This window comes from Neofelis nebulosa, chromosome 4, assembly GCF_028018385.1.
Source record: "Neofelis nebulosa isolate mNeoNeb1 chromosome 4, mNeoNeb1.pri, whole genome shotgun sequence".
Taxonomy (NCBI): domain Eukaryota; kingdom Metazoa; phylum Chordata; class Mammalia; order Carnivora; family Felidae; genus Neofelis; species Neofelis nebulosa.
Window position 1 is genome coordinate 33,908,848 of NC_080785.1, and position 522,219 is coordinate 34,431,066.

A 522,219-nucleotide genomic window follows, 5' to 3' on the forward strand; every position below is an offset into this window, starting at 1 on the left:
TGCGTTTGGCAGGGAGCGGATGGATGGGGTGAGGGAGAAAGCCTAGTCTTACCTGGCTTTATAGCTCCCATTATGCTCCACCGAAAGTACGGCATCCCTTTAAGGGCAAAACTTCATCGACCAAATACCCTAAAAAGAATGAAGAGTTAGTACCTGAAAGGAATTAGAAGCACCAGCTAGGAAGATGGTGTTCAAATCTTCCCAGCCGGTTCAGGCACCCAGTTCCAGCTCTACCACGTTGGGCAGCGGGTTCACCCCCAGTGAACACAGGGCTGGTGGGCAGGTCCGAGGAGGCGAGGGGCGCTACGCATGCCCGCGCATCTGCGCCTCAGGGCCCAAAGCCTGTGCGCTCACATGCACGCCTTCCCACGCAACCCTGCGTGTTCCCCCAGTGCGCAGGCGCCCGCTGAGGGGGCGGACACAGCTGTGCGTGTTCGGAGAGGCTGGCGGGCATGGCGGCTGGCACTGTGCGCGGTCTGGCAGTGGCCGGTGGAGGCGAGAGTAGTGAGAGCGAGGATGACGGCTGGGAGATTGGGTATCTCGACCGGTCGGCTCAGGTAGCCCAGGAGGCTTTGGGTTTTTTTTGTTTTTTTTTTTAAATTTTTTTTTCAACGTTTTTGATTTTTTTTTTATTATTTTTGGGACAGAGAGAGACAGAGCATGAACGGGGGAGGGGCAGAGAGAGAGGGAGACACAGAATCGGAAACAGGCTCCAGGCTCCGAGCCATCAGCCCAGAGCCCGACGCGGGGCTCGAACTCACGACCGCGAGATCGTGACCTGGCTGAAGTCGGACGCTTAACCGACTGCGCCACCCAGGCGCAGGAGGCTTTGTTTTGACTGCACCTGGATCAGCCTCCCCTGGCCCTTGAAGGCCTACCTCGTGAAACCTCTTATTACCTTGCCTGTGTTTCCCCAGTGGAAATAACAGGCTTTTGGACTTCCAACAAACCCTCAGTTTTCCCGTTTCCCTACTGTTCTTTCCATCCGATGTGCTTCTTTAGGCTGTCAGTGTAGCTCTTCACTTGGATTTGCACCCATAGCCTTACCCATTTCCCATTTCCTTGAAAGATAATTTTAGTCATGAATTCTTTATGAACGTTGTGTGTTGCATTCCCCACCCCCAAGAAGATGTATGTGAAACCAAACATTTCTTCTTGATGTAGTGGAAATGAAAATACGTATAACAATTTTTTTTTAACTTTCTCCTTTTTTAGAAATTAAAAGGGCCATTACTCCCTGAGGAAAAGAATGAAACATTTAAGAAAGCATTGACCACAGGAGATATTTCATTGGTCCAGGAGCTCCTAGATTCTGGTGAGAGATAAGGGATAATTTCAATCTAACACAGTTGCCTACCTTCACAAGAGTTCCTTATTTTAAAAGGTTTGAGTTGCTTTTCCAGTGGAAGCACAATGAATGTTAATGTATCAAGTGTTCTGCATATCTTACTTGACTCTGAGTTCTCTTTGCCTTATTTTCTTCCTCTACCCTCAAATTTGGAATGTACCCCCCCACCCCCGTTTGCTTCCTTCAGTTATTCTACATCCTTCAAGAAGCCCTGTTCTGACTAATCCTACCCCACCCCGGTAGTTCCTACACATTTTTCACAGCATTTACTATGATATGTTTCTCCAGATTTTTTCTAGGTATGTACATTTAGTTATATTTTTCCTTTGTGCTGGGCATGTATGTGTATAATGGGGCCTGAGGTAGGAATCACAATATGTGGGTATCTGTTCCAGCTTTATTGCCTACTCATTGTGGTTCCTTGGGAAAGTCATTTAAGCTTCCAGAGCATCCGTTTCTCTATGTAAAACATCATAATTCTGTCCAGGGTCCCATAATGTTTCTCTGTGATCAAATTAAGTTTTATTATTTTCTTGAAATATCTGACATAGGAATGTGAGTTGTTGATAATAATGATTGAAATTACTGAAGGAGTAACAGGCATTTCCTATCTACTTGTAGGTACAAAACATTCACACAAAATAGATAAGTGAACTTTTATATAGCAAAATGTTTTTCTTATATGCTAGTGACATTGCATGGTTTAGTGAAAAGGGAATCATTTTGGAAACAGTGCATTTCTGGGTTTGATTACTAGCCCTGCCATTTGATGACTCTGTAATCTTGATCAAGTTATCAAACCTTCCTAAGCTTTAATGTCCCCCTTTTTAAAATGGAGCTGCATAATATGAAAGGGTTTGGGGGGGTATTAAAATGAAAGAATGCATAAATAAAGATCTTAGAATATACATACATTACATAAATATTAGCTGTTGTAACAAAAAAGCTGTGTGACTTTGTGGACAATAGAACTTGAATTTGTAATTGAAGAATGAAACTGTATAAAATTTGAGTAATAGAAACAGGCCTAATGCTTAATATGAACATAGACAGGAGTGTGCATAATGCTGAGGGGAATGGAAAAGGCAGAAATTTGCTTTAGAAAAGAGAGTTGCCTTGGGGCTTCATTTTGTAATGGGACTAAGTGCAGTGAGTCCTTTTAGGTGGAGGCTCCTAAAGGATTAAGACTTAAGACCTACTGGTAAAGTTTTTAGTGAGCTTTTTAAAATTTGTTTTTAGGGGTGCCTGAGTGGCTCAGTCAGTTGAGCATCCAGTGTCGGCTCAGGTCATGATCTCATGGTTCATGGGTTTGAACTCCGCATCAGGCTCTGTGCTGATGGCTCAGAGCCTGGAGACTGCTTCAGATTCTGTATCTCCTCCTCTCTTTGCCCCTCCCCAATCCATGCTCTGTCTCTCTCAAAAATAAATGTTAAAATTTTTTTTAAATTTTTTTAATTAAAAAAATTTTAAAGATTATTTTTCAAAAGCCAGTAACATGTAGGTATAGGTAGAAAGATACCTTTCTTCCTACTTTCACCCCCAGCATTCCTGAAGTCTTACTTCCTCTGGTAACTCTTCTTTTAGTGTTTTCTAGTTTCCTTCCAGATGTCATTATTTCAGACTTCTAAAAATATTTTTAGAAAAAAAATAAAAAAATAAATAAAAATATTTTTAGGTTTTTGCCTTTCAAAGTTATTCTTACTTTTGATACATATTTCTGCAGCAGTTGAAAATTTTAATAAAAAATGAGCATTCCCTTTGAGTCAGCTACTTCTAACAGTTCAAAGATGGCTCCAGTTTTTGTTATTCTGTTAATATGTTCAGTTATCTTTAAATTATAAAATATTTCAGACATTCTAAAAGGTATGGCAATTTCTCTCCTTACTCCTGGAGATACCACTTTCCTGCAGTTGGTATTTATCATTCCTATGCATATCTTTATATTTTTATTGAATGTGTGTGTAGCCCCAAACCAGATGGTGTTACTTTGAATGTTTTTGAGCTACAGTCATGTACTATGTCGATCCTTTTAAGCTTACCATTTTACACTATGCCTAGAACATAATAAGTGCTTAATAATTTACTTTTTTGAGCATTAAAAGGTAATGATGATGGAGAATTTTTATATTAAAGTGCTACATTTAGGGGCGCCTGGGTGGCTCAGTTGGTTGAGCGTCCAACTTTGGCTCAGGTCATGATCTCACAATTTGTGAGTTCAAGCCCCGTGTTGGGCTCTGTGCTGACAGCTCGGAGCCTGGAGCCTGCTTCAGATTCTGTGTCTCCCTCTCTCTGCCCCTTCCCTGCTCATGCTCTGTCTTTCTCTGTCTCTTACATGTTAAAAAAATTATTTAAAAATGCTACATTTATTATCTTCTTCACATCTTTTCCTTTTTACCTTTGGTGTCACAGGTGGAGCAGTAATGTCAACAAGGAAAGAATGAGAATATAAAATGATCTTTTTTCTCATCTCATTCATATGCTTTCAGTTACAGTAGTTGGAAGAGGAAAATTGATTAGAGAAGACTAGTTAGGCTAGCAGTGTATGTATGTACTAAGATGGTTTTATTTTGTTTTCTCCCAGGAATTATCATGCACCTTTTATCAATTAAAGTTAGGCAGTTAGGAATTTGACATATATAATCTTTCAGCAACTTAGTGTTCCTACAGAAAAAAAAGTCAGATTCTCCTCCCCACCCCCAACAAGTTTTCATTCTTTTGTTGAAGACGAAAGTGATGTGACCTTCATCTTTGCAAAGGGAACACTTTATAGCCAGAGACTAGAAAACCTGTAAATTATAAGGCATTACAGAGAGGCCTACAGTGTTTTTCACATACAGGTTTTCTTTCTTTGAAGCAGAAAAAAGTGTTTTTTTTCCCTTAATATTAGCAAATATTTCTTAGTTTGAAGAGAGAGATTTCCACTTAAGACCTTATTATAGAAATGGCTTTACTGGGTTGTCTTCACTGCCTCATTGTATCTTTGTCTTCGTGTCACATTTCCTGTGCTCCTCTTCAGTCCTAGATCCAAACCTAGATCAGTTGAACCATTTTTTTTTCTTCTTTATATGACCAAACCAGTCAGTGCTGTTGGAGAAAATCAAAGGACTCCAGGGATTTGTATCATTAATGATTTGAGAATTCTAAGGTCTGCTGGCTCTTGTCCTTTCTTAACAGTTATTATCTATCTCTTCCTGTCCTGTTTTGGATAGTGGCTATTTAAAACTTCTTCTTGGGGTGTCTGAATGGCTCAGTCAGTTGAGCATACGTCTCTTGATTTCAGCTCAGGTCATAATCTTAGTGTTCATGGGATTAGGCCTTGAGTTGATAGCATGTAGCCTGCTTGGGATTCTCTCTCTCCCTTTATCTCTGCCCTGCTCACATGCCCTCTCTCTCTCAAAATAAATAAATAAACTTAAAAAAAAAAACTCAACTTTTTCTTACTCCTCAGGCCTGATACCTCATCTTTTCTTCTCTTTATTCTAGCTCAGTGCTTGTTTGATTTCTCAAAGGCAGAATCAGAGAGTCATTTTTTAATGCTTTTCCATCACTTCTTAAAGCAGCTTTAAATTCTAATGAATTTTGGAATTTTTGGAATGTCCTTTTGTATCCCTCTCTCTGTCTCCACTGCTCTTGCTCTGACTTTTGCATAAACATCTATCCTCATAACTGGTCTCCCTGCCTCCTGTACCACTCTAAACAGTGATACCTGTGTTGTTTTTGTAATACAAATATAATGATGTCAATCCCTGGCTCACACAATGCAGTCTGTATTTTGTAATTTCTTCTGATAAAGTCCAGGTGTAACTATTTTCTATTTTTTTCTGAAACCATTATTACTAAGAAATTCCCTTTAGTTATAAAGTATATATGTCACTATGAGCAATACTTTAAGCATATGAAGGTGGCAATGATTTTTCTTTTGGTGGGGAGGCTGTTAAAAGCTTGTTTTTATATTTACAGGCCTTAGCGTAGATTCCAGCTTTCGGTATGGATGGACTCCCCTTATGTATGCTGCTAGTGTTTCTAACGTAGAGCTGGTTCGAGTCCTGTTGGATAGAGGTGCTAATGCAAGCTTTGATAAGGGTAAGATGTTTTAAACATTTAAAATATGTGAATATTTACTGTGTATGTATCTGTGTAGAAGCCTAATTATAGTCTTTTTAGGGGTGGTGATGTACATTTTCCATGTTCTGTTTTTATATATTCACTTTAAAATAAACCTTTGTCCTTGAAAAAAAAAATAAGGTGAGATGTTGCGGTAACTTAACTGATTATGTTTACTGTGATTTTCTTGATTCCCAAGCAGCTATTACACGAAGTGAAAAAAATTAAAGCAGTTTGAAAAACAAACCTTCGTATTAGTTTTTTTATGTAATCAAAATACAAAATCAAATTAAAAATCATAAATATTTTGGAAAAACTCTTTCCAAAGAGGTAGTAGATTTCATTTGTATTACCTTAATAACTGGTTATGTCATTACATACCTCTAACTGTGTTGGAGAGTTTCAGTTATTTTTAAAGGAAAAATGCATTGAAAGAAAACATCAGAAAGCTGATAGTTTTGTCAAAAATTACTTGAAAATCAGTCTTTAGGGGTGCCTGGGTGGCACAGGCAGTTAAGCGTTAGACTCTTGATCTCTGCTCAGGTCATGATCTCACAGTTGGTGTGTTCAAGCCCCTCATCGGGCTTTGTGCTGATGGCATGGAGCCTGCTTGGGATTGTCTCTCTTTCTCTCTGCTCTCCCCTGCTTGTGCTGTCTCTCTCTCCCTGTCTCAAAATAAATAAATAAACTTAAAAAAATGTTTCTATAAAGAAAATCAGTCTTTAGATTTTAAAACTTAACTCTAAATTATATCACTTAAGGTTGTTTGAGAGGTACTTATTAAATCCATATGTGTTTTATTGTTAAATAATTTCTACTCGGTACTACTTTGAATGCTTTTGAAAAAATGAGCATATGTGCAAATCCAGTTAAATTATTTTATTGAATTATTCCGGTAGGCAATTAAATTCATTTCATAATTCAGATACAAATTTCATTTTAGAACTAATTTTCATATTAATTTTGTACCTGTGTTAGATATTTGTAAAACCATTTCTATGCTGTTTTCTTATCTATGTATTTTGTACAAATTCCCATCTTATCATTAGTTTTAATCTGCTGCTATGATAGGTTTTTCTTTTTATTATGTCATTTAAAAATATCACCCCTTGGGGCGCCTGGGTGGCTCAGTTGGTTGAGCATCCGACTTCAGCTCAGGTCACCATCTCGCGGTCCGTGAGTTCGAGCCCCGCGTCGGGCTCTGGGCTGATGGCTCGGAGCCTGGAGTCTGCTTCCGATTCTGTGTCTCCCTCTCTCTCTGCCCCTCCCCCGTTCATGCTCTGTCTCTCTCTGTCTCAAAAATAAATAAACGTAAAAAAAAAAAGATTTTTTTTAAATATCACCCAATGAGGGGCACCTGGGTGGTTCAGTTGGTTAAGCATCCGACTCTTGGTTTCAGCTCAGGTCATGATCTCCTGGTTCATGAGTTCGAGCCCCACATTGGGCTCTGCTTGGGATTCTCTCTCTCTCTCTCTCTCTCTCTCTCTCTCTCCCCCTCCCTCTCTCTCTCTCCCTCTCTCCCTCCTTCACTCCCTCCCTCCCTCTCCACCCCTCTCTTGCTCGTGCTTATGCTTGCTCTCTCTCAAAATAAATAAACTTAAAAAAAATTTTTTAATAAAAATTAAAAAAAATACCACTCAATGAAAGCAGTACTTAGGAATGAGATTTATGAAAGTGTGTAAAATACTCTGCTCAAAAAAATTAATAGTTTTCTTACCTACAGAGAACAAACTGATGGTTCCCAGAGGAGAGGTGGATGGGTGGGGGGGAGGGATGAGTTAAATAGGTGATGGGAATTAATGAGGACATTTGTTGTGATGAACATCAGGTGTTTTATGTAAGTGTTGAATCACTAACTTGTACGCCCGATACTAATGTTACACTGTATATTAACTGGAATTTAAAAACTTAAACTAAAAAGAAAATAAAAGCTTTCTTTCTCTGCTTCTTGTAATCAGAGGGATACCTTACAGTTATAAAATGTAGTATTTTATATTTTTCACAGCATGTTTACATAAATTCTTTTATATATTCAGCAGTAGTCCCACCAGGTAAGGAGGGAAGGTTCCTATCTATAAATTAGGTCTTCTGAGATGTTAAGACATCACTGGAGTGACAGTTTATCAGTGGCAGAATTGAGACTAGAATCTTTATGCCTGATCAATATTAAACCACTGATGTAAACCATAGCTGTCATGGCCTATTTTGAATTCCCCTATTCTTACCTGAAAAGTGTTTTTGTTTTTTAATATACTGTGATCTCTGCTTGTGGCATACAGGCCAAGAGAAGAAGATTTTTAGGAAACAGGTGATTTCAGAGAGATCAAGTAGAAAATGACCAAAAAGAAACCAAAGGATATGGCAGTTAGTTCATTTTCAGTAGGATTGTCTGGATAAAAACCAGATTTCACTGAGATGTCAAATGAATGAGAAATAAAGAAGTGAAATCAGATAATATCAATTCCTGTTTTTTAACTGCAAGTTCAGCAAGGCAAATTTTAGTCAGCCAAAAACTATTCACCTCCAGACAGCATCTCTACATAGAGTCCATGTTATTACCCCTTCCCTATTTTCTTGAAGAAAAGGGAATAGGGAATGGAAATTAAGAAATGAATTGTAGATGTATTTTGGAGATTAAGGCAGTTCATCTCTGATGTCATTTTTTGGTGAAGGAAGACAGTTATCTGCTAAGAGTAAGAGATTTGGAAACAAGTTATAAAATGTTAAGAGTATGGTAAGTATTTAGAATCTTTTGAATGGTCAAAGAAGTCTGTTAGATATACTTCTTGATGTTGGGGGGGTCCTCACTTTTCTTTACAGATAAGCAAACTATTTTGATAACTGCATGTTCTGCACGTGGCTCAGAAGAACAGATCTTGAAGTGCGTAGAACTACTGCTCTCAAGAAATGCTGATCCAAATGTTGCTTGTAGGTAAGAGCCTTAATACGTATTCAAAAATTATGGATATTTTTATTTGATTATTAGCCAGTTAAACATTTGATAGCATGATTTTTTAAAAATCATGAACAATTTGTGTTTACTTGGCCATTTAGTTGAATGAAAATAGGTCATACAGTCATGGATCCAACTGTATAAGATTATCACAGGAAGGACGTATCATGAAGGTAGTCTTTCAGATTTTAATTTTTAGAGGAATGTTCTAAGAATTTGAAGTAAGAAGGAAATGAAGACAATGAACTATATCATTTCCTATGAATCATATACTCCAAGGAACAGTTAAGCTATAATATTTAAACCTTTAGTATTCTCTCTGTATAACAGTTACCTGCTAACCAATTCTACACAAATATTAAAAATTTCAAATAATACATTGAAATGTTTTAATTTTCCTAAGAATTTTCCAATTATGTTATTTCATATAGGTAACAGTGCCCAGATGTGTAGAAAACAAGCTGTAACTGTATCTTGGATCTGTTGAAATGTCAGTAATTTAAAAAATAAATCAGAAAGCTTAAAATTTCTGTTACTAACTTCTTTCTTAACCTGGCTTTATCTTCGTGTTAAATCTCTTTCTGTTTTATTTATTCTTCAAAATTAATAGAGTAGTAAGTAGGCTTTCTAACAGAAATATGTCTAGCATGAATAGAATTATTATTCATAATTCATTAATTCAAATAATAGTGATCTAGTGCCTAATATATAGAGGTAACTTTACTTGATTATAGAAGTTTTTGTTTACCTGATTTAGTTTCTTTGACACCTAGACAGAAAGTGTCTGTTTTGTCTCCCAGTGGACACTTGGTAATATCTGGAAACATTTTTGATTGTCACATCTGGGAGATTCTGCTGGTGTAGAGTGTACCACTGACATACTGGGTAGAGGCCAAGGATGCTGCCAAACATCCTACAGTACATTGGACAGCCTCTCAAAACAAAGAAGTATCCATCTCAAAGTGTCCTGGTGCCAAGGTTGAGAAACTAGTGTGAGAAAAGTCAGGCTTATAGAGTGGATAATCAGTATTTAATGAGTAAAGATTTTTTAAAGATCTGGAAAGAAGCTACCTGCAAATTTTTAGCAAATTGATTCACAAGAACTTTTATTCTGTCATATATGGTATAATCCCTAGTTAGATATAAATTTTGAATTTGACTGTACTTTGGAATATGTCCAAGATACCTAGCTAAAGTAAGCCTCAATGGGTTCTATAGTTTTAATTTTTACATTTAGAGGTGGGTTTTGATAAGAATTGCCTTTCTGGGTTCAATGGGAAATTGGGGTTTTTTTTGGCTGGTGCTCTTCAATTTTTATTTTATTTTATTTTTTACTGCTTCTGCACTGTATTATAGAGAGTAAAGCCTTTACCCTCCCAGTCACTCACTGTCTTGAAACACACTGAAGGAAGGTCAAGCAAGCCATTGTTATAGGTTCTAGACTTTGCTGCTTCCAGAAGAACTAGAAGGTATTTTTTTTTGATACACAGGATATATTTGGGAAAAAAAAATATTTCATTTGAATTAAAATAATATAACATTCGCATCTCAAGCTAAAACTACAGGGCGGCCACATAATTTCAAAACTGAAAACTGAAATTTCAAAACTGAATCTGAAAGAATATAAAATTTGGATGGATCTGTACTCAACTAAAATGGAGAGTTCTACAGCATGGTTGAAGAAAAGAACAATCTGCATTTAATTAACAAATATGAGAAATACCTGAAAAACTTTTCAATTGCTTTTATTTTCATGCTCAAATCATAAAGCAGTGAAATAATTGTATTGTGTTTTCTTGCATAAAATGAGGATCTTAATAGAGCTGAAAAGAATTAATCATGAGAAATAGTGCTTTTAGGCTGCAGATTTTATAAGGATAGCATTAGTGAACAGATGGGGATAGTGTGGTGACAGCATACAAGAAAAAAATCTCAGGACACAGGGGAAGTGCAATAGGATTTGGTGGAATTAAAAAAAATTTTTTTAAATGTTTATTTTTGACAGAGAGAGAGAGAGACAGAGCATGAGCGGGGGAGGGGCAGAGAGAGAGGGAGACACAGAATCCAAAGCAGGCTCCAGGCTCCAAGCTGTCAGCACAGAGCCCAGCGCCGGGCTTGAACTCACAGACCGCAAGATCATGATTTGAGCCGAAGTCAGTCGTTCAACTGACTGAGCCACCCAGGCGCCCCAAGATTTGGTGGAATTTTATAGATAATTCATTAGCAGTGATAAAAATCAAAACCTATTAGAAGATCAGGAATTTTAGTTTCAATCCTTCTCCTTCCTACCCCTAACCATCTTTTCTTTGTTTTGCTTCTTTGAAAAATTTTTATAATGGTAAAATGTGTGGTAAGAACATAAAATTTGCCATTTTAACCATTTTAAGCATATAATTTAGTGTATTTTTCTACTATAAACTTTTGCCCCAGGCATCTGAAGTTTGCAGCCTTTTGAGCACTGCTCACTTTTCTAGCCTTGATCCGAGCTGAGCTAAGTAGAGACAAGTAACTTCCATTTACTTCCGATACCTGTGACTATCTACTTTTTTTTTTTTTACCTACTGAATTGTTTTTTGGGAAATCACATTTGGTGTTTGTTGCTGTTTGTTTTGCTGAAACACTTTAATGCAGCTTAGTCATATTTAGCCCTAAACACAGGTGGCCTGCAATCATACTACTTGGAATTCGGCAATTGTGCCATAGCATGGACTAATATTCCTTTTTTTTCTTTTTATACTGATAATGTAGTTACCAGTGACATTATAAATTATTAAAGTTTAAAAGGTCTATATTAGATTATTGGATATATGATAAAATTTGAAACCTTCAATCTAGCCTTAAATTTGGAGTTGAAATTTTTGTTAGAGTAATAATAGTAATTATAAAGTAAATATAATTAACATTTCAGTTTTTAGGAATTGTGTGGGTTTTTTTCCTTCAGGTGTTCTGAAACATTTTCTTATATTAAAAAAGGATATGTATTTTTTTACATTAAGGGAGAAATTTTTCTGGCAGAGAAGTTCATTATATTCAGATTGCTCAGACATGAGATAAAGGTTTTGTAAAATCATGTGGCATTTTAATTTTCATAGATGTTTTTATTACCGTTGATAAGACAGTACACATTAACTGATATCCAAGGTTTTGACGTAATCATTGTGGGATTGTTAACTTATTGAATGTTACTGCCTGTGTTAATAGACAGAAAATACTCTGGGAAAAATTTTACTTTCTTTCTCAGAATATAAATTTAGTTGTAAATGTCACTGGAGCAGTTTGGTAGATTGAGGTCTAATTCTGGATTACAAAATTAACTTGTTTTTTAGTCATAAGTAAATATGTAACATATCTTTGCTCTGAAAATATAGACTGAGGGCACAATAATAGTCTCAGAAAGAATTTTTTAAAAGAGCTTATTTAGAAAGCAGTACTTGAAATTGTTATTTTGTGATTTTTTCCTTCATGTAGATTTTTATAAATCACCTATGCATATCCTTTGTGAATCTTTTTATTTACCTGTGTTTTCTTTATCACACATAGCAGCTTTGTTAGCAGTTTTATACGTATGCAAACAGTGACAAATACCTTAGTGTTGCCTTGCATTTAGGGCATGGCATTAATGTTGCTGTTCATATACCTGCAAGTCTAGTTAGTCCTTTTGGAAGCACAGAATGGAGAGGATAGAGGTGAGAAAAGCTAGTTGATAAAAGCCCTTGACACTAACCTCTGAAAACACATGCATAGAAACCAAGACCTTAAAACAAACAAATACCTTCCAAATTCTTACTTGACTTTGTTTTATTGGTGTCTAGCGCCAGTGGTAAGTGGTGTGGTGGCTGCTAAAGCTTCCACTTGGAAGAGACCCATAGCATTTCTTCGATTTTATTGTGATCACATGGTCATATCTAGCTTCAAGGGAGTGAGGAAGTATAATCTTACTGTGCCACAGGGGAATCAGCAATATTGGGTGGACCGTTCTGATGATTTACCATGTCACCTTAAGTGTATTTTCTTCAGGGCATAACAATTGTATTTCCTTTTTACTGTATGTTCAAAGTAATAATTAATTTTGAGTTTTGAACATAAATTTGTGATGAGGAAAATTGGTATTTATCTCAAACTTTTTCATTCACTTTTATATATAATCTGTCCCTAATTTGTTCTTTATAATGTCTCTTAAAATTGGGGCCCCTGAGTAGCCCAGTCAGTTAAGTGTTGGGCTCATGTCCTGATCTCATGGTTAGTGAGATATTGCCCTGCATGGGGCTCTGTGCTGACAGTGTGGAGCTTGCTTGGGATTCTCGCTCTCCCTTGCTCTCTGTCTTTACGCATGAGCACGTGCACACAGTCTCAAAATAAATTAAATAAATAAACAAACATACATTACAAAAATGTTATAATGTCTCTTAAATTCTTTGCAACTTTGATATTTATAATTCTACCTTAAGGGGTACTTTAATAGCCTCCTAAATGATATTTTTGATGGCGCTATGTCTGTACTTCAGTCAGTCTCGTCTCCTGTTACCTATAGAACACACTTCCTTTTGTCTATTAAGTAAAAGCCAAAATTCTCTGCAATTTGATCCCATCTTAATTATTTCTCACTACTCTCTAGTATCTAACTTCTTTTTCATTTTATTTCAACATTATTCCTCAGATACACAGCCATTCCTACCTTTATGTTTTTCCTTTTGTTATTCTTCAGTTTGGAGTATCTTCTTCTTCCCTCACTGTGCATTCAAATTGTGTCTTCAGGTGCCAGATTAATAGTCTATGATGCTTTCCTGTGTTATTAAGCCCACAAGAGTACTTTTGTTCATAAGCTATGATTTTGGATGGGTGGTTATCTTATTGAGGACACTCTTCTACATCTCATTGTTTTTTCATTGTTTTCCTGTAGGAAAGTCTGGATTTCCCTATGAGCCACTTGACTACCCTAGTACCATACATAGTTTTTTATTCCTTCACAGTTCTTTCATGTGATATTATCAAGTTCTTATTGATTTTAATAGATTTGTCACGGAATGATCATTTGTCTCTTTTATTTCCAAAACGTAACAGTGTTTGTGAAGTAATTCACAGTATATGTGAAGTAATACATTAATCCATTTATACCACAGAAAACATGAAACATGACTTAGATGCTGAATGTCTGGGTCCAAATACTATCTCAACAACTTGTCTAAGCTAATATAACCATTAAGTCTTTTTGAAACATTTAAGTCTCAGTTTCTTCTGTGATTGGTGGATGTGATACCTAACTAGCTAGCAAGGCAGCTGTGAGAATTGAAATAGGATAATGAATATGCAAATACTTAACATGCTGCCATTTCATAGTAGGTGCTTACCAAATGTCACATTTACTTAAATTGGTAGTATTTCCTGTGCTTTTATAAGAGCCACAATTTCTGAAATGCGTATTTCTCTTATTGATTTATAAAATTAAACTGATGAGTTTATTTTACTGTTTTCCTTAAACATTTTTACCATTTTAACAAAACGTGCATAAGTGAGCAAGTATATTCTTATCTTTTGTTTTGACTGAAATTTAAAGATGATAATTTAAGTATTTCAATATGATGAATATCTGGATTATTAGTATGGTGGGGTTAGGGGTAAATGAGAGTAGCTTAGCAAGAAAGAAAAGATACAGGATGTTGGCTAAATGGGAAAGTCAGGTACGCTATGACTTCAACAGTTAGTCTTTTAACTCTCTTCTAACTGCTGAAAGAATGATTTTTTTTTTTAAAGTGAAGCTGTAGTTTGCCTAACACTCCTCAAAAAGATGACCCAGGTAGTGAATATAATATTTTCAAATGCTTTGTAATTAGAAATTATAATCTGTGGGGGTGTCTTGGTGGCTCAGTCGGTGAAGCATCCAACTCTTGATTTCGGCTCAGGTAACGATCTTATGGTTCCTGAGTTCAAACCCTGCATTGGGCTCTGCAGTGGCAGTGTGAAGCCTGCTTAGGATTCTTTGTCTCTCTCTCCCTTTCTCACTGCGTCTCCCTGTTTGAGTGCTCTTTCTCTCTCAAAATAAATAAACATTTTTTTAAAAGAGAAATTATAATCTATCCTCTTCATATGTCTCTCTTTGAACTTTGGTATTGATTAGGTTTAGGTCACCATATACATTTTCACACACAAAATCATTAATTTGAAATAAAAACCAACCATATTTCACCTATTCTGACACATTTTTTCACATATCAGTTAACATCTCTGAAATTAGTTGTGTCTCCTGAAATTGATGGCATCATACATCATATGCAATATGGTCAGTTTGTTACTTACCTATTTAGTAGTTTTGTCTCCGGTTATATTTTTTGAACTCAGGGTTGTCCAATGGTACTGGAAGTCCTGGAAAAAGAGAGCAGTGTAAAAATAACATTTTAAAGTTTCTATTATGATTGAAGTTTTTTTTCTTAATATACTCTATTTCAGCGTTTTCTACCTATGTAGAAAGAATAGGTTACTTTCTACATATTAATAGTTTAATAGTTTCTACATATTAATAGTTTAATAGAAGGATGGGTTGCTGACGTATTGAAGCATTAGATAAAAAGAAATGATTTATCTCTCCATCATGTATCTTGTACACACATATACATGGTATTTTCATTATTTAGAAGCATACTGCTACAATTATATTTCTTTTTGAAAATTTTCCCCACATTCAAGTGTTACAACAGCCTCATGAATACCTACACATAGAAATGAATCCATTCTTGTTGGGAAAGTTTAATATCTCCTGTTATATGTCTCTGTACAACTGTGCACATTATAATTAGGGTCTTCACTTAGTCAAGAATTTACTGGGTCTTAATCTTACCAAGATACTGATTTTTTTTTAATTTTTTTTAACGTTTATTTATTTTTGAGACAGAGACAGAGCATGAACAGGGGAGGGGCAGAGAGAGAGGGAGACACAGAATCTGAAACAGGCTCCAGGCTCTGAGCTGTCAGCACAGAGCCCGACGCGGGGCTCGAACTCACAGACCGTGAGATCATGACCTGAACCGAAGTCGGACGCTTAACTGACCAAGCCACCCAGGCGCCCCCCAAGATACTAATTTTTAATATCCATTGGTACTTATTAAAGCCTATATAAGACTTATTAAGAATAAAGAAAAAACATACCAAACTTCTGCATATCAAAGATATACCTCTTTTAGTCTTTGAAAAGCCATGTTTTGCCTAATGATTCTAATACTGCTTTAAATATGTTCAGAATAATACAGTGTAATTAAAGACCTTGTGCATCTTCCCCAGGGTCATATTCACTTCACTTCTTTCTTCCTTGGAGACAGCAAGTCTTATAATTTGCATGTATTTTTCCTGTTCCAGTTGGGTTTTATATTAATATATAAGTATTTATATAAATATATATAGAAATAATATATTTATTTATAATTCTTTCTACAGTAAAACCTTGGTTTACAAACATAATTCATTCCAGAAACATGATTGTAACCCAAAGCGCTTGTATACATCAAAGGAAATTTCCCCATAAGGAATAATGGAAACTCAGATGATTCGTTCCACAACCCAAAAATACTCATATAAAAATGATGATGGGGCACTTCGGTGGCTCAGTTGGTTAAGCATCCAACTTCAGCTCAGGTCATGATCTCGTGGGTTTGTGAGTTTGAGCTCCACATCGGGCTCTGTGACAGCTCAGACAGAGCCTGGAGCCTGCTTTGGATTCTGTGTCTCCCTCTCTGTCTGCCCTTCCCCTGCGCACGCTGTCATTCTCTCTCTCTCTCTCTCTCTCTCTCTCAAAAATAAACATTAAAAAAGTTTTTTTTTAAATGATTACAGTACTGTAATACAAAATTGAAGAAAAATAAATTAATCTGCACTTACCTTTGAAAACTTTTGTGGTTGATGTGAGGAAGCCAAGAGAGAGGAGGGTTATTGTATAGGACAACTTTCACTGTCATTAACAAAATCACTGCTGTCTATTGGCTCGTTGGAATCTTTTTTGCATGGTGGCCATTGTATATGTTTGCACAGATGTTGGCTACAGTGCAATATTAATAAACTCTTATTGTATACTGTATTTAATGTAACTGGCAAAAAAGGAAGCAGAGGAAAGGGCCTCTATCTGCAGGCAGCCTGACCTAGAAGAAGCAAAGCATTCCTAAGCTTACTCTTAAATGGAAAAGCAAAGAACTGTCCAAAGAACCATAGGTTCTTTGAAGTGACAAAAAATACACTAGTGCCTGTTGTGGACACCTTCCAATGTTCTGAAAAATCACTGATTTCTGCCAGATACCACAGCCTGAAACAGAGCATCTGAGCATGGGAGACAATCATCCACAATCTCACAGCGAGAGAGAGAGAGAGAGAGAGGGAGAGAGACAGAGAGAGAGAACCCTTGGCTCATTTGTGATCATGGGATGTTTGGCCTTACGTACTGCTCATACTACAAGATATCACACTCATTTATCAAGTTAAAATTTATTAGAAATGTTTGCTCATCTTGCATAACACTCGTGAAACAAGTTATTCGCAATCCAAGGTTTTACTGCATTTATATAATTATCCACATGTACTTACATATAATCATCCATATATCTGTAAAAAATGTATAATTTTATCGTACATTTTCATTGAGATAGAATTTATAATGTGAAACGCAGAGAACTTATGTGTACAGTTTAGAGAATGACAAATAAATATACCCATGTAGCTCACACCCCTTTCAAAATATAGACCATTTTGCCATTACCCTAGGAAGTTCCCTTAGGTTCCTTCCAAGAGGATTCTCTGAACCATAGAGGCCACCACTGTTAGTTTTTCTACTCTGGTTAATGTTTCCTTTAGTGCATCATGCATTATATTCTTAATATCTGAATTCTTCACTCAACATAATAATTTTGAGATACATCCGTGTATTACGTATCAGTAGTTTGCTTCTTTGTATTGCTGATAAATAGTACAGTGTTTGAATATATCACAGTTTTTTTCATCTCTTAGTTTTCTTTTTGTTATTTATTCCACTGTGGTCAGAGAACATAGCTCTCTATGATTTCAAATCTTTACACCTTGTTGAGATTTTCTTTATGGCCCAGAATGTGGCCAGTTTTTGCAGATGTTCCATGTTCCCTGCCACTAATAATTTGGCAATAGTTGGGAATAATAGTCCATGTGTATTAATTAGACATTTATTTGTTGTCATCAGATCTTCTCAATGACTGCTGGTTTTTTGTTTTTTTTTTTTTTGCTTGTTTGTTCTGTCATTTACTGTGATTTCCATATTGGCCAATTTTTCCTTATGTTTTAAGGCCACTATATTCCTGATGCATTGACCTTTTATTCTTATGAAGTGTGTTCCTCTCTCGGTTTATTAGTGGTTCTTTATTATAGTACACTTTGTCTACTTTTAGTATGGCTATATCACCTTTCTTTTATGTTTGTATAGTATATATTTTTCCGTCCTTTTGCTTTCAGCTTTTCTATATGGTTGTGTTTAAAGTAAGCAGCTGGAGCGCCTGGGTGGCCTAGTTGGTTGAACATCCAACTCTTGATTTCAGCGCAGGTCATGATCTCACAGTTTGTGAAATTGAGCCCCTTATCAAGCCCTTGGTAGCCTGCTTGGGATTCTCTCTCTCCCTGTCTGACCCTCCCCAGCTTGTATACTCTCTCGCTCTCTCTCAAAATAAACAAACATTTAAAAAATAATAAAGTAAGCAACATATACAGGTTTTTCAAATCCAGACTGATTAACAATAGTTTCCTTGTAATTGGAATATTTAGTTCATTGGTATTTAGGGTACATATTGCTATGTCTGTTTAATTTAGTGTTGTTTTTCCCCAAGACTGTTTTTGGATTAATCGCTTTATTATTCAGTTTCCTATCTTGCTAGTTATTCATTCTTCTATTATTCTTTCAGTGGCTACTCTAGAGATTGTAGCATGTACTTTTTACTTCTAAGAGTCCATTATTTACCAGTACTTTGACAATTCCTGGACAATGTCAGGAATATTTTAACTTTAACTTTAGAATATTTGAACTTGGTTTGTCCATACACTCCTACCTTTCTGGTGATGTTGTCATATATTCTAAATCTCTATGTATTTTAAACCTCACAGCACATAATTACCATTTTATTATGGTTATCAATTATGTTGTTGTTATATAGACTCTTAGTTAGATTGACTCATACATTCATTCTTGTATTCTTAATTCCATCTCACATTTTCATGTTTCAATCAGGGATCATTTTTCTTCTAAAAACCTTTCTTTTATGTAGTTGCTGGAGATAAAGTCTGTTTTTGTTTGAAAACTTTTTTACTTCACTTCAATTTTGAAAGTTAATTGAGCATAGACTTCTAGATTAGAAGTTAATTTCCTTTTAGTAACTTAAAGCTATCATTTTGCTATTTCCTGGCCTCCTTTGTTTCTATTGAAAAGCTAGCTGTTAGTCTTATTGTGGAAGGTATTATGTTTGAGGGTATTTTATTCTCTGATGGTTTTTATGATTTTCCATTTGCTTCTTGTTTTAGGCAACTTTGCTATAATTTCTAAGTATAGTTTTCTTTGAATTTGTTCAGCTTAGGGTTTATAGAACGTCTTGAATCTGTTTAATTTGTTTTGTGAGTCTGGGAAAATTTTCAGCCAATATGTCGTCAGATATTGCTTTTGCCTCATTCTCCTTCTCTCTTCAAATGGAATTTAGACCATTACACCCGTATCACATATGCCTCTTAACAATCTTTCTTTATTTCCATCCTTTTTCCTCTCCATATTTCACCCTGGGTATTTTCTCCTGGTCTCCTTCTAACCTCCAGGTTACTAATCTGCTGCTGCTGCAGTTAATCTGCTGTTAAACTCATTTATTAACTTCTTAATTTCAGTACATCTTATTTTTAAGTTCTATAATTTCTGCTTACCTTTTATCTTCCCTAAAATTCAGGTCTCTAGTTAAATTCTTTCTTTGTCTTCTATTTTCTGGGGCACATTAATCACACTTATTTTGAAGTATGTTTCTTATAACATCTAGAGGTCTTTTTAATTGTCTCTTCCTCTTGTAGTCACGTGGTTTGTCTCCTTAGAATACCTAGTAATTTTTGATTGAATGCTGGATATTATGTATAAACTTTTGTATAGGCCTATTTACTTCCAGAAAATAATTTTCTTCTGACTGGGAGTTAGAACCTTGATCCAATCAGGGATTATGATAGTTCAAGGTTGGGTTTCAGGATTAATCTATTTCCCCTACAACCCTTCAGTGATCTCAACTCCAAGTGGGGATTTTACCTGAGTCACTCACCCTTTAAGAAGACAAACTTTATTATTCTTCTCAGTTTTATGGGAATGCTAAAAGCCCTTCTTACCTCTTCAGCCTCTTAGCAGCTGTTTGAGGGTCTTCCTCCCTCCTCCCCACACATAATTCATGTTTCTTAGGAATTTTCATATGCCTTGAAGGTAAAAGCCCAGCAGAATATCACTTCTCTTCAAGGTCCCTTTTATTTTCTGCTATTCCTTTTTTTCCAGACAATTCTTGAAGCTCTTGGTTGGTAGCCCTGAACTCCATTTTTTGTGTCTCTAGCCCCATAAGAAGGCTTGTAAGCCCTGATTTTTGCTTATGCTACTCAGGAATTGGCAAATGTCTCAAGAGAAAAAGTGACAAAGATTTTTAAGACTCAATTCAACAAATGCCTCTTTTCTCCCCAAGATATTGGCTTCTCATATTCTGGCTGCCTTGGTTTTCTACAAGGCCTTCAAACATAGTTTGTATTTTGTCAGCTTTTATAGCTTTTGTTAGTAGGAGGTTAATATAATAAAATTACTCTGATAGCTGAAAATGGATGTCCAATTCATAGCATTTTATTGTCCACATCTCCTTTTTCACAGTTTCATTAAACTCCCAGCTAAAAGCTGATTATTTTAAGCAGAGTTAAAAAAGTAGATAATACTGAACTGTACAGTAAAAATGTGACATGAAGACAAACCATCCATTTTACCCTTGGTACAGAGAAGTAATAAATACATCGTTATGAAGGTACATTTTTTTTCCCCGTCACATTGAGAGTTTTGTTTCTGCTTTTCCTTGTATGCCCTCTAGTGGAAGTTTTATTGAAATGAAATAATTTAAAAGTGATGAATAAAAAGCTCTGCATCATCCAGGAAAAAAAACTGTAATTATGGTAACAATGTGTAAACTTACTTTTTTAAATTAAAAAAAATTTTTTTTATTCATTTTTGAGAGACAGAGAGACAGAGCATGAGCAGGGGAGGGGCAGAGAGAGAGGGAGACACAGACTCCAAAGCAGGCTCTAGGCTGTGAGCTGCCAGCACAGAGCCCAACACGGGGCTCAAACTCACGGACTGTGAGATCATGACCTGAGCCGAAGTCGGACGCCCAACCGACTGAGCCACGCAGGCACCTCATAAACTTATTTTTTTTTTTTAACCGTCTCTTGGCCATTAACAATTTGAGGAACTTTGATAGATGAAGGAGAAAAAAACAATATCACTAGTATATTCAGCTGGGTTTAGTTAAACAATATATGCTAAGCCTTGGAGATACAAGGTAACATCCATTCTCTGCCTCAAGAATTTGACAAAATAATATAAGAGATTATAGGACTTTGAACATTTATAATAGAGTGAGACTAGAGGTAGTAGAGGATGTCCCTAGGAGTAGAAATTGGGAGAAAATTTAACTGAGATGAAGATGTCAAGTGGAAAATTCCTATAGCTTTTTCTTGAGATTTGAAGAATGAATAGGATTTAGTCAAAGGAAGATGATAGAAAAGAATATTCAATGTAGAGGGTGGCACCTCTAGAAATGGATGAGAGCACCTTTTATTCAGGCAATTGTAAGTTATATAACCAGATCATACGGTATTAGAGTAGAAATGGAGTCAGAATTTGGCAGTGGCTAGATAATAATCTGTGAACCATGCTAGAAACTATGAATTTCATCCTGAGAGCTATTAAACAATTTTAAGAAAAAGGAATGTATTAGTATTTTATAAAGATTATTCTGTTAGTAGGTTGAGGATCAGTTGGAACCAAAAGGTCTTGTTAAACAACTGTTGCTCTTGCCAGAGACTGTATATTCAGAATTGAAAACAGAAGTAATTTTGCCTGAATTTGAAGAACATTTGGGTTTCAGGGTTAATCGTTTCCCCTATAGTCCTTCAGTGATCTCAACTCAAAGTTGGGATTATACCTGAGCCACTCACCCTTTAAGGGCCATGAATGATAAATTTCCACTGTACCTCAAGATAGTTATCAAAATGCATTTTTAGTTAAAATTCTGATCACAAAAGGTTCTGGTTAAAAATTTTTTAAAATATGTAACTTAGAAAGTGAAAAGTCTTCTTTTTTCCTACTCCATAGCAGGTTACTTTATATTCTTACAGAATTTCTTCCATTTGTTAGCATTTTTTTTTTTTTGGTTTTCTTTTATCTTTAAATAGGATTATATACTATATAGTGTATTTCAATTGCTTTTTTTCACCAGTGTTTCAGAAACGCTGTACTGCCAGTATGTATACCTACAGTTCTCTCTTTATAATGGCTGTATAATCTTCTACTATATGGATGTGTTATCATTGCTTAGCCTCATATTTTACTGAAAAACGTTTGGATTGTTTTCAGTTTTTTAGTATTACAAAAAATGCTATGGTCAACATCTCTAGAAATATGAGTAAGTTTTCTATGGAACATATTCCTAAAGTGCAGTTGCCAACTCAAAGATAATGTATATTTAGAATTATGATAGGTGTTGCCAAATTATCTTCTGAAAAATTTGGATTACTTTATACTACCTTCAACAGTTTTTGAGAGGACCTACACAGAAGTATCACTGGATATTTTTGATATTCTAAATTGTCCAATCTGATTCGTATGTAATGGTACTTCACTTTAGTTTGCATGCTTTTCAATAATACTTAATTGATTAGTCTTCCACATTTTTGTTAGTTGTTTATGTTTCTTTGTTAGTTAATTTCCTGTGACCTTTGCCATTTTTCTGTTTGATGGTCCACATGTTCTTTACTGATTTATAGGACCTTTTGGAAAATTGGATCTTTTAGCTTTTTATTGTTACATGTGTTGAAAATGCTACATCTGGTATGTTTTTATTTGTGCTTTTTTTGTTTTTAGTTTTTATGTTGTGATTTCTGTCTTTTGAGGAAAATTGTCAGAAAGCTAACTTCCAAAAATGGTCCTAAGCTCAGAGAGTGGAACAAGTTACTACTTTTTAATTACGAAGGAATAGATTACACCAATACAATTTAAATATTTTCAGAGTATAAAAAAAAGGGAAGCTTTTCAGTTGTTTTTTATAAAGCAAACACTAATTCTGAAATCCAGTAAAAAAAAAATCCACTCCAACAAACTTTATAAATCAATCTCAGTTACAAATATAAATACAAAAATCCTAGATTCTTAATGAAGTGTCAGCAAAATGAATGTTATCAGCAAGTATAGTGATCATATGAGATTCATGTCAACAAAAAATGGCTCAATATTAGAGAAATCTATTTTATAATGGGTCAAGAGATTTTTAAAGGGGGATATACCATCATGATTGATGCCAAGAAGGGTATTTTTATTTTTATTTATTTTTACTTTATTTATTTATTTATCTTTAATGTTTGTTTATTTTTGAGAGAGAGAGACAGAGCATGAGCAGGGGAGGGGCAGAGAGAGAGAGGGAGACACAGAATCTGAAGCAGGCTCCAGCCTCCAGTTGTCAGCACAGAACCCGACGTGGGGCTCGAACCCACAAACCACGAGATCATGACCTGAGCTAAAGTTGGATGCTATACCGATTGAGCCACCCAGACGCCCCTAAGAAGGGTATTTTTAGATAAGTTAAAATCGAATCCAATTTTTATGACCTTAATAAAATTTGATTAGATGAATAGTTCCTTAATTTCATAAACATATAACTAAATCCAAACCAAGTTATGTGCTTAACAGAGAAACTCTAGCAGCATTTGCATTAATGCCAAGAAGATCCTGGTCAGGATGCTTATTATAAGTTGTCTTTAACACGGTCTTAGGAATTGTATGGCAATTCAGTTATGCAAAAGAAGAAAATAAGTGGTACAAATAATAAACATAGGTAATAATGACTGAGCATTTATTTCATGCTTAGTATTCTTCTGGTTGTGAAACATTATTATTTCATTACCCACAAGTTATGATAATATCACAAATAGGTGCCACAGATGTAGAAACTATCACGCCCATATAAAGTTATAGAAACTGAGGCAGTAAGAGTCTAAGAAACTATCTTCAGCCAATAAATGCTGAACACTAGATTTGAACTTAGGAAGACTGACTGACTTTATACTTACAAGTATAATACTTCTGCTCTAAACCAAGGGTTTGCAAACCTCTAAAGTTTGACTGCAGCAAGGCTGTACTCATTCATTTATGTATTGTCTGTGTCTGTTTTTGTGCTATAACAGTAGACTTGAGTGGTTGTGACACAGCCTTGCATGCCCCATAAAACCTAAAATATTTACTCTCTTGCCTTTTACAGAAAAATTTTGCCAAATCCTGTTTTAAACCATTTAACTATGACTGATTATCAAACTATTAGGCTTTTTTATTAGGAAACAGGGGATAAAATGATAGTATTTTAGATTACATGAGTATATGCTTGGTAAACCCCAAGATAATCAACCCAGAAACTGTTCAAAATAATAACCATAAAATGAAGTCGTTTTTAAAAATACTAATAGGCAAAATTGATTTGGCTTCCAACTTATAAATAATAACCAGCTTGAAAATACAGTGAGATAATAGATCCCAATTTCAAGAGCAAAAAACATTAAATATCTAAAAGTGAGTGTACAAGACATGTGAAAGACCCAAATGAAGAAAAGTTTAAAACTACACTGAAATAAAAGGAGATTGAATAAATAGATGTGTCCTTTTCTTGGCTGGGATGACTCAGCATTAAAAAAGAAATTTGGTGGTTTTGTTTTTTGTTTTTTTTTTTATCTAAATCAGTTTGTAAAATTAAACATCTCATTCAGAGATCCAAGGGGATTATTTTAACTTAATGAAGTGATTTTATTAATTCTGAGAGAAAGACATGACAGGAAAGAAAAGACCAGGAATTTTCTGAAAAATAGGTTTGTGACTTCAAGATGTTAAACTGAACATATGCTAAAAGTCCTGCTCCTCCACAACAAATTTTAGATATCCATAAAGTTTTAGTAAAGTCTTTTGAAACAGGAAAGGTAGTTATCTGTGGAATGGAAAAGGAGTAACTTACTAAAGAAAGAAACAGATAGGAACCCTCTCTGGCAATCCCTAAGAACGACAGTACTGATAGGCAAGGCCAGGGTTGCTGGCTTGAATTTTCCATGCTTAAGAGGCTTTTACATGCCAGAAGATGGGTACACAATCATAGATCATCAAAAACTGGAGAATGTAAGCATCATAAAACAGGGACAACAAATTCCACAAAAGAGCAACTTAGACTGGAGAAAGTAGGAAAAAAAAAAAAAACCAGAAGAATTTTAAGAGGTCTTTATTTTTCTGAGCAATAAAAGAAGGATTTGCCTCCACTAAATGACAGACCTATTGTTGAATATTAAAACTAAGTATCTGAATAACAGCACATGGGATTCTGCTGAACTGCTGATTAACGAACTGGAAGATAGATGTGAGGAAATCTCCTAGAATATGACATGAAGAGTTACAAAGGAAAAGATATGACACATGGAGATCCTCACCAGAAATTCTGATATCTATCTAAGAAGAGTTCCAGAAGAAGAAAATGAAAGAGACTATATTTGAAGTACTAAAAGCCCAGGGGTGCCTGAGTGGCTCATTCAGTTAAGCGTCCAACTCTAGATTTTGGCTCAGGTTGTGATCTCACAGTTTGTGGGTTTGAGCCCTGTGTTGGGCTCTGCACTGACAGTGGGGAGCCTACTTGGGATTCTCTGTTTCCCCCATTCTGCCTGTCCTTCACTCACGCTCTCTTTCTCAAAAATAAATACAAAAGAAAAAAAAATAATAGCCAAGAATGTTCTCAAAGTGAAAACCCATATCCTTAGGTTTGAAAGATCTTTGAAAACAAGATTTATACACATACACACATAGATAAAGATATATTTTTTTAATTAAAAATTAAAATATATGGGCACATCATAACTTCAGAATATCAAGAATAAAGGCAAAAATCCTGAAAGTTACCTGTAGAAAAGACAATTTATCAAAACAATTTCTATCAACAAATGACTATCTGATAATAGAGTTCTTAATAACAGCTATATATGGAAGAAGATAAATGGTCTGAGGAATAAACTTTGAACCTGCGAGTCTGTATTTAGCTATTCTATCATTCAAAAGTGAAGGTAAAATAAAGACATTTTCATGTATATGAAAACAAAGTTGTTTCAGCACAGGCACAATTGACATTTTGAGTGAGATTGTACTGTGTATTGCATAATATTTAGCATCCCTGGCCCTCACCCATTAAATGCCAATAGCTTCCTCCAGTCATTTTGATAAACTAAAAGGCTTCCACATATTTCATAGGAAAGTGTTCCTGGCCAAGAATGACCATTCTTCTGACTCTTAAAAATAACATCTAAAAAGTGCTGCAAAAAGAAAAATAAACCCAGAAGAAATAATGGGATGTAAAAAATAATGTTGAATGAGAAATGAATAAACATATTGGTAAATCTAAATAACTATTGGCTGTTTAAAAGAAAAGAGCTTTTAATGATAAAATGACAAGTTACACTAAACTTCCATGCTGACAGTTTTGGAATTTGGGTGGCTGAGGAGAGAATGAAGTAAAATAAAAGTAAACTTGCCTTTAGATGAGACCACAGTTATTGATTAACTCTTCGTTAAATGGTAAGATTGTTGGGAAGAAGCTGAGAAGGAACTAAAAGTAAATACTAAAAGAAAAGGGTGTTGTAAGCTTTCAGATGAAGGGGATAGGGATGAGGGTAGATAGAACAAATAGAATTTGATCTAACAAGACTGAAAAGGAGTCATGGAACCATGTATTTATCATGGAAACATAGTAAATAAAAAGCACAATGTCAGAAATAAGTCTAACCATATTAATAGAAAAGTCATCTAATTGGTAAAACTCAGTGACTAAAATATAGTAACTCTCATATTGGCTGAAACCAAAATCCAGTGAGAGTCACAAATAAAAGAATATATAACAGTTAAAAATAAAGTTATCAAAAAATATGTTATTCATTTAGCAAATATTTATACCTGGTAGATACCGAAACAAAAAAGACCTCTGGGGTAAAAAGCAAAAATTTACAAGATAGTTTCAATATGTGTGGCTTTAAAATATATAAAATGAAGCTAGTAGAATTTTTAGAGAGGATAGATCTATAATCATATTTGAAGATTTTAACGATTAGATAAAAATAAAGATACAGGAAAAAAGTAAAGATGGGAAATGTGACACACTTAGCAAGTGTATCTAATTGATATTTATCAAGAATTCTGACTCTTCTTTTTCTTTTCATTTTTTTATTTATTTTTTTAATATATGAAATTTATTGTCAAATTGGTTTCCATACAACACCCAGTGCTCATCCCAAAAGGTGCCCTCCTCAATACCCATCACCTACCCTCCCCTCCCTCCCACCCCCCATCAACCCTCAGTTTGTTCTCAGTTTTTAACAGTCTCTTATGCTTTGGCTCTCTCCCACTCTAACCTCTTTTTTTTTTGTTTTTTTTCCTTCCCTTCCCCCATGGGTTTCTGTTAAGTTTCTCAGGATCCACATAAGACTGAAACCATATGGTATCTGTCTTTCTCTGTATGGCTTACTTCACTTAGCATCACACTCTCCAGTTCCATCCACGTTGCTACAAAAGGCCATATTTCATTCTTTCTCATTGCCACGTAGTATTCCATTGTGTATATAAACCACAATTTCTTTATCCGTTCATCAGTTGATGGACATTTAGGCTCTTTCCATAATTTGGCTATTGTTGAGAGTGCTGCTATAAACATTGGGGTACAAGTGCCCCTGTGCATCAGTACTCCTGTATCCCTTGGGTAAATTCCTATTAGTGCTACTGCTGGGTCATAGGGTAGGTCTATTTTTAATTTTCTGAGGAACCTCCACACTGCTTTCCAGAGCGGCTGCACCAATTTGCATTCCCACCAACAGTGCAAGAGGGTTCCCGTTTCTCCACATCCTCTCCAGCATCTATAGTCTCCTGATTTGTTCATTTTGGCCACTCTGACTGGCGTGAGGTGATATCTGAGTGTGGTTTTGATTTGTATTTCCCTGATGAGGAGCGACGTTGAACATCTTTTCATGTGCCTGTTGGCCATCTGGATGTCTTCTTTAGAGAAGTGTCTATTCATGTTTTCTGCCCATTTCTTCACTGGGTTATTTGTTTTTCGGGTATGAAGTTTGGTGAGTTCTTTATAGATTTTGGATACTAGCCCTTTGTCCAATATGTCATTTGCAAATATCTTTTCCCATTCCGTTGGTTGCCTTTTAATTTTGTTGGTTGTTTCCTTTGCTATGCAGAAGCTTTTTATCTTCATAAGGTCCCAGTAATTCACTTTTGCTTTTAATTCCCTTGCCTTTGGGGATGTGTCGAGTAAGAGATTGCTACGACTGAGGTCAGAGACGTCTTTTCCTGCTTTCTCTTCTAAGGTTTTGATAGTTTCCTGTCTCACATTCAGGTTCATTATCCATTTTGAGTTTATTTTTGTGAATGGTGTGAGAAAGTGGTCTAGTTTCAACCTTCTGCATGATGCTGTCCAGTTCTCCCAGCACCATTTGTTAAAGAGACTGTCTTTTTTCCATTGGATGTTCTTTCCTGCTTTGTCAAAGATTAGTTGGCCATACGTTTGTGGGTCTAGTTCTGGGGTTTCTATTCAATTCCATTGGTCTATGTGTCTGTTTTTGTGCCAATACCATGCTGTCTTGATGATGACAGCTTTGTAGTAGAGGCTAAAGTCTGGGATTGTGATGCCTCCTGCTTTGGTCTTCTTCTTCAAAATTACTTTGGCTATTCGGGGCCTTTTGTGGTTCCATATGAATTTTAGGATTGCTTGTTCTAGTTTCGAGAAGAATGCTGGTGCAATTTTGATTGGGATTGCATTGAATGTGTAGATAGCTTGGGGTAGTATTGACATTTTGACAATATTTAGTCTTCCAATCCATGAGCAGGGAATGTCTTTCCATTTCTTTATATCTTCTTCAATTACCTTCATAAGCTTTCTATAGTTTTCAGCATACAGATCTTTTACATCTTTGGTTAGATTTATTCCTAGGTATTTTATGCTTCTTGGTGCAATTGTGAATGGGATCAGTTTCTTTATTTGTCTTTCTGTTGCTTCATTGTTAGTGTATAAGAATGCAACTGATTTCTGTACATTGATTTTGTATCCTGCAACTTTGCTGAATTCATGTATCAGTTCTAGCAGACTTTTGGTGGAGTCGATCGGATTTTCCATGTATAATATCATGTCATCTGCAAAAAGCGAAAACTTGACTTCATCTTTGCCGATTTTGATGCCTTTGATTTCCTTTTGTTGTCTGATTGCTGATGGTATAACTTCCAACACTATGTTAAACAACACCAGTGAGAGTGGGCATCCCTGTCGTGTTCCTGATCTCAGGGAAAAAGCTCTCAGTTTTTCCCCATTGAGGATGATGTTAGCTGTGGGCTTTTCATGAATGGCTTTTATGATGTGTAAGTATGTTCCTTCTATCCCGACTTTCTCAAGGGTTTTTATTAAGAAAGGGTGCTGGATTTTGTCAAAGGCCTTTTCTGCATCGATTGACAGGATCATATGGTTCTTCTCTTTTTTTTTGTTAATGTGGTGTATCACGTTGATTGATTTGCGAATGTTGAACCAGCCCTGCATCCCAGGAATGAATCCCACTTGATCATGGTGAATAATTCTTTTTATATGCTGTTGAATTCGATTTGCTAGTATCTTATTGAGAATTTTTGCATCCATATTCATCAGGGATATTGGCCTGTAGTTCTCTTTTTTTACTGGGTCTCTGTCTGGTTTAGGAATCAAAGTAATACTGGCTTCATAGAATGAGTCTGGAAGTTTTCCTTCCCTTTCTATTTCTTGGAATAGCCTGAGAAGGATAGGTATTATCTCTGCTTTAAACGTCTGGTAGAACTCCCCTGGGAAGCCATCTGGTCCTGGACTCTTATTTGTTGGGAGATTTTTGATAACCGATTCAATTTCTTCGCTGGTTATGGGTCTGTTCAAGCTTTCTATTTCCTCCTGATTGAGTTTTGGAAGAGTGTGGGTGTTCAGGAATTTGTCCATTGCTTCCAGGTTGTCCAGTTTGTTGGCATATAATTTTTCATACTATTCCCTAATAATTGCTTGTATCTCTGAGGGATTGGTTGTAAGCATTCCATTTTCATTCATGATTTTATCTATTTGGGTCATCTCCCTTTTCTTTTTGAGAAGCCTGGCTAGAGGTTTGTCAATTTTGTTTATTTTTTCAAAAAACCAAATCTTGGTTTCATTGATCTGCTCTACAGTTTTTTTAGATTCTATATTGTTTATTTCTGCTCTGATCTTTATTATTTCTCTTCTTCTGCTGGTTTTAGGCTGCCTTTGCTGTTCTGCTTCTATTTCCTTTAGGTGTGCTGTTAGATTTTGTATTTGGATTTTTCTTGTTTCTTGAGATAGGCCTGGATTGCAATGTATTTTCCTCTCAGGACTGCCTGCACTGCGTCCCAAAGCATTTGGATTGTTGTATTTTCATTTTCGTTTGTTTCCATATATTTTTCAATTTCTTCTCTAATTGCCTGGTTGACCCACTCATTCGTTAGTAGGGTGTTCTTTAACCTCCATGCTTTTGGAGGTTTTCCAGACTTTTTCCTGTGGTTGATTTCAAGCTTCATAGCATTGTGGTCTGAAAGTATGCATGGTATAATTTCAATTCTTGTAAACTTATGAAGGGCTGTTTTGTGACCCAGTATATGATCTATCTTGGAGAATGTTCCATGTGCACTCGAGAAGAAAGTATATTCTGTTGCTTTGGGATGCAGAGTTCTAAATATATCTGTCAAGTCCATCTGATCCAATGTATCATTCAGGACCCTTGTTTCTTTATTGACCGTGTGTCTAGATGATCTATCCATTTCTGTAAGTGGGGTGTTAAAGTCCCCTGCAATGACCACATTCTTATCAATAAGGTTGCTTATGTTTATGAGTAATTGTTTTATATATTTGGGGGCTCCGGTATTTGGCGCATAGACATTTATAATTGTTAGCTCTTCCTGATGGATAGACCCTGTAATTATTATATAATGCCCTTCTTCATCTCTTGTTACAGCCTTTAATTTAAAGTCTAGTTTGTCTGATATAAGTATGGCTACTCCAGCTTTCTTTTGGCTTCCAGTAGCATGATAAATAGTTCTCCATCCCCTCACTCTCAATCTAAAGGTGTCTTCAGGTCTAAAATGAGTCTCTTGTAGACAGCAAATAGATGGGTCTTGTTTTTTTATCCATTCTGATAGCCTATGTCTTTTGGTTGGCGCATTTAATCCATTTACATTCAGTGTTATTATAGAAAGATACGGGTTTAGAGTCATTGTGATGTCTGTATGTTTTATGCTTATAGTGATGTCTCTGGTACTTTGTCTCACAGGATCCCCCTTAGGATCTCTTGTGGGGCTGGTTTAGTGCTGACGAATTCCTTCAGTTTTTGTTTGTTTGGGAAGACCTTTATCTCTCCTTCTATTCTAAATGACAGACTTGCTGGATAAAGGATTCTCGGCTGCATATTTTTTCTGTTTAGCACACTGAAGATATCGTGCCAAGCCTTTCTGGCCTGCCAAGTTTCAAAGGAGAGATCAGTCACGAGTCTTATAGGTCTCCCTTTATACGTGAGGGCACGTTTATCCCTTGCTGCTTTCAGAATTTTCTCTTTATCCTTGTATTTTGCCAGTTTCACTATGATATGTCGTGCAGAAGATCGATTCAAGTGACATCTGAAGGGAGTTCTCTGTGCCTCTTGGATTTCAATGCCTTTTTCCTTCCCCAGTTCAGGGAAGTTCTCAGCTATAATTTCTTCAAGTACCCCTTCAGCACCTTTCCCTCTCTCTTCCTCTTCCTGGTATTCCTCTGGGATACCAATTATGCGTATATTATTTCTTTTTAGTGTATCACTTCTCGAATTTTCCCCTCATACTCCTGGATTTTTTTATCTCTCTTTCTCTCAGCTTCCTCTTTTTCCATAACTTTATCTTCTAGTTCACCTATTCTCTCCTCTGCCTCTTCAATCCGAGCTGTCATCGTTTCCATTTTGTTTTGCATTTCGTTTAAAGCGCTTTTCAGCTCCTCGTGACTGTTCCTTAGTCCCTTGATCTCTGTAGCCAAGAGATTCTCTGCTGTCCTCTATACTGTTTTCAAGCCCAGCAATTAATTTTATGACTATTATTCTAAATTCACTTTCTGTTATATTATTTAAATCCTTTTTGATCAGTTCATTAGCTGTTGTTATTTCCTGGAGATTCTTCTGAGGGGAATTCTTCCGTTTGGTCATTTTGGATAGTCCCTGGAGTGGTGAGGACCTGCAGGGCACTTCCCCTGTGCTGTGGTGAATAACTGGAGTCGGTGGGCAGGGCCGCAGTCCGACCTGATGTCTGCTCCAGCCCACCGCTGGGGCCACAGTCAGACTGGTGTGTGCCTTCTCTTCCCCTCTCCTAGGGGCGGGATTCACTGTGGGGTGGCGTGGCCCGTCTGGGCTACTTGCACAGTGCCAGGCTTGTGGTGCTGGGGATCTGGCGTATTAGCTGGGGTGGGTAGGCAAGGTGCACGGGGGCAGGAGGGGCAGGCTTTGCTCGCTTCTCCTTAGGTGATCCACTTCAGGAGGGGCCCTGTGGCAGCGGGAGGCAGTCAGATCGGCTGCCGGAGGTTTGGCTCCGCAGAAGCACAGAGTTGGGTGTTTGCGTGGAGGAGTGAGCAAGTTCCCTGGCAGGAACTGGTTCCCTTTGGGATTTTGGCTGGGGGATGGGCGAGGGAGATGGCGCTGGCGAGTGCCTTTGTTCCCCACCAAACTGAGCTCTGTCATCCGGGGGCTCAGCAGCTCTCCCTACCTTTGTCCTCCAGCCTTCCCGCTTTCTGAGCAGAGCTGTTAACTTATGACCTCCCAGAGGCTAAGTGGCGCTTGCTGTCACAACACAGTCCGTCCGGCCCTCCGCTTTTGCAAGCCAGACTTGGGAGCTCTGCTTGGCTGGCGAGCCGCCCCTCCGCCCCGGCTCCCTCCCGCCAGTCCGTGGAGCGCGCACCGCCTCGCCGCCCTTCCTACCCTCTTCCGTGGGCCTCTCGTCTGCGCTTGGCTCCGGAGACTCCGTTCTGCTAATCCTCTGGTGGTTTTCTGGGTTCTTTAGGCAGGTGTAGGTGGAATCTAAGTGATCAGCAGGACGCGCGGTGAGCCCAGCGCCCTCCTACGCCGCCATCTTCCCTCCTTCTCAAGAATTCTGACTCTTAACATAATTTACACACAGGGATTCTTTTCAAATACATGTGGATTATTTTTAAGATATGGTGATGTTCTAGGCCACAAAGGAAGCCTTAATAAATTCCTTTTAAGAAAGTGATCTCTTTCACTTCACTAACAACAGTGTAATGAATTTAGAATTTAACAACCAAAAGCCTCTCCAATGCATAAAACTGGGTACTTAAAATTAAACATAATAATTTGTAGATTAAAGAAGAAATCAAAATAGAAGTGATAAAACTTAGGCCTGAACAATTGAAGCCTTGCAATAGCAATTTTTGAATGAAACTTGTGTGATTGAGAAAAAGCAATACTTAGAGATAAGTTAGAGTCTTAAATTTATTGGCAAGTCAAAATATTGCATGAATAGCATGATTTATTTATGTTTAAAATTGCCATTTTTCTGCATATATTTATACATGTAAAATTTATTATTTTCCTTTGCTAAGATCTAGAAAGATAGCCAATTCATAACAGTGATTATCTGTAGTGTTCTTAGGGAAAAATGCATATATGTATGAATTAAGTAATTTGTAAAAATTAATACATCTTGTTAAAGAGTAATGATATAGAGGGGCGCCTGGGTGGGTCAGTTGGTTAAGCATCTGACTTTGGCTCAGGTCATGATCTCACAGTTCATGGGTTTGAGCCCCACATTGGGCTCTGTGCTGACAGCTCAGAGCCTGGAGCCTACTTCAGATTCTGTGTCTCCCTCTCTCTCTGCCCCTCCCCCGCTCATGCTCTGTCTCTCTCTCCTTCAAAAATAAGTAAAAACATTTTTTTTAAAAAGTCATCATATAGAATTAGCCTTATATTAAAAATAAATCACAATAATTAAAGCAGTGTGGTATTAGTGGAAAGCTGGCTATCACTAATCCCTAGAAGGAAAACAAAAGAAATCTAAAGCAATTCAAGAGTATACAAAATTATTATATATGATTAATATGGCATTTCAAACTAAAGAAAGAAAATGGATCCTCATTTTGGTGCTGGGGATTTGCATAGCTATTTGAAGGAATAAAAAATGCTGGATTTGAACCTCGCACCAAAATTATTTCATATGCCTCGAAATATTTAAGTATTAAAAAACATAAAAAATTACTAGTCAAAATATTGCATCTAGGTGGTTCAGTAGGTTAAACGTCTGACTTCGGCTCAGTTCATGACCCCACAGTTTGTGAGTTGGAGCCCCACATTAAGCTGACTACTGTCAGCACAGAGCCACTTTTGATCATCTGTCCCTGTCTCTGCTCCTCCCCACCTTCCCAAAAATAAATTAACATTAAAAAAATACTAGATGAAAATGAGTATAAATATATATTGGATTGGCAAAGGCCTTTATAAACATGGCACAAGGATATCTGGGAATTTGCAACCAGAACATCATTCTCTTCCTTTTTGTTCTCAACTCTAAGCTACTTGCCTTTCCTGAGCCTTAGACTGCTGAGAGTTTAAGACATCTGGGTGCTTAGGAGGTCTCAGGCTCTTATTCTTATCCTTGCAAAATGGTGGGAAGTCATCAGGGGTAAGTCCAGATGGAGAGCAGCTAATCCTATAAAAGCTTGACATTAGGAGATTTATGGACCTGGGATGAAGCCAATCCTGCATGAATATCTTAGGTTTCCAGACTCCTAAAGATTTGAAGCTAAACAAGTTGTCTCTGTCAGTCAGGTTGGGAGAATTGGGAAGATAGGAAAGCAGAGAGAATACTCTAGTACTCCTAGGGGGAGCCAATAGCCTGCTCTTAAACTATGAACCCACTGCACAAGAAATTTCTTTGATTTTCAAAATCTGTAAGGATTTCTGCCATTAAGAATATTCCAGATTGGGGGTGCCTGGGTGGCTCAGTCGGTTAAGCGTCTGACTTCAGCTCAGATCATGATCTCACAGTCTGTGAGTTCGAGCCCCGTGTCGGGCTCTGTGCTGACAGCTCAGAGCCTGGAGCTTGTTTCGGATTCTGTCTTCTTCTCTCTCTGTCCCACTCTTTGCACTCTGTCTCTCTCTCTCTCTCAAAAATAAATAATAAACATTAAAAAAAAGAATATTCCAGATTGGTAAGAGGATGTAAAACACTCAGTATTTGCAGATGACAAGATACTAAATACAGAAAACCTCAAAGACTTTGGGAAAAACAAATACTACAATAGATAAGTGAATTCAGTGAAGTTGCAGAATACAAAATCAATGTAAAGAAATCTGTTGCATTCTCATACACTAATAATGAAGCAGAAGAAATGGAAATTAAGAAAACAGTCCCATTTACAATTGCACCAAAAACAATCAAATATGTAGGAATAAACCAAAAAGGTGACTCTGAAAAGTGTAAAGCACTGATGAAAGAAATTCAAGACAATGCAAAGCTATGGAAAGACATTCAATGCTCATGGATTGGAAGAACAAATATCATTAAAATGTCTATACTACCCAAAGTAACCTACACATTTATTGCAATCCCTATCAAAATACCAAGAGCATTTTTCACAGAACTAGAACAAAAAATCCTAAAATTCGTATGGAACCACAAAAGGCCTTGAATAGCCAATGCAAACTTGTGGCAGGTGTCACAATTCTAGACTCCACGTTATATTACAAAGTGGTAGTAATTAAAACATGGAACTGGTATAAAAATAGACACATAGATCAATGGAATAGAATAGAAAACCCAGAAATAAACCCACAATGATATGGTAAATTAATCTTTCAGAAAAGAGAAATGGATATCCAATAGAAAAAGGACAGGCTCTTCAAATGGTAATGGGAAAACTGGACTGCTTTCTTCCACCATACATAAAAATAAACTCAAAGTGGATTAAAGACCTGAATGTGAGACGTGAAACCATAAAAATCCTATAAGAGTGAGCAGGCAGTAATTTCTCTGACATCAGCCATAGCAACATTTTTCTAGATATGTCTCCTGAGGCAAGGTAAAAAAAAGCAAAAATAAACTATTGGGACTACATCAAAATAAAAAGTTTCTGCACAGTGACAGAAACAGTCAACAAAACTAGAAGGCACCTGCTGAATGAGAGAAGATATTTGTAAATGACATATCTCATAAAGGGTTAATATCCAAACTATATAAAGAACTTACATAATTCAATACCCAAAAAACAAATAATTCAATTTTTAAAATGGGCAGAAGACACAGACATTTCTCCAAAGAATACATACAGGTGGCCAACAGACATGAAAAGATGCTCAACATCATTCATAATCAGGGAAATGCAAATCAAAACTATAGTAACATATCACCTGTCAGAATGGCTAAAAGCAAAAACCCAAGAAACAACAAATGTTGGCGAGTATATCGAGAAAAAGGAACCTTTCACTGTTGGTGGGAATGCAAACTGATGCAGCCACTGTGGAAAACATTATGGAGGTTTCTCAAAAAATTAAAAATAGAACATACCCAATGATCCAGTAACCACACTACTGGGTATTTACCCCAAAGATACAAAAACAGTAATTCAAAGGGATACATGCACCCTTGTGTTTATTGCAGCACTATTTACAATAGCCAAACTGTGGAAGCAGCCCAACTGTCCATTGATGAATGAACAAAGAAGGGGTGGTATATATACAATGGAATATTATGCAACCATAAAAGGATTAAATCTTGCTATTTGTAACAACATGGATAGAGCTAGAGAGTATAATGCTAAGTGAAATAAGTCAGAGAAAGACAAATACCATATGATTGTATTCTTGGAATGAGCGAAAAGACTTGAGAAAAGACTAAACAAAAAAAGGAATCAGAACAGAGACCTCAAGAAGACAAAGGATGAAAACAAGAGGAAGCAATGAAGAGAGATGAACTTTGATGTATGTGTATTTAATGGATAATATTAGACTGTCTGAAAATGTGAAGTATGAGTGCTAAATAAGGTTTTTGGAAACAGACAAGACAAAGTACAAGTAAAACTCAAATAAGTACTAAATCATACCAGCAAAAATCTAAGAGCTATAGTTTACAGAGAGTGGGTGCAACTTAAGAGTAACTAAGTATTCAAAAGATCTCATCCTATTAGACTAGAAGCACGAGAAAATTATGGCATGGTACTGGAGGAGACCATAGTCTCATTAGGAGAAATAGATCTTATCTTGCTTACACATCATATGTGTTTTACTAAGAGCAGAGAAAGATGATAATGTTTAATGACATTTTTTTAGAAAAGGAAAAGCAGAGTCATATTTTCAAGGCAGAAAAATGTAGTGAATAGCAATTTTATTGAACCAACGAAAATGAAAAAAATATTGTCAATTAAATTATCAGTCATTACACTAAATGAGAATGGGCTGGATTTATCAACTGAGATATTGGCTTAAAAAACAAAAGATGGGGGTGCCTGGGTGGCTCAGTCGGTTAAACGTCCGACTTCACCTCAGGTCATGATCTCGCATTCCGTGAGTTCGAGCCCCGCATCGGGCTCTGTGCTGACAGCTCAGAGCCTGGAGCCTGTTTCAGATTCTGTGTCTCCCTCTCTCTCTGACCCTCCCCCATTCATGCTCTGTCTCTCTCTGTCTCAAAAATAAACATTAAAAAAAATTTTAAAAAAAAAAAACAAACCCTCAAAAGATGGCTAAATGCTCTTTACAAAAAAAAAAAAAAAAAAAAGAGAAAGGAGTATGAAAAACCCTTTACAATGAAAGCAAACTCATGGAAATCAAGATTGTCAGCATCAGGTATTACTAATGTTAAATGCAGTATATAGAATAAAGAACTTTCTATTACAATAAAAGGCAAAAATCAATGAAAATATAAAAAGCATAAACTTGGACACACCAGACTACATGGCCACTAAATCCATAAATCAAAGCCTATTAAATTCAAGAAGCAGATCCAATATAGATATATATAAAATGAGTAAGGACATAGATACATTAAAAATACAATAAATAAACATGTAATTATGGAATAGAGAAGAAGGTCCTGCCTGTATTAAATGTAAGCATGACACAAAACATAGAAACAGACCATTCATTATACTAGTTGCTGTATGGATTGGGTGTGGATACAGATACAGGTCAGAGTCCTTATCCTCAAAGCACTTATAATCTAGTTGAAAAAAAGAGATGAATTGAACAAATACATTTTGGCCTGATAGATGAACTGATTTAAAAAAAAAAAAAAAAAGCACAAAATACTAAGAGAACATAGAAGAGAGAGGAATTGGTATTTAAGAGGAGGTGGGGCATCAAAAAAATAGGGGTATGTTGGCTTCTAAAATGAAACCTTAGAGGTAGATTATGAATAAGTCGGTTGACAAAAAGAGTAAAAAGACATTGCATTCAGAGAGTGCTCTGAGTATAGGCCATCCAGAGGAGAGAGAAATTGGAATCCATGAAATGCAGACATAACCTAAGTCTATTATTAGGATGGAGTAGGATTGGAGGTGCTAAAATGGTAGACAGAGGACTTAGCATGATAGATACACTTATCACAGGTATAACCTTGAAAATTTTAAATAGTGAATTGACATGATAAGATTTGCAAGTATGGAGGAAAGACTAGAGCCAAGAAGGCAGTTATCCATGTAAGAAATGATGAGACCTGAACACTTGGAAGAAGAAGAGAGAGAGAGCAAAGTGGACAGATACAAATGATAGGAAGGGGGTAAAATTCATAGGAATGCTGACTTAAATATGAAAGTATGACAAGGAGCCCTGGATAAATTCCGATTTCTGGGTTGAGCAGTGCATGGATTGTGATGCTGTTCCCAGAGGTAAGTAATAATAGAGAGAGTTGTATGTTAGAGGTAAGTAAGGTGGTGACTTCAGATTTGGATATGCGTTGCATATATGTTTTGTTAGGATAACCATGTGGCAATGACAGATATAATATTGTGCTCAGGAGCAAAGCCAGGGCTAGAGATACAGATGGAGCAGCCATTAGTGTGTTGACAGTAAAGTCAGGAGAGTAGGTGAGATCATCCAGACATGGTGTTTATGTAGTGGAAAGGGAGGAGCATTGAGGACCTTTGAAATCCATACATTTAAGTGCTAGAAAAATAAAAGGAGTCCAAATAATTGTTGACCTTTGCCAAAGCAATTTTGTTAGAAGGAGCAGGCAGAACAAAATTGGCAGTGATTTAAAGAGAGAATTGGAAGTAAAAAATTCTTTACATTAAATCTCAGGAAATAGATGGAAATTAATACTGAAAGTAAAGTTATTAGTAGCACAAATTGTTATCATGTAGACCAGTTATTATAAAGTTTTATAACTTCCCTGAAGAGTTCTTAAGATTGTTCATAAGAGTTTATAAAATTGAGTAATTCATTTAGATTTTGTTAATCAGTAACAGGCAGGAAACTACAGATGTTACAAATTTCTGTAGATGTAAAACAACTGGAAGAATTGTTCTCTCCCCTCTCAAAATTGTCATGCAACATTACTGATGGTATCAATAACTTTAATAACTGTTTAGAAGCTAAGTAATAAACCTTCTAGATAATCTAGACCTTATTACAGGAGTTTGCTGTTACTTTCGATAAATTAAGCTTTTCTTAGAAGAAACCAGTGCCACATTTTAAACACATTTTTCAGTAGTAATCTGAAACTTCTTAGTAAGCAAACTATGCTGGCCCAGTACTTTTCTTATCTAGGAGGAAGTAGGCATCTCTAAGAAGCAATTTATGTCCATGTGAATTGGCCAAAAATTATAATCTCTGCTGGTTCAAGATTCTAAGAGATATTGATATTTCAAAGAACCTTAATTTTCAGTGCAATTTCAGAACAAATTTCAGTACAAAATCAGAAAATTCACTTACAGTTTTCAATAATGAGGCTCAAGCAAATGAGACTCAACACTTTCATGTCACCTTCTCTGGATATTCTGCCAGAGTGTCACTTCCTTCAGATTATATTTTAGCCAACCTTATTTAGTTTTCCAATTTTGCCATATTGTAGAATGAGAAAAAGAGAACTTTAGATTTCTCTTTATCAGGATAGATTGCAAAAAGTAGTTTTCAGGAGATGGGGGGCAATAAACACAAAAATCTTAGTTCAGTCACACACTAACAGTGATCTTCAGCAAAAGCTACTTATTTCTAAACCTGTTTTCTCATCTCTAAAGTGAGAATAATTTCTGTTTAATAAGGTTGTTGTGAACAGTGAATGAGATAACTGCTTAGCCATGCATAATGATTTTGTTTCTCTAATAGACAGTTAATGCTGAGGTTACAAAATTTTGATGATTCTGTGTTCTAAATTGGTGTTTAAACGTAAGTTTTTTATTTGGGTTGAACTATATGAACTAAATTTTTATAAATTAGAAATTATTCTGCCTGTGGATTTTAAAAATTCTCTTTAGTAATGGCTTATCATGAATTCACAAATTGAAATAATAATTTTAACGTTTATTTATTTTTGAGACAGAGGGAGACAGAGCATGAATGGGGGAGGGTCAGAGAGAGAGGGAGACACAGAATCTGAAACAGGCTCCAGGCTCTGAGCTGTCAGCACAGAGCCCGATGCGGGGCTCGAACTCACGGAATGCGAGATCATGACCTGAGGTGAAGTCGGACGTTTAACCGACTGAGCCACCCAGGCACCCCCATCTTTTGTTTTTTAAGCCAATATCTCAGTTGATAAATCCAGCCCATTCTCATTTAGTGTAATGACTGATAATTTAATTGACAATATTTTTTTCATTTTCGTTGGTTCAATAAAATTGCTATTCACTACATTTTTCTGCCTTGAAAATATGACTCTGCTTTTCCTTTTCTAAAAAAATGTCATTAAACATTATCATCTTTCTCTGCTCTTAGTAAAACACATATGATGTGTAAGCAAGATAAGATCTATTTCTCCTAATGAGACTATGGTCTCCTCCAGTACCATGCCATAATTTTCTCGTACTTCTAGTCTAATAGGATGAGATTTTAAAAATTCTCTGTAGTAATGGCTTATCATGAATTCACAAATTGAAATAATAATTTTAACGTTTATTTATTTTTGAGACAGAGGGAGACAGAGCATGAACGGGGAGGGTCAGAGAGAGAGGGAGACACAGAATCTGAAACAGGCTCCAGGCTCTGAGTTGTCAGTACAGAGCCTGACGCGGGGCTTGAACTCACCAGCCGTGAGATCATGACCTGAGCCGAAGTCAGACACCCAACCGACTGAGCCACCCAGGCGCCCCTTGAAATAATAATTTTAAATAATGCTGTGTATATTCCATTAGATCTTGTATCCCGCAACCTTGCTAATTCATTTATTAGTTTTAGTGCTTTTTTGGTAGATCCCATAGGGTTCTCAGACTGCTGTCTGTGAATAAAGACAATTTTACTTGTTTTTCTACCTGGATGCCTGTGTTTTTCTTGTTGTGTTGCATTGGCTAGAGCTTGGAATACAGTGTTGAATAGAAGTGATGGGAACAAACATCTGTCTTGTTTCTGATCTTAGGAGGAAAGCATTCATTCTTTCACCATTAAGTATGGTGTTAGCTGTAAAGTTTTCCAGTTGAGGAAGTTCTCTTCTACTCTTAACATTGCTAAGAATTTTATTAGATGTTAGATTTTGTGAAGTACTTGTTCCGCATTTGTTGAGATAATGGTGGTTTTTCTTTTTTTGGTCAGATGTTAAACTAATCTTGCATTCCCAGGATAACTGTACTTGGTTATGATGTATTATCCTTTTTATGTATTTTTGGATTCTGTTTGCCAAAATTCATTGAGGACTTTTGCATCTATGTTCAGTGAAGATTATTGGTCTATATAGTTTTCTTTCCTTACAGTGTCTCTCTCTGGTTCCTGCTAGTAGAGTAAGTCTTGCTAATGGAATGAATTGGGAAGTATTCTTTCCTTTTCAGTTTGCTGGAAGAGTCCGAGTAGAATTGGTGTTACTTTTTTCATTAACTGTTTGGTGAAATTTACCAGTGAAGCCATCTAGACCTGCTCTTTTCTTTGTGTGTGTGTGTGTGGGGGGGGGGGCAATGGGTTATTTACTAATTTAATTTTTTATAAATATAAGACTATTTAGGTTCTTTTTAGTGTGTTTTGGTAGCTTGAATCTGTTGAGAAATTTGTCCATTTCATCTAAGTTGTCTTACTAGCAGAAATTTGTTCATAATATTCCATTATACTTTTAAAATGGGGAGAATCTGTATTGATGTCACCTCTCTTATTCATGATACTGGTAATTTGTGTCTTCTTTTTATCTTGATAAATTTGGTTTTGTTTGTCAATTTTATTGATTTTTGCCTCTTAATGGGGATCTGAATAAAGTGAAAAAGTATGCAATATGAAGTTCTAGGAAAAGGCAGAGGGAACAGCCTTGCATGGTCCCTGGAAGGGGAAGAACTGGGCATTTCCAAAGAGAATAAACTCTAAGGGGCCAAGACAGAAGCATGGAGAGTAATTATGAGGCTATTGCAATAACACAGGTCAGAGAAAGATGATGATGGCTTAGACTGCTTACAGTAGCTAACAAGATGGTGAGAAGTGGCTAGATTCAGAATATTAATTATTAAGGTGGAGCCAGAAGGACCAGCTGATGACTTGTATATGGAGTGATGGAGAAGAGTCATGAATGATGCTTAGTCTTAGGCCTGAGTTATATAGTTAATGGTAGCTTTGTGAAATAGGGAAGACTGGAAGCAGATTTGGACTGTTAATAGAGAAGGTGGGGTGGAGGAGAGGCATCAAGAGATTTAATTTAGACTTAGTGGAGAATTTGAATTAGTCGACTCAAATAATTTTGTTCTATTGTGTATGTTTTCATTATTTGTTTAAGTTATCCAGGCAATTCCCTCTTTACTTTGTAAACATTACCTGTCTAATGAAGCCAGTGTATAGGAGATATTCAAGATAGAAGAGGCAATGCTTGACAGCTACCTTAGCATACAGTTTCCAATAAAACATTGAAATTGTAATATCCTAGGAAATAGAATAAAGAGAGAAATGTGTGAATCTTTTTGTGCCGAATACATTAGTAGGAAGTGACCAGATTCAGGATATACCTTATGTTAATAAGCCTTATAGAGAAATATTATTTATAGGTCGTGTATGTAATGTGAATAACCAAGATGAACTTCCTGGAGATCAAAACAGATTTCTGAAATTATTTACTTTGTTGTTCTTTTGTGAAGTTCTTTATATATAAATCAGATATTTGAGCCAATTCAGGAAGATTGAGCCCAGAATCCCAGACCACCCTCAAAACTGACCATGATACAGTTCAGCCCAAGTAGAACTGATAGAATCTTTCTGGTATCCTTTGTAATAGAACAAGAAGCTGACTAACTTCCAGGAGGAGAGGGATTGAATCTCTATTTTGAGAAATGATACACGAGAGGGAAACCACTGTGCTCTCCCAGAAAATAGTCTGAGAGTCTGGCTAAACTATTAAACTAATCTCTTTCTTAACTAGAGTAAGCCTCCAAGTCAGGGTAAAATTCTTTCAGGCTTATACTAAAATAGAATCATAACAGACTACATTATGAAATAAGATAAAGTTTTAAACTTATATTTTTATTAAATGTAATAAATAAAATATAATAAGTATTTAATAAGTATGAGCTATCCTGAGAGGACAGGGACCTTTTTTGGGTCTTTCATCACTGTATTCCCAGCATAAGCATAGTACTCTGATACTCTCCTACATGAATATGTAAATTATTGAAACCTCATATTAGAAAGTATGGCTTTTTTTGTGGTTTTTTTTTTAAACACGTGTCTTCACTAGAGGGTGCTGTGTAAGCATTCAGTACTTTTAAGTGTCTTCTTCCTTCACATTTATTTGCTGGGAGATTGGATTTTTAAATCACCTGATTTTTTAAAAGCTTTCATTTCCTTTTCTTTGATTTCAAAACAATACATTGGTATTGTGTATGGTAAAATTAATGAAATTGAGTAGCTGTTAATGTTGGCATTAACACAGATGTTTCTTTTCTTCCTCCTTGCTAGGAGACTTATGACTCCAATCATGTATGCTGCGCGAGATGGTCACCCTCAAGTTGTTGCTCTCCTTGTTGCCCATGGAGCAGAAGTTAATGCCCAGGATGAGAATGGTTATACCGTGAGAGTTGATTGTACAATGTTCCCTTTTCTAATAAGACATTGGTATCTTATCAGTAGTGCACAAAAAAGTTTTTAAGAAGTAAAAATTACAGAGGGGCTGGGGTACAATTACTGTTTGGTGAAGAAAAGCAACAGCTGAAACAAAAAAGGAACTATCTGATTCTCCTTGTCCTCACCCTTGGCACAAGAAGCTGTAACACACAGCAAAGCCTGGGTTCTAGAATACACATAGAATTCTATTTTATAGAAAACAGTTCAGTGATTGGCAAATAAATTATTTTATTCTATAAAGCATTTGACTGGGTAAAAAATCCTATGATTTGTAAAATCTGTGAGCACTGGCAGTCTGCTTTGCAGTTACAACTTTGGAAATATGTTTACTTTAGATTGTAAAATGAAGAGATTGCACCATTCTGTTAATTAACTATGCTCACTGTTTTATTGTGCCATAAATACTGTTGAAAAGTTTTCCTTTCTGTCTCATATACACTCCCTGTCTTTAAACAATCTTCTTTTTCCCCCACTTACAGGCTTTAACATGGGCAGCACGTCAGGGTCATAAAAATGTAGTTTTGAAGTTGCTTGAACTTGGAGCTAATAAAATGTTACAAACCAAAGATGGAAAGACACCGAGTGAGATTGCTAAAAGAAATAAACATCTAGAGGTATCCTATATATTAATTTTCCTGTGGCATGTTATGTTATTATTTCTAGAACTTTTGTATTATTTTCTTAGAACTCACAACTGTCATAATACTGTGTCTGGCTATTATTAAATGTTTACATATGTAATTCTCCTCTGGCCAGGTAACATAAACTTTATTTTCCTAGAGTATTCACGTTTACTAAATAAGAGGCATATATAATGTGGTAATTTAAAAGCTATAGAAATAAATAATAAAATCTTATTCTGGCCCTAGAAATAAAATTGTAGTAGACTATTTAACATTTCAGACTGGTCCAGATTTTTAGAAATTAATTAGTGTATTGAGAAAGCTAATAAAATGCCAAAATTTGAACATGTAATTATTGAACATGTAATTTTAATTAGTACATATTAGACATTTTAAAAAATAAGTAATTTACTCCTATACATGTGACAAGGTATTTAATAAAGAGATAACATAGTTGAGTAGATGATCTACTGTCATTCACATATTAAAGTCAGTAATAAATATTTGCCATACATTAAATCACTATATTGATAGGAAGTTTTAGTCTGAATATTAAAACTTTGGATCAAAGGGCTATAATTTCTAAGCAAGGGTGAATACAGTACAAGTGTAAAACTAAGTTATATATTATATAGTTCAAGAGCTTCCAGACCTGAGTTTCTGAATTTGAAAGCATGTAACATTCCAGGGGTTCTATCATATAATCAGACCATGCCACTTTGACTGCATGGAAAATAACTTTCTTTATTTTTTTAAGCAATCTGATAAACATGCCTATCATTTTCTAACTCAAGTCTACGTTTACGGAAGTATTCTAGAATAATTGCTAACCACTAAAGCCCTGTGAAACTTCAAAAGAAATTTGTGGTGCTTCTTCTAAGCTTTGAAAATTTGAAAATTTTTAATTGGTTTACTGCATTATTAAATTTAAGGTAGATGACACTGAATTTGACATATTAAGAAATTTATGAATGTCAAAGATTATTTTGAGCCATAAATTGTTTCTTAAAGTGAGATTTGATTTTGTGTTCTGGTTGGTTATGTAGCATAACCCTGACTTACTAAAAAGTTAGATTTTAAGTATAAGTGATAGTATATATAATGTTAAGTATATTTGAATGGCTTGTTAACTTTTTGCAGATCTTCAATTTTCTTTCTTTAACTTTAAATCCATTGGAGGGAAAGCTCCAACAGCTAACTAAAGAAGAGACTATTTGTAAACTATTAACAACAGATTCTGATAAAGAAAAAGATCACATATTTAGGTAACAAAGCATGTTTTTGTTCAACAAAATACCTATAAATTAGTAAAAAATATGTATGTTTTATTACTTTTAGTAAATGTGATGACATTTAAAATAGGATGTTTTACACGATTACAATCAATTTTTAAATATCACTGAGAAATGTCTAGATTTTAAATGCTTTTTTCTACAGAATTTTAGAAAAATTTTATATATGTGTACTACTAACAGTAATGAGAATAATTTCTAACTTTAAAATATCAACAAAATTTATTTCTAAAAGTGTCTTAAGATTATATTTTTGTTAGTGTTCAACTAGACTGCATCTTGCTTTCTAATTCTTTTTAGCAGATTTCTGATTTTATAAGCTAAAATTAAAAATACACTTTTTTATGACCACAGTTCAGTACATGGCCACAAAATTTTTCTTTGCTTACCTACATTAAAATTATTAAATCTTTACTTCCTACAATTAAAGAGATTTTCATGTATAGAAACCCCACAAGGAATATACATATTGGCAACTAATTTCATTCTTAGGAAAGATGAGCTACATTTTACTGTCGTCATTTTCTCTGTTAATTTATATCTTCACTCAAGAAACCTTCCTTATTCCACTGATATAACATAGGTCTAGTGTGTAAATTTGCAACTATATTACATATAGATACATTCTTACTCGTTCTCATTCTGTGTCTATATTATAAATATATATTGATTGTGCATTTATAGTCCATTCTGAAATTGACGTTGCTATAAATGTGTCTAGTTCGTATACAGCATTTGGAGACCTGGAAATATTTTTACATGGTCTTGGGCTTGAACATATGACAGATTTATTAAAGGTAAGATTTTGTATAAGCTACAGAGAATTATAGATGTATGTTTATTTGTTGGTTAACTAAATATTAATGCTTAAGCATGCTTAAATAAAAATGCCAAATACACTTTTCTCCATAGTTTATACTAGATCCCATTTTAAGGCTACAAGCATTTGAAAAATTTATTATTCTAGAAATTAAAAAAAAATTTGAATTTGGCTGGAATAAACAGCTTTTATTCACTGCCTGAAACTTCATAGAACTCCTCCTTGTACATCTAAGCCTTTAGATTGTTGTTTTTTTTTAATGTTTATTTATTTTTAAGAGAGAGAGAGCATGAGAAGAGGAGGGGCAGAAAGAGAGGGAGACACAGAATCCCAAGCAGGTTCCAGGCTCTGAGCTGTCAGCACAGAGCCCAACGTGGGGCTCAAACTCACAGTGAGATCATGACCTAAGCTGATCAGACGCTTAACCAACTGAGCCACCCAGGCACCACTGCCTGGTGCAGATTGTTTTTAGAGTTGCTTCCTGTATAGAATATTAGAAGCATGATTTTAAGTCAAACAGATCTGGTATCAGATTCTTGCTCTAATGATTGTTTAACTGAAATATGTGACTTAAGTCTCTTTTTTCGATAATACCTAGTGTAGGATTGTCATAGATATTAAATTAGATCATATGCCAAGCACTGTTTTAGGTACTTTAGGATGCATTATGGGGTTTGAGTTATGGTATGTTAGGTATGCATTATAGGGTTTGACAGTTAACCATTTAGCTGAATGAAGCAGTAAGGCACTTTTTAAAATAGGCTCTCCTTAGGAATGGGCACATTCTGTTTAGGTAGTTCAGAATTGTGCTTCATTGTACAATCTTGAAACTTTTCCTATTTGAGAAATACTGAATAAAACTGAATGTTATTGATTGTTTAATATGATGCAGTTAGAAATTTAAAATATTCATAAAACATAACTTCCATGAAATTTTATAGAGCTACCTTCCTTTTTATGTGAGCATATATAAACTGTAATAATTTTCTTTGAATCTGGGAAACCGGTTATGTTTGTACTTTTTTAGGTAATCATTTACACATGTTAATGACACTCATCATCTAGCCAGTAGTACAATTCTATACCTGCATATTCTATCCCCTCCTAGAACTGAAAGTTGACTGACTATAACTGACTAATTTATAAATGACTAATTTATGACACTTGCCTACTTTCCTTTCTAATGTTTTACTTATATTGAAAGGTGGTGTTTTTTTTCTTCTCTACAGGAAAGGGATATAACTTTAAGACATCTTTTGACCATGAGGAAAGATGAGTTTACAAAGGTTAGTATCGGTTTCAAAAACTCCAGACCTTTCATATTTTAAGAATTGTGGATGTTTTTATTTTCTGTTTTAAAAATTCTGGGGCTACAGACCGTAAATGATCTTTTACTAGTTTCTTTGATTACATATGATTATGGATAACCATATCTAAAATCTTCTGTTACAGTATTAAGTTGCTTTAAGAACATTGAAGGACTTAGAGTTGTTTTTCTTTCTTCAGATTAATCATGAGAGCTCAACTAAAACTGGTTCTTCATTTGTAAATCTGAAATAGTTTTGTAAAAGAGGTTACTTAGAAATAAGAGGTGGCTTTTTGTATATGTAAGTATGAATATGTGTCATCAAAATTCTGCCTTTTGCTGGGTTCTCAAAAGATCAAGACCTATTATTTTGCCATCTAACATTATTAAGTAACAATTTGAAAATAGCTTTGAAAATAACAATTGAAAATATTAGAGATATTTAATACTAATAAATAGCATACTAAAAGGTAATGATTTTCCTCCACACACACATTGGAAACTTGAAATCTTCAGTATTGTTGAAAGTCAAAATAAACATACTACTTAGCTAAACCCAAAAGAGAAAATTTAGTTAACACCAATGGTAGAATGAAGACAAAAGACATAATCCTTCTTTAATCACTGGTAATATTTTAAATAATACTTTGAAGGAAAATTGTTTTACTGTGGTGGTTTTGGAAAGGTTATTTTAATATCTGATCATTTGTTTTTAAGAGTTTTGCAAAAAACATTGACTATAGTCACTATATATCTAAATAAAAATCTTAATGACATAACCTTGTCAGTCACAGTTATAAGCAAACCATCTATTTTTCAGTATGTTTCTTATTTTTCTAATATGTATGTTTTTTCAAGATATAAATTAATCAAGGAGAAAACTTTTCAGTAATTTTGGATATTAAATTACTCAAGTATGACTGTCTTGTTGCACCTTAAAATTATTTCTACTTAGAATGGAATTACCAATAGAGATCAGCAGAAAATTCTCGCTGCTCTTAAAGAACTCGAGGTAGAAGAGATAAAATTTGGAGAACTACCTGAAGTGGCAAAGTTGGAAATCAGGTAAACTTAACATTAATATTGTTTAGAATGAGCTGTTCTTAAAAAAAAAAAAAGAACTAAAAAGTTTAATTTTGATAGTTTCTGGGTCTTTTTACTTGATATTATCATTTTACCAAGGAAATGGATAGTTCATTTTATCATCTATTGTGTTCTGAAATGGGAAGTCCTTTATAAAGTCAATTTTTATAAAGTCATTTTACCAAGAAGCAAAACAATACATCTTCTTAACTCAGCTAGAAACATTCTTTTATTTTTTCATTGCATCTTGTTAAATGAACTATATGAGATGCCATGCTTCTCATAGTATAGCTCTTACTCTCTTTGAGTCATTTTATGTGTCAAGTTGAAAATTCAAAGTAGTAATTTTTTCACATAGGGCAGTAAGAAAGCATTTCTTAATGTAGCTCAGCCCCCATTTTCAGCCTATTCTTAAGGAATTAAGTTGTCAGTATACAAAGTTTGGTTTCAATATTATAAATTTGTCAAGCACTGATTATTAGTAATATTAGTAATCTAAAATCCATTTTTAAAATAATTGTATTTGATTTTATTAATATTTTCTGGGGCAGTAAATTGTTCAACTTTTTATTTGAAATCATTATAGAATCACAGGAAATTGCAAAGAGATGTACAGAGAAGTCCCATACAGTCATTACCCAGTCTCACCCAGTGCTAACATCTTGTATAACTATAGTACAATATTAAAGCCATAAAACTGACATATATGGTACAATGCACATAGTTTATTTGCATTTCACTGGTTATACATCTGCTCATTTGTGTGTACATGTATAGGTCTATTCAGTTTTATTGTATGTGTATCTTTATGTAACCATTGCCACAAACAGTACACTTAACATACCATTACCATAAGGCTCCCTCACACTACTCCTTTATAGCCATACCCATCCCCCCAATCCTTAACAACCAATAATTTGTTATCCATCTTGATAATGATATTCATGAATGTTACTTAAATGGAATCATACAATGTGTATCCTTTGTGATTGGCTTTTTTCACTCATCCTAATTCCCTTGAGGTTCATCCAAGCTGTATCTTATAAAATATACTTACAAGTACAGTACTATCATCACTAACGTAGCCTATCTAAAACTAACATTGCAACTATAATAAACATGAATTAAAAATGATAGATTTCCACACCATTTTAGAATTTAGAGCGGTTTTACATGGGATAATTTAGATGATCCAGATTTCTTTAAAAAGCTTATTGCAAAATTAACTTATTTCTGTTTCTCTTAATCTGCCTTCTTATAATAAGATGATCTGTATTCAAAATAATGCCTCATTGTTTCCAAATAACATTCTAACTCTTAAATATTTAAACACACTTAAATATTTAAAAGGATTTCAGTTGTGAGGACTTAAAAGCAGCAAACCTTCTTGAATCTCTGTTAATTTTCTTAATTTTTAAATTTATTGTGTCTATGAAGGAATATTCTAAGTTCTACATGACTAGCTTGGAAATTAAAATTTTTAATATAACTTATTTATATGATGGCAGAGTTGCCTTTAAGAATTTACTTTGAGGAATTTATAGACTTAAAGAATGTGCAGAATCCTGAATGGTTCACTTATTAAAACTGCTGAATTTTTTAAAAAATATAACTGGCAGACATATATTCCAGGAATTTGACCTTGTTATTAAATCACAGACTGTGTTTACAGGCTGTTATGAAAAAGGTTTTACTTCCCATTTGTTCAAAGTCATTCTTTAAAGAAGAAATTAGTCATTAAGTCATAAGAAAACTAACAGCAGGAAAAGTTGAACTGATTGATTATAATCTTCTGGTAATGTGACTTCACCAATCTAGCTACTGATTTATTTTATGATACTTTCCTTCTATGTGTTAAATTTTCTAAGATAGTCTGTTACAAGAACATATATGCACAGTCCTTTTACTTTTTTTCTACACTTAATCTTATGTTTGCAGAATTAGAGAATTCAATTTAAAAATAATAACTATTCCATTACTACCTTGAGATATTTTGAACAGAAATGGTAAGCATTCATCCATATCTTGACATTTTCAACAGTTTCTGTCCAGACCTTTCCTCTAAGCCCACCTGAGTGCTACTCAAGTCTGTCAAAAGCATCTCAAAATTATGTCCATTAAGAAAACTATTTCTCCTCCAAAAAGAAAAAGATAAAGAATTTTATGGAAAAATATATTGTTCACATCTATTATTTATTAAACATTCTAAAATTGGAAACTTGAAATATTTAACATTGGGGAATGATTGAATTATATTGCATTAACATATTTTATTTTGTCCTTAAAATTATTTTGAGATTTAATATCATAGAAAAATAATAAGTTTAAGAGACAAATATTAAATGGAGTGTGAAGCATAGTGCCAGTTATATATATGCATACGAAAAATACTAGTAGAAAATATTCTGGAAGAAAATAGTACCAGTCAGTATCTTTAGGTGATAAGAGTAGTGGTAATTTTAATTTTTCCATATATTTTATAATAAGCACATAGTTTTGGAGTACCTTTATTTAAGGTGTGAATTCTATCCTAACACTTGACTTCACATTCTTTTTTTCAAATTTTTATTTAATTTCTAGTTAGTTAACATATAGTGTAATATTTTCTAACTAATTTCTAACTAATTTCTAGTTAGTTAACATATAGTGTAATAATTGGTTTCAGGAGTAGAATTTAGTGATTCATCACTTACATAAAACACCCAGTGTTCAATATAGTAAGTGCCCTCCTTAATAGCCATCATCCATTTAGCCCATCCCCTACCCACCTCCCCTCCATCAACCCTGTTTGTTTTCTGTAGTTAAGAGTCTCTTATGATTTGCTTCCCTCTCTTTTCTTTTTCCCTTCTCCTATGTTAATCTATTTTGTTTCTTAAATTCCACATATGAGTGAATTCATATGGTACTTTTTTTCTCTGACTTATTTCACTTAGAAAAATACACTCTAGCTCCGTCCATGTTGCTACAAATAGCAAGATCTCATTCTTTTTAAGTTTGAGAGAAACAGCATTGAGTGGGGAGGGTCAGAAAGAGAGGGAGAGAGATAATCCCAAGCAGGCTCCACAAGGTCAACATAGAACCCTACAAGGGGCTCAATCCCACACACCATGAGATCATGATCCGAGCCAAAATCAAGAGTCAGACACTTAACCAACTGAGCCACCCAGGCCACCCCAAGATTTCATTCTTTTTGGTGGCTGAGTAATAATTCCATTACAGATATACACCGCATCTTCTTTATCCATTCATTAGTCAATGTACATTTGGGCTCTTTCCTTATTTTGACTTCACATTTTAAAAACAGCCTGTTGTTTTAGTCAGCTTACACTATGTTATGCTTCAGTAACAAATAACTTCTAAATCTAAACAACTTATAACAAAATTTATTTCTTGAGTACCCATATTATGGCTGTACCTGCAGTGGATCTCCTTCTTGTTATTACTCTGAAAACAGGCTGGATAAACAGCCCCAACTGGGACATGCTGTTCTTATAGCACAGGGAAAAGAGAAGTATATTGTAACAAGAAGTATATTATACAGCTCTGGGGTAGGCAGTGGGCAGCCAGCCATTCAGGGTATGTAATGAATGCATACTATAGAGTTGTGATTTTTACAACTTGCCTGTTGATATTCAGTGGCCCTGAAAATTATACATCACAAGAAAGGTATGTATTTTCCTTATATTTATTCAGACTGATAAATTTGTATTCAAGTATCTATCATCTCTGTGAAGCATTACTAATTATCTATTCCCATTATACTACATTCATTATCTCTGAGTTTTGATGTCTCAGCTACAAGCTAATGTTAACATCTACCTTACAGGAGTCATTGGGAGGAGCTAAAAGAATAATAAATGTAAAATAACCAGTGAAGTACCTTCACATAATAGATACTCAAATATTGACACTTTTATATTCCTTCTTTATATGTCCCTTTGAATAATGATGTTACAATTCCATGTCTGCCTCAAATGCTGAAGCTTGAGATCCTCAAGATTTGAGACTTGTTATACTCAATGTCTATTTCAGTTGTTAATATATATTAGCTATTCTATAAATATTTTTAAAGAATTTAGTAAATATTATGGCTAGACATTAACTGTCCCAGTAGAATGAAGTAAATTGCTCATATTAGTGATTCCTATTTGTTTGTTTCCTCTATTTAGTGGTGATGAGTTCCTCAACTTTCTTCTGAAATTAAACAAACAGTGTGGCCATTTAATAACAGCAGTACAGAATATCATTTCTGAGTTGCCTGTAAATTCCCACAAGGTATTCTATAAAAGTTGTTAAGTGAAGAAAAGTATGAATACTGAAGAACATTCCAGATAAGTTAATGACAATTCAATAAACAGTTATCTGGTAAAATTGTATCTTTCTTCTACAATGTCACATAAAATCTAAATAGGTCAATTTGTTTAATATTACTTTTACTATATCTTTTATTTTTAATTAATTGAAAAACTCTGTGTTCTAGCTCTCAGGAAAAGGAAAATGAGTCAGACCAAAAACTAAACTGATCTGTGTATTAAACTTAACATTTGTTCTTAAAGGGAATTTAGTTGTTTAAAATACAAAGTGACAGGAGACCCAAGTGAAGGTTGGAACAAAACAATGTGTTGAGTGTTATTAAAAACCATATCAATGTAAGGTTTTTTAATGAAGGAAAATTTAAATAGAGAAAGTGTAAGTGGCCTGTAAAAGCAAACTTTTTTGTAGAGTTTTTCATGTGGTTTGGTTTTAGCTATTTGTTTAAAAAATTTTTAATGCACTTGTTTTCCTCTGATTTTTTATAGAATACTAATTTAGGAGTCCTATCATTCTTAAAATCTTCATGAATTTATTTATTCACCATAAATATTATTCCTGCTAAATATTAGTCTCCATAAAGTCATATATACATAATCTTAGTAAATGTATTCAGGAAACTAAGATTTGACTGTTTATATATATAAAATCACGAAGTTCTTTTTGGTATCAGAATTTATTCTGAACAAAAAATGCTTTTCAGTTACATAATTTAAAGAATGAGAAAACTATCATTTTTGCAGATACAAAGTTGTAAAAAGTTGTTTCCCATTTTTTAAAATGTAACTTTTGAAAATATTCACAGATAGTACTAGAATGGTCTTCTCCCCAGAATTTTACTTCCGTTTGTGAAGAACTGGTTAGTAATGTTGAAGATTTGAGTGAAGAGGTCTGCAAACTAAAAGACTTAATTCAGAAGGTATACATTTAACATTTAAAAAGGGGGAAATGATGTACAGCATAATATGTTGGACGATGAAGCAATTCTGACAAAAGCAACTTGCTTCCCCTAGACAAGTGGGAAAAGAATAGTTTCCAAAGGAAGACATAAAGATAAAAAACAAACTTTGTGGGTCATTATAGAAATGCAGACTAAAAGAATAAGATCTATCCTTTTTCATCTTTTAAATTAGCAAGGGAGAACGTTGGTGATTCACCAAGCTGACACTTTCATGTGAGACTGGTGTCTCAACTCCTTTCAAAAATAGTTTGGCAAGATGTGCCAAGGACCATAAAAATATGTGCATCTTTCAGTAGCTTAATGATTCCAAAAGTGTTACATACCAGAAGTATCGTGTGCCAGGAGAATGATTTAATAAATTATGGTACAACCACTTGTTACAATGATACGTAGCCAGTCAGAAAAACAATGAAAATCAAATATTTATGAAGTTATAGATATCATAAAGATATGAAGTTGTATTTGTAGAATTTATTTACATATAAATATGCAGATGAAAAATTATGAAAACGACAGGTTTATCAGCTCTGTTAATGATACAGGTTTTTAGATGAAATATTCTATTTTCTAGACTTTCTTAAAGAGTGTGGGCCTTTTTGGTTGTTTTTTCTGTACTCATAGAAGTGTACATCTGGATTTAAGGACAGATGATTTTCCCTCCTTTAAGAAAATTGTCTGTAACAAAATCCATGTTGCTAAAATAGGAAACTGTTGAAGATAAGTAATAAAAAAAGGAAAACATTTTCATTTGACTAACTCACTTGTGAGTTCTCCAAGTCTATTTAATAAATATACTTGGCATCTGTAACCTTTTTGTGAAATAGCTGAAGTGAATGTCAGATTATGCATTAAATTTGTATAACTTCAACCCATAAGCTGCTTGATATTTTTGTTAATATTTTATCAAGAAAAGTTCTTCTCAAAATCAACTTTATACATGTTCCAAGTAATTTGTCATTCTAGCTATTAACATATGTTCAATTAAAAGGAGTCTTTTTAAAAAGTGAACAGAAATTGTAAAGCAAGTTTTACAAAATAGTAGGGGAATAAATAAAGATAAAATGGGGCAAATGAGTAATAGATCTCAAAATTCTTGTAGGAGATACCTCCCTTCTAGAGAAAGAGGCATCTTAGAAGTTGTATTATCTTTGACATTTATTCATCCACAGGCGTGAGGGTGCCTGCTGTATGTCAGACAACCATGCTACACATCAGTCTTCTAATTATTCTACTTCCACTTTTGTGTTCCTTTAATCCACAACCACTCCTCAAACAAACTTTCTCATACAAAAGTCTGATTTTCTACTTTCTGAACTTGTTGATAACATGAGGACTATAGCACTGCTCATCTTCACTACCTTCATCAACTCCAAGAAGTGAAGGAAAATGGTATTGATTTGACTTAGGATAATATCTTTCATGAGGATCCAGGGGAAATTTGGAAGGATTTGTGTAAAGATACTTCCTGCAAAGCATCATCCTTTAATGTTTAGAGTAGGAAACTCTCCCAGGACATCTTTGCCTCAGGATTGGTAATTATTTGGTTTCTCTAAGATGAACTAAAAACATTTGGGGACGGGGAGGAAGACTGAGATGAAGCTAAAGAGAGAGGACAGGTTTTTCCTAAAAGAATGAAATAAAGAAACACTGCTCTAGGGGTGACTTTGACTCTAAAACATAAACGATTCGATCAGGTACCATAATAGTTATTTTAATAACATATACCTATAAGGAGAAATTTTAGCTTTCTTTAGCTAATGGAAAGTCTTTTTTCTGTGGCCTTCTCTACCTTGAATTTATACATTTCTGTATAAGAACCAGCCTCGAAAACACATTTACTGATATATAATAATTGCAGATACAGTTCTTTGGTCAGGAAAGTCTTAATTTTAGAACAAGCTATTGCAGTGGTTTTTCTGGATTAGTCTTCAGTAGTAATCACCATAGTGAGACTTGATTGAGAGAACTGTGAAGGCTTCCAGATTTGGGAGTATGCTATTATCTGATATTTCAGTTTACCAATAATAACTGAAGCAAATTAAAAAACATATGAGTTACCATCAATAAGTGTATGGAGGTAACAAAGAGGGAGGGTAGGAGAGGTCAAGGCTAGACTTTAACACCACATCACTCTCTTTCAAAGCAACACACTGACAGGCTCCTGTCAGAAAGGGTCATTCTAAGTAATTGGTTAATAAAAGGAATGGCTGTCTCAGGATTCAGTAAATGGAGCATCAGTGTCAAAAAGGAATCTGTTACTGAATGAAGCCATTTGGAAGTTAGGCCAAGAATACAGTATTAATGAGATTGGCATTGAAGTCTGTTTTTTTGCTGTAAATTTAAAATTAATTTTTCAGGCTTTTTAAATTAAATATTTACACTGTAGATTTTAGAAGTAGTTATTTTTGCTAATGTTGAAAATATTTATGTCACCACTCCAGCCCAGGATGTTTCTAGTATATATCACTCTATAAATGTGCCTGATTCTTTTTATCTTTTGAGGATCTTTTGGCTTTTACTCATTCTCCCTCTTCTGCCCCTCCCCCATCAACTATCTTCTCTCTCTCTCTCATACACACAATGTACACACACAAGTTGGGGGGCCTTCTGTAGCAACAGAGTTCAGTGTATAAGTATTTATAAACTTACTGAGCCTGTACTTTAATTGCTGAGAAGCGCTAAAAGATCCACTTAGGTTTTTGTTAGTATTTGTTCCTGCAATTATATTTAAATAAATGATTAAACTTCTGGCAGTTGCATCAAACCTTTGAGTTTTTGTTAAATTTAATGTTTTGTAGGTATGTTATAAGAATGGCTCACTTTTTTCAAGAAATCATTTGATATTTAATGTTGAAGGGAAAAATAACAACTGTCATTGCTTGTAGGTAGAAATAAAGACTTTAACGTTCAAGGAACTTTAGCTCCTGATACAAAAACATGATTTTGAAATGTAATAATCTATGAAAGTATTTATTCTTAATGTGAAACTAATAATTTACTATAATGGGATCCTGGGGAAAAGCGACTGTTTTTGTTTTTGTTTTTTTCTTTTGTTTGTTTTTTTTTTTAATTTTTTTTCAACGTTTTTTATTTATTTTTGGGACAGAGAGAGACAGAGCATGAACGGGGGAGGGGCAGAGAGAGAGGGAGACACAGAATCGGAAACAGGCTCCAGGCTCCGAGCCATCAGCCCAGAGCCTGACGCGGGGCTCGAACTCACGGACAGCGAGATCGTGACCTGGCTGAAGTCGGACGCTTAACCGACTGCGCCACCCAGGCGCCCCAAAAGCGACTGTTTTTTGAGACATTTAAGTGTTCACTTTAAATCTTGCATGAGAATCTTGCTTTGGCTGCTTCTACATCAGCTGAATTAACGTGGATATTTTTAAAAATCAAAGATACTTTTATTTTCAGTGTACTTTACATTAACTCTTTTCATTTTCTCATACTAAATATTAGTTGCAAAATGAGCGAGAAAATGATCCAACTCATATACCATTAATGGAAGAAGTATCTACATGGAACAGTAGAATTTTGAAGAGGACGGCTGTTACAGTGTGCGGATTTGGGTTTCTTCTTTTCATTTGCAAGCTGACTTTCCAGAGAAAATAACCCTAATATTGTGTTTTGAGTAATATCTTATTCAAATTACCTACAAATGTTGCTTTTAACTATTTGTGGCACAGCATAACTACATTCTTTGCTGATACTCCATAGGAGAAATTATAATAGCATAGAACAGAAAGTTTCCTTAGAAAGTGGTTTGTCAGTTTGAGTTAAAAATGTAATTTGTTGTATTTTTATGTTAATTTTGGTCAAGCAGTAAATTATGTGATTCATAAGTTTAGCACTATGATTCTAAATCACATTCAAAATAAAAGTTTTATCTAATATTATTTGACACTTAAAAAACGGTGTGTTCCTGACTCTTTTAACTACAGAGAACAAAATTGATGGTTGTTACCAGAGGGGAGGTGGGTGGGGGATGGGCAAAATAGGGGATGCAGATTAAAGAGTACACTTACCATGATGAAAAAACTAAAACAAAAAAAGAAAAGTGTGTTCCACTGTCACAGTGAATCTTACAGAATGTGTAAAATGTTCATAAATAAGTCCCTTTCTTTTAGTCCTTATTTTTCCCTTCCATTATTATGTAATAAGGAATTTCTTAATTTTTTAGTTCTGTAACATTAGGAAATTAATGACTTTGAAACTATTTCAGAGCATGCAAAGAATAAAGATAAAATGAACAATTTTTGAATTATGGATTAAAAACCTAGGGAAAATACCTAAAATGTAAATTTAAAAAAATTTAGGGATGCCTGTGTGGCTCAGTAGGTTGAGAGTACGACTCTTGATTTCAGCTCAGATCATGATCCCAGGGTCCTCAGACTGAGCCCCGCATAAGATTCTTTCTCCCTCTCCCTCTGGCCCTCTCCCCTGCTCGTGCACTCTCTCTCTAAAAAAAATTAATTGAAAAAATAAAAAATTTTAGACAATAGTGTGGAAAGTACACAGTACATTAAAATTTTTTATGTACTGTACCTATGGGAACTGTAACAGGTACTATGTGTAACATTCTTGAAGATGTTATGACAGTGAGTGGCATGTGGCATGTGATGTCTATCAATCTAAAAAGTAATACATGATTATGTGGGGTTTTTTCCCAAACCAAATGATGATACTCAGATTTTAAAAGTGAAGGTAAAAAAGGGCAGGCCTGATTTCACAGGGAACGTGGCAGTTAAATATTGCTTGACTTAGTGGATCTACAACAGATGCAGTGGATCTACAAAAAAATTGTAGAAAAGAAGAATATAATTAGTGGTAATTTCTGCTCTTTGTTATACCAGAGCAGCAAGACTCGAATAATTCCTTTTCTGAGAATACACTCAACCATATATCACTGGAAGGAACTGGTATCTGACATTTTTACCAAAGTGCCATAGCAAGACTTTTTTTTTTATGATATCCCTCAATTTAAGTGGGTTCAAGACCAGAATTGGGGTAGGAGAAGAGGTCCTTCTTCTAACACAGATCATGTTTCACTCCTAGCACGTTTCTTTTTTTTTTAATATGAAATTTATTGTCAAATTGGTTTCCATACAACTCCCAGTGCTTATCCCAACAGGTGCCTTCCTCAGTGCCCATTATCTAGAGTGTAAGTCTCTTCCTACTCTGTTTGACTTGATTACAGTCCTTTACCACAAGGGTAAACCTTTTGAAATATTCATTCTTTTACAAGATAGCACAAATCATTTTTCTTCTCTTCTTGAAACAAGTTCCACAGAGACCCCTCTAAAACCACAGATATAAATGTAAACCAAGTTTTAATTCTATGCAATTGAAAGTAATAAAACTTTATTTTTTTATTAACTGATACTTAATTTTTAATTAGTTGGAATCAGAAAATGTTCCTACACCTTTGGAACTGACTTTGGAACACAAATAATGCCTCTTAAGCACCTCTTGGGATGCAGGTATCTTTCAAAAATGCGTACTTGCCACTCTCCTTAAGTGGAATGCTTAGTGCCATCTGGTAGCTCTATTCCATTTCCCTTGTACACTTACTTTTTCACTGAATAACTATTTTCTGGTTCTCTGTCCTCAAATTTCTAAGACCTCCTCCTCATCTCATTCTTAAATGGTGGACTTACTTCTTACTGCCCTGGGGAATAGAATCAGTTAAATAAGAACCTCCACACTGGATTTCCTAGACTTTCTTGTAAAGGGCTAGATAGTAAATATTTTAGTCTTTGTAGCCCATGTGGTCTATATCACAACTTCTTAATATAGCTATTGTAGTACAAAAGCACCTGTAGACTGTACATAAATGAATAGATGTGAGTGTGGTACAAAATTTTATTTACAAAAACAGGTAGTTGCCCAGATTTAGCCCCCCAACCTATATTTTGCCAACCTAGCCAAAGGTCACAGAGTTACAACTAGGAATTTTGGGGTGTGTGTGTGTGTGTGTGTGCGTGCTTTTAATTTTTATCCAGTCTGACAATCTCTGCCTTTTGACTGGATTGTTTAATCCATTCATATTCACTGTTACTATTGGTATATTATTGATGTATTGGGCAGAAATAACCATTTTACTTTTGTTTTCCATATGATTGATATAGAAAAACCTCTTTATTGATTTTTTTCACATTTTTGAGTTATTTTCTTAGTGGTTGATCTAGGGCTTACCATATATGTATTTAACCTATAAGAATCTCTCCAGACTTATAACTAACTAAATTCCAGTGAGATATGGAAATGTTAATTCCTATATAGCTTTATTCTATTGTCTTCCATTTTTTATACTATTAATATTATGCATATTACATCTATATGTTACAAATCCAGCAGTATAGTGTTATAATTATTTTGTATAATTGTATGTCTATTGAAGAAAGAAAAATGATGAAGTTTATACTTATAAAGTATGCTATATTTACATTTTTATTATTTCTAGTTTTCTTCATTTATTCCTGTGGGTTCAAGTTACTGTCTATTATTACTTCTTACTCCAGTACAGCTCTGCTCCCACTCACCTCCTTTGTGCTATTGTTTTCAAATATGATGCATTCTGTCAGTGATAAGCCCAACAATACAATTATATACATATTCCTTTACATAGGTTCTTTGTAAATCATAAGGAGAAGAAAGATACATTTATATTGTCTTTTTTAATTACATAATTACTTTTTTTTTTTTGTTTTTTGTGTATATGGATTTAGATTTCCATGTGTGTGTGCTTGCTTCTAATCTGAAGAATTTTATTCAATATTTCTTTATAAAGTTGGCCTGCTAGCAGTTAATCCTCTTAAACTTTTGTTTATCTGGACATGTCTTTGTTTTGCCTTCATTTTTGAAATAAAGTTTTGCTAGATATGAGATTCTAGGTTGATAGTTTTGTTTGTTTTGTTTTGTTTCAGTACTCTGAATATGCTGTCCCACTACTTCCTAGTCTCCATGTTTTCTATGAGAAGTTGGCTGTTTCCTTATTGGGGTTTCTTGTAAGTGACAAGTCCTACTGCTCCTTTCAAGACTTCCTCTCTTTAAAATAAAATAAAGGAGCACCTGGATGGCTCAGTTGGTCAAGCATCCGACTTCAACTTAGGTCATGATCTAATGACTTCATGGGTTTGAGCCCCACATCAGGCTCTGTGCTGACAGCTCAGAGCCTGGAGCCTGTTTTAGATTCTGTGTGTCCCTCTCTCTATGCCCCACCCCTGCTCACATTCTGTCTCACAAATAAGTAAACATTAATTTTTTTTATTTTTTATTAAAGAATTTTTTTAATTTAATTTTTTTATTAAAAAGGTTTTTAATGTTTATTTTTGAGAGAAAGAGGGAGAGAGAGACAGAGCACAAGCAGGGGAGGGTCAGAGAGAGAGGGAGACAGAATCCAAAGCAGGCTCCAGACTCAGCCATAAGCACAGAGCCCGACAGAGCTCCAACCCACAAACTGAGAACATGGCCTGAGCTGAAGTCGTAAGCTTGACCGACTGAGCCACCCAGATGCCCCTAAATAAAATTATATTTTAAAAAAAGAAGACTTCATCTCTTGTGTTTGGCTTTCAGCATTCTTATGGGTGTGGATCTCTTTATCTTTCCTACTTGGAACATAGTAGGCTTCGTGGATGTATAGATTAATGTTTTTCATCAAATGTGGGAAGTTTTCAGCCATTATTTCTTGGAAGCCCTTTTCTATTCCTTCTCTTTGTCCTCAGTTTCTAGTATACAATGTTTCAGTTTCTGAAATATAATGGTATTTCCATTGTATTGGTGGACCCAAAAGTGTCCCACATTTTTCTGTTCACTTTTGTTCATTCCATTTTTTCCTCTCAACGTCTGTCCATGTATCTTTAAGGATTCTTCTGCCAATTCAAATTCACTACTGAGCCACTATAATGAATTTCAGTTACTTTTCAAATTTTCAACTTCAGAATTTGATTTCTCTTTATTGATCTTCTCTATGATGAGACATTTTGTTCAGGCCTTCCTTTGCTTCTTTAAGCCTGGTCTTCTTTAGTTCTTTGAACATATTTGTAATGGCTTCTTTAAAGACTTTACCAAATATGACATCTAGTCCCTCTCACAGTTTCTATTGCCCGCTCTTTTTCTTGTGTATGGGTCACACTTTCCTGTTTCTTTGGAGGTCTTACAATTTTTTGTTAAAAACTGAATATTTTAGATAATATAGTAGTTCTGGAAAAGTGATTCCTCTCTCTTTCCCCCACCCCCCCACCTCCAGGAATTTTTGTTACTGTTTCCTTGTTGATTTGTTTAGTGACCTGGCTGAACTAGTGTAGTGAAGTTTGTTTCCACAAAGTGTGAAACTCCTGATGTTGCTCTTCAGAGAGTATATAGTCGTGGGAATGTGTACAGTCATCCAGAGATGACAGTGGTTTTATCAGGGACCTTTTTAATGGTCTCTTTTCCTGATTATTCTGATAAGCTATCTGCCACATTTGGTATTACAACGAGCCCACTGGTTACTAATCCACTAATTACTGTTTGATTGCTCTAGTGTTTATGGCATGCCCCAAGGCATGAATTGCCCAGCAATCTGATAGAATTAAATTTGGACAGGGGCAGTTGTTGGGTTTTTTTGTTTTTGTTTTTGTTTTTGTAATGTTTATTTATTATTTTTTTTAATTTTTTTTCAACGTTTTTTATTTATTTTTGGGACAGAGAGAGACAGAGCATGAACGGGGGAGGGGCAGAGAGAGAGGGAGACACAGAATCGGAAACAGGCTCCAGGCTCCGAGCCATCAGCCCAGAGCCTGATGCGGGGCTCGAACTCACGGACAGCGAGGTCGTGACCTGGCTGAAGTCGGACGCTTAACCGACTGCGCCACCCAGGCGCCCCAATGTTTATTTATTTTTGAGTGAGAGACAGCATGTGAGCAGGGGAGGAGCAGAGAGAGAAGGAGACAAAGAATCTGAAGCAGGCTCCAGGCTCTGAGGTGTCAGCACAGAGCCCAAGGCAGGGCTCCAACTCATGAACTGTGAGATCATGACCTGAGCCTAAGTGGACACTTAACCAACTGAGCCACTGGCACCCCTGGACAGGGGCAGTTTTTGAAGTCAGATTTTGAGGTTTATTCTGACTAGGGGAGGGCCCTTTTTAGCTGTCTCTCCCGGGTTCTATCTGGTGAACTAGCTTGCCTACAGTTTAGCTTGTTGCTCCTACTTAAAAAGAGCTGTTGTCCTTGAGAGTGACCTTAGGCTTGATTTTCTCCATATTCTCTTTCAAATAAAGGCAGTTCCTTTGGGGACAAGTTTCAAGCTCTCCTTTCTTATGGACTGATGCTACCTCTTGGCAACATCTCTGAGCCACTACTCTGCTAGGTAGGGCAGTAGCGTCTGGACTTTTGGGTTTGATTCTCACAACTCTGCCCTATAAGTGAGCTGGCATGAAGGAGATCAGGGCCCAAGTATTCTGGCCTGCAGTTTCCAGGATACGGTCATTATCCTGTGGGGCTCATAGGAAGGAGAACACCTTTGTCTCTATCACAGCAGAGTTGGAGGGCATAAGAAGTGCTGGTGGCTTGTCTTTTGGATGAGATATAGTAACTTTTATCTGGTAGCTGAGGGGAGAGGCAGCTCATCCTCTTGGCCACATTTTCCCTGAGGGTGACTTCTGCCCAGCTGAGCTGACTGGGGGCTGCAAGGGGCAGGTGGAAAAGGAGAGAATGGGTCATGATTTAATGTTCTTACTGAGTTTTTGTAGATTTCCTTGAGTAAATGTTTCTTCATTGGTTCTGAGCCCTTAGGACTCTTTCCAGGGACTTTAAATAAAGGTTGTGTTTTTATAGCTTTCTCTAGCTTTGCTGGTTTCTCTGGGGAGTAATACAGCACTGTTTGCTCCTCACGCTGCCATCCTGGCAGTGACACTCCCGAACCAATATTTCTAGGGTATCTGCTATGTGCTTAGTATAGTGCTTGGCCCAGAAGGGTGTACAGGACTTTTTTAGGCCAGAAACCTTAGCTAAGTACTTTTCATGTAAGCTTTACCTAGTTCTACGTTAATATCATAGCATGCTGAAAAATCTGAGAGCACCTCAAGTCTATTGGAGACAAAAGGGAAAGACTCACCAAGGTTTGACCATGATATATTAGGGCTAGATAAAGGATGGGTAAATCAAGCTTGCACTCTCAATTTTGAAAGCTTTTCCTGTGGTAGGTATTTCAGCTAATGCCTAATTTAAATTAATTGTATTGAGTGAATATGGAAAACAATATTTAAAAGTCTCAAAGGGTATAACTCAGAAATTAAGCCAGCTACAGTTTCAAGCACCAGAAGCAAAACTGAGTTTTTGTTTCTTTTATGTGATGATTTTATAATGCCAACTTTTTTTTTTTTAACGCTAACACGATGTGAACACTAATCTTTAAGAACATAGATAACCATGATGACTTCTGTTTTGCCCTCCAAGTCACTCTGTCACTGCTTAATAAATAATCATTTGTAGCTCTGTGGGGGTGGAAATAGGGTGGGGATTTTCTTTCTGGCACATCCACTAGTGAGTAATACATTTATTTCAAGTGCCAATAAAAATGTTATACTGGACTTATGTGACACATTTGTTAGTTATTAGAGAAACTAATTCTAAACCATTGGAGCAATGCTCTATTATATTTCTGTACCTAATAAGTGCAGACTATCAATATTCTGAACAAAATGCACAAATTTTTAATACTGCATAACAATTTTTGAGAGAGAGTAAATAAAATAAGGACATTTTCAGGAGTAGCACCATCTCTGGATTTCTCTCCAGAAGATAGTATTATCCTCTTTTTCTTTTCAACTGATCTTTCACAATTGTTTCCCTGAATTTTCTTTCCTCCTGGAATCTTTCAAATACTCTAATCTCCTTTATTTTTTTTCCTTTTGAAATCGTGTCTACTGTTACATGCTGCTGCTTCCCTTTCACCCCCTAACCTGGCCCCCACCTCCACGATGACCCTGAGATAGAGGATAAGGTAGGCGAGGTTCCAGCCATGTCATTAGTGTGTACATTCTCTGGGTCTTGGTTTCCTCATCTATAAAATAGATTTTTCTAAGACTCAGAATGATGCCATATTCAAAAATAGATCCAATTGGGAATTCTTAAAATAGAACAAAACCTTAGGGGCTTTACGAGAATCAGTGTTTACTAAACAAATTGAATCCCTCATGAGTGGTTTTGTTTTTGATCTCACATTCAGAGATCTAATGTGTGAGAATTTATCTTAATATTTGGTTGCTGCCAATTATTTTATAATTTTGACAAAACTACTAATGACACTTCAACTCATTAGATGGTTACTGAGTGCTTTGTATGTTGAAGACATTATACCCATACATTATATATTTTATATATATAAAATGATCAAAAATCTAAATACTTAAACTATTACTAAAAGAGACAATGGAGGAGGGGGCCTGGGTGGCTCAGTTGGTTAAGCATCTCTTGATTTCAGCTCAGGTCATGATCTTACGGTTCATGGGTTCAAGTCCCATGTTGGGCTCTGTGCTGACAGCTCGGAGTCTGGAGACTGCTTAGGATTCTGTGTCTCCCTCTCTGTCTGCCCCTCCCCTGCACATGCTCTGTCTCTTTGTCTCTCAAAAATAAACATTAAAAAAAATTTTTTTAAGAGACAATTGGATTACTGTTATTTTAAGGATGTAAACAGTTGGAAAAAAAAATAATTTTGTAAGACTGCTTCATAGGAAAGGGTGTGGTTTAGTGGCTTGTTTGTTTGTTTAAATCTCCACAATTGAGAGTGTGGTGATAGACTGACTTATCTTTCCTTGTGGGGGTAAGGCTCAATGTCAACTGATGCCCTCCCACAGAACACAGTTACAAAGGAAAATGGGCAAAATTCCCAATGTGCGAAATCTTTTAGGAAAGACTTAGACCAAATTTAAAGTAAATCTCTACTCATCATGGATCCAAGGCTCATTAGTGTTAAACAATTTTGGGAGTTGCAGATGCCCCCCCCCCCACCCCCAGTTTTCCTTGCCCCTCAATGTAAGGTATTAAAATGAGACACCTAGAATCTTCAGTAGTAATACTGTGAGTATCCAGTTAGGGGTAATAAAACAATTGTCATATCAGTGGCAGTATTATAATAACACTTATGGTTAGCCGTGGCCCGCTTAAATGGGGGACTTCAATAGGGGAAATGAAAGATTAAAGTTATTATGCAAAGTCCCTAAGTCAGTTTCTAGATAAAATAGGAATAGCATTCTAGAATGAAAGAAAAACTGCAGGTTTTATTCTTCATAAGGTTTCGTTTCCTGAACTGTATTCTGTGATGGGGCTCCTAGAACTCCCTTTAGAAATAAAGGACTTATTACCCCAGCTTCTGTGAGTGCAGGAAGGAGACTGACCTCTTTGAGAGAGTTTTCTCTACTAAAGCAAGCTGCCTTCCCCAGAGTGATAGTAGCTTTCCCACACTGTTCCCAGGAATGGCTCATCAACCTATGGGTTTAAAGGAATCTTGTCTCAACTCAAAATAACCCTGAAGACCATTCTGCTTCAGAGCTCCAAAGGGGCCTGGCTGAGGCCTTCACCAAGACTGTATCACAGCCCATCTCTTCCTCTGCCCACTCCTGCTTTCCCCCTTACCTTGCACAGGTATTGCTGTCCGGAGCGCTCCCTAAGAAACGGAGCGCTCCCTAAGAAATGTCCAGTATACTAATCTCCACCGCAGTATCTGCCTCCCAAGGAACCCAGCTGTCACCAGCAGAGCCTTGCAGAAGTCATGAAATACATGATTATGAATAATAATTCTTTTCTCTGAAACTTAGTTTCCTAATTTGGAGAGTAAAAATTATCCTGAGCTAGGGGTGTTGTTAAGAGTGTTAAGTGCAGTGACATAGAAGGGGTTGTTGAATATTCTAATTAATGCAGATTTGTGGCCAGGAAGACCTGAATTCCAGTTTCACCTCTTCCACTTACTAGTTATGTGGCTCTTACAAGGCTAGCTAAGCCCTGCAAGTCTCTGCCCCTTCATCTACAATATGAGAATGACAATAATAATAATACTAAAAAATTATCTTTAATTGGGCAATTACTATATGCCAGTCATTTAGCTAATTTAACAAAATGTATTCTTAATAAACCTACTTAATTAAACCAATAAGGTTTAGTGAACTAAGGCATATAAAGGGTTTTCTACAATATCTGGTATGTGACATGCATTAAAAAAATGGTAGCCGATATAAATTGTGGTTATTCATCTAAAGCATGTATTGCAGTGCCTTACATATACAAAAATGATACTCTACACGAGAAAAAAATGTCAGGACTATATTGCTGGGGCTACATTTTTTGTTTCTAATTGCCAGGACTATATTTTTGTTTGAGAGAAATATTTTCTATCATGTAGTGATACATAACTAAAAATGCTTAAATTGTCTAACCTGACAAAGATGTATTCACAATCCACAAGACAACAGTTACTAGGTCTTGCAGATAATAAGTTACCTGATAAGACTCCCTGTTTCCCCTTTCCCTCTTTAACAGATGGCACCAGGCTCAAATACAGAGGGGTGCAATCAGCCACAAGTCAGAAGTAGAAACCACTTGTCTCTAAAGCCAAGCTTATTAAACCCTTTTGTGATACTAGAGAGAATTGGAGTTTGCATTCTTATTGTTCCATAGATGAAGACTGGGTGGTATAAAGAGGTATGTGACTCAGTCGTGGTCAGACTACTGTCTTGATACCTACCTAATACACTTTGACCTTCTCAAGTCAGAGAGGACCTCATCTCCCTGAAACATTTTACACACCACGTGCCAGAGTTTATCCACCTGAAAGATACACACTTTCTTGGGTTTTTATTCATTAAATTCACCTGACTTGAAAAATATTTATTCATTTCATGTCTACTTGCAAACTAATACTAAAGACATTGGAAAATATGAGTTAACTGAATTGTTAAATAATCTGAAGTGATGTAATTTTTAACACAGATATGTGGCTGCTACAAATTACCTAAAAGCCATAAGATGGGTCCATACACTAAGAACAGTGAAAGAACCCTCCTTGTACATATCCTGGAGCAGCTGCACCAGCTCTGGATAGTCTAACTCTTCAATGTGGGATTATTTTTCTCACATTAATTTTCTCACAGTGACGAAACCACTGTGGTCGAGTTTTATGCTAATGATGCCAAAAATATTCCCAACTAATACAGGGTTACTTATGTTTCCTCATTCTATAATTTGGTTCTTCCCTCAAAACTATTTTCCAATATATCCATGTTAAAAAGTGAAGATGTAATTAATCCCTTTAAACTGCTGTATAATATATAATCATATGTCCATCCCACATTTTATCAACCTGTTCCTCCACTGATAAAATTTTGAGTTATTTTTTATTTTTCTCAACAGTATACTGTACATACTCGTGCATGTATCCTTATGTACATGTGACAAAGTTTCTTTAGCTATATTTAGCAGTGGAATATATAGCTATAGGGTACAAGTATTCAATATCATTAACTATTGATGTTGCCAGGTATTTCTGCCTTCCCCTCCAGATCCTCTCTCACCTTCGACCACCCTAGGAAGCTGAATCTATGAACCACATCAAAGGACCTTTAAATTATTTCTTGATTGGGTTTATCCAATGGGGAACTCCAGCAGAATACCTGAGGTAGAACAAGGTTCACGAATGTATTCATATGGCTCTCCTCCCTGCAACATTGCTCTCTGTGTCCTTCAACTGAAGGGCACTGCACCGCTACAAGATTCATTCCTTCTGGGTTCCAAGAACCTTCACTTTCATACCCGTGCCTTACAGTTGGAGGATGGTAACAGTTCCTCTGCCTACACCTTCAAAAATAGTCTCTATAAATCAAACCTCCTTGAATTATCCCACCATGTGTTTCCAGGTGAGAGCCTTACTGTATCACTCCTATACTGTTCTTCAAGGAGCCTATATTAATTTACAGAACTTTCAGCAGTGTATGAGCATCCATTACCTACCCCAAAGCCATACCAATACTTAATATTAACTGACTGACACTTTTTCCTACTGATGGATTCAATAAAGTTGTTTCTGTTCTATCTTGTACTTCTTTAGCTACTAGTGATGGACTTAAAAAATATTTACAGAATGTTCTACTCAAATGCAGCAGAATATACATCCTTCTTCAATGCACAGTGAAAATTCTCCAGATCATATGTTAGGCCACAAAACAAGTCTTTATAAGTTTAAGAAGAAATCATATCAAGAAGTTTTTCAAACCACTAATGTTATAAAAAGTAGAAATCAGGGGCACCTGGGTGGTTCAGTCGGTTGAGCGTCCGACTTCGGCTCAGGTCATGATCTCACGGTCTGTGAGTTCGAGCCCCGCATCAATCTCTGTGATGACAGCTCAGAGCCTGGAGCCTGCTTCAAGTTCTGTGTCTCCCTCTCTCTCTCTGCCCCTCCCCTGCTCACGCTGTCTCTGTGTGTGTGTCTCTCAAAAATAAATAGATGCAAAAAAATTTTTTTTAAGTAGAAATCAATTACTATAGGAAAACTAGAAAATCCACAAATATGTGGATGTAAAACACCATCCTACTGAACAAATGATAGGTCAAAGAAGAAATCAAAGAGAAATCTTAAAATATCTTGAGACAGATAACAATGGAAATACCAAAACTTATAGGATGTAGCAAAAGCAGTTCTAACAGAAGTTCACACATAAGAAACAGATCTTATACTTCAAGGAGCTAGAAAAAGAAGAACAAAGCCCAAAGTTAATAAAAGGAAGGCAATAACAAAGGTCAGGAAATAAATGAAATAGAGACTAAAATGACAGTAGAAAGGATCAATGAAATTAAGAGCTTGTTCTTCGAAAGGATAAATAAAATTGACCAACCTTTAGACTCACCAAGAAAAAAGAGAGTGGCCTCAAAATTAGAAATGAAAGAGATGTTATAACAGATACCACAGAAATACAAAGGCTCATGAAACTACTAAGAACAATTATACACCAACAAATTGGAAAATCTAGAAGAAATGGATGAAGTCCTAGAAACACAACATATTAAGACAATCAAGCAAAAAGAGGAAATCCAATCAGACCTATTACTAGGTAGGAGACTGAATCAGTAACTTTACAACAAACAAAAGTCAGGACCATATGTGGGTGCCTGGGTGGCTCAGTTGGCTAAGCCTCCAACTCTTGATTTCAGCTCATGTCATCATCTCACTGTGGTGGGATTGAACCCCCCTCACCACCACCACCAATGAGCTCTGCTCCATTAAGAGAATGGAGTCTGCTTAAGATTAAGATTCTCTCTCTCCCTCTCCCTTTGCCCCTCCCCTGCTCATGTGTGCTATCCCTCTCTGTCTCTCACAGAAAGAAAAGAAAAGAGAAGAAGAGAAGAGAAGGGAAGGGAAGAAAAGGGAAGGGAAGGGAAGGGAAGGGAAGGGAAGGGAAGGGAAGGGAAGGGAAGGGAAGGGAAGGGAAGGGAAGGAAAGGAAAGGAAAGGAAAGGAAAGGAAAGGAAAGGAAAGGAAAGGAAAGGAAAGGAAAGGAAAGGAAAGGAAAGGAAAGGAAAGGAAAAATAGGACCATATGGCTTCACTGGTGAATTCTACCAAACTTTTTTTTTTAATGTTTATTTGTTTTTGAGAGAGAGAGAGAAAACATGAGCAAAGGAGGGGCAGAAAGAGAGGGAGAGACAGAATCCTAAGCAGGCTCTGAGCTGACAGTACAGAGCCCCATGCAAGGCTTGATCTCAAGAACCCCAAGATCATGACCTGAGCTGAAATCAAGAGTCAGATGCTTAACTGACTGAGCCATCCAGGTGCCCCTCTACCAAACATTTAAAGATTAATTAATATCAATCCTTCTCAAACTCTTCCAAAAAATAGAAGAGAAGAGAACATTACTAAACTTACAAAGCCAGCATTATTACCCTGATACCAAAACTAGACAAGGTGACTACAAGAAAAGAAATTACAGACCAATATCTCTGATAAAGATGTAAAAATTCTCAACAAAATATTAGCTAACTGTATACAATAATATATTAAAAGGATCTTACAGGATGATCAACTGGGATTCATTCCAGGATGCAAGGATGTTTCAACATCCACAAATCAATGTGATACACCACATTAACAAAAGGTAGGGTAAAAAATCACATAATCATCTCAATAGATACAGAAAAAGCATTTGACAAAATTCAACATCCATACCTGATAAAAATTCTCAACAGACTGGCTAGAGAGGAAATGTATCTCAACACAACAAAGACCTAAGCTAGGATTGTACTCAACAGTGAAAAAATGAAAGGTTTCTTCCAAGACCAGAAATATGACAAAGATGCCCACTCTTGCCACTTTTATTCAACATAGTACTGGCAGTCCTAGCCAGAGCAATTAGGCCAGGGGGGGAAGTAAGCCATTCAAATCAGAAAGAAAGAAATATAACTGTCTCTTTTTGCAGATGAGATGATATTATACATAGAAAACCCTAAAGACTTGACCAAAAAATGTTAGAAAAAAATTCAGTAAAATTTCAGGATAGAAAATCAATACACAAAAGTCAGTTACATTTCTACACTATTGATAAACTATCAGGAAGAGGATTATGAGAATAATCATATGTACAATTGCATCAAAAAGAATAAAATACCTAGAAATAAATTTAACCAAAGAGGTGAAAGACATGTACATCAAAAACTAAGACATTGATGAAAGAAATTGAAGAAGACACAATAAATGGAAAGACATTTCATGCTCATGGATTAGAAGAATTACCATTGTTAAAATGTCCATATAAACCAAAGCAATCTACAAATTCAGTGCAATCCCTTTCAAAATTCTGAAGCCATTTTCACAGAAATGGAACAATCCTAAAATTTGTATGTAACCACAAAGACCCTAAATAGCCAAAGCAATCTTGAGAAACAAAGCTGGAGGCCTCACACTTCCATATGCCAAACTATTGCACAGCTATAATAACCAAAACAGTATGATTTTTGGTATATAAACCAACACATAGACCAATGAAGCCAAATACAGGGCCCAAAAATAAACCCACACATATTTGGCCAGTTAATTTACAACAAAGGAGCCAGAAATATACATTGGGGAAAGGATAGTCTTTTCAATTAATGATATTGGAAAAACTGGACAGCCACATACAAAACAATGAAACTGCACCATTATCTTGCACTATTCACAAAAATCAACTCAAAATGGATTAAAGACATGAATGTAAGACCAGAAACCATAAAACTCCTGGAAGAAAACATGGGTGGTAAACTCTTGGACATCTGTCTTGGTAATGATTTTTTGGATTTGACAACAAAGGCAGAGACAACAACAGCAAAAATAAACAAGTGGGACTACATCAAACTAGGAAGCTTCTGTACAACAAAAGAAACCATCAATAAAGTGAAAGGACAACTTACAGAATGAGAGAAAATATTTGAACATTACTTATCTGATAAGGGATTAATATCCAAAACATATATAAAGAACTTATACAACTCAATAGGAAAAAAACCCAATTAATAAATGAGAAAATATACCTGAATATACATTATTCCAAAGACAACCTACAGATGGCCAGCAGGACAGGACAAGGTGCTCAACATCACTAATGCGGGAAATGCAAATCAAAACCACAGTGAGATATTACCTTACACCTATTATAATAGCTATTATCAAACAAAGACAAGAAATAAGCATGGACAAGGATGTGAAGAAAAGAGAACCCTTGTGCACTATTTATGGGGAATGTAAACTGGTAGCACCACTATGGAAAACAGTACGGATGTTCCTCAAAGAAATAAAATTAGAACTACCATATGATCCAGCAATTTCACTTCTGGGCATTTATCTGAAGGAAATTAAATCAGTATCTCAAAAAGATATCTTTATCCCCATGTATATTGTAGCATTATTCACAATACCCAAGACGTGGAAACAACCTAAGTGTCCCTTAGGAGATAAGTAAAGAAAATGGTGTGTGTGTGTGTGTGTAATGGAATATTATTCAGTCTTTCAAAATAAGGAAATCTTATTTTTAAACATGGAAGGACCTCAAGAGCATTATGCTAAGTGAAGTAAGTCAAAGAAAATACCGTATCATTATGCATGTGTGGAATCTCAACATTTTTTTAAATGACTCACAGATACAGCAAACAGATTGGTGGTGGCCAGTGATGGGATGCGGGGTGGGTGAAGCAGGTGAAGGTGGTCAAAAGGTACAAACTCCCAGTTATAAGATAAATAAGTCTTAGTGATGTAGCATACAGCATGGAGACTATAAAAAACCATATTATACTGTAGATTTGAAAGTTGTTATATAGTAAATCTTGAAAGTTCTCATCACAAGAAAGAAAAATAATTTTAACTATGTGTAGTGATAGACATTAACTAAACTTATTATGGCATTTCACAATATATACATCAATCATTAAGTTGTACACCTAAAATTAGTTACATGTTAAGTCTCGATTTTTAAAAAGCAGTAATTTGGATGGAATATTAGTCATAAAAAAGAATGAAATACTGCCATTTGCAGCAACATGGATGGACTTAGAGAGTATCATGATAAGTGAAATAAGTCAGAGAAAGACAAATACCATATGATTTCACTCATATGTGGAATTTAAGAAACAAAACAAAGGGAAAAAAAGACAAACAAAAATATAGACAACTACAGAGAGCAAATCAGTGGTTGCCAGAGCAAGGGGTGGGGAAGGCAAGGAGATGGGTGAAATAGGTGAAGATCAGAGTACACTTACTGTGATGAGCACCATGTAGAATTACTGAATCACTATACTGAACACCTGAAACCATGAAACTCTGAATGTGAATTATACTTGAATTTTTAAAAATTGCATTTTTTTAAAAAGCAGTAATTTGGGAGGAAGGTACTTTGTTATGTAGCAATAGATAACTAGAAAAGTTATTCATTGTATTATTTCTTTACTGGTTAACCTAGAGATTATACTATTTATTCTTGACTTAGAATATTAAACATGGTTTCGTAATAATGTATTTTTATTCAGTTCAAAATATTTTGAAATATCCTTTGACACTTCCTTGACCCACACATTATTTAGACGTATGTTGCTTAATTTCCAAAAGCTTGGAGATTTTCTTGATTTCTTTCTCTTACTGATTTTCCATTGCATTCCATTTCAATCAAGTAGCATAATTTGGGGCGGATGGATGGCCCAGTTGGTTAAGCATCTGACTCTTGGTTTTGGCTCAGGTCATGATCCCACAGTTCATGGGATTGAGCCCCACATCAGGCTCTGTGCTAACAGTGTGAAACCTGCTTGGGATTCTCTCTCTCCCCCTCTGCCCCTCCCCTGCTCATGCTCTTTCTCTCTCTCAAAATAAATTTTTTTTAAAAAGGAAGATATTTTGTATAATTTCACTTCTTTTAATTTGTCAATGTATATTACCCACCATACCATCTCTCTTAGTGAATGTTTCATGTTCACTTGAAAAGAATGTATATTCTGCTATTGTAGAGTGACATTCTATAAAAAACTAAATTCAGTTGGTTGAAGGTATTGCTGCGTTCTATATCTTGGTAATTTTCTGTCTGCTCATTCTATCAACTACTGAGAGTGGAATGTTGCTATCAACTATAATTTTTAATTTGTCTGTTTTTTCTTACAGTTCAGTAAATTTTTCCTTCATATAGTTTGAAAGCCTATTATTTGGTGCGTAAACATTTAGTACTGTATTTCTCCTTGGTATTTTGGCCCTCATAATTATGTCATGTCCCTCATTATCCAGGTAAATATTTTTGCTCAGAAACCTACTTTGATATTGACATATCAACCCAGCTTTCTTTTAGTTAGTGTTTATGCGATGTATCTTCTTCTATCCTCCTTTTTTGTCTACCTGCATTATTATATTTGAAGTGAGTTTCTTATAGATAGCACATAGTTGGGTCTTCGGTTTTTATATATTCAATCTTTGTTTTTAAATTTTTGTGTTGGGACCATATATATTTTATATAATTATTGATATGTCTTGATTTGGGTCTACCATTTATTTTGTCTCCTACTTTTGTTTTTCATTGCTCTAGTCCTCTTTCTTACCTTCTTTTGTATTATTTGAAGTTTAATTTTTTTTGTTCTTTGCTGTATCTCTTTGTATAGTCATTGTTTGGGGGATTATGTTATATATGCATAACTTTTTACAGCTGATTCTAAAGTAAACATTTTCTAACTTCAAGTGGAATGTAGAAAGTTATCACCATATAAATGTCCCTTTACCCTCCCCACTTGATATTGTAGATTCTTATGCATTACATCTACATACAATGAAAACACTATCAGACTGTGACCTGTTTTTGCCTTCAACTATCAAACATGTTTTAAATAACTGGAGAGAAGTAGAAGTTTATATTTACCTAGCTATTTACCATTTCTCTTGCCTTTCCTGCATCCCAAATTTTTCAAGTTTCCTTCTTTTATCATTTCCTTTTTGTCTTAAGAAATTCTCTTAGCATTCATTTTAGAACAGGTCTGCTGATGATAAATTCTTTGTTTCCTTTCCTCTGAGAGTGTCTTTATTTCCCTTTTATTCATAAAGGATATTTTCATTGTATATAGAATTCTGGGCTGGGGCACCTGGGTGGCTCAGTTAAGCATTTGACTCTCAATCTCACCTCAGGTCTTGATCTCAGGGTCATGAACCCATGTTGGCCTCTGCACTGGGCATAAAGCCTATTTTAAAAAAAAAAGAAAGAAAAGAAAAAGAAAAAAGAATTCTGGGCTGAGGGTTATTTTTTTCAGAGCTTTAAAAATATATTGTTTAATTCCCTTCTGCTTTCATAATTTCTGATGAGAAATCTATTTTCATTCAAATCATCATTTTCCTTTGTTCCTCTTAAGTAATGCATCATTTGTTTCTGTCAGCTTTTAAGATTTTATCTTTGCCCTTAGCTTTCAGCAGTTTCATTCTGATGTGTCTTGGCATGGGTGTCTTTAAGTTTATCCTGTGTGGGGTTTGCTGAGCTTTTAGAATCTCTAGGTTTATACCTTTGACAAAATTTAGGAAGTTTTTAGCCATTATTTTTGCAAATATTTTTTGTTGCAATGGGATGTTTCTCATCTCCTTCTAGAATTCCATGACACGTTACACCTTGTGGAATTGTTCCACAGATCCTTGAGGCTTTATTTCTGTTCAGTCTTTGTTTCCTTCTGTTTTTTAGGTCTGCATAATTTCTCTTGATCCGTCTTCACATTCACTCACACTTTCATCTCCATTTTGCTCTTGGTCTTGTCTAGTGAGATAGATATTTCACTATATCACTGTGAAAGATAGTGTATACATTTTTCAGTTCTAAAACTTCTGTGTGGTTCCTCTGTTTTCTGTTTCTTTACTATTTTCTATTATCCATTTGTTTCAAAAGTATTCATCCTTACTTCTTGGAGAATTTTCATAATACTTGCTTTGAAAGTCTTTGATAACTTCAACATCTGTGTCACCTAGGAATTAGTGTCTATAGATTACCTTTTCCTATATGATTTGGAATTTGCCTGGTCCTTTGCATGCCAAGCAATTTTGATTGTATCCTGGATATTTTGAATAGATTGTTAAGAGACTCTGGGTCTAGATTAAGTCCTATGGGGGCACTGGGTGGCTTGGTCGGTTAAGCATCCAACTCTTGATTTCAGCTCAGGTCATGATCTCAGGGTTCGTGGGATCAAGTCCCATATCAGGCTTTGCACTGACAGTGCAGAGCCGGCTTGGGTTTCTCTCTCTCATTCTCTCTGCCTCTCCCCGACTCACACGTGCACATCTGTACTCACTCAAAAATAAATAAATAAACTTAAAAAAAAAAGTTCTATGGAGGATGTTGATAGTCTTGTTTTAGCATACAATCAACCCAGTTGTGTTCAGGCTAAAAATTCTGCCCAACTTTCTGTGGCTTCATGTTCTAATGTTATCTTAATTTTCAAAGCTTTTGCAATGCCATTCATGCCCTTCTCATGTGTGTAAGATGGTTTGTCTGGGACCTGGGAGGTGGTCTGTCTCAAAGTCTTTAGAGTCAGATTCACATGTACACAGCTTAGGAAGTAGGCACAGGAGTTCACATATAATGTTACAGGATCACTTTCCCAAGTTCTTCATTCTCCCTGACTTACCAGTTATTTTCTGTTTCTCAAAGAATCCCCTTCTTGGTCCTCTGGGCAGGAACTATGGCTTTAGTTATCTCACTCTGCCGCTTACATTCTGTGACTAACCATTTCTGGAGCCACACAGCAGAAGAGAAAGAAAAAGTTGGGGGGGGTGGTGAGAAGGCAATGGAATTTTGTCCTGCTTTCTTGAGACCACAGCTACTCTTTTTGGAGAGGATTTTTCCCATCTCTTAGAGTTTCAGACACGTATAGTCTCTCATTGTTGCCACTATCACTACTGCCAGGTGTAAGAGAAATGGGGTTGGGTGATGGCACAGAGGGGATTTCCTCCACTCTCTCTGGTATGTTATGAGTCCCTTTCATGCTCCTTGAATCAAAACCTGAGGGCTTCTCTGGAGACTTCACCTGTAGGTCTGTCTATCAATGCAAGGTACCCACTTCAAGTATTTGACTACCTTGGGTCCAGCCTTCAGGATACCAGAGGAAATACAAAATAAGAAATTCATCCTAACTTGTTAGTACCTAAAATTTCAGTTTTCTTTAATCCACCTAGTACCATTTACTTTTCATGGTCCTCAAATAGCTTCTCTATGCATTCTTTCCAAGTTTTATCTCTGTATTCAGTGGGAGAGGCCAGGTGTACTTACTCCATCTTACCTAGAATCAGAGTACCCCCGCCTGCTTTTTGTGCTAGTGATGTCATACATTTTCCTTCCACATGTTTTAAGCCTCACAAGATATTATAATCATTTCCTAACTGTTTTAGTAGTTAATACTATCTTATGTTTTCCCACAGATTTACTCTTCCCAGTGTCTATTCTTTCCTGAAATTCCGTAATATGTGGTATATAATTTTCCTTCAGTCTAAAGAACTGGCTTAGTACTTATTTTCTTAGCTTTTGTTTGAAAGCATCTTGGTTTTGTCTTCATTTTTTTAAATGTTTATTTATTTTTGAGAGAGAGAGACAGAGCATGAGCTGGGGAGGGGCAGAGAGAGGGAGACACAGAATCTGAAGCAGGCTCTGGGCTCTGAGCTGTCAGCACAGAACCTGATGCGGAACTCGAATTCGTGAACTGCAAGATCATGCATGACCTGACCCCAAGTCGGATGCTTAACCAACTGAGCCACTCAGGCACCCTTGTCTTCATTTTTGAAGGATCCTTACAATGATTATAGAATTCCTGATCAGCAGTCCCACCCACCACCCCTCTTTTTTTTTTTTTTTAATGTCATTCCACTGTCTTCTGATTTCAATAGTTTCTGTTGAAAAGCCAACCATAGCTTATGGTTTCTCCCACGAAGCTACTGTGTCTGTCTTTTCATGCAGCTTTAATATTTTCTCCTTGTCTTTGTCAGCAACTTAAGTGTGATGTGCCTAAGAATGGTTTTTTGCCTGTGCTTGTTCTACTTCACGTTTGTAGATTTCTTGAATATGTGGGTTTCTTTCTTCCATCATTTTGGAAAATTCTCAGAAATATTTCTTTAGTCCCATTCTCTCTCTCCTCTTTTTCCAGATCTCCTGGGTAGACATTTTCACTCTATATCTTATTTTCTTTTCTGTATTTTATATCCTTTTAAATGTATTTTAATGGGTTTTTTTTTTTTTGCTTGTTTTTTGAGAGAGAGAGAGAGAGAGAGCACATGAGCAAGAGAGGGTCAGAAAGAGAGGGAGACACAGAATCTGAAGCAGGCTCCAGGCTCTGAGCTGTCAGCACAGAGCTTGATGTGGGGCTGGGACCCACGGACTGCGAGATCATGATCTGAGCTGAAGTCGGATGCTTAACGGACTGAGCCACCCAAGTGTCCCTATATCTTAGATCCTTTTAATTCTGTGCATTATCTGGATATTTTTTATTGATTCCTCTTCCTGTTTACTAGTCCACTGTTCTGTTGATTCTAGGTAGTTCCTTAAACCATCTATCTAATTCTTAATTTCAGTCACACATTCTCTTCCCCTCCCTCAGTTCTAGGATTTTTATTTAAGTTTTCTATATGAGTTTTAGTCTCTTAAAATTATGTTATTTTTTGAACTCTTAAAAGTTATTTTTTAACTCATATCAAAATTCTAAATTACTTGTGGGTCTGTTTTCTGTTGATTTGCTTGTTGGGTTTCAATTTTTAGGTTTGATGCTGGATATGATGGATGAAAATGTATAGAGACCCTGAATGATACTGTGTTCTTTCAGGGAGAGTTGAGTTTTCTTATGACTCACTTTGATCCTGTCAAGAGTTGGTTTTAGGGGCACCTGGGTGGCTCAGTCGGTTGAGCGTCTGACTTTGGCTCAGGTCATGATCACACGGCTCATGAGTTCGAGCCCCGGGTGGGGCTCTGTGCTGACAGCTCGGAGACTAGAGCCTGCTTCAGATTCTGTGTCTCCCTCTCTCTCTGCCCCTCCCCTGCTCATTCTCTGTCTCTTCCTCTCTCTCAAAAATAAATAAACGTTCCAAAAAATAAAAAAAAAAAAGAGTTGGTTTTAGACTTTATTGGTGTCACTCTGTGTCAGTTTTGCCCTTATTCATGGAGTGTAATCCTTATTCCCAAGGCAAGGGGAAGAAGAAGAAACAAAGAACAGCTCCTCTTTCAATTTTGAAGGATATTTTTCACTTATTATAGAATTCTGTGTGGACTAGATTCTTTTCTTTAAGCATTTTTAAAATCTTGTGGGTTTTTTGACTCCTGACTCCAATTATCGCTAATGAAAAGTTAGCTGTAATTCAGATTCTTGTCCACTAGTATTTAATGTATCTATTGCCTTTGGTTGCTTTAGAGATTTTTTTCCCATATTTGGTTTTAAACAGTTTGATCATAATGTATATAGGTGTGATATGCTTCGTATTTATTCTGCTTGGGGTTTTCTGACCCTCTTGTGTTCTATCCTATTGGACAAATCTGATTCAGTGTCTTTTCATGTACATGTATGTAATTTCACATTTCCTCTCTTCTTTCTTTTTGGAACTCCCCTTGCACATATATTAGACTACATGATATTGTGCTACAGATACCTGAGTTTACATTTCTTTAACTTCCAGTATCTTTTCTCTCTGTTCCTCAGATAAGTTCTATCTTTACGTTTATCATCCCTTTCTCCTGCCAACTCCATCCTATTGTTATGCCCATTCAGTGAGTTTTTCGTTTCAGACATTATACTTTTTGGTTCTAGATTTTCATTTGTTTCTGATGGCTTTCATTTATCTACTGAGATTATCCATCTATTTGTTCATTGTAATCATGTTTTCCTTTAAATGCTTGAACATAACTATAAGCTATTAAAATATTTTTTCCCACCCGTTCCTACATCTGGATCATCTCAGAGTCAGTTTCTTTTGCCTTCTTTTTCTTGAGTATAAGTCACATTTTCTTGGTTTTTCACTTTCCTATTTTTTTTATTATATGCACAACATTGTAAATTCTACAATATGGTCTTCCTTTAATGGGTGTTGGATTATGTTGTCTTCCTTTAATGAGTGTTGGTTTTATTCTTGTAAATTTCATTTGGCCTATCTTGTTTTTGTTCTTTGTTTGAGTATGTGAGGTGGGGAAACAAAGTTTTGAATCTTTGACCTAAATCATACTTCTACACAAAGGTGTGCCGCTTACATTAAAGAGATGATCTTTCTCACATCTAAAGAGAATGGCTGAAAAGCTTAATGATGTTCTCCACCCCACTGAGATGGAACTTGAATGTCTCTCAACATTGTGTGATATGCAGTAGGCAATCTCTACTAGGCTATGCAGAATCTTAATATGTCTATATTCAGCTCAGCTTTTAGCCAAGGACCCATGGTGAGTCTTCATGTAGACTTTTAGGGTTCCCTTTTTCACAGCTACCTACTTACAGATATGCTACCCCACCAATTTCAGCTGCTTCAACAACTCAAAACTCTAATTTCTCCCTAAGACATGGGTTCCGCTTTCTTGCACCTCAGAAAAAAAGTGCCTTTCGGCAGAAAAACCAGGACAATTATGGGATAGTCATGGAACATCCCATGCTAGAAGCAAGTCTTTGGTGCACATTTAAATACATACTGAGATTTAAATCACTGATAGTTTTAACTTTTTCTAAGAGGAATTTCTGACAAAGAATAGGTAAGAATGCACTTAATAAAATTTTTTAGGACTGACTAAAGAGGAAAAGGGACAATGTTTTTTTTTTTTTTTTTAACATTTATTTATTTTTGAGACAGAGAGAGACAGAGCATGAACGGGGAGAGTCAGAGAGAGGGAGACACAGAATCTGAAACAGGCTCCAGGCTCTGAGCCATCAGCACAGAGCCTGACACGGGGCTTGAACTCATGAACCACGAGATCATGACCTGAGCCAAAGTCGGCTGCTTAACGGACTGAGCCACCCAGGCGCCCCAAGGGACAATGTTTTTAAGTGCATTGAAAACAAACTTAAAATTTCAAACAACTAATGTTACGTATGTGACACTGTTAGTTGTATAGATTTATAAAGTAAAAAAAAGACTATAATTATAAATATTCTATGTTGTTATTTTATATGTAATCTATGTTGTAATGTATATGATACTCATAGATTTAGAAAATAAAAAGATGTATTTTTTCTTTTCCATCTTGACCCATCCTGTTAATACAAAATGTTCTCTCTTAAGGTCACTGAATCTAAGTTGGAGATACTAGACCTTTGAATCATTGGTTAGTGAGTAGCTAAATTAGGAGTCACTGCCTTAGGAAGAAGCCAGTTCAGACTGAAACACAAATGACTATTTGGTTGAAGAAGTAACTCTCCATTTTTAGAGGGTGGAGATGGTCTGGTAGTAAATTAGTTCTCTCTCTGCCCTGGGAGATTAGACAAACAATGGATCTAACTGAGAAAATAGACTGACTCATTTGGCTACAATGCTATATTGAAGTTATAAGCAAACTAACATTAATCTCCAGAAAGAGAATCTGGTTCTGTATACTGTAAATAAATTTTACAGTCAATTCTGAAATTTCTCATTGAATAAAAAAAAATCAGACATCTATAGATGGAGTGGCACTCTGAACCCTGCCTTTCTTTACCTCATCATCTGCTATAGCATAGCTAAAGTCATATGCAATTTACTTCATTATTTATTAACTCTTCTTCAGGGTGGTAGTTTTTATTGCAAGAGAAATGAGAATTGCAATAACTTTCTTTCCTCTTAACTTTCTTGAGCATTTCCCAACTTCCTCTAGTAGTTGAACACACTGTCTTCAAAGTGAAGGGTCCATCTGAAGGACAGGTACAGATGAGGACTGAGGAAAGTCAGACCTGCTATGCAGGACGAAGAGTTGCACAGGCTAATAATGGGTCATAAGTGAATAGGGGTGGAGAATGAAGGGAAATATAATCACAGATCTGGAAGAGACAAGTCATCTGGTCCAGACTGCCTCCAGACAGGTCAGGAAGGGGTGTTTGGGTGGACCTTTTTTTCACATCTGGATTTAGCTTCTCTTGAACTTTTCAGCTTTTGCCTTTTACCCAAGGCTGATTCCTGTTCTGCAAGTCATGTGGTACTTCTCCTGCCCCAGGATGAAGTCCTTTCAAGTGGATTTAATTAGTTTTGGGGATGGTCCGTTCTTTTTCCAGGAGGTCTGTTTCAGGTTTAGGTCATTCCAATGGCCTCACCAACAACTGAAGGGCAGATGTCCTGGCCACTCAATAATTCCCTGGGTGGAGAGGAAGGGCCTCTAAACTGATGGCCACACTCCTTGTATTTCTAACTCCCCTTAGCTGAGAGCACAGGAGGTGCTGAGGTGGGTGGAACTTGGAGATTGAGGAGCTTTCTTGGGTAGTTTCAGGTCTTATAGTCCATGACAGAAGCATACAGCTGCCTACCTTTCCCAACATCCACATCCACACCCCTATGTTATTTGCCGGCAAAAGTGAAATTTGGGCAACTTATGGTTCCTCTGGGGCCACTCATTTCTCCCACATGTCCCAAGTGTCTGGATTTACCATAAGAGACATGACATAGTAGAGTGGAAGTAAATTGTAGCTTATTCTTCTACTTCATCCAGGAAAGAGGTTTGTGAGCATAAGCAAAGAGGTAAATGAGATTATTTCTTGCTGTTCGGTGCCTATCACATCACTCACCCTGCTTTACACGCCACCACCAGCGTGAGCACACGCTGTGAGTAGAAATGCAACCCCCACCCTCTCCTGCCCCGCGCCCTCCTCACCCCTCCCTCACGACCGGCACAGACCGACCAGAACTTCCCCTGGGTCGAGGCCCAGCGATATGGAGCGGCCCTGGCGCAGAGCCCTGCTCTTCCCGAGTCGTGGGTGGCGCGGTGCTTGTTTCCCTCCCCTCCCTTTCCGGACCCAAACAGGGATGTATCTGGGTCAGGCTGGGAGGGGCTGGACCTGCCAGGGACCGGCGGGGGGGATGGGGGTGGCGATGACAGCATCTTTCAGGTTTTTGGCGTTTCTGAGTTTGGCCCCATCCAGCCTCACACCGCGCTCGCGCCCAGCAAGGGCTGATGCTCCGGCTAGTCCAGGCCCTGGGAGGGGGGGGTGGTGGTTGGGGGGGGAAGAGCCCGTCCTTCCTATCTGAACGGCCACCCCTCCTCGCCCTGCGAACAATGCAGCGCCCACCCCCACCCTCAACACGCACACACATTCCCCATTCCCCGAGGCACGCTCCCCTGGCGGGCGGCGGGTCCCTCCACCCCAGGAAGAGAGCAATGGAACAGTTCACGGCCGCCACGAGTTCCTGGTCTTCCTTCCTTTCCGGTGATAAACGGCGGGGCTACAAGCCAGTTGCTGCTTAAGATGCTCCACCCGCGAGCTTGAGCCTCTCTTGGCTCTGTGCGGGGGCCCAGATCCAGGACCCAGGGTCCTCTTACCCCCGCAAGGCGAAAAGGCGTGACCCGCGTTGGAGCGCAGACCCCCGGCAGCTCTGCGCTGCCTTGGTTCTTCCCTATGTGATCTTGTGCGCTCCATTGCGCCGGGGAGGAACTGAGTGTGCGTAAAAACCGCATCTTCCCCAGACACTTTGGCTGAGGTTGCCTGGGTGAGGTCCGGAGGGTCATGGACTCCCGGCTCCCCACCCTGCGAGCTCTGTATATAAGCCCAGCTCTGAGGAATCAAGGCCACAGGTCTTCATTTCCCTGAGGCCTGGCCCCGCCCTCCCCAACCTTGCCCGGCAACTACTCGGCAGCCCCAAATCTCTACTCGCTCTTCCTTTTGGCTTTGGGAGAGAAGCGGAGCGATGAGTTGAAAATCATCCCTGGATTTTTGCATCCTGTACACAGTTATCTCCTCATCCTCTCCTTCATTTTCCCACATTGCACTCTCGGAGACTTCTGTGTGCCGGAGGGTAGCCTCGCCTATCCGCCTATCTGGAGCACCGGTCCTGTGGCAGGAGCCCCACTGATGCTCTGACCAGGAGCTTCCCGAAAGGTGCCTCCCTCCGCGGGTGCCCAAGGCCACGCAGAGGTGCTCCTCCTTCCCCGCCTCACCTCATCTCCAGACACCTCTTGCCATCATTGCATCCACCCTTGTGTAAAACCCGCGCCCCCCGCCCCACCCGGCGCCGCACCCCCTCCCTCGGCTGCTCCCGGCAGGCGGGGAGCCGAACGGACTGGGGCGCGCGGGAGGCGCGCAGAGCTCGAGAGCTCTCGGGCTGCCCGAGCTCGCAGCGCCTGGGGAATTGGGCTGTGGGCGAGGCGGCCAGGGCTGGCCTTTATCGCTCGCCCCGCTGGTGGTTTGAAACTTTATCAGCGAGTCTCGCCACTCGCCGCAGACGCGCGGGGGGCGGGGGCGCGGCGAGGCGCCTGCGGCCGTGACGAGGCGCTCCCGGCGCTGAGCGCTTCTGCTCGGGGCACGCATGGCGCCCGCACACGGAGTCTGACCTGATGCGGACGCAAGGGGGTTAATATGAACGCCCCTCTCGGTGGAATCTGGCCCTGGCTCCCCCTGCTCTTGACCTGGCTCACCCCTGAGGTCAGCTCTTCATGGTGGTAAGTCCACGCGTATGGGTGCAGGGGGATTTTGGAGATGGGAGTCGGGAACGCAACTAGCCACAGAGACCTTTGCCGGTGGCGCTTCCCCGCGGCCACAGCCATCGAGATTCCCGTCCAAACCCCAGCTGCTGTCCTCTCGCACCGCCCCAGCCTCAGCCCCTTCCTTTGCTTTTCCTCGGAAGACATTCCAGCTTTGACAACTCCAAAAAATAACCCACAATTTCCCTCAAATGAGAGCTCGGATGTTTGGTTGATTTGGATCCAGCTGAGCGACAGCAAAATCAGCCAATTTCTTATCCCGTAGAGACACACGCTAGCCGGGTCTCTAGCTCTGTTGCACAGGCGTGTGTGTGTGTGTGTGTGTGTGTGTGTGTGTGTGAAAATTCACCTTGAAAACTACAACCGTCTCCCCCACCCCCTCCAAATAGCCTCAAGATAAACCGATGGGCTAATTCTGGCAGTCAAGAGCGACACAACCCAACGCGTATGATTTTGCATTATTTCCCGTCCTTCCACATTCCTAATGCTTCACCCCGTGGGGCGGAAGAACGCCTTGCCTGCAGGTAGAGACTACCACCTTAACGCGAAGATCCAGCCCCAGGGGGCTCTAAGATGCTACCCTGTTCAAACTCATAATCACCCCCAAAGAGTAACTTTGCTGTCCTTTGCATGGTCTGTTATTTAGTTATTGTGCATAGCAAAGGAGGGGCAGAATGTCGATATGTAACAGGTCCTAGCGTCCTTCAAAGTTCCAAAAGAAGATTCACTCCATTTCCCTTCCTTCTGATCTTGAAAAGAGGTGGAGTTGTTAAGGTCTGTAACGTCCTTGAACCTACAAGTTTCAAAACAGATACTAAAATACTAATTTAGAAGGACCCATTATAGTGGGCTCTTTTTTAAAGAATCTGGCCAAAGTGAGAAGTCTTAGCCAAATTAAAGACTAGAGCAGGGAACTTTAGGAAGACCCTGAGCTCTTCAAAGGAGCAAGGCAAAGCGTTGATGGGAAGAGGGGTTCAATTCCTTCCTAAGCCGCTTTGAACAGAAAGGCGTTTAGCCTTGACATTGCTGACATAGGATCAAAGATTGATTTATCAGAGTGACCATTTTTCAATAAAATGACTATTTCTGTTTCCATGGGCATATAAACATTATTTATTGCCCAGGCTTTTTGTCACATTGTCTCTCAGCTGTCACTTAAATATATTTTTTGGAAGTCACAGCTGTAACGATTTTATGATCATATAAAATAATGAAAATACAAGAAAAAGACATTCTCCTTGTTTGATCGCTTCAAAAGACACCTATGGCAGCTTGGGTTATATAAAAAGGTACCTTTCTAAACATTTCACAACTAATAGAGAACATCTGGGTAGAGATGATGATGTAATTTTTTGTTAAAGTTTCTTTTCAAAAGTACTTTATGGAGCTATAACACTGTTTGATTCTTCCAAACATTTAGTGTCCTTAATAACAATAGAAAGAATTTTTTCCAAAGGTTCTCTATAAAAGCCAAAAAGAGCTGGAAAAATGGAAATATTTAAAGGATTCTTTGGTAAGGAAAGAAGTGCATGTCTATGAGGAGAGTGGAACATCAGATACCAGCAGGTGTTGATTAGACAGATACAGACAGTTTCTAAAGACACTTAAACGTTAGGTCAGATAAATGGGAGCAAGCTGCTTCTAAAAGTCGACTCCAGGGGCACCTGGGTGGCTCAGTCGGTTAAGCCTCTGGCTTTGGCTCAGGTCATGATCTCGCGGTTCCTGAGTTCAAGTCCCGCATCAGGCTCTGTGCTGACAGCTCGGAGCCTGGAGCCTGCTTCAGATTCTGTGTCTCCCTCTTTCTCTGCCCCTCCCATGTTCACGCTCTGTCTTGCTCTGGGTCTCTCTCTCTCAAAAATAAACATTAAAAAAATAATAAAAAATAAGTTGGGGCGCCTGGGTGGCTCAGTTGGTTAAGCGGCTGACTTTGGCTCAGGTCACGATCTCGTGGCCCGTGAGTTCAAGCCCCACGTCAGGCTCTGTGCTGACAGTTTAGAGCCTGGAGCCTGTTTCAGATTCTGTGTCTCCCTCTCTCTGACCCTCCCCTGTTCATGCTCTGTCTCTCTCTGTCTCAAAAATAAATAAACGTTAAAAAAAAAATTAAAAAAAAAAAAAGTTAAAAAAAAAGTCGACTTCCCCAAAGGGAACCTCAGACATATTGGGTCACTGAGATCAGAGCCTTCTTGGGAAAAGCCTTTGAAGGGTTCTCTCCAAAACGCACCGCCCCTCCCCTTCACTCCATTCTCTGACTGCAGACCTTGACTCTTCTACCCTGGCCAGATCACCATCAGGTGGCCCTGGCTTCATGTCTAAGACACACAGTCATTGCTCTGTTTTGGGGGCGGCTTCTACCACATCACTCTCCACGCCTGCTGTGTCCCTTCTTGCTTTCTGATATCCCCAAAAGGATAAGGAATTCGTATTTGAGCCCTCCTTTGAACTCTTTAGTCTCCTGGGAAACTTGGCACCAGCCCTCGCTGATTATGGCTTTTCCTCCTCTGTGTTGGTCCTTTTCAGGTACATGAGAGCTACAGGTGGCTCCTCCAGGGTGATGTGTGACAATGTGCCAGGCCTGGTGAGCCGCCAGCGGCAGCTGTGCCACCGACACCCAGATGTGATGCGTGCCATTGGCCTAGGCGTGGCCGAGTGGACTGCAGAGTGTCAGCACCAATTCCGCCAGCACCGCTGGAACTGCAACACCCTCGACAGAGATCACAGCCTCTTCGGCAGGGTCCTGCTCCGAAGTAAGTCTCCTGCCTTCGTGCAGCTCCATGGGCTGTCCTCTCACACACAAGTCCCTCACTTGGTCTTCAAAGTCCCTCCCCACCTTTTCTTGCATTTAATTAGTCAGAAGTTTGTTCTTTTTGGTCCCTGTTTTGTAGATGAGGACTAGAGAAGTCAAGGAACGTGCCTAAAGTTTTGGAGGAGGCCAGTCACGGGTTAGGATGTAGTGCCCCAGGCTGGTGTCTTTTTGCTCTTTGCGGTGTCCATCCATATCCTGTCACAACCCTGCCTGTCCCTCCAGAATCAGATTTTGTCTCCAGGAGAAAGGAGGAAGCAGCCATAGGGCCCTCTTGACTTTTTTTTTTTTTTTTGGTAACAATTTTCTTTATGTTTTTATTTATTTTTGAGACGGGGGGAAAGGGGCAGAGAGGAGGTGGGGGACAGAGGATCTGAAGTAGGCTCTGAGCGGACAGCAGAGAGTCCCATGTGGGGCTTGAACTCACGAACTGTGCGATCATGACCTGAGCTAAAGGCAGACACTTAACTGACTGAGCCACCCAGGCACCCCTCTCTTGACTTTTTTATTCTTTCTGGGACTTGAACCTTCTAGAGGATTTGAGCAGATAAGGGTGGAATACTCAAAATTTTTTTCAACCAAAAAATATTTCAAAAAACACATGTGCTTATTAAGAAGCAGAGACAAATCTCTGCTCACACCTTTCACCTCCCATTCAGCTACTCAGCTTTGAGTCACTCTGTGTCTAAATTCAACACTTTTCCCAAGCAGATTGTATATTCTGCATGGTAGGGACTAGCCTCTGTTCTCTGCACTTGCTTGATGCCTTGTGTGTTACAGACACCATTCATTCATTGAATGGTTGAATGAATGGATGAACTCATTGTGAGCACATGTTGTTTTTCAGGCACATTTTAGGCAGAATAGTATTTATGGAGGATAGGGGTGAGAAATATGAATACACAGTTTTCAAGCATACATGTTTGTTTTTCTGTTTTACTTAGAAGGAACATTAAACACTATCTAATCACATAACAAATTTCTTAAAAGTTCTGAATATGGGAAGTAGCTGGTATAAAAATCAAAGCAAACTAACTGAAAATCAGATTTCAGTTACCCAAAAATACCCATCCCTTAAGCTGGCATTAGCATTCTTCAAGAAGTAGCATGGCCCATTTGCTACTGGAAATCTGACTGAAAACACAACAGTTCATGTGCGAACCCCAGAAACAGGAAACTACACTTGTTTTTGCGCCCCCCCTCCTAAGAAAATCATCCAGGCTGTACACTTGGTAATGCTTAACAGAGGGTGTTTCTATCATGTAATCATCACAGCCCTAGGGTTTTATGAGGCCAAATGCATAACTGAATGTCTCTAAAATCCCCCAAGGGCGTAGTACTCTCACTCAGTGTATCCCTAAAGTTAATTTACTGCGATATTCTGCAATTTTATCCTCTAGTTTAAAAACTATATTCTTCTGCATTCCTTTTGGAGTTTCAATATGAGATCGCAAATTTTTGAAAGGTTAATAGTCAATTTCAGCTGCATGGAATTTTAAGACTTCACCTAGATTAGCTCACCAGTGAATCAATTAAAGTGCTGGACCTTGTCAAAGAGAGTTTACAAGTACCTAGCACACGTGATCTTCAGGCACGTTGTGTACAGGCTCTCGGTGTTTACGCTATATCAGGACTTTCCTTTCCAAAGTGCTCACAATCATTTTTCAATCACTACAAATTAAATGTACTTCTCATTGACAAAATGTTCGCCTCCAAAATCTGTCTGCGAAAATCCATTCAGATGTCTCCATACTCAATAAAAACCTTTAGATCACAAATCAAATGAAGCAGTTTTGCCTACTGATCCTAAAGATAGCATGTCTAGGAAAGCTGGGAATTCATTTGTAAAATCCTTTAATCCTGGCTGTAGGGTTGCTGAGAGGGAAGAGGTTAGAACTGGAGGAAGGGGGCTAGTTCAACTTAGCCTAAGGCCTCAGGTAAATAAGAGAATCTAAGCTGTACTTCCTTCAGGGTTCTTTCAGATGAAGCTGAGTGTTTTGCCAAAGTACTCAAAACTTAAAACACTCATGCTACACAATTTCTTTCCATTCTTCACAGAAGGCCAGATTTCTTCCTGGACATTTATATAAACTCCTATGACTGTCAGTGATGATTTTGTGTTGGTTATGGGAGGGCTGAATTTGGCCTAAAGTAGTTTATCCTGGAAATAATCAAGAAATTCCAATGAAGCTATCCAAAGATTTTTACAATTAATTGCTTGGAGGGAAATTCACATCTTAGGTTATGAAGAACTCTCTTTTGGAAACCTAAATTTCCTTATAGATGGATAGGAAAGGCAAAGGCCAACACCAGTGATAGGAAGAACATAAAAGTCACTAACATATACCATGGTCATGGAAAAAAGGAAAATATGTGTTTGCCTCTTTTGCTTCAGAGAGCTAGAAGATGACAGAAGAATTTTTAGGAACACTTGTAATTCACTCATTCCACAGACTGTCACCAGCCATAGGCAGAGAAACTTAAAGACCAAACTAGTAAACCTAAAAATATTCCTGTAAGAATACGCCTCTAGAATTCTAGACTAAGCCTTAAAAAAAAAAAAAAAAAAAAAAAAAAAAAAAAAGTGAGTAGGTCTCATCCTTGGAAATTTCCAAAAAAAAAAAAAAAAAGGCAAGCGTTTGACGAGCGAGCTAAACGACCCTTAACCTTCCAGAAGGTGTAGTTTAGCATTTTGCCCTCCCCAAATTCTGCCCCAAACAAAAATGATGCCTATGCACTTGATAGCCATTTCTTGACTTATCTCACCCTCAAAATTAGAGAAACTTCAACCACATCAGGAAATTAAGTACCACTATTTAAATTTGGATTTTATTTCATATTGTGATGGCTTTAAAAAGAATCCGTTTTTCTAAGAAGAGGCCCAAGATCAAAATGTGTTTTGTTACAAAGCCAACTCTTGAAATGTGCTACTATTTCACACATAGCATTTCAGCGATGCATCTAAGACATTTAACTGAAAACATCATAAGGCCGTATATATACATGATACCAAAACATCTGGAGGTAAAATGAAAAGTCAGTCAATGTGCTAAATTTTGTGTGTAAATATACACAGTAGCATCTAGTTATTGAGTAATGTGTTTGAGTAATAAATGACAAATATTTAGAAAGGTGATATTTTTACTTTGGAAATTACTTCTGAAACACAGCAGATTTTAAGTGATTTTTCATCTTTCGGCAACAAGTCAATGTAATTGTTTGCAAGTTGTGCCAGGATGAATTCTGCACATAGGCAATTTATTCCTTTACTGCTTTCAAAATACTCTCTGGTCACTAACACTCTACATCCATATCTTCCATACCTTTCCCCTAAAAGACCACCACACAAAATTGCTTTTCTTTCTCCTTAAAAAATAAGACTAGTGCTAAACACATTAAGCATTTGGAATTTTCCCTCTCTGTGATATCTCTGAATGTAGGCTCTGGACTCCAAATATAAAACCAGGCTTTAGCAGACCAAGGGGGTAACCCTCAACAAGGCATTTTCCTAAACTATAAAACGAGTATAACAAAGTGTTTATTTACCTGAAAGCCACTGCCTGAGATTAAGCCACCTTAGTATCTATTAATCACCTTCTTTTGCGAAACGTCTCAGTTCACTTAGAAAATCTGTGATCCTTATAATAGAACCTGGGACTCTTTAAAAGAGCTCTGCGACCATCACATCTCTCTCTGGAGAGTGCTACCTATGGCAAATATTCATATAATTGATTTTAGCTATATATGGGGCATGATTGATTCCTTTTTTGATGGTTAGAGGTTTCAGGGGAGATATTTTTTGAAGGCTGAGGTAAGTGCCACTTAATATGGTGTAGATATGTTTTCCTGATTTTTAATAATGAGACTAGCAGAGCAAATATTGCAAGGGACATATAATAAATTTTAGCACCGAATGACAAACGGAAACAAGCAGGACTTCAATGCGAAAAGGTGGTTTGTTCTCCCAGCTGTGTGGTTCAAAAAGTCACACTCGTCTTGACGCATGGAGTCACTGACTGGCTCTCCGTTTTCTGCCTTGTGTTATCATTAGGTTGTTGAGCTGCTATTTTGCTTGTTAATATATTTGCTGCAGCACCCATTAATAAAGAGGCATGCTAATAACAATGAAATACAGCCCCAGTTGAAAAATGAGGTGCACACGGACCCTAAAGAGCTTTATATCTGTCACTATACCACAACACCGTGTTATGAGTTACTACAGATTATTAAAATAATTTAATGTAGTTACTGCACTGAAATATGTACCTTTCAGCCTGTAAGGGAGAGTAGCCTGTGCTCTAATAAAGAACAATTCTAAGAAAGCACCCCAAAGGGTTCTTGCCCACGTCTAATTATAGGCGGTAAATTTGTTTCCTTCCAGAAAAACCAAAGAAAAGCTTTTCACTGTCTTTTACCCAATACCGGTGATTAGTGCAGGTGTTCCAGAAGAAAGTAAATTCACCTTAATAGTTAGACATAGTATGTAACTCAAGGATATTGCATATTGCCTTCAACAATCTCTCAATTACTTGTGAAAGTTGATGCCGAGCCAAAGCTTCCCAGTGTTAACACACAGAGCTGGTTACTGCCTGAATTCTCTTCCCACCTCAGCCCCTAGGTTTCTTTGAATTCAGTATTTCAGTCTGGACCCTTCATCTGACAGGAGTGTCCTCACTAAGGCCTGCAAATTTGGAAGGATTTTTTCAAGGAGAGCTACAGTAGCTTGAATACCAAACTGTTTTGTGGAATGACAGAAATCGGAGAACTCAGGCTCTATTACAAGTTAAATGAAAGCCTAGAGAGAGCTCCTCTCTTCTAGCACAGGAAGCTAAGGTAAAGCCAGGGGTGGGCAGGGCAGGCTTTTGCTGCATTTTCTTTCACACGCTTAATTTACTCCAAGGTGGTTGTCACACCCATACCTACACTGACAAAAGCTTTTATTATACGGAAGCAATTCATATTCAGAAGTGAGCCCTGGCTCTAGAAGAGAATCCTTCAAGAACACCAGGACCTTCTTGCCAGAGGTAGAGTGAGTGGTAAACAGCCATAGTGTGAAAGTTATTCAGAACTAGCAATTCCAGACCATGTTTAAGAAAAGCATTTCTGTTTCAGGTAGTCGGGAATCTGCCTTTGTTTACGCCGTCTCCTCAGCGGGAGTTGTGTTTGCCATCACCAGGGCCTGTAGCCAAGGAGAATTAAAATCCTGTTCCTGTGATCCAAAGAAGAAGGGAACGGCCAAGGACAGCAAGGGAAATTTCGACTGGGGTGGCTGCAGTGATAACATTGACTATGGGATCAAATTTGCCCGAGCATTTGTGGATGCCAAGGAAAGGAAAGGAAAGGATGCCAGAGCCCTGATGAACCTTCACAACAACAGAGCCGGCAGGAAGGTATGGACAGCAATGGTGCTCATTTTATAGACTGCATGGCCTTATAAATCACTTAAGCTGAGCTTATCTTAAGCTTTCCTAGAGTTGGTAAAATGCCGTACAGTCCCAACTTCCCACTGCCCCCCACCCCACGCCCCACCACCCAGCTGTATATTCTAAAGAATACCATGGACTGGGTTGAAATGTCTCCACCCGCGCTCCACCTTCCTTCCCACAGCTGAGCTGGAGTCCACCCATTGCATTTCACATTGTGTACAGTCCAGTGTGTTATGGCCCCTCTGGATACTCTATCATCTAGACATAATCTATGGGTAAGGATAGTGCTTCATCCCACATACCAATGGGGCACTGAATGCTTGTGTCTGAGGGAATCAAGACCCAGAGCATCTTCTCTCAAACTCATCATGAAAGTAACTCACCAGGCATGGCTTGTTGACTTCTAGATTCAGGGATGTTCTTTTTAGAAACAGACCCAACTCTCATTCATAAAAGCCCCACCTTGTCATTTCCGGGCCTGGATGAGTAAGCAGACCAGGGAAAGGCATACCCCAAAGGGATGCTCTGACTCCTTATCCTCTAGTTCTGACTAACTTCCTGGACTATGGGTATCCAGTCATTATTCACCTCCTAACCCCCATTTGTCAGATGAATGAAGAGGCCCTTGGGCACTCAAGGTCATATGGAGAGTCTGTAGAAAAGTCTATTAGAACTCAGGTTTCAGCTTCTAGCCCAGGGGTACTTTGGCCCAGGATTAAACCATTTCGGAGCCAGTGTTCAAATCTATTGATGTACCGTTTCTTTCTGCATGGTGACATGACCAGAATAACTAGAGAATCTGAATGATGCACATTATCTCTTTCTTTGTGTAAGAAACACAAACTGGCTACATTAATCAAATATTTGGTCAGAACCATTCTAGAATAATTGAATTGCCGATGAGAAGAGATAACCATAATTTGTCTTTTATCAACACAAAATAAAAATGTGCTTGACGTTAATATATAAAGAAAGATCAGCATAAAATTGAAAGGTCCCCAGGAGGGCTTTAATAGAAAAAAGAATTGAAAAGAATGCAGATCTGTTTGGATGAAAACCCTTTTATTAGGCTCATGGAAAGAACAAATCTCATTTAAAGGAAGTTGGAAGGAAAGTCTTGCTTAACACATGGAATGAAATGAGTGTGACCTGAGCTGTTTACAAATAGTACCTTTCTTGAACTTTAAATATCAACATTCCTTATTTTCATGAATGTATGAACTTATAGTGACTACTGCCAAGAATATAGACTATGGTTGTGCAATCCTACAACTATTGGTAATTACTGTTTGTGCAGTGGTTTAGATTAAAAAAATTTTACATTGACCTCTGTTTTGACATTGATACCACATGTATAAGTTATAAAGTGTGGTGTCTTTGATAGGACTGTGCTGCTAATTGTTCAAGCAGGGTGTATACTTAGATCTCTCGAACCGTTTGCGAAGGTAAAGGCGTATGGTCATACACTGTAACCAAAAGAATGTTGACTTATCAAAATAAATGTTAATTTTGCTTAATAGGCCATTAGGTTTTGAATGTTTCACCTCCCCAAGACAACAGATCTTAGCTATTAAATTGTAAGCCCTGATTTAACATGACTTTTAATATAAATCACATGATTCTTCACTGTGTAGAGGTGAACAGCTGTCAGGCCTCAGATATTCTCCTGCCTACTCTGCAAAACTTAGGAGGCTACTTTTGATTGGAATAAAAGTGCACACACTGACTTTTTAAAATGTGGCTTTAATTAATGGTGGGTGGGCAGACTTTTTCAAGGAGATGCATGATGTCAGTGAATATGAACTTTAATGAGAGTAAATGTATTGAGATAAACATGCGTCTCTAATTCTCTTCTTGCGGTCATTAGACCCCCAGTCTCTACTCCCCCTTCCTACCAGCAGAAGGTCTGTGGAATCAAAATGAGAACAGGCTGGGCTTGTGTTTGAAGGCAGGCTTCCTGAGCTAAGCCTCCAACTGGTCTGGTTCTAGAAAATCCCAGCCTCTCAGACCAGATAGCAACATCGGTTCCTTTTGTGAGCTTTTCAGTGTTTCCCAGATTGTCCAATATGAACATCTTCTACCTTTTAAAATGTGGGTCGAGGAACCCATACATTTTATTTAAAAGAGAAAACATCTATTCCAAGGTTATGTTTAGCCAACACTACAAAGTGAATTCAACATTGCCATACACAACAGGCCTTCATTTTCCCCTAGTATTTGAAGAGCTGAATTCATTTATGATAGCAGCTGGTTAGAGCACCCTCATGTGTCTCTGTACTGTAATATCATTTCAGATCCTCTATTCTGGGATATCATTTTATTTTAGTCACAGCTTCAGAATTTATAACAATGGTTTTTTCCTTCACGTTTACTTGAAAATTCATCCCTGGTCAAGTCCAGTTTTCCACCTCTAAGATTATTGTTAAATTCTAAAACGAAAAAACTACCTTGTTCAAAACCAACATTCTGTCAAGACAGAAGTTCCAGTTTCTCTCAACAGTCTAAGTCTAAAGATGCCATGCCATGAAAACTTCTAAATTATATTTTGATACACAAATTACAAGAAAAAGTTACTTAGTCAATATCCATCGTTTGTTCCCTTTCATAGGCTTGAAAAGGGCTTTTACATCAGTCTACTCTTTAGAAATAGTCATAAATAATCACAACTAGATCACAACTAGATGAAACAATCGCAGCCTCTTTGACTTTTCTAAGAGAACCTGTATCAGAATAATACATGTATCCAATCAAATCCTGCCCTTTAATCACTGGAAATTTGCATGATAAGAATTCCATAAAAATACTTTCCCCCAAAGTTTTCTTACTACAGCAAAATAAAAAGAATATGGGATTTGAAATCAGATCCACCTTCGCTTTAATCTTGCAATACCGCTGGCTTTGCTGACTGAAATTCAGTTTTTCTCATATGCAAAGAGTATTCCATGGTGCCACGGAAGACCAGAATAAGGCAAACAGCACAGAACCTTACATGCAGTGGTGCGCAGTAAAAGTTCATTCCTTTGTCTTTAGTGAAGTGAAGGTCATCTGTAACATTAATAATAGAGCCAGACACAAATCCAATATGAGCCATTATTTAGGATTCAGTCCGATTGCTCCATGAGTCCATAGACTCCTCCTTGGTACAAACATGCTAATAAACAGGCATGTACTATTTTCTAGTTTACAAAATACTATCAAACGTTTTGTAATTGGATCTTCCAAAAACGCCGTAGGAATATAAACAAGCATTATTCCTACTTTTCAGAGGACAAGGTGGGCCTTCGCTGATGCAGTGACTAATGAGAGTCACACAATCATAAGCACAGGCCTTAGGGTACAAACCCAGTTGTGTTCACCCTTATGTCCTTGTGTACCTTCCCATGTTGTCTCTGTTGAGCATTTCTGAGAAAAACAGTGTTTCTGTATTTTAAAAAGAGCAGCAGCTGCCCTTGAAGGTGGCATAATGATGATATTCTTCCCTTTGTATATGTCTTTATGTCACAAGTATTCCAAAATGAATTTCTATTACTTTTTTAACAACAGGGGAAAAGTGGTTTTAAATGCCAAAAACATAACTGCTAGCCATTGTCAGCATGCCTGAAGCAACTTAGCCTTATTTGGTGGATTCAGAAAACTTCAACTAATGGCACTACAGGTCTGAGAGCAGCTAAGTGCTATTGGACTAAGTGTAGTTCAACAGATAATTAAGGAATAACTCTGGGAAAGATGCAGTTTTGAGTACTAAGTCATATGTGGAAAAGAATAAGAGAAAGAAGCTCCTGGCCGCAAGAAATGAAGTTTTCGTCAGGGGGACAAGTGAGACAAAGTCACAGGGCAAGCTCGGCAAGTTCCAGGCTGGGGGCATAATAGAAAAATCAGCCAAAGGGCCAGTTAGCCAGAGGAGAGAAAAGTTGTGTCACAAAAGAACTGGGTGTTTGAGCTGGAGATAAAGATTTCCCATGGTTGAGAGAGGGAAAATGCTTTCCAGGATGAGGGAACTATATGGCCAAGAAAGATACTGGAGCAGAAAGAACATCAAAGTTGAGGAATGACAAGAGCTCTAGGGTGGAGTTCATAACTGAGAGTTAATAGGGGCTGAGGCTGCAAATTTGAGTCTGCCAGATCTCAGCCTCCAACGCCATGCAGAGAGATTTGGAGGTCTTGGGAAAGCAACAGGAAGGCATAGGACAATGGGGGAGAAATTAAATATTTAAGTTCCACTTTCATGCATTCTTAATTTGTCTGGAGTCCCCTTTGAAAGAGTGAAAGATTTCAAAGTTCAGATGTTCTGGAATGTGTTTGAATTAATGCCTTAAAAAGCACATTAGGAAAATTATAAGAAATTCTTACTTCCCGGAGTTTATCCTCAGCCTTAAATATACATTTATCCTCAGCCTTAAATATACATACTACGCTTCCTGATGTATACTAATAAAATTGGGATGTGACAACTGTGTTGATATTTATATTTTTAATGTAATCTTTACATTACTATTGACTATCCATTAGGAGTTCTTAGCTATTGACGGCATCTTGACTGAGGCAGTATGGAAGTTGGGGCTCTGGAATCAGAATATTGGCTGTAATACTTGAGCAGGACTTTAGACAGGTTACCCAAAGAGGATTTCCATATAAAATAAAATGTATACACTAGGTTTTAAGCAGGACTAGAAGGCCTTACTCTCCATATCTTGCATATGAAGAGACAAGGCCAAAAGGGTGGCTGCAATTAGCAAATAAAGTGAATTTACTTACTAGCTGAGATCATCTGAAATTCAAACTTAACTCAGCATCCTATATTTTACATGGGAGAAGTTTGGAGGGTAGAGGGATCCAGAGTTTCTAGTTCCATGCCCAGCCCAAACCCGTGCCTCTCAAGGTCAGTACTGTGGAGCCCTGGGTCCTTTCCCCTGAGCTTGGGCCACAAAAGCAGATACTTCTAAGTTCTGCCTACAGGAAACATGTCGAAAGTCAAAAGAAATGGATATTTTCCAAGACATAAGCACAGCCTTATAGGCAAGTAAATCTTGGGCCTAATAAAGACTTTCAAGATATCACTTCTGTGATGACCCTTAAGATAAATAATTAATAATTGGTCTGAACCAAGAGAACTAGACATGATTAAAAACAAACCACATTATCAAAAAGTAAGCAATATCAGTAGAAAATGATAAAACCAAACTGAATTACAAAGCCAGATTGTTTTAACCTCGTATTCATCTAAACTCTCCTTTAAATAATGTTGAACATCCTTATGAGGCACAAATCCCACTTAAAAGATATTTGTTTTCTAATTAGTCTTAGTTTGTAGAATTAAATGCATTTAAAAAAGGTAGATCAGTTCCATCAACCCCAGCCCTGCCTTCTTGGACCTAAAAATAGTATGTGCTTGATACTATAGATCTTTATAGAGCATGTGAATCAAAAACTAACCAGAATTAAAGCCCTAAGGCAGAGAATAACTCTTCACAAAATTGCTACAGTTCCATGTAAAGTTCTATTATTCATAGAAATTTTTTTAGACTGGCCTCATTAGTCAATAAGAATTATTATATATATGGTTAGTCAACGGTAATGTTCTTGAATTCCTCAAATATAAATTCCACACCTTATATTTCCTAGCTAAGCCCACCCACAGTTAGTGTTTTTGAAGAATGACAGTGCTCAAGACAGTTAATAAATGATTGCATATGCAAATTAACTGCACAGGTTGCTAATAAATATCCCTTGTTTTCCTGGTCCCAGAGCAGGTATATTTGAAAGATATAAGTTGGTCTGATTTTCACTAACTCTCATCTTAGAGATGTGGACCTGTCAAAAAGACTTAATTGCTAATAAATGTACTTGGCTTTAAGCCAGCATCTGAAAATTAAATGTTTTAATGTGTGTTTCCCTCAGGAAAACTGATATAAGACCAGAAATATACTAGTTGCTTTGTGGCATACACCCAACTAAAAAGTGAAGTCCTAACACTTTGAATGCCCCAGTTTAACTAAGTAATTTAGTTAAAACATAGCATAAAGGAGCTAAAATAAATTCTAAATTGAATTTCTAAGGTAAGGTCAATAGTTAAGTTGGCATATATTTCACACAGTATAGGGTTGATTGCCCTTGATAGGAAGAGATACCTTGTAAAGAAGTTGCACAGAGACACCCTGGGGTTACTTGGGCTCCATTTTCAGAAAAGCTGACTTAAGAGACCAAAACTTCATTCTCCTTGGGAGAAGTCTGTCTTTCTAACTGGAAAATAATTCTTTGTAGACTATAGTTAGATATACAAACACTACACGTAAAAACCTTTATAAAACTCACTGAACCGAGAGAACATGAACCCCTAGGGGATGGAGTGGCAAACTCCAGTATGAGAAACACCGGCAGAGTGATTTGGGGCATGGACTTGGTGGCAGACACAGTTTGGGTACATCCTAACTCAGCCACACTGCCTGTAGGACCTCAGGCAGTGGACCTGAGGATCAAAGCAAGATCCTCAGCTTTGAGGTATCTCAATATCTTCATCTGTAAAGTAAGTGGGGTAAAAATAGTATATACCTTACATGCTTGTGTGGATTAAATAAGACAGTGAATGTGAAGTGTTTGTGTAGATTAAGTAAGCAGTGAGTATAAAGTGCTTAGCATGGTTTGACATATGGTAAGACCCTAATGGATGTTCTGCTTCATTATTATGCTCTGACAGTAAGTTGGGCAAATAAATATAAAATAGAGTTGTTCTAGCTCACTCAATGCATGTATCACCTTCTTCTATAGCTTAAAAAAATAGGCTTTTGTCTGTTTGGTACAGAGTGCTAATATTTAGAAGTTTCTTAAGTTCTAAGAGTAGAAAATAGCCTCTGCGGGGGCGCCTGGGTGGCTCAGTCAGTTAAGTGTCTGACTTTGGCTTCAGCTCAGGTCATGATCTCATGGTTCACAAGTTTGAGCCCTGTGTTGGGCTCTGTGCTGACAGCTCAGAGCCTGGAGCCTGCTTTGGATTCTGTCTCTCTCTTTTGCTCTTCCTCCGCTCACACTCTGTCTCTGTCTCTGTCTCAAAAATAAACAAACAGTAAAAAAAATTAAAAAAAAGAAAATAGCCTCTGCAAACCAAAGGCTTAGACAAATGCTCAAAATTACACATTTAAGGGCCACATAAAGAATCTGCTAAGTAAGATTTTAGCACTGAAGCAATTATGAGCCTATTGAAGATTTTTTGAGAAAAGTTATCTGGTAAACTAAAAAAATGGTTTTTATGAGGCTAAACACCGGAAGAGTACTGCTGTCCTTAGGAGTCAATTTTATTTTATTTTTTAAGTAGTCATGTCAAATGAGCAAGTATTTCTTCACCGGATGCCACAGAATAAAAATGAGATGGGATTAAGTGAATGGTGAGGGGAGAGGGGTTGATGCAGACCCTGCTGGCCAGTTTGGTGACATGAAAAGCCACGAGGACCATGAGAAGGTGCAAGAGGAGGTAGAGAAGACTGAATCTTGACAGCAACCTTTAAGCAGCAGCCATTAAGAATCGAAGAAGGAAGCACAAGAGATCCTTCAGTCGTCCTTAGGAAAGATTCAAGACAAGAGAAAACAAGACCTGTGTCATGATCCTGTTTTTGGAAGAAGCTTTCACCATCACACACTGGAGAGAGATAGCAAGTCATTGTAACCAATTCTTTCTAGTGTTCCTTCTTCCTGCTATGAAACAATACTTGCTCAAACAAAAGTAATGGAGCAGTTAAATATCTATGGAAAATGGGGAAATCCCCCACCCCCTACCCCACAGTCCTCATCTCCTTCCAGATATTTCAGTGCAGACTCAAGGCTGTGGACAGGACATACAGTATCTCACATCTTTCTCCCGAAACCTCAGTAAAATTATAGCAATGGGATCAAAATGGCTTAAATCAACAAAAAAGAGAATGATCAAAGAAATGAGAGATCCAAAGAAATTTCTGGAAAGTGGGAAGCAAATGAAGAAGTTGTAACTGATGAAGAACGTTGGAGAAGCCACAGTATAGGAGAGTAAAAGCAGATGGGAAGGGGGGGAAGAAAAAGCAGATGGGGCAATAGCCAAAGTGGGAGCCAAGATGCCCTGAGAAAAATTTGAATACTAATGAGCACAGGAGAGAAGCATGGTACTGAAAATGGGGAGTAACTGAAAAACACATAGGTGGAATAACAAACCCCATCCCCTCCTTCCACCCATGAGCGCAACTCCTGGAAGTCTGGCTTAACCTCCCAGGCTTTGCAGAGTTAGTCTCCAGCATAACAGCCAGTGTCCTACAGACTCACCAGAAAGCCAACCTCTCTGGCCCACAAACTCCACCCATATAACCAGAATTCCTAAATACCTTTTTATGATGTCATTCTTAAATATGAAAAGACTGTCCAAGGACTACCATATATTTGATTAAATTCAGCAGCATGAAAGAAAAAGATAAAAAATTGCAGGAAAAATGACCTCATGAAGAAAACACAATCTAGAAGCCACGATCTAGAAGCATCCATTCAATGGATGAATGGATAAATAGTATGTGGTATATATACACAGTGGAATACTACTCAGCCATAAAGAATGTAATCCTCCATTTGTGACAACACAGATAGATCTTGAGGGTATTATACTAAGTGAAGTCAGACTGAGAAAGACAAATATCATACAGATTTCATTCTTATGTGGAATCTAAAAAAACAAAATGAACCAGCAAAACAATACAAAACAAACTCAAAAAAAAAAAAAAAAAAGAAAACAAGAAAGAGAAAAAAGAAGCCCAAAAGACAAATGGAGTTTAAGGGAATCCATAAAGAATACCCATCATTCCCACTTGAATTTGGAAACAATTGAAAAATGGATCAGGGAGGTGGATTGATAGAATAAAAATGTCTGTTGCTCTACTGAAAAAAAGCTGCACTAGGGGATGGAGCTTTAAAGCTTAGAAATACTTCCTAGCACTCCACCCCTGAAATGGACAGACTTACTCACCCTGTCACAGGCTGCCCGCTGGAGCCCCTGCAGGGATCCTCTTGCTGGAGGGCAGGAACTGATCATAACTCATCTTCTCCACAGGCTGGCAGATACCCAATTAGCAGCAACTCAGGCACACAATCCCTGTCCTTCCTCTAAACCCACCAAATGGACAAGTTACTACTCCCTTGGAGAGAAATCAGTAAGGGAATGGAGAGAGCCAGGAGTGTTGCTTTAATGGAATTTCTTTCTCAAGAAGCCAGAAAGTATTAAAAATATAAGAGAGAAAATATAAGGCATAACAGATTAACTCAGAAAGCTCAGCAGCTGACTAATTAGAATGTCATAAAGAAACTCAAAAGATTTGAGGGGAGGAAAATATTAAGAGAAAGTCTCAGTGCTGAAGGACATGAGTTTCCAGAGTGAAAAGGCCCACTAAGAGCTGAGCAGGATTAATTTTTTTTCAAATCCTAAACACCATGGTGATATTTCAGAACACCCAGGATAAAGGAAAGTATCTGGAGACTTCCATGTAGAAAAAAATACAAAGTGAAATGAAAACAAAAGTCACTTGCCAAAGAATCAGCCAGACATCAGACTTCCCATCTGCACCACTAGATGCCAGAGCCCATGGAGCAATACTTTCACAGTTTTGAGGGAAAATTATTTTCAATCCAGAATTCTATACCCAGCCAAACTCTTAGTCTAGTAAGAAAGCTGAATAAAGACGTTTTAGACACACAAGAGTTCAGACAACATATTCCCCCATGCACCCTGAAGGAGTTACTCAAGAAGTTGCTGCAAAGAGAAGGAATAAACCAAAAAAGAGTGAATGTGGCATCAGCAAGGTAGTGTGTCCAGACTGGGAAGGCATGATGTTGGGTCTCAGCTGTGTAACCAGTCCAGGTTGGAAGATGATGGAAGATTCCAAAGACCCCAGGAAATGAGAGAAGTGGTAGGAAAGATGGAAGGACTGTGAGAGTGCAAAACAAATGAAATTGGTAGCAAGTAAAATGGGAAAAACACAAACTTCACCCCAGTAACATTCTTTGGCACAGAGGCTGTGATACTGGACTAGACATTATGACCTGCTGTGCTGGCATGGTCCTTGGATGCGTGGTCAACAGTATCATCTAAATGTTGACTGTTTTCAATTTTTAGAATCAACGTCTAGACGCACTGTGGGAGACAAGCAGAGTCACAGAACAGGACTTTACTGCTCTCATCTTTGTCCCTATAAAAGGACGGGCAATGCTGATGGAGACTGGGAAGCAGAAGGGGAGGAGGGAAGAGGGACTGCACTATCCTCAGATGAGACAGCACCTTTTGGAACAAGAACAGGTGTAAGTTTGCTCCTTGAAGTTGCCTAGATCACCAGAACTACGATACAACCATGTTGAGGGGTGAGGTGAGGCAAGTGAGGACTAGGCTAAGTTCCCAACCACTGTAAGAAGTCTCTTAGGACTGACCATGCTAGTCAGTAGGTTCACAGTCACACACAGGGCTGCCACATTCAGTTGTGCCAACACTGCACTGCGCCCCTCCAGAGGGCTCTGTTCACCTCGTGGTTACTGTAGTAGATTTGTTTCGTTATTATGACAATTTTCTGGCAGATGTCTATCAAATGTCTTGAAGATGGGATGCCTGTTTTGATTTCTCCCTAAGTCAGGGGTCCGCTCACAGAGAACTGTTTGTATAAGCATTTAGGTAACCACCAGAAGGCTAAGCACAGAATTCATTTTGAATGACCATCTCTGGGGTTGGGCTGGGCTGTCAGAAAAAGTGGGAGTGAGGAGAAGGGTACAACAGAAGGTTTCTGCTGCTTTACCCCCTGATCTTTCCTGGACTATCTGATATTTTTAAATCATGTGCCCATATTTCTTTAAGTAAAAATTCTGAAAGTCATAATTTAAAAGCAAACAAACACAAAAAGCCCAGACGGTCTGGCAGCCCCTGGGATGTCTCCAGGTCCCCTGCTTTGCCTACTCCCTCCTTTACCACACAGGTAAGTCTGCAGCTGCTCTTCTCCTGAGGGCCCTGTGGGGAGCCCACCAGCCCCTCCCCCCTCACCTCACCAGCATGTCCCCTCAGGCAGGCTCCTCCACTGCCGCATGGTTCTCTAAAAGCACTTGGCTTTTACTCCACCCCCATCTTTGATTCCCTCCAAAATAGCATGAGCACAAATTGTTTCCTGTGGCCATTTCTTCCCAGAGACTAGAATGCTTTGGAGACAGGTTAGGACACAAATCCTAATTCAATAGTCAGCTCTGCCTGTTCCTAGAAATATAATGCGGCTCTCTGCCACGGGAGTGTCTCACCTGCTCCGGCCCTCGGTGGGCCCCGGGACGCTGGGGCAGTGCTGCTTCTTCCCTCCTCCAGGACATTCCTGGCTTGGACGTGATTTGGGATTCACAGTTCTCCACCGTGGCCTCACATTAGAAGCACCTGAGACCCTTGTAACCTTGGGGCCGGGGGCCCACCCCCCGCCTAGGTTCTGTTTTATTCTGCCCAGGGAGGGGCCGGTCTGGGCTCCGGAAGCCATCCCCAGGTGATTTTAATGCCTAGCCACAATGAGAAGCACTGCTCTGCTCTCTCCAGATGCCAGGGAGCAATCCCCAGATTCCTGTTGTTTTACTCTGCAGACTTCAGTACAGAGCTTGACCCCCCTTTTATTTAAGTTAAAGTATAATTAACACACAATGTTATATCAGTTTCAAGTGTACAACATATTGATGCAACAATTCTATACATTACTCAATGCTCACTGTTAGTGTGGTCAGCACCTGTCACCATACAACGTTATTACGATATTATTGATTATACTCCCCATGCTATACTTTTCACTTCCATGACTTATAACTGGAAGTTGTACCTCTTAACCCCCTTTACCTATCAAAGAGTTTGACTCTGTTTTTCCCTCTCTTTCCAGACCATGCAACCCCTCAGACTTCAGCCAGATTGTAAAAGAACATGTGTTCCCTTCTTTCTCTGTGTATGCATCCATATGCAGGACTTTAAAAAGTGGATCATACCACATATGCAATTATTTCTGCAATTTATTTTTGTCACTTGGCTTCCTTTCATTCTGTAATACTGATCTGCCTCATTATTCAAAGACCACATAATATTCCATTATTAAGCATATACCATAATTTGCTTAACCATTTTCCTGTTGATGTCATTTGGGCTTTTTTCCTAATATTTTGCTATTGCTGAGTATGCTGCAATGAACATCCATATGGGTATGTATCCTTTAAAGTTTGCGCAAATATTTTCAGAGTGGAATCACGGAGGTCAAAGGATACATAAATTTAAAATTTTGACAGGTGTTGCAAAAATGCTTTCCATTTATGAATTTACTCTTCCACCAACAGTTTGTTAAGGCATTTCCTCCTGGAACTCTTACGAATACCAAATATTACCAAGTTTTGTACTATTTGTTAATCTGATGGGCAAAAAAAGTATTGCCTTCTTTTAGTTTGCATTTCTCTGATGCTGGTGAAGTTGAACATCATATGTATTTTTCTTGGGACTTTCTATTTTTTCTTTGGGTTGCCTGTCAAATAGATTTTTGATGACTATTAGTTTGGAAGATGCAATATAATACCTCCTACTTAATCTCTCTACCTCCTTTTTCTCCATTATGCAGATAATCTTATCTAGCCAATTCTTATTCAAAAGAATGGAGGGAAACAGTATGCATAATGCAATATTTGAGAAAAGAACAATGCAAGTTATATAGGATTTTAAATGTTTTTAGAAAGAGTGCAGATCTGGGAATGAGACATTGACTCACCCCCTAGTTCTGCCTCTGTCTATCTGGGTAACTCTGGGGATTTTACTTTCCTCAATGAGCCTGGTTTTCATAATTATAGAATGGGAATAATAACCTATTTTGCCTAATTGTGGTAATTAGATAAGATAATGTGTGTGAACCACCTGTCACAGATCCTGGCCTATAAAACAGTAGGGGAATAAGTGGCTATTGTTACAGTGTTATTATAACAACATTTGATTATGGGAATTCTTTTAAACTAGGAAGTACCTGAACTCACTGAGTTTCTCAGTCCCATTCCTTATTCTTACATTAGCTACTCTATAAATCAGGCCACCTAGGCTTAGCTCCCCTTTCCTCTGCCTCTCTGATTGAGCAGAGTGTTGTCCTCTTCAAAGTTAAGAGTTTGAATTTCAAGTCTTCAAACCCAGAGGTGGAGGTGGCCCCGAACTGTGACTGAGCCCTGAACAGGCTGTGTGTTAAGAGTGGGGCCTGGAGGTGTGAGCAAACCCAGCATCAGAGAAGGTCTCACTTCCCCCAAGGTTAACTGTCAGATGGAGCCTATGATTCATACACAGTTGAGAACTGACCATGGTTCCAGTTGAAATACTTTCAGTTGTAAGTAACAGCCCCTGGGGGCACAAACTTAATATCTTGGATCACAAGAAGGACAGAGACAGGGCAGGGCCAAGGTGGGTTCATTAAAGCAGCTCAGCAACATCTTCCACACCCAGTTCTTGCCACCATCTTTCAATAGCACCACCACCAGCTTGTTGCTGGTCCTGTGTTGGCTGCATCGTGTCTCAAAGGGACTGCTGCAGAAAACTGCATCTGGAAACAGAGAAAAGCAGCTTCTCCTCCTGTGTCTCTTTTAAAGAGTAAAGAAATCTTTCTCACAAGTCTGCCTACAGATTCCTCCTAACATCATACTGGCCCAAACTGAATCAGTAACAACACAATGAAATTACTATTACTGATTTGGGCCACTCTGGGTCAGAGAGAGGCCTGGCCGGTTCTGAAGCATGTGGCTGCCCAACACTTGAACAAAACTTATGATGGAAGAGGGGAATGTCTATTGCACATGATGATGATGATCAACACTGTGTACCACTGCCGTGTTATTTTTAAGGATTCATAAGATGTGTAAAATCCAACTTTCAATTAATATGCAAATGCTTCAGTTAATCATCTAAAATAACAACTTCAAAGTTTGTAACCTGGAAGTTTATCAGTACAAAGGAAGGGCAGTAATAGTTCCTGTCATTTTTAGAGCTAAGAGTGTTATTTATGAGTAAATAACAGAGTTTTAAAAGGAATAAGCTTTGAAGAATGAACATTCAATTCCCAAGCACTTGGCACAGAGTGAGTTTTATGTGGCAATACTGAGATAGTGGGTCTCACGCTTGGACAGGTGAGACCCAAATGGGGCAGTCAGGGGCCAAGGTGACCCTCGTAGGGTTGTGTCAGTGGTGGAGGCCTGCTGTCCAGGTCACCCAGTGAACCACATACCAAACACCTGGAATATAGATACAGGGGTAGGGAGGCACATGGTGGGAGTGTAGTTCCAGAAAAGGAGTTCATTCTATGACATCCCTTAAATACCCCCGGATCCCTGTGACCCAGAGGGCCAAACTGATGACACTCCCCCTGCTCACTTCTCTGTCTTTGCCCTTCAAGGCCAGCTCATGCTGAAGAGGGCAGGTTTCAAATGTAACAGGGCACTTTCCACCATCAGGGGCAAAGCGGGAAACATAGGATGCTGAGGACCCAACTGGGAAGGGTGTGAGTGAAGTCACAACCATAGAGCCACCATGATGTCTTGGCTCCTTCAGCTCTAGAATGCTTTTTTGGGACTGACTTTCTTGAACGAAGAACCTTTCTGCACACGTGGTTAGAAAAGAAACAATCTGTGAAAGAGGCAAAACCAGGTTGGGCAAAGTTACCCAGGTGAGACCCTGGAGAGGCAGCCTGGAATGCTATTGTCTGCGTGTGTGTTTGGGGTGGGGAAGGGTCAGCAAGTGTACTGCAGGGAGCTCCCCCTGGGATGTGTGCTGGAGCCACCAACCCACATCCCACACCCAGACCGATTATACCGGAATCTCGAGAAGTAGGCAGGACAGGACTGAAACTACCACACCCAAGTTCTTGGAAATATTTCTCTCAGTATGTTACCCTTAGAATTTTGTTCATAGTACCACCTTGGATAATGTCATCAAGGGGGTTCACTGCCCCCTCTGCCTATGCCTTCCACCCCGAGATGCTGTCTTGGGATGCAAATAAGAGAGGATGGGAGCCCTCAGTTGGCTGGTTTCTCCCTCTCTGCTCCAAGACTGAGCCAAGGACCAACCACATGGTTTTAGTGAGACCTCTAAGGCTGGCCACCCACACTGCCCTTCTGTATATCACGTTGTTTTGGGTATCTGATGGGGGAAACCCCTACTCATCAGTCATGATCTCCCATGAGCAACAAAATGCTCTCTCAATATAATAATAATTTGGAAAAGTGATTGATTGAACAAGAGATTAGTTCTGTAAGGGGGGGAATGACAATGGTTAAAGTAGTGAATCATAAGAAAAAGGGAACACAGGAAGGTTTTTAGTCAGAAAACATACTCTGAGAAAATATTTTGGGGAAATCCATTCATTTGTACATCCAGAGTCTGGGTTTGCACCTGCCATTCCACACCCAGGCCTAGCAATGTGGGCCAGTCATCTTACTTCCCTGATCCCTAGTTTCCTCACTTGTGAAATGGGAACAGTGGTAGCTCAGGATGGCTCTGAGGACCATGCGTGCTCATGACCTTCTTCACTCAGCCGAGCCAAGGAGAGATGTGCCAGGGCCACCTAACACTCACAAAATTGCGTTGGGGCTGGCACAGGTCTGCTGGCTAATCCCAATACCAAAACAGAAATGTCCCTGGGTGGTTCCAGGGTCCACCAGAGCCCTTCCCTGTCCACAGGCTTACAGCCTATTCATGGAGGCCATCCAGGGCATCCAAGCCAGCTGAGACAGGCTTGTCCCATGTGCCTTTGTTTCCCTTCTACAAAAAAAAAAACAAAAAAACAAAAAAAAAACCAAACCAAAAAACAAACAAACAAACAAAACAGAGCAAGCTCAGCCCTGTCATCAAAGCTGAATACTTTGGCCAGACTTGAGTGATACTCTCCCAAATTTAATGGCATTCTCAGGGCCACTGGCTGGATTTCCAGTGTACCCTGGCTCTGTCCTATACCAGCTGTGGAACTTTGGGCAGGTGCTTTGATGTCCCTCATATTTACTCTTCCATCATCTGCAAAATAAATATGGTAGCATGGGATTGTGTGAAGGTTCAGGTCACTGAGATAGAGTGGAGAAAGCATTTAGTGCAATGCCTGGAACATGGATAGGACCCTGCAAATGGTAACAGTCACTACTATTGGCTTACTGAAAGAAGCAGGCTTAGCAATTACTGAGTAGTACTATATATTTTTAATATAATAAAGCCATATTTATTTAGAAAAGAACTCTAATTCATTCTCTCGCTTGTCAAACTGGCCCTGTACCCTATAAAATTCAAACTGGTGAGGTTCTTGTTATACCGATAGCCAAATAGGGTTCACAGTCAGGCAAGCCCCCTGCCCCGATTCTCCCCAGTACCCCACCTACCGTAGTCAGGGGGTGTGGCTGAAGCGACCACCATCTCCCAGTCCTGAGCCCCAGGATCCTGTGTCATCAGAGTCACTTCTGCACTGCTCCAAGGTAAGGAGTTTGTAGCTTGTGTCAGGAGCTTGAGTCTGCCTGCACTGAACTTGCCCATCTCTTCCGGCAGGCAGTAAAGCGGTTCTTGAAACAAGAATGCAAGTGTCACGGAGTGAGTGGCTCGTGTACTCTGAGGACGTGCTGGCTGGCCATGGCTGACTTCAGAAAAACGGGCGATTACCTCTGGAGGAAGTACAACGGGGCCATCCAGGTCGTCATGAACCAGGATGGCACTGGTTTCACTGTGGCTAACAAGAGGTTTAAGAAGCCAACAAAAAATGACCTCGTGTATTTTGAGAATTCTCCAGACTATTGTATCAGGGACCGAGATGCAGGTAAGTTCAACACACATTATTCACGGTACCTAATTCTTTCACAATCAATACTCCACAATTTAAATGCAGTTCTGTATTTCAGCCTGACAGTTCTGTAAGTGCAGCTTGATGCCTTCAGATTCAAAGTTCGTGTTCTTATAAGTCATATTTAAAGTGCACAGAGAGCTTTCCTAAGCAGCTGGAGAAATGGGTTGATAATGTGCAAGTTCTGGAGGAATGTGAACCCAAGAAAGTACATGGCAAAGAGTCAAAATATGTAGACTAGCAAGATTCTTCAGCCTTGACAAAACTCTAACTGGTCGACTAACGACCCTGTACAGCAACCCACCATCTTTCCTGTGATCCGGGAGCCAAGAAGAGTAGAGCTATGTAAGGTACCTTCCCCCTCACAAATACCACCTCTGTGACTCTGGAAGAGGGGTCCAGGGCTTTAAAGCTAGCCTGCTTTGGGGGCACCTGGGTGTCTCAGTCGGTTGATCATCTAACTCTTGATTTTGGCTCAGCCCATGATCTCACGATCATGAGATCGAGCCTCGCTTTGAGCTCCACACTGGGTACAAGCCTGCTTAAGATTCTCTCTCCTTTCCCTCTGCCCCTCCACTGCTTGCACTCACATGCTTGAGATCTCTCTCTCTCTCTCTCTCTCTGAAAAAAAATTAAATAAATTAAATAAAGTTAGCCTGTTTTGAAATCTGCCATACTTCTCACTCTCTCGCTCTTTCCAATATGCTGAGAAGTTGCCAAATACTAGAAAGCAAAAATTCATCCCACTGGCCTGGCTGTCAGTGGACAGTGGAAGAGAGCTGTGTAAGAGGCATTTTATTCATTTAAGCCACACTCTTCCCTTGCAGAGGGCACCTTCTCTGTCTTGAACTCATTCAAAGAGCAGCTCCGTCAACCTCAACATAGCTGTTCCCACCATTGTGGTTTTATGCGCCTGCTGGTCTCTGCCTTTCACTTCTCCTGGGCAACACTGAGCTCCAGGCTTAGAACAGTCTTTGCAAAGACTCTGATACAAAATAAGAATGAGTACAAGTCTCAGTGGATAGGAGGAGATAGAAGCCCACAGCCAACTCTGGCTCAAGCCAAATTTTCAGACTTAGTAGAAAGCAAGGGAATTCATTATCAGGAAAAACATCCTTGAATTTAAATTCTGAGTTTGTTTTTGAATCCAAAACAATTGCAAAGGAACCAGTAAAACGGTGTAGATGGCAGCCAGCTCCTAACAGTAGAGTGACCAAGAGGCACAATTACCAGGGAATGTCACAGGAAGTACAGAACTTCTCCTTTGTCCCTGAGTGGCTGAATTTCTTCCTGGTTTGATGAGCACGTTCTTGACAGCATTTGGGCGGGTTTGTACATGCAGCCTATGGATTAACAAGTACCTAGCGCAAGGACCAAATGCTGTGCCCTGCTGCATTCCTGACATGCTTTGGGATCTCTAACAAGTCAGCCTACCTGTCAGGCTAAAGTTTCAGCCAAATCATTACAAAACCTATACTTTGATACTGGATTGTCCCAGAGGTCTGCCTCCCCTCTGCCAGTAACTAGCTGTTTAACCTCAGGCTCCTCGGACAGGACATGGGATGATGACATCTTGATCACTTTAGGAATTACAATGGATTGACTCCCGTGTGCCAGGTACTGGGCTAAGATCATTGCACACATGGTCTTATTTAATCCTTAGAGCCGCCCTATGACATCAGTGCATTGGAACCAGTTACTGAGAAAAAAAAAAAAAAAAAAAGAGGGTGGCTCCTGGTTGATCAACACTAACCAAGAACCAAATTCACATCTTAGCTTTTGAAATCAGATAAGCAGCCTTGAATATCGTTGTCCCAATTGTACTGATGAGAAAAGTGAATGACTAGCTCAAGATCTCACTGGTCTTGGAGGGGATGGATGTCTGGCTGTCTGACCCCATGGCCTGTACACCTGACCCTGACATCACAACTCGTCACTAACTATCTCTATAAAGGTGCTACAAAGCAGAATCCTCATTTCAAATGTATGAAGACCTGCTTCCCCAAGAAATCTTTTCTGGGTTTTTGGATTGAAGTAGTTTGCACAGTGAAGCAAACGGTTATTATGCTTGATGACCACTTAACTGTCTCATGGATATTATGAAATAAAGACCTTACTTTGTCTTCCCCACAGAGGAGATTCTGAATCTATTCCCTGATGCCTCTGCAGGATACTGTTATTCTCCCACACTTTGCTTTTTCTGCTCCCAGTATTAGAACACTATTGTTTCTTGATCCTAAATAGCAAACTCATCTGTAGTACCGGCCATTCATTAGCACTTGATCTGCATTCTATCATTGATTCTCACAAAGAATCTATAAGTGGGTATGTTATTATCCCATTTTATAGGAGAAAAGACTGAAGCTCTGACAGACAGGTTATGGAATTTGCTCAAAAACTCTTGGTTGGTCAAGAAGCAGAGCAGGGGCTTGAATCAGAGTCTATCCACCCTTTTAACCATTTCACTCTGCCTCCAGATGCATCAGCCACAAGGCAGCCCATGGCAGGTGCTGACTTTCTAAGGGAAGTTTTATAATTTACTCACTCTCAATTTATTTCTATTCTATTTTAGGCTCATTTGAGCTTATCTCATTTTTATCTTAAAAAGTTGTGAATTTGGTTCTTGTTGGTGTTGATTAACCAGGAGTCACCCTAGTTGTTGTTGTTGTTGTTGTTGTTGTTGTTCTTCTTCTTCTTCTTCTTCTTCTTCTTCTTCTTCTTCTTCTTTTTAAGTAGCCAGTTTCAATGTATCAGATTGGATCAGATTTCCATTAAGATCCCTAGATTTGGGGCATCTGGGTGGCTCAGTCAGTTAAGTGTCCAACTCTTGGTTTTGGTTCAGGTCGTGATCTCCCAGTTGGTGAGATCAAGCCCTGCATTGGGCTCTGTGCTGACAGCATGAAGCCTGCTTGGGATTCTGTCTCTCCCTCTCTCTCTGCCCCTCCCCCACATGCATTCTCTCTCTCTCTCTCTCTCTCTCTCTCTCTCTCTCCCTCTCTCACAATATATAAAATAAACTTCAAAAAAGCTTTCAAATATTCTTTCCTTTGAAAAAAGAAAGATTCCTTGAGCTATACTTGATGCCCTTTTATAACTGAACCTAAGAAAATGCCAAAGTTATCCATATAAACTTTGCCATATTTCTTTTTAATTCTGTTGACCATCAGGTGGCTGTTTTAATAAAAAGACCATTCTGGGGGCGCCTGGGTGGCGCAGTCGGTTAAGCGTCCGACTTCAGCCAGGTCACGATCTCGCGGTCCGTGAGTTCGAGCCCCACATCAGGCTCTGGGCTGATGGCTCGGAGCCTGGAGCCTGCTTCCGATTCTGTGTCTCCCTCTCTCTCTGACCCTCCCCCGTTCATGCTCTGTCTCTCTCTGTCCCAAAAATAAATTTAAAAAGTTGGAAAAAAAAAAACTTAAAAAAAAAAAAAAAGACCATTCTGGTGTTGGCCATCACGTAGACAAAAGTTCTGACTGAAAGAGTATAGTTTTCATTGTTCATACTTGAATTCACATATGAATAGCCACCTGTATGAGATGCAGATTTTTCCTGAGAAAGTCTGCTTCAACTCACACAGCTGCTGGGAGTCTTGTCCTTGCCTGTATAACCTATGGCTTTCTAAAAATCAAGCTTTATCCTGGCCATTTTCTCCTAGAAACTCACATAGTATACACTCTAGAAAATCAGTCAAAACAGTTGTCAAAGTGTGTGGTACAGAATCGTTCTGGAACGGCCTCTAACCTCTGCCCACAGAGGCAGGGAGATGTGATAGAGCTGAGACCTACTAGAAGGGGGAGATTCCTGCCTGTACCTCACAGTGGCATTCCTTCTCTGAGCTGTGCTCCCTTGTCTTGAAAGGAAGGTGTTGGGGGTTACAGGGCTAACATCCTGTCAGTCTATATTAAAGAAGCCCCCAGAATGTCTCACATTGCTGAGTGAGCACATCACTAAGGGACTCTCTTCCCTTTGCTAGAATCATTCCACCTAAGAAAGAACCTGTTTTCTGGTAAATGGAACTCCCACATGTTTGAAATGGGTTTCCTTTACATGTATCCAGGCTCTCAAATACATCAGAATTTGCAGTAAAATTTAAAGCAAATAATTTTTTTCATTTCTCTACTAAGATTAGCATTAACCTTTCCCTAGATTACATCTCATACCACTCAGTCTGCTTTGTTGTAGCCATATTGTTTTATTTTGCTTTTTTAAAATATCATACACATTTAATATTTAACTTATTGGGCACCTTCCACTTCTCAGCACTGGAAAACCCATGGTGGTAAGCACATTGAATATTGCCAAGTAATAGATGCCTGTAACTGACTGACTTCACTCCTGCCAACCAGCGCCTGCTTCCTGTTCAGATCAACTCATGTGACTGACATGAGCCACTTCTTCTGTCAGTTTGGTTTTGTGGAATGGATGAAGTCTATAGGCACTATTTTCCAAAGTGAGGGTCTCTTCAGAAAACTATTAAATCGGAATCTCAGGGGACTGCTGCTAAGATTCTATATGCATTTCAAACTTAGGCACATTAAAATGGGAAGTCCATGTTTTAGGCAGTCCATGATTCCTTATTTTTTCATAAGTATGAGGTAAGAAGAAATCCCGGGAGACATTATATTCTTTGGAATACCTACTCTCTTACAAAGGAAAAAAATTCCTTATTTAAGGACTTCTAGATAAGTGTCACACAAAAATATCTCTGGCCTGGGCTTGCCCAGTACAAGAGGGTGTTTGTTCTTCCACATGGAGGCCCTGCATTTTCAGGAAACTTCTTTCACTGTGAGTAAGCACATTAAAATGATTTCAGCCATCTAAGCTTTCATAGAAATTAGCTGGACAGAAATGATCAAGTAGGCCCTTAGTGAAGTCCTAAAAGAATGATACCAAGCCTAGTGAATTTCGATGAGAAATGCAGAAGGTGAGTCAAGCCCCCGGGGTACTCCTGGGTGAGGACAGACCCAGACCCCAGGGGGAGAAGGGTGATGGGAACATGAGTTCCTATGAGAGTCAGGTCTGTGCTACACACCTTCTGGACATTTTCTCTGAATCTTCAGGGCAGTTACCCCAATTTATGGAGAAGGGAATTAAGGCTCAGAAAAGCTACTTCACTTGCCCAAGACTGTGTGAACTGTAAGCAGTAAAGAAAACAAAATAAATAAAAATCAAAAGTCCATACTTTTCTCATTATATCTACACTTTACTTCCTGAAATTTGGGGAGGAGACGTAGCAGAGAAGGGAGACCTGTGTACTAAAGAGGCAGTGTGAGGAAACCTAATGAGACAAGGGGCCATTGTAGAGAGGTAGACAGGAGTCAGACTGAAGCTTCCCTTGTGTTTGGCTCAGGTTGCCTCGAGGTTCCTTCCAATCACAAGCCCTTCAAGTTTCTAAGAGTGTTAAATGTCCTTAATTGTACCCCGCCCCCCGCCCCAAAATGATAAGCTCAAAAACCAATTAAGGAAGATATTCTTAGGACAACAACAACAAAAGACATTTTCCCCTAGCCTTCGGTTGAACAAAGGGAGCGCTCTGATGTTTGACTGGAAAGACTGCTCAGATTCCAGGAGTACGTACAACGGTGTGATACGGTGCATATGACATTATGCAGGCCACGTTGGAGGTGGGATCTAGGAAGCGGGGCTTTCGGGGATGGCTGTTCTAGCGGTTGTGTGGTTATCTGCTCTGGTTATTGCCCCAGGCGTCTGCAAATCAAAGGAGTCCTCAAGTTAGAGATAGTCCATCTCTGAGGAATGCCGTTGTCCTCTCCAGAGAAGCGGTTGCACCTAATCACAGGCCACTTTCACCCGTTATGACGTAAAAACCCTGACCTGGGCCAGAGGTCACCCTGAGGTCTCCTGTCCGACTGTAGGAAACAAGCAACCCTCCACCTCTCCTCAAGTTCAAAAAACAGAGTTCAACGGTTGTATAACCTGTTGTCCACGGAAAGCCCGATAGCTGGCTGACAGCTGCAGGCCTGGAGTGGTGCAAATGCTAAGGTATCACTGTTTTTTTCTGCACAAATCATATTTGGCAAACAGCTTGGAACCCATGGGAACACAATCCCAACCACGGTTTACAGAGATTCACCAATCCAGACATGCCCTGTGGTGGGGCCTGGTTTGCTGAACCTCTGAGATTGTGACCTGACTGAAAACAAGGGAACAGCGTGTCAGCCGGTAGGAATGCATGGACCTTATTTTGATATTAAATGCGCAATTCCTACAGGACCTCCTAGGTCCCTCATTGCTTCATGGATCAAATATGTATTGAGCCCCTTCTGTACGCCAGACACTATGATAAGCCTTTGGAATGCGAAGACGAGGAAGCCAGACTCGGTGCTTGGCCTCACAGGCCTTCACAGGTCCCCTGGTCTCTGTAGATGAGCCAGGTGGTGGGCACGCAATAGGACGCAGGCCAGGTGTGGGGGTCCTCAAGCCCGGACAGGAAGGTGGCGCTTTCTTGGTTTCTGTCCACACTCCGTTGCTCTATTACTAGGACTTACTGTACATTTGTAATTTGGAAAATTAAAGAATGGGTTATTTATCCCTTTAAGCAGTGAGATTTCATTTAGAAATTCATGAATTGATATCTGAAAAGTGCTAAGACAACTAAACCAGGAGAGAATGAAATGAACAATGTATTGGTGAGGCTTATGAGTCACCATGTTCATAGGCAATTATTGATTATGTTGTGTGATTAATATTAATTACCATCCAGAGGGCCATCCTTTCAAATTCTTAGTGGCATATAACACAATTAGCCTGCCCCCCCTTCCCAAAACACAGTCTCCTGATTTTCCTCCTGCCCCAAGAGCTGGTCTCCCCAATTTCAGTTGCTAGTGTCTCTTCTACTTGTAAATTTGGAAGGATTTTGGAAGGAGATCTTCAGGACCCAGGCAGGCCCTCTTCACTTCGCCATCTGCACTTTGTCCCTGAGCGGCCTCCTGTTTTACAATGGCTTTAACTGCATCTCAGGCCTCATCTGGGTCCTACCCCCTGCTCGACAGCACCTCTCAGGTTGCCCACATTGCTAGCAACCTGATTCTATTAAGTGAACGCTTGATTTTTCCCACTCCCAAAACCTATTTTCCTCAAGCTTCCTCTTCTCAGAAAATAGCAGAGCCATCCACTCCATTGGTCAAGCCATAACCTGCAAGTCATTTGCTACCCTACTTTCTCACTTGCATAGTGGCCCATCACCAGGTCCTCCTCAAATGTATCGAGGATCTATCTCAGAAAGCCTTGTTCCTTCTTTTAAAAAAATTTTAACCTTTATTTATTTATTTTGAGAGAGAAAGAGCGAGTGGGGGAGGGGGAGAGAGAGGGAGAGAATACCAAGCAGATTCCACACTGTCAGCATGGAGCCTGATGTGGGGCTCGAACCCACGAACTGCAAGATCATGACCTGAGCTGAAACCAAGAGTTGGACACTTAGCTGACTGAGTCACCCAGGTGCCCCAGAAAGCCTTGTTCCTTGACTCATAGCATATACCAGGAGTTTTAGTTAATTTATTTAAATATTTGTTTGCTATCTGTCTGTCCCACTGGACTCTGATTCCATGATGGCAAGAACTATGTCTGTTCACCACTGGATCCTCAGCACACAGCATATAAACATGTGTTGAACTGAATTGAATGGCAAGTTATAAACAACTTAAAATATGCTCATCATGAGCTGAAATGAAGTCTTAGTTATGTTGGTGCAGCGTCATAGCTTAAATGACAGGTAAGTCCCAAGCATTATAATCACCCATCACTGATTATAACACATGGCCTATGAAAATTCCCACTTAAACTGAACTGTTAAATGGAATTTTTCTCCTCAAGTTCAAGTGCATTAGGGCACCATTTACAGAGCTCAAAATGTTGGCTGCCCATTTCCCTGGTGACATAAAAGTCTCAAATGCAGCAGTAGCCTGTATCGATTGCTTTTAGTTGCCACCAAATACTCTGTGTGGGGCCTTTTGCATTTACTACTATCAGTGGGATTACTCGTTAGTTTATCTGATTTAGTTGTTAATGTAAGCAAAAATACTTTTTACATCCAATATTTACTTTATGTTACAGGCATGATCTGTAAATCTGCACTACCGTTCAGAATATAGATGTGCTAGAATTATTAAACTTTTAGGATGCACTGAAAACGGGCCCGTATGTGAATTAACTGACAGTGGCAATCAGATTGAATTTGTGAAAACTGAAAAACAAAGCAGCAGACTTTTTTCAGAAAAAAAGAAAATTTCAGAAAAAAAACCCACAAAAAATTTCATTTTCTATTTTGAAGTCTTCGACATAATTTGCACTAACAAAACATTTGTCAAATAGACGTCCTTTTTTGTAATAGAACAAAAATCATTGCCAATTACCATGTTAATATGCTACAAACAAAAGAGTGATGTTAAAATATTTTTAAATAATATATTTGCTTCCGTCATGTAAACTTTCCCCATGAGACCTATTTTGTACTGGTGTGATCAATCCGTTCTTTAAATCTATGTAAATCCCATATTTCTAAGGAAAAATCCTGGCGTTACACATCAGCAGACTTTCGTGCCACCTGTTGCCATTTTTACTGATTACTGACTGGGTAGCCGTGGGCAAATTAACTTCTTCAAGTTTCTTAAGATATGCAGTTCACCCAGAAACTCCCAAGGGTCCTATGATTCCATAAATGAATGAGTGAATTATTAATTAATTTCACTCTAAGGTTGCAGTAACAGAACTTGAACTTGATGCCACAGACTCCCTTAGGTTGTCATTTCGAATCTGTGAGATCTTTTAAAACGTTGTGATATTTTTTTGCGTGCTTTCTCTATATGCCAAGTGAGAACATGAGAGTGGAAAGCAGGCTGTTAGCTAGCTTACTCTTCCCATAGTGCCGGAGGGCTTGGTGACTGCTCCCTGGAGAAGTGTGCCCTCCTTCAGCAAGGAAAAGCTGATCTTAATTTCTAAGAAATTGTTTTTAATTTAATATTTAATGAATTGGGAATCTGTATGTGGATGGCTGAGTATTATGCCGTGTATAGAAGAAATATAAGATCTAACCTCTGTCCTGGGGGAGACAAGATGCATGAGAAATCATCAAATATTTCAAAACAGCATATGAGCCCTATTGTGTGACATGCAATATAAGGGCTTCAGAAGGGGGCCAAGAAGGAGGGAGCAGAAGTAGGGAGAACTCTGTGGAAGGTGCTGAAGTAGGCTTGAATCTCGAAGGATGGGAGGACCTCCCATCTAGTGGAGTGAGGACAGGCCTGGACAGCAGATGAGAGTACCTCCTGTGAGGAAACAGTGTACACAGCTGTGACATCAGAAAGTCACTTCAATGGGACAGTGAGGAGGTGGCCTGATTATCAGGGGTCCAGGTAGGGGGCGGTGGGAAATAAACTTGGGTAGACTAGGTAGTGCCAGATATAGAAAGCCTTGAAGAGTCTGACCTTAACTTTAATTCCATGATAGGATTTGCTAATTTCATGGAACATGCTTTTTTTACGCCAGTTAACCTTTTCCTGCTTATTATACAAACGTTAAATAAAATCATCTGAGATAAGTGGAGATATTGTCTTTCCTAGTTTTAGTTTTGCAATTTTTACTGTGCGAGGGGCAAGCCGTGCATGTAGATGAAATGTGCGGTCTCTAACATTTGCTCTAACATTCTTCTCTTCCCTCGATAAATCTGTGTCATTAATGACAACATGTAAGTCAACCAGAGGAGAAACAGCCGATTGGATGACGGGCTTAAGTGAATCTTGCTTTATGTCCTAATGGTCAACATATGGGCTTCTGTCAGCCTGGAGTAGCAGGAATTTCCAAAGACACAGGCCCATCCACAGAGAAAGAGCGCTCGAGAAAGCGCTCTTTCTCCAGGTCCCAGAGGTGCAGGTCTGGGAACTATTAGCAAAAGCTCTGCGTCCTCCTCTGCTGTCAGGAAGATGCATGTCGGTGGAGACAGAAATGTTTTTGCACTGGGAACCCTGACTCCATTATTAATTTTATAGCTCTAGGGATGGGATGCTCGATTCTGTAATGTTCCCCTCGCATTGCCCCACTAAAAGTGAGTTCTCTGGTCCCAAACTTATGTGATTTAGAAACTCTGATTCTTTATCATCCTTTTCCCCCAATACATATGTGAGCTCTGTGCAGGGTGAGGACAATACCAGGGAGGAGAAAGGCTGGAACTCCCACCTTCCCATGGCATAGACGTTACAGACTGCCCGGATCTTATGGACACTGAGTCTAGGCAGATGATCTAACAGTGTGGGTGAAGGTGGCGGAAGAAGGTTGGGCTCGCTGAGCCGGAGTCTGACATACTGTCTGGGAACTAGGATCTGTACCCAGGTGGGCCATACATCTGAGCACATTTCACACACTTAGACCTAAGGGAGCCAGGGAAAAAAGCTTCCCACCTGCAACTTATCTTAAGGAAACTGAGGAAATCAAAGTGCAATAAGAGATAACATTACAAAGCAATATGAATGATTTTTTTTTAATTTTTTTTTCAACGTTTTTTATTTTTTTTTATTTTTGGGACAGAGAGAGACAGAGCATGAACGGGGGAGGGGCAGAGAGAGAGGGAGACACAGAATCGGAAACAGGCTCCAGGCTCCGAGCCATCAGCCCAGAGCCTGACGCGGGGCTCGAACTCACGGACCGGACCGCGAGATCGTGACCTGGCTGAAGTCGGACGCTTAACCGACTGCGCCACCCAGGCGCCCCAAGATTTTTAAAATAAATGTGAAGCATCTAAAAATGTATTTATCCTCTTAACATATCAATTCGGGAAACTAATGATGCAGCCATTACTCAAAAGAGTTTTTAAAATTTCCTTTGAAGTATTTGTAGAGCCAGCCATACATACTTTTGTACATGCTGTATGATGCAAACATTTGACCTATAAAGATCAGTTTGGCTTTTGTAAATGTCTCAGTGAATCTTAGAGTAAAGTCAGGGGAGAGTTATGTGAGTGATCAGGCTAAGATATGCCATTTGAGGTGAGATGCAAATTGATGCTATTGGCCTACCTTAACCAGTAAAGGTTCTACTTAGCAAGAGTTGTTCTCAGTGTTTGCAGCCACGGCCCCATCAGTGACATATATTAAAGCCACCTTAAGGACACATACATGTTTTGGAGATGTGCATGTTGGCATTGCAAAGAAATCAGTCTCATCTCTCAAAAAGGTGACAGGAATTCCACAGGAATATCAGTGCAGGAAAAATGCAGTGTCAGCTGCTAACCCCGTGTTAATTAACTAGCCGTTTTCATTCTCGTGTAACTGTAGGAGTCTTAATTGTCTACGGCATATCACACGCTGGAGAAGAAGTCCCTTCCCAAAAGGTTACATGTAAGGACCTTTGCAAGTCCTTCGTTTGATAAAATAATGAAGGTAGAGAGCAGGAAGGGTGCTTCTAATAGCATAGACTTCTGCCCGGGAGCCTGCTTCCTGGGATCTGGCAGGGCTCGGGGATGGAGCTCTCTGCCAGATGTCACTGTCTCTGCCAGTTAAGAGCTTAAGCTCTGGAGTCACACAAGCCTGGCTTCAAATCCTGACCTGCCACCTGATAGCTGTGTGACCACGGGCCAGTTACTTACCCTTCTCCTTTTCCTCATTTCCAAAATGGTGATAACAGTACCTACTTTATAAGCTTATAAGAATTAAATGAGATAATACAGGCAAAATCTTATCACAGGGACTAGCCCATGTCAGCGCTCCATAAGTATTGGCTCCAATTATGAACAAAAAGAAGAGAAAGAAGATGAAAAAGAAGGCAGAAGGGAAGGGCGAAAGAAGAAGAATGAGGAGAAGAGAGGAAAAAGGAAAGGATGCATGGGCTTCAGGCTTACAGGTGTAGCTGACTTTCTTAACCCAGGGGTTCCTGTTGTGGCCCAGGCAGGGATAAGTGACTCATTAGTTAATGAACTGGTATATTGTTTGCAGAAAAAAATGGTCTAAAAGTGTGTATTTCAAATATTTAGAACTAAACAAGCAGGAAGATTATAAAACTCGGAGGGTCTCTTTCATAAAGAGCACACACATTTACAGCCTTGATTTTTGTCTTTTACGGTAAGAATAATGGTGATCTGTTTTGGAAAAGATAATGGGAGGTCCCTAAGACAGTATAGCACTATTGCTATCAATAATAATGGGGCTTTGTTATAATTCCAATAAAAGAAAGCAATGCCAGCAAATTTTGTATAGATTCTGCAGTCTAGAAATGTGCTTTTCAGGGCTCTGATGACATGGCTCTATATTCTGCTCAAATGACAGCAAGTGTCAACATTGCCCTTCTGCCCTACAGTCCGTCATTAAGTCTAATTAGATCCAAACCCCAAAGCGGGGCCAATTTGTGGTCCGTCATCCTGCAGCTTTGTCCTCTCCCCAGACGACAGAGCCTGCCCTGTACCTCTCAGCTGGCACATTCCTGGGGGCCACGGGTACCTTGCAGGGGCCATCACTCCTCCAGGCTGTGACCTCACCACTGTTCTCACATCAGTGGCTCTCAACCTTCAAAAACCCTTCTCATCTTCCTTCTTCTGGGCCCTCATTACACCCTGTTTGGGCGACCAGTGGTATTAATTCAGATTAATGGTGTTTTCCAGCATTCTGTAACTGAACACTGAACTACTGAGATCTCAATGCCAGGTCTTTGTTTCCTTTACTGAAACCACTTGTGAGTCAAGCTCTTGTCAGTGGCCATCACTTTGACTGCTTCTCCCAGAGTTTTCATGGTGTTGGAGTCCCTTCACTGAGCAATCCTTCTGTTCAGACAGGGTCAGGTTCAGTTTTGTGCATCTGGGGGACCATCACTGAAGCTGAGTCGGATCACAGCTCAAGACCTCCTTAGGCTTCAGCCCACTGGGAAAATGTCACCAAGTTCGATGTCAGTAAAAAGCCCTCAGTCTGATTCAGGACTGAGACACTTCACCTCCTTGTCCTAGCACCCCGCCCCCACCCCCGTACCTCAAAGCATCAAGCGGGGAGAGAAAATTCCAGTTGCATGAATTCCTATTTTGATGACAGCATGTTGGCGGAAGCAAAGAATGCTTATTGGTGTGCAGGGCTTACCGACAAAACACAAAAAGGTGAAAGAAACTTCAGAGTCGCCTCTGAGGGTGGGGCAAGTGAGAGGGCTCCGCACACCCACTGGGGGTCTCATTTACACCGTGGCTTCAGCTGCCACCTCTGAGGTAAAGACTTCCTAGTCTGAATGTCCATCCTGACCTCTCTGCCGAGTCCCGGAGGGTATTTCCATTGAACATTTCTACCTGGATGACCCACTGTCACCCCAAACTCGATGTGTTGAAAACAAAACTCCATATCTTAGCTCAAAGCCTGCCCCTCCCCAGGTGCTCCTACCCCAGGGAAGGTCAGCAGCATAAAACCAGTCACTCAAGCCAGAAGCCTGGGAATACTGCTGACCCTCACCCTCCGTATGTCCCGTCAGTCCTGCCTCCTTGATATCCCCCCCGAGCCCATAACCTCTTCCACCCCTCCCCACCCCTGCCACTGTCCTTGTCCGGCCACCTTGTGCCCTGACCAGGGCACTTCACTGCTCTCTAACTTGGCTCCTTGACTTCACCCCGGTCCCCCAGCACCCACAGTGAGCCTTCTGAAACATAAATCCACCATGTCCCCCTATTGTGTAAAAACTCTCAATCACATTCCGCTGCCCTTATGTTAAAAGTTTTAACACCTTGGGGCACCTAGGTGGCTCAGTCAGTTAAGCGTCCGATTTCAGCTCAGGTCATAATCTCACCATGAGTTCAAGCCCTGCCTTGGACTCTGTGCTGACAGCTCAGAGCCTGGAGCCTGCTTCAGATTCTGTGTCTTGCTCTCTCTCTGCCCCTCCCCCACTCATGCTCTGTCTCTCTCTCTCTCTCTCTCAACAGTAAATAAACATTAATTTTTTTTTTTTTTTAAGTTTTAACACCTTAGGGTGCCTGGGTGCCTCAGTCAGCTAAGCATCCAACTCTCGATTTCAGCTCAGGTCATGATCTCAGAGTCATGCGATCAAAGCCTGCATAGGGCTGTGCACTGAGTGTGGAGCCTGCTTGGGATTCTCTCTCTCCCTCTGCCCCTCCCCCGCTCGCATGCACATGCACTCACGCTCTCTTTCTCTCTCTCTCCCCATGACACAAGGCCTTCCATGTCTCGGCTTCTACCTGCCCCTGCAGCCTCACCTCTTGCCACTCTCCCCTTGGAATGCTGAGTTCCAGCCACGTTAAACACCTTTCAGAGCTTTGCTGGGTTTCCTGGTTTTGCATATGTGGCCTCCTCCCTCTTCTTCTTGTTACTGGAACATAAAAGACATACAGAAAACACACATGTCACGTGTACAGCTCAGGGAATTGTCTCAAATGAACATAGCCATATAATCTAAGCCCAGAGTAAGACCTGAAGAAGACTGATATTCTAGAAGCCTTCTTCACGCCCCTTTTCACTATTCCCCAGGGAAAAGTACCACCCTGGCTTCTAATAGCATAGACTGGTTCTTCCCACTTTGTGCTTGATGTAAACAAAAACCTACCAAATTGGGTCAGCTGTCTACTACTGCATAACAAACCCACAAACTTCACGGCCTAAAATAACCTTAAAGTCCCACCTTGGGCCTCATCGCTCTTTGCAGCCATGCTCTTCTGTCTGCTTTGTCACCAAGCTTCTTGAAAACTCCCCACCCCACACTCGGTGTCCGTCTGCCCATTCACTCCACGATCCACCGCTCCATCGTGTCATTCTGCTGAAGCACCTCTCAGCAGAGGACCCCAGTTATCTCCTTCATGCTGAGCCAAATGAACAACTGTCAGTCTTTTCCAACGTGACCTCCTCCCAACTCGGTGAGTCACCAAGTCCTAGTGATTCTCCCTCTTTAACCCATCTCGCATTTGTCCTACCTCTGTCCCCGGTCATTATCTCCTGCCCGGACTAATCCCACTGCATGAAGGATACCTCCCCGCTCCAAGAAGCTGTTTCAGACTTCTCATTCCCACATGTTTTCTGTGGATTAAAAATCTGGACAGACTCACCACTCACCATGGAATAAAACCCACACCGCTGCCAGACAGGAAGGCTCTAAACCTGTGCCCCAACTCCATTTCCACGCTCTTTGCCTAACTCACACCTGTGCCGCAGCCGTGCTGGCTCTGCACGGGCTCGTGAGTGTGCCGCAGAGGCTGCTGGGAGGCTCTCTCCTACCTGGAATGCCTTCTGTCCCATGTTCCCTCCAGAGCTTCTACTTATCCTCCTCTACATCCTATCTCTGATGCCACCTCTTAAAACTGTGCTGTTAACAGCTCCTTTTCTGATCCTGTGTGCTATTGATATTAATAGCAATAATTATCATTATGACATGTTTGGCTCACCCCCTCTAGAACGTAAGCTCCTCAGGGCAGGATCTTCATTTTGTTCCCTGATAGATCCAAGCTCCCACAGCTGTGCCTACCACAAGGTAGACACTCCGCAAACACTTGCTAAGTGAATAGAAGATTAGCATTAGTTGAGCACTTATTATGCCAGGTGCTTTCATGCATGATCTCATTCCCTCCTGACCACAGCCCTATGAGGAAGGAACTGTCTTTATTCCAGTTTTTCAAGGAAAGAAACGGAAGCTTGATAAGATTGCATAACTTGCCCAAGGTCACCCAGCTGATAGATGCCAAAGCTGGAACTTAAACTCTGATATGTCCCAGCTCTAAATAACCTCATTCTACCATCCTGAGCTTTGTTTACAGTGGTGCATTGCACAAAACCCTACTGTGGGTTTTTTTTTTTTTTTACTGGAATTCTTCAGCAAATTGAATATTTGAAGTAGTGGAGAGATCTCTTTACATATTTATCTCTTCATTATATTAGGAATTCCCAGAATATAGGAATAGGAAGTGAATTCTAATTATTTTATTTCCCCACCACCACCACCCAAAACTCTACACAGCCCGCACAGTGTCTTACACGTCTGTGTTCATTAAATGTTTGCTGAATTAAATGACGGGTGTGCTGCAAAGCAGGACTTGGCAGTGAGTCCCTTCTGCACAGGCAGTGGTTTTGAGCACTGTCCTGAATCCAGCCCCAGCTGCCGCCTCTTCTAACTCTGTGCTTCTTCAGCATGATAGAGGCTCACGGCCATCCTTGGCTGACCCCGTCTTCCACCCTGACCCCGGCCCTTTGCCATCCTTCCTGTCATCATGAAATCCCCTGCCTGTCTTCCTGCTGTCAGAGGCGTGATCACGCACAGCAAGTTGTGCCCACCCCTCTCCTCTGCTCGACCCCACGCCCTGCCTGGACCTGGCTGCTTCCCGGGTCGTTCGTGACAGGCAGGGCAACATGACATTTCTGTAGATATTTGGAGCACAGCTTGGACTGTGATAAACAGAGAGAGAGAGTCACGAGACACTGCAAGAATTATGAAATGGGAGGAATTCCATGTTAAATGATGGAGGAACTGAAAATGAATGAAGTCACTGTCTTTCATTCCAATGTACTTTTTTTTTTTTAATGAAGAGTTTAGCTTCTCTAGGTTTGTCAATTGTTTAGGATTGTTGATTGCAAGCAACAGAAATTGGAGTGGTTTAAGCTGAAAGGGGAAGTTTATTAAAAGAATGCAGAATCTCTAGGAACCCAAAGGTTAGAATGCAGCCAGGCTTCAGGGACAAATGGAAGCACCTCTGGAAAAATAGTCCAGGATCTGGGTAGCATCCGCTTTCCACGTCTTGTCTTGCTGTCTGTACATCTGCCTCTTTCTTATCTCCCTGTAGACCTCCACTGGTCCACACACTTCATCATAGTACATGGCTGCCAATGGCTACTGAGTCCATATTAGGCAAGACTGCCTGCCTATCTCCAACAAACCTGCAAATCCCTGGGGAAATCTAACAGATTTCCCCAGCACAAGTCAGGTCCCCAGCTCTGGTCTGATCACCTGCCACCAGCTGAGCCGGGTCGTGTTGTTCAACATGGCTGCCAAGTGCCCGTTTCTGTGCCCGAGAAAGAAGCAGGAAGGATCATCATAGGTGGAGCAAACTACACAAATGTCCACTGCACTTTGTTCTGCTCTATTGTCCAATAATGCTCTTGTAAAAGACTTCTGGGTGCTTCTCCAGGAATAGAACAGATTAAGAGGCTTTCTATCTTTAAGAGTCTTTTTCAGAAACAAATTCATAAAGACGAATTGCCATTTAGGAAACCTCACCCTAATTAACTAAGACAACAACATTCCGCTGGTAATTCCTAACAGGTCTTTATGCCAGTTTTATTCACTGAAGGCTTAGAATCCTGGCTTCAACAAGAAGCCTCACACACATCTAGATGGCCCCCTGGATGGCAGCGCGAACGGTAAACCAGACCAGGCGTTGCTCCCTCCTCAAGGTCTTACACAAATGATGCCCACACCTCCCCTTCAGCAATGAGCATTCTCTTCTCTTTCTAAAAAGGCAGTGTGGTCAGGCCTGGGTAGGCGGAATCCTCTCCCTTTGAGGGTTCCATGCCCTGACAAATGTGGAGAGCACTAACCTGGGTCACTGCTTCCTTGATGTGGTTTGAGGTCAGGAGAGAGGGAGATATGCTAGATCCTTCTTTCCATCTGATCTGGCCTTGCCCATGCAGTGACCCATCAATCCTAGGCTGGGTAAAGAGAAACTGAAAGGTTTATCCAGCTCAGAAGTGGGATCACTAGAGTTAAAGTTGCCCATGGTAGGTCCAAAGTTTTGTGTCCATCTTTCCTGCACTTGGTCCTCTGGGCTCCACTACACATGCCACAGCTGGCCCCTGGGGAGGACAGATGCTGCCTGGGCCACAGAACAGGTGGTACACAGCCCCAGGTTGGGGTGGGGGGGCGCAGGGCCCGCTCCCGGAGGGTGGATTCTCCTCCTCCCAAGGCATATTGTATTCTGGCCACAGCTTTGCGGTGACACCTCCCTCGCTTGTCTTCCAGGCTCTCTGGGTACAGCAGGCCGTGTATGCAACCTGACTTCCCGGGGCATGGACAGCTGTGAGGTCATGTGCTGCGGGAGAGGCTATGACACCTCCCACGTCACCCGGATGACCAAGTGCGAGTGTAAGTTCCACTGGTGCTGTGCCGTGCGCTGTCAGGACTGTCTGGAGGCCCTGGACGTGCACACATGCAAGGCCCCTAAAAGCGTTGACTGGGCGGCTCCCACATGACCCCAGAGGAGGTTGCCATCACCTTCTCTCCTGCAAGGACTCCATTGGATCTGCAAGGACACTGGGCCTTTGGGTTTTCTCGGGGAGATATTTCCTAAGGCATGTGACTTTGCCTCAACAGAAGTCCTTCCTCTCCCACCCAGGGGGCCCCAGAACTGGGGCCACATGTTGCACACAAAGCATGCCTTATTCCCTCCGCCTTTGAGCATTCTGGGCCACATCTCTTCCTGGTCAGGACAGACTGCTAGGAGGGGAGGGGCCGGCCACATCACTGTCTCCACCCACCTAGACGTTTCCTCTTTCTAGAGCGGCTGGCCAGAGGGGAAAAGAGTGTCCCAAAGGAGCTTTCTCTGTGTCTCCCAATAAATGATCATAGTTCAGAAATCCCATACTGCTCTCAGGAGGGTAAAGACAGCAGGACCAACTGCCACCGAATTAACTGTAAATCCTGAAAAGACCAAGCAAGGCTTTTGCCTGATCAAGTGATTTTCGCAGCCATCGCGTCCAGGGGTAATTGGTAACTGCCTGGAGAAAGATGGCTTTCAAAGAACTTCAGGTTTAAAACACATATTTTTCAAAGCACTTATTGCCATATTAAAATTTGACGTAACAAGATGGGACTGTTGTCCTTTGGTACAGTTTTGGAATCTTTACAATAGCAAGAGCCTCAGAAAGTCATTGCTTTGCATTGACTTAATATAAAGCAACTTTCTATATAAAGTCCCCTTAATATAAAGCGACTTTAGGGATCTCACTTAAGATCTGAAGGGAATTTAAAAGAAAGATTGATGATCTGGCAGTATTCTGACCTATTGGGGGAGGATGGAGGAGAATAACCGCGAGTAAAATATCAGAAAATGTGTCTGTACAGATAAGGAGAAAAAGGGGAATAAAATTTCTGTCTGGTATGATGCATGTGACCCATGGAATTTTGTAGTTGAAATGGCCTTCAGAATGATAACTTTTGGGACGGCAAGACTAGGGAACCAACATGCTGACAGAGAGGTTTCCAGAGGTAAGTCACGCCTACACGGCCTGCACCGTGAGCAGATGCCCAAAAGAGGTCCGCCATTTGTGCCAAGGAGCATCAGCATATACCCATCACCCTCCAAGCACATTTTAAAGACCTGCCATATTTAATTGTGTTCATCTGAGGCTGACAAGATGTCAAGATATCATAGCCTCAAGCAAATGACACATAGCCTTGCTTGTAAGGTTGGTAACCTTAGTATATTATATGGCAAACAAATTGTAATTTAGAGACTCTATTTAAGGGACCCAGCTGTAATTATGGGAACATCAGTGTGCAGATTGTGGCTGGCTTCTGTCATGATCCAAAAGATGACGTCCAGAGAAAATGGAGAGGCTGCCACCCCATTTTGTATATTAAGTGAAAGAAAGGCGAAATATCTGAAGTTACTTCTCATCCGCTTGGTACAATTAGGTTCTGGTTCTAAATATGGTCTCTTTGCTGAGCTACATTTATTAACAGGATGTTCCATTCTATGCATCTGGTGTCACACTGATGTTTGCTCATTCGTCCATAGCCTGGCCTTCAGTTTCTCCATCCTTGCTCTGCAGCAGGACGTTTAGACTGAGCCTCACAGACATCAACCTGCTGAGGTACTTTGTCATAATTGACACTTGCCTCCTCACCCTCATAAAAACAACAGAATTTATCTCCTTTCTCTCGCTCTCTAGAGTTAGTCATCTGATTTTTCCAAAGTGGTTCTTTCCTCTTTTTATTCTATGGATTCAGAGGCAGGAAGGGGGAGCATGACAGAATTGCTCAGAGCTCAATGTGGGCCTTCGGCAGGGTGTGGGAAAGCCAGGCAGGTGGGCTCGGTCTTAGTTACACTGAAGCTGTCTGTGAATGCCTTCCTGGGGGGATGAGGGGACTTTCATGGTGGTCCCACAGCCATCAGCCCTTCTGCCTGCTGGATGAATTATGAAATCATAAATCCATAGGTGTGTTGAGAAATGGAAAGGATCTAAGTAGACATCTCAGCTCCCTTCAGTTTGTATCTGGGGAAACTGAGACTGCGAGAGGTGAAGACCTCTGTGCAAATATCTGCCACTGCTCTCAAGCCCCATCACAGACAGGACCACATGTTCAGAGCAGTCAGGAAAGCCAAGCACTTTATCTAGTTTGTCTCAGAATTAATGCAAATGGAGTCTAAATAATTTTAGCATCCAAAAGGGATGGTCATTATCTCTTTTAATTCTTGGGATGCTTTCTTTTAAAAAATATTTTTAATGTTTATCTACTTTTTGAGGGAGGGGGAGGGGCAGAGAGAGAGAGAGAGAGAGAGAGAGAGAGAGAGAGATACACACACAGAATCTGAAGCAGCCTCCAGGCTTTGCACTGTCAACACAGAGTCCTGATGCAGGGCTCGAACTCACGAACAGCAAGATCATGACCTGAGCTGAAGTCAGACGCTTAACTGACTGAGCCACCCAGGCACCCCATAACCCCTAGGATATTTTTATCTGACTTTGTGTTTTTGCTGAGATGCATCCTACTTGATAAGGAGCAAGGGAACAAGGTGTACCCATGCAGGAACCTGCATAAATTTCCCTAATCTGTAAGGGAGACTCTGGCAGCCATCTGAAATGCCAGTAGGTATGGCCACTAGGGAGGGTATAACAAGAGAGTGAAAGATTTTTATCTGTTTTCAAATAGAGGAAATCTCCACTATGGAAAAAAAATTAAAAACAGGTGAAGATAATTTCAAACTCATTTTCTTTAGGGCTTGGTTGAGGCTCCATAGTCCACGATTCTAAACTATACTAAAGTCTTGATTACCTGAGGCTTTTAAGGCAATGTATGGCACAAATTACCCAAAACAAAATGAGAGACTCCATTCAGTTCAGATCCCCTTAAAAATTCCCTCCCAATAAAAATCTTTTTACAAAACAAAGTTTTCTAGGCCCACAATGATGCCAATTAATGTTCTGCAACATCTTTAAAAGTTCTAACAGAATAGGAGATCTTGACTAATTCAGTGGAGTTTTCTATAATAAAGATGTAATCTGCACATGACTCTGAGTCTTAGCAAATTTGTTGTCCTCAATAAATTTGCTTCCCTAAATTGGTCTGTATTGGACTGATCTTTGTATTCTGTGAGCACCTTTGTCAAGGTGCATCTTCAAAGTATAAGAGACTTAATTAAAAACTGAGAACAAACTGAGGGTTGATGGGGGGTGGGAGGGAGGGGAGGATAGGTGATGGGTATTGAAGAGGGCATCTTTTGGGATGAGCACTTAGTGTTGTATGGAAACCAATCTGACAATAAATTTCATATATTAAAAAAAAAAAGGTGCAATCTAGTTACAACATCTTGGATAGCCTCTCACGTTTAGCTCCAGCACAAAAGCCCCAAGTGCCAGGACCACACTCAGCGGTGGGTCTTTGCCCCTCCAGGACGGAGGCCCTGGCATATTACTGGACCACAGATGCTCAGAAGTGGGAGAATCATAGGGCACCCCAGAATACTGATCATCTGCTCTCCCTTATATGGATGTCACCAGACTGAAAGGAACATCCCAGAAGAATCTACTGAATGGCAATTTATTCTGTATGGGGCTGGATAATGGGAGAAGGATTAAGAGGGAAAGAGCCAGGTGGCTGCTATTAAGTGACAGTCTGAGTGAGCGTGGTGATGGTGAAGAGTGGCTTTTTCAGCTCTTGGGAGTAACCTCCACCCTTCCTGCTGTTGTTGCTTCCCTGTCCCCTCCCAGCACCTACTTCCCAAGGCGTCAGGAGGCCCAGAAATGCAGGGCCTCAAGCCACTGCTCACATTCTCCATACCTGTTGTGTAGCTCTGCTCAAGGCTGTCAAGGTTAATTTCAAGAGATGTTCTCAATTGTCACAGCTGTATTCTTTTTTATTGGAGTTATTACAAAGCTTGAAAAACATCAGGTCTCACATTTCTTTTTCAAAGAAAGTAGCTTTAAAGTGAGAAAATCTAGCTTCACGTTGACATTTCTCAGCTTTATTAATTTATTAAGGAATCTTACATCAACTCTGCAAAACCTAAAGCGGGGCTCCCTTAGAAGCAGCCAACATGACTGTACACGCACTTGTCCTTGATGGCAGTTTTAAGCCAACATATTGTGATTACTTCTCATTTATTAAAGGCTGGCCTGGAGCTGGTATTGTCTCACTCAGCTGAAGAACATTCATCTCCCCTCTTGCCTGCTCTCAAAATAAAGGCTCAGAGAGGTGTCCAATAGACCAGAACCATTCTTTTGTGTCTATTTACTGTACTTCAACCCATGTTTCCTTATCTTAAGAGCAAGAAGTGTACTCTTAACAAATAAACCTCACCAGTTCCAAAGCTGGTAAATTGCTTTTGTCAGGTCTCTGCTGACCTTCTGAAAAACAATCTGCTGGTGTAAGCTGACAAAGGCCTGCTTATTTTGACCTTCTCCTTACCTAGGCAGAGAAAATTTTCTGTCACTCATCCATGAGAATGTTCTTTACATTTTTCAGGGGATCAGCAAGGTGACAGGTGGTTTGCAAAGCCCAACATGATTATTATTTTTCTAAATCATAGTTGTTCCAACTTCAGTTTTTTTTTCCCCTGATATTCACATGATTCCTGTTTAACCAAACCTCCCACATCCATGAGCTAATAAAAGTGTCACGCAGATTGTTACAAAGAACTATTGTTATTTACAAGTCTACATTTTCTGTGAAATCAAAACATAATAAAGTGAATTTTCAGTGTTGACTTTGTTATTTTAAACTTGTGATAGTCTTGCCAAACCCTCTGGTGAAAAGAAATCCCTGCAGGTTATGGGAATTATTCCCTTGTCTTTTCTCAGGACTACACGCAACACAAGTTGATCAAGAGGTATCTTTTAAGTTTGTAAAGATTTTCAGGGAGGACAATTGGCTTACTTTACTGGTAAATACTCTTGTAAGTTCATGGTTAAGACTCCCATTCCTGATTAGAAAATTATTCCACATTTTCACCCTGTGTTCTCCCATGGCTGCCACAGGAGTGCTTACCCTCTCTAGGAGTCAGCATGCTTTGGCTGTGTTTGTAACCTCAGTGTCTCTCCACGGCAGCTAGACCTACCCTCCACTGACTTCTCTTAATTATTACTTTCCATGTAAATGCTTGCTTTTGGCCTACATGGTATTTTTTCAGCTTGATTAGAAACATACAGGATCCCTTGCCCCTTTCTTGAGATCTGTGTATCCTGATTTTGTGTGCTACTTATACACAAGTATCGAAAGCCCAGAAAATGAAAATAAACTCCCCTCCAGCAAAGAAAATCCACCTAACATTTGCTCTTCCCCAATGAACTGTTTTGGGGTGATCTAACTAAGCAAACTGTTGACTCTGCACCTCACCCCAAGGTGGCCCCATAGTCAGAGTCATTGTCCCTTTCAGAAACTCTCATGCTTAGATGATCTGCAGAGGAGGTGGTGATACAAGTGTCCATGTGTGTTTTCCAATGAACATTTTCCCCCCAATATTTTTGCCCAAACATCAATGAAGTTTCCCTATTAGCTAACCCTTTGGGTGAGAGGACTGTCCTACACATTGTAAGATCTTTAAAGCAACCCTCGTCTCTCCAGACTAGATGCCAGAGGTACTCTCCTGCTTCCCAGCTGTGACAACACAACTAACAATGTCCTCAGACACTGTTAGGTGTTCCCCGTGAGCGGATAAGGAAGCAAAGTGTAAGACAAAACCGTTCCCAGTTGAGAGCCACTGATATAACACTTTGGGTCAAGTCCTCTATTGAAATGCAAGCCATATACATTTCTGCCATTTTCATTTAGGAACACTTCACTGGGAGTGATGGCTTAATGGGATTAATTCTCGGTATTAATGCATGAGACTAACTGGGAAGGAATCTCTTGGAATGGATGTAGTCATAGAACCCCCTCAGCAGCATCGGGCAGAACAAGACAGGCTGAGACTTGAACTTCACTGTGTGTCCTGGGAGGGTGAGAAAGCATGAGGCTCCCGGGTTTCTGAGGATGGGAATCAAAGGAAGGATGGAAGCTTAGCAAGGAGAAACAATAATACGGTATTAGAAGCTGAAGGCAAAAATCTTCACAGGAATGCCTCAGTTTCATGACACTCACTGGGAAAGAAACCCCCAAAATAAGGCCTGGAAGGTGGAAGAGTGAGAATGTTATAACTCTGCATAAAATAGTTGTAATTTTGAGTTTCTCAGGACAGAGAGGAGGGTGATAGTAAAGAGGGGGCACTGAAAAATGGAGAAATACTGAGTTTCAAGCGAAAGACTAGAATCTCCAGTTGAAGACCATGGTGGGTATCATTTGCGGGTTGATCACTGAACACCTGCCCCTACACACACACACAGATACAGACACACCACAAGTTGTCACTATTGCAGGTAATCCTAGCCTTGTCTGGCTGGTATTTTAGGAGCACGAAAAACTCAAAGTGCTCTCTCACATGTGCCAGCAAAGAGTGAGAAAGGGAGTTCATGCTGGATGCAACACAGGGCAGAGTGGAGAAAGAAACAGGCCTGGATGACAGACCAAATAAAGGATAACCCCAGCTGCACAGAGGATGTGGGGCAAATGACAACTGGTTAAAAGAAGGAACTGGAAAGCCAGTCTTCTTCTACTTGACAATTTCCCATGGGCCAAACTGAATTTATGTCTTAGGCTGCCCATGGAAATAAAAACCAGACAGAAACACTTAGATGAACAAATAACTCTTCATCTGTTCCCTCATGCTATTACCTAGTTCTAGATAATACAGGATGATTAAAATCTGATCATGATCAATTTACCATTTACACTATTTTTGGACTCTTAACTTGATTTTGTAATTTCCGAGTAGTGACTGACCCTGTGAAAGCCCCTGTAATTGAATCATAGGCTCTGGATTTCCCCAGGCAGTCCACCCAATCCTATTTTAATAGCATTGCAGGCCTTCCTAAGTTCCACAGATGAGAGGAGTCATATTACTGCCCGTAAACCCAGTTCAAATAATTAAATGACGAAGATGCATCCAGTATCCAGTCAACCAGATTGCTCACATTGGTTGCTTCAGCAGAGGCTGGGGAGCTTGGCAAACCCATCTGTGAATGTTTAGGGGCTTCATGTTACAGGTGGAGGTCACACACTAGCCAAACAAATAGCAGGACATACAGAAAACGAAATCTGAATTGGAGTCTCCAAAAGTCTACCCACCCAAATAAACTTTGGCATCTGCCCCTTGATCATTATTCTCCAATAGTGATGATGACTTCGTGAAAGGCCTTGAACTCTGAGTTGTCATTGTGGATTCATGCTTAATCAAGACAAATATTCCCAGCCTAAGAGTACAACTAGAAGAAGGGAGTACTGGTTTGATTTTCTTATATATTGCTGTAACTATAAACAAGGCCTTATCTTCTCAGCAACTCTCAGGAAATAATAAGCACTAGTGTTTTGTGGGTATTTACACCAGCCCTTGGAGATTTTATTAGAATCATGATTCACAGATGAGAAATTTTCCTCTTCTACAGGGTTTAGTAACTGGAGTAAGAATTACTCAGTACACTGTACAGACAAACGGATTTGAATACTTCTGGCTATTAACCATTCATTCACTGGTGGTATTCTTTCTTTCTGAACTGACCGAATGATTGGGTCAGGACGATCTCATTATCCCATTATTGTAGACATATATTTAAATGGTGTCTGAACTATGTTGTTCTGTCATACGGATATGAGACTTCAACAGAGCAATGAGGTTACAAGACACTTCCAAGATTCTGAGACTGAGGAATCATGGAATCACAGAATGTCACATTTGGAAGGAACAATGCCTGTAATTTATTCTAACCTCCACATGCTATTCCTGGGAAAACAAGAGAAATTTCATGGTTCAGACTGTGATATAAGCAAGACACTCTGAATCATCTTTAGGGAAGAAGTGTTATTATTCATTCAATCAGTTTGTAGTGAGCATCTCCTGTGAGTCAACGGCTGTGCTACAGTACTGGAAATGCAGCAGTGACTAAGACAACGTGCCCCTGCTCAGAGCCTTCTGGGAGGGCTAACACAGAACACGTGTACTTCACTCCTTACCTTACAAGCACTTCCACGCGCATTGTTGGATTTAGTCCTTACAACCACCTTTAGATATAGATATGATTAGCCTGTTTTTAAAGACGATGCAAATTTCAGAGAGATTTGGTAATCAGCCCAAGATCACGAAGACTTATAAGAGGCAGGGCCTGGACTCAAATATTTGTCTTCTAACTTTCATTCCAGTGTCCTTTCCAGTATATCAGAGCACCCTCTGATTAAAACTCAGTCAGAAGTATTCTGTCCAATGGGCTATTGAAACTGACTTGAGGGGCGCCTGGGTGGCTCAGTCGGTTAAGTTTCTGACTTTGGCTCAGGTCATGATCTCAAGGTTCATGAGTTCGAGCCCTGTATCCAGCTCTGTGCTGACAGCTCGGAGCCTGGAGCCTGCTTTGTATTCTGTGTCTCCCTCTCTATCTACCCCCACCCCCCGCTCACGCTCTCTCTCTCTCAAAAATAAATAAACATTGAGAGAAAATGACTTGATTGGTTCAATGACCACATTTTCCAAACAAAAATTAGGATGTGTGGACTGCAAATTTTTTTTATGATTTCTGGTTAAATTTATATGCAATCTGGAGAACAAATCATATGGAGATACCCATTTAAAAAAGTTCTACTAGAATGTAAGTGACTTTTAGTTCTACATTTAACACAGCACTTTTATTTCAATTAAAATGGCTTTTGAATTCCCCTAGAAAATCAGAGATTTCTAGTCATAAGAAATCTACTTTCCTTATCATATGGAGATTCAATCCACAGTTGAAGATGGTTAAAAATATCATGGACCATTTCAAACATGGTATAAATCATGATTTACTGAAGTTTTCCTCAACCCCCCACCTAATGCTTGATTACTCAGGTTGAATTAATATATAAATAATTTTTAAAAATAGCTTTCACAATAGTCTTGCCCTCTTACACACTGAGGAAGAGAGACAGTTAAAATTTCCTTAAAAACAATGCCCAAGAAAAAATTTTCAAAATTGTATTAAATGTAACAATGTATTCTAAAATAATTTTAAAGGTACAAAGTACATATAAATATGATATTAGCATCTATTAGGAATAATAATATTTTCACCTCATTTAACATAAAGTATAAATGTTCTTTTTCTCCATAAAGCATATTGGGACAATTTGTATAATCCTAGATTATTAGATACTGTTTCTAGAAACAACAGGTGATCTTTCCTCTACCTTCTAATATAGAAACAATCCAGCAGGGCTGGGATATTACATGTTGCTGGCACTGACCTCCAATTGGTTTCTTTTTTAAAATTTTTTTTTTCAACGTTTTTTATTTATTTTTGGGACAGAGAGAGACAAAGCATGAACGGGGGAGGGGCAGAGAGAGAGGGAGACACAGAATCCGAAACAGGCTCCAGGCTCCGAGCTGTCAGCACAGAGCCCGACGCGGGGCTCGAACTCACGGACCGCGAGATCGTGACCTGGCTGAAGTCGGCCGCTTAACCGACTGCGCCACCCAGGCGCCCCACCTCCAATTGGTTTCAAATCAACTCATCACTTAATCCAACCTTATGTTTGGGATTTTTTTCTGGTAGGGGCCACATTAGCAAAAGAAACGTCTCTTCAGAATGTAAGAGAACCAGTGACAAGTCCTTATACGAATATCTGAGGAGTGTAGGAGAGGGAGAAAGAATCTTTGTCTAAATGGAATCTCAAATGGATGGGTCAGGGGAGAGGGTGGAGCATTTGTCACAATTATTCGAAAAGTGTATGGAATAGATTTACATGCATGTTTATTCATGGTGAAAAAAAAAACTGTCCCCAGATATGAATTTTAATTTATGAGAAGGCTGCTAAGAAATGTGAGATCATGGAGAAGATGGTCCTTAAACTAAATAAATAAATAAATAAAATCTAGGGAGTGTAATCCCGCCTAGAATGTGATTCATTCTTTTGGAGCAATAAATAGAGTGAGATGGTGTCCAAAAGCAATTTTCCTATTTCTTGGACACGGAAGCACTTTTCCTTATAACAACTATAGCAGAATCAGATCCCCATGTAGATTACATTGACAACCATGAGGGGAAACAACTCAGCCCCAAATGTTTTCCTTTCATCGACCTTGAGTTGGGCCTAAAATTCTCACCCTTACCAATGTTGCCTGGGGGTTAAGAACCTATCTTTAAAATTTTTCTTTCAAAATGTATAAATGTTATTCAGCTTTCTTCCTTAATTCAACAATTACTTATTCAACAAGTATCTGGCAAAAAATATTTTCCCCAGTGTTGGGGAAACAGTACTGAGTAAAGTAAATGAAATAAATGAGACTTCTATTTCTGATAATATGGCAGACTAAATAAGATGCAAATGCAAATCTGATGCAAAATGCTTAGAATTTGACATAAGGTACAAGAAGCATGCTTTAAAATATATAAGTAAATTCTCCCCATTCCAACCTTCAAATACATGATAGTTCCAGAGGCCAAAAATGAAGGGGACACTGAAAACTCAAGCATTGGTGCCCCCAGTGGAGGTTTATTAATCTCCCTCTCTAGAAGATTGGGTTTTAAATTAAAGTCCAGGGCAGGGAAGGAAACAAGATTTTGCACCTTCTTGAAGTAAGGAGTTAGAATTAGGATACGGCACCCCATCCCTTACCACATGAAGTCAGAACCTTTCAAAGGGCTATGCATTCAATAAAGCAAAAATCTGACCACCAGCACAGGGAATAGACTGGGAACTAGTTTCCTGGGTAATGGCATGAGTGTAGGAAAATAATTAATTAATTAAAATAAATTTATAGCCCTGACTATTTACAGCTACCAGCCTTTCTTCATTTAGTTTGATGTTAGAATGAATATAATTTGTATACTTCAGGAATTGCCTAGCCAATAAATTAGCCTAAAACAAACAAACAAAAGCATTCTAGATTGAGGTGCCTAGCAGATACAAAAACAAATCCTCTTTGAGGGTCACATTTTCAACCAGGCTGCAGAGAATTCTCACATATAAAACTTCACTGAATCTGAGCTGATAATTTAAAATTACAAAACATACCACAAAATAAGCCACCATGATTGAGAGTCACAGAAAAAACAAACCATACACTCAGATCTCCAAGAATATCAGATAATAAAATTATGATACACAGGCTATAAAACAAATCTGTTTAGGAATGATTTTTAAAAGAAAAATGAATAATAAATATGAATAATATACATAACACTTAAAGGAAAAAGATTAAGCTAAAAATATTTGAAAAAGAACTAAAAGGAACACCCAGTAATTAAAAATATACCCTGACATATAGCTATGGCTATTAAAACAGTGATTTTCTGCCACAGCTGAGGAAGCATTCTTCAACTCTTTCCTCCTGCCTCCATCATGTATAAATCAGAGTTTCTCGAGGAGCCCTAAGAACTGTAGAAGCTCTTCATTAAAGGTTTGAACTTTCAAATAACCAGTAGAAGACTGCAAAGCCATGAATAACACTCACAGATTGTGTGGTAATGAAAGACCCAAATACCAGACACTCTAGAAACTTTGGGCTTGTCACATATGCCACTGTGGTACAAGTATATGCAGTCATGAATGCAAGGCCACACAAGATGAATGTAAGAGTCATAGAACCAAAGAGAGTTGTCTTGAAAGAAGGTGTTTCAATACGAAGTGCACAGTTACCTATGAAAAAGACCTTTGTTAGTAGCATTAAAGATGGCCCTGAACAGCATGTAAGAGATTATTTTGAGCAATATAGGAAGACTGAGGTGATTGAAATCATTACTGAGTAGGATAGTAACAAGAAGAGAGGTTTTCCTTTCGTAACCTTTGGTGACCATAACTCCATGGATAAGACTATCATTCAGAAATACCATACTGTGAATAGCTATAACTGTGAAGTAATGGGAGCCCTGCTTAAGCAAGAGATGGCCAGTGTCTCATCTAAGTCAAAGCAGTTCTGAAAACGTTGGCAGTGGTTGTGGAGGTTATGTTAGAGGTAATGACAACTTTGGTCAGGGAAGAAACTTCAAAGTTGTTATGGCTTTGGTGATGGTGGATATGATGGCATTAATTGATTTGGTAATAATGGAAGTAGTTTTGGAGGTGGTAGAAGTTACAATAATTTTGGGAATTACAGCAATCAATCTTCAAGTTCTAGATCCATAAAGGAAGGAAACTTTTCTAGTTTTTTCAGTGGTGAAAGCCAGTACTTTGCCAAACCACAAAACCAAGGTGGTTATGAGTGTCTAAGAAACACCAGTAGTTATGGCAGTGGCAGAAGATTTTAATTACCAAGAAAAAAAAAACTTAGCAGAAGAAGAGAGCCTGGGAAGTGACAGAAAAGCTATGGGTTACTATAGGTTTATAAACCCAGCCCAACCATACCGGCAGAGCCTAACTGCTACAAGAAAAAAAAAAAAAAACTTATAAAACAAATATTTTGGTGTCTTTTTTTTGATATATGAAATTTATTGTCAAATTGGTTTCCATACAACACCCAGTGCTCATCCCAAAAGATGCCCTCCTCAATACCCATCACCCACCTCCCCTCCCTCCCACCCCCTATCAACCCTCAGTTTGTTCTCAGTTTTCAAGAGTCTCTTATGCTTTGGCTCTCTTCCACTCTAACCTCTTTTTTTTTTCCCCTTCCCCTCCCCCATGGGTTTCTGTTAAGTTTCTCAGTATCCACATAAGAGTGAAACCATATGGTATCTGTCTTTATCTGTATGGCTTATTTCACTTAGCATAACACTTTCCAGTTCTGTCCACGTTGCTACAAAGGGCCATATTTCATTCTTTCTCATTGCCACGTAGTACTCCATTGTGTATATAAACCACAACTTTTTTATCCATTCATCAGCTGATGGACATTTAGGCTCTTTCCATAATTTGGCTATTGTTGAAAGTGCTGCTATAGACATTGGGGTGCAAGTGCCCCTATGCATCAGTACTCCTGTATCCCTTGGGTAAATTCCTAGCAGTGCTACTGCTGGGTCATAGGGTAGGTTTATTTTTAATTTTTTGAGGAACCTCCACACTGTTTTCCAGAGCGGCCGCACCAGTCTGCATTCCCACCAACAGTGCAAGAGGGTTCCCGTTTCTCCACATCCTCTCCAGCATCTATAGTCTCCTGATTTGTCCATTTTGGCCACTCTGACTGGTGTGAGGTGATATCTGAGGGTGGTTTTGATTTGTATTTCCCTGATGAGGAGCGACGTTGACCATCTTTTCATGTGCCTGTTGGCCATCCGGATGTCTTCTTTAGAGAAGTGTCTATTCATGTCTTCTGCCCATTTCTTCACTGGATTATTTGTTTTTCAGGTATGGAGTTTGGTGAGCTCTTTATAGATTTTGGATACTAGTGCTTTGTCCGATATGTCATTTGCAAATATCTTTTCCCATTCCGTTGGTTGCCTTTTAATTTTGTTGATTGTTTCCTTTGCTGTGCAGAAGCTTTTTATCTTCATGAGGTCCCAGTAGCTCATTTTTGCTTTTAATTCCCTTGCCTTTGGGGATGTGTCAAGTAAGAAATTGCTACGGCTGAGGTCAGAGAGGTGTTTTCCTGCTTTCTCCTCTAGGGTTTTGATGCTTTCCTGTCTCACATTCAGGTCCTTTATCCATTTTGAGTTTATTTTTGTGAATGGTGTGAGAAAGTGGTCTAGTTTCAACCTTCTGCATGTTGCTGTCCAGTTCTCCCAGCACCATTTGTTAAAGAGACTGTCTTTTTTCCATTGGATGTTCTTTCCTGCTTTGTCAAAGATTAGTTGGCCATACGTTTGTGGGTCTAGTTCTGGGGTTTCTATTCTCTTCCATTGGTGCATGTGTCTGTTTTTGTGCCAATACCATGCTGTCTTGATGATGACAGCTTTGTAGTAGAGGCTAAAGTCTGGGATTGTGATGCCTCCTGCTTTTGTCTTCTTCTTCAAAATTACTTTGGCTATTCGGGGCCTTTTGTGGTTCCATATGAATTTGAGGATTGCTTCTTCTAGCTTCAAGAAGAATTTTGAAGTGCAATTTTGATTGGGATCGCATTGAATGTGTAGATAGCTTTGGGTAGTATTGACATTTTGACAATATTTATTCTTCCAATCCATGAGCATGGAATGGTTTTCCATTTCTTTAAATCTTCTTCAATTTCCTTCATCAGCTTTCTATAGTTTTCAGCATACAGATCTTTTACATCTTTGGTTAGATTTATTCCTAGGTATTTTATGCTTCTTGGTGCAATTGTGAATGGGATCAGTTTCTTTATTTGTCTTTCTGTTGCTTCATTGTTAGTGTATAAGAATGCAACTGATTTCTCTACATTGATTTTGTCCTGCAACTTTGCTAAATTCATGGATCAGTTCTAGCAGACTTTTGGTGGAGTCTATCAGATTTTTCATGTATAATATCATGTCATCTGCAAAAAGTGAAAGCTTAACTTCATATTTGCCAATGTTGATGTCTTTGATTTCCTTTTGTTGTCTGATTGCTGATGCTAGAACTTCCAACACTATGTTCAACAACAGTGGTGAGAGTGGACATCCCTGTCATGTTCCTGATCTCAGGGAAAAGCTCTCAGTTTTTCCCCATTGAGGATGATGTTAGCTGTGGGCTTTTCATAAATGGCTTTTATGATGTGTAAGTATGTTCCTTTTATCCCGACTTTCTCGAGGGTTTTAATTAAGAAAGGATGCTGAATTTTGTCAAATGCTTTTTCTGCATCGATTGACAGGATCATATGGTTCTTATCTTTTCTTTTATTTATTTTTTTTTAATTTTTTTTAACCTTTATTTATTTTTGAGACAGAGAGAGACAGAGCATGAACTGGGGAGGGGCAGAGAGAGAGGGAGACACAGAATCGAAAGCAGGCTCCAGGCTCTGAGCCATCAGCCCAGACACTGACGCAGGGCTCGAACTCACGGACTGCGAGATCGTGACCTGAGCCGAAGTCGGAAGCTCAACCGACTGAGCCACCCAGGCGCCCCTTATCTTTTCTTTTATTAATGTGATGCATCATGTTGATTGATTTGTGAATGTTGAACCTGTCCTGCATCCCAGGAATGAATCCCACTTGATCATGGTGAATAATTCTTTTTATATGCTGTTGAATTCGATTTGCTAGTATCTTATTGAGAATTTTTGCATCCGTATTCATCAGGGATATTGGCCTGTAGTTCTCTTTTTTTACTGGGTCTCTGTCTGGTTTAGGAATCAAAGTCATACTGGCTCCATAGAATGATTCTGGAAGTTTTCCTTCCCTTTCTCTTTTGGAACAGCTTGAGAAGCATAGGTATTATCTCTGCTTTAAATGTCTGGTAGAATTCCCCTGGGAAGGCATCTGGTCCTGGACTCATATTTGTTGGGAGATTTTTGATAACTGATTCAATTTCTTCGCTGGTTATGGGTCTATTCGAGCTTTCTATTTCCTCCTGATTGAGTTTTGGAAGTGTGTGGGTGTTTAGGAATTTGTCCATTGCTTCCAGGTTGTCCAGTTTGTTGGCATATAATTTTTCATAGTATTCCCTGATAATTGCTTGTATCTCTGAGGGATTGGTTGTAATCATTCCATTTTCATTCATGATTTTATCTATTTGGGTCATCTCCCTTTTCTTTTTGAGAAGTCTGGCTAGAGGTTTATCAATTTTGTTTATTTTTTCAAAAAACCAACTCTTGGTTTCATTGATCTGCTCTACCGTTTTTTTAGATTCTATATTGTTTATTTCTGCTCTGATCTTTATTATTTCTCTTCTTCTGCTGGGTTTAGGCTGTCTTTGCTGTTCTGCTTCTATTTCCTTTGGGTGTGCTGTTAGATTTTGTATTTGGATTTTTCTTGTTTCTTGAGATAGGCCTGGATTGCAATGTATTTTCCTCTCAGGACTGCCTTTGCTGCATCCCAAAGCGTTTGGATTGTTGTAATTTCATTTTTGTTTGTTTCCATATATTTTTAAATTTCTTGTCTAATTGCCTGGTTGATCCACTCATTCTTTAGTAGGGTGTTCTTTAACCTCCATGCTTTTGGAGGTTTTCCAGACTTTTTCCTGTGGTTGATTTCAAGCTTCATAGCATTGTGGTCTGAAAGTATGCATGGTATGATCTCAATTCTTCTATACTTATGAAGGGCTGTTTTGTGACCCAGTATGTGATCTATCTTGGAGAATGTTCCATGTGCACTCGAGAAGAAAGTATATTCTGTTGCTTTGGGATGCAGAGTTCTAAATATATCTGTCAAGTCCATCTGATCCAATGTATCATTCAGGGCCCTTGTTTCTTTATTGACCGTGTGTCTAGATGATCTATCCATTGTTGTAAGTGGAGTGTTAAAGTCCCCTGCAATTACCACATTCTTATCAATAAGGTTGCTTATGGTTGTAATTGTTTTATATATTTGGGGGCTCCCGTATTCGGCGCATAGACATTTATAATTGTTAGCTCTTCCTGATGAATAGACCCTGTAATTGTTATATAATGCCCTTGTTCATCTCTTGTTACAGCCTTTAATTTAAAGTCTAGTTTGTCTGATCTAAGTATGGCTATTCCAGCTTTCTTTTGAGTTCCAGTAGCATGATAGATAGTTCTCCATCCCCTCACTTTCAATCTGAAGGTGTCCTCAGGTCTAAAATGAGTCTCTTGTAGACAGCAAATAGATGGGTCTTGTTTTTTTTTATCCATTCTGATACCCTATGTCTTTTGGTTGGCGCACTTAGTCCATTTATGTTCAGTGTTATTATAAAAAGATATGGGTTTAGAGTCATTGTGATGTCTGTAGGTTTCATGCTTGAAGTGATGTCTCTGGTGTTTTGTCTCACAGGATCTCTTGTAGGGCTGGTTTAGTGGTGATGAATTCCTTCAGTTTTTGTTTGTTTGGGAAGACCTTTATTTTTCCATCTATTCTGAATGACACACTTGCTGGATAAAGGAATGTTGGCTGCATATTTTTTCTGTTCATTACATTGAAGATTTCCTGCCACTCCTTCCTGGCCTGCCAGGTTTCATTAGAGAGATCCGTCACGAGTCTTATCGGTCTCCCTTTATATGTTAGAGCATGTTTATCCCTAGCTGCTTTCAGAATTTTCTCTTTAATCCTTGTATTTTGCCAGCTTCACTATGATATGTCATGCAGAAGATCGTTTCTAGTTACGTCTGAAGGGAGTTCTCTGTGCCTCTTGGATTTCAATGCCTTTTTCCTTCCCCAGATCAGGGAAGTTCTCAGCTATGATTTCTTCAAGTACCCCTTCAGCACCTTTCCCTCTCTCTTCCTCCTCTGGAATACCAATCATGCATAGATTATTTCTCTTTAGTGCATCACTTAGTTCTCTAATTTTCCCCTCATACTCCTGGATTTTTTTATCTCTCTTTTTCTCAGCTTCTTCTTTTTCCATAATTTTATCTTCTAGTTCACCTATTCTCTCCTCTGCCTCTTCAATCCGAGCTGTGGTCATCTCCATTTTATTTTGCAGCTCATTAATAGCATTTTTTAGCTCCTCCTGGCTGTTCCTTAGTCCCTTGATCTCTGTAGCAGTAGATTCTCTACTGTCCTGTATACTGTTTTCAAGCCCAGCGATTAATTTTATGATTATTATTCTAAATTCACTTTCTGTTATATTGTTTAAATCGTTTTTGATCAGTTCGTTAGCTGTTGCTATTTCCTGGAGATTCTTTTGAGGGGAATTCTTCCATTTCGTCATTTTGGATAGTCCCTGGAGTGGTGCGAAACTGCAGGGCACTTCCCCTGTGCTGTCTTAAGTAACTTGCATTGGTGGGCGGGGCCACAGTCAGATCTGATGTCTGCCCCCAGCCCACTGCTGGGGCCATAGTCAGACTGGTGTGTACCTTCTCTTCCCCTCTCCTAGGGGCGGGATTCACTGTGGGGTGGCTGGCCTGTCTGGGCTACTTGCACACTGCCAGGCTTGTGGTGCTGGGGATCTGGCGTATTAGCTGGGGTGGATTGGCAGGGTGCACAGGGGCAGGTGGGGCTGGCTTGGCTTGCTTTTCCTTTGGTGGTCTGCTTTGGGAGGGGCCCTGCAGCACCCAGAGGGAGTCAGACCCGCTGCCGGAGGGATGGATCCACAAAGCACAGCATTGGGTGTTTGCGCGGTGCAAGCAAGTTCCCTGACAGGAACTGGTTCCCTTTGGGATTTTGGCTGGGGGGTGGGCAAGGGAGATGGTGCTGGCGAGCGCCTTTGTTCCCCGACAAGCTGTGCTCTGTCATCCGGGGCTCAACAACTCTCCCTCCCATTGTCCTCCAGCCCTCCCGCTCTCCGAGCAGAGCTGTCAAGTTATAACCTTCTAGATGTTAAGTCCCACTTGCTGTCAGAACACACTCTGTCCGGCCCCTCCGCTTTTGCAAGCCAGACTTGGGGGCTCTGCTTTGCTGGAAGGCTGCCCCTCCGCCCTGGCTCCCTCCCTCCAGTCCGTGTAGCGCGCACTGCCTCACCACCCTTCCTACCCTCTTCTGTGGGCCTCTCATCTACACTTGGCTCTGGAGAATCCATTCTGCTAGTCTTCTGGCAGTTTTCTGGGTTATTTAGGCAGGTGTGGGTGGAATCTAAGCAATCAGCAGGACAAGGTGAGCCCAGCATCCTCCTATGCCACCATCTTCCCAAATATTTTAGTTTCTGTTCTCTGAAAAGTGAAAAGCACTCCAACAAAAGGTTTTAATGTAGTTTTTTGTTGTCACTCACATGTTAATTGATAAATATAACAGTCTGATCATGATGCTGATTAAATGTGTCTTTAAAAAAAAACTCAGATGTGGTAAACAGAAAACTAGATACACCTAAAAAGAGAGTTAGTGAAGTAGAAGACAGATCTAAGGAAATTAGCTCCAAATCTCTGCTCCACTGCCCTGTCCTTTCCAAAGAAATGTGCTCATAATGGGGTGATCTAATAACATTGCAATGGAACCCACTCTTAGCCACTCAGTGCACCAGGTTTCTTAATAGACCCAACAGCCTTGAGTGCTGGGAAGAAATATCCCAGGGCTGAGGAGGTGGCTGGGCACTTGGGGAAATAGGAAAAAACACAGCTCTGAGATTTCTGCCTGGGTCTTTGCTTCAGCACCCCAGGCCGTGGATGAAATGTTAACAACTTTTTATTTGCGTTGATGGAGAGGCTCTGAACCTAATAGTAAATATATATATTACAGGCTTAAAAGGAGTAATAATATACTAGGGTGAGTGGCTTTTGGTTTTGAAGAAATGGAAAATATGAAAGGAGCTGAGAGACAGGGAAAGTAGAATTAATAGGCCCATCATATGTCTTAAAACAGGAATTCTAGAAAGAAAAAAGACAGGAAGTGAGAAAGATGAGCAATTTCCAGAATGGAAGAAAGATAGAAGTTTTCAATGTCAAGAAGCAGAGGTTCCAAGTAGTTCCAAAACTAAATAAAATAGATTGTTGCAAAAGTGCAGAGAGCAGAGGAAAAAGCGATTTCAAAAACTACCAGAGAGGGGTGCCTGGGTGGCTCAGTTCGTTAAGCATCTGACTGCAGCTCAGGTTATGATCTCACAGTTCCAGAGTTGGAGCCCCACATGAGTTTGAACCCCAGGTCCGGCTCTGTGCTGACAGCTCAGAGCTTGGAGCCTGCTTCAGATTTTGTGTCTCCCTCTCTCTCTCTGTACCCCCCCCTTTCATAAATAAACATTGAAAAAGAAAACTTTTAAAAAAACTACCAGAGAGAAAAGACAAGTTATCTGCAAAAAAGATTAGACCAAAGGGAGACTTTTGTAGAGCAATGATGGAAGCAAGAAAGCACTGGAATCATATTTTCAAAATCCTGAGGAAAAAAAATCAATCTACAACTTTATATCCAGCTAAACTATCATTAAAGAGCAAGAGTAAAGAGATTTTCAGACAAACAAAATATACCAAGAGCAGATCCTATCTATAGGAAATTGAAAAAACATTTTCCAATGAAATGCAAGAGGAAAAGTTGAGCAAATAAATTTGTATACATGCAGTGAAATTTACAACAATGAACATATAAAAATAACTAGGAATTACTCATTTCTGGTAACAGAGCAAGGTGAAATATAGTGTTGGCAACAATATCAGGATGGAAAGGGAGGGACCAAAATTAAGCATTTTAAGTTTTTTATATTGTTGAGAAGGAGAGAAGAAATAATCTTGAGGCATTGTTAGGTAGCCACATTAAAATTTTAAGGATAACCATTAAAACAAAAATGTGTAATTTCTTATTTAGTAGTGAGATAAAAATAATTTTCAAAACTCTCAATCTAAAAGGAGGATAGATTTGTAGGTGTGGATGTGGGAGGACTTAGACTGTAATGAAAATTGTGTAAGGACTTTGGATTGTAGAAAGTAGGGAAACTGGTTGGGAATCTTGTTCATAATAGCAATATAAAATCTGTGTATAAACAATAATGACTGTGCATAATTAAAGAAAAAAACACTAAAAACTTTAGTAATGGAAATAAGGGATACTTTGAATGGAGAGATTTTGATAGAAAGACCCAATATTGTAAAATGTCAACTTTTTATGAAAGTTAATCTAGAAAGCTACAAGATCTGCCAACACTGTCTCCCTTACACCCTCTCGTTCCCTTCACCAATCCCCCTTTCACTTCTCACTCTTGATTCAACTAGAGAGCACAATGCATGTAGCAAATATTCAATAAATCAATATTCTTTTAAATAGAAGAATAAATGACTCATTTATCTGTTCTGAAAGCAATTTCTGATTTACATTTTCAAAAAAAAATCCCATCAAGCATAGTACACAGTACTCATCCAGATAATATCTAACTTTGAATCTCTGCATAAGTATGCAAGCCCACCCTTGCCAAGGATGTTTTGTGAATTGATTACAGCTGTTAAATTACTGTAGAGGTTTTCCTGAGAGACACAATAGATGATAATATTGACTTCTTAGTGTTAACCTGATGAAAATAACCCACAATAATTAAAATATAAGACCATTACTCATTACTTCCTAAATACTTCTTAAAATCAACAAAGCTCTGATTTTATATAGTAATTTCTATAGCTCCCTAAATATCGTGTGGCTTAGGAAGTGTGTTCATTTTATATATATACTTTATATATATATATATATATATATATATTTGTAAAATATATATATTTGATATTTATTTATATGTGTGTGTATGTGTATATATATATATATATATATATATATATATAGAGAGAGAGAGAGAGAGAGAGAGAGAGAGAGAGAGAGAGAGAAAGAGAGAGAGAGTAACCCACTCATGAAAGCATCAGAAATTCAGATTCTGATTAATTTCCTATAAAGGATCAAAAAGATCCCAAATGCCTAATGGTTCCTGACAGCTGGTTGTCTTGAAACACATAAATATTAACATGTTACTAAGAACTGTATTTCCCCACATCTTTGTCCCTATTCCAAATGAATAACTGGAGCTTAAAAACTAGTATAACTGGTGTAATCCTCTTTATCAGCTTTACACATTTCCCCCATTTATTGCTCAGTTATTCCTAATTAGCAGAAATCCAGGAGCTCTCTTGGGATTCCTACTTCAAAGTGTCCAAGAATCCCAGGAATTCACTGAGACCAGGTGGGTCAGTACTTTGAAACAGCATAACTGGAAAGTCTCTGGTCTATAGGCACTCTTGCTTCTGTGACTTTTCCAAGTACCATGTCATCACAGAACACAAATCCTGTAGAGTTACAAGGACTCTGGCTCAAGGATCAGGTGATACCCTTGCTGGGCCAAATCCCTGCACAACCCAAAGCTTATGCTTGGGATCTGAGTTTATAGCTTTTTGCGTTTTCACTCACATATTCAGCCATTGCTCTGAAAGAGTGGCAAAACACCTTAGCGGGTAGGTCCAGACATTCTTCAGTCTCACTTGTGTGTTTTGCTGGAACTCTTTGTTTTTCTCCAGCCTGTATCACCAGCAGATCCTCTCATAAGGAATCCCCCGTTGGGGCTTCTGGAGTCCTCTCATGTCAGCAGACGTTTGTTAATGCCACACTCTTAAAAAGCAGATTTCTCTAATTTCAACTCTCAGGAAGAAGAGCATGAGGTTTTGCATTCATTCCCTACCAGAAGCCTCCGGGTCTCTTTTTGCAAACTGATAAGCCACAGAAAATTTTTAAAATTCTGTTACATCTTTTCTGTATGCAAGGAGAGTCTAGTGTCTTTACATTAACATAACTAAGACTCACCACACAAATGATTCCTCTCATAGTGAGATCTGCTCCAGACGTTCCTGTGGGTATTATTCTAGCAACTCTTCTTCCTGCAACAGCAGCTTGTCCGTTTGCAGGTTTTCCTTACACCCCAGAACAAGCTTCATTGAGGCGCTAAGAGACACCAGCACCACCTGGGCAGGACCCCTGCTTCAGCTCTTCTCCAAGCTTCCAATTTCTAACCCAGCCTTTCCTCTTTGTCCTTCTACCCTTGTGGGCAGTGGCCGTTTCCTGCATTTCCTGTCTCTAAATACGTCAGAGTGTCCTTTATGTCCTCCAGAACCCGGTTACTAATTCTTCATATTAAATTGCCTCTGTTAATATAACTGGTGCGGTATGTATTTCCTCATGGGCCCCTTCCCAACATTTCCCCCCTCCAAGTTGAATACACACCTCATTGCCAGAGGCCTCCTCTCCATCCCATGAACTCTCACAAATCCCCAGGAGAGATGGGATGACCTTGGAAATAAATTTCTGATATGACTCTCTCGTCTTGCTATCAAAGCAGCTGAGATTCAAAAGTTAAAAAGGCAGAACCTTCACCTGGTTTTCTTGCCTGCTTTCTACCACAAATGGCCCACATGGAAGATTCACTTAGCAATAAATCATTTGAGGCCCTGAAGACTCTTTTGAATTACTGACCTAGTATATCATTTAACTGAGACCAGTTAACTTAGCCTGAGGCATCTTTATAAAGGAACACTCCTGTGTGAGTCACTGGGCTCCAAATAGTACTTAGCTCTGTATTAGGCACTGTATATATGTGTGGGCACATAGGGCAGACTCTGAATAAAGTTCAGTGAATGAATTGTTTAATCGGTCCAATCCTTTGAGCATAAGTGACGTCTAGATCTCTCACGTGTTCTAGATTACTGCTAGCAATGATCAACATCTGAATCCAAAACATCTGAGAAGAGTATTTCATGGCCTTTATAGATGCTGAAAGGTCTTCTGTTGTTTGCTTCTTAGATGCAGCAGAACAGAAGCTTTAATAGGATTTTATAAGAATGTATATCCTACTAATTAGATAGGAAGTCCACATAAATTCACAGCACAGTTTTATTGGGTGATGTTTCCTCACTGGTGGAATTTAATACTAAAAGTTATAGATAAGTCTTAAATGGGACAAAACATTTTAAAGGATAGTTTTCAAAAATTTTTCCATCAATTTTTGTGTGATAAATTGTGCAAAGAGAATAGTAATTTCAGTGTGGGCAGTGGCTAACCCAATGAGATTTTTTTCCCAGCAATTTCTGGGGCAGTGCATGGTTGTTACAGCCTGCCACAGAACAGCACGAGGACTCAGAGAGTGTGACCTGATCGTTGCCATGGTCCACACCTTCTATACATGCTTCCCCTGCCATGTGCCAACTTCTCTTCCAAAGAAGGTAGGCTCTGCCTTGGGATCAGTCTGTGGAGACAAGTCATGGCAACATGCAGCTTCTGAGTGATGAAAAAGGGGAAGGGCGGGAGGGTGTCCAGGAGGCCACGTCTCTTTGTCAAAGAAAGGCAATTGAAGAGCAATGAGTTTAAACAACTTTGGCCTGACGCCTGGGTGGCTTAGTCAGTTAAATGTCTGACTTCAGCTCAGGTCATGATCTTGCAGTTCATGCGTTCGAGCCCCCACATCAGGCTCTGTGCTGACAGCTCAGAGCTTGGAGCCTGCTTCAGATTCTGTGTCTCCCTCTCTCTCTGTCCCTCCCCAACTTGCACTCTGTGTATCTCTCTCTCAAAAATAAATAAACATTAAAAAATAAAATTAAAACAACTTTGGCTTGTGCTTCCTAATTTCTTTATATTGATTTGGGAAATTTTATTGGAAATGAATTTGGGGCTCATGTTAGCCAGATAACTAATTTCTTTCTCTATTTGTTTTTGCTTTTGAATTTTTGCCAACCTTAGAATTTGGGGATAAAATGTCCAGCAGGACAGAAAAGCATTTGGAGCAAATATTTAGGGCAAATATATATTAAACACACTGTGTGCTGGCCTCCAGGGAAGCACTGAATAACCTAGGGAGGTGCTTCCCAGACTTTGCTGAATATTAGAATTACCCAGGCAACTAGAAAAATAAAACCGCACACCCTGATCCCTGGGTTGCGCTCCACACCAATTCAATCAGAATGTCTGGGTCAATGAATAGTGCCGAAAGATTCTTCAGGTGATTTCCATGCACCATGAAGATTGGGAATAATTGGTGTAGGGGAACGAGGCTGAGGTTTGGGGTAAACCAGCCCTGGGTTCATGTTCTGGTTCTTCCACTTGCCAGCTGTATGACCTCAAGAAGAAGTGTAACATCTTTGAGCCCCAGTTTCCTCTTTGGCACAGGGAGATACCAATACCACTTCAAAGAGCTGTAGTAAATATTAAATGGCATGATAAGAACAAAGAGCACAACTCTTACCCAATAGGCACTTGTTAAAGAACTCACAGACAGAATGGGTGCCGAGGTGGCTCAGTCAGTTAAGCATCCAACTTGGGCTTAGGCCAGGACCTCATGGCTCACCGGTTTGAGCCCTGCGTCAGGCTCTGTGCTGATGGCTCAGAGCCTGGAGCCTACTTCGGATTGTGTCTCACTCTCTCAGCCCCTCCCCTGCTCATGCTCTGTCTCTCTCAGTCTCAAAAAATAAATAAACACTACAAAATTAAAAAAAAGAACTCACAGACAGAAATAACATTTGAATGTTACAAATTCAAAGCATAGTCACCTAAGTGCTAGAAGTAACACACAAGGGAAGACAATAGAAGGGGCTACTGTCCAAGGAGAATCAAAGAAATCTTTATAGAAAAGACGACCATTGACCTGAGGTTTGACTGATGTGACCACTTGGGTTGGCAGAAAAAGAAGAGAAATATCTTCCTGACAGAAGGAATAGCAAGTGGAGGCATGGGATAAAGAACAGCGGGTTCAGGGAACAGCGGGGAGGCCCATGTGGCAGGAGCGAGGGGCACCGAGGGTGTGGTGGGAAATGTGCCAGGGATACCATAGAGGGCCTCAAATGCCTTCCCAGGAGTCTGAGCCTTTCCCCGTTCACAATGAGGAATCAGTGCTATCTCTGAGGTGGAAATAGGATAATTAAACCTCTGTTTTTAAGCTTGAGAAGAGAGGAGTTTGGAGGTGGGTGAACCGGGCAGATGGTGGTGGCAGTTGAGCAGGAGGAGGGAGTTAGGGCCTGAATTACAGACTGCACACAAACTGCATGGCCGCCGGGCAGCATGAGCTACTCATTCACTATGGGAAGTCACTCTCCAAGGTTTCTATGTACATGTCTGGTTGGTGGTGTCATCTACACATGATGGGTGACTTTTAGGGTAAAGACATTGAATTTGGTTGGAGACATGCCAGGTTTGAAGTGAGATATCCTGGTGGCAGTTGGAAACGTAGGTCAAGAGCTCAGAAGAGATGGGGTGGAGTCCAAGTGGGTGGGGAAAGTGACCAGCATGTGGGTGAAGCTATGGGAGAGAATGAGATGGCTCTGGGAGGGAAGCAAAGCAAGAGAAGGCCTTCTAGGACCAAGCAAGATGAGATCTTTGGGAGAGGCCCACATTTAAAGAGTGACAAAGGAAAACATGGATAAGAGAGTTTCAAGGAGAATCTGGAGAAAGAGTGTCATGAAGGCTAAAAGAAGAGATTTCCCAGGGCTTTGTGGTCAAATTGGAATTAGGAAGTTGGGCAGTCATTGTTTTCCATCGAAAGGGCAGGTTCTGTTGGAACAGAGTTTGGAGGGTTGAAGAAGCAATGTGTGAAGAGATACCCAAGACAGAAGTTGAGTATAAGCTCTAAAGAAGGGGGTGAGAACGTAGTGATGGTAGCTTCAGGGAGATCAAGATAGAAGTAGGGCTAACTTCTGTAGAAATATCTCACCATTCTTTTAAATCAATGGGCAGGGGATCTGACAATAGAGACAGTAGAGAAAGAGGAAAAATGGATGTGGTTGTACCCTGAAGGAGACTGGAGCAAGGTGAGTAAGAGTTCAGATAGAAGGAGAATTGGGACAAAGAAGAAAATAGAGATTGGCAGTTAATGGTGAATTAATAAAATCATTTTCAATGGCATTTAAATGAGAAAGAGAGAGGGAGAGGGAGAGAGGATGGAGAGAATGACATGCCTGAGTGATATGGGGCTGAGCAGCAAGAGCAGGTGTTGGGGACAAGCAAGATAGACAGGGTGAGGGAAATAGAGATCTGCTGGGTGTGAATGAATTTGGCACCAGCTTACTGCAGTGTTTCAGTGGCCAAGTATGGGATGCTGGTGGGGTGGGGAAGAAACCAAAGGGAGCTGGGAGTTTATGAGATTAGGGAAGAGTAAAGACCGAGGGTCTGATGAATCCTAAAAGATGGTTCACTGAGAGAAACTAAGGGGAAATCATAGGAGCCCAAGAGGTTTTCTTCACTAAAGGAGAACAAAGACATCCAGGTCTTGGAAATGAGGCATGTGTAAGGGGATGAGTCTATGGTATGGCTTTGGGAGCCTAGTTCAAAAATCAAAACAGAATGAAGTTGTGTCTGGGAAAGTATTTCCTAAGCTATAGGATATGTGCTATTTTTTATATATTGTTTTCATTATTTTTGGAATGGATAGGGTGAGGAAATATAAGGATAACCTAGTGTATGAATCATCCATGTTGACACTGAAGTTGTCCAGGATAATGGTAAGGGAAGGAAGGAGAAGAGAACTTTCTACATTTATTAGGGAACATTGAAAAGTGTCTAGATATCAGTGGATGACAGTGAAGAGGATGGTACATCCTCATGCTGGACATGGACCTAAAAAGAAAGACAGTTGTTTTAAAAAGTGTTGCAGAAACATCTGGGAGGCAGCACTGTGGGGTGAGAGGAACAGTGACCCTTTCCCCAGGGCATGGGACAACAGTCTCCAATTGACAGAAATTGAAGACAATGCAGCCATCAAGAATGTTCAAAAAAGGCTCTTTTTATGGCAACAAACAAATGAAATCACAGTAGCACAAACAAGGGTAGCTTAGTCTTAGAATATAGAGATCTAACAGAATCCCTGGACAGGAAGCAAAGTGCAGCTGGGCTTTGAATGAACTCACGGTTATTTCTAGAAAGCCATTGGAGACCAAGGTAGCTTACTCTCCACTTTTCATTCAAGTGATGGCCTCTCTTCTCTCTGTAGTTCAACTTCCTCTTCCTCTTTCTTAGTCTCTTTCCTCACTTGTTTAAAATTTCACATGGCCCAACATGACTGTTGGCCCCAGCTCCTCATCATGACTTTGCACTTCCCATTCTGTCTCTCCCTCTCTGTCCTACTTCAGTGAAAGAAAGAAACTAAGCCCTCTCACCAGGCATATCAAGGGCTTCTTGCTGGTCTCTGGGTTAGCTGTCCAGAGGTCAGGGGTCTCCCCTCCTAGGTAGCTACATAGGGTTCAAGTCCACTTAGGAGGTGCTGGAGTAAGGGAAAGAAATGTTGGTCATGTGGAGCTCAAGAGAGAAGTCAAGACTTCATTAAAGTCTTGGAGGGAGTGTGGGAAGTCACACTTTAAAAGTCCACAGCAAAAAGGACTTAGAAGGAGGTTGACAGAGGACAGAGAGCCCAAGGAAGGTCATAAAAGTATCCAAATGGCAGGGGTTACATCTTGGTTTCCTTGGCAGATCAAGCAGGCAGGAGCTGGGATACAGACTGGAAGGCCTGGGTGCTGTGTGCATGAGCACCCTGTGGGAGTCTAGCTTGTGTTAGCCCCTGGGCTCCATTCACAAGCCTAAGGTAACCAGAGGGCCCCACCCCATGGGCTAGTCTGGCTGAAAGTCCTCACCCTGAGCAGAAGCAAGGATGGCTGGATTACTCAGGCCTTTCAGATTTTCCTTCTCAGAGGAGAAAGGATTCCAGGTAGGGAAGACCTGGTAACAGCTCTCAAAATTCAAAGAGTTTAGGAAATCAGTCCTGGGAAAAGCTGAACTAGGAGGCAGAACAAGAAGTCAGTTGTCCTCACAGTGTAAAAGGGTAAGTCAGCCATTGGTGCTTGGGGATGACTCACACATATTCAGAAGTCTAAGCTCACTGAGGTCATGTATCCAAAAGTCCTGGAGCCAGATTTCCTCAATGATGGCCAGTCAGTTGTCCAGCATGCCTGCCAATAACAGGCCAACCTTTCTCAGGACACGGGGCTGTCACTGTGTGGCTTGCTCCCCACAGTTAGTGCTTCCAAATATTAACATAGAAGCAGTATGGGCTGTGTGGAGGCGGAGCAAGGAGAGGGAGGGAGAGGCGCGCTGGTGGTAAAGCCACGGCATGTGGAAGGAATGAGGAGAGAAGCAGCAGAGAGAAACTGTCACAACAACATTCTGGAAAATGCACAGGAGCAAATACATTCGTTCTCAAAACATGTTCCATTTTCCACTAAAAGAAACCCAGAGCTCCTTTTAGGGGCAAAGAAAGTACAAAACAAGCTTAGAATGTCTTGTTGTGCCAGAAAGCCAGGAAGTGACCAAAGAATGATGGGGACATGTCAAAAAGACACAGACTGCATGGACTCCTTCTAGCCAAATGTGGCACAATTTGAACATCAAAATAGTGATCATAATAGTTTATAACCTATTGATAAAAAAGGAATTCACCAGTCCCTTAGATACAAATAAACCCATGAATAACATAAAAGTTGGTGAATGATAGGATCTTTACATAGTACCAAAGTCCTCCCCACAAAATACTTATTAATTAATTTATAAGGGGTGGGGGGGGATGGGGAAGGGTCACCTGGCAGATACACCTTAATCAAGTGATCGACATCTTCATTGCCAGTAATTGTACAAATGGAAAACATGTTTCCTGATGCAATGAGAACACAGCATTACTCTGGAGCAGCCCTGAGAAAGCCAATCGTGGGGAAATGTCAGACAAGACTTCAGACAAACTGAAGGACATTCTACCAAATAACTGGCCCTCAATCTTCAAAAGTGTTAAGGATTTGAAACTCAAAGAAAGTCTGAGGATCTGTTGCAGACTGAAGAAAACTACAGGGACAACTAAATGCTGTGTATGAATCTGAAGTAGATCTGTTTGCTATAAAAAAAGGAAAAAAACAAGGGTGCCTGGGTGGCTCAGTCAGATGAGCGTCTGATTTCAGCTCAGGTCATAATCTCATGGCTTGTAAATTCGAGCCCTGTGTCAGGCTCTGTGCTGACAGCATGGAGCCTGGAGCCTGCTTCAGATTCTGTATCTCCCTCTCTCCTTGCCCCTCCCCTGCTTGCACAGTCTCTGTCTCTCTGTCTCTCTCTCTCTCTCTTAAAAATAAATAAACATTAAAAAACTTTAAAAAACCCGTATTAGGACAATTGGAGGAACTTGAATGGATCGTTGATGTGGAGAGTGATGAACTGGGTCAATGTCAGTTTTCTGTTTTGATAGTTGCATTGTGGTTAAGTACAGGAATGTCCTTGTTTGCAGGAAATGCACACTGAAGTATTTGAGGGTGATGGGGCATCATGAGAGCAACTAAATCTCCAAAAAAAAAAAAAAAAAAAAGCTTTTGGACCACATTCCCAACTTTGACGTAAATTTCTGTTTCAAATGCTTAAAAAACATAAACTATTAAAAAAAACCAACTGGTGTTTAAAAAAAGGAGCTTTGCTTTAGAGTATGTAATGGGTTGAACAGGGGCCCAACGGAGAGCATCCACATCCCAGAACCTGTACGTGTGACCTTATTTAGAAAAAGGGTCTTTGCAGATGCAATTAAGTTAATGATCTGGAGATGACAGCATCCTGGATTATCCGAGTGGGCCCTAAATCCAATAACAAGCGTCTCTTTAAGAGACACACAGGGAAGAGACGCACAGAGGAGAGGCTATGTGAAGATGGAGGTACAGACTCGAGTGATACAACCACAAGCCAAGGAATACCAGAGCCACTCTTCCCTGGAAGGGAAAAGGCGAGGAAGGATTCTCCCCCAGAACCTCAAGAGGCAGCGTGGCCCTGCTGACACCTTGGTTTCAGACTTCTGGCCTCCAGAACCAGAGAAAATAAATTTCTATCATTTTAAGCTGCCCGGTTGGTAGTAATTTGTTACATCAGCCCTAGGAAACTAACACAGAGTACTTTTCTCCTTTATTTGTTGGAAATAGAAAACTTGCACATCAAAGCAAGATGTGCTTTGGATGTCTCCACCAGTTTAGGCTAGAAGCCAGATGGAGGACATTCATCTTCTCAAAGGGGAACACCACATTCCTGAGAAAAAAGGACTTTCCAGGTCACAACACCACCAATACTGCATCTGGCATTCACCATTTGCACGTCGAGTGCCAAGTTCTAGCTTGGTGGGATTCTTCCTATGGCAATGGTTCTCAAGCAGGAGTGATTTTGGCCCCCAGGGGACATATGACAATTTCTGGACACATTTTTGGTTATCATAACTGTGGGATGGGGGTTGCTACAGGCATCCAGTGGGTAGAGGCTGGGGATGTTGCTAAATATTTTATAATGCACAGGACAGTCCCTCACCACAAAGGGATTCCTTTTTTTTTCTACGAAGAATACTCACACTTCTCTGTCAGGATAAGAACAGAAGGAAGGAGGAGGCATTCCACAAATACTTCTGGACTATGTTTTTTCATTGTGGTAAGAAAAGATAACATGAAATCTACTCTCGACAAATTTTTTGATGTACTGTACAGTATTGCTAACTATAAGCACTATGTTGTACAGCAGATCTCTAGAATGTATTCATCTTGCCTAACTGAAAACTTATACCCTTTTAAAAACAGCAACTCCCCATTTCCCCCTTTCCCTATCCCTTGACAACTACCATTTTACTTTCTGCTTCTATGAGTTTGACTGTTTTAGATATCTCATATAATGGAAACGTGCTATGACCAGTTTACTTCACTTAGAATAATGTCCTCAAGGTTCATCCACATTGTCACATAAGCCAAGATTTATCTCTTATGTAAGGCTGAACATAATTTCATTATATACATGTATAGACCACATTTTCTTTATCCATTCATCTGTTGATAGACATTTAGGCTGTCTCCACCTCTAGTTCATTGTGGAAAAGGCCACTATGAACCTGAGAGTATAGATATCTCTCCAAGATCCTGATTTTAATTCTTTTGAATAAATACTCAGAAGTGGGATTCCTAGGTCATATGGTAATACCATTTTTAATTTTTTGTGGAGCCTCCATACTGTTTTCCATAGTAGCTACAGCACTTTACATTACCACTAACAGTGTACAAGGTTCTGATTTCTCTACATCCTCACCAACACTTTTTATCATTTGGGTTTTTTTGATAATAGCCATCCTAACAGGTGTGAGATAATATTTCTGTGGGGTTTTTATTTTGTTTTGTTTTTGTCTCATTGATTTTGAATTGCACTTCCCTGATGATTAGTAATACTGAACATCTTTTCATATATCTGTTGGCCATTTGTATGTCTTCTTAGAGAAATGTCTATTCAAGTTCTTTGCTCATCTTTAAATCAAGTTATTTTTTCTTTTGCTGTTGACTTATGTGAATTCTTTATATTTTTTGGATAAAGGGATAAATAGATAAAAGTATTTTCTCTCAGTCGGTAGGCTATCTGTTCACTTTGTTGATTGTTTCCTTTATAGATGGGAAGCTTTTCAGTTTGATATCATCCTACTTGTCTATTTTTGCATCTGTTGCTTATGTTTTTGGTGTCATATCCAAGAAATCATTGCTAAGACCAATGTCATGAAGCTTTCCTTTCATGTTTTCTTCCAGGAGTTTTACAGTTTCAAGTCTTTTAAGTCTTCGATTCATCTTGAGTTGGTTATTGGGTATGGTCTAAGACAAGGGTCCAATTTTTTTCATTTGTACGTATGCACATCCAGTTTTCTCAACACCATTCATTGAAGAAACTGTCCTTTTTCCATTGTGTATTCTTGGCACCCAGTAGAAGATCAGTTGACTATATATGCATGCATTGATTTCTGGGCTCTTTATTCAGTTTAATTGATCTATATTTCTGTCTTTATTCTAATACCATGCTGTTTTAATTACTGTGGCTTTGTAATATATTTTGATACCAGGAAGTGTGATGCTTCCAACTTTGTTCTTCTTTCTCAAAGTCGTGTTTGGTATTTGGGTCCTTTGTTGTTCCATATGAATTTCAGGATTGTTTTTTTCTATTTCTGTAAAAAGAAAATGCCATTGGTGTTTTGATAGGGATTGCACTCTGGGTAGTATGGACATTTTAACAATATTAAGTCTTCCAATTTATAAACATGGGATGTCTCTCCATTTATTTGTATCTTCTTTAATCTTTTTCATCAATGATTTGTATTTTGAAGTCACAGTCTTTAATCTCCTTGGTTAAGTTTAGTCTTAAATATTTTATTTTTTTTGGTAAATGAGATTTTCTTAATTTCTTTTTTAATAGTTCATTGTTAGCCTTCCAGACTATTTCTGTCTTCTCATTCCAGAAGTCTGTGGTTTACAGTAGGATATGGGCTATGAATGAGGTGTGGGGAACAAGCAGAAGATCTGGGATTTCTCAGGAGTCCCAGCCTCACACCTTTCTGTAGACTGGTCTTGAACTTAAACTCTCACACATGAAAAGAAATTTCAAGTGACTACTGTAAATTGGCTCTGAACACAACCAAAGAAAAATTTCAGTTTCGACTACCAAACTGCATTGTACAAAGAGTGCCAGTGTCCAAGCCATGAACCCAAAGAGCTTAAGTTCTCATGTGATACACCTTGAGAGGAAAATACTTCTAGGACTCTATCCACTTCTCTCTCCCTCCCTTCTCCTTCTTTCTGCTCACCATTTACTGACCACAAACAATGGAAGCAATATGCTAAACATTGGGAACAAAAAGATAAAGAAATTAGTAATTTACTAGGTTAGAGAGAGAAATTAAAATATGAAGTTCTGAGTGCTGTCATAATGGTATCAACAGAAGGAGAATTTTTTTTAAAGCTTTCTAGACATGACAGGGAAAATCAAATTAGGATTCAGATATGTCATAGGAGAGATGAAGAAAACCTCCTGGAGACATAAAATTGAAACAAATATCTCAAAGCTTGGTGCAGTCCTTTCTGTGGAAGAAAATTTGCTGTGGGATATGTGGAGCTCCCAATTTTTGGAAGTCCAATGTGCTTTCTAAGTTCTGGTGAGACATTTCCAAACCAAAGAATCTAGAGATATTTTTAAAGGCAAATATATATTTGAATCTTGAAAGTCTACATGTATAAAAGGCTTCTTGCTGAAATTCAAATGTAACTTGTGAGTCTTGCTATAGATGCTATAGGGCCCCTTGAGTGTCAGGCTGTCAGTAGACATAATTGCAACGGAGCAAGACAGAGAAATTAGGACCTGGGGCAGCTTTCATGATTCACATTCTCTGCTCTTATTTGGATCATGTAGGAAAAGCAGGTAGATTACCTGAATGATCCCTTTAAGACATGTCTTTGGCTATGGTGACCAATGATCGTTGGGCAATCTCATTTGACACTTTGATTAAGCAGGTGATTAAAATACTTACTTGCCTATAGCTTGGCTACTTTTAGATTCTAACATTTTCTGGAATCCAAAACCCTGAGAAAATATGGGCAAATATGCTCAAAGGAGTTGGATACAGAAAAGGGGGCTCTTTGTAGCTCTTGCATATGAAATTGCAATTGCAGTGCCATTTGAATAGCTGATACCCTTCCTGGTGACAGCTATAGGTTCATAAGAGCTGATCCAGCGACTGCTCGGCTAATTGAAGTGCCCTGTAGGTTCTCTTTGCCCTCGAGAACGTTTCTGATAAATAGCTCTTGACCAGCTCCTTATATGGCTGTAGGCTGCCCCAAGAGATTGAGATGTATTTTGGACACAATCTGATCCTCATTTCTCAAGGGTCTCAGGCCCTCATCTTTGCAGCTGAGGGAGATGGCCGTGGGCTCCAGAGGCTCTCGTGCCCTGGCCCCATGGCAGTCACTTTTCCTCTGAAGACTCCCCCTTATCTTGAAGAAGAGAGGTGCCTGGCGCTTGTCACACTGTGTTGGGCAGTGACCAAGATAGTTGAAAGAAGGCATGTGGGGAAATCAGAGCTGGCAAAGTTGTATAGGAGAAAAGTGGCTCTTGACTTGTTCACCTTTTGAGAGCCTTTGGGGCCCACTAAGACTAATTTCATAAGCCTGGGCATGATATTCTAGCTGTCCAATTTTGTTTGTTTAACACTCAGAGGAGCCACACCAGAGGGAAGAGTTGCAGGTGTTACCTGGCATCAGGTGCCATGTGAGAACCCCATCCCAAGGACTGCATATGAGGACATTTTCCCCAGCAGACTGTGGCCCTTGCCACAGGCCACAAGCATGAGCACATTGAATTTTTGCTCATTGACGGAACTCAATGCATAATATATATTTGAATAAATGAATGAAGCAAAGAAAGGAGATGGTGGCTCATTAAAATTTGGTGCTTAGATCCTGAAGCAAACTGAAACAAAAATAGGTCATCATTGTGAATTTTACTGCAGTGACTAAAAGGATTGTACCCTGTGAAATCTCTAAAGCTATCTATTAATGATGCTACAACAGATGCTTAAGAGCATGCTAGCCATAGAAGAGAAAAACCCAATGGCTGAAGTGGACAAAAACTCATTTTGATATTCTTAATGCAGAAGGAAAAATGTTGTGGCTTTTTGTCAATGGTCTTGATGAATTCTGACACCCTCATCTCCTACCTCCTATAATCGCTGTGGTCCCTCACTGCCCAAACTGGTTCTGACCTCCCCAGCAGGAACCAAGCACTCTGTCACAAATAGCTGCTTTTCTAAATAGGATGTTTTCTAACCTCCTTTCCAGAAAACTCTAGAGAAGTATACTTTCCACCTCCTCCAGGTAGACCTTTCTTATTGGAGGGCACATCTTCCCTGAGGAGTATAATATAGAGAGGGAAGAAAACTTACAGGTAAAAGAAGGAGCCAAAAATGAACAGACAACTCTCTCAGGCTCTACTCGTGGCAGCCCATATTTAATGTGGAACTGTAACTGTGGAGTGAGAGCTATTCAGAAATGTATACCCAGGAGTGTAACGAGCTATAATATATGAACTGACTTTGGAGTAACATGTAATATGCTTAACATAACACTGCAACCAGGGGAACCATTTTTTAAGAATAAAACAACGAGGGAGAATAAATACCATTAATACAGAATGAGTGACGGGGGAGTTCCCAGTGAACAGGGGATTTTCTCACTCTGACATCAGATTCTAACTGCAGAGGGACCATCTTAGTTGTCACTAACCAGCTTTAAAATAAAAACAAAGTAAAATATAATTTGTTAGATATAAGGCCCATAGGCCTTAGGGTTGATGAAAAACCCCACTTGGTGGGGCCCCCAGGAGAGTGATAGTTACTGACTGGTCACCATGGCCAAAAAAACAGCTCTTAACAGCCTCTCTCAGGTACTATCACTGGGTTTTTCTTGGATGACTGAAGAGAGAATAGAATACTTGAATTATGACTGCTGCCCCAAACCTTAATCTCTCTGCTTTGTTCACCCGTGTTGGCATCGATGGACAGTTAAAAGACCCCAGGGCCCTCCTGGGGGGCCATGGCCAACATTCATGGCCAGTACCAAGGGGGATTGAGGAGAGGCCGCAGAGCACACGCTGCCCAATTAGGGAGCACAGCAGCACCTCATGGCTTCACGCAGCCTGGTTCCTCTTCATATTCTGTCTGGCAGGCTCTTACCTGGTAAGGATGGATGAAATACTCAGAAGAACCACATGCCTTGTTCATGGGATCCTCCTTTTGATTTGACTAGTCTTGTCCACCGTTTTCCAAAGTAAATGTAGGTATTCTTTATAAAAGGAGAGGAGAAGTACTGGGTTAAGCAGACTTCATCATTATGGGATGTCTCAGGACTTCTGAATTTGTGAATTTCTAAGAGAATGGTAAAGGTTGCAGGATATTCCAAAAAAGCGTTTTACTGGACTAAGATTTCTGAAAACCCGTTATGGGAAACACTAATCTGTATTTATTACAGACAATTACTTCCTATTCCAAGTCCATACACGGCATTCTTGTTTTTATGCTTATATCCTCTAATCCAGGAATATTAGCTCCCTATCTCCTATCATAACACATATGGCTGGAATGTGAAGAAAAATGTGAAGTCTGCCTTGTCCTCTGGGATCTGCTCAGGATCTTTGGGGAGTATTTGTGAGGCAGTGTTCTCTAGTGAACTTTCCAGAGGCCTGAAGGTCAGCTGATGAGTGGTCTGCATCCAGCTCACGGAGACAGGGTAGGCAGGGAGTTAGAGGCATGTCATGTGCATGCTGCATTGGGGTCACTGCCCAGGTGCTAAGGAGTTCAAACCCAACTCTGTGACTTGGTAGTTGCTATGGTGGGGTTGAAATTAGTACCTACTTCACAGAGTGATTTGGAGAATTCAAGGAGGTCACGCAGATCAAGTACCTGGCATGGTACCTGGTACACAATAAATATAAACAATGGTCACTTGAGGAACACGGGATAAGAAGAAATCACACGTCCCAAATAAAATGATAATTTGGCAAAGTTTTCACAAAAGTTCCTCATTAAGCTGCTGTTCCAACAATGGAATAAATATATTTTATTTCACTTTTAATAAATTTTTCCCCTGGACTTCAATAAAATGATGCTCACTTCTGGTCTAGCATCATCCTCTCCTTCACCCTGTCTTTCCTACCTTCCTGCCAATATTTATTGAGCTTTTATACTCTAGGATATAGAATACAGAACTTCTAGTTCTAGATAATGTTAAGTGTACAAATACTTCAGAGTGAAAATGCAGTAATGCAAGGTGCAATTGGGAGAACATGACAGTAACCCCAGCACACAGTAGGTTCTCAATAAATGTCAGTTGCCTCAAGGAATGAGTGAACAAAGGGATGTAATTTATACTGGATGTGAATGAGGTTATCTCTGTTTTGTTTTTATGTGTGAGAGAGTGTATTTGAGCATCAGAGAGGGGCAGAGAGAGAAAGAGAGAGAATCCCAAGCAGGCTCCACCCTCAGCATGGAGTTTGATGCAGGGCTTGGTCCCACGACCATGGGATCATAACCTGAGCTGAAACCAAAAGTTGGATGCTCAACTGACTTGAGCCACCCAGGTGCTCCTTTTTTCCTTTTGTTGTTGTTGTTGTTGTTGTTGTTGTTGCTGTTGAGAGAGCATAAGTGTGCATGCACCAGGAGAAGGGGCAGAGGGACTGGGAGAGAGAGAATGTTAAGTAGGCTCCATACAGGCATGGAGCCTAACTCAGATCTCCCGACTGTAAGGTCATGACCTGAGCTGAAACCAAGAGTCTGATGTTTAACTGATTGAGTCACCTATGTGCCACAAAGGAGGTTATCTTTGATTTGAGGGGCAATATAACTTTGAGATGTTAACTTCTATTTCCTCCCTGAATTCTCCCTTTTTGTTATTTCAAGTCCAGATCTTGTAGTTATTTGCCACAGAAAACTACCAGAGAAGCATTCTGAAAGAGGCTGTGTTTGGAGGGGCATGCTCCCTCCTGCAGAGACTGTCCTGGGTACCCAAGAGGGAGAGTGCAGGAGCTGAGAGTCATAAAGGGGTGGTCTGTGGGCTCAGGAACAGAAGGCGCAGCAGGGAGATGCATGTGGGGAGCCTGGTGTGGGGTGTGGTCTCAGGTCCTGCACTTCGCATGCGCCACCAGACTTAAGGGACACTGTGGGCTTGGATAATGATGCTGTCAGAGACACCAGGACACAGGTTTGGAAGGCAGATTTTGTGGTAAGGGGGCTCAGAGCCAGAAGTAGGTGGTTTAAAACAAAGTTTTTTGCTTTTTTTAAAATTATACTCATTCCATACCCTCTCACACTGTAACCCATTCCCACCCCTTCCCTGAAACAACACGCCAACTTGAGGTTTGCTTGCCTTTAGATGAAGGTCAGTTGAGGTTTTCTGTTCCAAAGGTTTTCTTCCTAAGGTTAGTCACACACAAGCTTCAAGGCTGAGGACCCAAGGGAGTAGGAAATCGACTTGAGCTGGATACAACAGGAGACAAGCTGGAGAAAGCAGGCAAGAGAACCTGCTTCCTTTCTGTCCCCTTCATGCCTGCTGGAGAATTACAGATGGCATTCTGCAGCAGATACAGATACCACCAGAAGGCCATCTGTCCTCTGAGCTCCTGCAGCTCTCCAGAGCATTCCTGATAGAGGGCCATACCTCTGCTGGACATTTTTTTTTTGTAGCCAATTCCTGCCTCTTCAGCCTAACCATCTTTGACCCTCAAAAGCCAGAACAGCCCCCTCCCCCTTTTAAATTTCAAGTTGTCTAGTGACTCAGCGCACAGATTTGTTTTAGCTTGGTGAAATGCATAGTCGCAGAGCCAGGAGAAGAACAATATGAACCAGTGGAAGGAACATAAGCATATCTTAAACATTTTAACATAGGCCCTGAACTTTCACATTGAAGAAAGATGTAATTAAAAAAATAATACTAATGGAAAGAAAGATCACAAGTTTACTTAATAATCCATGGGTGTAAGGTATTAGGGTTTACATGGGTAAAGGTATTGGGAACACATGGTTGAGTATCTTTGATGTTTTCATTAGATGTGGCAGGATAACATTAAAAATAAATTCATTTAAGGCCATAACGGAGAACCAATTATTAGGGACTGCCCAAATATGATCACTCCTGAACAAGAAGGAACCAAAACAGAAATTTCTAGAAAAGAATGAAGAACCCTTCATAGCAAAATCTAAGGGACAAGAAAGCTCCACTTAGAGAAAAATTTATAGCCTTATAAACCTCTTCCTTAAAATAAAATAAAAATTAACCAATTATTTGTCAAAGGAAATTTAAAAAATTACAATTCTTCTGAACAAGAGAAATCAAGAAGAGCAAATAAACCTAAAAGCTTAAAATATTAAAAGACAAGGCAAGGGGTGCCTGGGTGGCTCAGTTGGTTAAATGTCAGACTTAGGCTCAAGTCATGATCTCATAGTTTGTGAGTTCAAGCTCTGCATTGGGCACTCTGCTGTCAGCACAGAGCCTGCTTTGGATTCTCTGTCTCCCTCTCTCTCTGCCCCTCCCCTGCTCTCTCTCTCTCTCTCAAAAATAAATAAACATTAAAAAAATTTTTTAATTAAAAAAAAGACAAGGCAAAAAATATGGTCGAATGTACCCACAAATCCAAAACTTGTTTCTTTGAAAGATTAGATCAACTTTGTGAAGCTGATTAAAGGGGGAAAAAAGGAAGAGAGCAAAGATATATAAAATTAGGAATGAGAAAAGAGAAATAACCACAGATACAGAAGATATTAAATGAATAATATATAATTAAATAATATATAGATCATTCCCATTTGGTCATATTGTATTATTTCCTATATACACTGCTAGATTCCAATAGGAAGGATCTTCATAGAGGAAAGCCCATCAGAATGGATTCTTATATAGAAATAAAAGAAGGCAGGAATGCAACTTGGATTCCAGTGGCCATTTCAACAAGAAGACAGGAACCATGGACCTTGAGCAAAAACTGTCAAGAACCATGTAAAAGTGATCATCTTAAAAACTGCTGTCATATTCGTCGCTCTGGCTCTGCCTCTCCACAGGTTTGCATGGAACCCTTGATAAGGCCTGAATGCTTGTCCTCAGGGGCAGCTAAACAAAGACAACAACCGCCCTGGCATCCAGGCCTGGGGAGATCAGAATGGCAAGAGTGAGTCATGGTTGCTCTTAAGAGTTGAGCACAGTAGTTGAAGACCGAGGCGGAGGAAATGGAGCACAGCTTCGGAGTGAAGAGTGACTCTGCGTTATAAGGTGAAAGGTCTATTAATTTGGCTCAGATTTAGAGAAGCCTCCCTCCTCCTCACGTGATTAGCTCCTCTCATGGACCATGGACTCATTTCCTTCAGTGATCTCTGTTAACCTTGTGTCTTCATTCTGTCCCCATCTTTTCTCCACCTTTATCTCTCCCGTTCACTCCTTTTCCCCCTCAAAGTCTAACTTTTGTCTCCCCTCTCCATGAAACTGCTTTAAAGTCCTACTTTAAAATTCTTGTGTTACATTTCTTTGCTGTATCTCCTGCAACTGGGGTTTCTCACAATTCACACTGGGCCATTTCCACTTGCTATTGCCTACGGGCTCTGGGAAGTTTATCACTTAAAGCTTATCACTTAAAGCTAGAGTCCCAACTCAGATCAAAATCTCTTTGGACTTTGGTTTACCCATCTGTTAAGTCAAATAATTGTGTTAGATAATTACTACATTTTCTTCCAGCAAAATTTATATAAGCCTCCTTAGTCCTTCTCTGCTGGAACCAACTCCTTTCCTCTGTGAATAAAATTTTATTTGTATCATGAATTGCATCAATTTATTCAACACATCATTTGAGCATCCACTTCAGGTCAAGATTTAAGTCAGAGGAAGAAGAAGCAAAGAGGCAAACAAGGCAGGCACAGCCACTGCCCCTCAAGAGTAGCACTATTGGTGTGGATACAGGGGATCAGCCTCTTCTGAAACAATTCCCTCAGAGCAGGAGCCAGCGCCTCTCCCCATCAGGGCTTTGCACAAAGGCAGTAGAAATACAGACTTGCCCAAAGAGTCAGAAGCCCTTGTGCACTGAACCATTGCCTGCCCACTTACTTTGCTCGTGGAGGAAGGCCAGGAGCCGGCAGCAAGTCCAGCTGGGAAGGAGAGAAGGTGGTGGTGCTTTCCCTGCACGCTGCCTGTTTTAATGCGCCTGGGAAAAGTTTCAGGATTCTAAATAAAATGGAAAACAAACTATGTAAAGGACAGTCCTTTTTTTTTAAGCACTCAATTGAGATTTCAAATAGCAGTACTTTCACTTCAGATAGAGGATTCAACGTTATTTATTTTTCTTCTTTTGTTTAAGTAAAGCCAGATGTTCAGCAGGTGTGAATCGGAGGCTTTCAAAGGTGGTGAGGACAAATGACCATTTTGGTTCAGATCGCTAAAATGATCAAAGAACACTTACATTTAAGCATCAAGAATGCAAAAATGATAAAAAAAATAATAATAATAAAGTGCCCTTATGAGAAAACATTGTAAAAATGGCAACATTGAAAAGTAGTCAGGTTCTACAACAGACTGTTGGGTCTGTAGCTTCTCATCGAAAGTTTTTTTCTCACAACAAATTTTCATAAAGCAAAATGATTCCTAGAGCTAGAGTGCTGAATTCTATTCAATGAGTAGAGTCTCTGACTAGAACAACTTGTCATGGCACATGTGTCTCATTTCATTCATGCTGCCCGTCAGTCACTGTGGAAGCTGGTTTTGTGCATGTGACCTACGAGGAACGACAGTTTGGGGCTGAAAAAGATGGTACATTTTTGCCGAAGACATTCCATTTTCCAAACCACCGACTGTATGTAGGAGTACTAAGGGCCTCTCGGGATGAGTTCCATTAGCAAAGAAAACCATTGTGGGACATTCAGAAGATCTGGGTCCTTAGTAAATGAAATGTAAACACCTAAGTTTATTTGGGACACCAACACTTTTAAGGTTGGAAGACACCGGAAGACACAACTGGTTGCTGCAATACACAAAAGTTTATTTTTGATTTTTTTTTCTTTTCTGAAGGCAAAATATAATAGAACTGAACATCAATGAATTTTGTACAACAAAAACAGCTTTTAATATGGAACAGACAGTCCATGAATGATTTAAAATCTCGGAATGGCTTCCCTTTTTCAAAGTCATGCTTTCTTGCGGTCCACGAGGAGTTGGCACAAAGAGACAGTGGCAGCCTGCTGGGTGAGGTGAGGGGAAGGACGGGTGGGCTGCCCTAGATCCGCGTCAGCTGGTGCCACAGGCTGGATGGGAGGATGCTTTCCACTTTCTCCATGACAAAGTTTAGGGGGGCAAACAAAGTGCTGAGGAACTGCAAAGAAACCAGAAAGGCAGAGAGTCAGGAGAGATCTCTTTCAAGGCTATAAAATGAACCTCTCCAACCTACACTTGCATCTTCAGTCTCGGGATCATGTAAGTCTCCAAGGCTACAATTTTATATTTATGTTTATGGGAAACATAGTTGATGACCACACCTGAGTTCCAGCCCCCACCCCCAGCTCTGATAGGTAAGGAGGAGAAGGGTCTGCTGCTGCCCCCTTCACTGCTGACAGCAGACCTACAGTCCCCAGTCCTTGCAATTCATCTTCAGGATCTGCGCTGCCCCTACAGGTGCCATTAAAAGGGACTGACAGTTGGGTGACAAGTAGGCTGAGGAGTTAAAAGATGGTGACAACTTAGATCACCTGCCTGCCTAGCTGGGTACAGAACCCACTTTAAGTGGACAAGGCAATTTCAAAAAGGCAAGTTTGATACGTGGCTGTAAATTGCTTTGGGATCCTATTGTCTCCGAAACACCTCTGTAGCCCATGCTCATTTCTGAACTACCTGCTTAGTGGAGTGCATCATGGGAGCCTGGGGGAGGGCAGCAAACTGGCCAGTCCATGGATGACATGTCCTTGTTGAAGAAGTGCTGTCTGAGGAGATGTTTGGGAGCTCTCTCATTTGGTTTCTAAACTCCTTTCTGCTTTTCATGTAGAGAATAATGCTCATTAACAGTGCCTTTTTTTTTTTTAACATTTATTTATTTTTGAGACAGAGAGAGAGCATGAATGGGGGAGGGTCAGAGAGAGAGGGAGACACAGAATCTGAAACAGGCTCCAGGCTCTGAGCTGGCAGCACAGAGCCCGACGTGGGGCTTGAACTCACGGACTGTGAGATCATGACCTGAGCCGAAGTCGGACGCTCAACCGACTGAGCCACCCAGGCGCCCCAACAGTGCCTTTTAAGAAAGCCAAGTGCCTTGCCTGAGACTCATTTAACGTAACCTCAAATTTGTTCTGATTATGTTCTTGTGAAGAATCAGCTTCATTCTGCAAACCATTCAGCATCTGGCAGAAGAGGTCCCCTAACAGAGCCCCATATGAGACAGAGGTGTCTGGGTGGTTTCCATGCTCTCCATCTGTTTAGAACCAAGGTATTATCTCGTTAGGGTTCAATACCTGGTTCTTACACTGTGGTGTTCTTTGTCCTAATCCCTTATCCTCAGCAGAGCACAGTCTACACCACCAAGGGTAGTATGTAAATACACATGCAGAGGGGGAACATGGTTCTGAGGTCAAAGTAGTAGTATATTTAATGAAGTAAAACAGGCTCCTCCATTGGCCATATGTTCTATGATTTCAGATCTTCAATAAGGGGTATGGCAGGCAAGTTTCCAAAATTCACTTGACCTCAGAATCTTTCCTTTTTTCTAGTTGTTTTTAAGAAGCAGTAGAATACTACTTGGGAAGGTCTGTGACACATTATAGCTGGACCGTTAAGTGTGACATTAGAGTGAGGAAACTCAAGATAGTGTAAGATTTGGAATCTTTCCCCATGCTGTGTCTTTTACATCAATTAGATGTATTTACTCAGTAAGGCACCTAAGTGCTGGATGAAATATAAAGGAGTCTGGGCACAAACTCCCATTATCAGGGAGCTCAAAGCCTAGGGTCGTGGGGGAGGGATAGGTGGCCACAGAGATCTTTACACAACAAAGTAATAGTACCAGATAGACCATCATAGGATGGAAGATGGAAGATAAAAGCATCAAGAGGGTTCAGAAAAGGGAGAGAATCCATTCGGATTGAAAGAATCAGGAAAAACTTAAGATGGAGCAACTGAAATAGACCACAACGGATGGCTGGGATGCCAGAGATGCAGAGGGGGCAAGGATGGCAAGGAGAGAAATACAAGCAGGTGATGCCTCCAGGTTCAATGAGCAGCTGGAACAGAAATGGGAAAGTAACTGGTATGCTCAGAAGAGGATAAATAATTCAGCTTAGCTCAATAGTGCAGAGTTTAAAAGTGACCAGAAGAACTCTGGGGAGGGCCTTGAATGCCACCTTGGGTTTGGAGTTAAGAAATAGGCAGCCATGTTAGCACTTGAGCAAATGTGGATGGCTCTTTCATCAAGTGGGTCTTAGATATATGGCAATTTCTGGTAACCTTCTGAAACTGTCCTTTGTTACATGCACAGAACCATGTGGGATGCTCTCCCTGTGGCCCAGGAATGAGTAATTACTACCCACGCTGCTGATGACAGAGTTTGTAAAATCCTAGTAATGAGAAGATTGTTTGTTTATTAAAATCCTAGTTTTGAGATTCTGTTTGTTTGTAATCTGAGACCACTAAGGCTCCATAAAACACAGCATCTGCCTATAATCCTAGTTCCATAAAGAGGAGCCAGGTGCTGACGTAGTCTGGGTAAACCAGAGATGCTGACAGGGGTTGTTAGTTGGGGCTCACCAAACAAGTGATATTGCTGGTGAAGTTATCATCTCCTAAAGACTTGACCTAAAAAAGATTTAGAACCACCGAAGTTGTGATGGAGTGGGTAAGGAACTACTGAATACTAGCATGAGCTACTGTGGTTAGATGAAAGGCATCGCTCATGGTCTGTATACTGGGCAATTGCACGCACTAAATGTGGGACACCAAGGAGCCTCAGCTTGGGTAGCGGAGCAAATGAAGAGGTCGTTACAAAGTTGCTTCAAAATAAGGCCTGTTTGTTTGCTTTGTTTTGGGCACTGACCTGACTTGCATAAAAAGAACAAAAGTGGGGCCTCTGGAAATCAAGAGGGGAATCTCCCACTCTGTTTGATGTCTGTAACTGCCCCTCTTCCCACACTGCACAGTAAAGACACAGTGGGCCCTGACTCCTTGAACTTCACCTGCACTTCTCAATAAGGTTCTGCAAGAGAAATGAAGTCCTACCACCTCCAGTATATGTGATGATTTACTGCTCTCTCCCTCATATCTAGAGTGGTCTGTTCTTGGGAGAATTGAGAAAAGAATCCCCAGAACCTTTTCATAAAGATCCTAATTCTCTCGCAGCACCCAAGTGGGGATGTGCACCTTTTATTACTAAGCTACCTCCCTCCTCAGCACCCCTCCCTGCATCCTCTTCCCCATCCCTCTCCCACAGGGAAGAAGCATACAAGGTAATGAGGCGTCTGAAGCTGATAAGCCCTCTCATTCAGTAACCAGATAAAGGTTAGTGGCTTTCATCAGGAGGTATAAAAAACAAGTTTGGGGGAACATGCCTTGCTTTGGATGTTCATTTATACTTGTTTGCATGTTTGAAAATCAGACAATACTTTTTGGCCAAAGACTCAACCAATGCATGGAGAAACGGCAGTTTCACTTACAGACTCGGGAAATTTATGGCCTGAAAAGTTTAGTCTGAATGAGCAACACCAGGCACCCCTGGAACAGCTCGTCTATCTCAACATCCAAAACTTCTGTCCAGAGGGCAGAGATACATGGTCCAAAACGCACTGTGATTCAATCAGTGTCTTATGGTGAGAAAAGGCAACTGAACTAATAAAAAAGAGAGAGTGACACTTCAATCGCCTGATCCTCCTTTTCCCAAAACACCATTATTTAGAAGAAGGTCATGGCTCCCAACATGCTTCGTTAACATTCAAAATGCCTCTGCTTATCTGAATAAGTTCCAGGTGCCCTATGCAATCAGACAATTGACATTTCACTGTAATCAATATCAGACTTCAAAGAGGTCAAGGCCTATAAGTGAAGATGAGAGTCAGAAGTCAGGGGGCTCAGTCTCAGTGAAGGAGAGAGATCAGAGGAGGAAAGACAGAGCCCTTCAAAGCAGACAGGGTCAAAATGCTGACCTTCCCACATTCTATGAGGGGCTGGGTTTGGAACGATAACTTATTTATATGAGCAACCTTATCTTAGTAACCAAACATTCTAGGAAGAGTTAGTCTTAAGTCATTGAGGTAGATTAGATTAGGGGGGAAAGCCAGTTGAAGCCGTTCGTTTTACTATTTTCCAGTGGCTCCCACTTTGCTGTGGGCTTCTTTACTGGCTGCATATCAACATATAAACACACTGGAGAGTTCCCAAGCTGCATGTAGCCTGGGGGGTGCCAGTGCAATCTCTCTGCATCTACTAAAAGTCATTATCCCAGGGATATTATCTCAGGCGAGGGCTGAGAAAGTCATTTTCACAAGCTGCAAATGGTTGTGGGAAGCCTACAGGGCGACTGCGATAACGTGCAGGGGGCTTCATGAGAGGCCTGCAGCAGTGAGGAGGGTGAAAACATGGGGGAAGACTCTGGGGACAAGGTCGGGGGAGAGGGACGGTGCCTGTCTCCTTCAGGCCATCCATCTTCCTTCCCCACAAAGTCTCTCTAAACATTTTGGAAACTGTTAAACCTTCAGGAAGGGCAAGATGAATGTGATCTTCCAGGCAGAGGTTTAAAAGCAAATTTATCTAAACTATATTTGGTTATTATGAGTAGCTGACCAAACTACTGCACCTCGGTAGAGTATAAAATAGGAGGACCATAAGGCAAAATGATATTTTATTCAATCATCTGATCTAGACTCAAAACCAGAGCTTTGGAAACATTAAATGATCCATAATGAACACATCACTGATATTCTGGAGCCAGTAGAGCCTTTTCTAGGGACACTTAGTTGTATTCTATTTTCTATCCTCCACTCCCCCAGACCCTTCCCTGGTTAATGCAGTCTCAGGCCATTAGTCATTTCATTCAATATGGTGGTCTCGGCCCTGGCTGCACACCTGAATCGCCTGGGAAGCATCTGAAAACTTAAGATGCCCATGCTGCACCCCAGGCCAGTGAAGTCAGGAGGCAGGCATTAGTCACTTGTAAGCTCCCCAGGTGATTCCAAGGTACAGCCAGGGCGAAACATCTGTCACCTTAGAAAGCTTTCCCCCCAGTGGCACTGGCACAGCACCACGTACTTGTGAGTGGCTGCTCAGATGTTCAGCTTGCTAGAGACCAGTGTTCCTAGAAGCAGGTATGGTGCTCAACACCTCACTCAGAATCTGCTGGAATCCTTGTTAAAAACACAGATTTCTGGGTGCTAGCACTCAATATTCTGAGTTTCTGGTGGTGGGGCCAAGTGAATTTTTTTCACACTAGAGGGTGAAAATCTCTATTCTGATCCAAAATCCCACCAACTGCTATTTGTTTACTGAAAAATACTGGGACAATGACATATTTTTACAAAAATGCTCTAAAAAATGTTTAAGAGAGGAACATAAAAGGAGGAAATATAACTGTCTACTATTGTAAATATATTCCTATTTTAAACTTTGCTAAGTTAAACTCTAGTCTATTCAGAATTTTGGCAACTATTTTTACTCAGAGGTTGGCTTGGGAGTATAATAATGAATAGTGGAGGTCCATGAACTAGGGAACATCCAACATGGGGCGTTCTGGGTTTAAAAATCATGTTATATACAGAAGACTTAAGGAAATTTGTGATGTTTTACCAAGAGTCAGAGGTCAGAGGTCGCCACGAATGTATTAGCTGTCGTAAGAATTTGCAAGAAGGAGACTTGTTGAGTATAGTTTTGGAGGGTAGATAGGAACAACAGGTGGATATTAGAGGAAGGCATATTTTATATAAAGAAGACTTCTGAGTGATCCAACAATGAAATGGGCTTTGATGTTAAGTAGGCAAGTTCCCCATCACTGAGAGCATTCAAGAAGAGTCTAAATGACCTCCATCCCATTACTCTTGAAGGCAGTTTAAGGTCCCTTTCAACTCTAAGAGTCCATGATTATAATTACAAAAGAAGAGGAGAAATGCTAAACTGTATCTGATTTTTACAGTGATTCTTTCTGCAGAAACCACTACCATTTATTTATTTAATAATCATTTATTGAAAACCTACTACGTGCAAAGCACTGTGCAAAGCTTTGGGGATACAGAGATGAGGATGACACAGTCCTGCTCTCAAGGAGCTCACATTCTAAAAGGGGGACAGACATGTTTTTAACAATTATAGTACAATAAGTGTGATAATATAGGTATTCATAGAATACTGTGGGATCACGGAGGAAAGACCTCTAACTCAGCTTGGGAGAAACTTAGAAAGAAAGCTGAGTGTAAAAGAGTGAAGAGGAGTTAGTAGAGTGGACAAGCCAAGGTGGTGATGGGGAAGGGCATTCCATGCAGAGCAAAAGGCACGTGCAAAGGCACTGAGGTGTACAAGAGCCTGTGCATCTGGGAGTGGTGAGTCACTATGGTCTAAGAGCAATGTCTATGCAAGAGGTGGGAGAGATGAGGCCGAAGAGGCAAGCAAGGCATGACTATAAAGGACCTTGCATGCCTTGCTAAAGATCTGGGACTTTATTCTGAAGTTGGTGGGAAACCTTTGGAGAAATTCAAGCAGGGAAGTGACATGCTCAGACTTGCAATTTAGAAAGATCATTCTTGTGTCAGTATGAGAGAAGGACTGGCAGGGGATGGAACCGGAAGCAAGGAGACCAGTTAAGACTCTGGCAGAGGAGTCCAAGCAAGAAATAACAAGACCTAAACTGAGAGAGATGCTATGGGGAGAGAAGGGGCTAAGAAGGGATGAATTACATTTACTGAACGCCTAGTAGCATTGGAGGTTAGATCCGACAGACTGGGAGCTGAGACAGGTAGGGTGTGGAGAGTGAGAGAGGAGCCTGGGAGGGCTGCTGCGCTTCTGGCTTGAGTAACTGGGTGGATGGCAGAGGCAATGGCAGAGGTCAGGAATACAGGAGGAGGGGTGGTTTTGGTGGTGGGGGAAGAGGGTGATGAGTTCAGTTTTGGAAATGTTGAGATTGAGGTGCCGGTGGAATTTCCAGTTCATCTTCAACACGCATGAAAATGCTCTTGCAATTCCAGTCCCTGAACTCTGCCGAGCAGAAAATGTCAATCATCTGGAAAGGGATTAAATCACCCAGCCAAGTTAGAAATCATCCTTTCTGACTCCACTCGCCTTGAAATCAGAATGGAGTTCCAGGAAAAAGCATTGATACTCTTTTCCTTATTCCTTCTGTTTGAAACCCATCTGTGGCAAAATCCTTACACTTATCCTCACTGCATGTGAAGGTTAAAATGGTTGGTTTTCGGGGAGCCTTGGTGGCTCCGGTTAAACAGCCGGCTTCGGCTCAGGTCACGATCTCACGGTTTGTGAGTTCGAGCCCCGCTGACAGCTCAGAACCTGGAGCCTGCTTCAGATTCTGTCTCCCTCTCTCTCTGCCCCTCCCCCGCTTGCACTCTGTGTCTCTCTCTCTCTCTCAAAAATAAACGTTAAAAAAAATGGTTGGTTTTCAACAAGGAAACAATGGCTCTTGATTGTCAATGCAGATGGATTTTCTTATTATTAAAGCTCCTCTCCACAGTCCTACTTAAAGACTCTTACTGGATTTCCATATTCTAAATGTCGCGCCTGTATATTTCTTAATACAAGTTCTTAATATACTTTTTAATTACGAGCCCTTCACATGTTCTCAGCTCATTCCCCCAACAGGCCAACAGTTTGTACCCATTAAAATATTTATTGAAATCATCTTTGAAAATGTAAATCTCATGTTTATTGAAGGAAAGACACAATATCTAAAGATTAGAAATAATGTTATTCAACTTATGTAAAACTGAGTAATTTCCCATACATTTTCTCATTTACTAGGATTCCCTTAATTATTTATTTAATCCTTTTAGGCTTCATGCTTTTTTTGAAATCTGGTAATTTTTTTGTGAAATGAGGCAAGGCATGCATTTACAAACAACCTACACTTTTCTCATTTGACCCTCAACCTTTTGATTCTACTGATGAAGATGAAAATTAAACAATGAGCAAAAAATCAATACAGGTAAATCCATTTCTACACAACACTCCTTCATGTCTCTTCTCCTTCCCTTGGCTTCCCTTGGCTTCCCATGTCCCTTCCCTCAGGCCCCCCTCTTGGCAAATACTCACAGCTTTTGCAAAGACCCCCATGAGTTCCGGGAACTGATGTGTCAAGAGGGCCAGCATGGCTGTGAAGGAACACAATCCGGCAGTGAAGAGGATGAAGAAGGGAAGCTCCTTCTTTGGGTAAACTGAGACTTCATGGAAAGCTGTGGAGAAATGCAGACAGAAACATGAGTGCCATAGTGAAATGCATCCTCAGGGAATTTCTGTACGTGGGACTGACTCTTCAGAGCTGTGGCTGAAGCCTCTTGGAAATGAAAAGGGCAGGGTACTTGAATGAACCAGAGCCAACATCTGAGCCAGCCTCTGGCTTGCCTATCTGCTTCTCCCAAGTCCATGTTCAACCTTGAGCGCTCTACTTGGGAGGCATGATAGGGCTAATTTGAGGATGTTACATATTTTGGGGCAGGAACAGTAACACACTCTACACCTAATACATAGTATTACTTTCTCAAAAGGAAACACAAATAAAACAAAACCTTATTCACATTATAAAATACATGTTCATTGGACAAAACCCGGAAAACCCAAAACTAAGTCTACTGGGAAAAAAAAAATCTCTCTAGATTTTGACCTTCCTGTAATATTTTAGTCATTATAATGAAGTGATATTAGTTTATCTTGTATTTTTTCCTGGCATACTCTAAGTCTGTCGGTGGAGGGAGCCACCCTGATAGACATTCAGCAAGGACCTCACATGGTGGCCAATTCAATCTGCAAAGGTTGGAAATCAAGGCTGCAGGGGTCATCCGGCACAATTGTAGGAGAACCGTAATGATAAATACACTTCCAACAATCACCAAAAAAAACCCCAAACCAAAACAAAACAAAAACAAAAACAAAAAAACAACCAAACAACCAAAAAACAAAAACAAAACAAAACAAAACAAACTGGTGCTCTTTAGAGCCCCTTCCATAACTTCAAAGTTTCAAATGTTGGGTTTGGGAAAACCAAAGAACAGGTGGTGCCAATGCCAAGGGAATGGACCCCCTGCTTTCTGCTCACCATGTGGCTGTGAGCAGCCTGGGCGCTGGGGGTGCCCTCCAGGGGAGGTAAGGCTGGCCTGTGCAGAGAGAGGGGCCCCAGCTACAGGCGCCCTGGCTGAGGGGGCTGTAAAACTGCCTGTGAGCAGTACTGCCACTGGAACCGAGACGGTCCAAGTGCTCCACGTTCTTCAGGAAATCCAAGATCTGAAGGCCTTTCTGCGACTGTTCAGCTCTCATTACTTACAGCCCTAAACTATAACCCGCTTGGCCTGAAAGTGAGGGTGGAGACAGCAGGGAGGGACAGGGCACAAAGAAGTGTGCACACCTGAATCCGGGCCATCTACCTGCTGGGATTCGAAAGAAGGTACAAGCACGTTTGGGGCCTAATGTCCAACAAGGGTACTTTTAAAGTGCAAAACGTGGGTAGCATTTAAAACAATCGGCCCTCTTTGTATCCACACCATCCTTGCTGTCAACACCCAACCCCCGAAAGATTTTGAGGGGAGATCAGATTTTGGGCAACTGCATTCAGTTCAAGAAATGAGAGTCATAACTTTCTATTTCAGGTTCATAAAGATTACTCCTATGAAGTTTCTTTTAAGAGCTATAATCTCGTTCTAATAGTGAATCTAGTCCCATGGAAACTTAATTGGATTCAAAGAAAACATTTTAAAACTGTGCTTTTCAGAAAACTGCCATTCTTACTAGAAATGGAAATTTTAACAAGGGTCTCCCTGAAGGAGAGTCCAAAGGTAAAGTGTGGGCACACATAACAGAAATTTCTGAAATAGAATCTAATGTAGTGTGAGGCATTTTCACAATAAAACTCGGGCAAGGAGCAACGCATCACTGAACTTTCCCGGCTCCATAAGGAACAAACATGACATTGCCTCGGGCCAGCAAGGAAACAGGTGAGCCACCTCTCGCTGCTTCAGTCTAAGAGACCAATTCGTTTTGCACCCAGACCCCACGATGTTGGGGATTTATGATAGGCTCAATAACATTGGCATTGCACAATTTATTATTGGAGCACCTAGGGCTCCAAACTTACACTACTCCCCTGGGCTCTGAGATAGGCTATAACTGGGGTGGGTCAAAGAGAGGCAGTGGTAGGAGAGAGGACAAGGGAGAGAGAATAGCCAAAATTTGGAGCTTATTATCTGAGGGAGGAAAATATGTCCTAAGTCAGGGCCACACGAAGAGCCTGGACAGGATCCCCAAATACAGTATGATTTGATAATAGCTATTTAGCAGGACTTGTCAAAACAATGTCGTATTACAGTAAACCAAATCATTCTTCCCACGTGCGGTGTGGACCAAGAGACTGCCAGCTTGTAAGGTTCTTGAGGGCAGGGTTCCCCCTCTTCTTGCTGCATACAGTGCTGAGGCTGCACGTGTGCTCTGCACATGTCATGCCAACCCACTACGTGCATCCACGAGCTGCTCATGGGAAATCCCTCTGGCCAAGAGCATTGCATCACCACAGACAGCACGCCTGCCCTGCCCCACGACTCTGCCTCTGGCAATGATGCCAGCGTCCTGGCGCTGCCCACTCATCCGTGACTCATGTGCAGCACCCTCTGAAGTCAGTGCTTCCTCTTCAAACTCCACTCTGTGCAGACTGCATTTGACCAGCTGGGCCACGCAAGGGGGCACCACGCACAGCGGACCAGCCTGTGCACATCAGCCTGGAACTAGGGGTCTCTGTGCTCAGGCCAACTGGTACATGATAGCTCTTCATTTAAATTTAAGTCCTTGGAGGTCTTTCCCTTTGATGAATCTGGAGGGACTTGGAGGAGCAGGATGCCAAACCCACACACATAACTCATTTTAATGCATATGCTATCCAGTAAGGACAGGGCTTGGGAGAAGAGTAATAAAAGACAAGGAACACTGTAAACATTTATCATTCCCACCTCTTCCCATCCCCACATTCGTGCACACCACCCTCACTGGCTGAGGAGAGGAATACAGAAGGGAGACTTACATGGAAGCAGCTCTCGATCTGCTGTTTCTGTACAGATTGGGTAAGGATAAAACAGATGTCCCTTTTCCAAGGGATAAGGGATCATCCGAAAAGCTGAAAATGAGAGACAATATGTTAGAGGTTCAAAATTTGTCTCATAACTTCTCGATTTCAAAAAGGGGCTTTCAAGCATTTTTATAATGGTAAACAGTTCTACAAGTAACTCCCAGAAAGGATGCAAGAGTTACCCAAACTCTGAGTTATATGCCAGATAAGCTGTCAGAGATGCATTATGATGTATGACTCACACATTTATCTCACACTATATATTCTGGGCAAACCTCACAAAACTGGGTGGGGATAGGGTGCAGGGGAGTAGGGAAGCCATCAGCTCAATGCCCAGGATTTCCTCATCTACAAAGTATTATTAAAATGTCACAAGCACTAATTCAATATAGCTCAACTGATGGTAATAACACAAACCTGGATTGAAATGCTTCCCCAAGAAGCAAATGTGGATTGACTAGCTGAAGCTTGTTATAGATGTACAAATATGAAAGGCATTCTACCATGTCTATTTAAAAAACATGTCTAGGTGGATGAGAATTCCAACCAAGATGGACAAAAGTGCAAACCTAAAATTGCATGACTTGGGAGGTATTTCTAAACTTTAAATGAAACTTTTCAATCTTCAATACCATGTGGGGGGAAAAATGGATCTGGAGAGATTGATTATCTGTGTTTTGATGATGTCAGGCCACCTAAATTCTGCTCTTGTGGCTTCAGATAACATGAGGTCTCACACTGAATTATGGCTTTCCAATCAATCCATCCCTTTCCATTATCACGTGTGTTACTCTCCCTGTTACGATGTCATCAGCATGTTAGTCTCACTGTTGCTATGAACTTAGTGCTCACAGAGTAATTTTTCTTCAACAGATGTCCTTTAACTACAGCATGCTGTACATGTGAAGTATAAAAACGACACCCTACATTGGCAAGGTCACATAACAATCCTTGCTTTCATGTGTATCAAAGAGGAGTAGGTAGGGGCAACACAACAATCTTTTTAGTCTTAAATGCTGCATTTCAAGGAATCGTAGCTACATCCTCAGCTGTGCAATTACCTCCACCTTCTCAAAATGCCATCAATGTACGTATTTATCTTTTGCATACTTATTTCAAATGGGAATCAGAAACAAAGAATGTTCTCCCTCACAAGAAATGACAAGGTTCCATTGTAACCAGCATCAGTGCACATATGGTATTTATTCTGGTGTCTGAATATTATTTAAAAGTAAAAACATTATGTATGTGATTCCAGCATTTGGAATGCAGTCAATCTACACCACAGTGGTATCACTCTGAGGTTACAGCACATTGCCATGGAGAATATAAATCACTAGAAACGTGGGATTAGAGCAGAGCCAGTGTGCTGGCAGTTTGCTGAGGTAAAAATGTTATCAATTTTCCTCTTGTAACAGAAACCTCTTAAACGGAGATTAAAACATTAAAAACACCCCAGACTTTAACTCTTCTTAAAATGAAAGGCTCACCCTAGTTCAATCAGACTTTTCTTTCACACAAAGATGGCTTCTGCTCACTGCAACTAACAAGAGGCACTCCCTGCACAGGTTGTTAGCACGCAGACATCACTCGGAGGAACCAGTATGTCTCAATAGGTTTGCAAGACGAGGAAAAAAAAGTACAAAACAAAACCAGTGCCTTAACAGGACGCTAAAATCTCTTCTGGGAAGCAGTGTGTTTAAATTTAAACTGCAGTATGGCAGGATTTTAATACCGTTTCCCATAAATGAAGGCTGCTATGAAAGCATCCCAAAAATGTGGAAAAACCTACGTGGAATTTTTTTTTACCCCAGATTCTCTATGCACGACAGGGCTGCTGTAATTATGAATCTGTTCAGGTTCACATGATGTAAATAAACCCTCACTTTTCAAAGCGGCTATAAATTTGAATGCTAAATTTTACTCAAAATTGAAGTCAGTCTGCACTTCAGGGAGCAATTTTTTAAGTGAAATATAGGAGTGCAAGATCTTGAGAGTGTTCAACCATAGAAATCAAATGGTTGGTTGGTGTCTTTTCAGTCAGATGCCAGATCTTTTTTTCTGCAGTGTTTGGCGTGCATACAGGATTCTGTGCATCAAGTTAGTCTTTTCCTTCTAATCAGTTCTGGTCTTTTTGGAGAGGGTGGAGAGAGTGGTTACATACAACTTACACACACACACACACACACACACACACACACACACAGAGTCGTCCTGCACTGTTCTCCCCACCTCGCCCCCTCCCACGGCTCCCTCCCTCACAACCTCCACGACTGAAAGATGTTTGGGGCGCTCTAAAAATTTCGTTCTCATGTCAGTTGTCATTTACATCGAGTTCAGAAAATAAGATTAAGCTTTTTGGCTTCACTAAACAAAAGCAAATACAATTTCTGTTTGCAATTCTATCCCTCAGCCACCCTGCTGTGCAGGGTCCAGGAGAGTGTGAGATAAGCAGTGGAGGTCTGGGGAGAGCAGCAAGAGGCACTACAGAAGCCCCACAAGCCTCACCTCCCACCTCCGGATCCCCTCACTGAGAAGACAAGAACCTCGTGGCTTTAGCTGAATGTCCAGAAATTTTGCAAGTGCAAGTAGTTACATGCTGATCTGATGGTGGAAAGAGGAATTAAAAAAAAAAAGGGCATCTATTTTATTAATTTTATCTATTTCCTAAGTGACTACAAAGCTCCTAAAAATCTTTGTCTGGAAAAACACATGTTTCAGAGGAATTAAAAATGTACATGTATTTGGTTAAAAACAAAACAAAAAAGCTGGGCCACTCCAGGTTAATGCATAATACACGAACGGCATTTCATGTCTGCATTTTCCTCTATGTGCTGTCACCTCTCCTACCTTGACTTCTGTTGCGCCATTGAGGAAGAGACAAAATGAAATGGGGAGCCAGGTAATGAACACATAGGACCCCCACAGCAAAGTCTGAGGCATTACACTGCTGTCTTTTCTCCCTGACCAGACTCGTTTTCTAAGCCCCATGCCTTTCAGTGTTGTGCTCACCAGAGACCCTATACTAATCCTGGAGAAAAAAATTAACAGAACCAAAGAGGGGACAGAAGGATAGATGCATGAACAGACTAATTCCGAATTTTCCCAATGATTTCCAGTGACCTCTCATCTTACCCACTATATGGATAAGGATAGAAGATAACGTGGGATATTTTGTCTATGTTGGCCTTTTTCAAAGAGGATCTCAGAGAACTTTATATAGACAGATTACTTGTAGTAGTGAGAAGTGAGTTTGAATCCTAGCTCCACCCTATTAAAATGTGAGTGCTTCCTCATGCGCCAGGGATAGAAAGGTGAGCCACACACTGTCCCTGCATTGATGGAGCTCACTGCCTGCGGCGGGAAACAGATGATCCAATAATCATGAAAATCAGCGTGGAAGTTTCCCCGTGATGGTGCCCCCATGCTGTGCATATCTAATAAAGGAGTCGTGGAGGTGACAGGTAAGGATGAGCTAAACTTGACCAAGCTAACAACTGTATGAGACTGGGTGGGTCATTAGTCTGTGTCCAGTCTCTCTGTCTGTAAACATGAGAATACTACAGACTCTGAGAGGCTTCAAGAAACTAAGTGTCTCAACATGGGGTCCGATGGCCCAATAAAGGTTAGGTTTCTCTTCACATTCTCTTTCTACTAAACCCAAAGTTCCTACTTTCTCTATCAGGTCATACTCTTGCTAATAAGTAAAAATGCTGCTTGTTTATAAACAACTAGAAGTGCAAATGACAGAGCAGAAAACTATCATCAAAATACAAATTTTACATTGTCACCTTTGAATGTAAAGTAGGTAACTGGCTATAAAGGCTAGCTGTCTTTTATGAGGCATTTGGGCACAATAATAAAGAGTTCTAAAGTCAAAAAGCCTGGGTTCTGATCCACATTCTTTCACTAGTTATGTGGTCTTGGGAAAATCACCCTCCCTTGATTAAATGATGTACCGGTCCAATTCTGAAGAGAAATTCTGGAATTTTATAGGAGATTCACTAACTTGCTGGCGACCCTCAACACCTGAACACTCTGTTCCTACTTCCATGACAGTACTGCCTGTGTGCACACTGTATGTTATATGTGTGTGTGTGTGTTTCTAGATGTATATGTGACTATATAGGAGCAGACGCATATGTGTATTCACACACACACATATTAATGTTTCTCTCAAAGCATTTAAGAGTCTTATGTATCCTGGTCTCTCCAACACAACGCCTGGCACAAAGGAGGCACTCAATAAATGTTCAATGAATAAAGGAATAAGTGAACTAATGCACAATCAGGAAGAGACACAGTTTTCCTTTTAAAATCTCAGGCGGATTGAAATTATGGTCCATCGCCAAGATAGAATAAATGAAAGGGACAAGCTGGTCTTACTGGGCAGTAGGTGACGAGGCACTGCATGACATCTGGAGACTGGCTATGAGAGTAAGTTAACTACGACCAGAAACTTTAGCAGACCATCACTTTCTCCCCAAATTATAAAATTTAGCATTGGCTCTATGGGCTGAGTGGTGGGGAAATCTCTCTTTAGCAGTCCAAAAGGTGCCAGCCTTTTGGAGGAAAGGTTTGGTTAGAGGAAATGCCCCAAGGACCACATCTTACAGCAAGCAGCATTTACTATCAGGTTCAAAGAGAATAAATTAGAATCAGAATTTCATCCTATGCTTCAACAATGGGCCATTTTCTCCTCTCAAAGGAAATATTCTGTCTTAGTCCCCCTCAAAAACACCACCTTCAAATCTTATACATTATTTACTGAATTCTTTGGGGAGAAAAAAATCTCCAAAAAGAAAATAAAGAGTCTTACTTGGTCAAGTGGAAAAAACGGAAACAAAGAAAGGCTAAGTGATTTACCCCATGGCATACTTGTCTTCTGATATATAGAACTAAGAAAGTTAAATCTTAAAGTTCGTAGTTGCGGTCAGCAGACTACCCTGCTTTGTAAAATAAATACAGCTAAAATGAGCCTTGTAAAGATTGAGGTAGGAAGGAGATAAGGCCACATCAGTATTTAATATAGGTAAAACATAGATGTGCCATTTAAAATAGGGCCCCATAAGGCGCAATACTGTTGTAAATAAGACCCAGTTCAAATGAGATCCTTCATTTATATACGTTTTGTATATTCAACTCAGACTTGCAGAAATGTGTGTGTGTGTGTGTGTGTGCGTGTGTGTATGTGTGTGTGTGTTTGTGTGTGAGGATAACCAGAACCTACAGTGTTTAAAATAAGTGTAATTCAGATAACGTGGCAGCTGTGTAATGACCTAAGAAACATATTTTTAAATCTTGTAAATTAAAGCTTTTCCCCTTTCTTGATTATCTTGACTTTGAGGAACATATTGTGCAATTTCAGGGGCTGGGATAGTGATGAATCAAACATTTTAGAAACCTTTGAAATGCTGATGTATTTGTGGTTGAGGACTCAGGTTTTTTTTTAACCACCATATGTTTCAAACCCAAACAATCTCTGCCATGCATCAGCTGGACTTTGGGGTTTTATCAAAAATGTGAGTTATTTCAGCCTGATTGGTGGGAAATTCACTTAATTCCACAAGATGACTAACGCTCATAATAAACTCATTAAAGCGCAAAGCAAAATATAATCTCCATCCCTACTCCTAAACCAACACTTTTGACAGAAGAATGTTTTTTAATCTCCAAAAGATCAACTGACTAAAAGAATACTCATTCTTAACATGGGAACTGGTGAAATTAGGTACTGTTACCTTCCTCCCTGAATTCCCTTTCTAATGAAAAGGGGAAGTTGAAAGGGAGTTGGGGAATGGCCTTAAATTTCAGAATGAACTAGAAAAGATGTAAAGGACAAAACCTAAACTAGGAGGCTGGTGATGTCAAAAGGCGCCACCACGTGGTGCACTGCAGGAAGTGCAGCCTCCTGCACTCGGGCACACGCGGTCTGAGGGACCTCTGAGGGAGACGGAGCGGTTCACCTACTGTAGTTGCCCCAGAGCAACTGCCTTGAAGCCCAACACCCTGGGGTGGGGAGAGGGCAATCGATATCATCTGTGATTCACAGTTTTGAGAAACTGGGTGTGTTAAGTAAATACCACTACAGGTAGCCACGTTGGAATTGTAATTCAAGTCCTCTGATTTAAAGTCCAAACTCTGATGCCTCCATTTAATTTAACTCAGAATGGACACAGGTCAGGAAGCACTGTCAAAAGACTGCACATGACTGTCTGAAGTTAAAGTGGTAATTCTTTCTTCTAAATTCCATGAGAGATTTAGAGGTTTGTTCATTAAAAAAAAAAAAAAAACACAAACCTAGAACTTTGCAGTGAAACATACATATATGTGCTTGTAGAAAAATACATATGCATGTTGAGAAGACTGGAAAAATACAAATATGAAGGAAAAAATCTCTTAAAGTCCACTTAAAGATGCATTTATTTCCAGTCTCTTTCCTTTGTTTATATGTAGAATTTATTTTTTATAAAATTGGGCTCGTTCTACATTTAAAATATTTAAGTCAACATTCCACAACAAAAATACAATTTTATATAGAATGATTAACTTTCTAAACACTAGAAGAGGAGTAAGTACTCCCGAGCCTATAAGTTGTGGTGTAAATTGAAGCTTCCAAGCAAATGTCTCAGAGATAACTGATCCTCTTATGCTTAATCTATTCAGGCAAAAGCTACATAGCTGGTATTATAGAAAAGAAGCCTGAAGAGAAAGTGGACCTGGGTTTACATCCTAGCTCCACCAACAGGGGCTGCGAGACTTACAATAAGCCACTCCTCTCGGTGGCCGTGTTCCTCTCTTACACAACTGAGGTGGCCACCTCTCTCTCTCTCCGGTCTAACTCAGAACGTTGTCAGGAAGAGTACATGAAATGATGGACATGAAACTCTTGGTAAATTACCCAGCTGTACGCCCACTCTTGAAGGTGCTTGGTATTCTCCAAGACACCTGTGCCTAGGAAGCACTCACACAGTTCCCATCTAGAACTGCATGGTAGGACTCTCTTTTCAAAAACTTAATAGTAAGTAGTGTAACTTCCTTGGAGTGGTTTCTATTTATCCGTAAGGATCAAATGCAGAATTTCTCTTTCTTTGAGGTCCCTGACTGCCTTGCTATCCTGGTTTATGTCTAAATATTCATCTCCTCTCTTCATTCCAATAAAATCTGAGGTAATTACATTCCCCTAACATTCCCACTCTGCTAGATTTTGGAGCTCACCAGGTTACTGCATATTTCTTCAGATCTCATTGTCCTTCCCAGTTGATTCAGAGAATCTCCCCATTGTTATCTGATTATATGGGTAACTCATTTCCAAACAAAATTTCCAGTTATTCCTGAGGGGATTTTTTTTTTATGGTTATGCCATTCCTAACACCATGTCTCTATCATTTCTTGCCTCCCTGTTTTGATCCTTTCAATACAACTGTAACTTTCTTATCAATTTTGCTATGTTTCCCAAATGCTAATCTATGACTATATCTTTATTTGGTTAGCCAATCAATCCACTTACTTTTTCCACAGCTAACCCTAGTTGAGGCCTCTAATGTTCAATCTTGCTAGGCTTTTTCTCTCTCTTTCTTGTGTTTAAACAAAAATTCCTTTTGTCCTTTTTGGGCAGAACACCTTAAATGCAGTAATAAACCAGACCCAGTGGGGACTGTACACACGCCTACACATGCCCTCAGTGGAGTGAGCTGTCTTAACATAGGACCGGGACACCTGAAGTGTGTAATTACACTTATGGGGGGCGGGGGGGGGGGGGGAAGCATCAACCAAGTCAACATCACTCAAGTTATAAATAGCAAATTATTTAAGTAAACTCACTATCAATTCTCTAAAGAAGTATTTTCAAAACTAAGCAAAAAACTTTCAGTCAACATGAGTCCCATCTCTGTCAGCTTACTTTTACCCCATTCCCTGTGGCTGCCCACCCCCCCAACCACGCCCCCTTCCTGCATCAATTTGGATTCCTGTTGGATTCGGGTGGGGCAGGAAAAGGGAAGAGCAGAAGATTATCAAAATAAAAATGGAAGCAGCAAAGATAAACAGAGTGAAAGGGATTAAAAAGACATTCCTTTGTGAGGCTGATCAGAGTAGGAGTGAACTAAGAAAAAATTATCAAAAGATTAATACTTGTTTTGTTTCCCTATGAGAGGGAAAAAAAAAAAAACACCCCATGCTACATGTTGCATTTGTTTTGCTTAAACTAATAACAGTGTGTCAATGCACATACTGTCCAATAATCTGTAGTCTTGGGCCTTTCCTCTCAATTTGCATTCTTCCAAACAGCCCTGCCACTTAGCACAGTGTCCTTGCTTATGACACTGTCCTAGTTCTTCAAGGCTTGGTTCAAATTCCATATGACCTATAAGGTTACCCATGACTCCTCCACCCCACAGACCTCTCCCTTCTGAAAAGATCACTGGGCAGCTGCTGTCTGCTGGTTACTCCTCCCAACTAGATGAGACGCTCCTCTAGGACAGGGAGCGTTGTCTCACCTACAATTAAAGCCTCTTCTCCTTCATAGAACGGTTATGCCTGCCACATACTCAGACGGATTTATCCCTACATCTAGCAGATAGGCATTATCCATTAACACACCAATGCTCCACTTGCCACCAAACACGAGGGTCCTGTGGCCACTGCTCTTGTTCTGAAGCATAACTGCAGACCCAGCTCCACTGGAGGATAACTGTGGCTCTTTAGCCAATCCTTCTAGAAAAGCCATCCAGAAGTGGTAGTCAGAGCCCAGCCCGAGGCCTAACCCCAAGCCAAAGATTCCCCTGATGCTGAGGGGGTGACCGGGTCTCCAAAGAGGGCTTTCCAGTTATAGAATGCTCCTCTGCCAGAACAGTCCAGATTCATCCCATCTGTTGTAAAACTTGCTTTTTTAAGGTTTAAGGATGGCATCGCCTCAGTAACACCTACCACTGCTGGGGAACTGAAGAGCCTCATTAACCATCCTCTCTCAGTGATAGAACATTGCAGAGAAGAAGAGCTATAGATATGCAAATCGTCATTATTCATCACGAACATTCAGGGTAAAAACAGTTTAGCATCTTTTCATGCTCTTAAAAAAATGTTTCAAAGAAAGAAAATTACTTACTGCCTTCCCACGTACAATGCAAAAGATTCAAAGCCCCTTCCACCCTCTTCCAGTGCGCCAGATGAAAGAACGCATATGCTATTGCTTCACTGTCCCCTCGCTTCAGGATATGTTCTGGGGGTAGAATTAAGCTTTTCATTTCTAGTAGGTACTGAAATAAAAAAGGCAGGAGACAGATGCATTAATACATTAGTAGCGTGGAATTCAATACTGAGAATAGAGGTTGATTTCTCTAAAGCCACCACTCATAAGCATTTCATCAAACCTGCATCCTTGTTAGTACATTTGAAGGCAATTATGAAATCATCCAGCAACCCAAAGTTTGCTAACAGATAGTTAGCCTTGTACTAGTTTCCTACAGTGAAGATCAGAGGCTTTGAGGGTAAGATACTCTAATCAACGAAATATATGGAGACTCAAACGGCAAAAAGGAAAATTTAGAAGACACAACAAGTTGATATAATTTTGTAACCAGAATGAAAATACGTAAAATGGACACATGAAGGTTAAGTCATATGACTGAACTGACTGTACTAGAGAGACTGACTAGCACTGCCCATTAACTTTTCTGTACAGACTTACCAAGGAGAAGGACCTAGTCCTGTGAAAAGAGCCACGCATCGTTGTTCACATGCAGGGGGAGGAGGTGTGGCAGCCTGAGCCCAGGAAGACCCCAGGGAGGGGAACGGCACAGACCCCAAATTATACTGTTCTTTTAGATCTTTCCCAAAGTCTGAAGGGCCCTCAGCTTATGCCTCCTCATTCCTCTCTTCCACAAAGGAGATGGGAGCACAGGGCCAGAATGAATTCTTTGGTGTTTACAACAGAATAGAAAGGGAAGCAAATTTAGGGTGGTGTTTTATACTTGCGAATGTTAACTTCTTTTTGCTGGCTGGCTCTTCCCTGGGCTTCACTCCTCACACACACATACACACACACCACCACCATCACAACAATCCATGCATCTCCTTCAGAATGGACATCAGCAGATGATGGAGGGATGTGTTTAATGAAAATGGGACAAACGCAGTAAAAGGAAGTGCTAGGAGAAGAGATGTTCAACAACTTTAATGTTGGAAACAACTGCCTATGGATTTATCTGTCAGTGGAATTTACGACAGAGGGTGAAGAATGGAAGAATCCCGGTATACAAGATGGAGGTTATGATACACATGTCAGTGCTCTGTTATCATCTCACTGGGGATCTATGTGCTTTGGGCACTCTGAGTGTAGTTGCCTCTAAGCTTCCTCTCCTGTTGGTGCACCCAGTATTGGGATGCACTGCCTGGCAGGAGCCAGGAGGACACATTCTGCCCTCCTGGTTCAGCAAGTGAAACTTTTCTCACTCTGGGTCTGTTCCGTGAAGAGATGTCTAAGCTCAGGCCTCACATCAGGCAGGGCAAAAAGTGAGACTGCCTGCCCAGAGTGTAGCAGAGAAGAGCGGTGCAGCCATCTCACTTGGTGGGGCGTGCATAAATGGCCCTCCTTCGACAGAAAGACCCCCCATAGGAAGACCTCTTCCCAGACTGGTCCATGAAAGGTGTTTATTGCTTTAATGGGAACTTCTCAAGTATGAGTTCCAAAAGAACTTTTTGGTCATATGGCTTTTTAAATTCTACAAGTCACTGTCTTCCTCCATCTTGTTTTCAAACAGTGCAGAACAAAAGTCCTTTGGGGAAAATTACAATTTTGAGTTACCTAGTAATCCAACCAGTACTACATTTATAATGAATAGCAACCGTAATATAAATATCAGGGTGAATTTTATGTTCAGAGATACTTGGCTATCCTCTCATGATCTTGTTACCTCAAACGAAGCTATTACACTGTATGTTGTCACTGCTCATGATGTTCTTAAAAGAATCCAAGGCAATGAGTCATGAGAAAGATATAGAACGGGTAAAGTGCTATTAATTAATTGTATTAATTAATTGTTTCAGAGTAAGAGAAGAAAAATCATTTGGTTACTCTTCATAATCATCGGAACAAAGGAAAGGGTGGGGCGCCTGGGTGGCTCAGTTGGTTAAGCGTCCGACTTCAGCTCAGGTCATGATCTCACGGTTTGTGGGTTCAAGACCCGCATTGGGCTGTGTGCTGACAGCTCTGAGCCTGGAGCCTGCTTCAGATTCTGTGTCTCCTCTCAATCTGCCCCTCCCCTGCTCGTTCACTCTCTCTCTCTCTCTCTCTCTCTCTCTCTCTCAAAAATAAACATTAAGGGGCGCCTGGGTGGTTCAGTCGGTTAAGCGTCTGACTTCAGCTCAGGTCACGATCTCGCGGTCCGTGAGTTCGAGCCCCGCGTCGGGCTGTGGGCTGATGGCTCAGAGCCTGGAGCCTGCTTCCAATTCTGTGTCTCCCTCTCTCTCTGACCCTCCCCCGTTCATGCTCTGTCTCTCTCTGTCTCAAAAATAAAAACGTTAAATAAATAAATAAATAAATAAATAAACATTAAAAAAAAAAAAAGAACAAAGGAAAGGGAAATTTTCTTGCCTAAGATGAGCCCTAGGATAAGATTTTATTTCTGAGTTTCTAATAATTATTTAATTATTAATTATTATTTAATTATTTAATTAATTATAGCCACGCTGCCTACCAGTCAATTTTTAAAGAAAGAACATGTTGTATGAACTCCGAAACAAACTAAATATGAAAAACATTAGTGCACGTGGCCCAGTTATACAGAAACTTCTTCAAGTCTCTGAGAATCAGATGGTGGCTGAAAGAAAAGTGTAAACTACCATTCTTTTTATGTCTATGATTAGGAAAGCCTTTTAAAGTGATTGCATTAAGCATCTACAAGAGAACTCTTCTCTTGACCTAAGGAGCTGTCAGGAATAGGGGCCCCTGAGAAGAAGTAGGCCTGGTAGCCACCCACATTTGTGGGTAGACATTGAAACAAAGTCAGGTATCTCACCGCTGTGTCGGTGCAGGTAGGGGATTGAGCTCGAGCTAGCTCGAATACAGGCTCTTTGCTTTTGCATCGGACTCAGCTCCCTGGTGGTCTTTGGGGATCATGAATTCTGGGCATAACATTTGGTCAGGGCGGGGTAAAGAAAACCTGTATGTGTGTAGAGGAGTAGAAAGTTACCTATAAAAGGATATAATAGATCTGCATTACCCAATATGGTAGCATCTCCCACATGTGACTATTTAAATTTAAATTGATTAAAATCAAATAAAATTAAAAATTCATTTCCTCAGTCCCACTGGCCATATTCCAAGTCCTCAAGGGCAGCATATAGTTAAAGACTACCATATTGGACAATGCAGAGACATTTCTGCTAACATAGAAGGTTCTACTGCACAGCACTGTTGTAGACAATGAGAGTTTCCAATCTTCAAGTAACTAAAACAACTTTTAACATAAAAAACTTTATAGACACCCATGATAGGAATTATAAGTAGAGTATCTATCGATTGAAAATACACAATATGGCAAAAAGCTACAATAAATGTAATAAAGCAAGAATTCATTTAAAAGCATTGCTGGCCACCAGGGCATCTAAATATACTTGGAAAATAGTACACATGTGTGTGAGACAGATGGTTTACTCAGCTTGCAGGCTGAATGTGGTACATATGGCTTCAAGGATATCATCGTCCATAGCCCAAAATCGGGTCATGAGGTAATGCTCTGTTTTTCCTCTAAGCTGCATCTAATCTTTGTGTATGTGTACTTTTCACACATTGCCTTAAATTCGTTATCTATGTGCCTTTCCCCTCAGCTGAATCATTAGATCCTCAAGAGCATGAATCTCACTTCCTAACGAGTCTCTCAAAGTGGGCATCCTTGCTCTAATCAGCCTCATAAGGCTAACCAGAGCAACTCACCAAGGACACTTAGTTATCTTCTCATCGAATCTACTTTATGGCAGAAATAGGTTATGCCTATAAAGGAGATTTATACTCCAGTATAGTTCCAAACAAAATGTTGGCTCTAACCAGATGATGAAGGCTAATAACAACAATGTGTTATGTTTTTGGCCAGGCTTAAAAATGGCTGGCAAGATCGGTTCTCAACATGTGCAACGTTTAAATTAGAAAGGCATGGAACAACATTTCACATCTTACTTGTCAAGAGAAAAATAAATGGAAGAGGGCAGATCCCTATCCACAAATATGCAGAAATCAATTAGAATAGCTGTAGCTCGCAAATCAGAGAACACTCTCTGCCTGTCTGTAATAATTATTTGGCTCCTATCAGCTAAGCCAGCATTCCGTGCTATCTTGCCGCCACCCTCTAACTTCCTTCCCAGATTCTCAAATCACATTGATCTTGAAGTTCAGGCTTCTAGAGTTTTCGGAAGCAACTTTCAAAACCTATTTGTCAGAGTATGATTCCTTATGTCCATAGGAACATATAAAGTCAGAACATATAAAGAGGAGCTGATTAGTGCCTTTTTATGGAGGGATGTAAGCAGAGACAGCTCACCTGTCAGGAGATCTGGCCCATCAGAGGCCACCCCAGGTGACTGCTCAGTTCTCTTGTGTTAAGGTTCTAAAATTCTATAACAATTTGAGTGAAAATGATCCCAAGGTTACACTTCACCATAGATATTAATGTCAAGGAATTAATTCATACCCCACCCCGTTTTGTTTTGTTTTTGGGTTTTTTTGGATTTTAAATACCAACAACAGAAGTCATATGAAAATCAAAAAAAAAAAAAAACGGAAACAAACAAAATGAGAAAGTATAGATTAAGTTTAGCACATTTAGCTAAACTTAGGTAAATTCAATACATTTAGGTAAATTTTAGCACATTTAGATGATGGTTACCAGGCTGCTCCCAAAAATCAGCTCGTGGAAGAATACTAGCATGAGAAAATGTTCATGATATATTGCCAAATGAAAAAAATAAGTGTTTCATACAGATTATGATTTTGGTAATTAAAAATGTATATGTGGGTATTAAAACTTTGGAAAGTTACAGATTGAATGTTAATGGTGTTTAAATATTTGATTTTATGGGAGATTAATTTCTTTTTGTGCTTTTTTGGTGCTTTCTAAGTTTTCTGTAATAAGTCATTTTTATTTCTCTCTTTCTCTCTCTATATATATGTACATATGTGTGTACGTACATAAGTAATACAAACCTCTTTTCTAGACTTGCAGTGAAAACATAAAAAACAAGCCATATAAACAAACAAACAAACAAACAAACAAACAAAAAGATAACCAGGGACAGTAATTTTTGTATGATTACAGTGCTTTGGTACAACTAAACCTGAGAGAGGCTAAAAGCCCAGAAAAGATGCTTTAAAAATACCAGCAAAGAGTTCAGAGAATAAAACTAGTGCTATTTGGAAGACATGCTATATATTTTGAGTTTCAATGTTGCCTACTCCCTGGACTCAGTAAGACCCACATTGGAACAGGACAAAAATACCACAAGTACCCATGGCTCTCTTGGGTCATGCTGTGATGGGGAATGAGACGCACAGCACCATGCCCCCTGCCCGCTGACACTTTGACCCACCGCTTGAATCCCGGCTCTATTGTCCCATCCTGAGACCGTGGACAAGTTACCTTATTTCTTTCAACCTCAGCCTGCTCATCTGTTAGAATAATGAAAATACACATCTTTCCAGTTTTAACTTTTGAAGATTATGTAGGATAATATATGTAAAGTATTGACACAGTACCTGGCACCTAAGCGTTCACTAAATAGTAGCTACTTTTGCCAACAAAAAAAATGAAATGTTCATATTACTGTGGAGGTAAGTTATGTTTCTTTGTGTGTGTGTGTGTGTGTGTGTGTGTGTGTGTGTGTGTGTGTCCCATAAACTACGGAGTCTGTTTTTAGGTTAAATACTTCAGCAATTTTACAGTAGTGGCAGGTCAGCTGAAAAGAACTGGTTACTGGGGTCCCTAACTAACCAATCTGGAAACAAGCACAATGCCAAGCTGAATTGCCAAATCACCACTCAGGGGCCCTCTTCACAAGGTAGCTGCTTCTTGCTGGCTCACTTACCTATTCATCAGTTACTCTGCTACATTCAAAAGATACAGGAATGTCCACAGCGCATCACAAGGAAAGATATGGGAGTTCCCACAGGGTACTCTAATGACACACCTATGGGAGCACCTACAGCACACCTCAAAGGCACCTAAAGGGCATGGGCATGAATTGGTCAGGTCCCTAGATGGATGATCCCTAATCTTTGTAGGAGTGTGTGTGTGTCTGTGTGTGTGTAAAGACAAAGAAACAATAAAATTCAACACGATGACCGCCTTAATAAGAGGTACGTACAGCTGACCCTTGCACAATATGGGTATGAACTGTGTGGGTCAACTTACATGTGGATTTTTTTCAATAAATGCATTATAGTACTGTAAATATGTTTTCCTTATGATTTTCTTTTCTCTAGCTTACTTTATTCTAAGAATATAGTATACAGTACATACAACATACAAGATATGTTATTGGTAAGGCTTCTAGTCAATAGTAGTCGGTTCTTAGTAGTTAAGTTTTTAGAGAGTCAAAAGTTATATGTGGATTTTCAACTGCATGGGGAGTTGTCACCCTTCACCCCTGCCTTGTTTAAGGGTCAACTTGACTTAGTACTGGTAGCAAATGAGAGGCGTTGTGTCTGAGAAGGTTTCACAGAAGAAGGAAAGTATGAGTCAGTCTTACTAAACAAATTAGTTTACCTCCAACAACGGCGGGGGTTGGGGAGGGGGGCAGAAGTCCCTGCAAGGCTGGGCAGAGGCACCAAAGCATGAAGGGGCATAATATGCTTGTAATCATGAGGACCTTAAGTACTGACATGGCAGTCACTGCCGACACTGACGAAGCACTAACAAGAATCAAGTGTTACCTCAGGTACACCTTACAAAAGCTCTGCGACGCAAATAATATGATTCCTGGTTTATACATGGGAAAATGAAAGCACTGGGAAGTTAAGTAGCTCGAGCAGGGCTGCACAAATGGTCACTGGAACTCAGGTTTTATGCTACTCTCCAAGGGAAGCAGGAAAAGTAGATTGTAAACAGGTCTTCCATGATATGCTCCAGAGTGTGACCTTCACTCAGAGTTTATTCCATGGTTTTCAAACTTTGAGAAACAGAAAAAATTTGGTCAAAAGAAAAAGAGAAACATGACAGAGAGTATGTGAAACTGATGTAAAACAAAGCTGTGGGGAGGCCTGGGGGAAGGACCCAAGGGAGGTCCGAGGGATTCTTATGGCTCCTAGGAAGACATTTTGAAAACTGCTGCAGTGGGCAATTGAGAAATGAGTTGGTACAGTTTGTGGCTTTGAAAGAAATGGGCAAGTCATGTGTAGAACCACTGGACAGGAATGAGATTGAAATTAGCAAAGTCTTGAAAGCTTCTGTCATGGTTTGGGTGAGGGGGTGACAAAACTGAGGCAGACTTCCCCAGGACCTGGTGCCAGGCTGAATCTGAAGGCAAGAAAAGGCATTCAGGGTGACTGTGAAATTTCTAGTTTAGGATACCAGAATAATGTGAGATAGATAGCTGAGATAAAGACACAAAAGGACAGTTGGAGTTCCTGTAGTGACAGCCTAAAGGCAGTGGGGGTGTGCAGGTCTCGAGCCTGGAAGAGAAGCTGGAGACAGGGATTTGGGTGTGCAGGGAGAGGCGGGTGATGGAGCAGCAGGAGCACCTAGATCTCCCAGGAGAGCTTCAAGAAAGAAAAGGTTGGGTAGTGAATGATGCTCCCAGAGAACCAACCTGAGGGACGGGCAGGGGAGGAAGTGATGTAGGAGGAGAGGGCCCAGAAATGCAGAGAAAGCCAGAGAGAAGGCAGTATGGAGCTAACCAATACAGCTTGTGGTAGAAAAAGTGGTCAGTGGGGCAGAACGCTGAGGAGACATGATGTAGGATAAGGTTTGACAAGAGACCAAAGGATCTGGTGACCAAGGAAGAGGTAACCTTGATGGCAGTGGCCTTGGTGGGAGCAGCAACAGTGCTTTTTGTTAGAGAAAGAGACCTTTTAAAAACTGTCTATTCCTGAGAAACGTAGCTAAAAACTGGTTTCTGCTCACTTTCCTCTAGGTCATATTTCCACAATACATTCTCCTTTCTCTAATCCAAAAAAGCTTTGGAACAAAATATGACTCAATTCAAAGAAACTTATATTGAAATAATATTTCTGAAATGTACCATTGATATACAATATCACAGACAATCTGCCAGAGTATTTTGAGTTTCTGCTTCCACGCTTCAAGCATTTTTAAATGTTAAAACCCACTACACGTTTTGTTTCCTAAATTGGATTAAAAAGCAATTTTATACTCTGTCAATCAGCTTTACCAAGACATAAAGGGAGGACTGCATTAGTGTTTGCATGAAATAGAATTTCCATCACTCTAACAAGGTCCTGTGGATACTCCATTAGCATATACAATTACCAGGATGTTTTCCCCACAAGCCTCTTAAAATCCCCATGAAATAAGAATTTCTAGATTAACATTAGATGAGGTTTTTTTTAATGTAAATTTTTTCCAGGAATGCATTTCTGTCATAACATTTTCATTCTTTCCTCTCTGCTTTCTCATGACTTCCCACACTCTGAGACTTATAATTTAAAAACTACATATCTAGTAGGCTGGACCCTCACATCAATATTTTGTCAAGCCGGGGCTGTCCTGCTAGTAAAATGAGCTTCAGGAGCATGACAAGCCCTCTTCCCCCAGCACGCTCAGGGACTGCCCCCTTGCACACCCAGCTGCCCCCAGGGTGGGACCAGTAGGAAGAGCCCATAGCATACTGGTAGGCAAGATGAAGACAAAAGCTTTCCCTTCATTGGTGCTGGTGATTTTTCTGCATTTTTCTCCCTCAACAGCTCCATGCATAGCACCCAGGCATCTCAAGCAGCTGGGACTTCCTCAGCCCCCCGCTGCTCCTCTGAATGCGTGTGGAGCCTCCAGTTCTAGGTGTGAGACCTCACAAGCTTGGGGTTTTCCTGTGGTGGTAGTGATCGGCCACGGGCTTCTGTTATTTTCTAAACTGCATATGCAAAGGTGCCTTGGGGTTGCTGGGCTACCTGCTTTCTCATCCCAGTTTCAATCACAACAGTTCTACTTTTACTTGCTTTGTTCGTTAAGGCTTCATGTAAGATTGTATTAGGAGGAAAAGTTTATTGCTTTAAAAAATCATTATTAGTTATGTGTCATTGTTGCTTTGGTGGCAAAGAGCAGGGATGGCTATTCCAGAAAAAAAGGAGACAGAGGTTGGAAATGGGCAACTCTTAATCAGCCACAAGCAAAGGACTTACCAATGGTTGCAAACAGGGAATTCCAGAAGGCATTAGCTGTAGCCAGAACATGCTAGAGCCTCCTCTCAAATCTCTAGGCCTAAAGGGACCTCGTGGGTACTCAAGGTCAGGGGCATTGCAATGCCACTGTTACACTCCCTAGTTGTCCTTCACACTAGATGTTTCAAGAAGTACTTGTTACTGCATTTTTCTAGGCAGCATCTATGGTAGCCCAGCCAGCCAATGCAGAAATAGAGCTAAAAAGTACCAGGGAAAAGGTGATGAAAGCCCAACACATGTACTGGATGGGTTACACAATGTAATTCCATTTACTTTTCATCAGACCTATGAAGCCTTTATTTTTATCCCCATTTTATCAAAAAGGAAACAGGCAGGGAGCTAATCAACTCCCTCTTCCCACGGTTCCCTTCGGACCATGGACAGGAAGTAGTGAGAGTCCTTGTTTCAAATACTTTTGGACCCTTTCAATGACACTTCATAGGTCTTCCTACCTTTATGTTGCTACTCTTTGCTCTATCATTATACTAATATGTTCTCCTGGTAACAACAGGAAGTCTGCATAATGGGCCTGACAATTCAGAAAAGAATAAAAGTAGATGGCTAACAATGTTCCATCTTACTAGTAGTGGCAAAGAAATGCAAATTAAAAGTACAGAACTCTATTTGTACCTAATAAAATCATAAATGTTTGTTTTCTTTGTTTTCTCTGTCTTTTTTTTTTTTTTTTCAACATTTTTTATTTATTTTTGGGACAGAGAGAGACAGAGCATGAACGGGGGAGGGGCAGAGAGAGAGGGAGACACAGAATCGGAAGCAGGCTCCAGGCTCCGAGCCATCAGCCCAGAGCCTGACGCGGGGCTCGAACTCACGGAGCGCGAGATCGTGACCTGGCTGAAGTCGGACGCTCAACCGACTGCGCCACCCAGGCGCCCCTGTTTTCTCTGTCTTAAGCAAACTGCTCACTGCTGGTAAGGGTGTGACAAAATGGTAAAGAAGGGGTTACCTGCTGATTGGGGACAAGGGCTGTAAACTACCACAATCTTTTTAGGTAAGCAATTTGGCAATAAATATTAAGAGCCCTGATGTGTTTCAATAAGTTATGTAGTATTTCTCATTTTGCATATCTATCCTAAGGAAATAACATAAAGACCCAAATATTTTTATGCCCAAAAGATTTGCTATTGGACTTGACCACCTGATGTCTGCAATAGAGAACACAAGAATTAAATCATTCTCTTCAACAAATAATGCTGGGAAAACTGGATTCCACATGCATGAGAATGAAATTGGACCTTTATCTTATACCATACACAAAAATCAACTTGAAATACATTTAAGATTTAAATGTAAGACCTGAAACTATAAAACCCCTAGTGATAAACATAGGGAGAAACTTCATAACATTGGTCTTGGCAATGATTTTTTGGATATGACACCAAAAGCACAGGCGACGTAAGTAAAAATAGACAAGTGGGACTATATCAAAGTAAAGAGCCTTTGTGCAGCAAAGGAAACAATCAACAGAGTGAAAAAGCAACATATGAAACGGAAGCAAATATTTGCAACTGTACATCTGATAAGGGGTTAATATCCCCAATACACAGGAAACTCCTACAACTGGATAGCAAAAAACCAAACCAAACAAAATAACTTGATTAAAAAATGGGTAAGAGACTTAAATAGCCATTTCTCCAAAGAAGACATACAGATGGCCAACAGGTACACAAAAAGATGCTCAAAATCACAAATTATCAGGGAAGTATAAATCAAAACCACAATGAGCTATCACCTCATACAAATTAGGATGTATGAGGCCATTGTCAAAAAAAAAAAAAAAAGACTGTAACAAGTGTTAGTGAGAAAAGGAAGAAATTAGAACCCTTGTGCACTGTTAGTAGGAATGCAAAATGGTACAGCCACTATGGAAAACAGTGTGGAGCTTCCTCAAAAGATTAAAAATAGAACTACCATATGATCCAGTGATCCTACTCTGGATATTCATCTAAAAGAACTGAAAACAGGGTCTTGAAGAGATATTTGCACTCCGGTGTTCATTGCATCATTATTCGCAATAGCAAAAAAGTAGAAGCAACCTAAATTTCCATCAACAGATGGATAGATAAAGAAAATGTAATACACACACACAATGTAATACTATTCAGCCTTAAAGAAGATGGGAATCCTGTCCTGTGCTGTGACATAGAAGAGCCTAGAGGACATTATGCTAGGTGAGACAAGTCACGGGACAAACACTGCATGATTCCACTTGGATCAGGTATCTAAAGTAGTCAAACTCAGAAGCAGAAAATACAATGGTGGTTACCCGGGGCCGGGAGGAGGGAGGAATGGAGAGGTGCTGGTCCAGTGGGCATGGGGTTTTAGTCGTCCTAAAGATCCGTGTTACAACAATGTGCATGCAATTAACAATACTATACTGTACACTTAAACATTTGTTAAGAAGGTAGATTTCATGATATGTGTTTTTTGACAAAAAGTAAGGAAGTAAATCATTCAGAAAACAGTTACTAAGAAAATTTTAAAGTGTTTGATGGCACATGGCTAACAGATTTGGACGTTAATGGTAAGTTAGAAGATAGCCTTTTTAAGGTCAAAGAACTATGAAAATCTATGCTCCTCCTCCAAAAAGAATAAATATAACCCACAATTCCCAACCATAAAGTACAAGTTTAGAGCCCCATGTTAATGTTTTTAAATATGTATATGCTATGTGATTATGATTCCTAAGTATTAAAAATGCACGGGGAAATAAAGCTAGAAGGAAATAGTCTTAGATATGACAAGATGATAGCACTATGAATAACTTCCTTATATTTTTTTTCTAAAGTAATAAGAAATTTATTTTTATAACACCACTACAGAGGTGAAAAAAAATCTAACACTGCTTGTAACAAACCAGTACGTTACTCTTGTTTTGGAAAATTGCCAGAAAATGAAAATTTATCTTTAGCACCCTGGAGTTAACAAAATATTCTCTAAACCAAAAAGGTGTCTCTTTGCAGGGAAATACTTGCAATGTGGTTGTAGCATATTAAGGGTACGTAGCATTAGTAAAAACGCAGGTTTGTGTAGAGTGTTGAATCACTGGCAGAAAAGCATCACCCTCCTGGGTAAATCTTGACATGGTTAATGATTCCTTGGATATGACACCAAAAGCATAGGCAACAAAGTCAAAATAAACAAGTGGGACCACATCAAAATAAAAAGCTTCTGTGCAGTAAAGGAAACAAAATAGAGCAGGGTGGGTGGGGAAACATATCTGCAGGGAAAGCGGAAGAAAAAGCTAAAACTAAAAATCCAATAAACTATAACAATATATAGATGAAGGTACAGAGGCAAGATGTGCATGGCCTCTCATTTGTCCAGCATCATGAGTGAAATTTTCTTTAAAAAATGAAGAATATTCCCTGTCAATTCAAAGCTCTTATTTTGAATTAAATTAAGTAAATTTTATTAAATAATTCCCATTAAATGGGAAACACCCTCTAATGGTGTAGGGATTTCTTCATCTTTTTGAACTGTGTACCCAGTTCTTAAAAAATGAGCAGCATCATTAAGATCCTAATACCACTGGTCATCCTCAAAAGGGGGTAAACATTAATTTCATAGTCAATGCACTGTCGTGAGAGACCACAGAGGGGAGAGACTGATTCTGGCATGAGGGAGGTACAGGCTTCCTGGTGGTGACTTTTAATGGTGGGGGTGAAGGATGAGTAGGATTTCCTCAGAGGAAGCAAAGGGGGAAGGAGAAGAGAATGTTTCTGGAACAATGAACAGACTGTTAGAAGGAGCTGGAAGAAATGAAAAACAAGCAGGGTCAGATTATGAAGGGTCCTGAAGAACCATTCAAGGAGTTTCTATCTTCCTCTGTAGGGCTGGGGACACAGCTGCAATTCCTAGGAAGGGGAGTAACACAATTTAGTTTGGATGGGCTGCTTCCTCCTTATACTTTGCTGCAATCCAAAGCTTCAGAAATACTTGACCACTTAAGAGGCCCCCCTTTAAAACAGAGACATAGCTTTTTACTGTTTTTATTTACTTCCTGGTCCTGGGGTGTGTTTAGGAGATACCCTCCCTACTCTGCATGTTTTCAGGTGAAGACTGTTCTGAAGAGTAACCCTCCTGAAGTAAATAACCGACATTTTTCATTGGATACTGAAATATCAAGTATGCGCCTCTGCTTATTAGAATACCAGATAGACCTAAATTGGACATTCATGGGAAGCAGTTCTCAGCTATTCCATTTAGTATTTTTTCTCCTTCCAACAGACTATAATTGAGTAAAACAGCATGCAGTTGCTGAAAATTTCTGTGGTAGGCCACTGAAGACTTCCTGTCATAGAGCAAACGAAACCATGGAAGTATTTAAGATATAATAATATCTTCACGAAATATGAATTGTCCACAAGTACCTTGGGAAGTGATATGCCCGCCATCATTTGAAGGCTTCAAGTCTAGGCTAGTCTGCAACTTGGTAGGATGGTTGGGGGGGGCAGTGGAGGGTGATGTGTGAGGGTTAGAGAACCCAGAATCAGTCCAGGCTCTGTCATTTACTAGCTATGTGACTGAGCAGGCAACCTAACCTCTCCAAACCTGCAGCACCCTCATCTGAATAGCAGGGATAATAACATGATGCACCTCATGGTGTTGTTATGAAAAATAAATAAGATGTTCACTTAGCACTGCGTTTGGCACACAGTAAACATCCAATACAAACCAGTATTAAAAACAATCATAATAATATCATTATGAGGAGACATTCAAACCGAGGATGGGAAGGTGTCCTAGATGATCTCTAAGGCCGCTTCTTATACCAGGAGTCTAAGAGTTTTAACAGTTTATATCATTCATTGATGTCTCATTAGAATTAAGGCTATTTTCTGCCTGAAAAGTCATCTACGTGTGTATGTGTGTGCGTGTGCGTGTGTGTGTGCGTGTGTTTACCTGAAGTATTAGCAAACAGTCCAGTAAACAATGTATCACGTAATAAAAGATGTCTGTAACAGCCTGTATATAGTACACACGCATCAAAGGTTTGTGGTTAATTCTGAACTAATTCTGAACACTGACTCACAGGTCCTTTTCCTCATGAAAATGTCAACAGACAAAGAGGCTCTGGAAACAAGTTTCCCCTTGGCACAATCACCAACAAAGCAAAGTGGTAGAGAATCAGTTTACCTACGTACCCTATCTTTTCTCCAGTTAATAATTAAAAAGTAAAGTGAATTCAAATATTTCAAATGTTCCCACTTAAAACAATTCTGTTTTGCAGGTACAGTGCTAGCTGACTAAGTTAAATTTTTCCAAGGTAGACTTAAACTATTTCTTAGGGCTTTTAATACTCTTCTAGAGGTGCAATCAACCATTTCAGACCATCACAGAATTACACTACGGCTTCAACTAAAATATCTAACCAACAAGTATTGTACCAGTTTTCTATCTCGTGTGCTAGGATCACAAAGGTCTGGCTGGTACAGCCGGAAGCGGTAAGACCCAGTTCCCAAAGCAATCCTAAAATTTGTATGGACCACAAAAGACCCCAAATAGCCAAAGTAATACTGAAGAAGACCAAAGTGGGAGGCATCACAATCCCAGACTTTAGCCTCCACTACAAAGCTGTAACCATCAAGACAGTATGGTATTGGCACAAAAACAGACACATAGACCAATGGAAGAGAACAGAGACTCCAGAATTGGACCCACAAAAGTATGGCCAACTAATCTTTGACAAAGCAGGAAAGAATATCCAATGGAAAAAAGACAGTCTCTTTAACAAATGGTGCTGGGAGAACTGGACAGCAACATGCAGAAGGTTGAAACTAGACCACTTTCTTACACCATTCACAAAAATAAACTCAAAATGGATAAAGGACCTGAATGTGAGACATGAAACCATCAAAACCCTAGAGGAGAAAGCAGGAAAACACCTCTCAGACCTCAGCCGCAGCAAGTTCTTACTTGACACATCCCCAAAGGCAAGGGAATTAAAAGCAAAAATGAACTATTGGGACCTCATGAAGATAAAAAGCTTCTGTACTGCAAAGGAAACAATCAACAAAACCAAAAGGCAACCAACGGAATGGGAAAAGATATTTGCAAATGACATATCAGATAAAGGGCTAGTATCCAAAATCTATAAAGAACTCACTAAACTCCACACCCAAAAAACAAATAATCCAGTGAAGAAATGGGCAGAAGACATGAATAGACACTTCTGTAAAGAAGCCATCCGGATGGCCAATAGGCACATGAAAAGATGCTCAACGTCGCTCCTCATCAGGGAAATACAAATCAAAACCACACTGAGACATCACCTCACGCAGGTCAGAGTGGCTAAAATGAACAAATCAGGAGACTATAGATGCTGGCGAGGATGTGGAGAAACGGGAACCCTCTTGCACTGTTGGTGGGAATGCAGACTGGTGCAGCCGCTCTGGAAAACAGTGTGGAGGTTCCTCAAAAAATTAAAAATAGATCTACCCTATGACCCCACAAGAGCACTGCTAGGAATTTACTCAAGGGATAAATGGAGTGCTGATGCATAGGGGCACTTGTACCCCAATGTTTATAGCAGCCCTTTCAACAATAGCCAAATTATGGAAAGAGCCTAAATGTCCATCCACTGATGAATAGATAAAGAAATTGTGGTTTATATACACAATGGAATACTACGTGGCAATGAGAAAGAATGAAATATGGCCCTTTGTAGCAATGTGGATGGAACTGGAGAGTGTTATGCTAAGTGAAATAAGTCCTACAGAGAAAGACAGATACCGTATGTTTTCACTCTTACGTGGATCCTGAGAAACTTGACAGAAGACATGGGGGAGGGGAAGGGGGAAAAGAAAAAGTTAAAGAGGGAGGGAGGCAAACCATAAGAGACTCTTAAAAACTGAGAATAAACTGAGGGTTGATGGGGGGTGGGAGGGAGGGAAGGGTGGGTGATGGGTACTGAGGAGGGCACCTTTTGGGATGAGCACTGGGTGTTGTATGGAAACCAATTTGACAATAAATTTCATATTATAAAAAAAAGACCCAGTTCCCAGACTTCAGGGGTCTCCAACAAGTCAAATGTCAACAATTTTAAGACTTTTTGAAAATACAGTGTTCAAGTATTTTCAAAGAACTCTGAATATATTATCCCACTTGGTCTTTGTCACAAAAGACAGGTAAGGCTTATATTTTTATCTTCATTTGAAAAATGAGGGAAAACATTGAGTTCAGAGATGCTAAGCCCCAAGCTCCCCCCAAGGCTCATAAATGACAGAGCCAGAACTAAACCCAAGTTTTAGTCTCAGAAACTAGGACTCTATTGCTCAATACTACTTCTAAAAGGGCCTATACGTGCTCACAGAACAACTCTGTAGTTAGAGAACAGCATTCAATAAATATTAATTGATGACCTAAGTTGACTGTAGTTCAGGACAATATTTTCATGATTAGCTTTAACTTTTAATCAAGTTTGAATGAACACTTTTAACATAGCTGAAAAGATACCAAATAAAGAGAGATATTTTATGCCACCCTATATACAATGCCTAAGTCTACAAATATTATGATGGTCATTATCCACTGGAACTAGAGTAGATAAATATATCCTTCACTGACTGTGGTACTGTGCACCATTCTTCAGTTTCCTGTTTTGTGAGAAAATGAGCATGACCTGAATAAAAGCTCAGAAAAGATGTTAGGTCCCTTATCACTGTCACTCTGAACAAAATAGATTAAAGTAGGTAACTCCATAAATCATCACATACACGGACATACGTACCACCTTTTGCACAGTACTTCAAGAAAACAAAATAGCCTTCTTTTGTCATTTTTCGCCAGTGAAAGCCTTCATTAGACATTTTGCCAAGAAAAGTATGCCTTGTAGTACCTGAGGTAAATTGTATGAAGTTTCCCAGAGGTCAAAATGCACTTTATAATATCGAGAAACTGAAAATAGCCCTCAGCAATGTGCCTATCACATAGCAGGCACTCAAATATAGGTAAATAATAAATACACACCCATCTCCCAAACAAAAGATTATAGAAATATCTTCTACCATGATCTGACTCCCTTAAAACCAAATTCAGGAAAAAAAATATATGGGAAATATTGGGTATTTATAAATTGGTCAATCACGTGGTTAACAATTACGACAAACCTCTCCTACTACTTATACATACTAAAATGGCATTCACAAGTCAAAAGAAAAACACTTTTTCATACTTTGAGGTTCTCCCTATTATCTTCTTGCCATTACTGATTAAGTATCATTTATTTGTAGAGACCTAGAACATCACATTTATCAGTATTTTTTTTCACCACTTATATTCACAACAAGGTTCATTTCCCAAGTTGGGTCTAAGTTAAGACTATAACTGGTGTGAAATTCCTATCAAATGCATCAACACTCTTGGGATCTCCATATTTTGCCAATTTCAGACTTCCTGGCCTGACCCGCCTAAGCTAAGTCTATCAATTTACCCTAATTATATGAAATCCAAAAATCGGCCCAAAGCCTCCTGAATGTAGCTTTTGCTTAAAAATGAAGCTGATAACCATAGACTATATAGGGTCTCAGCATTCATTGGCTGCAATTCATTTTTTTACACTGGGTGTATTCGAGACATGACATTGTGGTCACTGAATGCTTTCTCTGCTATCATAACGAGTTCCTGTGGGGATTCCACAGACTCACTTTTGGCACGTGAGGGTTGAATTCCACAGCTCTATGAATGGCCTCTACTGCGTTCATCTCTGCTGTGCTCAGCCCCCGCCGAGATGCAGCCTCGGGAGAGAATCTGAAAAGCAGGAAGACAAACACCATCCAGTTGGGACCACTGCTTGGGCATCAACCCGGAAAGGCATCTACGCGTCAAGGGCCCATAAAACCACAGCGAGCCAATGGCATGAGCTCTCCAAACCTCCACTATATGGAACCTCTGAGTGACCCCTCAGACCGAGGCCAACAAAAACCCCAGCAGAAGCAGAAAGCGTGCTTGCGTCTAATCTCGGCAGGAATGAAATTCGGCTGTCAAGTCTCTCTCTGTCTAAATAGCTAATCTAAATCTTCTATGAGGTACCTGCTCAGGTCAGGGGAGGGGGTAAGACTGACGAGGGCAGACAGTGTGGGAAAAAGAGAAAACCAGGTTACAGAAGAGCGCACTTGGTTAAAAACAGAACTAGGGAGAATTTTAAAGGAGGCTCCCAACCCAATGTCAGTGCTGCGATGCAGCCTCCTCCGCAGGCAAGCCTGCTTGGGGCCGTTCCGGCAGGGGGTGTGCGTGCCCGAACTGCGGGCCAGACACCTGCCCGAGTGAATGAAAAAAACCAGACCATGCAATCTCTTTCTCACCTCACACCCAGGGCTAACTCCAGAGCTGTGCTTGGCAGGCAGACACCACAGGGGAAGCTGTGACAACCCTGGCCCTGCCCTCCCAAGCTGGAGTCGCTGTGTAGGGAGAAAAGATGTTGCAGTAGGTACTGGCGATCTACAGGATAAAAAAGAATGAAAGAAAATTACTTCGGTCTTGAAGTGCACACACACTTAACAGCAAACCTGTCTGACATAGCAGAGGCTGTTTTCTTTTTCTGTTATCTGCTTTTCAGCTCTTCAGAGGGATTGTATCGGGGAAATGGAAGCGTTTATTATGAACTCAAACAGTTAAGCCAACTGTTCTCTTTCACCTGCCAGTCATCTTGGACATTTATGAAAATTCTCTATGTCATAGTCACCTGCCTGAATAAAACGGGCGAATGTCCCACCGAGATGGCAACTCAAAGAAAACGGACCCTGGGTGGGGAGTTAGTTTGGATCTGATGAGTCAAAGAATGGGAGATGATCATCCCCTCTGCCATCTTACATGTTTGTTATGACTACTACCCAGTCATGGACTGCTGACAGAAGAGGAACACGCAAAAAAAATGAGTAAAAGGAAGGCATTTTGTGTGTAAGTCCCAAGCAGGCCTTTTGGTATCTACTGTCTGGCAAAAAAAAAAAAAAAAAAAAAAGTCACCTCAGAGGTATGGAATTTCACATAAATCCCTCTTTAGGGACCCATACACCCTTGAAGTACCTGGGGTTATGTACTCTCTCCTTCTAGTAGTGAAAGAAAAGATCAGCAGATTTTAGAAAATGCATGCTCATAAGCGGGGGGTTTCATAGACTAAGAGAAACTTCCAGAGAAAGCCCTCAGAGGCAACACATCTCCTTAAGTCAGGTCAGGCATTTAGTACCACACAAGTTATTATTCACTTACTTGTCAGAGACAGCTCTTGCTTTGAGCAAAGCAGCTGTATAGCATATTGTTGCCGACTTTGGTAAGCTTATATCTGTTAGAGAAAAAGAAAGCAGAAATTCTTATAAGTTTTCAGGAATAAAGAGCAATGATTTTTAATCCACAAGCATTTTAATCATGTAAGTCTAATAAAGTGTAAATTAAGAATATTTTAATGCATACAGTACACAGCTATTTCTTATGTATAAAGGTGGTATGTAAAACTATGGGTAATTCATATTTTTGTGAATAATATATGTTTAAAATCCACCAGACTGACTCTTCAGCAATCTTTTCTTTAAGATACGGATTCTCATATATTGAATTTAATTAAGCAGAGAATAGCTATAAATATATGCATTTAAATATTACAGGAATGCCCTTGATATCATAAAAGGCAAATAGGACCTCTGTGTCACTTGTAAAAAAAATTCTCAACAGGTGTATGAAATACCAATGTGAAGAAAAAATATCACCTGGATCTTTTTTTAAAAACACACCTAAATAGGGGCGCCTGGGTGGCTCAGTTGGTTAAGCATCTGATTCTTGATTTCGGCACAGGTCGTGATCTCACGGTTGTGAGATTGAGCCCTGTGTCAGGCTCTGCACTGACAGCATGGAGCTGGCTTGGGATTCTGTCTCTCCCTCTCCCACTGCTTCTCTTTCCTTCTCTCTCTCTCTCTCTCTCTCTCTCTCTCTCTCTCTCCCCCCCCCCAAAATAAATAAACTTAAAAAAAACACCTAAATAAATTATTTTTTAGTGGTCAGATTTAAACCAGATTTCTTTTGCATTAAATTTCAAGAAGTTCATATTCAGTTTTTTGTTAAAAAAGCAATACATTTATTATAACATATATGAAAAATGTTTATATATAAGGATATATATGTGAAATATTTAGAAATCTATATAATTTTTGTTCATTCAAACCCAAAGGAAATCCCCTTTCATATGAAGCCTCATTTGTTTCTCCAAGAAACAGTTCCTCTCAGTTTGTATAGAAAGTTTCACATGGAGAAGAGGGAGCAGGTAACAGATTCAGATGATGAGTTTAAAGGGAAACAAAAGTAAAAGATACAGCTGAGAATAGATAAACTCAAAAACGTAGTACCTTTTGGGGAAAAATTTGTGTTTAAATTATGACTCTATTTCTTACCAGAATAGTATTTCTTTAACACTGAACCACATTTATACTATGACAGAGAAATATCATCTTAATTCAGGCCAGGTAAAAATACACCATTCCCAATGCTGCAAAACTCACTCTATGTTAGAGAAACTCTTATCACCTGGAATGCTCTGCCAGCTTCTTCACAGGGCTGTTTTCAACTTCAAAAGAATTACATTACAGTGGATAAAATCCAAAAGGGGCAAAGGGAAGAGAGAAAGAGAGAGAGAGAAGGAGGGGGGGAGAGAGAGAGAGAGAAAGAGAGAGGAACCAAGAAACAGACTCTTTAAGTATAAAGAACCAACTGATGGTTACCAGAGGGGAGGCGGGTTGGGGGGGATGGGTTAAATAGGTGATAGGGATTAAGGAGTGCACTTGTGCTGAGCACTGGGTGATGTACAGAGTATTGAATCACTATATTATACACCTGAAGTCAATATAACACTGTACATAACACTGTATGCTAACTGAAATTTAAATAAAAACTTAAAAAAAAGAATTACATTATAGTAAGAATGAAAAGCAAGTCCCATGACCAGCCCCATAACAGACAGCCACAGAAGAAAATAAGTTCATAAAAGAATAACAATCCCTAATCCAGTAGTAAGTATTTACCACCAATCTCAGCATGACGAATTTCTCTGAGGGAAATTTCAATGCCATTGATAAACAAAAAAAATAAATAGTCATAGAAAATTCCAACAAAGAACTGAAAGGAAAAGGAGTCTTTGTAATCCTGATCTCATAAATTATGTTCAAACAAAATTTCACCACTATATGCATAGTGTAAAATGATGCGCTTATGACTAAGAAGGAGAAAAAAGAATGCCAAACACTTATGGATCTGTCTTGTTGCTTTTCCAACGTCTAAACATTTAACTGCTTCCTAGTGTAGGAAATCAATCCCAGAATCAAATATCTTGTTTATTAGGGTCCATTCATTGACCCTAATTGGAAGGTAATAAAACTGTAGATAATACACATTCTACATAAAAGTTCAGACCATTTTTTTTTTAAGTTCAGACTTTTTATATAAAAAGTATCCAAATCTCGGGGCGCCTGGGTGGCTCAGTCAGTTAAGCGTCCGACTTCAGCTCAGGTCACGATCTTGCGGTCCGTGATTTCGAGCCCTGCGTCAGGCTCTGGGCTGATGGCTCAGAGCCTGGAGCCTGCTTCCGATTCTGTGTCTCCCTCTCTCTCTGTCCCTCCCCCGTTCATGCTCTGTCTCTCTCTGTCTCAAAAATAAAATAAAAACATTAAAAAAAAAAAAAGTATCCAAATCTTGTTTCCATCCTTCCTGGCATGATCTGTGTTCCTTCTGTGTTGAGCATCTTCCCATGAAGAAGGGACTAATGAAAAGTCCAAGAAACGAGTTGAGGCTGAAAACAATGGTCATAATTATCTGGAGGTGGCAGCATAACAGGGAGCCTCACTTGATAAAATAGAGAAAACCTGTTGTTAAGGATTTAGCTTCACAAGGAGAAGGGTCAGATTGTTTTGATGGTTACCTAAACAAGCAAAGTGACATATTCACCCACTTAGAAAAACATGCAACTGAGGTATACCAGCAAAATACAGGTGCCCAATCAATGATGATCTTTAATCCAGAACCAGACCTCTTCATGCTCAGGAACAGGACATTCACAACTAGAAAAATGTGACAAAATTCTGCAACATTACAACTACTGTAGTGCATTTTTCCCATAAATTTTTTTACCCATACTCCTTCACTGTATGTAAAGCTGGTGGTATATGTGCACAGTCATAATGCTTAAAAAGTAAATAACCAAAAACATGTTTTAATCAGTATCAAATGGGAAGAGGGGGAAATGTAAATACTCCATTCCTCACTAGTGGCATGTGATTCCATTTGTTTTCTTCTTATTTGAATAAATTACTTTTACTCTCATTGCTTAACAAAAATAAAAGAATAGCAAAAAATTCTTGCATAACTTGTTTATTCAGATAGTTTCAATGTTTTTCTTCTAAGTCAGTCAAAGCAATTATCCTATTTGGTAATGGCAGTTGTCTCTAAGAAGTGAGAAATCATTCTAAAGAAACTGATCCTAAGTTTCCCTGTAGGTACAGCAATCTTATTCAGTTAAGGTTTTCTTTACAACATATTTTTTTAATATGAAATTTATTGTCAAATCGGTTTCCATACAACACCCAGTGCTCATCCCAACAGGTGCCCTCCTCAATATCCCTCACCCACCCTCCCCTCCCTCCCACCCCCCATCAACCCTCAGTTTATTCTCAGTTTTTAAGATCTCTTAAGGTTTGCCTCCCTCCCTCTCTTTTTTTTTTTCCCTTCCCCTCCCCCATGTCTTCTGTCAAGTTTCTCAGGATCCACATAAGAGTGAAAACATACGGTATCTGTCTTTCTCTGTAGGACTTATTTCACTTAGCATAACATTCTCCAGTTCCATCCACGTTGCTATAAAAGGCCATATTTCATTCTTTCTCATTGCCACGTAGTATTCCGTTGTGTATATAAACCATAATTTCTTTATCTATTCATCAGTGGATGGACATTTAGGCTCTTTCCATAATTTGGCTATTGTTGAAAGGGCTGCTATAAACATTGGGGTACAAGTGCCCCTATGCATCAGCACTCCATTTATCCCTTGGGTAAATTCCTAGCAGTGCTCTTGCGGGGTCATAGGGTAGATCTATCTTTAATTTTTTGAGGAACCTCCACACTGTTTTCCAGAGCGGCTGCACCAGTTTGCATTCCCACCAACAGTGCAAGAGGGTTCCCGTTTCTCCACATCCTCGCCAGCATCTATAGTCTCCTGATTTGTTCATTTTAGCCACTCTGACTGGCGTGAGGTGGTATCTGAGTGTGGTTTTGATTTGTGTTTCCTTGATGAGGAGTGACATTGAGCATCTTTTCATGTGCCTGTTGGCCATCTGGATGTCTTCTTTAGAGAAGTGTCTATTCGTACAACATATTTTTTAAAATGATGCTTATCTTTCACAATAAAAAGCAAAAGCTTTGACATTTTGCCTACCCCAGCAATTCCACTTCTGAGACTCTTTCCTAAGAGAAAAAGTCGTGTGCATTAAAAATGAGCCTTAAGGATGCTGATGACAATACTGTTTCTAATGGTGCAAAACTAGAAACAGCCTAAATGGCCAATACCAGAAGATTAGTTAAGGTGCTGTACATCCACAGGGTGCAATTCTATGTGGTCATTAAATCATGTGTTGGAAAAGTAATGATCTGGGAAAATGGTGCATTGCTATAAGTACGTCAATAAGTAAAATAAGTTTATAAAATTATGATTTCATATGTTTTTAAAAAGCATTTATATGCACAGGGATAATAAAACTGGAACTATACATACAAAATATCAACAGTATTTATTTTTGAGTGGTGGGATTATAGGGAATTTTTTTTTATCTGTATTTCCAAAGCTTCCTGTGAGTACATGTAAATAAGTGAATTTTTAAAAGATAACAATAATGCTATAAAAAGAATTCTGTTCTACAAATTGTTGGAAGCAAGTTCATAAGCAAATACATTGGTGGAACCAGACAGAGACAGCATAGACAAAGGTAGAACTTACATGAAGTGAAGTCAGACCAGAGATCTACTGCATATACTTATATACTTCATGAAAGTTAGCGTGATCCTTTTGCAGTGTGCACTGATTAACCATATTTTAATCTAATCACTGCCTAACATCTAAATCAGAGACCAGAACTGCATGTCTTGGCTCACTTTTAAGAAACACCATATACACTACCTTAGGAGAAAGCTTGTTATTATGGGCTGCTTACTCGCGAATGCTACCTCTTTCATTTCTTTAAAAATAATGCTGAGACTTGGTTGTTGTTGCCTGTTATAAGGTTGAAACTTATAGACTCACAGAAAGTTTGAAATAATTATAGGCTCACAGAAGGATGTGTAAATAGTACCCTGTACTGTGAATGCTTTTCTCAGCTTCCCCCAATGGTGACATCTTACATAACTGTAGTATAATATCAAAACCAAGAAACTGACATTGGTACAGTACTATTAAGGAAATTACAGTCCTTGTTCAATTTTCACCTTTTTTTTACATGCATTCATGTGTGTGTGTGTAGTTCTATGAAATTTTATCCCATGGCTAGATTCATCTAACTACCACCACCATCAAAATACACAAAGTTCCAAAGGAACTCTCTTGTGTTACCCCTTTATTTGTACCCTTCCTACCCATACCTGTCCCCTGGTGACCACTAATCTATTCTCTGCCTCTGTAATTTTGTCTGTCTGCCATGATTTCATGCTTTTACCACTAGGGAAATGGATAAAATGATAAGGGAAACAGAATAGCTAATAGTAGTGATGAAAACAAGTAGTATCAGAAGTTTTGAGCAGGAATAACAAAAAAAAAAAGCTGCCTTCCAATATTGCTTATAATTTATTCAGAAATTTTATTTTGAGGAAGAAACTTCAAAACCACTCTATGCAGTGCCTGTCTTTTGTACGTGCATGTACCTACCATAATTACCAAAAGTCCTTCTAAGAATTAGAATCCAGACAGTCTCTTCAATAAATGGTGTTGGGAAAACTGAACAGCTACATGCAAAACAATGAAACTGGACCACTTATTTACACTATACACAAACATAAACTCAAAATGGATTAAGGACTTAAATGTGAGAGCTAAAATCATAGAAACCCTAATAGAGAGCATAGGCAGTAATTTCTCAGACATAGGCCATAGCAGTATTTTTCTAGATATGCCTCCTCAGGCAAGGGAAACAAAAGCAAAAATAAACTATTGGGACTACATCAAAATAAAAACTTCTGTACAGCAAAGGAAACAATAAAAAACTAAAGTGCAACTTCCTGAATGGGAGATGATATTTGAAAATGACATATCAAATAAAGGGTTAGCATCCAAAACATGTAAAGAACTTATACAACTCAACAAACACACACGCGAATAATCCAATCAAAAATGGGCAGAAGACATGAACAGATATTTCTCCAAAGAAGACATCCAGATGGCCAAAAGACACATGAAACAATGCTCAACATCATCAGGTAAATGCAAATCACTCCTATTAGAATGGCTAAAACCAAAAACATAAGAAACAAGTGTTGGCAAGGATGTGGTGAAAAAGGAACCCTCCTGCACTGTTGGTGGGAATGCAAACTGGTGCAGCCACTCTGGAAAACAGTATGGAGATTCCTCAAAAAATTAAAAATAGAATTACCATATGATCCAGTAGTTCCACTACTGGGCACTTACCCAAAGAATATGAAAACACTAATTTGAAAAGATATATGCACCTCTATGTTTATTGCAGCATTATTTACAATAGCCAAATTATGGAAGCAAGTCAGGTGTCCATTGATTGATGAATAAAGAAGATGTGGTGTAGACATACAATGGAATATTACTCAGCCACAAAAAAGACTGAAATATTGCCATTTGCAACAAATGGATGGATCTAGAGAATATAATGCTAAGTGAAATAAGTCACTCAGAAAAAGACAAATACCATATGATTTCACTCATACGTGGAATTTAAAAAACAGATGAACAAAGGAAAAAGAAACAAACCAAAAAACAAACTCTTAACTATAGAGAACAAACTGATGGTTACCACAGAGGAGGTGGGGGGGATGGGTGAAAAGGTGAAAGGGATTAAGATTATACTTATCATGATGAGCACTGAGTAATGTATAAAATTATTGAATCACTATACTGTACATTTGAAACTAATATAACACAGCCTATTAACTGTACTGGAATTAAAACATTTTTTAATAAAAGAAAGAATCCAAGAAGGAGAAAAATGTTAGCTACAAAAATTAATGCTCTTAAAAAGGAATATGTTCAGAGAAGTCATCATAATAACAGCTATGAAACTTGCCTAGAGATCGACTGGACCATACTGGAGACGGAGGTTAGAGTGCTCTAATAAGAGTGGTTTAAAAAAGAAAGTAGATGTCATGTAACACACAGTATGATTAAGATAATAAATAATCTTGGTAATGACACAGATATTTGCTGTTATAAAAGAAGGGGAAAAAAATAAAAAGAAACTTCAGGAAGAATAAAAACAAATCCAAACAAACAATTAGAATCCAAAAAGGACATGAAAAGAAACAAAATAATGAGATATCGCATAATTGCAGACACAAGGAATGCTAAATAAATGTTTCTCACTTAAGCAAAGCTGAACTCCCGGCTTTAGTTTAATTTTCCTTCTACTTCTTGGCCATCTTTTGTTTTATACAGGTCCTTTTCTGAAAGGCAAAGAACTTTCTCCAACTGTCTTAGGTTTTCAAAATCAAATTGTCATGAAAGTCTTTCATTGGAACCATAGAATATGTTCTCTTTCGCATCTGGTTTCTTCCACTCAGCATGTTTCTGAGATTCATCCATGTGGAGCATGTATCAGTACTTTATTCTTTTCTATAGTACTTCATTGTGTGGATATACCACAACATGTTTATTTTCTAATAGCTATTTATTTAGATTGTTTCCCAGGTTTGGGCTATTATGAATAAAGCTGTTGTGACCATTCCTGTGTAAGGTTTTCGGGGGGGAAAAAAAAGTAAAACTCATTTCTCTTAGATAGGTAATTAGAAATGAAATTGCTGAGTCAGAAAACAGACACATGTTTAAACCATTAAACAGTGCTCCAAAGTGGTTGTGTGAAAGTTTGCAAAACTAGTATATGGTGACAGAGATCAGAAAAAAATGATTACTTCTGGGCTGGAGAGCAGTTATTGGCCAGAAGAGGGCATGAGGCAACCTTCTGAGATGATGGAAAGTTCTATGATCCTGGATGGTGATAACACAGGTGTATATAAAAATGAAAAGTTATCCCGCTCTACACTTCAGATTTGTGCATGTTACTATAGGTAATTTATGCCTCAATAAAAACAATTTTTAAAAAACAAACCTATAATCCTGGGCCATGTGAAGCTGTCTTCTCTTACTTCAATCTAACTTCCATAACATTTCAGTTGCCTTTTATCATTCTGCTCCCCCCGCCAATTCTCTCTACAAATCCTTATCCAAAGTTACTTACTAGTTTTGCCTTCCATTAACATAAAAGAATCTGATCATTTCTCAAGTCAGCCTTCCAAATATTAAAATGGTTTAAATGTCTCCTCTAAACCTAATCTTTTCCAGAATAAATACTTCTAATTCCTCAACTGATATATTCTTCAGAACTTCTCATTTATTTTTGTTATGGAGTCATGAGTGATTTCAAAATATGCGAATTAGAAGTGGAAATAATCCCCTAAATCCCTGAAACCTGACCAGTACAGAGTTCTAGGGAAATGTACAGTTTGAGGAAGTACAGCCATAACACCTCTCTGAATAACAGCTAGGATGACCCTGGTGGGGGGCAGCTGGAAGTCCTCATTTGTTCCTGTGATTGTGTAGTCAACAAAACCATCCAGGTTCTATCAAATTAATTTCAGCCAAAGCCAAATCTTTTCTCTTTTACTGAAACCATGAAAATTTATGAACCTATAAGCAGGATTTCATATTTGATTCCATTACATTTTTAATCTTAAAATGAAATCTAAACCACTGACTTTTAATTAATAGTTTCAGAATGTCATTCCAGCCTATTAGTCATCATTCTGACTCAAGCTACCAACCACAGCTTTGTGCCATACAATCCATAGGCATACCTTCCTCCCCATATGATTGTTATCATCATCAAATTTGCTGCTAACATTTATCAACGGCCTATTAAATGCCAGGTGCTGGTGTTAATCACTTATACACATTATTCTGCCTAATCCTCAGAGCAACCCTCTGAGATAGGACTTAACTACTAGCCCTCTTTTACAGATGGGAAAAGCAAGACATATAATGGTTAAGAAATATGCCAGTATCACATAGTTAAAACAAACATGAGCTGTCCCCACAGCACATGATTTTGAACTGTGCCACGTTGTCTACGAGGTCTGATTTATAAAAATACTGACCATGGCAATACCAAGGAAAGGATCCAGGAATGACATTCTAGAGATCACCCTAAATCTGCAATGGTCTGCAATGATGAATGTACAACCATTTATTAATGGTAATAATAGGTATTATATATGCCACTTAAACCATTAAATCATACCATTTATTAATGGCTATAATAGATATTATATATACCACTTATACCATTAAATCATACCATTTCTTAAAGATACAATAGGTATTGGGGTGCCTGGGTGGCTCAGTCAGTTAAGTGTCTGACTTAGGCTCGGGTCATGATCTCACGATCCGTGAGTTCAAGTCCCGCATCGGGCTCTATGTTGACAGCTCAGAGCCTGGAGCCTGCTTCAGATTCTGTGTCTCCCTCTCTCTTTTTGCCCCTCCCCCACTCATGCTCTGTCTCTGTCTCAAAAATAAATAAACATTAAAGATACAATAGCTATTATGACTACATTGCTCCACATTACCTGAAAAGGTAGCATTCAAAACATTATCAAATGTTTTAATTAAATAAGGATATGTCTATGGCATTCTTCTAATTCAGAAATATGTAGAAAATGGCCATTTAAATTAATAAGAAACATTTAAATGTTACTGTATAGACCACAAATATTTTCACATCCACTATCTTGTCTGTTTTTATTTAGCACAACTTCCTTCGTAATTCCATGTTAGATCTTCAATCACCTCTTTCTTTCCTAAATGTTAATAAACCACATATAGTCATCTCCTAGAATTTTACTGGTATTGACTTATTTGCTGAAATTCTAAAAAAACAAAAAGAGAATCACAATTATTGAGGGCAAACTGAATATAGGAGTGAATAAAGGCATATTCTCATCAACTTATAAACACATTACTGTCTTCTCCAAATAGGAGAACTACAGGATAGATCAAAGAATTGGACAACAGCACACAACTGTGAAGGTCAATAAAATCTTTTATTTTACAGATGAAGAAATACAGGACCAGAGAAGCTAAGTGAAATGCTTATGAGCTTACTTACTAATTAGTAACAGAACTGGTCTCTCAATAGCAGGTTCTTGTCACCACCCCATACTGCCACTGTGATGCTTGCGTGTACTCCCCTTATCATCCTTATACTTTCTGCATCATTTTGCTCAGAAAACAGCCTCACAAAGAAAGTCTTGAGACTTTTGCCTCCTCTGAACTTTAGCCACCTTTAATAGCTGCTTACAAGCTCTACCCCACTTTAACTATTTGTCATTCTGACCTTTCATATACTTTAATCATTTGTTTTCCTTTACATTTTCTTCCAGTTGGGAATATCTCCCATCCTTCTTGAACCACTCTCCACTTAAAACTCTCTGTGTCTTCCTTTGCCAAATGGTGTCAGCACAAAGTTGTTTATTGAGTCTCAAGTTAGGGGTTTATATTTATCTTTCCTCTAACTTAAAAAAGGGCATAGCTTTTGGCTTTTGTTGCTACTTGTTTGTTTTTAGATTCAGGAAATCTGTCTAATGCTCCCTACTTTTACGACTGTGAGCTATAAGAAGACAACATGATCTCCTTCTCTTAAGGTTCTTCCATTTTGGTAAAAATTAAATTCAGCATATTAATTACTCTTAGGCTTTGACCACTTTAGTACTAACTGAAGTGTCAGCAAAGCACGGATTTATAGGATGCTCTGCTTTTGGCAAATGAGACTTGTAGATCCACACACACAGGCATTCACATCCTGTACTGCACTCTCTAAATTCACAACCTTTAAGGACTAGGTGGACACTCACACCTGTTCCCCATTCCACATTTTTTCTCCCCGTGTCATTGTTATGACTCAGCAGAAGTTACCTGATGTTAATGGGCTGTATGAGTCTTGGCAGGCTCTAACTGTGTCTTAGTTACACCCCCCTAACAGATTATCTAAGGTATATGCTAGGTCTACATAGGCCTCAATTTCCTGTAGTTAAGAGATCACCAGAAAGCAAATTAAATTAAATGGTTATAGCTTAAAATAATAAGTTGTAATAACCCAGGAAATAAAAAAGTTTCTGTACTGGGATTCCCATTAGTTGTTTAAAGATTAAAAACCAAACTCTAATAAACTCTTTTACACTGATTGGTTGAAAAACTGAGCAAATATCTCCCTGATAGAATCCTGCTTCTTTGCAGCATCTGAAACCACCTCACCGGTGCTCTTCAGTGGCTTTTTACTCCCTGATGTCTTCTAACACCATGTGTTTCCACTCCCTCTAGTGCTTCTAACATCATGTGCTCATCCCTCAACCACCTCAAGTCAAAAAAATAGTATGAATCCACTGTGCCACTCTCTCCACTTTGAGGTCAGACTGGAGACCATCTCTGCTGAGATTGCCTCATGCATGGTCTCTCTCCAGGGCCTATAGAATTAGGTCCAAAGCTCTGTGAGATCTGGTCCCTACCTAACTTGCCCAAAGCGTATTCAGCCCTTTGCTGTAGCCTTCCACCATCCCTCTGCTTTATAGGATACATGGAGTACTCCATGCAGGCTGGGTCAATCTTGCTCCTGAACCTTTCCATGAGCTGTTTGTCTCTAGTATTTTCACCGTCTGGCTCAATTCAGACCCCACCTCCACCAGGAAGGCTTCCCTTGCAGTCTTTACAGCAATTGTTTTCTTACTCCCCTCTCCTACTTACATGGTGAGTTTCAGGAATAAAACTGTTTCTTCATCACTTTGTACCCACAATCCGAAACACTGCCTAAAACATAGCTGGTGGTTCTGTGTTTGCTGAATGAAATCTTAGGTTAATATACTAACATCTCAAATCACCTAATATTAGCTCCCTTTGATATGTAAACATTTAGACCTAATTTAGCTTCTGGAAGCCAAAAGTGTCAGTACTGATGGGTGTTTAAGGAGGGTGCCAGAAACTTGTTATTTCTCAACATGTGTACTGCATTTATCACTGCTTCTGCAGTTTTAGCAAAATGGGTGAAACGGTACTGGTGTTCTAAATCTAGATGTCTATTTGAAACAGCAGTGGAATTAAAAAGTGAGGCAGGAAGAAAGCAAGAGTACAAGCTGACAAAGTTGAAGGAAAGTAGAAGGGTTTTTGGCCAAAAACAGGGAAGGCAAACCACACCTCTTCTGGCTCCCTAGGACCCTGTATGGGAATGAGGCCACTGAAAGAAAAGGTCATCTCAGGGAGAATGACTCTTAAGTTTTCAAAAGTCATAAATGCTCATAATATCAAACTTGAAATTCAGTGTAATAATCTTGAGGGACATTTATGTAATTATGAGTAAAACTGTCAATCTGACGTGTCTCAGAAAACCCATGGGGCAAAACTTTAGATAGAACAGTTTTTTCAGTGATCATCTTTTTGACCTAATTTCCTTTTGTTCATCTACAATAATAACAAGATGTAATTTTAAAAGGATCACTCCTTTTCCTATGCATGAGCTAGGTCAGTGGAGGGTCAATTTCATATCTATAATTCTAAAACAATGTTTTCAAGGGTAGCAGACAGCATAAGTAAGTCCCACAGCACCTCACAAATGAGGACACTACGTTATAGGGCATCTCCAGCTAACAAGTCATTCGTTCACCTCAGCTGTTCTGAATGTCTACCCTCACACACGAGTGTCTGGGAAGAGAACATGGGGCTTACTCTCAAAGGGTTTCTTTCTCTGTACCTCTACAGCATGTTTCAAACAGATTTACTGAGCACTGATACATCTCACCTCAATTTACTGTGGTTGGCTTTGGTTTGGGTTTCTTTACATCTTTCTCCACCAGACTGAAAGCTTCTTGGCAACACAGAATAGGTTATACTCATCTCTGAATCTGAAAGCACCTAAAAATTAATATTTTCAATATAAGGATCTGATGCAGCCTTGCTGAATTAATTTGAAAAAAAAAAACCCTAATTACTCTCTATAGTCATTTAAGATTATGGAATATAAAGTATCCCTGGGGTACCTGGGTGGCTTAGTCGGTTAAGCGTCCAACTTTGGCTCAGGTAATGATCTCATGGTTCATGGGGTCAAGCCCCGTGTTGGGTTCTGAGCTGACAGTGCGGAGCCTGCATGGGATTCTCTCTCCCTCACTCTCTGCCTGTCCCCCACTCACTTGTACTCTCTCTCTCTCAAAATAAATAAAATAAACAAACAAACAACAACAACAACAACCCTTTTCTTGGTCAGGCAACATATTGATACACTGGAAGTTTACATTAATCCACACATTTGGTCCTGACAGACACTTTTGGAGCCATAAACTGAATGACCAAACAAACAAAAATTAAAAACAAATAAAAATGCAGCCCATTTCCCTTTCCTAACCTATTTTTGGATGAGATGTATTATGACTATCCCATTATGTGATGCTGTCCTTCATGTGGCTTTCTTCAGTAAAATTTCTGAGTTTACTTCTGTACATGATATGATACAAAGAAAAGAACAGAAGTGTGGAATTCTGTCCTTAGTTTTTTGTTTTGTTTTGGTTTGGTTTGGCTTAAGACAGTCTGAGGTCTTTTTGTCCCACCTTTAAAAAGCCAATCCAAGGTCCCCTTTCAACCAAAGGGAAAAGCTTCACTGAAAAAATAAAAAGGATTCCTATACCAGAACCTCAAAAAGAAATGCCACCTGGGAGTTCAATGATTCAATCAAGGAAATACTACATGACCTTAGTAATTTGGGGCAGGGGGAGGGGCAGGCAACACAGACTCAACTACACCCAGAAAAATTCATCTCATGCTATAAAGTCAAACACCAGATGTTATTTGCAACTTTTGGATTGGATTACCCCAGAAGGTCTGTGTCAGAGAGCCCTTCTGTGGCTAGTGCCCTGGAGTCCAGCACGGCAGTTTATGGGATGGTAACGGCTGGCTGGGGAGGGATGTTACCTTGGTAAATTACGATAACGAGGCAATAGGGTTATGAAAGCCAATATAAATTTAGAGGGTTTGTTTGAGTGCCAACTATGTGAATTACATACGTATGCATTCATAAAAAATCTTCCATCATCAGAGACAATAGAAATTTCTCATGCATACAGTCTTTATTGAAATAATACCTATCATTAGAACTCCTGCTCATTGCATATAATATGACAATCATTTGCTAACTTCAAAGGCCTAGTCCACTTGACAGATCTACCTTTTGGTTTCCAAGTCAGCAGGACACCCCATACAAAGCTATAAAAGGCCATCATTTCTCAGTGATTCATTCTTACCAGCCTGAAACCATAGCCCATGGTATCAGTGCTGAGATAGATAGATATATATAGATATATTGTGGGTTTTTTTTCCCCTCCAATGAAGCAGCTATGTGATTCATTTGCCCATCTTTTACACAAGGATGCTCTTCAACACTTGCCTTGGTATCTTGACCTTTTCCATAAGAGTCAGCCCAGGAAAGGGAGCCAGACTGGGCTTACAGTCTGTCACTAGGGACTGATTACACTTCAAACCTTCTTTCCTGAATACAGTTTAATTTTGTAGTAGATACATCTCAGAAGCTGTTGTGCCTATGGCATCAAAACTCACAACTATACACTTGACTGAAAAGCACTGTTTTGGAGGTCTGGACTGCCTGACGCTCAAAGCCTGACACTGATGGCCTAAATACAGATTTTACTGACTGGTCTTCCTGGCATCTCAAATCCCTCTTATTCTTGCCCATTCCTTAAACATAAATGGAAGATAGCCTCATGCAAAGAGAGAGTATCCAGTGACTACTTCAAAGGAACTGTTATGATAGTTGAGTAGCTTGTGTTAGTTGTAAGGCCTTGGGCAATGAACAAAGTTTACGAAATTTTTGCTTATAACTACATGCTGACTCTGCAAAACAGTATCAGCAAAAAGCTTATTCTCTGAATAGTCTCAACATAGAGTAATTCCCCAGTGCTTTCTTTAGAACCTCTGTTTTCAATCTACTGAGATGAAAGTATTTCCCCCAGTGTTAGAAACATGTCCTGTTCTTAAAAGTATACCCTCTGCACATTACCAGATAGCAGATAATAGTGCTAATTTAGGATGGGCTCGATGGCACCAGTAAAAATGGTCTTGACACAGTTGTTGCATTTATATAACATTCATGACTATATAAAAGACCAGTTGTCCCTCACAGGGAAATTTCTGTCCCCAAATTTAGGGCAATCACTGAATGATCTAATGGAGTAAATATCCAGAAGAACTTGGATTTGTATTTCCATTGGTGCAAATTGCCCCAAGGCTGAAACAATTTGTCTTTTGATCAGAGTGAAATTCCTGGCACTTTTTTTTATCGGCTTTCCAAAAGCTTAAGGATTATCTGTAGATAAAACTAAACATTTCCATTCTTATCAAATATCTATCTACCTACCTGTCCTACTAGATCCATAATTAATTTTAATAGTAGGCCACACACTGCCTTTTTGGGGGGCACAAGACGGGGCTCTTATTCCCTCATTTTAACTAACATTTTATATATGGTTCTCCTTTTGAACAAAACTGATGGAGAACAGTGGTGAAGTTCAGGAGTGGTGATCCTGGCTCTTTACAATGGTTAAGAATTATTGAATACTTAATGTGTACCCCACACTGTTCTAAACATTTAACATGGTTTAACTATTTTAATCTTCACAACAAATTCCCAGCTGTGTGATCTTGAGCAAGTTACTCAGCCTTTCTAAGCTTTGATTCCATTTCCAGAGAAGGAAACCAAGGCTTAGAAGACTAAGTAATTTGCTGAAGTTCACTCGGCTAGTGAAAGGCAGAGCTAGGGCTTGATCTCAGCAGGCTGGCACCGGGCAAGTTCTCTTCATCATCATCTGTGACTGCCTTTTGTGTCCCCAAGGACTGCTGACTAGAGACAGACAAAACTAGACACTCCCGAAGGTATCTTATAGCACTCAAGTTCACATTCAGTTGTTCTATAAGATTCTTCTAAAATTGAAATGCACAAGTGATAATGAATAAAAAATGCATGAATTCTTTTCTACATTGCCACCCTAATCTTTGAGACTTAGGTTTTCAACATAGGTGGTCTATAAGCACCTTTGAAAGGCAACCCAAAGCTTGTAACAACTTTCTCAATTGTTCTAAAAGAAGTTCTGATGACTTAATGATCTTAAAAACATTCCTGTGTTTATAGCTAATGTATGACTAAAAAAAAAAAAAAGTTGATAAATCTTCAATTAAATGAACGCCATACATCAAATCTTTGTGACTAAAGAAATCAGGCACAAGGTGACTGAAAATAGAAAGCCAGATTTTGAAGAGAATTTCAGAAAGACAAGCAAATAGAGATATACCACGTTCTTAAAGAATCTTAAAAGACACTTTGGCATCACTGAAATTCTGCACCATGGCTCCAGCCCGCTTAATTCATGCCTTTCTAAAAGGGGTGAGAGGAGCAGAGCAAGTCATTTCAGCAAAGCTTACATTTATGAAAAACACATGGGCTTTTAGAGCCAGAGAGACCTGGATTTGAATTCCAGTTCTGCAGTTTTCAAAGAATGTGATCTTGAAAGTTACTTAAATCCACAAGCCTCAGTTTCTGCATCTGCTAACATGTAATAACTACCTCCTTGCAGGTTATTGAGGGCTATAGGTAATGTGCATGATGTTATAGGTAACATTATTATTATATTAGAGGAACGTGTATAATGTGCTTGGCACATTGTAAGTTCTCAGTAAACTATAGCTAATAATAACAATAATAAGAGTGGTGTTAATAAAAAATAAAAATAAAAAATACTGCCAACAGCAGAGACAGTGGAAGCAAGATGGCTAAGACCAAGGGCCTAGAGTCAGACCACCTCTTTTTATCCTGGATTTCCTTTCTTCATGAAATTCATATCTTACTGAACAAAGACTGACCTCAGTTTATCTCTTTTCTCTCACCATATAACATCTCCATGGCTTTACTTTAACGTCTTGGGCTCTGCATCTGAACAAGTTACTTAACTTCTCTCTGTTCCAGTTACCACAGCTATAAAATGGGGCTAATAATAGTATCTACCTCCTATGCTTGTGGTAAGAATAAATGAGTTTATCTGCATAGGGCTTAGAATCATGTCTGACCCTGACACAATGTAAGAACTCAATAAATACTAGCTGTTGCCACAGTTATTTTAGTCATTGTATGAAGGACTCTAAGAGCAGGATCAACCACCTGGATAAAAACTGCCCACCCATAATGTGAGTTAGCAAATTGAAAAGAGTATGAAAACTCCTAAGGATAGCAAGACAGCACTTCAGACTAATGGCTGGAATAACATAACATGAGAAGATATCTAAAGGGCAGAATCAAAATTAGACGGCAGATTACAGAGAGGTATGACCAAGTAACCGGTAATCCTCCGAGGGATCCATGTGCTTCACTGCAAATGGAGTTTGTGAATGTCACTTTTAAAACTCAAAGGCAAAAAAAATTGTTTTAAAGATGAAGAACAAAAAGACTGAAGCAAAGGGATACATGTTACCTTTCTCCTTTCTTCGAACATGTTGGTTTCCCCTTGCACCTTGCCATACTTCTAAATCCTTTCGCAAAGGTCAGAACAGCAGTACAAACCCCACTATGTCATAACTTCCCAACGCACTCTTTAAAAAATTCGGCCACTGAGCAAAAGTAATAAAGAAGGACTGTACCCATAAACCATCCAAGAAACAACTACCCAACAAGAGCATTCCAACTTGCAAAGATAACATATAATCCTATTGCTCTGGGTGTGGCTCTGTGAACAGGCATGGAGAGGCTGGGATTCAAAGTGCTGTCTCCAGCATCTCATAGATTAGACTGATGACATCTGAACCAGGGCAAAGAACAGGGCGCCCCTAACTGCTGTCTGTACTCCAAGCCCTCTAAAGCACCCGCACCTTGTACAGGGCCAGAAAATGAGGCAACAATTCAGTCAAGATCCTCTGGGTCTCCTGGAAAAGCAGGAGGGATGAACTTGAAACAGCCCATTTTATGGTATGGGGTGAGGAACAAGAGGCATGTTTTTTAAAAGTCTTGTGTGGTTGCGGCTCGTTCTACAAGAACAGTAACTTCAGCAGCCACTTCATTATATTTCTACTGTAAATGACTGAGGCCTGAGCCAAGTCCGCACCAAAACACCCTCCAGAATTCAGTCGGGGTTAGGTCATCTGCAGTCTATTGACAACTGCTGAACTCAAAACCCCTAACAAGGCATCTCAGCAACAGTATGTGTCCTGCCACTAATGAGGCTCTTTTTCCATGAATAATGAATAAGAACATCATGTCTGTTGCCAGGTACACAACATAAACAAAGCTCAACACAAGGGCCCTGGTATGGTGAGTTTGTCCATTTGCAACAAAGGAATTTTGCAAAGCGTGAGCCAAGTTTTAGTGGAGGGTGGGACGGGCTGTTGTAACAAATAATGTGAACATATGTTATCAGAATCTAATAAATCAGCATTTGGTTGGTGTGGAACAGAGGCTGTGCAACGGGATAGACAGAGATGACAGAAAGCTCCAAATGAGTTCATTTCTCTATTTTACAATCGGTCTTATAACACAAAGCTGATGATTTCTGTAACGAACTGAGATCGTCATGAAAGGAGCCTTATGGGATTTGAGATATCAAAGGCTTTACCAGTTACATCTTTTTTTTCTTAAGCCTTGGTGTACCAGGTTGAGCACAGGTCAGCACTAGGGATGAGAGCACTGAACCCTTGCTATGGCATTGATGGCTACAGGGTAGGATCTAAAAAAGGTGCATGGCCACATGAACCCAGTGCATCGTACTGGGTTCCTTTTATACCGAAAGACCCTCAATGTATGAGCATTTTGCCTATAAGCTAGTCTTATGGCTTAGATTCCCAAGGTCAGACAAACAGTGAGATTCCAGCAAATAAACAGAGAACAAAAGTGAGCTGACATGAAGGCCAAACAGTTTTTATTTTGTTTACTATAAAGTATGCCACAAATACTTTTCTGTCTTTCTAAAATCAGTTCCATACTAGGTAGCATGTATCTTGTTACACAGGGTGCTTGTGTTCACACAGGCCAAGTAATGCCATCACTGGCTGAGGGCTTATAGTTTCCATTGATTTGAGCAAGAATTAACAACAAAACAAAACTAAAACAGTCTCCCAATGCTCAGTTTCCCCAACTGTAGGAGAGGACAACTCCAACCTACTTCAGAGATTCCTTATGAAGAACTGTATTAAAATAAAATGGCTTGTTCTATTTGTTTGAGGAGTTCCTGGGAAGTTAGATTTGAATGGTTCTTTAAATGCACTGAAGATGCTTTACTAAGGAAAAGAATATTTCATAAAGCAAAAAATTAGTATGTGACAAAAGTAATCACTCCCTAATGTCCATTTTATAAGCAAACATGTTTGTTTTGGGGAGAGAGTTAATTAAATAAGGTAGAATGGCATAAAATTCTGCAGAGATTCCAGTAGCTAGGTCATGGCAGGTAATTATGTGGGTAATTCTTTTGCAATTAATCAATTAGTGAATTCACAGACAATGGCAATATTAACACAAGAGTTTGGAAATCTTTGAGATGTGTCAGTTTATTAATAACAGGCAAAATGGAATAACCTCACGGGTAAGTAACCTAGACGGTGAAGGGATTTCAAAGCCCTTCACGTGAAGAGATGGGGGGTATTCTGCTAATGAGGAGAAGACCTGGGATGAAGGGCACATTATTTTATCTTTAAATATTTACTAAGCTATCATAAGGGCTGCAGTAAGGGCCACTAGCTTTTCTATATTGCTTCAAAGGATCAACATGACCAACAGGTAGTGGTCACAGTCACCTGATGTGGGGTCGCAGCAAGGACTCGAACAGTCAGGGCTGTCCTAACAGGATCTGTGTTGCCTGCAGAGATTCTGAGTGATTCCTGACCATGGAGGCAATAAAGCAGAGCATGCATAGCTCTTGTTGATGGGAAGAGTACAAGGGGAACCTACTGGGAGGGAAGGAGAGGAATGTAGCACAGGCCACATGACATTTCTGGCCCCCACTAAAAACCAACCATTAAACTCTAAGATTTTTTAAAATGCCATCATAAAACGTAGGTGAAAACTCTGTAAGTGGATAGTTATCAAAGTGCTGTACTATTTGAAATGGTCTTTCCAATCCAATCATTGAAATACATCAAGAAAAGAAAAATCCTCAAGTAGATGAAAATAACCAAGGACTCACCATCATACTTTGCTAAGACTGCCTGAACATCAGCATATGCTTGTAGTTCCAGAAGTGCTTCTAGAAGGTTTTCATGGATGTTGAACATGCTCAGCAAGGGGAACTCCTTCATCAACTAGGAAAGAAGAAATCAAGGATGATTAATATAGATTTCCTATTTTCTAAAAGTACAATGAGTACCAAATTGTAATATATTTAGGATAAAAAAATATAATTTTAGAAGTATAGGTAATACTGAATTATAAGTATTCATACCAATTATTATTTTGTAAAGCATTAGATGCTCAAATCTTTTCCTGCTATTTTAGGAAAATGGCAGCTTTGAATTGGTAAGAACCCTAAGGTGGAAGAGAATCCATAAGTGAGGGGGTCTCATAAAAATGGAGGAAGACGCTTAGCAGTGGTGCTCAGTAATGTTAGAATACGATAGATGCAAATTAGGCAAAGATTGAACACTATCTCATGGGCATTAATAGGTTAACTTTGGTAAGAGAAGTTTGGATGAAAACCAGAGAACAGAAGGGTAAGCAAGCAAGCACTATTCCTTGGAGCAGCCTGGTGACAAAGTTAAGGAGAAAAAGCAGGAAAATAACTAGAAGGCGATACGGGTTGAGAAAATGTGCAGGTAGTTGTAGAGAGTAGCAGAAAGGATTGCTGTTCAGGAGTTCCTGCTGGTGGCCTCAAGAAAACAGGAGTCAAGATCATTTTCCAAAACTGAGGGAATAGTTTTGGCAGGGGGGAAATTTGAAGATGGGGGTGACAGTGTAGAACAGCCAGAAAGGGATTTGTAGGATTGCTCAGGCCATCTCAAGGGCTTAACAAATTGGGGGCCATGAATTCACAACTACAACTGGCATCCTTGTCAAGTTTTAGTTAACAGTGCTCACCAGCCCAGGTACAATAGCAAAGATGTCAAATAGTGAGGTTGAGGCTGGGCAGACTGGACTAGATTCAGTAAAAAGTCACAGAGCAAGAAGAGTTGTCTAGAATTAGGAAAGAATGTTTAACGCAATGGCCTAAAGGTTCTAGACAGGATGGGGAGGAAGAGTGGTCCAAAGGGAGGCAAGGGATATACTAATGAACTTCACTAGAAAGCAAACAAAGAAGAAAGGGCCAAGAATTTCAGATAAAATCTTATCTTACAGAAAGATAACCAGGTTCTTTATACAGCAAAATCATATGCATATATGGTATGTGTATGTACATATGCACTGATGTATATGTACATGTATATATCCTTTATTTAATATTTTATATGGATAACTGTTTTCTATTATAAAACAATGCCCTCTTTTCTTGATGCCAACATCTTTAAAGCAATTGTGCTGAGAGAAATAATACTCAAAAAATGGCTAACTCACTGTTAAGAAACCAGTGGATACGTTGCCTTGACTATCCACTTCTTCCTATATTAGAAACATTTGCCATATTTTGTTTTTTAGAGCCAAGAATCATTTAGCATATCTATAAAAATAAATAATTTTCTGCAGTCCCAAAGAGCATCATATTACCAATGAAAAACACCTATCAAAATGATTATGTGTTCGGTAAGACTATCTGAACCCCCTAGAGACAGCCTGCAGTATTTTCACTGCAAGTAAAGGAAGTGAATAAGACTATACCACACATTGTCAATGTTCTGTAACCAATAAAAGTATTTCTTGTTCTGGTTCACTTTGATTCTGGTTGACATCACTCTTTGATTCCCCCCCCCCCTTTCTAATTAGGGCTCGTTAGAATTAAAGCTCTCTGTCATTCAGCGTTTGGCAACACAATAAAGACATTCTCTAAACTGCAACATTTAAACATTTGTCATTTTTGACCAATTCTTCAGGTAAGGTCAAACTTCAAGGACTTAAGTCTTATTCTGTAATTTTAAAACCGTAGCAGCAAATAGTAGCACGCTACAGCTTAGAAACTGAGAGGGAGTCTCGCCAAGACACAGTGAGACCATGTGAGCAAACACAGGAGTCTCAGCCTGTTTCAACAGAACTTGAAGCAGGACACTAGGCATCTGGGCAGCAGCACTTTCACGGCAAGCTTCGACATGGTACACAACATCCAAAAAAATAATCACCAATAACAGATTTTAAACATGGCAAATGGCAAACGTTGGAGAAGTAATCAAAGTCATATGACAATTTGGATTCTAGCTTTCCTTGTTTAACATAAACAAGGAAAAGTGAGCCTTCCGCTGGCTCCACCTCTCTGCAGCTATCACCTTGCTGTCCCCAGCCCCTCACAAGAAGGTCTCTTGGAAAAAAGCCATGCACGCTCTGCTTCCTCGGCCCCCTTCTTTCCTCACTGCATAGCTGCACTCTGGCTTCCACCCCACACTCCTCGGACTCTGCTCACCCCACATCTACAGGTGACCCAAACTGCTCCTGTGGATACTCTCCAGTCTCTTTCCTTGCTTGACCTGGGCAACGTTTGACAGTTTGATGACTTTTCCCTTAGAACTCTTTTCTCTCTTGGCTTCCTCAACACCATTCTCTTCTGGATTTCTCCATACTTATCCCCTCACTCTTTCTCTAGTTTCCCCCTTGCCTCCTACATAGGAGTAAGTAGTCTCCCCAGTTATATCCAGTACTCTTCTCATAAACACCCTGACATCCAGGATTGCTCTTGTGTCCAATAGAGCAATCCTGTGTCCAATGTCTTGTGTCCAATGTCTTGTGTCCAATGTCTCTGTCTCAATACAGGCACTATTGTGAAGATGGCTCCCACATTCTCACATCCTGCTCTGACCTCCTCCTAAGCTATTAAATCCATTCATAAACTATCTCCCTAACAGTTTTGCCTGACGTATCTAATACTGTGCTCATAAATTCTTCTTCCCCAAACCAACCCTTCAAACCTATTCTCTCTTCAATAGGTATTCCTCTCTCAGAGAAAAGAACCATTAACCCCTGTTACTCTCTTTGCCCTACCAACTACAGCCATCTTAGAGGTCCCTAAACCCATGAACTACTATGTACAAAATGCTGATAGCTTTCATCAAGTTCCTAGAAAGTTGTTATACAACCAGCAAACAAGCAAACACCTTAAGAATCTTACCATGTGCTCTTTTCTCTGACCTTGTTGCCAATAACTTAGTTTATACTCTTATATTATATATGGGCTAAATTGCTCAAATAGCATCTTTTTTGCTCTTGCCTCTCTGGATCACCTCTTTCCAATCCACCCTTCACACTGCTGTCATAATGGCTTTTCAAATATACACACTTAAGTCCACCACACTCCTGTTTTGAAGAGGCAACCACTGACATGGCCCCAAGGAACTAGGCAGATGTGAAGACATATTTACAAACAAGGCTATTTATCACAACATCATTTATAATACTGAAAAATGCAAGCAACTTAATTTAACCCATTGTGAGGCATTCAAGTATAATAAGACACAGTCATCTTTTATGCTATTAAATATCAACATTGGAGGTTAAATTCTCAAATAATTTTTAATGACATGGCCTAGGAAATGCTGACACACAATGTTACAATTTAAAAAGTGGATACAAACTATATTTTGCAATAAGATCATGCTCTTCTTCTCTATCTATGCATGCACAGAACCACACTTGGTTAGAAATACACCAAAATGTTTTAACAATTGTTATTTATTATTAGTGAGATTAAAGATGATTTTTATTTCTTCCTTCATATTTTCCATATGTTCTAATATATTTAAAAGGAGTATATGTATGTTCTATAAATTAGGGAGGAAAAATTATTATTTTTAAAAATATTTCCACTTATTTTTTTTTAATTTTTTTAAAACATTTATTTATTTTTGAGACAGAAAGAGACAGAGCTTGAATGGGGGAGGGTCAGAGAGAGAGGGAGACACAGGATCTGAAACAGGCTCCGGGCTCCAAGCCCTCAGCACAGAGCCCAACGTGGGGCTCGAACCCACGGACGGCGAGATCATGACCTGAGCTGAAGTCGGACGCTTAACCAGCTGAGCCACCCAGGCGCCCCATTTCCACTTATTTTTTTTTAATTTTTTTTCAACGTTTATTTATTTTTGAGACAGAGAGAGACAGAGCATGAACGGGGGAGGGTCAGAGAGAGAGGGAGACAGAGAATCGCAAGCAGGCTCCAGGCTCTGAGCTGTCAGCACAGAGCCCAATGCGGGGCTCAAACTCACGGACCACGAGATCATGACCTGAGCCGGAGTCGGACGCTCAGCTGCCTGAGCCACCCAGGCGCCCCTCATTTCCACTTATTTTTGAGAGAGCACAAGAAGGGGAGAGGCAGAGAAGTGGGATGGAGGATCTGAAGTGGGCTCTGTGCTAACAGCAGTGAGCCTGATGTGGGGCTTGAACTCACAAATCGTGAGATAATGACCGAAGCTGAATTCAGACGCTCAACCAAGCCACCCAGGTGTCCCCAGGAAAAATTATTTCTAAGAGTACCTACTTCTCTGTTAAAAAAAAAATGAAATCTTGCCATTTGCAACAACATGGATATATCTACAGAATATAACGTTAAGTGAAGTAAGTCAGAGAAAAACAAATACCATATGATTTCACTCATATCTCGAATTTAAGAAACAAAACAAATGAACAACGGAAAAAAAGAGACAAACCAAATATAGACTCTTAACTACAGAGAACAAATTGATGGTTACCAGAGGGAAGGTGATAAGGGGAATGGGTGAAATAGATGAAAGTATTTGGGATGAACCCTGGGTGTCATATGTAAGAAGTGAATCACTGGGTTCTACTCCTGAAGCCATGACAACACTGTATGTTAACTAACTTGAATTTAAATTTAAAAATAAGAGTACACTTATCATGATGAGCACTGCGTAATGTACAGAATTGTTGAATCCCTATATTGTACACCTGAAAATAATATAAAACTGTATGTTAATTATACTGGAATTAAAATTTCAAATATAAATTAGAGAAGAAAATGCAAAAAAAGAATACTGACTTCTAATATAAAAAAAAAATGAAAAAACAAGTAATTCACTCTGAAAATGAGCAGAGAACACGAACATAAATTGTCCAACGGAGACATACAGAGAGCCAACAGGCACAAGGAAAAGATGCTCAACATCACTAATCATCAGGGAAATATAAATCAAGACCAGCATGAGATATCACCTCATATCTATCAGATTAGCTATTATCAAAAAGACAAAAACCAACATGTTTTGGCAAAGGTGTGGAAAAAATGGAACCCTTGTGTTCTGTTGGTGGGAATATAAATTGGTGCAACCACTGTGGAAAAACACAGTATGGAAAAAACTAAAAATAGACCTACCATTCCATCCAGCAATGCTACTTCTGGGTATTTACCTGAAGAAGATGAAAATACCAACCCAAAGTTCATTGCAGCATTATTTATAATAGCTAAGATATGGAAGCAACCCATTGTACATCATTAAATGAATGGAAAAAGAAGATGTGTTAGAGGCACCTGGGTGGCTCAGTCCATTGAGTGTCCGACTTAAGCTCAGGTCATGATCTCACCGTTCGTGGGTTTGAGCTCTGTGTCGGGCTCTGTACTGACAGTGGAGTACAATGCCCTTCCTCCACTAGCTCTCTCTCTCTCTCTCTCTCTCTCTCTCTCAAAATAAATAAATGCACCTAAAAAATTGTGGTATTATATGCAATGGAATATTACTCAGCCACAAAAAGAATGAAATCCTACCATTTGCAATAACGTGGATGGACTTAGAGAATGTTATGCTAAGTGAAATAAGTGAATCAGAGAAAGACACATATTCTATGATCTCACTTACATGTGGAATCTAAAAAACAAAACAAATGAACAAACAAAACAAAACAGAAACAGACTCACAGATACAGGAAACAATCTGTTGGTTACCAGAGCAGGGAAAGGTTGGGGGTGGGAGGAAAAGGGGCAGGGGATTAAGAGGTACAAACGTCCAGTTATAAAGTAAATAAATAAGTCACGGGGGTGTAATGTGAGGCACAGGCAGCAGAGTCAATAACATTGTGATAACTCTGATGACAGAGGGTAACTAGACTTACCATGGGGATTACTTCATTCAGTATAAAAAAACTGAATCACTATAATATACACCTGAGATTAACAGGGTATTATATGTCATTTATACTGCAATTAAAAATATATTGGTTTCTCATCAAATTCAGAATATAAAATCCCTAGCACGGCACACACAGCTCCTCATGACCAGTCTCTGTCCACTGTGCCAGCTCGCCACGAATAGCTTTTAGTTCCTTAAATAGGTCACATTTATTCCCATTTCTATCTCCATGCTCACCCTGTGTTAAGTGCTCTCCGTTCTGCCTCCTTGATCAATCTGGACAGCTCCTCAACTTCCAGGAACCCTCACCTGCCCTTTGACTCCTTACCTCTTATCTGCCTGGTGAAGCACCCCTGCCCCCAAATTCCAGAGTCCTTGTCACAATGATCTATATCTTCCCCATGAGCCAGGAAAGAGTGTGAGAGTAGAAATTTTGGCTTATCACTAGATTCCTGGTTACTGACTGGCCCATCACAGGTGTTCCACACATATTTCATGAATGGAATGCTTTCTAAAGGCTTTTAAAAGTTATCTCTACCTTTGGTGTACATATTATACGTGTGCTGCAACAGGCCTACTGCAGGCCCTCAGGTTATATATCCCTGAACATGTTCCTCTACCATCAAAAATCTTCCAATGATTTTATCTACACCTTAGAAAAAGTATAGTTAGAACCCATAAGCTTTGACTCAATGTAATGAAAACCTGTCTTAGAGTATGAAAATGTATGAAAATGGAACAGATGGCCTAGAGAAGTCTTCATCACTGGAGCTGTTCATACACAGAGGCCAGTCACTGGACAGAGATGCTCAAGAAAAGACACAAGACCTTTCAAATCTTGTAATTTGTAAAAGTTACAGAAGTTACAAAAGTTACTTGTTAAAGTCCCCAGCTCCTAAGCATAACTTTCAGACCCTCCCTCAGCTCAGTGCCAGATGTATCTTGCCTCTTCTGTCTTGTACAGGATTAAACTCTAGCCTTGTCAGACCAGACTATTATACACCATTCCCAGCATTCTTTCTACAGTTACTAGCCACTGTGTTTTTATTCAAACTGTTCTCACCACCTGGAATACCTTTTCCCATCATTTACAAGGCAGCCTGTCAAAATCACCCCACCCTCCAAAGCCCAGATCAAATGCCACCTCCTAAAGTCACAGCATCATAGAAAGTGAGAGCCAGAAGAGCCCATGGAGATCATCCAAACACCCTCCTCAGTTTACAGATGAGTTCCCTCCTACCCCCGCCCCACCAAAAAACAATGAAGGCTGCAAATTTAAGTGATTCAGCCAAACTTAGTGCTGGGACTATGATTCAAACCCAGTCATCAGTACTGATTCCAAATTTCAACACAGCAGAACCCTAGTCTCTGGCCTGCCAAACCCAGGACAACTACACCATTTTGCTTAGGCTTCTCTGCTACAACACTTACCTACCTGCTTTGTCCTGTGCTTACATGCATGTATGAAGACAGCTGTATTACAGAGGAAAGAGCCCCATATGTGGAGTTGTTCCTGAATTTAAAACTCACTCTTTTCTATTACTTACTACCCAAGTGACTACCCAAGTATTGCACAAACTACTTACCCTCTCTGAGCCTTGGTTTCCTCATCGCCTGGGTCTAGGCTCATATGGCATCTTCTCAGACGTTCTCTACCACTCTATCTAATGTCCTCATCCCACTCACATCACCTTTTTCCACTGATTCTATCACAGTCTAAAATCATCTTACTTATTTGTTTATGTGGCTGAATATTAAATCACTTAAAAAGCCAAACAAAAAGTAAATAGATTGATAATAGGTAATACTATTATTACAGGAGTCAGTAGATTTTTTTTTTCTGTGAAAAGCCAAAGAGTAAATATCTTGGGCTTTGTGAGCCGTATTGTCTCTTGCAACTCTCAATTCTGACACTGTAACGTGAAAGCAGCAGTAAGCAGTTACTTACAAAACCAGGCAGGAGACCAGATCTGGCCCTCAGGCTCTAATTTGCGAACTCCTGGTTAACAGGAATAAATTAGAAAAAGTAAAAGGTCTTCATAAGAAGAGTTTCATAGTGATATTACATTTGAAAAACGTAACATCTCTTACAGACAACTGATTTGGCAGACTGTAATAAAATAAAAAAATAAGAAAGGCCTACCCTATAACCCAATTCTTATGCTTCCATCTCTGTTTCCTAAAAATCATTCACATGAGTTTCTGCGCAGTTACATTCTGTGATATTCACACAGGATGGGGTGCGCTGTCATAAACAGCAGAATGGACAGATCAAGTGGGGTATCTACATATGACAGAATGCTTTCAGCAGGCAAAAGGAGTGAATTAAGCCTAATATATCTCAATGTAGAAAAATATCAAGCAATTTTAAGAAATACTCTGTAGAGAAATACGCTGTAGAATATAGCATCTAATTAAATATTTAAATGCATACAATTCTACATATCATTTATATGGGTATGCATTATGGAGATGTAAGGAAAGCAAACTGAAAAAGTTGCTGGTGCCTCAGGGGAGGTAAATGGTGTGAGTGGTGGTCACATGGGGGCTACAGCTTTATACTGTTTTATTTCTTTCAGAAAGGAAGGTGAACAAAGACGACAGATTTTTTTTTAATGTTTATTTATTTATTTTTGAGGGGGTGGGGAAGAGAGAGAGGAGACAGAGGATCTGAAGCAGACTGTACTGACAGCAGAACCGGGAGATCATGACCTGAGCCTAAGTCAGACATTTAACCTACTAAGCCACCCAAGCGCCTCAAAGATGACAGAATTTTTAATTAATGTATTACTATTTACTATTACTTAAAATTAATTCAGGGCAGTGATACTGTTTTTATTATTGTCTCTGTGTGTGTGTGTGTGTGTGTGTGTGTGTGCGTATGCACACATATATTTTAAAGTTGCTTCCTCAAACACAGGAAATTCATTAGCTGTCTTTTCATTTGTAATTCCTCAAGTCAGGAACAGTTCAATTTTCATCAGTTAGACTTTGTTTTCTATTTTCAAACTGTCTTTGAAGCACAATTACTTCTTCCCGTTGGGGGTGACTCTGTAGTTCCTTAAGGTATTGATGTCTGAATAAACAACATTTGGAGAATCTCCTCAAAAAATAATGTGATCTAATAGATTTTAATACACTGTACTTGAGTCCTATAATGATATCAAGATAATAATCCAACTTCAGATAAACCACAGTTTAGAATCCCACTTCTGAAATCTCCTCCACCTGAATTGCAAAGTACGTCCACTGACAGATGTGGTGTGAAGAATATTATTTCACCTTGAAGGATGCTTCAGAATTAAACCGACTGTAAGGTAAGTTACTTGCCTCTCTAACCCTTAGCATTGGAGGAGGGGGTGGGCTTAGACTTAGATGAGACTACTTTGTAAGAAAACTCTTCTGTCATAAAAGTTCCTCTTGCTTCTTCTCCAGAGCCACAAAGGCTCCCATGGCACTTGTATTCAAAATAAAAGAGAAGGCACTGGATAAGCAGTGGGGCTGCTGGAAAGGGTTCATCACGGGAGAGGTAGCACATTACATAAGTTAAGAGCACCACCGCCTTTGGAATCAGGTCTGGGTTCCCATCCAGGGACAGTGGGGCTTCTGAGCACCAAGTGAGCTGATTTTTCTCACCTGCAAGAGCAGGATAACACCTGGCTCACAGTGCACCCAGACACAATATGGGAGCTTGACAAATGGGAGCCATTATCCTTAAATAATGTTTATCCAGGTATACTGCATTTTCAAAGTGCTGTTTGTTTGTTTTGCTATGAGTGACTAGTTTTGTTCTTGGTTTTAGCTGTCCAATACAGCATATCTCAATTTATTTCATTTTAAAATACCGTACAAAAAGTGTTTTGGTGGTATAATTAGCCTTTATATTAAGAAACTTGAAGAATGAAGATATATGATAAATACAAGGCCTGTTTTCTATAAGCTAAGTCATCCTAAATAAATCTTTAAACTCACTCACTATCTAGCATAGCTCTGTTTATTTACTGCCAGCTATCTTCTCCATGCTGGTAATTGCTTTCTCCTGGCAGTCAGAAATTTATATGCCCTGTTTTGCCCAAATATTGCAGTTCACGTGCAGTGAAAACACTAACTCTCCTATGAGTCTTCTAATACCTATGGGGAAGAACATGGGATGGGCCAAGGATAGAATTTCAGTTTCAATTTTACATCATCTGGCTATTGTCAGTTCAAGTTTATTTCAGTGGAAGAATCTGAGGCACTTCTGAGGTTAACATTTATGAGCTCAAATAGGAAAAAAAAGGAGAGTTAATTCACTGGATTTGAAATACTCTATGGACATAATTTAGAACTACAGTCTGTATGCTTTTTCTCAGCTGACTTACAGGATGAAAACAACAGTTTAAACCTTTCAAGTTTGATTTGTATCTATTTAAACATTTTATTAGTTTAGCTATCCATGCATTGTTCTACGAGTGAAAAAAGCAATGTGAAAATTCTTACATATTTTAAGACAGGGGTAATTAAAAGAGATCCTCAACCAGATTCCTACTGAGGTCAATGCAAGCTTGGCTTAATTAAAGTTTATAGAATTTGGCCTGTATTATATTCAAACAGCAGATACTATTTTGTTATATTTGCAAGTTTGACATTATTTAATTATAGTTTCAAATAAAGGCATAAACATAAAATAGAAAAGACACTCTGTACTGCATGGTTATTATTTTGTCAGTGATTTTTACTGATACTAAGGGCCATGAAAAGAAAGATGGAATTGTTTACCAGAGTCCTGGGAGATTCATGAGCGTTCCATTTACACAGACCACTATAAAATGCAATGGTCTGAGGCTTAAACATACATTAATAAGAAAATGTCATTTTCAGAGCTAATCTAAAGGAAAATATTAAGCTGTATCTATTGAAAAATGACATGATCAATACATGACCTGTCTGGACAATTAAATCACCAGTTAACTAGTTCTTCATGGAACTGAGCACATGATGTAAAATATACCCATCATCACTGATACCTGAAGAGAGAAATATCAGTGGTAGGCATGATGGCAAATCATCTGATGACAGTTCTATAATGATTCAAAGGGCTGGAAGGTTATCTAAATAATTACCTTTCTTATCAAAATTGCACTCCACACATTCCCGAAAGTGAAATCTTCCTTAAATTTTCTAGTGACTAAGACAAGCTTTACGTTTATGCAGATCCTAACAAAAATATTTTCAGTATAAAATGCCCTCTTCTATTTGTTCCTCAATCAAATAAGGATAAAACAAGCATGGTCAGAATTTAGAAATCTTCTTCAAGAAGATTCTCTTCTTGGGACGCTTGGGTGGCTCAGTGGCTCAGTTGCTTAAGCATCTGACTTCAGCTCAGGTCATGATCTCATGGTGTGTGAGTTCTAGTCCTACATTGGGTGAGAATGAGCCCCGCTTCAGGTGAGCTCAAGTCCCGTGACCAGTGAACGTGAGCCTCTCTTCGGGTGAGACCTACTTCTCTTTCCCCCTTCTCTCTCGCCCTCCCACCCCACCCCTCCTGGGATTCTCTCTCCATCTGCCCCTTGCTCACTTGTGCCCCCCCCTCAAAAAATAAATAATACATAAAAGCAAGGGTCTGATAGTACCATTGTATTATCTATGTCATCATGTGTGTGTAAAATTTCCCTACTCTAAACTCATGGTAAACTGTAGTTTCAAGAACAGCAAGGGTGAAGTTGGAGACAAGGGCAGGGAAGAAGTCAGCCCCATCCTGTTTTAGGGAAAAGAATAATTTGTACGCTCCTCAAAACTGACAGGTAACACTTTGAGTAAAACATTTTCTTTATCATCTTAAACAGCTTCAAATAGGGCTTTGCCCTGGCCTTGAGATCATGAACAAATCCGAACAATGTGATGCATATTTCAAATGGCTTGGAAGCAGGCCCAGTAACGGAAAACAGGATGATAAGGATCCTTCCCTCAGTGATGACATGGCATTGCTCTCCTGTTCCAGGAGTGGCCTCAACGAACAACTAAACATACCGGCCAACAATTACTGCCAGAAAGGCCTTTTTATGCCAAAACCACAATAACTGTGTTTGGCACACACCCTTCCACGTTCACAGGGGTAATGGTAAATAACTCTATTCAGGAGATTAACTCATTTGGTTATCTGGGGCACAGCTAACAAATACTCGTCCTGGCAGGCATCTCACGACATGGTCATGCTGAAAGTTAAGAATTAGGAAAGATTCTTTTATAAAGCAACAGGCGGGAGGTCAGCACCTCAACCTTTGACATAAACCCCCACACTGCTCTGTCATCACTTTGCCTTCCAGTGTTCCTTTTCCTCCCAGGTCTTTCCACTCTACCCTGCTGGAGCCTGAGTCCATGATATACAAATTCCCCGATGTACCCATGAACCATTTACACAACATGAGCCTGAGCTCACTGTTCCTGTTTCAGCTGTTAATTTGACCCACAAAACTTGTGTCTAGCAGGAAGGATGTAAGACTGGCTTCTCCTCGTTCCCCAAAGCACATCTAACCATTACTGCTCAGCCCTGCCCTTGGGAAGCAGTTCCTGCTCCTCCGAAGCTCAAGCCATGATGTTCCAGCACTTGCCGCCATCCTTCAATCCTGTTTTCTACCAGGCAACAGACCCTCAGACACTGAAGATTTGGGCACCTGACTGCATATTCTTACTTTTAACCTCAAGCCCTAGCCTCAGTGGAGATTATTACAGTCCATGTAAAAATCCCATGTACTATCCTAGACTCTCAATTATTTTACTCTCTGAAAGCAAAAGACTATCCCTCCACTGCATTAGGTATCTAACCCAAGGCTACCTAGCCAAACTCTAGACCTTGACATCTAGATGTCCATGTCTCATATAAAATATGCAACTCTGACCATAACATACTGATCTCCAGTTATGTTATAGCACTGCTCACACCAAACTTCCTCTTTAATGTTACTAAGACCACCAGTGTCTTATCCTTTTCACTTACTGTCTGTGCTTGTCTTTCTCAGGCCACACCTATTACTCTTAAATTTTGTTCTTCTTTTAGCTTCCATGACATCACACTCCCCTGGTTTTCCTCCTCCCTTTCCTAGTGCTCCATTGGATGTTTCTCCTTTACCTAGCCTGTCAGTGTTAAAAGACCCTGAAGGTCACTTCTTAGCCTTCCTTCTTCTCTGTCTACATCTCTACATACATGATCTCACTCAATACCGTGGCTTTAAATCCTATACATATGTTGAGAATTCCCAAACTCCTCACCTCTAAGTTCCAGACACATATCCAATTGACTTCATGATATTTCCACCTGGAGATAAATTTAACATGCCAAAACAGACCTCTAACATCTGTTACTCCTCTAGTCGTCTTCCTCTCTGACCATCATCAAGCTGCTCAGGCTAATAACCCATGGACTCATACGTATCACATTTTTTGAGAATACAATTTCTTTCTTTCCACATCCAGTCTGTTCAGCAATTCATTTTTCAGGTAACTACTGAGAAGCTACTATGCACCAGGCACTATTCTATTGGGATACAGTAGTAAACAGATACAAAATTTTTACTTTCCTGAAAGTGACCCTCTAGTGGAGATAGAAATTAAGCAAAAAATAAATAGAGAGAAATGATACATGTGGCAATATATATCGCCATAAGGTAGTAATAGGTTCTAAGGAGATAAACAAGGCAGGGAAGGGGGCTAGAGAATGCTGGCATGGCAAGAAGAAGTAATTTTAAATACACATATCAGGGAAGGCAGGGCAAGAAAGGTAGGAAGGTAACAGTTAATAAGAAAGTGAAACAGGTGAGGGAGCAAGTCATGAGAGTGTCTGGAAAAGGAGCATTCCTGGGGAAGATTCCAGCAAGCGTGAAGATCCTGAGGTGAGAATGAGTCAGGCATGTTCAACAAACAGCAAGAAGCCAATGTGGCTGGAGCACAGTGAATCCAGAACAGAAACAAGGGCTAAATTATGTAGGGCCTTGTAGGTCACTTTAGAGTTTAAATTCTGACATAAGAGACTAATGAAAGGTTTGAAGCCAAAGAATGACATGATCTAATTTATGCCTTACTGGCTCATTCTAGCTGCTCTGTGGAGAGTAGATGCAAGGAGACAAGAGTGAAATCAGGAAGCCAGTTATAAGGTTAATATAGTCCAAGTGTGAGATAATGATGGTTTAGACTAGGGATGGCTGTGGACACAGTAAGAAGTGGTAGGATTCTAAATATATTTTAAAGGTAGAGCCAAAAAATTGGCCATTAGTCAAATCCTGTGGGTTTTATGTCCAAATATATCTCAAAATCATCCACTTCTCCATGGCCACCCCTAATTCTAAACCCTCCCTCATCAGTTCTTTCCTGGACTGCTATTATAACTTACCTGGACTCCCTGCTCCCACCCTCGCCCTCCATTTTCAGCAATTTACCCAATAATTTAATAAAAACATCAGTGAGATTATATCCCTCCTCTGTTTCACATATGCTAATGTATTCCCACTGCACTTTATTTCCTGAAAAGCCCTGAAGGACAAAGCTGCCTGCCTTTTCAAGTTCATCTCATTCCAACCTTCCCTTCATTCACCCTGGATTCCTTTTCTTTCTTCTTCTTCTTCTCTTTTTAAATATGTATGTATATATGTATGTATGTATGATTTTGAGAGCGAGAGATAGAGAGCAAGTGAAGGAGGGGCAGAGATAGAAGGGAGAGAAAGAATCCCAAGCAGGCTGTCAGTGCAGAGCCCGACGTGGGAGTCAATCTCATGAACAGTGAGATCATGACCTGAGCTGAAATCAAGAGCTGGATGCTAAACCTACTAAGCCACCCAGACACCCCAACTCCTTTCCATTATTATCCAATTCTTTCCAAACCCAGGGTCTCTGAATTAGCTCTTCCACTGTAACATCTTCCTCTGCAGCCCCTCCCAGTTACCCTCTTTCATAGCAGACTTTCTAACACTCACCTCAGTCTGTAATTGTCTTTGTCAACCATGTCCCCTCTCCATTATAACTGTTCCATTACAGCTGTAATTGTTGGCTGTCTCGTTCTCCACTATGTACTTAGTGCTTAGAACTGGGTCTAGCACCTTGCAGGCCCTCCATAGGCACTTTTTTAGAAACAATGACTCCATCATCCCTTCTTACCTTCCTTCCCTCCCTCCCCTCTCCCACCTAGAACCCATGGCTCATCATCTTACCACTTCCTTGACAATCCCTCAAGTTCCTGACTTCCTTGTCTGTCCATTTCACTCACCCAGCAATACCTGACATTGAATCAAACCAGACGATTACCAATTCTGTCCCAACATTCAGGCCAAAGAACACAACTGTAAGGTTTGGAGGAACAACTGAAATATAATAATCTCCAACTTCTGAGGGGCTGAAACTGCTCAGTGAACCTCTAGTAAATTTCCCTGGTGACTTCTCTCCCCCATTCTACCACTCTCTCCATGCTCTTAACCCATATCATCCCAATTCACTCTCAGAAGAACATCTTGTCATCTAACTTAATCAAGAAAACAAGAGTCAAAAGGAAGGACCCCCTTCCATTCTTCAGCCCTATCTCTCTACTACAATCCCCATCTGCATCCAGATCTATCTGTGTATCCCTGCCAGCCATGCATGGAATCCCTTCCCTCCTGTTCTCCGGAATTCATCACTGCACACTCCTCAGAACTTCATTCTATCAATGATGCCCTCTCTTTTTATAGATGTTCAACTTCTCCCTTTCTTCTCAGTATTTTCCATCAACATATGAATGTGCTCTGGTCTTCTACTGCTTACATGTTCCATTCTAGGTACAATCTCCTCTTTCTTTTCCTTTTATTTATAAGCTTATTGACAGGGTCATCTCAAGTAGAACATTACCTCACAACGAGGAGACAACGTAATGCAATCTATTGTAAACCTTTATATCCCACTGATCTTGCTGTAGCCAAATTACCAACCACCTTTTAAAAGTAAAACATAACAAATATTTTCTCCATGATAAATATTTATTGAATATGTAATGTGTGACAAGCACTGTGCTAAGAATTGTTCTGATCTCATATTCATTTTCCTTTCTTTCTATAGTTTTCGTAATACAATATTCTCCTAGATTTTCTATCTACTTCACTCATCACTTCTTTTCAAGTCTCCTTTGATCAACCTATTCTGCATTTCCCTTCAATTTTTTGTTTGTTTGTTTTCCTTTAAACTTTATTCACTCTTCCCTGGATGACCTCATCCTCATTTACCATTTTAATCACCTTCCATGCTGATCATTCCCAGAACATCCTCCAGTCAAAGTTTCTCTCTGGTGCTCAAGGCCTGTATATCCTACCACCTACTAGATATTCCCATTTCGATGACCCACAGGCACTGTAAAAGTAGCATATCTAAATTCTTCCTGTCCTCCCCACCTCTTTCCCAAACCAGGTACTTATATTATAATCTCAATCCCCATAATGGCGCCATTGTCTCCCCAGTTTCCTAAGCTAGAAGTTCAGAAGTCATCCATGATTTCTCTTGCATGTTCTCTCCCTCACACAACAACCAATGCCCTGAAAGTAAAAACAAAAACAAGAGAAATTTATCCAATAAATCTCCAATTTCTTTCAACTCTACCTCTTTAATCTCTCAAATTGGACCTATAATCCACTGAGGTTGTTCTACCAAGACTCATTAAATTAAAACCAGAGCATTTGGATGTGTGTGTGTCTCTGTTACTGAAGAGAAGGCAAGACTGAAAAAAGAAATCATACCACACAGGATAGCGTTTCTATCTTTGTGAAAGGGACATATATTCAGATGCAGCAGCATAAATTGAACTCTCACTCTTTAGAAAAAGGCCTAAATAAATTTCCCTTTTTGAAATCAGAGCATATTTATTAATACATCAACTCCAAGTCTACTCAAAAAGCCTTTCTGCATCCCACATCACTGTAGTAAAAGAACTCAGGCAAAGAACTTAACCAATTGAGATGAAAAACTAAACAAATGTGTCTACCTCCTCTTCTTCCCACAAACCTATTAAAATGACAGGAAAGTGGCACAAAAGGAGACAAATCTATACTTGGATGAAAACAGCAAGAGGGACAGGAGGAATGGCTGGCAGAGCCACCAAACAAGCAATTTTAACAAATTTCTCTAAGACAAACTACAAACAGGACTTGATTCAACCACAGGAGAGAAAGCTAAGGAAGCTGCAGCTCTTCTTCAGAGAGGCTCCCAATTTATAGAGAAGGCAGGGACAGAGAGCAAGAGTGGGTTCCTAGGCAGTAACCGTATATAACTAAACACTTGACCACAGAACAGCTGGGCTGAACAACTCTTCTCACACCTAAGAGTTGAATAGAGATGAAATGCCTGCCTACTCTATAATCAGACAAACATTTGCTAAAGGAACTTAAGGTTTATTCAGGATGGAAAAGAGCTTCTAAGGTAGGAGTTGTAAATTCTCAGTCAGTCCTCTTACTTTTGCATTTGGTGGGATGTGCTGTGGGAAGTACTCCTATCTATTCCCACCCAGCCATCTAGTCATCCATCCATTCATTCAACAAAATCAACTGAGAAGCTATCATGTACCAGAGAACAAAATGAAGTTCCTGCCCTTGTGGAGTTTACTTTCCAGTGGAGGTAGGCAATGTAGACAATAAACAAGTAAACAAGTAAATGAGACTTCAAAAGTGAAAGGGCAATAAAACAATAAGACAGTAATATGATTGAGAATGACAATGTGTGTAACATAACAGTATGAAAATGTGTGTGTGTGTGTGTGTGTGTGTGTGTGTGTGTGTGTGTGAGAGAGAGAGAGAGAGAGAGAGAGAGAGAGAGAGAGAGAGAGAGACAGGCAGTATGCACAGCGCTCCCACAGCTGGGTATCCCTGAAAGCTCCCCTAAGGTGACATTCTAGCTGAGCCTAAACGACCAGAAGGAGCCAGCCGAGTAGGGATCTGGAGCAGAGTATTCCAGGCAAAGAGAAGGGTCTGTACAAAGTCCCTGAGGAAGGAACAAGCAAACTTGGCATACTCAAAAAGAATCCAATGTGGCTACGGCCTAGTGAGTAAGGAAAAACAGTAGCATAAGCTGAGTTTGGAAGAGTAAGCAGGGAGCAGATCATATAGGACATTACAAGCTTTGTAAAGAGTTTGCATTTTATTTTAAATGCAACAGTAAATCACCGAAGGCTTTTATGCAAGCAACAACTTCTGATCTGAGTTTTACAATACATCTCACTATGTTCTGCAGAAGGGACTCTACCAGGGCAAGAGCAGAAGCTTGGAGATCAACTGCATAGTTTGGATGAAAGATAATGGTGACCTGAGTGAGGATCACAGCAGTGCAACTGTACCACTGTGTGCACATTTTGGCAGAAAAGCCTACAAGACCTGTACACATTAACTGAATGTGAAAGGTGACACAAAGTGAGGAGTCTAGGGTATCTGGGAACTTTTTCTTACTCTACCTAAGCAGTAAAAATTTCACTGGTGGGAGAGTATAGCAGGGTGCCCTACTAGAGACTAAGCTCATATTTAAAGGGCTCAATGAGACTCAGGTCTCAGAAAGTGCTGTTGTGCATCAATGGACTCTTGAGTCACAAAAGTAGTGTCTCCTGGCCCATGTTGAGGGAGAAAGCCATCAGGGTATATGCTCTTAATAAGTAGGACAGACAACTGTCCAGGAAGGAGATATATTTAATATTTTTTTTTTATCGATTATTAAAAAAGGGAAACCCAGGAAGCCTCTCTGGTCATCACACACATTGCTGGCTTTGTTGCCTCTATGGTTTCTGTTCCTGCTATCCCAGATCAGCCAATATTGTCTGTTTCCAGTGATCATCTCTCTGTTCACCCTAGAATTCAATAGCTTCACTGGCTCCTGGTCCAACCAAACCAAAGGAGACTCAGATATTAGTGCTTCCTGTACATCTCACAGAACAAGGAGCTGCATACGAATTTCCTTGGTTGCTATGTGAGTCTACAGAACGGACAGTCATAGGCTCAGTTAAGTGTATCACTGGGAAGAAAATAATAGATATCGGTAAGCTTAATAACTAATCAAGAAACATAAATATAAGTATGGATCTTAGTTAGTAGAGACCACAAAAAGAAAGAAATAAAATTTTTAAATGGTTAGCCAGCAGATCAGTTCAGTGGAAGAAAGGAAGAAAGTATGACAGATAAAAAAACATGAAAAACAGCAAAAATGACTCTAAACAAAATAATGACAATGAACTCAAATAGGAAAAATATACCAACCAAAAGTACAAAACTCTACAACTGATAAAGACAATATGTGGCAAAAATTTTATAGATCCCATTGGCCTATCAAAAAGTCACAGAAAATTTAATTATAAAATTTGGAACTAAATATATCAAGCAAATATGAATTCATATAAGCTAGAGCATTCCATTTTAATACAAGTTAAGAGAAAATCTGGGCAGGAGAAAAAAAAGATACAAAGGAAGGGCATTATATACTTTTAATGATGTATCAGTAAGACAGAATAATCAACAACATAAATGCATCTAACAACAGTCTCAAAATATATAGAGCAACAATTAACTAAGCATGGGGAGAAAAAGCAAATAAATTTTAAAAGCTGGTGAATATTCTATCATATTCCTCTCTGAAACTCATAGAGCAAGCAGAAAAAATAAGCTAAGATACATAAGATTTGAATAACATGGTTAATAAGACCAAATTAGTAAACACATAGACTTTTATAAACAATGGGGAACATATTCCCTTCAAACACAGATATAACAATTATAAAAATGGACTATGTACTAGGCCTTAAAGCAAACATCCATAAATTCTCCCCAAATCAGTATCATATGATCTATGTTCTCTAAGCATAACATAAAAAAATTATAAATCAATGACAAGGACTAAAAACATACAATATGGGATAAGACGAAATAATAAGGGAATTCAGGAATACTTAGAACTAATGGAGTTAAGTGTTCAACTTTAGAAAATTTGTAGAAAGGCAATGAACACAGAGATGAAGGAGGGAAGAAAAAGAAAAGAAACAAAATAATACAAATATGGGCAGAAAAAACTGGAATAAAGATAAAAAAAAGTTGAGAGGCACCTGGGTGGCTCCATTGGTTAAGCACGCAACTCTTACTTTTGGCTCCGGTCATGATTTCACAGTTCATGGGTTCAAGCCCTGCGTCAGGCTCTGCGCTGACAGTGAGGAGTCTGCTTGGGATTCTCTGTCCCCACCTCTCTCTGCCCCTCCCCCACACATGCTGTCCCTGTCTCTCTCAAAATAAATAAACTTTAAAAATATGTATTTAAAAAAACATTAAAAAGTTGAGAAAATAAATAAAACCAAATCCTAGTTCTTTGAAAAGATTAATAAAATTGAAACATCTCTGTCAAAACTAATCAGGGAAAATAAAAGTAAAAAGAAGCAAATGAACAGAATACAAAATGAGGAGGGAGAAAAAATGACATAGTATTCTCTTTAATTATGAAATAACATTATGACTAGTTATGTTCAATAAATTTGAAATATATAACATATATACAGTGTTTAAAACAGCCTAATATTGAGATATAAGGGCAGAGTCATGTATTACGGATGAGAATTTAAACAGTCACAGTCAGCCATTCTGGAGAATGCACTAGCAGGGCATACTGAAATCAAACGTGCAGATGCTGTAACACCCAGCAATCCCACTCCTGGGTGTAGACCCTAGCAATCCCACTCCTGGGTAAAAGCTTCCCATGTGTTTATATGGATGTTCATGCAGCACTGCTGGGATAATGGAAGGTTGGAGGTAACCTAGAAGTCCTGCACTAGGGGAAAAGTTAAGTAAAATGAGTAAGAACATAATATAGAATATGATGCAGCAGTTAGAAACTACAAACTATGTACTAGAGGTACATAGAACAAAAATGGATAGACCTGAAAAATAGTATTAAGTGAAAATGATAAGAAATAGACATGTAAATTAAACATGCACATGCCACTATATTGCATATTTTACAAGACTGTAATGGTCCTGGTTTCCCTGTAAACAATTAAGTTTTACCTTTGCTGGCATTTTTAAATGAGTGGTATTATAATGGGAGTTCCTCGCCAACTATAATTTAGAAGAGATTCCATCAAACACAGATGACCCATTACTTATTGTCTTTTTAATGGTTTCCTCACTTCAGCAAAGCAAAAATTTGCTATGGTCCACAACAAGATCAAGAAGCCATTATTTAAGATGAAAATGAGTATGTGCTCTCTGAAACGTGACATGTTCAAAACTAACCTTCCTAACCTTCCCTGCTACCAAAAAAAAAAAAAAAAAAAAAGTTCTATATGAAGACTTCCACATCTTAACTGATAAAAACTCTTTTTCTTCTAAGACAAAATCCTTAGAACCATCCTTGAATTTTCTCACGATGCATATTAGTTGATTAGCAAATACTGCTGGTCCTACATTCAAAATATATCTAAAATCTGACCACTTCTCACCACCTACTCTGCTACTGCTCTGTCTCTCACCAAGATGAAATACAAGAGCCTTGTGATTAACTTCCCTGCTTCTCCTTGCCACACAGCAGCCTGTAAAAAATTAAAAATGGCCATGTCATTCCTCTGCTCAAAACCTTGCAAAGCTTCCCATTTCAGCCAGGGTAAAAGCTGAAATCTTTACTACACTCCACAAACCCTATGTGGCCTGTAATCCTCCCCCCTCTCTACTCTACTCCATCCACACAGGACTCTTTTGCATACTCCTGCCTCACAGCCCTTGAGCATATATCACATGACTAAATTCTGCACCTCCTTCAGTCTTTGGTAAAACATCTTTTTAAATAGGATGATCAACATGTGCTTTCAGGTCTGTTTGGACCAGAAGGACAAGAAAGATCTATAAATCAGTTCTCTAGGGAGGTACCAGATAGATAGAGAACACTCCAGATTCTTTACGGACTGCCATCCTATCACAAGAATAAGTTAAAGACTGAGTTACCAAGCTTTTATAAGTCAGAAGATTGGCTTAAACTTTTCCATGATTTTACGGTTTGCACAGTGTGCTCATATAATGCTTGATCATGGGGCAAGAAGCCTGAGAACTTATAAAATCAAGGCTGTCAGATGTTTGTGACAAAAAAAATAACATTAAAAATAAAACTGAGTTCTGATGTTATTTCAAAACTGATTCTCTGGATAAAAGTTAACTAAAGGCAACCAAAAAGTGGAATAGAAAATACCAGAATGATCTTTTTGTGCTTCAACTTCTTTAAATCTTCATCTAAACAGGAGGCTGTCTTACTGTTGTTCTAAAACTCCAGTTCAACAAGTATTCGAGTTGCCAAAATATGCAGGGATCATAAAAAATAAATACATAAATAAATAAATAAATAAATAAATAGGATGATCAGGTGTGTAAAATGACAAAGACTGATTATGGGATTAAAACTGTGACTTCTGTGGCCTTCCCACTCTCTGTCCCTTAGCTTTCCTAATCCTCCTTATCCTGCTCTACTTTGTTTTCCACTAGTATCTATCAATTTTTAATATATTGCAAAAATACATACTTACTGTGTTTATTATTTTTTCATCTCTTCTTTCTAGAATGTAACTGTATAAGGTCAGGGATGTTTGTTTTTTCACTGATTACACCTGGCATGAAATGGAGGTTCAATACACTTTCACTGAATGAATGAATGGGGTGAATGACTAATTGGTTTAGTGTAATCTGGGCATATAGCAAGACTAAAATCAAGGCTGTAGGGTAAAAAAAGAGAGAGAGAAGATGTGGAACCAGATAAATAGTGAGTATGAATGGAGCCACTGAATAAAACCAGGATCGAGTCCTGGGAAGGTGAAATGCAGAAGAGCAGGAATCCAAGAGAAGAACTCATTGTAGACATAGTTAAGAAGCAGAAGCAGAAGGTCAATACCTGGGAAAGTAGGTCAGGGAGTTTGGAAGAGGGAAGCTAAATCAATCTCCCAGATGACAGGCACTGACATGTCTAGAACTGCTCACAGGCCAGCCATATATATTGAAGGCTTTACTCAGCCATAGATATTACTCACCACCCTGAAAAATGTGGGCCCAGCATATGAAAAATTCTGATAGTGACACTTATCTTCGTGTATTTATTATGCCCAAGTAAGACTTTCATGTAAATGATAATAGCTAATAGTAAATTAAAAACACCACTTCTAGGCAAGTACTCATCCTCCTTAGGGACTATTTACCAGCTGCTCTTTGTATAGTGAATACACAGTACAATGCTGATTAAACCATGGTTCATCCTTACTGACACAAAAAGAGAAATCAGTAATTAATAAATCTATTATTTGCTCTTATTAAACACCTTCCCTTTCTATGTAAATCACTAATTGCCAATAATTTACTAAATAAGTTAACTTAACACTTCAGGCAAATCCAAAAAAAAAAAAAATCATGATAAAAAGCAAGGGTTCATGTAAAGTCTAATTCTGAAGAACAGTGAGTTACTATTTACGGCATTTGCTTCCAAGATTCACTTTTTCTTTATTTCTAAGTATAGCAAAGACAGAATCTAGAAATAGGCCAACAATTACCATAGGAACACTTCCTAGAAATGAACACGTTTCACTGTAGACTTTGTCTTTAGCTCAATGATACATCTAGTTATCTTAAGAGCTTGAAAGCAACTATGCTCGAGTGATACTTGGTTACCTGAAGGTATTAAAATACTCCTCTTCCCATGCCCCAAGTCTGCATAATGTTACTGTACTTCTTCTAACAATCAACTGAACATCTTCTAAATGTATTCATCAACCAAGTTATCCATAATAATCCATGATGATTTTAAGGGAAAAAAAAGAGGGATATTGATAAAAGGTAAATAATGTAACTTATGGAATAGAAAGGCAAAAGAAAGGAACAAAACTAGAGAATTTAAGAATGAGAAAAAAAGATAAAAGGGAATAGAAATGAACTCTCAAAATATTCACTTAAAGTTTTCCTCCTAGATTTTTTTTTTACCAATGCAATAAAAACAGATTTTCTGTTGCAGAACATTCCCCAAAATGAAATTTTAAAACAGCTTGGGAACAGCATACTAGATCTCTTTTTTACAGATCATTGACTTAATAAAGATTTTTCTTCATGAGCATAAGTGGGCAAAAATGCAAATCAACAGTCCTTAATGCTCCAAAGGCTTTGATTAGTCCCAGAGGTGTGTATTTTCTAAAGCATGCTTTCAAAGAAGAGCTACTCTTCACAAATCATCTAAAGGGCATCCTCTTACTATTAATGCTGTTAAATTAATTCTCAAAGGTCAATTGCTCACACCGTGGGATACCTCTAATGACCTAAAAGGGATGAACAACTACAATAATTTTCTAAATAGAACTCATTTTAATCTACATTAATTTAAAAACAAATGTTACCACTTCCCCAGGAAATAAACAAGCCACAGCTTTGTTTAAAGCTCAAATTTTAGGTGGGTAGATTTTTTTCTTTGATATCCACATTTCCCAGTATGTACCCCATTTTTAGGGAGAATAAAAGTATACACAGAGTACTGTACCCATATTTTGCTTTTACAGATGACTGGGTATTATGGATTGAACAATGTCCTCCAAAAAGAAATTCTGAAGTTCTAACCCCTGACTCCTGTGAATGTTTTGGAAATCGGGTCTTTGTGGATGTAATCAAGTTAAGATGAGGTCATAAATCCAGTTCTAAATCCAACATGATTGGTGTCCTTTACAAAAAGATGGAAATTTGACTGCAAAGACATACACAGGGAGAAAGAATGTTACGTGAAGGCAGAGGCAGAGATTGGAGTGATAGCCAGCAAGAAAGAACTCTTTCCTAGAGCCTTCAGAGGGAGTATGGCCCTACCCACACCTGGATTTCAGACTTCTGGTCTCCACAACTGTAACAGAATACATTTCTGTTGTTTAAGCCACTTAGCTTGTGATACTTTCTTACATACTGTGACATTTTAGAACTAAGAAAGCATGGTCTCCTAAAATCAAGTAAATAAAATGTTTCAAGGAAGTTGTGATGACCTGTGTCAAGAGAAAGACCAGGATATTGAAAGAGGTAGTGTTCAGAGAGAAAGAGTGAAACTAGAATGAAGGAGAATGATGTGAAGGTCTGCAGAAAACTACAAAAAAGAGGGGAAACAGGTGATAAAGTCTGCGAGCATATGGTCAACTTTCAAAGGAGCTGTAGGTTTTAGGGCAGAGAGGCAGACAGTGATCTGGAAGCATGCACAAGGACCAAGGAAGACCACTACCCCACATCAGGACTTCACATTCTCCTCTCTTTCTCATCACTCCAACCAAGACCCCACCAAAACCTTCAAGTTCATTTAGTTTTCATGTCCCAGGGTATCTCTTCAGGGAATCCCATATAAGACAAACAACCTCCCAAATCAGCTTGGTCCAAGGAACTGATCAACTCTGGGGATGCCACAGAGCACTGTGCTCACAGTAGTGGAAGCTCAGACTACTAACAAGACCGAATAAATATTCAATGTCTACCCCAAAACAGATCTACTCTCTTTAGGATTCTTCAGGCCAATGGTTCTTAGTGAGGAATGATTTTGTCTCCCAGGAGATATCTAGAAACATTTTTGGTTGTCACACTGGGGAGCAACAAAGGGACAGGTTGCTACTGGTATCTGTGGGTAGAGGGCAGGGATGCTATTAAGTATCCTACAAAGCATAGGCCACCCACTACAAAGACTTACGTGGCCCAAAATGTCAACTGTACTGAGACTGAGAGACTCGAGTCTAGACCAAATGACCTGGGGCAAGAGGAGCTCTTGGGTTCTTTCATATGGGCAAGGAATCCCATCCATACCAGTTTATCTACAACAGTTCTGACAGGGTATGGCTACAGGGCCAAACCAAACAGTTAGCCTTATGACTTCTATTCCAAATCTACTCAAATAGGGCCAGGAAAAGCTAGGAAAAAAAAAAAATCCTTGAGGTTAACTAAATGGTAAAAGTTAAAAAGAAAAAACTGTGGACTATATCAGATGTTAGAGAAACAATTTTAAAATGAGAACAAGCAAAAAGGTTTTTCTTTAAATTTAAGAAAGCAGAAAATGTAACCCTTTTCATTTTGGATAAATAATACCATATAGTAAAATTCAAAAGTCAGCATGCTTTCTTAGTTCTACCCACTGCAAAGCATTCCTTCAATAAGATGTTTCCATATTCTTGACTATAAAAGGAAGCTAATTAAAGTGAGTTTTTTGAGACTATATCCTAGGAATTCAAAATAATTGATGTGTTGCTTTTTAAATGAGAAGCCAAGAATCTTCACATTAAGGAGCTTAGGTGTTCGTACCTCATCGATATTTCACTTATAGTATCAGTATTTTACTAGATCCAGAATCATCCACAGTTGTCCTTCCCGGAATTCCCATTCTTTTTTTAGGCTATCTCATCAATTAACAGTTTTTCCTTCCTTTAAGGGGTTTCCAGAGAATTGTTTTGAAGTGTCTACTTTCTACATGGAAAGCATTCTGACTCTACCATTTCTATTTCCATTTTAAAATCTGCTCTAAGAAAGTTTCAACCAACATATATGGGGTAGGAATGCTGTGTATTCGTAAGAAATTAGATCCTCCTGCCTCAGTGTTTTATCAGCAGGCTGCCTAGAATCCAGTGTGCTGTTTTATCAGAGGAACTTTTGCAGCAAGATGGTTTATGTGCATGTTGTTAAAGGAGTAAACCCTTCAGTGAGGTTCCCATTTATATATGACCCTGACCTGAGAGGAGTCAGGTCTGACCATCAACTGTTCCCACAAGGCTGAGGCCAGCTGCAGCTTTAACAAACACAGGGGTCCTCAACCTCCATCCTCCATTTGGGTGCCAGGAGTTTGTGAAGGAAAGAGCACTATGAATATTTCTCTTCAAAACACATCTCCACAATGTCTGACAGTGTCCCTCACAGGACTGTTACAAGAGTAGGGCCCATATCTACTAGAGGCTCTATATACACAGTCAAAAGGTAACCATATTGGTATTCCAATAATAAAACAGAATTCTTTAAGGAAAGTAACCCAAGAAACACATGTATACATTCAGATACACACACATATATATCTGCGCGTGTGTGTGTGTGTGTGTGTGTGTGTGTGTGTGTACATACGTAATAGGAAAGATTGCTTGACTTACTAACTGATTCATTTAAGAAAAAAAAAAAAACATCAGAAATGTCTCAAAATGTCCATCAGGGGAATGGTCAAGCAAATTATATCATACTTGCATAATAAAGAAAAAATGGGGGAAAAAATGTGACCGTGTCTACCATATGCCAGGTGTTTTTATATTATCTTATTTCATTCTCCCCAGTGCTCCATCAATTGCCCTTTTAGGTAAGAATCACTAACCACAATTTACAGAAGACAAATGAAAAGCCCATAAAGAAAGTTGCCCTGGGTCACAGAGCTAGTGAAGAGCAAAGCTGACATTCACATCTAGGTTTTCTTACTCTCTGCCCAGCATTCATTCCACTGCATTCCAGATTTTCCCCCAAGATCTACATTTGGACTAAGTCAATAAATGGAATTGTAAATATGAAATAAAGTTAAGCAAAAGTCAAACCATAGCATGAATGTATTGGTTTCAATCATACGAAACTGTATACGCATATACTAAAACTGATGATAATCAGAATGAAACTGACAGAAAAAAATGGAATTGAAATTACCCCCCGTTTGTTTTTCCTATGAAGTTGCTAAGCACATAATAAAGAAAATCACCCAAATCTGCTCCTCCATACATGCCTGTTCTGGCCCACCTAAGGTTAAGAAAAGGCAATAAATTTAAAACACCTTGTTAAAGGCTGAATGTGGCTGGGCCAGTTTAAGATAAATATCCCATCCTTCATAAAATTCTCAGCTCTTTCAGAGACAAAGGGACTGGCAGAGTTTCTTCACTGTATCAAAAGATGGAATTTCTGCAAGTTAAAAAGCTTAGAGAGCAAGTTCATGTCTCTACAGAACTTTCCTTTTGTAAAAATTAGCACTTACACTGTATGACAAACATTCTTTAAATTCTCCCCTCAACCAAAAGAATTTAATCCTGGGACATCCCCTTTACAGTGGCTTTGCCCACAGAGCACCTATCACCTTGAGTCAAATAGAATTATCTTGGAATCCCCTTCCTCTTGTCCTCTCCTCAGATCTGGGAGCTATACCACTGTTTAATTGAGTAGCCGGACCCAAACACGGATCTCACCTTTACATTAGGCTGTAACTTGCAGAAATAATTAGGGGTGGGCCTGGATGGAGTGCAGGCCCTGAATAACAGAGTAACTGGGAATTTGTATGAATAACTGCCCTTCCAAAGATAAACTGAGAAGTGGCTCACTAGAGGTTTACACAGTCCTGTTCCCAAACCCGAAAGCTGAGAACCAGGCAAGATGTCACTTTAATCTTGCCCCTTGGTTCTTTCATTTTTATAATGGGCAGTTACCTATGTCTCTTGATTCAGGAAAACAGTACATGCATGAAGTGTTGGCAAAGGTTTTCTGAAATTGTTTTTAAAAAAAATGGTTTATAAATACAATTCACATTGGTGTCAGCTTCTTTATGAAAAAGTATTTCTTAATTAAAAAAAAATATGGAAGTAAAAGTTCCTCTACTGATTTCCCTTCAAACTACTGTTTTGATTTAAAGTTACATATTAATAGTCTCTCTTGGTTCTCTCTTGTTTTAAAACTCTCACCTACTTCCTCTTTTGTTATGTTGACTACTAGTGATAAAATATCCTGATGCAAGAATCTAGGAGAATGCTTGAAATGACTACAATCAGATTAGATCATAATATTATTAAATTCGAGGGTAGCAATTAATTAGACCCATAGTTTTTCAAATCTTCCTGACTGTCCACACACACAAAAAAAGTCAGTTAGCTCAACTAACTGATCTCATTCTTGGTTTCTGGCTACAGCTCCACAGGTTTAATAATAAGCTCACCTACTGAAATTTCCTTAAGATGACAGTCACTCTACTGAAAGCTTTGCATGTTTTATCTCACTTCATCTTCACAATAATCCTTAGTAGTAATTTTTTTTTGTTATTAGTATTGTTAAAGTTCTTGTTATCTATCCCCATTTCACAGATGAGGAAACAGGCACACAGCAGTAGACTCACTGGCCCAAGATCATTCACCTAATACACTGGGAGCCAGAGCCAACTCCCAGACTGGCTGGCTCCAGCAACCATGGGACCACCGCGCCATCACTGCTGCTCTCTGCAGCCATGCAGGTGGCTCCTCTGGCCATTCAGGTGGCTCCTCCTTCTTTAAGTCAGGTACATTGCTACTGTTCCCAAACACAAATTTAAACTCACATCTCTCATCATTTTCACTGCTTCCCTGGTCCTCCCGAGTCTTCTGGCACACATTGCTAGCCTTCTTTTGATGTAGACCAAGACGTTGGTATCTCGTCCTGAAAAAGGAAATATGAAACACCAAAATTTAAAAATACAAAAGCTTTCAGCTGAGCAGCAAGAAAAAAATACAGAGGCTCCTTTGCCATACCCTTAAAGGAAAACCTCAGAGAGAACAGAGTGCTCCTTTGGCTTTTTCTTACTGCCAGGAGCACTGACGAGTTTGCTAATAGTAAAATGCATACAGTGTAGTCAAAGCACTTAGACTTCCAAAGGTCAAATCATGTGACTGATTACCTAATCCATACTTTTGAGTTAGGATGTTGAATATTTGATAAATAAAATCATCTGCCACAAAGTGCTGGGGAAATGAGCATACCCATATTGAATGTGGTTTACAAGCAAGCATTCCATATTCTTCAGTTTGCATGCTTTTGCTGAACATGCAAAGAGGTGAATCTCAGGTTGCATCTTGATCAACTTTTTTTTTTTTTCCTGCTTGACATTAAGTCTGGAGAAGCCTCATCTTGAACTTCTGTTTTATATTATTCCTTCCCTAATACTAGTGACATCATAATCATCTCCAGGTCCCCAAAGCAGTCTATTTTAGATGGCAATATAACACATTCCAGATATGACAATAGAGTATGTAACAAAATGAAAAACTACCCTAGTGTTAGAGAAAGCATTGACAAGCTAACTAGTTACAATAATAGTCACTAAAATGGCACTAAAAAGTACATTAACAACTTCTCATCTTAATCTTTTAATTATATGTCTTTTTGGATATGTTTCTGAACCAGTGAGAACATGCATTCATTTAATCCTCAATAAAATTACCATGTTTTAGAAAAATATGACACACCTGTTATAGATTAAGTACATGTATAATATGCAGCTATTAAAAGATGTTAAGACCAAAGTCCTAACATTTCAAGTTTTAAAACAATGAGAACAAGATGTGTGCTGAAAATTTGCCAAGTGCCTACAAATTATTTTAAAGATGTGATTATATTTTTTGGATAGATGTAGGCAACAGGTTGAAAGGATTTAATTTACAGAAAAAAAGGAATAAAGAAAATTTCTTAAGTTATATTATAGTTTATGTAATGTTATGTGTTAATTCTCATTTAGTTCAGAAAATAGACATTACTATACACATGCCTTCAAAATTCATTCTTATAAATTTTTTAAAAAGCAAGATACAGATGTGATTAGAAACTTGATTAACATATATACCTACTGCTTATAAATAAATATACTTACTGAATACGAAAAAAAAAACCCGTGTATTATTGTGTTGTGTGGACATATTCATGTATACACACAAAAATCAAAGATCTCGCTGTAACTTAGTTATAAAGACTAATGCACTCAGTGTCTGTGTCAAATACAAGTTTAGCACTAAAATTTAATTCTATAATCTCAAATATGAAGGCAATGCAATCCTACTCCCCAAGATGCAGGAGGGAGAAATTCCACCTTAATGAAACAACCTGAAGTCTGAATGGACAATGAAAGGATTGCTACATTTCTACTTAAACAACCAACAAACTGACAAGTCAAGTGGCTCAAGGAATTCCAGAAACAATTTTGTTGTCTTGTTTTTTTATACCATCCCCCCAAAATATCACTGACCCTCTGTTTAGTGTACTAAAGTAAACGGTCTCATTTTAAAGAGTTATCTTAAACAAAAGCAGCCACTATTTTTAATATAAGAAAGAGAAATAATTATGAACCCATGGCTTTTTCTCTCTGGAAGCCAATACCAAAGGGCTAAATACTGAGATAATCACCAATAACGGTGATACTCTTAGTTGTCCTATTTCCACCCATGCTGTAGAAGACTCCTAAGAGAAAACCTTTGATTACATTAACATGAATTTAAGTCCTGTTTCCCAACTAGAACTTAAGTTATGGGGCAGAGAAACAACTGATAAACAGAGAAATACATAAGAATTCTTGGGAGAAAGTTATCATTAAAGGTTATTACCATTTATTTCTGGAGTTAAGGATCTTAAGAGCAGGAAAGAGAATCTGAACATTAAGTGAACAGCAATAAAGCTATAATTATGTACTGTGCTCTTATGGAAAGGAAAAAAATTATTAAGAAGAAAGGCAAAGGGGCACCTGGGTGGCTCAGTCAGTTAAGCGTCCAACTTCAGCTCAGGTCATGATCTCACAATTTGTGGGTTCTGAGCCCCGCATCAGGCTCTGTGCTGACAGCTTAGAGCCAGGAGCCTGCTTCGGATTCAGTGTCTCCCTCTCTCTCTGCCCCTCTCCTGCTCATGCTCTGTCTCAAAAGTAAATTAACATTAAAAAAAATTTTTTTAAAGAAGGCAAAAATTAATATTTATTCTCATCTATGAGAATCCTGTTTTGAACTGGCCTGAAAGTTTGTTCCGATTAATCGTGTTACAGTTCTGATCTCCCATCATGTCAACCTGGAGAAAACCTTACTATGTTGGGCTTCATACTGGGATCCGTGATGCTGTAGCTGCTGAGAACGCCGGTAACAGCCATCTCCAGCCTTCAGGGCCTGCTTAAACAGCTTTTCTGCTTCAGCAATGGTTGTTGCTTCCTCTTCAGCCAAGAGAATATAAGCAGTTGCACACCTGTCCATTCAGATAATAGCCACCATCAATTACAAATCCAAAGACACTGGAATAGCTGTAGGAGTACATGCAGAAGGGCAAGGAGTTATGCCAAAAACATGCAGAGTGGCCAACTGGTTCATGCACCCCTGGTCTGTAGTTGTTGACACAAAATAATGGCACAAAAGAAATGTCTGTATTTTAGCTTGAAAGGTAGGATGTGTAGTGTTAGGAGCTGGGGCTCACGTATGGACTCTGCCCCTTATTAGTATGTCACTTTGGGCAAGTTATTACTCTGCCTCCCTGATGGAGAACAACATGGAATCTATTTGTTCACACTGTTGTTGTGAAGGTTAAGTAAGGTGATGCATGTAAAGTGCTCAGTACAGTAGCCAGCATGTGGTACATAATCAATGTCAACTGACAGTGGCAATGATACTAGCTATTGTGAAATATCTCCTTCCAGCTCTCAAAGTTAGAGATCCTATATATAAGTTTACTGCTATTTACTAAACACCGATTCTCTTTAATATAAGGGTTTCTTCAGAATGAGAAATTCATTAAATCAGATAAATTACTGATTAAGACAACAGCGCTTCAACATCTCATTACAGTTAGCACTGATGTTCTGCCAGAGAACACTGGAAGAACCTACAGGTAGTGTTGTTTCTGAAGAGCTCAAAATCTGAGTCAGCCTCAGTAGTGAACAAGAGTTAAATCTCACGCCTTTAGCAATAATAGCTACCACCTGTTGCTTAGTATACATTAAGCACTGTACCAGGCACTTAACATATATCGTCTCATTTAATCCTTTCAACAACCTCTAAGCTAGGAAGCCAGAAAGGATAAGCAGTTAACTAACAAACACGGGAACTCTTGGAAATTTAAACCTTCCCAATCATGTAAGAACAACCCAACTGCCAAAGAAAGGGAATGTAAGCAGGAAATGGTGACGCCAGAGCAGACCGTACAGGTCCCGATCTGCACCGATCCCTTTGTTTTCCTTCTTCTCCACTGCCCCTCTTGTGGTCATTTCCCTACTTATCAGAACCTCCATCAGACCACAGGAGAGAAAATAAACAGAAAATGAAACCAAATGTTGCTTTTACCATTCATAAACTGCAACAGCCAGCTAGGAAAAGGAGGCTGAACTTACAGCTAATGGGAGGTTTGGGGTTACTGGTTAATCTTAGCCTTGAGGAGGGGTCTTATAAATTCTTTAGCCAATCCCTTTAATTTCATGCAGGACTAATCAATGGGGCTTTAGGCAGAATGTGGTGTACGAGGGAGAAAAATGCCCAGAAAAATGCTGTAAAAACCAATTACTATGGAGGGCAGCCGATACATAACTTGGAAAGAACAATAATGATCCTGAAACTGCCCAGTGATTCACTACAGAAAATAACGGGGATAGGCATCAGGAAGCAACACTTAAGGCTTCAGATGCTGACATATAAATATGGGTCAAGGGTAATGAAGTGAAAACTGAGATTATAATACTGAGTGGCAGATACAGTATCAGAGGAGTTAGCTCTAAGGTTATAGTTGGTGGGCTGGGAATTCAAGATAGGTTGGGGCAAGTTGCTTGCTTTATATACATTTCAAATAGTATTCTTAGGAGAGGCAGAGTAGCACTACTAGCCAAGAAAACATGTATCTATGTGGAAAGTCATGAGTCTGGGGTAGAAACATGCTAAGAGCTTGTGAGTGAAGGAGAAAGAGCAATAGAAGTGCTAATGGTTGGGGAGTACAGAACGACTGCTCAGCTCAATGGAAGATATCGATGATGCATCCTTGTCACAACACAATACACATACAGAAGCAAGAAAGTATGGTGATGGGGGTGTCAACCATCCAGATATCTGCTAGAAGAAGTCTCGTTTGGTTAGAAGTAGGGCACCCGACAGGTTCTTGACTTACTTTGGTAACAATTTTATCTCCCAGATGGTAGAGGAAGCAATTAGGGGAACTTCAACTCTGGACCTAATTCTGACCAAGAAGAAAAAAATAGTTGGTGAAATGAAAATTGATAGGAACATTCAGAGAGAGTTACTATGTCATTTTGGAGTTCAGGGGTAATCAAAGAGGGTAAGGTGGACTTCAAAAACTTCAAAGAAAAGAGATATGATTCAATGGCATGAGACTCCGAAGGAAAAAAATGGTTTAAGAGGGTTGGGCAGCTTCCAAATGTCCACCTGTAACCATAGTCACAAATGAACCTCTCAGGAAGAAAAGAGAGGTGACAATTAAGTAATCAATATGGCTGCACAGAGATCTCTCACAAGGTCAGATGTTTAAAGGACATGTAAAAAAAGATGGAAAGAGGGCATGTAATGAAGGACTACAAGAGAGTGGAATGAAATTATAAGAATAATGTCAGGAGAGCTAAAACTCCAAAAATTACCTGAAGGTTGCAAAGCAAAATAAAGACAAAACAAAATGCTGAAGACAACCATCTATTCCCTGTTTTAAAATTATGTTTAAAACCCTATTACCACCCCCATTTCTCTAAAACCATCGCAAAAATAAATAAGCAAAAAAGACAAACAACACAACAACCACATCAAAACAAGAAAAGTTTATAGTTAGTAGCAGCAGATAATAAAGAGAATGCAAAACTCTCTGACTTCTATTTTGTTCCTGGCTTCTCCATCAAGGAGCATGATTGTCAGGCTGAGAAGGGGAGAAGAAATTAAACTCTCATGGGGGTAAAAAAGATGTAAGATAGCAAATAACTGATCAATTCTAAGTGAATTACTGTACTGGGATGGGTAAATCCCAGGAAGCCAACAGACCCTGTAGTCAGGCCATGGAAGTGCTCTCTGTGAATAGTTAAGGAATCACAAAGAATGGACAGGTGCTAGAAGATGAGATGACAAATGTAGTAAAAATGTTCAAAAGGGGAAGAAGGCAGACTTCCCAAACTACAGAACAGTGATTTGGAAAGATATTCTAATGGATTATTAAAGGGATGGTCTCCAAGCATATTTAAAAGAAAGTGGTGAACACTTAAATCCACTAAGAACAACTAAATCAGGTTGTGCTATCTTAATTTACTTTAAAGGATTTACTATACATTAAAGATTCATAGCTACAACTGGTACTTTTAAGATCAAAATGCAGAAACGTGAGCTGAATCACAGTGTTAACTGGGTGGCCTAGTTAATTGGTTGACTGATACCAAAGGATGATGACTCATGAAGACATGAACCTGAAGGACAGTTTCTATATGCCATGTCACAAGGTTCCACCCCTGAGCCTGACATTTCTATCAGAAACATGGATGACACACAGAAGGCAGGCATATCAAATTTGTAGATGACAAGAAACTGGAAAATAAATATGTTGTATGGCAGAATCAGAAACCAAACAGATCAACAGGTTACAATGGCAGGATTTCCAATTCTCAAGTGAATCTTTTTTCTAAGACCTCCAAAGAAGAATCTGTAACCTTCTTCAAAAAAAATCATAAAATAGTTTAACAATGACCACTTGGCAGGGAGAATGTCGAGGTGATTCAAGCACCAGATGGGTGGTTGAGCTAAATGACCTTTAAGGTCTCTGCCAACCCTGAGATTTTATGACTTCAATTTTAAGAATCTTTCTCATTTTCTAAGATCTCCAGAATATTTCCCAGCCTTCCTTGGTAACCCACAGAATGTTTAACAACACTAATGACAGCATTTCCTCTTATCTTTGTCTTGATCTTGAAATACTTCAAAAGTGTAATTTTTTCACCTTATGTTTTTGTTATCTTTTCCCCACAAGCAGAAGATCTACCTAAAAAATGTGATGGCACAGATGAGCATTCTACATCTGAAAAAATTTCCCCATGTTATAGTTATGTAAAGAACTGTTTTTATTTTATGTCCTTGCAATATCCCACAGATAGTCCTTGAAGGGCTAAATAGCCCTTGGAAGCTATTTAAGTTAGGGTCATAGCAAAGCCACTGAATTGCTCTCTAAAATGACTAAGACCACCATCACATGGATGTCCTTTGCAAAAAATTTTTTTTTACAAATTAATAACCCCTAAAACAATCCTCAAGTTCAAATGCATAATTTAATATAAGTATACCATTAATGAAAACTGAATACATTCAGCCAAGGATGAGATTTCCTTTTTAAAAGCAAGATTTGTCCCCCACTTACTCATTTATCTCTAAGGCTTCATGAGCTGCAGAAATCCTAGCTTGGGGGTTTCTCTCTCTCCAGGCTTTCTGCATTACTGTTTTACAAAAAGAGGAAAAAAGCATGTCCATCAATACACATAATTAGAAGACTCACCACAGGACAATAGTTAAATTAATAGCTTTCAGCTTGAATACAAGAGAATATTTCACTTACTAAGGAGGTGAGCCCAAATCTCCAAAATCACACAAATACACTCTAATGTGCTATTCCATTGTCCTTCCTTCGATGATAGCAAACCTTTCTTGTGCTCTTAATACTACAGGTCTAAATCTTATAGATTAACCCATGGTCTATAATCTTAGAGGTTTAATCTTGATTAAGATTTCTTTTTTTTTTTTTACTGAAGTATTAGTTGACACGCAATGTTACAGTAGTTTCAAGTGGATAACAATGATTTGCCAAGTCTACACGTTATGCTATGCTCACCACACTGGTTAGGGTTCCTTAATCAAGAAAGGAAAAGACATTCTAAAAGAGATTTAATATTTCTTTTGCTCATTAATGTCATTTGTCGTTAAGAAACATATTTTACACATTTTGATATGAGATTGTTACTAATCTCTTCCTTCTACTTAGGCACAACATAATTTCTATTGTTCATTTTCCCAAACACTATAGGCTCTGGGTATTAGGACTTTGTAAAACCATATGAAGAATTATGAGTTGGATCAGAAAAAAAAGTGGTTTGGTCTTTTGCTTAATATGTGTATCTGTTCCCAAAGTTTGCTGCAAACACGGTTTCTAGATACCAGAGCAGTTTGTGTATATACTGTGCAAAGCTCAATGCCTGGTATATTTATTGGACTATGATATTCTACCATGATAAACAGTACCTTTTTAAAAAGAGCAACAATCTCCATATTTGTTTTATCAATATGTATCTTTGAAGTTAGCTTTTCAGGTGCATGTACATATTCCTCTTTTTAAAGATTTTTTTTTTCACCTATTTAAGTTTGGCAATATAAAAAATGTCAGTAGTATTATTTAGATCTCAAACCAAGTGAAATGCATACCAAACAAAGCCCTTTCCAGGTTGATAAACAAATATGGATTCCAAAAGCTAAGGCCATGCCCCCATTCACTGCTAGAGAACCGATAAATAGGCATACAAATCACTACAATATATTCATTTATCATTTGGATTCACTAAATCTCAATTTCTAACTACAATATCATCGAAGAGACATGACCCTTCATTCTACCTCAATCAAGGATTTAATTAGCTTCATATAAGATTTATGGGCATTGAAGAGAACATTTAGGGATGAGCACTGGCCATTGTATGGAAACCAATCTGACAATAAATTATATTTAATATTTAAAAAATAAAAAAAGAAATATGTAAATCCAATGTTACTATATATTTTTTAAATAGTATTTTAAATCATAACAAGAAGACTCATTTCTACATTGATACTTCATCATGATAAATCCTTTAATTAAGTACCAGAATTCTGGGTTCTGCCAGCCAATCTCCAATTTAATAATTTATTCACTGGGCGGGGGGGTGGGGGGTGTAGAGCAGATATTCTAAAGGCAATAACCTTAGTACTTAAATCAAAAGCCCTCCCACTCAGCAACTATCTAAAGGAGTGTCCATACTTGCATCTGCAGGACGCAGGTGGTCTGAGTCACAAGTAAAGAACGTCTGGTGGTCCTGGGCAGAGAGATTCATGTCATAGTAAGTCAGAGGCTCTCGTCCTGTCACCCAAGTGTACCTGGTAAAGGGGAAATAGATGGTCAGACACTTGGAAAGCAAGACCTACAAAATATTAAGCTGCATAGGAAACTGAACTATAAAACATTAACTGGGTACAAAACAGTTTTGCCAATGAATGAAAAAAAGTTTTTTTAATCATCCTGTTCTCCCTTAAGGAGGTCTATCAGCAGGAAACAAGTAAACATTTTCCCTTATATTTTTCTCTAAAAATTTTACTAGCACTAGCTAATGAAAACTTTTCCTCATTACTCTTATGAATAGGCATTTCCCAAAAGCCATGAAAATTCTGATATGCCTAATTACTTTGCAAAATTAAATTCCAACAAAATTTCTATGACATCTTTATAACCATGCTCTAGGTAAGCTTCAAAATATTTTGATTGTTTAATGCATAATGAAAATAATAAGCGTAATAGAAAATTTCTAAAAACTACACATTTTTGTACATCATCCCAATTCGAATCCCCAAATAACTATAATACAGAAAAATCAAAACATTTGAGGACTGTATCAAAAAATAGAAGCACTACACAGACTGTTACAATGACCCCTAAATGAACCAGCAAAAACATTTGCTGCTGTCTTTACTCTCTGAACTAGACCCATTTGTTTCCCAAGCTGTCAAAACACTTACCGATTATATTCAGCGCCCCTAAATAAATTTAGTGGATTTCGCCATACTTTGCATTCTGCAACAAAGAGAAATATGAAAATGTTACACAGAGTCCAGACACACTACAAGCTAATTAATTCAGCAAAACACCCTTCCTGGCCATTTGATAAGATAATTTTATTCTCCATCCTCTACATGGGAAGCAACGTGGAAAAACTCTGAGTGGTTGATCAGGAAACAAAGCTCAGGAACCAGGACTTTGGAAAAGTTCTCCCTAATCTCTCTGGGCCAAAGTTTCCTCATTTGCTAAATCAAGGTATATGCCAACATCAGCTAGTTCATAACTTCAATAGTCATTTCACAAGGTCTACACAGATTCTATAAATTTACTTCTGAAATTACAGGTACAAGGTATATTTGTAAGCTAAACTTAAGCTCTAGAGTATAATATGGAGTTATTTAATTAGGGTCTATGTTAATACTGATTTGTGACAAAGCACCAGATTACTTTTTACACTGCCATAAAAGAGATAAGAAAATGAATAAAGTTATTATTTTAGAGAGAAATGCTATGAAAATAAATTGTTTTAAAGCAATAACACTGTTTACTTATACAGATACATGGATTAATTATAGTAATATTATAATTCTAGCATATACTAATAGATTATATACATCTTTCTTCCACAAAAACCACAGAAATTTAGAACCACAGGACTTGGTTCAATCATTAGTTTTTAAGACTGTCTTATAAGTGTGTGACTAATAAGCTATAATTCTTTCTAAACAGCCTATGATTAAGACTTTCTACTGATTCAGAATACTACATTTCTTTGAGTGAATAATGTTTTATTAGAAAATAAAATAAGTTAAGAGTACTTAAAACATCTCTGTGTGCGTAATCGGCCAAAAAACACACCCAAAGACATAGACACACAAAAGTGAGCAATTATTGCAGAAATCAAAAGAGCATTAAAGGGTGATTCATTAAGATTCTATCCTCATGCCTGTTATATGCAACATCCATCCTTCCACACCCACTCACTCATCCATCTATCCATCCATCCATCCATCCAATGAGCATTGAGCACTCAATGGGGAAAACAAACAAGTAAACCATCTATTACAATACAGCATGAAAATGAAGAAGATAAAACACTACAGCAACACTGTGTCTAATCTCAATATATTTTTGTTAAAATAGTGAATGAAGGGTGTACATATAACAGAAAGATATGTTTTTATTTAAAGAAGATAAATTTATCTTTAAATTAGGGCTGGAGCCCGCCTAAAATTTGCACAATGTTTATAAACTATAGTCCTAAATTTTCTGACACTTAGCTTAACTCACCATTTAGGAAATGATCTTTGCTCAATTAATTCAGCATCTTTGAATTTTGTTCCTGAGAAACTGAAATTCTATAGCTGTCACTTCATATGGCACTAGCTAGAAAATTATGTTTTTCTTAAATAATTACTTTTCTTACAGATGTAAAGACCCTGGGAGGGGTCACTAATGAACTCCAGATTATGGCTCAAATCACAGAATCACACCGGGGAGCCAAACAACCATGATATGATCTCTGCCCTTAAGGCTATTTTAACTTTTAGGTCCTCATCACTCCCACCCTTTCCTCAAAGGATGTCTTTCAAGATCCAAAGCGGTCCAATTAAAGCTTCATGAATATTGCAAGGTTTGTATTTAGCATATAACAAACATGTACACAGATAGTACAGAGGTTGCCCATGGTGACATTTTTTGCAATAAAACAGGAACATTCGGGGAGATGCTTCTCCCCCACTGAATGTCATCTGAAATATTAGTAAAAAGGTTAAGGGCAAATAATTGTTCTCCAGTGAATACATTATTATATTGGCATCGAAGGACAAGCGTTGTTCAAATACTCATTTGAAAAATTTTAAACCAAAATACCTTCAATTAAAATTTCAACACTATTATATATTGGATACAAACAAAATTATTTCTAAATAAAAATAACTGCAAAGAGACATGGTGTATATACCTAAAGTATTTTTGAGCAAAACTAAAGATGCAATCTTCGTTTAGGAAGTGCCACAATATAGCCAGCAGGGGGTGCTACAAACATTTTGAAATGTTTTCATGGATTCTATTCCAGAACTGAATTTCTTAAAGAGTCACTGTTACCATTAAGTGTCATACATACAGTCTATTGTTTCTTCAAGTATCCCTGAAACTTAGAAATGAGGATCTAAGTAACTAACAGATGTAAAACATTTCGAGAAAAAATATGTGATACAGAACTACCTAAGAAATGTCTTCATTAGTTATATCCTTCATTAGCTATGTCTCCTTCAAATTGGTGTAAAACAGGTATAATTTTTTAAAGAAATATGCGATCTAGAGGTCAAATATGAACACATGTCAAAGTTTTCCCTGGAATTAGGTCATAGCTATGTTAATTTCTTCTTCGCTACTCTGTTTCATAATCTTATCACTACTACAAAAACTCTCTCAGCCTAGAATCACTATAGAGCACATACCCCATAAATATCAGACTGCTTGATGGTTTCGTGATACTGACAAAAGTTGCAAATGCCAACTGTATTAGAATGTGAAGATTTAAGTCAAGAGTTAAACTCAGATATCCAGAGGGTAAAGGTTTTTCCACATGAGGTCCTGTTTCTTATCTTATTCATGTCTTTGGGAAATAAATTCTTTATTTAAATCAGAATTAAAATTTTACCTCCAAAAGGAATGTTGCATTCTCCATTAATGCCAACAATTTCAGTGCCCTTTAGAAGCCCAGAAGTTGACAGAGACCCCATCAAGGGCTTGCTGATATTACTAGTTCAGTTAGAAATATGCCCCAGTACAATAAACATACTCCCTATGGTTCCATCTGTAGCAGTACAGAAGAGTCTCTATCCACAAATGCAGACAGAAATGTTCAGACCTCAGCATGCATGCAAGAATGCAGTTCAAGAGGAAGAGAAGCAATATATATTGGAATAGTACTTGTTTAGTTCCCAAGTCTGCACAATAGATTCCCCCCCTTTGTGATAATGGGATGGTTATGTAAGTTTTTATGTGGGAGACAAAGAACACAGAAAGTAATGCTTACTGCCATCAAGGACTTCTAAAATCAAGCTGCAATCTTTTCTTCAGTCTTCGTTCTCACAATTCCCTACTAAAACTTTCCATCTCAGTGATCGTTATTTCATGCCTTTTGTACTCAGTTACCCCTGTAGAGTGCTCACCCCATCACTCAAAGGACTGTGTGGTTTAAACATAAATAGAATGGCTATGATGCACTAGTCCCTTTGCCAGGTCCTTGGTTACAGAACAAGAGGAGCTTATGGCCTTGGGAGAAAAATAAAAAGGGCATACAGCTGAAGAAGCTCTACAGAAAGAACAATGTACTGACAGAACCACAGACTTTCCCTTTGTCACAGTCCTCAAAGAAAAAGAGAACTTAATTCTCAGAAAAACCAAGAGGCTCTGAAGTCATGGGGCTTTTATTCACATGGAAGAAAATATTACTCTACATCCAACTTATTTAACTCTGAAAATCTTTATTTCCTAAAAGTTAAAAAAAAAAAAAGATATAGAATCCCCACTCCCAGGGCCTTCAAATATATAAATTATTAATTCATAGCCTAGGAAGATTTATTATACTAAAAACTTACCACCTCTTCCCAGAATCTAAAATCTAATGATGTGTAATATTATTATTATTATAAACAGTAGCAACAGCAACTTCTGTCATAGTTATAAGCTTGATTTTCATTGAGCCTTTCTTTTTTTTTTTTTTTTTTACGTTCATTTATTTTTGAGACAGAGAGAGACAGAGCATGAACGGGAGAGGGTCAGAGAGAGGGAGACACAGAATCCGAAACAGGCTCCAGGCTCTGAGCTGTCAGCATAGAGCCCGACACGGGGCTCGAACTCACGGACCGCGAGATCATGACCTGAGCCGAAGTCGGCCGCTTAACCGACTGAGCCACCCAGGCGCCCCTCATTGAGCCTTTCTATAAGAGGGTTTAAAGCTCAAGTCATCTATATTCCTTACAATTGTTAGCGGCGTGTAGTAGGCCCTTTTTACAGAAGAGTAAAGCATAGAAAAGCTATATAATTTCCCCATGGCTCATAGCAAATTAGATTAAGGGCCGGTGTCCAGACTGTCCAACAACCACCCACTACATGCAACAGACTTGTTACCCTGCAACATCATATTTCAAAAATCCTATGACTTCATCAATTAAATTTTCCACTAGCAAAACAGTTTTGAAAACTCCTCTGGGGAAATGTTAAGCACTTTTTAGCAATACTTTTAAACATTTTAGTTTCCAAAGTACAACAGAAAAAGGCTCTAGATAAAGTTTAATCAGATGTATTATGGCAATCAAGATTAATCCCAAGCTGATATATGATTCTGCCATGTATTTATTAGCTTCTATATCTCAGAAATGAATACCCAGATTTCTACATCACACAGGCTAATCTTAATCCTTAACAGTAACAATATCCATTTGCTTAAGTAATTAAGCTTTATTTTCATAAGTTTTAAAATAATTATTTTGAAAAAATTAATATAAAGGCACAAAGTAACATGTAGGTAGCTTTCAACTCAACAAATATGTTATTGTCTCTAATTCTATGAAATCAGAAATGGTATAAATAATGATGAGTTTCAAGGCCATTTTTATTGATCTGCTCTATTCAAGATAGTGTACTATTTTCTTCAAGTATTGCTAAAATGGTTAAATCTTTATTGTATCTTCATACATTTCTCATTGATCATTTTTGACTTAAGCCAATCAACTTGACCAAATAATGTGGAAATTGTGAAATAAATGTATTAAATAAATGTTCACCACAGACTAAAACTGTTTTAGGCATTTTCACCATTCAAATAGAGATCAAATCTATACTACAACACAAATTTGAGTGGCAAAAGATTTTAAAAGATATAATAAGCATTGGCTAAGAGAATCATTTTCAACACCTGCATAGACATGGCAAGGACAAACTGAGTTTTCTCTAATTGAGACGACTAAAGAGCGATGCCAAAGGTCCTGGACGTGGCAATTTGCGATTTTGCCAGGGATATATTTGAAATGCAAGCACTGAAAGGCCTGGGCATAAAAGTGAGTCACTGAGCTAAGGAGTAAACCTCACTGAACCCATATCTCCAGGGACTGAGCCATCTTCCCCATCATATTCATAGATGGGGAATTCATCATTCATATTCAGTTCATCTGGAGGACACTGACAGATGGCTGTCCTCTGACTTGTTATTTCTACATGACCTCATTGACTCCTCAAACTACTTTGTGAAGTAGATACTGTTGTTATTCCCACATATGCAAATTAAGATACCAAGGAAGGTTAAGTAACTTGCCCAAGGTCACATACTGTAAGTGATGGAGCTGAGATGAGGGCCACATCTGTCTGACCCCAGAGCCTGAGCTCTCAACCATCAGCAATCCTGCCACTGAGATGTTTCTAAGTAAATCTGGCTAATGTCACTTCTGAAATCATGTCATGTACCACAGTACAGGTTTTTAATGAATTTATTTATTTTAATACTTCAGTAATTACATTAGTATTGACTTTATAGACTTCACAGAGGATCCAGACTGAACTTTTTAGCTAAGTGCTTCAGACTTTGGACTGTGAAGTGAGACCACCTAGGATGCCAGCCCTGTGACCTTGGGCAGATGACTTGCCTGTATGTCAGCTTCTTCAACCATAAAATGGAAATAATAACAGTATCTGCCTCACAGGGCTATAGTGAGGATTGAATGAGATAATAATGTAAAGTGGAAAGTAGGCACTAAGAGTGGAGGTATTATTATTAGAATTATACGGCTTTCTAGAAGGAGAATTATTTGCTCTGGTGTTACGAAAATTTGAAGATCTATGAAGGTCTTAGGATATCTTTGCACTCTACCTGAGTTTCTTCATCTCCATTGTTTTTCTTTAATTTATTACCTGGATTTAATCATTGCTTGAACTGCCTCTAGCAATGTAATGAATTTTAATTTAGAATTCCAAGTAAAATCTTATAAAAAGTTTTACATAAAAGATACATATATGACACATACATGTTATGTACATATATAAGATATATATTAAGATTAAATGAGATTAAAATGAAATGATTTTAGACAGGAAGGCAAGCAACTATAACCAGAGTTTGTCTAAAGATCCAGCTCTGTGCAAGAGGATACTAAAGTGCCTCAGAGAATTTAAACTTGACTTTGGCAAGGATACTTCTCATGGGATGAAGCACCTTGAACTTTTCTAAATATCTTGAAGGTGAATGCTGCAAACCTTTGTCTTTATGGCACCATACTCAAGAACAGGGAAAATTATCAAACAGATGTTCCTATGAACCTAAATTCAAAATGTTACCAGTCCCTGAGAACATACACCCCTTAAGACAGGGAGAAGTCAGCCACGCTTTAAGTCCTTACCTATCATCAGATCATAAACTGAGTTGAATTAAGAAATGGCAGTGAGAAACATAGTGATGTGGGAAATACATCAGCAGGGTTTATCAAGAAAAATGGCAGGTTAGCTCCCAAATAAAGAGAAATAAGTGAAATATTCATAAATGTTAACCTAAGCCAAACAACCTAAAATTTGGCTACATTAAGAAGTTATATAATTAACTACATTTTTTTCTCTGACCCACAGATAAAGATAACTACAAATTTTAAAAGAGTCTGCACTCAGGCCACTTTGTACAGATACAAAGTTAAATAAGATATAAATAGCCTGCTCTGTAACAATCATGACCCTCTCCCCCTCCCCTCCCCCCCCACCTCTCCCACTCCAAACCATTCTTAAGTAGGCCAGGTCTTTCAGCTTTTAACCAAAACAAACGATTCTTTAAGAAAAGAGCTACACTATGAGTCTTAATATAGACCGATGTTTATCACTGGTATTTTCAGTTTATTTTTAGCTTTTACAATGATTTTTCTCAAATAAGCAATTAAACTGCTTTTGCCAATATCCATGGGACTTTGTCAGCCATATTGTATTTCTTGTAAGATTCAGCAAAGAGTTGTCTTGTCATGATCCAATAAAATCAAAAGATTCACCTATTCATTATTAAGGCAACAGCCATTTTGTTGTTATTAAGGGATAGGAATTTTTAAACAAATTCCTTATTTTAAGAAAATGTATTATTGATTACCCTCTGTTTGGACTTTCTTTTTCCTTTACTTAGTTGAAACCAGACTATGAAATAGAAAGTGGTTAAGAGTAGAGATAAACACAGACAATGTACTTTAATATTTCTTATCCAAAAATAAAAATTACCAGAAGAAAAGAGAACTGGAAAATAGTATCAGTCCCACTATATCTGATACTTCCATACCAGCATGCATGTTTGTTGAGCTGAGTTAGCCAAATTTTAGCTAAAATGTCAAGGAGAAGTGGGCAGACAGAGCCCAAATATACTTAGGCAAAGTAATTTCCACTTTTCTAAATGTAACTATTTAAACTTTGTTATGAGATCAGATCATAAATGCTGTATCTATTATACAGGAAATGAATAGAAATATTGCATGCATGGTAGATATTCAGCAAATACTACTGGAATTGAATTAAAAATAGTCAAAAACTCAATCTTAGCCATGTAAAAACACAGTACAAATAAAACTGAGAATTTCCATGATTTAAAAAAAATGTTTTTTAATGTTTATTTATTTTTGAGACAGAGAGAGAGGCAGAGTGTGAGTGGGGAGGGACAGAGAGACATGGAGACATAGAACTCAAAGCAAGCTCCAGGCTGGGCTGTCAGCAGAGAGCCTGACATGGGGCTCGAATTCACGACCTGTGAGATCATGACCCGAGCTGAAGTCGGATGCTTAACCGACTGAGCCATTCAGGCGCCCCATCATGATTATTATTTTAAAATATATTTTTATAAAGGGTTTAGGTGCTTCCTCTAAAAACTGCTATGAAAGCACTAAGAATACCATCAAGACTTATATAATACATAAGGCTTACTTCAAGGCATCCACAGAGAGACAGCAAAATAATAGTGACAGTAAGAAGAGTGTAAACTCTAAGAAATGATGCCAAGAAACTTAAATTGGGGAGAGAGAGGATTTTAACGAAAATAAAAATGTACTCACAATGAAGAATGGCTTCAAATGAGGCTGCTTTCCACTTCCAATCTGTTAATTTGCTACGTTTTGTACCATTCCAAGACTATAGTAACTCTAATCAGACCAGAGCACATTTAATCTGTTGGGTTCTCACGGCAGATGCAAAGTGACGGCAGTTATCCACAACTGTTGATGTGATGATGACTAAGTGACCAAGACCCTCCATTACAATAATGCACCACACTTGTTACAGTGGTGGTTACCGTTTCACTTGGCTCAGCTCTCTTTCTGTTTCTTTCACAAAGTAGGTACGTTGACAAAGTCCCAGACAATTTTGCTACCTGAGTGGTGCCATCTCTCACACATGTACCCTTTAGGATGAAATCAACGTGTACCTGGTGGTGCCCACTGCCACTCACAGCTGGCTGGCAAAGGGTCTATTGAAAGGGCACTGGATCAACACCAGATATAAAATATATGTGCAATGTTCCTTGATGATTATCACCTGGCTAGACAGGTGGACTGAGTTACGAAATGTGGACTGAGTTACTCTAGGAGAATGAAAAAAAAAAAAAGATCTAATCTAGTTCTTTAATTTCTTCCTCTTCATCCTTCAAGTATCAGAACCGGTGCGCTCCCCTTCAAAAAGCAAACTTCTTCTCCCAGTTTTGGTCAGGAACCCCTCTTTTTTTCTCCACAGCATTGTATGCTCCCCTCATGTAATCAGAGCACTTACCACTGTGTCTCCTTCAGTAGACAAGAGTTCCATGAAGGCAAGAACTTTGGCTTTTTTAAAAATCACTAATACTCATCAGAACCTATACAAGGCCAGGTTCATATTAGGGACTTAGGAAATGTTTACTAAGCTAATAAAGAGACCAAGCTAGTAAATCCTATTCTTCCTTCTTCTTTTATGAATGGAGAAATTACAGGCCTTGATTGTACTCATTTGTTCATTCACTGAGTTTCAGTGATGGAGCAGGCACTGTGCAAAGTGCTAAAAAATCTGCAATAAAGCAGTAAGCTAAAACATTATAGTGCAATTTGATAAATTTTGCTAAAGATAAAAATATTACAAGTCAGTGAAGGTGGAGAGATATTGTACAACCCGTCAGAGAAGGCTTCCCAGGAGGTAACACTGGAGCTGGGTTACAAAAGTCAGGCAAACACGTGAGAGAGGAAGATAGACTTTTAGGGAAAGAGTCATGAGAAAACATGGCATGTTCAAGAAATGAAAAGGAGGGGCACCTAGGTGGCTCAACTGGTTAAGGGTCGGACTCTTGATAACGGCTTGGGTCACGATCTCATGGTTGTGAGATCAACCAACCCCATGTTAAACCCCATGTCGGGCTCTGTGCTGAGAGTGGAGTCTGCTTGGGATTCTCTCTCTCCATCTCTCTCTCTCCTTCCCCTGTTCATGATCTCTCTCTGTCTCTTTCAAAATAAATAAATAAATTTAAAAAAAAGAAAGAAAGAAAATGAGAGGGACAGGATTGTGACTGAAGCCAGTGCTGGCAAGACAGGTTGAAAGCAGCTTATGCTATTTATGCTATGCTAAGGAATCTGGAATCTGGGCTTTCTCTTCAGTATAATGGGAACTGAGGAAGCCTTTTAAGCAAAGGAGTGATGTGATCACATCTAGGTAGGCATAAGCTGCAATTAGCATGGAACAGAATGGACACATTCAGTAAGGGTTGAGAAACTAGGGACAAGGAGGCTGGAGACCCAGGCTGGGAACACTGACCTAAATGAATGATCTTTAGCTAAATCAAATTGGAGAAAAGGTAAAGCTAAACAAAATAAATATTTCCTTTCTCTGTGATGCTTATATTCTACTTCTCTGGTAGATGCTGTCAACTCCTTGGGAAAATAAACTGCATTTTTCTCTAGAGTCTCATATTTAAATAACAGCATTATACTGTCTTATAGTCATAATAATTTAGTAAAAATAAGCAAATAATGTTCAAAGCGAAGGACTTTCCATACCTGAGACACTTTGCCTGTTGGAATCTGAGTCCCCATTACTGGAGTTAGAATTGTTGGAGGAGTTGTTGTCAACCCCTCCCAGGAGGGGGCGCAAGTGGCTTACTGACACTTGTTCAATGAATGATGTTCCATACTTGCGAAAATACCACCATTCAAATATCTAGAATAGAAAAATAATAAACGTGATTATGGTCCTTGTTACTGTCCATGATTTCTGAACACATATTTGCTGTATTTACAAATTACATCCATCTTAAATACTTAATTTTTTATCCCAAGAATTTTGCTTAATTTATTCTAAACATTAAAGTTTAATAAAATTAAAACACCAATTACATTTTAAATTCTCAATGTAGTTTTCTCCACTTAATAATGGCTTTCAAGGAAAATCTATAACTACAATCATGGATAAAAGAACACTGTTAAGAGCTGCTCAATATTATTTTCCTCCAAATTTACAGAATATTCTAATAACAAAATCATCATAGCTAAAGACAACTCCAGAAATGTATACAAATAAGCAAGTTTTAGAAATATGGTTTAAAATATTCCAATTCTTGGCAACTTACATTCTGATAAAGCCATACCTGCATAAAAATTTTGATAGCAAAACTTTATTTGTATTTTAAAAATAAGTATTTCCTTAGAGAAATGCTGGTTTTACAGAAGGAATGAAAGGCATCCCATTTCTTGTATGGATGGTAGTCAATTACTGAGATACTCTGCAATGTCCCACTTGCTAAGAAGTGCTTTACAAGTACAAGCATCTGTTGAACACTATTAATGTTTCCTAGTCCACCAGCTTACCAATTATTACGTACCATGAATTGCAAAGGAGAAAAGAAATAATTTTCATTAATAAAAGGAAAGAAGCAATAACACTCATCTGACTAGGCTGCAATCAGGACTTGTAAGCACTGGGAAAGCAAGCGACACCCCCCAAGCCTGCTTCCCTGCCCCTTGGTCCCTCCAGTGAACACTCCCACCATGATTAAAGCTGCTCTCTCCCACATCTTTTCCTCTCCTCCCTGTCTGATTTGGGATTTGTGCCTTAAGCAGCCGCAAATCATCACACAGAAGAAATTTAAGAATCAGCTATATCCCAGAGTCTCACAGGGTTAACTATACCATATTCTTATAATACAGAATGTGGAACTAACATAGAATTAATCACCTTTATCCTTACTTATTTCATAAGAACAAGATTTTGTTATCGACTCTGGAATGGGCTTTGGGCTATTATTTAAAAATCAATGTTGTCTTTTGTTTGCTCTACTAAACACACACACACACACACACACACACACACACACACTCTTTTAAGGCAGAAAAAATACCTACGAATTATCAGAAGGAGCTATCAGTCAAACCAAATGTTTCCAATTCTAGAACATGAGTTTAATTTAATTCCAAAAATTTACCCATCTGACTATGTGAATTTTCACATGTGAAGACATTCAAGTAATTTCACCTGGCAGACAGGGGAGACTATGATATAAAAACTAAGAAGGGACAGGACTAGTCTATAACACTTGGAATGCTAGCAATAAGAGATCTTGCTTAACGAAGGAAGAAAGTTCAAGAATAGTAAATTTACAAACCATGAGTCCAGGGAGTTTGTAACCTTAGGCAAGTTATTTTATCTATTTGAACATCAGTTTCTTCTATTATAAAGTGGAAATCATATTCATTATTCATTCTCAAGGTTCCTCAATTTTTACACCCAGGTAAAACACCTAGTTTCAAACCCCATGTAAAAGAAACTAGCTCAGCGCCCGTTGCATGTGTGGTTCTCAAAAGTAATAGCAAAGCTACCATTTATTATATTGATGATGTACATGCCTCCCACACACAGCATACCTGACATGCTGATGCACTCCTCTTTCACTTATCTGTGATTCAGGCTAGTACAGCATCTTCTTGTCTGTTGCTAAGTTGTTGGCTGAAAGCCCTAGAAATCATTGTGAAAAAGGGTACTGTTCACCATTCAGTCCTGACCCCCAGACAAAGCCCTCAAGAGATTCGTGGCTTTGCCTTTATTAGAAGAGAAGACAAGCTCCAAAGGACCCAGAACACTGGGCACAGAACTGGCAATGGCTCTCAGTCACTGTGGGGGAGAGCTTTCGTTGCCCTAAGCCTTTGCTCTGCTTTCTATATTATGCTGCCTGGGCACCTGCCAGGCCTTAGTTCATTGATTCAGTCACATAGCAGGAAGTGCTCCACACCAGGCACAGGCTGTGCTCCAGGGTTACATAATGCAGATGTGGCCCCTGATACTACCAGTCCATGCCACAGATCACAATGCTTCTCACAGGTTGCTCCTGACATAGCCCATACCCATCACAAAAACAAGACAAAAAAAAAAAAAAAAATACCTTGGAACTCTAGATTTCTCAGTTTCTCCAGGAGAATCACAGAATGTCAGCACTAAAAGGGACCCTAAAGGATCACGTACAGTCTCTATTTACAGATGAAGAATGAGGAATGACCAAAGTCACACAGCAAATTAAGGAGCTGTTTAGACTGAAGCCCCAGCTCTGTACCCCTAATCTCACCAGGGCCCTGTAACAAGACACCTTTTTCTAACTCTAGTGCGCATTGAAACACAGATGTAGCCTAATCATTTCCCTTTCCAAATCTTAATTTCCCAATGCCTCTGACTCTACTGTCCCTTTGCTTTCTTAGCTATTAGAATCAATACAGAAGTAGTCTATCAAACAGGACATTCATCCTAAGGTATAAGTGATTCATATTGGTGAGGTATTTCCATTATAATAGGAGACAGACCTTCCACCCAGTATTTCTAATGCAGGAATAACAGATCTCAGTAAAGACTGGGTTATTCATGCAGCTGTTTGGAGAGAAAAAGAGGGTCTGCTCAGGTCTGTTGTATCACAGCAGTAGATGGCTTCTAACCTATCACGATCTTTCTTTATACCATATTAGAGTGCCTAGTACCCTAGGGCAGAGACTCTAATATGTATTCGAGGAACAACTAGTAAAAAGAAGTAGGAAAGGACTTGCAGCCATGAACTTCAAACCAAGTCTTCTAATCTGGGGCTAGCATAATAATCTGCCCCTTATCCCAAAACATGACAGGCTTTGGGCCAGCACCCCACAGTATTTTTAAATAGCTGCACAGATCCAAATGGGCAGATGGTGTTATTTAACACACACATATCTGGTGTCACTTTGAATACTTCTCTCTGGTGCATAACCTACAATGTAAACAGCAGAGCCCTTATAAACAAATTTAGATTGTAAAATTAGTGGGCTTAAGCTTAAACTTAGTGGGCTTGTCACAGTGGAATAAAACTGGTTTTAATCTGACAACTATAAAATTAAAATATAAATTTACCATTTCATAGTCTTAAAAATATCCCTCTAGTGCTTTTTCCCAACTCATGCTTCACCCCAAAGATTTTACAGATCAAGTAAGATGAGAACTAAAAAGCATCAACTGAATTGGGCATTTAAATCAAAAGTAGCCCTCCCATCTAGCTGAAAGTTCAAAACGTAAATACACTTCAGGATGGCAAGTTATGTGACTTTGTTTGGTTCTCTTGATTCTCTGGGGCTCAGTTATCTAATGTGTATAATAAGGTCACAGTAAGCACTCAGTTAATGTTGGATGGATACACAGATAAATGTTCACTGGATGGATGAATGGACAGGTGGACACTTAAATGGATGGATGACAAGGGCTCGCCTGGTGATTTAATGAGAGAGTCTAAATCAACAGCAAGACCAATGGAAGTTTTTGTGTTCTTTTTGTTTGTTATAAAAAAGATAGACTTATCCATATTTGTGGAAGAGTAAAGAATCTAGTGAAAAGAGAGACACTAAAAGATGCAAAAGAGTACAAATGACCAAAAGGCATGATGCCAGGAGCCCAGAAAGCACATACACCCTGCCTTCAAAAGGCAACCTATCATTTCTTGCTCTGAGACAGGAAGAAAAGGAAAGATGAATGCATAGAGGGGAACATTCTATTTTGAAAAGTAGGGTGTGATGTGAGCTGTTTCACCTGTCAGAAGGTAACAAAGGGATAAAGTGGGTGACACTGATCTCACTGCAGATGCAGGTAAGGTTTGTCTTCTGAGAATAAGGAAGGCGGATGCCACTGTGAATGTGAGAGTGGTCTCAAGGGCTTAGATCCAAACTCTGCAGGACAGAAGTGCCAAAAGCTATACTTGGGACCCAGATCATATTTAAAATAAAGACCCATTTGTGAAGGACCCACTTACCAATGTCTTGTGGCCTCCTCCTTACTGTTTGGCAGAAGCAGAGAGGATGACCAAAAAGCACTGGGACTAGGGCTGGAGATTCCAGTTTGGTGCTGACCTATGGTACAAACTTGTTGCATTTTCTCCCACAGGGAAGCAACAAAAATCTGGCACAAGGACAATCAAACAAGACCCTTCTGTCTATCTTGCAAACCTAAAAAGCTGAGTGTTTCCTGAAGATGCCTAGGTTCTTCGGAGCCAATAAGCTGTCTTCTTGAACTGCACGCTCTCTATATAAAATACTTCTCCTTGTGAATCAGGGACTTCCCTATACCCTACATCACACTTAAAAATGCTTCAAGATTCCCATAGAGCAGTACCTTAGTAATTCCACACCAATTCCATTAACCCCACGGGAAATATAATGATGTCTCAGGCTGAAATTGGCTAAGTGCTTCTTAAGGATTAAAGTAGGTAATGATATCACAGGAGAATAGATACAGAGATGATGGAGATTAAAGAGGAAATCTGAAACTTTCCCGCAGCCTACTCCCAAATGGAAAGACTGAAAAATTGACACCTGCTGTAAGTGTTCAGAAACATATCTGATGGTGAACAGTTTTTTGGCAAAGGGGGATCTTCAGGGCTTAAACAAGATAAATCAAGGCAGTGGGCATGGATTATATAATATACATAATCTTTTCATTTCTCAAATATATCCTTTTCTCTGTACCCACTAACCCTTTCAGAGTACCCCTCATTTCCACATGACAGACTTTTTTTCCCCTTTTGGCTCCTGTTATGTTCTGTTTAGGAATACTGATGTGCTATGGAATGGGTCTTAGCTTCCCACTTCCTTGGTCTCAGCCAATCCCTCCTCAGTTACTATTCCCCGAAACAGCTGAGAGGGGCTGTGTGAAGAACTGGTATTCGTGCCCTTCGACCCCCCACTTCCTGGCCACTGATCACCAAGGCTTTAAGAAAAGAGAGAAGACAGAGAAGTGAGGTTCTTTTCAAGGTCAACAGTCAATGATCCATCCCCACCTCCATGCCTGTTTGTTCCCAGAATGAGATGTTTCCACTGTAGCATTAGAGGGGAGGGTCACTCTCCTGAGGTAAAGTCATGAAGACTACTGACCTTGGTAGAAGCCATCCTGCACCGTGTGCCTCAGGCCCTGCCAGGTCATACTGTGATGGCAGCTATTCTCAAGGCCCTTCTAGAGATTCTGATTCAATTGGTCTGGAGTGGTGGTCAGATCCATCACTTTAAACAAGTTCCCCAGATAATTCTGACACAATCAGTTAATTCATCCTCGCACTGGAACTCTGTGCTTTTAACATATATTTTATAACAATCTACCCAGGCATTATATTTACCAAAACAGAGATATAAAAACAAAACAAACAGACAAACAAAACCACAGATAGGGTCCCAGTCTTTGTGAAGCTTCCATTATAGAGAGGACAAAAGCAATAAATGATGACACATAAAGTATCATTATAAACTGTGGTAAAGGCTGGTCCCTGTTCCAGACTGGCCAAATATGACCCAACCCACAGCCAACTGGATAAAGAAAATAATATCTCCTCCAGAGAAGATTGTAGTCTCCCTCCTTCTCTCTTTCTTTTCTCTTCTTTTTTCTTATTCTTTTCTTTTCCTTCTCTCCTTCCTTTCTTATCTACCTGACCCATTTCTGTGGCTCTGTTAAAATGAAAACATCAACTGTTAGATACTACTGTTATCCACCTTCTTAATCAACACCTTTACGAGAGGCAGACTAATATTATGGCAAAGCAGTGCAAATTTAAATTCTAGTCCTCACTCCACCCTTATGTAGCAAAGTGACCTGAGCAAGTCATAAGCTTTCTGGACGCCTAGTCTATAAGTCTTTACTGTTTAAACTGGATGGCTTCTACCTGCAAGGACATGGATGGAACTAGACTCTATTATGCTAAGTAAAATAAGTCAATCAGAGAAAGACAAATACCATATGATTTCATTCATATGTGGAATTTAAGAAACAAAACAGCTGAACACAGGGGAAAGGAAGGAAAAATCAAATAAGATAAAAACAGAGAGGGATGCAAACCATAAAAAACTCTTAACTATAGAGAACAAATTGAGGGTTGCTGGAGGGAAGGGGGGGGGGATGGACTAAATGTATGATGGGGATTAGGGAGAGTACTTGTGATGAGCACTGGGTGTTGTAAGTAAGTGATGAATCACTAAATGCTACTCCTGAAAGCAATACTACACTGTATGTTAACTAACTTGATTTTAAATAAAATCTTGAAAGAAAAAAAAGTGATGAGCAGCAGACAGAAGTCAAAGGTGATAATTCATGAGTGACTTTGTGAAACACTGGGCATATGCAATGCTTATGTGTTGATGTTTGATGTTTTGTTTTGTTTTTTAGGTTTATTTATTTTGAGAGAGAGAGAGAGAGAGAGAGAGAGAGCACACGTGCACACGCAAGCAAGCAGGAGGGGACAGAGAGAGAGAGAGAGAGAGAGAGAGAGAGAGAGAGAATTCCAAGCAGTCAGTGCAGAGCCCCATGTGGGACTCGAACTCAAAACTGTGAGATCATGACCTGAGCTGGACACTTAACCGACTGAGCCACCCAGGTGCCCCTGATGCCTGATGTTTAACTTGATGTTTAAGTGTGGACATCTGACATTTAAATGGAGCAATAGTGGCAAAAACAAAATCAAAAACCTAGATTGGATGGCTTCTGTGAGTTCCTTCCCTGATCCCTGCAACTGCATGATTTTCAAGCCTCTCAATATGTGCTCAGACATAAACTGATAAAGCCAAAAGGACAGTTTGTCCCTTTATCTGTCATCAGCTTGTTCTCCTTCTTCACTTATGCCATGTCTAATCATTAATCCTATCCACTCAAATACTCCTGTCCACAGTCAGACCCTGACAGGCATAGGTCTACTCTTTAGCCTGGTGCTTTACTTGGTCTCCTGTGGAAAAGCATTAATTTTTATGGTGACCCCAAGAATCTGTAATCTGATAAAGCTGAATGAGCCTCAGTTTTCTCCCATTATCTGCAGACTTGGCTATGATATGGCCCCACAGCATCTCTCATTCTTTATACTACAGCCAAGGGACAACTTTCTTCATAATTAACACAGCCTGACATTTATATATAGTTTCCCACATCCCAAGAGCCCTTCCAATCAAGTTTCCCCAAGTCTTTTTTTTACTCTTAGCTTCGGAATCACCATCATTTGGGTGATTCATATGCCTGTCCATTAAAATGCTATCTCAAGTGCAGGTCAAGTTCTTTAGACAAGGAAAAGTTGAAAGCCATAACTATCTCCTAGTCCCACTCCCTCACTTTTGAGGATGGAGGACAGTGTCAGAGAGATCAGGATTCAGATTTTATCATTTGTCTGCTACAAAACCTTGGTCAAATTATTTAACATTTGTGTCTGCTTATACTCAACAGCATAAAGCCACTGTTATATCTACCACTTAGAATTTCAATGAGAATTAAATGAAGTAATATATGCAAAGTGCTTAATACCGGGCATAAAGGGATAACTCAATAAATGGATCTTTGATATAATTTATTCCTACCTAATTATCATCTCTTCTATACTTTCCCAAAAACATAGTTTTTTTACAGGTAATCTATGAGCTAAGTCTTTTATTTACTATTCTAATTTCCTCCCCTGTTAGTTCTTGATTCTCACTTTTTAAAATTATGCCCTGGATGGCCTCTTTTTATAGCTGTTTAATATATATGTGTAGAATGTAGGTATAAGAGCGTGTCTATATTCATGTTAATGGGGACATAGGGATCTACGTATAAATGTCAATACAACATAGAGAATTTTCTCCATTCTACCAACATTTTAAGAAAATTAAAGGAAGCATTTTCTCCACATAACCATCTTACCACTCTGAAAAACAAAAATAAAACCCAGAAATTTTCTCCATTGAAATAAACATTGCCCAGAGAGGCTACTTCAAGCAGACTGGGCATGTCCTTGCGAGAACAACTAAAAGACTAAACTGGTGGGCTTGGACTGTGACGACAGGTGCAGTTCCTGTGGCTGGAACTGGACTGAGATAGGAAGGCTTGTGCCAAGAAGGCAGAGAGGCCGCTTGGAGTTCAGCAAGGGAGAGAGCTGGCCGGATGGGTATGTGGGCATGAGACCAGAAGGGAAGAGTGAGAGGTAGGTGGCATAACAAACTCATTGCGGGCTTTCAACCTGCGAAATTAAGAACTAGCAGTGATACCTAGAAAAATACACACTGATTAGTCCTCATTTATTTTTTAAACACATTAGTGTAAAAGGCAGCAGCATTTGCCAAACACATTTTATTTTTGTGTATATCTGTTCAGTTAGATGACTTTTTCAGGGTATTTTTGTTTGTATTTACCCCTCTCCTCCTAAGACATCACACTGCATGACAGTTTCAGTCTCCAGCATAGGAATACTGAGGTCCCCAAACAACCATGTCCCCAGGGGCATACCTGTACTTTCAGCATTCACTGCCTGGCTCTCCTTCCATTGTTCAGGGGAAAGTCATTAGGTAATTGTCTCTCCTTGCCAGGAAACAAACCGCTAAGCACCTGATCCTTTACCTCAATGCTGCCTCTCTATGAACACACTTGGCAGAAAATAGTGGTTGAATAGGAACCTCAACCCTGGGTACATCTCAAGGACTAGCAAAGCTGAGTCCCCAAAGGCAGGATAACACTGATGCCAATAATCTCTAAAGCAGGAGCCTAAAGCTATCAAGAGCTATTTCCACATTGTAGTGACTTTGCCCTCAGGACAGACAAACATTTTTGAGAAAGGCCTTTCAAAATCTTCAAACATCAGAGGTTTCCAGTGCTCAAAGTTTCACATCAGTCGGATATATCCTGTGCCTCCTGAGAATGCTGCAAGACAAATATACCCTGAGATGGTGCAGCAGTGATTGTCAGGTTTCAGCAGCTGCGCTCCACACACCGGGAGAAAGCCTCGCCAGCCTGGACCTGCAAAGGTGGTCACAGTCTACAGAAATCCCTTTACTTGTAAAAGTAAGCTGACGGGACTTCACCTCCCGGAGTTAAAAAGTTTGACTGCTTAGGCCCTGCTTACCAGAGTGAAAGGGGATAGCCCACACTCTGGCAATCAGTTTGTAGCCCAATCCAGACCTGCTGTTTGTTCAGCGAGCTAGAAAAACAGCTGAGAACCTAACCAGAAGGTGGTGAAATGAGTGACAGACTGCCTGGGCTGAAATCCTGTTCTTCACTATTTGCCAGCGATGTGACCTAAGGCAGGTTGCTGACTTGCCTGTTCTACCTCTTTGGCCTACACATTAGTAAAATGGAAACAACAGGAGCAATCTCCTCCTCGTACAGTTGCGAAGAGCAAATGAATTAGCACGTATGTGCTTAGATCAGTGCCTGGCACACAGGAAGCACCACCTAAGTGGGTAACATTCTTAAGCAAACATCCCTGGGAGAGGAATACACAAACAAAAACCTACTTTGTGCATCAGAGTGAATTATTGGTTTCAGCATGAAACTGCTCTTCAAACTGTATCTAAAAGTTCACGTTTTTCTGTTTAACCAAAAAATACTTCAAAGCTATTTTAGAAAGAAAATATTAAAATTTTATTTTAAATGTAAATAATTGTTAGATGAAGACTTATAATACCTTCTCCTCTCCCCCCAAGAGCTTAGATACAGCTCTTCAAACTGTGTCTAAAAGTTGACGTTTTTCTGTTTAACCAAAAAATACTTCAAAGCTATTTTAGAAAGAAAATATTAAAATATTATTTTAAATGTAAATAATTGTTAGATGAAGACTTATAATACCTTCTCCTCTCCCCCCAAAAATATACATGATAAAAAGTTGCCATGTTTTCAGCACATACTTATTAATCATTTATCAAGCATTTGAAAGCATTTTCCAAGTTTGAAGTTTCTTCGGTCCATTAAGAACATCAGGGTGGGAATCTGAGGACACAGTTTCTAGACCTGGCTTTGCCACAAACTAACATGAGTTAAGTAAATCACCTTACAGCTTTATGAACAATTCTCTAGAGTGTCTGTTTTTCTCATGTCCCCAAGGAACAGAGAAGACCTCAGAGACACAGATAGGTGTGCAGACCTGCATTTAAGAGGTAATAGGGTACAAATTACTATTCACACCTTATTTCAAACCAGTTCGAAGAGAAGTTTTAATATGCCTCCCTTCACCTTGGCTTGCTTGCTCTCTGCAGTCAGCACTGGGCTTTCTGTGTGGACTTCCACTTATATAACCATGTTGGAGCAGCAACTGCTGGTGTCCTTCACATTCCTGGTCCAGTAATATCAACTTGAAGCATCTCATCCCTCGAGTCCAGACAACCCATGTGATACAGCAGAGCAAGAGTAACCTGAATATGCTCTGATCACAAAAAAATGCCCCCCACACCACCACCATCTCTTTAAGCTCTTGGCAGGTTTCTGCCCTGCATATATTGCTCTACCTTTTTACTCTGGCTCCCTGTAAGCTCAAGCTTCTGAAACCTTCTACTGTTCTAGGTTCGCCTATGCATTTGTTCCACATTTTTGTGCCCTTCTCTCCTAAAACTTTTGTTTTTTTAGTGATCTTAACATCCACACTGTAGTATCTTTTTTGTTCTTGTCTCCATAAAAATTAGTAATCACAGCATTATATGTAGACAAAAAAATTCTAAAACCTCTTTTTCCTTAAAGATCATTTAATTATATCAGCATGACTACAGTGAGTTAGATGGCCCTATTTAAGTCCACTGAAATTAAAAAAAAAACTACTTCAGGGGCGCCTGGGTGGCTCAGTCGGTTAAGCATCCGACTTCAGCTCAGGTCATGATCTTGCGGTCCATGAGTTCAAGTCCCGCGTCAGGCTCTGTGCTGACAGCTCAGAGCCTGGAGCCTGTTTCAGATTCTGTGTCTCCCTCTCTCTGACCCTCCCCCATTCATGGCTGTGTCTCTCTCTGACTCAAAAATAAATAAACGTTAAAAAAAAAAAAAAAAAAAAACCCTACTTCAAGTGTTATAACATCACATTTGTAACTATTTAGAGTATAAACTAATGGCACCAAAGAAATGATTATCATTGCTTTTGCCTACTGGAATTTTTGAAAGGAAGAAATAGGGAAATGTAACTTTTGATAAAGGGGGGAAAAAAGCTTATAACTGCCACATCTACTTCAATCCATTTTTTAAAAAACTGGGCTCTATTTCTACTGATTTTGAGTATGGCCAATAATCCATTTTGAAAAGAATGATGAAAAACATTGTTCGTTGAACTGAGTCACGTGTATTTTATAGTATCTCAGATACTAGAATTTGACACAGAATTGTCTTCCTTTAACTTCCATTATATTTATATTTTGTTTTTGCCCTTCAACAAAATCAATACAGGACTATTAAAATTTTCTTTTAAATATTTTAGAAATATGTAATATGGGTAGTAAAAGGCCTCTATAAGTCCAACTACACAACATAAACACACATACAAGATAATCACTGTAAGTTGCAGGTATGTATTCTTCCAGAATTTTTGCCTGTACATATACTAACATACAAGTAATCAGCATGCTTTTAAATAGGAAGGATTCTACTACTTACCAAAATGAGCCCTGATATTAGTGAGGAAGTGCCTGTCAGGGCCACGTAGAACTTCGGTGTTAATGTGTTCAAAAACATGCTCACTAAAAAAAAAAAAAAAAAAAAAAAAAAAGAGGGAAAAAAATAAGGAATGCATAAGTATGTCAATAAAACAGACTTCCATTTTTCTTTTGTGGTGAAATCATTTGTTTCTGATGACAAAAATTCTTAGAATCATAACAAAGTCCCATTAAAATGGTTCAGCATTACAAAGGCCAGAATGCTAGGTGTCAAGGTATAGTTCCTGAAAGAAAAAAGCTACATACCAGAGAAAAGAGCAGCTTTTTAGTTTCTGCCTCCCAAAACTATCCTTGGGAATGGTTTTCATGGATTCATAACCACTGAGGACTCAAATCAAAGCTGGTTACTAGGGGGCGCCTGAGGGGCTCAGTCAGTTAAGCGTCTAACTCTTGATTTTGGCTCAGGTCGTGATCTCACAGTTTTTGAGATCGGGCTCTGTGCAGCTAGTGTACAGCCTGCTTGGGATTCTCTTTCTCTTTCCCTCTCTCTCTCTCTCTTGGGATTCTCTTTCTCTTTCCCTCTCTCTCTCTCTCTCTCTGCCCCTCCCCAGCTCGTGCATGCTCTCTCCCTCAAAATAAATAAATAAACATATAAAAAAAAGTTGGTTACTAGACTGTCAGTCAGGAAAAAAAGATCCTTATATGTTTCATGAGACCCACACATTAGAGTTCTTGATGAACCAACAAGGAATATTTCAACCTAGAACAAATGGAAAATAAATACAGTTGATCCTTGACTGATACGGGGTCTTAGGGGCACAAACCCCCTACACAATTAAAAATCTGAATATAACTTTTGACTACCCCCAAAACTCTACCCATAGTCTACTACTGACCAAAGCCTTAGCAATAACATGCACAATTAACACAAATTTTGTAGGTCATATGTATTATATACTGTGTTCTTAAAATAAGCTAGAGAAAAGGAAATGTTAAGAAAACCATAAGGAAAAAAATTACATTTACAGTGCTATACATATTTATCAGAAAAAACCCACATGTAAGTAGACCTGGGAGGTTCAACCCCGTGTTGTTCAAGGGTCAACAGTATATTGGCAGTTATTAAAGATTTTAAGACTATTGTTACTCCCAAGAAGGAAGGACAAATTGACAAAGTTAGCATGAATTAGCAAAACTTTTTTCACCTAACTTAAAAAGGCTGTTAGACTGCTCATCAAAATAATTGGATCAATAAAAAGAAAGACAAAAAATAAGTCACTAAAAATGTGTAGTCGGGTACCTTTCTGACCAATTTCTGCCACTCTGTTCATATGAACTATATTGTTGATCTGGCTGCCGACTTAATAAGGTTCACTTCCACATTTCATTATCATTTCTATTGAGATATTGCATGAAACTTTGATTATTACCAAAACAACAACTGACCTAAAGAGCTTTTTGCATGCATATTCACATTCTTTACTGAACCTATTGTTGAAGGGGATCGCATTGGCCTGATTTTAGAACGAAGGATATTAGAAATAGGACTTTGATATCATTAGGGGAAAAGGCTTTGGCATTTGCCAACAAGGCCCACATTTGCCCACAAGGCAAAGTCACCAACATGAACACGATCCCATGTTCACTCATTCAACAAATACTTCTCTCTGTTTATGAATGAAACTACGGACAAGGAATGGAAGCATGAATGAGATACATTTCTGACCCTCTAGAAGGCCACAGTCTAGGTGAGAAACGAACAAGTAACCAAGCAATTACCAAGTACACAGTCAAATCCTGAGCACAAGATGTTATGAAAACACAGAAAAGGGATGCACTTTGCGCTGGGGCTTGCAAAGGTTGTGCAGGAGAATAATCGGGAGTTAACTAGACCAGAGCAGGAAGGAGGAGGGATAGAAGGGCAATGTCAGCAGAGGAAGGGGCTTGCTTGGAGGTGCTGAGAAAATATCACAGCCTTTCCAAATGGTTGCACAGGCTGAGGAAGTTAGGAGCTTGAACTGTCAACCCTTTACAGAGTAGAAGGATGCACCAATTCCATCCTTCTTGACTACCAACCATCCTTCCCGGTGCTTCCTCTTACATGAATTTTTTTGTTTGACTTGTGGGCTGTCAGTTGTAATCTCAAGCGTCTGAACTAACATAATGTGCTCAGTTGATAGTCACAATTTGACTAAGAGGATTCTTTTGGAGAAATAGAGAAAGGCACAGAAGAAGCAATCAGTCTGGGGCTGTAGGGGTACAGCTGAGTTAAGGGTGGGTTTGCTTGGCCATTAAAAAACCCAAAGACATAGTGATTTGTCCCTTCCTAAGCACAATAGTGGAAAAAGGAAGATTTTTTAAAAGAAAAAAATTAAACCAGGTCGAATTCTGAAGTGTCTAAAATTCTCAAAATTTCCATCCTTACACTATAAATGACCCCACATTCCCATCCATTTACTCATTCATTCATTCATTCATTCAGAGAATATGCACACATGAGAGAGGGGCAAACGGAAAGAAAGCGAATCTTGAGCAGGCTCTAAACTCAGCACAGAGCATGACCCAGGGCTCAATCCCATGACCCTGAGATCATGACCTGAGCCAAAATCAAGAGTCGGACACTCAACCAACTGAGCCACCCAGGCAGCCCCTCCCCATTATTTGTTAAAAAGTCACCAAAACATAGTATTTGCTTTATTTTATAGCGATGAACTCTCATATCTCCATGATATACTTTTCAGTAGGTTTCAGGGACAAAGTGAGTATAAAATTCTATGAAATCCATTTCTTCAAGAAAGAGAAAAGATGTTCCTGAATTAGAAGTGCTTTAGTAGCCCTGTTGTAAAGATTTTCTACTGAAAACACTGTGGGCAAAAGACTCAATAGCTAACTGATCAGTGTAAAAAAAAAACAATATGTGAGTTTTCTAAAGAGATTAAACTAAACACTGTCCCCATTTGGTTTTACTTAAGATTATATAGCAGCACTGATTAATAATTAAAAGGTACTTCTCTGTTATATCCAGTTGTAGAAAGCTACTAGAGTAGGGAAAGATAATGAAGTCATTAAAAGGAAGAGACACACATAGAGAAGTGAGAGAAGGAGAAAACACTTAAGAGAGCGGGAGGTGCTCATTTAAGAATCTATTAACCTCATAGTCTTATTGAACATCCTCACTCAAATCACTAAGACCTGGCACTTGGCAATTCTGGGCACAAATATCAACACTTTTTAAAGTTAATAACAAAGCACGTTCACATATTAGAGAGTTTAATTCTCATTTCAGCTCCATGAGGTCAATATTCTTATTCATGTTACTTCACAGCTGGATACGAGGAAAGCCCTGAACACCAGCAGTCCTGCCTCCCAAGCTCTGACTCGCGGCATCACAGGAGCAGGCAGATATTGCTGACAAGCATGAAAGAACAAAAGAGCAAATGGAAAGCCTTTCATTGTAAAAGGAGAACTCTAAATAAATGATACTAAAAGATGGATGCTTTTAATACTGTATTTATTTTTACCTCTGACCTTTAAAGATAAGTTCCCTGTAATCTTATTACTGGTGTTTGCAGCACCAGGGGGGGAAGGCAGGTAAGCACACAGAGAGGAGAGTCTAGTTGAAGATTCCCTCGTTAATCTAGAAGGGCTGCACGCTGCAGACCAGACCACCTTAAAACAAGGAATACCTTGCCTAGTTTCATCAGCAATGATGGCCACTAGCAATTATTTTTTAAGACGTATGAGGGCCTGATAAAGTACCTAAAAACTGGAGCTGAAAACTGTGGAGTTTATTCTTTGAAATGTAAATGGGATTCTCCTGAAATTTACAGACACATCACTGTCTCCTCCATACCAGCTGGGGCTAAGCAAAACAAATTCAAAAACAAACAGACTTCTAGCTTTGTGAAGAATAGATTCATATAATTTCAGTAATGTCTTATTTCAACCCAGAGACAACAATTAATAAATCAGAAGGCTTTTCATCTGATCCAGCAGAACACTCCCAACAGGTCACTGCTCAGAAACACCACATGAGTTACTCAGGGGCAGCACCTCAGGGACTGAATCGTGGAGCGTTCTGATGATGCTGAACTTCAACTCAGTACGGTCTTCTTATTTAATTAATGAGCAAATGGGAAGGAATGAAGCATGGCCTTGAGAAGAAACAAGGTAGGAAGGATGGGTACATGGATTGAAAATTAAATGACCTAGGGGCGCCTGGCTGGCTCAGTGGGTAGAGCATGAGACTCTTGATCTCCAGGTTGTGAGTTTGAACCCCACATCGAGCAAAGATATTACTTAATTAAAAAAAAATTGGGGTGCTTGGGAGCTCAGTTGATTAACCGTTCAACTTCAGCTAAGGTCATGATCTCATGGCTCATGAGTTTGAGCTCCATATCTGTACTGACAGGTCGGAGCCTGGAGCCTGCTTCAGATTCTGTGTCTCCCTCTCTTTCTGCCCCTCCCCTACGCGCACGTTCTGTCTCTCAAAAATAAATAAATGTTAAAAAAATCTTAAAAAAACCTTTTTTTAAAGAAAATTAAATGACCTCTCTGGATCACAGAAGAGAAGAGATAATAGGTCAACTATGGGAAGCGAAGGATCACTCCTGTGAGCAGTGCTTACTCGGGAATCCTGTGGAATGGAGCCAACCACATTTCTGTCTCTCGAGACATTAATAGCCTTTTCTGAGATTCTTCAGAGCATGAGCAATCCCCAAACCACGTTCCTGGAAAAGACCTTCTGCAAAACAGAGTGAACACACAACCCTATGTTTGTCTCCTCAGACATACTTCACCTCACGCAGAGAAGCCCAGGCAGGAGTGAAAAGGCTAAGGCAGCATCAAAGACTTGGAGGTACTGACTAGAAAGAACTGAATAAGCAGTGTGATAAAGTCTGTAACACCCAAAATTCTGGGTCTGTTTTGTCCTGTGTCCCTTTTACTGCCTTTCTAAAATATGGCAACTGAAATAGAAAAACTTGGAAAAGTTACAAAGTAACAATCACAAACCACTGAAAATGTTAGAAATAAAGTCCCTCGGAAGAAAAGCTAAAGAAACGAAGTTTACTTAGGCTGGATGAAAAAAAATTGAAGAGATTTTAGGTAAAACCATTATCCTTGGGAAAGACACCAGGGTTAGGAGACTTGGTCTGTAAATGTGAAATCCACTGTGATGTGGTAGCCCTCGGAAGGTCCCACACCCTCCCAGGGCTGCTCTGAGGCTCTGATGAAATGTGCATTCCCTCCTAACTTCAGCACAGACTCACTGGATGCCTTCCCGGGGCCAGATGCTGGGGAGCACTGCCCCTGCCGCCAATGGGCTCACAATCCAACGGGTGAAGGAGGCAAGGAAATGGATACACAAATATCAAAGAAATGAGAAATGGATACACAAACATCAGATTAGAAAAGGGGTTAAGAGATCAAGAAAAATTTCTGCCAAGAAAAATATTCCTGTCTGAGACTTGTAAGATAAATCAGGAGTTATCCATATGTTGCCTGTGGCTGCAGGGGTGAAGAGACAGTGAGAGGTAGAGCTGTAGGGCATTCTGCATGGAGTACTGCAGCTCAGGGGCTGGCAGGTGCATGCCCCTGGAAGGACAGGGAAAGGCAGCACAGGAGCCACAGACTTGCACATGTCTGCTGAGGCACCAGTGGGGAATTCCTGCTAAATGTGTGAAACTACTTTCTATAGTGCCTGCCATACAAATACACGGAATACTGACTGATGGATAGCAAATGGCTATTCTCAGAGAAGACAAATTAGAATGGGTCCAAATTGTATTTCTCAAACCATTTGGTCTCCAAAATTATTTAGGGAGGACTTCTCACTAACAAATATATACAATGAGTAGATGTACAATACAGCCTAACTAAAAGGATACTTATGGAATAGGAGACTCTGGTTTGCTCACTTTTCTTAGTAAATAAAGGAACATTTATCTCAACGCAAGCACAAATCTTTACTTTTGAGGCTGTTTCATTGTCCATACAATAAGAATAATATCTAGCTTGTTACAGGGTTGTTGTGAGGATTAAATGTGTTAGTCTAGATAAAGTGCCTAACACAGCAAACCTCAGCAGATAATATGTATTGTTGTTGTTGTTAGTTATGTCTTATGTTACTCTTCCTTTTGTGATGTGACGCCTTATACAAAGTGCCTAACACAGCAAACCTCAGCAGATAATATGTATTGTTGTTGTTGTTAGTTATGTCTTATGTTACTCTTCCTTTTGTGATGTGACGCCTTATACCGGTCCAGTTGTAGAAAGCAGAGGAAACTCAGTGGAACGTATTTGTGTGAAAGTAGCGCTGGCAGCAGTTCACCAGCACTTACTGTGCACCCCCTTCTATGTGCCGACCACTGGGGTACAGACCACAGCCCAGGAAGTAAATCACCTGCACTGTGATTTTGTCCTATGCGACACGTGGATGCCCTACAAAATAAATGAAGAACCAAGTAATGAAGGGTCCTTTCAACTGAAGTTTAGTTGCTGGAAGTGGTAATAAACTGGAGGGTGAGTTTGAAGGCAGCCATTTTGAAGGCAAAGAAATTATTGAATCCCCCAAGTCTACCATGTGACCCTAAATCTCTGATCTCCGCCTTTGTAGGTGCCGTGGGAACAATCAATTCGCCATAGGCCACATGGAAACCTGCAATCTTGTTCCTTAGTTTCCTTCAAGTCCCCTTGTGGCTTAGTACATAAACTACGTTAAAGCCTAACTTATAACCCAAGCATGATAGTTTACAAATGTTTTAAATACAAAGAACAAATCGTCAAGGCCACAATACCTTCCAAGCCCTGAGACAGGAACATCAAAATAAACTAGAAAATTGGCCATTTCATGCAAAGCAACATTTCTGAAACAGATTTTTCTTTTTAAGTAGGCTTCTCACCCAGCTCACTTGAATTCACAACCCTGAGATCAAGACCTGAGCTGAGATCAAGAGTGAGACACTTAACAGAATGAGCCACCCAGGCACCCTGCATAGCAACATTTCTGATTTAATTACAGAAAATACAATGTCCCATGTCTACATAAAGTGCATTAAGGTACATGCTAGTCTTTCAGAAGGCTTCTATCAAACTGTTTTCTCAGACCTCATACCTTACTCAGTGGGTTAGGGAACACACTGGAATAGTTTAATCCATTGCTTGGATTTTTCTGTGTGAGAATAGGGTATATTCTCTTCTTTCATTTTATTGTTCTTTCAGCCCTGCTAACCCCTCTCTTCCCTCCTGTCAGATTCCATTAAGTAGAATTGCAACTTCACTTCTTTTCCTCATTTACCAAAGGACAAGAGTATGAAAAATGTAAACTTTAATAATCTAACCTGCACATATGCTAATTTTGAACAGATTTCCAGATCGCACAGCTTTTAAATTAAAAAAAAAACTTGCCCTTTTTCTCAGAATGACAGTGATAGACAAACTCTAAAGCGACCCACAATGACCCCTACCTCCTGATGTTCATGTAACTCCCTTCCCCTGAATGTGGGTGGACATATGACTTGCTTCTAGCAAACAGATATGTAAGATGCTCTCTCAGTATCTCCTTGCCAGTGTAATGAAGAAAGTGGCCATGTTGAGAAGCCTATGTGGCAATGGACTATGAGCAGCCTCTAGGGGCTGAGGCCAACAGCCAATATGAAACTGAAGACCTCAGATCTACAACAGTGATTTCTGCCAATATCCTGAATTAACTCAGAAGTAGATTCTTCCTCAGCTGAGTTTGCAGATAAGATCACACCCTGACACCTTGATAATAGCCTTGTAAGACCCAGCACAAAAACAAACAACCAAACAAAGGATCCAGCACAAAAGTCCGAGCTAAGCTGTGCCTGTATTTCTGACCCACAGAAAGCATGTGATAATAAATGTATATTGTTTTAAGCTGCTATATTTGTCATAATTTGTTAGGAAGCAGTATAAGACAGATAGAATCAAGTATAATTCATGAAAGTGGGGGTGCCTGGGTGGCTCAGGTGGTTAAGTGTCCAACTCTTGATTTCAGCTCAGGTCATGATCTCATGACTTGTGAGTTCAAGCCCTGCATCAGGCTCTGCACTGAGAACACAAAGCCTGCTTGGGATTCTCTCCCTCCCTCTCTCTGCCCCTCCCCCACTTGTACTCTTTCACTCTCAAAATAAAATAAACTCTAAAAGAATAATAATAATACTAGAGGCACCTGGGTGGCTCAGTCAGTTAAGCGTCCAACTTCCGCTCAGGTCATGATCTCACTATTGGTGGGTTCGAGCCCTGCGCTGACAGCTCAGAGCCTGGAGCCTGCTTTAGATTCTGTCCCCCTCTCTCTCTGCACCTCCCCCCTTGCACTATGTCTCTCTGTCTCTTGAAAATAAATAAATGTTTAAAAAATAAAAAATAAAATAATAATAATAATAGTAGTAGTCCATGAAAGTGAAAATCAGTGTGGACATCTGATAACTGGGGCTAACTGCGGTATGCCCAGAAAGGGTGTTAAACATATGCCAATTCTATCTGCCCAAGAGCTTCTTTCTCAACCGTTCATAAATAAAATACAACTTCAACCTCTGTTGCCATGACAACATGTTATTCCACATGCTGATCTGTAATTGTCTTTGTAAATCCACTAGTATTAAAGTTGAAGCTGAGAGAATTTTTTTTAATATGGAAATCAAGCCTCTCCATTTTACCCCAGTAAATGGACTTTCCTTTTTCTAGGCACACTTTAAATACACAACATTTTCATGTTCCCAAGAAATCTGTTTTACATCTGGGCACAGCATCAGTTCAAGAGAAGACTAAACACACCGTGAGCATTTTTCCTCATTTGTTGCTTTTGCTGCTCCTCTCCTTGTCCTTCACCCCAGTCTCCTTGGGCTCTGATAACATCTCAAGTTTTTATGCATTATAATTCCCTTGATAAATTCTGTGGAATTCATCCTTGTGAGAAAAAGATATGGAAGTATAATTTTAGGCCCATTCCAATGGCAAGAAATTCTCATAAATCATTCTGTCTACTCTTCTCTATACCCTTGACGTTGCCTTGGCAACTTCACAGGTATACTATTTCTGCTTTACTGGGCATTTGGCTCTACTGAGGAAGTAGAGACGAGCACATTCCTTCTTTCTTTTCTCAGCCGTGATCTGGGAAACTATATCAGAGTGTTCAGTCTTCATGGCTCCTGGTCCTTGCTTCTGTCAAGTCATGAAGGACTGTCCAAAGCCCGGTCGCATATAAACCTCAGTAGCCCTCAAGGGCGAGTGAAGCAAGATCTGATTATCTGTTTGCTTTTATTTACAAATAGGCTAATAATGAGGAACTATACACTGGTCAGGAACAGGAGAGTGGCTAGTTATAAGTCTTATAACTTTAGCCATTTAAAATATGTTTTAATTTAGGTTGAAGATCATCTTATGAACCTTGCTGTTTCTTTTTTTTTTCTTTAATGTTTATTTATTTTTGAGAGACAGAGAGTGCAGTGGGAGAGGGGTACAGAAAGAGATTTGAACACAGAATCTGAAGCAGGTTCCAGGCTCTGAGTTGTCAGCACAAAGCCCGATGCTCAAACCCACGAACCGCGAGACCATGACCTGCACCAAAGTCAGATGCTCTACCGACTGAGCCCCCCCAGGCGTCCTGAATCTTTCTGTTTCTTATAAAGTATTTACCATAAGGAAGAAAAAAGATATCTGTCTCTAGGGGAGCAACACTTGCTCAGTTATACTTCAAAAGACAGAAGCCCTGCAGAGACATGGCTCTCCAGGCCCCGGGCACCTCTAATCGGGAAGCATTCACTGTGCATTCTCAATCCACCCCCCATCCACCCCTCCCCCCAGGGCAACCGCCACAGAGCCTGGTCCATGGAGGTATAATCGCCTATATTCTTGCTCAGCAAGTGCTCTGTATTAATACCAGCTAGGCCATTAATTTATCCAAAATGTAATTAACTTACAAAAAGTGCAAGACATTGAACCAGACACTGGAGTTGGTAAATGAAATGATATAATGAAACTGATGCTCCCCTTGAGAAGGTAAAATAAGATGCCCACACAAATAACACAGGACGGAATATGAAACGTCAGAAGAGAGGTACAGATAAAATCTAGAGGAAGAAAATATTACTTCTAGTCAGAAGGATCAGAGAAACTTAATAAATGAGATGTCCTTCCTTCTGGGCTTTGAAAGAAGAATAAGCTTTTATCATGAGATTGGAGAGAAGTAAAGAGACAGTACAGATGCCACATGGATATGAGAGCGTACACAAAAGAACTGGGTTGGAGTAGTATAGGTAGGACAAAGAGCGGCAGTGGGAGATTATGCTGGCTCAACTGCCAGGTCGAGAAAATCAACCTTTCGATAGAGACAGTGCGAAAATAGTCACTGAACAGCCATGTGAATAAGACACATGTAGAAATCATGAAGTCACGTGGGAAATGTACAGCTCAGACACTAACCTTAGAGGGGAGCTCCTGCGATACCACCAGGGTGGGAGGTTGGGCATATCAGATTTGCAGAGGTAAATTCAACAGTATGTGGGTCTTAACAATGTGACATAAAGGGCGAGACTCTGGAGAATGTCGGCAAAGTGGGGCCAAAGTCAAACTGCAAGTGATTAAAGACAGTGAGTGGTAAGGAATTATGGCAGCAAGCACAGGCTACTTCTACAGGAAGTCTGGCAGGAAAGAGAAGAAAAGAATGTATCATTAAGTGTGACTTAAATTAAAAGAAAATATAAAGGGCGTCTGGGTGGCTCAGGCAGTTAAGCCTCCCCCTCTAGATTTTGCCTCAGGTTGTGATCTTAGGTTCGTGAGATGGAGCCCCATGTGGTGCTCCACACTGACCGTGCAGAGCCTGCTTGGGATTGTCTGTCTCTCTCTTTGTCCCTTCTCCACTTGAGCCTGCACATGCTCTCTCTCTCAAAATAAATAAACATTGAAAAAAGAAAGAAAATATAAATAGCACTGTATGAGCTAGTAAGTGAATTAGGAATAACATTTAAGCCTTTATTCCACTGCAACAAGATCCACCCTAAGAAATCCAATACTGGCTCATTCTTATACCTCACTTTTAAAGACATAAGATTACTCTTTGGAAATGTGTTTACTTTCCCAGAGATTCTTCTTTTTATGCAGATCTTAAAGAATAATTAGAGGGAATTATGGCACCTTAAGTGACATCATTTTGAACCTGACAGTTCAAGAATATGTATATTCCTGTTTTATCAGGTACGATTAAATACAAAATAAAAATAAATCTATTTTCTATTCTATTGATTCTGATTTTTGCACTTTCTGTTAATTTACTTGCTTTGTTTTGAAACCTTCTGCTAACATATAGCTGAAGAGTTTGCCTCAACGGAAGCCAATAGTTTGAGTCAAAGAAGCAACTCTAAGCCATGGGGCAGTAAAATTCAAATCTGACTTTAAGTTAGGTTTTTATTTTCATGACAGTCTCCAAAAGTTTAATGACTAATTTACTTCTCTTTTGAGTGAAAAGCTGTCCCACAACAGATGGTCTGCTGGAAGCTGTATTAAGGCTGTCTCTTTCTAGGTGAGGATGCCTAACCAACAGAGATAAGAAGCCACAGGGGAAACCATTAGACAGACCAATACTTTAAGTATTCAGCTGCTCCAACGGCCTGATTGTTCAAAGGCTGGCTTCATTACTTTCAGTTCCAGTAGCTAGACTTGGCTTTGCATTTGCATCAAATGACTGGTTACTATTCCAGAGGGCACCTAAAATTATCTCCCCAGGTCCAGGACTGGCAGCAAATTATAAGTGGTAAATCACAAATGCACCCAGCTCTAACTAAGGTCTATAGGTGACAGTAAATAGAAACTGACAGTAAATAGAAATAAGAAATTTTCTTATAATGTATGAAAAGATGCATCTAACTTCCAGATGCCCTGTGTCGTCCCTAATACAAATGCTCCCAAACCCTTAAAATGGCCTTTCTCTCCCTTTTGAATCTATTCTTACTATCTCAAATAGTTTTCAGACATTGTCACCACTCACTGTGAATGACCCATTCATATGTAATTTTTTTTTTTTTTAATTAGCAAATGTCTAATGCACAGATCCTTAGAGCAGTTTATCTCCAGTTGGATCATACCAAGGTTAATGAGGTCAATGTTCTGGGTCTGATCTGAGTCAGTCAACCTCATACCAAGAAATCCTGTCCACAAACTCAGAAGGCACCTCTGACTAGCTGTATTACAAACGGTATTACCACTCAAAGGCCAACCATCGTGATACCATAAAAACACATACATTTTAAAAGAAAAAAGTGGATTAATTTTCAAGGTTGTTTTCCCATAACATTCTAAAAAATATAGAAAAAAAATTTTTAAATGCCACGCCCCCAACCCAGCACTGACAAAAGGAAACAAAAAGAAAAACTAGCACACGCAGCACACTGCTAATGAAAACAGCAAAGGCAGTTTCTCTTGGGAATAATTTGCTAAGATAAAATAATGCTAATTGACAGATGTAGAGACTACAGCATAAAAAAATACATAACATGACTATTCAGTAAGAAAGTACAGTAAGTGATTTGCAAAAGCACCACCTTCAATATCATTTAGATCATTATCTGCAAAATGTCCAACATCATCATTATAGGGCCAAAAAAAATCTTATCAAGCCATACTTTTAACATTTTTTATTTATTTTTGGGACAGAGAGAGACAGAGCATGAACGGGGGAGGGGCAGAGAGAGAGGGAGACACAGAATCGGAAACAGGCTCCAGGCTCCGAGCCATCGGCCCAGAGCCTGACGCGGGGCTCGAACTCACGGACCGCGAGATCGTGACCTGGCTGAAGTCGGACGCTTAACCGACTGCGCCACCCAGGCGCCCCAAGCCATACTTTTAAACACTTGTTTCTATTCAACAAATACTGTGGAGAGGGCTACTACATGTCAGGCACTAGTCTGGGTGTTTAGTGCATATTTGTATTTTTATTTATTTTTAATGTTTATTTATGAGAGAGAGAGCAAGAGTGAAGGAAGGGCAGAGAGAGAGGGAGACACAGAATCCAAAGTAGGTTCTACGCTCTGAGCTGTCAGCACAGAGCCTGATGCAGGGCTGGAACTAATGAACCATAAGATCATGACCTGAGCCAAAGCTGGACCCTTAACTGACCGAACCACCCAGGAGCCCCTAATGCATGTTTTTAATCATTTGATTCCCACCACAGCCCTGCAAAGTTGACTACCCTCATTTTATACAGATGAAACTGAAGCTTATTGAGGTTAAATGATTCACCTAAGGACATACCCCTATTAACGGCTGAACCTTAATTTGAACACAATTCTACCTGATCCCAAAGCCTATGCTCTTTCTCCTTGGGGACATACCATTCTTTTAGATAACTGACCCTACGTTTGGGGAGACAAACCAAAGAGAAATGTCTACACTTCAGATTTGCTTCTTGAGATTTCCAGAGTTCACTGCCTCTTCTGAAATGGCAATCTGGTGCTGGCTTCAAAGCCAGGCCTTATGGCTGGGCTTAGGGAGCCCTCTGGGATCTGAGAGCAAGAGGCTGCCCCAAACCACAGCCTCAGTCTAGGGCATGCAGGCCTAGCAATGACTTCCTCCTGAGTTGAGGGTGAGGGGAGGATGGTGGCTGATTGCTGAGCCATTCATTACCACACAAACCTCATGTTAAATAACTGACTCTCCCTCAAGGCTATTATTAGCAATGAAGGATGATGTCTGCACATTCTGATGCATTCTATTCAGTATTCTATTTTATTCTGTATCTTGTTCCTTTATCTTACTATGGGTCAAGATAAAATCAGGGCCAGATATTTTACAGAGAAAGAGACAGCACTGTCTAATGTCTAAAATCAAAGTATTCAGGCCTACCATACATATACTATTATCCTAGCCTTCGTGAGGATTAATTGGAGTGGCAGGCTCCTAGGGCTGTGTTGGACACCAAATAACAGCTTTTCATACAGTAGCTATTACAGTTAATGTATCTACAAAACTTTGGTTCTATTCTAATAATATAATTACTGTTTTAATCAACACTTGAAGTAGTATCCTTTCATATTTTCAACTTATAATTATTTTTTCTTTCACTTTGAAACAAAATAACTAATATGTTTTCTCCTCCTACAGTCAGGTCTGCTAAAACAAAAAAGAAATTTAAAGCATCCTAAAGTCACCATACCCTTTGTTATACTTGTAACTAAGCATCCCATAAATCCTGTGTTTGGCTCTTTTTCACTTTAAATTTATTTGGTGTGATATACACAGTCCTAAACATTCAATGGATATAAAACCCAGGGACATAAAGAAGAATGTATTAAAACATATACCATAGTCTTCCCTTGCACAAATGTGGTGATTATACATTTAACTACAGGATTTGAACACGAAAACCCAGAATGATTAAATCTAGAAGATTATCTATATAAATTAAAAGCCTTAAATTTTCTGGAATTTTCTAACTGACTTGCTAACATCATCCTAAAACTATGATGAAACCTGTGCATTCACTTGTCCATTCTAGAAGGTTTATACATGTGAATTTAGCACATTTCTGTTATTTTTAAATCACCACACATCTAGGAACTTATCCTAAGGAGATAAAAATGGATTTTTATATATATTTATTCTTCAGGATATTTGGCAAAATATATTTATAAATATATTATTTTAAAAGCAAAAAACCCAAAACACTAAATATCTAAGAAAATGGTTAAATACTATATGCCATTATGAAAGAACAGTATGCAGCCATTAAAAATCACACTATAGGGGGGCACCTGGGTGGCTCAGTCAGTTGAGCATCCAACTTTGGCTCAGGTCACAATCTCATGGTTTGTGAGTTTGAGTCCTGCGTTGGACTCTGTGCTGATGGCTCAGGCCTGGAGCCTGCTTTGGATTCTGAGTCTCCCTCTCTCTGCCCCTCCCCTGTTCATGCTCTGTCTCTCTCTCTCAAAAATAAATAAATAAATAAATAAATAAAACATTTTTTTTCTTTTGGTTTATATTTTTATTTTTTATTTATTTTTTTAATCTTTATTTTTTTTTCAGTATATGAAATTTATTGTCAAATTGGTTTCTATACAACACCCAGTGCTCATCCCAAAAGGTGCCCTCCTCAATACCCATCACCCACCCTCCCCTCCCTCCCACCCCCCATCAACCCTCAGTTTGTTCTCAGTTTTTAAGAGTCTCTTATGCTTTGGCTCTCTCCCACTCTAACCTCTTTTTTTTTTTTCCTTCCCCTCCCCCATGGGTTTCTGTTAAGTTTCTCAGGATCCACATAAGAGTGAAAACATATGGTATCTGTCTTTCTCTGTATGGCTTATTTCACTTAGCATCACACTCTCCAGTTCCATCCACGTTGCTACAAAGGGCCATATTTCGTTCTTTCTCATTGCCCTGTAGTACTCCATTGTGTATATAAACCACAATTTCTTTATCCATTCATCAGTTGATGGACATTTAGGCTCTTTCCATAATTTGGCTATTGTTGAGAGTGCTGCTATAAACATTGGGGTACAAGTGCCCCTATGCATCAGTACTCCTGTATCCCTTGGGTAAATTCCTATTAGTGCTACTGCTGGGTCATAGGGTAGGTCTATTTTTAATTTTCTGAGGAACCTCCACACTGTTTTCCAGAGTGGCTGCACCAATTTGCATTCCTACCAACAGTGCAAGAGGGTTCCCGTTTCTCCACATCCTCGCCAGCATCTATAGTCTCCTGATTTGTTCATTCTGGCCACTCTGACTGACGTGAGGTGATATCTGAGTGTGGTTTTGATTTGTATTTCCCTGATAAGGAGCGACGTTGAGCATCTTTTCATGTGCCTGTTGGCCATCCGGATGTCTTCTTTAGAGAAGTGTCTATTCATGTTTTCTGCCCATTTCTTCACTGGGTTATTTGTTTTTCGGGTGTGGAGTTTGGTGAGCTCTTTATAGATTTTGGATACTAGCCCTTTGTCTGATATGTCATTTGCAAATATATTTTCCCATTCCATTGGTTGCCTTTTAGTTTTGTTGGTTGTTTCCTTTGCTGTGCAGAAGGTTTTTATCTTCATAAGGTCCCAGTAATTGATTTTTGCTTTTAATTCCCTTGCCTTTGGGGATGTGTCAAGTAAGAAATTGCTACGGCTGAGGTCAGAGAGGTGTTTTCCTGCTTTCTCCTCTAGGGTTTTGATGGTTTCCTGTCTCACATTCAGGTCCTTTATCCATTTTGAGTTTATTTTTGTGAATGGTGTGAGAAAGTGGTCTAGTTTCAACCTTCTGCATGTTGCTGTCCAGTTCTCCCAGCACCATTTGTTAAAGAGACTGTCTTTTTCCATTGGATGTTCTTTCCTGCTTTGTTAAAGATTAGTTGGCCATACGTTTGTGGGTCTAGTTCTGGGGTTTCTATTCGATTCCATTGGTCTATGTGTCTGTTTTCATGCCAATACCATGCTGTCTTGATGATGACAGCTTTGTAGTAGAGGCTAAAGTCTGGGATTGTGATGCCTCCTGCTTTGGTCTTCTTCTTCAAAATTACTTTGGCTATTCGGGGCCTTTTGTAGTTCCATATGAATTTTAGGATTGCTTGTTCTAGTTTCGAGAAGAATGCTGGTGCAATTTTGATTGGGATTGCATGGAATGTGTAGATAGCTTTGGGTAGTATTGACATTTTGACAATATTCAGTCTTCCAATCCATGAGCAGGGAATGTCTTTCCATTTCTTTATATCTTCTTCAATTACCTTCATAAGCTTTCTATAGTTTTCAGCATACAGATCTGTTACATCTTTGGTTAGGTTTATTCCTAGGTATTTTATGCTTCTTGGTGCAATTGTGAATGGGATCAGTTTCTTTATTTGTCTTTCTGTTGCTTCATTGTTAGTGTATAAGAATGCAACTGACTTCTGTACATTGATTTTGTATCCTGCAACTTTGCTGAATTCATGTATCAGTTCTAGCAGACTTTTGGTGGAGTCTATCGGGTTTTCCATGTATAGTATCATGTCATCTGCAAAAAGTGAAAGCTTGACTTCATCTTTGCCAATTTTGATGCCTTTGATTTCCTTTTGTTGTCTGATTGCTGATGCTAGCACTTCCAACACTATGTTAAACAACAGCGGTGAGAGTGGGCATCCCTGTCGTGTTCCTGATCTCAGGGAAAAAGCTCTCAGTTTTTCCCCGTTGAGGATGATGTTAGCTGTGGGCTTTTCATAAATGGCTTTTATGATGTTTAAGTATGTTCCTTCTATCCTGACTTTCTCAAGGGTTTTTATTAAGAAATGGTGCTGAATTTTGTCAAAGGCCTTTTCTGCATCGATTGACAGGATCATATGGTTCTTATCTTTTCTTTTATTAATGTGATGTATCACGTTGATTGATTTGCGAATGTTGAACCAGCCCTGCATCCCAGGAATGAATCCCACTTGATCATGGTGAATAATTCTTTTTATATGCTGTTGAATTCGATTTGCTAGTATCTTATTGAGAATGTTTGCATCCATATTCATCAGGGATATTGGCCTGTAGTTCTCTTTTTTTACTGGGTCTCTGTCTGGTTTAGGAATCAAAGTAATACTGGCTTCATAGAATGAGTCTGAAAGTTTTCCTTCCCTTTCTATTTCTTGGAATAGCTTGAGAAGGATAGGTATTATTTCTGCTTTAAACATCTGGTAGAACTCCCCTGGGAAGCCATCTGGTCCTGGACTCTTATTTGTTGGGAGATTTTTGATAATTGATTCAATTTCTTCACTGGTTATGGGTCTGTTCAAGCTTTCTATTTCCTCCTGATTGAGTTTTGGAAGTGTGTGGGTGTTTAGGAATTTGTCCATTTCTTCCAGGTTGTCCAATTTGTTGGCATATAATTTTTCATAGTATTCCCTGATAATTGTTTGTATCTCTGAGGGATTGGTTGTAATAATTCCATTTTCATTCATGATTTTATCTATTTGGGTCATCTCCCTTTTCTTTTTGAGAAGCCTGGCTAGAGGTTTGTCAATTTTGTTTATTTTTTCAAAAAACCAACTCTTGGTTTCATTGATCTGCTCTACAGTTTTTTTAGATTCTATATTGTTTATTTCTGGTCTGATCTTTATTATTTCTCTTCTTCTGCTGGGTTTAGGCTGTCTTTGCTGTTCTGCTTCTATTTCCTTTAGGTGTGCTGTTAGATTTCGTATTTGGGATTTTTCTTGTTTCTTGAGATAGGCCTGGATTGCAATGTATTTTCCTCTCAGGGCTGCCTTCGCTGCATCCCAAAGTGTTTGGATTAATAATAATAAATAATAATAATAAATAATAATTTAAATAAATTTAAATAATAAATTGAAATAATAATAAATCAAATAAATTTAAATAAATTAAATAAAATTAAATAAATTTAAATAATAATAATAAATAAATAAACAAACAAACATTTTTTTAAAAATTAAAAAAAAAATACCACTATAGGGGCATCTGGGTGGCTCGGTTGAACATCTGACTCTCGATTTGGGCTCAGGTCATGATCCCAGGGTCAGGGGATCAAGCACCATATTGGGCTCTGTGCTGAGTATGGAGCCTGCTTAAGATTATCTTTCTCTCCCTCTGCCCCTCTCCCCTACTCATTCTCTCTCTAAAATAAAAAAATAAAAATCACATTATAATGACACAAAAAATGATCATCACTTTTTAGTATAAGAAGCAGATTATATAACTATTAATAGTTTGACACCTTTTATTAAAAAATTCATAGATTACATATTTACTATCTATGTAGGTACCGTTTCTAAACACAGAAAGAAACGTGGAGGATACAAAGCAAACATTCCAATAGTGCTCACCTTTGAATGGGAGAATTACAAGCGGTTTGTTTTTTTTTTTTTTTTGGCTTCACTGTAGACTTGAAATTTTCTACTAATTTTTTTTTAAGTTCCTTTATTTTGAGAGAGAGAGCACAAGCAGGGGAGAGGCAGAGAGAGAAGGAGAAAGAGAGAATCACAAGCAGGCAGCATCAGCACAGAGCCCAACATGGGGCTCAAAATCATGAACTGCAAGATCATGCCTTGAGATAAAATCAAGAGTTGGATGCTTAACTGACTGAACCACTGAGGTGCCCCTGCAATGTCATTTTTTTAATCAGGGGGAGAAAATATTTTCAAAGCATGATATAAAACTAGAAATCATAAAATAATAATCTTTGAAGGTGGGATTACATGGAACTTTCATTTTACACTTTTTACATTCTCTACAGTCTGAAATCTTTTATACATCTGAGTATTATTCTGGTAACTAATCAACATATATACAGATTTAAAAACAGGGTGCTTGTGTGGCTCAAGTCAGTTAAGCATCTGACCTCACCTCAGGTCATGCATGATCTTAAGGTTCCAGAATTGGAGCCCCATATCGGGCTCTGTGCGGACAGCTCAGAGCCTGTAGCCTGCTTCGGATTCTGTGTCTCCTTCTCTCTGTCCTTTCCTGGCTTGCACTCGGTCTCTCTCTCAAAAGTAAATAAACATTGAAATAAATTTTAAAAACAACTAATACATCTATTTTTTATTTCAAAGAATGAGACATTTTCTAAAGCAGCAATTTAGGGGAATTTTTAGAAGAATATTTCAATTTATTTTGGTTTAAAATGAGATATTTAAGGATAAGTTGACAGATTAATTGCAACAAGAGCAACAAAAACTCTCTTATCTTTAAGAAGTTTTCTAGGAAAGGGGCGCCTGGGTGGCGCAGTCGGTTAAGCGTCCGACTTCAGCCAGGTCACGATCTCGCGGTCCGTGAGTTCGAGCCCCGCGTCAGGCTCTGGGCTGATGGCTCGGAGCCTGGAGCCTGTTTCCGACTCGGTGTCTCCCTCTCTCTCTGCCCCTCCCCCGTTCATGCTCTGTCTCTCTCTCTGTCCCAAAAATAAATAAAAAACGTTGAAAAAAAAAATTTAAAAAAAAAAAAAAAAAAAGAAGTTTTCTAGGAAAAATAAACAGGAAAAGTTACATATGTTTATATGTATCTGAATTCCAGTTTCAGAAAGATGGTATATGAGGACAATGATTTCTTTTCAAATTTGTATTTAAATTCTAGTTAGTCAATTCATAATGTAATATTGTTTTCAGGAGTAGAATTTAGTGATTCATCACTTACATATAACACCCAGTGCTCATCACAGATTTCTAACGTTTACAATGCTACAGTCTTACTACAGTCAAAATCTTGTATGGAATTACTTATTTCAGTACATTTATGACTGTATATGGATAACACTCAGATTAACTTAAAAGACTGTTCCTAAGCCCAAGAAGGAGAGCCATTTAAGAAGCTAGCAAATTTGGGGGCACCTGGGTGGCTCAGTCGGTTAAGCGTCTGACTTCAGCTCAGGTCATGACCTCACAGTTGGTGAGTTCGAGCCCCATGTTGGGCTCTGTGCTGACAGCTTGGAGCCTGGACCCTGCTTCGGATTCTGTCTCCCTCTCTCTCTGCCCCTCCCCTGCTCATGCTCTGTCTCTCTCTCTCTCTCTCTCTCTCTCAAAAATAAATAAACCTAAAAAAAAAAAGGCCAGCAAGTCTGATTTACTATGCACAGTCTGCATGGAGCTGTGCCACCCACCCAAGCACTATCACCATCCTTCAGTATCACAGTGGGCTGGTGACATGATTTAATTGCTGAGCTACAGCTAATTATAAGGCAAATGAAACACTAAGAAAGAATTCACCCCAACCAATTAACTAACAGAATGGACATTAATTGTCTTAGAATACCCTGCATATGCTAATTCAAACTTTATCACCCATAAAGGCATTCATACAACCATGACCCTTTGTTGTTACAGTCTTTTCCATGCTTTATAACAGTAGGAATGACCCTGATGCAGAGCATCCTTCTTGGCATTCAGCTTTTCCAGATGGGCATGAATTTCAGTGCTTCACCATGGGCTTTAAGCAGCATTGTTTAAATAATGTGAATTACTGCATGGTAATAAGTTGATAATAGCATAATTCCATTAGAAAGAATAAAAGTAATATGATGACTTGTATTCACAATGCTTATATAATAACCCAGTAAGTGCAATTAATCTGTGTCACCAGATGGCTAGATTAATTAACACATCTAATCAGCAATGCTCCTAAAATTAAAGTTGTAAAAAGAATGATTACAGTTCTTGAAATTCTTATTTTTTCTACTCTACCATTAAATTGTTGAAATGCCAAGTTGTACCTTCTCAACATCAAGGAGCTACAAACTATGCTTGGATTCTATGTCAGTGTTGTATAAAACCATTACATAAACATACTGCAACTAAAAGTTCTTCCTTCTGTCCCTCCATTCCTTAGAGCTAAAGTGGAACACTTCTTCCTAGAAAAGATCTGGAGATCAGATTTGCTCTCTCTTGAGCCAAAAGCATAATGTCTCTCTGAGCTAATTCTTCTCATCAATAAATTGAAGCATTTGGACACTAAGGGTCATTTTCAATTCTAAGACAAATGACAAATCTCTAATGACAAATCCAGCAAACAGTTTAAGCTATAAACTACAAACTTTGCAACACATACCCCAAAGGACTCATTTCACTAATAAAGAGTTCCCAGAACTTCTGCCATGGAGCAAAGTAAAATTGTCACCATGATGAGTTCAATGGACATTACAAAGTATATTCAAAAAAAAAAATTATAAACCTTTAAACTACGGGTTCTTATATCCTTAAGAAACATGAAGGATACTAGTCAGTATAATTTTTTTGAATAGAATGTATTTGAATAGATTTGCAATGTGTTTTACAGTAATTATCTTCATCTTTGTTTTTCATGAAAATCCTTAAGAAGAGGTAAGAATTATTTTCACCAGCGTGCCTGGGTGGCTCAGTCGAGTAAGCATCCAACTCTTGGTTTTGGCTCAGGTCATGATCTCATGGTTCATGAGATTGAGCCCGTGTTGGGCTCTGCACTGACAGCGCAGAGCCTGCTTGGGATTCTCTCCCTGACCCTCCCCTGCTCATGCTCTTTCTCTCTCTCTCAATATAAATAAATAAACTTAAAGAAAAAAAAAAAAGAACTATTTTCACCATATGAGCATACCACTGGTATCACCTTCACCAAGAAATAATTTTTAAGTGTTCAATTTCTTGGAATTAAACTAGAAAGAATGAAATAACTGTACTTAAAATTATTAAATTCATTCAATAACCCAAAATGTGATATCATCTCATAGTTCCGCTGCAATGCTAATTAACCTGAAATCATTCTATGAAATTGTACATGTGTACCAAAAGAGTACAAGTACAAAAAGAGCATTACTCACCACAGAATCACTACTTGCCAACAAACAAACGTGTCAGCTAAGTATAGCTCACTATGTCAGGAGAAGCCAAATTTCCAAATTTTGCAGGGACTCTAACTAGAACACCATTGTTTATTTATTATCTAGTGCTGTTTTCCTTAACTTTACCTGATGGCATTACAAAGATCTAGGCCTCTCAAGGCCTTATTACAACAAAAGCCTAACACTCTACTTCATTATTTGAAGTCAGCAGGGTATCTAATGACTTTTCTTTTCCATGTACCTATCAGGGCTGGCTATTCACAAGGTGCAAACTGCATTATCTTCTGTCAGACCAGCTCATGGTGTGGGTGTGGCAGGAGCCCAGAAATAGTTTTTGTGTGGTTTAATTTTTCCTAACTGTGAAAGCACTATCCATGAGGGAATGAAGACTAGCCATCCAAAAGAGATACTAGATTAACTGTATATAAGACATCATGCTAACAATACTCACCAAACCATTAGAAGACAAATGCATAAAACATCCAGCTTAAAGTAACTAGTGTGATTTTCCCCCTTAATTTCAGAAGGATTAAGGTAAAAAATCCAATCAGTGATCTAACAAGAATTTTAAATATATTTTTTCAATACTGCATGAAACAGTACTTTTTTTTTTTTAATTTTTTTTTTCAACGTTTTTAATTTATTTTTGGGACAGAGAGAGACAGAGCATGAACGGGGGAGGGGCAGAGAGAGAGGGAGACACAGAATCGGAAACAGGCTCCAGGCTCCGAGCCATCGGCCCAGAGCCTGACGCGGGGCTCGAACTCACGGACCGCGAGATCGTGACCTGGCTGAAGTCGGACGCTTAACCGACTGCGCCACCCAGGCGCCCCTGAAACAGTACTTTTAAAAGAAAACTTTAATGCCCTAAGAGAAAGACATTTACAAAAAATAGAAAGAAAAGTCTGAGGTTTGCTCCTGACTGATTCCTAGAAGTGGACAAAAAGATGTGTTTTATTTGCTCAATGAACATTTGTATGGAGCCTATTTTGAACCAGATACTGCCATATGTATTTTACAATATTTTCCAATCCTTATAACTACTGTGTGAAATAAGTACTATTGTTCCCCTTTGACAGAGGGTAGAACAAGCACAGAAAAGTTAACTGATTTACTCAAACAAGTAGTCAGTGGTAGAAGCAGGATTTAAACCCAGTTTGTGCCCCTAACCACTTACACACTGCCCTCCATGATACTCTGCCTCTCTTCTGGAGTACCAATGACATTTGGCGACTTTAGGCAGTTATTATTCAATAACTGTAGACATTCTTAGGGAGACAGAAGAATGAAAACAAAAGGCAAACAACGTATCTGTCTCCATAAAGTATGCCTGAGGTGTCTGTATCATTCATCTGAATAGAGTTCTACTTTACCACGTCCCAAGGTTCCTTTCACTGTGATAGTATATTTCTCCCCAGAAAAAGACCTGTTATATAATATACTATAATTTTCATTGTCACTTAATATCTTGTACAGTTTTCTATTTCAGAACATCCAGACCTACATCATTCATTTAAAATGCTACACTAGGCTGTGTGGAGGCCTAGCAATATAGTTAAATAGCCGATTGATTTCTCCCAGTGTTTATTACTGAATTTCTTCTGCTTTTCTCCCCAGGTCTCATTCCAGTAACCTGCTAATTTTCCATCCCACTTTAGTCCTAGTTTTCAACAACTGAAGGCCAGTCTCAGTGCTCCCTGGTGGGTGCCAGCACAGCCTGCCTTGACTTCTGAGAATCATTAGCCTATGATTTTTAGTTACTATGCTCTCCCTTTCTTAGTCTGAAGCTCACTTCTGCAATAGCCTACCATGTGCCTTAGTGCCTGAGCACCTCTCTGGACTCTGGACTTGATGTGACACATTTCACTGCCTTCATCCACCCCGTAAGCTGGACCAGTTACAGTGGCTGCATCTCTTTCCCAATTCTGGCTCCTACCCATGTATCTTGCTTTGCCAGAAGGAATTAGCTCTGCCTGCCCAGGTCTCAAGAAGTGCAAAATCAGGGCGCCTGGGTGGCTCAGTAGGTTGAGCATCCAACTTTGGCTAACACTTCATGAGTTAGAGCTCTGTGTCAGGCTCTGTGCTGACAGCTCAGAGCCTGGAGCCTGCTTTAGATTCTGTGTCTCCCTCTCTGTCTGCCCCTCCCCTGCTCGTGCTCTGTCTCTGTCTCTCTGTCTCTCTGTCTCTCTCTCTGTCTCTCTCTCTCTTTGTCTCTCTCTCAAAAATAAACATTAAAAAATTAAAAATTAAAAAAAAAAGAAGTGCAAAATCAAACTCAGCCAATAGGTAGTAATTAAACTTCTGCCTCCAAAGCCCAGAAGAGGTTGTCAATGGGATTTCACAGTAGACCCCTGCCTCTAAGTATGGATGCAATTTTATGTTTAGTTTTAAAACTTGAACCAACAGGATTCTTAGAAAAATAGTAAAGAGTGAATAAAGGCAAAAATAAGAGTTACTCTAAGGGGAAAATGGCAATATGTGCAAAGATAATCTGGAGAAGATCTGGCATTTCTGAAATCAAAACATCTATTACTGAGTAGATCATGACTAATCTTTGTTTCAGGTGAGCTGAAGAGAAACACTAAATGAACAATGATGTAGGTCATTTTCACATCTAACCTGTTCTCTTAGTTTTCTTCCTTCAGGTTAAAATTTTTAAGTAAGCCATTCAGAAGATATAATATTGTAGAATAACAGCAACTGAGGGGAATAGGGTAGAGGGTGGGGCCTGAGGATGACTTCAGTTAAGAGGTCTTAATGTGAAGTATTGCTTTCACTTACTGAAAGCACCAGGGCACCTGGGTGGCTCTACACCATATTTAAGAACGCACTGGGACGGGGCGCCTGGGTTGCGCAGTCGGTTAAGCGTCCGACTTCAGCCAGGTCACGATCTCACCGTCCGTGAGTTCGAGCCCCGCGTCAGGCTCTGGGCTGATGGCTCGGAGCCTGGAGCCTGTTTCCGATTCTGTGTCTCCCTCTCTCTCTGCCCTTCCCCCGTTCATGCTCTGTCTCTCTCTGTCCCAAAAATAAATAAAAAAACGTTGAAAAAAAAAAATTAAAAAAAAAAAAAAAAAAAAGAACGCACACCCCTGGGTGGCTCAGTCAGTTGAGCATCCAGCTCTTGATTTCAGTTCAGGGTCGTGGGATCGAGCCCACCACAGTTGGTCTCTGTGCTGAGAGTGGAAGCTACTTAAGATTCATATTCTCTCTCTCTCTCTCTCTCTCTCTCTCTCTGCCCTCTCCCCTACTCTCACACTCTCTCAAAAAAAAAAAAAAAAAAAAAGAGTGCACTAATATGAATATGATTTTCTTCCCCATATCCAATCCATATCACTGCCCCAGATAATTCTTCTAGGAAATATGAGGTTGAAAAAAATGTTTTCCCATTAATAAAAACTATTCTGCTCATAACATTAGTACATATGCTCTCACTTTAAAAATAAGTGACTGCTGAATTAGTCACTTAAGTGTATTAAGTAAACTGTGGATGAGTATTATCCTGCCAGAAAATTCTTATCCTCACTCTCACACTACTGGAGATTACAGTTAGGTCTAAAGGCCAGTAATAACCATAGATCAAGAGAGTTTCTGGTTTACCTAAAGTGGAAACTGTTGCCAAGGAAAAAGCAAATGGAACTTAGTTTAGTATGTTTTTTTAAGGAAAATCAAATGGAACATAGCTTAGTATATTTTGCCTTTAATACCTCTTTCACAAACTGAACATGACATCTGAAGAACAAGACATTTCATGCTCAATGTTAACTTTTTACAGATCTCATTACCAGATCTTTATCCAACTGGTATGCTGATTAGGTTAACTCCCAGCTCTGAGCCACCTTATCTGTTTAGCCCACTGTGTTATTTGAGTATTATTACTTTCTATGCCTGCCATGATGCGGAAAAGGTTGGGAAGCCCTGAGTTAATCTTTATCAATTGTGCTATCTAGGCCTTACTTTGAATAGCCCATATTATCATATGACATCTTTGAAGAATGGTAACATGTCTGACCTAGAAAAGACCTCAGATTACCTCTTCCTGAATGGGGCTCTTCCAAATGTAAGTTTCATAAGATATTGAGATGTTAGTTTAATTGGAGTAGGGGTAATTTGAGAAATACTGGGTTTAAGTTAAACAGATTTTTTTTTAGTACAGGGTTTCTCAGAAGCTTCTACATGCTGAATACACTGTGACTCTCCAGGAAAGGAATTTAATATATTTATGCTTATTTAAGGGTAGATAGAGCTCTTGGAATACTTTTTTTTCAACTGTGGTAAAATATATATAGCAAAAATTTATCATCTTAACCATTTTTAAGTGTATATAGTTCAGTAGCTTTAAGTATGTTCACACTGTTGTGCAACAAACCTCCAGAACTTTTCATCTTGCGAAACTGAAACTCTAAAGCTACATTAAACCACAACTCCCCATTTTCCCCTCTTCCCAGCCCCTGACAACCACCATTAAAATATCTTTAGAAAGTAATAATCCACAAAACATATTTTGGAAAACGCTTCTTTATCTCTTATGATTCATCCCTCATTTTATTGATGAGAAAAGGGGCCTATCCGGGGCGCCTGGGTGGCACAGTCGGTTGAGTGTCCGACTTCAGCCAGGTCACGATCTCGCGGTCCGTGAGTTCGAGCCCCGCGTCAGGCTCTGGGCTGATGGCTCGGAGCCTGGAGCCTGTTTCCGATTCTGTGTCTCCCTCTCTCTCTGCCCCTCCCCCGTTCATGCTCTGTCTCTCTCTCTGTCCCAAAAATAAATAAAAAACGTTGAAAAAAAAATTAAAAAAAAAAAAAAAAAAAAGAAAATGGGCCTATCCAATGTCACAAGTTAATAGTGAGTCAAATCTAGAACTCAGACTTCTGGACTTTCAGTCTGACCTCTATTCACAACACTGTGAACTGGACAGGTGAAATAAGTTAATAATTATCCAAATTCTACCACCACATCCTCTGAAAATACTTGGTATCTACCAGGTCCATTTCAAATAAAGGACTAAGAATTAGGTAAAAAAATTTTCCGAAGTCACACTAAGTCCACAATTCTCCAAACTGGGGTGCATGAAACATCAGGAAGCACCAATTTAAACATGCCATACCATCCTAGGACATCAATTTCATTTGATGATTAAATGACAATTCAATATTTTGATACTAAAATAATCTGGATATACTAAAAGGTAGGATGCAAAATTGACCTCAAAGGACTTCACTGTTGCAGCAGTGAGCTGCTTTGGCCTGTGGCCCCACCTGCCTAGGGCATCCATTCCCATATCTGTCTCTAGGATTTCAGACAAAGAAAATGAGAAACACTTCACAGAGGGGAAGAATCTAAAATCTATAGCAAGACAACAGCTCAGGAGGGGCACCCTGAAAACCCAGAGCCAAACTCTACTTCCTCATACACCTAGGGGGTTCATGTCAATTCTGACGCTCTCATAGACTTGTGTCTCTCAGTGAGCATCCAAAGATTCCAGAGAAAGAACAAGCTGGGGAGTCTTTCAATAATAATAATGAATCAAAAGAATACAAAAATAAGTAGTACTGTCTACTGCTAGACATCAAGTTTCGGATGAAATGGGCAAGCTGGTAGTGGAAGAGAAGGGTTTAATTACACAAAAGTGTTTACTTGGAAGGTCCACTGTGTGATGACATTTAAATTCTAGTAGGTACTTCTTTCTATGTTTCTAAATCCACAAAACTTTAAGGGTACCTGGTTGGCTCAGTTGGAGGAGGATTCGACTCTGGACCTCCAGGTCGTGGGTTCGAGCCCCACACTGGGTGCAGAGGTTACTTAAAAGTAAAATATTTAAAAATAAATAAATCCACAAAACATTACATAGCTATACTGCCCATTCATTTTTGCAATGTACTTAACTAAGATTCAATTATATCTAATCACATTTCACAAAAGTGAAAATGAATTTTTTTTTTCCTTTTTTCCTGAAAAGTACCCAAAGAGAGAAGTTAAAAACTTTTAAAAATAATTCTGGGGGTGCCTGGGTGGCTCAGTCGATTAAGTGCCCAACTTCAGCTCAGGTCATGATCTCGCAGTTTGTGAGTTCAAGCCCCACGTCGGGCTCTGCGCTGACAGCTCAGAGCCCGGAGCCTGCTTCGGATTCTGTGTCTCCCTCTCTCTCTCTGCCCCTGCCCTGCTTGCACTCTGTCTCTCTCTCAAAAATAAACAAACATTAAAAAAAAAATTCTGCAGAAACTAGAAGAATAAGCTATTTTCTTTTAGATCTTGAAGGGTATTAGCTTTCATCCCTATGCTACTGCCAACATTCTAAACTTCAGAAATAGCTGTCAGATTCTCAAATATAAAATGTATAGTGAAAATTTCCTTGCCTTTATTTTAGCTGTGCCTAAGCAGCTGGCTTGAGGCAGCTGGCAACCAGAGAACAAAATGTAGCAGCACAGCGAAGCCAAGCACCTCCTTGATTAATATCACGTGCCAGGGCAAGGTCGGCGTCAGCTCCACTTGGCATTTCCTTTTAACCTGTCTCAAAAGCTCCCTTCTCAGAATATCTACATCAGTATGTTAATCCTGGCACTGGGTTCTGGGTATTCATTCTCCCCTCAGCTGCTCCCTGCTTTACATCCTCTAAAATCTACCCCATGCCAAAGTGAAAGGCAAAATGGTACATTAGTCAAAGACACAGAGAATGAGTGCCACATAAGGTGAGAGGCATGTGCCATGAATATTAATGCAACCCAAGCAATTATAATTATTACAATGGGAGCTGGCACAGCTTAGTTACTCACCACACAGAAAAGGCTGCAGTTAACCATGGTGAAGGTTAGGAAGCTGTGCTGGAGTCACTCAGAGAAGGCCTTCAGTTTTCTAACTGAGTCATAACTCTGGGTTCCCAACTCCCCAGTACAGCCAATTACTTTCAGAAGCACGGCTAAATTCTCAGAATAAATTTGAATATGCACTAATTGAAGATAACGTGACATGATATAGATGGGTGGTAGTAAAGCAGAAAAAACATAGGATGAAACAATTTATAAGAAAGTTAAAATGATTCTTAGCAATTGCTGGTTCATTCATAAAGAACCTACTCTAAGACTGTTGCATTAAGTGGAATAAATTAATATTAGTAATAAAAACAATTTAGTACTGAATCAGAGCCATCACCCACCCTGAGGCATAGAAAGAAAATGCTTTTTATAAAAGGGAAGAATAGTAAAAAAGGAAAAGGAAGAAATAAAAGATACTCATCATGCTTAAAATGTGCATTTATGGTGGGAACAGTAATTTACTTAAATGAGACGAGTGTCCTAAACTGTGAATCCTATAATAATATATGGTGTTGCCTTTCACTCTTTATAGCATAAATGAGATTTCCAAACAGACCTAAACTATCAGACTTGCTAAATCTTCCCATATAGATCTAAAAACAAAATAAAGATTATATTTGGAAGCACAAAATAGAAAATTAAGCAGCTTAACCAGCTTCAAGAAAATACTCCATACACTGTATCCCAGCTCAGCCAACAGCGTGCCAATAAATATCTGTTGGATCCAGAATGAAATATCACTGCGTAGAATTTAAGGGAATTTAAGAGAATTTATTGGAAGCCTCCTTGCTAATACAGTTGAGGAAAAGCACTAGAAAGGTAATATATGAATTATTGGTTAACGGTCTGACAAGTTTCTCTTCGACCAAACTTTAATCAGGCTCTTCTGAATCCTCTTCCCAACTGGGCCTTGACTTCTGGACTTGCATGTCTCTCTTTGCATTGCCCAATTGTAGCAAGAATCCTGTTAAGTACGTTTAGCCAGAATCCCCCACCCTTGATATCTGATCGTCCTCAATATGTGACCCAATTCCTCATCCTCCACCATCCCCCAAGTAGTATCACTCTGGCCTGCCTTCAGCAAGAATTCTCTTAGGTCAGTTTAACAACGATAACCTACCCTCTTAGTAAGTTTCCACCCATCCATTCCCTTCTACCACTATCCTGCTCCTTAGCTATAAATCCCCACTTTTCTTTGTTGTACTCAGAACTGAGCTCAGTTCTGGGCGCTTTGATGCTTCAGTCAATTAAGCATCTGACTCTTGATTTCAGCTCAGGTAATAATCTCACAGTTTGCGGGATGGAGCCCCAAGTCAGGCTCTGCACTGAACCTGGAGCCTGCTTAAGATATTCTCCCTCTCTCTCTCTCTCTCTCTCCCTCCCTCCCTCCTCCCTCTCCTTCTGTGCCCTCTCTCCCTCCCTTAAAATAAATAAATAAACATTAAAAAAAAAAGAATTGAACTCAGTTGTATACTGAGGTCTCTTTCCCTTATCACAATAGTCCTGAAAAAAAGTTTGTTTTTACTCCTTAAACAGCTATCAAGCTCTAGTTCTCTTTGACATGTCTTAGTCACTGTGTCACTCTAGAAAATAGCTTCTCAGTTCTTCAAAATGTTAAACATAGTTACTACATGACCCAGCAATTCCACTCCTAAGTATATACTCATGAGAATTGAAAACAAAGATCCCCACAAAAATTTGTACACAAATGTTCACAGCAGTATTAATCATAAAGCCAAAAAGTAGAAACAACTCAAATCCCCATCAAATGATGAATGGATAAATAATAAGCAGTATATCCATATAAGAGAATCATATTCAGCAATAATAAAGAATGGAGCACAGATACATGCCACAACACGGGTGGACCTTGAAAACATTATGCTAAATGAAAAAAGCCATCCACAAAAGGCCATGTGTTGTATGATTCTATTTACATGAAATTTCCAGAATAAGAAAATCCATTGAGACAGAAAGCAGATTAGTGGTTTCCAGGGAGTGGGGAAGGGGGAAATGAGAAGTGACTGTTAATGGGTACAGGGTTTCTTTCAGGAATGATGCAAACATTCTAAAATTAGATAGTGGTGATGGTTGCACAACTCTGGAAATACTAAAAACCACTGAATTGCATACTTTAAAAGGGTAGATTTTATGTATGCTAACTACATTTGAATAATGCTCTTATGAAAACAAGTCCTTGCCAGGATTCATTTGTTCAACTGCTGAGGGCCTTCTATAATCCAGGCACTGGGAATATAGCAAACAGACATGATTCTTGCCCTCCTAGAATTTACAGCCTTACGAACAAAGTCTGGATTTAAATCCTGGCTCACTACTTACTATAATCTGGGAAAGTATCTTACTTCTTTCATCTACCAACAAGGCTAAAGGTAGTACTCAGTGATTGGCACACTGCAAGGGCTCTACAAATGTTACTTATTAAGTGAATATAAAGGCTGATTATAAATGCCAAGAGAAAGAAAGAAAATGAATAAAATGGGAGGGCTTAGATCAGGAGGTTAGAAAAGGTATCTCTTCAGGAAATGACACTTGGGTTAAACACTGAAGGATCAATCAGTTGAAAGTAGAAAGAACCTACAGACAAAAGTGTGACAAGGTCTTAAGGCAAGGAACAGCTTGAGGCATTCCAGAAAATGTGTATGGTTAGAGGACACTAAACAAGTGAAGAAAAAATAAGCAGGAGCCAGAATATGCTGTGTCTTGTAGACCAAAATAAGTATTTTAGATTTTATTTTAAGTACAATGGAAAATCACTGAAGGCTTTCAGCAGAAGGGTGACATGACCCAAATTATATTTCAGAAGGATCCCTGGCTGCTGTGAGGGGACATGCAGTCAGAAGGCTACTGCTCCATTCCAGAGGAAAAATAATGGTGACTTAGATTACACTGTGGTAGAAATCCCACTAATTTTGACTGGGCTGAGGCACACAGAAAAGAAAACAAGGATTTTCAGCAGAATTCCTTCTCTTCTGTTCTACATATGCAGCCTGCACTGGATAGAACACCAAAAGGAAGAGTGAACACAGTACAGAAGCATAACCAGGGGCATCTGGGTGGCTCAGTCGGTTAAGCATCTGACTTCAGCTCAGGTCACGATCTCACGGTTTGTGAGTTCAAGCCCACGTCGTGCTCTGTGCTGACAGCTCTGAGCCTGAAGCCTGCTTTAGATTCTGTGTCTCTGTCTCTCTGTCCCTCCCCCACTTACACTCTGTATCAAAAATAAATAAAATGTAAAAAAATAATAATTAAAAAAAAATAGAAGTGTAGCCAACCAACTAGAATGAAAAGGCCCTCAAATTCCTAGTTCTACTCCCAACCAGCTATGGAATCTTGGCAAAAACTACCCCTTGAACTTGGGTTCCTTATTAGTATACCTCACAAGGTTACTCTAACACTTAACTAACAATACATGTGAGAATGCCTCTGGAGTATCAATCAGGAAGTATGCTCTATAGGTGCTAGTCAATTTAAGAGACGGAAAACAAAAACAAAATACAGATTGTGATTACTCATTTGTTCTTCCTTAAGGTCCAGTTGTGTTTTGTTTTGTTTTGCTTTGCTTTAATGAACATGTGTTAAGCTTCTTCAATATACTCTAGCCTGTAAAGTACATATAGCAGGGACCCATCTACTTCTGTTCCATGGCACTTATTTGCAAGGAAACCCTTAGAGTTGTTGCAGATAAAAGTCCTCTCCCATAAACGTATCTCTGGGGAGCAAATGTTACTTAAAGAAATCTTTTCCCTAAAGAAGCCTGGGCCAAGGAATATACTCACCTTATGAAGCAACCAATATAAGGATTGATTTTAGGAGATACCCTGGCAAAGTTCATGATGAAACTATCCTGTTTATATGCTTAAACTTCTGCTGAAATTAATAAATTATACCCAAATTGCACCTGAAAAACATAGCATTTTGGTCTTGCCACTGGTGAAGACACTCCTGTACATATTTAGAGCCACCACCTTTTGTGAAACATATTTGTATTAAGGGTACACTTGGGACTTTTCTCAAGTTAATTAAATAGCTGTGAAAAAAAAAAGCAAATTCTTCTGAGACCTTTCTGTAAGCCCCTGACAGAAGCCTATAGGAAAGTAGTTTTTTAATTACCTTGATATTTCATTAATGTTTTTGCTGACTTTTTATGATAATTATATCACATTTCTTGTTAAAAATGTTCTAAGAAAGTGTTAACTAGGAAAAGCAAAGGGATATGTGTTTATTTACCAGTATGTTGAGGCAGATAATGAAACAGAAAAAAAAAACGTTTTGCATGTACACTGTCCCATAAACTTTTATCTTCAATAGAACTAAATAAATTTTGTTTTACAGTTTAGTAAAATACCATATTAAAAAGCCAAGGTAGGGGCACCTGGATGGCTCAGTCGGTTGCGTCTGACTTCAGCTCAGATCGTGATCTCACAGTTTGTGGGTTCAAGCCCTACATCGGACTCTGTGCTGACAGCTCAGAGCCTGGAGCCTGCTTCCAATGCTGTGTCTTCTTCTCAGTCTGCCCTCCCCTGTTCATGCTATATTTCTCTCTCAAAAATGAATAAGCACTAAAAATTTTTTTTAATAAAAAAAGTTTAAGAACCCAAGATAACAAAACAAAAAACATCTTTAATGTTATATTATGTTGTCATAGCTATGTTAATTATTAAATAAATATGAGGAAATCTATTTCCCTGAATAGGGATTTTAATGTTCTGCAAATTAGTATACTTCAAATCTTACACACAGTGATAGAAACTGTTATAAATAATACCTATTGGAAATTGCTGTAAATGGCACACACAGGTATAAAATTATGTCCCATGGGTGAAGGAGACACCAAAGGATAACAGTTTTACAAGTATTTTCTGAGTTATACTGTGTAGTAAACTAGGCCTCGTAGAAAAAAGAAACCATGAAAGCAACAGATGTAATTATTTCACACAAATGTAAAATTAAATATCTTCCTCTACTACCTCTCAACTGAATGAAACACAGTGAATGGAAACACAAGCTTTATCATTCTGAAAACTTTTTATCTTTGTCCTGGGCTTAAAGCAAAAAAAAAAAAAAAATTTTAAAAAAATTTAAAAAAAGAAAAGAAAAGAAAGGAAAGGAAAAGAAAAGAGAAGAAATTGGAGCTGTATTTTATCATTTATATAAAATCATCACTGACATTATAAAAAGAACCTTATTGCCCACATTTCTTTCTTATTTAATTCTGCCTAGAACTTTAAAAGAGAACTGAGTGAAATTAAAAACAAAAACAAACACTTAAGATTCTACATTCAGTTATTTTTTATTTTGATTGAGATATTTTTCCATTTACAGGACAATGCCCCTATCAGAGTATGCTAAAAAAAAAAAAAATCAGTATTTTAAAATATCATTAGATATAGATTCATTAGAGAGTCTCAGCAAAGTTAAAGCCAAATAATTTCTTAACTTTTTCTTTTCTTCCTCTTGAAAGATGTTAAAAACTAAAAGAAAGTTCCCAGCATTTTGTGCTCCAAGATCTCTAACTGAAGTGACTGAACTAACCCATTACTTTGGCACAGAAAAATCAAACTAGCTTGGTTACAGGGAGTGCTGGCTAAACTCAGGATATTCCATTTCTTCCTTTGTCTCTTGTCCTGACGCCTATTCAATGTATACAGAATACAAAATTACATTCACTTTGTCCCTACAAAGAATCTGAACTTAATTTACCTATGACAAACTATTATAATTATATCTTTTGAGGAGATCTCAAAAATTTATCATATCCTAGAAAATTTAGCACATATAAAATATGTTAATGCTCTAGAAGAGGAAAAGAGAATAATTAAACACATAAACTGAACTGCTATTGTTGCTTGGCATTCTAATAGAAGGCTAACTCATTGAAATAAATCCCATAGATTACTATGAAAATGTGACTGAATTTCATATCACAATGAGCAAACCATTAACAAGCTACCAGCTTTAATGAACCAATACTGATTCTGATCTCCATGGCAGTACATGTATAATTAGAATGAGCTCCCTGCTTGAAGGCTAAGCAAGAGTAAGATAGGGTCATTGTTGGCAAGATTACTTACCATCTGCTATGGACTGAACTGCCCCCCCCCCCGAAATTCATATGTTGAAGCCCTTACCCTCAATGTGAAAGTATTTAAAGATGGGGCTTTGGGGGTAATTAGGTTTAGATGAGGTCCTAAGAATGGAGTCTTCATGATGGGATTAGTGCCCTTAGAAAAAGAGACATCAGGCAGCTTTCTCTCTCCCTCTCTCAACCTCTCTCCCTCCTTCCTTCCCTCTCCCTCTCTCTCTCTGTCACGTGAAGAGACAGCAAGAAGGCCGTTGTCTGAAAACCAGGAAGAGAGCCCTCACCGTGGAAGTGAATGGCCCAGTATGTTGAGCTTGGAATTCCCAAACTCCATACTGTGAGAAAAAATTTCTGCTGTTTAGGCCACTCAGTCTATGATATTTTGTTATGGCAGCCTGAGATGACTAATACTCCAACAAATCAGTGACAAACAAGGCACCCTTTTGAATAGAAAACAAACTTAGGAATACAATCTGAAAAGAGGCCTAAATTCTTTTTTTTAATGTTTACTTATTTGAGAGCATGCATACATGCACAAGCAGGGGAGGGGCAGAGAGAGGGAAAGACAGAATCCCAAGCAGGCTCCACATTGTCAATGCAGAGCCCTAAGTGGGGCTCAGTCCCACAAACTGTGAGATCATGACCTCAACTGGAATCAAGAGTCAGTCAGTTAAGTATTGAGCCACCGACGTACCCTGAAATTTGCCTACATTCTTAAGCTTTATCCTGCATATCAATTTTCCAAAAGACAACCAGTGTGAATATCATTTATTTTCTTTTTTTGTAATAGCAATGGCTACATGTTTCCTTTTAACATCAGTATTGCCTTTCAGTACCATTTATACATAATCCTCCATCTTTGTTATGCCTATGGATCCAGACCTGTCATTTACAGTACTACCTCGACTTAAAATCCTCCTCTGTACCTTTGCAGAAATAAAATTCAATCTCACTGAGTGATATTTTCTGGAAAGTAGAGCATTTACATGTAACTTTCTCTTATCACTAAATCTGGGATTCAAATCATTTATGTAAGTTGTTCTCTGGGTATCTAATTAATTTACATGAAAAATCATTTCCATCAAACTACTTGCAAAAGCATCCCAAGTTATTTCTACTCCCCTCACTTGTCCCTCTCGGCCAGCAACACACACACACACACACACACACACACACACACACACACACACACATTGTAGAAAGTAAAATTCAAAAAAATTTCATCAAGCAGGCCAGTAAAAAAGCTGGGCTAATGAGCTTGAATCTTGTGAAACCTGCCCTCCCTGTTTCCCCTGTTAGTGAAGGAGTCTTTAGAACTGAATTGCGTGACTGGGACTGTAGGAAAAAAGCCAAATTCCCTACCACCCACTCACCGCAGGGACCTGAGACTCCATGTCCTGGAATTTCAATTCCATGATGTTTGTAATTAGCTTCACAAGGACAGGAATTAGATTCCTTTTCCTACTTGTTTATGGGAAAGGCAATATTACCTTAAACATTATTGTAATTATTTTAAAATATACTGTAAACTATCATTTTAATGGAATTACTTTCATTATTACCTATTTAGCTTTCACACACACTTATATCCTGTCTTGAAATCATATTGTGGATTCTATTCAACATTACACCCTAGATGTATTTCTTAAGTATTTAGTCTATACTTTTTGTTGAAATGACTTGATGAAATTTTACTATGTTGTGGTAGCATCATAATATACCAGTTCCTTTTCTTTTTTTTTTCTTTTTTTTTTTTTTAACGTTTATTTATTTTTGAGACAGAGAAAGACAGAGCATGAACGAGGGAGGGTCACAGAGAGAGGGAGACACAGAATCTGAAACAGGCTCCAGGCTCTGAGCTGTCAGCACAGAGCCCGATGTGGGGCTCGAACCCACGGACCGTGAGATCATGACCTGAGCCGAAGTCGGACGCTTAACCGACCGAGCCACCCAGGCGCCCCTACCAGTTCCTTTTCTATAAACATTGAGGTTAATTCCAATCATTTTGCTATTATGGAAAACAACAGGATCTGATCGTGATATATACACATATCTCCTTGGGATAGATTCCTAGAGATGGAATTACTAAGCCAAAGGGTTTGAGCAATTTTTCCACTTCTCCTATGGCTTGATTTTTGTTTCCAAAAAGGGCTGTGCAAATTTTACTGAAAATCTGCCAACAGAAGATGTTCTCTTTGTGATGGGAGGAGCGACTACTTCAGTAATTATAAAATATCTATGTGCTATAAACTTGAGTGAGATCTTTGATCATGAATTATGATAAACATTTTCTCATGTTCACTTTATGAATTGTATTTCCCTCTGTGTAAGCTGTTTTGTCCATTCATCTATAAAAGTCTCAGTGTTTGGGGGATAAAAATGAACAAGCACTTTATAGATGTTCTTTTTCAGTCATGTTGGCACAAAGCAACCTTCCACTTTGCTACTGTCCTATTAAAAATCTGTTATCACTGAGCATATATTTTAAATATTGTTCAAATCTATCTTTTTCTTTACTTCTATTCTTTTAAAACTACAAAAAAAATCCTTTCACAATTCTATTATATATTCTGTTCTATTTTCTTTTGGTCTTTCTAGAACATGATTTTTTTTTGTTAATTTCACTACTTCATCAAGTTCACTAATTTATTTCAAATTTATATTGTGTAACAGTAAAAGATGATATAACTACTTTTTTAAAAACTGCTATCAGCTTCCCAACACCACTGTAATCCTTCCTTTTTTGGAGAAAACATATTTTATTATAGTTTATATATTGTTGAATCTATTTCTAAACTCAAATATTGTTCCACAGATCTGGGTTCATACTTTTTAATCATTATTACTCATTGCTCTTCTTTTTGGAAAGTTTCTTGGGAAGCTCCCATGTTTATTTTTCCATTAGATCATCCTTTCAAGTTCCCCCCAAAATCCCAGAATGATTTTGGCTGAAGTGGTATTACATGCATAAATTAGCTTTGAAAGGTCAGGGGTTGGATTTACAAATTAAAATGCTGCATACAGATAGAAAAAATGCTTTGGCTTTCTAATATTTGTTTTTAGTTTCTCTCAGGGTGAAGAAGTTTCATGTTCATTTTTGAGACTTCTGTTGTCTATAACAAGTTCTCTATAATTCTATTTTCATGTCCTGCCTTTACTTACTTCAGAACATACTTGAAGGCCCACCATCTCTTCTAGCTACAAAACCCCTGGAAACAGGCAAGGTCTCCCACTCAACTGGAATCATGAAAGAGGTAGAGGGAAATTAGCTCCAGCACTGTAATTAGAAACCTTTCCTTTATTACACTGGTGTTGGAGTCATGAGCTACCTGATATCCTGCTTGCCTTGTCTGCATTTCTTGCTTCATCTGATTCCATAGCCTCCAGACTCATTTTGTCCTCCATTACCCATATGGTCTTCTTTAACTAGCCAGTATCTAGCCCCACCTATGATCTGTCTCCACTGGATCCAGCCTACCCTGTCCAGGTTGCTTGCCACCCCCAGCCCTTCACACCAAATGATTCCATTGTGCATGCATCAACTGGTTACACTGGTCAAATGGATGTGAAATATAAAAACTAAATTCTAATACTTAATCAAACAAATGCTTAAAATTTGTAGAAGCCTAAGGCCCACAGTCAGAAATAAATTAAAATATAACTAACAATTAGTTTTCATTGAATATCAAGAGTACAATCCATGGTACTTCTGACCAAAGGCACTACACCTCCATGAAATGAAGAGTATGAGGGATGACATAATTCTCAATTCCATAATAAATCTAGATCCATATGTCTAAAATTAGCAGGAAATTTCATATACATACCAGAAATACCACAGACATAAACATACATACACACACATATGAAACTTTACCATGTTTTGTGTTCATTCTAGCACTTGTTAAGCAAAAAAACCATGTTTTAATTTAAACACTCTTTTTCTTTTCCATTTAAATAATAATCTATTCAAGAGCAGGAATTATATGTGATATTGCTTTGAGGCCTCAACAGCAGTTGCATAAATATGGCCAATCAATTGACTTAGAACCTGGGTTAAAATTTTTCTGTATTGTAATTTCTCATAAGATACAGGTTAGATATGAAAAATTTATAATTCTTACGCAATTTTTGATACTTAGCTTCCTCTTAAGAATTATGATATTCAGTTTCGCCACAATGAATCAAGAAATCAAAGCAAATTTAGCCTTCAAATAATAAGGACAATGTGTCTTCATGAAAAGGAGGTTAACAACCAACAGAAAAGATGTATAACAAACTGATATTAAATAAAACATATTTTAAGTTTTTCACATTAACTACTTCTTATGCAAATTGATTTCATTAATTTCTGAAGATAGATAAAGCTAAAGAAAACTGAATGCTTACGTTTTGCCAGGAAATAAAAACAAAAAATACATCATGCAAACTTTATGGGAAATAACTGCTCTTCTACAAAAACAAAATGTGTTACTGATTTCCTTGTCTTATTTAGATAGATAACCTGACTGGCTAAAGAATAATCTATTCTCAAAAAGCAAAAGCAGATGTGTTTCCAACGACTCACTCACACAAGTTAGTCAACACTCCTGATACTCTTGATACCCACTTGCAAATGTAACATTAAGAATTAAAAAATAAAAACTTATGAAAAATGAGCTTGCTTTCCAATGACAGCTTGTAGAAATCCTGAATCTGTGGCTCCCACACAAGAAACAGCTGTTATCCTAAGTCGGCGTACTCGAGGCACTGCCTCAAACCAACTGGGATTCTGCAAAACATCCCACTTTGATAGGATTACTATAGCTGCCAGACTCTACAGATGGGAACAGGACTTGAAAAAGAATCAGAAGGGATCTTGATTTTTAACCCTCTTACTTTATATTTATAGCACAAATTGTTGGTCCCAACAAGTTAAAGTGACAGGCCCATGTTCACATACTACATAGTGACAAAACTCAGGTACCTTGACTCACATCACTGTCTTTTTTCAAAGCTTCCTGTTAAGAGGAAAAAATAAGTCTGAATAAAAAAGGCTCTTGTACTATATTCAAATTCATGATTTAGTACAGGTCTGAAATAACTAGTTGATGTTAGAGGTCTTTAACGGGGCTTTCATTTGCTATGTTTAGGCATTTGAAGCCAACTAATCAAGTACAGACATGTTAGTACATAACTCAATCAAACAATCTCCTATTAGGAGAAGCCCTAACTCAAAGCATGTAAACAAACATCTCACAATTCCCTAAGGCTTAGTTTTTAACTTTAAGAAATTCACATCAAATCAACACTATGGAAAAAAGCATCAATTATATCCAAAACATAATGTTGAGTTCTATATGAAAAACAGATAAGAAACAAACAGAAACAGTCCTTAGCCTAACAAATCTGAAATTTTAGTTTTAGTTTTGTCCTGGGCCATTTATTATTCATACATAGGGCATAAGAAAGACATATTAAGAGTGAATGTACATATAGCATATCATTACACTGTATACCTAAATCGAATACAATGTCATATGTCAGTTATACATCAATTTTTAAAAAGAATGAATGAATACATAATAATATAAATTAGTGTAATACCGCACTAAGCATATTTACGAAAAACTTTACACTGGGCACAATTTAAAATCATTATATCTTAAATAGTCTACCTTTCAAATAATTAGAGAAAATAAAAGGAATCAATGAAAACTAAATTTACAGCCTTACATGATCCACAAGCCAATGATAAGCATCCCCTCTATTTATTTCATCCCAGATACTGACACAATGTTGAAATGGACAGGACTGAAGTTAGGACCCCGCCACATACCACCAGAATCCTCCCACACGGTGACTGTGATGTAAAAGAATCCCTTATATATACAAAGCTCCTTACAACTTACACTTTATTCTATTTTATCTCGCTTAATCTCACGTAACTCACAACTCTGAGCAAGAAACGTACTCTTCAGTAATGCACTGAAACCCTTTTTTCACTTGACACAAATCGACATTCTCATCTCACCTGGCTCATTAAACTGCAACAAAAAGTCAAACTGCCATTTGAAAAGAAGGAGGAGTACCAGAAAGGTGGAGACCTGGAACTGACTGAAACATGAACACCAACAGGACCTAATATTTTATCAGGTAAATAAATTCCCACTACCCCACTGAGGAAACTGGGACTTAGGTAGTTAGGTATAGCATAGGGGTTGGAGTATGGGTTACCTAATCACAATGATCTGAGTGGAAAGCCCAGATCCAGCAATGGCAAATTGTGTGATCTGGGATTCCTCATTCAATTTCTCTGCACCTCAGTTTTTTCACATACAAATTAGGGAATAATAATAGTACCTACATCACACAGAGGGTTAAATCAATCAAATCTATTCCTTAGTATAGTGAATTACTTTTTACTAATTGAACAGTTACTAGGTAACTGTGAACCACTATTTTTTTTTTAAGTTTATTTATTTGAGAGAGAGAACATAAACAGAGGAGGGGCAGAGAGAGAGGGAGAAAGATGATGGATCCCAAGCAGGCTCCATGCTGTTAATACACAGCCTGACATGGGGTTTGATCTCAAGAATTGTGAGATCATGACCTGAGCCAAAATCAAGAGTCTGACACCTAACCAAATGAACCACCCAGACATACCGTGAACCACTATTATATATAACTATGATTATTATTAAGCTGTCCAAGGCCACGTGACTAATAAGAGATGAAGTAAAAATGTCAACTAAGAGCCAATGAATGTGTGTCAGAGGGTTCTTGTACCACATCATCCCTAAGCACAATGGCTAATGTTCCTAATTCATCTGCTTTTCCTTATTCCTAGCCCACGTCTTCCATCTTTGCAAAGGAATATCATGAGATGGATGTATTGCTAAAATCCAAATTTATTTGTCTGCTGCATCTCCCTGATATGCCCAGCAGAGAATTCCATAGCAGTTACATCCATCAAAAATACCAGTTGTTTTTTTAAAACAAATAAAATAAAATAAAATAAGATAAAATAAAAATTAATATGTCAGGAAACTGCTCACATAGAACTCAGCAGGTGAAACTGTTCTGTTCCTCACCCACAAATATGTACTTGACAAATTACCAAATAAACCAAAGCAAACAAAAAAAACCACAACATGGCACCCTGCCCTCAAGCCCAGCACATTTATAGTATAGACCCAGTGTGATAAAGGAATGACCAGAGAAAGGCAAAAATCACTTATACTCTGTGTTCATGGTGTACTTTTAAGAACAGAAGAGAAGCACACCAAGAATAAATGTCACCTTCCAGGCACACTAAGAGCCCAGGTCTACCCACCTCCACCTGTAGCATGGGCATGCATCCTGCTATAAGCACAGCAGAGAAGAGGAGTTCCTGAACCCCAGAGGACTGTTATAACAGGCTTGCACTGCAGCATCTGAGGATATAGCCTGACAATTCCAAAAATGCAGAAGGTCAGCAGAGATGCATTACCAAGCAATGCCTCTGCTCCACTGACGGTATTCTTGTTTTATGGCTTTGGTATGCTGCTCACACCTAAAGGGATGCATGTACAGGTTTTAAAATACAAAATGTAGTGAGTGCTTGGTGTGCACGGGAAAGCTAGGTAAGGTCAGAACTATCTAGAAAACTGTTTTGGTACATCACTCTCCCAAAAACCACACGGCAATCTGTACTCTCTCCCATGTAGCTACTTCCCACCAAGCTTAAACTATGGAAACAACTTTCTCTTTCTTACCACCATATCTGCAACATCTAGCCTAATTCCTGGAACTCGATAGGTGCTCAGTGAATAGTTGTTAAGTAATGGATGGCTAGAAGAAGACAACCCACTGAGACCAGAGGGAATCCACATAGGAAGACTGGACTGGGGATGAAGCAGTGCAAATCTGGTGGCCTACAACCAGATTTGGTTGGTAAGAGGCTTGTGGCTATCTCTCCCTAATTTCAGCCAGTGCTCGAAGGCAAGACGCAGAAGCACTACATACAAACGGAAATACAGAGAGGAGTCAAAGGACCAGGGCAAAGATCCCAGTGAGTAATGGTGCTGAGAAGCTTAGCAAAGGGAATCCATGTTTAGCTCCAGCACCTCCCAGGACACAGAAAAGCCTGTGTCCACTGCCAGAGCTGAGAGCCCAGCAGACTAGGGCTGTTACTGCTATTGTTCAGATGCCCCAATCATTCTTCCAAAGCTTCCTGGAGAAGACCCTGGCTTTACCAATTATTTTGGTTTGAGTAGATGATTGTTTCTTTTGTTAAAACACTGTGTTTCGTACAAACTGTCTGACTTTCTTCCTTTAATTAAAATTTCCCTATGAAAAACAGCTAAAAACCTAAATGCTCAACAATAGGAAAATGATTAAATGCTCCATGCCATAAAATAGAACATAGCCATTTAAAATGTCATCTTTGAATAACAGTTAATAAGATACAGAAAAGAGTCATAACAAAATGTTAAGTGAAAAAATGGAGGATACAAAACTGCACAAAGAGTGTGAAGCATCTCACTGATTAGACAAAAAAAAAACCCAAAAACTGGAAAAAAATTACTTCTCAGTATGGGACTACTAATGATCATATAACTTTCTGTACTTTCCAAACTATCTACAATGAAGACGGTTTATTTATAACATAAAAAGTTATTTATTATTAAAAGAAAAAGAACAGATAAGAATAATTACTTTCCTCAAAAACTAACTGTCAATGTCAGCTGGAAGGTTACAAAGCTATACCTCCAAAAGCCTTTCTGGTAGTTATGGAAAAAAATCGGCTGAAAGCAAAACATACCACTCAACCCATTTAGTCTCCTGCAGATAGGGTTGCAGACATTAGCACAACAGGTCCTGGGAGAACAATAACCTTTATAGTGAAATTACACACCTACCAGAAGGACAGTGACCCTGGAGAAAATTTAATGATGGCCCTTTAACTGCACCATACTAATAAATGATGCCATTTTGTTTTTGTTTTTGTTGTTAAATCTTCCCTTTCATATCTGCCCTGTGAAATATTCTGGGAAACCAGAATCACAAGGCCTTGGACACTAACGCTTTTACTTGAGAACTCTGCATAAATTATTGATGACACACAGACTGCACTGTGTTCAAAGAGTCTGCAGCAGATGAAAAGCTTTTATTTTGGTAAAAAGCAAGAGAATGGGAATAAAAACATGTGGGTGGCTAGACTCTACTAAGCGTTGCCAACCTTCATATTTCCTTTGGCCTTTGTTGTGTGCTCTTCTCCATTTCCTTCAGATAATTTCCTACATTGGTTAACAGCACTCCCATCCATTCAGTTCCTCATGCTAGAAACTTGGGAGCATCCTTGATTTCTCCATCTATCTCACTCCTCTTGCCCAACTCAACAAGCTCACTAGTTCTACTCTGCAAATACATCCTGAACACATCATCCTCCCCCCGCCTACCACTCCCACCCTGATCCATGACCCCATCACCTCCCATCTTACACAACAGGTATCAGGCTTCCACTCCCACTCCACCATCATAGCCCTACTGGCCTCTCTCCTGCACTGGGAGGACTCATGCTCTTTTCCCACTCAGAGCTCTGGCACATGCCGAGCCCCTGCCTGAAAGGCTCTTTCTTCATAAGGCTGACTTTCTAGAATCCCGCACCTTAACTCTCAAGTTCTCAGGAAGGTTTTTTCTGACTACCTTATCTGTAGTCAGAGCCCAACTATCCTCCACCTCAGCACCCTGTTTGATAAATATGGATGTGTTATGTATTTGCTTCATGTCTGCCCTATCCATGAAACTATAAACTCCATGAGGGTAGGGACCATCTTCTTCTTGTTCACTGTGGTATCTCTACTAGTGAAATGCAATATATTTTAATGAATTGAAGACTGCTTTGTTTTATCCATAACTGTGTTACTTCTATATCTATATTAGAGTGGGACAGAGAAAATAAATCCCTCACTTCCAAGCCAATTTCTTAAGTCATTGTTTACTTCTGCATTTGTATCCAAAGCATGCTTTACCAGGCCAATTTCTGGAATAAAAATTTGGCATGAAAACTTATAACCATGAAAAACATCCCCAGTCTCCAAACACCTGGTATTAAGCTGGCTAACCTACTCTCAGATGTCACAAACTTCACATTACATCTATTTAATCCAAATCCTTTAATTATTGCCAGCCTGGGAAGTTTTCTGACAATGCACAGGGAGTATAAAGTGCCAGACATTAACTCAATGTAAAATCAAATGTGGACATGCACATTTGCATGATTTTAAAATTTTCATAGAACACTCTAAACATAATTCTATCCTATATCATACCATACCTATACCATATCACAAGGCCCACCTAAACAGATTCTGGGAGAGCTTCATTTCTTGCAATCACACACTCTACTTGGTAAAAGTTCTCCTTAACTCATCTCATAAATAACACTAAGATTACCATATGCCTGTAATTAAATTGTTCTGATGAAACACATAACTCTCAGGTTCCAACTGTTTCCTCTGTGATAATGACCATTTCTAAATCCCCTTCATTTAAAAAAAAATTTTTTTTAACATTTATTTATTTTTGAGACAGAGAGAGACAGAGCATGAACAGGGGAGGGGCAGAGAGAGAGGGAGACACAGAATCTGAAACAGGCTCCAGGCTCTGAGCTGTCAGCACAGAGCCCGACACGGGGCTCGAACTCACGGACCGTGAGATCATGACCTGAGCTGAAGTCGGACGCTTAACCGACCAAGCCACCCAGGCGCCCCAATCCCCAATCCCCTTCATTTAAAATGCGGGGGGGGGGGGGGGTATTATTTTTTAAAATTCTTATCCACTTTATGTAAACTAAAAAAAAAAAAAACAGTTCACCCTTTTCTATTTAAATGTTTGAAATGTTCAATTTACCACTTCAAACAGAGCTCTATTGTAGAAAAAAGATGAGTATCAGAAATAATTCTAATGAACCCACAAGGTAACAAAAAAAACCCACGCTATTTTTTAATGATTGATGTCCTTAGTTTAGTATTTTGCTCAATCATTCAATGCAATTTAAATCTAAGACCATCTAGTGAAAACATTAACTCCTCCAGAAAGCTTTATTGTTTTTATATTAGTGCTATATATGACAGTCCTTTTATATACATTGCATTAAATCCTCCCAGCAATACTAATAGGTAGGCACCAATGTTATCCCCCATTTCATAGATCAGGTGGAAGTTCAGAGAAATAAGTAACTTGGCGAGATTAAGCCTGAAGTAAGCGACAGAGCTGGGTATTAAGTCCATGTACTTAATAACTACCCTAAAGCAATGAATACATGAATGAATGCCTCATCCACAGAGCATTTTTGAGGAGTCTTCTACACTTTTCTCAGATTATAACTACTGTTCTTCTGTTTTTTAATTCAAAATCCCTACGTGTTTTCATTACCCATTTAGCTCAAATCACCATTAAGTGAGTGAAGAAACATTCACTTAGTATATGGCATATACTAGGCCCTGTCCTAGGTATCAGTAAAGCAAAGAATAGAAGAAAGCTCCATTCCTGGGGACTAACTAGAACACAGTGGAAAGGATAAGTAATTACTGCATGATGGGTGGCATTCTGAGAAGCTGTGTGCAGTGACCGACTACCTCCCCAACAGAAGCTTAAAACGGGCTTCATAGAGGAAGTAACACATGAACTGGGATTCTAATGATAAGCTTAGATTCCTCAGGCAGAAGAGGGAAGAAAAAACATTTCAGTTAGTGGAAAAACATTTGCAGCAGTGTGAAACTGTAAGCATATGATCTACTAGGTAAAAAGCAAGACGTTAATGAGAAGCTGGAGTTGACAGTGTCCTGAAGAGAGAAAACTGGCTCGTCAGACGGGCTGAATGCAGACTGAAAGGGTCTTCCGTGCCACGCTTAGGAAATAGGGCTCAACCCGTAGGTGATGGTGCACCATCAGAGAGGCAGCGCGGCAGAGCTGGGAAAGCACAGACAGACAGACGTGGATTTGAGTTTACAGTAGAAGGCATAACTCCACGCCATTTCCTGCAGAATGCAGCCAGCACATTCCTTGTGGAGCTGGTGTAAGGTGTAAATGGATGCATTCTATCTCTCTACATGAAACATCTGATACAAAGCAACTGCTGAACACAGGCTGCTTCCTCTCACCACTGGGAATTACAACCTCCCTAGAACTTGATTTCCCTTTAACTGACAGGTAGAGATTCCCAAAGGAGTGTAATCAATTAAAAGCTTGGGAGCCAGGGAAGGTCCCTGTATTCCTTACTCTCAGCACAGAGCTTAATCCATGTTTCTGAATAAACGTATTCATTCCACAGATTTTATTGATCATCAACAACGTGCCAGGCCTTGACATAATTGCTAGGCACATAAAATGAACCGTGCACACTCCATTTCACCCGCAAAATTTCTGCCTTTATGGATTTTTCATCTGGGAGGAGATCAGAGGGTAGGGGAAATAGACAATACACAGTAATAAATAAATTATATAATCTATTAGAAGGTGATAAGTGCAGTGGAAGAAATTTAAACAGGGTACAGATGCCAGCAAGAGGAGTGTTCAGGGTAGGCCTCCCTGAGAAGGTACCATTTGCTCAAAGACTTAAAGGAAAAGAGGGAGTGAGCCATGCAGATAATCTGGAGTGAAAGCATTCCAGAAAGAAGAAATATCAGTTGCAAAAACCCCAAGGCAGCTGTGTGCCTGGTATGTTAAAGGGATAGTGAAAAGTCCTGGGGGCCAGCTAGAAGAAATCTAATAGAAGATAAGAGCAGAGGTAATGGGACCAAATCCCATAAGGCTTTTACTCTGAGGGTGAGGAAACTGGGGGGGGGGGGGGCAGGCAGGCTGAGCAGGACAGAAGTCTGACTGTTGTTTGAAAAGATTCTCTTGAGCTGATGTGTTTAGAATAGACTTGGGAAGCAAGGGTAAAAGCAAGGTAACCAGCCAGAAAACCTTTTCAGTAATCCAGGCAGAAAATGGCCTTAGAAATTGTGAAGGTAAAGCCAAAAAGACTTCTTGACAGAGTACATGTGAAGAGTAAGAAATAGAGAGGTCATGGATGACTTAAAGGAATTTTTGTCCTGAGCAACTGAAAGGATGGAGCAGTTATGCTATAAGAAGGAAACAAATGGGTGGGTAAGTAGGTGGAAGAGGCCCTACAAATCAGGAGTTTGGCATGTATTGAGTTTGATGTATATATGTGCCATCCCAGTGGAGATGCTGTGTAAGCCGCTGGATGAACAGGTCTGGAGTTCAGAGAAGTCTAGATTAGACTAGAGAGATCCAGACTAAGGCTAGAGATCTAGAGATAAAATTTAGGAGATACCCGCATATAAATGATATTTAAAAATAGAAGAAATAGATGGATAAACAAACAGTAACTTTGGAGTCATAGAGTTCTTTGATTCTTGGCCCTGACACTGTGTGACCTTAGATAAGCTTGTTCAAAATGAATTCATTTCCTTCTGTGTGAAATGGGATAATAAAACCTACCTTTAGGATTATATGAATTAAGAACACAAAGCACCTAAGTGTTGCCTGTTACAACAGCTCTCAGATGGTATTGGGTTTATCAGTTTTCAAGCAAACAAGTGATTTTATCCAATTTGTTTCGTTAGAAAGAGAAGTTCCTTTATCCTGTTTCCCTTTCTTTCACATTCTTCCTGTCTGCTTATCCTTTCCCCTAAAATGAAAAGTTCTATCAGACACACAAATCAAAATTGCAACAATCCCCGCTTCCTTACAAAGCCGAGGAAAGAAGACATCTAAGAAAGAAGGAAAGAGGAAAGGTAGGCACTGGCACCCATCTCAGGGCTGTGCACTCTGAAAGAACAATAGATGTTGAAACTAAACAACAAGAAGCAGGGGTGGTCCAGAGACAAGAGTATTACACATATTTTCTTCAGAGTTGAAGACCTCGCTGATAAGACCATGGTTTGCTCTTGCCCTCTCAAAGCCGCTTTGAGAAACATAAACATAATTAAGCAAAACTGGCTAGAAACTTAAGAAACACAGAGCTGGCATCTTCCAGGCAAAACAGAACTAATGCTCCCAATACTGGAATCTCTGCCAATCTCTGGAAATAACATTTGCTATATCACAGGGGTGTGTTGGTGCTACTTGCAAGATTTGGACTTAAAAAAAAAAATTGCATTAATATTAAATCTGAAGAACTAAAATAATATTTGCAGAATATTCTGAGTGACTTCAATAAATAGCAAATATATGTATCATGACTGTGTATGATCACTTCCTCATCTCAGAGGTGCAATCGGGCTCTCTTTAGAACCCACTCATGACAAGCCTTCATTGACTAAAGGCAATTAAACACAGGAAACTTGCTTGCCTCCTCTGAGAGGTCCTGTTGACCTGGGAATACAAGGCAGTTATCACAGAAGTAATATAAAATTAATCAAGAAAATATTTCTTGACCTAAAAATTTAATTTGTCTTAAACATATGACTTCTTCAACTAGATAGAATTTTGTTAGGCCACAACAAAAAAAATGAAAAGGAAAAGTCTCAAACACCCTAGCAATGCATACCAATGCTTGCTTCATTAGTCACTATTTCTATCAACACCAATTTCAAACAACAACTCTAAAACTATAAAGCATAAAAAATTCATCTTTATTTCCCCCACTGGGAAGCTTAAATCCAAATAAAAAATTACTAAGACTGAATACATTTCTCCCCCAATTTGATATAATCAGACATGAGGAAGTAGAGAGAGATAACAGCAAGGTGTTCCAAATATTAATTATTAACAGCATGTGTTTTGTGATGCTTCGAAGATTACTCATTCTTGAATGCCTACTTTTCTATGGATTACTATGATAATTCTAAAACAAAAAGGTAAACTGTTTTGTGTGTTGCAATGATGGTTCAAACATTATTTATCCCACCCTTAACACTTACATTGAAAACTTCAAAACCAAAAAAAGAATTATTATTAATTATATCATTCGTGAAAGAGTGTATACTGAGCAGAACTACCATGCTAAAATATATACTCAAGGGGCGCCTGCGTGGCTCAGCTGCTTGAGCATCCAGCTCTTGATTTCAGCTCAGGTCATAATCTCACGGTCCGCGGGCTTGAGCCCTGTGTCAGGCTCCACACTGACAGTGTAGAGCCTGTTTGGGATTCTCTCTCCTCTCCCTCTGCCCCTTCCCTGATCATGCACACTCTCTCTCTCTCAAAATAAATAAATAAACATTTAAAAAATAAAATAAAATATATATTCAACATAAAAGCTCTATAGATTATGCCAAATCATGTTTTAATATTTATTACATTAACTTTTCCTTGAAAAGAGAAAAAACTCTATTATTAGATCAAAGATTCAAAAGTAAAGAAGTATAAAAGTCCTAGGAGAAAATATGGGAGGTTTTAATAATTTGTATTAATCTTGGAGAAGGGAAGGCCTTTGTAGTCAAGATACAACAAGACCCCCCCAAAAAAGTTGTATGAGTCAATTAAAAACCAATTTTATATATATTTAACAATGTTTAACCTCATTCATAATTAAAGAAGCACAGTTAGATGAGATATTCTTTTTACCCATCAGGTTGACAAAGATAATTATATAAAATGATTATGGCTCCTCTGAACTATTACCCTCATTTTATAGGTAAGAAAACCAAATAAGGGAAAACAGACAGTTGGACGCCACCCTGCCTTCCCTCCCTGCTGTTATGAGTTGTACAGTCACACCATGCACTAAGCCGCAGGACATGGGCACTCCGACTTCTGTCCTGCTCTCACTACTGCTGAAGGAATTGCATTGGCTCTAAGACCCAGATCATTTGCACAACTGAAGCCTGGCCATCAGAAAACAATGTTTGACACTGTATTTAATAGGGAATAAAGAGAATGATACTCCATCTGATCTGTGTCTCTTAGTGTCTTGAACTATCCACTTTACCGTGACTAAAAATCAAGGTACCATCTAGCCCAGACAGAAGCTACCAAACAGAATATACATTGGATGAATTATTTGGAGAGTAATTTAGAAACTATCAATAAAATTTTAAATTCATGAACTTATCCATCCATACCACTTCTTGCAATTTATGCTGCAAATAGATTTATGCATATTCACAAAGACTTTTGCCATACTGAATGTTGGTGTCCCCTCTACCAAAATTCATAGTGTTGAATCTTAACCCCCAAGATTATGGTGTTTGGAGGTAGGGCCTTCGGGAAGTGATTAGTTGATGAGGGCACAACCCTCATGAATAGGATTAAAGCCCTTATATAAGAGACCACAGAGTGCCTGGGTAGCTCAGTCAGTTGAGCGTCTGGCTCTTGGTTTTGGCTCAGGTCATGATCTCACAGTTCGTGAGTTCAAACCCCATGTCAGGCTCCTCACTGACAGTGCAGAGCCTGCTTGGAATTCTCTCTCTCCTGCTCTCTCTCCCCTTTCCCTGAGCTCCCTCATGCACGCTCTCTCTCTCTCTCTCTCAAAATAAATAAACTTAGAGAGAGAGACCCCAAAGAGCTCCCTTGCCCTTCTGCCGTGTAAGGACACAGCAGGAAGATGGCATCTATAAACAAGGAAGCCTGTCCTCACCAAAACCCAACCATGCTAGTGCCTTGATCTTGGACTTTTCAGCCTCCAGAACGGTGAGGAACAAATTTCTGTTGTTTATAAGCCACCCAGGCCTATGATATTTTGATACAGCAACCTAAATGGATTAAGACAACTTATAATGGCAAACCTGAAGACAACTTAATAGTGCATCAATAGAGAACTGTGTAAATTGTGGTACAATCATATAAAGGAATTTTTTTAAAAGTAACTCAAGGAATATAAAAGCATGGATTAAAAGTTCCCATTTGTGTAAAATGAAAAGAAGAGAAAATATATACAGCATTTATTATGCAAGAATATTTCTGAAAGGGTACATGTGGCCACCCACGTTCCTTGGCTCATAGCCCTCATCCTCCAACGACAAAGGCAGCACCAGCAGGTTGAGCTCTTCTCACACTGCATTGTTCTGGCCTCTTCTGCCTTCCTCTTCCACATTTAAGGACCTTTGTGACTATACTGGGCCCCCTAGATAATCCAGGATAATCTCTATGTTTTAAAGTCACCTCATTAGCAACCTTAATTCCATCTAATACCTTAACTTCCTATTGCCATTTAAAGTACCATATCCACAGGTTCCAGAGGTCAGGACCTAGACATCTTCAGAGGTCATCATTCTGCTTACCACAGGCAAGGGCATGCAGTTTACGGAAAAGGACCTTCTTATTTTTAAGACAAAATACACTTCGCTGAAATAGCCTATCCAGCTATTTTAGGAAAATAGGAATATACGTATGTATGCAGGCAGAAGGAGCAGTTATGGGTGAGAAAGGGGAGCTTTTTAAAAGACAATATACATGGAGAGAGTAAGTAATAATGCAATGAGAAACAATGTATAGGAAACTGTATGGAAAAGAGGGGAACATTCTAGTTAGCACCAAGCATTAATCAAATTCTCCCAGTAGCAACTGTTTTGTGGACCTTCATTCTTTGCTAATATTAATTATTTTAAAGTATCTATACTATTGTTTCATAGCTCTGGCTAATTTAGTGCCTGTAACATGAATTCTTGGCACATAAACATCTCTAAGCTTTACTGGAGGAGAAAAGCAGAACACTCCAGCAATAGCAGAATTTGCCATGAATAACCAATCTGCTTCCTCACCTATTAAAATTACATTCATCCTCAATGTAGAAATAGATGAATGTGCATTAAAAATTCAGTCCTGTATTCAGGATGACACAGTTTTAAGCCCTTTAAATGTCACTAATACATCTGCAAACACATCACCCAGGCCTTCTTGCTCATGTTCAGGGGCTTCACACCATAAGGCAGATACGGCCCTTGAAAACTTAACCAACAAAATCCTGAATATTCCAGAAAGCATCTTCTACTACTCTTCAATCCAGAGAAAAGGGAGTAGATGGTACAGGAAGGAAAGAAGAAGAGAGGAGGGGAAAAAGATGAATAATAAGGTTTGATAGGGTGTGTGTGTAATTCCATGAACTAAGTTTTAGAGAATGAAACTAGAGAAAAATATTCTCCAGATTAATACAGAGGTAACTGCAGATCATTTTGACAACTATATTGTTGCACAGGCTCTATTAAATGCAAATATGAAAGGATAGATAGATAGATAGATAGATAGATAGATAGATAGATAGACAGACCAGCAACATTTTCTACCAGTGATGATTTCCCAAAAGGTAACAGCACTCTATAGTGACAAACCCAGACCCACTGGTAAAGAAATGAACTGGATCAGCAGATTAAGGTTCCAATCTTTAAAAGAAAGTTCCCTGGGAATGCAAACTGGTACAGCCGCTCTGGAAAACAGTGTGGAGGTTCCTCAAAAAATTAAAAATAGACCTACCCTATGACCCAGCAGTAGCACTGCTAGGAATTTACCCAAAGGATATAGGAGTGCTAATGCATAGGGGCACATGTACCCCAATGTTTATAGCAGCATTTTCAACAATAACCAAATCATGGAGAGAGCCTAAATGTCCATCGACTGATGAACGGATAAAGAAGATATGGTTTACATATACAAGGGAATACTACTTGGCAATGAGAAAGAAAGAAAGTTGCTGCTATTTGCAGCAACATGGATGGAACAGGATGGTATTATGCTGAGTGAAATAAGTGAGAGAAGGACAGATAGCATATGTTTTCACTCATATGTGGATCTTTAGAAATTTAACAGAAGACCATGAGGGAAGAGAGGGGGAAAAATAGATATAAACAGAGAGGGAGGGAGGCAGACCACATGAGACTCTTAAATACAGAGAACAAACTGAAGGTGGCCGGGGCGTGGGGGAGAGGGAAAATGGATGATATGCATTGAGGAAGGCACTTGCTGGGATGAGCACTGGGTGTCGTATGTTAAGCCAATTTGACAATAAATTTTATTAAAAAAAATAAATTAAATAAAATAAAGTTCCCTACAGCCATTGCCTAGAGACTTATAGTGAAGTGACCTGCTCAGATGGAATGTGCCATGCAGAGAGGGGATCTTCTGTGTAGAGTACACACACACTTACTCACCAACTGAATTTCTTAAAATGAACTGTTCTCCTTGTGCAGGCGTGTGACTGACGGAACTTCCTGGGCTCTTCTGGCTCCCATGGCAGATTACTTTCCTTAGGATCACCATCCAAACTTTGCAGGATGATTTGCAGGGCTAGCCAGTGTGGTCTAGGACTATAAAGAGGTGGGCCAATTGGTCCACTGAACTCAAGCCAGACTCACCAGGATCACAACCTAACCAAGGGTCCCAACCACCTCCTGGCACCTGCACAGGTATGGAATTTGGGCAGGGGGGAGATTCATTTAAGTCACTTTTCTTTTACACATACAAAAAAAAACATTAATTTTAAAAAATAAAATTAAAAGTTCTCTTTTTCATATTCAAAAGAGAGAAAGTGAATGATATTGCATTTTTCCATGACCTTATAACTTCTGAATATACACAAAGATATTTTTATTTTTTTTTCAACGTTTTTTATTTATTTTTGGGACAGAGAGAGACAGACAGAGCATGAATGGGGGAGGGGCAGAGAGAGGGAGACACAGAATCGGAAACAGGCTCCAGGCTCCGAGCCATCAGCCCAGAGCCCGACGCGGGGCTCGAACTCACGGACCGCGAGATGGTGACCTGGCTGAAGTCAGACGCTTAACCGACTGCGCCCCCCAGGCGCCCCAAAGATATTTTTAAATATATACCAAAGAAAAGCATAAACTCCCAGGATAATCTGATAATAGGAACCATGTATTTTAAACTTTTGATGTCCTTTGTCCTCCAATTCTATTTCTAGGAATTCATCCTAAGGTAAAAAGCATGGCTATGTGCAAAGATTTAACTACAAGAATGTTTACCACATCTGTTTATAGGAGAAAAAATGAAGAAAAAAACACTAAAGAACCATTACTAAAAGCTTAGTTTAAAAATATTTTTTAACCTACAACAAAATAATCTGTGGCTGTGGGGTGCCTGGGTGACTCAGTCGACTGAGCGTCCAACTATTGATTTTGGCTCAGGTCATCGTCCCACGGTCATGGGATCGAGCCCTGTGTCAGGCTCTCAGCTGAGTGTGGAGCCGGCTTAAGATTCTCTCTTTCTCCCTCTGCCCCTCTCCCACCTCATGCTCAGCCTCTCTCTCTCTCTCTCTCTCTCTCTCTCTCTCTCTCAAAAAAAAAAAAAATCTGTGGCTGTTAAATTTGGTATTGTGGCAAAAAGGGATTAAAATGCTGTGGCAAAATAATATATTGCTAAATGGAAAAAACAGATTGCAATACACATATCACTCAAAGACTATTTTGTGTTAAAACAGATTGAGAAGTTATCACTAAGTGGAAAGATGAGATCTTATTAAAGACATCTGCCTTAAAGACAGAGATGGAGATGTTCATTAGATTTTTACACACACACACACACACACACACACACACACACCTATATATCCATGCTACATATATATCTATGTATAGTTAAATCTCTCAGTATATTGCCCTATAAGTGCTCAACCAATACATGTTTATTTGTATTTATACTTACATTACTACCCATTCAACACTTAGTATAACTGTGTTAAGACATTTACGTCTGCCCTTTCAGCATTGGCTACATGTTGTCCTCAACTTAAAGATTTTAAATTTACTAAAGACTATTTGCCCAGTAAAAGGCAGAATAAAGATTCAATCCCAAGTCTATCTGACTCCAAAACTCAGAGCCTCTTTTTCTTCTCCCTCCCTTTTTTCACTATTTGTATTATTTAAAACGTCTACAATGAAAATGAACTCTGGTGTGTTATGAAAACAAGATGTTATTTTTAGATGTAAAAAGATTAAAATAAGGGCGCCTGGGTGGCTCAGTTGGTTAAACCTCCAACTTCGGCTCACGTCATGATCTCATGGTTAGTGGGTTCAAGCCCTGTGTCAGGCTCTGTGCTGACAGCTCAGAGCCTGGAGCCTGCTTCAGATTCTGTGTCTCCCTCTCTCTCCATCCCTCCCTCCGCTCATGCTCTGTGTGTGTGTCTCTCTCTCTCAAAAATAAATTAACATTAAAAAAAATTTTTTAAAGATTAAAATGGTTTCATGTTTTTTTCAATATATGAAATTTATTGTCAAATAAAATGGTTTCATGTTTTAAAAATAGGTCTCACTCTAACTTTGAGAAATAAAAATGTCAGTAGGTATCAACCAATACTCACTAGGGAAAATTTTATTTATAAGGAAGATTAAAACTGGCCAGCAAAGATTAATACAGGAACCAAAGTGAGCAAGTCTCTTTCAGCAATAACAACTGCCAAATCCTACCATCTGCTGTGGTCCTCTCAAGTTAGTATACTAGAACTCTTTTCCAATTAGCTTAGGAATGATCATTAGCAATAAAGAGGACTGCAAGTAAATTACAGAAAAGTAATTAGATCTGTCTTTTTAGCACCTAGCATCTATCAAGTATTTTCCACTAAAGGCCATAGTGAAAGAAAGTCCAGACTCTTCTCTCCTACCATCATCCCTCCTTGAAGATCATAGGGTACTAAGTATTTTTATCAAAAACATCTCCCCTCAAAATCTCCACACACTGAGCACAAGTATTTGAACAACTATTTTGATGCAGTCTAGGGTCACTCTTGTTCCTATATAGACTAACACTAATGTCACCCAGAATCTTTCTGTAGTAAAGTATGTCCCAAAGCATCCATTTGCCATCAGCTGGGCAACTTAAATGTTGGGCAGTGATGAGCTAAACTCTACTGTCGAATATTGGAGTCAGCTCTATCTAGAAATAATGTCATGAAATTCAAAATTATGCTACTTGCCATATAATTGAAAGTCTCACATGATCCCTCCCCTCACACATTCAGAAGCAGAGGTTAGCAGTAAAAACTCTTAGGGAGCAAGAACAATTTAAAAAAAAATCTTTAAGTTCAACACAGTGTACAAAACATATAATAGGTAATTTTAACAGTTTCATGAAAATTGAATAAAATATTCCTTCCATTTCTAATAGGAGAATTTGAAAAGACTATATAGCACTCAATTATCTTGATTTCTGAAAGAGATTGTCTATTAGTATTAGTCAATGCAAGAGGTGATGGTCAGACGCTAGGATTAACTTTTTTGAATCAGTCTTTTACCATGGGCTTGTCTGTTTCCCACCCATCCCTGCTCAGTTTAAATGGCATCATAAAATCTTTTCCTCTTTATCTTAAAATTGGCTCTCCTCAGGAAGCTTTTGTGGTAGTACTGAACATTAAGGGTATAACATAAAAAGGCAATGCTGTGTATTTTCATACAAAATACAAGGTCAAGGGACCTTGCTCCCAAATGCCAAATCCTTCTAATCACCAGCATAAAATAGCAATGTTAGAGGGTAGGCTGCCTCATAAAACATGGCACAGGCAATTGCTCTGGCTGCCCATGCGGCTTCCATGGCAGCTGTTCAGGGCAGGACTGCTCTCTCCACTTCGTATTGCCAGCGTTCCTAAAGCCAGAGTGCTGGATCCAACCAACAGCTTTTAAATCTGGTTAGAAGGAGGGAGAAAGTTCACACAAAACAACCTGCTGGATTTTATAAGAGTATAAAGAGGGCCTTTAGGCTGAAGTGCTAAACACTGACATGAAAAAAAAGTCTGACACTGTCATCACATCCGTTCCTACCCGTAGAAAAGGATTTGAAATTGAAATTGGATTGGAAGATTCAAGCATTTGGGGTTTTCCCACCAAATGCAGGGCATTTAATTATTATGCAACTACTGTTTCAAAATACAAAATGGGCATCCGAACCCAAAAGTGTATGAATGTGACACATGGTTGCCAGAGGAAAAAGACATAACTGCCACCTAAAGGCTCCTGGCCCCACTTCCTTTTTCTGTTTCAACAGGATTCTCGGAAAAGGCAGCTTCAATGATTATCTCATTTTCACAGAGGCTGGGAAGGAAACTATGTACAAAACGTACCGCAGCTGCTACTTCAGCCTGATTTCTACTACCAATTTCCAAAAGCAAAAAAAGAAAGTACAGTCAGCTAAATGAGTAAAATACCCAGTAATTTCCCATCCAGATGCTACTGATTCGGGATAAATATCACACTGTCCCTCATGCCAGACATGATGTTTTTGGGGGCCTCACACAATACAAATGATAAAATATGCTGCATCATTTGGGCTGACATCCAATCACCGATAATGGTGACCTGACCGTGCGGAGTGCTGTTCACTATTAAGGAGGCGGCTCACTGCATGAAGGCAAAACGGAAATTTTAGTGCTTCAGGAGTAAGGAGGTCTAATAAAACACAGGAAAGTCAAGCCTTAATGTGTGGAATGAGCTTCCCAAACCATAATATACAATTCCCAGAGAGATTTCTTAAATAGCAAGTAACTATTTTACTTGTCGGCATGGGACCTCCACAAATGCAGTCCAGGTCAGAAAAAGAAAAACCAGTATCTCAGGCTTTTAGTGCTAATATTCTAAGAAACCTCCAGAATGATTTATGAAATAAGCATGAGGCTATATATTTCTTTGTATGTATCTCAAGAATTCCCAATCATCTGCTTCTTCATATTAGATCCTGAACTAATAAATAAAGCCTTTGAGGATTGTTTATTCTACAAAGACTAACCCTACATTTTTTGAATCTACAAATTAGAGTACATTAAATGCCAAAGGAAAGGAAAAATTAACTTTATAAACACAGTCCAGTTTTATCCTGCTTAAAATTGTCAAGTAGAGAAAATCCTGAAAGTATTTATGAAAAAGCCTATTCTCATGCTGGCAGCAGTGGTTAGAATGGAGGTATTTCCTTTATTAAAAAGAAAAAGCCTAAAAAAATAACTTCACATAATCAAACTGCTGTGAAGTGAAAGAGTTTGAAAATGATGAAACTGAAAGGCAGTTACAATTTCTACTATACGTATGTGTTTTACTTTAAGCAAATTAGATGTACTGAATAAAATATGAATTTGTAGCTGAATGATTTGCTCTTTAAAGAAGTCCCCCCCACCACACACACACACACACACACAAAACCCAAATATAGAAACTGTTGCTTTCATTCATTTGAAATATTCTGACAAAAGAAATCAATGCACAATTTCAGGAAACAAAGGCGAGGCATACACCTCATCCCTGACTTATTGTTCCATTCTCACACCACACAGCTGGTGTTATGCGGACTCCAACTTCCTCAACAAGAGAGCCTGGAAAAGGTCAACTTAATATTAAAAACAAATGGACTATATAGTCAGGTGTGCAGCTGGTGATTACCCAGCAGATGAAGACCCAAGGACTCAGAGACCTGGGTATTTTGTATCTAAAAAACCCAACTTTCCAAACCTCTGCATGGAACCCAATGTAGGCACAGTCTTTGCTTAGTGAACGCTTGAAGGAAAACTAGGCATGCTGCAACAACACAGGAATAGTCTTTCACGATATGGACAATGTTGGGTATAGGGGGAATGCCTATTCCCCTTACAGAGCCAAACAAAAAACATCTCTTAAACATGCTCGTTTAAAACCTAAAAGAAACAAACCCAAAAGTAAACTTATAGGTCTTTTATTTCCCTAGTATTCCTCCTTAAATAGTGATCATTCTGTGCACCCTACTTGAGAATCAAGAAGAGTTTGTCAAATGCCATTTAATCCATTTGAATAGAGATTAAATAAAGTATGGCATGCTGCAGCATCTAATCAAAATATAAAGCTTTAAAAAAAGCTTAAAAAATGCGTGACTTCAAGCATATCTAACAGACAAAAACACAAACATACACATCAGATAAATTGGGGGATATTACTTGTATTTAAAAGATTCTCCTTAAACATCAAGCTCAAGATAAGTTAAAATATGGTACCACTAACTAAAGAGGTATGAATTTCATTCACATTTTCCTCAATAAAGAGATGGATATTGACATTATTATATTTAATAAGACACTGAAAAATGAGATTAAGCACAGGTATTAGGTGAAGAAAGCATAAAACCCAGAACCACCAATGTTCCGTCTTTAAATAACTCTTCCCAACACATCATAGACTTTTGTATAGAAAATTATTAAATGGAAAAATTACTTTTAATATTTAGTTTGGTAGCCACAAAGTGAGTAAATTTCCCAAGTCATAGGGAAAATTCGATGCATTTGGAAGGATAAGGCAATAACATAAAAGACTCTAATATAATAATACCTAATAAGACGTAACATTCATTGAGCCTTTACTAGGTAATAAACATTTTATATGGCATTTAAAACTCAAAACAGTCCCCAGGACATAGTACTATACATATGCTCATTTTAGAGAAGAAGCTGAGGTGAAGAGTAGTTAACCTACTTAAGGTCACAAGGCTGCTGGAGTGAGGATTCCAGCCCAGAAAGTCACACTCCAAAGCATACAAACCAAGAACCTGCACCTTGCATTATAAAGTGCAACAAAGTGGGGCACCTTGCGGGCTCGGTCAGTAGAGGATACAACTCTTGATCTCTAGATTGTGAGTTCAAGCTCCACATTGGGTGTAGAGATTACTTGAAAATAACATCTTTAGGGGCGCCTGGGTGGCTCAGTGGGTCAAGCGTCCAACTTCGGCTCAGGTCATGGTTTCACAGTTCCTGAGTTCGAGCCCCGCATTGGGCTCTCTGCTGTCAACACAGAGTCCACTTCGGATCCTCTGTCCCCCTCACTCTCTGTCCCTCCCCAACTTGTGCTTGCTCTCTCTCTCTCTCTCTCTCAAAAATAAATAAACATAATAAAATAAAACAAAATCTTAAAAAAAAAAAGTAAAGTGCAACAAGGTATTCAAAAATGTGAGATGCTTTCCCACAGTAATTACAAGGGTGGAACTGGAGTGGGGCAACAGAGGAATGACAACTTTGGAAAAGGAGTTGAGAAGAATTGTTCATGTCTATGATAAAGATCAAGGGATAATTTTTTTTTAAGTGGCTGAGAATCACATTAGGAGAAACAGGAAAATTCATGGAGTAACTGGAACCTGAGATGACTATCAAAGAGTGAACGAGTGGTTAAGATTTGAACAGCTGGAAAGAAGGAAAAGATCCAAAGAGAAGGCCTTGATAAGAAAAGGTAGTCAGGAAAAAGCAAATAATACATGTAGGGTAGTAGTGGAAGGCAAGTTGGGTAAGGAAAATAGGGACCACGTGGTGGCTAGCTTTGAACACCTGGGCAAAACGTTTATCTTTAGTTCAAAAAGCAATGAAGAGCTCTTGAGAATGTTTTGAACGGGTGTTGGGTATTGAAAAGCTAGCTGGCATAAAGGAACACAAATGACATAATTCCATACATATTAGTCCAAAGTAGAACTAACCTTAAATTCTAAAAATCAGAAAATGATTGCGTAGTGAGGAAGGAAACTGGAAGGGGCACAAGGGAACGTTCTGAAGTGACAGAAGTGCTCTGTATCTTACATGGGCGGTGCTTACAGGAGTGTGTGAAATTGTCAAAACTCATGAAATGGAACACTTAATATCCGTATATTTTCTTGTATGGTGGTGAGATTTCAATTTTTTTTAAAAGGCAAAAATTTCACCTGTAGAATAGACCTAGGTATAAAATAAGGGGAGCTAGGAAGATAAGTTAAGATGACTCTTACAGAAACCCAAGAGAATAATACTAGAAGTGAGGAGACCAGATGTAAAGAGAAGCAAGAAGAGGGCTGTTCATATGTAAATGTGCATGTGTAAAAACATTTATACAAATCAATATCAATGTAAATAAAGTATATGTGCATGAATTATAATTTCATTCATCTTATCCCCTCAGAATGTAGACTGCCAGATGGCAGGGACCGAGCTTAAAAGTTTTTCCATTTAAAATAATTTTTCTCACTATTTTCAATTTGTATGCATTTGATGCTATCATTTATATTCTCAATTCTCTGTCTTATATCAAATATACACATAGTGCATAGTGTTTCTGGTTTGTAAACTTTTAAAATAATTAAACTATCGGTTGCTTATTATGTACAGTTAGGGGCTTGTCATCCTACCTACCTATTTCATTTGAGCAATAACAGCAATCCCATGTGTTGATCTATCAATCCCATTTTAAGATGAATAAACTGAGGCTGAGAAATAAGATGCTCAAGGTAACAGTAAAACTGTGTTTTTGTCTGTCTTATCTCAAAGCCCGGGTTCTTAAGCATCGTGCTATATACTTACACCAAAAATAACAAAGTAGGGCTACCTGGGAGCAACACAGAAAAAGGGTGAGAAAGTAAGTACATATGAATTCATAACCCATTAAGTATATTCATTCCCACAGCTTTCCACAGATTAATGAACTGGAGGCTATTATAGGACTGCTGTTTTATAAGCCATCTAAATTGGGGGTGGGGGAGGGAATTGATGTTAGTTGCTTTATACATCAGATAAATGTTTATAGATTCATATTTAGAATACACACACACACACACACACACACACACACACACACACACACATATATATATATATATATATATGCTATTTCAAGTCAGTTCAATCTCTATCAAATCAGGCTTTATGAAGTTTAAAGACTTTGGAAATGATCACAACTCATGTTAATTAGAAAAATTCTTAAATAAAGTCAATTCCAGTTCAATTAATTTTTAAAGGTGACAAATGCCAACCTGAAAGGCTAGTTTTAAATCTTTTGAATTCATAAGGATCCATAGATTTATCAGATTCTTAAAAAGGCTGGTAACTCAACGGGGATAAGAAGGGGATTTATAAGAAGGGGATTTATAAGAAGGGGATCCTGTTTCCAAATATAAAAAGTCATAAGTTCAGATCCCTCTAACTAAAGAAATGTGAATATTTAGGCAAAAACTGAAGTGAAGTTACTTTTAAAATATAATAAAATGTTTTCCTAAGAAATAAAAAACAAGAGGTAGAAAGACATAGTTTATATCTTGTTGTGAGAGCAAATGTTTCAAAAGGGCCATAAAAGCATTTTACATGAACATAATTTTAAGTGTTCTAGGTACAAACCATTCTTACCAACTTGTTAAAACATACCCCCAAAAGACTTCATGGCAACATTTGTTCAGTGAAGTCTCATTTTTCAGGCTATTCAAGATGTTTTCAGAAATTCAACAAGTTCTCCAAATTCAAATAAATGACGTTTTACCAATACCACCACTTTTTTTAATTTTTATTTTATTTTATTTTTTTACTTTACGTCCAAGTTAGTTAGCATATAGTGCAATAATGATTTCAGGAGTAGATTCCAGTGATTCATCCCCTGGAATATATAACCCCCAGTGTTCATCCCAACAGGTATCTTCCTTAATGCCCCTTACCCACTTAGCCCATCTCCCCATCCACAACCCCTCCAGGACCCTCAATTTGTTCTCTATATTTAAGATTCTCTTATGTTTTGTCCCCCTCCCTATTTTTATATTATTTTTGCTACCCTTCCCTTACGATCATCTATTTTGTATCTTAAATTCCACATATGAGTGAAGTCATATATTTGTCTTTCTCTAATTTTGCTTAGCATAATACCCTCTACTTCTATCCACATTGTCGCAAATGGCAAGATTTCATTCTTTTTGGTTGCTGAGTAATACTCCACTGTGTGTGTGTATACATATACGTGTGTGTGTGTGTGTGTGTGTGTATGTACACATACATACACACCACATCTTCTTTAACCATTCATCTGTCAATGGACATTTGGGCTCTTTCCATACTTTGGCTATTGTTGATAGTGCTGCTATAAACATTGGGGTGCATTTGCCCCTTCAAAACAGCACACCTATATCCCTTGGATAAATACCTAGTAGTGCAATTGCTGAGTCATAGGGTAGTTCTGTTTTTAATTTTTTTGAGGAACCTTCACACTGCTTTCCAGAGTGGCTGTACAGTTTGCATTCCCACCAGCAGTGCAAAAGAGATCCTCTTTCTCTGCATCCTCGCCTACATTTTACTCTACTGAGGAACTTATATTCAGTAGGTGAGATAAGTTACTCTACTCCAGATAAGCATTCTTTTATCAATGAAAAAAACCCATTCTTTTAATTTCATAACTCATTTTAACATTTCTGGGAGAAATAAAACTAAATAAAAGGACAGATATACCATGTTTATAAATTGAAAAACCCAATATTGTTAAAATGTCAATTCTTCCCAAATTGCTTTATATATTAAACACACTTTCAATCAAAATCCCAGCAGGAATTTTTTTTTTTTTTTTTTTTTTTTAGAAATTGACAAGCAAATTTTAAAGTTTCTATGGATATGAAAGGATCAAATATAACCAAAGCAATTTTGATAAAGAACAGACCTGGAGGGCTTACACTACCTGATTTCAAAAGCCATCATAAAGCTATTGCAATCAAGACAATGGCATTGTCCTAAGAATAAACACACAGATCTCTGGAATAAAATAGAGAGACAAGAAATATAGATAGGGTCAACTAATTTTTGATAAAGTTGCCAATTCAACGGGGAAAGGATTATCTTTTAAGAAATGGTGCCAGAACTGAATTTTGCTGAAAACAATGAATGTCCACCTTTACTTCACACTGTATATAAAACTTTACTCAAGATGGTTCATAACACACATAGAAGCAAAACATGTAAAATATTTGGAAGAAAACAGAAGGAAAAAATCTTTACAACCTTAGGGTAGGCAAAAATTTCTTACATGTGACTCAAGAAATTGATAACCTGGACTTTTATCAAAATTAAGAACCTAACATCATTAATAAAACTAAAAGCTACAAACTATAAGGAAATATTGTCAATATATATATTTAACAAAGGATTTGTATCAAAATATATAAAGAATGCTCAAAACTCAGTAAGGCAAACACGTGATTTTTAAAATGGGCAAAGTATTTGAACAGACACTTCATCAATAAAGATATACTAATGGCCAACAAGCACATGAAAAGATGTTCAACATCTTTAATAAAGAGGGACATGCAAATTAAAATTGTATCACAAAATCGTATCACTACACATCTACCAAATTAGCTAAAATTTAAAACAGACTGACAATACCAAGTGTTGACAAGGATATAAAGCAACTAAACCCCCATACATTACTGATGGGAATGTAAAAACTATAATCATTTTGGAGAACATTTTGGAAGTTTCTCAACACTTGCATTTCTAGGTCTTTACCCAAGAGAAATGAAAATATATGTCCACTGCTATAAAACTATAGCAGCTTTATTCAATAAGAAACCATAAACAGGTAACAACTCAGTATCAGTAGGCATATGGCTGAGCCAGTTATGTTATTTCTTTTTTTTTAAATGTTTATTTATTTTGAGAGAGAGAGAGAGAGAGAGAGAGAGAAAGAGAGCACAAGCAGGGGAGGGGCAGAGAGAGAGGGAGAGAGAGACTCCCAAGCAGGCTCTGCACTGTTAGCACAGAGCCTGACACAGGGCTCGCACTCACGAACCATGAGATCATGACCTGAGCTGAAACCAAGAGTCGGACACTTAACCACCTGAGCCACCCAGGCACCTCCCCCCCACACAATTATGTTATTTCTACTACTCAGTAATAAAAAGAAACAAACTACCAACCCCCACAAACACACCTGAAAACATTATGCTGAACAAAAGAAGTTGTACACAAAGGTAGTATACATTGTATGTTCCCATTTATATGAAATTCTAGAGATTTTGTTTTCTTATTTTTTTTTAATTTTTATTTTTAACGTTTATTTATTTTTGAGACAGAGAGAGATCATGAACGGCGGGAGGGTCAGATAGAGAGGGAGACACAGAATCTGAAATAGGCTCCAGGCTCTGAGCTGCCAGCATAGAGCCCAACGCGGGGCTTGAACTCAGAGACCGCGAGATCATGACCTGAGCCGAAGTCGGACGCTTAACGACTGAGCCACCCAGGCGCCCCGAAATTCTAGAGATTTTGAAATCGACTGCAAAGTGGCAGAAAGGAACTTTTTAGGGTGACAGAAATGTTCTCTATCTTGATTGCAGTGATAAGGGTGGTTACAGACATGTATATATTTGCCAAAATTCATCAAACTGGTAACGTTAAATGGATACATTTTATCATACATAAATTGTTCCTCAATAAAATTATTTAAAGAAAAAACTATTTTCCTTTGTCATATTCATATCATGCAATGCCAATTCCAATGAGAAATAATTTTTGTCTTTGATTCATGGGTACTGGTATCAAAAATAATCTCATCTACACTGTTTTAACTGAATGAGAAACATAATTTTAGTATTTATTAACCTCTCTGCTCTCCCTCTCTCACTGCCTCGCCCCTCATATCCAGTTGAACTTTAAATTTCTTGAAAGCTCTTTGCTCTCTTATTTCTTATCACATACTACTCCTCTGCATTCAATAAATATTTGTGAAACTGAATCACAGATGGTCTTTGTATCCTGTATTACTTTCGTCACCTAGTGTTATTCTGGTAAGAGACTAAAATTAAAGCCTTCACATGTCATAGGATTTTGTCTATTTTATTTTTTCTCTCACTCATTTTTAACAATCTTTTTTCAATCAAAATAGTATTCAAGAGCCCAATATGTAAAATAGACTACATTTATAAGCTCAAATTTATAACATTTAATAATAAAATCAACCATGAGTTGATGAACCATAAGTTCATCTATCAGTAGTACCCAACAGTCAAAGTAGTTTTTTTTTTAATATGTGAATATATCTTTTTATTTTAGTTTTTCAGTTATTAAAAAGGAAACTCAGATCAAATATTAAGAGCAGGGGTCATCAAATTAAGGCCCAAGGGCCAAAGCCTGCTCACAACCTGGTTTTGTACAGCCCTTGATCTAACAATGTTGTGGGTTGTTTTTTTGTTTTTGTTTTTGTTTTACATGTTTAAATGGTTGGGGAGGAAAAGAACATTTTTTGATATGTGAAAATTATATGAAGTTCAAATTTCTGTGTTTATAAGTAAAGTTTTACTGGAACACAGTCACACTCATCTGTCTATGGCTACTTATTTGCTAAAATGGCTGAGATGAGTAGTTGCAGAAAAGACTATATGGTCCACAAGTCTAAAATATTCATTATCTGGCCCATTACAGAAAAAAAGTAGCAGACTCCTGACAGAGAATTCCAGGAGGACCTGTGGAAAACCAACTTCATGGAGTAGAGTTTAGAAACTACGTGGAGCAAATTATATTTTCCAAAGATGGCCACTGCAATATTTTTCCATCCTATTTGCTCTTCTACAATGTGACTTTCTACTCTCTCACCAAGAGAAGAAGTCTAATTTTCTATCCTTTGAATATGGTCTTGTCCTGGTGACTTTCTTGGCCAAGATAATATGGTGGAAGGGACTCCTGAGACTTCCAAGACTAGGTCATAAGAAACCTTGCAGCTTCCTCCTAGGATTCTTGGAATGCTCCATCATGGGATGCTTCCTCTGAAAACCATGCTGCGAGAAACTTGAACTTCATGGAGGATCCAAGTATAGGCATACGTGCCTACATCCCCAGCTGAGCCCCAAGTCAACAGCCAGCTTCAACTTATATCCATATGGGAGAGCTATCCTGGACCTCCAGCTCAGGTAAGACTTTAGATGACTGCTGCCCCAACAGACATCTGACTGCAACTGCATTAGAGCCCCTATCAGAGAACCACCCCTGGGTACAGTCAACCCATATAACTGTGAAATACAATAATAAATGCTTCATATCAAGCCACTATGTTTTGGGGTACTTTGTTATAAAGCAACAGATAACTGAAACATCATTATACTAAAACAAATCTAGGAAAGTTTCAGATGAGAAATTCCAGACTTCTGATTCAAGCCCATGCATATCACCAAGTCAAACCCTACCAAAGCCTCTTGCTAACCCTAGGTGTTCTAGAAGTAGTTAGGGATAAAGGAAGTAAGTGGTAAATAATACTCTAATGGAGTCACTGTGATTTCTTAATCTATATATATGCATTCCAATTAGGCTCAGTATTCCCCCAAAATTCCGCCAATAATCCTGAATCTTAACAGTCTGAAACTCTCAAAAAGAAATGAAAAACAATTTTGCCAATTCCTAAAATTATATCAGGATGGGTAGAGAGACAACTGTTACTTTTCATGCTATAAGTGAATTGGTAATTATAATATTCATTATTTTTTACCTGATAATCTAAAAAATGATAAGTGAACTTAGATGAAATGTACTCAATTATCAATATATACCTAAGTATCAGTATATGGCAGTTTACCTATAAAAAATATGGACTTAATAATAAAAATCCATATGCTATTCTAATTGTGTCACCTGCTCCTGCTCCAAAGGGTGACAAGAGTCATTCACTCATATGTTTCTGATATATGTCACTTAAATATAATAAACTCCTTAGCCTAGAAAATTTAATTAAACTCAATATTAACATCTTATAAAACCCACAAAGCATATTTTCAATAATACTACCTTAAGCTTTTCGATAATATTACCTTAAGATTCAAATTTTAGGGGCGCCTGGGTGGCGCAGTCGGTTAAGCGTCCGACTTCAGCCAGGTCACGATCTCGCGGTCCGTGAGTTCGAGCCCCGCGTCAGACTCTGGGCTGATGGCTCGGAGCCTGGAGCCTGTTTCCGATTCTGTGTCTCCCTCTCTCTCTGCCCCTCCCCCGTTCATGTTCTGTCTCTCTCTGTCCCAAAAATAAATAAAAAACGTTGAAAAAAAAATTAAAAAAAAAAAAAAAAAAAAAAAGATTCAAATTTTAAAGAATAAGTACCTAGTATATGTTAGGTACCCTACCACACTCTGGGGATATATCTTTAATTGGTGTAAATTTCATTCAAAGAGATCAGTGGTGGCTCTGAATCATTAACCCTTTGACATTTCTGAGAACCATAATGCATTACAGAATGGTGTGTTTATTTTATATCTAAAGGGATATTACCAGAACTCTTAGGATTCCTAATTTTTTAATTCAGTAGTTATTTCCAAGATTAAATATTTATTTATGTGACTATGATTCACACTAATATAGAAAACAGTTGAACAGATAAAGTGTCTTAAGAGGAAAACATTCCAAACTTTAGTGGCTTCAGCCAATCTTACAAGAGTGCTTGACCAGTTAGTGATGCCTACCACAGGGGGTGACCGGTAGTGAGAAATACCTGGGCATTTGCCAACTCTGACCAGTTTCATGCAGTCTCCTCTGATCAGATCTCCCGCTAAGTCCCTTCAGAGACTCCCACGATAGGGGCTCCTGGGTGGCTCAATCAGTTAAACATCTGACTCTTGGTTTTGGCTCAGGTCGTGATCTCACAGTTCATGGGATGGAGCCACATGCTGTCAGGACAAAAGCCTGCTTGGGATTCTCTCTCTCTGTCTCTCTCTGCCCCTCCCCTGCTCATACTTGCTCCCTCTCTCTCAAAATAAATTAAAAAAAAAAAAAGGCACCCATGATAGGACTTCCACCCAGTCTTAGAAAGTGACTCTTCCCTTTCATTAGCCAGTCTTTCCCACTGCTGGAGTCTACTCTCCACAGATAAACTTTGACAAGCCCCACCCTGGTATAAATGTCCTGGCCTAAAAAAGGATATACCCCTAACATCAAGAATTCATTGGATAAGCCATATTTTGAGACAGAAGAGCTTAGATGACAGGTGACCAAACCTTGGTAGAACACAGGAGAGCCAAGATTTGAAACGAGACAACCGAGCACCATAGTATCTACACTTAATCACTGAATCTGGCACATGTTTGCTGCCATTTCCACAACATGTGCTAAACTGTATCTTCCATCTTTTAGTTCACAATTATGAGAATTCATTATTAATAAAAGCAAAATCTCCATACAGGAAATATTATAATTTACTATTTTTTTAAATGTTTTTAAATGTTTTTATTTTTTTTTTTGAAGGAGAGAGACAGAGCATGAGTGGGGGAGGAGCAGAGAGAGAGGGAGACACAGAATTTGAAGCAGGCTCCAGGCTCTAAGCTGTCAGCACAGAGCCCGATGCGGGGCTCGAACCCACAAACTGTGAGATTATGACCTGAGCCGAAGCCGGACACTCAACCGACTGAACCACCCAGGCGCCCCTACAATTTACTATTCTAGCATAGCAATTATGACATCACAGAACCTTTCATTCAAAATTTGTGCATTTCCTAATTGACACATCAATAAACATGTTAATAAAAGCTTTATATTTATTAGGGGAAAATGGTGGGATAGCAATACTCTGAAAAACAATTTTGAAAATGACAATTCATATTCCTGTGCTCCATATAGTCTTATAATAAAAATTTAATAGTATTTGAACATAATTTAATGGAATGACTATTATTAATGTTAAAAATACACACTAGCAGTGACTTTTCCAACTCAGAATCCATAACAACAATGAATCCCATTCACATCCTGTGTAACTCCATGGGGATTCTATGGGGAAAGTTTCCATATATGGTCATTTATCCCCATAGACTCCCCATGGTTTATACAGGATATGAATCTGGTCTATTGTGACAATGAAAACAACAGATCACTGAAAACTCATGTGTAATTTCTGCTGAACAAACTATAGACTAACAATTAGGGAAACCAATATTCGAGTGAAAATAAGTAATATGAGAATTTAAAAATAACCACTGAGTATTTTTATTCCATATCTGTATTAGCAGAATAAGCACATAAATAATCAGAAGAAAAAAAATTCAATCCTAAGTTTAAAATATTTTCTTGATACTAAAAATTAAAATATCAACTATTAACAGGCAAGAAACCCAGAAGAAAAAATCACATCAGAACTTATATTGTCAGAAGGAAAGAAAAGATAATACAGTAAAACAAGTCAAATGTTACATGAGCTTTATTTAGTTTCTCAGGCTCCTGTATGACCATGCCCTAACATAAACCTCAGTTATCTATAATTATTTTCCCATATTTGTGACATTAGCATCTGTGGCATTCTACTTATCTAAAGTTATGTAGAATAATATTTTTCTTTTACACTCACTGCTTGAGTGCTGACTGAGAGGTAAGTTTTTGTGTGTATACTTAAGTATTTGTACTTTTGCTTTAAATAAGATGAAAGCATCTAAAATCCAATACAACTAAACACTAACAGCCAGATTAAAGCCGTAGGAAAGGGAAATGGCTGTATACCTAAATTATCTTGTTCAATATGACAGAAACTAAAAAGATAAAAACAAAATATAGTACTAGAATGTCAAACATACTAACAGCAAAAACAGCAGTATCTGACACAATTATTTCATAAGAACTAGGACTTACATTGAAAAATGGTCCAGTTGTGAATAGCCATTTTAGAATGAACACGGTAACTATTAACATCTCAACTGATTCACAAAAATTACACCAAAACAATAGACCCAAGTTCAATCTCATGTATGAGTAGCTGTCAAAAATGGCCTGAAATGCATGTTTAAAAAAAAAAAAAAAAAAGGAGTGTGACTCATTTGTTTCTCTATCAAAGAAATGACTGTTTAATTATATAGCTTCTTGATGACCTAATATTGCTAGAGTATATTCATTTGACTATCTCCCACACAATGGCTCAAAATTTGAGATAATTACATTATTCTTAAAAACACGATACCACACTCACTACTAAAATTGAGAAGCTGTCAGTCCCAACTTAATGCCTTTATCAGTAATGAAAACAAAAGGCAACAGCTGAACTTTGGGTGTCCTTCAAAGACAAATCACATGGGACATCACAAATCCTTTCCAGCATCTATCTACCTACCTAAGGTGATGTAGACATCCACAGAATGGCAGGGCCAGCCACACCAAAGCTAAAGAGAACTGACTTCCTGACATACACAGCCACCATTTCCCCACCACCACTAAGCTCACAAAATCCTACCACTTTATTGGGACATTAGTGATTTCTTTTTCCCTTTACAGATGTCCTAGATGTTCTTTTCAATGTATTATGACTATAACAAAATTTGGGGAGGAGGGATTAAATGATACTATTTGCCCAGAGGCATGCTGTTTCTCAAAAGGAAAGATATTGCTCTCTTCACTGGACTAATGAGGCAGGTTCTTTGGAAGACATATTAATGTGTTAAACCAGGGTACAATTCCCACCAAAGTACACCTTAAATGGTACCCTTGAGGACTGAAAAAGATACAAATGTGGGAGGGGAGGCAGGAGGAGGACTGAGCCAGGTAAATGTTAATTGAATAAATGTTCACTGTACTGTAAGTATTTACACTTTGGAGAATAACTGGCTTTATCAAGAAGAACGTAACCAAATGACAGCAGTATAAAACCAGTTTTCTTTATTCCATAAAGAGAAAAGATGAAAAATTTCTGCCCCTTTATAAAATTTTAAAAGTAAAATTGTCAAAATTTTGTGGAATTTAATTTATTGATCTTAAAATGTCATTAAATCAAATTTAGTACCAAAAATATGCATTTTTAAGGACTATTCTCCTCAACAAAACTTTACTGATAGTGCTTTTTTTCTTAAACTTAAATTATTCTGGCCACAGAAACTAAAATTGCATTTCCTCAAAGCAGATAGAGAAGACATACTATTCCCATTTTTAGACATGGGAAATTACAGTAAAGGAAAAGCTCAGTGAAATACTTCAAGCTGGTAACAGAGCCACAGAAGCTACACTTCCTGCTTTGTAAGGGTTAATCCACATATAACATAGAACACTTCCATTTTTTCCAGTGGGCCCAAAACAGACTGTGTCCAATCTACAAAACTATGGAGATTCAGATCCACTAAGTCAGAAAAACTGACACTGGCATTGTTAAAGGTATTCACTAGAATGCTAACAGAAGACATTCATTAAAACAATGGAAGACAGGGGCGCCTGGGTGGCTCAGTCGGTTAAGCCTCCGACTTCAGCTCAGGTCACGATCTCATACTCCGTGAGTTCGAGCCCCGCGTCGGGCTCTGGGCTGATGGCTCAGAGCCTGGAGCCTGCTTCCGATTCTGTGTCTCCCTCTCTCTCTCTCTGACCCTCCCCTGTTCATGCTCTGTCTCAAAAATAAATAAACATTAAAAAAAAATTTTTTTTTAAACAATGGGAGACAAAGCATTTATTAATTCCGATGCCATGGTTATTTAAGTTTTCATATTTGAAGAACAAGAGTCTACTCTTCCAGGTAAATTTTTTTGTCATTTTTAAGGCTTTTGTATGAGTATGTTGGAGGGGAGGGGTCTTTTTGGTATTTATACATCAAACAATACTATTTTAGTGAGACAGAACATGTTATAACGTGATACCAGCTACTGCAAATTCCTGACTACAAAGGTCTGAAACATAAAATCAACTTACTCTAGTACTTGAAAATGAGGACATCAACATTTCCTTCTCTTATAGGCAAAGAGCAAGGGAAAGAGAAAATTTACAAGAGCCATTACATGTGACTCTACAAGCAACAGAAGTCAGAAGTGATTTCCTTTTGACTGGGAAAGGTCATCACAAGGGAACTTTCTGAAGTAATAGAAATATTCTGTATCATAATCTGGGGCGTGGTTCCATGGGTGTAAGCATAGGCAAAAATTTACAGAGCTTTGACTTACAAAGCTGACAGACACTTTGAGTTACACATTTTATCCTTTGTAAACCATCCTTCGATTTTAAAAGTAAGATCATCTGATACAAGCAAAGTAGTACAATCAGAAATCAAAAATAAGAATAATGAAATCAGAATATGTTAGAAAATAATGACCTTTCCAGGATCTAGCACAGCATTGTACACAGGGTAGATAAACAAGTATTTATTACAAAAATTTAGTGAGAATGTCTTAGTTGGTCTTGAAGATCCCTTCTGAACTAATGAGAACTTCAAATGTGGCTTATTTTTCTGAATATTCTAAATATGGACAGTTTCAGCCTATAAGGCCTCCAAATGGCAAAAATTAAAGGTCTAGAAAGCTAATCTCAAAACATTAGTTGTCATAACTCTGAGTATAGATTTAGGGCATCTCCTTATCAAAAGAAGGCAGTCCATTCTCAACACTTAATGACCACTGACAGTACAAACCTATCTATGGTCTTGTAGTGATAAACAAGAAGCAAAACTTAATACTCAATTAGGTTTAAAAAAATGCAAACATCTGCATGATGGTGTTCTGTCTTCTGAATGGTATTCTGTCTGTTCAGTAATCCGGTAGCTCCAGAAACCAAAAGCAACCAGCAGTTTTCAAACATATCACATAGCACATGGGTGACATTATTAAAAGATCAAGTTTGATAACCAGGCAAGGCTGTGTCTGCTAAGTAAATCTGGCCAGACAATGTTAGAGTCCCTAGTCCAAGAGCCCAAAGACTCCCACATGAGCTTCAACTTCTATTTTCACCTAGAAAAAGTATTAAGACTAATTTCCCTTTAGTAAATCTCTCTGTCCATACCTAAGTTCCTACATAAACAAAATTCCATGACTAAAATGAAACTGTAGAAGGTCTTTTCCACTTAATAATCTGTTCCTACTTGTCGGGTGACAATAATTCTAATTGTACCATTAAGTGAAAATTCAAAAAATATTTTTTAATTTTTAGAAAATAATATTGTCATATGCCGAATGCAACATTGTCTCACTGTTATTCTTTCTTGACCTTGATTAGTCAGTGTGGTTAATTTCAGCAATGAGAAGCTTCCATGTGAAACAACAAAAATAATCCTTTAAAAAGCCAATCAAGAAAAAAAAAAACCTGAGGATTATAAGCTCTCCTGAAATACAACTATTCTAGAATAACCATCAGTTGCACACAAATAGATGCAGTGATCACCTAAGATCAGAAAGAAAATGTTGGATTATAAATTCTTAAGAAATGCATTTCCTAAATTGCTGCCCTAATCTTCTTCTCCCCACAAAGGTAATATCTTGCCAATTTTTAATGTTCTGGGCTAGCAGGTTGAGTCTATTCAGAAATACTTAACTGTCACCTTTCCTTATGGATAATGACAAAATATTCTGCAAAGCCTGAATAACTGCATGGACAAGTTATATTATTCTATATCCAACATTAAATAATCCTCAAATTAGTTAGGCTAATACCAGTTATAGCTGTCTACAAGTGCTGTCCAGCCCAGCCCATTGTGCAGGGCCTGCTCTGCACCACAGCAATTTCATTGTATAAGTTTTAAGACAGATACGATGCTGCTAGACTGTGATGTTAGCCAGCATATCAACATTGAAACCATTGTGTAAAAAAAAAAAAAAAAAAAAAATCTTTACAATAAAGCTTACTTCTTATTCTTTAAATCTGCATATAATATCTACTCCTATGCTTCTGTAAAAATATGGAGGAAGAGGATATAATGACACATTTCTGTCCTTTTAAATAAAAACTGTAAACCCTTTTTCCCTTTCTAATAAACACTATCATTTCAGATCCTCCCAGTTTCTACTTTAGGGTTTAAGGACTATTATAGAACCCACAACAATAGATCAGTGACAGACTTGATCCCATCAATTAACACGTTCTGGGGAGACTGCCTGGATTCCTGTCTTCCTTCCTCCCTCTTGAAGGCCTGGTTTTGGCCACACTGACACCCCTGGCCTTAAGGATGAATAACCCAGTTAAGGAGGAGTCCCTTCCCTGAGACCAATTCCTTTGTAATTAGAGCCAAAATACAAAGTTTATTAATGACCTATGGCAATGTGATATGAAGTCCAAGCCAACGAAACCATGACAGCAAACAGATTTCTGAATAGCAAAGAAGTGGGATCCATTTACTTACATGAAGATTCAGTGCCAAACATGGCTGGCTCCAGAGGCTGCTTTAAAAAAATCAGAAGAAAGAAAAAAAAAAGGGAAGGAAATAAAATCGAGGAGAGTGTACGCGGGAGAGTGAAAAGATGAGCCACTACACAGCAGGGGTCATGAAGACACACAATGCAGTCCAAGCTGTGTCCAGCTGCCAGATTCTCCTCTTACAAGCTTCAGTGTTCTCCCGTGTGATTGAAAAGCAAGGTCTCCTACAGCACAAAAACCCGAAGAGCTGCTTGTGAAAATCCAATAGGGGAAGGCAAGCCAACGTGGCTCTTCTGGGATGCAGTGAGGCAGGACTAGGTAGCAGCAGAGGCACGACTGGAAACAGCAGCAACAGCGGCTACTGCAATCCCCAGCCCTGCCGTAGCAGTAAGACAATAGCAGGGCTTATGCATACACCGATGACGTCAGAGACACTGCACAGACGGACTGCGCTGCTTGAGCCAGAGGCTCCAGGGGCTTCAGGGGAGCAGGCGATTCAAAGGGGAATTCCTTTGTCACAACATGGACAAGACCAAGAGCCACATATATATTCACCTTCCTGACAAGATCTTCAACCTGTAATACCAAGCACTAACAAGGACCTCAAAGAAATCTAAATATTGGCTTTACAGCAACTAACCACAAAGATATCATGAAGATCAAGATTCTTGGTTTTATGCAGCAATTAAACCTTTCAAGGGAATTAAGAATATCAGAAATGAGAAAAATAAACTACCTTTAAAAATAACTACAGAACTCATTGTTTTTTCTCTACACTTATGGTAAACTGACAGATCAGAGGTCGTAAACTCAATCACAATTACGTGAAAATATGTATACTATTGCATACACATTCTGGGCATATTAATACACCCACAAGTATACCCATTTATTAACAGTAAAATAACAGTGCAAGTGCTTAAAACACTGCGTGGCACACAGTGAGCTCACAAACATCAGCAATTACATTATTAGTTATGTTGCAACTGTTATTCATATGTGAAAAACACAGCTCTAGGAATATATTATCTACATATATTTCACTTATCCCATTCCTTTGGCCTTATTTTTATTTTGCCTTCCTGTCCTTTTCTAGAGTAACTCAGTCATTTTAAGGCTGTGTGCACACAGGCTGTACACACCTGTGTGTCAGTGGGCATATATGACCAACAAACACATTTCTTTTTACTCTATTCTTACAAGGAAATAATTGAAGATATTGTTATTTTGTCACTTGATAAATAAAACTCTTCCTGCATTACCTTTACTCTTAGAAATCTGTTTTTGAAACTAGAATTCTATAGACTATCCAACAGAAGCAAAGAAATTTTGTTTTAATGTTTTAAAAACACTGAAATGCACAAAAAGTGTGTGTGTGTGTGTGTGTGTGTGTGTGTGTATTCCCATAATCCCACACTTTTAAAATCATATAAAATAGGAGATTCAAGAGCTCAAGTTTCCTCTCTATCCATTCATCCAAGGTATGTATCCAGTATTTTCTTAAGATTTACAAAGACGTGTCTTCATATAATATGGTTTTTAAACATTAAATTCTGATAGGAATGTGAAACTGTAAGTTACCATCTAAAAACATCATTAATAGCTTTTCTGGTCAGTATATGTGGATCCATCTCATCTTTTTAATAGTTGCCTAATATTCCATTGTGTGGTTATAGAATAATTTATTCAAGGTAACTTGACCTTTGCTTACTGAAATGCTAAACCAGTGCAATGGTGTTACATAAGATAATGAACAAATATTTTGTTGTAGGAAAGAATAACAATAACTAATATTTACTGAATATTCACTACGTGCCAGGTACTATTCTGGGAAGTTTACATGAGTTAACTTATTGAATCTTTGTAACAATCCTACAATGTAGATACCATTAATTTCCACATTTGATAAATGGTGAAATAATTTTCCAAGGTCACACAGGTACTGAACAATAAGCTGGGATTCAAATCTAGGTAGGTTCCAAAGCATTTGCTCTTAACTGCTCTTCCATAATGCTTCTTGAGAATTAGCAAATACTTAAAATTATATTTTAAGTATTCAACTAAAACAAAAGGAAAATAGATATCAACTGAAAATGTGGACAAAAATATTCTTAAAAGAGAAAGGTCACCAGAGAAAGCTAAAAATGACAGAAAGAACTATGCCAAAAATTGCAGGAATTAAGAAAAATGCATCCTCCCAAATTATCAGTCATGTTAACAACCAGTGGAGAATATCAATAATGGCATTAAGATATAACTGTAGGGAAGTACAAAAGGCAATACCCTTCAAAAGGGTTGAAGCCAGAATATTATCTTACGTAAGATCTATTTTAAATTGCATACCAGATGTTGTACATGAATAGTCACACAAACGGTGGATGGATGTGGCCAGAAGAAAGGCAAGAGGAAAAGTAGAATGAGACGATGATCTTGGGTAAGAGATATTTTCCACCAGAGGCCACAGTCTATAGGCAATAACTGCTTTGCCAAGTCATTGATGTAGCTCCTCTCAGCTCATACGTGAGGGTGTACATATGCATATGTAAATGCACTTTTCTGAGTGCCTGTATTTATTTCTTGGCACTGACTTCTGAGAGTAAGTTAAAGGCTGAAATATTTTGCAAGAAGTCAACTTTTTAGATAACTATACCAGGGTCAGTATGTTAAAACAATAGATATCTCACTTGCCAGCAAAACTGTACCCAAATGACAGCCTCTGACTCCTATTAAGGTTTCTATAACCTCTGGAGGCCTGAGGTATTTCTAAGTACTTTAGTATGTTGGAATCCATATCACTGAAGGCCCATCTTTGACAAAACAGATTCCAAAAATTTAGTTTACTATTTTTCTCACTTCTAGGCACCTGGCATGAGCTCACAAAATGAAGACAAATTTTAATGTGTTGCCTAAAGAAAATATATTGAAATAAAACTGATCTGATGTCTTCCACACCCCTCAAAAAAAATCACATAATACATTCCAAGACCAAAATTAACTTTGAACTATCAATTCTGTCTAATTATGTCTATTCGCCTGTAACCTTGCCCTTTTTATTAGCAAAGAGAATACTGTTAATTTTAGTATAAAATTAGCAATGAAAGGAAAGATCAATATTCAAAATGATTTAGTAGCCAAAATAATCATTGTTAAATCAGAACACTGTTGATAAACAAAGACAGTAGTGAAAATCTTAAACTAAGTCAATAGTCACTTTTAGAGGAAACCCCATTCATAAATCACTCAACAACTTACTGTTGGGAGCTTACTGTTCTGCACTCTTGGGGTACAGCCAAGCACAAACTCCCTCCTCTATGGAGATTACAGTCTAGTGGGTGAGACAAGCAAATATGTAATATGTCAGATGGCAGCATGTGTTACAAAAAAAGGTAAGAGGAACCCAAGGCTGAGGAATGACTGAATGTGAGGGTTATTAGTTCAGATAAAACTGTCAGGCAATGCCACCCTTAAAAGATGACATTTCAACAGAGACCTGAAAAAAAATGAAAGGAAACCACATGGATAACATGGAAACCCCGTGGGAGAAAGAGCATTCCAAGAAAAAAAAAAAAAAGATAAATCTATTCTTGAATCATCAAGAACCATTTTCTATTGGATGACAACCCCTTCAGTGCCATGATGATGTCATTAAGTGCAATATGGTTACGCTTCATGAACTGTGCTGACAGTAAAATAAATTCTCTTTTCCAAATCCAAAAGAATTCATTCTCCCATGAACTGAAAACATATGCGTTCTTCACTTCACAGTTTACTAAATATACCTATATTTGCAAATATGTAAATGTTTATAAAAATCACCATAGGTGACAACATCCAAAATAGCTTCCTACCTCATCAACTAATTTAATTAGTTTATCTATTAATGTGATAAGAACTTAAGCCACACATTCTCTCTAGAGTACATACATAAACTAATTTTGAAGGTGTCATATCTTGAATTTCTCTGGAGCCATCTCCTTTGCTCACACTAAAGTTTTCTTAGTATTCCTCTTTTCTTAATTTTTGTAAAATGTTTATTTATTTTGAGAGAGCATGCACGTGAGTGTGGGGGAGGGGCAGAGAGAGGGAGAGAGAGAAGCCCAAGCAGATTCTGTGCTGTCAGTGCAGAGCCCAATGCAGGGCCGATCTCAGGAATCATGAGATCATGATCTGAGCCAAAATCAGGAATCAGATACAACCAACTGCGCCACTCATGTGATCCTCTTAGTACTCCTCTTGATGTCTAAGTAGCATGTTAAAGTTGTGTGTCTTTTGGAATACCATCTATACATTTATAAAGTATTATCTAAAAACAGAGAAATGTTTTAGTGGCAATATATGAACTATAGAAAAATGAAACAATCAATGGTTCTGTTCTTTGGGAAAAAGGTACAAATTTATCATTGAAAACATACTCATTGTAAAACTCCCTGATAAGATTTTAGAAATTTCACTTCTTTGCATATGGCTATAAAATGTGTTTCTTCCTACTTCCACACAGTACCACACATACAGTGAGCCTTCTGAAAGTTGTCTATTTTATTTCTGAACCGTGGAACAAAAATTCTGGCACACTTAACTTATGAGAAAAAAAATTCAAAATACACACACACACCACCACCACCGCACACACATACGCACACGCTATTATATTGGCTTTATAGAAACTCTAAAATAGAAAAATATGGATTTACAGAAAAAACAGACTTGGGGCAAATAGTTACTTTAAAATGTCTTATTTTCAAAAAAATATTTACCACAGAACTCCTTTACATAGTGAGCTCCTAAAGTTACATTTTAAATTGTCAATTTCACCAAAAAATCACAATTTGATACCATATTGTCAAGGATCCACACATACATCAACAGAGATCATTTATAGAGAATGTAAGAAGAGCTTAATCTAAAAGCACACTTATATTGTCATTCCACTGGGTATGGAAGGTGGGTCTCCGCCCTGGTGGAAAAGCTTCCAAAAGGCTTTATTCTTTAGTTTAAAAGGAATCTGTCAGAAAACAGTGCCACCATTACCCAAAAGTTCAAAAATGTAAGGTAATATAATTTTGAATTAAGGTAATTAATTTTGAATTTGCTCACAAATTTTGGCAAAGGCTCACGGCCATTCCTCCATATCATCACCTCACCTCCTCATCCCGCCTTCACCCCCTCCAATCTAAGGGAATCCTCCACTTACTCATCAAGCAACCAGTACCCATGGTTAGTCTAACCTTAACTTTATTTCCAAACCTGTCCCAATTTACCATTCAGAAACTAGACTTTGGGAATAAGGTTATGCAGCTTAAAAAGGAAGAGGCTATTTATCCATCCAAAAATTCTAGACACATTAATACTCAGAAAATTTGGGATAAAAACTGAAATTCTGTAACTCACTTCATTACGTCAACTCTATGTGAAAGACACACTGCACGAAAGAACTACCACAAAACCAAAAATGTTTTACGGAAACCAGAAGCTCTCTGTAGACCATGTGTATATTTATTCTCTGTGTGGCATAATCTGAACTCAGATGTTTGGACTCTAAACTTTCTGGCCCAGAGGGGAGACATGAGAATTAATTATGGTTTGCATTTGAGCATGACCCAAACTGAAATAGAAAAAACAACAAACTCATGCCTGACAAATTCCTTTAAGTGTATATACTAAATTAATCAAAATTCGTATACAACAAATTCATACATGATATCTTTAAAAAAACAAGCACAATCAACATAATTTTTATATATGAATTCAAAATACTTTAAGTAATTCTATATGACTAGAAAATATTTTAAATTTAATTTTACCTGTATAATCCATAATGAAGCAATAGGCAGGGAACCGGGTTATTTTCCAAAGTACAGCTCTATCAGACACAAAATGAAAGGGCTCCCTGGGCCGGCAAACTATTCTGGGGAAAGCCTCCTGCCATGTGACATTAAGCACACACACACTTCTGCTTATCTCGAACTCAAGCCACAACTGATGTGGCTCTGCTCCCCTTTGCCTGTTCTTTTAAAGTCATCTTAGAAAAGTCTCTGTTAGAAAAGAACCGTTATTTCTTCCCATTTCAATCCTGTATTGTTAGTTAAAACTAGGGCGAAAAATTCTTTCTCTAAGTGTAAAGAAGAACACGTAGGTGTCTATACTTCATCCTAGTACTCAATGTTACAAACCCATTTAACCTGAAAGGAGTAATCATCCAAATTTTTATAGTTTTGTCATGATGTCCATTCATTTGATAGTATGCACACTTGATCCATTTGAAACACATTTGATTAATTTGTAACCAAACCTAATAAAGGTGATGAAAGAACAATCCTCTAAAGCAGATCTAAAACCCTGAAGTCATTTGTCTGAGTCCTGAAACAGACATCAGATGGAAAGGACATATGGTCATTCCTGAGACAGACTCTATCTGATACAATCTTTAATGTCACATTGCAAAGACCCTGAGCCACCTTCTCCTTTATTGCCAATTGTTTTGATCTTGAGCGTGTCCTGGCTGAAACTTTAAGTAAACTTTAACAGTGGCTACTTCATCTTGATATAATTCTTAACATTGCTCAGAAACAAGATATAAATAAATAAACTTTAAAAAATTATCAGTTTCTTTTTGTTTGTTTTTTGAGCAACTTGAGTGGCTGGACAATTTTCCAATTTAGAGATATATTAAATACTCCCCTAAATTGCAGCTGTTTTGCGAAAGATAAGGTATTGGTTGTTTAGAGAGGTTTTGTTTTGCTTTTATTTTGCTACCTTGAATAAGTTTCTCAGTAAGATAATTACAAAGTTTACAGCACTATAAAATATGATTGCTAATTTCAGCTCAACATCAAAAGTATGTATCCTACAGAAATCTAAAAATCCTGGGCTCAAGATCATCATTTAACAGATCTCCTCAATAATTTTATAAAATAAATGAGAAAGCATCATTTCACTCAGCCATCCAGTCAATGCCTCATTACCATAAGCAGATCCCATTACACCACCATTCTGCTAACAGTCAAAAGCTGTTAATTCTCATCAACCTCACCTGCCACTGCTGCTAAGCAGCCCTGTCTCACTTCTCAGGCCTTAATTCTCTTTATCTTAATCTAGAGTAGAGATTAGAAAGCTTTCCATGAGCTACAAAAATTTGATACAGTTTCTTCCTGGTAATTAAGATGTGCAAATGGTTAAAACAGTAATGCCATAATTGTTTTAAATGCTAACCTGAAATGCCTAATAATAACTGTCTTAATGTCCACAAAACTTACAAGTGTGTGGAAACACTGATAGCCATTATCAGATGTCACATGAAATGACATTTTATGTCTTTCACAATTTAGTACTGTTAGCGTTGCTTTTTAAACTTCTTATCTAATTATTTGAGTGGCATTATTTTAAGAGCAATTGTTTTATCTTATCCTTCTTAGTATTTTATAATTCTTGTTTAAATCACAGATGTTTTAAGGAAATGCCTTTTATTGACAAAATGAGAACATAATGAAAAATCCAAATGAGAAGAGACAAGATAGATGGATAGATGGGTAAACAGATATAAAACCTGTACTATACAGGCTACAGTCAAAAAGGCAAGAAATAACAAGTGTTGAGGATGTGGAGAAAAAGGAACCCTCATGCACTGTTGGTGGGAATGTAAATTGGTGCAGCCACTGTGGAAAACAGTATGGAAGTTCCTCAAAAATTAAAAATAGAAATACCAAATGATCCAATAATTACAATTACTGAATACTTACCCAAAGAAAATAAAAATACTAATTGAAAAAGATATATGCACCACTCTGTTTATTCCAGCATTATTTACAACAGTCAAGATACAGAAGCAACCTAAGTATACTTTCATAGATGAATGGATAAAGAAGATGTGGTATTGCATGTATGTGTATAAGACATATACACATATACATACACAATGGAATATTACACAGCCTTAAAAAGGATAAGATTGTGCCACTTTCAACAACATGGATGGACGTAGAGGATATTATGTCAAGTAAAATAGTCAAGACAAATACCATATGATTTCACTTGTATGTGGAATATAAAAAACAGAACAAATGAATGAACGAAAACAAAATACAGAATCAGACCTGTAAATATGGAGAACAAACTGAGGATTTGCAAGGTGGGGTAATGTGGGGGGAGATAGGCAAAATGGGGGAAAGGGAGTGGGAGATACTGAACACCTGAAACTAATTGTACCATTGTTGTGTCAACTATACTCAAATAAAAAAAAATGCTTTTTAATTTTTAAAAAGCCTACAATCTACAGTTAAGTGATTTGCCACAGCTCAGAAAGCCAGCAGGGTAGTTAAGAGTCAGGCTTTGAATCAGACAGAGAAGGTACAAGTCACACGTTAGCCACTTATTAGCCGGATAATCTTAAGTTTTTAAATCTCTCTGAGCCTCTGGTGGCTCATAAATTGACAAAGGACCTACCGTCAATGCCTGGGACATGATAATAGCTAATAGGTAAATAAATAGCTAAAGTGTAAGTAGTGCTTAATGCGTACCAGGCATTGTCTTACATCATGTATTAACTTATTTAAACCTCACAACAGCCTTGTAAGATATTGTCCTCATTTATAGATGAGGAAATTGAGGCATGGAGGGTAAATCAGTCACTTAACTAAACATAGCAGAGCCAGGATTCAACCGAAGCCCATCTCAGAGTCCTATATAACACTGCCTTTATTTATTTATTTTTTTAATACATGAAATTTATTGTCAAATTGGTTTCCATACAACACCCAGTGCTCATCCCAAAAGGTGCCCTCCTCGATACCCATCACCCACCCTCTCCTCCCTCCCACCCCCCATCAACCCTCAGTTTGTTCTCAGTTTTTAACAGTCTCTTATGCTTTGGCTCTCTCCCACTCTAACCTCTTTTTTTTTTTTTTCCTTCCCCTCCCCCATGGGTTTCTGTTAAGTTTCTCAGGATCCACATAAGAGTGATAACATATGGTATCTGTCTTTCTCTGTATGGCTTATTTCACTTAGCATCACACTCTCCAGTTCCATCCACGTTGCTACAAAAGGCCATATTTCATTCTTTCTCATTGCCACGTAGTATTCCATTGTGTATATAAACCACAATTTCTTTATCCATTCATCAGTTGATGGACATTTAGGCTCTTTCCATAATTTGGCTATTGTTGAGAGCGCTGCTATAAACATTGGGGTACAAGTGCCCCTATGCATCAGTACTCCTGTATCCCTTGGATAAATTCCTAGCAGTAACACTGCCTTTACAGAGTAGGTGATCAACAAATGGAAGCAAAACAACAACAACAAAAAAAACATTTCCAAAAACTTAGTTCATTCTTTCCAATAAAACCTGCAATTTCCCAAATATTTCAGTTCAGAGTTTATAAAACTTGTCTTGTATAGTCTATGTTCAATTCCAACATATGGAAAGATTAAACAAAGAAACAGAATGAAAGAGATAATGTCCTAAGTCATTTTGATAGTTAAAATGAGAGTTGCATTCACCAGTTAGGCAGGAATAAGCAGTCAAGAGCAGAAAGCTATAACCATAAAAGGACCAGAACTATTCCCCACACTCCCAGCAGCCACCAAGTCCATCCCTCTCTACTTTTCAGTTCTCCAAATGTCACAGTATATACTACTTTCCTGACCTCTAAAGGGTTTAGGCAAGTTCCTCTAACTACACAGGTCACTCAGGAGGAGGGCCTTCAACTACTTCTCCCTTACCTTCCTCCCCAAGAAACTTCTCTATCCCCATTTCACTCTCAGCAAAGGAGACTCTCTGGTACGTCCAGAGGCAGCCCCCCCACCACACACACACACACACCATCCCCGGCAACAATTACATCACAGTCCTCTCCAACAAGCAGCAATAAGTCGTCAGAGGCACAGGGACCACTCTCCTAACACCAACTTACTGACTTAGCAGCACCCCGCATTACACCCTGGAACCCCATTTCAGATTCCTGCTACAATTCAGCCTTTCATGTTTCAGGCTGGAAGAAGCATAGTTAATGAATCAAGATACCTGAGGCCTAGCCTCAACATTGCCACTCATTTCCTCTCTAAGTCCTGGAACCTCTGTAGGTGTCCATTCCCTCTCTGGCAAAATGAGGAGGCTGAACTAGATGATCCTTAAAATCTAGTCCAAATCCAACGATCTAGGATTCTAGTGTAAACCAATTACACCTGGAAAAGAAAACTCAAGTAACTCCTGCAGGTAACTGTTCCTCCTCTAGTCCACATGATCCCCTCTTCCATCCTGCTGGAGCCTTGAGAATAGCCCCACCTCAAGGGTGGGGAGCCAGGGAGCCAGGTGTATCATCCAAATCCAGTGCATTTACACACTGGATGGCTCTGAGGGAGCCTCCAACAGTTTCCAGGTACACTGTTTCTCTCAGCCTGGGGTTAGTAGATGAATACAAACACACACAAAACACACAAGAAATAAATGTTGGGAAGTCTACCAACTGGTTCATGGTAAAGGTCACCCCTCTTAAGACAACGAGGCCTGGATGTCAGCAAGAAAGCTTCTGAAAGAGACCCCTACTTCCAGGACATGCCTGAGATGGCCTGGACAGGGAGTGCCAAGTTTGTAGGTGACAACACAGGGGCTGAGACAAATCTGTCCTCTCTCTCCGGAGTAGTTCCTAAAATGTGAGTCCACAGCCCTTTTCTCTCCCCAGAGAAGGAGAAAGAGCATGACTCCCACTTCACTCTTCCCTCTTAAATCTGAAAACCATGACCTTATCATAATATTTACATCATATTTCCAACCCATTCAATAGCTCACTTCATTGCACATTTTAAAACCCCAGAGGTGGATTATAAATGCTCACCCTGCTTTTCCACATTACAGAAATAATAGCATGGGGCTTCCCCTCTGGTCTCTATTCTCACCCTCCTCACCAACAACTCAGAGTTGAGTCAAAATGCCTTAATGTTATGCCTCATCCCAACTTCCCCTTAATTGGAACAAACTTTACCTAAGATGTTGCTGCTCTCCCGAGCTTCTTACCACCCACGCCAGCCTGCATCTGCTTCGGCAACTCCTTTTCATAGTCTGTCATTCTTCATTGGCTTTGCTTATCGAGCCCCAAGACTACCTCATGGCTTACCCCACAACATAAGAGCACTCCACTACAAAAAGGGTTCTCTGAAGAAGATTCCAACAGGTGAAACCAACTCCTCCCATGAGTGTGCTGCCTCCATATCTCAAAATTTTTAAGTAAGCTAAGACAGATGACCATCAAGCACCAACCAGGTAACAAAACAAGTACCCAACCCAGACACACCCCTCTATAGAAAGCTTCTTTAGGCAAAACACAGACTTTACTGTGTGATTTTGGTCTGTTCATCTGGCTGGCAAAAGGAATCGCTGCAAAATAAGCAAAGATAGTTATGAAAAATAGTCATGAATGGACTACTGTGGGTTGTCCCAGAGGCAAAACAAAACAAAACAAAACAAAACAAAAAACAGTGGAGAAGTTCTTCAAGAAATATGGTAGTATTCAGCACAAGTTTTTGGTAAGCAAAGAAAGTCACGAATTATCCATGGTACTCCAAAACATAAATCATTCTGGTTGTTTTATAAGGGTCAGCACATTCTTTCTATAAAGGACCAAATAGTAAATATTGTAGATTTTGTGGGACCTTCCAGTCTCTGTCACAACTCCTCACTTTGCCATTTTATTGCAAAAGTAACTATACACAACACATATACAAACGAGAACAGCTGTGTTCCAATAAAACTTAATTTATAGACTGTGAAACTGAATTTCTTAAATTTTCATGTATCATAAAGTATTTTTCTTGTTCTGAATTGATTTCAATCATTGAAAAATAGTTTTTCTAGAAACACTTAACTTGCAAGCCATACAAATACAGGTGGCCCTCGGATTACAGTTTGCCAACCTCTGTTCTGTAATCTTTACTATAGTTGATTTGACCTTTCTCTGAAAGAGCTCTGATCTTCAATTAGGTCTCTGCCATTAACAAGACTCGTAAAGGTAATGGGATTCCATCAATTACTGCTTGCTGGATCAGGGCTGGGAACTCAAGAAAACTTTCACCCCCGTCCCCTTCGCTTATAGTGATACCATGAGTATTGATAGCCCACACTGCCTTGTTTATTCCCTATGCCTTAGAACTAGTGGTAATTGCTGAATCAATTGTAAGAAATCAACTTTCAAGGGCAACAAAAACATTTACAACCCACATTCATCTCTAACCCTCAAAAATTCTATAAAAAAATGGAAACCATTAGTAAAGATTTCCAAATCTCCTCAGTTATACTATAAGCCAGGAAACTTATATGAAGTACACTCATAGTATAAAAAGTAATAGCAAGTTTGGTATGAGAACATCTGGCACTGCTCACCAACAGAAGCTGAAAGAGAATTCTTGAGAAACAAGAAACTTAGGTTTCAAATCCTAACTGGACAGTTTAATGCTTTGGTTGGCCTTCTCATGGCAGTATCTCATTTACGAAATTAAGAATTAAGTTTAGATTATTTCTGTGGTCTTTTCCAGCTCTAAAATGCTTGTAATGAGATACACTAGTCATGATATCTGACTTAGCCCACTGAGAATTTCAGCATTTTTCACTTTTCACTATCCTTCAGATAACAGGCAGATAATTTCCTCTCTGCTGTTTTATCTCTGGCTTTTTGAGAGGCCGTTGAAAATATATTTCTGATCAGGACTTGCAGCCATCTCAGAAACAATCCAGTCTTAGCACAGATATGAGTGAACCAAGAGAAAATACAACACTTGGAAGAAATTTTTAGAGACAGACATTTGTGCCTTCTGCAATCATAAAATCCAAGTTGTATGCCTCCCACAACAAAAGCATACAATCAAGTCCTTCAGCACCACAGAAATTTGTCTTCAAAACTGCTTCATTTTCTCATAATAATCACATCCTTGATATAGAGGTACCATGCTGCAGTCTGACTCCAGAATCAAGCAGATCTGGATTAGTCTCTACTAATCTCTAGACTACTACCTTGTAAACTGAAAGTTATTCACCTCCAAGCCTCACTTTCCCCATCTGTAGAACACGGATGCTATTCTTGGTAGCCATGGAAATGACATATACATACTGGTGTGTAAATACCGATGTTTTCAGAAAGGCATCTTCAACATTGTCAGGTGTGAAAAAATAACATACAAAGCAGTAGGAATAATACAGCATTTTGAAGTTTTTTGGAAAAGCATACAGTGGAAAAATGGAAGGAAATTCTGACACTTGCTACAACGGCTGAACCTTGAAGACATTATGCTAGTGAAATAAACCAGTCACAGAAAGACAAATAGCATGTGATTCCACTTTTAAATGGTACTAGAGTACTCAAATTCAGAGACAGAAAGTGGAAGGATAGTTGCAAGAGGCTGCAGGAAGCAGAAAAGGAGAATTGTTTAATGGGTATAGCACTCCAGCAAGATAAAAAAAGTTCTAAAGGTTGGCAGCATAACTACTGAGCTAGTTAAGTGGTAAATTTTATGTTATGTATATTTTGTCACAATTTAAATTTTTTTGAATAGGGACACCTGGGTGGCTCAGTCAGTTTTGCATCTGACTCTCGGTTTCATCTCACGTCATGATCCCAGAGTACTGGGATAGAGTCCTGCATCAGGCTCCATGCTTAGCCTTAAGATTCTCTCTTTCTGTCTCTCCCTCTCTCTCTCTCTCTGCCCCTCTCCCCATACTTGTGCATGCTCTCTCTCTCAAGCAAATAAATAAATACACATACATACATAAATAATACACCTTTTTGAATAAACTTTTCAAATAAAATTTAAAATACTTAAAAAAAACCCATACAGTGGATATATCTAGCAATAGAATTACTGATGGTTTTCACTTTGTCACAGTTGCAAAAGTAGAATGAGCTCTCTATGAAAAGTATTCACTCCATAAAAAGAAAAGGCATTTCATTTTATACGTGAAGTAAGTCTAAAAGCCTGAAAGCTATGAAATCTAGCAGCTAAGAATCAGTCTTAAGATAAAATACTGTAACCAAGAACTACACATATAATTAGGGCCAGAATGACTGGCCAAGAGAAGGATAAAGGATTGGTAACAATGCAGTGTATTTCTGTTCGTAAATTTGTAGAGAAATATTAACTTTAAATGGCATTTATGCAAAGATTATTTAAATTTTAATTATGAGTTAAAAGGCTTTCTAAAAAATAAAAATTTCAGTAATTCTAGTGCCTAGCAAATGTTTGTTGAGTGAATAAATGGACATGCTTAAGCAAAATCCTTGAATCTCAGAAAATGTACAAACTATTCAGAATACATGACCATATTACACTGCTACCAACTGGCAGCAGCAACCCTAAAGCACAAGGACAATAACTTGCAAAGGAGAGAGTTCATTGCTGAAACTTTAAAAAATTTAAGAGAATGACAAACTTGAAACAACTTTTCTCCTTTGAAAGCTTTATTATTTCCAACAAAATATGGACAATGCCCTTTAAAAAAGCACATTGACTCTACCATAAATCAACTCTGAAAATGGTAGAAGATGGGAAAATTGCTGGAATTAAAGCAAGATCCACTTTTTAATCCTGCTTTAGGCAACACTGTACCTCAGTTTTCTCAGACATGAAATATGTGAATCTGTCAGCAACGTATTACCCTTATTTCATGTCTGAGAACACCTTGTAAATGGTGAAATATCAGGAATTAGTATTATTAAATTACTCTTATTGATTTTTTCACCTAAACAACAAAATATCTCTAAAACATTTCTATTTATGATCTATATATACGTAAGTTTAACAAACAAAATGCATCAACTTTTGAATACATTAAATGCCAAGTTAAAGATAAAAGTATAAAAATATCTGCCCTTTGAGTCACTTATATGGAACACTATCTTCTCAATCCAACTCAGACTTTTTCCCAGGACTTTTTTTTTTAGCAGAAACATGCCCTACATACTTTTCATGAGCATAATTTATTTTTAAATTAATGTCTGGGAATTCAGCATACCGTATCTTGAAACAGTGATCCATGTTAGCCATTGTTTCCACAGTCCACCAGCACTTGGGCAGGAAGTGTGATATGCAAAGAAGGAACTAAATCTCATGGGGTCTTATCAGTAATCCTGTAGCATTTCATAAAAATCTGATACACATATCTAATCATGAAAACTGGAAATGGTTTATATTAATGATAATGACCAATGTAAAGACAGAGGAAAAACAGGGACCATTTATGACTCTTTATCATAGGAGATAACTAAAGGTGAAGTGAGTTGAAACTGGGGCTAGACTTAGGATCAACAGCTTTTAGATTTCCGTGTTCTTTACAAATGTTAAAGTAGTATTAGATTTTATATTTACATAACATGAATTACTATTATTGAGATTCAGTTCTCGCAATAAAACATGAGTAAATAATGATCAAACAAAATGGAGAAAAATTTTTAAGTTATTTTGTCAATACTATAATGTATTAATAAATACATTCTACTTCAGTGAAATTAGATTCAAGGACTTATGTCTTAGTATTTCATTGAGAATGTAAAAGATTCCAGGAATGTGTGTTTAAGGAAAAGAAAAGCATACACTGAGGACAGATGATATGACAATGAACAAAATACAGAGGCCATTGAACTTCCAGGCATTATACAGCAGCAAAACACTTAAACACAGCCATGTTACAAAAATATCTCAGGAAATAAAAAGATAAAACATGTTAGGTGCCCTTACCTACCTACCTAAAATACTCCAAAATACATTTGAATCAAGTCTTTATAGAAATACAGATTAAAGTACTGTAAATATTTTCTTTTACCCAAAATAGCCCTTGAAAGATAAGTCATCTTTTTAATTGTTTACTGTAACTTCTATATTTTCTTAATTTGGGTACTTTTTTAAAATCATACTAATGCATTTATCTCTAAAACATCACAAGATAATAATAAAGGCTCACAGACATTCCTTAACATTTGACATAAAGTATAAGTGCACTAAATGTAAAAAATAAAATAACTATTAAAAAAGAAAATAAATGTTTTATTTCTATAATCAAGAGTTTATTTTCAGATACTCATCATCGAGAATCAATGTCTATTCAGAGATAGCTTTCTTTTTTTAATTTTTATTTTTTACATTTATTTATTTTTGAGAGAGAGAGACAGAGCGCAAGTGTTGGGGGGTGGGGGGCAGAGAGAGAGGGAGACACAGAATCCGAAGCAGGCCCCAGGCTCCAAGCCATCAGCACAGAGCCCAACGCAGGGCTAGAACCCATGAACTGTGAGATGACCTGAGCTGAAGTTGGTCGCCTAACCAACTGAGCCACCCAGGCGACCCCAGAGGTAGCTTTCTTAATGGTAAATAGATTCTTTAAGTCATTTGGGAGACAGTCCAATGGTAGCTTCTACATTTTCTCCCTGAGCACAGGACAAGAACACGGTTGCACATGTCCCCTCAATCCACTCAAAGAATTAGGGAAAAGTATGTGGGAGGCAGAAAGCTTCTGTACTTGGAGTCAATGCCTGGGGACTGAGCCATTCTTTTTTTGGTGGTTCATTCACTATGGTATAAATGTCTTTATATGAATTGACAAAAAATATATAACTGTAGAAATTATATAATATTATTCTAGGAATACTTGTTTAACACTTTCAACAAAAGAAAAAGACAAGAACTAATACCATTTATTGCATTCTTTAGGATATATTAGAGATGCTAGAACACTGACAGAAACCTTCATATATTACATGGTTACAATCATTTTCTCCATCTTTGCCATGAAATCTTGATGGATTCTATGTTAAAAGGCATAAAAAAAGTCAATCAAGAACTCCAAATTATTAAAATGCCTCTTTCCAGAGTTAAAATAAATTTCTACAGACTGTTCATTTCTTTTTTTTTTAATTTTTTTTAATGTTTATTTATTTTTGAGACAGAGAGAGACAGAGCATGAACAGGGGAGGGTCAGAGAGAGAGGGAGACACAGAATCTGAAGCAGGCTCCAGGCTCTGAGCTGTCAGCACAGAGCCCGATGCGGGGCTCAAACTCACGGACCGTGAGATCATGACCTGAGCCGAAGTCGGATGCTTAACCGACTGAGCCACCCAGGCGCCCCTGTTCATTTCTTTTCCATATACACAACATATTTCTGAATTGAGAGAGTCAACAAGCTGAACAGTTTATTGTGTTTCTCCAGACACCATGGGCAACATGGTGAAATGGTAAAATTCTGAGCCAAATGTTTAATACAAAAATAAGATCAAAGAACTCTGTAGCTGTCTCCCTAGACCTCTAATTATAATTGCCTGAGAAATCATCGTCAGGACATTGAGTTCTTCCCTCCTTAATTAAATCATTTTATTGCTATATATCCAAAAGGAAATCATCTTCCATCTGGATCCAGTTATTCTACCAAAAATATAGTATCCATACTATTCAATATTCATCCATATAAACATGTAAAGAAACAGAAAGAATGAAGGAAGGAATGGAGGAAGGACATAAATAGAATTTATAATGAGATATCGTAAAAGTCATTCTTCTCAATACTAAAAAGTAGACAATACACAATGACCATATCATCTTAAGACACCCTGACCTCAGATTTATAGACAACTGAAAATGGGAGATCTCTAAACAGAGTGCTGTCATCCTGCAAAGACACTCTCCACATGTTATGAATCAAATAAGTAACAATTATGACCTACAGACAACCCATTTAGAACTCCTTCCTAAGAAACATTAAAAATAAAATAAAAAATAATTTTTAAAGAAGTTCTCCAGTAAACCACAGTGGGGGAAAAATCACATTCTAGAAAACTAATTCAGTAAATGCATCTGGCATTGTAGAAAAAAAGAATGTATTTTGTGTTATTATTGATTTGTGCAATTTTTTCATTCAGTGGTTCATAATGAGGGGATTCTGCCTTTAAAACACACATGTAAGCATAAGTGTATACATGCACATGTGCGCGTGCACATGCGCGCACACACAAACACACACACACACACACACACACACTGCAACACTTAGGGAGCTAGCAGAGATTTTACATACTTAATGCATTTGAAATAGATTACATTAAACATATATCATGCTATTAACTGAAAGTAATTAACATAGCTTATAAACTGTATAAAAACAATATTGTATTAGAAACTTGAAATCCTCCTCCCAAAATAGATATTCTTACTTGATCTCCAGCTAAAATTAGATAAACTTCAATGTTCAAGAAAACATGTTTCATAGAACATCTTTTCAGATTTCCATATATTATATTTTGTCTTTAGGCAAAACAGAGACATCAGATTATATTTTTATTAGAAGAAGATAAGGACCATTACTATAGCATTGAGGGGGAAAAATAAGAAAAATTGCTCATCTTTTCCCTTTTTTAACATACCCCCTATATTGACATTAATGCAATAATCAATCACCCATAATTACAAAAGAAAAAAAAGCATAATAACACCAGATTGTATCAAAAATAGTCCCAAGTGACTATGACAGTTACACAAGAAGTATCTTCTTCCAAGCGTGGCCCAGGAACAATCTTAAAGGCTTGCAGGCTCTGTCAACAACCCACATGGATTGCCTTTGAAAGTGTCATTACCTGACGTCTGCAATTTTATCACCTTTACTGACTACTAGTCCTTTCTGTAACTCACGCAGACATAAAACTTTCTGTTCCAGCCCATTTATCAAGTGAAAGTTTCCTTTCCAGGAAAACAGATCTGTGCTCCAGGGACCATAACAGAAAACAGCAGTAAAACCATTCACCTGCACTTAACATTGGTAGTTTCATTTATACTTTGTTCTTTCAGGAAGAAAAGTGCCTTTAAGTTTGGAAATATATTCTATAAATACATGCATTCTTCTATACAATACCAGTAGTTTGACCAATCTGTCTTTTAAAGCGAGAAAAGTGAATACTGTGTGGGTAGGGTTCAGCTGACCACAATTAGAGCTCCTGTTTTCTTCCATTCATTTGCAGCAGAACGGTTTTTCAATCATCCCCATGGATTTTTACACACACTAGATAAGGTGCCAGTTTCACTGCTTTGGCTCTAAACAAACATTAAATAGCTCCTTCAGCGTTTTCCAACATCATTTCCAACATTCAAATGTTCTTTGAATCGTTTGGTGCTGAAAAGAAATCCTAGACTCAGAACACCATAAGCTACAGAACAGAAAAACCTTATAGCCAGACCTTTGGAGAATGTGTTCCAGATGTCTGTTTTTCAGAGGAGATAAACCAAAGGGTTGCTAGGATTCCTAAATCTAATATAACTCTTACCATCAAAAAGATCCAACAGTATCTCTCAATGAAGGTACTATGGGCATTTTAAGCAGGATAATAATGCAGTTAACATTCCTGGCCTCCAGGCATTCAAGGCCAGTAACACTGACCAGTCACCGTGACAACACAAAGCCCACACACACATTTCCATATGGTGCTGTGGGACAATACCACCCTCACAACCTTAACAATGTATTTCTCTACCATCTTAAATAAGTCACACAAAGCTCCAAAGAAGCTGTTCCCAATAACTCAATTATTTTATTGGACATAAAACTAAAATGATATAAGATATAGAACAAACCCCTAAAGGAATACACTGCTTGAAAAAAATCCCAAAGATCATTTTTCCTTTTTGCTCCACTTGTTTCTCCCTCATAAAAATGTTAAAGTTACCTCTAAGCCTGTGCTGTCCAATATGGTAGCCACAACTATGTATGGCTATTTACATTTAACTTAAAAATTCAGGGGCACCTGGGTGGCTCAGTCAGTTGAGCATCGGATTGTTCATTTCAGCTCAGAAAGTGATCCTAGGATCATGGGATTGAGCCCTGCATCAGGCTGTGTGCTGAGCTGGGAGCCTGCTTAAGATTCTCTCTCTCTCTCTCTCTCTCTCTCTCTCTCTCTCTCTCTCTCTCTCTCTCTGGGGCGCCTGGGCGGCTCAGTCAGTTAAGCGTCTGACTTCAGCTCAGGTCACGATCTCATGGTTCGTGGGTTTGAGCCCCGTGTTGGGCTCTGTGCTGACAGCTTGGAGCCTAGAGCCTGCTTCGGATTCTGGGTCTTCCTCTCTCTCTGCCTTTCCCCTGCTCTCTCTCTCTCTCTCTCAAAAATAAATAAACATTAAAAAAAATAAAAAGCACTAAAACATTAAAAAAACAAAAAAGATTCTCTCTCTCTCTCTCTCTCTCTCTCTCTCTCCCTCTGCCCCTCCCCCACTTGTGGTCATGCTCGCTCTATCTCTCTCTTTCCCACTCTCTCTCTCAAAAATAAAAAATAATTCAGTTCCTCAGCTGCACCAGCCACATATGCTCAATAGACACTATATTATAGAACATTTCCATTATCAGAGAAAGTTCTATTGGATAGCACTGCTCTAAGTCTTCCAAGCATATGGCAAGGCATGACATTGCCATTTTGAGGGCAGTTCACAGCAAAAGCATAGAATTCTTTGGTAGCAATAACAGAAAGCACTTATGCATCTCCAAACTCTTTTTAACACTTGGCTTTGAAACAAAATTCCAGACATGAGCAACATTAAAAACAGAAACTTTAATATTAGATCAGGTTGATTCGTATCTACAGAATGGATCAGCTCTCTTATAATATCTCATAAACAAACTGTTCTAAGAGATAATGTTGATCAGTGAAATAATACTTGGAAAGTACCTAATCTTTCTTTCTTCTCCACATATCATGTACTAAGGGTCAAACTTTGTTTTAGTAACAGGAGAACTATCCAGTGGCTATGTGCCCTCCACAAGGTTCTTTATAGCCCTTTGGGGGCCACAGAGATATAGATATGTTCCTATATGCTATTTGCTCCTCCCAAATTCAGAGCTGGTCCATTCTCTCTCTCATCTGTCACTGGGTACTCTTCCTCACAGGGTTTGTAGTTTGTACACTTACCACACTTTGAACCCGTGCCCAAGAAGAGGTCCAGAAGGCTGGATCCCAAGTATCTATGTTTAGTATGTAAACTCTTGAAAAAAACATTTGATAACACTGCAAAAAGTATTTTTCTCCTCTCTGCTATTTAAAACTCTAAGACCAGGGCAGTAATTCTGTCATAATTCCTTGCAGATCAGATCAGAGTTTTCCAAAACTTTGAGTGTGCTAAAGTTTATTAATAGGCCTACTATTTAAAAGTGGGGCAGGGGGGAGGTGACCTTGAATGGCTCAGTTGGTTAAGCGTCCTACTCTTGAGTTCAGCTCAGGTCCTGATCTCAAGGTTGTGGGATCAAGCCTGCGTCCTCACTGAGCATGGAGCCTGCTTAAGATTCTCTCTTTTCTTCTCTCTCACTGTCCCTCCTCCCCCCTCCCCGAATAAATAAACATTAAAATATAATAATAATGAAATAAAAAATACAAGGGGGAAGGATTTCAACCACATGTTCTCACATAATTTGGAAGTCAGTATAGCACAACATGCCTGAGTTCCATCCCTGTTCCATCATGAATTGACAGGCTCTGAGACCTTAGGCAGATTGCATGGTAAGCCAAGGTTCCATTTGTAAAATAGACAAGAGATTACCGAGCAAAGTGCTCATTAGTACAGAGGAGGGGCACTAAGTATTTTGCTAATGTTACACTTGCCCTTGCTGTTCCTTCTGCCTGGAATACTTTTCCCTTGGTAGCTAACAGAACCAATTCTCTCTCATTCTTTAGACCTTATTTTAAATGTCACCTTCTCAGGGAGACCCTATTACCCATTCAAGTTCAGCATATGCCCATGTTATTGTCCATCATAGCCACCAGTTTAGCTCTTTCCTGGCACTTCTCACAAACTATGAGGAATTTATATGTTAGTTTAGTTCTTCATTACCAGTTTTTCTCACCATAACATAAGTTCCATGAGGATAGTATATCCTGGGAGAATAACACAGTGCCTGGCACATAGCAGACTCTCAACAAATAGTTGGCAGAGAAATGAATAAATATTTGGATTAAACAAAATTAACTGTTTCCTTCCTACAGGACTTCTTATACTTTCCCAAGCAAATATGCAATGTGACTCTTTTACAGGGCCATATGGTATGTAGTATTTCTCCAACTTACTCACCACAGAACCCTTTTCTTATAGAGCATCTTCCTATCTCCCAAAGTAACGTTCTAGAGGATACAAACTGCAAAGAAAAAAACATCAGTTTTGGATACCCATTCAGCTATGTACAGAAAGTGTAAATAGTATCCAATTGTCATCTAGGAATTTTATCACCTAGCTTGACCAAAGAGGGTTAGTCACTCATTTGCACCATGAGAAAACACTGAAATAACTGAATCATACCAGCTGATATTCTGATCTCTGCAGATTGATAAAGAATAATGGATCTACTCAGAAAATGACAACTAACAGACTAGACCAAAAAAAATAATAATAAAGATTTTATAGATGCCTGGTTAAGAAGAGACTGTATCTGCATAAACAAGCATGATACGATAAGTAGCAATAACAAGTTCCCATCATCGATCACCAGATCAACTTCTGTAGGAGTTGGAAGCATTTTTAAATTCAATTTCCCAGACAGAAATTACCGCACATTTGGAGATGTTAAGTGTCAAAGATAAAGAATTAGGAACAATTAGGAAGACACATCAGCCTACTATGGAAGTAGGAAGGGGTAAGAACTCCAGACTAATTCCAGAATATCACTAGGAAATCCAAGATGGCCACATATCAGAGACCAAAAACTGGCAGTCCCAAGGTCATACCTAGCCCATAGATGTGTTTTATTGAGTCCAAAGAGTACTTAAAACTTTTTGAACTAGTTGCTGATATTTGTAAATTGGGAGACTTTCCATAAAAGTAGCATTTCTAACTTCCTTTGAGAAGTTAGAAAGTATAGTGCACTGATGACCCATACTCCCATATAGCAACAACAGACTAAACGTATAACTCACTGCCTTCTTTAATTTACCTACCTGACCTCTGTGAGAAGCATCTGAGTGTACAACCCTTGGATGTACTCAGTTATATTCTATATCAGGAGCTAAATACTGGGAATTGAGGAAGAAGCAAGCACAGTCAAAGGAACACTAGGATTTTATAGTCTGCCACATGGTCCACCCCAATCTGTAAAACAGCTTCCCCCTTACTTGGGACTACTTTCCATGGGCTCCTAATCAAGTAGCAGCCCTTGCTGCTTAAGGCTTACATGTCACCTTCCTGCCAATTTATATCATCTCACCAGGAAGGATTTATTCCCTTCACTTGACGTTCGATACTGGTCATGTATGTAACAGCAACACCTTTCATGTATGGCAACTTGTTTTTCAAAAAGTTTGCAGGTAAGTAAGTAAATAAATAAATATGTATTTTTTTGTACGTACATTTCACACAAAACCACCTCAAAATGGGGTGGGTTAATATTACTATTTCTAACTTGTCAAAGGGTAAAGACACAAAGAGATTATAGTCTATCCCAAGTAAAAGCAGATCCAAGACTAATATTCAGGTCTCCTGAATTGTGGTTCTTTCCTCTCTTTCAACTAATCACTAGACTTTTTATGTGTATTAGTCAGGGTCTTAGCAGGAAGCAGATATCACACCCAAATTGAAGTACTTTGAGGAGAGTTTAAGAAAGGAATTATTTACAGTGATGTGGAAAGAGTATAAGATATTCACAAAGGATAGTACGGTGCCCGAGGACCATTACCATCCCCAAGATGAAAAGAGCAAGAGGGTTTCCAGACCAGGAAAGTGAAAAACATATAGAGAGTAAAAAACCATATGGAAATACTATGGCCTTGGTGGAAGGGAAGAGCCAGATGATTTACTCTTTCTAGGTCTTCCAATCTCCAGCAAGCCTTCTTCCCATTGGCTAAATCCAACCAGAAGACAGAAGACAAGACATCTGACTGAAAAAGTCCATATTAGTTACCTCCCAGGGTAGAATGTAAGGGTATGGGAGGGTAAAAGTGAAGCCAAAGGAGAAAACAGAAGATGGTTTCATATATTATGCTATCTCCAATCACTTATTTAAAAAGGGGAAAGAAGATTACATATATTCCCAGCATAAATTTCCCTACAGAGAAACCACTGTTAGTACATCATGTTCAAGAATACATATTTATTTCCCTTTTTGATTGTGGTCTCTAAGACAGATCTCTTCCATGTCAAAGTATACCCTCTAATGTCTTAATGAATTCATGCTTAGTAGTCTTTGGTATAAAAATACCACCAAAGGTTTTCTCTTAATCTAAAAACATTGTGCCCTTTGGTTTTTTTCTTCTCAGATACATCTAGTATATTCTATTATAAAAATCAGGCTATATTCCCCCAAAGAATTACACTTGCTTCCTTGGTCAATGATTCCATTACTTATTAATATACAAAACTCACTGGTCAGTTAGACATTATATATTTTGGAAAATATATGTCCTTAAGTTTCTTTGATACTTCTAGAAAGATGTCTTTGAATCCCAGAAAGTTAAGCACATTTACTAATCAAGACCAAAACGTCTTCCTATTTGTTTGCTTCAAATGAAAATTTAGAACCTTGAAGACATTATCCTCAGCAAACTAAATCACAAAAGGACATATATTGTATGATCCCTTTTATATTAGGTTCCTACAGTAGTCAAATTCACAGGGACAGAAAGTAGAAAGGTAGTCTCCAGGGGTCAGCAGTAAGAGGAACAGAAATCTTTAGTGTTTAATGGGTATGGAGTTTCAGTTGGGGAATATGAAAAAGTCCTGGAGATGGATGGTGTTGATCATTGCACAACAATGTTAATGTACTTAAATGCCACAGAACTGTACAATGATTAAAATGGTAAATTTTATATATATCACCCCAATAAAAAAGAAAATTCGGAAATTAGGACATCTGCCTTAACTAAGACAAAAATTCATTTAATATCTCTGCTACTTGCTTTTCATATCTAAAAGATATCTTTTATAATATAATCAAAGGGTATCACCGATTTCTTAACCAAATTTCTATCTTCAGTGCATTTAGAATTCCTCCTATTATTGGACTTAACGCTTCTACATGGTAGGGCTCAATTTCATCCTCGATCCTTCTAAACAAACTCTACTCCCCCAACCCTACTATCCATTCTGAGAATAAAAGCTCATGTAATCCCTCAGAAGCAGTCTTTAGATTACCATGTACATGGCCCATGCAAGGTACTAAAGTTTTAAAGATGATTAAGTCAAGATTACTGCTGTGAGCAGCTCAGTTAGTGGAGGATGTAAATATGACTGGATAGTATTTCCTCTTCCCCAAATTCAAGCAGGTAGTCAATCATGCTTATTGCCTCAGAGGAAGCATGTATTAGAGTGGAAAAAGGAGTAGCCTAGGAAGCTTTTAGGCTTTGCCAAAATAAAACACAAACTACCTATAACAGCTCCAAATGGAAACCACCAAATCATATCAACAATAAAATGGATAAATAAATTGTGGTCATACAATCCACTGGGAGTACTACACAGCAATGAGAATGAACAAACTGTTGATGTAGCATTTAGATGAAACTCACAAATATAATGTTGGCGGTGGGGGGAAATCCAGACAGAAAGGAGTATGTACTCTGTGATTCAGTTTATATAAAATTTAAAGCAGGTAAAACTATAGCTCAGGGTTAGCGATATAAAAGAGCATGAGGAAGGCTTCTGGAGTGCTGGATAGTGCTCTACTTCTTAATTTGGGAGACAGTAACACAGATGTGTACCATGTCATAAAAATTCACTGAGCTGTAAACTTATGGTTTCTGCTCTGTCATATACATGAATGTTATGGTCAATTAAAATTCTACTTTAAATTTTTCTGCTCTCATTTTCAGGGGAGATAGAGTAAAGTATACAGCATGTCAGATGGTGAAAAGGGTTACAAAGGAAAAAATAAAGCAAGGATAGGGAATAGAGACTGCCAGAGTATGCAGCCGGGTATGGAAAGGGGTTTACAATTTTCAAGGTCAAAGAAGGCTGACCTGAGAAAGTGACATTTGACTAGAAACCTGAAAAGTGAGAGTGTGAGCCATGTAACTTTCTAGGGGGCAGTGCATAAAACAGACAGTTCAACCTATGTTTCTACACTGCAATTTATACAACACAGAGAGAACTGCTCACCTGTTTTCTACCTTCCTTTCTTACTTTAGTGCAATTGTAACAATCTGGACCATTATAACAATTTTTTAAAAAGGTTGTTCCCAGGACGCCTGGGTGGCTCAGTCGGTTAAGTGTCTGACTCAGTTCCAGCTCAGGTCATGATCTCAGTGTTTCGTGAGTTTGAGTCCCATGTTGGGCTCTATGCTGACAGTGCAGAGCTTGCTTGGGATTTTCTGTCTCCCTCTCTCTGTCCCTTCCCCGCCCCTCCCTCTCAAAAAGAAATAAAAAATTAAACTTAAAAATGTTTTTAAAAAGGTCATTTCCCTATGTATATACACAACAGAACAAAACAAAACAAGAGGATGCTTAAGCACAGATAAAGCTAGCATGCTAAACAAAAGTCAAAGAGGGGCGCCTGGGTGGCTCAGTCAGTTAAGCGTCTGACTTCAGCTCAGGTCACGATCTCACGGTCCGTGAGTTCGAGCCCCGCGTCGGACTCTGGGCTGATGGCTCAGAGCCTGGAGCCTGCTTCCGATTCTGTGTCTCCCTCTCTCTCTGCCCCTCCCCCGTTCATGCTCTGTCTCTGTCTTAAAAATAAATAAAACGTTTAAAAAAAAAATTTTAAAAAAAAAGTCAAAGAGAAGAGTTTTCCCAGACTAGAAAGAAACTGATCCAAAATGAAGAAAGTGGAAAGAGAAATTATTCATTTTTGCTTGTTCACTCACAGTAAAGACAAAGGTTAAACAATCAACGACCTCCCCACACATGAAGATCCCCCCCCACACACACACACACACGTCTTTTCAGTTTTCTATCAGTCAAGAATCACCAGACACATGAGGAAAATTTCTAACAAAACAGTGACAGAAACGACAGACTTTACAAAAAAAGCACTTGGAAGAAATAGAGACAATAAAAATAAAAAAGGTATTTTAAAATCTATATTCTTGGAGTGATGAAATGATTTTAGATACTTGGGCAAGAATAGATGCTATTTTTAAAAAGGAGGTGACAGAGCTGTACACTTACAATGGGTGAATTTCTCAATAAAGATGGTGCAGCCATGACCTAAATCCCCAGGATGCTGTCTGATGAGCATGCTGAGGAGAGCCACAGAAAGCTAGCCACTAGCTACACGTGTCTACTGAGCACCTGAGATGTGGCCATTCTAAGTTGAGATGTGCTAAGAGAATACACACTGAATTTCTTAGTACAAAAAAATATACTGTAATGACCTCAGTAATATTTTTTTATATTCAGTACATGTTGAAATGACAGTATTTTAGATAGATTGGGTTACATAAATATATTAACAAAATTAATTTCATCTGTTTCTTTTTACTTTTTTAACATGTTTTCAGAAAATTTTAAATTTCATATGTGGCTCAAGCATGGCTTGTATATTATATTTCTATCGGATAGTACTACACTAGACACAGATTGCATCTAAGTAATTTTTGTGTCCTCCAGGGAGCCTAAAGCATAGTAGACCCTCAGTAAGTATTTGCTAAATAAATAAACAATGAATATTTTCACAGCACTAGTTTCCAACTTCATCATTTTGAGAGTGTATTTTGGAAGTGCATCCATCCTGAGGCAAGGTAGACAGTCCATTCAAGTAACTGTTCTATTATCTTCTGTTGATTATTTAAAAGTATTTTTGCTATACATTACAGATCACGACTTATCCCTTTCATACATTATTTTAAACAACAATCATTTTAATCACTAGCCTCAATTATTTCAATAGATGTAATCACAGAGATTGCTAAAACTAAGAAATGAAATCTACTGCCTTGTCTTTTAAAGCCTGCCCTCTAGTGCTCTTAATATTATTAAAATACAGTTGTCCACAAAAATCAATTTGCTTTACAATAAAATTTAAAATAAATTTAATTATGAAATCTGCATATAATATGTTACAAGACTTAGAAAACCATAGTAAAAAACCAAATGTTACAGGGGTGCCTGGGTGACTCAACTAAGTCAGTGTCTGACTTCAGCTCAGGTCATGATCTCATAGTTCGTAGGTTCAAGCCCCATGTTGGGCTTTGTGCTGACAGCTTAGACACTGGAGCCTGCTTCAGATTCTGTGTCTCCCTCTCAAACTGCCCCTCCTCCATTCATTCTCTCTCTCTCTCTCTCTCTCTCTCTCTCTCTCTCTCTCTCTCTCTCTCAAAAATAAGTAAACATTGGGGCACCTGGGTGGCTCAGTCGGTTGAGCGCCGACTTCAGCTCAGGTCACGATCTCGCGGTCCGTGAGTTCGAGCCCCGCATCGGGTCCCTGTGCTGACAGCTCAGAGCCCGGAGCCTGTTTCAGATTCTGTGTCTCCCTCTTTCTGACCCTCCCCCATTCATGCTCTGTCTCTCTCTGTCTCAAAAATAAATAAATGTTAAAAAAAAAATTTTTTTAAATAAGTAAACATTAAAAATATATATATTCAAATAAAAACACCAAATGTTGCAGGGCTAAAATACTGGCCTCAAGTGAATCAGTTTAATGAAAGGAAGTTAAAGAGTCATTTTTTAATATCAATAAATATTCCTTTTTATTAAAATGGAAAAACTTACAACCTAATTTCCCACCAGTATCATTCCAAATATACCCAAATAAACACTCTACCAGATTGATCAAAGCAACTCATAAAGCTGGAATATGGACTGATTCAAGAAAATACTTATGACTCCTCCTATAGAATCATAAAAGTGTTTCAAGCACTTTGGATTTTCATAGGTCAGTACAGGGGTTAAATAGCCAGTACCACTGAAAGAGCAGAGAGGGAAAATAATGAGTAGTATTAGGACTGGCTAGGAAATTTTTGGAAAATAAGAAAAGAGGAGTGTGGTCGTGGTAGGTGACTCCTGGTACCAGACAGAGGCAGACTCCTGAAGTGGAGAGAAGAGAAGCCCCTGGGTGACAGGCTTCCTATGAGTTCTGTCTAAACAAGTAGTAATGAAACTGCAGAACTGGGTGCCAAGAGCAATCTTATGGGAAACAATATGTATGAAGTTCAAAGGCATGTGCAGAGTGAAAAGAACCCAAAGCAGGGGTCAGTTTTCAGTGACAAGAACAGAACCTGCAAGGAGAGCAGTTTCTTTTGCCGTGGCTGTGAACATCCAGGCCAGCGATGCCACAGCAACCCAAAGGCCGGAGGAGATTGCATTACAGGATGCGTGTTCCCAGTGAGTCACTCTTGTCAATGGCCTCCTACCCCTCAACTATATCTCGGCTTGATGGAGACTCCCCCAGAATCCAGTTAGATGCCCAGGGATGAAAAATATCCAAAAATACCAAACCCATTTAGATGGCTGTACATAACATGCAGCCGCTCATTTATAGCTTATAGCCCTTCACTGGGGTGACTATGAGGATAACGAAGGAGAATTCTTCAGGAGAGCTGAACACCAAATAACCCATTTGTTCACTTTGCAAGAAGAGAAGGCCTAGACTCAGAATCTATATAAATTCCTGGGCAGCAGCTAATGCCCTGCTGGATAATCAATGAAGGACTTGAACGGAGTAATACTAAAGCATTGGTGGCTAGGAACTTTAAAGACTGGGGAACGTGGGTGGGCTGACCACTTGACAGGGCTCAGAGGATGAGAATGCACACACAAATTCTCAGTAAAAGGCCCAACTCCAGAAGAAGCTGTTAATCATCCTCAGTCTCCTCTGCTGGTTTCTCCTCTTAGTCCCAACCTCTTTGACTCAGAAAGCCCCAGAACTCAATCTAGAGCTTCTTCTCTTCTCTATCTGTAATCTTATCTAATCTTGTGGCTTTTAATACCACCTATAAACTCTGTCCAAAAGCTAACTCTATCTACCGACTCAAATATCCAACTACCTGACATCTCCATTTGAATGTCTGAATATCTTTAACTTAACATATCCAAAACTAGTCTTCCCCCAAAACCAGCTCCTCCCTGCCCTTAAACTGTTTAGGCCTTCCTCATCTCATTTGATGTCAACCGGGATGGATACATGGATTTTCTCTCCAAAGAATCTGATATTTGGCAATAATTAAAAAAAACAAAAACAAAAACTGAAGTAGCTAGAATTCATTCACTCTGACAGTGGTATCTGAGAAAACTATCTATTAGTTCCTGCTACCTAGATCCCTGGAGATGCTCTATATTTTATCCTTTCTGTAATCTAATTCACCTTTTTATTAGATTCTGAAATTTTCACTTTTCTTTAAATTGGCTAGGGTTAGTTTCTGTTGCTTATAAGTAAAATCCCTTACTCCATATAACCACTAACTCTCAGCTCACTGACTTGTCACCACCAACTCCCGATTTGCCACCAAACTCTGTCCTTTATCCTCCTTTCCACTTACACTTAGGATGCAGAAGCAGCCCATTATAATAGACTCTAATCATACATGCCCAGAAACGTTCTGTATGTTATCTGAGAAATTCTAAAGATTAAATTTATCTTTCACCAAAGTATTTGTTCCCAAATTGGCTATGTTCAGCTATTCACAGAGAACACAATGGGTAGGAAATCTGTCAGAGGGTGTTCCCTGCAGCTCATCTAAAACAGTCTTATACCACAAATTCTGATAATCCCTTCCTTTGATCCCACACAATCTCCATTATAGCAGCTAACCTCAGTCAAACACAATTAATTATTCGTGATTTCATGAAAGGAAGGGACAAGGTCTTCTCATCTCTGTACCTCATGTGAGGCAGGCTTGATAAATGTTTGTTGAATTTTATCAGAAAGTAGTACAGAAATGCTTCACATTTTTTAAACAATCACCATACTTTCAAAAGATATGCACTCTTGAGTTGAACATGATGTTGATTATCTACTACTAATATATCTGAGCATGAACTATCAGCTAAGTCTTTCTAATCATATCAAAAAATAAAAAGGGAATTATACATGAGCCTACAAAGCGCTTTATTATATTGATATTTCTAACTAATTCATTAATTATCTTAGGTCAAATTTTGTGTATATCTCAAAAATAAGAATACCAAAAAATAAAAAATAATAATACCATGTTTACTCACATTCCTCCCATCACACTGTTTTGGAATAAATGTCTTCTGTCAGGGCACCTGGGTGGCTCTGTCAGTTAAGCATGCGATTCTTAATTTCAGCTCAAGTCATGATCTCATGGTTCGTGAGATCAAGCCCCACTTGGGATTCTTTCCCTCCAACTCTCTTTCAAAATAAAATAAAAGTGAACTTAAAAAAAAATAAAAAATAAATGCCTCAGGGCGCCTGGGTGGCTCAGTCGGTTAAGCGTCCAACTTCGGCTCAGGTCATGATCTCACGGTCCATGAGTTTGAGCCCCGCGTCGGGCTCTGTGCTGACAGCTGAGAGCCTGGAGCCTGTTTCAGATTCTGTGTCTCCCTCTCTCTCTGCCCCTCCCCTGTTCATGCTCTGTCTCTCTCTGTCTCAAAAATAAATGTTAAAAAATAAAAAATAAAAAATGCCTTACATTTAAACTTGAGAATTACATGAATAAACAGAATGATCTAAAAGAACTTCCCAGTAATTTCTGCCTCTACCCTCCAGTTTAATCTTTTATCTAACCAACATATTGAGCATAAATATCAACACCACATATGTAAGTCTCAAAGGTAAGTCTCAAAGGTAACAAGATGTGTTTTCCTCTAAAAACTCTACCTTTATAAAAGAAAGCCACACAAATGTGTAGACAAGCACCATCTAGTGGCAAAAAGAAGTACTCCAGATAAACAGTTAACACTGACAGATACAAATTAAGTTACATACCAAAATCTAAATCATGGACATTTGTTGTCCAGAACTCAATTTTGTAAAAATGTTTTAATAACCGTGTGATTAAAAGTAAGCCAGTTTTAAGATAAATGTTAAGACTAAATGTCATTAGGACAGTGTAGGTTCAGCTGTTTTTTAACATTCTTGAAAACCTCCTCACCATGAAGTGGAAAGAAGTGAACTGACACCTGTATTGAACACCTGCTGTGCCATGCACTGGGCACATTTACAAATGCTAATCTCATTTAACCCCCACAACAACTCAGTAAAGAAGTTATTAAAATTCCCATTGTAGGGGCTCCTGGATGGCTTAGTCAGTTAAGCGGTTAAGCATCCAACTCTTGATTTCCCCTCAGGTCATGATCTCATGGTTCCCTGATAGCCTGTTTAGGATTCTCTCTCTCTCTCTCTCTCTCTCTCTCTCTCTCTCTCTCTCTCTCTCTCTCTCTGCCCTTCACCCACTCACACGTGTGTGTGCTCTCTTTCTCTCTCTCAAAATAAATAAACTTAAGAAAAAATTCCCATTGTACAAATAAGGAAACTGAACCTCAGATACTAAATAATTTAAATCATACGAACATTAGGTGATGGAGTCACCTCCCCATCTACTGCGCATCTATTACTGGGTCCTTGCAGAAGAATAAAGTACTACAATAGGCAAAGTGTATACAAACTGAGCACTTACTTTAGGTCATATATAACTGACTCCAACATGGACAAGAGATAATGTGCTGTTAGGTAACAGATAATTCCTCACACTTTGGGATTAATCAGACTGTTGGCTAAAAGGGGACAAAGCCCATCTTAGCCCTGAACATACCAAAGTGTATTAGAAAGATCACAGACTTTGGTATCAGGCCTAAGGACAAACCAGTATTAGCAAACTAGGGCCTCCTGTGCAACAGCAGAGCACAGTGCTGGGGCTGGGACACAAAGGTGTCCATGGGAGAAATGACTGGCTCTCACAGAGTCTACAGTCCTGCTCTTGAATAAGTCAGTCTAGTAAAAAAGAAGACAGACTAGTGGATCCTTTGGGCATACGGGGAGAGACTACCTAATCCATAACCTGATCAGGTTAAGACTAAATGTCATTAGTCCAAAAGTCATTAGTCCAACTCCAAAAAGGAGGAGTTTCTTAGAAAATTTTTAACTGGGTAAAGAAAGTCCTCTTCACAGAGAGGCCTTTACAAATTACTCATCTCAGCTTTCAAAATATTATTGGTCTCTCTCTCTCTCTCTCTCCCTCCCTCTCCCTCTCTCTCTCTCTCTCTCTCTCTCTCTCTCACACACACACACACACACACACACACACACTCATTCACTCACACATGCACACATACATGCAGCTAAAATGAATATGTGCAAACTGGGGTGTATATTCAAACTTCTACTTTCCAGAAGACATGCCTTTTTTAACAGGGTTCAATTCTTCAAGTCCTTAGATCTTCACAGATGTAGAGCACTATCAATTAAGAATTGAAGGATTTAACAAATAGATGATGGTATAATGTAATGAAAGAGGGCAAGACTTTGAAGCCAGGCCTATTGAAATTCCAGGTCTGTAATAACTGATTAACAGATTATTTGGTTTTTTGTTTTGTTTTGTTTTGTTTTTAGTAAGAAGGGTGGAGAGGGGACAATCTTAAAGGTAAGTCCACCTCTTCTCTTTCTCTTCCTAAATAATTCATTTCTAAACTCATAGGGAGGGCCAAGCAAGGTAGATGATGAGATGGTAAGACACACAGTAAGGGCGGCAGCAGAGGCCCAGCACAAGGTAAAGGAGCATCTATGCAAAAGAGCAGCCCCACCTGAGGTGTCAGAGCCCAAGCAGGGTAAGAAGGGTGTAAGAACAGGTAGTGGCCCCATGTGCAGTGTCAGAGCTGAGTAGCGTGAGGAAGACCTCTCCTGGCAGAAGTGGGAAGGGATGCAGAGTTCCTGGTGTTGAAGCCCAGACGGGATGAACAGGGCCTCTGCAGAGGACTGCTCAGAATGTGGTTTCAACATCCAACTGTGTCAAAGCCACAGTGAGGTTAGAAGGGATATTAAGAGACACTGGTTACACACAGATATGTTGAGTAAAGAGTAAACATATTAAGAATAAAGGGACCCATGGGGCGCCTGGGTGGCGCAGTCGGTTAAGCGTCCGACTTCAGCCAGGTCACGATCTCGCGGTCTGTGAGTTCGAGCCCCGCGTCAGGCTCTGGGCTGATGGCTCGGAGCCTGGAGCCTGTTTCCGATTCTGTGTCTCCCTCTCTCTCTGCCCCTCCCCCGTTCATGCTCTGTCTCTCTCTGTCCCAAAAATAAATAAAAAACGTTGAAAAAAAAAAATTTTAAAAAAGAATAAAGGGACCCAGGTTTCTCACTGTCAGTGAAGCAATGAATGTGGAAAGGAGGAAAATTGAAATGAATCCTGGATTAGATTGGAATATGAGGCATCAAAGTGAACACATGATTTCAAGAGAGATACATAAGGAATAAGTAGATATAAAGAAATATACATGCATATAACAAATATACATATATATGCATATAAAGACATATATCACATACCCACACACACATATATATATTCCCTTGCTCTGTCCTCTTGAGCAGACTGGGAACAGCAACACTCTAATAAGCAAATAGCATAATGCCCAGATGTTGGCTTCTAAATATTTTTCTCCACTAAAAGAAAAAGATTCTTAGAGAAATCACTGATTCCAAGGCTGTAGCAGGTAAAGCACAAGTTGTAACTGGACACCTTAGAAAGTAATGAAGCCCTCAACAAATGACAGGGACATGTCAAAAGAATATAGAAGCCAGCTTGAATGGGCTCACATAGGCCAAATCTAGAACGGTTTGAGCATCAAAATAATAATAGTAACAAATTATAGCCCACTGAACAAAACCAGAAACCAGGAATCCATACTGGTAGAAAGAAAGAAATTAATACATTAAAAGTCGGATAAAGAACTCCCATGGTTTCAAAGCACTTCTCCACAAAATACTAACTACGAAACAACTAAGAATAACTTTACAGTACTGAAACCTTGCAGACACCACCTTAGTCAAGTGACCAAAATGACCATCATCAGTAATGGGACAAATAAAAATCATGTACCACCTGAGAGGATGCAATGAGAAAAACACAGCATCACTACTGTTTTATTCCAGCCAAAGACACATACATAGCCTGAACTTAGTCATGAAGAACCATTGGGCAAATCCAAGTTGAAGGTCATACTACAAAATAATAGGCATGTGTTCATCAAAAGCATCCAGGTTATGAAAATCAAGGAAAGACTGAAGAACTATTCTAAAGAAGCCAAGAGAGACACAGAAACTAAATGCAATGCATGATTGCAAACTGCATCCTTTTGCTATAAAACACATTATAGGTACCACTGGAAAGACTTGAATAGGGTCTGATAACTACACAGTTACTGGTTATTGTTAATTGGTACTGTACCAATTTCTAATTAAACTGATTAATAATCAAAATCAATTAGGGGTGCCTGAGTGGCTCAGTCGGTTAAGCGTCTGACTTCTTCAGCTCAGGTCATGATCTCATGGTTTGTGAGTTCGAGCCCTGCATCCAGCTCTGTGCTGATGGCTCAGAGCCTGGAGCCTGCTTTGGATTCTGTATCTCTCCCTCTCTCCGCCCCTCCCATGCTCATGCTCTGTCTCTCTCTGTCTCTCAGTAATAAATAAACATTAAAAAAATTTTTTTCAATAATAATAATCAAAATCAATTAATTTTGATGGTCTTACTCTGGTTATGTAGGAGAATACCCTTGTTTGTAGGAAATGCTAAAGTAAAGTAAAGTAAAGGGAAAGGGAATTACATCAGCAATGTACTCTCCAACAATTCTAGAAGGGGAAACAAACAAACAAGTAATGGCTCCCTGGTGCTTGTAGCAGCATTATATTTTCAATTTATCTGTAAGTTTGAGATTATTTTTAAGTAAAAATTTTAGGTAAAAAAAACTGAATGAGGACTGTCAGAGGGGGCTCCATGTAGACCACTAGTTGTTCCTTGTGACCAACATCATCAAATAGAAGGGCTCGGCTTACAGATGACCATGTACTAAATGGGAGAAGACCTAGGACCCGGAGAGTCCAGGGGCTGACAGGCCTGGATGAACCATAATGTAGGAGTAAGACTGGCAGAAAAGGTCCAGCTCCTCAGAAAACATAGGACAAGGAGTTTACAGAGTCAATAAATTGGTTATATGAGGCACTTTAGAATTTGGGTCATTTGGAACCACTTGGACTCAGGTAAACTAGAGGTATCCAACTTGCAGATGAGTCATCTGGCCTCCACGATCAGAAAAATGAGGAATTTTTAAGATAATTAAGAACATGAATAGGGGCACCTGGGTAGTTCAGTCGGTTGAGCATCCGGCTCTTGACTTCGGCTCAGGTCATGATCTCATGGCTTGTGAGTTCAAGCCCCATGTGAGGCTCTGTGATGGCAGTTATAAATTTATAAACTTCATTAAAAAAAGAATATGAGCATGGAAATGATGTTACATGAAGTAAAGTACACTCTGAGTACAGCATAGAATCAAGCTAGAAAGGTTCATTGGAGTTAATGGAAAAGGACCTAGAATATTAGGCTTAGATGTCTCTATTTTATTTGCTAGGCAACAGAAAAACATTAAAGGATTTGAAAGCAAAATTCCAGTATGCAGAATAGATTACGAGAGATTAAAGGCAGGAAGATCAACTGGGAGATTACTGTAATAAGATTATAAAGGCTGAAATACAGGTAGAGGTAGAAATCGAAGAGAGATTCATGAGGCATTACAAATCTGACAGGATTTGCCAACTACCACATATAAAGGAAAAGATAGATAAAGATTATTATGTCTCTTGAAAATGGTGGATACCTTAAGAAAAATGGAGCTCTGCTAGCAAGAAAAGAGAAAGAGCTAGTGATCTGTATCTCAATGAAAATATCTAATAGGCTGTTAAGAATGCAAACCCGGAAGTTGGGAGAGAGTCAGAAAAGAAATATACAGTTAACTCTCATCTAACGTAAAATCACCAAAGGGTACAGCCTAAGAAAAGAAAATTGTTGAAAACAGAACCTTGAGATAGACCTTTAAAAAAAAATGGTTCAAGGAGTCAGAGAAAAATGCCTTATGTTAGATATTTTTCCTTTGCTCCCCTCCATGTCTACTTCCTGTCTTTCCCACTCGGCCCTCTGGCTTCTGGTTGGATCAGCCAATAACAGACCCTTACAAGGGATTAAGAGAGTGAAAGGAGACTAGAGACAGGCATTTTTCCTAGTTGTCTGAGAATCATCTCAGGGTCACAAACTGGCCCTGTCTCTCTACTAAAGACCATGGCCCTTCTACAACTATCTCTCCAGGTTCCAGGAACTGCTGTTTCCCCTTGTCCCTTCAGACCTACATATGGTTATGGCTCCCTGCTACTTAGCACCAGTGTATTGCACTATTTTTTATTATTAATAAAATATCCTTTATTATTATCCTGCACACATCTTCATAAATAATCCCTTAATTAAATTCTTCTCAATTAACAATTTGAGTGTCTGATCTGTTTCCTGCTAGGACCTTCACTGGCATAGTAACCTTATCTTCGCCAGCAATAATTATCTCCATAATATATATCAAAGCATTTAATTTCCCCCATTCAAAACTGCTTACACAAAGTTCTAGTCAACAGCCTTTTTTCTAGGATCCACTGGTCCATTCTACCTTTGGTCTCCTCTGTTGCCTTTCAAGATGCTGGATTCTAAGACATCAGAACTGGGATTCATCCTCACTAATCCTGTGGAAGCTGGTGCCTCCAGGGAAAAGGAGATCTGAAGACATCAGAAAAGCATACACTGCAGACCAGGAAGCAGCCTCTCCCTTCCCTGGCAAGAGACACATTGTTCCACATATACTGGCCCAGCCTTTGTGACCTATTGTTTCTCTCTTTGAAGACTGCCAATGGCCAGAAAGCCTACCTGTTTTACCAAAGGATGTGAGGCTGGCCAGAAGGAGCCAAGGAATGACTCAGCTAAGCTCTTGGCACCTTTCCCTGCTTACCTGATGGGATAAAATTTACTGATGCTGAATAATGTAGCAAGTTGCCAACCACTAGCCTGTTACAGAGAATCCTGGAATTGCCCAACCATCTACTGAAAGTGTGGCTTCAAGATTAAAGCCCCATTACTATTCAGGGTTTGGTGCCCCAGTCAGCTGCACTCCAGATTAAAATCACCTCTGTAAGACCAAGCCAAGCAGGCATGCTGGGCCTGACTTAGTAGCAGTGAAGACAATGGCACAAAGGAGTTTGGGGAAGGCGGGAAGAGAGATTCACTAAAACTAAGCCACTGAAAAGTAAAAGAATCACACAGAAAAGACCTGAACTTCTGAGTATTAAGTCATATAAGAATGCATTATTCCAGCAGGAAGAGATGTACCAAACCTGATGAGGTGGCTTTTCTCCCACCTGTAAAAGAAAGCTATTTCATATACTGTTGTAGAACAGACCCACTCTGGCAATACTAAGCCCTATCCAGTTCACGGAAACCAGCAATGTCTCAATGACTGCTAAATAGGCATATACAATTGGAAATGGACATTAAAATAACAGTATATCACTTGGTACCTGTCAAACTAGCAAAAATATTGAAGTCGGTAACCTCAAGATTTGGTGACAATGTTGAAAAACAGAAGCTTGCACACAGGACTGGTAGAGTATATAATGGAATAACCAATGTGGTAAATTAATCATTGATCATAATTCTTCACATCCTCCTTGTTTTGAAATTATGATCCACATCTTTGCCAGATGACTTTGTAGTATCACCCACTAGAATTAGCAGAGTATATTTCCCCTCCCGCAGAGATGTTGGGCTTGGCCATGTGCCTTGCTCTGGCCAAAAGAAAACGAACAGAAGTGGCAATGAGCCAGTTCTAGGTATCGTCCACATGAGGTTTCACATACTTCTACTTGTCTTTCTTTTGCTCTTGCCAGTTCCCATGAGAATGGGTAGCTGTTTGTATAAAAGACTGAGAAAAATGGAACAGATCTGAACCCAACCTTAACCCAACCTGCAGCCAACAGACTAGAGCCCAGAGTCTGGAATCAGGAATCTGGCCTCACTCATTGCAGTTGCAACACTCACAAATCAATGGGGAAAAATAATTACTATTCCAAACCATTAAGTTTTAAAGTATTTGTCTGTTTGTTTCTATTTTGTTTTATGTAGCATTACTGCAGCAATCTCTGACTGCTACAACCATCTATAAAGTGATATGGCAATATCCAATAAAGTTAGAGATGTTCACATGGCTGAGAAATAGATGCTTCTGAGTATACGCCCTAAAGCAGAGGTTCTCAGCCCAATTATATTTAACATCTCCTTTTTATAAACAAATAATGTTAAACACCCTTTTTCTACCCCATAAGAAACCTAGCTGAAGCTGTGCTTGCAGGACTCTGGGAGTGAATATCTCCTTAAATTCTTCACCTACGCACCTCATTTGCCTCATCCCAGGCCCAACCCTATTTTAAATAGTCCAATTGTATTCAGAATGCAAAGTTTTCATGACTTCAGTAGAAGATTTAATGAAATAGACAGATATTTGTACTCTTACAAAGTATCACCAAGAACGCAAAATCTACTGATACAGGCTGATGCAAATGTGTTGTATTAGTAAATCAGACACTACAGACAATATTGCTACTGGAGTTATGAGTTTCCAAAATGATGAACAATTCTTGGTGAAGCTCTGAACAAAGTAGTCTTTAGTCTATTTACATGGTAATTTGAATTCTTAAAATCAATAGCATATACTATACCTATTAAAAAGTATTTTAGGATGACATCTGGAATGAACAGATAATTATAAACAGATTTTTTGCCTGTATGAATACCTGTGGGATATATTTAAAAATTATGTAGGATACAGGAAAACATATACATTGTGGGTCACCAAGAATCCTTGTCCTCATCCTTTCAATGCCAATCATTGTGATAACTAAAATTGTCCCCCACAAATTTCTACACTTTCCCTACTGGGTACTATTACCATTGATAATCCCTTCCCTGGGGAAATCAGACACAAGTGCAAAGAGGTTTATGCAGCATTCACTGTCCATTTGTAATGAAATGTAGATGCCACAGTACATTCACACAATGGAATACTACACAATTAAAATAAATGAACTATGGCTACAACATGTAAAACTTTCACCAGCATATGTCAAATAACAGAAACAAGTTACTGAAAGGTATGTGCTGTACCCTTATTACTACCTTATTACTACTTTATTCATGTCAATATTTTAAGCCTGCAAAAAATTACTATGTATTGTTTATGAATACATTAAATAAAAGGAAATAATACCAACTTCAGGAATATGTTTACCAATAGAGAGGAAAGGGGGGGTAAGGGATATGGTACAGCTTTACCTGTACAGGTAAGCGTTAATTTAAAAAGAGAGAGAGAGAGAGAGAGAGAGAGAGAGAGAGAGAGAGAGACAGACATGGGGCAGGAAATATACAAGATGAGCCAGGAGCATCTTGCAGCACTATAAAGTAAGGAAGTGCTTAAAAAGAAAAACCATAATGGAGGCACCTGAGTGGCTCAGTTGGTTAAGCGTCAGACTTCAGCTCAGGTCATGTCTTGCATTTCAAGCCATGCATTGGACTCTGTGCTGGAGCCTGCTTCAGATTCTGTATCTCCCTCTCTCTGCCCCTCCCCCACTCACATTCTTGTCTCTCTGTCAAAAATAAATACACAGTAAAAAAATAAATAAAAATTTTAAAAAAATTTTAAAAACCATAATGAAGAATGTATGTCAAAGGGACCCAGGAGTCATCTGAAAGAGCTCCCAGGGCACCTGGGTGGTTCAGTCAGTCAACATCTGACTCTTAGTTTCAGCTCAGGTCATGATTTCATGGCTTTGTGGGTTTGAGCCCTGCTTTAGGCTCTGTGCTGACAGCTCAGGGCCTGGAGCCTGCTTCAGATTCTGTGTCTCCGTCTCTCTCTGCCCCTCTCCTGCTCATGCTCTCTGTCAAAAATAAATAAACATTAAAAAAGTTTATATATATATATATATATATATATATATATATATATATATATATATAAAATAAATATCCATGAGCCCATACTAATGAAATAAACAGGAACAGATAAATCTCCTATGAGAACCATTCCAACTCTGCGTGTAAATACTCTACCCTCAAGGTGGGTAAGAGATTGATTATACAAACAGGCAGTGACCAGACCACATATAAAAATGGAACTCTGATCCAGAACTCACAACACCAGTCCTGAAAGCCAAACCACAACTTCTGTAGTAATCAGCCCAGTCAGGACTTAACCAATAAATGACAGTTTCTCTAATTTTTTGTCCCCATTTCAAATTTAGGATCAACCTGAAAAAAACCTAAATATGCTCCCCTAAACCAACAACAGAGTATGTTCTGCTTAGAGTTAGCCTTCTTCAGCTTCCCCGTCCCAAAAGCCTCCAGTTAGGGCCTACCTGAAGCCTTCCTTTTTTTTCTGCTGCAAAGCTTTCTTACTTAGTTGCTTGCCTTCCAGTCCCTGCCAAAAGCAAGTGAGGGTGGCTGTAGCAAGCTCTGAAGTAATAGCCTTTACTTGTTCTCATTTGTATGGTCCTTGTTTATTTCCATAAGGGGAAGCAAAACTCTTCAATCTTTAATTGTGGGCTGCGCAAAGTGACTTCCATTCTTAAAATTTTTTTTTTTTTTTCAACGCTTTTTTATTTATTTTTGGGACAGAGAGAGAGACAGAGCATGAACGGGGGAGGGGCAGAGAGAGAGGGAGACACAGAATCGGAAACAGGCTCCAGGCTCCGAGCCATCAGCCCAGAGCCTGACGCGGGGCTCAAACTCACGGACCGCGAGATCGTGACCTGGCTGAAGTCGGACGCTTAACCGACTGCGCCACCCAGGCGCCCCAAAGTGACTTCCATTCTAAGAGGACGGTATTTGGGGATGGAGGTGGGCGGGAGGGAGACTCACTTTACAGTGTAGAACTTGACAAACACTACCTCAGCCAGCTGATCAAGGTCAACATCAACACTCATAAGTCAAACTGATAGTATGTACCCTTGATATGTATAAAAATGGCACTATACGTCTGGTCTTCCTCCCCAAAACCCATAATACCAGAAAGATCATGAGAAAAATACCAAAAAATTTCAACTAATGGATAGTCTACAAAACACCTAACCAGTACCCTCAAAACTGTCAAGGTCATCGAAAACAATAAAAGTATGAAAAATTGTCACAGCCAAGAGGAGTCTAAAGAGACAGGACTGCCAAATGTAGTAAGTATGGTATTCTGAATGGGATCCTGGACCATAAAAGGACATTTGGTAAAAACTAAGGAAATGTGAATAAACTCTGCACTTCAGTTAATAAGGATATATCAAGATTGTTCATTAATTGTTACAAATGTACCACACTAATGTACATTAACAATACAAACTGGGTGTGAGGTATATAGGAAGTCTCTACACAAAGTAATTTTTCTTGTAAATCTAAAAGCGTTCCATAAAATACAGTTTATATAGTTTATACTAAAAAGAGAAAGGAAAAGCAATATGAATACTTATGGCAAAATGTTCCTATCCTTTTCCATACAGGTAAAATGCATCAGAATCAGAACTTTTTCAATTTTTTTAATTCTTTACAATGAACTCCAATTTAACCTCAACAGATTCTCACTCTTCCTTTTTCATCCTTCAGCCACATTTGCAGTGTCCTGAAGGCACCAAGTTCTGAAGGCACTTTGTTAATGCAGTTCCATTAGCCTCAGGGATTCCTAGAGCAAGGTCTAACTCAGTAGCTTCCACCATGAATTTAAAGCTTTCTCATCCCTTGGTGTTTGGTATTGATTTGCTCCTTTGGGCTCTGCACATTTTACTTTGGATTACAGTTGATTGTATGCCTGTTTCTCTTTCCCTCTCTGCACCAAGGACCTTGAAGACAGGAACCATGTCTTATTCACATTTCTATTCTCCACACCTACCCCACTCTTCAATCTTCTTGTTGGCTAGTCAATGACAAAAAGAGATTCCTATAAAGCTAAGTATTAATGGAATTCACATATCAAGAGCATATTTTGAATGAAATATAATATTTTATTGAGATAAATGCAACAAAGTAATGTAATCCACCAATAAGGTACTGTCTTAATGTCTAAATGTTTTTATATCTCCTTTTGTTTTTGCAGGTATTCTAAACATAAGAATATACATTAAAAAGGCATTTATGTTCTACTTCTAAGTCATGTTTATTCCTAGAGAGTAAGCTAGACATGAAACAATGGGTGGTCATAATGTTCAAGACACAGTAGGGAAAAGCCCATCCGATACCCTCACTGTTACACAACTCTGTTTCCCTGGTTAGTCCCAGTCTGCTAATCACTACACATACTAGTATCATTTAAGTTTTCCCTTTAGACTGGGCCATAATAAATCTCTGTTCTCTCTTAACAGTTTCGATGCAAGCTTTGAATTTAGATCTCCTCCCACTTAAACAGTAACATGTTGTTTGCCTTATATTTTTTAAGTATCTTACTTGTTTTCTCCATCACATATATTCCCATGGTTAAAACTAAAAGTGCTCATTTTAAGATTCACAGTTCTTTTAACTGTCTTTTAAAATCCAGCAGAAATAGTTACAGTATTTCCTGTAGCTAAGCAAAAAACAAAAACAAAAACAAAAAAACCCAAAATACACAACCTGTAAAAACTGAACATTTTTATGAATACTTCTATAACCAAAACTAATATCTGTATATCTTTGTTGAAACTTAATTGTCGGTGCTTCTGTACTTCCCTCTAAGAATTTAATTGTTCCAATAATGTAAAGAAAGAAAAAGTTTATTTTTAGGATAATGCCTTTCTCCAACAAATTAGATTTTCTATAAAATTGTATATATTACATTTTCACAGTTTTACTGAGTGATAATGATGATGCATATATAACTTTTGGCTTAGATAAAAAATAATTGAGAAGCAAGTTTCTAATATTTAAATATTATAATTTAGCTTCTTGCACTTCATCTCTCAAATGTAAGGGTGCAGTTTAAAATATTCTCTTTGGGGCGCCTGGGTGGCGCAGTCGGTTAAGCGTCCGACTTCAGCCAGGTCACGATCTCGCGGTCCGTGAGTTCGAGCCCTGCGTCAGGCTCTGGGCTGATGGCTCGGAGCCTGGAGCCTGTTTCCGATTCGGTGTCTCCCTCTCTCTCTGCCCCTCCCCCATTCATGCTCTGTCTCTCTCTGTCCCAAAAATAAATAAAAAACGTTGAAAAAAAAATTTTAAAAAATAAATAAATAAATAAATAAATAAAATATTCTCTTTGTTAGCAGAGCCAAATAAGCTAAGAAAAACTTTCTCTAAACCACAATCTCAAGTATTCTATCTAAGCCTGAACTGAGAAAAGTATAATTTATTTTTGTTTTATTTTTTCTTTGTCTTGTTTTATTTTAAATAAAAGATACCAATGACAGAGGATGGGAATTGCCCACCAGCACAAACCAGATCACACCAGTTCTTAGTATGTGCCATTATAGGAATATGAATGTATATCCTGGAAAGGACACCAATGGAGTCAAGTGAATATAATAAACACCCCAAGAGCATCATTTTATTAGTTCTATTAGTAATGCTCAATAAACAGTACCTAGCAAATAAAGGAAAACATCAATTTGGTAAAAAAGTAAATTTCATTCTCTCATTCTCTCTTTCTCTTAAAGAGACTACAAACTGGAAAAGCTTAACAGAGAGAACTATACTCTACCTATTGCAAAACAAATAACAATTTACAATGGTATTACAACAGACTTCTTAACAAAACAAAAAATCCTCTAACTGTAGATCACACATAAATCTAGACCCAAACTGCTTATAGAGCTACTTCTTTTTTTAAGACTTTTATGCCTCGGAATGTTTCAAATGTTTGTGTTATTTTAAATTGTTAAGCGTTTTATACAAAAAAATAACAAATAGTGCTTGCTCACTGACCTAAGAGATCCTTTAAAGCCCTCTACAGTTTTCTCAAATGTTCAAAAAGGTTGACCTTAACCAACATCCTTTGTTAGATCTGTTAAGTCAATTTACGAAACAAAGTTAGGGTACTCCATAAAGTATGCCTATAGCTAGCACACTTTCAGTTTCCTAAAATTCAGAGAAAAAAAATTCTTTCTCAGATAAATGTTGCCTTATTTTGCTGAGAAATTTAGTAGCGGGAATTTAACAGTGATTCCTCTGACCACAGCCACAGCTAATATGAAACACTGCTGGGGCTAATGGAGCCTGTCAGTTTCTTATTTTAGCACAATAGGTACTGCAGGAATGCCTGCTATATTTGAATGACTGGTAACAGTAACACAGGAGCAACTAAGCTACTCCACTGTAACATCAAAAAATAATTTCATTACATATTCTCTCTCTTCTGGGAAAGTAAAAACCTTTTATAGATATCTTTACAATGACATCTCAAATACAATGAGGATGCTAGAAGATATTTACAACAAACAGATGTTCAGTCCTGTGTAGTTAAAAACAACCCAATAGGGGCGCCTGGGTGCTCAGTCGGTTGAGCGTCCAACTTCGGCTCAGGTCATGATCTCGCAGTCTCTGAGTTCGAGCCCTGCGTCGGGCTCTGTGCTGACAGCTCAGAGCCTGGAGCCTGCTTCAGATTCTGTGTCTCCCTCTCTCTCTCTGCCCCTCCCCTGCTCATGCTCTGTTTCTCTCTTTCTCAAAAATAAATAAACACCAAAAAAATGTTTAAAAAAAACAACAATAAACCATTACCCTGCTTAGTGCAATTCTTAGACATTCTTTACAGGAATAAATGACCAGGATAAATGAGATCCCATTATATATTTTAACCTGCCATTTCCCTGTGAGAGACAAAGCCTATAGAATACAAACTTCTAGAGAAACAACCTACTACAATGCCTTGGATTTAAATAGTTTAAAGTCTACAAAGCACTTTCTCATTCAATTAATTTATCATCTCATATGAAGTTGCACTCCAGTCAAGGAACCAATTCCATCACGAGGCTGGTAAACCAAAGGCGAATAATCTCAGCCATAGAGACTCATGCCATGATCTCAGCCATGACCCATATTCATACAATGCCCAGACTACTAGAGTCTATTTAGCAAGTACAAATACTCCTTAAGTTGTACTACTTGTCCAGTTCTACACTTGCTGTCAATCCCATTCCAGCCCCATGTCCAGACAGTCACTGAGCATCATCTGACTAGTCACGTTTACACCAGACTATTTCTCCTTCTCCGTAGTGTTTTCCAGCTCTGAATTTGCCCATTAGTTCCACCTAGGGCAAACACCCCCTCTGATTCACAAGAACACTCTTTTTTCCTCCCTTGTCTTTGAGCTTTTGCCCCAGTTATCTCAGCAGAATCCCCTATCTCTCTGAGTTTCAGTTATGAGCTAAATAATAAACCCAGCCTTGAATGGTGAGTGTCAGCAACAGCCCTCTGAACCAAGGGAAAGAAAAACCTTATGTGGTGAAGTGAAATAAGAAAAGTACCACCACTGCCATTAATCTTGGGAAGCCTTAAAAATACTCATGCATTCACCTTTTCACATATTATCACTGAGTGATGACCATGTGATGGAAATACAAAGATGAAAAAGTCATAACCCCTGCTCTCAGAAGAACCAGTAAAGGTTAATTCCTCATCCCTTCCTAGTTCACATCAATAGATTCACATTCAATCCTATTTTTAAGATGTGACTTTATCATGCATGGCCCTTGCTCATAAGGAGCAAAATATACCTGGAAGCATTAGTGAACCTGGCAATATATTAGAGGACGATAATTGTTCAGCACAGAAAACAAGTGCAGAAACTGGGAGGAATATAACTGACATGAGATCATAGATCCAAATAATAACTGACAGGAATAATACTTCAATCTACAGGCACCTGCCTCTCCTCTCCAAATGAATGAATAAACAAACCAGTGGATGAATGAATTAACTAATGAATAAACACAGTCAGAGTCCACAAAATGGACTAACAACCAGGTATACAACATATGGTTGCTAATATTATTTATGCTCAGGGCTCAGTGCTAAAGGTTATCTCATTTAGAGTTCAAAATAAATCTAAGAAATAGAGATTATCCTCCTCATCTTGTAAATGAGAAGAGTCTTAATTTGTCCAATGATACCCAGCAGATGGCAAACTGGGATTTGAACTCAAATCTTCTAAATTCAATGCTCCTTTCATCTCATCATAGCTGGCATTTCTTTCTTTCATCAGATAGTACTTTACAGAGAAAAAAATATTACAATGAAATTGGCAATAAAGCACATTTCTTAAATGCTAAAACTATTTTCATTCTGGCTTCTCATATAAACTTAGAAATGCTTCTATAGTTAGTGGGAAGAATATGCAAAGACATGAATTAAAACTTGTGCTTAAGTATTTCTAATCACTTCAAATTCTGCTTCTGTGTGTTTCATAATGCCTGACAATAATGCTATGAAAGCCTTCCCAACCAAATCTTTCTTCTTTTACCCTGCCCTTCCCTATATATAAGAACTTTTTCCATGTTAGTAGAATCCCAAGCTCCTTCCTTACAGATAATATGAGGTACCTAACTCTGCAAATCCCATGTTTGAAGTTTCAGGTCATATTAGGCAAACTGGCTCCCAATGCGATCAATTTTTTTACTCTTAATATTCTTTATATTAAACTTACTTTACAATATGGACCAAAAGGATAGCTTTCCTTATAGTCTACCCCTAAAGAATGGATCAAAACATACAAATATTTTGGAACATCAGTCAAAATTTCAGGGTAGACTTTATCACTTAGAGTCAGTAAACACAATTCTCAATCTCATAAGAAATGACTAAATGATTATTATTCTAAATTCTTCATCAGATATATTGTTTATATCTGTTTTGAGCAATTCTTTAGCTGTCATTTCTTTCTGGAATTTCTTTTGAGAAGAATTCTCCCGTTTCATCATTTTGTCTAGTTTTCCGTCCTTTATGTGTTTTCATAGCTTGTTATGTGTCCTGCACCTGCAAGCACTACTATATTAAAGAAGGGTCATACACTGTCCGGGGCCTGGCCCTTCAGGAGGTGTTTTTTGGAGTGTGTTACATGCTTTCTGTTGTTGTGACTCTGGTTGCTTTATCTCCCTACTTGCAGTGGTGGTTTGGACCCTCCACCAGGTGTGCTTTGATTTGTTCGTTGAAGTAACTCAGGAAAAAACGAAATAAAATTTAAAAAAAGAAAGAAATGAATACCTGACAGATTTGAAAACCATTCCCAAAAAACAGTGCTACTGCTGAGTCACCACAACCAAATGACATAGTTTTCCATTCAACAAAACATACTAAGCCCTAGGCCCTAAACAGTCACTGTTCAAGACCCTGGGGATAGGCAGTAAGACAAAATAAGACCCTTACTCCCATGGCGTTTACAGTCACTTGCGGGACAACAATGAGAAGGCATAAAAAAAAGAATACAAAGGACGGGGCACCTGGGTGGCTCAGTTGGTTAAGCAACTGACTCCGGCTCAGGTCATGATCTCACGGTTCATGGGTTTGAGCCCCGCGTCAGGCTCTGTGCTGACAGGTCAGAGCCTGGAGCCTGCTTCGGATTCTGTGTCTCCTTCTCTCTCTGTTCCTCCCCTGCTTCTTCTCTGTCTCTCAAAATAAATAAACGTTTAAAAAAAAAAGAAAAAAGAATACAAAGGACCAGAGAACATCACCAGAAACATCAACTCTACAGGTAACTCAATGGCACTAAATTCGTATCTTTCAATAATCACTCTGAATGTGAATGGACTAAATGCTCCAATCAAAAGACACTGGGTATCAGAATGGATAAAAAACAAGATCCATCTATTTGCTGCCTTTTAGAGACTAATTTTAGATACTAGCAAACTGAATTCAACAGTACCTTAAAAGAATTATTCACTATGATCAAGTGGGATTTATTTCTGGGCTGCAGGGATTGTTCAACATTTGCAAATCAATCAATGTGATACACCACATTAATAAAGGAAAGGATAATCATATGATCCTTTCAATAGATGCAGAAAAAACATTTAACAAAATACTCCGTACTTTCTTGATAAAAACCCTCAAGAAAGTATGGATAGAAGGAATATACCTCAATATCATAAAAGCCATGTAGGAAAGGCCCACAGCTAACATCATCCTCAATGGGGAAAAACTGAAAGCTTTCCCCCTAAGGTCAGGAACACAACAGGGATGTCCAGTCTCACCACTGTTGTTCAATATAGTACTAGGAAGTCCTAGCCTCAGCAATCAGACAACAGAAAGAAATAGACATGATATTCTACATGGAAAACCTGAAAGACTCCACCAAAATACTGCTAGAACTGATATGTGAATACAGCAAAGGTGCAGGATATAAAATCAACGTACAGAAATCAATTGCATTTCTATACACAAATAATGAAAGAGCAGAAAGAGAAATCAAGGAATTGATCCCACTTACAACTGCACCAAAAACCATAAGATACCTAATAATAAACCTAAGCAAAAAGGTAAAAGATCTGTATGCTGAAAACTACAGAAAGTTTATGAAAGAAACTGAAGAAGACACAAAGAAATGGAAAAATATTCCATGCCCATGGATTGGAAGAACAAATATTGTTAACATGTCTATATTATCCAAAGCAACCTACACATTCAATGCAATCCCTATCAAAATAACACCAACATTCTTCACAGAGCTAGAATAAACAATCCTAAAAATGGAACCAGAAAAGACCCTGAATAGCCAAAGTAACACTGAACAAGAAAACCAAAGCTGGAAGCATCACAATTCCAGACTTTAAACTGTATTACAAAGCCGTAATCACCAAGACAGTATGGTACTGGCACAAAAACAGATACATAGATCAATGGAACAGAATACAGAACCCAGAAATGGACCCACAAATGCATGGCCAACTAATCTTCAACAAAGCAGGAAAAGAGTACCCAATGGAAAAAAGACAGTTTTTTTCAGCAAATGGTGCTGGGAAAACTGGACAACGACATGCAGAAGAATGAACCTGGACCACTTTCTTACACCATACACAAAAAGAAACCCAAAATGCATGAAAGACATAAATGTGAGACAGGAAACCATCAAAATCCTACAGGAGAAAACAGGAAACAACCTCTTTGACCTCAGCCACAGCAACTTCTTACTAGACATGTCTCTGGAGGCAAGAAAAATAAAAACAAAAATGAACTATTGGGACTTCATCAAGACAAAAAGCTCCTGCACAGCAAAGAAAACAATCAACAAAACTAAAAGGCAACTGATGGAATGTGAGAAGATATTTGCAAACGACGTATCAGATAAAGGGTTAGTATCCAAAATCTATAAAGAACTTATCAAATTCAACACCCAAAAGAACAATAATCCAGTGAATAAATGGGCAAAAAACATGAATAGGGACTTTTCCAAAGAAGAGATCCAGATGGCTAACAGACACATGAAAAGATGTTCAACATCACTCACCATCAGGGAAATACAAATCAAAACCACAATGAGATACCACCTCACACTTGTCAGAATGGCTAACATTAACAACTTAGGAAACAACAGATGTTGGCAAGGATGCAGAGAAAGGGGAACCCTTTTGCACTGTTGGTGGGAAAGCAAACCGGTACAGCCACTCTGGAAAACAGTATGGAGGTTCCTCGAAAAGTTAAAAAATAGAACTACCCTATGACCCAGCAATTGCACTACTAGGTATTTATCCAAAGGATACAAAAATGCTGATTCAAAGGGGCACATGCCCCTCAATGTTTATAGCAAAGCTAATCAATAATAACCAAATTACAGAATGAGCCCTAATGTCCATTGACTGATGAATGGATAAAGAAGATGTGGTATATATATGCAGTAGAATACTACCCAGCAATCAAAAACAATGAAATCTTGCCATTTGCAACAACATGGATGGAACTAGAGTGTATTATGTTAAGTGAAATAAGTCAGTCAGAGGAAAATAAATATATGATTTCACTCATGTGTAATTTAAGAAACACAACAGATGAACTTAGGGGAAGGGAAGAAAAAATAGGATAAAAATGGAGGCAAACCATAAGAGACTCTTAAATACAGAGAACAGAGGGTTGATGGAAGGGAGGTGGTGGCGGGGGGGATGAGCATTAAGGAGGGCATTTATTGGGATGAGCACTGGGTGTTACATGTAAGTGATGAATCACTGGGTTCTACTCTTGAAACCAATAGTACACTGTATGTTAACTAACTTGAATTTAAATAATTTTTTAAAAGAATGCATAAATAAACATATAAGAACTATAGCAAACAGTGCTAACTGCTATGCAGAGAATTCAAATACGGTGATATGACAGTAACTGGATGGTCATTTTAGATTGGGTCATCAGGAAAACCTCTCAAAAGAAGTGAATTTTAGCAGAGATGTGAATAGTTAAGACTATTGTACAAAAATCAAGTAGGAAAGCATTCTGGGGGGAGGGCACAGCTAGTGCAAAAGCCATAAGGCAGGAATAAGCAAGTATGCTGAAGAATAAAGAAAAAAAATCACAACATGTCTTAGAAGGGAGTGATCTCAAGAAAGAGTGGTAGAAGTTCAGAAAGGAAGAGTAGGAACGGGTCAGATCATCCGACTTTGTAAGCCAGCAGAATATATTTGGACTTTACTTTCAGTGAGATGGAAAGCCTTTGAAGGAAGCTGCATAGTATCTGAAGTTGTATACAGCAGGAATTAGAGTTCAAACCAGAAAAAATATATTCACTAAGTATATATGTTCACATATATTAAGTCCATGTATTTGCTTGTTTCTACACTCTACACTCAATGAAATTTATCCCAAGACACTGCAAAAGAATCCTAGAGCTAGAAAGAATCTTAAAGAATATAAAACTATCACTGTACATGTACAGAAACTGAGGGCCTAAAGAAAAAGTATCACTGGGACACCAATGGCTCGGTTGCTTAAGCATCCAAATCTTGATTTCAGCTCAGGTCATGATGTCACAGTTTGTGAGATCAAGCCCTGAGTCAGGCTCTGCACCGACAGTGTGGAGCCTGCTTGGGATTCTCTCTCTCTCCCTCTCTCTGCCCCTTACCCCCCTCTCTCCCTCTCTCTCTCTGTCTCAAAAATAAATAAAAAACATTTTAAAAAATCTTTTTTTTTTAAATGTTTTTTATTTATTTTTGAGACAGAGAGAGACCGAACATGAGCAGGGGAGGGGCAGAGAGAGGGGGAGACACAGAATCTGAAGCGGGCTCCAGGCTCCGAGCTGTCAGCACAGAGCCGGACGCGGGGCTCGAACTTAAGAAGTGTGAGATCATGACCTGAGCTGAAGTCAGACGCCCAACCGACTGAGCCACCCAGGCGCCCCTAAAAAATCTTTTTAAAATAAGTATCATTTATATTTCTTCATTAATGGCTGAGAGAAATGTCTCCAAAATAAGTAAGGACAACTAAAATGTCTGGGATATATCCTAAACTCAAAGCTGACATTAATTAGAAAATTATCCTTTCATGTGTTCATGAACTGGACCACCATGAATCACACGCATATGACCAATCACAGAATTTAAGTTTTTGTGTCAACCTCTGACCTGGATCTGAAGTTAAAAACTTAAGTAAGGCACATACCCACTAACGTGTTTAATCGATTTAATCATTCCAATCCCAACCCACTGGGTACACCACAACCTGGAAATTCATTCATCCAACGAATGGTAAGGAACTACTCCTATGTGCAAGAAATTATACTGGAAAACAAAGAATTAGAATCACAAAACAATAATTCATGCAAGGTAAAATCTGCCAACATGCCTCTCAGATAACAGCACTTCAGCTGAAAAGATCATCTGGCAGCAGGCAAGCTGGTCCTGAAGGATGAGCAGGATTTACAGATGGGGAGAACATTTTAGACAACAGGCACAGTAGGGGTAAAAGACCTACATTAACTGCAAGCAGCCTTTGAGACCAGAAATCTAGAGTATTAATTACATTTAGAGCAACTATTTCCAATATGAAAATACTCAAAACTGAGTTATACCTAAATGATATTTATGTTTCATTTCAGCTCAGTAATACAAGAGTTTTGCATCTGTATTTACCACCTTAATTAACACCAAAAAAAAAAAAAAAGTGTTATAATATAAACAAACTTAAGCCTAGGTCAGACTATTACATTTGTTTTCTAAAAGGAATTAAATAGGATTTCAAAAGCCTTTGAAAATTTGCTTTTCAGGAAACATAAAAAGAAATGGAAAATCACGTATGCTGCCTGGTGCAAAACTTGCAAAGGTGCCCTTTTTAAGAAACGATGTTAACATGCAAAGTGTTTTAAATTCAGCATCCAAAATTTCAGAACACAGAGTAGATGAGAAAGTGCTATCAACATTGCAGTATAAAGTTGTGCTACTTTTTAAAGACTAATCTATTCCACTGTTTCTCTTGAATAATACCCTACATGACTGCTCCTATCAACAATTAATTTTCTGCCCTTTTGGAAAAAACATTATTTTAATATATTAATTCACCTGAAAACTGACAAGCAATAACATAATTTGGGGTTTTTAAAAATCATGTTAAAAGTTCATTCTATTTTCAGGAAATCATAGGAAACTGTTTTAACATTCTCCTAGCCAACTCAAGGGCAGAGCATCAAAAAAAATCAATTATCAAAGCTAACCAATGTGTGCTATTTCTAATATGTTTGTATTCTCCCTTATCTTTCTTAAAATTCATTTTTCATTGCAAGATCTCATTGCCAATGTGATGTTTTCCCTATGTGGAATTCTCTGAACTTTATCCTTAAATGGCACAGGTAGGCTCAATGCAGTGAAGGTCAAGTAAACCCACATGGTAGTAGTAAGGAAGTAGAACAATGGAACTCGGGCTCACCATAAAAAGAACCTTAAAGGTATTTTTACTTGGAAAACCATACATGATAGAAGAGCAACAAAGGTATCATTGTTCATTAAAGTCTTTTTCTTTCATTGTTTTAAATTCCACATGATTCACAGTTAGCTGAATCTGACCTTGGAAGGACTACTTTCTGCATCCCCAACTCAGAACCACAGAATTCTCTTCATGCTCCAAAGTTCAGTCCAAGAAAAGCTCCCACTGCCTTGCCCTGCTTCACTTTGCATTACGGAAAGTTCTTCCCATGTGGGAAACTGCTAATTTTGCCTGAGTTTTACAAACTTGTGGATCTTCCCATGATAGCACCTGTCACAATGTCCTATGCATTGGAGGCATTCAAGAAATTTTTTTAAAGAGCAAATCAGACAAAGCACATTTATCAAAAAACAGATCAAATGAGGTCAGAAATATTAAAGTTGTCATTGGTAATCAATCTATTAAGAACATGCCAAGCAGATATCCAAAACAACTCCGGAACATTTTTACCAGATTCCACAAAGTACAGAGTCGGGGCTGTGTCATGGAAGCCCTGGGCTCCTGGCTGCCTCACCAGTCTGCCCAACTGGGATGATGTCTTCACCATCCCTGAGGAAGGAGGCCTGTGCTACCCACAGCTCCCTAAAGGCAGCTCTAGACTCAGTGGCAACCACAGGGATACTCGCCTTCACCGCCACAGGAAGAGCAAGCACCAGGACTTAGGAACAGAAAAATGAGTCCCATTAGAATCCACTAGCTCTCCCTGCAAGGACAATGTCCCCATTTTCCTCATCTTCTCACAAAAATAGCAGAGAGGTAGTTGTCTCTATATGCTTCTCCTTTTACCTTCCTTTATGACTAACATGTGCATAAAACCACACTGAAAACAGAAGTCCAGCATCACTACAGAAAACAGCCTCAGGCTCCCTCCGTCATATATCTGATGAGATCCAGCCCTGAAGTCCTGTACGTCTTCACATTTTCTATCGCTTACAAGCCCAAAAGAGCAACAACCCTTTACAAATTAGCAAAGGTATTTGTAGACATGCCAGATTTACAGTTGCTGGGAGAAGATCTAACTACAGTATTTTCTCCCTTAAAAACTACATCGTTTCCCAATAGGTATTCTGCTTCTTGCCTGTTCTGCACAGAGGACTGATAAATGGCACTTATGGGCACATGCACACAAATACACACACGGATGATTATTTAATCTACTTTTTAAAAAATGTGGTATACAAATGTGTGTTCCAAAACACAAATCTTAAAGTTGTATTAAATAGTAAATGTTCACATTTTTTTAAATCCTGCAATAAATTTCTGGGAAGACAAAAAATCAAATTTATCAAGAAATACAGGATTTCCTTACCACATATATTCAAATAACTTCTCAAAATTACAGGGCTTTGGGACTAGAGGTATCCTGGAGATATATTCGCCTAAAACAGGGAAGATGTATTGTGACAATCAGCAACTCTAAATGAAAAATAGCCAGAAAGCCATGGTCTTTGAGATGACTAAATCCAAAGGCTGAGCAAAAGTTATTAAAAATGGCAGGATGATTCTAGGGTGCAGGATCCTGTCTCCCAGGGTCACTATGAAACAAATGTAAGTATGAACATGAGTTCAAGTTACAGTTATCAAAGTGCCTGAGGTTTAGAATTTAAAAGCACAAGTATCTAACAAAATGAGTAGATTATCTCAAACGTTCTAAAAACTGTTTCAGTGCAGTTAACAACACACAGGAAAATGCATTACCAGACCTGGACTCCAACAGTATGTAAATATATCCATTACATACATATTCTGGGCTGTAAGGATTCTCCAAAGTACTGTGAAACGAAACTAAACCAAACTAACTAACTAAATAATAAAAACCTATCTATCTTTAGTCCCATAACTATTTCCAGACTTCGAAAAGGACCGTAACCCTTCCTTCAAAATATATTTTGGGTTTCTGAATTGTCCCTGGAGTGTTTCTGTCGGTGTGGATTTTCTTTGTGGCTGTTTTTTAAGGATTCAGTCGGCTGGCTGCCAATTTATTAAGGTCCTGTTCTAATCACCTTCACTTACGACCGTGGGTATGAGACATGCGGGACTCACTTCCTTAGCATGCGGAGCTGGATCAAAGATTCGGGACAGGCTAGTTACCAGAGCCTAAGGCAGGCGGGGAGAGGGTACAGAGAAGGGTAGAGAGCACTTAAAACCATCACGAATTCGATTTCCCGTCTCTCCTTGTCCCTCTGACATTCCGGCTGGTAACCCGACACGTCATCCATACCCCTAACAAGGTATCCCTCTCCCCTTCTAAGTCACAGCGACCCCGCCCCGCCCCTCAACGCCGGGGGCTCAAATTCGGACCCCCAAGGGCGCAGCCCGGACAGTCGAGCCCCCGGGTCCCGGCTCGGCTCTTGCTGAGGGCCTTCAGAGCTGGGCACCCCTGGCAGCACCCCCACGGAGGCGCCCTCCGCCGGCCGAGTGCCGGCGCCTGGGGAGAGACGCCCGGCGCGACTACACTTCGGGTGTTCGGCACCCTCGGCAGAGAGAGGCAGTGAGGAAAGGCACGGTCTAACTCCGAGGGGAACTTCGGGGTCCGCGCGCAGACACCCGAGGGGGCGTCCGCGGGAACGCCCTCGCTCCCGACTCCCATCCTCTCTGTCGCCTGCAGACGAGCACCCGGCAGGGCGGCCGGATCAGGTCGCGGTGCCGACGCCGCCTGCCGGGCCCGCCTTGCGGCGTGTGCGCGGCGCGGCTCCACCTCCGCGGGGCCGGAAAGGCCGCCGGCCGCCCCCTCACGCTCCTCGGACCCCGCCGCCGGGCCCGGCCACCTGAGGCGCCGCGTCCTCGGCGGGTGGCCGCGGGCGTCCGGTGCGCGGGCCCTGGCGCGTCCCCGAGCGCGCGCCCGGCCTCCCGCCCCCGCCAGCCGCGGCCCCGCGCGAGTTGCACTAACTTTCCGGGGCGGGGGAGGGGCGAGCGCCGCGGGCCCGACTGCCCCGGCCTTACCTGTGCTCAAGTTGTCGTTGATTTTCAAGGGCACACGCAGGATGTAGACCAGGAAGAGCACGATGAAGAACCACACGGTCCAGAGATAAGTCCAGGACCAAACTATGCAGGACTTGAGCTGCTCCAGAAAGCCCGTGCCCGCTTCAGCCATTTTTCAGCGCTGCTCTCTGCTGCCGCGGCTCTCGGTGTCTGCCGGGATGATTCACCGGCCCGGAGGCGCCGCTCGCGCCGCCGCCGCTGCCGCCGCCGCCGCCGTGGCCCGGCGCCCCCGGAGCCCGCCCGCCGCCCGGGACGCGGGCGCGGCGGGAAATCGCGCGGGCCACGGACGCGCCTACCTTTCCTTTTCCAGCCTTATTGCTAACTCTCTGAAGGCCCCTACATGTGGCTTTCGTGGAGGGATCACGTGGCCCCTGCCCCCTCACGTTCTGATGCCATTTATATTTATTGTGCTAATATTTAGAAAGACAGGCCAACTGGGGCGCGAAGGGGAACTCTTATAATGATAACTCACATATGTTGAGGGTTTACTATATGACAGGCACTGTTCCAAGCTCTGTAGGGTCTCATTTAACCCCTTCAACAGTCCCCATTCTGTAGACAGGGAAACCGAGGCACAAAGCGATCTAGTAGTTTACCCTAAACTCGAGCCAAAATTAAGTTGCAGTGTGATGAATGCCACACATCGACCCATAGAGGTCTTAAACTCTACACTCCACTCCTTGTTTTCAAAATTCAGACTCGGAGGGATGAATAAACTCAGGGCAGTTGGGAAAAGATAGATGTGCTCCCGTCACTGGTTAGTAGGCTGGAAAATAAATCACGCTGTTAAGCAAGATTTCCGTTGCACACGCTATTTACCTTTGTTTTGTCTTCCTTGGAGCAGCACAGGGGTTTTCCAAAGAAATCTTAACAAGAAGAATGTTTATCCTCTAATTTTGGGGGGGAGGGGGGGTTCACAGTTCAAACAACTCTCAGCCTGTTTTTAATATAAACAATTTTCTGGGATAATTTTGGCTTGTTCTAAATGGGCTAGTTTGAGTAAGATTATTATAAATGTTTTTGTCTGGACTGAATAAAACGTTGCCTTTACCAAATGAAAGTTGAAAGTCTATTTCTGTCCATAAATAATTTCAGTTTCTGTGCATTAGATAGTAATAGAGTAATTGCAGGTTATCCAATCTACAGCCAAGACATGTTTAGAATTCTGAGTATTCAGCAGAATATTTTATGATAAATTTTGCTTTGCCTAGTTGTAGTTTTCTCTATAATAAAACAAGCTTCTTTAACTTCTTGCACACAGGATGTATTTATGGCATAATACATAATAAACTACTCTCACATTTTCACTAATTCCAGTAGAAATAAGCAACATGAGTACATGAACCACCTATTTTATGTTATGAGAAGTAACCACCAGATTCTCTACAGAATTGCCTACTTGCTTTAAATGAGCGTCCTGGGGCCTTGCTTTTTGCTGTCAGTGAACCTCAAGGAAAGGATATAAATATGACTCAGATGAGCCACAGTTTTCTGATGAGCCACAGTTTTCTGATTATCTACTAGGCCCTCCTGAAGGATCAGCCTGTCTTATTCATTATTGCCTCTCCCTAGTGTTCAGCCAGGAATGGGGGTTGGAGTTGGAGACATGTCTTTGTGCTTGGACACAAGAGTAAGACAGCACGATCCCTTGGGAAGTGTGGCTGCTTCAGTGTGGCTGAAATGCAGGCTCTCCATGGAACGGTGTAGAGAGAGAAAGTTGAAGAAGATCTGATTTTGCAGAGCCTTGTAGAAACACAAAGGTGTTTACTGTCATTTGGCATCACACACACCCACAAATCCAAATGATCAATTCAGAGATGTATGTAGGTGTACATTAAAGAACTATTTAAGACTGCAGAATTGACAGGCCTTGGTGACTGGTAGGATAGGCAGGATAACAATAAAAGGTAAAGGGTGGCTCTTTTGAGCAGAACCATTCACGAAATAACAACAACCCAGATGTGTCTAGCCTCCTCTTGACTATCTCCCAGTGGAATGGCTCACAGTCACCCCAAGCTTATCACATCCAAACTCACCTCCAACTGCTCCTCCTTCTAGAGTTTTGTCACAGAATGAGCACCACCCTTCCAGCTCCCCAATTCAGAAATTTGAGGATCACCCCCAACCCCAGAAGACACGGGAGTCCCTCTCACCTCCTTTCCTCTCCACATTTAATTGGGCATCAAGGGCTGTCCCCGATCTGTCACTTCTCTCTATTCCCCCGCAATAGCCTTTAGTGTCATAACCTGATCATCCCTCACAGAGAAAAATGTGTGGGCTTCCTGCCACTGGTTTCTCCACAAGCAACACTAGCACCACCATCACAACCACCACCGCCATGCCTCATCCCGGCTTATTCCGCCTTCTTCCACACTTCTCAGCCAGAGTTACCTTTAAAAGTACAATTCTGAAAACTCATTCCCTGCTTAAAATGCTTCACGGCCCTATCTACTCCACTCTTACTCCTACTCCAATGCCCACCTCAAGGATAAAATCTAGATGGCACTCAAGGTTTGCAGGGCACTCCTCCCAACCTACACAGTCTCATCTCCCATCCTGGGCACACACTCTTCATACCACCAAAGTTTTGGCATACACGCTCTTCTCTTTCATGCCTTTCAACCTCCTGCTCCACAGGACCGGCCTGTAGTATACTTTTCTGTGATGTTCTTCCCACCAACCTTCTTTCCTGCCCAAACTGCCTGATGACAGCTTATTTAGAGATGCACTTAAAATATCACCTCCTTTGTGACACCAGCTCCCTCCTGCCTCCTAGAGTTCACTGTCTCTTTCCTGAGATGCAACACCAGGAAGCTTACGGTAGGCTGTTAAAGCATAGGATTGGAGCCAGACAATGATGGGCTCTATTCTTGGTCCTGCTATTCACTACCTGGGTGCTCTTTACAGGTCACTGAGTTTCCCTGAGCCAGTTTAGTTTCATCATCTGTTCAATGGATTACACTTGTACCTATTACATGGGGCTTTTGGAAAGGTTTGATGAGATGACTACTGAAAATGCTTAGCACAATGCCTAGTTAGTATCTTTCCTCTCTAGTAATAAATTGAGGCCTCTAATATTAGGTAATATGTTATTATTGTTTATTTTAGTCCTCTTACCTCCTAATACAAATAGTGCTAATGTTTGGCACATAGTACATGGTCAGTAAATGCTTATGAGTGTTGTATAAAGGAATGAAAATCAATCATACGAAAAGAAATTTCAAATCTTATATTTTATAAAGCCACCTGGGTAGCTCAGTCGGTTGAGCAGCCGACTCTTGATGTCGGCTGGGGTCATGATGCTGGTGTTGCGGTATCGAGCCCCACACCTCCCTCAGGTTCTGTGCCACGCATGAAGCCTGCTTCAGATTCTCCCTCTGCCCCACTCCCTCACTCGCACCCTTTCTCTCTCTCTCTAAAATTAAAAAAAAAAAGTTAGAATAGTAAATTTAAAAAAAAAAGAATACTAATCTTAGATTTAATTCAGGGGTAAAACTTAAGATTTGGTCTTCCACCAGGTGTAACTACCCATAGTTGTATGATAGGAGTTAAATGACCATTAATTTCTGGGGATTATGTAAAAACAACACACTCCTAAATTCCTCATAAATCAGTTTGTACATGTGGTTAAAATGTGTATCTTAGTCTGATAAAATATCTGAGCTGAATAAGAAAAAAGTTCTTTAAAATCATTTCTCTATTGTCTTTTGTTTGTCAGTGGTGTTTACAAGTGTATATGCATATATTGGCTGTTATAGTCTTTAGGTTTATACTTTTTTATAAGTTTAAGAATCTATTTTTGGAAGTGATTTTCAGAGTTCATCTGGGATTACAATGCAAGAAATAACTGTTCTTGATCCAGCAATCCCACTTCTGGGTATTTATTTGAAGAAAATGAAAACACCAATCCAAAGAAACACAAGCACAAAGAAATACAAGAACAATACAATTGTTCATTGCAGCATTATTTACAATAGTCAAGATATGGAAGCAACCTAAGTGTCCATCTAGAGATGAATGGATCAAAAAGATGTTCATATATGTAATCCATATATATATATATATATATGTATATATCCATGTATACAATGGATATTATTCAGCCATAAAAAAGAATGAAATCTTGCCATTTGCAACAACATGGATGGACCTAGAGGGTATTATGCTAAGTGAAATAATTCAGCAAAAAAAGACAAATACCTAATGATTTCACCCATATGTGGAATCTAAAAAACAAAATAAATGAACAAACAAAACAGAAAGAGACTCATAAATACAGGAAACAACTTGTTGGTTATCAGAGCGGGGAGGGGTTGGAGGTAGATGAAACAGGTGAACAGGTCCAAGAGGTACAAACCTCCAGTTATAAAATAAATAAATCATTGGGATGTAATGTACAGTGTAGGGAATATAGTCAATAATAGCATAATAACTTTGGTGACAGAGGATAACTACACTTAGTATGGGATCATTTCATAATGTATAAAAATACTGAATCATTATGATGTACACTTGAAACTAATAGGATATTGTATGTCAATATACCTCAGAAATAAACACAAAACAATAAAACAGTTAAAACTTTTTTAAAAAAGAAATAACTGTTCTGACTCCAGCTTCTGGTTAAAACAAACAAAAACTCACCCACGCTCATTGGTTGAATTTATGAATTAGTCAATACCCTATATTCATGAATAACACCCTAACTAACTGGTTACCCTTATTTAGTGACTTCTTTAGAACTGAATAAGTGCAACTCCAATCTAGTTTAGTGTTGAAAACCAGTAGGGCAGACAAATAGGCTTGGAAGGGAATTTTCCATTTCTAACTTCTTCAAGACAACATACTCTCTCATAGAGATATCGAAAGGATGGAATTTTAACTATCCATATATAGTTGGAAAGATGAGTTAGATATCAAAAGACTTAGGGAGAATGACCCCAAGATGTAATATTGTATGTATAAAAAATACATGCACACACATTGTCATCTTACAGTGAAAGACTGACAAATGACTAGGTTTAGAAATTGTATGATTGAGTATAATCATACTTACTTTCGTTCCCCTATTCCTTAAAAAATATATCTTAGTTTCTATATAAAGCCTTTCACAGACATGTCAATACTTAGTGGCATCCCTAATCTGTTTTAAAAAACCAATATTATTTTAAAAAGACAAGGTTTCTTGATACAGAGAATAATCCTGATAGCAAGAATGCAAAATAGAATGATCAGGGCCTTGTAAAAAGAATCTGTTCTCTCTCTCTCTCTCTCTCTCTCTCTCTCTCTCTCTCACACACACACACACACACACAGACACACACACAAATAAATAAATAAATAAACTTAAAAAAAAAAAAGAATCTGAAGGCAACCTAACCCTATCTTCACCCTAAAATCCTGCTCTAGCCAGTGGAGACAGTACTTCATTTTCAAAGAAAAAATAATATTCCTTTGGAAATTTTTACAGTCTTCTTTACACTGCTGAAATACACTCAGGAGAGAAAACTAGAAGATGAGTGAGATTAAAAAGAAAAAAATATGAGAGATAGCAGAGAGATCACATATATTCAAAAAAACAAGACCAGAAATATATATTTTAAGAAACCTTCTAAAGTTCTTTCTGATCCTTTGTTTCCTAGGCTAACCAATCATGTGAGGTAACAGTATTACTCACTCTCTTTATTTATTCTATTTATTCCTTACTATTATAATCAATATCTTTACTCTTGGGAAGATAGTCTAAGATGGGCTGGTTTTTCAGTTATAGGTTAAATAGTGTAGAAATGATAATAGTATACTTTCTTTTCATTCTTGATACTCAAACTAAAATTTAAAAAAATAGCACTTTTAATCAAACTAAAAATCCATTGTCTGAAATTTACTGTGTGTGTAAAACACCATCAGTTATCCCAATTTTATTATTTAATTTTAAAACTGCGCATTTTTGGCCCATGACTGGCTAGAATTTCAGGATCCAGAGTCACATCTAGACACCTCTTTGCTAAAAATTATAAGATTTCAATAATACCCAGCACTAGTAATAACCACCATATAAAATAGTTCTGAGTACAAAAATAGTATGCTGTCTACTTACTTGCTGTGTGCATAGCATGTTCTTCTGTGATTTTGGCTTCATATTTCAAGTTCATGCACACAAACCTCCAAAGCACCTGACAAATTTAGACATATTAATTAAACAAAGAATCTGTTGCATTGAAAAAAAAAAAATCCAGAAATCAGGTTACACTCATGTTATAGAATTATTGGCAGAATTAAGAAAAATCTGATAGTCATTATATAAGCTTAGTTTTTTCTTTGTTACTGATACAGAGCATTTATTCTCAAATGTCTGAGAATTTGACAATCGAAATGACTGAGAATTAACCATGATGTATTCACTTACATTTTATTGGTTACATTCCATTTTGTTCCCATTTCTAATGTGCAAGACTATACTTAGGCATGCAAATTAAAGTGGAAATTTCACTATCATCTGGTATATTTGGCCCATGTAGAAACTTAATCTAAAAAATGGAAAGAAAAAAAAATCAGATTGTTTTCATCTTAAAGTACATTTCAGGCTAGTGTTAAGAAATGTGCTTGCCCACTCCAGCCAAATTAATTGTATTTCTAATATCAATTCTAATTCCTCTTCTTTATTTTGCAAAAATCATTCCAAATTTCCGTTTTATTTTGCATTTCACTGCTATTGCACAGCTGCTAAATTTGGCACCTTATGCACATTTAACTATAATGGGTCTTATCTCCTTGTTAATAATGACAGTGAATATGGATTATAATTGAAGCTGTGGCTTCCCTTGAGTCTTTCCTGACTCTAAATTATCTTTATAGTACTATTTTTACAGTACATTTTTTTCCTTTGATCAAAGTTCGTCATTCTACCTGAGAGCTGTAGATGTCCACATACTCAATCAAGCTGATTTGAATTAACTTGTCAAGTCTGATTGAATAAACTGTAGCAAATAACATGCTATGGCCTAGATTTAATTAGCTGCTCTTCTATTTCTTATATGCATTGCATATTTATACACACTTTTATTCCAAAAAAGACACTTAACTTGGACTCCCATATTTAGACATATTTGTCAATGTGTCTAACATATCACTTTATAGATTTGTTCATTGGTCCATGTCTTTTTATTAGATCCCCTCCTGGGTCTGGCACAGGCCTTGTATGCTGAATTGAAATGAAATCACGATGTTAAATCGTGATTTGACACGAATAAGGGAGATAGGGTTGTTTGATTTTTTTTTACCTCTCATAAAGTTGATTTTCTCAATTTGTAAAACTGGAGACCTATGTGTTTTGCATTACAAGAAAGGAACAATGCATGTAAATGACAGGGGAAAATATTTCAGTTTGAGGAGGCAGCCTCTAACAGACCCATTAACTAGCTTTCCATCACAGAGTATTCTGACAGAGATTCGGCTGACCACTAGCCTCATCTGGAAACTGGAAATAGCAATAGCCTATGTTTGTCATGTAGGAGGGGGGCCTTACAGAAGGTGGGAGGTTGCATGAGGTTTTCTGGGACTTTCCCAGTTTGAAAACTGCAAGTCCCATATCCCGGGAACCCCCTCAGTCTCAGTTGGGCTAAATGACCTCTAACTTTTCTTTCATTTCCTCAGACTTTAAGATACAGGGCTTCTCCCAGGCAAACTGGGAGGTAGGATGCAGTTTGTTTTCCACACTTCCTAGTGGGACTTCTCTCTTCCTCAGCTGTCTAGGGCCTTTACTTCCTCCCCTTGTCAACTCTCAAAATCTGCTCTCGCAACTAACAATTTATTTGTACATAAACAAAATTTATGTCAGCTCAAAAAGCTACTCTTCCTAGTGCTATTGACACATGCCAGATAGCAAAGCCATAAAAGAAAATAATGTTCTCAAGTGTTTTAAGACATCAGTAAATTTCGGGTGTCAGGGGGCCCTTACTCAACCTTACCATGCTAAGTGTAATTCAATAATACAAGGCAAGAATAGATAGATGAATATATTATATACCTGCAATAAAACAAATCATAGCTAAGAGCATGTAACCATTAAAAAAACAGACAAGCTAAAAAACCTATACTGTTTCTTTTATAACTAATTTACTATTTACTCACCTATTTTATTGTTTATGAGGACTCTAGAAAACAAATGATAGCCATTGGCAAAGGTTTAACAACAATGTATGGGAAAGAAATTTAACTTTGAGAAAACTATTCTTTTTCCCAAAACTTAAGATTGCCATTTTAAAAAAAAGTTTAATGTTTATTTTTGACAGAGAGAGAGAGACAGACTGTGAGAGGTGGAGGGGGAGAGAGAGAGAGAGAGACACAGAATCCGAAGCAGTCTCCAGGGTCTGAGCTATCAGCACAGAGCCTGACTGGGCTTGAACCCACAAACCGGGAGATCACGACCTGAGCCAAAGTTAGACGCTCAACCAACTGAGCCACCCAAGTGCCCCAAGATAGCCATTTTAATCTAGTTCATATAAAGGTCTGAGTTCCAAGAAATTATAGATGGAGAAAATAGAGGTAAGCAAATGAAACTGCAAATTCATATACTAATCAGCTGCCGTGGGATTTGAATCATGAGGTAGTAGAAACAATCTGGAATTTAGTAAATGAATATGTAGGCTTAGAGAAATGGTCTTCTTACTTTGGCTGGCAGAAACACACACACACACACACACACACACACACACACACACACACACACAGAGCTAAACTCATTCCCAAAGTGTGTATATCTATTTATTTATACATTAAATTTATACATTAATATGTTCCACAATACCAATATACTATGTACACAACAAAAATAAATATTAGGCATTTCAAAGGCGAGTTGAATATAAAAGTTTTAGCATTTCCTGCCTAAACCCTAAAAGATTATCTATGTATTTCTGGACTGACTGTACCCCCTTTATTTTTTTTTTATTTGTTTTTTATGTTTGTTTATTTTTGAGAAAGAGAGAGAGGCAGAGTGTGGGCAGGGAGGGGCAGAGAGAGAGGGAGACACAGAATCCGAAGCAGGATCCAGGCTCTGAGCTGTCAGCACAGAGCCCAACCCCGGGCTGGAACTCACCAACTGTGAGATCGTGACCTGAGCTGAAGTCAGAGGCTCAACCCACCGAGCCACCCAGGCGCTCCTCTGTACCTGCCTTTAAAGATCAGTGGTTTTGGGGTGCCTGGGTGGCGCAGTCGGTTAAGCGTCCGACTTCAGCCAGGTCACGATCTCGCGGTCCGTGAGTTCGAGCCCCGCGTCAGGCTCTGGGCTGATGGCTGGGAGCCTGGAGCCTGTTTCCCATTCTGTGTCTCCCTCTCTCTCTGCCCCTCCCCCGTTCATGCTCTGTCTCTCTCTGTCCCAAAAATAAATTAAAAAAAAAAAAAACAAAACAAAAAACGTTGAAAAAAAAAAAAAGATCAGTGGTTTGGAAATCTATATTGACTACGATTTCATTTTTGCCAAGTTCCCTTGAATCACAAGGTTGCTGCCTATTGCAGCTAATTCGAAAATAAGTTTGAATGGAGACCCCTTTTTGCTGGCTCAGCTGAGCCCCCTGAGCAGTACTACTGGCATCCAAGCCTCCTCCTACAGGAGCACAGCGCTTTCAGCGACTTCAGTCGGCGCTATATGACTGCGTATGTCCCGACTTTCAGAGCGGCTGCAAGTTTCCAGAGTCTCCTTAGTGTGGGTATAAATGGTTGACTAAATCAGGAGTCAGGGAGACTGTATCCTAGCTCTACAAAAGTGTTACCTTTTTAATCTCAGCTCACATTCAGCAGAAATTTTTTTTTCATACAACAGTTTCGATCATGGTAATTGACTTTGGTTTTAGAAGCTTTTTTTTTTATTTTTTGGCTTAAATTCCAATTCTTTGAAAGTATAAGAAATCCTCCTTTTTTTTTTAACCTCTACCTTTTTCTCAATTTTCCTGAACATATTAATCATAGTTATTTTAAAGCCTACATCTGTTAACTTCAATATTTGGATCACCTATGGATCTATTGCTATTGTTTATTTGTGAGTTTTTTCCTTCCTCTCTTGGCTTTATGTCTAAAGATATGTCTAAGAAATTTTTAAGGAATGTTTAACCTTGATTATAAAAAGAATTATAGAGGCTTCTCCAGATGGCATCTTCTACTAGAGAGGGTTTACCTCTTCCTCTGCTAGAGAGAGTGGATGTGTTAAAAATGAGTTTTTATTTATGGAACTAGTGGCCATCAAGATATGAAATTGGCTAAAATAATTTGAGGATACACTACCCAGGATGTCAAAAAAAAAAAAAAGGTGAAAAAAAGTGCAAAAAGCCCGATTCCTAAACAGTTCTGGGACCAGTTAATAACTGGGAGTTTTCTGGTTACCTCATGTCAACTGTATACTTCAATAACTATATGGTTAATTGAATCCTGTTTCTTTCAGGTATATTTTTCATATAAAGGTGGTAGAGCACCTAAAATTGCAGAAAGTAAGGACTTCATCCAACTTACAGATCAAATCGTATACTCTTTTAATGTCTGTTTCTAATAAATGCCTGAATGGATGTCAGAATTTGGTCTGACACTTGCTTTCATTTTAAGATACTACCTGGTAGCTAGGATGTTGAGGCTATATGGAGGAGAGAGGAGGAGGCCTATAGCCAAATATAAATAGTCATAGCTATTGATATTAACCCCCCAAAAAGAAAAGCAGTGCTTGCATATGATCAAATTGGCTTTGTTCAGTTTGTAACTTGAGCCAAAACAATCCTAATATTTAAAAAATGAAGAAAATTGGATAAAAATAGTGAAGAACCATAACCTGTACACCTTCTGTTAGTTGACGTTTTAGTATATTTGCCCCCTATCTCTTTTTCCATACACAATTTTTACATTGTTTTAATCATTCTCTAAGTTCATTTTTTCAGCCTGCTCTTACATATTATTTTAAAAGACTTGTCCAGGTTAGTATACAGTCTTCAAAAGCACCGTATCTAATGATTGCATGATATTCCAAACAACATAGAATTTTTAAATGATTCCACAATTACACTTACTAAGTTTTTGCTAGCTTAAGTAATTCCATAATGAATATCATTCCATTCATAGCTTTTTATTTTTAAATGTAGGGCTATTTTATTGGGATAGATATGCCCAAGTGGATTTGCTGGTCAAAGTCAAGAACATTTTCAAATTCCTTAACATATGCTCCCTCTTTGTTCTTCAAAAGTAATTCTTGAAAACACCACTCATCCTGACTATATAACAAAAACCACAACTTAACGTTATATCATAGTTGAAAATTATTGTGCAACATGCATTGTGAGTTTTACCCTGTGATTAGGCTAAATCAGCTCTGTGGCACATGTAGTCCTGCTGATCAGAGTGGTAGTTGCCTACTTTTCATTGTAATTAATTCCCTTTTCCATTCATTTACTCAAAGCTTTGTAATAGGCATTTGGGGCAAAAAATGGAGAAATCTGTGTGCTTGATAAGAAGGAAGTATCCATTCTGGGGCGCCTGGATGGCTGAGTCGGTTGAGTGTCCAACTTCGGCTCAGGTCATGGTCTTGTGGTTTGTGGGTTCAAGCCCTACGTCGGGCTCTGTGCTGACAGCTCGAAGCCTAGAGCCTGCTTCAGATTCTGTGTCTCCCTCTCTCTCTCTGCCCCTCCTCCGCTCGTGTTCTGTCCCCCTCTCTCTCAAAAATGAATAAACTTAAAAAAGACTAAAAGAAAAAAAGAGGAAAGTTTCCATCCTAAGTTTCTCATAAACCATAATAGACAATAATTTAATCCCCAGAGAACAACAGCCATCATCTATCAATCTATTAGAAAAATTCCAGGATTTGCAAACTTAAATCGCTCTCCACCTCAGGCAACAATTAACTCTATATCATCAAAATGACATATCCTCCCCCTTAGAAATTATATTTTACTGTCAAGAGTCTTCATCTATTGTTTGGCTCGGAAAGATTCTGTGAAAATTTGCTCTGAGGAGCCACCCTTCACAGAAACAAGTTTTTCTGGTTAAACCCTATCTGTCTTAATTTTCTAGGACTGCCGTCACGAGTGACCACGCACTTGGTGGATTACGACAGCACAGATTTATTCTCTCAGAGTTCTGGAGGCCAGAGTGAAATGAAGATGACACAGGGCTGTGCTCCCTCGGGAGGCTCTAGGGGAGAATCTGCCTCGCCTCTTCCAGTCTGGTGCCTCATCCTGGGTTTGTGGTAGCTCACCTCCACTCTCTGCTTCTCTGCTGTGTCCCCTCCTCATTTGTCTGCCAACCACCCCCCCGCCTTTCTCTTATAAAGATACTTGTCATTGGATTTAGGGCCTGCTCGGATAATCCAGGATGATCTCGTTTCAAGATCCTTAACCTAATTACATCTGCGAAGACTGTTTTCCAAATAAATTAATATTCACAGGTCCCAGGGATTGAATGTGGACATATCTCTCCGGGGGAGGGGGGGCACCATTCAACCCACTATACAATCCAACCTCCATTTAATGAGCAATACATCACATTCACCTTGTAGACTCTTATTCTCTTTCTGAACCATGAACAACAACCTCAAAATGCGGAATCTGTTTATAATAGATATTATTGGTTTAGTCTATGGCTGCTAAAGAAATTAGGTTATTATAACCAAAAAGCAGTTTAGATTTTTTTCTTTGGTTCTTTAAAAAGGTCTTCAGATCTTCAGCAACTGTACCTAGTGCATTTCAAATTAACAGAGAAATATGATGCAATATTATTTACTGTTTAATTATTTTCATTCTATTAATCCTGATATCTCCTTTGAGATTTCTTTTGAAGTATAACTGAGAATTTAAGGCTTCAAAAACTCTTTTTTCTTATCTTAAATATAACTTTCCTTGTGGTATTATTTACTTAAGTTAGGAAAACTTTCTTTGTGATAGTACTTACTTAAGTTGCAAAGAAATATGTATGTTTCGGTATGTGTATAAAATTTGAGAATTTTTAAACATCTTATGCATATTTTCATTTTTTTCTTTAAAAATTTTTTTTTAACATTTATTCATTTTTGAGAGACAGAGAGACAGAGCGCAGGTGGGGGTGGGGCAGAGAGGGAGACACAGAATCCGAAGCAGGTTCTGAGCTCTGAGCTGTCAACACATGGCCTGACGTGGGACTCGAACTCACGAACCATGAGATCATGAGCTGAGCTGAGCTGAAGTTGAATGCTCAACCGACTGAGCCACCCACGTGTGCCTCATTTTTTTCTTTATGGATGAGCAAAATAAAACACATTTGAGGTAATTACACATGATCGACTTTGAAATAAAATTGAGAATATCTCACTTTAAAATGCTGCCTTTGGTTTTTATCTCATGTGAAAGGTCCAGGAATTGTTTAAGTAGAACTCTGAAGTTATCCACTGTGTGATTTTGGACATGATACTTTACTTTTCCAAATCTCCATTTCTTCATCTGTCCAGTTTGAATAATGCGACACTCACAGGATTAAGTGAGTTTCCCTATGTAAAGCTTCTAGCAGTGGGTGAATGTTCGTTTTTCTCTTCCTTCCTGAAGAGTTGGTTAAATTGGTCATTATTAGTTGACTACTACCTTTCTTTAATAGCTTCTTCCTGCTGTTTTTCATATTTTCACGGTTTCAAATTGTGATTGCCAAGGGCACCAGTAATGCCATTTAGGCTAAGGATAAACAGCAGAGGGCGCCTCAGCGGCTCAGTCGGTTGTCTGACTCTTGATTTCAGTCATGATCCCAGGGTGGTGGGATTGAGCCCCAAGTCTGGCTCTGCACTGAGTGTGGAGCCTGCTTGGGATTCTCTCTCTCTCTCTCTCTCTCTCTCTCTCTCTCTCTCTCTGTCCCTCTCTCCCACTTGTGCTCTCTCTCTAAAATAAAAAATAAATAAAAAGGATAAATAGCCCACCCAGTAAGCAAATAGGGGTGTCCACTTGGCTCAGAGCAATGAAGTGATTTCCAGAAGCGATTCCTCTCATCCATGCGAAGCCATCTGTCAGCAAGATAGCTCTTTCTTCCCTCCAATCACTTGTCAGGAAGGCAAACAGGAACTAAGCGATCTCATCTGCAAAGACAAATTCATTGTATATTAGACTATAATGCATTACATAATCCTAAAAGATTAATAATTAGGATGCTGTCATAAAGGGATTATATTCTAAGTCTAATAGGAAAGATAACGCAGGTATAAAAGTAACTATAAAAGTATTAGAATAGTATATTTTTCTCCTCTCAGTCTTTATGCTATTGATGTCATATATTTTACTTTATACATGTTATAAGTCTGCTATAACCCTTTATACTACATTGATATTAGTTTTGTTTACACAGTCAGTTATCTTTTAAAGAGATTTAAATAATAAGACAGAACACATTGATCAGTGTAGCTACCCTTTCTGGTGCCCTTTGTACCTTTGTGTAGATCTATATTTTCAATGGTATCATTTTCCTTCTGCCTGAAAAAAGTCCTTTGCCATTTCTTGTAGTGCAGGCTTGCTGGTAATGAATTCCTTCAGCTTTTTATGCCTGAAAAAAATTCTTTTTTTTTTTTTTACTTTCTATAATTTATTTTTTATAATTTACATCCAAGTTAGTTAGCACATGGTGCAACAATGATTTCAAAAGTAGATTCCTTAAGCCCCTTGCCCATTTAGCCCATCCCCCTCCCACAGCCCCTCCAGCAACCCTCTGTTTATTCTTTATATTTAAGTCTCTTATGTTTTGTCCCCATCCCTGTTTTTATATTATTTTTGCTTCCCTCCCCTTATGTTCACCTGTTTTGTATCTTCAAGTCCTCATATGAGTGAAGTCATATGACATTTGTCTTTCTCTGACTAATTTCGCTTAGCATAATACCCTCCAGTTCCATCCATGTAGTTGCAAATGGCAAGATTTCATTCTTTTTAATTGCCGCGTGATACTCTGTTGTATATATATACCATATCTTCTTTATCCATTCATCCATTGATGGATATTTGGGCTCTTTCCATACTTTGGCTATTGTTGATAGTGCTGCTATAAACTTTGGGGTGCATATGCCCCTTTGAAACAGCACACCTGTATCCCGTGAGTAAATGCCTAGTAGTGAAATTGCTGGGTTGTAGGGTAGTTCTATTTTTAGTTTTTTGGCGAACCTCCATACTGTTTTCCAGAGTGGCTGCACCAGCTTGCATTCCCAGAAAAAATTCTTATTTCATCTTCATTTTTGAAAGATGTTTGCACGGGATATAGGATTTTAGGTTGCCAGATTTTTCTTTCGGTGTTTTATTGATGTTTCTCTGCTGACTTCTCATGTCATTTCCAACAAGAAATCTGAAGTCATCCTTATCTTGGTTTAACATTGTTTACGGTTAACATTAAACATTAACACTTAACCTTGTTTTTTTTTTTTTTTTTTCCTTCAGCTGCTTTTAAGACTTTCTCTTTCTCTCTGGTTTTGAACGATTTGGTTATGATCTGTCTTGGTATGATTTTCTTCATGTTTCTTGGGCTTGGGGTTCATTGAGATACTTGGCACCAATGGTTTATTGTTTTCATCAAATTTGGAAAATATCTGATCATTATCTCCTCAGATATTGTTTCTGTTTCCCTCTCTCTTCCTTCCTTTGGCCACTTGAAGTTGTCCCATAGCCTAATGAGGAGGCACTGTTAAATTTTTTCCACTTGAGTTCCAAGTGGAAACCTTTGGATATTTTCTATTGCTAGATCTTCAAAACCACTGATCCTATCCAGTGTATTTTTCACTATAGACATTGTAATTTTCATCTCTAGAAATTTGATTTGGCTCTTTATCAAATCTTCCATGTCTTTAATCTTTGCAGCATGTGGAGTACAGTTATAACAATTGTTTTCAAGTCCTTCTTTGCTTTTCTAACATATGGGTCAGTTTCAGGTCTTCTTTATTGATTGATTTTAATCTTCATTATGGGTCACATTTTTCTGTTTCTCTGCATGCCTGGTAAGTTTTTATAGGATGTCAGAAACAATTTTACCTTATTAGGTGCTGGATATTTTTGCATTCTTGAGCTTTGTTCTTGGATACAGTTAAGCTACCCCAAAACAGTTTAATCCTCCTGGGTCTTGCCTTTAAGATTTGTTAAAAGGGATCAGAGCTGTGCTTAGTTAAGGGCTAATTATTTCCTGCTACTGGGGAAAGGCTCTTCTGAGTAACCTACTCAATGTTCTGTGAATTGTGAGATCTTCCAGTTTGGCTGAGGGGAACAGGTAATATTCTAGCCCCTGTGTAAGCACTGGGTACTTGTTTCTCTAACCCTTAGTTTAGGGTGGTCATCTGTCCAGCACTGAGTAGTTTACTGGTCAGTCCTCTGCTGAATATTGATGGGGGCACCTCTGTACATCTCCAGGATTCTGTCTGTGTAGCTCTGTCTTTCCCAGCGCTCTGTCTATGAACTTGAGCGGTCTTGATCTCAGACTGTCAGCAATGTCTCATCAGTTTAGGATGTCTGTCAGGCTCTGCCTCAGTCTCCCCTCCATGTACTGTGGCCAGAAAACTCTCTGAAGACAGTAGGCTGGGACGATAGTAGGGTTCGTTTCATTTGTTTCTCAACCCTTAGGGTCACTATCCTCCCCTGCCTGATGGCCTGGGTATTGAAAATTGTCCCATATGTTCTGTCCATTTTCTTGTTCAAGTGTGAGAGTGAATAGATTCACAGTCTATTAAAAGTCCTCAGCTCATGCCTGGGGAGGGGGGGCTGACCGCTTGCATCTATGTCTATGTCTGCATTTGCTTGTGCCCCAGGTCCTGGGAGCATTGCCTCCAAGGACACCTCGACCTCCTCAACCTCCTTGACCTCCACAGTGGGGTCATCCGGGATGCCTGGGTCTGAAAAGCTAAGCCTGAGCCGTAGTGGCATCCGAGTGACTGGCAGCCACCCTCCTGTGCCACCCATGGTTCTGGAGGCACTGCAGGCTGGAGAACAGAGCCAGGGCACCTCGGTGGTGGCCATCAAGGTAATTAAAAAATAATACATACATGTATACATACATACATGCATATACCTAAAATAACTGTAATAAGATTTATAATAGGATGAGTCTTTTAAGAGAAATACAAATCAAGCATTTGAAGGATTCAAAAGAGAGAAACAAGTTTGCAGAAGGCTTTTCTGGAAGGGATAACTCTAGATTAGGGGAGGAGCCAATATGGCAGAGCAGCATGGAAGCTTTTTGTGTCTCTTGTCCCTGAAATGCATCTAGATCGACAACAAACCATCTTGCACACCTAGAAAATTGATCTAAGTTTGAACCACAGAACTTGGCAGGTATGCAGGGCAGAGAGGTGAACTGCACTAGAGAGAAGCCAAGGAGATAGGGAGCTGTTTTTGCTTGTGGAAGGGATAGCCCTGGGGTCAGGCCTCTAGGTATGGGTAGAACTTGCATGTGCAGAAAGGGCATACAGGTAGAAGGAAGAGAATGAAGGAAGAGAAATGAAGAGAGGCAATTCAGCAAAGGGATAAGTATGGGAGAAAGTAAGTAAGTCCTACAGTATAGACAGTTTTGTGAAAATGTTTCCAGGAATAATTTTATGTATTTCATAACTTAGAAAGTATTCTTCTTTTATGGTTGGAATGATCTCTTCTTACGCTTTAAACAATGATCCTTTACAGACTGCGGACTCTACACCATGCAATCAAGCTGCCTGGGGCTCTGGTTTTTTCCTTCATTATGAAGGGTTTATTGAGTGCTAGCCAATGTTCCAGGAGCAGGGGCTATATTAGTGAACAAAACAAAGACCTCAGGCCTTGTGGAGCTTACATCAAGGACGGGTGGGCTGCAGAAGGCCGAAAGCAAATGGAGACAATAAACAATAATCATGAGGGGCGCCTGGGTGGCTCAGTCGGTTAAGCATCAGACTTTGGCTCAGGTCATGATCTCACGGCTCCTGAATTGGAGCCTCGCATCAAGCTGTGTGCTGACAGCTCAGAGCCTGGAGCCTGCTTCAGATTCTGTATCCCTCTCTCACTCTGACTCTCCCCTGCTCATGCACTCTCTCTTTCTATCTCTCTCGAATAAATAAACATTAACAAAAATTAAAAAAAAAACACAATAATCATGATACAGAGTCTTTCCACACACCTTAGTCATTAAAAAAAAAACAAATGCCCACATTTCTTTCATTCAACTCCATAAGGTTAATGGTTTAACTTGCTGGATGGCAAGCTTCTTGTACATATTCATAAGTGCCCTGGGGGGGGGGGTGGTGGAGAGAGTTGCTTTTAAAAAGTACCTAATAGGGGCGCCTGGGTGGCACAGTCGGTTAAGCGTCCGACTTCAGCCAGGTCACGATCTCGCGGTCCGTGAGTTCGAGCCCCGCGTCAGGCTCTGGGCTGATGGCTCGGAGCCTGGAGCCTGTTTCCGATTCTGTGTCTCCCTCTCTCTCTGTCCCTCCCCCGTTCATGCTCTGTCTCTCTCTGTCCCAAAAATAAATAAATAAACGTTGAAAAAAAAATTAAAAAAAAAAAAAAGTACCTAATAAAAATAAACTACACTTGTAGGCCAAGGTTAGAATTCAAAAAGAGTTTCATGTTTACTGTCGATGAATAGGGCTTTATGAGTGAAAAAAAATAGGTTGTGCTAATTGGTAGGTACCCTATGGCTGAAAGAAGAGTGTAGTTCCGTCCTGTATCCTAAACTGTGCTGGCTTCTAACTTGGAAGTTGCTGAACATTTAGTAAGGAGAGACACAAGTAGGCCTTTTTTTTTCTTTATGAGCTAATGGAGGTGAATGTGCTCTGTAGACTGTTGAGAACCGTATGAAATTATAGTTTGACATGTTACAGTAAGGACCTGTTCAAGGTCATACAGAGAAAAAGCAGAAAAGCTGTATATTTGTTCACTCATTCATTCACTTATTCATTCACTCACTCATCCAATAAACATTATCAACCCTATCCAATGTCCCAGAACAAGGCATTCATAATCTAAAATAAAAACATAATATGCACAGTCAACTATAAGAGAAGGCATATTACTCTATGTTGCTTAAGAAGAATGTGCAAAAAGGTGGATTCTCTCTGGTGGTCCATTCTACAAATGGTTGTTGAGAACCCTTCTACAGTGGCCCCATTTTAGGAGCTGAGGATTCAGGTTTGTTTTCATTGTGTTCGGTTTATATAATAGCAAATCTAAATAACCAAACAGGGGGTTTCTTTTTCTCACATAAAAAGTGTGATCACAAAATGTCAGCTCTACTCCACACCTGCTGACATGTCTCTTGCTCTCTAAATGCACAGTCTAAACTTCTTTCTTCTTTCCAGCTGCAAAGCTTGGAGCTGAAGCAGCCATTTTGTGGACATGAGAAGACCAAACAAAATAAAAATACAACATGCTACAAACAGTGGAGGAAAAAAATGAGAAAAGAAAAGAAAAAGATGGAGTCCTTGATGACATCACTGAGTTGCTGAACTAACCCTGGAATCACCTACACCTGGACTTCTTAATTAGCAATAAATGTCTCTCTGGTATAAACCAGGGTTCTTCAAATATTTTTTTTTAAAAAACCAAATAGTGGGGCGTCTGGGTGGCTCAGTCAGCTGAGCGTCCAACTTCGGCTCAGGTCATGATCTTGCGGTCTGTGAGTTCGAGCCCCGCATTGGGCTCTGGGCTGACAGCTCAGAGCCTGGAGCCTGTTTCACATTCTGTGTCTCCCTCTCTCTCTGCCCCTCCCCCACTCATGCTCTGTCTCTTGCTCTCTGTCAAAAATAAATAAACATTAAAAAAACAACAACAAATAGTAAATATCTTAGGCTTTCCAGGAAAAGACATAAACTAGAAGGTATTTTACAAGTATATATGAAGAAAGAAAACAAATTTCCACATTTTTTTTGCAGACAAAATACAAAATATAATAAATGAAATAATAATAAATGAAATTCTTTTGGGGGAGGTAGATAACATTTACTTAATTAGGGTTAAAATTAGTCTTCACTGGCATCCTTATAGAAACATAATCTCACTGGCCTACAAAGCCTTCCCTTGCTTCTCTGAAACACAGTGAACTTCCTTCCCTAGAACTCACCAGAATGTGTTGTCCACATTTTTGCCACTTATATACTACCTTCACTGTGCTGGATCTTTTCATATGGGGAAGCAAGTTAAGAGCATAGGCTCTGGGTTAAGACTCCCTGGATTTGAATCTCAGCTGAATTATAACTAGGTGTTTGATATTTCACTACTTCCTTAAACCAAAAGGAAGCTTCAATTTCTTCATTTATAAGCTGACTAACAATACCTACTTCATAGGGTTGTTTTAACTAAATGAATTGTTTATAGCAGTGCATGGCATACTTTAAAGCATTTGATGTGTGTATTATTTATCTTTTGATTTTTCCCAACCATTTAATAATGTCAAAAGTCTTCTTAGCTGTCCAGCTGTACAAGAACAGGTGATAGTCTGAATTTGGCCCATGGGCCAGTTTGTGGATCCCTGTTTTGAGCCACTGTTAGGTGACTTGAGGCTGACAGCAAGACTGACTATACAAGAGTAAGGGACAGGACCCACCACATAGCATTGAACTCTCTTGTTTACAGTTCTCTACCTCTACCACTGTGCCCTCAACAATATTCCCCTTTACACACACACACACACACACACACACGGTTTACAGGTCTTATTTAGTATCAAGGGTAGAAAGAAAATATGGTTCAGTCAATATTCTTTTAGTACATTTGTTGTTGTCTTACAACTCTCAGATCCAGGGGTGCCTGGGTGGCTCAGTCAGTTAAGTGCCTGACTTCAGCTCAGGTCAGGATCTTGCGGTTTGTGGGTTAGAGCCTGCACTGGGCTCTGTGCTGGCAGCAGGAGCTTGCTTTGGATTCTGTGTCTCCCTCTCTCTCTACCCCTCTCCCACTCATACTCTCTCTCTCTCTCTCTCTCAAAAATGAATAAACTTTAAAAAAGAAAAACCTCTCAGTTCCAGGTCTGTTTTTTAAGTTTTAAAGTTAAAAACAGGCAGCATGAGTGGGGAAGGGGCAGAGCGAGAGGGAAAGAGAGAGAATTCCAAGCAAGCTCCAAGCTGCCAGTACAGAGCCTGACACAGGGCTTGAACTAATAAAACCATGAGATCTTGACCTGAGCTGAAACCAAGAGTCAGATGCTCAACCCACTGAGCTACCCAGGCACCCCCAGGCTTTGGATGTAAAATTCAAGACTTTATACACCCTCGTCCCCAGTTTCCTCTCTCTTTCCCCTTAGAGAGTGTAGTTTTGTGTCTTCTGGCCTGAATAAGATTTGGGGAAGGAAGGGGGAAGGAACATGAAGAGACAAAGTAATCAATACTTCAAGTAATCAATACTCCCCACCATGAAAGAAACAAGTTAGTGAGAGATTGTCATGGGAGTATGAACAGAACAAGGTCCTTGGCTAGGAAGTAAGTTGGTGGGGATGGGCGGGGAAGACTACTTTAGAAAAGTCATTTGGGAAAGACCTCTCTGAGGAGGAGTTATTTGACCTGAGACCTGAAAAACAGAAAATGCCAGCCACATAAAGGGTGAACCTGGGGAAATGGGGGTGAGAGGAGCACAGGGGAGAAGCAGCAGCATGTAAAATGGCCCAGAGGTAGAGAGAGCACTTAATGCACTCCAGAAACAGAAAGGAGGCCAATGCAGAGGGGCCAGGAAGGAAGAGTGTGGGACAACGTGCGACTGAGGAGGCAGGCAGTGGCCTTGAGAATAGGCGGTGTTGAAGACTTTCAAGCAGGGAGGAAAATGACAAGGTTTGCATTACAAAAGGATCACTTTGCTGTGGCTCCAGAGGAAATGGACTGGCGAGAAATAAGAGTAGAAGCAGAATACCAGTTAGATTGTTTGCACAGTCTGTGTGGTTTGTATTAGGGCAAGGGCACTGAGAACAGAAGTAGACTTACTTAGATATATTTTATCAGTAAAACTGACAGGGCTTGTTGTCGACTGGATGTGAGGATGAGAGAAAGGGGAGGACTGAAGAGAATGCTAATTAATAGCTCTACCAATCTGGCCAGGTTCATTCCCACTCAGGGGCTTTTGCCGGAGCCGTGTCCTTATTAGGAATACTCATACCTGAGTTTTTTGACGTCTCCTTTCCTAGCTTACTTTATGTGCCATGTCTTCAGAAAGGCCTTTCCCATTTTGTTTTCTTTATGCACTTGCACTATCTGGCATTTTCTTGTCTACTTGCTTAGTGCCTGTTTCTCTGCCAATGAGCGAGGACATTTACAGTCCACTTTGCTCCTGCATTGCCAAGTACCTACAACAGTGTCTGGCACTGGGAAGATGTGGAGAAAGTTTGTTGAATAAATGAGTTATGATTTTAAAAAATAATTTAACCCCAACAGTGGGTTCTGCAAAACTGTTTTTTTTTCCTATAAAAGATGTAGGAACATTACCTGGGTCAGGAAACACTAGATTATAGAGGCTATGAACTACTTTAAATTATATGAAGTATGTGTATGTTGACAGAAAGGAAAGAGACGAATGAACAAACATGCATTTTTCTAAGAAGGATCATAGTTTTCTTCAAATTTTCAAATGAGTCCTTGACTTCAAAAGGCAGTTAAAAAATGCTGTACTGGGCTTGAGGTTTTGAGTAACTTTTCTAGAAGCATTAGTGGGCAATACCCTAACTTACTGCTCAACATTTCCACATCAAAAGGGCCCTTTCCTCAAATGCTAACTGAAAAGTCTCTTCCCAAGAACCAGCAGTGTCCTTCCGCTGAGTAACAGCCAACTCACGACAAGTCCACGTGGTCAGAAACAGCAGCACAAGGTGGCCTCATTTCTGCCTTTCCCATCTTCTGGAACTACCATTGGCCTAAAACGAGAACAGTGACACCTGCTGGTTTCTCTCAGGAACTGCCACTTTAACCACTTCACTGGTGAAAATTCAAGAAACATTCAAAACATAAGCTTAGAAACAGAAACTGCTTTCCCTTTCAAACAGAATTTTGAAATGATCAGTGAGACACATAGTGATAGAATTTCTGACCACAAAAGATGCAACATGAAATTAAAGTGGTCAAAAGAGTTAAATTTTTTGGAAGGAGAAATCTATCAGTCTTCTTTAAGACTTCTTTTGTCTGTTTTTTGTTTTTGCTTTGGTGTTTGTTGTTGGTTGGTTGTTTGTTTTTGTTTTTGCTTTTAGAAAGGCTTTCTCTAATTTAAGATTATCGGTTCCCAAACATTCGTCATTTGGTTTGGCTAAATCTTTAACCCATCTGGAACTACATTATTATTGTTACTATTATCATTATTTAATATCAGATGGGATGGGGATGGAGCTCCATTTTTTTAGGGTTATGTATGTGTTGCAGGTGACAAGAAACAAACTAGCAGTGGCTTAAAACAGATATTTATTTCCCAGGTAAAAATCCAAATAGATGGTCCAAGCTCATATAGTTCTCATATATCATGTGTGCCTGACCCTGATGACCCAAGATAGTGGCATCCAAGTTTCAGGCAACCGGAAGAGGAAAACAAGAAGGATGCATATAGGTTCAAATCTCTAGGAAAGTTTCCAGAAGTTACCCTACAACAATTTTGCTTATCTAATTAGCCACAATTTAGTTACACAGCTCTAAAGGAAGCTGGGAAATATAGTCTTTATTCTGCAAGAGCAGATGAACAGCTAAAAATGGATACTGGGGGCAGCTAGCAATTTTGTCAGATTATCCCTTTGACCTGTGTAAATGCACCCTTCTTAGCACACATGGTAGTTTCCCACCCCTCCCTAAGGAGATACCCCAAATACCTACCCTCTGACTGCAGTCACCTCAAAGTCCAAGACCTCTGGGTATGTAGGTTTCCTCATCAGGAACAAATGCATCTCCTCAGTGTCCAGCAACCATAAATTAAAAGATGCTATCCACCCCAAAACACCCACTATAAAGTGGAGTTGTAGGAAAAGAATAATCACGATTCAAAAATGGAACAAAGTGGAAATCACCTATCATAGTTGCTTATCAAATACCACTCTGCAGTTATTTCAAGGTCCTCCTAGTCAGGCAATAAAGTGAGTTCCTTGGTTAGCCCATGGAGCAGCCCTGATTCTGCTCTTTGGGAAAAACTCCTTGTCCATTCTTCCCAGGAAGATTTCTCATTTTCTTTTTAAAATAAAAAAAAAAAAAATCTTCTATTTGTTTCTGAGAGAGCAAGCGTGTGCAGGGGAGGAAAAGAGAGAGAGGGAGACACAGAATCCGAAGCAGGGTCCAGGCTCTGAGCTGTCAGCACAGAGCCGGACACGGGGCTCGAACCCATGGAACTGTGAGATCATGACCTGGCTGAAGTCAGACCTTCACCAACTGAGTCACCCAGGCGCCCCAGTTTCTCATTTTCCATTACCATTCCTGGTTACAACTGGGACTGTTTGATTAGGGAGGCCACACAGTTTGCCTAGAATCGTACCTGTTTACACCTATTATCCGTGCAATTATTAAAGCTCCCCTTGCTCTCTCAAAAGTACCCAATTTATTGGGTAATAAATTACATAATCATCCCATTCCTACATTCAGTTCATAAGGAACTGAATTCTGCCAACCACAAGAGCTTGGAAGGAAACCCCATCACAGGTGAGATTGTAGTCTAAGACATCACTTTGATTTCGGCTAGGTGAGACCCTGAACAGAGGATGCAGCTAAGAGGTGACTGGACTCCTGACCCATGGAAACTGTTAAGATAACGAATCTGCCTTGTTTTTAGATGTCACCTTTGTTATAATCTGGTACACAGCAATAAAAAACTAACACACCTTCTGAAACAATGGGTTTAAGTGGGAAGGTAATATCCTTATTCTCATCCTTGCCTTCAATGTTGTCCAGCTTATGCTATCACTTTGGAACTGCAGTCTAAACATTACAAGTGAGAGAATGATCAATCCTGGCAGTTTCAGGAAATCAATAATTAGTACATGCAATCTTTGAAATATCCAATGTTGCAAGAAACCCAACTGGGTTCCTCTCCTCAAACATCCCAGACACAGGAGGGATTAAGTTCAAGCTGTTAACCCTTTCCTTCCATCTCAACTGGGAGATTATCTTTAGCCTGAGGGCACAGTGGGTCACCATTCTGAATCTTCTGCCATCTTCCCCATTCTACTTTCCAAGGCATTTGAGGCAAGAATTTGTTTTGTCAGGGCCTAACAAGGGCCACCGGCTTTCTAAGCTTGCAATATCCGTGTCCTACTGAATCCTCCAACCAATGGAACAATATTCCTTTCCTCTAGGGGGCTGTTCTTGATTGTTACAAGGATTAGGTGTCATTGGCCTTTGGGGCAGAGGTGATAAATGCACCAGAGTGCAGGGTTTGCACATTGCACTGTATTCAAATGTCAGTAGACCCATTGACAGACATTGCCTTTAGCCAATGCCACCACCTTTTAGGTTTTGTTACCTGTAGGACCCCACTTCTGGTACCAAATTGTATGTAGAATGAGACAGAAGTAATTTTTAAAAACAGCAGTGGCTTAAATAAGGTACAAATTTATTTACTTTTCTAAGTCTAATCAGGCAGTCCAATATAGGTAAGGCTTTCTATAGTGTCATGGGACTCCAGCTTCATAGGATCTGGTTTTCAACTACCTATTAGACTCTTAATTATTGTTTTGTGGGTGCTTATTAGACATAAGGAAAATTAACCACTTGTCAAAAAAGTGGCACACAAGTTTTCTGTGGGTGGTTTTTCTTTCAACTTTGCTTAAAGTATTTTAAGCCATACACAAAATCTTGATTTTTATGAAGTCAAATATATTTATTGTATGGATTGTCAGCTTTGTCTTACAAAGGTCTTCTAATACTCTTTTGAAATTACTTGAAAGTTGTTACCATGATTTCTTCAAGAACTTTTATAATTTATACCATTAGATCTTTGATCCAATTTCAACTTGGTATGAAGTGTGAGGTATGGATCCAAATTTTAGTTTTTCCAGCTGGCTATTCTATTGTCCCAACACCACTTACAGAGTCATTCATCTATACCCCATTGATCTGAGATCCTGCCTTTAAAATCAGTACTGATATAAAATTTTATAAAATATTTCACTGGGAGGATTCTGTGTTTCTTTCCTTTACTCTGCTAATGCAATGAGTTACATTACTAGATTTGTTTACAAGGAATAATCATTGCATTCCACTGATAAATCTTATTTGGTCATAAAGTAACATGCTTTGATTATCAGTACAGTAGTAGATTTGGACAGTAGTTCCTTTAACTTTACAGAGAAGATTCATCAATAGTTTTTTGGTGCTTTTATTTAAGGTTATGTATGCCAGGTTCATTAAATGTATTTCTCTTTCTGACATCCAGGAAGTCTAGAGCACAGAAATGATCTGCATATGGAAAGTCTGATCAAGTTCACTATAAAACAATATGGGTCTAATGACTTTTTAAAGAGGTATTAGTAAATTTCCTCCTCAATTTATTCTATGGTTATGACCTTCATCATTTTTACTACCTTCATTTGGGTCAATTGTGTGTGTTTGTGTGTGTGTATATCCTCTCATACAGAGTTCCAAATGTGTTGGCCTAAGTTATATTTGTTACAAAATATCAGACATAAAAAAATTAAGATTATTGTAACAAACATCTCCTTACCCATCACCTAGTTTACAAAATAAATTCTTACAGATACAACTGAATTCTCCATACTGTTCCCCAATCCCGTTCCCATATGTTCCTCCCCACAATACACTATTCTGTTTGACTCCACTCCTCGTCTTATACATATGCTGTACATAAAAGTCTCGGAAGTTTTAAAATTTACACTCAAAACTGTACTTACCTTTCTGCAACTTGCGTTTTTCTCTCAATATGTATACTATGTTGCTATATGAAACTCTAGCTGAGGAGTTTTTAACAGCTGTATGCTACCCCAGCGTTAACAAACCACAGTATCTGTATTCATCTGTGTTGCTGGATATTTAGACCGGCTTAAGGTTTTCCCAATACAAGTCTCTGGCATTTCCTTTTTATTTTTTTCTCCTTTGTGACGCTCCAAAATAAGGGGGAAATGACTGCACATGAGAATTTTTTTCTACATTTGAGATATTTTCAGTTTCCTGGAACAATGATCTCCTATATTTTCCTGGGCATTCTGAAAGTAGTCTTCCTTAAGGGTCTAATTTATACCTAAGAGATCCGTGGCTCCTTGGTATTTCTCTTTAGCCTTCCTTTGGGAAGCAAGATGCAACCCCTCGTTTTCAAGTATAAGTCTGGAAGAGATGTGCATCAGTGTTCATTCAGATTCTGCTAACCTAGCAGAACAAAACTTGAAGGCAATGAGGAAGACAGTGACTTTTACTGTTCAGTCATGACTTCCAGAGGTATCCTTTTAAGAGAACTCCTTTGATATTTATTTGGTTTAAAAGCTGGGCATTTCACAAATTTCCCCAAGAAATTATCTTCTGAGACATACCAACCAACTTTGTTTCCTTAATGGTCTTCTATTAATCAGAGAACTTTAACTTCGTGTTAGTGAAGGTTTGTTATGAGAATGAGTGGCTGATTTGACATCTGTGATATATGTATTCTCTAGCCAGTGTAAGTAAAAAAAAAAAAAAAAAAAAAAAAAAAAAATTATTCTGTTACAGTCCTAGTACACAAGAATAAAAGGAAAAAAAACCACTGTATGTTAAAAATGACATTAAACTAAGCAGTTTTCTTAGATTATACCAAAACTAGGGATAACATATTCTAGTTATCTTATTAGCCATACTCTCTAGTTTTATAAGAACACTTACTTTCATTTTATCCCTTCTGTTGATTTCATTTATACTGAGATATGTATAAAAGCAAAGTCACATTTAGTTTTCAACTGGATAATGCTGTCTGACCCATGACATACCAGGGAGCCAGCTACACTAGAAACCCATTAGCTGTATTCTGATACTCCATTAAGGTACAAGAGGATTTCCTGCCTAAGTTGCATACATACTTACAAAATATATGAGTGTGCATTCCAGGAAAACTTCCTCAGCTGGCCATTTCTTTACACACTACCTTAGGGGATGCCTGGATAGCTCAGTTGGTTAAGCATCTGACTCTTGATTTCAGCTCAAGTCATGGTCTCAAGGGTCCTGAGATCAAGCCTTGAGCTGGGCTCTGCGCTGACAGCCTGGAGTCTGCTTGGGATTTTCTCTCTCTCCCTCTTTCTCTGCCCCTCTCCCACTCTCTCTCAAAATAAATAAACTCAAAAAAAAAAAAAACCTACCTTGTTAACTTAGGTTTGAAGTTTATCTTGTAAATACTCTTATTTTGTTACCCATAGCACACCTTCCAAAATAGAAACAGTCTCAAGGTGTACTAAGATACGAGTACCCTCAACCCTTAGAACAGGTGGCAAACGGCCTAATCCATTTTTCCCAGATATGCCTTAAAAATATCATCACTTTCTTTTAAAAAATATTTATTTATTTTGAGAGAAAGAGCACACACAAGTAGAGGAGGGGCAGAGAAAGGAGAGAGAAAATCTCAAGCAGGCTCCAGCATTGTCAGTGCACAGCCAGATGTGGGGCTCAAACCCACAAACTGTGAGATCATGACCCAAGCCAAGATCAAGACCCGGACACTCACCCGACTGAGCCACCCAGGTGCCCCCATCACTTTCTATATATGTTGTGATGTGAAAAAGTTTAAAGGACACTGCCATAGACTCATCACTACTTTATAGATTCCTTCAGGAAACAATTTTATATTTTGAGTCTACAATGCCTAGAATGGCTGGTTCTCTGAACACAGTGTGGTTAATCTTAAATGATCTGACATTAGTTTCTAATACCAATTAGGCCTTAAAAGTTTTACTGGTTCTTTTAATTTTAATTGAATATTTTGAATATTCTTCAATAGCCAGCTAGCACTACTGGCCAATCCTACAATAAAGCTTTTGTGTAACACTCAGAATATCAAATTTGAAGATGTCTGTACAAAGTCATGCCTTTAAAAAATTTTCAGTTTCAAGGACAAAAATACTACAACTTAGGAATACCAAGTACATTGTGCTGTTGCTTTTAAATAATCTATCCTAGAGAACTGAAAAGAAATACATATCCTTCTCAGGATGTTTCACAGCACACACGTAACTACAAAATACCTATGTTAACTGTTGCCAAAACATGCCTTTATATTTTACACCCACTATCTGGCAAAGGCACAAACTGATTATCAGCATGGAAGGTCTTCTCAAAGGATCTTACACCATTCCAAAGTTCTTGGTGTGAATTCAGTAAAAAATGATTTTAACAACAGAAAGGGCCATCCAAACGCTGTGGCATTTATCTATAGTTGTTTTCACTTTCCTAAGAATTTCACTTTTCAAGAACACTCTTAATGAACCAGAACTTCCAGGACACCTTTTTAAAAATGTTCCTGGTTCCCATTTTAGTTTCCAAAATCCCAAATGAAGAAAGCCTCATGAATATCTGTACCATATATTTACCTAACTTATACAAATGTATTATAAATGTGTATTTAGGAACAGTCCTGAAAAACAGCACTGATGTCAGAATACTTACTTATACCCACAGCAACCCCAGGCTTCACAGCTGCTTGAACTTCTGTCCCCTCCTACTTTAGCCAGTAACTCTCTTGATCATATTGTTATGACTAATAAGTGTTAACTCCTCAAAATCTCAATTTTAAACACATCACCCTAACCACTGCTTCCTGCATTTCCGGGTCATTCCCTTCTAGTACCCCAACTCTAACCATATATAATCCACTGATTGTACCCCATTCTCACTATCCCTCCCTTCCTTTCTTGGCCTCATTTCCCCCGCTTACCTACCTTAAATTCCACAGGTGATCATTACAACCCTGCCCCCCTCTTCCTGTGGTTAGTCAGGCTCTCTTGGCAAAACCACAACTTTGGTTAAATTCAGTTCATCTACTCTATGCCTGCACCCATGCAGCTTTATGCGCTTAAGAGAGCCATACTCACTGGTCTCACTTTAAATCATCACTAACCTTGAGTCAGCCTTCACTCTGCCTGGCTACCAAACCCTGTTGCCCAGGCCCATTCACTCCCCCATTCTTCCAGCCAAGAGTACCCCTCTACCTCCTGTCTCCAGTATCTAACTGCTACATGGTATTTCCCCTTGAAATCTAAAACCAAGCTCCTGACCAGCCCTTCCCCTCAAATCTCCAATTTCTCAACCCCAAAATGTCTCTGACATTTCTCTTTATCTCACATTCTGCAATTAAACTTTGGGCAAATCTTCTTGATTTCACCTTTAACATATACCCAAAACTCACCACCTCTGTAGCCAATAGCTACCACCTCAGACCAAGTCAGCATTTGCTCTCAACTTAGGTCAGCCTCCTAAGTGTTCCCCTAATTTTGCCCTGGCCTTCATACTTCAGCCTTAAGGCATCACCTTCAAGACAACTGCATGTATTTTCAAGACAACACTCTAGACCATAAAATAGCCAAAGTAATTGACCTTCAGGGGATACACACCATGACAGTCTAACTGATATGACTGAGCTAGCCTATTAAGATTCATCTAGTACTTAGCTCAGAATTATCATTAAGACTTTTGAAAATGTCTTTTTAAAAAGGGAAGAGATAAAATAACATTGCTAATTCATTTTCTTCAGAAATCCCAATATGGCAAAACTTATATTTTAAAATTAGAGAAAACAATTTAACCAAAACCATCAAATTTCATATTAAATTCTCAATGTTTTCAATGCCCAACACTGATTTTTAAAAAGGAATTAAATAACATGCTTTCACTGAGAAATTTTTAAATTCTATACAATTCAAGCTAATGAAATATTTTATTGTACATAATAAAAGTGGTGTTTAAAAAAAAACACTTCCAGGCCCAGACATCTGCAGGAGTATGTGAGGAAGGGATTCCACTGGAGTATAATAAGCAATACTCGATTGAATGAAACCATAAATCCACCCCACTCTCTATAGTAAATACTAACATTCACCACAGGTTTGAAATCCTGTAGCATCAGTACATGTATATTTTAAAATATTACAAACATGCTTATGATGCATAGGAAGACGGAAAAATTTAGACTGTAATGCACACCATATGTACTCCCAGCTTTTCTAATTTACAACCAGTTAAGAATCACAATATCCAAAGAAAGTATTTTAAAATAGTATGTGACTCACTGATAAGTGATATTCTACTCAAATAAATAGGAAAATTTTCATTTTAATGTCACACTGAATTTCAGTACTTTTCAATCCAAGAAAAGAAATAAACTGAGACATGGTCATGAGTTCAGGATTATATATATTACAATTTGCCTTGTTATAATACATTTGTGGCTTTATGATAAAAATAACTCAGGGACATATGGAATTCAAGCTAATTTGCGTAACTGTCACAAGAAAAGAAGCATTAAATGCATTTCTGAAATAAGTATTTTCATTTAATTTCAGAATCTCAAAACAGCATTAGACCTTGGCCTCGTTTAAAAAAAGTTTAGTTAAACACTAAGCTAGCTAAATAACCTTCTTGAAAGGTCCAAACACAATTGATATAGAAAATGCTTTCCCTCTAATCTCAATCTTACATAAATGGAAGAGGTGAGGGGGAAAAGGTAGACAATTTCTTTAGCAGCATATATGGCTAAATCCATCAACCACCTTAAACTAGAATGTCCATTATTGACCCCATTAAAAAGAACTGGGCAAATATCAAAAGTTACCCACTTCATAAACCAAAAGACAATAATTTTAGGGTTACGATAAGTAAAATATTTTTGAAAACTTCAAAAACTTTTAACATTAAACTAGAGGAGTCATCTCTTAATTGTAAGAAAGATAGGTATAACAGAAAGTAAAAGACATTTAAACTTAACTGATTTTCAATCCTCTGTGAACAAAAGAAATGAGAAAAATAATGGTTGATTAGCTAAGCTTTGTGCTCTAACCAAACTAATTAATTACAGTGATTTTAAATGGCAACAGCCCACCTGACTGGGTAGCTTGACAGTTCTGAATACTTTTGCAATGATTTTTTTTAAAACGCAAAGACACTAAAATGATCCGGTCATGCAGTGTTCATCTTATGCATTCTGCATCTCTTTGCCAATCTTGTAGCTAAGGATCTTGTTCCAATCGATCTTAGTGCGTGTAACTGGCAACTGTCGACGTAAGGCTTTGAAAGTAGTGTCCGACATTGTCTGATAATTCTCACTGATGGCGGTCTATGAAAAATAGTAGTTAAAGTTTAAAAAACCATCGGAACAGAACAATTTATAAAACACAAGAGATGTTTTAGGAAAAATCTTTATTTAAGCAGCCTCTTTCACTGTTTTTAAAAAGTAGGAAAAAAAAAGTAAAATAAAAACCCCAATGTGGTTTTAAATGCTATTTAAAAGCAGCTAAGAACAAGCTTATTATTTTTTTAAGTAAGTTCTATACCCAACATGGGGCTTGAACTCACAACTCTTGAGATCAAGAGTTGCTCTTGTGCTCTACTGATTTAGCCAGCCTGGTGCCCCTAAAAGAAGTCTCTGATCATTATGAATAATTAATTTAATGAAATGAACTTGCAAATTAGATTTGATATTTGTGTGTCCTCATTGTGAATCTATTTTACTATTTCACTCAGAACAATTTTATAAATTACTGTTTGCAAGGACCAGAAATGTGGCCAATCCACAAATTAAATGCCTAAGTTCAAGAGTGTAGTTTAGAAGCTGATAAATAATGTAAAAAGTAGAGTATAAAATGAAATAAGAGCTAAGAAAATTATACATAATCCAATTGCTTTGGGAAATACTACATAAATTAAAAATTTCAATCAGAAATAAAATAAACATTTAAAATCTTAGCATATTGTGACCAATACTCAGAAATTACAGTTGGCTACAACAGTTTTGGCTACATTTTTGTAAGTTTGCCACTGAAACAAAAGAAACAAAAAACCCAAAACACTGTATTTTATTATAGTGAAACAATGAAAAAAAAGTCAGGCTTATGACTGAAATTAAAATTTCAGTGCCATAATTTATCAGCAAATATAAATCATGTAATAGTTTTGAAAATCATACCTGGTATTCATTTTCTGCAGCTTCTACAATCTTTATAAATTCTTTTGCTGTCTGCACCTCATTCTGAATAAAAAACAAAACCAAAAGTAAATAGTAATTTAAAACTACACTATTTCAGTTTTCCAATTTTTTTGACTATAGTTGACACACAATGTTACAGTAGTTTCAGCTGTACAACATAGTGATTCAACAAGTTTATACATTATGCTGTGCTCACAAGTGTAGTTACCATCTGTCATCATACAACACTACTATAGCATTATCAATTATATTTCTTATTCTGTGCCTTTTATTCCCATGACTTTATTCCATAACTAGAAGCCCGTATTTCCCACTCCTCTCCACCATTTTGCCCATCCCTCACCTCAACTCCCTCTGGCAATCATCAGTTTGTTCTCTGTATTTATATCTGCTTTTTGGTTATTCATATATATATATTTTTTTAGATTCCACATGAGTGAAATCCTATGGTATTTGACTCTCTCAGTTTGACTTATTTCACTTAGTATAATACCCTGCAGGTCCATCCATGTTGTTGCAACTAGCACAATCTCATCCTTTTTAATGGATATGTAATATTCCGTTATCTGTGTGTATAACTGTATATACATAATTGTGTGTGTACACGTACACACATCTCCCACATCTTCCTTATCCATTCATCTATTGATGGGTACTTAGGTTGCTTCCGTATTTTGTAAGTAAGGTTGCAATAAAAATAAGGGGTGCTTGCACAATTAGTGTTTTCATTTTCTTTGGGTAAATATCCATTAGTGGAATTATTAAATCATATGGTATTTCTATTTTTAATTTTTTGAGGAACCTCCATACTGTTCTCCACAGTAGCTACACTAGTTTGCATTCCCACCAACAGTGCATGAAGGTTCCTTTTCCTTTATATGCTTGCCAATACTTATTGTTTCTTATCTTTTTGATTTTAGCCATTCTGATAGGCGTAAGGTGATATCTCATTGTGGTTTTGATTTGCATTTCCTGATGATTAATGATGTTGAGCATCTCTTTATCTGTCTGTTGTCCATCTGTATGTCCTCTGGAAAATGTCTATTCAGGTCCTCTGCCCATTTTTATTTTTTTTATTTTTTATTTTTTTAAATTTTTTTTTTTAACGTTTATTTATTTTTGAGACAGAGAGAGACAGAGCATGAACGGGGAGGGGCAGAGAGAGAGGGAGACACAGAACCGGAAGCAGGCTCCAGGCTCTGAGCCTTCAGCCCAGAGCCCGATGCGGGGCTCGAACTCACAGACCGCAAGATCGTGACCTGAGCTGAAGTCGGCGCTTAACCGACTGAGCCACCCAGGCGCCCCATCCTCTGCCCATTTTTAATCAAACTGTTTTTTTGGGTGTTGAGTTGTGTAAGTTCTTTATATATTTTGGATATTAACTAACCCCTTATCAGATACATCACTTGCAAGTATCTTGTCATTCGGTAGGTTCCCTTTCTGTTTTGTTGATGGTTTCCTTCACTGTGCAAAAGCTTTTTACTTGATGTAGCCCCAGTAGTTAATTTTTGCTTTTATTTCCCATGTCTTAGGATACGTACTTTGAAAAATGATCCTAATAGCAAGATCAAAAAAAAAAAAAAAAAAAAAAATCACTGCCTGTGTTCTCTTCTAGGATTTTTATGGTTTTAGGTTTCACATTTAGGTCTTTTAATCCATTTTGAGTTTATTTTTGTGTGCACCAGTATTATTTTTAAATAAGTGTGTCAATGTATGTATGGTTAATGGTTTACTATAATTTAATAAATAACACAGATGAAAATTATGACAAAGGGAAAAAACTATAAGATCAGTTATCCTAAGTCCAAGGGGAACTAGGCAAAAATATTTTAAAAGTCTACAGAATGAGCCTGGTTTCACTGCTTAAGGAAAGTGAAGTCTTAACACATATTGATGGCGCCTTGGTGGCTCAGTTGGTTAAGCATCTGACTTCAGCCCTGGTCATTAACTAGTGGTTTGTGTGTTTGAGCCCCAGGTTGGGCTCTGTGCTGACAGCTCAGAGCCTGGAGCCTGCTTCGGATTCTGTGTCTCTCTCTCTGCCCCTGCCCCACTCATGCTCTTTCTCTCTCTCTCTCAAAAATAAAAATAAACATTAAAAAAATATATTGATAAAAACTTCAGTTATAACACTTAACATGAATCTGACAATCTTGTAGGTAAGTAGTCACAGATTTCTAATTAATGACTATCTAAATATTATTAAATAGGTACTGAACAATATTTACCACCATAAAAATACATTTTAAAAATATTAGGAAAAGCCTAAAGCTGAAGGTGAGGGGCACATGGGTGGCTCTGTCGGTTGGGTGTCTGACTTCAGCTCAGGTCATGATCTTGTGGTTCATGGGTTCAGATCCCATATTGGGCTTCATGCTAGCAGCATAGGGCCTGCTTGGGATTCTCTCCCTCACCTTTTCTCCCTGCCCCTCCCCAACTCCCTCTCAAAATAAATAAACTTTTAAAAATAAAGTTTAATGTGAATTTACTGTAGTGTTTAAATATGTTCTGGAATATATGGCTTTCTTTACTTTTTCCTAACAGTAAAAAAGTTAATAAAAATCTAGACTTTTTCATATATCAGTAGTAATGTAAAATTCTCTATCTTATTTTATGTATCATACATATTTGCATATATATATTTACATTTCCATAACATGTGCATTTTTTGTCCAAAAATAGTGGAAGGAAGGAAGGGAGGAAGAAAGAAAGAATGAAAGAAAGAAAGAAAATAAATCCTGTGTAAGGTAAAGTGAAAAATGCATTTCTAAATAGCAGCACAAAAGGCGTGTAAGTCAAGTTTAATTACTATGGCTGTCTCTCACAACTCCAGTCTATAATTTTGTAGACAGCTGTCTAGTAGGAAAAATCTTTGCTCAGTGTCAAACTCCCTAAAGAAGAGAGTACCAAGTACCCTGTTAAGCAAATAATGTTACATGTATGCATATGATATAGAACAATACCAAATACAGTCTCATGGAAAACCAGACATTAGTTTCTTTTACTGGCAAATTTTACAAGTAGAGTACCATTTAGCAAAAGGCAGAAATCATCTAAGTGTTAATGAAACATTTTTTTAAATACCAGCTCTCATCCCTTCTCAGGTAGCATCTGGCCTTACACATTGACACATTTCTTAATGTTAAATCAAACACTTTCTTATATTAAAAATTAACTCTTTATATTTTAGGTTAGCTAATTGTGTATATTAGTAGTTGATGTTTATAATATATTGGTACTTTTAGGTGTACCTAAAGTATTTATGGGAAAATGTAAAATCTGACTATTAATGTTATATTATTAATATCAGTGGGACAAAAAAAATTCCACAAATAAATAGCTACATATGTAACGGAAAGAGAAAACTCTGTGGGGAAATAAAAGCAAGTTCAAAGTTTCTTGAATTTGAAAGCTGAACTTCAGAAAAACTTCATTAAATCATAATCCAGATAGAGGAGAAAAAAATAGTTTAAAAGTTAAGTACACAATCAAAGACCTAAATTTAAGAGGTAAAACTACAATTTTCTCAGAAAAAAATACTGGGGTAAATCTTCATGACCTTGGGTTAGGCAAAGGTTTCTATTAATATACCAAAAATACAAGTAACAAGAACAAAAAAATAAATTAGACTACATCCAAACTAAAATCTTTTGTTCTGCAAATGATACGATCAAGACACATGGAACAGGAGAAAATATTGGCAAATCCTGTATCTGATACAGGACTCCTACCCAGAATATATAAGCAACAATCACAACTCAACAATAAAAACACAAATAACCAATTAAGAAATAGACAAAGGATCTAAACAGACATTTTCCCAAAGAAGACCTATAAATAACCAATAATACATGAAAAGATGCTTAGTATCATTTTCCATCAGGAAAATGTAAATAAAAATCACAGTAAGATTCATCATTCATTCATCATCTGAATTCAAGATTCATTCATATCAACTAGGATTGTGTAAAATGGTGAAGCCACTTTGGAAAAAGTCCGGCAAAAGTTCTTCAAATGTTAAACATAGAACGACCGTACGACCCAGCAATTCCACTACCGCCAAAGAAAAATTAAAACAAATTAAAACAAAAAAGAGTACACAAGGTTCACAGCAGCAAAAAGTAAAAAACAACACAAATGTCCATCCAACTGATAAATGCAATGTGGTATATGGAATATTATTTGGGAATAAAAAAAGTATTTAGTACTGATATATGTTCCAACATGGACACACATTAAAAACACTAGGTTAAATGAAAAAAGTCACAAAAGACCACATATTGTAGGATCCCATTTACGTGAAATGTCCAGAATAAGCAAGTCCATAGAGTTAAAAAATAAATTCACAGTTGCCTATGGGCTAACAGGGGTTTGGGGAAAGGGCTGGTGGGGGGATGGGGAGTGACTGCTAAAGGGTACTGGGTTTTTGGAAGACAAAAAAGTTCTAAATTAGATTCTGGTGATTATTGTACAATCTTGCTTATATACTAAAAAACATGGAATTTTGTACTTTAAATGAGTAAATTGAATGGTATGTGAATTATATCTCAGGAAAGCTGCCAAAAAAGTCAGGTACAGATTTCTAGTTACTTACCATCTTTAATCTACCTAAAAACACTTCAATCAGAAGCAGAAATATTACTTAAAACATTAATTCCAAAACTGTTCTGGTTTTATAGAAGCATTAGGTTGTTGAAATTTTATTTTGGAATTAATTACTTACAGACACTGTTAGGGAATCTTGTATATCTTTATGACTCACTAACTGAACATTACCATCTTCATAATAATGAACCTATTAGAAAAAGAAATTATAGACACCACATTACAGGAATCATCAAGATCTTCATAGCTTCAACAATCACATCAGTGCAAATGACTATCAATTTCCACTCTAAACCTAGACTTTTCTGCTGAGCTCCTGACCTTTCAAACCCCAGTGAAACTTTCTGCTCTCAGTCTAGTGAGGAAACAAATTTGCAGTTCATGCATTTACTCAGGCAAGCCCTCCACCAACCTGACTACTGGACGTTTTTACCTCACAGATATTCTACTGGTACCTAAACTCAAGATATCCAAAACTGAGCTCACAATATTCCCTCCCAAATGTTGCTCCTCTTTTGTGCGTTTCCACCAACCATTTAATTCCTCGAATTCAGACACGAATTTATTCAATAAACATTAACTGAGTGATTACTATATATGCCTGCTACTACAGGAAGTTCTAGGGACGCACAGCTTTTAAAAAAAAGAGTCCCTGGCCTTATATTCCAACACAACACAGTAAGAGTTATGTACAAAGTCTTGAGACTATGAGATTTAAAGAAGGATTTCAGAAAAGAGGCAACAATACTTGCATTTAGCAATATGAGTATGACAACAATTAAACCAGGGAAGGTAAGGCAACTGAACTTAGAGAACAGCATTCTTTAGAAAGGCTTGGAGATACTTATAGCTGGCGTGTGTGTGAGACTGGAGAGGGAGAAGAGTGGCTAGAGAAATAAATAGATAAAGACAAGTCAACTTTGGGCCTTGTATGCCATGCAAATATGTCTGGACTATCTAGTAGGTTAGAGTGGTCTTAAGTAAGAAAGTAATATATCTAGATTTACATTTTTAAAAATTATCTTTGCGATGGTGGCAATGTGAAAAATAGGGGATGGCAAAGGGTCCAGTAACTCAACAAAATAACAATTATATGCTAGGCAACATGCTAACTGATGAAGATAGAACTGTGAGCTAGACAATTCCAGCTCTCAACAAGCTTTGGCTCAACAGAGGCTTAGAGGCTTCATTTTAGAAATTATCCAGGTGAAAGCTACTGAGGCCTAACTATCGGCCTCATTGGTCATCATTTATCAAGAATTTCATGTCTGGCTCTGTTCTAACCATTTTGCCCGTATCAACTAATCTTCAGACAATCATCTGAGCTTTCTATTGTTGTTTTCGTTTTTTGACTCATGAGGAAACAAGCAAAAATGGCTAAATTAAATGACTTCCTGTTGTCACACAACTAAGCGAACAGTGCTGGGATTCAAACCCAGGCAGTCTGCTTTCAAAATCCATGCTCTTAGCCTCTATTGTCTTGCCCTTAATGGACAGTTATACTGAGACATAAAAGCAATAGGATAAAGGTAAGAAATGTATAGTGGAGTCAAATGATAGAAGAGCAGTATCTGATTCATCTTTATTCCTTTATGGCTTTTAGCACAACACCTTTCATGGTAGTTAACAAATGTACTGAATAAGTAAGTGAACCAAGACAGAAAAAGTCATTTCCTTTAACTTGTTTAGTAATATTTATATTCAAATACTTGGCCTTAGTTATTAAAGGTTTTTCTATATAAACATTTGAGTTTACATTAAGAGTCAAAAAATTCAATTATGGTGGATTTCTTATAAGAAACCAAATAGGAGTACAGAAGATACTTAAAGGATATATGTCATATGTACATATATTAATATATACATATAATAAATAGGTATTTATAATCTAATACACATCCATATACTAATATTAAACTTCACAATTCCACCTAATTCAGAAGACAGAACAGCACAACTCAAATTCAGAGGATGCTTGGATGAACAAACTGTATGATGAGACGACCAAATGGTAGCATCTAATTTTAGCTGTGTTTTGAGAATCTGTAAGCTATCCTTGCAGATTTTTGATGAGTGCAAGGTTATTTGAAAGATGAAATCAGCACTACTTGTTTTTCCCATTACCTCAAAACAAGGATCTGGAAAAGAAATGGTGATTGTGTACTAAGAAAATGTAAACTTATGAATTAGTTGTTTCTCTGTTCAGAATCATCTCAAGATCAGTAAACAAATACTTTTTATTTCATACCTGAATTTTCAAGATGCCAACCACTTGAGTGGTTGAAGGAGTGATTGTAAACTTCCACTCTGACCTCCAACGACCATTCCTTAAAAATAAAAACAGCAGCTGTAAATAAGGTAGGGAAAATAATTTGAATAAATTTTAAGTTCCAGATTTAAATGTAGTGCTACAGCATGAGAGTAAGTGGGAAGGACACTGGATATTCATTTTTTAATCACTGAAATATTTAAAAGAATCAAAGGGTTAAGTTCAGTTATGAGCTATATTTAATCTTCAACCTATTGATAAAAAAGGGCCTATATAATGGATGGAACTAAAGAATTCTAAAGCTAAGGCTTAAAATACAGTTCAAAACTAAATAATATAAACTACTTTTGGAGAAAATCTTAAGCTACTTCTTCACAACCGACACACTTGCGCTTTAATTAAGAATAAACTGAGTAAATAGGTGAAAGGGAATAGGAGATACAGGCTTCCAGTTATGAAATTAATAAGTAACGAGGATAAAAAGATAGGAAGAGGGAATATAGTCAAAAGTATTGTAATAAGGTATGGTGACAGATGGCAGTTTTACTCTTGGTGAGCACAGCATAACTATAAACTCGTTGAATCATTACACTGTATACCTTAAACTAATTGTGACCTTGTGTGTCAAGTATACTTCAATTAGAAAAAAAAAAAGAATAAACTGAATAAATGTTCAAATCATCAGGGGCCTTCACAAATACAGTCAATGCAGTCTGACATTCAGTGAACCAAATAATTTTAAAAAAGAATGGACAGAAATACAACATTTCAAGGTTCTGATATTTAGATTATATAAGGAATTGTACGAGTCAATTTTTTTTTTCTTTTCCCGTTTTAGGATTAAATTTCCACATAAAAGGTATAACCTCTTCTCACTTCTCAAAGGGACTTTTCGGGGGCATCTAGTAGCTCAGTCAGTTGAGCATCTGACTTTGGCTCAAGTCATGACCTCGCAGTTCATGAATTTGAGCCCCATGTCTGGCTCTCTGCTGTCAGTCTGTCAGCATGGAGCCTTGGCTTTGGATGCTGTGTCTCCCTCTCTCTGCTCCTCCCCCACTTGCGCTCTCCCAAAAATAAATAAATATTTTAAAAAACACAACTTTTGGCATACAAATTAACAACATTAATGGTAGGAAACTGTGACATCACAAACAAGCAACGAGTATACTGTTAACTCATTTTTGTCTCCCAGATAATGAATTTTATCCTGTTTTTTTCTGCCTTTTCGCAGCAACCCTTCCTTCTACCTCTATTTGCTTTTTGAATACTAAAGACATATTATGAAATGCAAACTGATACCTGTTAGGTTTTCCTGAACAGTATACCATGTATTTCTAAAATAGCCATAGAGCTAATGGATTCACTATACTGGCTTTGCTATAAAATTACTTCTGGGATCCTTACAGTATTCTTGCAATCTACCCAATCATGAAAATCCATAGAATGAGAGTACTCTCATAGCTACAGTTAACACTTAACATCTGAAAAGTGCTATTATTAGAACAATGTTTCTGATCTACAAAAGAGAATTTTATACCATGTCTTGATATTGAATGATATCCAAAATTATCTATAAGTAGCTCATTTGGAAAAAGAACCTAGGTCTATTTATTTTTTATTTCATGATTCCAAAAGAAGTTACAGTATTCCTTTTATTTGGGTATTAGTACTGAGTAGTAGTGAGTTCTAAGCACATACATTTCAGATTTATTATGCCCACATGCATATATCAACACTGACTGCAAAAAGAAAAAAGTAATTCCGAATCAGGTAATGGTAACAATTTAAGAACTATTTCAAAAGATCCTTCCACAGGCATTACTACCATATAGTAATGGTAAATGATGCTCAGTAGATGGTACCCTTTTATCAATGGAGTACATACTTGAGATGTCCTAGACTTTATATTCTTCCCTTCTCTTTTATTAACACTGTAATTAATAAATGTGTTTTTATTCAACAAACATTTATTAGGCCTCCAAAAAACTGCTAACCATTAGGGAAACAGTAGAGACCAAGAAGAGAATGTACTAGTGAAATCTAAGAAACGCCCATGATTAATACCTTTCAAGTTTTATTCCATCTGTATTTTAGGCAAACTGAAGTATATTTCTTTGTAACAAACTATTTAAGATTGTACTGAGATTATTGTGGTATGTCATGTTTAACACTTTGGAATGTCATTTAAAATTTATCTTTTCTAAAAAGTGGAAGTAAGTTTTAACTTCAATGATACAATGTTCATAGTGGTAGTATGGGAGAAAAATTCACATTTTTGTGAAGCAAATTCGTGAGAATAGAAAAGTCAAGAACAAACATCATCTTCATTTTACAGATGCTAACGCTCAAGTAAGTTCTATTTTTGAAAACTGATTAGTAAATTCACTATAACATCTCCAATACATTTTAAAGTAAAACTTAGTAATAAGAATTTTCCTTTAATAGTTCAACCTCAGTAAGATTGATTTTTGGATATATATCTTAGCACAAATACAATAAATTAATAATGATTTTGTGAAGATTTATTTCTTTAGGATATTGGTAGGTTACTGCTACAAGTTTTTATGCCTAAAATGGAGACACTACATTTATATTAAGTTCATAAAAGTAACTTTGTACACCAGAATCTTTAGGGAACTGCAGCTTGTCATAAAGGCATATGTTTACAGATGGAATTGATTTTCCTTCAGTGATAATGGATCTGCATTCCTCCAAATGTTCTTGGTTAACCTTGTAGCCTTGCATTTATTTCTAAGATGGTTAAACAGTGGAGCAATCTTGGGCCATGGACCAAATCAGTCCATAGGGGTTACTGATACCTCTTACTGCTACCCTCAAGAGCACAACCAACTTAGGTAACAAGTCAAATATTATGACTATACTTACTCTGATGATCTTAGCATGTATTAACAAAACAGGAGATTAAAGGTAAACACTTCACTCAATTCTGAGTTTATGAAGTCTTGCTGAGCCTCAGAATTTTATTAAAAGAGGTATCTCAGAAACAGTCTTGTCCAAAAAATAAAAAAGCCCAACAACATGTCAAAGGTCCAAGATTAATAGGGAAAGTCATTGCTTTAGGGAACTGGGCTTTTATAAGAATTAATCAACAATATAATTTGATCACAAAATTATAATCTAGTTAAAATGAAATTATGATTATAATCTGCCTCATTGTATAAAACATGTCATCACTTCCTTACATTGGCCAACCAAGCACACTAAGCAATCTACATGAAAACATCTACTTCAGAGCCCCCAAAGTTCACCAGAAAAATCACTGTTCTTTCCTTTATGATCACCTCTGTCTTCCTCTCCCATATAAGTCTCACTCAGGAACAATCCCTTCTCAGAATGAGCATATGGGCTTGCCAACTGGTCTGCTCACAGCCACAAATGTTCTCTGAGGATGCTGCTTGCAAGTCTCTAAAAACACTCAATGTAATCCCACGCTCTTTTCACAGAGTGTCAATGGATTTACTGCTACCTTTAAATAAGTATGCAGATTATGAAGCAAATACCTTTCTTATATGAAAAGGCTGAAGTTTCATGTTTAGACTGCACTTAGTCAATTATAAACAAATAAGGTATAGGTCCAACTAATAAAGCAAGGACTACAAAGGATATAAACAATGTCAAAATTCCCAAAACACAGAATTGTCACTTACCAAAAGTTTTTTGCTTGGAACTGATGGCTTTCTATGCATGCAATAATGGTTTGCTGTCCATCTATTTTTTTACCATATACCTTAATGGCAAAAATAAAATAAAATAAAAAGAAGAGTGAATTCAGGGCCACAGAATGTTCAACTTTAAACATCTATAAAAAAAAAAGTGTGTATCACTTTGATAGGAACATATAAAAGAATACCAAGTAGGTCATTATTTCAATATAGTTGCTAGAAAAACAAGTACTCTAACACATACACCTATAATCACAAATTCTTAGTGAATCATGAAAGAGCTCAAAATTTATTTATTTACATTAAATGTTTATTTATTCTGAGAGAGAGTGCAAGTGAGGGAGGGGCAGAGAGAGGGGGGACAGGGGATCTGAAGTGGGCTCTGCATCAACAGCAGCGAGCCCAATGTGGAGCCTGAACTCACAAATCATGACATTATGACCTGAGCTGAAGTTGGATGCTTAATCGACTGAGCCACCCAAGTGTCCCAAGAGCTCAAAATTTATGAAATAGGGTTGCCGGGCGGCTCAGTCGGTTAAGCATCCAACTTCGGCTCAGGTCATGATCTCGCAGTCCATTGAGTTCGAGCCCCGTGTCGGGCCCTGTGCTGACAGCTCAGAGCCTGGAGCCCGCTTCAGATTCTGTGTCTTCCTCTCTCTGTTCCTACCCTGCTCATGCTCTCTCTCTGTCTCAAAAATAAATAAACATTAAAAAAAATTTCTTTTTAATTATGAAATAAAACTCATTATTACACTCTAAAATATTCACAAACATCCTAGACATAGCAAACTTTTCATTCCAAAAACAGGTATCACATGGACAGTTTATTTTAAATGTATAGATACCAATTTGGCTGTTTACACACAAATAAAAATTGGATCTACATTGTGATTATCATCTTTGTTTCCTTTACGATCTTAGGGGCTGCCATTTCTTTAGTCATTTTACAAAGTATGAGGACAGAGCTGAGAAAGTTCATTTACGTAGAGATGAGAAAGGTCATTAATAGAATGCCTGTGATAATATGATGACGTCATTTCACCTCTTGCTTACTGCCTCAAAAGTAATGGATACTTTTGTGTCTTTCAATCCTCCTGGAACAAGTAAGATTGTCATACTCAACCTAGCGATCTATTCTTGAGTTATTCCTCCAAAATAATTCTAATCAACAAGATTATAATTCAAAGAATTTGTAAAGTATTTTTGGTTATGTTGCAATTTTTCCTCAAGTAATTACTGAGAGCTAGATACTTAATGGGACCATATGAATTTCTGTCCTACCCAGAAAACTTCTGAGAGTGAAATGGGATACTACTGGTAATATTAATAATTATGTTGGGAAAACAAGTATAAACAAGGATGTATGGTAACCTTAGGTTCCAGAGGTAGGCAGAGGCCAGGTCCACAGGGCCACAAAAGTTTGGACTCTGTTCAGAAGCCTGGATTCTATCCTAAGTGTAACTAACGGAAAAACCTTTGAATGATTTCAAGCATAGGATTTTCATGATCTGATCTGAATTTCAAAAGATCATTCAGGCTATGGAAAGGATCAAAGAAACACAAACTGTGGGGACATGAAAAGACTATTTGGATACAATCTTATGAGAAAAAGAAAAGAAAAAGCATTCCTAGATACTATCATAGTTTATCCTGAAAATATAAAAATAGGTTAAACCTATGAAAGAACAACATTAAAAAAAAAAAAAACTTGATTATAAAACATGCAGGGACATGACTCCACTTCCAAATAATTTTATTTGTTCTAAGAGCTTATAACTTAATGAAAAAAAAGTCAGATGTAAAGTTAGTGAGATGAGTTGTGAACAAGAGATTAAAGAATCTTATCAAGCTCTAATCAATGCAGGACAATTCTTACATGGATTTAATTCAAGGTACAACCATTTTTCCATTTTAGGCAATCATAATATATTTACTATTTAGAGTTTCTTGAAAAAATATTCTTAGAAATATTTACTTCAAGGAAAAAAATGGCAAGTTATAAAATACCAGTTCTGTAAACTATTAAAGATTTCAGGAGACCATAAAAACATTGTCATATTTACGTAAGACAGAAGAAAAAATATGCATATCGATGACTTACAGTGCAGACCCCATTTGGATAATGTTCTTTTACATAAGCTCGCAGAGCAGTTTCTACTGAAGTTCTCCATGACTCAACTGCATTTTCTGCTTCATATGGTCTTGGATCAGTCGCTTCCTTTCTTAAGTGATCAAATTTGAAACAGATTCTGTTTTTGGGATCCAAAAACTTTCCATTTCCCAAGTCTCCATGTTCTGTTATCAATACCTTTAATGATGCAATGAATTTTGGAAAAAAAAGTATTTAAAACAGCATTTAAGTACTAATATACATTAATATAGATTCACTTAAACTTTGTCCTTAACATGGTAAAATAATTCTACTCCAAGCAACAGATTTCACTATATGGCACAACTATAGTAATTCAAATGAGGCTATTCTCATTCAGCTTAGATTAGTGGATCTGACTTTCTCCCAGTATAACTTCTGGCTACCTGGTGAAAATAATGCATCTTTTAATAAACTACTGGAGTTTTGTGGGTTTTTTTGAGAACTATAAACAGTTTATTATTTCTGTACTCTGTTTCCAGTCCACAAAACTAGGAAAATGGTAATAACCTCCAATGAGAATGGTTACAAGAATAGCTTTAACGCTGACATAATACTCTTCAGTGTGTCCTATATTGTTCCTGGGCCCCAAATCTCATCTACTGTGAAGTGCCTGCTTATTTTTATAATCTATTCATTGACAGCTGTTTTCAACAGACTTCCAAATTTTTAAACATGTAACTTATTCATTTGTGTATATTTAAATTGTACATGCATAAATCTGATATTCTGTGCTTTATTTTAAAAGTTTCCCTCTTTTTCTTCCCTCCCAACTCTCCCAATCTTTGATTCCTTACCTATGTCAGGACTTCCCCCTCCCTCTGATAACAAATCATGTAAACATAGGATGTATCCTTCTAAATTTTTTTCAGTTCTATAATCCTACATAGATAAAATACACATCTATTTATACATACACACATATACAGGGTTTTTTGGGGTCACTGTTTCACAAGAATGGAATGAAAATGTGCACATGCACACACATTTTTCTGCATCTGGCTTTTTTCATCATCAACATTATACTTAGAGAAATCCTTCAAAGTCAACTGGTAAACCTCTTATTCTTTTTAATGGCTGCATAAATGTCCCATAATGTAAATATAACATAATTTATTCTGCCATTCCTTTACTGATGGAAAATCTCTTTATTTTCTGGCTGTTTTTCTTTTTGGGGGGGAGGAATAGGTACATTAAAAATTTTAAGTATTTTTGTACATAAATTTTAACATACTAATGTTTTTATTTCCATTAAAGGCTTCTACATCTCTTAAATAGATTTCCAGCAGTGGAGACAGTAGGTAAAGGGTCTATATGTTTTTAATTCTTCCAAAAAATGGTTGTGACAATCCACATTTTTATGAACAGTATATAAGATGTACTTCCTTTCACATTACCATCATCAATAGGCATACAATTCTTTCTTTGGTCTAACAGGTATAAAATTTCTCATTACTTTAACTGTATTTCTCTGACTACTCATAGATCTAAATTTCTTTTCATGTGTGGGCCATTTGCTCTTCTGTGAACAAATATTCTTTAATATTTTTCATCTGAGTTGTTTTTTGTCTTATAAATTTACGAGTCCTTTGTTTAAGGTATCTGTTTCATTTTATGGTTAAAATAATTATTATGTAGCAAAATGTCCATCTTTTCTTCTATAGTTTCTGGGTTTCCAGACTTTAAGACAGTCTTCCCTGCCTTAATATTGTACAAGTAGACTCTTTTCTCTTAAAATTTTAATCATCTTACAAATTTTTAATCTACCTGAAATTTATTTCTGTATATTGTGAGACAGAGGTTCAACTTAACTTTCTTGACAGAAACCAGTTGTGTCAATTTTTTACTTTTTGTCTGTCTAAATGATGATCTTGTCATGTAAAAAAATTTTCATATATTCTGGGACTAAATTCTGGTTCTATATGCTGCTGTATTGATCTGTTTATCTACTTTATACAATACCATTCTGATTTGACTTTACATTGGTTATAAAGCATCTTCTGCTATCTAGAAATTCTCTTACCTATTCTTATTGTTCTTACATGTTCCTTGTTTTTTTCCCAAGCATGTATTTTTTTTGCATAAATCATGAACATTTTGACCAATTAAAAAAACTATTAGGATTCTAATCAAATTACATTAAAGTCACATTTTAATTTTTAAGTAATTTAACTTTCTATTTCAAAATGGAATGTGGTGTTGCCTTCCCATTGTTCATCACAACCTGTTTTGTGTTTTGTTTTGTTTTTTAAATTTTTTCTTTAATGTTTTTATTTATTTCTGAGACAGAGAGAGACAGAGTATGTATGAGCAGGGGAGGAGCAGAGAGAGAGGGAGACACAGAATCCAAAGCAGGCTCCAGGCTCTGAGCTGTCAGCACAGAGCCTGACGCGGGGCTCGAACCCACGGACTGTGAGATCATGACCTGAGCCGAAGTCGGATACTCAACCGACTGAGCCACCCAGGCGCCCCCTCACCTGTTTTGTGTTTTAAGAAGATAACCACGATTGTCTTCACAATCTTTTGTCTTTCATATTAAAATTATTACTAGGTTAATGCACAGTTTTACCATTTAAAACGGAATTCCTCCCCCTCCAACCATTTCTAGTGTAAAGTACTCATTTGGCACAATAGAGAACAGCTAATGAGTTTTGTATACTTACCTTAAATTCAGCCATCCCACAAAATTTTTTTAAGTCTAGCAGTTTCTTTTGATTGGGAGGTTAGTTATATAAATCATGCCACCTAAGAGTTTTCTTTTCCTCCCTAAAGCTTTAAAAGCTCTCATTCTCCTGTCTTATTTGCCATACCTCCATTTATGTTAGATAATAGTGATAAGCAAACCTGGCAAATTGTCTATTTTAACTAAAATTATTTTATTGTTTGTAGTCTATGATATTTACTGTGATTTTTGTTAAAAAGTCTACTCTATTTAAGAGGTTTTATTCTATCCCCAGGTAACTTAGGGATTTTGTAATGAGAACTAGCAAATTCCTTTTCACTGTCTAGTGATACATCATAAAATTTTTTTCTTTGATTTGTTTGTTAATAGAGAAGACCAATATATTGTCTTACATGGAACCACTCATGCATTTTTGTAATAAATTCTATTTAGTCTTCATATTTCATTCTTTTTAATATATTTCTGAAGTCTATTTGTTAATATCTATTTAAAGTTTTTAAATCTAGGATCATATGTGAGATTAGTGTAGTTTGCTTTTTTTGTTTTACTTTTACTAGGTTTAAGTATTAATAGTACGCTAAGTTCATAAATGAGTTTGGGAGCTATCCAACATTTTAAAAAGGTGGATTCCCTGGACCCAGCAAATATTCTTCTAGGGATTTATCTTAAGAAAATAATGGTCAATGTGCCCAGAGGTACAAAGATGTACAATAACTTTGTTTACCATTAAAGAAAAACAAAGAAAAAAACAAAAAACAAAAAAACCCCAAAAACCCAACATTTCCCAAGGGAAAAGCAAATTTAGGAGATTCATAAAATGAAACACTACACAGCTTCATATATGTGCATACACGTGTATGTGTACACACATATGTGTACACACATACCTGCCTATACACATAAGCTTGTTTTCTGTGCAGTTACAAGTCATCTTCTGTCTACACTTTCCCTGTAAATACAAGACTACATACTACATAATGAATAACGCCAAAAGCAAGCTTTGACATAACGAGCCACTTAGAATTGTTACAACTCTCATGTTCTACCTACCAGTTCCTTCTGTATATTGTTTTACATAAATTGTGCTTCACAAAAGCACAATATGAATTAATATAATCATTGTTCGATTATTTATAACTCTAAACCAAAAAAACCCCCAAAAACAAAAAACAAAACTAGTGACCTTTGGTAGCTTTTCTTAGCAATTCTAGCTTTCACTTTGGAAAGAAAAGATTTAATAATTACTAAATGCTAAGTTACTCACATGAAGAACTGTAGAATTCCAGAGCAACCAAAATATGATATAAATCTTACTAATATATATTCTAGATTTTGGATTAATATAGGATTGATTTTTTTTCCTATAAAAAACAAGAAAGTAGATTTAAAGCAATTATTTTCTAAAATCTCAAAAGAATTACATTTGAACACTTCTAAAAGGGACTTTCTGCTAATAGTATTATTGGTCTCAACAAAAGAAACCAAATTTTCAATTACTTTGCCCATAAGTGGCTATGATTAAAACGAACACTTTTTAATCTTTACACATACCATTTCACAATTCTTATGGAATACATTAACCATTATAAATGAAACAAAGAATAGTCAGATCCTGTGTTCATATGAAACATACCTGATCTTCATAACCTTCAATTTTTACTGGAGTAAACTGGTCCAAATTATACTGTGCAAATGCACTAAAAAAGAAAAAGGCCAATTATTCAAAGTTACAAACTTACCACTCTTAAAATATCATGAACAATTCACTTGTCAATAAATCTCCTGCACTACATATGGCAAGTTAAATAAAATTATAATTCTCCATTATTGATCGTATATTAACTAAAATTATTATACAGATATGGCTACTTTTAAAACTGATGAATAATAACCAACCTTCAATGTTTAGCAAAAGAAAATTAAATCAGTAAATATAATTTGACTTTTCACTCAAAACCTTGAAAGTAAAGGTTAGCCATCTACATATCTAATTATTCAAGTATATATTTAGTACAAAATATACCAGGAAACAGAGCAGGTGCTAGGAGAGATGCAAAGAGTAATCAGACAGATCCTATGATCAAAGGACTTACAGTTGAATAAGAGATAATAGATAAACATAACCATAACACAAAGTAGAAAGTACTATAAGACAATGGCCAATAAAGAAGCATCAAGGAGAATTATTTATTTTAATTTAATTTAAATTTAAATTTAAGTTTTATTTATGAGAGAGAGAAAGAGAAGGTGCAAGTGAGCGAGGGGCAGAGAGAATCCCACGCAGGCTCCACACTGAGAATGGGGCTGGAGCTCACGCGTTTGCAGGGCTCCAACTAACGAACTGTGAAATCATGACCTGAGCTGAAATCAGCCTCTTAACCAACTGAGCCACTCCAAGGAGAATACATATTTTTATTTTTTCAACGTTTTTTATTTTATTTTTGGGACAGAGAGAGACAGAGCATGAACGGGGGAGGGGCAGAGAGAGAGGGAGACACAGAATCGGAAACAGGCTCCAGGCTCCGAGCCATCAGCCCAGAGCCCGACGCGGGGCTCGAACTCACGGACCGCGAGATCGTGACCTGGCTGAAGTCGGACGCTTAACCGACTGCGCCACCCAGGCGCCCCGAGAATACATATTTTTAAAAACTATATTCCATGAAGGCAAGAATAAGAAGAGAAGTAGGGGTGATTTCATTAGAAATCTGACAATGAGAAATGGCCTTGAAATAATGGGTAGAGTATTCCATTTAGAGAGACCAGGATAAACAAAACACATGAGAAGATAGGTTAGGTTCACACCATAGGAAGCACCAAGCTCAAGGCCTGACACATAGCATTCTGTTCAATTATATTTACTAAATTAAACTGAAAGGCCCTGGTTGATAGAATAATTACTTCATTTGGGAGGCAAAGCAGAATCACAGAAACTTTTTGAGAAGGAAGAACCTAACTACCTCTAGAGAAGATTAATCTGGTAGCAGTGTGGATGACAACTGGACAGTGGAGCAACTAGAGCCAAAAAAAAAAAAAAAAAAAAAAGGAGTTAGGTTGTTATTAGGCAAATGTCCATGTTAGAACTGCTGAAGAGTCTGAACTAGGAAATGGTGATAAGTTGGATTTGAGAATAAAACCTCTCTATTCTATGAGTAATACTAAATTACATATTTATGTAATATATTTATAGGAAAGCTTTTCATAGTACAAAAAATTATCTAGAAAATAAGTATGGATCATATATATAACCTGGGAATTTTTCCTCCACTTAACAGAAAAGATATTGAGTATTTTAAAATTTGGAAATACATCTCTAAACCTATTCTACCTGGAAGATTTTCTAGATGGCAAGACATCCACTGAACTTTGAGGTATTAGCTACTGAGTCTCCTCTAGAAAGGAATGTTTGGTTGAGCAAAGCACTACTGATAAATTAGCAGACTAGCAAATGCAAAATCTAGCAAAGTAGAATTAAATTACTAGCTGTCAAATTCCTGACACTGAATGTTCAAAAAAGATGGCGGGGGGGGGGGCGGTGTACACATAGAAATGCATGATGTGGGAGCGGGGAGGAAGGGTAGTACTCACTTCTGATCTTCTTAATTCATTAAAACTATAATTTTCCTAAGAATAGCTTCAACATAGCCAGGCAGTTACTACCCTTTAAGTGAATTGATCTCAAAAGTATGTTTGAGATGAAAAAAATAAAAGTTTCTAGATCTCTTAGATATTAGGATTCACTTTCCAGTGAAAGACATATTTAAATAATATATGTAGATAGTAATTTGATTCTAGGCCCTTTACTGCCCATAATACCAAACCCCATCCATACATCACTTGGGAGTGAGGAATAAAGAGGAAATCTGAAAAGGAGACTATGAGTTTAAAATAGGTAAATTTTTTTCTTAAATGCTCAAAGCAAATTAAATAGGTGACAGTTACATGGTATTGTGGGAAAGGTACTCACTAACCCAGGACTCAGAATACATAATACCGAGGTTTTGTCCAAACCCTGTTATTAGCTAGCATGGGGCCCACTTACCTTATCTATAAAAAGAAGGGTTTGGACTAGATGACTTCTAGAGTCCCTTCCAATTCAGAAAACTTACTCCATCCACCCAGTCATCATATACTCACCCACCCCTCCACCCAGGCAAATATCGACATGTTAAACCCTCTATTAGATACAATAAAAACGTGATTTCTCTGCTCTTATAGAGTTCTGTAGCCCAATCATCCATTTCTAAATACTTGTTCCTGTATTTAGATTTTTACACCCATTAATGTTAGTCCTGCACCAGTCACACATTATACTTTTCACCAGGTGTCTCTCTCAGTTTAGCCACTTTATTTCCCTATTTACTATTCAAACCCTGTATATCATTTAAATTCAGCTCAAAGCCACTTCTAAATAGAAATTAAAAGTTCCTTCCTTTGGGCTCCAAAAGCTTTTGATACGCCCCTATTATGATAATATTTTATTTCATTTGGCCTGATACTAAACATTTCTGACTCCCCATTAGAAAATCCCTAAGAGGTTTATTTATCTCATTATCACAGTGAAGTCTGGCATTCATAGGTCAGTTGAATAAAAGGCTCTTTCTGGACACTTAAAAGTTAGACTTGAGAGTACCAACTCTCTGGTATGTCTACTTTTCCATCCTATGAAACATACTGAATTTGTGCCCACAGTAAAAATATCCCATTAAAACCACTCAAGAATAATAGCCATGTTTTTCCCCTTACAAAAAGATAGGAAGAAGGGGAAAAAAGATTAAAAGAGTTAAAGCAGCAGGGAAAAGGTGAAAGAAAAAAGAAGTACATATATGTACGAAAGAGAAGTACCTGAACAAAAGAAATTCAATATCAAAGATCACAAGTTGCAAGAAATGCGACTACAGCTATGCACTTAACTCTGGTGAAACCGCCACCAGCACACGCTCTAAATGTTTTTACCATGCCTTGCAAGTTTTGGTTACATAGTTCTGGACAGCCTCAATGATCGGTGATAAAGTTTCTTCAGAAATTTGGAGGTATCGTAAAAGTAATTCAGAACCAAGTTTAGTGAATAATGAGAATAATACTATTTTGGCTTGAAAATTATTTCCTATAGAGGACATGACCAATGATTTAAGGCATATTTCTCATTTCACAAATACCCTCAGATGTCTACCAAATGAACTCAAATGAATAGTTTTGAGAAATTTAGTATGAAGAATACTACTAAAGTCAACAACAAAAAAAACCACAATATTTTCTCTAAGTGTTTACCTAGCTAGTAATCACTTAATAGTATAACTACATACAAGACAATTTGAACTTTCTCCTTAAGGTTTTGATGCCTTTTCTTGGTATCGTATCATAAACATCTTATTTTATCATTAGTTACTGATTTCTTCAGACTCGTTTCCTTAGAATATCAGAATATCAGGTATTTCCATGTATACACATCATGAAACGTGGACTACAACTGTCCCCAAAATGTGTTTCATAATAAAAGAGATATGCAGCTCACATTCTAATTTCTTTTTAGAACAAGTATAATTTATTTAATTTAAATGTAAAAACATCATCAGATAAGTACTTCTTTGGACAAATACAATTTCAATACTGTTCATCATTGAGTCAAATGTGACTATTTCATACCACTTATATAATTATGAATATTTCTCTGACCTTCATTAAACTTTATTCTGCTGGGGAAAAACTCTTGTTCTTTCAACAAATCAAGTTTGTTTTCTTAACTAAAAACAAAACAAAATCCACTAATTCTTGCACCTACATGAAATAACCCACATATTTATTTACCACAGAGAACTCAGAGGAATAGTTTACTTTGAAAGTATTGCTGTTAGAAGTTATAAATGCTGTACATTTTTTTTACTTCCATAAGATTTTTGTCAACATGGCACATGCGACTATAAAGAAAATTCATTTTATTTAAATATACAAATAATTTAAATAGGGTTTAAAAAACTTAGGAATGAGCAGCCATTCACTCAGAAGCTAATAACTAAAGTCAAAGATATAGAGTAAATCGATTTCTATAAAGCACTTTAAATATAATAATTAAGAGGAGTGGAAACAATCCAAATGTCCATTGACAGATGAATAGATAAACAAAATGTGGTTTATAAACTCACCATTAAAAAGAAAAATTCTGACATGTGCTACAACATGGAAGAACCCTGAAGACATTATGCTTAGTACACTAAACCTGCTACAAAACAACAAATAATGTATGATTCCACTTCTATGGGGTACCTAGTGAGGTCAAATTCATAGAGACAGAAAACAGAATGGTGGTTGTCAGGGGACTGAGGGAAGGAGAGAATGAGAAATTATTGCTTAATGGGTATGGACTTTTAGTTTGGGAAAATTTAAAAAGTTCTGGAGATGGACAGATGGTGACAATTACACAATGTGAATGCAATCAGTGCCAAAGACCCACATTCCTAAAAATCATTAAAATGGCAAACTTTATATTATGTACATTTTCTCAGAATAAGAAGTAATAAATACGGTGAAATAGGTAAAGAGGATTAAGAACACACTTATTGTATGGCACAAAAACAGACACTCAGATCAATGGAACAGAATAGAGAACCCAGAAATGGACGAATGGCCAACTAATCTTTGACAAAGCAGGAAAGAATATCCAATAGAATAAAAACAGCCTCTTCAGCCAAGTGGTGTTGGGAAACCTGGACAGTGACATGCAGAAAAATGAACCTGGACCACTTTCTTACACCATACACAAAAATAAACTCAAAATGGATGAAACACCTAAATGTAAGACAGATAGTCATCAAAATCCTGAGGGGAAAGCAGGCAAAAACCTCTTTGATCTTGGCCGCAGCAACCTCTTAATACATCTCCAAAGGCAAGGGAAACAAAAGCAAAAATGAACTATTGGGACCTCATAAAAATAAAAACTTCTGCACAGAGAAGGAAACAATCAGCAAAATTAAAAGGCAACTGACAGAATGGGAGAAGATATCTGCAAACCACATATCAGATAAAGGGTTAGTATCCAAAATCTATAAAGAACTTATCAAACTCAACACCCAAAAAACCAATAATCCAGTGAGAAATGGGCAAAAGACATGAATAGGCACTTCTCTAAAGAAGACATCCAGATGGCCAACTGTCACATGAAAAAATGCTCAACATCACTCATCATCAAGGAAATATAAATCAAAACCAAATGAGATAACCACCTCACACCTGTCAGAATGGCTAACATTAACAACTCAGGCAACAACAGATGTTGCTGAGGGTGCAGAGACAGAGGATCTCTTTTGCACTGCTGGTGGGAATGCAAGCTGGTGCAACTGCTCTGGAAAACCGTATGGAGGTTCCTGAAAAAATTAAAAACAGAACTATCCTATGACCCAGCACTACTAGGTATTTATCTAAGGGACACAGGTACGCTGTTTTGAAGGGGCACATGCACCCCAACGTTTATAGCAGCACTATCAACAATAGCCAAAGTATGGAAAGAGCCCAAATGTCCATTGATGGTTGAATGGATAAAGATGTGGTATATATATACAATGGAGTATTACTTGGCAATCAAAAAGAATGAAATCTTGCCATTTACAACTATGCTTACGCTAAGCAAAATTAGTCAGAGAGGAACAAATATCATATGACTTCACTCATATGAGGACTTTAAGACAGATGAACACAAGGGAAGGGAAGCAAAAATAATATAAAGACAGGGAGGGGGACAAAACATGAGAGACTCTTAAATATAGAGAACAGAGGATTGCTGGAGGGAGGGGTTGTGAGGGGGGGATGGGCTGGATGGGTAAGGGGCATTAAGGAATCTACTCCTGAAATCATTGTTGCACTATATGCTAACTAATTTGGATGTAAATTAAAAAAATAAAAAATAAATTAAAAAAAAAGAATACACTTACTGTAATGAGTACTAAGTAATTTACAGAATTGCTGAATCCTATATCAGACACCTAAAACTAATGTAACACTGTATGTTCATTATATTGGGATTAAAAACAGATAAATAAATGTTGCTATTAAAAAAACCAGGAAATTAAATCAAAAGCAAAATCAGATATGCCTAGAAGTCTGTTGAACCTCCACCTTCATTAGGGTTAACTGTAAAGGACAGATTATCGATAAAGCTTTGAAACATTACAAAAACAGAATAAGAGCAAATTCCCCCCACTGGTAAAGATTTCACCATACTGGGTAGAACACCAGGATTAAAAAAGGTGCCTGAGTGGACACGGAACACTCTTTGTATGGCACCTAAAAATCCATTTAATTTTATCATTTTCCAATGAATTATGGAGTTAGTGAGCCTAACATAGGAGATGGAGATGGGAATAGAGAAGAGAATCAATTATTTCTCTGAAATCCCAAGACAGTTGTGGCAAGTCATGATTGTGGGCACTGGTCCAAAGATTATGTACTAGGATTTAAACTGCCTAGTTATTTGAATTACTCACAAATTTAGTAAATATTTATTTACTTAATATGTGTCATGTACTACATTAGGTTATTTATGGATAAAATAAATTCCTAATTCTCAAAAATCCATTAGGGTCAAACACATAGTAAAACCTGCATAAAAAAGCAATCACAATTTCAAAAATCTAAGTTTCTAAAATAATTTTATCCATTCTTGCAAATGCCAAAATGTAGTATATATGTAGAAGTATTTAAGCCACTACCAAACACTCAATGAATAGAAAATTTTATGTTATAATTGTGTCCCTATGTCCCTCTGCGATCAAAAATATTTCTCTTTTAGCTGAGTACACACATATAATACATGTGTATATTTAAACTTTATGTACAAATATCTATTTCAGGAATTAGTGCTTAAAAACCACCTTTAAAACATTTTTTCTCATCATGTCACTTAGTTATGTTAATATGTAATACTTACTGAGCTGCTCCTTCCCTGAGAAGATTATCATTATTAAGCAGTAACCGAACATCTGCAAAACAAGTATTATGTATTATATTATTGTTTCCATATGTTTGAAATTTCTATATAATGAATGCAGATTACTTTAGTCATGTATCAACACTCCCCACTCTTCTCTTACCCCTAACATGTAAGCAAGATCAAAACTTCACTCTGATGACCAAAATAACCATAAAAACATACCATCATATTATTTTTTAAAAGATACTGGTTAGGAATAAGATAATTAAATAAAAATACAGATTTCCAGGGATGCCTGGATGGCTTGGTTGGGTACGTGTCCAAATCTTGATCTCAGCTCAGGTCTTGATCTCACAGTTGTGAGTTCAAGTCCTGTGTTGGGTTCTGCACTGGGCGTGAAGCCTACTTAAAATTAAAAAAAAAAAAAAAAAAAATACAGATTTCCCCTATCTGAAAGTTCACTCTGAGCCACTTGGCTTTTAACTGTTTTTACTAACTGAATGGAATCCAAGGAGGATTTTCATTTTTACCAAATTGTAATTGTCTCTCCACTTTACGCCATTTCAGTTTACGAAACGTTTCACATAATGCTCTACTTTCAGATAGCAGGTGAAACCTGTACATGTTATTTTATACCTTTAATAGCCAATGTAGGCACACTGTAATTTCCAAAGAAAGTGGAGATAAGCTCCACCAAAAAGATGGTCTGGTAAGATCTGCAGAAAATACACGCATCTCAGTTTGATAACACCAGCATGAGTTTCAAATGAATCTGCTCCACAGAAAAGGGGATTAAGCAAGAAACAGCTTGTGAACAGAACACAGATGTAGACATTTCTGTCCTAAGACAGCTCATATTCAAACAACAGATGAAAGCATTTAGTTCAATATGGATAACTGCTTTATTTGATTTAGCAATCTTTTTATTTTATTTTTTATTTTTTAAAATTTACATCCAAATTAGCATATAGTGAAGCAATCTCACTTTGGTTATTGATTCTTAATTCTGTTCCAATTTTAGACTCAATTATTATGTAGACATTTGCCCACTCATCATTAAAACATAACTTTAAAAATAATACTTTTATTGGAAAATCCAAGCACTTTGTAAAATAATAAGGAAAAAAATCGCATAATCTCACCAAAAAAAACCCCAAAAAACAAAAAACAAAAAAAATCTATTCTAATCTTGTTATATTTTCTTTATTTCCCTACACACTTGGCTATTTCACACAGTTGCTATCATAAAGTACATACCACAATGTTACCCTAATCTTTTCATTAAATGAAAATAACACAACTAACCTAAGTATCTTCCATTAAGTAACTGGTTAAATATAATATAAGCACACTATATAGTTCTTATAAACAGTGTAAAATTGAGCAGCCATTAAAAATAATGTAGATGTGAAAAAAATGTAGATGTGTATTTATCAACATGAAATACATCCATAACATGATAAACAGGAAGGGGAAAATTCAGCATGTATAGTATTATCTTATTAATGTAATGTTATATATCTGTGTCTACACTAAGTGATATTAAGTATTTCATTCAAATGCTGGAGAATGAGAGGGTAGAATTCTGGGTCATTTTTACATAAATCATAAAGCTAATCCAAAAGAAAAAATACTGACTATTCATATGCCTCTTTTCAGTAGCAGGCCCTCATTTAAAAAAAAAAAAAATCTCTTTCACTAACCACTAAAATAATACTAATTTGATTCCTAAGTTAACTTATTTTAAACAATAGAAGCTACTGCCTAAAAATTATTTTAAAAAATACAGACATTTAAAATTATAGTTACTTCTGTCTCACAAAGCAAACTGAGGAGTTCTATTTGATAAATATGATGCTTTCATGTTCAATACTGAAAACATAATTATTAACAGTGGTACTGCACGGTAGTATATCTTTTCCAGTTCTAAATGTGAAAAAAAATTTTAAAGCAACATCTATTTGATCCAGTTAGCTTTACACTGGAAAAAAAAGTCCTGCTTTTATCATAAGGAAAGTACAGAAGAAAAAATAGAAAAAATTGAATAAAATCTACTCTTACAGAAAGGATTAGGCTGTGGTTCCAAGCCAGGCAACACACTGGACCCATGAAGTGGTGAGTACGAGGCTTAAAAAAAAAAAAAGAGCACCAGCCCAGATCTACCAAATCAGTATCTGACAATGAAGACCAGAAATTTATGTTTCAATGATTTTAGCAACACCAGACTAAGAAATAGTATTTGGTAGCCACTAAACTAACAAGATTTTATGACTTGGCAATTCTAAAATTTGTCACTTCTCTTGGAATTATCATACTGGTGTTATAAAAAAAAAATAGCAATGAAAATAATCAAATTCATGACACTTTTCCCTCAAATATTTAATTCCTTTTTAATTCTAAAATACTCCTTATTTAAAACCTCTATAATATACTATGTCCTACTTTTATTCCATAGCTCACTCTCCACCCCAAGCCTACTGAATGGTTTATCCTTAATGCCCAAATTTACGGTACCTCAACACAAAACTTACCAATGTCAATTTCCAATGAGACTTAGAAAAGCAATTTCTAGGACTCATACATTCTTTTAGGACCTTTCTGATTAACAAATCTGTAGGGCATTTATTCAAGATAAGAACATTAAGTGAAAAACTTTCTATGAATTGTACAAGAGAATGGGGGCCAGTGACTTTAGTGTAGTTTCACCATTATCAATTTAAGTTATATGCCAACTTTTGAACCTAAGGAAAGTAGAGGCTAACATCTTTAAAACAGAAGTTAAACCCTACAGGAAGCAGAAATATTTCTGAATTCTCTCCCAAGTTCCCAATCCACTACTTGAGATTTTAGTTATCTTAAAAAGAATACAGAATACAGTATAGACTTGCCATTCTTTCTCTAAGTGTAGCTCAGTGGTTAAATTTTTAAGTGCATAAAAATTACCATATGTAATTGTATGCATTAAATTATGTATTATTATAGTTTTTGGATGATTTAAGGGATTTTCAATTTTTGCCTCATTTTTTGACTTTCAAACCTGATCTTTTTTGAGGTGAGATTCCATTATATCTTATACTATGAATGAAAATTAGTGATTAAACTTCTTTAAAAACATGTTTACATAGTTTACTCTGGAATAGAATGTTTTTAAATTAAAATTAAGAATCCTGGGCAAATTAGTTTAAGATAGTGAAGTCCAAATATATTTAAATACATATGGTAACTTATTCTTAAAATTGCTTAAGAAAAGTTTTGTAAGATCACTACAGGCCATTTTCCTGGTGACTTTTTCAACCATGTCATTCTTATTGTTAAAAAGGAGCTATTGTTACAGTTTTAATAGTAACCAGGACTGTTTAACAGTTTAAACTTCTGCTATGGGTGTATAATCATAAAAATGTTTGCCACTGTGGTTTAAAGAAGGGCATGCTAGGGGCGCCTGGGTGGCGCAGTCAGTTAAGCGTCCGACTTCAGCCAGGTCATGATCTCGCGGTCCGTGAGTTCGAGCCCCGCGTCAGGCTCTGGGCTGATGGCTCGGAGCCTGGACCCTGTTTCCCATTCTGTGTCTCCCTCTCTCTCTGCCCCTCCCCCGTTCATGCTCTGTCTCTCTCTGTCCCAAAAATAAATAAAAAACGTTGAAAAAAAAAATTAAAAAAAAAAAAAAAAAAGAAGGGCATGCTGTGAACTAATTTACAAGATATAAATTAAATAGTTTTTACATGTGCTCTCATCTTCTGAACATGGTAAAACGATGCTTTTTTCCTCTGTTTGTTCTGGCTGTTCATATTATTCTAGTAGGTTTTTAGTTTTTTTTTTTTTTTGATGTTATTTATTTTTGAGAGAAAGAGAGACAGAGCACAAGCAGGGGAAGGTCAGAGAGAGAGGGAGACACAGAATCTGAAGCAGGCTCTAGGTTCTGAGCTGCCAGCACAGAGTCCGATGCAGGGCTCAAACCCATGAACTGCAAGATCATGACCTGAGCAGAAGTCAGATGCTCAACTGAGCCACCCAGGCGCCCCAGTTTTTCTTTAAAAGAAATACAAAACTGCATTTCACAATTTCAAAAAAGTAGTTAAAATTTTGTCTTTTTAAAAAATTAATATTACTCTCTTAAAGTTAACTTACTCAAACATAATTATCATATATATCATAAGTATATTCTAACCATTATGAAATCCAGATTGACAAAAATTTTCATTGTAATTCAGAAAGCACATAGTTTTCTACATACCCCACCCCATACACACCAGTTTTGTTATTTTGGTTATACAATTTATTCTTAAAAAAAAAAAAGAGTGCTTGATATATCAAGCCTTAGTGTTATGAATTAAACACTCACCATTAAACACCTCATTAAATTCTCCAGGAGGGGCATGAATAATGAATTTTGCTGCTATACGCACCTAAAATAGAAATGAAGATATAAATGGTCCATGGCATAGGCCTCTGCTAAAATAACCAAAAAACACACACACACATAAAATTATACTATTTCAAAGTTCTACTGAAAATGGCTTAAAAATTTTTTTTAGATAGTGACTCTTCTTCAAACAAACTTTATTACTGTTTCAATTATTTAATATAATCACAATGTACAGGCTAAATGCAGATAAAATACATATTTAACGCATTTAAGGATTCAAAGCTACCTACCATATAAACATTTTCTTATAAGCAAATTCTTCTTTTAAAATAAAATGGAAAAAAGTATCAATCAAGAAAAGTTGTATGTGTGAAGAAATAAGATGCATTTAGGTACAATAAAGAAAATAGATATACTATATTTATGTTTCTGTAAAATCACAAATTAGTAAAAAATATATAAAAGAAGAGGGGAAGAAAGGTCTAAATTCAAAATGTTTTTAACAGACCTGACTGAAGACATTTCATAAATAAAGCAAAACTTTGTATTTGCAATAAACATGATTATTTAAAATAAAAAACCCTGAAGAATCTAAAACAATAATAATTTACATGTAAATTTAACAAAACATCTGCAGGACTAGTCTACTGAACACTACACAAAATACTAATGACAGAAATGAAAGAAGAGCTAAATAAATGGAGAGATATGTTCATGGATTGGAAGACCCAATAATGTGAAGATTACAATTTTTCCCAAACTAGTCTATAGATTCAATGGAGGCCCAATCAAAATCAAATCAGGATTTTTCTCTTCTTTTTAATGTTTTTTTTTTTTTTGAGAGAGAGAGAGAGAGAGAGAGACAGTACAAGTGGGGGAGGGGCAGAGAGAGGGAGACAGAATCTGAAGCAGGCTCCAGGCTCCCAGCTGTCAGCACAGAGTCTGATGCGGGCCTCAAACTCACGAACTGCGAGATCATGACCTGAGCCAAAGTTGGATGCTTAATGGACTGAGCCACCCAAATGCCCCAAAGCAGGATTTTTCTGATACATACCAACAAGCTGATTCTAACACTGATGTTTTATGTATTATTACTTTTCTATGCATAAAGAATGTAATGAATGCCAATTTTGGCCATGTATTAAGACACCCCTCTCCAAATGCAAGAAAAATTAAAAAAAGCCACTGTGATGTCCAAAATAACCACAAACACATACACATGGTATTAAAAATAGATTTTGGCTAAGAAATGAGAGGATGGGGCACCTGGGTGGCTCAGTCAGTTAAGCATCTGACTTCAGCTCAGGTCATGATATCCCTCCCGGTTTGTGAGTTTGACCCCTGTGTCAGGCAGGCTCTGTGCTGACAGCTCAGAGCCTGGAGCCTGCTTTGGATTCTGTGTCTCCCTCTGGCCCTCCCCACCCCACCCCCACCCCCACACGCCGGCTTGTGCTGTTTCTTTCTCTCTCAAAAATAAACATTAAAAAAAATAAATAAATAAATAAATAAATAAATAAATAAAAGGATAAAATGTTATTTCACACCCTTAATAGTAAATGCAAAGTAGTAAAGACAAATGAACTATAACAGCCAAAATAACTTTGAAAAAGGAACAAAGTTGGAGAATGCACACTACCTGATTTCAAGACTTACCAATGGATCTGAACTAAGAGTCCAAAAATATATACATATATATATATACATATATATATATATATATATATATATATATGTATGTTATATGTATGACCAAACAACTGTGATAAAGGTGCAAAGACAATTCAATCAAGAAAGAATTTGTTTTCAACAAATGGTATTTAAATAATTAGATACCCGTGAGCAAAAACATGAACGTCAACCTAAACTTCACACCTTATAAAAAAATTACATCAAAATGGATCACAGCTCTAAATGTAAAACATGGAATTAAAAAAAAAAATAAAAGAAACAGAAGATCTTCATGACCTAGGGTTAGGCAAAACATTCTTAGACATGATACTGAAACCATGATCCATTAAAAAAAAAAGACTGATAAAGTGGACTCCACCGAAATTAAACCTTTTGATCAGTTAGAGACACTGTTAAGAGAAGGAAAAGACAAGCTACAAACCAGAGAAAATATTAGCAAATCACATATCTGACAAAGGACCTGTATCCAGAATATAAGTTCTCAAACTCAACAGAAAGAAAATAGTAAGCAAAAGACTTGGGCACTTCACTGCATAGGATATACAGAAGAGAAATAAATGCACAAAAGGATGTGTAACATCCTAAGTCATTAGGGAAACGAATACTGGAATCATGAAACACTACTACATACCTAACAGAATGGCTAAAATAAAAAAGACTGCTTATACAAAGTACTGGTGAGCATGCAGAGCTAGAACTCTAATACATGGTTGTGGCAATGCGAAATTTTACCAAGCAGCCTGGAAATCAGTTCGGCAATTTCTTATAAAGCACACACCACAAAACAATCTCACTTCCAGGTGAGAAATGCAAACCTATGTCCACACAAAAATCTACTCACAAATGCTCAAAACCAAAACCCAAAAGTCCACAAATGAGTGAATGTATAAATAAAAGATGGTGTTTCTACACAATGGAATACTACTATGTTTTATGTTTTCAAAATTATTTTCTTCTAAATGTTTAAAATTACTATTAAAATCAAAAGCCAAAATATAAAAAATAATTTTAAAACAGGCAGTGCATGCTAAACATACATTGAAATCTATTATGTTTATGTAAATGTCTTAACTTCTTAATTTTCTTCATTGTATAGCTGCTCTGCACCTGCCGCCCCCTCCACTAAGATAAGGAGCTGTTAGCATTAAAAATGAAGTCTTAATCATTACTAAAGGCAACAAATAAAAATTGTGGTAACTTGCTGATGAACTTATCAATATTTTTCAAAAACATTTAGAATTTTGAGGTAATTGTTTTTCACAGCCCTAATGACTTATAAAACTGGCAAAATTAAAGTACTAATAGCAAGCAGTATACATATAGCATATTTACTAATTGCTAAGTTGTTGAGCTTTAAAATTTTAAGTTGTTTCAAAAAAAGGCATATACCATTCAGAGTTTTAATCAGTTCTAGAGTTTTTACCAAGAAAGCAAAAATGATCTAAATTTTTTTCCCCTACAGACTTATTTGCCTTTGTCATTGCACTAAATGTATGCACTTAGTACACAGTGACCAAAAAGTTAACAACTGCTCACAATGCCTAAAGTGAATGGTGGATTAAAAGAAGTACCATTAAGGGTTGGAAGGTCATAGGAGCTGTCTGAGAACCCAAAACACAACTTGGATTATACCAGCTATGCCTGGAGTTTTGTAATCTGGTCTTTGTGAATTTCACCAAGAAGAATGTGATTTTTTGGATTTCTCAGGTGATAAAGGAAAGGAAATACATCCGCCACGGTAAATGCTTAATTGTCTTCTAAAAAATTGTTCAATCATCAAGGTATCTTTTAAGCACAGTTATAGACTCAACATGTCCTTACATCCATCTTTCTTAGCTGACATTTTTTTTAATTTTTAAAACTATTCTAGACCACTTCTAAATCCAAGAAAAGAAAAAAGGTCATACAAGAGTTCTCAAGAGTAGAATGAATTCCTGAAAATAATAAAAAACATATTTCCTCAAAGGTTTTCTAATACATATGGAGCTTTACTCTATTTACCCCTGGGAATATTATAGCTTTCCCGGAAGAGCCCAGTAAATTATTAGATACATTCCCAGGCCCTCTGCTAAATCTTCTGCATTACCCACCATCTTCTTCCATGTATTATTTGAAATCAAGTCCTTCTAAATTGGAGTCGGATGCAATAAAGAGTTATTTCATTGTATTTCTAAACTGCAATTCTAGATTGGTAGGGGTGGGGGACTTGGGAGGCTTTTTTGGGGAGGAAGGTTTGGCTAGATGGAAGATTAACTCTTATCTGTGTTAGTCACTGGCATCTGACAGGCATACTTCGTAACAACTGTACCAAGAAGGATAGTTTTAAAAAGTTAACCCTACTAATGTAGAGCTTAATGCATTAACCTGAGCTAAAAGCTGAAACAGCTATATTTTTCCTTTTCTTGCTCTTGGATCCAAATAATATTTTGTGTAAAATGTATACAAAAAGATAAACATAACATAGAAAGTATATTCCATTCCTTTGTGCTTCTGGTAAAAGAACAGATAACAACATATGACTATAAAGTTACTTATATAGAAAATAGTGTATTCAAAATAATATCCAAAATGTCAGAATACATTTGTCCTGCAAAAAAAAAAATAAAATAAAATAACTTCTGCCCATCAACTGTCTGAGATAATACAAAAGTATTACTGTCAAAAATTTTTTTGTACGTTGTTTTTCTTATGAGCTTTCTTTCTTCCTTTAAAAGAAATTCCACAATTCAAACAACAAATTAAGTAATGATAGTAATGGGTAGTAACTCACAGAATAAAATAGGAATCTATGAGTCTACACTGACACAAAGAAATGAATGAACAAGGGAAAGCTCCTCATTACAACAGATTTCAACTAATGAATGTAGAAGGAATGATTGAATTATAAAAATCACCTTGGATGACCACTGCAATAACTGTTGCATGCAAAAATCAATAGATGCTAAAATTTGTGGGTAAAAGTATAATAAAATGACAACAGGACATTTACATGGTCTGAAAAGTATCTTTCCAAATACTTAATTATATACTTACATTGAGGAAACCTGCCACACACCACCTTTACCAAATGATCACAGTTATAGGTAAGAGGAAAAACTGGTATCATGTGCCTCCTAATAGCATATACTGAGGACATAATATCTCTTACAGCCAAAAATTCATAGGCTGAATCTAATCATGAGGAAACAAACCAAAATTGAGGTGCAGTCTACAAAACAGTCTGTACTCTTCAAGTGTGAAGGTCACAGAAGACAGATAATGCTGAGAAATTGTTCCAAATTAAAGAGACATTACAGTAAAATTCAACGTGATCTTAGATTGGATCCTGGATCAGCAACTGGTGAAATATAAATAGGGTCTGTAGATTAGAAAATAGTATTGTATCAATGTTTAATTTCTTGATTTTGATAACTGCACTGTAGTTATATAAGAGAAAGCCCTAAACAGTCAAGTACTTAGTGGGAAAAAAATTTCTCCTCTACTCTGAGGTTGTGGGGATTTCCCCCCATATATATATTTTTTTACTTTAAAATTTTGCTCTTTGCATTTAGGTCTTTACTCCACTGAGGACTGATTTTTGTGTATGATATGGGATGGAGATCCATTTTTTTTTTATTACACTGTCACATGGATAAATAAAACAACCTAATGTTATTTGTTAAAATGTACATCTTTTCCCCAGTGAAGCAACACAAAAGAAGAAGAAAGTATCTTACATATGCACCATATTTTAAAAATATGGGTTACTCCCTTATTTCAGTCACAGATATGAAAAACTTGTCACATACTTTAATAAATTCCAAGTACTTCTAAAATGTGTCTGATGAATTTAGGAGTCATTATTCAGGTAGTAATTACAAAAATATAATTTCCTCAAGGAATTTCTGAATATTCAATAATATCAGAAGGCAATAGTAAGAGATGCTGTCCTGTTATTATGGAGACACTGGTTAACAGTAAGAAAATATCACATAAGTGATGTAAAATTAAATTAAAATCCCATTTCTTCTCACAAAGAACTTGTTTTTAAAGAGTTCCAGTGGTTGTCTCTGGAAGTAATGAATAATTCATTTTTATACATAAAAATTCTAGCATGGTTGTTTAGACATTGCTGTAATTCACAATGAGCCACTGTGTCCTAAGTTAAACAAATTTGGGTTAGAGGATTCTAATAACCTGAGTTCTAATTAAGATATGACCCTATCTACCATTTTTGTTTGTTTACAATAATTTAAAACAACTCATGATTCCGGAGACTCAAAAACAATTTGTTATAGCTTAGACCTTATAAAAACAAGGTGAATGGGTACCTGTTTGATGTTTCACCTATGGCTGAACGTATTTAATTTCACTTCAAATTTTCATTAAACATCTACACAAATTTTGTTTGAGGAGGGCTCTAATTGTTTAATACAGATTTTCAAATGACAAAAAACTTGTTGTATAACCCATCAAAATGACTTACCTTCAGGAGTTTTCTCTTGTGACCCAGCAATCTCATAAGGTATTTACACAAGAGAAATGAATGCATATGTCCACAAAAAGACCGGAATGTTCATAGCAGCCTTATTCATAATAATCCCAAATGCCCATCAAGAGGAAAATGGATAAATAAACCGGGGTACTAATGCAAGCAACACCATGAATAAATCTCAAAATCAAGTTAAGTGGAAACAAGCCAGATACACACAAAAAATACACACTGTGTGATTCCATTTTCATGACATCCAAAATCGGGGGAAACTAATCTTTGGTGACAAAAGTTAAAGCATGGTTGGGCAAAGGGTGCAGGGATTGATTAGAAAGAAGCATGAGTGAACTTTTTTGGTGATGGAAAATATTCTTTAAGTGAATGGTGGTTGTATATAAATTGTGAAAATTTGGGGCGCCTGGGTGGCTCAGTCTGTTAAACTCACTCTTGATTTTGGCTGTCATGATCTCATGGTTTGTGAGATCCAACACCATGTCAGGCACTGTGCTGACAGCATGGAGCCTCCTTGCTATTCTCTCTCACCCCCTCTGCATCACCCACATGCATGTGTGCGCTCCCTCTCAAAAACATACAAATAAACTTTTTAAAAAACTGAAAATTTCTGAAGCGAACATTTAAGACTTGTACATTTTATGGCAGGTAAGCTATATCTCAACTAAAAAAATTTTAAATTTCTTATACATATGGTAGTATTATCTTATTTTTTTAATGTATGTATAAAATGTTAACGTTAAAATTTAGTAACCAGACATAAAGATGGCCAACAGACACATGAAAAGATTCTCATCGTTACTTGTCCTCAGGGAATGCAAATCAAAACTACAATGAGATATTACTTCACACCTGTTAGAATAGCTAAAATCAACAAGACAAGAAACAACAGGTATTGATGAGGATATGGAGAAAAAGGAACTCTCCTGCAGTGCTGGAGGGAATGCAAACTGGTACAGCCACTGTGGAAAGAAAGCAGCACAGAGGTTTCTCAAAAAGTTAAAAATAGAAGTACCCTATGAACCAGCAATCGCACTACTGGGTATTTACCCAAGGAATCCAAAACCATTAATTCAAAGGGATGCGTGCACCCCTATGTTTAAAGCAGCATTATTTACAATAACCAAGATATGAAAGCGGCCCAAGTGTCCATCAAACAATGAATGGATAAACAAGATGTGGCATATATATATAATGGAATATAAAAAAGAATGAAATCTTGCCATTTGCAGCAACATGGACACAGCTAGAGAGTATCACACTAAGTGAAATAAGTCAAGTCAGAGAAAGACAAATACCATGAGTGCATTCATATGTGGAATTTAAGAAACAAAACAAACGAACAAAGGGATTAAAAAAAAAAAAAAAAGAGTACGAGACAAACCAAAAAAACAGACTCTTTTTTTTTTTTTTCAACGTTTTTTATTTATTTTTGGGACAGAGAGAGACAGAGCATGAACGGGGGAGGGGCAGAGAGAGAGGGAGACACAGAATCGGAAACAGGGTCCAGGCTCCGAGCCATCAGCCCAGAGCCTGACGCAGGGCTCGAACTCACGGACCGTGAGATCGTGACCTGGCTGAAGTCGGACGCTTAACCGACTGCGCCACCCAGGCGCCCCACAGACTCTTAACTATAAAGAACAAACTGATGGTTACCAGTGTGGAGGGGTGTAAAACAGGTGATGGAGATTAAGGAGCACACATGTCATGACCTGCACTGGGTGATTAAAATAAAAACTTAGGGGCAACTGGCTGGCTAGGTCAATGGAGCGTGTGACTCTTGATCCTGGAGTTGTGGGGTTCAAGCCCCACGTTGGGTATAGAGATTACTTAAAAAATAAATAAGAAAAAAAAAAATAATAAATAAATAAATAAATAAGATCTAAAAAAAAAAAAAAACCATGTAAAAACACTCTTAGTAACCATGATAATACTATTTGCTTACTTTCTAATTAAGAGTCAAACATTGAACATTGATTTTTATTGCTACAGTACACAAAATCCAACATTTTGTTTGCTTTATCTGAAGTAGGCTCCACACCCAACATGGGGTTTGAGCTCAAGTCCCCTAGACCAAGAGTTGCATGCTCAACTGACTAAGCCAGCCAGGTGCCCCTAACATTTTGCTTTTTTAATAGAAAATACAGTAAAAAAAAAAAAAAAAAAAAAAAAAAAGAAGGTAAAATTTTAAAGAAACAAAAGTTAAGAACCTTAGGCTTTCATTCTGAATTACAGAGTCTAATATGTTGGCATTAATCTATACCACCTAGGGCATCTGTCTCCATCTCCTTAAAAAATACTGGGACATTCTCGCTTAAATTGATGGTCAGATAATGTCTTTAGTCATTTCCTTTTTCAGTGCACAATTCATAAGCAGGTAATCTCAATGCTCATACTGAGTAAACTGAAGTCATCTTTCTAAGAAATTCCACAGTAATGAAATGTCTACATTTGAACTCTACATAGATTTCACCAACTAGCTTCTGTTTGCAGGGAAGACTCAAATGATAAGGATTGTTGAAGTAGGACATCTTAGGGAAGAGGGTAGACCAAGTAAACAATACAGGGTAAAATAAGTCAAAATCTTAACACTTCAGTTCTAAGTCACTGCACCAAACTATACAAATGTTATAGCTGTATCTGACATCTCACAGGCAAATATGTTAGAATTTATTCTCAAAAAATCCTATTAAAATCTCCTATTGAACTTACTTTAAAAAAAAAAAAAAGCTAACTTTCCATCTCTTATGCTTCCAAAACCCTCACTGTTTAGCACTGATTTCGTTTGGAAGAAAAAAAAATTCAGAGGGAAAAGAAAAAGAAAATCAGAGAGGGAATACTGTATCTGAGTGCTTAGAATGAATGGTGCCTGGCAGATAGCAGGCTCTCAAACATTTGTTGAATCACCAAACATTCAATCTCCTTTCAAGGCAGGATTCCTGCTGCCTCTGGCCTATACTCTGCACTCAGTAGATAGTTGAACAAATGTGTAAGCAAGAATAAACTCTCATTTACTGAGAACAGTCAGGAAATACAGTATTTCAATAAGACAAAAATTTTAAGTTATCACTAGTACAATTCTACAGAGACTTAATTTTCAAATAAATTACAGTGAAAACCACAAAAACGTATGCTAATATAAAGAAGCTGTATAGTGTATCTCTCTGGAGCCAGACTAACCAGGCTGGATTTTCATCTCCACTACTCATTAGCTATGTAAACTTGGGTAAATAAGTAATATTAGCTATTATTTACAGTAACAGTAGTAGACAATAAGTATACTTGTATTAGTATAACTCTAGGTTTTTAAAATTATTATTCATTTTTTGAGAGAGGGAGTGTGTGTGCAAACAGCGGAGGGGCAGAGAGAGGGGGACAGAGGATCCAAAGCAGAGAGCCTGATGCTGGGCTCGAACTCCTGAACCGCGCGATCATGACCTGAGTCGAAGTCAGACGCTTAACCAAATGAGCCACTTAGGCACCTTGATATAGCTCTAGTTTTCTTAAAAATAGCCCTGGAACACAGACATTTTCATGTTACATGTTAGTTTCTTTGTGCCCTACAGTGATACAAAGGTGGCATATGCCCAGGCATTTCTGTGTTCTTTGTAATGCATTCACTTCCACACACTGACATCCTTTCTCCTCACTTGGAAATCATTCTTTCCCTATTTGACTCTGCTCATCCCAAAAACCAGGAGAAAAAGCTGGTTTCCTAGCTGCATGGTGGGAATGTGAAAGATCTAGACTTTTATCTAAGACAAATGATCTGTACACAAGTTTTTTTTTAACTTCTATAAACTCCCACTTTTTAAAAAGTTTATTTATTTTGAGGGGAGGAGGGGCAGAGAGAGGGAGAGAGAGAGGGAAATCCCAAGCAGGCTTCCTGCTGTCAGCACAGAGCTGGACACTGACAAAGGAGCTTGACGTGGGGCTCAATTTAACGAACCATGAGATCATGACCTGAACCTAAAACCAAGAGACAAACTAACCAATTGAGCCACCCAGGTGCCCCTCTAAACTTCCATTTTTTACAGGGAAATCAAGGGGATGAAATATACCATTATTTCTTAACCTGTTGAAACTCCTACCTCTGTTAGGTAAAATAAAATGATATCTACAATTACTCTCTGAGACTGCTGTTACTACTTTTAATTTATGAAAGAAAACAGAGGTCCAGAATTGGGATGTGAACGAAGTTTTGAAATACACTCCAAGGCTTTTCACAGAGCTACCTCCCAGAACAGCATCACTTTTCTATGATGGTTCTGAAGACAGGCTGGGAACAAAAGAAAACTCTGGGCAATCTCACTTATGTCCAATACTTCCCTTATCACCACACAACAACAGCTCTCAGATCTATACATCCAACTCGTTTGTCAAGATCAAGATGCATTTTTCTAAGTATAACTTATTTACTAGAAATCTTCATTAAAATGTCTCAAAGATACTTCAGACCAGCTCACCCTAACCTACTCCTTGCTATTCTTTTAAAATTATTAGCACCACCTAGAAATCATTCCATTTTTCCCTCTCCCTCAGTCACATGAATAGTGTCTATCTCTCTTGCTCAAATCTTTGTTCAGCATTGCTACAACAGTCCTGCCTCTAATCTCATATTCTTCTTCAATATTCATTTCCCATTCTACCATCAGACTGATACTTTTTTATTTTTTTGTCTTTAATATTTATTTTAAGAGAGGAGGGGAGGGGCAGAGACAGAGGGAGAGAGACAATCTCAAGCAGGCCCTATAATCTCAGCACTGTCAGAGCAGGCCTGATGTGGGGCAAGATCTCACAATGTGGGGGATCATGACCTGATCCAAAATCAAGTCAGGACACTTAACCGATCGATGTACCCAGGTCAGGTACCAGTCAGGTACCAGTCAGGTGCCCCAGACTGATATTTTTCAATGCAAATTCTCATCATGTTTCTTCCTTAAATCTAACGGCTCCCCAACTGCCAACAAAATAAAGTCCAAAGTCCTTAACATGACATATAAAGCTTCTCCATTATCTGAAGGCTATAAAATATAACTGTTAACAGCATAAATGCTAAAATCAGACTGTATGGACTTAAGACTACAGCTCTACTGCCTTCTACCTGTATGACTATAAGCAAATTAAATTCAGTTGTCTTATTTGCAGTAAATGAGATTAACACACTTAGAAAAGTGCTTGGCACAGAGTAAGCACTCAAATAATAGCTACTACCTTTTTTTACTCTGCCACTTTCTAGCTCCTACAGTCTATCCATTCTTTTTCTCATCCCACATACACACAGTACTGGAGCCCCAGCACTCCATTCAGTCTTTCGAACAGAACTCTCGGCTTTCATGCCTCTATATCACTGCATACCTACGATTTGGCCATCTTTTATCTACTGTAATAAAATTGCACATAACAGAATATCTTTATTTCTAATTTTTTTTTTAACGTTTTTATTATATTATTTATTTTTGAGACAGAGAGAGACAGAGCATGAATGGGGGAGGGGCAGAGAGAGAGGGAGACACAGAATCGGAAGCAGGCTCCAGGCTCTGAGCCATCAGCCCAGAGCCCGATGCGGGGCTCGAACTCACAGACCGTGAGATAGTGACCTGAGCTGAAATCGGACGCTTAACCGACTGAGCCACCCAGGCGCCCCCAGAATATCTTAAACTTTGTAAAATATTAGAAGATCACCAAAAAAGGTAAACTGAAAGATCAAATTATACTATTACAATTTTTTGATATATTATTTAGCACAGCATAGTAAATCCTTTTTTTCCCCCCTAATTTGAGAGAGCGTGCACTTGCAAGTGGGGGAGAGGGGCAGAGGGAGAGAGACAGAGAATCTTAAGCAGGCTCCACACTCAGCAGGGAGCCCAACATGGGACTTGATTCCATGACCCTGGGATCATGACCTGAGCTGAAACGAAGAGTCAGACGCTCAAACTGAGCCACTCAGGAGCCCCAGTAAATACTTCTGATAAAGGGTTACTACTATTAAGATCTGTGGTATAAGGCCTAAAGTTAAGGACCGATATTATGTGTGTCTTGACATCTAGGGAAAACCAGGAGGGCCTTGAGTGGCCTAAGTGCAAATTCTCATCCTCTGCTCCTGCTAGTAAGGTCCCTTAGCCAGACAACCCTACTTATCACAGGGGACAGACACAGTTCCTGCTTATCCCTGCTTCAGTTCCCGGCCAGCCTGGGCAATTATTCAAACAAGTTGATCACATCCTCCTGTGGGAACCAGGGATCACTCCACCCTCTTGATACTACAAAACTTGCATCCCATGGCTTTTGCTTGTTCACTCTGTTCCCAAGTGCAACTTCCAAGTGGACCTACATTGTGTGTGGTGTCCCCTTCTCCTGGGCTGTTGAGTATATAGGATTAATACATTGCTGTTCATCTCATCTGTCCAGCGTCAAGTGTTGTGTGTTCAGCCATCCACATAACCCTAAGGCAGGAATCCCTCCCTCACAAACAGAATGAAGAATGGGGGACTTAAACAAGATTTCACTGAACTGGGAAGCTGAAATTAAGATATATAACTGGGGGCTAAGAAGCAGGAAACTCAGTTATTTAAAATATATTTTAAGCAAGCAAATAAGCCGATATATATAGTCCAAACATTAGAAGGGCATGAGAGAGATTCTTCAAAGATCCTTACTTTTATTTCAGACATAAATCTACAAGTGTGGTACCTAGTTTCCTATCCTCTAATGGAAGGGAAGACTGAAAGGTTGACAGTTATACTTACATTAAAAGAAGGGAAAACGTCTGAGCCATCCTGACAAAGGCTGCAGATAACAAAGTGCTGTTACAGGCAACAAAAAATTTACAAATAAAGTCCTGAAATTCAGGAGCTAACCAAGTGTCTTGAAAAGAGAGCTCTAAAATTCTTAGTACTCAATTTTTATTTAAGAATAACTATATACTTATAGATGAAAGCTGAAAATAATGATGTAGATTAAACATCTTCTGCAACTCTACTGAGTGATCAAGTAATTGGGATAAGTCTTGTGGATGTGGCCAGTGGAATGGAAGATGAATTAGAAACTCTGCCACAACTTTAAGGTAATATTCCTCCACTCTTTTACTGCGTGGCCTATGAAGAACTCTTTGCTAGTATCCTTATTAAATCAGTTCACTAAATAGGGAGAAATGTTCTTTGATAAAGCAAATTAGAAGACCTGAAAGTCAAATGGACTTTCTCAAAAATGAACACTAGGCCAACCTGGTACTCTTTTTTTAAAATTTATTTTATTGTGTTTTGAATATTTATTTATTTTTGAGAAAGAGAGAGAGACAGACAGAGAGGGAGACACAGAATGTGAAGCAGACTCCAGGCTCTGAGCTGTCAGCACAGCTGTGAGATCATGACCTGCGAGATCATGACCTGAGCCAAGTCGGATGCTTACCCAACTGAGCCACTCAGGCACCCCATCAACCTGGTACTCTTTTGAGACTGTTCAACCTTCTCTGGGTCAGAATCCTCACAAATGTCTGAAGAAAGTGGACAGAATTCAGTTTTAAATGATTAAACTGTTCAGACAAGGGAAAAACAAGGATATTCATCTTTTTTTTTTTTTATTTTTTTTAACGTTTATTTGTTTTTGAAACAGAGAGAGACAAAGCATGAACAGGGGAGAGGCAGAGAGAGAGGGAGACACAGAATCTGAAACGGCTCCAGGCTCTGAGCTGTCAGCACAGAGCCCGACGCGGGGCTCGAACTCACGGACCGTGAGATCGTGACCTGAGCCAAAGTCGGACGCTTAACCGACTGAGCCACCCAGGCGCCCCAAGGATATTCATCTTTCAGTATCAAAGGAAGTTGATTCCACTATTCTGAAAGAGAATTCTCCAAGAAGCAACTGGGTGACTCACTAGGTTAAGCGACTCACTCTTGATTTCAGCGCAGGCCATGATATCATGGTGGTAAGTTTGAGCCACGATTTTGGCTTTGCACTGATAGGATGAAACCTGCTTGGAATTCTCTCTGCCCCACCCCCACAGGCACTCACATGCTCTCTCTTTCTCTCTCTCAAAAATAAATAAATAAACTTAAAAAAAAAAGAGAGAATTCTCCAAATCCTTTACCTAAGAAAGGAAAGAATACCATCTTCTTCACTGACTAAAGCTAAGATTCATTTTGATAAACTCATAGAAAACTATCTCTTGCTTTCTACCCGGCACCACTCTCTCTTTGTGAATGTTGGCAGGTACTCATTTAGGATCAGAGCTATCTCAGATTGCAGACAGTTAAAGAAGTATTTCGTTACTGCTGGGATGCTGCCTGCCACAAACTGTTCCTCAGGTGCTGCAGGCAAGAGGGGAGTTGATGCCCTTTATATTGTGTAAAACATGCCTACACTCTGAGCCTACAGACAGAAATCAGCTTCTCCACACACTCTTCAATTTGATAAAGAGGCCAGATGATAAGCAAAGCAAATAATACTGATGAGCTATGTGGCATCTGCACATCATACTGGAGTACTATGTGTAGAAGCCAAGCATCACCACAGTGATGGAAAGAGATTAGTCACAATATCCAGAAAGATGACTACCTGTGGCTCAATTCTATGAAGCAGTGGTGCCTTACCATCCTATGCTTCCTGGACTACAGAATATTGAAGTGTGCAATCTTATCTGATATCTACACTGCCGAAGAGGACCGAAAACCTTCTTCAGGAAGGAGAACAAAGCGGGAAGGGCTAGCTGCACATAAACTCCATGTGTCCTCAGCAAAGCAGCTTTAAGAGTAAGCTGACAACAAATTTAAATTTTTGAAAAAGACTTGAGCAACAGGGGGAAGAAGATGAAAGTATAAAAAGCAGACGATGCAAGTGCATGGAAGCACGTATACACACACACCACACAAATAGCTATCTGTTACCATTAAATTTAGAAGCAAACAGTATTGCATAGTAGCTGCATGGGAAAGATCTACACTAAAAATTATTTGTTGTTTATCTTAAACATTGAGGATAAATGTTCCTCAATGGATAATGTGCCTTCTTAATGAGGCATCTTATAGTTTACCTGAGAACCCTGCCAATATCCCCTTTAATTCCCATATGTTGGACATTATGCCACATAGTTATCTCTTCCCTGATCAAGTCAGGAGACATTAGAGTTAAGATTTCCCAAGTCTAGATGCCTGTTAAATTTGCTTGGAAAGCTTTTGAAAAAATAGAGGATCTCATGTTCTATTCTAGATCTACTGAATCCATCTCTAGAATACTGAGACCCGGAAGCCTGTATTTCACAAAATCTCCCCAGGTGATCCTGATGGGTGGCCAGTTATTATACCCACTGCCCTAGAAGGCATTGTATATGCAAAATTTACATATTCTCTTCTGAAAAAAGGAATCCAAGGAATCAAGTTTGCCTGATTCTCAAGGAATGTGATACCAAAAAGGTTCACTGCCTTAGAGACTAATAGTAAAGTTAAAAAGAACTTATGGGCATTTTCCCATTTCAACTACAAAATTACTTGACACTGTTTCCTACAACTGTAAAAAATTTCCATGTCTTTTTGAGAGTTACGAGTAAAATGAGAATAGAAAACACTTTTTTTGGGGGGGCACCTGGGTGACTCAGTTGGTTAAGTGACTGACTGACTTCAGCTCAAGTCATGATCTCACAGTTCGTGGGTTCAAGCCCTGCATCGGGGTCTGTGCTGGCAGCTCAGAGCCTGGAGCCTGCTTCAGATTCCGTGTCTCCCTCTCTCTCTGCCCCTACTCCACCCCTGTCAAAAATAAACATTAAAAAATTAAAAAAAAAAAAAAGAAAACACTTTTTTGAACTCTATCATATTTAAATAGTTTATGATGAAGTGATCACTATTGTAGGCTGTGTTATAGCCAACCTTTTTTTGAATATACTTAAAAGTGATAATTTGACAAGTTTTCCTCAAGAATTTTTTCCTGTATAACTATCATTTTGAGTGAGTCCCTATCAATCTAAAACTAGATCATCTACTGAGTTAAAAGCAATTTTTCTTTAAACATGTGTTTACCATTTATTTACAAAATGGGGTGCCTGGGTGGCTCAGTCAGTTAAGCGTCTGACTCTTGGTTTTGGCTCAGGTGATGATCTCACAGTTCATGAGTTCGAGCCCCATATCAGGCTCTGCGCAGACAGCATGGAGCCTGCTTGGGATTCTTTCTCCCTCTCTCTCTCTCTCAAAATAAATAAATAAACCTTAAAATAAAATAAAATAAAAATAAAATAAAATAAAATACTAAAAAACCCATGAGTCCAAAGTAGGCATTATCATTAACTGAAAAAGAAGTTATGTATAAACTATTACTTATCTTAAATTTTCAATTTCTTTATCTCCTCTGAATCATCCCCCTTAGTTCATGAACATTCCTAAATTTTTTCTATCTTAAAAAAAATAAAGTATTCCTAAATTAAAGAGTAGGAAAAAATGAAGTAGTAATGCCTATCCTTTCTCTTTTGTTTCATTATCATATTTTTTCAAAAATAGTTTATACTTATTGTTGCCACTTCTTACCTTTCTTTAGTTAACATTTATGGAGCATCTAATACAGTGACATTCAACCCCATGGCACATTCAAATCATCTGGGAAGCTTTTGTTTGTTTTACAAGGGTACAAAGGCTCGAGGCCTCACCTTAAGTGAAGCTTGTGCATCCAAGTTTGTTTATAAACTCTCCAACTGATTCTAATGTGCAGCTAGAGTTGAAAACCAATGATCTAATGTATGCCAGGCATTCTACTGGAATTACAAAGATTAGTAAAACACAAGGCCTGCCCTTGAAGAACAAAGGAATTAGGAAAATCGGGTAAATCTATTTAAAAAATTGGTAAATGTTATAACAAAGGTATATACAAATTTCTAAGGGAGCATAGATAGGCCAGGATATAAAAGTCATGAGGGAAGTTTTTGGTCTGGTTACCGAAGGATTGTTTACAATGCAAGACATGAACGAAAGGCCATTTCTGGAAGAAGAAAAGCATATACACACCTTTTAGACTTGGGTAATCTGGCTTTTCTCTACCTGCTCCCTGCTGCAGGGCTCTAATAAAATTGCTCTCTTAAAGGCAACCAGTGGAAGGAAATAATAAAGATCAGAGCAGAAATAAATGATAGAGAAAACTAAAAAAAAAAAAAAAAAATCAATAGAACAGAGCAATGAAATCAAGAGCTGGTTCTTTGAAAAAATAAAATTGATAAACCTCTTGCCAAACTTATCAAAAAGAGAAAGGACCGAAATAAGTAAAATCACAAATGAGAGAGGAGAAATAACCAACATCACAGAAATACAAACACTTATATGAGATTATGCCAACAAACTGGACAGAAGAAATGGATAAATTCCTACAAACATACAAATTAACAAAACTGAAACAGGAAGAAATAGAAAACTTGAACAGACTGATAACCAACAACGAAATTGAATAAGTAATCAAAAACTCCTAACAAACAAAATTTCAGGACCAGATGGCTTCACAGGTGAATTCTACCAAACATTTAAAGAGTTTATACCTATTCTTCTCAAACTATTCTATATAAAATAGAAAATGATGGAAAACTTCCAAATTCTTTCCATGAGGCCAGCATTACCCTGATACCAAAACCAGGTGAAGACACCACAAAGAAAGAGAGCTACAGACCAATATCTCTGATGAACATAGATACTAGCAAAATACTAGCAAACCAAATCCAACAATGCATTAAAAAAAAATCATTCACCACAATCAAGTGGGATTTATTCCTGGGTTGCAAGGGTGGTTCAATATTCGCAAATCAATTAATGTGATATATCATATTAGAAGAAAGGATAAGAACCATATGATCACTTCAATAGCTACAGAAAAAGCATCTGACAAAGCACAACTTCCATTCATAATAAAAAACCTGAACAAGTAGGTTTAGATGAAACACACCTCAACATAATAAAGGCCATCTATGAAAAACCCACAGCTAATATCATCCTCAAAGGGGACAAACTGACAGCCTTTCTTCTATGGTCATGAACAAGATAGGGATGTCCACTCTCACCACTTTCATTTAACATAGTACTGGAAGTCCTAGCCATCACACAGAAAGAAATAGAAAGCATCCAAGTTGGTAAGGAAGAAGTAAAACTTTCACTAGTCACAAATGACATGATACACTCTATATAGAAAACCCAAAAGACTCCACCAAAAAACTGCCAGAACTGTTAAATGAATTCAGTAAAGTTTCAGGATACAAAATCAAAGTACAGAAATTTGTTGCATTTCTATATGCCAATAATGAAGCAGCAGAGAGAAAGCAAGGAATCAATCCCATTTACAACTGCACCCAAAACAATTAAGATACCTAGAAATAAACCTAACCAAAGAGGTGAAAGACCTGTACTCTGAAAACTATAAAACACTGATGACAGAAACTGGAAGAAATGAAAAGACATCCCATGCTCATGGATTGGAAGAATACTGTTAAAATGTCTATACTACCCAAAGCAATCTACACATTTAATGCAATCCCTATCAAAATACGAATAGCATTTTTCACAGAGCTAGAGCAAACAATCTTAAAATTTGTTTGGAACCACAACTGATCCCGAATAGTCAAAGCAATCTTGGGAAAAAAAAAAAAAAAATGCTGAAGACATCACAATTCTGGACTTCAAGTTATACTGCAAAACTGCAGTAATCAAAACAGTATGGTACTGGAACAAAAACAGACACAGATCAATAGGACAGAATAGAAAACTCACAAATGAACCCACAATTACGGTCAATTAATCTTTGACAAAGCAAGAAAGAGGGAAAAAGTCTCTTCAACAAATGGTGTTGGGAAAACTGGACAGCAACATGCAAAAGAATGAAACTGGACCACTTTCTTTTACCATACACGAAAATAAACTCAAAATGTATGAGAAACCTAAATATGAGACAGGAAACCATAAAAATCCTACAAGAAAATGTCAGCAGTAACTTCTTTGATATTGGTTGTAGCAACTTCTTTCTAGATAGGACTCCTGAGGAAAGGGAAACAAAAGCAAAAGATAAACTTTTGGGAATATACCAACATAAAAAGCCTCTACACAGTATAGGAAACAATCAAGAAAATTAAAAGGCAACCTACAAGGGGCACCTGGGTGGCTCAGTTGGTTAAATGGCCAACTCTTGACCTCAGCTCAGGTCTTGATCGCAGGGTTGTGAATTCAAGCCCCATACTGGGCTCTGCGCTGGGTATGAAGCCCACTTATAAATAAATAAATAAATAAATAAATAAATAAATAAATGGCAACCTATGAAATGGGAGATGATATTTACAAATAACATACCTGATAAAAGGCTAGTATCAAAATAAAGAACTTTTAAAACTCAACATCTCAAAAAGGAATCCAAATTAAAAATGGTCAGAAGACATGAACAGACATTTTTCCAAAGAAGACATACAGACGGCCAACAGATGCATGAAAAGATGCTCAATATCATTCATCATTAGGGAAATGCAAATCAAAACTACAATGAGGTATCACCTCACACCCGTCAGAATGGCTAAAATCAAGAACACAAGAAATGACAGGTGTTGGCAAGGATGTGGAGAAAGAGGAACCTTCTGGCATTGTTGGTGGGAATGCAAAATGATACAGATGTGGCAAATATATAAATGGAATATTACCCAAGCATAAAAAAGAATGAAATACTGCCATTGCAAGGACATAGACAGAGCTAGAAACTATTATGCTAAGCAAAGTAGTTAGCCAGAGAAAGCCAAATATCACATGATTTCACTCATATGTGGAATTTAAGAAACAAAACAAATGAGCAAAGGGAAAGAGAGAGAGAGAGAGAGAGAGAGAGAGAAAGGGGCAAACCAAGAAACAGATTCTTAACTATAGAGAACTAACTCATGGTTACCAGAAGGGAGGTGGGCAGGGGGGATGGGTGAAATAGATGATGGGGATTAAGGAATGCATATGTTGTGATGAGCACTGGATGATGTATGGGAGTGTTGAACCACTACATTGTACACCTGAAACTACTATTACACTGTACGTTAACTAACTGGAATTTAAATAAAAACTTAAAAAAAAAAAGGCCACCAGTGATCTCTAGTCCACTGCTTAAATAGCCTTATCTGTGCTAGTTTTCTCCCTATAAAACGGGTATAACAACAAAATTACTCTGACAACTGAGAGATTAATGTAGTATAGATAGTGGCATACCATAGATAAAATGTTTCTCATCCCTTTATCTTAAATATAAAGGCTTTTCTCAAACCTATATTCCTTCTTAATCTCTGAAACGATGTTATTGCTCCTTCTAGAAATTCTCTTCAAGTTCTGTGACATTAGCACCTACTCTACTACAACACAGATTTCTACTTCAAGGATCATCCCTCACCTTTTTGTTTCTCTCCTTCTTATATTTTCTAAATAAGTGTATATGCAAAAGTATATGCTCTCTGACCTCTCCTCTTTGCTATGTCTAAGCTTGTTCTTTTAACAGTTTCATTCCATCTTGTGGCCACAAAAGAGAAATTTCCAAATCTGTATAAAATATCTGGGACTGTTTTTTCCAAGTTCCATTTCTGTTTCCCTATCTTCTAGGCATGTTCAAACAGACATTCTGCTAGCATTTCAGTATAACCTGAGTCAAACTCACCATTACTCCTCCCAGCTGTCCATCCTCTTCCTGAGTTCCCTAGTTAATGGTGGTACCACTTCCTAGTTATCCAGATTTTAACGTTCAGTCATCCCTGATTCTCCCATTTCCACTACATTCACTCACCAAGTCCTGTTGATTCCAACTCTGAAATCTGTTAGCAATGTTTTTTTTTTTTTTTTTCCTCGTGTCTTGTGAAACTACTTTAAGTCATGTCTTAACACTTAACTCAAGTTCCCACTGTTCTTACTAGCTCCTATAGTATGTCTAGAGCCAAGGTGCTCAACCAGGGACAATTTTGTCCTATAGAGAACAATCTGATTATCATGCCAGGGGGAGGGGAGGGAGGTGTTATTGGCACCATGTGAGCCAAGGATGCTATTAAACATCTTACAGTGCATAGGACAGCCCTTGCAATGTTTTCTGACCCCCAAGTGTCAATAATGCTGAGGCTGAGAAAACCCTGTGCTATTCAGTAGCACAGTTCATCTTTGCATCTCTTAACTTACAAAACACCTAATATAACTCATACTCTCTGTTCATTCCCAGTTTCCTATTTTTACTTCCTTTTCTGTGCACTGAAGCATGAGCCTGCACCCCAACTGATGTCTACCATCCTCCTAGGCAGAAGTAATTTTTCTGTCTTCTGAATTTCCATGAACTTACTTTTTGATGCTATACTATGTATACATCCATATATATATATATGTATATACATATATATATGTGTGTGTGTGTATAATTTATCTTTGAATCTATAATATTTCATCTACCAAACAGGTGATCAAATCACCAAACTTCAGTGAGTCTGAAACCTAATACATGGTGTCATTACTGCTAGTCACAAATGCTACAATTCTCTTTTACTCCCCTGACCCTTCTGAAATTAGGTTTATAGATATAACTTGCTTTAGTTAACTAAAACCTGAGCAGTAGTGTAATGATCTCTAAGTGCATGTGTGGTGAGGGAGGGGCAACTTTAAAAATCAGATGCCTGGTGGCACAGATGGTTAAGCATCCAACTCTTGATTTCAGCTCAGGTCACGATCTCACAGTTGTGAGATTGAGCCCCACACAGGCCTCTGCGCTGACAGCACAGAGTCTGCCTGGGATTCTCTCTCACCCTCTCTCTCTGCCCCCACCCCCTCTCACGCTCTTGCTATAAACTTAAAAAAAAAAAAAGTGAGGGGCGCCTGGGTGGCGCAGTCGGTTAAGCGTCCGACTTCAGCCAGGTCACGATCTCACGGTCCGTGAGTTCGAGCCCCGTGTCAGGCTCTGGGCTGATGGCTCGGAGCCTGGAGCCTGTTTCCGATTCTGTGTCTCCCTCTCTCTCTGCCCCTCCCCGTTCATGCTCTGTCTCTCTCTGTCCCAAAAATAAATTTAAAAAATGTTGAAAAAAAAAAATTAAAAAAAAAAAAAAAAAAGTGTACAGCATGTTACTTTGATACATTTATATATTCTTAATGATTGCCATTGAAGCAATATTTATCATTACTATTTTATATTATACACACTTTATATATTATTGTCTATATTCACTATACTGTATATCATCTCTATGGCTTATTTACAACTCATTACAAGTTTGTACTCTTAAACACTATCAGTCTTATCCCCCCAACCGCCATCCCCTGGTAACCACCATTTTGCTCTGGTGGGCTCGACTTTTTTATATTTCACATTTTAAGGGATATCGTACAGTACTTGTCTTTCTTTGACTTATCTCACTTAGCATAATGTGCTCAAGGTCCTTCTATGTTGTCATAAATGGCAAGATATTATTCTTGCTCATGGCTGAATAATATTCCATTATATATACATACCACATCAAAAAGCCCAAGTTTACACTGAAATCCTCCAACAGCCTGAAACTCTACATGCCTTCACTGAGCAGGGCCCTTCTGCTAATGATCCACATTAGACATATTAAATAGAATGTGTAAGGAGATGCCATATAAAGCTCCCTTCCCCAAGCCCCTCATGCCAAGATTTTAGATTGTTAGTGGTCGCATTATATCTTTGCTTACTTTGATTCACAATCAATGTAAGAGGCATAATTTAATGTACCACTAAAAAAGAAAAACCGCTACTGATTAATATCATAAGCCGTTGATTGCACAATGGAACCTGATTCCAGAGATCTTTTTCTTTTTTCTTTCTTTTTTTTTTTTTTTTTTTGAGAGAGAGAGAGAATCACACTCTTCCCAAGTGGAAGAGAGGGGCAAAGGAAGAGAGACAGGATCTTAAGTAGCCTGCACACTCAGCATGACACAGGGCTCAATCCCATGACTGCAAGATCACAACCTGAGCCGAAATCAAGAGTTTGAATGTTCAACCAACTGAGGCACCCAGGCATATTTAAAATATGGAAAATTATGAGTACTGGAATCAATGAAGTATGGTATATTTGGTAAATGAATAAATGTGGAGGCAGTTTTCAAAAATTATTTCCATTCACAGTCAATACAAACATTATGAACTAAAATGTGTAAGGAAAAGTTCTCAGACATTAGGTTCAAAGTGAAATGCTTAAATAAATGCTGTAAGAGAAAGAATGTAAAGAGAGTACATCTAACCTTCAAAACAAAATTTGTGAAATTCTCCTTTTTTGACAACTATAGATGGTTTTATGGAACCCCTAGTTTTTTTTCTGACATGCACAAATCTTTTGCAGTAAGTTACTGCTTCAGGCAATCAGGCTTTTAGGTCAGAGCACAGAACGATAGGTCAAGTTTTCCAGTCATGCTTTTCAACTTTAAACATTACTTTGCACTCTCTGCTCTGTTTTTACATCCCATGTTTTTACACTAAGACACAACGTTCTATGTATCTAACTATCCTTATTTTATGTAGAAATGGCTCCCAAAAGCACTGAAAAAAGTACTACCAACTTGTTTTAATGTGCAAAGTCTAAAAAACTCCACTAATGGGGTGCCTGGGTGGCTCAGTCAGTTAAACGTCCGACTTCAGCTCAGGTCACGATCTCGCGGTCCGTGAGTTTGAGCCCCGCGTCAGGCTCTGGGCTGATGGCTCAGAGCCTGGAGCCTGCTTTGGATTCTGTGTCTCCCTCTCTCTCTGCCCCTCCCCCGTTCATGCTCTGTCTCTCTCTGTCTCAAAAATAAATAAACGTTAAAAAAAATTAAAAAAAAAAAAAACAAAGAAAAAAAAAACTCCACTAATGATACAGCAGCTATAAAGTTTCTGCTTGCTATAGGAAGTTTTACATTCTGTTTATCCAATGACAGAATCATTCATCTACAGAATGAAATTAGGAATGAATATTTTCTACATTAATAGCTTACTGGTTTAGTTTACTTTCTGGTTAATAAGAACACTGTAAATTTTACATTAATTATGATTGCAACTTACATTGCTTTCAAATACAAACAAAACTTAAAAAAAATTTTTTTTTAATGTTTACTTATTATTGAGAGACAGAGAGACACAGAGCATGAGCAGGGGAGGGGCCAAGAGATGGAGAGACACAGAATCTGAAGCAGGCTCCAGGCTCCGAGCTGTCAGCACATAGCCCGACGCGGGGCTCGAACCCACAAACTGTGAGATCATGACCTGGCCCGAAGTTGGACGTTTAACCGACTGAGACACCCAGGGGCCCCCTAACAAAACTTCTGAAACCAAATTATGATTATATAGTGAGGGAGAACTATATAAACTACTTATAAAGAATATTTAGCATGTGTGAATGATTTAAACCATAGCCAATATGGAGCTGTACCTGTACCTTGAGCACCAAGAATTTCATTTGATTATCTAAATCTTTAAAATCTATAGCATTATTTAGAAATGAAAAATTCATGTACCCTAAATTTTCCCTCAAAAACTTGACTTTATATGTTACTTCTACTTTTCATAAAACTGTTTTAACTTTGTGAATTCACAATTCCTTTTTCATTCACTCATTGAACCCTTCTACTCACCACATGCAGCATAATGACAGATGCTAAGAATATTATTTCTGTACTTAGGAATTCCAGAACAGGAGGAAAAAGACAGTTAAGCACATAACTGTTATGCAAAATTGTATTTAATACTAATGATACAGAGTTCAGAAGAGTTATTAAACCAGTCATGTGATCTGAGATAAATCTTGAGGAATGAGTAAGATTTTCATCTTTCAAAAAAAGAAAAAAAAAGGACAGATCAGGGAGCAGTACCAACACTCAAAGTGGATACGAAGTCATCTGCAGATAAAAATAACTATAATGTATTGTGTGTTTACTACATGCCAGGTACCATTTACACTTATCCTCACATTTTAGAGGAAACTGAGGCTGAGAGGCTAAATAATTTACCCAAGGTGCTAGACATGGACTAGCATGTAGGTCTCTGAATTCACAGTATGATTAAATAACAGTACACATACTGGAGTCAGACCTATTTAGGTTAGAATGGAACACAAGGCCATGAATATGATTTTTAAGAGTTGAGCTTCCTAGTAAAGGCAATGGAGGATTCAGCAACTAAAAGTTTGGGAATATATAAACATATTAAAACATGGCTTGGATACAAGAAGCTGGAGGCATTAGTCTAGAAAGTTTACAATAAAAGCCTATCAGTGGCAAATACAACAGAAGGTAAAGACCAGCTATGACATTCTTCTAACCCTACTTTTTTCTTCCCCTGCCTTTATTTCTTTATTTCCTTAACTGTGTAGTCACAGAGCAGCTACAATCAATTTGCATTCTGTTCATACAGTAAAATTTTATTACTAAACAAGAGTAGTTAATAACATAAGTAACAACAGTTAATAGTCTGGTCAACTGAGAAGTAATAAACTAAATATTAATATCAATGAATTACTTTTTAAGCATAAGAAACATTTATTCGGAAACAGATTGTAATGTACAGAGCTCAAGGAGACAAAAGTTAAAGCTGAAGTTAAAAACCTGGATGACCAGAATAATGGGAATAGAGAAGGAGAAAAATGAGTAAGAGGATATAGATTTCTGCCCCACTTTGTGTAGGGGCAAAGGGGAGGGGACTTCATGTATTTACTTGTAGGAAGGTTCCATTTAAACACATCTTATTAACTATCTCCTGTAAAAAGGACCAACAATAAAAATGTGCGACCAGTGCTCAGAAGAGAAGTTAGGGCCGAGCTATATACTCAAGACACATTTACAAAGATATAAAAGTTGCAACTATGGAAGTGGACCACTAATCACTGGGGAAAGGTGAGAGGGATTATGCCGGGTGGAGGATGGGGGTCGGGGAGGGGAGCCGGATCCTTTCCAACAAATAACTGTCTTCCTTCTGGAGCTTAGGAGTGACTTCCCACTGTACAGAGGGGTGTGAAGCGAATAATTCTCCTGCTTTGAGCCTTATACCATAATTTCATATAATTTCAAATTCACAAAAATGCTTTGCTGTACAATGCAGCTGACCCCAGAAGTGGAAAACATGAATTATTTTTGGCCTAGAGTTTCTAAACTATGAAAAAAGATCAGTCAGATACACTACAACAAATGAAACTTTAAAGAACTTCACTGCTCTTCTTCAGATAATTTTATTCCCTATTAACCCAGGGGCCAAAGGTGAAAGATTATTAAATTTCATAGTGGTATCCTCACAAAGCAATTGTACATGATTTTAAAAAGCAAAGATGTTATTCTAGATTAATTTCTAAAATGCTTCCTACCAGATATGAAACTATACCAGTAGCGTAAAATTTTTAAACGTGTTAAACAGTAATAAACTTTGCTCTAAAATGATCAAACACAACTTAAATTTAGAACCCAACATTATTTAATGTTTGGTATTTACAATTTTTATTACAAACAAAAAGAACTATGTTTGTTTTTTCAACATTAGCCATCAACAAATTAAACACAAAAATAAACCCAGAAGAGGGTCCTATCATCATTTACTAAGGAAATATAATGCCACAAGAGCATCAACTTTGGTTTCAGACAAACAGGTTTAAATACCACCTCTGTCACTTTTTACTTAGGTGTCCTTGGGAGAATTACTTAAAGCTTCTGACGTATCTGTAAAATGGTATTACATGAAATGGTAACAATAAAACCTACCTCAAACTTACACAAATTAATGAATCTAGCGTCTAACTGAGCCATGCATACACAAAGTATGAGTATTATGTAAGTTAATAGCTTGCCTTCTTCAGATCTGCAATCAATAATGGAAATTCCAACAACCTAAAAATTTTAAAAGCTTATTTTTGAAAATTACAAACAAGGTGGCAGAAAAAGTAACACGATTTAAATATTAGTTTAAAAATACCACCTTTTATTTATTTATTTTTTTTATTTATTTTTTTTAAATTTTTTTTTTCAACGTTTTTTATTTATTTTTGGGACAGAGAGAGACAGAGCATGAACGGGGGAGGGGCAGAGAGAGAGGGAGACACAGAATCGGAAACAGGCTCCAGGCTCCGAGCCATCAGCCCAGAGCCCGACGCGGGGCTCGAACTCACGGACCGCGAGATCGTGACCTGGCTGAAGTCGGACGCTTAACCGACTGCGCCACCCAGGCGCCCCAAAAATACCACCTTTTAAAATTCTACTTCTGATTCTATACCCAGCTGTCCTACTCCCAAAAGATTAAAAAAACATTTAGATAACTGAAGTGACAAAAGTGTTAGAATTTCACCTAACTAGTTACTTGAATTTAACCCAGAAGTTTAGTCAGCTGTCTTCTTAATCACTAAATATATCAATGAAATCTATATGAAAATATCTACAGAATAATCTTACAAAACTCGAAATAAAAACAAAAACACCAAATTCCTTCAAATTAGAATTTTCATTCATTTACTCTTAAACCATTGTGTTGCAGCCTGGAGAATAAGACACCCTACCCCTCCGCCTTTATGGAGCTTAGTGCCCTGAGAATGCCCAGATAATGAGGAACCTTGTCATCTCATTTTGAAAAAACTTTGCTATTTTAGGCCTTTACAACACATGACAGGACTGTATTAACTCCCACACTGAATACTCAATCCTCAGCCAGATTCTAGCCACTTGAACTACTCATCAGTACTTAAGAACGGTAGAATAAAAACATGAGAATTCCTTTAAAAACTTTTCAGCACTTTAATATGTGTGTGCCCGGCTGCATAAATTTTCAGATGACAACTCCTGGTTATTTACCAATGTAACACATGTGAATACGGCACAGCAACTTTTATGTATACAGGGATCTGCTTGGTTCTCCCCATCTTGTCCTTTTATTATCACTTTCACCGAAGAGCACAAGAGAAAGAAAAAGACTTCCGAAATTGAAGATGAGGCCGACTTCTGCATATTCACATCGGGAAGGAGACAGAACATTACATTTCGGTGCAAGTTTATATTACAGGATATAAAAACACTTGGGGCAGGGAGTTCCAACTGAAAACATCCTTAGGCTTACATGAGGATTTCTTAAACATCATGAGGTGTGTGTTTCATACACCGCGGTTCTGCTTCGGGAAGTTAAAAAAAAAAAAAAAAAGAACACTGTGAAATTAAGAGTGGACACTTGGAAAACTGTATTCACAGGTTATGTCAGTCACTTCTGAGTTTGAGAAACGTCCAAGTCCTTCCCAGAAAAATACTCAAAATTAGTAGCCCCCCCCCCCTTCACCAGGGAATGCGCCTTCACAGTAGCCAAAGGAAACGGCGAACAAGAGAGACTATTTCAATGATCAGATTTCTTATTTTAAATGCCTGAGAATTTAAATCGTTCATCTGGCTCCAATGTTGTCATAGCATCTAAGGTAAAGCAAAAGGAGCTGCACAATCTCCCCTCTTCAGAAGTCCTAGCAGGACTGTGGAGCGCCACCAAATCGCCCCCCAGAGGGGCTAGTGCCAACCGGGGCAGAAAACAACCATGGGGAGGGGGGTCTTTTTGTGAACCACTCCGCTGCCTTTCAGGGAACACGGAAGCTGCAAGCCTAATGCTAAAGCCGAAAAAAGAAAAGGGGGGGAAAAAAGGAGAGGGGGAGGGAGACTTCCACGGGGAAAGGAAAAAAAGCGTAGAGAACCAGAAAAGGAAGCATTTTGTTTCTGGGAGGAGGGAGTAGAAGGGAGAAGCGAAGGTCTTCTTAAGCGATTTTTTTTTCCTTTACCCCTCACCCGGGCTACAGTCTTCGGCCAGGCCATCGGGCAGAGCACCGCCCTTGGGCCGCTCCCAGGCCGGGACACGGACCCGTCTGCAGTCCCCAGACCCCGCGCAGGGCCCCGCGACCGAGGAGGAACGAGAGGGTTCCCAGCGGCCGCCGCCCTCTGCGCCCCCCGCGCCCCCCGCCTCCGCGCCAGGCGCCGCCGCCCGGCTCCTACTTCCTATTTTCGGAGCACACACCCTACAAGGAGCGGAGCGGAGCGAGCAGGCCTGCCAGAGACCTGCCCCCGCGCGGGGCCTCGGGTGACTGACAGGGGCAGGCACTAGGGTGCAGCGAGGAGAGGAGGAGGAAGGGCAGCCGAGGGCACAAACCAATGCCCTCCCCCGGCGGCCAGAATCCGGGCTGACACGCCAGGGTTCTACTGACTCCCCGATGACGGACTCCGCCACCTCCGCGGCACTTACCTTCTCCTCATCAGACAACTGCTCCTCCAGATCCGCCATTTTCCTTCTGGCGACAAACCGCGGCGGCGGCGGCGGCGGCGGCAGCGGCCACCTGACTTCCCCCTTTCCGTGCGGTCCTCCGCGCCGCGCGCCTCCGCCAAGGGAGGGGCCCGCAGCCCAGGTCGCCGCGCACGCGCCCCGGAGCCCCGCCTCTCTCCAGCCGGCCCGCGGGGGGTCTGCACGAGGCTGTGCGCGTGCGCAGGAGGCTGGAAGGCCTGGGAGGGAGGAGGAGTCGCCTACCGCCGCCTGCTGCAGACTTGTCAGCATCTTGAGTATAGGATCCTTTCTCCGCTAGTGACCATATGGACCCAGTCTGCGACGAGTACATTCTGAGCCCTTGATTGTGTTCCCATCAAGCCCTCAACTGTGCTAGCTCAAATGTGATAAAGTGTACGAATAGAAGCTTTTTAAACAATCTTTTTAAAAATTACCAGAAAAATACTGTTTTTATGGAAATATATACACATAACCCAGCCCATAATTAGAACATTGTTCTTGATATATCCATGTATTCATTTAAGAAATATTTATTGGTTCTTTATTGTGTGGCGGGTACTATGTTAGTCCCTGGAAATATACAACATTGAATAAAATCCAGAGAAACCCCTGTTCTCAGGAGGCTCAGTGTCTATTCCTTAAACATTGAGCAGTTAGGGAAAGCACTGTACTATTGCAGGGGAATACAAAGTTATGTTAGACATAGATCCTACTCTTTTGAATTTAATTGCTAGATTAAATACAGGGAACCCAGTAAAATTTGAATTTCAGATAAACAATAAATATATATTTTAAGCATAAGTATGTCCCATGAAGCATTTGAGCTATATTAAAAAAGTATTCATTGTTTTCAAATTGTATTTGGAATCTATTACTTTTATTTGAAAAATCTGGGAACCTCACTTGTGACCACTTCAAGTTTAGCAAGACAGTGGAGTTATAGTAAAAGCTGTATATATGAATTGGCTCGGAATTTTGTTAAAATGCAGTTACTGATTCAGTAGGTCCATTGGGGCTGGAGACTCTGCATTTCCAACAAGCTCCCAGGTGATGCCAATGCTGCTGGTTTGGAGACCACACTTGTTACCAAGGTTTTAGAATATAGACAGGAGTTAGGACTTTAATCATTCTGTTGTACACCTAAAACTAAATCAATATTATATTTCAATTATCTCTCAGTTTTAAAAATACTTTTTAAAATTTCATTCAGTAGAAAATGAGAAGTTGTTGACAACTGTTGAACAGTGACGTGGCGTCGGAAACATATCTAGCAAGATGAATCTGATAACTGCAAGGTGTAAATAACACATCTGAAAGTACCTTAACAAGTTCAAATCATGACACATACATAAAATACTGTTATTAAGTAATTTACTGCGTGTTCGTAGATGCAAATCATTGTTTCTTGTGGATGGAAAACAAACAAAAACCGTGCTACTGAAAAGCTCATAGTCCATTCAGAGAGAACAGGAAGGGGATGCTTGCTGACACATGCAGGAAAAAGCAGGTGTGCTGTTGAGGATAAATGGTGCAGAGAAGACATGATAGAGAAAAAAAACTGCACCGTTTGGCCAGGGACCTCACTGGATGTAAATAAATAGCATGTTCACTCTTTTACAGTGTACAGGTCATTGCTTCATGTATTTCTCACTGTAATCTCATGAAGTAAGGTATTAGTCAGCATTATTATACCCATTTTACAGGAGAAAAAAACTGAGGCTAAATAATTTTTCAAGTTTGCACCTAAGTGACTAAACTGATATTAGAACCCAGGCATCTTATTCTGTATCCAATGTTGTTTCCACTTGCTTTCTTCCTCTCTAAAGCCTAGGCACTCTCTACCAAACAAAACTTAACGAAGGCGATTGATTACTCTTCCATTCCTTCGGTTTTAGTCACCACCACTTGCTGCATCAACTCTACTTCTGGTTTTGTTTTGTTTTGTTTTCCCTTCTGGTTTTTTTTTTTTTTGGTTTCTGTTTACTTAGCAACACCTATATTAATGTGTACACAGTGGGTACTCAGTGGATGATTGCTTCACTAATCAGCTGCTCCCTTCCTCTAGAAACCTCACCCAAATTTGGTAATGCTCTGCAATAATTTGAGTCAGACTATCTTCATAACCCTGGTGATACTTTATATATGGCTTCCATAGTGACACGACCAGTAGTTACGTATAATTTCTGATAGCCCTTTCAAAAATCTCCCAATACCATCCTCTTAATACAGCTAAAAGAAATTATAGAATTCATGTACCCTAAGAATTCTGGGAAGATATCAAACTGTCACACAAAATAGGTATAAATATGGAGTAACCACTATATGACTGCAAGTAGAAATATACTAGTATTTAAAAAAAATTTTTTTTCTTAACGTTTACTTGTTTTTGAGACAGAAGGAGACAGAGCATGAACGGGGGAGGGTCAGAGAGAGGGAGACACAGACTCTAAAACAGGCTCCAGGCTTTGAGCTGTCAGCACAGAGCCGGACGCAGGGCTCGAACTCACAGACCATGAGATCATGACCTGAGCCAAAGTCGGAGGTTTAACCGACTGAGCCACCCAGGCGCCCCAAAATATACTAGTATTCTTGATAATCAGTTATTTTATGATGAAGAGAAAAGAAACAAAAAATTCCTTCCCCACACTATTCTACCTAGTAAGAATTTCTATCCTCTTCTGACTGTTTCTAAGCTCACCTTTATTCTACTTACTAGTGGTGTAATCTTTGCCTTCGAAATTAACTGAACCAGAACATGATTTTTAAAAATTTTTTATACAATATTTTTAAAGATATTTATTTATTTATTTTTGAGAAGGAGAGAGAGTGTGTGCAAGCATAGGAGGGACAGAGAGAGAGGAGGATAGAGGATCTAAAGCAGGCTCCACACTGACAGCACAGAGCCTGATGTGGGTCTTGAACTCACAAACTGTGAGATTATGGCCTGAGCTGAAGTCTGATGCTTAACTGACTGAGCCACCCAGGCACCCCCAGAACCTGATTTTTTTTTTTTATTCTTCATTTTGTAGTGTTTGTTGTTAAGTTCCTTGTGTGCTTAAGTTTTTTTCCTGTGGCTATGCTCTGTGTCCTGAACTAATTTTAAATTTATCAAGGTCAAAAGTTCCCTAATTTCATAGAATCACAATCTTAGATTCTGCAAGCCTCTCATTTTACAGGTAAGTTGAGTCTTAGATAAATTAAATGACTTGATAAAAATTGCACATTGAGCGATATTGTTTTAATTTTTTTGAGAGAGAGCCACATGCACGTGTGCGCACAAGCAGGGAAGGAGCAAAGAGAGAGGAAGAGAGAATCTTTTTTTTTTTAAAGCTTATTTATTTATTTTTGAGAGAGAGAGAGAGAGAGAGCGAGCAGGGGAGGGGCAGAGAGAGAGGGAAAGAAAGAATCCCAACTAGGCTCCGCAGTGTTAGCACAAAGCCCAATGTGGGGCTTGAACTCACCAACTGTGAGACCATGAGATCATGACCCGAGCTGAAACCAAGAGTTGGACGCTTAACTGACTGAGCCACCCAGGTGCCCCATGGAAGAGAGAGAATTTTAAGCAGGCTTCACGTCCAGCACAGAGCCCAACGGGGGGCTTGACCTCATAACCCTAAGGTCACGACCTGAGCTGAAATCAAGAGTCAGGCGCTTAACCCACTGAGCCACCCATGTACCTCTCTAACTGATATCATTTTAGAAGCTAAAGTCCTTATAGTCAGACTCACGTTCTTAATACTATTATATATACATATGCATACACACATTATATATACATAGTCATATATTAAATATATATAAATATAGCTTGACCATATAATGTATAATAAGGTGATAAATATTACTAAGTGTGAAATGGTTGCATTGGATATAGATGTCTATAACACCATATTATGTAATCTTGGTACTGGAAAACTAATGTCTATAATTTAAAAGTATGGCTTACCTCACTTCTGAGAAAAACTACCAGTGTTAGACAACTAATATTTGGCTGTTTGTTACTCTCATGATCAATGAACACAACTGGTCTCAAATAATGTCCTTTATGGCAGTAGAAAAGTGTCAAAAACCATGTATATTTTAAAAGATATTGTCTTGGGGCACCTGAGTGTCTCAGTTAGCATCTGACTCTTGATTTCAGCTCAGATCCTGATCTCGTGGTCGTGAGGTCAAGCCCCATGTTGAGCTCTGCATTGGGCATGGGGCCTGCTTGAGATTCTGTCTCTCTCCCTCTGCCCCTCTCCCCTGCAGGTGCTCTCTCTCTCTCTCTCTCTCTCAAAAAGAAAAAAGAAAAAAAAAGTAATTGTCTTTGTAAATAAAGTAATTGCCTAAACTATTGATTACTTGCAGTTAAATGTGTCCTACCTATAATTCATTTCTTCAGCTATATTTGAAAAGGCCCACACAAGTGGCACGCTTGGAGAAGCCTGGTATAGATAATTGTAGACATATCAAGGAATTATTGAAGAAGCTCATCTTTAAATTCTTCCTCTCTCCTGAATATGCCATCCTTCATCATTTGGTTCTTCCCAACTTCAATAAACCCACCTCTGCCAGTGCCCCCAGTGCATGTCATTGAAACACAGAAAGTTATTCATTTAGGCATCACACCCTCTCAGGCTTTTGTTGAAGCACTTTCTGGAATGTTCTTTGCTACCTATCCTTTAAAGTTCAGTTATCCCTTTTTCCCATCAAACTCACATTGAATCCTCTAGCTAAAGCTAGTAATTTCTTATTCTAGATTCTCACAAAGTTTTCCATAAATTTTTGTCATGTATTCAAGTGGTGACTCACTGTGGAATTTGGTTTCTCTGTCTAGGCATTCAAGATAGTAATGGTGCCTCCCTTATATGGCTGTTGTGAGGATTTACTGAGATAGTACGGCCAAAGTGCTTAGCACTGGGAACAGGCATTAGCAAAGTTCTCAATAAAACATTAGCTATAATTATCATATTATAATACCAATCTCTCCCTGAGAACCTAGACTATTTCTTATTTTTAATCTTTTTTTTTTTAATGTTTATTATTTATTTTGAGAGAGAGAGAGAGAGAGAACATGAGCTAGTGAGGGGCAGAGAGAGAGAGAGAGAGGAGAGAGAGAATCCCAAGCAGGGTCCGTGCTATCAGCACAGAGAACCTGATGTGAACTGTGAGATCATGACCTGAGCTGAAATCAAGAGTTGAACTCTTACCCAACTGAGCCACCCAGGCCCCCCCCAAAGACTATTTCTGTCTGACAAACACAGAGTCTGGCACATGAGTGGTTTAAAAAAAATCTTTATTAGAATGCATATTGATTGAATGACTCTTTCATTTCACATCTTTAAATGGGAGCTGAAGAACTGAGCTAGCCACATTTATGTGGTTTAGAGATTCCCCTAAAATGTGGCCCTGAGACTCCAGACCAGGAGAGCAAACATTTTCTCCAGCAATCCTCAAACCATACAAATACTCCTGTTTTTCACTACCACATATTCAGTCATCAGTGAAATATCTAATTAATTTCCAGCTCTTTAATTTCTCTGTAACTGTAAGCTCAAGCCTTCAGCATCTTTACGCAATGTCCCAAAGGAGGCACAAGGTATGGGGAATGCCCAAGGTAATGGTGAGGCAAGGAAATACTACAGCTTGTAATTGTTCCCATGTACTTATTTGAATCATTATTACAAAATATCTCAGATATACAAAAAACTCTAAAACAAACAAACATGGTCTACCCCTTCCAGATCTAATTCCTTTTCCTTCTTCCCATGGATAACCACTAATCTGAATCTGATGTTCATCATTCCATGTATGTTTGTTCTTATTCAATATAAGACTGTTTCTTTTTCATCTTTTTTACCCACTTAATCTGTTACCTAATTCACAAAGTATTTATGGAATAAATTAATGAGTATGATTCCTTTGTATACTCTTAAAAACAGCATAGAAAGTATTAGACTAATTTATTACTTTAAAAATCTCCCTATAGGGATGCCTGGGCTCAGTCAGAAGAGCATTCCACTCTTGATCTCGGGGTCATGAGTTCAAGCCCCACACTGAATGTAGAGATTACTAAAAAAATTAAACTTTTAAAAAATAACAAAAAAATTAAAAATCCCCTATATGGCCAACATAAATTTCAGGGCATGGGTGAAAAATTAAGTCAGACTTGACTTGGAAAGGTGAAGCAAAACAATGAACAGATTTGCTGGTAGTAAGTGGAAGATAGATCTACTATCTTCGATTTTTTACCCTTAATGTCTAATAATACTTTTAACTCTTTTTTTTTTTTAATTTTTTTTTTTTTAATTTTTGGGATAGAGAGAGACAGAGCGTGAACAGGGGAGGGTCAGAGAGAGAGGGAGACACAGAATCGGAAACAGGCTCCAGGCTCCAGGCTCCGAGCCATCAGCCCAGAGCCCGACGCGGGGCTCGAACTCACGGACCGCGAGATCGTGACCTGGCTGAAGTCGGACGCTTAACCGACTGCGCCACCCAGGCGCCCCAATACTTTTAACTCTTATTTGGACTCCATGATAGAATAGCAATAGAGCAGAAAGATAAGTTTGTCATTAGTGTTTCCCCAGGCCATACCAGCCTACAATAAAATTGTATTTCTCTACCTCAGGTGACGCCAAAGAATCGCAGGAGTACCTGCTCAAATTCCCTCTTCTTGGTTCTTTGAAAGTGCCATGGTGATTCACGTACATTTAGAAGTACTTACACTGCCATCTTCCTCTGCCTTTTGACATTGGCCTTTATCACCTCTGCTGCTGCCTGCCTCATCAGACCTCTCCCAATGTTGTAGCTCTGGAGTCTTTCCTCCTCATGTGGTTCTCCCCTCATGGGACATACAGCTTAGTGTTCATGTCACTTCATCTTCTTCTGGTGACTTTAGCTGCATCTTTTGCAGGTAGGTGCTGGCTGATCTCCAGCCACTGTCCCAGGCTGTGTGGTAGGGTGCTCACTTCTCTCCAGTCTCCTCCTGTGAGCCTCTTCTGATGGATAGGGCTGTAGCAGACACATCTGCTCTGACCAGATCCCTTTGGATCACTTTGACTATTTCTGGGCTTCTGTGCTTTTTTGCTTCTGCTTCACAGAACCTGCAATTATTCTTTGGAAGACTGCTCCTGCACTGCTGAGGTTGTCCTGCCAGCAAGCATAGAGCCGTGAGTTTAGGTCCAATGAAGCAGCTCTTAACCAATGGCTGTCAAATGATGAGTACAAAACCCCAGCTCCCTAGCCCCAGATCAGAACAACTCTGAGGTGTAACTTATATTCCAGATTTCCCCTGAGGGATAGAGCCAATCTCAGCTTGCCTTTTCCCCTCTCTTGGGAGTGACTGAGGTATTCTGAAAAGTAATCAGATTAGGAACATAAGAACAGCAATAGAATAGAAAGTAGGTTTTGCACATGAGGGCACTTGGGGCTCCAGATTGGAGCTGGGAGGCCAGTTCTCAAGCTTGGAGCACCTCATCAGAGTTAGAATAGTCTTGAGGATGAGCCCCAAAATATTGATTTGAATAGACTTTAATCTACTCTTGCCTCAGTAAGATTAGCCCTGAGAATAGTGTAGGGCTAATTTTGTAGGTGATTTGCAACGTGGAGAGAAATAGAGCAAAGCAAAGCCAGGAGCTCGCCTGAATGGGGT

The 522,219-nt window shown here is 38.5% G+C and overlaps 4 protein-coding genes across 11 annotated transcripts; 2 read left to right on the forward strand and 2 right to left on the reverse strand.

Annotated features, from left to right (window-relative positions):
• Positions 1–398: 398 nt before the first annotated feature.
• ASZ1 (ankyrin repeat, SAM and basic leucine zipper domain containing 1) lies at positions 399–58,270 on the forward strand. The gene is made up of 13 exons (XM_058724501.1): positions 399–557; positions 1,216–1,315; positions 5,309–5,431; positions 8,273–8,384; positions 43,782–43,893; positions 44,426–44,560; positions 45,710–45,834; positions 46,583–46,658; positions 47,911–47,967; positions 48,943–49,052; positions 53,240–53,345; positions 54,187–54,300; positions 57,802–58,270. The coding sequence occupies exons 1-13, from the start codon at positions 453–455 to the stop codon at positions 57,952–57,954; spliced, it is 1,428 nt and encodes a 475-aa protein (XP_058580484.1). The 5' UTR covers positions 399–452; the 3' UTR covers positions 57,955–58,270.
• A 26,264-nt stretch (positions 58,271–84,534) lies between these two features.
• Positions 84,535–133,394, forward strand: WNT2 (Wnt family member 2). The gene is made up of 5 exons (XM_058724502.1): positions 84,535–85,409; positions 87,969–88,195; positions 93,364–93,641; positions 110,215–110,479; positions 128,429–133,394. The coding sequence occupies exons 1-5, from the start codon at positions 85,327–85,329 to the stop codon at positions 128,656–128,658; spliced, it is 1,083 nt and encodes a 360-aa protein (XP_058580485.1). The 5' UTR covers positions 84,535–85,326; the 3' UTR covers positions 128,659–133,394.
• Positions 133,395–170,370: 36,976 nt separating this feature from the next.
• On the reverse strand, positions 170,371–438,053 carry ST7 (suppression of tumorigenicity 7). 8 transcript variants are annotated; one of them, XM_058724508.1, is made up of 19 exons: positions 437,924–438,053; positions 437,421–437,576; positions 429,918–430,038; positions 429,609–429,684; positions 290,906–290,988; positions 279,070–279,229; positions 268,999–269,053; positions 268,247–268,362; positions 266,603–266,678; positions 264,371–264,439; positions 262,317–262,471; positions 259,818–259,915; positions 230,504–230,618; positions 210,251–210,323; positions 208,690–208,792; positions 190,748–190,898; positions 181,597–181,689; positions 178,629–178,768; positions 176,533–177,585 (listed from the first exon to the last, which is right to left on the reverse strand). In XM_058724508.1, exons 4-19 carry the CDS (start codon positions 429,661–429,663, stop codon positions 177,466–177,468), a joined length of 1,662 nt encoding a protein of 553 aa, XP_058580491.1. In that variant the 5' UTR covers positions 429,664–429,684; positions 429,918–430,038; positions 437,421–437,576; positions 437,924–438,053; the 3' UTR covers positions 176,533–177,465. The 8 variants fall into 8 exon arrangements, 7 of the variants coding, with proteins under 7 accessions (XP_058580488.1, XP_058580490.1, XP_058580491.1 ...); XM_058724505.1 differs by lacking the exons at positions 176,533–177,585; positions 429,609–429,684; positions 429,918–430,038; positions 437,421–437,576; positions 437,924–438,053 and adding exons at positions 170,371–170,721; positions 423,473–424,373; XM_058724504.1 differs by lacking the exons at positions 429,609–429,684; positions 429,918–430,038; positions 437,421–437,576; positions 437,924–438,053 and adding an exon at positions 423,473–424,376.
• A 16,594-nt stretch (positions 438,054–454,647) lies between these two features.
• CAPZA2 (capping actin protein of muscle Z-line subunit alpha 2) lies at positions 454,648–514,776 on the reverse strand. The gene is made up of 10 exons (XM_058724511.1): positions 514,551–514,776; positions 485,183–485,246; positions 480,841–480,892; positions 473,557–473,620; positions 469,193–469,399; positions 467,077–467,156; positions 463,388–463,466; positions 461,258–461,329; positions 456,517–456,579; positions 454,648–455,667 (listed from the first exon to the last, which is right to left on the reverse strand). The coding sequence occupies exons 1-10, from the start codon at positions 514,587–514,589 to the stop codon at positions 455,527–455,529; spliced, it is 861 nt and encodes a 286-aa protein (XP_058580494.1). The 5' UTR covers positions 514,590–514,776; the 3' UTR covers positions 454,648–455,526.
• Positions 514,777–522,219: the final 7,443 nt, after the last annotated feature.

Excerpts from the sequence above, each read along its gene's own strand:
- ASZ1 (XM_058724501.1), top strand. The coding sequence starts at position 453 with ATGGCGGCTGGCACTGTGCGCGGTCTGGCAGTGGCCGGTGGAGGCGAG. Across the intron at positions 558-1,215 it reads ATCTCGACCGGTCGGCTCAG|AAATTAAAAGGGCCATTACT; the intron begins GTAGCCCAGGAG and ends CTCCTTTTTTAG. Across the intron at positions 47,968-48,942 it reads GGAAAGATGAGTTTACAAAG|AATGGAATTACCAATAGAGA; the intron begins GTTAGTATCGGT and ends ATTTCTACTTAG.
- WNT2 (XM_058724502.1), top strand. The coding sequence starts at position 85,327 with ATGAACGCCCCTCTCGGTGGAATCTGGCCCTGGCTCCCCCTGCTCTTG. Across the intron at positions 85,410-87,968 it reads GAGGTCAGCTCTTCATGGTG|GTACATGAGAGCTACAGGTG; the intron begins GTAAGTCCACGC and ends GGTCCTTTTCAG. Across the intron at positions 93,642-110,214 it reads ACAACAGAGCCGGCAGGAAG|GCAGTAAAGCGGTTCTTGAA; the intron begins GTATGGACAGCA and ends CTCTTCCGGCAG.
- ST7 (XM_058724504.1), bottom strand. The coding sequence starts at position 423,623 with ATGGCTGAAGCGGGCACGGGCTTTCTGGAGCAGCTCAAGTCCTGCATA. Across the intron at positions 269,054-279,069 it reads CAACAGGCAAAGTGTCTCAG|AATGCAAAGTATGGCGAAAT; the intron begins GTATGGAAAGTC and ends TCTTTGTTGCAG. Across the intron at positions 266,679-268,246 it reads CCTGCGTCCTGCAGATGCAA|TAATGCAGAAAGCCTGGAGA; the intron begins GTATGGACACTC and ends TTTGTAAAACAG.
- CAPZA2 (XM_058724511.1), bottom strand. The coding sequence starts at position 514,589 with ATGGCGGATCTGGAGGAGCAGTTGTCTGATGAGGAGAAG. Across the intron at positions 473,621-480,840 it reads CTCAGGGAAGGAGCAGCTCA|TGCATTTGCACAGTATAATT; the intron begins GTAAGTATTACA and ends TTTCTTTTTTAG. Across the intron at positions 469,400-473,556 it reads TTGAAGGTTATGAAGATCAG|GTATTGATAACAGAACATGG; the intron begins GTATGTTTCATA and ends GCATCATTAAAG.